General features: G+C 43.6%; 2 protein-coding genes and 1 long non-coding RNA gene across 9 annotated transcripts; 1 reads left to right on the top strand and 2 right to left on the bottom strand.

The window, feature by feature from the left end:
* Positions 1–52664: 52664 nt before the first annotated feature.
* Positions 52665–97430, bottom strand: FAM83F (family with sequence similarity 83 member F). Its single transcript, XM_077277412.1, has 5 exons — positions 96913–97430; positions 65185–65352; positions 62835–62956; positions 57799–58406; positions 52665–53782 (listed from the first exon to the last, which is right to left on the bottom strand). The coding sequence occupies exons 1-5, from the start codon at positions 97381–97383 to the stop codon at positions 53718–53720; spliced, it is 1434 nt and encodes a 477-aa protein (XP_077133527.1). The 5' UTR covers positions 97384–97430; the 3' UTR covers positions 52665–53717.
* Positions 97431–155404: 57974 nt separating this feature from the next.
* Positions 155405–534077, bottom strand: GRAP2 (GRB2 related adaptor protein 2). 6 transcript variants are annotated; one of them, XM_077278043.1, is made up of 7 exons: positions 533953–534077; positions 323926–324014; positions 264632–264723; positions 256389–256508; positions 166998–167169; positions 157295–157435; positions 155405–155819 (listed from the first exon to the last, which is right to left on the bottom strand). In XM_077278043.1, the coding sequence occupies exons 2-7, from the start codon at positions 324001–324003 to the stop codon at positions 155619–155621; spliced, it is 804 nt and encodes a 267-aa protein (XP_077134158.1). In that variant the 5' UTR covers positions 324004–324014; positions 533953–534077; the 3' UTR covers positions 155405–155618. The 6 variants fall into 6 exon arrangements, with proteins under 6 accessions (XP_077134158.1, XP_077134155.1, XP_077134156.1 ...); XM_077278040.1 differs by lacking the exon at positions 533953–534077 and adding an exon at positions 466514–466616; XM_077278041.1 differs by lacking the exon at positions 533953–534077 and adding an exon at positions 466514–466600 and having other exon boundaries at positions 323926–324011.
* On the top strand, positions 532877–544776 carry LOC143788386 (uncharacterized). Of its 2 annotated transcripts, none has more exons than XR_013218618.1 (3): positions 532877–532921; positions 537776–538203; positions 544633–544776. It is a non-coding gene; the product is annotated as an uncharacterized LOC143788386 (long non-coding RNA). The 2 variants fall into 2 exon arrangements; XR_013218617.1 differs by lacking the exon at positions 532877–532921 and adding an exon at positions 533559–533694.
* Positions 544777–576716: the final 31940 nt, after the last annotated feature.

Genomic DNA, 576716 nt, shown 5'->3' with positions numbered 1-576716 from the left:
GTCTTTGTAAATATTTCATTTTTGTCACAAACAAATCGGACATTGATGGCAAAATAGTTCACTCTGTGATGTGTGCAGGCATCCAGTTTAAGAAACAGAAAGCGTCCCTTGAGAGTTTTTTTAAGTTCTTCCTTTTGTTTAAAAGCTTCTTCGATTACTAATTTTCTAATACTCTCTCCAGAGAAACGCCAAGCTTGCGGGCCATTTCCCCATTCAGACACATAAAAGCTATGATCTGTTTTTTAAATGTATCTACTGTCATTGTCACAGTAACTTTGTCACTGACAAAATATCTTGCAATTGATGGCTGCAAAGTTCTCTGCTCCTTTGTTTGGCTGGAAGAGCTGGGCACTGGTTCATTGGTTTGGATGCAGTCTTTCTCATCCACTGCTTTCAGTACTTCTGGATGAAAGCGCTGTAAATGTCTCTTTAGATTAGAAGCTCTGGTAGGAGCATTTTTATCTTTGCCTGAATATGCACTGATCTTGGCTTCACAGCATTTGTTTTCGTCTGGATCATTTGTCATACACTGACAGACATAATGTTTTCTATCTTGAGTGATGGTGAAATGTTCAAATACAGCTGATTTAATGTGACGCTTCTTTGACATTCTCAGGTTTTTCATTCTGCATTCACAATCCAAATGAAAATTGTTTTTCCTAAAAACAATTGTACAAAATTATTGCCAGGTCGTACAACTGATATAGTGTTCAGTAATACTGTTATTCCTCATGTACTCACAGTTAACTGATTCAAAGTTTGTTGAAAGGATAATACTTCTTACAGTCTTCCTCTTCTGAGTAGCAGCTGTGAGATGCTTGGAAGACGCACACCTAGTAAACATCTAGTCTAGATGAGGAGCTTTACTACTAAGAATTTGCAACACATTTTCACTTTCAGTTTCATACATTGTAAGTAGGGGGGTTGGGGCAGCATGAGGTTAACCAAGTATAAGATTAGATAAGGGCAGTGGAGAACAGTGACACACAAGAAGTAAGAAATGTCTCTATATCCAGCAGAACTGATTATCACTGTTGTTCATAGTTTGATAGAACATATATATTTGAGTAACATTTATAAAATTCATATGAAAATTCAATTATGAAATATTAATACATTTTTTTTAAAGCTGGAGTCGGAGTCGGTACATTTCTACCGACTCCGACTCCAACCAAAACTAACTCTGACTCCACGACTCCGACTCCACAGCCCTGCCTGTACCCAATATCCTATTTACCAGCCGCAGTCTTCATCTCTTCCCAGTGCCGCTCCGGTCGTCTTCTGCAGGTTGTGACCCGCCGGTTCGCTTTGATGTTTGCTGGGCGATCCGGAAGTCACAACTCAATGTAAGTCTATGGGAGCCAGAACGATGATCTCCTAGACTTACAGTGAGAGCTTGTGACCGTTACCTCTGACTTACGGTCACTCTGAAGTTGCGGTTTCAAGATGGCGGCACTGAGAAGAGCAGAAGACCATGGCAGAGAAATTGGGTGAGTGGCACCACTCCAGTGCTGAAATTTAAAAAAACTCTGGCGTTGTGCCTTTTTAAAAGGAAAAACCGTGTACTGCAGCTCAATAAATGCAAGGGGAAAAAAACTTAGATTTTAGAAATCTCATATATTTTGCCACTGTAAAGCAATGCGTTTCTTTTACCAACAGGAAAAAATGGCACAAAAACCCCACTTGTGAACAATATCCTAAGCCTATGGAGCCTCAGAACAAGACTCCATAGGCTTAGATTGTAAAAGCGACTTCTGGCTCACACATAAGAGCACAGTGTGATCCAGAGTCGAAATTTCAGTTACATGAGTGATCAGAGGAACGGGAAAGACTGCAATCTAATTATTTTATTGCATGTTACATACACATTTAGATGGATCCAGGGAATAAAATAAATCCTTAAAAGTGTGTCTTTATGTGACACCATTTATTTTCCAATTTTAGAATGTACTGGAAAAAAATGGTAGCCCTGCAATTACATTGTCGTATTCTTTTTCATTTTTTACAGTGTTGTGTGGGAAGAATGGCCTGACCATATTCTTCAGGTCAGTACGATTATGACTATAACAGAGTTATTTTTTGTTTGTAGCTTTAACAAAATTTTAATGTTTTAAACTTTAAAAGCCTTGAAGGAAGTATATCCATCCTCAGTGTCACTCGAAGTCAGTACCACACCTTGGCGGCCCAAGTCTTTGCCGCAGACTCTAATTTGCATCCATGCCACCCTTGCGACCAGGATGGGGAGCTGATTGGCGGCTGTCAACTTTATCACCTGTCCCCACTCAGACCTCATCGCTTCAGGGAAATGGTTTTTGAAATACTTCTCTGGCATCGTGGTTACTTGGAAGCCGGTATCTACCAGACAGCGTACGGCCCTTCCATCTATTTCAGCCCAGACTAACGGACACCTTAAAACTAAATTGGTGGGACTTCTGGTTCTTCTTACTGGCTGTTCTGGCTCCGGGCGGCGTCCCCCAGCCTCGGAGCCTCCTAGTTTAACGGGCGATGCTGGAGAGGCCGCCCACGTTGTGGGCACATCGGGGCCATGTGCCCCAGCTCTCCACAGAGAAAGCAGGTAGGAAGTTCCTCCTGTCTAGACACTCTTCCGCCCCGTCGCGGTTCTGAGAAAGCTCTGCTCTCAGATGAGCTCAGCGAGGTCACCTTCTTTTTAGTTTCTGTCAATTCTTCCCTCATCTCTTGGATTTCTCACCGCAAATCTTCCACCCATCCGGGCGTAGCCACTGTATTCACGGCCACCTCTCCGCTCCGGACCTTCACCACCAGAAGTGTCACCCCCTGTTCTTGCTTGCACATGCGTGCCTCACTTCCAACTTCTGCAAAAGTCATGTGTGGGTTCGCACGCAAGCGCTCCCGCAGGGCCTGTTTCAGCAGTGCATCTCTCAACCCGGTCACTAACTGATCATGCAGCACCACATCAATCGACCCTACCCCCACACCTTCTTTCCGGGATATGGCAGTGTATATTTCCTGCAATACGTTCATGAACTGTATAAATAATAAGTGTAAGGCCTCTTTCACAATTCCTGTTTTTTGCTGTCCGTCGCAATGCGTCGTTCTGTGCAAAAAACGCATCCTGCAAAGTTGCCCGCAGGATGCGTTTTTTGCCCATAGACTTGTATTGCCGATGGATCACGACGTATGGCCATACATCGCGTCCGTCGTGCACTGGATGCGTTGTGTTTTGGCGGACCGTCGTATCGAAAAAAAGTTCAAGGGAACGTTTTTTCTTACGTCGGATCCTGCAATTCCTACCGCGCATGCGCAGCCGGAACTCTGCCCCCTCCTCCCCGGGACTTTAGAATGGGCAGCGGATGTGTTGAAAAACTGCATCTGCTGCCCACGTTGTGCCGAATTTTCACAACGTCCGTCAGTTCGTCGCGCCGATGCTTAGCGACGGCCCCGTACCCACAGACGTGAGAAAGAAGCCTAAGTGGGCACCATCCACTGATTTAGTTTATACTGGGATCAACTAATGCATATGAAACAAGTAATCAAAAAAAAGAGAAAAGTATATGCAGAAAAGGGATCACCACAATAGAATTCAATACAAAAAAATGCTTTTTATTGGAAACCTACCACATACAAAACAATTTAAAAACAATTAAAAAGTCCCAACTTGGACCATAATTCGAGAAATATGGGTCATACAATAACGAGTACAGTACTTCAAAAACCTTACATGCCGTTATTCTTTATATAAGACACACACTCAGTGTCCTCAAAAACTTAGCACATGTTGGCAAAAGCATTTTTTTGTATTGAAATTTAATTTGGGTTGATCCCTTTTCTGGATATGCTTTTCTCTTTTTTTTTACGTTCATGAACTGTGTCACTGTCTCCCCTTCTTTTTGAGTCCGGCTAAACAGTCGCATGTTCAGCTCTCCTATATCTGTGGGGTCCACATGTGTTTCCTCCAGTATACGTAACACCTTGTCAAGCGTATCCCGCTGTCTGGGGGGCTGTAGGATCACTGAATCCCTCGCCTCCCCTTCCAGGGCCATCATGGCGACCTCCGCCTGTAGGGCGGGTATCATCGAGTACATTCTCATCATCCCTTTAATACTTTCAGTCCAGCTCCACAACATGGTGTTACTCACATTAAATTAAGACACCACAAAATGGAGCATGAAACCACAAAAAATGTGTATCATAAAACAGTAAATTTTATTTTAGAAATCCGTTATGACGCATAAAGATAAATATCACAAAGTAAGTAATTAGAACAGAGCAGTTGATTAGGTTAAGGGTGCACCACAAACATGGTGGCACCCCAAAGACAAAGGCATGGAGATAGAGTTATACATATACCCAGAACAAGAGTCATATTCAAATATGCAATGTAAAGTGCCAGTGCATCATATTTCATCCATACCCCAAATAGAGTGGTCACATAAGTCTCAAAATTAGACTCTCATTATAGAGATAATTTATGTAAATCAATGGCCATGTGGCTATTATAGTCTAAACAATAAAATAGGCATGAGACCACCCTTGGATCTTACCCATATCTGTGTCCATGGGGATACCCACGTGCCCCTACGCGCGTTTCACAACAGCTTCCTGAGGGGACAGAGTGATGATAAAGAGTCCCTGCTGTCTTCCTTAAATACACTCCTCAATTATCACATTTAGCAGCGCATGTGTCAGTATTCCGGGTTTTCCAAGTTACCTTGTGAATGATTTTGCCCTTTGTTAAGATGGAGTTTGCTGTTTTTGTCTGCCCTACTTCCTGTTCATTTGTTTAAAACCCGGGTCAGGTGTCAGCCTCTCTGCTGGAGTATTCTGCTTGGTTTCTCCATCAGCTCAGCAGCTTGTCTGCTGTACTTCTACCCATGGCTCTGGACATTCTCTGCCTATGTAAGTTACGCTCTCAGTCTGTTGGCTTGGGAACTTAACCCTTGGTTCTCTCCTCCGGGTAAGAACTCTGTTTTGGAACTGTGTTTGGAGCTTTGCTGCTGGACTTAGACTGTGTTTGCTACTTAATCCTTATTTACTCCCCCCGGTGGGAGCTACTGGAAATTACACCAGTATAATTCTTTATGTGAACTTGTTTCAGGACTTACCCGTGTTCATTCCATACCTGGGATTAACCTGAGGACTTGTTTCTGGACTTCCCTGTGTTTACTTCATACCCGGATTTGACTCTTTCTGCACCAGCTGTGTTTGGACCTGCACGTCACCCGTCTCACTCACCTTGCCAAGGACTTTGGCCTAAGAACTCTTCTGTTTTGCTGTATATGGTTAAGGGACTTGTTTCACTGCGAGTTATCAGTATATTGTTTGTGTGTTTTTGCTGTGTTACAAATATACTATTTGCACTAAAGTAACCCGTCTCTGTCTGTTCATTGCCCCATGCTACCAGAATCTTAGAGTTCCTACAATAGTATTACAGCATGTGGCCGAACAAGTGGGCGCAGGAAAGCTGCATCACCCCGGCGCCATCATGGCGGTGCGGGTCACGGGGAAGTCCCCGATGACGTCACTGACCAGCACACATCACTAACAGGTGCCGGGCATGATGCCGCAGCCCGAGTCCACGTCGGCGACATGCGCACTCGTGACGCTACTGTAATAATTATAGGGGATAATTCAGGAGACTCTTTGCGTGGAACAAGACAACAGGACACAGTTTTATAAGTGGTAAAGTTTATATTATCACACGGTGATTCAAGCAGGTGCAGAGAGAAACTCAAGTCCACAACACTTGGTGCAAATAATAAACGCAGCTTAGCAGTCAATAGGAACCTTCAGAGGAAAATGCAAACAAACCGAAAGTCTATGAAGCACAGTTATTCTTGAGGAAACTTGACACGAATAGATCCTTGACTTAGTCCAGACACAGATAGATATGCTATTAGGCAGTTCAAATCATATCTTAGCTCAACCAGGGAGGCCTGGTTAATAGTCTCAGGTTTTGCAGAGCAGAAACAGCTTACATGTCCAGCAAATGCAGATGGGAGTAACACGAGCAGCAGATGAAGGAGGATTACTGAACACTGGTGTATGCAGCAGGAACTCAGAGCAGAGTGGCAGGATCTCCAACACAGGTTCACAGGAGCAGGTGCAGGTTCAAGGCCAGGGAGTAATCAGGAGCTGGATGCAAAGCAGAATAATCTAGCACAGACTGAAGGCTGGGGTGGAGTTTTAAAGCAGGAAAACAAGTGCACATGAGACCAAAAATGCCATGTTGGAAAAGGGCAGTAATGCACAAAAGGTAAAAAATGTTCAGAGCCCTGACAGCTACTGACTTAACTCTCCCATTAAAACTGAACGGGATTTGCTGCATCCAGCACCAGTTTGACTAAAGGTACCTTCACACTAAACAACTTTACAAGGAGATTGACAACGATCCGTGACGTTGCAGCGTCCTGGATAGCGATCTCGTTGTGTTTGACACGCAGCAGCGATCTGGATCCCGCTGTGATATCGCTGGTCGGAGCTAGAAGTCCAGAACTTTATTTAGTCGTCAGATCGGCGTGTATCGTCTTGTTTGACAGCAAAAGCAACGATGTCAGCAATGTTAAACATGGAGCTAACGACCTGCGAGAACGATAAGTGAGTCACCGTTACGTCACAGGATCGCTCCTGCATCGTTGTGGAGCTGCTGTGTTTGACATCTCTACAGCGACCTAAACAGCGACGCTGCAGCGATCGGGTCGTTGTCTATATCGCTGCAGCATCGCTGAGTGTGACAGTACCTTAACCCCTTACTGACATCGGACGGTATAGTGCGTATAGTACGTCCGATGTCAGCTCCCCTGCTTTGATGCAGGGCTCCGCGGTGAGCCTGCATCAAAGCCGGGACATGTCAGCTGTTTTGAACAGCTGACATGTGCCCGCAATAGCGGCGGGTGAAATCGCGATTCACCCGCCGCTATTAACTAGTTAAATGCCGCTGTCAAACGCAGACAGCGGCATTTAACTACCGCATCTGGCCGGGCGGCCGGAAATGACGTAATCGACGACCCCCCGTCACATGATCGGGGGTCGGCGATGTGTCAGGACAGTAACCATAGAGGTCCTTGAGACCCTGTGGTCGGCGCTCACAGCACACCTGCAATTCTACTACATAGCAGCAAACAGCAGATCGCTGCTATGTAGCAGAGGCGATCGTGCTGTGCCTGCTTCTAGCCTCCCATGGAGGCTATTGAAGCATGGCAAAAGTAAAAAAAAAAAGTAAAAAAAAATGTGAAAAAAATAAAAAAATTATAAAAGTTTAAATCACCCCCCCTTTCGCCCCAATCAAAATAAATCAATAAAAAAATCAAATCTACACATATTTGGTATCGCCGCGTTCAGATTCGCCCGATCTATCAATAAAAAAAAGCATTAACCTGATCGCTAAACGGCGTAACGAGAAAAAAAATCAAAACGCCAGAATTATGTTTTTTTTGGTCGCCGCGACATTGCATTAAAATGCAATAATGGGCGATCAAAAGAACGTATCTGCACCGAATTGGAATCATTAAAAACGCCAGCTCAGCACGCAAAAAAATAAGCCCTCAACCGACCCCAGATCATGAAAAATGGAGACGAGTATCGGAAAATGGCGCAATTTGTTTTTTTAGCAAAGTTTGGAATTTTTTTTCACCACTTAGGTAAAAAATAACCTAGTCATGTTAGGTGTCTATGAACTCGTAATGACCTGGAGAATCATAATGGCAGGTTAGCATTTAGTGAACCTAGCAAAAAAGCCAAGCAAAAAACAAGTGTGGGATTGCACTTTTTTTGCAATTTCACCGCACTTGGAATTTTTTTCCCATTTTCTAGTACATGACATGGTAAAACCAATGATGTCGTTCAAAAGTACAACTTGTCCCGCAAAAAATAAGCCCTCACATGGCCAAATTGACGGAAAAATAAAAAAGTTATGGCTCTGGGAAGGAGGGGAGTGAAAAACAAACACGGAAAAACGAAAAATCCCACGGTCATGAAGGGGTTAAGAGTACAGGTATCATTATCTAAATCTTAACAATTACCCAACAATAAGACCTAACAACATAAAAACGCTTCACTGTGCTACTATGTTGCAAAAAAAGACACACAACAGTGTGTCATCATAGATGTATAAGTAACAAGTGCAAATAATTGAATAATACATATTACAAAATAAATACATGTGTAAAGAAACATGATAAAGCATCCAATATATAATTCTTATCAAATTAAATTTAGGTAGGTTGTTTAACATTGCCCCCAGGGAAATGCTGGACCTAGGGCTCTTCCCATATGCTTGGTCTGCCCCCTCCGTGCCAGTAGACTGCATCCTGCCAACTACGCCAAGTGTGAGCAGGTAGGAAGATGCAGTAACAGGTCGGAGGCAGAGCAAGCGTTAACGTGGGGTTTAATTTAACAGGTTAATACTCCACGCAGGGAGAAAACAGATAAAACAGTATAAAGGATTACAGGGGACGTAACTCAGGGGAAGCGGGTGTGAAGCATAGGGTAGGAAGTTCAAGGAAAGCAAACTTATCAGTGTGGCAACTTCAGAATGCGGTTAGTTGAGGATATGGATGTTGGCACCAAGCAGTGGCGCATAAGGGATCCAGTATGGCCCTGGAAAAGATGGCGTCCTCAATCCTGGTGGCGGCGGTGATTCCTCGTGGTCCAGTGTAGTCCTGGAAAAGATGACGTCTTGGCGACGGTGATTCCTTGTGATCCGGTCGGTGATCGGTGTGTCAGGAAACAATGAGCCGGACAGAGCACAGTCTTTCCCCCTGTCAGCGTACAGGGACAACGAGCAACTTGATTCAGGTACAAAGGGAAACTCCTCACAGTGGGTGTCCCAATTCTCCCGTCGGTGCGTGCGCAGGCTTATGTCCTGACTGGTCCCCGCTGACATCGCTGACCAGCCATTGCAAACCATTGCAACAAAATCTGAACTCCAATATCGCGCTTCTTCCCTTCTGAGCTTTGCACTGTGCCTCAAAAGTAGTATTCCCCTACATATGGGGTATCGGCGTACTCAAGAGAAATTGCACAACAAATTGTATGTGTCATTTCTCCAGTTACCCTTATGAAAATGGAAAATTTGGAGCTAAAATAACATTATTGTGAGGAAAATGTGATTTTATTATTTTCACCGCTCAACGTTATAAACTTCTGTGAAGCACTTGGGGGTTCAATGGGCTCACCACACATCTAGATACAGTAAGTTCCTTGGGGGGGGGTCTAGTTTCCAAAATGGGGTCACTTGTGGGGGGTTTCCACTGTTTAGGCACATCAGGGGCTCTCCAAATGCGATATGGTGTGCAATCTCATTTCCAGCCAATTTAGCGTTGAAAAAGTCAAACTGCGCTCCTCCCCTTCCGAGCTCTGCTATGCGCCCAAACAGTGGTTTACCCTCATCAGTGTACTCAGGACAAATTGAGCCAATCATTGAGGCTCCATTCGAATGCAAAGTGATGGATTTAGGGGGGTCCCTGGTGAAGTCCGCAAGAGGATATCAATACATATTGGTGGTCCTGGATTATGCTATCCGATACCCAGAAGCGGTACCCTTAAGAAATTCCTCTGCAAAGTGTATCTCTCAGGAGCTGCTCCATATCATCTCTGAAACAAGTCTGACTGATATACTGACGGATCAAGGGACCCCCTTCATGTTGAAGGTCATAAGGGAGTTCTGCAAGATGATGCAGATTTCACAACTTAGAACCTCAGAGTACCATCCCCAGATGGATGGACTGGTGGAGAGGTTTAACAAAACCTTGAGTGCTATGTCGAGGTAAGCAGTGGAGAAGGATGGCCAAGACTGGGATTGTCGGCTTGCCTATCTGTTATTCTCCATCAGAGAAGTTCCTCAAGCTTCCACAGGCTTCTACCCATTTGAACCACTCTATGGCCGACATCCTCGAGGACTCCTAAATGTGTCGAAAGAATCCTGGGAAGCTGAGACCACACCCTATAGAAGCGTATTGCCCAGATGCAAGAGAGGATGGCCGTGATGCCCATTGTGAAAGAGCACCTCCTCAAGGCACAGGCACTGTGCCTTGAGGCGTACTTGTACTCATTGTACCTCGAGTACTTGTGCTGGAGCCCACAGTGGAGAGCAAGTTCCTGGCCAAGTAGCTGGGCCCCTATGAGGTGGTAGAGAAAGTTGGGGAAGTCAACTATAAAATCGCCCTACCAGGGAAGGAGAAGCCCTCCCGGGTTTATTATGTTACCTTGATTAAGCCGTGTCAGGACAGAGAACCTGTGGAAGCTCCTTATCTGGTGGCCAAGTCTGATGTGAGCTTGGAAGACGAAAAGGTGGGAGACACCTTATCCCAGCCACAGAAACAGCACTGCCTCACTCAGGTTATAGAGCATGAGGCACTCACAGAGCCTCAAGTTCACGTCAATCTGAAGCCGTATCGGATTCCAGAGGCCTAAAAGGAGGTTATCTCAAAAGAGATGAAACGGATGCTAAATCTAGGCATCATTGAAGAATCCAAGAGTGTCTGGTCCAGTCCCATAGTTCTGGTGCAAAAGCCAGATGGAGAGTGGTGGTTCTGTAATGACTAAAGGAAGCTCAAAGAGGTCTCGAAGTTCGACATCTACCCAATGCCTTGGGTAAATGAGCTTGTTGAGAGGCTAGGACCAGCTCAGTACATCACCACCCTGGACATCACTAAAGGATACTGGCAAATTTCCCTGTCCAAAGAGGCCAAGGAGAAGACTGCCATCTCAATGTTAAATGGATGTTGCCGTTTGGGTTGCAGAGAGCTCCAGCCAATTTCCAAAGACCAATGGATCTTACCACCCCACAAAAAGTATGCAGTGGTCTACCTAGATGACATTGTCATATTCAGCAGGACTGGGGAAGTCATCTTGGCAAAGTTCAGGCCATACGTGATGCCCTAAGGAATTCAGGCTTTACCATCAACCCATGCAAATGTGCTATGGGGATGGAGGAAGCCAAGTATCTGGGCTATGTGGTAGGTAGAGGTGAAATAAAACCTCAAATAAGGTGAAAGCGATCCAGAGCTGGTCATAGCCACTCTCGAAGAAGCAGGTCAGGGCACTTCTAGGTATCGTGGGCTACTATCAAAGATTTGTATTTATCTTTGCCCTGACAGCAGCCCCGCTGATGGATCTTCTGAAAGAGACAAAGTCGGCTATGGCTAAGTGGTCCTCAGAAGTTTAGGCGGCCTTCCAGCAACTGAAACTGGTCCTCTGTAAACAGACAGTATTGGTGGCACCCATTTTCTCCAAAGAATTTGTGGTTCAGATGGACGCATTGTATGTTGGGCTGGGAGCAGTGTTGTCCCAGGAGATTAACACCTTGTAATTTACCTCAGTTGGAAGCTGTCCCCATGTGAGAAGAACTACTCCAGAGTGGAAAAAGAATGGCCAGGTCATCAAGTGGGCTTTGGACACTCTGAGGTATTACCTGTTAGGTAGAAGATTCAGGTTACTGTCGGACCATGCCCCACTAAGGTGGATGCGACAGGAGGGAAACAATGCTCGGGTTATTAGGTGGTTCCTAGCCCTACAAGATTTTAGTTTTCAGGTGAAGCATAGGTCTGGGAAACAACATAGGAATGCAGATGCCCTATTAAGGGTCTATTGTATGTTGGCAGAAGTTGCCAATCCCTCTGGCTTTGGGGCAGAGAGGGGTATGTAAGGCGGCAACTGGACAGGTTGTGTATAGGAGGTATGTGTCCTCAATGTGCCAAGCCCCAGTTATGTAGGACCTGGAGAAGCAGGCTCCAGCACACTTAGGCCATGTTCACACTTCGCGGTTTTTACCGCGGATCCGCAGCGATTTTGATGCTGCGGGTCCGCAGCAGTTTCCATAGCATTTACATTAACATGTAAACCCTATGGAAACCGCAAACCGCAGTGCACATGCTGCGGGAAAAAACGCGCAGAAACGCAGCGGTTTACAACCCGCAGCATGTCACTTCTTTGTGCAGAATCGCTGCGATTCTGCACCCATAGGAATGCATTGATCCGCTTACTTCCCGCAAATTCATGTCTGTTAAATTCATGGAAGCTCCGTCCTAGTTCTGGCTAAAATAACTTTGTTCAATAGGAAGAATAACACTGAGCTGAAAACTCGACAGATCTTGTTATTGTTAACTGGGTCCGCCGTGTGGCGCTGGTGTCTGTCAGTCGCATTCTTCTATAACAGAGTTAAAGAAAACACTGATGGGAGCACAGTCTAAATTATATTTTTAATTATTGAATCATGAAGGTTGCAACTCCCTAATAAAATTGCAATGGAACAGAGACATCTAGTGGTAAAGAGTGAAAACATTTTTTTTCCAAAATCATTTCTACCAGGAAAATTAAGCTAATAATATCCACGCATGGACCATTAAAATATGACATGTAGTGTTCTACATTTTTAATGTATTTTTCATTAGATTATATTTTTTACATATTATGTCCATCAGTGATCTATTTAATATTAAAATTTCTTTAAAGCAAATTTTAAAAAGACTCGACCTCCAAACAGAACAGAAAATCCTATGAAATTTGCTGTCAATGTCCACTAGGGGGCGCTGGCTGCATATGTGTTGACAGTGAGCCTTCCTTATGACTATAGCCCAATTTTGCATGGTAATGTGTTCCTCTCAAAGAATAGGGGAAATTGGACTATTTGCTATAAACTACTGACAGACTTTTATTCAGTTAAAAACTAAAGTTAACCCCTTACCGACATCGGGCGTAATAGTTTGCCGATGTCAGGCACCCACCCTTTGATGTGGGGTTTGGCGATAAGCCTACATCTTTTCCTGCACATGTCAGCTGTTTTGAACAGCTGACATGTGCCACTAACAGTTGTAGGTGGAATCATTATCCACCCGGAGCTGTTAACCCGTTAAATGCCACTGTCAAACTCTGCCAGCGGCATTTAACACATACTTCCGGCAAGTGCGCCGGAAATCCCGCCCATCAGCGCCTGTGTCACATGTCGCCAATGGGTTGGCATGACAACCAGAGGGCTCCAGCAGATCTCTATGTTTGTCACTGCCGGATTGCTATGAGCGCCGCCTGATGGTCGGCGCTCATAGCACGTCAGCAATTCTGCTACATACAGGCGATCTGATCATCACCTATATGTAGCAGAGGCGATCAGGTTATGGCAGCTTCTAGTCTCCCATGGAGACTATTGAAGCATGCCAAAAGTAAAAAAAATAAAAAAATTTAAAAATATAAAAAAATAAAAAGAGTATAAAAGTTCAAATCACCCCCCTTTTGCCTCATTCGAAATAAAACACTAAAAATACACATATTTGGTATCACCGCATTCAGAATCACCCGATCTATCAATATAAGTAAAGAATTAACCCAATCGCTAAACGGCGTAACGAGAAAAAAAGTAAAAACGCCAGAATTACGTTTTTTTGGTCAACGCAACATTGCATTAAAATGCAATAATGGGCGATCAAAAGATCGTATATTGTATCAATAAAAACGGCAGCTCGGCACACAAAAAATAAGACCTCACCCAACCCCAGATCACAAAAAATGGAGACGCTACGGGTATCGGAAAATGGCGCAATGTTTTGTTTTTTTTTGTAAAACAAACTTTGGATAAGAAAGAACCTGTACATGTTAGGTGTCTATGAACTCGTAATGACCTGGAAAATCATAATGGCAGGTCAGTTTTAGCAGTTAGTGAACACAGTAAAAAAGGAAAACAAAAAACAATTGTGGAATTGCACTTTTATTTTGCAATTTCACCGCACTTGGCATTTTTTTTTCTGTTTTCCAGTACACAATATGTTAAAACCAATGGTGTCACTCAAAAGTACAACTTGTCCCGCAAAAAAACAATCCCTCACATGGCCATATTTACAGAAAAATAAAAAAGTTATGGCTCTGGGAAGAAGGGGAGCAAAAAAGCGAAAACGTAAAAACAAAAATACCTCCGGTCATGAAGGTGTTAAAGAACATCCTGTTCTTTAAGGGGTTAATAGTACTGATTTTACACTGAGAGATTTCCTTAACTGCCCATGCACATTACATAAATAAATAAACCTATCGAATTTTGAGTTATTGGACCACCATTTAGTGTGTATGAGAGTCACCAGATTTTCATCTAATCACAGATGCCGAGACAAAAAGTTTACAGTGGGGAAAATAAGTATTTGATACACTGCTGATTTTGCAAGTTTTCCCACCTAAAAAGAATGTTGAGGTCTGTAATTTTTGTCATAGGTACATTTCAACTGTGAGAGACAGAATCTTAAAAATCCAGAAAATATGATTTTTACATAATTAATTTGCATTTTATTGAATGAAATAAGTATTTGACACAATAGGAAAACAGAACTTAATATTTGGTACAGAAACCTTTGTTTTCAACTACAGAGGTCAGACGTTTCCTGTAGTTTTTACAAGGTTTGCGCACACTGCAGCAGGAATTTTTGCCAACTCCTCCATACATATATGCTCCAGATCTTTCAGGTTTCTGGGCAGTCACTGGGCAACATTGAGTATCAGCTCCCTCCAAAGATTTTCTATTGGGTACAGGTCTGGAGACTGGCTAGGCCACTCCATTACCTTTAAATGCTTCATATGGAGCCACTCCGTAGTTGCCCTGCCTGTGTGTTTCGGGTGATTGTCATGTTGGAAGACCCAGCCACGACCCATCTCAAATGCTTTTACTGAGGGAAGGAAGCTATTGGCCAAAATCTTCATGACCCCCATCCATCCTCCCTTCAATATGGTACAGTCATCCTGTTCCCTTTGTAGAAAAACACCCCAAAGTATGATATTTCACCCACCATGCTTCACGTTTGGAACAGTGTTCTGGGGTTGTACTTGTCCTTCTTCTTCCTCCAAACATGGCCAATGAAGTTGATACCTAAAAGTTCTGTTTTGGTCTCATCTGACGACATGACCTTCTGCCATGCCTCCTGTGGATCATCAAGATGGCATTGATGAACTTCAAATGGGCCTGCTCATTTGCTGACGTAAACAGGGGGACCTTGCGTGCCATGCAGGATTTTGATCCATTACGGTGCAGTGTGTTACTAATGGTAATGTTTGAGACTGTGGTCCCAGCTTTGTTCAGGTCATTGACCAGGTCCTCCTGTGTAGTTCTAGATTGATTCCTGACCTTTCTCAGAATCATCCTTACCATATGAGGCGAGGTCTTGCATGGAGCCCCAGACCGAGGAAGATTGACAGTCATCTTGTGTTTCTTCTATTTTATAATAGACAGTGGACAGTGTGTGGACAGGTGCAATTAATACAGGTAATGAGTGCAGAGTAGGAGGGCTTCTTAAAGAAAAACTAACAGGTCTTGGTGGTTGGTAGGTGATCTAATACTTATTTCATGCATATAGGGCCAGCAGCTGCCCAGGGCCCCCAGCCAGTGGGATGTCGCTAAAATCGGCTCACTACGCAGCTCCTATGGGGCCCCTGGTGCTAGCGGAGCAGCAGCAGGTAACAAGAATCCTAAGCTGTTAGAATCTGTTTAGTTTGTTAGCATCCGCCATTTTCTTGTGGAGTTCTGGCTGTTGGTCTTTTTCCTCTGGTGCTGGGTTTGTCTTGGGTCAGGTGTTTGTATCACTCTTTATTAACCAGCACCTGCCTCCCATTCCTTGCTGGACAACAGTGTTAATCTGCTTGAGCTCTAGCTTGGTGCTTTGCTTTGTGTTCTGTGTGTGTTATTTCTACAGTGCTGGTACCTCTGGTTCTGCTAGCCTTAGTTTCTGTTTTCTGTTGGTTTCTGCAGCCTTCTCTTTGTTTTCTATTAGGAGGTGACCCGTTTTTGTACCCAGTCCTTAGTTCTTTTAGGGAACCCCTTCCCCTTATCTATAGGTCTTCGCTTGAGATTAACCTAGGATCGTCGGTGGGTCTATTCGCAAGGAATGGGTCGCTCACTCCATCGTAGGGTTTCAGCCTAGTCATAGTGCAGGGTCAGTTTTCCCTCTTCTACCTTATTCCTGTGTTGCATATCCGTAACATAAGCCTGTTCCCACTGCTAAAGTGAAATGAATATTCACGCTTCCCCACGCCGCCATGGGCGTAGAGAGGAGTGACTTCATTTCACTTTAATAGCGGGCAGTGTTTGCCACAGGCTGCAGCTAACACTGCCCACTATCAGGCCCCCCACTCCCCCAGGGGCCCCCCAGCCCACGTGGCCGCTATGGGGCCGTAAGCCAGGGGGACCCGGCGTCAACGCCGCCTCCCCAATGCGCGCTGCATTCTAATGGAAGAAGGAGCCACGTGGATGGATGACGCTCCCTCTCCCATCATTCCTCTCTGCCTCTGACACACAGCGGGTGCACGATGACGTCACTTCATCACGTACCTGCTGTGTGCCTGGCCGACTGCAGAGCAGCTCCTGACATCCTGACTATTTGAAGGGGGTTGCATTATACCCTGTGAGGGGCTGCATTATATTCTGTGGGGGGGCTGCATTATACCTTATGAGGGGGTTGAACTATACTCTAAGGAGGCTACATTATACCCTATGGGGGGCTGCATAATACTCTATGAGGTTGGTTGCATTATATTCTATGGGGGGCTACCTTATATTCTATGGGGGGGCTGCATTATATGCTTTGAGGGGCTACATTATATTCTTTATGAGGCCTGCATTATATTCTATGAGGGGGCTACTTTATATACTATGAGGGATAAATTGTACCCTATGAGGGGGCTACTTTATATTCTATGAGGGGGCTACCCCAACCCCTGCCACATAATTAAGACGTGTACTACCTTATATTTTACCCTGATATCAGCGTGTTTTGCCGCACAATTGATGGTCTTGTATTTATTTCTATGTAGCTACATAGTGGGCCCCAAGAGTGATTTTCTCTGGTGGGCCCAAGGTGATCCAGTCCGATGCTGGATGCTAGGCAATAATTTCCCCTTTTTTGCTCTTTTATAGTAAGGGCTTGTTCACACAATCGTAATTTCAACCTGAATGCCGGTCGTGAAAAAAATGGTCGGAGTGCTGTCCGATGTCATTCAATGGGGCAGTGCAGACGAGTGATTTTATTCAGTGTCCGAAAAAAACTGTTGCATGTATTACTCTATGAGTGCAGAAAAGTAGTAGTAGTAGTGGACAACCCCTTTAACTTTAAGTCCCCTGCAATATTCTGTTATGAGCACCATTCCGGTCTTTATGTAAGTCTCAGATTTGCATTGTGAAAGCGACTCTCAGTCCACAGTGCAGACCAGATGGTGCAGATGGGATTGCGATGTATACTGAAGTCACAGTGTCTCCTATGTGATGTATACAACATAGTCTCAGTGTATCCTATATGATGTATGCAGCAGTCTCTGTATCCTATGTGAATTTGAACAGCAGAGTCTCTATACTTTGTGATGTAGACAGCAGAGTCCAAGTGTATCCTCTGTGATATGTATACAGCAGAGTCTTAGTATGTTCTATGTGATGTACAGTATATACAGCAGAGTTTCAGTATCTCCTATGTGACATAAAGCTGTCTTGGTGTATCTTATGTGATATATATTCAGCCGTCTTAGTGAATCCTATGTGATATATATGCAGCAGTCTCGGTGTACCCAATGTGATGTGTACACCATATTCTTGGTCCTTTGATGCAATGTATATACAGCAGTCTTAGTGTATCCTAAATGATGTATATACAACATTCTCTGTATCCCATGTGATATATGCAGCAGACCTCACGCCAATCCAATGAACGTTTTCCCTGGGGAAGCGAGAGCTAAACGCGCTTTGGAGTGGTGTAAGGGGGCAGTGGTGTGTCATTTTGGTTGGTATTCTTACTCTTATTATAGATTTTTTGTATTGATTTCCTCTGCTTTTGTTTTGTCTGCTGGATATGTAGCCCAATATTTGCCTTACATTTGTACATAAATTATGCATTCCTCATAAGAACATTACTAATAACAAAATGAATGAAGGCAATAATGGTATTTCCATCATCAACATGATCACATTATGCACTTTTTTTTTTTTTATGAATTGATGCTCTATATCATATATCTGGCAATCATGAGTGTATAGCAGCCCTGCCCCTTGTAAATGTCTTTTATACCAAATCTGTGATTGTACGGACCTCTCAATAGTAATGTACAGAAAGCTCCTCACACCTCCTTCTGCAGGCTGCATAACTTTACTACAATGATAGACTACATTCCAGTGGCTATAGTTACGTCCTCTTCCTGCTGAAAGTTCTGGGCAGTAAATCAGCAACAGAGATTTATGCTCCAGTTGTAAAGTCCATTTACACTGCAAGATTGTAGTGAGCAAGTGTTACCATATAACACTCATGTAATGATCTTTTTACGTACTAAACATTATCTGATGGATTAGAAGAATGCTCATTCATTGGGTCAAATGATCTTTTGTGCTGCACAAAAGATCATCGTTCTCGGCAGTGTGTCATCCTTTGTAAACAGGACTCATGCTGCCGAGAACAATGGCAGCGTATATGCACTGAATAATCTATTAAGGTACCTTCACATTAAGCGACGCTGCAGCGATAGCGACAACGATGCCGATCGCTGCAGCGTCGCTGTTTGATCGCTGGAGAGCTGTCACACAGACCGCTCTCCAGCGACCAACGATGCTGAGGACCCCGGGTAACCAGGGTAAACATCGGGTTACTAAGCGCAGGGCCGCGCTTAGTAACCCGATGTTTACCCTGGTTACCAGCGTAAAATGTAAAAAAAACAAACAGTACATACTTACATTCGTGTCCCCCGGCGTCCGCTTCCTGCACTGACTGAGCGCCGGCCCTAACAGCAGAGTGGTGACGTCACCGCTGTGCTGTACTTTCACTTTCACTTTATGGCGCTCAGTCAGTGTTGGAAGCGGACGCCGGGGGACGCGAAGGTGAGTATGTACTGTTTGTTTTTTTTACATTTTACACTGGTAACCAGGGTAAACATCGGGTTACTAAGCGCGGCCCTGCGCTTAGTAACCCGATGTTTACCCTGGTTACCAGTGTAAAACATTGCTGGCATCGTTGCTTTTGGTGTCAAACACGACGATACACGGCGATCTGACGACCAAATAAAGTTCTGAACTTTGTTCAACGACCAGCGATATCACAGCAGGATCCTGATCGCTGCTGCGTGTCAAACTAAACGATATCGCTAACCAGGACGCTGCAACGTCACGGATCGCTAGCGATATCGTTTAGTGTGAAGGTACCTTTAGGCTATGTGCACATGATCAGGATTAGATCAGTGTTTGCTCAGGCTTTCATGCAGGTGAATTCTGCATTAAATTTGCGCCTGAGGTCACTGTCAGGTCACCTGAGTTTTTCCTAGCATTTTTATATACTTCTTTTCCACAAGCGTTTTTGTATGTTTGATTTTAAATAAAGCCAATTTACAGTTGGTTTCTGATAAGGAAATAGGTTACCGCCGGTCACAAGCAGCCGCATTCTGCTGTCTCCTGGATACCAGGCTGAACGGTCGCATCATGCCACCCCGTTCAGCCATGCATTCAGATGAAGCCCAGCTAGAGTTATTGCTGGACAAATTAGTTTTCTTCCCGTCGGACAGGTGAGGAATATGGTGTTTTATTATTTTTAATTTTACATTAATGGGAAATAGAGGGTGGGGAGTGTTTATTTCAAATAAAGGAGTCAGTGTGTTTATTTTAATTAAAGGAGATTATTTTTGCTGTGTCTTTATTTACAATATGACTATGAAGTTAGTAATTGGGGCCTCTGATAGATGCCTCTCCATTACTAACCCCTGGGCTTCATGTCAGCTGACGTTACAAAGCTGACATCCCCCCAAAATATTACCCCACTTGCCATCGCACCAGGGCTAGCGGGAAGAGCAGGGAAGTCTGATGTGCCAATTTTTTTTCAATACCATCTGCTGTGCTTGTAATGTGGTGCATAGCGTTTTGGACGCGGGGCAAATGCGCTGCATCCAAAACGCTACTATTTCTGATCGGGGGCATGTACCCTTACAGTTCGTTCAGTGTGCATCTGAAGAGCAGTCTGACTGTAAATATTCTAGTAAAGGACTACTGATCAGCAAACAGGCACTTTGGTGATCAATTGTACATGGACCTTTAAGTTTGTCCTTTTAATCACGGCAGGTTACAGGCATACTTTTGCTAATGCTGTGTTCCTCAGCTCCCTGAGCAGCATGCAGGAGGAGCTCATGACGTACACACTGGCATCATCATAACGAGCAGCTAAATAATCTAATATATAAAGCTGAATGTGTGTATGTGTGTGTGTGTGTGTCCGGGATTGGCATCTGCACCGTCGCAGCTACAGCCACAAAATTTTGCACAGTCACACGTCTGGACCCTGAGAGCGTCATAGGCTATGTTGTGAGGTGAAATTTTAACCCCGCGCGTTCCAATTCACCAAACAATTTTGCCCCTATCTACATAATGGGGAAAAAGTGAAAGGAAAAGTGTTGGAGACGAATTGACAGCTGCCAAATGTGAACAAGGGGGACTTAAAGAGTGAGAGCGATGGCGCCAGAGTATATACCGTACAGTTGCTAAGGTGGGGCCCCGACATGGGATACTCACCACACACGGGGATATGAACACAAACACAAAATGCGCCACACACTACCACGTGCTTGAACACATATATCACCCTCAGCACACATTTCACCACACATGCACCAACCTCGCCACATAAAAGTCGAAACACAAAAGTCGCTGCTCAAAACTCACCACGCGCAAAATTCGCCACATGCAAAACTCACCCTATGGGAAACTCACCACACGCAAAACTTGCACACGCGGAAAAATTGCCACATGCACAAAAGTTGCAACACATGCAAAAGTTGCCTCACACAAAACTTGCACATACTCAAAACGCACCACACATAAAACTCGCCACGCGCAAAACTTGCTGCACACAACTTGCTACACTAACCTGTCACATGCAACTCGACACACAAAAAGTTGCTACATGCATGTCGCCACACAAAACTCATCTCACAAATGTCGCTACATGCATGTCGCCACACGCAACTCAACACACACAACTTGACACACGAAACTCGCCCTAAAACACACACAAGTCTGGTATTATCCTTCAAAAATAAAAATCTGATTAATAAGCAGACAAACTACAAGAGCAACAAATGTACCATATAGGAATCTGGCAGCTGTCAGTCACATGACCAGTGTATTATGTGTATGTGTGAGCTAATATATACTGCCAGGGGGTGGGCTTACTGTTGGCTGGGGATTTATCAGGCTGCCAATTTAGCTTACAAATACTGAGGTAAAAATACTGACCAAATAACGTGTGAACGAGGTCTAATACAGGAGGAGATGACATACAGATATATACTATATACAGGAGGAGATGACACACAGGTATATACTATTTACAGGGGAGATGACACACAGGTATATACTATATACAGGAGGAGATGACACACAGATATATACTATATACAGGAGAGATGACACACAGGTATATACTATATAGAGGAGGAGATGACATACAGGTACATACTACATACAGGAGGAGATGACATACAGGTATATACTATATACAGGAGGAGATGACACACAGGTATATACTATATACAGGAGCAGATTACGTACAGATATATACTATATACAGGAGGAGATGACACACAGGTATATACTATTTACAGGGGAGATGGATGACACACAGGTATATACGATATACAGGAGGAGATGACACACAGATATATACTATATACAGGAGAGATTACACACAGGTATATACTATATAGAGGAGGAGATGACATACAGGTACATACTACATACAGGAGGAGATGACATACAGGTATATACTATATACAGGAGGAGATGACACACAGGTATATACTATATACAGGAGCAGATTACGTACAGGTATATAGTATATACAGGAGGAGATGACATACAGGTATATGCTATGTGTTGTGAATTTGGATTCTGGGCTCCCCCGGTGGCTACTGGTGGAATTGAACTGGTGTCTTCATCTTCTCTGTTCACCTGTTCCCATCAAGATGTGGGAGTCGCTATATAACCTTGCTGCTCTGTTAGTTGCTTGCCGGTCAACAATGTTATCAGAAGCCTCTCTGTGCTTGTTCCTGCTCCTAGACAACTACTAGATAAGTTGGACTCTTGTCCATGTTTGTTTTTGCATTTTTGTTCCAGTTCACAGCTGTAGTTTCGTTACTGTGTCTGGAAAGCTCTTGTGAACAGGAATTGCCACTCTGGTGTTATGAGTTAATGCCAGAGTTTTAAAGTAATTTCTGGATGGTGTTTTTGATAGGGTTTTCAGCTGACCATGAAAGTGTCCTTTCTGTCTTCTGCTATGTAGTAAGTGGACCTCAAATTTGCTAAACCTATTTTCATACTACGTTTGTTATTTCATCTCAACTCACCGCCAATACATGTGGGGGGCCTCTGTCTCCTTTCGGGGTATTTCTCTAGAGGTGAGCTAGGACTAATATTTTCCTCTGCTAGCTTTATTTAGTCCTCCGGCTGGTGCGGGGCATCTAGAATCAACGTAGGCATGCTACCCGGCCACTGCTAGTTGTGCGTTAGGTTTAGTTCATGGTCAGCTCAGTTCCCATCTTCCAAGAGCTAGTTCCTATATATGCTTATGCTATGTTCTCTTGCCATTGAGATCATGACAGTTTGACCGGCCCTCAAAGTGTTAATTGTTTGGGCTGAAGCAGGAGAAAGAGAAGTGTTGAAGGGAAATTTTTTTTTTTTTTCCCCTCAGAGTTTTGCTGCCTAGCCCTTAATTGCTGTCTAGCTGCTTCTTACCTCCTCTTAACCCTTGAATGGCTCTGTGTCCACCTGTTTGTAATGGATCTTCAGAGTGTAACTGCAGGTTTGAATAATCTCGCCACGAAGGTACAAAATTTGCAAGATTTTGTTTGTCATGCACCTGTATCTGAGCCGAGAATTCCTTTGCCGGAATTTTTCTCGGGGAATAGATCCGAGTTTCAGAATTTTCGAAATAATTGAAAATTATTTTTGTCCCTGAAATCTCGCTCTGCCGGAGACCCTGCACAGCAGGTCAGGATTGTGATTTCCTTGCTCCGGGGCGACCCTCAAGACTGGGCTTTTTCATTGACACCAGGGGATCCTGCGTTGCTCAATGTGGATGCGTTTTTTCTGGCCTTGGGGTTGCTTTATGACGAACCTCATTTGGAGCTTCAGGCAGAAAAAACTTTGATGTCCCTATCTCAGGGGCAAGATGAAGCGGAAATTTACTGCCAAAGATTCCGTAAATGGTCTGTGCTTACTCAGTGGAATGAGTGCGCCCTGGCGGCGACTTTCAGAGAGGGTCTCTCTGATGCCATTAAGGACGTTATGGTGGGGTTCCCTGTGCCTGCGGGTCTGAATGAGTCCATGACAATGGCTATTCAGATCGATAGGCGTTTACGGGAGCGCAAACCAGTGCACCATCTGGCGGTGTCCACTGAGAAGTCGCCAGAGAGTATGCAGTGTGATAGAATTCTGTCCCGAAGCGAGCGGCAGAATTTTAGACGGAAAAATGGGTTGTGTTTCTATTGTGGTGATTCTACTCATGTTATATCAGCATGCTCTAAGCGCACTAAAAAGCTTGGTAAATCTGTTTCCATTTGCACCTTACCGTCTAAATTTATTCTATCTGTGACCCTGATTTGCTCTTTGTCATCTATTACCACGGACGCCTATGTCGACTCTGGCGCCGCTTTGAGTCTTATGGATTGGTCCTTTGCCAAACGCTGTGGGTATGATTTAGAGCCTTTGGAGACTCCTATTCCTCTGAAGGGGATTGACTCCACCCCATTGGCTAATAATAAACCACAATACTGGACACAAGTAACTATGCGTATTAATCCGGATCACCAGGAGATTATTCGCTTTCTGGTGCTGTATAATCTACATGATGATTTGGTGCTAGGATTGCCTTGGCTGCAATCTCACAACCCAGTCCTCGACTGGAGAGCTATGTCTGTGTTGAGCTGGGGATGTAAGGGGGCTCATGGGGATGTACCTGTGGTTTCCATTTCATCATCCATTCCCTCTGAAATTCCTGAGTTCCTGTCTGACTATCGTGACGTCTTTGAAGAATCCAAGCTTGGTTCGTTACCTCCGCACCGAGAGTGCGATTGTGCCATAGATTTAATCCCGGGTAGTAAATACCCAAAGGGTCGTTTATTTAATCTGTCTGTGCCTGAACATGCTGCTATGCGAGAATATATAAAGGAGTCCTTGGAAAAGGGACATATTCGTCCATCGTCATCTCCCTTAGGAGCCGGTTTTTTCTTTGTGTCAAAAAAAGACGGCTCTTTGAGACCATGTATTGATTATCGGCTTTTGAATAAAATCACTGTTAAATATCAATACCCATTGCCGTTGCTGACTGATTTGTTTGCTCGCATAAAGGGGGCCAAGTGGTTCTCTAAGATTGACCTTCGTGGGGCGTATAATTTGGTGCGAATCAGGCAGGGGGATGAGTGGAAAACCGCATTTAATACGCCCGAGGGCCACTTTGAGTATTTAGTGATGCCTTTTGGTCTTTCTAATGCTCCGTCAGTTTTCCAGTCCTTTATGCATGATATTTTTCGCGATTATTTGGATAAATTTATGATTGTGTATCTGGATGATATTCTGATTTTTTCGGATGACTGGGACTCTCATGTCCAGCAAGTCAGGAGGGTTTTTCAGGTTTTGCGGTCTAATTCTTTGTGTGTGAAGGGTTCTAAGTGTGTTTTTGGGGTACAGAGGATTTCCTTTTTGGGATATATTTTTTCCCCCTCTTCCATTGAAATGGATCCTGTCAAGGTTCAAGCTATTTGTGATTGGACGCAGCCCTCTTCTCTTAAGAGTCTTCAGAAATTTTTGGGCTTTGCTAACTTTTATCGTCGATTTATTGCTGGTTTTTCGGATATTGCTAAGCCATTGACCGATTTGACTAAGAAGGGTGCTGATGTTGCTGATTGGTCCCCTGATGCTGTGGAGGCCTTTCGGGAGCTTAAGCGCCGTTTTTCCTCTGCCCCTGTGTTGCGTCAGCCTGATGTTGCTCTACCTTTTCAGGTTGAGGTCGACGCTTCTGAGATCGGAGCTGGGGCAGTGTTGTCGCAGAAAAGTTCTGACTGCTCCGTGATGAGGCCTTGTGCCTTCTTTTCCCGTAAATTTTCGCCCGCTGAGCGGAATTATGATGTTGGGAATCGGGAGCTTTTGGCCATGAAGTGGGCTTTTGAGGAGTGGCGCCATTGGCTTGAGGGGGCCAGACATCAGGTGGTGGTATTGACTGACCACAAAAATTTGATTTATCTTGAGACCGCCAGGCGCCTGAATCCTAGACAGGCGCGCTGGTCATTATTTTTCTCTCGGTTTAATTTTGTGGTGTCATACCTACCGGGTTCTAAGAATGTTAAGGCGGATGCCCTTTCTAGGAGTTTTGAGCCTGACTCGCCTGGTAACTCTGAGCCCACAGGTATCCTTAGGGATGGAGTGGTATTGTCAGCCGTTTCTCCAGACCTGCGGCGGGCCTTGCAGGAGTTTCAGGCGGATAGACCTGATCGTTGCCCACCTGATAAACTGTTTGTTCCTGATGATTGGACCAGTAGAGTCATCTCTGAGGTTCATTCTTCTGCGTTGGCAGGTCATCCTGGCATTTTTGGTACCAGGGATTTGGTGGCAAGGTCCTTCTGGTGGCCTTCCCTGTCACGAGATGTGCGAGGCTTTGTGCAGTCTTGTGACGTTTGTGCTCGGGCCAAGCCTTGTTGTTCTCGGGCTAGTGGACTATTGTTGCCCTTGCCTATTCCTAAGAGGCCTTGGACGCACATCTCGATGGATTTTATTTCAGATCTGCCTGTTTCTCAGAAGATGTCTGTCATCTGGGTGGTGTGTGACCGTTTTTCTAAGATGGTCCATTTGGTTCCTCTGCCCAAGTTACCTTCTTCTTCCGAGTTGGTTCCTCTGTTTTTTCAAAATGTTGTTCGTTTGCATGGTATTCCTGAGAATATCGTTTCTGACAGAGGGACCCAATTCGTGTCTAGATTTTGGCGGGCATTCTGTGCTAGGATGGGCATAGATTTATCTTTTTCGTCCGCTTTCCATCCTCAGACGAATGGCCAGACCGAGCGGATTAATCAGACCCTGGAGACATATCTGAGGTGTTTTGTGTCTGCTGACCAGGATGATTGGGTTGCTTTTTTGCCATTGGCGGAGTTCGCTCTCAATAATCGGGCCAGCTCTGCCACTTTGGTGTCCCCGTTTTTCTGTAATTCGGGGTTTCATCCTCGATTTTCCTCTGGTCAGGTGGAATCTTCGGATTGTCCTGGAGTGGATGCTGTGGTGGAGAGATTGCATCAGATCTGGGGGCAGGTGGTGGACAATTTGAGGTTGTCCCAGGAGAAGACTCAGCTTTTTGCCAACCGCCACCGTCGTGTTGGTCCTCGGCTTTCTGTTGGGGATTTGGTGTGGTTGTCTTCTCGTTTTGTCCCTATGAGGGTCTCTTCTCCTAAGTTTAAGCCTCGGTTTATCGGCCCGTATAAGATATTGGAGATTCTTAACCCTGTTTCCTTCCGTTTGGACCTCCCTGCATCCTTTTCTATTCATAACGTTTTTCATCGGTCATTATTGCGCAGGTATGAGGTACCGGTTGTGCCTTCCGTTGAGCCTCCTGCTCCGGTGTTGGTTGAGGGTGAGTTGGAGTACGTTGTGGAGAAAATCTTAGACTCTCGTGTTTCCAGACGGAGACTCCAGTATCTGGTCAAGTGGAAGGGATACGGCCAGGAGGATAATTCTTGGGTGAATGCATCTGATGTTCATGCCTCCGATCTGGTTCGTGCCTTTCATAGGGCCCATCCTGATCGCCCTGGTGGTTCTGGTGAGGGTTCGGTGCCCCCTCCTTGAGGGGGGGGTACTGTTGTGAATTTGGATTCTGGGCTCCCCCGGTGGCTACTGGTGGAATTGAACTGGTGTCTTCATCTTCTCTGTTCACCTGTTCCCATCAAGATGTGGGAGTCGCTATATAACCTTGCTGCTCTGTTAGTTGCTTGCCGGTCAACAATGTTATCAGAAGCCTCTCTGTGCTTGTTCCTGCTCCTAGACAACTACTAGATAAGTTGGACTCTTGTCCATGTTTGTTTTTGCATTTTTGTTCCAGTTCACAGCTGTAGTTTCGTTACTGTGTCTGGAAAGCTCTTGTGAACAGGAATTGCCACTCTGGTGTTATGAGTTAATGCCAGAGTTTTAAAGTAATTTCTGGATGGTGTTTTTGATAGGGTTTTCAGCTGACCATGAAAGTGTCCTTTCTGTCTTCTGCTATGTAGTAAGTGGACCTCAAATTTGCTAAACCTATTTTCATACTACGTTTGTTATTTCATCTCAACTCACCGCCAATACATGTGGGGGGCCTCTGTCTCCTTTCGGGGTATTTCTCTAGAGGTGAGCTAGGACTAATATTTTCCTCTGCTAGCTTTATTTAGTCCTCCGGCTGGTGCGGGGCATCTAGAATCAACGTAGGCATGCTACCCGGCCACTGCTAGTTGTGCGTTAGGTTTAGTTCATGGTCAGCTCAGTTCCCATCTTCCAAGAGCTAGTTCCTATATATGCTTATGCTATGTTCTCTTGCCATTGAGATCATGACAGCTATGTATAGGAGGAGATGACATACAGGTATATACTATATACAGGAGGAGATGACACACAGATATATACTATATATAGGTGAGATGACACACAGGTATATACTATATACAGGAGGAGATTACATACAGGTATATACTATATATAGGAGGATATGACATACAGGTATATACTATATACAGGGGAGATGGCACACAGCAGGTATATACTATATACAGGGGAGATGACATACAGGTATATACTATATACAGGAGATGACATACAGGTGTATACTATATATAAGGGAGATGACAAACATGTATATACTGAGGTGAAAATGAGAGGTGTGAGGTGAAAATGAAAAGGTGTGAGTGCAAAATGAGAGGAGTGAGGGAAAATAGTGGAGTGATCGGAAAATGACAGATGTGAGGTCGAAATGACAAGTGTTAGGGGGGAATGAGAGGAGTGAGGGGGAAAATAAGAGGAGTGAGGGGGAAAATGAGAGGTGTGAGGGAGAAAATGAGAGATGTGAGGGGGAAAATGAAAGATGTGATGGGGAAAATGAGAGGCGTGATGGGAAAATAAGAGAAGTGAGGTGCTATAACTAACCACAGATATTTACTATGCCCAGGCAACGCCGGGCTCTTCAGCTAGTCTAATATATAAAGCTGAATGTGTATGTGTGTATGTCCGGGATTGGCATCTGCACCGTCGCAGCTACAGCCACAAAATTTTGCACAGTCACACGTCTGGACCCTGAGAGCGTCATAGGCTATGTTGTGAGGCAAAATTTTATCCCCGTGCGTTCCAATTCACCAAACAATTTTGCCCCTATCTACATAATGGGAAAAAAGTGAAAGGAAAAGTGTTGGAGGCGAATTGACAGCTGCCAAATGTGAACAAGGGGGACTTAAAGATTGAGAACGATGGCGCCAAAGAGTATATACCATACAGTTGCTAAGGTGGGGCCCCGACATGGGATACTCACCACACACGGGGATATGAACACACACACACAAAATGCGCCACACACTACCACGTGCTTGAACACATATCACCCTCAGCATACATTTCACCACACATACACCAACCTCGCCACATAAAAGTCAAAACACAAAAGTCGCCGCTCAGAACTCGCCACGCGCAAAATTCGCCACATGCAAAACTCGCCACACGTGCAAAACTCACCTCATTGGAAAACTCGCCACATGCAAAACTTGCACACGTGGAAAAACTGCCACATGCACAAAAGTTGCAACACATGCAAAAGTCGCCTCACACAAAACTTGCACATACTCAAAAGGCACCACACATAAAACTCGCCACGCGCAAAACTCGCCACGCGCAAAACTTGGTGCACACAACTTGCTACACTAACCTGTCACATGCAACTCGCCACACAAAAAGTTGCTACACGCATGTCGCCACACAAAACTCATCTCACAAAAGTCGCTACATGCATGTCGCCACACGCAACTCAACACACACAACTTGACACATGAAACTCGCCCTAAAACACACACAAGTCTGGTATTATCCTTCAAAAATAAACATCTGATTAATAAGCAGACAAACTACAAGAGCAACAAATGTACCATATAGGAAATACGGCAGCTGTCAGTCACATGACCTGTCTGTTATGTGTATGTGTGAGCTAATATATACTGTCAGGGGGGAGGGCTTACTGTTGGCTGGGGATTTATCAGGCTGCCAATAGCAAGCAATCACAGCTCAGCTTCTATTTTGCTACAGTTAATTAATCTGAGCTCTGATTGGTTAATATAGGCAACAAAGGACTTTCTCAGTATAACAAAGTTTGTGTGAGGTAATAGCATGTCAGTTAGTGTGTGTTGGTGGAAAGGCTGATGTCAGTCACATTACCTCTATGTGAGAGGATATAGAAACTGCCAGTTCCAGACTATTTTTACCACAATAATGCCGCATAAGAAAAGGAATTCCATGGCACGAATGTCAGCTGATGCGAAAAGAAAAGCTGCATTACGGGCCAATGAAAAATGTGAAGACCGAGAAACAAGACTGACACACATGAGAACAGCAGCTGCTTCCTCAAGAGCCAATGAACTTTCTGAGCAGAGGGAAGCGAGGCTTGCAGACAAGAGAACAAGAGCTGCTTCCTCAAGGGCCAATGAACTTTCTGAGGAGAGGGAAGCGAGGCTTGCAGACATGAATACATTTTTGTTAACACATTTTATCTTGCTAACAGCAGCTATTAACCCGGGCGAAGCCGGGTAGTACAGCTAGTAATAAATAACTAAACTAATCCAGCCATAGACTTTTCTAAGGGTACTGTCACACAGTGCAATTTTGATCGCTACGACGACACGATATCGCTCCAGCGTCGTATACTGCGGTCACACGTTGCAATACACGGCGCTGGAGCGATAATTTCATGACGTATTTGCGATGTAGAAGCCGTTGGTTACTGTGCGCACATCGTATACAACCTGTGTCACACGATGCAATCATGCCGCCACGACGTACGATTCTCAGCGGGGATCCGGATCGCAGTAGCGTGTCAGACACAACGATATCGTAACGATATCGCTAGAACGTCACGAATCGTGCCGTCGTAGCGATCGAAATTGCACTGTGTGACAGTACCCTTAGTCACCAGCAGAAGCAGCACCCTTCATCTATATCTCCAGCAAGGACATTGATTGCTTTGCAGTGTGGTGAGCTCCATCCATTTTCCCCTTTTCCCTTTGTTTTTACATCTTAAATGCTATCCCTAAGAGTTGCCAAATGAAAATCAATATTTAATTACAAGGGATAAATTGTGGAGCTAATGGCATTTAGTTTAATCAGCTACGTTTTTCCTTTTAATGAGTCTAGTAATTAATCCTGTACAAAGCCAAGGATAAATAAGCTTGGTAAGATAAAGACCATTGCGTCTCACAATCTTTTCCTTGTCTATAGGACACATTAGGGCCAATTCTTGGGAAAACTAATTATCAATATGTTTTTATGGCTGTGGGAAACCCCCCAAAAAAACAAGAGGAAAACAACACAAACATGAAAATAACGTGAACACATGCCCCATTTGCCACTAGCACCAAACGAGTGTCCAGCGTGTCTGAACAGAATAAAGCAAGTATGAAGAGGTGCAAGTTTCTGTGACTGTATAATATACTAACAAGATAATACAGCAGTCTGTGTAAGCGCTAAGATGTCTGCAAACACTGAATATATAAAATTTATGTTGCTTTACTGCTATATACTAATAAAAATAAAGGTACTTAGCTCATAAATTGGCTATTCATAAGAGCCCACAGTCCTCATCAGTCTACACAAAGAAATCCAGTTGTGAAATGCTTATGTTTATTAACAGATTGAGATAATTGTGGTAAATTTCTGCACTGCTGAATCACTAGAATTCCAGAATTATTAGTACACCCGATGGTAGCCCGATTCTAACGCATCGGGTATTCTAGAATATGTATGTAGTTTATTTATGAAACAGCCCATGGAGTATATAGCACAGCCCAGGGATTATATAGCACAGCCACGTAGTATATAGCACAGCCCACGGAGTATATAGCACAGCCCACGGAGTATATAGCACAGTCACGTAGTATATAACACAGCCCACGGAGTATACAGCACTACCACGTAGTATATAGCACAGCCCACGGAGTGTATAACAGCCCACGTAGCATATAACAGCTCACGTAGTATATAACAGCCCACGCACGCAGTATATAACACAGCCCACGTAGTGTATAACACAACCCACGTAGTGTATAACACAACCCACGTAGTGTATAACACAGCCCACGTAGTGTATAACACAGGCCATGTAGTGTATAACAGCCCACGAAGTGTATAACACAGGCCACATAGTGTATAACACAGCCAACGTAGTGTATAACACAGGCCACGTAGTGTATAACACAGACCACATAGTGTATAACAGCCCACGTAGTATATTGCACAGCCCACGTAGTACACTATGTTCCAAATTATTATGCAAATGACATTTTTCTCGGATTTTCCTAAATGGTCGGTGCAAATGACAGTCAGTCTAATAAAAGTCATCGCCCGTTAGATTATACATCAAATTTTATTGAAGAAACCTCCCAATGATAACAGTATAATCTCCAAAATGAATAAAAACTCAAAATGCACTGTTCCAAATTATTAGGCACAGTAGTATTTCTAAACATTTGATATGTTTTAAAGAACTGAAAATGCTCATTTGTGGAATTTGCAGCATTAGGAGGTCACATTCACTGAACAAAAAAGCTATTTAACTCCAAAACATCCTAACAGGCCAAGTTACATGTTAACATAGGAACCCTTCATTGATATTACCTTCACAATTCTTGCATCCATTGAACTTGTGAGTTTATGGAGAGTTTCTGCTTGTATTTCTTTGCATGAAGTCAGAATAGCCTCCCAGAGCTGCTGTTTTGATGTGAACGGCCTCCCACCCTCATAGATCTTTTGCTTGATGATACTCCAAAGGTTCTCTATAGGGTTGAGGTCAGGGGAAGATGGTGGCCACACCATGAGTTTATCTCCTTTTATGCCCATAGCAGCCAATTACTCAGATGTATTTATTGTCATGCATGAAGATGATTTTGTTCCTGAAGGCACGTTTCTGCTTTTTAGACCATGGAAGAAAGTTGTCAGTCACAAACTCTATTTACTTTTGCTGAGGTCATTTTCACACCTTCAGGAACCTTAAAGGGCCCTACCAGCTGGTTCCCCATGATTCCAGCCCAAAACATGACTCCTCCGCCTCCTTGCTGACGTCGCAGCCTTGTTGGGACATGGTGGCCATCTACCAACCATCCATCTGGACCGTCCAGAGTTGCTCGACACTCATCAGTAAACAAGACTGTTTGAAAATTAGTCTTCATGTATGTCTGGGCCCACTGCAACCGTTTCTGCTTGTGAACACTGTTTAGGAGTGGCCGAATAGTAGGTTTATGCACCACAGCAAGCCTTTGAAGGATCCTACACCTTGAGGTTTGAGGGACTCCAGACGCACCAGCAGCTTCAAATAACTGTTTGCTGCTTTGTAATGGAATTTTTGCAGCTGCTCTCTTAATCCAATGAATTTGTCTGCCAGAAAACTTCCTCATTATGACTTTATTTGCATGAACTCTGTCTGTGCTCTGTTTCAGTCACAAATCTCATCAGAGTATGATGATCACTCTTAAGTTTTCGTGAAATATCTAATTTTTTCATACCTTGTCCAAGGCATTGCACTATTTAACACTTTTCAGCAGCAGAGAGATCCTTTTTATTTCCCATATTGCTTGAAACCTGTGACCTGCATAATAATGTGGAACATCATTTTTGAGTAGTTTTCCTTTAATTAGAATCACCTGGAAAACTAATTATCACGTGTTTAAGATTGATTTCAGTGATTCATTGAGCCCTGAGACACAATACCATCCACAAGTTTATTTGAAAAACAAAACAATTAAATCTTTAAGGCACTTAAATCCAATTTGCATAATAATTTGGAACACAGTGTATATAGCACAGCCCACGCAGCATATTGCACAGCCCACGTACAGTTGTGGCCAAAAGTATTGACACCCCTGCAATTCTGTCAGATAATACTCAGTTTCTCCCTGAAAATGATTGCAATCACAAATTCTTTGGTATTATTATCTTCATTTAATTTGTCTTAAATTAAAAAACACAAAAGAGAATGAAGCAAAAAGCAAAACATTGATCATTTCACACAAAACTCCAAAAATGGGCCAGACAAAAGTATTGGCACCCTCAACCTAATACTTGGTTGCACAACCTTTAGCCAAAATAACTGCCACCAACCGCTTCCGGTAACCATCAATGAGTTTCTTACAATGCTCTGCTGGAATTTTAGACCATTCTTCTTTGGCAAACTGCTCCAGGTCCCTGATATTTGAAGGGTGCCTTCTCCAAACTGCCATTTTTTGATCTCTCCACAGGTGTTCTATGGGATTCAGGTCTGGACTCATTGCTGGCCACCTTAGAAGTCTCCAGTGCTTTCTCTCAAACCATTTTCTAGTGCTTTTTGAAGTGTGTTTTGGGTCATTGTCCTGCTGGAAGACCCATAACCTCTGAGGGAGACCCAGCTTTCTCACACTGGTCCCTACATTATGCTGCAAAATTTGTTGGTAGTCTTCAGACTTCATAATGTCATGCACACGGTCAAGCAGTCCAGTGCCAGAGGCAGCAAAGCAACCCCAAAACATCAGGGAACCTCCACCATGTTTGACTCTAGGGACTGTGTTCTTTTCTTTGAATGCCTCTTTTTTTCTCCTGTAAACTGTATGTTGATGCCTTTGCCCAAAAACCTCTACTTTTGTCTCATCTGACCAGAGAACATTCTTCCAAAATGTGTTAGGCTTTTTCAGGTAAGTTTTGGCAAACTCCAGCCTGGCTTTTTTATGTCTCGGGGTAAGAAGTGGGGTCTTCCTGGGTCTCCTACCATACAGTCCCTTTTCATTCAGACGCCGACAGATAGTACGGGTTGACACTGTTGTACCCTCGGACTGCAGGGCAGCTTGAACTTGTTTGGATGTTAGTCGAGGTTCTTTATCCAACATCCGCACAATCTTGCGTTGAAATCTCTTGTCAATTTTTCTTTTCCGTCCACATCTAGGGAGGTTAGCCACAGTGCCATGGGCTTTAAACGTCTTGATGACACTGCGCACGGTAGACACAGAACATTCAGGTCTTTGGAGAAGGACTTGTAGCCTTGAGATTGCTCATGCTTCCTCACAATTTGGTTTTGTCAAGTCCTCAGACAGTTCTTTGGTCTTCTTTCTTTTCTCCATGCTCAATGTGGTACACACAAGGACACAGGACAGAGGTTGAGTCAACTTTAATCCATGTCAACTGGCTGCAAGTGTGATTTAGTTATTGCCAACACCTGTTAGGTACCACAGGTAAGTTACAGGTGCTGTTAATTACACAAATTAGAGAAGCATCACATGATTTTTCGAACAGTGCCAATACTTTTGTCCACCCTCTTTTTTATGTTTGGTGTGGAATTATATCCAATTTGGCTTTAGGACAGTTCTTTTTGTGTTATTTCATGTAAGACAAATTAAATGAAGATAGTAATAACAAAGAATTTGTGTTTGCAATCATTTTCAGGAAGAAACTAAGTATTATCTGACAGAATTGCAGGGGTGTGAATACTTTTGGCCACAACTGTAGTACATTGCACAGCCCACGTAGTACATTGCACAGCCCACGTAGAACATTGCACAGCGCACATAGTACATTGCACAGCCCACATAGTATATTGCACAGCCCACGCAGTACATTGCACAGCCCACGTAGTATATTGCACAGCCCACGTTGTATATTGCACAGCCCACGTAGTATTTTGCACAGCCCACGTAGTATATTGCACAGCCCACGCAGTATATAGCACAGCCCACGCAGTATATAGCACAGCCCACGCAGTATATTGCTCAGCCCAAGCAGTATATTGCACAGCCCACGTAGTATATTGCACAGCCCACGTTGTATATTGCACAGCCCACGTAGTATATTGCACAGCCCACGTTGTATATTGCACAGCCCACGCAGTACATTGCACAGCCCACATAGTATATTGCACAGCCCACGCAGTATATAGCAATGTGGGCATCATATCCCTGTTAAAAAAATGAATTAAAATAAAAAATAGTTATATACTCACCTTCCGTTGGCCCCGGATCCAGGCGAAGCGTTTACCGACGCTCATCACGCGCTCCGGACCCAAGAGTGCATTGCGGTCTCGCGAGATGATGACGTAGCGGTCTTGCGAGACCGCTACGTCATCATCTCGCGAGACCGCAATGCATGGAGCGGTCACCGGGGCGTCGCGAGGAGCGGGAAAGGCCGGTTCTGGATCAGAGGGGCCGACAGACGGTGAGTATATAACTATTTTTTATTTTTTTAAAATTATTTTTAACATTAGATCTTTTTACTATTGATGCCGCATAGGCAGCATCAATAGTAAAAAGTTGGTCACACAGGGTTAATAGCAGCGGTAACGGCATAACGCGGTCCGTTACCGCTGCCATTAACCCTGTGTGAGCGCTGAGTGGAGGGGAGTATGGAGCGGGCACTGACTGTGGGGAGTAAGGAGCGGCCATTTTGCCGCCGGACTGTGCCCGTCACTGATTGGTCGTGACCGTTTTGCCGCGACCAATCAGCGACTTGGATTTCCATGACAGACAGAGGCTGTGACCAATGAATATCCGTGACAGACAGACAGATGGAAGTGACCCTTAGACAATTATATAGTAGACTAGATGGCGGCCCGATTCTAACGCATCGGGTATTCTAGAATATGTATGTATGTATGTATGTAGCAGCGACATACTATATAGCACAGGCCACGTAGTATATAGGAGCCACATAGTATATAGCAGCCACGCAGTATATAACACAGCCCACATAGTATATAGCAGCCACGCAGTATATTACACAGCCCACATAGTATATAGCAGCCACGCAGTATATAACACAGCCCACATAGTATATAACACAGCCCACGCAGTATATAACACAGCCCACGCAGTATATAACACTGCCCACGTAGTATATAACACTGCCCATGTAATACATAGCACAGCCCACGCAGTATATAACACAGCCCATGCAGTATATAACACAGCCCACGCAGTATATAGCAGTGTGGGCACCATATCCCTGTTAAAAAAATAATTCAAATAAAAAATAGTTATATACTCACCCTCCGTCGTCCAGCGAAGCTGTCCCGATGCGCGAGCGCCCGCCAGCTTCCGTTCCCAGAGATGCATTGCGAAATTACCCAGATGACTTAGCGGTCTCGCGAGACCACTAAGTCTTCTGGGTAATTTCGCAATGCATCTCTGGGAACGAAAGATGGTGGCAGCCGCGCGCTCATTGCCAGACGACGGAAGGTGAGAATAGCAGGTTTTTAGTTTTTTTATTATTTTTAACATTATTTTTTTTACTATTGATGCTGCATAGGCAGCATCAATAGTAAAAAGTTGGTCACACGGGGTTAATAGCTGCATTAACGGAATGCGTTACACCGCGGCATAGCGCAGTCCGTTAACGCTGCCATTAACCCTGTGTGAGCGCTGACTGGAGGGGAGTATGGAGCGGAAGTAGGGAGGGACTAATTCTCGGCCGGGCTGTGCCCATCGCTGATTGGTCGCGGCCGCCAGGCCATGACCGATCAGCGACGCGGGATTTCCAGGACAGAGAGACGGAAGTGGACCTTAGACAATTATATATATAGATGTGGCTTTATTATTCTATGCGTTTCAGCGTTCAAGACTCCTTCATCAGGAAACACCACAGATGTTCCTGTGGTGTTTCCTGATGAAGGAGTCTTGAACTCTGAAACGCGTAGAATAATAAAGCCACATGTACTAATAATTTTGGAATTCTAGTGATTCAGCAGCGCAGAAATTTACCACAATTGTCCCAAACTGTATCTAACGGCTCGTCCTTCCTCGACTCGTGGATCTGCTGCAGCGAATCCTTTCAATGCTTCAACTCAGCTACATCTGGTGAGTGCAATCTTATGGATTAACCTTTTAACCTCAGATAAAACACTTTGTACTCTTTCCTTCAACAGTATTCATAGCATGTTTAACCCTGCTGTTCTGTTGGTCATAAATGACCGTTTTTGAAATTCTATAATGTTATAAAAATTCAGCGTGTGATTCTGAGACTTGAGGGTCCCTGACTTTTCGTCATTAGGGGGGTACTCTCTGTGGGAATTTTTTTTTTTTTTAATTTTTGTTTACTTTATTTGGTACAATTTTTTTATGTGAAATCTAAACAGAACAGCAGGGTTGACACTTCCAACTCCACTTATCTCAAGGTTCAGTAAAGATACAGAATACCCAATGCTTGGTAACTGTTCATACTGGACAGTTAAGGTACCGTCCCACAGTGGCACTTTGGTCGCTACGACGGCACGATCCGTGACGCTCCAGCGTCACTCCATTATCGCTCCAGCGTCGTAGACTGCGGTCACACTTCGCAATGCACGGCGGCTGGAGCGATAATTTCATGACGTATTTGCGATGTAGAAGTCGTACGGGACAGTCGTACGGGCATGTCACACAGGAGGTGCTCTCACAATTCAGAGCACATTTTGTATAATCTATGCGTGACGTTGTTCACGAGGGGCGTGTTGTGCTGCTAGCTAACTACACCTGTAATGTGCTGATTGGCCGTTGGTTACTGTGCGCGCATTGTTTGGAGAGAAAAGAATACAGCGCTCGAGAGCCGCGGTTTTATCGGCCGGGAACAATAGTACCACGTCTGTCGAATGAGCGCACAGTATTGTACCGCCCAATCAGCACACAGGAGGTGGAAAATTTGGCGCTCCTACGTATCAAGCTCCTCCACCCATTACATCGTATACAATATCGTGCACACCTTTGTTACACGATGCGATCATGCCGCCACAGCGGGACACTTGACGATGAAAGAAAGTTTCAAACGATCTGCTACGACGTACGATTCTCAGCGGGGTCCCTGATCGCAGTAGCGTGTCAGACACAGCGAGATCGTAAGTATATCGCTGGAACGTCACGGATCGTGCCGTCGTAGCGACCAAAGTGCCACTGTGAGACGGTACCCTTAGTGTCTGGAACTAAACGCCGAACATGGACTTCTCCCACAAGTCTGTTTCAGTGTTCGGAGTTCTGGGTGAAGTCCATTGCAGAGAGACAGAGATATTTTCCAGGTCAAAAGTTCAGGTCCTCATTGTTTTCAACGTAATTGTATCTGAGATATTAAGTGTATATTGCTGATTGCTTGCTCTGTGACTAAAATGACAAAATGACAAAAATGATTCAGGCTCTGGCTAAGTAATACCGGAGTCTTGAATCGACACATTATTAGTTGCAGAGTCAGATATTCAGCTTGATGAAAACTTCCCATAGTTCTCCACTTCTGGAAGTGGCTGTGACGTCTGTACCCTCTGATGTACAGTTGGTCTCTCCCGAACCTGTAGAGAACCTCCTTGATCATTTTAGGGGAGAGAAAAAACAGATTAGGGTGTTCAGGGAGAGCTGTAGGCTATTTTTTACCCTGCGACATCAGTCTTCATTTAATTAGTTCCAGTGGGTGGGGATAATCATGTCCTTACTGTGAGGCGGCCCTCGGACCTGGGCATTTTCTTTGTCCCCAGAAACCTCAAAATAGTCTTTTGTTGATGCTTTTTTTTACGCCTTAGTTGTACAGTGCCTTGCAAAAGTATTCGTCCCCCTGGAACTTTTCAACCTTTTGCCACATATCATGCTTCAAACATAAAGATACCAAATGTAAATTTTTGGTGAAGAATCAACAGCAAGTGGAACACAATTGTGAAGTTGACCGAAATTTATTGGTTATTTTAAATTTTTGTGGAAATTCAAAAACTGAAAAGTGGGGCGTGCAATATTATTCAGCCTTTTTACTTTCAGTGCAGCAAACTTACTCCAGAAGTTCAGTGTGGATCTCTGAATGATCCAATGTTGTTGTTGAGTCCTTCTTCCGTCCCTGGCTTCCTGGATGTAGGGATCCAAGTAAATGACACGCAGCACAAAGGTTGTGTGGTCATAAACAGGGGTAGCCCTGGAGCACGCCTGCCTCACTGGGCGCTGCCCCTTCTTTATATAGTAAAAAGTTAGACATTTTACAGACATGCGCACAAGCGCTCATATTTCACAATCACTTACAAAGCAAATCTATTCTAGTGAAAAGTTACAATATCTGGTATGTGGATGAAAGGCTACAATTTCAAGGAGAAATGCGCGCGTGATTACTTTCCATAAAAGAAAATGTCAAGTTTGCTCAATTTTCCTGTTGTAAACCAGATTTCTCAGGAGGAAGACAAGATGGATTCTTTGGTTCAGTCTGATCTCCACAATTCCCCCCTTTGACATATTCTTTTATAATCTATCACAAATTCTTGCATAAAGTCTATGCATTTTCTTCTTTATACAGCAGTATACTAAAATATAAAAAAACAAAAATTAGTTCGGCAATAATAATTAGAATCACTAAAAGATAACATAAAAACTTTATACTCTTGCATCTATTACACAAAATTTATCGGTGCATACTGAGATACCCTTGAGCACAATCTTGAATAATACATATATGATTACAATAATCATAACTATATGTATAATGCTCTGCATAATCCCAGCAACCCACCCACCAATCCCTCTGAACCAGTTGGCTGGGTTGAGAAAAGAAAAGGTATCTGACCACCAGCTATCCTTATTCTGGTCATTGTCTTTGTCATACTGATCTCTGAGTCGTTGTACGTCCTTTAATTTAAATGTCATACTCATAGTACTATTCGGGTCTATATAATGACAGCAGGTGGGTCCAATGATTTGACACATACCCCCTTGTGAGGCAGTTAGGTAATCTAATACCAGGGTATGTTGGTTGACGACTATTATAAGCTGATTCTGTACAGCTATACTAGTGTTTAGTATATCCAATATATCCCAGATCTGATCATCTAGATAATCTGTGGCTCTAACTAATTTATCCCACATTTGTGTTAACATAGGATAAATAAAAATGGTACTAACAATTTTGTTGGGAATTCCCATTTGTACTACATGTGGCCTCCCCGAGGGGCGTGGTGAGTTATCTGCAGCTCTTTTATACAGTGTGTGCTTGGGCACGGCTTGCATATTTACTTGTTTATTTGAAATTATGAAAGTAGCCGGGGTTAGGCGTCCTAATGTACAAGTACCCTTTATACCTACGGGAAGCCATTTATATGCTCCTTCTCCGCATATCCAAAATGTACCCTCAGGCAGATCCCATAGAGCTGAGTGCTGCAATACCAATCTGTGAGCCAAATCCACAAAACTAGATACATTCTGAAGCATACACCAAGAGGGTTTTTGTCCCAAGGGGCTACAGTACCCGGCTGCGGGATTCCCACATACAGGCATTCCGTTGACATACTCATCGGATTCATTACAAACCAAGTTCCCTGGCTTACTTGTACAACTGTTTGCATCACCTTGGGGGAACAACTCAGAATGTTCCCATTTTCTATTATGTATGTATCTTTCCAATACTACAGGTTTGAAAGCATCAGAGGGATCGGCGGTTGTACTGAAACTGAGCTGTAGATTTTCTGTGGGGACCTGTCCTAAATTAGTTAATCCAGTCTTATTCCTAGGTACCCAGGCCCCACCCTTATAGGCCAAATATTGTAGATGTGTACCAGTCCCTGAGAGATTACCCTGCCACCAAGGAAATTCTACCCATCCCACAATTGGTATGGCGATTGTAGTATTCCACAGCCTAGTATTACCAGTTTGGTTGTTGGCCAGGTTGTCTGAACAATTAGGCCAAGCGAATATTTCTTCAACTGACACGGGAACTGCTAGAAAAGGTATACTTGTGGCTGATACTGGTGAATGGGTACAGATCCAACAATCTGCCAGGGGTTGCGTATTATTTAACAAGTCATGTACTAATTTTCTATGATGTTGTACAAATCTATTGTTCAAAGGGGCTAGAGAATTCAGTCTATCCCATGCCTCCGTTGAGGTTAACATTATTAACATCAATATCATGAGTTTTGTCCTGCTTTTTTGCAATGGCTTGCATGTATCCATGATGCCTTTCCTTCAAGCTTGACTGATGTAGGTGTTGTCAACAGGACTTGGAAGGGTCCGTCAAATCTTGGTTCAAGAGCCTTTCTGGTGTGTCTTTTTACATAGACTTGATCACCTGGTTCCAACTTGTGACTTCCTTCAGTGTTGTCAGGATCTGGAAGGGAAGCAAAAACTTGGGCATGCACCTTAGTTAATTGTTTCTGAAGATTTTGCACATAAGAAGTCAATGACTCAATATTTAACACAAGTTGCTGTGGAAAATAACATCCTAAATTGGCAGTCCTGCCAAACAAAATTTCATATGGAGACAGTTTAGTCTTACCCCTTGGGGTATTGCGTATTGAGTAAAGGGCCAGTGGAAGGCATTCTGTCCAAGGCTTTCCTGTTTCAGCCATGGCTTTCTGTATTTTTAATTTTAAAGTTCCATTCATGCGTTCCACCTTACCAGAACTTTGTGGATGATACGGAGTGTGTAACTGACTTTCAACACCCAACATTTTCAGTACATTTTGAAATATTTCTCCAGTGAAATGAGTACCCCTATCTGACTCGATCACTTCAGGGAGACCATAACGGGGCACCAGTTCGGCAACTAGCTTTACAGCAGTGTTTTTAGCTGAAGCCTTCCGAACTGGATAGGCCTCTGGCCACCCCGAGAACATGTCCACACACACCAACACATACTCATACCCATTACTTTTTGGCAGCTGGATAAAGTCTATCTGTAATCGCTGAAACGGGTAGAGAGGTCGGACGTGGTGCTTCATAGGGGTCTTTGTTGTCTGTCCGGGATTATGTGCCAGGCATATAACGCATGCAGCACAATAGTCTCTTGCATAGTTGCCAAAACCTGGAGCCAACCAGACTTGCTTTGCCAGTAGTGTCATTGCATTTGCAGACACATGAGTAGGGTGGTGCAATCCACCAACTACAATCGGGTACCAGGCTCTAGGTAGACATATTAGTCCATCTTTCTTCCAAATTCCTGCTTGTTCTTCTGCCCCTTCCTTTTTCCACCTGTCCCTCTCCTCTTCTCCTGCATCTTCCTGTGCTTGTCTCAGTCTATCTTCAGTATTTTCTGTGGGGTTTACAGTATGAACCTGTTGTAAGGGTTTGACTGCTGCTGCTTTGGCTGCTTTATCAGCCCTATCATTTCCCCTAGATTCCCTAGTGTCGAGTCTCACATGTGCAGCTACCTTGATTACTGCTACTTCTTTTGTTTCTTGTGCAGCCTCTAAGATCTGTTTGATCAGAGAAGCATGTTTTACAGGTTGTCCTGACGCTGTCATGTAACCTCTAGCTCTCCAGATTACTCCAAAATCAAACACAATACCATGTGCATACCTAGAATCAGTGTATATATTAGCTGTCTGATTCTCAGCTATTTTTAGCGCTTCAATCAATGCTGTTAGTTCTGCTTCTTGTGCAGACTGTTTCGGTGGAAGTGGTTCTGCTTTGAGAATTTCAGATTCTGACACAACTGCATACCCTGTATGGAAGTTACCTGTGTCATCTGCAAACCTACTACCATCTATAAACAGCTCTAAATCTGGATTTTGAAGTGGTGTTTCGGATACATTGGGTAAGCCTACCGTTTCTTGTAAAATGAGCTCTGTACAATCATGTGTGTCTGTAGGGAAAAAATTTGCGTGTGGATCAGTGTCCTTATTCCCCCCTTCAGACTCGAGAGGTAGCAGTGTAGCTAAATTGAGAGTCTGAAGCCTTGTAAATGTGATAGTAGAGGGGAGCAGCAAAGAACACTGCAGCCGCAAGTGTCTGGCCATGGAAATGTGTTTTGGTTGGACCTGGTTTAATATCCCATAAACATCATGTGTAGTTTGAACTGTGAGTGGATGCTCTAGGACAATTTCTGATGCTTTGTCCAACAATAGTGAGACAGCAACAACTACACGTACACAGGTTGGCGCTGCTCTAGCTACGGGATCTAACCTTGCTGAAAGATATGCAATTGGTCTTTGTTTCCCTGCATGCTTCTGGGTAAGAACTCCTGTAGCATGAGAATCAACTTCTGCAGCCATAAGCTGAAATGGTTTGGTGTAGTCTGGTAGCCCTAACGCTGGAGCTGAAACAAGGGCATCTTTTAATTGTTGGAACGAAATCTGACCTTCTTTTGTCAACAGGTAAGGTTCACTTTTTACACAGTCATACAGTGGTTGCATTAGTTGACTGGCATGTATAATCCATTGTCTACAATGAGACACTATTCCTAAAAATGCTCGTAGCTGTTTATGATTTCTAGGCTCATTCATCTGTCTTATTGCTTCAGTTCTTTGAGGTGTAAGATGCTTTTTACCTTGAGAAATGCAATGACCTAGAAAGACCACTTTGGTCTGACAAACTTGTAACTTTTGTCTATTCACTTTACACCCTTCTTTTTCTAGGAAACATAGTAAACTCACAGTGGACCTTTCTGCAGTTTCTAGGTCTGGGCAGCAAAGTAGTATGTCGTCCACATACTGCAAAATTACTACCTGTGGTTCGGGTTCAAACCTCTGAAGGACTGTTTGTAGGGCATTTGAATAAAGAGTAGGGGAGTGTATCATTCCCTGTGGAAGGCGTGTCCACGCCAACTGTTTGCCCTTAAATGTAAATGCAAACAAATGCCAACTGTCTTGGTGTAAAGGAACCGAGAAAAATGCATTTGAAAGATCTATTACAGTAAACACTTGAGAACTGGCTGGTATCTGTGATAGTAACGTATGAGGATTGGGTACAACTGGGGTGATTGGATCTAGAACTTTGTTTATTTCTCTTAGATCATGTACCATACGATATTTGGGCATAGAACTCTTATCAAGAGTTCTCTTCTTGACTGGATACAGAGGAGTGTTAGCAGGTGATTGTATCTCTACCAAAACTCCTTTCTCTCTATATTCCTCTATCTGTTTTGTGATCGCTAGTTCCTGCTGGGCACTCACAGGGTATTGTCTGAGCTGTGGGAGAACAGTTCCTGGTTGCACAGATAGTTTTACAGGAGAGATATGCAATAATCCCACATCAGTGTCACCCTGTGCCCACAGTGTTTCTGGGACCGTTGAGAGGTCTAGATCTGTGGTGTACTCTTTTTCTTCAGTATGATCCTCAAAAGCCTGAATTCTGACATATTGTTCTAATGTTTCTGCATCATCAGGGATAGTCAGCATAACTGTGCCATCTTCCCTAAAATTGATATTAGCTTCTAATTTCTTTAGGACATCAGTTCCTAACAAACATGTTGGGGCACCTCTGGCATACAAAAATCTGGATGCAAAACATTTAGGTCCTAATGAGACCTCTAGGGGCACAGTATATGGCAGTGTTCGAATTACCCCATCATAACCCTCAGCAAAAGTTGTTTGTTGTGAAATATCTTCCGGATTCGGAAGAAAATCTTGATTCAAAATTGAGGAAGTTGCACCTGTATCTATCAAAAATGGAATCTCTCTCCCCCCTACATTCACCTGTATCATAGGTCTTCTAGCTGGTAGGGAGGTTTGTAACACATTGAGTCAATCTGAATCTGGTATGGGACCATCCACTATGGATGTCTGTTGGATGTCTGAGGGTTTATTCTTTGGTACAAATTTTCCTGATTTTATGTCTGCCTGCTTCTTTCTACATTCTCTCTGGAAATGTCCTGGTTTCTTGCAGTAATGACAAGGAAAATTGTGTCTTGCTCTCCCTCCTGTTGTGTTTGCTTGCGCTATTCTGACAGGCTTATGATTTTCTCTTAAATCCAACTCTATCCCTACGGCTTTTTGCCTAGCCAAGTGTGGGTCTTCCAAGGTTCTCCAATCAGGAGTTGCGGCCTTAAGTTTCTCCTTCACTTTTGGAGACAATCCATCTATGAAGGTTTTTGTAATTAACCTCATCATTCCTGGAGTGGTCAGATCTATTCCTTCATCTCTAAAGCTATTTTCTACCCCTAGATAATACTCATCTACTGATTGACCAGGTTTCTGAGCCACCACTCCCGTTGTTCCTCTCTGCCTCTGTTTCTGCCTCATGAAAATTATTAAGTGGTCTACGAACTGATTGCCTGATTCTACCGTTTGTAGGGCACCTTCTCCTGCTTGTCCTACTTGTCCTGCCTGTCCCACTTGTCCTGCCTGTGGCCTATGTCCCTGTAGATATGCCAGTAATTCCTGGAAGAGACCAGGAGTCATTTTCATTCTACATAATTCCTCTCCATCCGCCCAGACTCCTGCGTGAGTCTGCATAATTTGCTGTATATATTGTGCAAATCTGACTGGAAACTGGGTGGGGTCTGGCGCGTTATGCAAGAGAGACATACCTTCAGCAGGGGACCAAGGGAAATATTGCCGAGTTTGATGATACCTAGTTCCCATTACCCCGTCAGCATTTGTTTCCCTAAAAGGTCTTGGTACTACCCTAACAGGAGCAAGTACAGTGCCATGTCTAGGCGCACCACAGGCTAGGCAATCATTCCTCCAATCTGGATTTTGTTGTCCACAGTGTGAACATACCCATCCTCCTACCCCACCAAGATTGGGATACAAGGCTGGAAATTGTTTTCCTCCTTCTGCTCCTCCAGATGGTACAAATGATTGGGCATTTGGATCTAGGTAAGGGGGTGGGATACCACAACATTTTCCCTTCCCCATGATCCATTTGGAAGTGTCTGGATCGTACTTCCAATTCTCCTCTTTAGCTGTTTTTGAGACCTTTATCATACAGTGTACGATGTCTTCCCATCCATTATCTTTAATTATTCCTCCTCTCTCTCTCTTTGCTCTTTCCCATTCAGTGCTAAACACTAGAGCTTCTGAAATTCCCAATTTTTCTCTTACCCTTCTAATCTGTCTTCTGACTGTCTTTCCACATCTTTCCTGTATGATATCTGCTGCTTCCACTTGTCCTAAGACGGTTTTTGTCTGTTTATTTCCCATTTTGTCCCAATACTAGCTATGACTACCCTAGGTGACGTTTGGACAACCACTTCCTCTGTTGGTGGCGTCTCGTTGCCTTCTCTCCTAAGGAGCTAAAATATTGAAGGGCTTGTCTGCTCCGTTTTTTCTAACGTGTAAAACGTACTTAAGTGCTATTATGCACGCAAACAGACCTAGCAACACCATACAGATCACAAAACTCTCAGTCTCAGATATCATACTTGTCCCAGGCTCATGGGTCCGCGTCCTGGGCTCATTCTATCAAACCTTATCCAGAAATAAATGGTTTCAAGCACTTAGAGAGAGTCAAGCATGGGCGGAGGTCTCCCCGAAAGGACGCAACCACATGACCCAGTTAGGCTGACTTTCGTGTATAAGGCTTGTGTCCCAAATATTTTGGCTTATTGTTCTACGTACTTTTGCTCTTCTTTCACAACATGCCACAACCTTCACACTGTTCACACACTGCCAGGGACAAGACTCATAAATCTATACAATATGGTAACCCGAGTTTTATAGGTATCTACTCACTACTAGACTAACCCAGCGTGACACGGCTCGTAGAGATCTTCCGGATAATACAGGGCAGATAAAAGAGAACTAATAATGTCTCTTACCTGGCCAGGTTTTTCAGTTCATTTGCCGTCCATTATCCCAGATCTCCGTTGTCCGTATCCGCAGGTGAATCTCGAGCAGATACTCTCGCCTCGGGTCCCTGTTCGGGCGGCCAAGAAATGTTGAGTCCTTCTTCCGTCCCTGGCTTCCTGGATGTAGGGATCCAAGTAAATGACACGCAGCACAAAGGTTGTGTGGTCATAAACAGGGGTAGCCCTGGAGCACGCCTGCCTCACTGGGCGCTGCCCCTTCTTTATATAGTAAAAAGTTAGACATTTTACAGACATGCGCACAAGCGCTCATATTTCACAATCACTTACAAAGCAAATCTATTCTAGTGAAAAGTTACAATATCTGGTATGTGGATGAAAGGCTACAATTTCAAGGAGAAATGCGCGCGTGATTACTTTCCATAAAAGAAAATGTCAAGTTTGCTCAATTTTCCTGTTGTAAACCAGATTTCTCAGGAGGAAGACAAGATGGATTCTTTGGTTCAGTCTGATCTCCACATTGTCCTAAATGCCTAATGATGATAAATATAATCCACCTGTGTGTAATCAAGTCTCCGTATAAATGCACCTATACTACGTGGCTGTGCTGTATACTCCGTGGGCTGTGTTATATACTACGTGACTGTGCTATATACTCCGTGGGCTGTGCTATATACTCCGTGGGCTGTGCTATATACTACGTGGCTGTGCTGTATACTACGTGGCTGTGCAATATACTACGTGGCTGTGCAATACACTACGTGGCTGTGCAATACACTACGTGGCTGTGCTACTTACTATGTTTTTACGCTGTGTCCCGGGAGGTAGCGATGTGTGCATGCTGCATCTCCTGTAGTAGCATGTGTGCATGCTGTGTCCTGTGTGGTAGTGATATGTGCATGCTGTGTCCTGTGTGGTAGTGATATGTGCATGCTGTGTCCCATGTGGTCATAGTGTGTGCATGCTGTGTCTCTTGTAGTAGCATGTGTCCATGCTGTGTCCCGGGAGGTAGCGATGTGTGTTTGCAATGTATGCATGCTGAATCTCTTGTGGTAGTGATGTGTGCATTTAAGCAGATAGCCTCTGAAAGACACATTACAAAAAGATGTAAAAAGTCACAGCATCTAAATAGTGGAAGACTCATCAAAAGAGATGAAATTGATGATTTTTTATTATATATATTTTACATATACTGTACAGTGACACCATCTGTGAGATAATCTTTCTGAATGATCTAAGTTGGAAGAAACAACAGCCAAAATTTTCATTTTACAAATTTTTCGATCTCCACTTTTCATGGCAGAGAAGGCAGCACTACAGAAATAACCGATGATATCTGAGCTATTGTTTCTCTAAGGCCGGAGTCACACTACAGCAAGATACGGCCGAGTCTCGCAGGTTAAAAACAAGCTCTGACACCGGCACTCCGGAGCGGAGCGTGCAGCTCCATGTATTGCTATGCGGCTGCACGCTCCGCTCTGGAGTGCCGGTGTCAGAGCTTGTTTTTAACCTGCGAGACTCAGCCGTATCTCACTGTGTGTGATCCCGGCCTAAGGCTGCCGTCACACTAGCAGTATTTGGTCAGTATTTTACTGTACATCAGTATTTGTAAGCCAAAACCAGGAGTGGAACAATTAGAGGAAAAGTATAACAGAAACATATGCACCACTTCTGTATTTAACACCCACTCCTGGTTTTGGCTTACAAATACTGATGTAAAATACTGACCAAATACTGCTAGTGTGACGGCAGCCTAACTCCCAAAGAAAGGAATGGGAGTAATGGAAACCACTTATCTTGCTGCGATACATAGTTTCTGTAACCCCAATTCGCTTCTATGAATATCGTAGATAAATTATTCAATACGGTATTCTTAGGGTACATGCACACCATCAGTAATTGCTGCGGGTTGGATGCTGCGTACTTGTGCAGCGGCCAGAGGTTATAGTATAGTGGATGGGATATCAAGAAATCCCATGTCCACTATGAGTGCACCAACGCCCACGGCTCACCTGCGGATACAGACATGCGGCGCGCCTTTCCAGGCCGCAGCAGTTTTCCTGCTACCACCCTGATTTTTGGTGCTGAAAAAAATGCTGCAAATCTGCCACGTGTGAACACACCCCTAAGCTGTATATCATGTTTCTCCTGCCTTTACTATAAAACGTAAATGTGGATCTGTCATTAAACGGTATAAAAGCAGCATAGTTACGAGTCCGGCATATTCATCAGGTTAGTTCCCTTACCACGGATCGCACGGTCTGGTGACAGATCCACCTTTTACTACACTTTCTCCAATATTTCTTTTCTTGGAAGAGGAATCGTAATATTTCAGCAATCAATGCCTTGTAAACATTGTTCAGATTGTGTAAAGATTTCGCCGCAGTTATCTCACATCCAGCCCTGTTACTGTAGCTATCAAGGTTTACAGCAACAATTTTTTACTCTCAGAAAATTAATCACCAAAGTGCAAAAAAAGGGTAGCACCTGTTCAGATTAGTAGAGAGGCTACTCCAGAAATCTGTACAACGTGAGTCCCCATGTGCAGGCTCGGACAGGCCCATAGGGTAACAGGGGAATCCCCTGGTGGGCCCCTGTTCAGATCTGGACCCCAACCCAATTATATGGGCATTATTTGGCATAATTCAATTGACTCACTCTGTACATAAAAACAGCATATCATCACTCATTAACCCAGTTTATTATATAGAGATATAGGTACATTTGTGAATGAGGATAGTGTAATATTTGTATGCAGGTGAAAAGTGGGCCCCCACAGTCAATGTTATCGGTGGGCCCTTAGCACCCCAGTCCGACACTGTCCATGTCCTCGCGCTTTCATTTACGGAAAGTAGCATTTGCATGTTGCTCTGGTACAGAAGGTTTATCATTCACTGTCCAGATCAGGGGAGCTTTAACTTAATAAATCTGGCTACAGTAATTTGACCACAAAACATGTCCTAATAATACTTCATATCTAGATGCTCAAAAAACAAAAAATATGTTAAAAGCATACAGAAAAGTGCTCAACTGTGCATATTGCCATTTGGGGTTTCCTTGTTCATGGGTCTCGTTGTCATCAAAACCATCATATGTATGGAGCAAATACTGGGCAAGACACTCTCTAAAAAAATCCTCCTTAAAAATGCAAAACTCAAAAACTTTCAATCTTTTTGTTCGGTTTTTGGAGCAGAAACTCAGTGTGCACATACCCTTACATAACTAAATCAAAGTTTCTGGTGTACAGCATAAATTTTGCGCTTTATACCTTTTGCGTCAGGACAAGTTATCTCATGTTTGTTCTCAGTGATGTCAGATTACACAGTTATCAGCAAATCAGCAAACACTTTGTCCTCAATTAATCATTTGCATATTTTTAAGTGACTTTTTCTTTACGTTGTTTGCACCAAATACCTCAACAGGTTGATACATTTTATGCAAAAATCAAAGAGGTTTTTTTAGACTTTTTTAGGCTGCATTTCCAAGATGAGTGTTTGCTGAATTTTTTACACCATTTTGTCACCTATTAGGTTACTTGCATTTTTCTCTATTGCGCTTTTGAGTGCCTTTTTTTCAGACGTGTTTTTATCACATTTTTGACTTTTGCTTTAGTGTATTATGTTTTAAATAAAACTGATTTTTTTTTTTAATACTTCCCGGTATTTTGCCTTGACAGAACTTTACTGAACCAGTCGTGTGCAGATTACATGTTTTCAGTGCATTTCCAAAGCAAAAACAGATTAAAACACGTTTTTTTTAAATCTTTCGGCCTTTCCACATTTAATGCAAGTCCATAGAGAAAATCCGTACATAAAACGTAACGTACTCGCAAAAGAAATTGTCATGTTGTAGATTTTAAAAATGCACCGCAGGACAGTGAAAGCACAGTGGGCATGAGACTTCTATAAATTTTATCCACTTTGTTGGAACTTTTAGACGTTGCATTTTAGATGTTGCATTATTTGCACTGAGCGTCAAAAACTCATCAATGGACCTTAACCTAGGAGTCAAAATCTGCATTAAAATGTAGACAACACCTCTATGATTTGCTCAAAAATTACTCCGCGGAGGTGGGGACTGGAATACTCAAGCAAAAATGTAGCCTTTTTTTTTTTAAGTTTCAAAATGATGAATTGGCTGCAAATATTTGAGTAACAAAAAATATGCCCACCATAGCGAACAAACAAAAATTACAAACAGGTAGAAAATAGACAAAATTGGCACAACATAAAAAAAGAATTTTGCAAAAAAAATAAAACGTCTATAAAAAAGAAAAACAAGATGAAAAATAGCCAAAAATGCAATAGTGAATAATGACCTTAATACCAGTAGGAAGCAATTTTCTCTTGTTAGTGTTGACAGGAGCTGAAGCTATGCAGTGGTAGCAGGAACATCTGAACATTACTGCCTGGAGGGGACCGAAAGTCCCTTGTCATAGATGAAGACAGTTTTCTAAAAAAAAAAGCATGCTAGCTAGGGGCCCCATTACAGTCTTGGGTCTCAAGACTAATGCATGAGTTTTGACTTAAAGACTAACCCTCATTTCCATTTTTAGTTAATAAATGAATCATTTGCACAAAAATAAGCAACGTTGTAGTATATCTCATCAGAGAAATCTGCTTCTTTCTCCGCTAGGATTCAGCGTTCATTTCCAAAATTCTTAATTCACAGGTAAAATCTGTATTTAGCGAAGACAAATTGTTACATTGCTGAGATAGGAGGTGACAGTTGGTGCTCATAAGATTTTATGTAGACAGGAGGGGGAGGAGTAAAGTGGAGCTCCGCCTCTAACTCCTCCCTCCCTCTACCCCAGTAATGTAGAAATAAGTTTTCACTGAACACAGATTTTACTCGTGAATTGAGAATTTTAAAATGAAGAATCATTCATGGTGGAATAAGAAGCAATTCCTCTAATAAGATATATTACAAAGTTTCTTATTTTCATATGTAGTATTGATTAATGGAATAAAAATTAAAACTGTGTGTTTATTCACTAACTACCTAAATGTGATTGCAGTGTATTCTTGTTTCTTATAGCCACTTATAAAGAGAAAAATGGAATACTTTTTTTTTAAACTGATCCACTAAGGTATTTAAAATACAAGGGCTTTTACTTTGTGCCGTGCGCTCCCTTTAAACCTGTTTTACTAGTATTTCTTCTTGTTGATCACACCACGCAGTTAGTGCGCACATGCTCGGAAACTCTCCCCGTGTATATACCATTCCTTGTGCCATATATCTGGTAGGGACAGAGCAGGGTTTAGTTTAGTGCACTTTTTAATAGTAATCGGTCATGTCCCTAAAAAATGCTATTTACCTGCAGATATAGGGGTAATCTGCAGGCAAGCAACATTTAAATCCTACCTGCCTGCCTTCCTGTATCAGCGGCTAAAGGGAGAAGATGAAGTTATATTCTCCCTGCAGCTGCTCGCTTCCTCTCATTGTTCAATGCAGGGGGATGTAATCACTCCTCTGAGTAGGCTGTTAATTAATGTACTGGGGGATGACTACAGCTGAGCTCGCTGTGTAACAGTTCCTTGCACCGAGTCCAAAGAGTGGAAGAGAGCAACTGTAGGGCTCAGGGGATATAACCATTTTTAAACCCAGACAAGACAAAAGAAGAATCAACGCCTTCAAAATGTGGTGCTGGAGAAGGATGATATCAATACCATGGATGGCAAGAACAAATAACAAATCAATTTTGGAACAAATCAAGCCAGACATGTCACTGGAATCAAGGATCACCAAGCTACAACTTGCCTATTTTTGACACATCATACGAAGAGAGCAATCACTGGAGGAGGACATCATGATCAGAAGGATAGAAGGAACAAGACGAAGAGGAAGACTATCAACATGATGGCTTGACACTATCAAGATAATGGTGGAGAAGAGCCTGGTGGACCTGCCTAGGTTTGCCCAAGATCAATCTTCCATCAAGTCGCCATGGCTTGAGTTAAAGCTGAAGAACATTAATATATACAGTATATCATACTCCAGCTGGCCGCTAACTTATTGCATTCACCTACCAGTTTATATTTTTGGCATTTGCAAGTTTATTGGTACCTCTGAATGTAAACATAGAACCAATCAATCTTATAAAAGTAACCGTTGTTTTAATTTTTACTTCATAAATCAATAAAATATGAAAACAGCAAACTTTCTAATATATCTTACCAGAGAAAGCTGATTCTTTTACCTTCTGGATTAAGTATTCAATGCATGGGTAAAATATGTATTCAGTAAAGACTGATGTTCCAATTTTGAGATATGAGATGACAGCGGGAGCTTTTACACTTTCAATGGGCAAGGGGGGGGAAGTTACATTTCTCCATAGAACTTTATGAGAAACTAACTCATCTACATCAGTTATGGCAAAATCTGAACTCGCTGAAGACAGATTTTACCCATGAATTTTGAGAATGAATGATCAGTACTGGTGGAGAAAGAAGCAGATTTCTCTGATAAGATGTATTACAAAGTTTCCTATTTTCATATGTACTATTGATTGATCAATGAAAGAACAATTAAAAAGTTACTATTGTTAAATGTTCTATATATCAAATTATATTCATTGGGTAAGTAAAAGAAAACAAAAATCAAGAGCTAACCTGCAGGCTCCATGCCTGTAACCTATGGTTTTTTTTTTTTAAATTGAACCAATACAGGAATTTGAAAGACTAGCTCACCCTTCTCATTGATTATCATTTTATGCATTTTTTACTCATTATTAAAGTGATCAGATTTTTTTTTTAGGTTTGCATTATTCTTAAGAGTCTAATGACGGAAATCCTGCCAAATCCTTAAACATATTGTACCCCATTTGCCACCAGCTCCACAGTCAGGGCCATTTTCGCTGTCGCCCGTCTGCATATATTATCGAAAATATTGTTAGAACAGATGAAATTAATCTATATTTCTGGTACACCTGGTCATATCACTAAACATACAGAGCTCATGAAAAGGGCTTCTACCACTACTTTTTCACAATCCCTTTAATTGAATTTCATGGGAAAACTCTATTTTGTTATCACTTTCCCATCTGCAATAAATATATATACAAGTTTGCTCCATTCTTTTGGGTTGTTTCCATGCTTCAGGATATCGTGCATTTGTCTTGCTTTGTTTTTTCACTTTTAGTGGAGACTGGACTGATGTTACCTGTTGGGAGGAAGGCAAAAATAATATTACCTATAGATGTAGCAATATGTATATGCAACAAAGTGGACGTAATGTGATAAAACAATATTTCCATTGGTGGCTCACTTTTCCTGTATCATCTGCTTTCAACTCAATTACGTCAGCGCGGGAAAAGTTCTAACGGTGCTCGTGCTGACGTCATTAAGTTGAACGGAGTTCATTGGCTCTGAACTCCGATGACCTTTTTGACGGTATCACAAGCGTGAAAACTTGCTCGCGGTGACGTCAGTGAGATGAAAGGAGTTGATTGGCTATGAACCCCGCTCAACTTTACCACGTCACCCCGAGGCGATGAGCGAGCACGGATCTCTGCTGGATCGTAAGCTGTATAGTCACATCATGCAATAATTCAACCTGATATCAGAACTAGGCGCTTTGTGAGACAATTTTATTACTATCTTCGCATCGGACAGGTGAGGAATATGGTTGTTTATTATTTTAATTCTTTTACAGCAGACATTGGCTTCAGCGGATGAGGCGTTGAGGTGAGTATACGTGTGTTTCTTAAATTTAGAGTCAATTAAGGGGTCTGTGTCATTAGTCCAAATAAAAGACTTTATTCTGTTATTTTGTTTGACAATTTGACTATGGGGATAGTAATGGGGGTGTATTATAGATGCCTCTCCATTACTAAAACCCTGGGCTTGATATCTGCTGTCATTACAAAGCTGACATCAACCCCAATACTATCACCCCACCAGGGCAAATGGGAGAGGGGGGCTAAGTGCCACAATTGGTGAATCTTATGTATGTGCCTTTTCAGGGGTGGTTGAGAGCTGATGTTTTTAGTCTGGGAGGGGGCCAATATCCATGGCCCCTTCCTAGGCTATTAATATCAGCCGGCAGCTGTCTGTTTAGACTTTGTGGGTTATCATTTATAGGGGAGCCCTAAGTAATTTTTTTTTGGGGGGTCCCCCATTTTAACTCCTTCTTGACCTTGGGTTTTTCCGATTTTGAGTTTCCGTTTTTTTGCTTCCCTTCTTCCCAGAGATAACTTTTTTACTTTTCCGTCAATATGGCCATGTGAGGACTTGGTTTTTTGCGAGACAAGTTGTACTTTTGAACAACATCATTGGTTTTCCAAACAGTGTACTGGAAAACGGGAAGTGCAGTGAAATTGCAAAAAAGGTGCAATTCCATAATTGGTTTTTTTTTCATCACGTTCACTGAAAGCTAAAACTGACCTACCAATATGACTCTCCAGGTCATTACAAGTTCATAGATAAAAAAACATGTCTAGGTTCTTTTTTATTTAAGTGGTGAAAAAAATCCAGAGTTTCTAAAAAAAATAAAAGAAAAAGGTAACCATTTTCCGAGACCCATAGCGTCTCCATTTTTATTGATCTGGGGGGGCTTATTTTTTGTGCGCCGAGATGACGTTTTCTTTCCTACCATTTTGGTGTAGATACGATCTTTTGATCACCCGTTACTGTATTTTAACGCAATGTTGAAGTGACCAAAAAAAGTAATTCTGGCGTTTTTACTTTTTCTCTTAACGCCGTTTACCGATCTGATGAATTCTTTTTATATCTTGATAGATCGGGTGATTCTGAACGCGGCGATACTAAATATGTGTTTTTTTATTGTTTTATTTTGAAAGGGGCAAATGGGGGGGTGATTTGCACTTTTATATATATATTTCAAATATTTTTAAAAACTTTTTTTTTACTTTTTACTTGCTAACCAGCAAGGCCTTCTACAGTATCCGAAAAAATATCACAATGGAGTAGCACTAGCAACGGATAGCATTACATTGTTTAAAACATAACTTTTACTGAGTTATTTAAAAAAAACTACCATATAACCGTATATGTACAAAGTGCAGTGTCAAAGTGCTAAGTGCATAAAACGTGAACAAAATATAAAAACAAAATAAGTAGAGAAACCACAGATACCACCGAATGTATTGCTTAGGGTACTATCTCCACATTTGGAATATACCAGTATTCGGGATTCTTGCACAAGTATTCATATATCGTAGAATCCTTTTATGAAATATCCATGTCTCAATATTCTTAGATATAGACACAATGTACCATCATAGCCTGGATACCATAGACCATTTAAACATTAGATCAGCTGTCATGTGCCGGAAAAGTTGCAAGCTCATTGCCGGAACCTGTAGCATTCAGGTGGAGTTCAGGTGGGAAAGGAGTTAGTAACCAGGAAAGGCTAAGTATACAGCTGTGAGATGATATTAATAGCCTCGGAACCTCCATGGGTATTACCCCCTTCCCTGGCTATAAACATCGGCCCAAGCTGTCCGCTTTCCCTCTGCTGGTTAAAGGGAACCTGTCACCTGAATTTGGCGGGACCAGTTTTGGGTCATATGGGCGGGGTTTTCGGGTGTTTGATTCACCCTTTCCTTACCCGCTGGCTGCATGCTGGCCGCAGTATTGGATTGAAGTTCATTCTCTGTCCTCCGGAGTACACGCCTGCGCAATCCCGCCAAATTCAGGTGACAGGTTCCCTTTAATATAATGTCAGAGGATCCCATGCCCTTTTTTTTCACAAAATAATTTTGTAAAAAATACATGTACAGTAAGCTGCACAAGCACAGTACTCAATATAAATGTAACTGACATCTTTATATCTATCTATTCTATATGTGTATATATCTATTCTACTTTATCAGGTCACGTTGTGATTTTACTGTACACGGCTGCTGAAATGTTGGGTTTTCAAGGACATGGGTGTGTAAAGATTGGACGGCACATGTTCTGAGTGCCGTTCGTTTTTTTTTTTTATCACACCCATTAATTTGCATTGGCTAGTCTCGTCTGAGATATGAGGACAATCGCAGCATGCTACAATTTTTTTCTCAGACCAAACTGAGCTGAGAAAAAAAAACTGCAGATGAACCAATATTGAATCATAGATTAACATTGTTTGGAGTGCAATCTTATTTTTTTATCGTATTGCATTTCATTTTCATTTTCATTTCCTCGCAGATCAGTATGAGCGCTTACAGTGTGTATCTTACCAGCCATTAAGATTCAGCATGATACAGTGCCTGTCGAAATTTTTGTCTCGGCCAGGAAAACCACTTTAATTTTTTTTTCATTTACTCATTTGTATGAAAGAGCCTTTTTGTATTGTGACAAATTTCCAAAATTTACATTTTAGGAATTTGCTCCCAATCGCCTCAAAGTACCAAATATTAATTTAATATTTAGAGCAGTACATTTACGTCAACATATTTTGCTGCTTTGGGAAGATTTTTTATAAAAAAATATATATCTGACATCATAGAAAAAAAAATACAACTAACCTCCATGGTGTTGTCTTTTATATGATCACATTCACATTTTATAATAATAGCAATAAACTGACCAAAAACTACCCAGGATGTTAGTCCCATTTACTCTCAGTTATATAAAGATGGCCATACACATATAAAAAAAACCTGCTGGCAGAACATATGCTGTCCAAGGATAGTCAGGAAATCCCCATATACTTCAGGTTGTGTCAGCCATTCTTGGCAAACTGTGAGGCTCAACTGACTTTTGACTAGTGTGTATGGTCACCTAAAGGCTAGATTGTGGCTCAAAGTGGTATTTGTAAATACACCCTTAGAGCATGAGCACACAACTTTTTTTTCAGGTGGGTTTTTCCTTAAACTTGCCTTAAAAAGGGCTTCAAAAAAGCTCAAAGTATGAACATGTGCATTTCTATGTAAAAAGACTTGCTGTTCAGTCTTTTGGGAATCTTTCAACCTCTTCAGGTTCCCAAAGACACCATTCGGTGAAAATACATGACCTGACCATTCTTCAGGCTTTTACTCTGAAGACGCTCAATACATTTCAAATACAATATGGGAAAGCCAGAAGTGTTGAAAAAGTGATTAGGAAGCTAACAAGAAATGCAAAAATGTTTTTTGTTTTAGATTAAAAAATGCACGTAAAAAAGTCAACAGTGTCTAACAGCTTGTTGGAAATGAAATGGTAGAAAATAATTGCAAAGTTTTGGTGTCTTACCTGAAGCTTTCACATCTAGTTGCCTCTTGGAGTTATTCGTTTGACTTAGATCAAGTTTTGGTTTATTTACTATTACGAAACCTCCATCCACTTCTTTTTCCTGAGTGTTTGGTTGAGGCCTTTTGAAAAACTTTGAGCTTGTTTTTTTGGGTGATTTATTTGTCCGATTGTCCTCTGGAGTTTTGCCAGGCTGTCCATTTGCCATGGCAGCCACCTTTGGAAGACTTTTTAAATCCACAATTTCTGGAATGTCCTGCTCTATAGTTATCAGCTCCTCAAGGAATTTTTCCATTCTTTTATCCCCTTCACTTTCCTCCTTGTCTGGTGGATTTGGCGTTCCAAATCTTAGCATTTCACCTGGTGCTGGGCTTCTTCCCACTACTAACGAATACTTAGGATTGATGAGTTTGCGAGCAATAGTAGAAGAACGTTGTCTTGCTCCCAACATGGGACTAGGTCGAGTATCAGGGAGTCCCAGCTCTTTGTAAAGATTAACTTCCTCTGATATTGCGTAAAGTTCACAAAATTCCACGTCAAATGGTTCAGCATATTGGCCGGACAGAAGTGTCATTATGCTGCGATCCACTCTTAAAGATGACCATGTTAACCTGCAATGGAAGAAAGATGAACACATAAGCCAACTGTCATGATCTCTGCAGGCAGAGATCATAGCAAGCCTATAGAGGGACAAGCTCTCGGAAGATGGAACTATACTGACCATGAACTAAGCCTGCCGCGCAACTAGAAATAGCCAGGTAGCATTTCCTATTTATCGCTAGATGCCCAGCTCTGGCCTAAGACCTAAATAGCTAGCAGAGGGAAATATAAGACCTGGCTCACCTCTAGAGAAATATTCCAAAGAAGACAGTAGCCCCCCACATATAATGACGGTGAGTTCAGATGAAACAACAAACGCAGCAGGAAAATAGTCTTAGCAAATTTGAGGTCCGCTTACTAGATAGCAGAAGACAGATAGTATACTTTCATGGTCAGCAGAAAAACACTAACAAAACACCATCCAGAGATTACCTTAAACTCTGGCATTAACTCATAACGCCAGAGTAGCAATCCCTGATCAACGAGAGCTTTCCAGACACAGTAACAAAACTTCAGCTGTGAACTGGAACAAATAGGCAAAACAAAACATGGACAAAAGTCCAACTTATCTAGTAGTTGTCTAGAAGCAGGAACAAGCACTGAGAGGCATCAGATAACATTGTTGACCGGCAAGAAACCACCAGAGAAATGAGCTTAAATAGCGACACCCACTACTGATGGAATCAGGTGAAACAGGAAAGAGGATGACAAGTCCAATTCCACAAGCGGCCACCGGGGGAGCCCAGAATCCAAATTCACAACAGTACCCCCCCCTCAAGGAGGGGGCACCGAACCCTCACCAGATCCACCAGGGCGACCAGGATGAGCCCTATGGAAGGCACGAACAAGATCAGAAGCATGAACATCAGATGCATTGACCCAAGAATTATCCTCCTGGCCGTAACCCTTCCAGTTGACCAGATACTGGAGTTTCCGTCTGGAAACACGAGAGTCCAAAATTTTCTCCACAACGTACTCCAACTCACCCTCAACCAACACCGGAGCAGGAGGCTCAACTGAAGGTACAACAGGTACCTCATACCTGCGCAATAACGACCGATGAAAAACGTTATGAATGGAAAAGGACGCAGGGAGGTCCAAACGGAAAGAAACAGGATTAAGAATCTCCAATATTCTATAAGGGCCGATGAACCGAGGTTTAAACTTAGGAGAAGAGACCCTCATAGGGACAAAACGAGAAGACAACCACACTAAATCTCCAACACAAAGCCGAGAACCAACACGACGATGACGGTTGGCAAAACGCTGAGTCTTCTCCTGGGACAACTTCAAATTGTCCATAACCTGCCCCCAGATGTGATGCAATCTCTCCACCACCGCATCCACTCCAGGACAATCCGAGGATTCCACCTGACCGGAGGAAAATCGAGGGTGAAACCCCGAATTACAGAAAAACGGGGACACCAAGGTGGAAGAACTGGCCCGATTATTGAGGGCGAACTCTGCCAATGGCAAAAAAGCAACCCAATCATCCTGGTCAGCAGAGACAAAACACCTCAGATATGTCTCAAGGGTCTGATTAGTCCGCTCGGTCTGGCCATTAGTCTGAGGGTGAAAAGCAGATGAAAAAGACAAATCTATGCCCATCCTAGCACAGAATGCCCGCCAAAATCTAGACACAAATTGGGTACCTCTGTCAGAAACAATATTCTCAGGAATACCGTGCAATCGGACAACATTCTGAAAAAACAGAGGAACCAACTCAGAAGAAGAAGGCAACTTGGGCAGAGGAACCAAATGGACCATTTTAGAGAAACGGTCACAGACCACCCAGATGACAGACATCTTCTGGGAAACAGGCAGATCTGAAATAAAATCCATCGAGATGTGTGTCCAAGGCCTCTTAGGAATAGGCAAGGGCAACAGCAGTCCGCTAGCCCGAGAACTACAAGACTTGGCCCGAGCACAAACGTCACATGACTGCACAAAGACTCGCACATCTCGTGACAAAGAAGGCCACCAGAAGGATCTTGCCACCAAATCCCTGGTACCAAAAATTCCGGGATGACCTGCCAATGCAGAAGAATGTACCTCAGAGATGACTCTGCTGGTCCAATCATCCGGAACAAACAGTCTATCAGGCGGACAACGATCCGGTCTATCCGCCTGAAACTCTTGCAAGGACCGCCGCAGATCAGGAGAAACGGCCGACAAAATTACTCCCTCCCTAAGGATACCTGTGGGTTCAGAATTACCAGGAGAGTCCGGGTCAAAACTCCTAGAAAGGGCATCTGCCTTAACATTCTTAGAACCCGGTAGGTATGACACCACAAAATTAAAGCGAGAAAAAAATAAAGACCAGCGCGCCTGTCTAGGATTCAGGCGTCTGGCAGTCTCAAGATAAATCAAATTCTTGTGGTCAGTCAATACCACCACCTGATGCCTAGAGCATGCCGATATAACATGAGTAGAATCCCCACAATAGAAACACAATCCATTCTTCCGTCTAAAATTCTGTCGCTCGCTCCTGGACAGAATTCTATCACACTGCATACTTTCTGGCGTCTTTTCCATAGACACCGCCAGATGGTGCACCGGTTTGCGCTCCCGCAGACGCCTATCAATCTGAATAGCCATTGTCATGGACTCATTCAGACCTGCAGGCAAAGGGAACCCCACCATAACATCCTTAACGGCATCAGAGAGACCTTCTCTGAAAGTTGCCGCCAAGGCGCACTCATTCCACTGAGTAAGCACAGACCATTTACGGAATTTTTGGCAGAAAACTTCAGCTTCGTCTTGCCCCTGAGATAGTGCCATCAAAGTTTTTTCTGCCTGAAGTTCCAAATGAGGTTCCTCATAAAGCAAGCCCAAGGCCAGAAAAAACGCATCCACATCGCGTAACGCAGGATCCCCTGCTGGCAATGAGAAGGCCCAATCTTGAGGGTCACCCCTGAGCAAGGAAATCACAATCCTAACCTGCTGAGCAGGGTCTCCAGCTGAACGAGACTTCAGGGACAAATAAAGCTTACAATTATTTCGGAAATTCTGGAAGCTAGCTCTATTCCCTGTAAAGAACTCCGGCAAAGGAATTCTCGGCTCAGATACCGGAGCATGTACCACAAAATCTTGTAAATTTTGTACTTTCGTGATGAGATTATTCAAACCCGCAGTTACACTCTGGAGATCCATTATTGTCAGGTGCACACAGAGCATACAGAGATTAGGAGGAGAGAGAGAAAAAAGACTGCAGCAAGGCAGACTGGAGGAAAAAAAAAAAAAAAAAATTCCAGCAGACTTCTTATAACTCTCCTTTCTCAACCTGGGTCTTTAACACTTTAGTGGCCGGTCAAACTGTCATGATCTCTGCAGGCAGAGATCATAGCAAGCCTATAGAGGGACAAGCTCTCGGAAGATGGAACTATACTGACCATGAACTAAGCCTGCCGCGCAACTAGAAATAGCCAGGTAGCATTTCCTATTTATCGCTAGATGCCCAGCTCTGGCCTAAGACCTAAATAGCTAGCAGAGGGAAATATAAGACCTGGCTCACCTCTAGAGAAATATTCCAAAGAAGACAGTAGCCCCCCACATATAATGACGGTGAGTTCAGATGAAACAACAAACGCAGCAGGAAAATAGTCTTAGCAAATTTGAGGTCCGCTTACTAGATAGCAGAAGACAGATAGTATACTTTCATGGTCAGCAGAAAAACACTAACAAAACACCATCCAGAGATTACCTTAAACTCTGGCATTAACTCATAACGCCAGAGTAGCAATCCCTGATCAACGAGAGCTTTCCAGACACAGTAACAAAACTTCAGCTGTGAACTGGAACAAATAGGCAAAACAAAACATGGACAAAAGTCCAACTTATCTAGTAGTTGTCTAGAAGCAGGAACAAGCACTGAGAGGCATCAGATAACATTGTTGACCGGCAAGAAACCACCAGAGAAATGAGCTTAAATAGCGACACCCACTACTGATGGAATCAGGTGAAACAGGAAAGAGGATGACAAGTCCAATTCCACAAGCGGCCACCGGGGGAGCCCAGAATCCAAATTCACAACAGCCAACAGAATAGTGCCACAAAAGACTTAAACGGCTAGTCTCAACTTAATTTCTTCAGGTGCGTCCCGTTCCCGTCTCTCAGATATCTACTTTGAGAGGTGCACTTCTTATGGCATTGGTTCGAACTGTGCTCTCACCCATGCCGCTAGAAGACGAAGCTTTGCATGGGAGAAGTAGAGATAGACTGAGGTTGGTCAGAGCACCACGAGTGGGTGTTAAAGCATAGAGCCTGCTAGCGGCGTGGTCTTCTTACCTGCGATCTCCGCGAGCTGCACACTATAGAATTAAAAATCCCTTTGTTCATCAGATTATTATTATTAATAATAAAAATAAAGATTAGCATAAAATGGGTCACTGCAGATTGCATCAAATATGCAACATTATAAAATATGTATAAAAAATTACCTGAATGAACCAAAGGCAACTTTATCGCCATCCACCATCATGTATTTATGTGAGATGGAGCCTCGGATCTTCCCAGGGGTCATGTAGAATCCAACCCCTGTAACATACCTGACTCGCAAATTCTACACCGTGAAGAAAAAAATAGTTGTGATTACTTTGTTATATTGTCTTCTCTGTGTGACGTTAGTATATAGATACTACATAATTCTATGGTAGCATTATATGGGCACCAGCGTTATGTTTTTGTGAGTACATTATGCAAGTAAGAATCTTCATTTTCCCGAAAGACACTATTATTAAACCTTCTTCCTATTTTTAAGAACAACTGCTGCAGTATTTTTAATTTCCCCATCCATTTTTCTTAATTATGTGTGTGTGCATTAAAATACTTACCCATTGCTGTCGTCTGCCATTTCTAGCGCTACTTCAATCCTCTCCTGCATCATGTGACCGCACCTTTGACCAGTGGGCTCACACAACTTCTTCTATGTGGACCAGAAGGTACTTTCTCAATGTAAGTCAATAAGACTCAGAACGGTGCTCTCATAAGCATGAAGTGGTTATTTGGGACTTTGCTTATTTTTCCCTACATGTCTAAGAACTGACAGGCAGATCGTTTCGAACTATCTGCTTGTTCTGCCTGGCGCCAATCTGTGATGGCTCAGAGTGGTCATGGACTGCTCAGGACTGTGATCCTGCTCCTTAATTTGGCCTCAAGTTAACACAGCAACTCTTCCCGTCTGCTCTGTCGATGGGGCGTGACTGATGATGTCTTGCTGATTGACAGCTGGCACCCTGCAGCTAGGCAGCGGGGAGCCAGCTGTCAATTAGCATAAAATTGGCAAGCGGGAGAGACAACTGCTTTGACAACGTGACATCACCAGAAGCAACAATGGCCGTCAGTTGCTGTCCGGCAGAACTCAGAATTACTTTTCAGTTAACAATTATCTGCCAGTAAGTTCTTATCTCCATAGTGAAAAATATGCAAAGTCCCAGATAACTCCTTTTAAATGGATCCTATCACCAGAAAAAAAAAACTTTTAACCTGCAGCTATGAGGTTGGGGTGGCTGTAACTGCTCCTCTGGCCCTGACTGACACTCACTCTGCATTAGGGCTTTTGATCAGTCAGTGCTGGGGGCACGGTCACAGCCGCTGCCGCCCCCACAGCATTTGGCTAAGTGCGGGTGCTGGGCAGGTTACTGACGCTATTAACCTTCAGGTTAACCCCATATCTACAGGTTAATATTGTTTTTTTTTCTGGTGACATGTTCCCTTTAAGAAAGGATCTAAGGGTCGGCTGTGTGATGCGGAAGAAGACAGACGCAGAGCTAAAAACGGCAGAAGACAGCGATGGATAAGTAGCTTAACGCACTCACTACAAACACATTAATGATGTTTAAAGGTCGGCAGTAAAAAAAACCCTTTTTATTGTATATTTAGTGTCCATGTCCTTTTATATACTACCTACTGTATGCTAAGTCAGATAGTACTACATATGAAATATAAATTACAAAAATAATAATAATGATAATAATGGTTGTTTTGTCCATTCATTGTTTTTGTTATATTTATCTTTTGAAATGTTTGCAATGTCCCTTTGTTTGTTTTTTGTTTTCTTTTGTTTTTTGCTTTGTCCTGCAGTTTTATGTTCTTCCTGTACAATAAATGCCCCCTTTCCACTCTCTATCCAATGGCACGCTATGAAGGAGACTGGCTACCTGATTCAGGTCAATTGCTAGGCCAGTCCCCTTCTCTGTTTCTCCATCAGTTATCAGTGCTTTAATGAACTAAAGAGTAGAGTTGAGCGAATATGTTCGGAATCGGTCGCCGAATCTGAATTTGCCATATTCGTGCCATATTGTTACCCTATTTGTGCTGAATTTATGTCTGATGATCGGTTCCGAACATAGTCAGTCATTTCTACTCCCATTGACTCCAATGACGTTCGGCTGTGTTCGGTGAATAACAATATCCGCCACCGATCATAATCGGAAACGAATTTTGAAAAATGTACTCAACTCTACTGAAGAGTAAAGAAGCACCCCATACAATGCTGGTCTATTGTGTTATGCCAGCAGTAAAGGCATGCACTAGGTACTAAAACCAGTATGGAATCCTGTAGGAGAGCAGTCGTATTTTTTTTTCTATTCCTATTTATTTCCTAATCCAACTCAGAAGATTTGGACCAAGTGGAGAATAAATTGTGCAAAAATCTGTAATAGATGTCCTCCAGGACTGTGGCCTGGATACTTCTGCTACCTCTGCATCTATAGCTATGACCTGGCAGGAGATGGCCATAGTCTGTTTTTCTGTTTGTTTGTTTTTCATCTCTTCTCATATTTTTATTACCCGGAGCATATATCCAGACAGTTGCATAAATTCACACATCTCCAAGAAATGCTTGAAACCAGACTCTCCCAGAATCATGTAGACCGGGACTCTCCGTTTGTCCGCTGCATCCAACACATCTTGAAATACTTCTCTGTCTGTAAAATAGTCCATTACGATGGCAATTACCTGTGACAGAGAGAACATGGACATTGAACGATTGTTTTCGAAACAAAATACTTCTCCATTAAGAGCCAATATACCTTACATACTCGTCATCATCATTAGTCAGAGGACTCTATTGGCGGATTTAGTACATGGCTTGAATGTTTATTGCAGTTTTAAACAGTTTTATTGTTTTACTGCATTTCATGGATTTTCTGAGCTGCTCTGAAATATAAGATTGTATTATTTTAGTAAATCTAAGGCAATTATTTTTATTTTTTTGTTTCGTTATGATGGTCTTTTTAGTAAGATTTTAATTAGGATGCACAGTCATTTTAATTGTCACCTTTAAATTAGATTGTTATCACATTTATGTTTTCTCTGATTTGAAGAGCAGAAAAAAACTAAATAAAACATTCAGCTGTAACATGTTGTGGGGCGACAGCCGTGGGCGAGGTACTTATCTCTTACGCCCCGGCACGTTACATGAAGGTGGGGGTCCAGGCTGGGTATGTAGACTTGTGCTGTGAGGGTGCTATGCCCTTGCCGGCCACATGTAACCGATAACTTGGGTTGGCCAGGACCAGGTGTTTGACAGTTCAATGAGAAAGACCACCAGTCAAAAATAAACTTTTTACTAAACGATAACTTGGTAAGGATTATATACAGTAGATAAAGCGCACATACCTTCATGAACATTTCCTTCACAGTATGAAGCATTTTTCCTGCACCGTATCAATTCATTCCTCATTACTCGCTTGTCCTCTATCTTCATCACTCTCCAGTACTTCCCCACAGCCCAGCTCAGTACCACAGTCCAGTTAGTAAGAGTCTTATTCTGCGCTGTACTGGTAAGTGTTTTGACCTAGGACCCATCTCCAATTGATCATTCTATCCTTTCGGTCACTTTTCTCCTGCTTCCCGCTAGGATCTCGCTATCCTCCATCCTGGTCTCCTCTCACATTATGGACACCCACTTCATGCGCACTGCTCACATCAGACGTTAGGTCTGCTTTCTATGGACACTAGGCCCTATCTGACATCTTGACAGGAAACTGTCCCTTTAGTTAAGCCCCTCCCACTCTGGGCTAGTGCCAATCGTTAACTCCAACTCTTCATTGTCAGGCAACACACAATACCCAGCATCAACGCTTGTCACAATTCACATTACACACTACAACATTACACTAATTCTTCAAGGGAAAATGTGGGCAATATTTCCATCTCCTTACACAGCTATAGAAATTCCCCCCCTTCAGCACCTCTAAAATGTCTACAGTTTGCATCTGTTCCATCCAGTGTTGGACTGGGCTGCCAAGAGTCCACCAGTAACGTTGACTTTGGGGGGAGCACTTTTCACCTGCATACAAATATTATACTGCCCTCATTCACAAATTTGCATATATATCTATATAATAATAAACTGGGTAGCATGGTTAATGAATGACGAGATGCTGCTTTTTTTCTGTACAGATTGAATCAAGTGAATTATGCCAAGTACTGTCCATACAGTGGGGTTTTGGGGCAAAGATCTGCACAGGGGCCCACCGGTGGATTCCCCTGTTACCCTGTGGGCCAGTCCGAGCCTGGTTCCATCTGCTAGCCATTTTCTGGACAGCCAAAAACTTCACATGCACAATATTTTTGTATTTTCTCTTTAATAAAAAAAAATGGTTTAAAATCGATGAGTAGATGATCATAACAGATGCTCCTCTATTATGTTTTCCATTTAACGGATCCGTTTTTGATGCACTGTACATGCGCCGAACATTAGAAATATTCACAGAGATCTGTGAAAACAGATCAGTTTTAGGGCTCATGCAGACAAGCGTATAAATTGGAAGTTCACGATCTGATTTTTAATCAGACATGTTATTCAATAGGGCTGTTCAGATTAACTACGGTATTTTTTTTTTTAGTGCAACTGTCCATGAGAAAAAAAAAATCGCAGAATGCACAACTTTCATCTGAGTCTCACACATTTAAGTATATGGGTGAATGAAAAAAATCGGATCCCATGCGGATCATCTGATTGGCATCTGATTTTTACAGACAGAATTCTGTTACAAACCAAGGAAACTGTATTTGAACATGTACTTTTTTTATGTAGTTGTATGAAAATGGATCACATAAGGATAGCACACAGACGTAAAAAAACTGACACATGGAGTAAAATCTGATGAAAATTAGAAAAAAGTTGTCCGAGTTTTCTGGATGAATTTTGGACGATTTTTCATATGTTTATCTGCAGCCGGCGCAAAACTGATGGAAAAAAGATACTGACGTTTATTACAAACAGAAAAATGCTGAAGTCCATTACAAACAGATCGCCAAAACGGAAATATGAATGCAGCCACAAAAATAAAAAATCCCCTTTAGGCCACATTCACCATGAAGCAAAACAAGTAAAATTTCAATGGAGGAATCAATAAAGAAGAGTCAATTTTAAATCTACTTACAGATGAGTCAGCTTAATTTTTCCTTTTTGTCTTATATTATGTAAATTAGGCAACGGATCGTTTTTTTTCTTTGCGTTTTTGAGTGCGTGTTTTTATTTGTCTTTTTCTTATGTCATGTTTTAAATTAAGCACAAATTTTCCCAAAGAGGATATCAAGAGATTATGTAATGAAAAAAACTCAAAATATTAATACCGCACAACAAATTCTAATTGGGTATGAAAAACCACAAAAGAAGGGTCAAGAGTATATTTACCAAAATGTTATCAATGTATTGATATTAAAATTATACAAAATTACATTAATCCAGAGTAGCACTCTCCAAGTGGAGAGGGGACATGGATATAAATAACTCCTTAGAATAAAGTGCCACAGTGCATATTAGTGCATGTTAATTGAACAGATTATCCATAGACAAAGTGAAAGTGCCAGCGCCATAAATTACTGACGAAGACGGGCGAAACGCGCGTAGAGGCGGCAGGCCTGGGCTCAATTTTTGTGATATACCAAGTAAGTTATGGCGCTGGCACTCCACTTGGAGTTTGACCCCTTATGGGACTATTAGGGACGTGGTATTGGTGACTCCCATGTATTTAGTGTGCTCTCACATTATTTACAGAGCATAGTAATTGCCAGCTATTGTACTACTATTTTTTCAGTTGTAAACAATGCCATACTTTGATTCACAAAATCCCCATGTTACCTGCTTTGGTAGTGCTACTCTGGATTAATGTCATTTTGTATAATTAAATTGATAACATTTTGGTAAATATACTCTTGACCCTTCTTTTGTGGTTTTTCATACCCAATTAGGGTTTGTTGTGTGATGTTTTAAATTAAGCTGCTTTGTTTTTGGTACTTCTGGTTTTTGGCTTTGTCAGAACTGAATTGATATAGTTATGTGCAGTTTACATGTGATTTTAGTGGGTTTCTGCATATACTTTTTTTATCTGTGGATTTTCTGCTTCTAATGAAATTCTATGGGGCAAATCTGCGCATAAAACTCTGCGCATCCACAAGAAAATTGACTTCTGAACTATCTGGATGAAGTCGTTGGTCCGACTCTGAAACGCGTCGATGTATTACACTAGTTAAAAACTACTGGCTTTATCATCACATTGTACCATCTTGGTAAAAGCAGCTCAGCCGACAACCAGTCTCCATTGACTCCCACAGATATTTTACGTTAGTGCATCATTCAAGTGGAATCCATATTTATACAACATTTTGAAATGTACACGATCAAATGCAGTTTTCTAGGTTAATAGTTGCAGTATACCCATAAAATTGGATGCAATACAGATGATCTGTATGATGCAAGATGTAATGATCGGGATTCCTCAGGCCGGTAAGGGGGTGCACGAATGTTGACTTGTGCCACAACAACGACGCAGGTGGTTCCATAAGGGCAGGTCCCCACCCATGCAGGCACAGGCAGCATTTCTCGGGACACAGTCAAACAGTTCACTGTAAACTTTTCTCCAGACAGGAGGCACTGACGTGATCATTGTAAAACTATTTCCAAGTTACATTAGACAGATATGTCACAGGATCTTATATGTTTTATCCCAAAATCACAAGTTATCCCCTGTGTGCAGAATAAAGGATAATTTGCTTATCGTTGCGACCCTCAGTGATCCTAAGGTCAGGGATCTGAAACGCCGTGAGTGGGTGTGAATGGAGCGGAGATGCACATGTTTGGCCTCCACTTTATTCATTGTCAATGGGACTACTAGAAGTAGCTGAGTATAGAGAAAAGATAATCTCCTGTGGTTCAATGGACAACGATTGGAGCAGAGATTGAGAATGCAAAGCTTTGCTCCATTCAAGATTGAGCTGCAGAACTTGTTCTTAGGGGCCCAGAGCCACGATCTTGGGATTGCTGGGACTCCCAGCGATGAGCAAGTTTTTCCATATTCTATGGATAAATAGTGACTTCAGGAATTACCCTTTAACATGGAATCACTTCTCTCTCCTTAGTAGCACATACTTTGGCTTTCCCACACACTTTTGGCACTGGTCTCTCCTCTGTTCCAGTTCTCTCATACTAGAGCCGTTGTCAGCTTCCATAAGCTGCATTGACCTCGACCATCCTTCTGACAGGGTGTCTGGCTTCACTCACGCCTACGCCTGCAGGTTCATCCGTTTACTAGATAAACCTATTTTTGGCCTAGATACTATCGGCACTTGCACAAGTAACAGTAAGCCTACAAGAAAAGGAAGCTGATGCCACTTCAAACTGAACAAATCTTTATTAACATATGTACGGACAATGCGGTTGATGCGGTTAATAGGTGGTCAAAAGCCTGAACATGTGTAAAGAAAGTCATTTTTACATGGAAATGCCTATGTTCATTGTTTTTAGTGTTTACTTATTGCTTTTTCAGTCATGTTACAGAGCATTACCACCTGTAAAACACATTGTGTGCACATATCCTTAGTGATCATTAGATTTAAAGCCACACAAGGAGTATGGACTTTCCATCAAGGGATCCCCACTGTAATCTCCTAGAGCGATTTCTGACACATAGTTAGGAAGCTGTTCCAAATTTGCACTAACTAGATAGCAGAAAAAGTTGGCGGTGCAAGACCGGAAATAAGGCAGGACAACGTTGGAAACAAATTTATTCCATTTCAGATAAGAAGAACCAAAGGAACCTTATTGCATAAGAACAGAGCAGTGTGGGAAGGATCATTATAGAGCCTGAGGTCCTTCAAGAGGTTGGATGAAGGGGAACATTGGTGACTGCAAGTAGGACACCGGGCACCTCTGTAGGTGAACCAGTTACTGTACAAACCAAGGCCCATGGTAGTGTTCATGTGTCGTCTGTAAGGCAAATATTGAATTTCTCTTTAAATCTCGGTGGAAAAAATCATTTTATGGTGGCAATTCAAATTAATAGGCTCAATGTATAATGCAGGACAGGTAAGATCCTCTGGAGGAAGAGACACTTGGTAATTGCTCTCCACGCATACCATTCGCAGCCTGCATACAATTATGTTCTTCTGAGTACCATACATGCAAAACATGATTTTACATTTTTAATTGTTGACCTAGTAGCCTAATTTATGCCCTTTACGGCAGGTGCTCATATACACACCTCAATTCAAATATCAAATTAGCAATCAAGATCTCATGACTGGACACCTAGGGGAAATTCACAAATGTGATAATTTACCAGTATGCCTAGCTGGAGTTGGCAGATGTTTAATCACAAGTGAAACAATCAATTATAAACCTGATAATCACTGAACTGTATTTTATTATCTATCTTGGCCTTTTAATTTTTTTCTTGCACTGCAAGCACAGGCATGCAGCGTTCACCACTGCAATGAAAGATTACGTCCTCATGCTGGCCAGTGCCAGTGTTAGGACTGTGGGTAGAGGAACCGTTCAATGTGCTCCTGTCCCACAGTAGAAGACAGCAGCGGCACCCCCCGCATCTCCTGTGATATCTATGCTGCAGCCTCACAGTTTCCTGTGATGTTTATACCGCAGCCCTAGCATCTCTTGTGATGATTATTCCGCAGCCCCATATCTCCTGTGATGTTTATGCCACAGTGCCATGTCTCTCTAGTGATGTGTATACTGCAGCCCCAAGTCTCCTGTGATGTATATACCACAGCCCTCGTGTCTCCGGTGATGTATATACCACAACCCCATGTTTCCTCTGATGTCTAAGCCGCAGTCCCATGTCTCTCTAGTGATGTATATACTGCAGCCCTAAGTCTCCTGTGATGTATATACCACAACCCTCATGTCTTCTGTGATTTATATATCTCAGCCCCATGTCTCCTACGATGTCTATACCACTGCCCTGTCCCCTGCGTTGTTTAAACCGCAGCCCCTTTTCTTCTCTGATGCTGAAACTAAATCCCCCATCCTGTGATGTATATGCTGAAGCCCCATGTCTTCTGTAATGCATATGCTGCATCCCACCTGTCTCCTGTGATGTATATACTCCATTGTCTCATATATGATGTATACACACCAGACTCAGTGTCTCCTATGTGATGCATACATCGGAGAGACAGAAATTGCTATGTGTTGTATATACAGCAGTCTCGGTGTCTCCTTTGCGTAGTATATACAGCAGACTCTGTGTATATATAATGTATATATACAGCAGTCTCGGTGTCACCTATGTGATGCATACGGAAGTCTCTGTGTCTCCTATGTGACCTATACAGCTCACTCTCTGTCTCCTATGTGATGTGTATGTGGCAGTCTCGTTGTGTCCTATGTGATGTATACAGAGAAATCTCAGTGTCTCCTATGTGATGTATACTGCAGGTCTCCCACTGCTTATGTTCCATAAATATATAATGAGCAGTGATAAATTTCCCACTGTGAGGAGACCTGTAGTGTAATATATATCTGTGTTTGGTAAAAAACCTGGGAAAACAGTTTTGAGTAGCAACATGATCCATACAACCTAACATCACAGCCACACTAAAGAGAAGCAGCTCCAGCCATCACATTAGGGGTAGCATCAGCAACCATCACATTAGCAGGGTAATTTTCAAGTTGATAATTTTGTACGGCCCTCGAATGATGGTATAAACATCCAAATGGCCCTTGGAAGAAAAATGTTCCCCACCCGTTTTAATGAGTTTTTGCAAACTCAGCTCCATTCTTCTAGCCTTTTGTGGTGCCACAGTCTCCTTTTTAAGTTACCTGCTGCTCTTCTGCCACAGTGTTTGTCATTGATGCAACCCTGCATCTCTTTCTGCTGTATGTTATTTGCATGGCCAAGAGACTTCCTGCCACCCCATTAACCAGAGCATTAATCATTATGCTAGGTACTGAGCAAAAATATTTTCTTCTACTACTTTCTTCTTGGTTTGGCTGTGTTGTGGCTTGTTCCTGGACTCCTTACTTTTTTTTCAGTGATTCTGCCGCAAAAAGACCCAAAAATGCTACTATTTTTTTAATTGCTTTATGGATTCAATAAAATATCAAGAAAACACCAATAAAAAGACGCACAAAACACACTGAAAAAAAGTGTGAAAAAACACTGGCAAAAAAAGTTGATAATGAGCTTCAGAATACAACCAAACAACCGCTAACAAAAAAGCTAAGGATTAAAAAACCTCGAGAAAAAGCCAAAAAAAGTTTCCTGCAACGCATGTACGTACGCATTTTGCTTGAAAGACGAACATACTGGTTCAAAAAACTCTTTGGAATAGTTTGTTTTTTTCAGGCAGATTCCTACTGGAAACCACCTGAAAAAAACACTTACCGTAACCACTACGAAGAGTGAACATAATGCACATCAATGCTGTGCACAAGCAAAGTTTGCCACTGCCGGGAATCAATCAAAGGAAGAAGAAAGTAAATTCTTTGGGGCAGCTTGCGCTTGTGCTTGAAAGCTGTTCACTATTTCAAATTTAAATTACACAAAAAGATCACAAAAACAACAGGCAAACATCAAAGACTCAGTATGCTGGTGTCTAAAAGACGCCGTGTGCAAATAACTTTTGGGAAGATTTTAGAGGAGGTTTTTTTTGTTTGTTTCCTGAAGGGATTTTGACGAGTTTTTCAAGCATTTTTGAAGAGTTTTTTTCTTTTCCTAAAACTTTTCTTTTGCAGCCTTCTGATTGGACAGTGCCTAGTTTTTAGCTGATTCCATCAGGATACCGTTCAAAGAAGTGACATGCACTTTCTTTTCTCTTACCAGGTGTTTTTCAAAACCTGAAGATGAAAAATCCCTCAAAACACTGGACACGCACAGCAAAATGGTTTTACAGTAGAAATGAATAGAAAAAAGTATTTATTAAGTGACTTTTTTTGCACTTTTTTAGCAGACCCGTTACAAAAGAGTTGTCAGAAAACTCTATGCCCTTAGGGTCAGTGACAGACTGGGGTGCCGAGTGCCCACCAGTAACATTGACTCTGCTGACCCACTGTTTAGTTACATGCAAATATCACATAAACCTCTTTCACAAATTTGCTTATGCGTCTATATAATAATAAACAGGTTGTTTGTTAAATGAATGTTGACATAGTGAAACAATTGTATAGTGCCAACTACTTCTCATGTAAGTTGGGTGGAGAGTCCATCCATGCATGGGGCCTACCAGAGTACTTTTGGGTGGGCCAGTCCGAGCCTGCTTAAGGCTCATGCAGGTGTTGTGAATCTTAGGCCAATGATGGACCGGCGCCGCAATGAACGTACTGGTGACGGGTCTCCTGACCGGAGCATGATAACTTCATATATTTTTAGAAGGCTGTGATGGTTGGGTCGGGAGACCTGCGGCCAGTCCGTGATCTCACCGAGATCCATGGACGTCTGCGTAAGCCCTTAGACTCCACTTTCTAGTTTAGCACCCACAACAAATGTGTTGATAGCCCAGAGGGCCCACTACTCTCCAGATGGCTCTGTGTCATTAGCTAAGCATGCGCACTTCTCCACTGTGGTATCAGGAGGTGCTTTAACAGACCTGTTTGTGAATAAAAGGGCTGTAATGGACTCTTGATGAGGGTGCAATAACATATTTCTTGCTCATTTTTGCAGTAAGTCTACCTATGTCGCACAGACACATGGATTATGAATAAAACCTTTTAAATGAAATCAATAATGATAAGTGCTCTAAAATGTAATGACCCTGCTTTGTCTTGTCAACTGGAAAACCCACTTCAGCCACGACAAACCGGTTTTTCAGATCTCTTTATCTGTGTCACAACAAGCCTATGGTTCGGAGTTTCCTTATTTCTTTACAAGATAGTGGATTCCATGGGGATTTCTAATCTCTGCTCAAACTGTAAAGGAAATGATTGACTAATAATCAATCTCTACCAGTGCATTTTTTTAAAAGACATCTATATTGTTAAAGCCGTGATCTAAGCACGTCCCACAGTGTGATTTCCCATCAGTACTTGGCTGCTGGGGTAATTTTCTATTCTCTGACCCACAGTCACTTTATTGCCTGTACTACCAAGGTCTTGTCCCCATTCAGAAAATACAGATCCCTGGCTTTTTTCACTGTTCCCAGATCCATCAATGAGTCTCCTCCGCTGCTCCAGGTGTCTGAAATTGGCTGCAGCGTTGACATCACGTTGACAGTGAGCTCAGCAGCTCCTAGTGGGCTGTTCCGTCTACATAGGCAGAGCTGCCGAGCTCAGTGATTGGCTCCAGTGCTATTCACGGGATGTCAACACTGGAGCTATTATCAGACCCCCAGAACGGAGGCAGGAACTCAGCGCTGGGCCTGGGGAGGGTGAGTAAAGAGAGTTTTTTTTTTATATATATAACAAACTGCGCCAAGGGACAGGGGTTTTCTGAAAGAGGACAACCCCTTTAATAACAAAAATATTTTTTAGGAAAAATTCTTGTGTGCGTTTGTGATTTTCTTTTATCTTGTTCAAAGGATTGTTTGTTGAAAAAACCTATCCCTAAACGTAATCTTTGGGTTGCAGCGATCATCTTGTAATCTGCAGGGGAACCAAGCAATAAGGGTTCAATTCAACTGCAATGCAAGTCCCTCCTTGCATCCTTATATTCTGGCTAGCTGATGATCCTTACTAATGAGAGATTCCCCTCTATTAACGTAGAATGTCCCAAGGCTTTGTTCATATATTGTGGAATCGTTACATTATTATTTTTGGAGCGGTAGAACTGTAATTTTTTTTTTTTGCCGCAATATTCCGAACTCGCAGCAAAATAATGCATTTGTCCCATGATTACGGCAAAAATAGAACCTGTGAATGCAGCCTCAAGGCCTGTGTAATTCATAAGTCTGGTCCTGGTCATCAGTACCACCAAAAATAATTAAAAAAGATAGGCCGTGTTCGCCTTGCATTTTACCATCATGTCACTGGATCCCTTGGGGCTTATGTCTGAAGCCTTAGAAAACACGATTGGGTTGTATGCGCTGACTGCGCCATTGATTGTAATGGTGCAGACGGAGTCACTGTGTGCTGTCGTGCATTATATTTGGCTGTATACGCCTATTTGAGGCGGGGATCAAAACACGGTGAATCATTGAAAAATTAAAATGACAGCAGTGCGGGATATGTGACATGATGGACATGAAGGGACCCAATTGACTAAAACGGGATCCATCAGGTTTCAGTCATGATGTCTGTCATTTCCCTGGAAAAAAAACAGATCTTTGCTATTTTTTGTCTAGCAAATATGACGAATGGTGCCTCCAACCCAGATGTGACCAAAGTCCGATTTTCCCATTATTTATCGCAGAGGCTGATCTGATCTGGGTATTAAGATGCTTTACCAACAACGCATCTATTTTTACTATTGCAATAATTTATACGGGACCATGCTTGCAAACACAAAAAAACAAACAGTGGGGAAAATAAATATTCGATATACTGAAGATTTTGCAAATTTAGATGGGAAAACTTGCCAAATCGGCAGTATTTCAAATAAAGTATTTCCCACTGTACCTTGCAGTAGATTTCGGCAATATGAAGTCTCAGTCCCATAGCAAACTCCTGATTGTTTCGTGAGAGTAAAGTTGCATTGGAGTTTAGCTACCAAAAAAAAGATCTTAACAATGATACATAACAGGGCATGTTCCAGCACTACCAGCAATCAACATTTCCCGACAGGATGCCTAGCCCCCAGGCTGAATAATCTACTTTTTCTTGCTGCGCCCTCCTTCGTAGGCTTCTTAAGAGGTAATTTTTATGTGTCTAGCATCACATAATACAATGTGAAAGCATTATGAGTATGCTCCTTCATGGCTTTTCACATATACTTCTTTTCATTAGTGTAAATTAGAGGAAAAAAAGGATTTTTTCTGATTTTGGGGAATTTTTTCTATAGGGGTTGCCCAGGGATTTTACTTTTTTTTTAAATTAATACTCGCCTCCAAAGACCAGCGCCGTCTCTCCCACTGGGAAGAAGCAAAATATAAACGCTGCAGCTGATCAGTTGTTGTTGACCGTTTGCAGCTCTCACTTTACGGTCTCACCATATGTTGATCTCTGAAAACCTGGGTGAAGATGCCACACTGGGTATGGATAAGCCACATTGGTCCAAAAAGTGAATATTTTTTCTTTATCTTTTTTTCACTTGTGTATGCCCATTAATAAGGGGCTTTGCCATTGTAGACAACCCCTTTGCGTATTTTAGGTAATGTCTGTCCAACCGATAATACCAGAGCTAAACACACGGTCAGATTGACTTTTTACAGTTCTGAACTAGTTCCACCATTTTTCTCCTTCGAAGTAACAGTCATGGAAATAGCTGTCTTCATTTGCTCAACCACCAAGGCTCAACCTCAAAGTTGGCTCAACCACCATTAGAGGCTTCTATAAGATTAGAAAAATATGGTTGCTTTCTTACAGAAGCAGGATCACATTTATCCATGACATGAATGAGACTTAACTTCAGCTCCGCATGAAGTCTATGGGCGTTTGAGGAGCTGTTTCTGAAGTAAAGCAACCATGGCTGGAGTCAGCTACGTGCAACCTATTCTAAAGTACTGACAGAGTACAATGGGGTTACAGGGGTGCGAAATACTCCCTCTTTCTCTGTGTACCACGCCCTGGAGCTACTGATCTATGTAACCTCATTAGCGTAGCTCATTCCCATCTCATCAGCCCTAGTCATGCATCTCCTGTATAGACGCAGAACACTGACATCATCACGCTGCAAGAATGGGCAGAGCCTCCTCTTAGCTTCTGCTGCAAAATCTCAGGAGATGCCTGCAGGCAGCACAGTGGGTTTTTTTTATGTAAAAATGGCAATGGTTAATAATTAGTGATGAGCGAATATACTCGTTACTCGAGATTTCCCGAGCACACTCTGGTGACCTCTGAGTATTTTTTGGTGCTCGGAGATTTAGTTTTCTTGGCGGCAGCTGAATGATTTACATCTGTTAGCCAGCATAAGTACATGTGGGGATTCCCTAGGAACCAGGCAACCCCCACATGTACTCAGGGCATCTTTAATAGCTGTAAATCATTCAGCTGCGGCGAAGAAAACGAAATCTCCGAGCACTAAAAAATACTCAGAGGTCACCAGAGCGTGGTCAGAAAATCTCGAGTAACGAGTATATTCGCTCATCACTATTAATAATTAATGGGGGCATCTGGTCACTGAATGAAGTGGCATCTACTGGGCAGTAAATTGTGCCTCTAGAAGAGCAGCAAAAAACATTTTTTACTAAAATATGCAAAAAACGCATTAAGAACTCATTATGGGAACATAGTCTTAAAGAGCAACTAAACTTTTATCACTTACGGTATATATACACTCACCGGCCACTTTATTAGGTACACCATGCTAGTAACGGGTTGGACCCCCTTTTGCCGTCAGAACTGCCTCAATTCTTCGTGGCATAGATTCAACAAGGTGCTGGAAGCATTCCTCAGAGATTTTGGTCCATATTGACATGATGGCATCACACAGTTGCCGCAGATTTGTCGGCTGCACATCCCAAAGATGCTCCATACAAGGCAGGATGGATCCATGTTTTCATGTTGTTTACGCCAAATTCTGACCCTACCATCTGAATGTCGCAGCAGAAATCGAGACTCATCAGACCAAGCAACGTTTTTCCAATCTTCTACTGTCCAATTTCGATGAGCTTGTACAAATTGTAGCCTCAGTTTCCTGTTCTTAGCTGAAAGGAGTGGTACCCGGTGTGGTCTTCTGCTGCTGTAGCCCATCTGCCTCAAAGTTCGACGCACTGTGCGTTCAGAGATGCTCTTAGGCCTACCTTGGTTGTAACGGGTGGCGATTTGAGTTCCTGTTGCCTTTCTATCAGCTCGAACCAGTCTGCCCATTCTCCTCTGACCTCTGGCATCAACAAGGCATTTCCGCCCACAGAACTGCCGCTCACTGGATTTTTTTTCTTTTTCGGACCATTCTCTGTAAACCCTAGAGATGGTTGTGCGTGAAAATCCCAGTAGATCAGCAGTTTCTGAAATACTCAGACCAGCCCTTCTGGCACCAACAACCATGCCACGTTCAAAGGCACTCAAATCACCTTTCTTCCCCATACTGATGCTCGGTTTGAACTGCAGGAGATTGTCTTGACCATGTCTACATGCCTAAATGCACTGAGTTGCCGCCATGTGATTGGCTGATTAGAAATTAAGTGTTAACAAGAAGTTGGACAGGTGTACCTAATAAAGTGGCCAGTGAGTGTATATTACCCCTTTTAAGTGCAAGCAAATCTGTGAGATTTCAAGTCCTGAAACCTCCACCGATTATTAAAAAAAAATGTCTGAGAGGGGCGCAGCTCAGGCTAATGGAGCACACTGAGCGGAGCACAAATTCAATAGAAAGCATAGACTACGAAGCTTATGTGCACTCCAGTCGCTGAGCACTTCAGAGTTTTATTTATTTTTTGAGTGATCAGTGAAGGTCTCAGATCCCACACATCCATTGATCTGCTTACAATTATAGGGGCACTCAAATATATATGTGAGATACAGATTTATTTTCTCTTTATAACTTTAGTTCCAAGGTACTAAATAGCAGCAAATGGCAATGGGGTATTGGTACTAAATGGGCCCTAAATACTACGAATTTTCAAATCTGCCACATTTTTCTGATTTTTCAATGTAAATTTCCCATTTTACAAAAATAATAATCTGCATTAAAATGCACATAAAACAGCTGCACTGTGTAAAACATGCCGCATGTGAATCCAGCCTGAGGCAAGTTATGCCAGGCCAATATGACAACCAATATTTGCATCTGACCCTGTTTTTGCACTGTGTTTCCGGAAACGTTTGTTATCACCTCCCCCAAAATAAACATTTTATTACAGAAAACCAATCTCACATGTCATGCTTCTTCATTGTTCCCTTCTGACACGTGTATATGGACGTCTGCCAAGGAGCCGTGTAAGCTGTGTCAGCCGTTTCAAGGCAAGCAATGACTGACAACAGAAAACTTTGATGAAAAAATGAATCCAATTACTCACATAAACAGAGACACAAAGGTAACATGTTCAGGCAGTAGTTCTGAGTAGTTCTGTAATTGTATGGATTAATTACTGGGGAGGATTTATCAAGAGGAGAATTGTTGAAGTCAGTTTTGCTGGAAGATTTTTGCACCAGATTTTGCAAAATGTCTGATAAATTTGACTCATCTTTAAATATTACACTTCTGCCTGTAGCCGTTTCTCCAATTTTTACATCTAGTGGAGTGAGAATTGCAATTTGTGACGTTTTAAAAAAAAGTTACAATGAATAATTCTGGCTTAAATCTAACCAGTATGGTTAAAGAGGTTAATCACTACTTTAACATTGATGACCAATCCTTAAGATAGGTCATCAATGTCTGATTGGTGTGGGGTGCGACACATGGTACTCCTGCTGATCATTTCCTCTTGGTGCCGGCGGAATCTTGAAGTGGTCCGTTATGGAGCAGCTCCGTCTACTGATAGTGGCCACAGCAGGGTACTGCACACTATTCAAATCAGTAGAGGGTGGGTGTGCAGTACCCGGCCGTGGCCACTATCAGTAGACGGGGCTGCTCCATAACTGAGCGCTGCCGGCCGTCTCCGACACCAGGAACAGCTGTTCATTGGGGCGCCAGGTGTCTCACCCCCACACTTCAGACATTGATGACCTATCCCAAGGATTGGTCATCATTGTTAAAGCAGTGAACAACCTCTTTAATTTCCCACTATGAGTTTTTGATGCTGCATATTTTGTATCAACAGCCGCCATAAAGAAGCCCAAAATGGCTACTTGGTGTTGTGCGTTTTTTATACTGCAGTTTTCTTGCATAAACAGCATGATGAATTTCCCACTTAGTCATTAATCTAGAGACAGTCAAAACTATTACCTGTTTATTAGTGAGCTTGAGAAACTTGTACAGACATGTGAAATACTAGACAAAAAATATGTTCTTACTATAAATTAAGGCAGATTGTTCTTCCTTTGAGCTCAAATATATATATATATATATAATTGTCTAAGGGTCACTTCCGTCTGTCTGTCTGTCACGGATATTCATTGGTCACGGCCTCTGTCTGTCAAGGAAATCCAAGTCGCTGATTGGTCCCGGCAAAACACCCATGACCACTCAGCGACGGGCACAGACCAGCAGCGAAATGGCCGCTGCTTACTGCCCTGCACTCAGTGTCCCATCCATACTCCTCTCCAGTCAGCGCTCACACAGGGTTAATGGCAGCGTTAACGGACCGCATTATGCTGTGGGTAACACACTCCATTAACGCTGCTTTTAACCCTGTGTGACCAACTTTTTACTATTGATGCTGCCTATGCAGCATCAATAGTAAAAAGATCTAATGTAAAAAATAATAATAATAATAAAAAAAATGGTTATTCTCACCTTCCGACATGGCCCGCTGTCCTCGGCAGTGCAAGTGGCAGGTTCCGGTGCCAAGGATGCTATGCGAAAAGGATCATGTGACCGCGACGTCATCACAGGTCCTAAGCGCAGAGCAACCCTGGGACCGGAAGCTGCCGCGTGCACCGACCGCACACAGGCTCCAGGTTTTCAAGGGGCCTTCGGAAGGTGAGTATATGTTTATTTTTTATTTTAATTCTTTTTTTACCACTCATATAGTGCCCACATTGCTATATTCTATGTGGGCTGTGTTACATACTGCGTGGGCTCTGTTATATACTACATCTCTGTGCTATACACTATGTAGCTGGGCAATATACTAAATCGCTGTGCTTTATACTACGTAACCTGTTATATACTCCATGCACAGTGTTATATACTACGTTTCAGTGTTATATACTAAGTGGCTGTGCAATATACTACGTAGCTGTGCAATATACTACGTGACTGTGCAATATACAACGTGACTGTGCAATATACAACGTGACTGTGCAATATACTACATGGCTGTGCAATATACTACGTGCTCTGTGTTATATACTACGTGGCTATGCAATATACTACGTGCTCTGTGTTATATACTACGTGGCTGTGCAATATACTACGAGGCTGTGCAATATACTACGTGGCTGTGCAATATACTACGTGCTCTGTGTTATATACTACGTGGCTGAGCAATATACTACGTGCTCTGTGCTATATACTACGTGGCTGTGCAATATACAACGTGACTGTGCAATATACTACGTGGCTGTGCAATATACTACGTGGCTGTGCAAAATACTACGTAGCTGTGCAATATACTACGTGCTCTGTGCTATATACTACGGGGCTGTGCAATATACTATGTGCTCTGTGCTATATACTACGTGGCTGTGCAATATACTACGTAGCTGTGCAATATACTACGTGCTCTGTGTTATATACTACGTGGCTGTGCAATATACTACGTGCTCTGTGCTATGTACTACGTGGCTGTGCAATATACTACGTGACTGTGCAATATACAACGTGACTGTGTAATATACTACGTGGCTGTGCCATATACTACGTGCTCTGTGTTATATACTACGTGGCTGTGCAATATACTACGTGGCTGTGCTATATACTACGTGCTCTGTGTTATATACTACGTGGCTGTGCTATATACTACGTGGCTGTGCAATATACTACGTGACTGTGCAATATACTACGTAGCTGTGCAATATACTACATGGCTGTGCAATACACTACGTGGCTGTGTTATATACTACGTGACTGTGTTATATACTACGTGGCTGTACTATATACTACGTAGCTATGTTATATACTACGTCGGTTGTGTTATATACTACGTGACTGTGCAATATAGTATGTGGCCTGTGCTATATACTACCTACATATTCTAGAATACCCGATATGTTAGAATCAGGCCACCATCTAGTATATATATATATATATATATATATATATATATATATATATACAGTATATATACTAGCTGTACTACCCGGCTTCGCCCGGGGTAATAACTGCTGTTAGCAAAATAGAATGTGTTAACAAAAATGTATTCTGCACAAAAAAACACAAAACAAATAGATAGAAATGTAATTATTAAAAGGCAAAAACTAAGCTAATAGAAGCATTTTACAACATATATTTCAACACCAGAGATATTCCACACAGATTTAACTAAATTGGCCAAGTAATGTGAAGTAATCTTCTACTACTTATTCGAGAGCCTTTTGATAAACGACATTCTTAGTTTTTCCTTCAGGTGCAAAGACAAACAGATTTTTGGCTGTTCCAACTCTTGAACAGGCCACTTAAAGTTGACCATGAGAAAAGCATGGAGATTGTAAATCTAAGCTAGCTGAAGAGCCCGGCGTTGCCTGGGCATAGTAAATATCTGTGGTTAGTTATAGCACCTCACTTCTCTTATTTTCCCATCACGCCTCTCATTTTCTCCATCACATCTTTCATTTTCCCCCTCACATCTCTCATTTTCTCCCTCACACCTCTCATTTTCCCCCTCACTCCTCTTATTTTCCCCCTCACTCCTCTCATTCCCCCCTAACACTTGTCATTTCGACCTCACATCTGTCATTTTCCGATCACTCCACTATTTTCCCTCACTCCTCTCATTTTGCACTCACGCCTTTTCATTTTCACCTCACACCTCTCATTTTCACCTCAGTATATACATGTTTGTCATCTCCCTTATATATAGTATACACCTGTATGTCATCTCCTGTATATAGTATATACCTGTATGTCATCTCCCCTGTATATAGTATATACCTGCTGTGTGTCATCTCCCCTGTATATAGTATATACCTGTATGTCATCTCCTCCTATATATAGTATATACCTGTATGTAATCTCCTGTATATAGTATATACCTGTGTGTCATCTCACCTATATATAGTATATATCTGTGTATCATCTCCTCCTGTATATAGTATATACCTGTATGTCATCTCCTCCTATACATAGCATATACCTGTATGTCATCTCCTCCTGTATATACTATATACCTGTAGGTAATCTGCTCCTGTATATAGTATATACCTGTGTGTCATCTCCTTCTGTATATAGTATATACCTGTATGTCATCTCCTGCTGTATGTAGTATGTACCTGTATGTCATCTCCTCTATATAGTATATACCTGTGTGTCATCTCTCCTGTATATAGTATATATCTGTGTGTCATCTCCTCCTGCATATAGTATATACCTGTGTGTCATCTCCCCTGTAAATAGTATATACCTGTGTGTCATCTCCTCCTGTATATAGTATATATCTATATGTCATCTCCTCCTGTATTAGACCTCGTTCACACGTTATTTGGTCAGTATTTTTACCTCAGTATTTGTAAGCTAAATTGGCAGCCTGATAAATCCCCAGCCAACAGGAAGCCCTCCCCCCTGGCAGTATATATTAGCTCACACATACACATAATAGACTGGTCATGTGACTGACAGCTGCCGGATTCCTATATGGTACATTTGTTGCTCTTGTAGTTTTTCAGCTTATTAATCAGATTTTTATTTTTGAAGGATAATACCAGACTTGTGTGTGTTTTAGGGCGAGTTTCGTGTGTCAAGTTGTGTGTGTTGAGTTGCGTGTGGCGACATGCATGTAGCGACTTTTGTGAGATGAGTTTTGTGTGGCAACATGCGTGTAGCAACTTTTTGTGTGTCGAGTTGCATGTGACAGGTTAGTGTAGCAAGTTGTTTGCAGCAAGTTTTGCGCATGGCGAGTTTTGCGCGTGGCGAGTTTTATGTGTGGTGCCTTTTGAGTATGTGCAAGTTTTGTGTGAGGCAACTTTTGCATGTGTTGCAACTTTTGTGCATGTGGCAATTTTTCCGCGTGTGCAAGTTTTGCGTGTGGCGAGTTTTCCATGAGGTGAGTTTTGCACGTGTGGCGAGTTTTGCATGTGGAGAGTTTTGCGTGTGGCGAGTTTTGAGCTGCGACTTTTGTGTTTCAACTTTTATGTGGCGAGGTTGGTGTATGTGTGGTGAAATGTGCGCTGAGGGTGGTATATGTGTTCGAGCACGTGGTAGTGTGTGGCGCATTTTGTGTGTGTTCATATCCCCGTGGTGGTGTGGTGATTATCCCATGTCGGGGCCCCACCTTAGCAACTGTACGGTATATACTCTTTGGCGCCATCGCTGTCATTCTTTAAGTCCTTCTTGTTCACATCTGGCAGCTGTTAATTTGCCTCCAACACTTTTCCTTTCACTTTTTCCCCATTATGTAGATAGGGGCAAAATTGTTTGGTGAATTGGAAAGCGCGGGGTTAAAATTTCACCTCACAACATAGCTTTGACGCTCTCGGGGTCCAGACGTGTGACTGTGCAAAATTTTGTGGCTGTAGCTGCGACGGTTCAGATGCCAATCCCGGACATACATGCACACATACACACACACACATTCAGCTTTATATATATATATATATATATATATATATATATATATATATATATATATATATTTCATTTGTGCAGATTTATTCCAGAATGAAATGAAGCAGCAAAAAAAAGTTTATGTTTATAATTAAAAAATTGGAAAGGAAATAAAGTTAACTTTTATTTTCCCACTATCCCAGAAATCCCCAAAATTGACCAACTAAATAAATTACCAACTCCATAAGACACAGGAACACTCAGCCCCAAGAACTCCTGTGTTTCCATCAGAGAGCCTCACCTCCCGGAGAACAAAAGGATCCACCATTGGAAATCCAACAGTCTAGATACTTTTCTCCCCCGACATTATCTCTCGTGGGAGAGTTGGGAGACTCCTGTAAACATTAACTTGTCGCTGAGCCCACCAATATCTGCAGCTACACCTGACTTTAGTCTAATGTCTCCTTTACTGACAGGTTACACGGTAATAAGACAGCTGTGAGCCCGATTCATCAAAGCTTTCATGAAAGAATTCTGTTGTAAAGCTATGAAAAGTTGCAAAATTTAGGCTCAATTCAGAATTGTGCCTACATTTTGCAATTTTTGGCGTCTTCATGGGACACCGCAGCTCGTCTAAGTCATGACGTACACCTGAAATATCACTCTAGTACCTGACTGCAGAAAGATTTTTGATGTAGGTCACGGAGGTGCACGCCACTCGTCAGACACTCCAGGTTCATGAAGAGACATGCACCTCTACATCAATCGGGAGCATCTGACTGCACACCACCTCATCAACACCAGTGTGAAAAAAAGCTAATCTACATGTTTTGGGCGATTAGTTTTTATCATATGCTTCATTTTTGCCAAGGGAAATTTTAATGTTAGTAAATTCTACCCCTAAATTTGGCTAATTACAACGCTGCATTATGTACTTCCTTTGTTATTCCTCTTGGAAATATATGAAGAAATGGACAACTCAGCTTTACCAATGTATTTTAGAGTCTTTTCAGTGTCAGTGTGTAGTCTGTCTTCACATGGGGAATAGTTGTGTCCAGTTCTCAATCTCTGCGCATGTTTACAGGAGGAACAATAGAACACTGGCCTGTGTTATTCCTCTAAGAGAAGATGTGGAACCATTTTGAATTTCATTGGGAAACATGTATTTAATCAAACAAAGATATAAGAATATGGAAAATCATTTGTTTTTAATTTGTTGCCAAAGGCTTATGAAAAGTGAAGGACAATTGTATTATGGTCTCTAGTGAAAAATGGCTTAAAAGGTTTGTAAGGGCCATTAACATTCATGGCCTATACTTAGGATATGTCATCAATGTCTGATAGGTAGGGGAGCGACACCCGTCAATCAGCTGTACTCAGTGTAGCGATCAGTTACGTAGCTGCACAGAACAGCTCCGTCGACTGTATAGTGGATGCTGCCCGGTAATGCACATCCACCCCATATTGATTTGAATAAGTGATGAATGTGCAGTACCCGGCTGCGGCCACTATACAGTCGACGGAGATGTTCTGTGCAGCTCCTTAACTGAGCAGTTCTGGTCAACACCGGGAACAGCTGATCAGTGGGGGGTGCCGGGTGTTGCACCTCGCTGATCAGACATTGACTATCCTAAGGAAAGGAACCAAAAATAGGTGGAGAGGGTAGATCAATATAGCTAACATTAAAGAACCCCAATATTGAGAAGATATAAAATGTAACTTTTATTATTCATTTTTTAAAAAGGGACAAAGAACAAATACAAACACCACACTAGAAAGTGCACACTGCGTTCAACCTAAAGATAAACCCTGACCTGAATGCCTGCCTAACTGCAGAGGTTGGCACCCTATATCAACCCACACGAGAATGGCGCCCCGCTCAACGATGTCTGACCCTACTGTCCTATTGTGCCCTATAGATAAGTGCCAGCTGATACACTTTCATAACACATGAGGACAGTACCCAATAGTGCTGGTAAGAAAAGCAGTACATGCATGATTAAGGTCAAGGAAAAGATGAATCACCATGCCCGATAGACAATGATGCAATAAAAATTACAAAATACATGAGATAAGTATACCCCTCTATTCTGTACCTACGCTGAGCTCTGCCTATTCAGCGGAGGTTGGCACCCTACTTGTCAGCGGATATGGAGCCCCCACTCAACGGCGGCTGGCCCTGTAAAACCCTATAATCCATAAACCCAAATAGTCAGTAGCACAGATATAAAGGGTGCTTAGAAGTCAATGAGATAACATAATTTCTTCAATCCTCAGATATTAAAATAAACCATAGATCTATATGGTCACACCATGCAACATCCATTTATCTAACCTGCTGGTGAGCCGTTTGGTGAAACGCGTAGAGGTCACATGACATCTAAATTATAAGTACCCCTCATGACTGTCTTATTTTTACTCCATCATATTCATCTATGGTTTATTTTAATATCTGAGGATTGGAGAAATTGTTATCTCATTGACTTCTAAGCACCCTTTATATCTGTTTTTACTGACTATTTGGGTTTATGGATTATAGGGTTTTACAGGGCCAGCCGCCGTTGAGCAGGGGTGCTATATCCGCTGACAAGTAGGGTGCCAACCTCTGCTGAATAGGCAGGGCTCAGCGTAGGTACAGACTAGAGGGGTATACTTATCTCATGTACTTTGTAATTTTTATTGAATCATTGTCGATCAGGCATGGTGATTCACCTTTTCCTTGACCTTAATTATGCATGTACTGCTTTTCTGACCTGCATTATTGGGTACTGTCCTCATGTGTTATGAAAGTGTGTTAGCTGGCACTTATCTATAGGGCACAATAGGACAGTAGGGTCAGTCATCGTTGAGCGGGGCGCCATTCTCGTGTGGGTTGATATAGGGTGCCAACCTCTGCAGTTAGGCAGGCATTCAGGTCAGGGTTTATCTTTAGGTTGAACGCAAGTGTGCACTTTCTAGTGTGGTGTTTGTATTTGTTGTTTGTCCCTTTTTTAAAAAATTAATAATAAAAGTTACATTTTACATCTTGTCAGTACTGTTTTTTTTTTTATGTTAGCCTATCCTAAGGAAAGGCCATCAATGCTAAAGTCCCGGACAACCTCTTTAAAAAGTTTACATTGATGAATGAGGAAATAACTGAAGAATATAAGTTTCAGGAAATGCAAAAGCAAAAAATGCCAATCATAGCCAATACCTTCATCCTTCGGGCTATAACGCTTCCATATTTATCACACGCTCAATGTCTATCTAGTTGTTGCACTTTGTTTTGCTAGTATCTTTGTTTCGCTGATCCTGCAATATGAAAACACTTAAAGAGACACACTCAAAGACTCCGATTAGTCAACTGGATTTTGATAAAATTCTGCCATAAAACTGTTTGAAATATTGCAAAATATTGATGCAAACAGTAGTTATGCACAAAAAGTGACTGTTGGCATTTTCATGCCAGTCCTGTCCAGATCTGCCAAGGTATAAAATGGACAAAACCTAACTAGTATCAATGTGGCCTGGTGTAGATGACAAAGTCATCATAATTTGCACCACAAAAGTGATATAAATTGCAACAGAAATGTACTTAAGCCCCAACTGGAGAAAATGTATTATGGTGATGCACGGCAGCTAAAAGATGCACCAAATTCATTGAGGTTCATGCCTCTCAATGAATGGCTAAATATTTAAGTGCATGCACCTTCCCACTTACTTGTTTTCTATCTATCGTCACCTCTCCTCTTCTTTGATTGATATCCTGGTCTTTATAGAGCAAGAAAAGTGTGGAGATAGATGGAAAAAAGTGGGAAGGTGCACTTAAATGTTTGGCCACGCTAAGGGTGCACCGAGCGCCTTTACTCAATTTGAACAGTAATTTTGATCTGACAAAGTCTCTTTAAGGCAGGGGTCCCCAACTTGTAGCTCGGGAGCCACATGTGGCTCGCGGTCCCATGAGTTGTGGCTCGCGGCTGTCTGTCAGCTTGGTGCATTAGCTCCAGTTCTAGCAAACAGGTATGAAGAGCACATCTGAAAATGGTGAATATTGTGAGCAGCCCTGTACAGAAGAGCAGATCTGGATGCACATATCCTGGTCTTAGGGGTTTTGAGATTATTTAAGTATGGTACGCTGGGGACAAGATGCAGGAAAAGAAATCTCCAGCGTGAAATTCCATTTCAGTAAAAAGACCAATGTTTTATTGATAACAAATTTAAAAATCCAGCATCAAAATTGGAAAGACATGATGACAATGGGGAGAAAAGATGACACTACCTGTCATAGGTGTTTGAAGCTGGGTATGACAGTGACTTGGGAGTGTTTTATAGGAGAATACTGAATAGGGGTATTGTGGGAACCCCTGGATCTTAGTATACTGCTTTTGGGTGATTTTTGTGGAAAAGCTTTGGTTACCATTATGCCTTTAATGGGGGCTTTGGTTGCCACTATTGTGAGGGGGCAGGAGCCGAATGTGGCTCCCAACCCTCTGTCAAGGCTGGATGTGGCTCGCGACCCTCTCTCAGAGCTGAATGTGGCTCTCAAGGTCAGAAACGTTGGGGACCTCTGCTTTAAGGACTCTTTCACACATCAGTTTTTTGCCATTAGTCACAATCCGTCTTTTTTAGAAAAAAACAGATCCAGCAAATGTTGCTGCTGGATCCGTTTTTTTTCTCATAGACTTGTATTAGCGATGGATTGTGACAGATGGCCTTCCGTTTCATGCGTCGTTTGACGGATCCGTTGTAAAGTCTTTGTCCGTGGGCCGTAGACAACAGACAAAGTATCGTTTTTTTGTGCACGTCGAAAAGTCAGACATCGACGGATCCTGCGCCGTCAGACACCGACGGATCCTGCGCCGTCTGTCGTTGGCTATAATGGAAGCCTAAGGGTGCAGGATCTGTCGCTGTCCATCAAAAGACGGAATCCAGCAACGGATTCTGTTTATTGAAACTGAGAATGCCTGGAAGAATTTCTATTCCTTTAATTTAACCCATTTTTCCATTCAGGGAAAATCTCTCTCTCTCTCTCTCTCTCTGGAATCCAGTGCATCGGTTTTTTACAATCTGCACAGGATCCGTCTTTTCAAGACTTTGACGGATTGTGACTGATTCTAAAAAACTGATGTGTGAGAGAGGCCTAAGAGTTATGGAGAAAGAGCTGAGTGACTGAAGACTAATGGAGGCTAGCCCCCAAAATTTCAAAGTCTGGCTTCATTTCTGTGCCTGAAACAGTCATTTGTCACCACAATCCGTTCAAAATCTAGTATATGCACTGTTATTTTTTTGGGCACGTGCCATCGAGACTAGTTATTACAGTTGAGTTGGGCCTAGAAACTGCAAGGTGTGCCCATTATGTGGAGTCTCCTCTACTCCAGCTGCAACGGAGGACCGCACTGGAAGCAGGATTAGGATAGCGTGAATCTTTTTGCTCTATTCTACTAGATATAATATTATTCCCTGACGAAGCTATAAGTGAAACGAGCCTTGGGTATGTTTCTTGTAGGTGAGCACATGCTTTTCAACGTGTTCACACTATATCGTTTACTAGTATATGAATAACTTTTGTCTCTTATATTTAGCAAAAACGTTTTAACACTTATATAAAACTTCTTGAGGACATTCATCCTCTATACAGAGTATCTCTCAATTTAATACTTATTATGTATCTTATACAGTTGTGTGAAAAAGTGTTTGCCCCTTTCTTTATTTCCTATTCTTTTGCATGTTTGTCACACTTAAATGTTTCAGATCATAAAACAAATTTAAATATTAGACAAAGATAACACTAGTAAACACAAAATGCCATTTTTAAATGAAGGTCTTTATTATAAAGGAAAAAGAAATCCAAACCTACAGAGCCTTGTGTGAAAAAGTGATTGCCTCCCTCCATAATACATAAATTAACTGTGGTTTATCAAATCTTTGGGAAGTGGAGTTCAAATTCCCTAGCCACACCAAGTCCTGATTGCTTCCACACCTGTTCTGAATCTAGAAATCACTTAAATAGGATGTGCCTGAAAAAGTGAAGTAGACCAAAAGATTCCCCAAAAGCTAGATATCATAACGCGATCCAAAGAAATTCTGGAACAACTGAGAAACGAAGTAATTGATATCTATTAGTCTGGAAAAAGTTATAAAGCCATTTCTCAACTTTGGGACTCCAGCAAACCACAGTGCGAGCCATCATCCACAAATGGGGAAAACATGAAACAGTGGTGAACCTTCCCAGGAGTGGCTGGCTGGCCAAAATTACCCCAAGAGCATAGCAACGAGTCATCCAAGAGGTCACAAAAGACCCCACAACAACATCCAAAGAACTGCAGGCCTCACTTGCCTCAGCTAAGGTCAGTGTTCATGACTCCACCATAAGAAAGAGGGCAAAAAAAATTTCTGAATGGCAGAGTTCCTAGACAAAAACCTCTGCCGAGCAGTAAGAACATAAAGGCTCAACTCAGTTTTGCCAGAAAACATCTTGATGATCCCCAAGACTTTTTGGAGAATACTCTGGACTGTCAAATCAAAATTTGAACCTCTTGGATGGTGTATGTCCCATTACATCTAGCGTAGAAGTAACACAGCATTTCCAAATAAGAACATCATACCAACAGTAAAATATGGTGGTAGTAGTGTGATGGTCTGGGGCTGATTTGTTGATTCACAACCTTAAAGACTTGCTCTGGTAACCATGAATTCTGCTGTCTACCAATGCCCTGACTTTAATCTGATTGAGATGCTGTGGAATGACCTTAAAAAGGCAGTTCATGCTCGGAAACCCTCCAATGTGGCTGAATTACAGCAATTCTGGAAAGATGAGTGGGTCAAATTCCTCCAGAGCATTGTAAAAACTCATTGCCAGTTATCGCAAATGCTTGAATGCATTTGTTGCTTCTAAGGGTGGTCCAACCAGTTTTTAGGTTTAGGGGGCAATCACTTTTTCTTAGTGTGCTGGAGCATTTTCCCTTGGTTTATATCAATGAATCTAACAACCTCAGTGATGCATATCTCCCATCTAGTACTTTACCAGTGATTTTGTCACAACTTATAGGTACTGAGAAGTGAGAGCGCTTGCCATTTTTAAAAACATTATCAAGCTATTTTTGTTTCTTCTCAGGATATCCCTTATCTTGGCATTTCTTTTATGGAGCATAATGGTACAACACAAAGACACCAAAATGCAGAATATGAAGTAATCAGTAGTGAAACTATCATGGTCACAGAGCTACCTAGAATGGGTCGGGAGGTGAAGGGGGCCAGCTGAGATTCCCAGAGAGACATTACTTTCAATGTTAGTCCGAATCAAGCGGATGGAGTTGAAAACTGCAGAAAAGCAGGAAGCCATTGGCAACAGGCTGCTTTAGGGCTTTGGTCTTCCAGGTGTTGGAAGTGCAGGGAGCACGTCAGGTGGTGAGATTAAATCACTTCATCACACTATCTTCATCAGACTGATTGCAGGGAGAGTCACATTGAGTTACATTTTTATGGGCCCAAAGAAGGTGTGAAAATACTCTTTTTATAGGGCACAATATGGGCATTAATAATATACTGTATGTGTTACGTCCTGGCTCTAGCTCTGGCCTGCATGTCTTCCCTCTTATGCCACCAGATTATGTTGCAGTGGTAACCTCTGATGTTATGTTCATAAGGCTTGCTAAGGCCGCTGCATGCCACCTATGTATTTAAGTATTGTGGCATCCACGCTGAATACCTTTCTTAGACTGCCGCAAAACAACCCAAACTATGAATTGCTGGTCTCTGCTTCAGTTTTCCTACGATAAGTCTCCAGACAAGCTTTTCTTTGCAAACACTCAGCTCTGCTGCAAAAAGACGCCTGTCCGGCAATCTGCTCTGCTGTTCCAGGATGCTGTCTGCACAGTTGGCTCTTCTACAACAAGGTGCCTGCTTACCAGTCTGGCTCTACTATCCTTAAGTGCTGTCCACACACTCGGCTCTGCCAAAACAAGGTGATCTGTCTGCTAATGTAGCAGTGCTGTTCCTAGGTGCTACCTGAACATTCGGTTCTGCTACAACAAAGTATCTGCAATATACTCTGTTCTGTATGCTCTCTGGCTATCCTGTTCCTCTGGATCTTTACACCAAAGCCTTGGTCGGTGCTGTCTATCCATCCCTATGGTTTAGTGAATCCGCATCAACAGGTGAGCCATAAAACCAAACTCATCATCTTTCCCCCATCTCACGTATCCCCCCTACCTGATCTGTCTATTATGGTAAACGCCATCATGCTCTCTCCCGCACCTGAAATCCGCTGCCTCGGGGTAACGCTCGACTCTGCCCTGTCCTTCAAACCGCACATCCAAACTCTTGCCACCTCCTGTTGCCTCCAACTCAGAAATATTGCCAGAATCCGTTCCTTCCTCAGCCCACAATCTACCAAAACTCTTGTGCATGCCCTCATCTCCCGCCTCGACTACTGCAACACCCTCCTCTGTGGCCTTCCCGCTAACTCTCTTGCACCGCTCAAGTCTGTCCTCAACTCTGCTGCCCGGCTAATCCACCTCTCTCCTCGCTGCTCCCCTGCTTTTCCCCTCTGCAAATCCCTCCACTGGCTCCCAATTCCCCAACGAATCCAGTTCAAACTACTAACACTGATCTACAAAGCCATCCACAACCTGTCCCCTACCTATATCTCTGAACTAATCTCCCAATATCTTCCCTCACGTAATCTCCGATCCTCCCAAGACCTCCTACTCTCCTCCACACTTATTCGTTCCTCACACAACCGCCTCCAAGATTTCTCCCGAATATCCCTCATCCTCAGATATTCCATGCCTCAACACATCCGATTATCCACCACCCTCGGATCCTTCAGACGGAACCTAAAAATAACCATTCTGCCGCCTCGCCAGAGCCGCCGCCTCGCCATCACCAGAGCCGCCGCCTCGCCCCCTACCTTCTGCCTCGCCCCCTACCTTCTGCCTCTTCCCCACTATCCCATAGAATGTAAGTCCGCAAGGACAGGGTCCTCTCCCCTCTGTACCAGTCTGTCACTGTAAACTTGTTTACTGTAAACGATATTTATAACCCTGTATGTAACCCCTTTCTCATGTACAGCACCATGGAACTAATGGTGCTATATAAATAAATAATAATAATAATACTGAGGCACAATGGGACATCAATAATACACGGTGACACAATGAAATAATATTACTTAGTAGGAGCATTATTCTAATATGGTGGCACAATGGGACATTAATAATATATAGTGGCACGTAGGGGGCATTTACTAATACACTGAGGCTTATAGGGGAGTCATTGTTATTACATGGTGGCACAATGGGACATTGATCATATATGATGGCACATGGGGCATTAGTGTATGGTAATACAACATGGGGGCATTTTAAAGGCATAGAATGGGGGACTATTACTATCTAGTGTCTTTTTTATTGTGTGACGGCATAAAGGGCACCAATAGTGATGGAGGCACTGGTATTGTGTGGGGATTCACCAAGAGGTAGTCTTACTCTATATTAGACACTGGGGAAATGTATACAGCGACTTATGAATGGCTATATAGAATGCGTGAAAATCATGTCTGTGTGTTAAATTCTGCAGAGATGAGATGTCAAAGTCTTTATGGTGGACTGGGACAGATGGAGAAGGGATAGACTTGAAATTAATAACTCCCTCCAGAGGAGACATCACCTGTGAGGCATGGGAAACCTTTACAGCAGTCACTTATACGATGTACAGAGCTGGTATCTACCACTATATGGTCAGTGTATGGGTGTAATATTGGACACAGTTCAGTGTTATTTGTTCATTATAATCTGAATTCATTTTATGGTCTGCTATTTGTCCCATGTCTAGTGGTACCATTGGTAATATTGGCCTTGGAATACTAGGTGGTGTTCAGCAGTAGTATGGTGTTATTAATTAGTCACTGCTGTATATATTGGTTATATGGTCACATTGTGGCAATATTATTTGTCACTTATATAGCAGTAATATAGATATTAGCTGGTGTGGCTAGATGGGGGCATGGTCCAGACGTTGCTTTTTGGCCCAAACATCTCCAGTTGGAGTAATGCATCTGTAATGTGCGAGCTCCATGCATTTAGCTGTGCTGTGTGCATAAGGCCCTATACTGATAAGACTATGAATACTTTTTCTATGTGTTTGTTTGCCCTGATATGAACCCAGACACAATCTAGATCTACCTTCTAGATAATTGTTAATTTCATTCTCATGTCACCCATGTTGTTTTTTTCTTTATTTCTTTGAGAAAAGTTTATCTAGTGGTGTCCACGCAAGGACTTTCCATATCGACGCAATTTTTATTTTACAGTTCCACACTGTATAAAAGTAGTATGAGATCATCATGTGACAGTACCTCGTGATCTACGCAGCTACGTGACAAAGCAACTGTAAAATCCATCGTTCAGCATAACACATGAAGAATCTGGGTATGCAAAGTGGAGAGTCTGTACATGAATAAGTGGCCACTGGCACAATACTTTTACTGACTCACTTATATAGCGACATTCATTTAGCAGAACTTAACAGACAACATCATCATTGTCCCCATTGGGGCTCACAATCTAAATTCCCTATCAGTAAGTCTATGGAGTGTGGGAGGAAACCGGAGAACCTGAAGGAAACCCACGCAAACCCCGGGAGAACATACAAACTCCTTGCAAATGTGGACCTCAACGTGGCTTAGTAACAGTGCTAACCACCAAGTCACCATGCTGCCCATACTTCCATCGCTCATGAAGCACTATGGACACATGCCCCCCAAATTTTCCTGCTATGTCCCTCTTAACATGGATAGCAGCTCCATACGAGCTATGAAATTATCAGGAATTTCTCCAACCTTACGTTAATGTGTCGAGCCGATGCTTATAAAGTAAAAACCATAGAGCGTTTTTGTATGTAATTTACATATAGATGGAGAAAAATCAATAAAAACCGAGTCCAGTTAGAGGAAGTCATAAAATTATGGGAACAAACTTATGGATAAAGCAAAGAGATAAAGGGTGTTTTATAGTCAACTATATAGATTGTTCAGTTTGGAGACAACGTTTCAGGAAGTGACCATTTTTTTGAAGGGTTGGATACCAACTTCATACTGACTTCACTTAACACTTTCATGGTCACTGATCTGAAAGTTATGAATGGCCCATTGTAATGTTTGGAGAAGTAAACGTGGATATTTTGAAAGCATAAAATTCAGACAATTTACTTTTGAGGCCCATTTCTGAGGTTTATGAAGAAGGTTCCTGGCTCTATATTATAGACATGAAGAACTGGTGAAGAACTGATACAACATAAAACCATAACATTCACATCATATTTTAGTTTTAAGAAGATTAATAGAAATATAGAAAAATGAAAAAGGTTACACAGCAAATACTGAAATCAATAGATATCCAATGTTATCAGTAGACTATGGAGGTCGTCCGGCCAAGGCTTGGATTAGGGGTTCAGATTAGGGGACCCTAATACAACATTTAAAATGAATAGTATAGGAACTAATTATATCTTGCTGCATATTTTCATGTGTAGGTGAAATGATTTTTTGTTACTGCATGTTGGCTGCTCACAAGAATCAGCGTCTCATCTGGACATGTCTGAACACTTCTGCTATTACTGTCTAGATCCAGCTCCGTTTTTCTCACCAGACCTAAGAATTGCCGGGGTACATGGCTTCACATGGAGGTGCGGAATATATATCTAGTGTGACAGAATGACTTTGCATTCTGTGGTCAATGACTGGGCTTCTTACAGAGTAGCTTTCAGTTTTGAGAACTTTATGACTCTGGACAAGAAAGTACTTTGCTTACACAAACAAACTAATAAAAAGTGATACATCTCAATAATTTAACATATTGCAATCGGTTGCATTTAATCCAATCTTTCGAAGATGTCAATATTGGCACATTATGAATCATTACGTCTATGATCAGTGCAGGGCTTTTTGGATCAAACTTACCTTCTTTGCACTCTGGATCAATTCTCTCACAACAGCCTTTATAGTGGGAGCATTTTCCTTCGGAGGGTGGGTATATACCAGCAACTTGCTGACACCTCTGTAATACCCTTTCTCTGGCCAGCCAAGGTCCAGAGGTGGGATCTCTGTATCAGTGAGTGCAGGCCAGTATTGCAGGGAGGACTCTTTCTCTTTCTCTTCCCCTTGCTTGTTTGCTTGTTGTTTTTTTTCTTTCTTTGGATTGTCAATTTCATATTTCGTAAAATCACTTTTTAGATCTATTAGCTCCTTAGTAGATAGAAAATCCTTTATCTGTTTGTCCTTGATGTATTGTCTGTAAGCCTGGATCCCATTATTGATCAGAACTTCCATGCACCTCCTCTGGTCCTCACTGTAGTAGAAGTAGACCATTTTTTCAGTGATTTTCTCATTAACATGGTCATCTCTCAAGCACTGGACCTGTGACTCAGCCATGGTGTTTTTCTTCTGACTGCTCACAGTAATGCTAAAGCATTATAGACTTGAGGGAGTGGTAACCAGAGCTCACCTGAGACCCATCCCTCTCTTATACCCAACCTCCAGTTTTTTCTTACATGCCAAACGGAACAAGCAGTTGAGCCTAAAGCCAGAGAGAAAACCACAATCATTGAAACAACTGAACCAAGGAAGAGTTTGTTGGCAAATGCCAAGACAGTGCCCGGTAGAAGTTACGCTGAAAACATGAAAAGTGAAATTATATCTAATTTACACGTTGATAAAGAATCTGTAAAGTTTGATTAAAGCATTATTATATGAAAATCTTCTTAATATGATTTAAAAATGTTAGGCGACGTTCACATAATGCGTTCGCTATGTGTTATGTAGTTTACGAAGCTAGGTAGATAAGTAGATCATGAATTTAGATGGTTATTGAGCTGTAGATTCCGGCATTCACAGGATTTATAGGTATTAGTTGAACTTCAACACAAAATACAACCCATGGAGTGATAATGTTTCTGGAAAAAGCAGACTCTTCTTTTTAATGTAAAGGTGTATTTACTCAAATAGATAATATGCAAGGGAACATTAGTGGGAACGCATTCCTGATTATCTGGTGGTGAAAAAATACCAACAATCACCCAAGGGATCTCTTTAGCTGCTCTGTACCTTCTCGTGCTCTGTCCTTGCTTCTTGAACCTGTTACTGTGTTATGAATGTAATACACACTCACTTGTTATGATCCCAATGGCAAAGGATCTCAGAGATTACAGCAAAGTCTGCAAACATAAATACCAGCTCATAGGGACGTGGTAACTAGGCTGACCATATACCTGATCCTAGCACAAACACTAACAGTAGCCGGGGAACGTGCCTACGTTGATCCTAGACGTCTCGCGCCAGCCGGAGAACTAACTAACCCTATAAGGGAAAATAAGACCTTTCTTGCCTCCAGAGAAAAGACCCCAAAGTAATACAAGCCCCCAACAAATAATAACGGTGAGGTAAGAAGAAAAGACAAACGTAAGAATGAACTAGATTTTAGCAAAGAGAGGCCCACTGACTAATAGCAGAATATAGTAAGATGACTTATATGGTCAGCAAAAACCCTGCAAAATATCCACGCTGAATATCCAAGAACCCCCAAACCGACTAACGGTGTGGGGGGAGAATATCAGCCCCCTAGAGCTTCCAGCGATAACAGGAATCACTTTTTGTACAAGCTGGACAAAAATATAAACAATGCAAATGATCAAAAAATAAGAAAGCAGGACTTAGCTTATCTTGCAAAGAACCAGGACCTGAAGACAGGAGCAAACAGAAATGAACTGATTACAACGATGCCAGGCACTGGACTGAGAATCCAGGAAGTTTAAATAGCAACACCCCAGGCCTAACGAAGCAGGTGAGTACAAACCTGGTAAAAGACAATCCAAGTGCCAAATCACTAGTGACCACAAGAGGGAGCCAAGAAGTATAGTTCACAACACTCACTCATGGGTTACAGAAAAAAGGAATACCTACTACAGGGTGATGCTACACCCACATCAAGCTGGTCCCTGTACAGACTAGAAAGACCATAGCTGCACAACTCAAAAATAATACCTTGGACCTGACTCCCTTAAAGACCATGGACTGGTTTCTCATTCCTTCTGAGGAACTAGAGGGGAATTTGCAACACACTTCCAACAAGAGGAGAGGAAAGTGTGCAGAAGATGCGAAAACCCTGGGTGAGAAAATGAAAATATATTCATAAAGGATAGAGAGGGAATGCTATGGAGAGCCAAAACTAAACAGAAGAAATATAACTTCTAGAAACCTAAAGAGGTGAAGGGGAACTGGGAGGGGAAACAAACAGACTTACTGAAGGAATTCAACTGGTGTTTACCATGCAAGGTAAACCCCTTAGCCGAAGAGCTGGAACTCCAAAACATAAGTCCACATAAAGGTATTGCCAGCATGGAAGTGCAGTGAAGGGTGAACATATTAAACCTAACCAAGAATGTGATGGCGCAGACCAAAACAGGAAAATGGAAAACTCCTGGAGAGGAGTAAACCAAGAAGGGGGAATAAAGACAATTGCAACCATCAGCATTTGGTCAGGGAAATAAAGGCAATAGCTTAGCAGACAGGGGAACTGACTATGCAACAACAGGTCAGTGGCTCGAATCTCCAAACTGAGCCATGGCAAGTTCTGCTTTGCTGTGAGATTCTAACTAGTGATGAACGTGTGTTCTTGCAACTGCTTGCTACTCGATAGAACATCGGGGTGGTCGTGCACGCTTGTTACTCTATCAAGTATTGCATGTGCTCAAGCGCCATGCATGTTTGGCACCTGTTAGACAGCCGATAAACATGTGGGGATTGCCTAGCTTACACTGTAATGCTGTAGCCATGTTAGATACTGGCATTACTATGATTTTCTGGCTGCATTGCATCATGGGGTCTTATATAAGACCTGGTGACGCAATGCTCAGCATTATGCTGTCAGGAAGCAGTTCAGGGAGCATTTTTATAGAAGGGAGAGTGTATTTTAGAGCAAACCTTTATTCAGGGTTTATTGCCTTACAGTCCTTCTTTAGGTATACTGCTGCTGCAGCCTAAAAACAACAGTCCTTTTCAGAGATAAATATTTTACTTTCTGTAGTGAAACCACTGTTACCTTCATTCAGTAGAGGGATAGTTTTGGATTAAAAGCATCTCGGCAGGGTTTAATATTGCTATAGCCGGAACATTGTCGTTCCAAGGGAACGTGCTATGGCTGCAGTAGCGTAGAACACTTCAGTTGTTGCTGTCCTGACAGGCCTAAAAAAAAATCCAAAATCTAAGGTTAGTAGGTGAAGCCTCCTAAGGTGGGAGTAAAACTTCTTCACCGCTAACTATGAGCGTATCAGTCTCATGTGTAGCTACCCGGTTCGTTGAAACAGCTGATTTTGACTCCGGTTCGGTGGGAAACCACTTGCAGCATGCCGTGGTGGATCTATATCTGATTCTCATCCGATGCTTCAAAAATCCATGGAGCGTTTCATCCGTCGAAGAAAAAGGCTCTGGCCCAAGACGTTCAAGTCATTACTCAACAAGTAGAACTCCTGATAGAATGCGATCTTCTCCTTATTCTCCTATGTACTGTCGGGTCTATTTCATCCACTTCCCTTGGGTCTTCCGTGGCTGAGAACTCACCGGTGCCCATTCTTGAATGAAGATCCGGTGAAGTGCTTAATTGGGAACAGTCATGTCACGAGAGGTGTCTGATCCCTGTATGTCCAGATAAGCCACCTGTGTCGCCATCTTCTTCACCTGGTCTGCTAGTCACCAAATTGTTGTGTGGTGACCTCTGCTAAAAAAGGTAAGAGGACACTATATCTCCACACACAGGGCTGGCTCCAAGTTTTAATGGGCCCCGGGCGAAAGAATCTATATGCCCCTTTAACTTATACCATGATTCATGATGCACAGATGCAGTAGATACATATAGGAATACTACACAGTGCCCAGCCTGCCCCCTCATCCTTCACATATGACGACATGCACACACATACAGTACACAGACATGAACACACAAACAGTACGCAGATATGCACACACATACAATATGCAGATATTGACCCCCAGCTTCCTTAGGGACCTCTCGACCACCTGGTACTTTCTATGAGGCCCACCAGGTCGTCTGCATTCTGGGGGTCTCCCTAGGCAACCCAGGTCTGCACCGGCCTAGTGAGAGAGTGAATACCAACTCGACAACCAACTCGACCATCTTGGCTGGTGGGAGGACTTTGGCTGCAACCATTTCTGTGAGAGCGAGGAGGTTTGTTGCCATAATACGCCCAGTGATGAAGTGATGAACCCTTTGGGCTCTGACAGATAAATGGACCCCTGAGCATGCCAATATCTCGGTTTTGAATTTGGCATATTCCCAGGCATCTTGTAAGGCCAAGTCATAATAAGCCTTCTGAGGTTTGCCAGTCAAATAGGGGGCGAGCACCTCCGCCCACTGCCCGGGAAGCAGTTTCTCCTGCTCTGCTATCCTCTCAAAGAGTCAAAAATGCCTCTACATCATCACCCAGCATCATTTTCTGCATTGCTCGTCTTACCGCCTTCCGGACGTATGCATCGTCACCTGCACCTTGACTTGTGGAATGGGCTTTCATTCTCCAAAGAACTGTCTCAGCAAGCAACTCAATCTGCTACTGCCGTTGTTGGAACTGGTCCTGTTGGTGCTTCTGTTGCTGTTGGAGTTGCTGGCTGTTGCATCTGCTAGATAAGCAGCCTACTCCTCTCCTGATGTGCCAGCTGTTGCTTCTGCATGTTCACCAGATGCTTAATCAGCCAAAAGTTTGGAGGCATTCTGTATAAAAAGCATCCTCCCCAGTAGAAAGTTGCCTGAGCAGCATCTGTAGTTTACCTACGTTGTATGTATGCAACTGTTTTTGCCAGGACCTACGTACTATCTAGTTAAGTCAGTTTGTTATCCTGAATCTATTCCTGTATTTCCAGATTGTGTGTATGTTTCCCTGAAGCTGCTCATGTGGTACCTGAAGTCTTAAAACCTACAAGAGAAAAAGTGAGCAAAAAAACCCTGCTGTAACTAAGTAAAAAAGCAATAGTGCATTTAAATAGCACAGCGTTTTTAGTAATACTGTTTTTTGATCAAAACATAGCATAAAAACCATCCCACCATGTCAAGGTAACTCTGATCAGAACAGTCCTACATTGTCTAATATTAAAACCTTACCATGTGTCAATGTTGACCTCAGGGTGAATAAGGGCAGACAAAAGGACTGGGCCCAACCCGTGAAACACCAGACTGGGGAAGCCTTCTATACAATTTCCAGCTCAGGAGAGGGGAAGGCCACACCCTGGCTTGCACAGAATGCAACAGTACAATGAAAAAAAAACACAAAAATTGAGCTTAACTTGAGTTGGTACACATGCAGAAGTCAAATGCATGTTATCATTGGCCACAAAACACATAAAACCTACAAGAGAAAAAGTGAGCAAAAAACCCCTGCTGTAACTAATTAAAAAAGCAAAAGTACATTTAAATATCACAGAGTTTTAAGTAATACTGTTTCTTGATCAATAAATAGCACAAAAGCCATCCCACCATCTCAAGGTAACTCTGATCGGGACAGTACCTGAACTCTGTAGCAACTTCGGCAGATGCCAAATCAGAAACCGCTCCCACAGAACTTGAATCCTGAAGCCACACCTGTCTGAACAGACTCCGAATCCAGCTTTTTCTGTGACTCTAAATCCAGTCCATGTCTGTCTACCTGTCTCTAAGAGGTCTAGAGCTGCAGTACCAGGGACTGCCTACTAGGAGTGGTAACTGGTGTCTACCTTCAGTTCAAACCTGACACTACCATCAGGATCTCCATTGAAATCCAGGTAGCCGCTTTGCTACACCCCTTCTGGACAAGCCTGGCCCCGTGTTACAGCGGGTCCTCGAACCAGGTGTGCCACCTGCGAGCGTGATAACTTGTATACCGCTGCAGCAATCTAAAAACAGTTGTCTTTGTCAGTGCTAAATATTTTCCTTACTGTAGTAACATTTCCATTTATTGATTCTGGCCTCTCGCACTGCAAGTTTCAAGAAGGACATGAGGAGATCATGTGTAGTGATGCCTAAATATTTGAGCAACCGTGGTCAGAAGAAGATGACAGTAGGAAAGGCATTTATTGTCTCAAGATTTAGATGATGAGACACAGTTGCCAACAAGTGATGCTGTTAAGTCAACAAGTCAGGAATACCAGAGTGAGGAAGTGAAAAAATGAGATGGTGGACGATGAAGTCACTGACCCAGCCTGGGAAGGTGCCATGAAAGCGAGGACAGCAGCATAGATGGGGAGGGATCCGCAGCACTCCAACATGCAGGAAGAGGCAGTGGGGTGGCCATAGGGAGAAGGGAGACAGCTACTCTCCATAGCCCTCACTTAGACCTCATTCCTGGGTCAAGGGTTAGGTGTTCCCCAGTCTGGCACTTTTTTTTTTTTAAAAAGTGCAGATTATAAAAGAATGGTTATTTGCAACCTGTGCCATACCGAGATCAGCAGGGGCCTGACCACGACTAGTATGCTCAGGTACATGCCATCAAAGCACCCGACTAGATGGGCCGAACCCCTAGGTTCACAATCAGTGTCTGCTGATGACACTACTGCCTCTTCCCCTATGCTTGCCAATTTCCCTGCCCATGTCACAAGGATGTCACTTTCCCATGGAAGACCTGGAGTTAGGTGGTCACGTTAGGTAATGAATCACAGGTCTTTTTTTAGAGATGGTGTGATTCATATCCTATTTTAATTGGATTTGGTTACCTTCGGTGCTGAGAGGGTTAAGGACTCTTTCAATGCTGGCTGAGACCATACAGTTTGGTTGTTCTCAGCTGCAACTGCTTATCATTTACTCCCACTATATATACTGGCTTTGGGCAGTTAGTCCCTGCCAGTGAAATATTAGACCTCCTGTGCTGAGTGCTAAACCTAAGTGGTTGGAGTAGAGTTGAAGTAGTGAAGACTCCCACAGCTTGACAGTCCATGACGCAAATGCAGATGTGTTGCACATTGGCAAGCACCATCAGCAACCATGTCCAATTTTCTGTCCCATTGCTGCTTTCAGCTATCCTTACCCCAAGCCTTGGAACGCAAGCGTCAGTACCCAGCCACCAACCCACAGGCCCAAACACTAAACAAGCACATTTCCAGACTGCTTTCTCTGGAAATGTTTGCTGTTTAGGCTTGTGGACACTGAGGCTTTCCACAACGTCATGGCGATGACTTGCTCCCAAGTCACCAGTTTTTTTCCCGGTGTGCCATCTTCGCCTTATAACAGCACGTGTCCCATAGCATCACCTGTGCTCTGACTAAAGCAGTTACTGGGAAGGTCCACTTAACGACCAACAGATGCTTTTGTACAATGATGCTGCACTTTCCTGATGGCACACTGGGTGAACCTTGTGTATGCTGGGACTGAGTCGCACCCTGGGACGGAACTCATGCTACCAACGTCTAGGATTGTGGGCCCTAGTTTATTCAGGATTTCCTTCACCTTCTACACCAGTCCCTGCACCCGCTCCTCCTCCTCATTCTCGATCTCCGAACTGTCATCTCGGATGACGTTGTCCATATCAGTCACAAGCTGGAAGCACTGCATCACTGCCTCAGTGAAGTGACAACAGGCTCTGTTGAAGCTCACCAACTGGTGTACGATGTGACCACACACTGTATCTCCACATTAAATATGTTGGCAAGGCTTTGTGAGCAGAAGGGGACAGTACTTGAATACCAGCTACAACATGCCCCTCAGTATTCCGGTCATCCTCCACACATAACAACCAGGGGTGGATTAAGGGTAGCCAGGGCCCCGGGCTGTTCAGACACTGTGGGCCCCCCCGGTCATGTGACGGGGGTCATGTGACGGGGGTCATGTGACGGGGGTCATGTGATACCCGAACCAGATTATTCCGGAAAAATGGCCCTACTCTACTGTAACCTATTAAATATTTGTTGAAATCTGCAATACAATTTAGGTATATTTTGACCAATAATATCACATACAAGGAACAAATACCACCGCGCCATGACCAGATCACAAATTACAACCACAGTGATCGAATAATATCACATACAAGGAACAAATACCACCGCACCATGTCAAGACCACATACTACCACCACTTGGTAACCAAATAGCACATTCAAGGGACAAATACCACACCATTTCCAGACCACATATTACCACCACATAGTGACTGAATACTACAATACTGATTAGTAATTAAAAAAAAAAAAAAACACAATACTATCACAAGTGCCAGTATTCACAGGAGATCTGTACTTAGTATGCAGTGTCTGTGTACAGGTAATACAGTGATCACTGGTGACACTGTATACAGGACCTCTGTATATAGTATACAGTGTATAGTGTCAGTGTATAGGTAACACTGACTCACCAGTGACGTCTCTGGGTGAAGTCCTCCATCTTTCATCCAGCACAGACCGCCATCATTTCTTCCAGCCAGGACTCATTTCTGCAGGAAATAACACAGTTATCTAGAGCTCTGCTCACAGAACACATTACTTAATTTTTGACAACTTCTACATTACACCACATGGAGAAAAAAAGGCGACATAGTGTCACTCTGCACAGTAACAGGACCGCCCCCCCCTCCCATTTAAAACAGTATACTCAATAAATAAAATAAATACATCACTGCAGTAATAATATCCCTTAATTAGCCCCTATGGTAATAATATTCCCCACCCTGGCCCTGTATGTCTCATTCCTGGCTCCAGCCATATGTTCTCCCATCCTGCCCTCATGAGTATCCATTCTACACCATATGATCTCCCCATCCTGCCCCATCTGTCTCCATCGTATCCATCCTGCCCCATGATCCAATCCTGCCCCATGTCTTTCATTCTGCCCCGTGTCTCCAATCATGCCGCGTGTCTACATTCTGCCCATGCCTCCAGTCCTGCCCCCAGTGTATCCAGCAATCTGCCCCAGTGTGTCCAGCATATTACCCCCAGTGTGTCCAGCAATCTGCCCCAGTGTGTCCAGCATTGCCCCCAGTGTGTCCAGCAATCTGCCCCAGTGTGTCCAGCATTGCCCCCAGTGTGTCCAGCAATCTGCCCCAGTGTGTCCAGCATATTACCACCAGTGTGTCCAATTGTCCAGCATTGCCCACAGTGTGTCCAGCATTGCCCCAGTGTCTCCACACATTGCCCCAGTGTCTCCAGCATTGCCCCAGTGTCTCCAGCATTGCCCCCAGACAGTGTGTTCAACAATATGCCCCAGTATGTCCAGTATATTGCCCCAGAGTATCCAGCATTGCCCCCAGTGTGTCCAGCAATCTGCCCCAGTGTCTCCAGCATTGCCCAAGTGTCTCCAGCAATGTGCCCCAGTGTCTCCAGCATTGCCCCAGTGTCTCCAGCAATCTGCCCCAGTGTCTCCAGCATTGCCCCCAGTGTGTCCAGCAATCTGCCCCAGTGTCTCCAGCATTGCCCCCAGTGTCTCCAGCAATGTGCCCCAGTGTCTCCAGCATTGCCCCCAGTGCGTCCAGCAATCTGCCCCAGTGTCTCCAGCATTGCCCCAGTGTCTCCAGCAATCTGCCCCAGTGTCTCCAGCATTGCCCCCAGTGTCTCCAGCAATGTGCCCCAGTGTCTCCAGCATTGCCCCAGTGTCTCCAGCATTGCCCAAGTGTCTCCAGCAATCTGCCCCCAGTGTCTCCAGCAATCTGCCCCCAGTGTCTCCAGCATTACCCCCAGTGTCCAGCAATCTGCCCCAGTGTCTCCAGCATTACCCCCAGTGTCCAGCAATCTGCCCCAGTGTCTCCAGCATTACCCCCAGTGTCCAGCAATCTGCCCCAGTGTCTCCAGCATTACCCCCAGTGTCCAGCAATCTGCCCCAGTGTCTCCAGCATTACCCCCAGTGTCCAGCAATCTGCCCCAGTGTCTCCAGCATTACCCCCAGTGTCCAGCAATCTGCCCCAGTGTCTCCAGCATTACCCCCAGTGTCCAGCAATCTGCCCCAGTGTCTCCAGCATTACCCCCAGTGTCCAGCAATCTGCCCCAGTGTCTCCAGCATTGCCCCAGTGCCTCCAGCATTGCCCCCAGTGCCTCCAGCATTGCCCCCAGTGCTTCCAGCATTGCCGTTCGCAAAAAAAAAAAAAAAAAAAAGAGTTCTCCTCACCTGAGTCTGACCAGCGCTCCAGCGGCGAGCAGCTCCCTCCAGCAGCGCACACTCGCCGGCGACTGACAATGACGTCAGACGCCGGCGACGTGTGCGCTGCGGCCGACTTCAGCTGCCAGCCTCCAATTGGCTGGCGGCTGTTGTTAACCGCCGCAGCGCCGGAAGGGGCCTGGTGAGCAGATGAGAAGGGGCCTGATGCCGGCCCCCTCTCTCTGCCCACCGGGTCTGGGGGCACATAAATGCCGGCGGCGGCAGGCATTCACAGTACTCGGGCGGTCAATCTGTGCGGTAGCCCAGGGCCCCCCCACACCACTGGGCCCTGGGCTACCGCCCATATTGACCCTCTTATAATCTGCCCCTGATAACAACCGATGAGTGAGCATGGATGTCTGACATCTGTGAGGTTACACAAAACTTTGAGAAATCAACAAAGATGGTGAGCTGTGATGGCGCCATATCCAGCATAACCATCCCACTGCTGTGTCTACTCCAACACTCACTGTTCACAATTAGAGAAGAAGCTTTGCATGTGGACCAGGTGGAGATAGAGGAAGAAAGTACAGAGCATCTGGATCATAGCCTATTAGTAACGCCCTGTGGTGGGCTGCCCAGTGCTAACTGTAATGCTTCCTGTGTGAACAGAGGCTACAACTTACAAAGCATCAGGGCCCAACTGCACCTCAAAAAGTAAAAATAAAAAAGTGCACAAGAACTGGTGGTGTTTTTTCCTCCTTTTTTTCCTCCTGTTGTGGTTTTTGCTGTTAGAGTAGGACTGGCAAGAGTGAGGACCTGTGATGTGGGTTGCCAGCTTACGTATTGTGGCGATAATATTAACTAATACCTTATATATTTTGATATGTTCTGGTGCACTTTTTTATTTTTACTTTTTGAGGTGCAGTTGGGCCCTGATGGCTTTGTAAGTTGTGGCCTCTGTTCAAACGGGATGCATTACAGTTAGCACTGGGCAGCCTGCTCTTTTTTTCCTCCTGTTGTGGTGTATGTAGCATTATATAGGGCCCTTTATACTGTATGGACCAATACTATATGGAGCACTACCTTATATAGTGCCATTATATACTGTATGGAGCAATATATGTGGCCATTGTACCATTTGGAGCAATACATGGGGCCCATTACACTGTATGGAGCAATATATGGGGCCATTGTATACTGTATAGAGCATTATATGGGGCCATCATGCCGTATGTAGCATTATATAGGGCCCATTGTACTGTATGGACCAATATATGGGGCCCATAATACTGTATGGAGGACTATGTGATGCCCATAATACTGTATGGAGGACTATACTGTCCGATCTAAAATGAAATGTCTGCCATCATTCTGTGTGACTTCAGACTTTTAAATCCCCACAGCGCACGCACTGTGTGCTGCAAGGATTCACCAGTTTCTGAGCTACTGTAAAATTTACAATAGATATCACTCATATAATGTAAGAAGTGAAATCTTTTGCATTGTTCTATACTTAGATTTCTTATCTGTGTGTCACGACTAGGTGACTATCACGGTGTGACGCGACCCAACGTATGGTCGGTCAGCTAACGGCACAAGACACAACGGGGATGGAATAAGGGGGAGGAAGGTCCTACCAATAGGGAATGAGGGATGGTCACCACCTGAGTTCAAACCTGAGCCTGTCCCTGCACTCCCCTAACGCCCTATGCGAGTCCTCCCCTGTCGCCATCAGGATACCTCATCTCTTGTTGTCACCTATAACTGCCCTGGCTAGTGCACTGGCCAGCAAGGAGCACTAGCCTCACCTCTGCAAAGCATCGCACAGCAGAATAAGGGCACCAGTTCAGTGAACTCAGCAGAAGCGCCACTCCACCCAGAGAGCTCCTTACTCCAGAGCTTGGTCACTTCAGATTGCTCTAACACTGACAGTCAGCTGATGCATCATGTGACCTTTTAAAGGATGGTAGGTGTGGTCACCACCTGCATCAGCTGACCCAGCAGCACTGCAGTAACAGCAGCTTGCCAGCGGGGAAAAACTGACATTAACCCCCAATGGTCCAAAAGGAAAAAAAGGTTTAACTCCATGGAACCAGAACTGCCACAAATCTAAAAATAGATCGTGACACTGTGCATCATAAATCATGGTATGTGTGAAAGGGGCCCACTGAGACTCTTTTGCCCAGAACCCACAAAAAACCTAGAGCTGGCCCTGATTGCGCCATCCCTTAGTATGTAGTGTCTTCTCTTGTTATCTATAATGCTGTCCTTGTTATATAGCGTCTCCTCTTGCTATGTATAGTGCTGTCCCTTATTACATAGCTTCCTCTCTTTTTATTTATAGTGCCATCCCTTATTACATAGTATAGCTCTGTACTTGAGTGAGAAAATGTTTCCACTTATTTTCCAACTGTTCTAAATACGCATACAGTACATATAATGTTATTTAACATCATATTAATAAAGAAATTATTGTAATACGTAGAATATGAACAAGATACAACTGCCAACACATCCTGAGATCTATGCATGATGTAGGATTGTGTACTTGACTTTTTATTTTTTCGGGACAGCTTAACAAAAAAAATTACGGACAGACAATATTATTTACAGATACATTGGAAAGCCAGAATAAATATTTATGATTATGAGTGATCCATGGCTACAAGCCATAATTCTGATATTGTAGACATCAGCTGCATTCAGTGTAAAATGACGATAATTACAGTCAAAATAATCTGTATAAGTTTCTGCAGCTTCGAAAAATATCTCAGATTTTTTTTTGGAGGGGGCAAAAAGTTACTTATTTTTATAAACTGTGCTGGAATTTCTGGATGGTTGTCACCTCTGCCATGATATATGGATACTTTTAATTTCAAGTGTGAGTTTATCATTCAGGCATTCCGCATACATGGAGCCCTAATGCAGAGCACTAGTGTGTAGGTGTCCAGTTTCCAGTCTTGTTACGCAGGTTTATCAGGTCTGATGGCCTGGGGCTTACACTGTGATATCAGAGGGTTTAGTTTTGTGACTAAAAACTGATTACCGTACATTACTTACTGTCACATGATTTAAATTGGTTCTTATTGGTACTTTATTCCCTAACAACCATTTTTTGTTTTTGATATTTTGTTTTTCCTCCCGTTCTTCCAAGAGCTATAACTTTTTCATTTTTGGCCAACATTGGGACAAGTTGAAGTTTTGCATAATACCATTCACTTTGCCATATAATGTACTGAAAATGGGGGAAAAATACAAATGCTGTGAAAGGGTGAAATTAACCCCGCAATTACGTTATTGTTTTGTTGATTTAGTTTTTATGATAATTTTGCTATAAAAATGAAACGTGACTTTTCAGGTCTGTATCACTACAGAGATAACAAACTTGTATAGTTCTTTTTTTATTTAAAGGGGTTGTCCTCTACTCTGACAACCCTTTCTCGATCCCTATGTTTCCACCCAGTAAAATAATAACGTTTATACTCCTCTCTGGTGCAGTTCCAGTGGTGACGACACTGCCTGTCCCGGGGATCATGTGACATTATTGTGTCATGCGATCCCTGCAGCCAATCAGCACTGTCTTCACTCTCCTCTCCTATGAATGTAATTGACATCTGGAGGTAGTGAAAGCTGAGGCTGCTCTCTCACTTCCTCTGGATGTCTTGATTTGTCCAAAGGCTGGAACAGTGAAGCCAGATCTGATTGGTCCTCAGTGACTGTGTGATATAACAATGTCCGCGATCCCCAGGAGAGCCAGTGCTAACACCGCTGGAATGGCACCGACTCCGGAGGCGAGTATGAGTGTTATTATTTAGCTGGTCGGAAAATATAAAGATTCAAAAGAGGTTGCCCGAGTAGCGGACAACACCTTGTAAGTTTTAGGAAAGAATGTATAAAATAAATTTGGTTTGTGTCATCACTTTCTGTGACCTGAAATGTTTTTATTTTTCCATTTATGGAACTGTGTTAGGGCTTCTTTTTTTGCATGAAGAGCTAACAATGTGCACATAAGCCCCTGATGTCCCTTACACCCATTACTCAAGATGGGGATCTCGATTACAAATATGACACTGCCTGATTTACCACAAGACCAATATTACCAATAATATCACTAGATAATGCTAAATATTGCCATTACTTTGTGAAAGAATAATGCCACCATACTGTTCATTGCCAAACATGACTGTAATAAGACCAGTATTACCATGAAGAAAAAGGTGCACTATAATGACATGTACATCATAGACAGAAGTGATCATCATAGTGATCACTAACCAAAATTACTGTACTAATACTAATATTACCACTATAGAGTGACCACATAATGGTAGATGCACTATACCAGTGCATTGCAGACCATATATACAGTTGTGCTCAAAAGTTTACATACCCCAGCAGAATTCTTGTTTCTTGTCCTATTTTCAGAGAATATGAATGATAACACCAAAACTTTTTCTACACTCATGGTTAGTGGTTGGGTGAATCCATTTATTGTCAAACTACTGTGTTTTCTCTTTTTAAATCATAATGACAACCCAAAACATCCAAATGACCCTGATCAAAAGTTCAGATACCCTGGTGATTTTGGCTTGATAACATGCACAGAAGTTGCCATAAATGGGTTTGAATGGCTACTAAAGGTAACATCCTCACCTGTGACCTGTTTGCTTGTAATCAGTGTGTGCATAAAAGCTGAGTGAGTTTCTGGGATCCAGACAGACTCTTGCATCTTTCATCCAGCCACTGACATTTCTGGATTGTGAGTCATGGGGAAACCAAAAGAAATGTCAAAGGATCTACGGGAAAAGGTAGTTGAACTGTATAAAACAGAAAAGGGATACAAAAAGATATTCAAGGAATTGATAATGCCAATCAGCAGCGTTCAAACTGTGATTAACAAATGGAAAATCAGGGGCTCTGTAAAAACAAAATCACTTGAAGAAAAATGGGCTTCATGGTCGAGTCGCCAGAAGAAAGCCATTACTGCGCAAATGCCACAAAGTATCTCGCATACAATATGCAAAACAGCAGAAAGACAAGCCTCAAAACTTCTGGAACAAGGTAATTTGGAGTGATGAGACCAAAATTTAACATTTTGGCTACAACCATAAACATTACATTTGGAGAGAGGTCAACAAGGCCTATGATGAAAGGAACACCATAACACCATTCCTACTGTAAAAGCATGGAGGTGGATCGCTGATGTTTGTGGATGTGTGAGCTACAAAGGCACAGGAAACTTGGTCAAATTTGAAGGAAAGATGAATGCAGCAAGTTATCAGCAAATACTGGAGGCAAATTTTCTCTCATCAGCCCGTAAGCTGCTCATGGGACGTACTTGGATCTTCCAACGTTACAGCTACAGCAAAACAAAGTGAAGGTTCTGGAGTGGCCATCTCAGGCTCCTGACGTCAATATCATTGAGCCACTCTGGGGAGATCTCATGCGCGCAGTTCATGCAAGACAGCCCAGGAATTTACAGGAACTGTAGGTTTTTTGCCAAGAACAATGGGCAGCTTTACTATCTGAGAAAATAAAGAACCTCATCCACAACTACCACAAAAGACTGATAGCTGTCATTGATGTTAGAGGGGGCAATACACGAGAAATGGGGTATGTGAACTTTTAATCAGGATCATTTGGATGTTTTGGGTTGTCATTATGATTTAAAAAGAGAAAACGCTGTAGTTTAACAATAAATGGCTTCACCCAACCACTAACCATGAGTGGAAAAAAGTTTTGGTGTTATCATTCTTATTCTCTGGAAAAAGGCCAAGAACGCAAAAATACTGCTGGGGTATGTAAACTTTTGAGCACAACTGTATGTATAGCGTACATATAAATTCAGTGACACACCAGTGTTGTGTTCACTAATTGTAGTCAATTACTTTCCCCTTTCTTTTCTATTCGGCCTAGACCGCCACGAACACTTCTTCTAGTCATCTTTGCAGAATGTAACACACAAATATCTATGGTTCATTACTTCTCATCACAATTCACTACCTCTACAGAAACCAATGTAGCAAAGCTGAGAAAGAAAGGAGTGGATCACAGCTCTGCAGTTTTTGATTAACAGCACCTGCAGGGTTTCTCTAAAAAGCCGGAAGTAGATTCATTGACGCTAACCAGTCAAGGTGTGAGCTGTAGCAGAGAGAGACATGTCGGGTCTCTCTCTGTATGGAGTGACTGAGGAGTCAGTCTGCTGGATGTATCAGAGGCAAATGGATTAGCTGATGAATGGACAGACTGTGTGTCTTGGAGCAGAAAAGTGTTGGAAAGCCGGAATCCCTTGCTGAGAAGAGTCTGCACAGGTTGTGTGCAGAGAACCGCAAGTATTGCTGGTATCTATGGACAATAGCTGTTTTGTTGACTGAGGTGGGGCTAGCTCAGGTGTGTATGAGTAGCCAAAGTCTGCTTTGTTTAGTTAGCACTTGGACCAAGCTAGGGATTTATGTTTATGTTTTTGTTTTTGATGCATTGACACCTGTGGAAAGCAATAAAAGCTGCACATGTTTGGACCAAAACTGCATTGCCTGTGTGAACACTACCTAAGGACTAAAGCCTACCAGAGAGAGTGAAACACTGCAATATCTAATAAGGAAAGATAGCAAAATACTCCCTTCTTCACCATCAATGGTGACTAGGCGGTCTAAAATCTCTGAGACTTATTAGTTCATAGTCATTATGATCCCTTCTTTTTAAGGGATAATGAAGTTACGGTACATGTTTTGTTAACCCCTTCATGACCCAGCCTATTTTGACGTTAATGACTTGGCCATTTTTTGCAAATCTGACTAGAGTCCCTTTATGAGGTAATAACTCAGTTCAACGGATCTTAGCGATTCTGAGACAGTTTTTTCATGACATATTGGGCTTCATGTTAGTGGTAAATTTAGGTCGATAATTTTTGCGTTTATTTGTGAAAAAATTGGAAATTTGGCAAAAATTTTCAAAATTTACCAATTTTCAAATTTTGAATTTTTATTCTGTTAAACCAGAGAGTTATGTGACACAAAACAGTTAATAAATAACATTTCCCACATGTCTACTTTACAGCAGCACAATTTTGGGGTAAAAAAAAAAATGTTGTTAGGAAGTTTTAAGGGTTTAAAGTTTATCAGCAATTTCTCATTTTTCCAGCAAAATTTACAAAACCATTTTTTTTTAGTGACCACATCACATTTGAAGTCCCTTTGAGGGGCCTATATGACAGAAAACACCCAAAAGTGACACCATCCCAAAAACTGCACCCCGCAAGCTACTCAAAACTACATTCAAAAAGATTATTAACCCTTCAGGTGCTTCACAGGAACTAAAGCAACGTGGAAGGAAAAAATGGACATTTTAATTTTTCCCTAAAAAATGTTCTTTTAGCCTCATTTTTTCATTTTCACATGGGTAATAGGATAAAATGGATCCTAAAATTTGTTGGACAATTTCTCCTGAGTACACCGATGCCTCATATGTGGTCATAAACCACTGTTTGGGTGCATTGCAGGGCTCCGAAGGGAAGAAGCGCCATTTGACTTTTTGAATGGATAATTAGCTCCAATCGTTAGCGGACACCATGTCGCGTATGGAGAGCCCCTGTGTGCCTAAACATTGGAGCTCCCCCACAAGTGACTCCATTTTGGAAACTAGACCCCCAAGGAACTTATATAGATGCACAGTGAGCACTTTGAACCCCCAGGTGCTTTACAAATTGATCTGTAAAATTGAAAAAGTACTTTTTTTTCACAAAATTGTTTTTAGCCTCAATTTTTTCATTTTCACATGGGCACCAGGATAAAATGGATCCTAAAATTTGTTGGGCAATTTCTACTGAATACACCAATACCTCATATGTGGGGGTAAACCACTGTTTGGATGCACAGCAGGGCTTGGAAGGGATGGAGCGCCATTTGACTTTTTGAATGGAAAATTGGCTCCAATCGTTTCTGGACACCATGTCGAGTATGGAGAGCCCCTGTGTGCCTAAACATTGGAGATCCCCCACAAATGACCCCATTTTGGAAACTAGACCCCCCAAGGAACTTATCTAGATGTGTAGTGAGAACTTTGCACCCCCAGGTGTTTCCCTAAAGTTTATAGAGCCCAGGCATGAAAATAAAAAAAATCATATTTTTTCCACAAACATGATCTTTTAGTCCCCAATTTTTTATTTTCCCAAGGGTAACAGGAGAAATTGGACCCCAAAAGTTGTTGTCCAAGTTTTCCTAAATACACTGATACCCCATATGTGGGAGAAAACTACTGTGTGGGCGCACGTCAAGGGTCAGAAGGGAAGTAGTGACATTTTGGAACTCCGATTTTGATGGAATGGTCCGCAGGCGTCATGTCGCGTTTGGAGAGCACCTGATGTGCATAAACAGTGGAAACCCCCCACAAGTGACCCCACTTTGGAATCTAGACCCCTCAAGGAACTTATCTAGATGTGTGGTGAGAACATTGACCCCCCAGGTGTTTCACTAAAGTTTATAGCGCCCGGGCGTGAAAATAAAAAAAATCATATTTTTTCCACAAACATGATCTTTTCATCCCCAAATTTTTTCCCAAGGGTAACTGGAGAAATTGGACCCCAAAAGTTGTTGTCCAATTTTTCCTGAGTACGCTGATACCCCATATGTGGGATAAAACTACTGTATGGGCACACGTCGGGGCTTGGAAGGGAAGTAGTGATGTTTTGGAATGTGGACTTTGATGGAATGGTCTGCGGGCATCATGTCGCATTTGTATAGCCCCTGATGTGCCTAAACAGTGGAAACCCCCCATTTCTAACTCCAACCCTAACCCCAACACACTCCTAACTCCAAACCTAACCCTAACCACAAACCTAACCATAACACAACCCTAAACCTAATCCCAACCCTAACCCTAACTTTAGCCCCAACCCTAACCCTAATTTTAGCCCCAACCCTAACTTTAGCCGAACTCACTTTAGCCCAACTCTAACCCTAATGGGTAAACTGGGGCAGAGGGGGCGATCACTGGGGCAGGGGGGCATCACCATGGCAGGGGGGCCATCACCAGGACAGAGGGGCAATCACCAGGGCAGGGGGCCATCAGCGAGGCAGGGGGCCATCAGCGGGGCAGTGGGCGATCGCCAGGGCAGGGGGCGATTGCTGGAGCAGGGGGTGATCAGGGGGGCAATAAGTGGTGTAGGGGGTGATCACTGGTGCATGGAGGGGGTGATATCTTGTGCGGGGAGGGGGTGATCACTGGGGTGGGGAGGGGGAGATCACTGGTGCAGGGAGGGGGTGATCACTGGGGCAGGGAGAGTGTGATCACCCCCTTCCGGCACCGGTGATCATTCCCTCCCTGCACCAGTGATCACTGGTGCGGAGAGGGGGTGATTACTGGTGCAGGGTGGGAGTGATCACTGGGGCGGGAGGAGGTGATCACTGGGGTGATCACTGGGGCGGGGAGGGTGTGATCACTGGTGCGGGAGGGGGTGATTACTGTTGCAGGGAGGGGGTGATGGCGAAGGCGGGGTCATCGGTGATGGTGGCTGCAGTGGGGTCATCACAGTGGCGGCAGCGGCAGGCGAGGGGCCGGCAGCCATAGTTGACACCACCGCTCCACATCTGATTGGACACTAGCTCCAATCAGATCTGGGGGTGGTGACACAGATCACCTAGCTCCAGCCAATGGCCAATGATATTGCTGCATCGGCCATGGCTGGATTGTAATATTTCACCAAGTTTCATTGGTGAAATATTACAATCGCTCTCATTGAAAGTGAAACAGTCACTTTCAACAGCCAATCAGAGCGATCTTAGATGGGGGGGCAAAGCCTCCCCCCACGGGCTCAAGTACAAGTCCCCCAGGTGACATTTGAGTTAACCCGTTCACCCGACCTGCAGGAACGCGATCCCGCCATGACGTCACATAGGCATCACAGGTCGGATTGGCACCGAATTTCATGATGCCTACGTGGCGTTAAAGGTTGGGTCGTTAGTTGTGGTAGTTATCAGCGAGCACCCTCTGTCCCTTGCACATAGACAGACGGGACCTACACAGTTCTTTACCCACAGGTTACCTTCTCCTCTGGTCACAGCGGTCCAGACTAGTGATGAGCGAGTATACTCGTTGCTCGGGTTTTCCTGAACACGCTCGGGTGACCTCCGAGTATTTGTTAGTGTTCAGAGATTTAGTTTTCATCGCAGCAGCTGAATGATTTACAGCTACCAGCCTGCTTGATTACATGTGGGGATTCCCTAGCAACCAAGCAACCCCCACATGTACTCAGCCTGGCTAGTAGCTGTAAATCATTCAACTGCTGCGATAAAAACTAAATCTCAGAGCAGTCATAAATACTCGGAAAACCCGAGCAACAAGTATACTCGCTCATCACTAGTCTAGATGAATAAGAGTCTGGAAGGCTGCCGTTGTCCAACAGGGAAAATAACTTTTTATTAAACAGTGGTAAGGAAATAAGGCATGCATACAACACTGGTTTTCCTACTCTCCCCATGTCACACTTTCCAACTTCTCCCACATTAGTTGCAGCAGCCAAGATTTAGTGGAATTCCACACGCCGGGGATAATCCTTTCAGAAGCGGGGGCCCTTCCAGAATCCTGAGGCCCATGTTGCAGTTCTTAGACTTGTAGTATTCGGGACCCCTCCTGAGTCCCTGGAGTCCTGGGGAAACAGACCTCTTCCGTCCGGGGGGGTCTGGCAGTGCCCCGCCTGTGAAACACGTCTGCCCTGTTCCACATATTCGGGCAGTTCTAAAGAAGCAACATCTTCCTCTCCCCTTGTGGCTGCAAGTCCAGCCTCTCTGCTGCTGGGCCAGCCCACAATATTAACTGTTGCTGTCCCTAACTATGTACAGTTATTAAAGGGGAACATCACAATACCATACAATACAGGTGTATCATATGACAGTACAGTCTTCTTGCTCTCTTCCTCCCTGAGGAAGAGAGCAAGAACGCTCTTGAAACGCGTAGGCTCAAATAAACTATCTAAAATATATTCCGTGAGCGCGGTCTTCATTTTGCCTAAGACTACTACCCCCAACATCCTTTCGGATTTCTGTGGAGACCTGCTGCTACGGTTATACCTGCATGGGAGTTGTGACCTATTTTCACAACTGCAATAGGTGAGCACATTCCCTACAAAGTCTGTATTTATTTATATACAGTGTGACACATTGGGGGCGCCTTGTGTTTTTTTTTCCTTTTTTTCTTCCTTTTCATGACAGTACAGAGCATAATATCACAAAAGCACATTACCATAATAAACATATAACATATGAATATAAAGTGCACAGGGGTCATAGGGAAGGAGAGGAGGGCGCAACTGAGGGGACCTGCCACCCCCTTACACAATCACCCCCTCCACAAACCACTCAGCGTCCGGACACGCAGGCGCACAAGAAACTCCGGCACGCCGTCATGTGAAGGCGCCGACCGTAAAGCAACACACGCCACATACCATGAGTCACCGCGTCAGATGTCGCAATCGCGCATGCGCATAGACACCGATGGCCCTTACCGCATCACACTCTACTATCGTATCCCACATCTTGTGCGCCTGCGTGTCCGGACGCTGAGTGGTTTGTGTCGGACGCCCCTTTTCCATGACAGGTTGGATTGTGAGTATCCTGTACCTTTATTGGAGGCTAGACATGTGCGCCCACTGACAGGAGGATTTAGCTGCTCATCTATTGGCTGAGCTGTTTGTTTATAAACACAGCAGGAGATGTTTTAGGTGATTGGCACACTACTATGCATGTGGTTTCCGGGTTAGAATATTTTGATTGGAGAACTTGTATATGATACCGATTGGTGAGAGTTGAACATGTGAGGTTTTGTGATGATATGTGAAACCTCATTTGTTAGGTGTGGGTATGCTATAAAATACGATCACAGAGATTGGTCGGTAATCACCATGGATACAATATAGTGTATATGATCCGTCCCAGTCTGTACATGAAACTGAGTATTTTTAAGTGATTGTGTATATAGGTTATGATATGTGTTATTAGTATAATATGACTTGTGTATAAATGTATTTATGTGGTGTTTTTATACTAGTTTTAATACTGTGGCGTGCCTTGCATGGGATTGGTTGCTGTGACTCCACTTCCTATATAAGTCCGCCATTTGTGATTTTCTGTATGCTTGAAAAAGACCTTTTTGGTCGAAACGAAGCAATTTATATGGCATAATAAAGGAATTGTGTTTTGGATACTTCACCCGGATTTGATGCTGTTCTTCATTGCAACTTTGGTATGTACGCTTTCCATATGGTCCAGTGGAGTTAGGACTTGCATCATTATGTCTGATGTGCTGTCAGCAATCTTCTAAAATTTTGGTCTTTATATTCACCAGTCTGAACAGGTTCCTACCTGTTTCCATATACCCTCCAGTCTGAACAGGTTCTTACCTGTTTCCATACACCCGCCTGTATACCAGTTCCTACCAGAGTATCAGCCCGCCTGTCTGCCAGAGTGCCAGCCATGCCCGTCTGCCTGCCTGTATCTCCGTCAAGCCAGTTTGCCCGTCAGGGCCTCTGCCGTACCTGTCCGTCAGCCAGTGTCACAGCCGTGCCTGCCTGCCTGTGTCTAGTTCCCCGGTGGGATCAGCATCCACAGTCAGCCTCCACCCTGGAGTGGTACCTGGTAGCCAGGGCCGGACTGGCCATCGGGCAGTTCTGGCAAATGCCAGAAGGGCCAATGGCAGTAGTGGGCCGCTCGAGTGTGCCGCTGTCGGCACACTCCCCCCGCTGTCGCGGCACACTCCCGGCCCCGCATTCAACTATACCGGCGTCATAGACACCGGTACAGTTGATTGCAATGATGGAGGAGAGAGCGTCCGCTGACGCTTCCTCTCCCATCATTCCCTGCTCTGCCTGCCGCTGACACTGCGGGTGCGCGATGACGTCATATCATCGCGCACCTGCTGTGTGACCGGGCGGGCAGACTGCATCTGCTGAGACCGGAGCCCGGAGCAGCGCGGGGCACGAGGAGAGAGGTGAGTAGAGTGTTTTTTGTTTTTTTTTGTCAATAAGTGATGACTGGATTGTGGAGCTATTGGGGGGGGGCTGGCTGCATTCCATTCCATGGGCCTGTGCTGCATTATATTCTATGGGGCTGGCTGCATTCCATTCCATGGGCCTGTGCTGCATTATATTCTATGGGGCTGGCTGCATTCCATTCTATGGGAGCTGTGCTGCATTATATTCTATAGGGCTGGCTGCATTCCATTCCATGGGCCTGTGCTGCATTATATTCTATGGGGCTGTGCTGCATTCCATTCTATGGGAGCTGTGCTGCATTATATTCTATGGGGCTGACTGCATTCCATTCTATGGGAACTCTGCTGCATTATATTCTATGGGGCTGGCTGCATTATATTCTATGGGGCTGGCTGCATTCCATTCCATGGGCCTGTGCTGCATTATATTCTATGGGGCTGTGCTGCATTCCATTCTATGGGAGCTGTGCTGCATTATATTCTATGGGGCTGACTGCATTCCATTCTATGGGAGCTGTGCTGCATTATATTCTATGAGGCTGGCTGCATTATATTCTATGGGGCTGGCTGCATTCCATTCCATTGGCCTGTGCTGCATTATATTCTATGGGGCTGGCTGCATTCCATTCCATGGGCCTGTGCTGCATTATATTCTATGGGGGCTGTGCTGCATTATATTCTATGGGGCTGGCTGCATTCCATTCTATGGGCCTGTGCTGCATTATATTCTATGGGGCTGACTGCATTCCATTCTATGGGAGCTGTGCTGCATTATATTCTATGGGGCTGGCTGCATTCCATTCCATGGGCCTGTGCTGCATTATATTCTATGGGGCTGGCTGCATTACATTCTATGGGAGCTGTGCTGCATTATATTCTATGGGGCTGACTGCATTCCATTCTATGGGAGCTGTGCTGCATTATATTCTATGGGGCTGGCTGCATTATATTCTATGGGGCTGGCTGCATTCCATTCCATGGGCCTGTGCTGCATTATATTCTATGGGGCTGTGCTGCATTCCATTCTATGGGAGCTGTGCTGCATTATATTCTATAGGGCTGGCTGCATTCCATTCCATGGGCCTGTGCTGCATTATATTCTATGGGGCTGTGCTGCATTCCATTCTATGGGAGCTGTGCTGCATTATATTCTATGGGGCTGACTGCATTCCATTCTATGGGAGCTGTGCTGCATTATATTCTATGGGGCTGGCTGCATTATATTCTATGGGGCTGGCTGCATTCCATTCTATGGGCCTGTGCTGCATTATATTCTATGGGGCTGTGCTGCATTCCATTCTATGGGAGCTGTGCTGCATTATATTCTATGGGGCTGTGCTGCATTCCATTCTATGGGAGCTGTGCTGCATTATATTCTATGGGGCTGGCTGCATTATATTCTATGGGGCTGGCTGCATTCCATTCCATGGGCCTGTGCTGCATTATATTCTATGGGGCTGGCTGCATTCCATTCCATGGGCCTGTGCTGCATTATATTCTATGGGGACTGTGCTGCATTATATTCTATGGGGCTGGCTGCATTCCATTCTATGGGCCTGTGCTGCATTATATTCTATGGGGCTGACTGCATTCCATTCTATGGGAGCTGTGCTGCATTATATTCTATGGTAAGAGAAACACAGTAGTGACACCAAACTCCAATTATCAATATAGAATTGAATATATACCATAAACCATAATTAATGGGTCACCCACTGTGCTAGTTGTAATGGAAAACCATTAAGAGGTGGAGAGCAAGGTTCCCAACACAAGGACCCGAACCAAATGAGAACAAGACAGGGAATATTGAATTATTTAATTTATTAATAGATAACAATAGTGACAATCATTTATTGGAAAAATAAAAATAAAACTCAATTAAAATACATATATTAATAATTTACAAAAAATTGTGCACTTAAAAAAACCGCAAGATCATAGGGCAAGCCAAATACTATAAAAATATATATGGCAATTGATCTCAATATATATACTAAAAAAGATTTAAAGAGAAGGAAAAGAAGTATATAAAAATAAAAATATGTGTCAGTGATAAAAATCTCATAAAAAACTGCAATTAATTTACTCACAAATCTCACAAATCTCAAAGTGGCCTCGTGAAAAAATATATATAAGGTGCTATGTGCAACAATACCAGTTACCACCAAAAACTCATGAAAATATAAGAAAATGTCCAGAAGGCCAAAAAGGTGCAATGTGCAAATATAGATGAGAAATTGCCAGACGGTCACACAAAGTGCAGTGTGCCAATGAACTTAGAACAAATATCAATTACTTACAATAATCAATAGAGGGAATGACCCCAGGCTGCCAGCGGTTTAATGTTGTGCACCCCGACGCGCGTTTCAGACACGCAGTCCTTCGTCAGGGGTAGTGTGACACTACCCCTGACGAAGGACTGCGTGTCTGAAACGCGCGTCGGGGTGCACAACATTAAACCGCTGGCAGCCTGGGGTCATTCCCTCTATTGATTATTGTAAGTAATTGATATTTGTTCTAAGTTCATTGGCACACTGCACTTTGTGTGACCGTCTGGCAATTTCTCATCTATATTTGCACATTGCACCTTTTTGGCCTTCTGGCCATTTTCTTATATTTTCATGAGTTTTTGGTGGTAACTGGTATTCTTGCACATAGCACCTTATATATATTTTTTCACGAGGCCACTTTGAGATTTGTGAGATTTGTGAGTAAATTAATTGCAGTTTTTTATGAGATTTTTATCACTGACACATATTTTTATTTTTATATACTTCTTTTCCTTCTCTTTAAATCTTTTTTAGTATATATATTGAGATCAATTGCCATATATATTTTTATATTTTTATAGTATTTGGCTTGCCCTATGATCTTGCGGTTTTTTTAAGTGCACAATTTTTTGTAAATTATTAATATATGTATTTTAATTGAGTTTTATTTTTATTTTTCCAATAAATGATTGTCACTATTGTTATCTATTAATAAATTAAATAATTCAATATTCCCTGCCTTGTTCTCATTTGGTTCGGGTCCTTGTGTTGGGAACCTTGCTCTCCATTATATTCTATGGGGCTGGCTGCATTCCATTCCATGGGCCTGTGCTGCATTATATTCTATGGGGCCTGTGCTGCATTATATTCTATGGGGGCTGGCTGCATTACATTCTATGGGGGCTGTGCTGCATTATATTCTATGGGGGCTGTGCTGCATTACATTCTATGGGGGCTGGCTGCATTACAGTCTATGGGGGCTGTGCTGCATTACATTCTATGGGGGCTGTGCTGTATTACATTCTATGGGGGCTGTGCTGTATTACATTCAATGGGGGCTGTTGTCATGATTCCCCAATGGCATGGGAACATCAGAAACACAAAATAACAAACTAGCCCTCGGGTGATGGAAACTCAAGCTGACCGTGACCTAAATCTACCACACAACTAACAGTAGCCAGGAAGCATTCCTACGGCTGCCTAGATGCCATGCGCCAGCCGGAGAACTAACTACGCCTGGAAGAGGAAGGAACAGACCTGGCTTACCTCTAGTGAAATTCCCCAAAGATGATAGTAGCCCCCACATATATTAACGGTGAGTTCAGAGGAAAAGACATACACAGTATGAAGGTAGATTTAGCAAAGCGAGGTCCACTTACTAGATAGAGGAAGGATACAAAAGAGGACTTCACGGTCAGCTGAAAAACCCTTTCAAAAACCCATCCTGAAATTACTTTAAGACTCCTGTGTCAACTCATGACACAGGAGTGGCAATTTCAGTCCACAAGAGCTTCCAGTAACAGGAAATGACAAACTGTAAACTGGACAAAAAATACAAAACAAAAAGGACAAGAGTCCACTTAGCTGATCAGCAGACTGGTAGCAGGAACATGCAACTGAAAGACTCAGGTTACAATGATGACCGGCAAGGAAGTGACTGGAGAGCAAGGCTAAATAGGGAACTCCCAAAACTGATGGAAGCAGGTGAGCTGAGGCAGAAAAGAACACACAAGTCTCCAGTACCACCAGCCACCACTAGGGGAGCCCAAAAAGCGGATCACAACAGGCTGTGCTGTATTACATTCAATGGGGGCTGTGCTGTATTACATTCTGTGGGGGCTGTGCTGTATTATAGTCTATGGGGGCTGTGCAGCATTACATTCTATGGGGCTGTGCTGTATTATAGTCTATGGGGGCTGTGCTGTATTACATTCTATGGGGACTGAGCTGTAATGCTGGATACAGCTGTAATTATATGTTATATAGTCGTGTTAAGGTCTTGTCACATTTAGCGACGCTGCAGCGATCCAGACAACGATCCCGATCGCTGCAGCGTCGCTGTTTGGTCGCTGGAGAGCTGTCACACAGACCGCTCTCAAGCGACCAACGATGCCGAGGTCCCCGGGTAACCAGGGTAAACATCGGGTTACTAAGCGCAGGGCCGCGCTTAGTAACCCGATGTTTACCCTGGTTACCAGCGTAAAAGTAAAAAAACCCAAACACTACATACTTACCTTCCGCTGTCTGTCCCCCGGCGTTCTGCTTCTCTGCACTGTGTAAGCACAGCGGCCGGAAAGCAGAGCGGTGACGTCACCGCTGTGCCCTGCTTTCCGGCTGGCACTTACACAGTGCAGAGAAGCAGAACGCCGGGGGACAGACAGCGGAATGTAAGTATGTAGTGTTTGTTTTTTTTACATTTTACACTGGTAACCAGGGTAAACATCGGGATACTAAGCGCGGCCCTGCGCTTAGTAACCCGATATTTACCCTGGTTACCATTGTAAAACATCGCTGGTATCGTTGCTTTTGCTGTCAAACACAACGATACACGGCGATCTGACGACCAAATAAAGTTCTGAACTTTAATCAACGACCAGCGATATCACAGCAGGATCCTGATCGCTGCTGCGTGTCAAACACAACAATATCGCTAGCCAGGACGCTGCAACGTCACGGATCGCTAGCGATATCGTTTAGTGTGACGGTACCTTTACACTCCCCTCACTTCTTGTAGCCTACAAGTGTACAAAGATATCATACAGTCACCATGCGACAAGTGGGCCTGTGTGACTTCAAATGCCAGGGCTGAATTTTAGTCCCAGTCCGGCCCTGCTGGTAGCTACCTACTGCACAAGTCTGACCTCACCATCGGAGGCACCAGCGAACACCTAGGAAGCTACCTAGTTACGCCCCTTCCAGGGAAGTCTGGTCTGTGGTCCAGTGGGGCCACACCCCCGCATGCCCGCGCCAACCAGTCTGGGCGCGAGCGTTACAATAAGGTCTGTAAGACCAAACAAAATTTCAGGGAGAGCTGTTCTTAGGATTGATAGAGAGGCAAATCAGAACCCCCGCTTGACTGCAAAAGACCTTTAAAAAGATTTAGCAGACTCTGGAGTTGTGGTACATTGTTTTACTGTTCAGAGACACCTGCACAAATATGGCTTTCATGGATGAGTCATCAGAAGAAATTTCTCCTGGGTGCTCACCTTAAAATTCAGCTTCAAAAGTATGCAAAAGAACATCTAAACATGCCTTATGCATGGAAACAAGTCCTGTGGACTGATAAGGTTAAACTAGAACTCTTTGACTGCAATAATCAAAGGTATGTGTGGAGGAAAAAGGGCTCAGAATTTCAGGAAAAGAACATCTTGCCAACCATTAAGCAAGGTGGTGGGTCAATCCTGCTTTGGAGTTGTATTGCAGCCAATGGCACGGGGAACATTTCACAGGTAGAGAGAAGAATGGATTCAATGATGTTGCAACAAATTATTGATTTAAACATAACACCAAAAAAAGCTGAAGTTGAAAAGAGGATGGCTTCTACAAATGGATAATGATCCTAAACACACGTCAACATCCACAATAGACTACCTCAAAAGGCACAAGCTGAAGGCTTTAGAATGGCCCTCACAGTCCCCTGACCCAAACATCATTGAAAATCTGTGGCTAGACCTCAAAATAGCAGTGCATGCAAGACGACCCAGGAATCTCACCGAACTGGAAGAATTTTCTAAGGAAGAATAGAAGAAAATCCCTGAAACGAGAATTGTAAGACTTTTGGCTGGTTGCAAAAAGCTTTTACAAGCTGTGATACTTGCAAAATGGGGTGCTACTACGTACTAACCATGCAGGGCGTCCAATCTTTTGCATTGGCCCATTTTCCATTTTGTAATTTTTAAATTGTAAATTATGAAAATATGTATTTTTTTTTGTCTAAAATACAAAGGAAATGTGTAATCTTTTACTATATGACTTTTAGAGATCGTTTCATTTTCCACTTGCTTAATTGTTCACAATAACAGTCATTTTGACCAGGGGTGCCCAAACTTTTACATGCCACTGTATATTTTATGTTTAAATTGATATTTATATTTAGATATTGGGATTATATCAGATATTATATTTCAGTAACATTTAGCACAGTGCCCAGAAACCCTCTTTCTTTGTGGCTCAGGTTATGTATTTCCTTCGTGAATATTGTACTCACTTGGAGGTTATGAGGGTTTAGTTCCTAGTACACTGGCCCTTTTAAATGCAGTAGGCTTTTATTTGTTTCCATGGACTTAGTTAAAGAGGTTGTCCATTACTAGGACAACCCCTTCTTCATGTAAATGTTTAGTGACAATAAAATAAGAATGTGAGAGCAGTCACAGCCCAATCCTGAATTCCTATTCATGTTTAATTCATACGAAGGCAGGGCCAGTGACGGCAGCGCTGATTAGGTGCCAGGCTCACGTGTCATAAAAACTGCATGAGAGTCCCGGGAATGTGAATGCCGACACTGCTGGAACGGTACCTGGACGGGAGATGAGTATAGGCTTTTTTATTTTATTGGCGCCAAAAATTTAGATTAAGAAGGGATTGTCCTAATAGTGAACAACCCCTTTAATACCATCGCCGCTGCTGGTAGAGCACATGCACTGTTTTCTGATACCACTAATTTCCTGATGTGTGCAATCATGTGATCGCACGCATTAGACACATGCGTTGCAGCTCGCACTTACAGGACGTTTCCTTAGCATGCATGGGATTCAGCAGACATGCGATTCGCCGCTGACACCACCCGTGACTGGTAACACATACATGGCATCTCCCTATTGGTAGACGACTTGTATATCTAGGCAGTTGTCCCTTACCCTGGACATGCACACCGGTAGAAGCAAGGCGAAACAGCACCAGCACACAGTGGCTAGCCTAGCACTCCTCTGGCAGTTATCTAATTTCTTTCAGGTAACCTTTCAGGTAACCTTACCTTCTTACCAAGTTCTGTTGTGTTGCTGCTATTAGGTGTTTAAGAAAGTGGGGATCTAACTAATCTAGTTTCTATGGTGGTGATAGGCTTACATTAAATTATAGCACTTGCACTTTACTACTCTACACCACTAGCTATTTTATGTGGTACCATCTTGTGTATTATGTCATAGGTTACTCCAGACTCATTATGTGTCACTAACATGAGGTGTTCCCTGTTATTTTATTATCTTTTATGTATCTTTTTAAAAAAAAATAAATGTATTTTTAATATTGAGAATTTTTGCATAAATCTCTTCTTAACTTGGGATTAACAATTATATCATGAGTGGTGGTTATTATTTATGGTAATAATGCCTCCCATTCTGCCTCCTTATAGTAATGTCCCTTTGTGCCTCCTTATAGTACTTCCTCTGTTGTGACTATTTAGAGTAGTGTTCCAATGCTCCTACCTATAGTAATGCCCCCATTGTTTCTCCATAAAGTAATACCCCCATTGCATTTCTATAGAGTAATGCCCACTATTGTGCCTCAATGATGTAATGCTCCCATTGTGCCTCCTTATTATATTATTATTGCCCCCCACAGTGCTTTCTTATTGTAGTAATATTAGTCCCACTGGCCATTATTGTAGTTATATTGTTCCCTATAGCTCCTTATTATAATAATATTGCCCTATATTGTGCCAGGTATTATGTCCAATATATGTAGAATCACAACTAAATAATAAAATAAATAGTTCGCAGTGTAATGCATAGATGAGCCAATAGATCCTTTGTATGGGGGAGTCAGGAGAGATAGATGTCAGTTGAACCATCGTTGGGCTGACAGCTGTCCAATACATTGATATCAATCCAAAGATAACAATAATGATGGAAATAAAGTGCTTAATGCAGAAATATCAGTGGTAGTAAGAATAAAGTGCAAGTGCCAATATAAGCCAAGGAATATTCTGCAACCTAGAGTTAGTTATAGTCAGTGATCAGCATTGAGGTAGAGTAAATGACAGGAAGAAGCGTGGCGAAACAGCGGTGTCGGGGTGGTAGCCATGGTACATGCAGACTCCACACTTCTATGGCTGTAGGTAAAAGCACATGTTACTTTAACCCCTTCATGACCCAGCCTATTTTGGCCTTAATGACCTTGCCGTTTTTTGCAATTCTGACCAGTGTCCCTTTATGAGGTAATAACTCGGGAACGCTTCAACGGATCGTAGCGATTCTGAGATTGTTTTTTCGTGACATATTGGGCTTCATGTTAGTGGTAAATTTAGGTCGATAATTTCTGCGTTTATTTGTGAAAAAAATGGAAATTTGGCGAAAATTTTGAAAATTTTGCAATTTTCACATTTTGAATTTTTATTCTGTTAAACCAGAGAGTTATGTGACACAAAATAGTTAATAAATAACATTTCCCACATGTCTACTTTACATCAGCACAATTTTGGAAACAACATTTTTTTTTGCTAGGAAGTTATAAGGGTTAAAATTTGACCAGTGATTTCTCATTTTTACAACAAAATTTACAAAACCATTTTTTTTAGGGACCACCTCACATTTGAAGTCAATTTGAGGGTTCTAAATGGCTGAAAATACCCAAAAGTGACACCATTCTAAAAACTGCACCCCTCAAGGTGTTCAAAACCACATTCAAGAAGTTTATTAACCCTTCAGGTGTTTCACAGCAGCAGAAGCAACATGGAAGTAAAAAATGAACATTTAACTTTTTAGTCACAAAAATGATCTTTTAGCAACAATTTTTTTATTTTCCCAAGGGTAAAAGGAGAAACTGGACCACGAACGTTGTTGTCCAATTTGTTCTGAGTACGCTGATACCTCATATGTGGGGGTAAACCACTGTTTGGGCGCACGGCAGAACTCGGAAGGGAAGGAGCGCCATTTGACTTTTTGAATGAAAAATTGGCTCCAATCTTTAGCGGACACCATGTCGCGTTTGGAGAGCCCCCGTGTGCCTAAACATTGGAGCTCCCCCACAAGTGACCCCATTTTGGAAACTAGACACCCCAAGGAACTTATCTAGATGCATAGTGAGCACTTTAAACCCCCAGGTGCTTCACAAATTGATCCGTAAAAATGAAAAAGTACTTTTTTTTTCACAAAAAAATTATTTTAGCCTCAATTTTTTAATTTTCACATGGGCAACAGGATAAAATGGATCCTAAAATTTGTTGGGCAATTTATCCTGAGTACACTGATACCTCACATGTGGGGGTAAACCACTGTTTGGGCACATGGTAAGTCTCGGAAGGGAAGGAGCGCCATTTGACTTTTTGAATGAAAAATTATCTCCATCGTTAGCGGACACCATGTCGCGTTTGGAGAGCCCCTGTGTGCCTAAACATTGGAGCTCCCCCACAAGTGACCCCATTTTGGAAACTAGACCCCCCAAGGAACTTATCTAGATGCATAGTGAGCACTTTAAACCAACAAGTGCTTCACAGAAGTTTATAACGCAGAGCCGTGAAAATAAAAGATAATTTTTCTTTCCTCAAAAATGATTTTTAGCCCAGAATTTTTTATTTTCCCAAGGGTAACAGGAGAAATTGGACCCCAAATGTTGTTGTCCAGTTTGTCCTGAGTACGATGATACCCCATATGTGGGGGTAAACCACTGTTTGGGTGCACGGCAGGGCTTGGAAGGGAAGGCACGCCATTTGGCTTTTTGAATGGAAAATTAGCTCCAATCATTAGCGGACACCATGTCGCGTTTGGAGAGCTCCTGTGTGCCTAAACATTGGAGCTTCCCCATAAGTGACCCCATTTTGGAAACTAGACCTCCCAACGAACTAATCTAGATGTGTGGTGAGCACTTTGAACCCCCAAGTGCTTCACAGAAGTTTATAACGCAGAGCCGTGAAAATAAAAAATCATTTTTCTTTCCTCAAAAATAATTTTTTAGCCTGCAATTTTTTATTTTCCCAAGGGTTACAGGAGAAATTGGACCCCAAAAGTTGTTGATCAGTTTCTCCTGAGTACGCTGGTACCCCATATGTGGGAGTAAAGCACTGTTTGGGCACACGTCGGGGCTCGGAAGGGAGAGAGCACCATTTTACTTTTTCAACGCAAGATTGGCTGGAATCAATGGTGGCGCCGTGTCGCGTTTGGAGACCCCCTGATGTGCCTAAAAAGTGGAAACCCCTCAATTCTAACTCCAACACTAACCCCAACACACCCCTAACTCTAATCCCAACCCTAACCACAACCCTAACCCCAACACACCCCTAACCCTAGTCTTACCCCTAATTCCAACCCTAAGGCTATGTGCTCACGTTGCGGATTTGTGTGGATTTTTCCGCAGTTTTTGAAAAATCTGCAGGTAAAACGCACTGCGCTTTACCTGCGGATTTACCGCGGATTTCCAGTGTTTTTTGTGTGGATTTCACTTGCGGATTCCTATTATGGAGCAGGTGTAAAACGCTGCGGAATTGCACAAAGAATTGACATGCTGCGGAAAATACAACGCAGCGTTTCCGCGCTGTATTTTCCGCACCATGGGCACAGCGGATTTGGTTTTCCATAGGTTTACGTGGTACTGTAAACGTGATGGAAAACTGATACGAATCCGCAGCGACCAATCCGCTGCGGATCCGCAGCCAAATCCGCACCGTGTGCACATAGCCTAATTCTAACCCTAATTCCAACCCTAACCCTAATTCTAACCCTAATTCTAACCCTAATTCTAACCCTAGCCCTAAGTGCAACCCTAGCCCTAAGTGCAACCCTAGCCCCAAGTGCAACCCTAGCCCCAAGTGCAACCCTAGCCCTAAGTGCAACCCTAAGTGCAACCCTAAGTGCAACCCTAGCCCTAAGTGCAACCCTAAGTGCAACCCTAAGTGCAACCCTAAGTGCAACCCTAAGTGCAACCCTAAGTGCAACCCTAGCCCTAAGTGCAACCCTAAGTGCAACCCTAGCCCTAAGTGCAACCCTAAGTGCAACCCTAAGTGCAACCCTAGCCCTAAGTGCAACCCTAAGTGCAACCCTAAGTGCAACCCTAGCCCTAAGTGCAACCCTACCCCTAACCCTACCCCTAACCCTACCCCTAACCGTACCCCTAACCCTACCCCTAACCCTAACCCTAATGGAAAAACAAAAATAATTATATTTTCTGTATTTTATTATTGTCCCTACCTATGGGGGTGATAAAGGGGGTGATTTATTTACTATTTTTTTTATTTTGATCGCTGTGATAGAACTTATCACAGCGACCAAAATGTGCAGGAACGAATCTGCCGGCTGGCAGATTCGGCGGGCGCACTGCACATGCACCCGCCATTTTCCAAGATGGTGGCGCCCATGAAGCAGACGGCCGGACACCGGGAGGGACATCGGAGCTAGGTAAGTATGGGGGGGTGGGACCGGAACACGGGGGGGGGATCAGAGGACCTGGGGAGCGGACAGGAGGACCGGGGGAGCCGACAGGAGGGTGGAGGGGAGCGGAACGGAGATCGGGGCAAAAAGGACGACTGGGGAGGCGATCGGTGGGGTGGGGTGGGGGCAGATCGGGGTCTCCAGCCATGGCAGATGCTATTGCAGCATCGGCCATGGCTGGATTGTAATATTTCACCATTTTCATAGGTGAAATATTACAAATCGCTCTGATTGGCAGTTTCACTTTCAACAGCCAATCAGAGCGATCGTAGCCACGGGGGGGTGAAGCCACCCCCCCTGGGCTGAAGTACCACTCCCCCTGTCTCTGCAGATCGGGTAAAATGGGAGTTAACCCCTTCACCCGATCTGCAGGGACGCGATTATTCTGTGACACAGCATATGCGTCACAGGTCGGATTGGCACCGACTTTCATGACGCATACGCTGTGTCACAGGTCGGGAAGGGGTTAAATAGATCCTGTAATTTACCTCAATGCTGAATATTCCTTGGATTATATTGGCACTTGCACTTTATTCCTATCACCATTGATTTTTCTGCATTGAGTACTTTATTTCCATCATTGTTGTTATCTTTGCACTGAAATCTATATTTTTGCATCGTAGCAGTAATTCGTATTTAGGGCAGCATGGTGGCTCAGTGGTTTGCACTGCAGCCTTGCAGAGCTGGAGTCCTGGGTTCAACAACATCTGCAAGGAGTTTGTATGTTGTCCCTGTGTTTGCGTGGGTTTCCTCTGTGTTCTCCAGTTTCCTCCCATATTCCAAAGACATACTGATAGGGAATTTAGATTGTGAGCCCCATCAGGGACAGTGCTGAGGAATATGTTGGCGCTATATAAATAAAGAGAGATTATTATAGATTATTATATTTAAATCTCTGCATGATATCTGTATGCTACAGTTGGGTAATCCTTGTTTATTTTCAATCTATTCCAATTTTATATGAATTTTCAATAAAATATGTTTATTTTAAGAATATGTGCAACGTATGTGTCTTCTTAGCCTGAGATAGCATGTCCCAGGTACTGTTTTTTTACTTTAGTTCTGAAGGGTTATGCAGGATAAAGGTTGCAGAAACTTTTCTGTCAAACAGGCTTCTACATTTATCGGAATCCCAGCATAAATATGAGGAAGTTGGTTAATTATATTCCAGATTTTATTGCACCTATTAAATGCACTATAAATTATAATTATACAGCGTTATGTAAATAAAGTAAAATCACTGTATAATGAAATGATTTGCAATGTTCAAACTTAATTTAGTTTCACATTTGCAAGATTGCTGAGAAAATTTTTATGAACTCGAACATCCTTGTTTGGAACCAAAGGATAAAAAAAAATTGTCCAACACAATTCACAGAAAAGACTGTAACAAATCTAATAACCAAATAGCTTCTTCCCATAGGAAGAGAGAGTGAGGTCTCTAGTGCCACCTACTAGAAGAAGCAATCCTTAAAGTGAACCTGTCACCAGTTTTGGCCGATAAGAGATACGGCCATCACCTTTCAGGGCTGATATACAGCACTCTATAAGGCTGCCGTCACACTAGCAGTGTTTGGTCAGTATTTTACATCAATATGTGTAAGCCAAAACCAGGAGTGGAACAATTAGAGGAAAAGTATAATATATACAGAAGTGGTGCATATGTTTCTATCACCCACTCCTGGTTTTGGCTTGCAAATACTGATGTAAAATACTGACCAAATACTGCTAGTGTGACGGCAGCCTAATGCTGTATATCTGCCCCCAGCCTGATCTGTAAGAGAAGAAAAATAACTTTTATTATACTCACCTACGGGGCGGTCCGGTCCGATGGGTGTCCCTGGTCTTGGTCCGGTGCCTCCTATCTTCTTACGATCCCGTCCCCCTGCTTGCTTTGTGTGGATGACGCGTCCCTTCATCATCCGCACAGGTTCCCCAACACCGTGCTCCAGGGCAGGCATACTTCTCTGCCCTGTCGATTGCTATTTGACCTTTCCCGGTGCCTGCGCACTGCAGTACTTTACTCTGCCCTCAACAGAGCAGATAAATACGCCTGCGCAGGAGCGCGGTGCTGAGGAGATGCGTCATCCACACGATGCAAGAGGAGGCGGCATCGCAAGAAGGGAGGCTCCGGACAAACAAGAATGACACTCATCAGACCAGACTGCCCCTCAGGTGAGTATAATAAAAGTTATTTTTCTTCTCTTGCTGGTCGGGTTGGGGCAGATGTACAGTATTATAGAATCCTGTATATCAGCCCTAAATCATATCGGCCAAACCTGGTGGCAGGTTGCCTTTAAAATGAATATTGGCCTTTTACCGAGCCTTGCCATATGACTTAGGATAAGAAGCCAAGCCAGGATCTCCATTTGCTATACAAAGCAGTGCACAAGCACTGCTATGTATAGCTAACATCATGGTTGTTCTGCCAATTTATGAGCAGCAAAGATAAATATTCATAGCGTAGTAACAGTTACAACCCTTAGAGGTCATTAGTTACCCATTTATCCTGTTTCTGTATACATGAGTGTTTCTCCTTTAAGAAGTAGTGTGTTCTGGTTAGAACTGCCCCCTCAGCTCCCCAAGGAGAAGAAGATATGCAGACATTTTTCCCGGGCTTTCTTAGTGATACATACGTGTTCCTGGTTCTCACTCCCTACAATCACTCCTCCAGTCAAATGGATCCCAGTGAGAGTTATAATGCAGTCATGAGTTTGTGTTAGAATCTGTATATGTGAGCCTTATGCAGCCTCCGTATAGCATATTGTGAAGTAAGTTATATTGTGCTCTGTATCCTCCAGTTTAGTGATAATGCTCTTTGCTCTGCATATAGATAGGTGCATTTCTGTATGTAGTAGGACAGTGCTAGTAGCATTCCTGTATGTGCACCCTGTATCATTCTGTTGTTCTGTGACATGCCAGTACTGGTATGCTGTTTTTTTCTTTGTAGTTTTTACCGTTATCAAGTTCACATTATCATCTCAATAAATATAGACTTAAGAATCCATACAGTCTCTTTACTGGGGAAATGGATGACGGTTAAGCTGTATGCTGAAATCCACACAGCATCATACGTGGAGGAAGGCAGAATAGTAAAAACGGGACGCCGGTTGCAGGCGGTGGTTGCAAAGACTGTACAGGACCGCTACCACCCAGACTTCACTGCATACGGGTATTACAGCAGCCACCATACAGCTGCAGGAAACAAGAATCCAGGCCCCAGTAAGAACGGATTAGTTACCTTCAGTGAAACTGATAGCCGGTCGCAGGCTGTAGTTGATCAGACTGTATGGGACCGCTAACACCCACACTGCTCCGCATACGGGTATCACAGCAGCCGCCATACAGCCGCAGAACGAGAGTGCAGCCCGCCAACAAGTGCTATGCCATTCCCGCCATGCAGAAGTCCACCCACGCATAGACTCAGTTTCTCACCAAAATACTCAGCAGTACGCAGCTAAGCTCATAATGTCTCAAAGCAACACATCCTCACTCAAAACGAGGTCACGAGCAGGCTCTAGCAAGTCGTCAATATCAGAGCTTGCTGCTGTCGCTCGCGCCAAAGCAGCCAAAGCGAGGTCCTCCTTCACCGAACAAGAGTTGCATCGAAAGCTGAGACAAGCAGAGCACAAAGCAGCAAAGGTACGTCGGAGGGCAGACCAATATGCAGAAACTGCACGCCTGCAAGCAGAAACCGCATGTTTGCAGGCAGAGCAAGAGGCGGAGAGTGCGCGCCTGCGAGCGTCTCTAGAAAGGTTTGTGACAGACAAAGAGATGGGAGCTGCAATAGCTAAAGCAGAGTACTTGGAAGCTATGAATGATCCTGATTATGGAAGACGCAGCAACGTTCTCGGAATAGATCTAGAGAAGCAAGATCCAGCGCGTCGCAGAGTATGTCTATCAACATTTCGGCATTCCACCCTGATGCACTACATCGACCAGCCTGTGCCGATCACCAGCGATCCAACCCCAAACTTCGCCACTACAAACAAGAAGGCATCCAGCACAGAGCTGTCAACCACAGCTACTGTTCCACCGAGCAGAAGGTACAGCGTCCGTCCCGCCTTAAATAAACACTTTCTTCACCAGAAAGGTACTATACAGACTATCTGAAGCCAGGAGCGTCTCACAGGTATGGTGATACACCATGCACTAGACATGACTGTAACACACCGGCTCGTACAAGCACTGACCAAGACACCATGGACTTTTTCAAAGTTCTTTGCCCACCGAGAACTGGTTACAAAAAGACTTGTAAAGTTCACTGATAAAGCCGATAATTATAGGTCATGGCGAGCCGTATTCCAGAACACCATTCAGGGTCTGGACCTTTCTAGTAGTGAGGAGTTAGATCTGCTGGTAAAGTGGCTCGGAAGTGAGTCGGTCGAGCATGCCAAAAGACTAAGATCCAAGAAGTATCGTTTCTCCTTGCGGAGATTGACATGCTAAGCATGCCGAGATGAGGACACTTAAAGCCCCAATGCTCCTCTGGGAAATATGCTAATTATGCAAATTGTCTCTTCAGAGAGGAAGAGAACTAGAACTCTAGTGCCACCTATTGGAAGGTAGCAATCCTACAAGTCAACGTCGTCCCTTTACCGAGCCTTGTCACATGACTTAGGATAATAGCCAAACCAGAATCTTAATTTGCAGACACTGTGTTTCGGGATACTGCCCCTCGTTAGTGCAAAGTGGAAATCTGGTTTGGCTGTGTGAGAGGCGTCCAACCGATATCCAAGAAGTATCGTTTTTCCTTGCGGAGATTGACATGCTAAGCATGCCGAGATGAGACTTAAAGCCGCAATGCTCCTCTGGGAAATATGCTAATTAAAAGACTAAGAGACATTAATATAAAGCATCCACACATAGGTCTACGTAAAGTGTGGGAAAGACTTGATGAAGTCTATGGCTCCATAGAAGTCATAGAGAATGCTTTATACAAAAGAATTGATGGTTTCCCTAAGATAGGGTCTAAAGGTTATCGAAAGTTTAGAGAATTGATTGATTTATTGATAGAGTTACAGGTTGTCCAGGAGGAAGGACACTTGCCCAGATTGGCATTCTTAGACACTGCTAGGGGTGTCATTCCGAAGTGCAAAAACTTCCTTACAATCTACAAGAAAAGTGGGTTACATATGGTTCACGGTATAATCAGACTTATTACGTACCTTTCCCTCCTTTCACTGTATTTGTAGATTTTGTCACCCAACTAGCTAGGATCAGAAATGACCCTAGTTTTGACTTCACTCTGTCATGTTCCACTGCCCCCGGTGTCAAACCCAGTAGGACACCCGTGGTAGTCCACAAAACTAATATTGTTTCTACAGGGCCCCCTCACAGTACGAGTAAGCCCCATCCAGAAGAGGACAAACCTCTAGCTTTACTCCTGGGAAGAGATATACTATGAGTCCACAAGACTAGAGAATATATCAACAGCTTCCAGAATGCTCCATACGCACAGAGGCTCGACCTTGGATGGGTCATTATAGGAGACGTCTGTCTAGGAGGATCACAAAAGCCGACCTCAGTCAACAGTATGCTTAGTAGCACACTAGAAAATGGATGTCCGTCTCTCTTCCAGCCATGTCATAATAGTCTGCTGGTAAAGGAATTACCGAGCAGCACCTCCCTACCTTGCCCTTTCTCAGTTCATGCCAACGAAGACCATGCCTGTGAAGGTGAACAAGATCACATATGATGTACACACTCTTCCATAGGACAAAGGAAGACAACAAGACAGCGATGTCTATAGGAGACAGGATGTTCTTGGACATCATGGATAGAAAAATAGTCAAGGACAAGTCGAACAGTTGGGTCGCACCTTTACCATTTTGACCTCAGAGAAGACGCCTTCCCAACAACAGGGAACTGGTCTACAACCGATTCATCTCCCTCAGACACAAGCTTCAGAAGTCACGAGAGACGAAGGAACATTTCTTTACCTTCATGGGGAAGATATTCCAGAACCACGCAGAGATTGCACCTGCACTTCGGCACTCAGAGGAGTGTTGGTACTTGCCCATCTTCAGAGTGTACCATCCTAAGAAGCCAGGTCAGATAAGAGTGGTATTCGACTCAAGTGCCAAATGCGAAGATGTCTCATTGAATGATGTCCTATTGTCGGGCCCAGACCTCAACAACAGACTTCTAGAAGTACACAATAAAAATCTATAGGCAGGCGCTAGTGTAATTAATAAAAAAGGGGGGTATTAGCTGCAAACAGGACAATACCACAACATTGTCAAATCCTAAACATAATAAACACTATAAAGTTTGCGCTAGAAATACTCTTTCTAGCAGTAGAAAAGAGAGACATATTTATTAGACGTATAATTAAAAATATAACTGGTCGATCAATTATCATAAAAATTCAAGATAGGAGTATTGTCTTGAATATAAAAGTCAAATTAGTCCAAATACTGTCCTGATTAACCAGTTAAATTAGTCCAAAAAATGTCCTCACTAAACAGTTGGTGCACAAAGTTTCCCAATTTTATGGACTTACAAACCAATCTGCAGAAAGTTCGTAGTGCTGAAGTTACCTCTCTCAAAATGGTGCTGTAGTCCGAAGTACGAAGTTTCTACTCAGGTCTTCTTTTGTGAGGATGATGGTAGCAGCTTAAGAGGAGAAATTTCTTCAGGAGCGTTGTCCCGGCCGGTGACACACGCTCCCTGAGCCTCCTTCCCGGCGGTGCGCGAGTGCAATGAGCTCGTGGTTAAGGTCCGTGGTATGGCGATCAACTGGCAGGACCTTGTGTGATGTCAGCTGTCATGTGACTAGCGGGGGTATGAAGCGTCGTTGATTCCCCTTCTTGAAGAACCATATACGCGAAACGCGAGTCAAGGGTTCTCAGCAGGAGGACCTATACCTTATTTAGTCATTATGGGTGAGTTCTAAACATTCTTAGGGGTACGTGTGATTTCCTTTTTGGGGGGTTTGCCCTGTGGGACTTACCTTATGTTATGCATTAGCAGCTCCCTTCACCTGTACCCATTATTAATGTGATGGTTATATACACTGAAACTATTGAGGCTTCATGTTTACACACCCTTAGCGTTTTGATTATTCTTTACTATTTGGTCCACCTGCTGTACCAGCAGGTTTCTACACTTGTCCCTCTTCCTTTGTTCTATTTTTTGGTTATACTTTACATATATGGAATTTTGTCTAATAAATGATTATTCGATTTCACGCTACCTCTCGGTGTCTATTGTACTCCATGGTGCTCTGTGTTTTCCTTCGTGAATAGTCTATACGACCCCCTGGGGTTCGCAGCTCCAGTAACTATCCAAGGCAAATTGAGGCTGAGAGACTTCACCCAAGACACATCTGATTGGGACGATCCACTTCCGGCAGAAAAGGCAGACCTATGGGCAGAGTGGATGAAGTCTCTCAAAGCCTTGACTGACCTTTGCTTGAAACGACCTCATGCTCCAGTGCTGTCCACAGAAAGTAAAACGCAAAGACTTTGTATCTTCTGCGATGCATCAGTCAAAGTGATTGCAGCAGTAGCGTACCTCAAAGCCAAAGACGTAAACGAACAGAGCCAAATGGGGTTCGTGATGAGCCGGACTAAACTGGTGCCACTCAGCGAACACACGATCCCCAGATTGGAACTCTGTGTTGCTGTCCTTGAAGTGGAGTTGGTCGAGCTTATCTCAGATGCAATGAATCTGGAGACCAAAGATGCAGAGTTTTACACCGATAGCAAGGTGGTACTGGGATACATCTGCAACGAAACGCGACGCTTCTATGTCTACGTCAGCTACCGGCTACTGAGGATAAGAAGATCCACGTGCCCTAATCAGTGGCACTATGCACCACAATCTTGCAGACCATGCAACTAGATCCGTTGCACTAAGTCATCTTAAGGACACTACAAGGTTCACAGGCCCTGCCTCTTTGTACCGTTCGATGCCCCACATCAGCAGGCCTGATATACTCAAACTAGTGGATCTAGATACCGACAATGAGCTCTGTCCTCAAGTAAATGCTCTACATACAGTGACTTCAAGTCATCACCTTGAATCTCATCGGTTCAGCGGGTTCTCAACCTGGAAGTCACTTGTTCGAGCCATTGCTTGTCTACTTCATGTAGCCCAGTCCTGCAAGTCAGCACTACCTGCAAGCCAAAGACCTTGTAAAGGTTGGCATCACTGCAAGCATCCGTTTACCGCTCCTAACCTGGAAAGAGAAAAGTTTACAATACTTCGTGTTGTACAAAAGGAAACCTACACCAGAGAAACAGACAACCTCAACAAGAGACAACGTGTTCCTAGAGACAGCATGCTGAAGTTTCAGAGAAACACCCGGTAATAATTCCTGGATGTCATCACGTCACAACCCTGCTCATTCAGCATCATCATGAGTTAGGCCGGTTTCACATTTGCGGTTGTGTCTGCAGCTTTTGACACATACATCCGCATGCTTCTTGATTTCATATCTTTTACATTGTGTACGCAGGTTCATGCGTTTGCATTCGTTCGCCTGCGTTTGCTTACACATGCGTCATTTTGCGGTGTGCGGCGGAGCATGGCTAGCGCACCATGTTGCAATTTTTTAGGTATCAAATTTCCACCACCACATGCATGCGGATGCTTGCGGAAGGAGTGCGGAAAAAAAAGGCATTACAGTTGATGGTAATGCATTGTTATGCAAGGACATGCGTACAATTGCGTTTGCATATACATACGTTTTTATGAGTAAACATGTTTAGGAACTGGTTTTAAGCCACCCCCCAAACAAACCTTATAAAAGAAGTTGTGGGCAGTGGAAGTCCAGTACTCTCAAAACTCTGGAAGCGATACAAGCATTGCAGCATCTTTTTTCGAAGACTCTGACTATCAAAATGTTAGTATTCAAGCTATATGTCTGCCTGTCTATTTTTCTCCCTGCACCCTGTAATCATTTCTGTCTCTCTTGCAGTATTTCTCATCATGTCCTCCAGTGCAGAGCAGACCTCACAGAGTGGACAGGAGACTGAAGTGAGTACATTTGCTACTGATTGGTAAGTATTCACTGTCACTATTACACATGTGGCAAAATATTTTTCTTTCCAGAACCATTCCAGTGCAGATGAGCAGGAGCAGCAGACTCAGGCCCAAGTTCCGGTGGCAAGACGGCGTGTTTTTGGTTATTCTTTACTGTTTGGGGATATTCTTGACTATTTTTGGTTTAAGTGTTTTATCTTTACAACAATAATATCTTTCTTTTATTTCTAGGTTCCACAACGGGAGTAAGAAGCCATTGATAATGACCTCCTCATCACACTTGTGCGAGTTGCGTTGTGGGACACCCGGGAGCAGCAGCACTCGGATACTGTGGTGATTCGGTGGCTGTGGAATGAGGTGGCCAAAACGCTGATGGATGACTGGAACGCCACGCCACGAGTCAGAAAGAAATTTCGCAAGTATTGCAATGTTGTCTGATGCGCCAGTGAACCTGAAGGCCAGGATCACACAACCGTGTGTGATACGATAAACTCCTGCAAATTTCTCGCATCACACACGGTTGTGTGATCCTGGCATTGTTTAACAATCTTTTTTTCTCCCTTCACAGTGAACAAACTCAAAACCTGTTGGCGTTCGATAAAGGATCGCTGCAACAAGGACCTGAGACAGTAGACCCAAGTTCGCAGTGGTGCTGCAGCAAAGATCGGGAAATATAAGTACTACCGGGTGCTGGCTTTCCTGAGGCCTGTCCTTGCTCAGAGAACGTAAGTATTTTTGTGTTGTATTCCATTGTGTTGTATTCCCTAATCTGAATTTTTCTATTCCACAGGAGTTGGGGCTTTTACAATTGTTATTTTTTTTATTTTTTTTTAAATTCGTTTATAATTGTTATTTTTTGATAGTAATGTTTTACTTTTCTTTTCACAGAAACTGGAGCAGCACCCTCGAACCTGGATCCTCCTCTGGAGCGGTCCTTCATCAAACAATCACGGACCAGTCCCAGCCATCCACTAGCGATGCAGCAAGTGGGCTGACATCACAGGCTGGAGAACCGGCAGCTGGTCCTTCAGGTGTTCCCCTGTCCCAGTCCTCTGCCTCTTTTTTTTGGGGGGGGGGTCTTCCCGCCAGTGGCAGAAGTCCCCGGAGAGGTCACTCATGCCCGAGTTTATTTACTTGAAGTCGGTCTTCAGAATGGCCTGAAGGCGCTTGGAGATAGACTGGAAAGAGGTCTGACCCATATAAACACACTTTTCCAGGATGTCAACCAACGCCTTGACGGTTTGGAAGCTGACCTCCAGAGACCAGCACACCATTTTTTTAAATAGAGCAGGGCATGTCGGAACACCTTACGCCTGAACTCCAGCTCAATGTGATGCAGGCCTGCAATGCTGCTTACGTTCAGGCTATGCAGCAGACTTTGCACTTATAGCAGCCACAGGTGGTATTTCCACCTGTGCCACCAATTACACGCTTTACCTCAAATAATTTGTAAAGAGCTGCGGCAAATGTTAGTGCTATATAAATAAAATTATTATTATTATTATTATTATTATTAATACCGAGTTCTGCTGCATACCACTGACCGGTCACCACCATGCCCAGTCCTGCCGCACACCACTCCACCACCATGCCAAGTCCTGCTCCTCCATGGCCATCCACCGCCACCACCATGGCAAGTCAGCAAACTGCATGGCCGTCCCGATCCACCACCATGGAGGTTCAGCAAACTGCACGGCCGTCCCGACCCACCACCATGCCGGCTCCGGATCCCACCACTCCCACCCTCCCAAGGAGACAAAGAAGCCACCACCATACTCATGGCAAACCGAAAAAGAAAAAACGGGCAACAAGAACTGTTGTACTACCTCCACCCTCACCTCACAATGTGTCTGTGTTGTCCAGTTTGTCTCTCCCTTCCAATGTGTCTCTCCCGTCCCATGCTTCCAATCCTAATGTGTCTACTTCCACCCTTGACCTCCCAGACCCCACAAATTTAATAGGCCCTTCCCCTGGAACCCCTTCATCGTCCACACCAAGCCAATCCTCCCAGCTTCACCCCCCCAGGTCCATAACATTTCCCCCTTATTGTCTCTTAAAAATTTTATTTTTTATTTGTTTTGTTAAATAAATTTGTGTTGTTTTCCGCTATCACTGCTTGTTCTTTGTCTTTCGTCGCCGGCAACACACACTGTGCGCCGTCTACACACATTGTGTTTTTGCCACCTCATAGCTCCATGACACACAATCTGCTGCCCCTCTTCTTTATTTGCTTTACACTGCAGCTTTGCTTCTTGTGTCTGTCATGGAGTTATGAGGTGGCAAACTCACAAAGAGGACTGAAAATCCTCCAAAAATAACGGGCAGGTGAGTAAAGATATGAGTTGGATAAGCTCCATCATCTCTTCAGTCTGCATTTATCTATTGGACTATAGAAATGCTGACTGAAGAGATGATGGAGCTAATCCAAGGTCACCTACCATAGCGCTGACCTCAGAGAGAAGAGGTGTAGTGTAAAGCATGGGTGACATAACCCAATTTGGTTAAAATCCACTCCCTGTCTCATGCCATCTGCATTAAACAGAGAGTGGATTTTTATAAAGACTGTAGTTGTGAACCGGTGATCACCTTATTAAACTGTAAAAAAAAGTATTGTTATATAAAGGGCAGTTGGAACAGGTGTTTCACTAGAGGTGTTTTATTTTCAGCAAACATGAAATGAAATGAAACAAAGTAGGCCGCAAATGTATCCCTCATTTGGGCAACTTCAACTGTTGTCCTCAGAGGGTGATGATGGTAATCTGGCAATGGGTTACTAACAGGTTCATCAAGTTCAATGTTGGGTCGCTCTTTAGCCATTATATAGTTGTGTAGAACCACACATGCTTTGAGCGCCTCATCGACTGTCTCAATTTTCAGATTAATGGCTGTCCCTAAAATGCGCCATATCGAGACAAGCATACCAAAGGCACACTCAACTGTTCTTCGTGCCCTGGTCAGTTGGTAATTAAAAATCCTTTTTGTGTGGTTCCGACCGGAGTATGGTTTCAGGAGGTTTCCACACATCTGAAAGGCCTCATCCCCAACCACAACAAATGGCATTGGTGGGCCTTCAGTGTTGGGAAGAAGTCGTGGCAGGGGGAAATGAAAATGATTCCCATACAACTGTTGGCCCAAGTCTGAATTTTTAAAAGTCTGGGAGTCATTACCACTGCCAAAAGATCCAGTGTCCACAGCGACAACCCTACAGTTCGCAGCTGTAATCGCCATGAGCACTATGAAAAAATATATTTTATAATTAACCCCTTAATCCCATATGACGTACTATCCCATCAAGGTGACCTGGGATTTAATTCCCAGTGATGGGATACTATGTCATATGCGATCAGCCGCGCTCACGGGGGGAGCGCGGCCGATCGTGGCCGGGTGTCAGCTGACTATCACAGCTGACATCCGGCACTATGTGCCAGGAGCGGTCACGGACCACCCCCGGCACATTAACCCCCGGCACACTGCAATCAAACATGATCGCAGTGTTCTGGCGGTACAGGGAAGCATTGCGCAGGGAGAGGGCTCCCTGCGTGCTTCCCTGAGACGATCAGTACAAGGCGATGTGCTCACCTTGTACCGAGCATCTCCTCCCTGCAGGCCCCGGATCCAAAATGGCCGCAGGGCTACTTCCGGGTCCTGCAGGGAGGTGGCTTACTAAGTGCCTGCTCAGAGCAGGCGCTGGTAAGTCTGCAGCAGGGCACGCCAGATCGCTGATCTGACACAGTGCTCTGCAAAGTGTCAGATCAGTGATATGTCACTATACATGATGTCCCCCTCTGGGACAATGTAAAAAAGTAAAGAAAAAAAATTTAGATGTGTAAAAAAAAAAAAAAAAACCCTAAATAAATAAAGAAAAAAAAATATTGTTCCCATAAATACATTTCTTTATGTAAATGAAAAAAAAAATAATAAAAGTACACATATTTAGTATCGCCGCGTCCGTAACGGCCCGACCTATAAAACTGTCCCACTAGTTAACCCCTTCAGTGAACACCGTAAAAAAAAAGAGGCAAAAAACAACGCTTTATTATCATACCGCCGAACAAAAAGTGGAATAACACACAATAAAAAAGACGGATATAAATAACAATGGTACCGCTGAAAACGTCATCTTGTCCGGCAAAAAACGAGCTGCAATACAGCATCATCAGCAAAAAAATAAAAAAGTTATAGTCCTCAGAATAAAGCGATGCAAAAATAATTATTTTTTCTATAAAATAGTTTTCATCGTATAAAAGCGCCAAAACATAAAAAAATGATATAAATGAGGTATCGCTGTAATCGTACTGACCCAAAGAATAAAACTGCTTTATCCATTTTACCAAACAAGGAATGGTATAAACACCCACCCCCAAAAAGAAATTCATGAATAGCTGGTTTTTGGTCATTCTGCCTCACAAAAATCGGAATAAAAAGCGATTAAAAATGTCACATGCCCAAAAATGTTACCAATAAAAATGGCAACTCGTCCCGCAAAAAAAACAAGACCTTACATGACTCTGTGGACCAAAATATGGAAAAATTGTAGCTCTCAAAATGTGGTAACGCAAAAAATATTTTTTGCAATAAAAAGCGTCTTTTAGTGTGTGACTGGTGCCAATCATAAAAATCCGCTAAAAAACCCGCTATAAAAGTAAATCAAACCCCCCTTCATCACCCCCTTAGTTAGGGAAACATAAAAAAATTAAAAAAATGTATTTATTTCCATTTTCCCATTAGGGCTAGGTTTAGGGTTAGGGCTAGGGTTAGGGTTAGGGCTAGGGTTAGGGCTAGGGCTAGGGTTGGGGTTAGGGTTGGGGTTAGGGTTGGGGCTAGGGTTAGGGATACAGTTACGGTTAGGGCTACAGTTAGGGTTGGGGCTAAAGTTAGGGTTAGGGTTGGGGCTAAAGTTAACATTAGGGTTGGGGCTAAAGTTAGGGTTAGGGTTGGGGCTAAAGTTAGGGTTGGAGCTAAAGTTAGGGTTAGGGTTTGGATTACATTTACGGTTGGGATTAGGGTTAGGGGTGTGTCAGGGTTAGGGGTGTGGTTAGGGTTATGGTTGGGATTAGGGTTAGGGGTGTGTTTGGGATAGGGTTTCAGTTAGAATTGGGGGTTTCCACTGTTTAGGCACATCAGGGTTCTCGAAACGCGACATGGTGTCCGATCTCAATTCCAGCCAATTCTGTGTTGAAAAAGTAAAACAGTGCTCCTTCCCTTCCGAGCTCTGCCATGCGTCAAAACAGGGGTTTACCCCAACATATGGGGTATCAGCATACTCAGGACAAATTGGACAACAACAATTGGGGTCCAATTTCTCCTGTTACATTTAGGAAAATAAAAATTTGGGGGGCTAAAAAAACATTGTGGGAAAAAAATTAATTTTTATTTTCACAACTCTGCGTTATAAACTGTAGTGAAACACTTGGGGGTTCAAAGTTCTCACAACACATCTAGATAAGTTCCTTGGGGGGTCTAGTTTCCTAAATGGTGTCACCTGTGGGGTGTTTCTACTGTTTAGGTGCATCAGGGGCTCTGCAAATGCAACGTGATGCCTGCAGACCATCTAAGTCTGCATTCCAAATAGCGCTTCTTCCCTTTCGAGCTCTGCTATGCGCCCAAACGGTGTTCCCCCCCCCACATATGGGGTATCAGCTGTTATGATCCTGGTGGTAGGATCTCAAACTGACCTGACAAATATACCCTGAGTATATAGGACAAGTTCTGGGGATGTGGAAACTATACTGACCGCAATCCTGATCCTATCCAAACACACTAAAGGCAGCTGTGGAACGTTACCTGAAAACCTAGACGTCTCGTCACAGCCTGAGAAACTGACTACCCCTAGAAAGAAAGCAAAGACCTCACTTGCCTCAGAGAAATGTACCCCAAAGTTTTAGATAGCCCCCCAAAAATAATAACGGTGAGTCAAGGGGAAAACACAAACGTAGAGATGAAACAGATTTAGCAAATGAGGCCCGCTAATACTAGATAGGCAGAAAATAGATAGGTGTCTGTGCGGTCAGTACAAAAACTATCAAAAGTAAACCATGCAGAGAATACAAGAACCCCCACACCGACTCACGATGTGAGGGGCGCACTCTGCACCCCAGAACTAACCAGCAAGCAAAAAATCACATAAAAGCAAGCTGGGCTGAACTCATAATATAATGAGAAACGTTTTCAAGGAAATAATGAGAAACTGAACAAGCAAACTTAGCTTCTCATAGCAGGAGACTGGTCACAACGAATATTCAGGAGGACACAGGATCAGGACTGAATACACCGACAGCAGGCAACAAATGAAGGTCCAGGTGAGTTAAATAGGCCCAGCCTAGCAGGAGATGAAACAGCTGAGCCCAGCCAAGACCAGCCATATCGCTAAAGGCCACCAGAGGGAGCCCAAGACCAAACTCACACAGTACCACTCATGACCACAGGAGGGAGCCCGAGAACGGAATTCACAACAATCAGCGTACTCAGGACAAATTGGATAACAACTTTTGAGGTCGAATTTCTCCTTTTAACCTTGGGAAAATACGAAACTGGGGGCTAAAATATAATTTTTGTGAAAAAGAGAAAAAAAACCCCGAATTTTTATTTTCACGGCTCTGCGTTATAAACTGTAGTGAAACACTTGGGGGTTAAAAGCTGTCAAAACACATCTAGATAAGTTCCTTTGGGGGTCTACTTTCCAAAATGGTGTCACTTGTGGGGGTTTTTAATGTTTAGACAAATCAGGGGCTTTCCAAACGTGACATGGTGTCCCATCTCAATTCCAGTCAATTTTGCATTGAAAAGTCAAATGGCGCTCCTTCTCTTCCGAGCTCTGCCATGCGCCCAAACAGTGGTTTACCCCCACACATGGGGTATCGGCGTACTCAGGACAAATGGCACAACAACTTTTGGGGTCCAATTTCTTCTCTTACCCTTGGGAAAATAAAAAATTGGGGGCGAAAAGATCATATTTGTGAAAAAATATGATTTTTTATTTTTACGGCTCTGCATTATAAACTTCTGTGAAGCACTTGGTGGGTTAAAGTGCTCACCAGACATCTAGATAAGTTCCTTAGGGGGTCTACTTTCCAAAATGGTGTCACTTTGGGGGAGTTTCAATGTTTAGGCACATCAGGGGCTCTCCAAACGCAACATGGCATCCCATCTCAATTCCAGTAAATTTTGCATTGAAAAGTGAAATGGCGCTCCTTCCCTTCCGAGCTCTGCCATGCACCCAAACAGTGGTTTACCCCCACATATGGGGTATCGGCGAACTCAGAATAAATGGTACAACAACTTTGGCATCCAATTTCTTCTCTTACCTTTGGGAAAATAAAAAATTGGGGGCAAAAAATCATATTTGTGAAAAATATGATTTTTTATTTTTACGGCTCTGCATTATAAACTTCTGTGAAGCACTTGGTGGGTTAAAGTGCTCACCACACATCTCGATAAGTTCCTTAGGGGATCTACTTTCCAAAATGGTGTCACTTGTTCGGGGTTTCAATGTTTAGGCACATCAGGGGCTCTCCAAACGCAATATGGCGTCCCATCTCAATTCCAGTCAATTTTGCATTGAAAAGTCAAACGGCGCTCCTTCCCTTCCGAGCTCTGCCATGCGCCCAAACAGTGGTTTACCCCCACATATGGGGCATCAGCTTACTCAGAACAAATTGTCCAACAACTTTTGGGGTCCATTTTCTCCTGTTACCCTTGGTAAAATAAAACAAATTGGAGCTGAAGTAAATTTTTTGTGAAAAAAAGTTAAATGTTCATTTTTTTTTAAACATTCCAAAAATTCCTGTAAAACACCTGAAGGGTTAATAAACTTTTTGAATGTGGTTTTGAGCACCTTGAGGGGTGCAGTTTTTAGAATGGTGTCACTTGGTTATTTTCTATCATATAGACCCCTCAAAAAGACTTCAAATGTGATGTGGTCCCTAAAAAATATTGGTGTTGTAAAAATGAGAAATTGCTGGTCAACTTTTAACCCTTATAACTCCCTAACAAAAAAAAATGTTGTTTCCAAAATTGTGCTGATGTAAAGTTGACATGTAGGAAATGTTACTTATTTATTATTTTGTGTGACATATCTCTGTGATTTAAGGGCATAAAAATTAAAATTTGGAAAATTTCAAAATTGTCAAACTTTTCGCCAAATTTCCATTTTTTTCACAAATAAGCGCAAGTTATATCGAAGAAATTTTACCACTATTATGAAGTACAATATGTCACGAGAAATCTGTGTCAGAATCGCCAAGATCCGTTGAAGCCTTCCAGAGTTATAACCTCATAAAGGGACAGTGGTCACAATTGTAAAAATTGACCCGGTCATTAACGTGCAAACCACCCTTGGGGCTTAAGGGGTTAAAGTACCCGGATCCAGCTCCAGACGGTTTGGTAATCCGGATATGTTTTCCATCCACTGCTCCCAAACAGATGGGGATAAATTCTTCACGTAGAATATCCCACAAAGCCCGTCAGGTGTCTGCGACAATCCCAGATAGTGTTGAAATTCCAATCTGGAACTTGAAATGATAGGCTCTCTCCGGTAGCCAGGAATCTGACGTACAGAGAGAGAAAAAAAAATTCAGAACAATAATATTTATGACATGGGTTTTGCAAAACAGAGAAAGAAAAAAAAGCACAAGGACATGGCTTTTAGAACAATAATATTTAGGACAGTTTTTTTGCAAAACAAAAAAAGGGAAAAATATTAAGTACATTGCAGAACAATAATATTTATGACAGGCATTCATTTTTAAATATTACGTACCTTAGTGTCACCAGCAGATGTTCCTCAGCAGGAATCGCTCTTCGGAGCTGGGTGTCCTGCCTGCTGATGGCTCCTTGTACACTAAGCAGCAAATCTATGAAGCTCTCTTGAGACATCCTCGTGTACTCAAAATATTTCTTCGGGTTTTCACGGAGCTCACTGTATAAGGAGTGGTATGCTCTGTCAGAGTTCAACAATCGGGTGCTGCCAAAAGCGCGACGCCGTCTTCTCTGTCTTTTTGTTTTCCGTTCTTGCTCACAAACAAATGCAAAGCAAAGAAACAAGTTGACATCCAAATCCAGATTCCGATAGAAACTCTCCATGCAAAGATTCATCTTGACGCAGGATACAGGAAGCAAAATCTGAGGATTTCATCTGTACAAGGGTCTATATACAGAAATCCCATGAGACACACCCATTTGGTGTGGCTAGTGTCAAGGAAATTCTCCTGGAAAATCTTTTTTCTATCGAACGCATGTGCATAAAAACCACAAACGCATGCAAACGCAGGGTTTTTTCTGTCATGCGTAAGCTGATGTGTTATCATGCGTTTGCAAGCATTTTTGCATGCGTTTGTAGTTGCTGACAAGATGCTGCAGACTCAACCACAATTGTGAAACTAGCCTTAGTGAGACACCAAGGCCATTTGTTTACTGAAGGGAATCTATGGGCGGCTGGACTATAGGTAGTCGGAGCAAAGAGAAACATGAGCAAACTCATCTTCAACTGCGTTACATGTCGCAAACTCAGTGACATATTCCAAATTCCAAAGACGGCCAGTCTTCCACCCGACAGACTTAGTACAGACCCCCTTTCAAAAACATTGGATTAGATGTTTTCGGTCCTTGTGTTGCGCCCCCACTCAAGGGCAATGGGGTACTCGGCACCGGGTCCTTCGGTTCAGGGGATATCACGGTGGCCTGACCCGGTCCGTGGCCCTTTGAGGGACGTCCAGTAAAGAGAAGAGTTTTTATGGTTTTGGGAAAGGTCTTTAAAGGGGAAATGTTTGTGACGCCACCTGTGGTATTTGGTCAGGGTGACCGACGCCGCTTAGGGGTCCACTGGGGTGATGTTATGGCAGCTAGATGGTATACCTTCCCACAGGTGAAGTGTATCCCCAGGGCTTCCCAGAGTGTAGATGGTAGATGGTGGATGATGCAAGGCGCAGTGAATAACGAGGACATAAGGTTGCAGTCTCTTTAGTTTTACTGAAGGCTTCAGCGTCCACAGTCCAGGGTATGGACCACAGGGTAGGCAGAGTCCGGCCTGAAGGCAAATCCCTGCTGAGCTTCTCGGTAAGGTCCTCACAACTGTTGTAGATGCTCTAGATGTTATGTCTTCCTCTCTGTCCCCCAGATGGTATGGATAGGACAAACCCGTATGACTGGTGGCCTGAGGCTTTTTACAGGGACCATAGAGATGCCCCAGCTCCCACAAGTTGCCACCGTGCCTCCTGAGTATATGGTCGGGCAGCCAGCGTGGAATTAACTGTCCTGCCAGTCTGAATTAAAGCATAGAGACTATTACTCCATCGGTGTTCTGGCTACCGGCGTCTGCGCCTCAGAAGGAGGCAGCCTTTTACAGGGCAGAACTCCTTCTGGTTTTATCTCCTTGTGCTAAGACTTCGTTTCTCACCCGCTACAATACACTTCTCTTCGTGTCCTTTCTTAGGATGCTGCCACACGTGGGGCAGGCGCAGCTCCGTGGCTTTCTGTGTAGGCCCTGACAGGATCCCACCCCTGTCAGGGACCTCTCTGTCTGCAGCTCTGTGATGTTCCTCCTTTCCCTCTGTCTGCCTGACAGGGTGCTGCCTGGGAGAAGCCCAGTCAGCTTCTGACCCGATGTTACCTGGGCGAAGCCCAGTCAGCTTCTCTCTAACTTTCTATCCAGCCCACCAGTTTTACCTAATTGTGAGGAGTGCCCTAGTGAATAGGAGCAAGGCTCCCCCTGGTGGACTGGAGTGTGGAGTGTGGTGTATGGTTTGTGATACCTGGTAGGAAGATCTCCTTGATTGCCATCAGACGTAATATCACTTCCCCTGGTGGAAGAATAACATTACTGCAACGACCAGGACTCTGGGGCGCTGCACTTGGTCCATGGCTACACGATGTACTAGGAAGATCCATACTGAAGCAAAGTTCTATTCACCTGTCTGTCCATCAGAGCCGTTCATATCGAAGTAATTGAATCTATGGACACTTGAAGTTTTATAAATGCACTTTAATGCGTCATCACAATCAGAGGCCCTGTGAAGCATATTCGTTCTGACCGAGGTACGAATTTCATCGGAGAGGCAAGAGAACTCCAAATCCCTTCCAATCTAGACATCGCTAATGTTGAAAGGTACCTAGGTGAGCAAGGATGCACCTGGACTTTTAATCTACCACACTCACACATGGGAGGTGCCCGGGAAAGATTGATAGGGATAGCACACAAAATACTAGACTCTATCTTCTTGCAAGCGAACACTAGGCTCACACATGAGAGTTTAACTACATTCTTGGCCGAGGTCTCAGCTATCATGAACGCCAGGCCGCTGACAGCACTTTCCAGCGATTCCGGAGACCCGACAATCTTTACTCCTGCAATGTTACTCACGCAGAAAACCTGTGTCCTGAGAACTTCTCTCAGAGAATTCAACAACAAAGACCTCTGCAGACGACAATGGAGGCAAGTACAAAGCGTATTCAATGTTTTTTCGGACAGATGGAGGAAGCAGTATCTCTCTACTCTGCAAATTAGGACAAAATGGCAGAAAGACCACACAAACATCCAATCTGGCGATGTTGTACTCGTGAAAGACAGTCGCATCGAAATGAGTGGCCACTCAGCCTAGTAACCAAGCCATTTCTGAGCAAGGATGGGAAAGTGCACAAAGTAGAGGTCAAGTGCAATCTTGGGGAGAACAAACTGTTCTTGAGGCCAGTTACTGAACTTGTGTTGTTTTCCCCAAAAGAACCAAAGAGTGGCATCTGTTGATGCCAAGCAGGGAGTGTTCTGCCCATTTATGAGCAGCAAAGATAAATATTTATAGCGTAGTACCAGTTACAACCCTTAGAGGTCATTAGTTACCCATTTATCCTGTTTCTGTATACATGAGTATTTCTTTTTTAAGAAGTAGTGTGTTCTGGTATTTTTTTTTACTAATACCCACATGTTCCTGGCTCTCACTCCCTACAATCACTCCTCCTGTCCAGCAGATCCCAGTGAGAGTTATAATGCAGTCATGTGTTCGTGTTAGAATCTGTATATGTGAGCCTTATGCAGCCTCCGTATAGCATATTGTGAAGTGATGCATATTGTGATCTGTCTCCTCCAGTTTAGTGATAATGCTCTTTGCTCTGCATACAGATATGTGCATTACTGCATATAGTAGGACAGTGCTAGTAGCATTCCTGTATTATGCATTTCTGTATTGTGCACCCTGTGTCATTCTGTTGTTCTGTGACATGCCAGTACTGATATACTGTTTATTCTTTGTAGTTTTTACCGTTATCAAGTTCTGATCATCATGTCAATAAATATAAACTTAAGAATCCATACAGTCTGTTTACTGGGGAAGTGGACGAGGGTTAAGCTGTATGCTGAAATCCACACAGTATCATATGTGGAGGAAGGCAGAACAATGGTCTTTATTGAATGGCAGCCACGGGCTGGCTTTCACAGGAGGATTGTAATGACACATGGGTCATCAACGAACTCCTCTCTATTATGACAACCCATCAGCGCTAGATTTAACAGGTTTACGGCCATGAGTGGAGCTCTGCTTCACTCGCAGCTGTTAGAGGAACATGATGGCTGATTAAATCAGCCATCATGTGCTGGGAAAGATGCGGGCTCAGCATGTGAGCCTGCAACTATAGTAGGGACACTACATAGATTTATGTCATATGTCATGATGGGGTTAACAGAATTGTTCTTCTCACATGGGCCAAAGAGTGCTCTCTTTGACTTCAGAGCCCGATAAGACTGCAACCCCTGCAACCGCTATAGTTAATCACCCTATCACAGCTGAGAGTTTTCTACAATAGGGGAGATGTATTAATACTGTTTTTCCAGGCTCTTCCCTAATGAAGGAGGTCACATCGCTAACCAAGAATATAGTGCAGGCTTAAAGGGTTTGTCACATCAAGATAATCTGTAGTCCTATAACTACTAGGGTATAAGTAATAAGGTCATAGAGGATAGTGTTCTATATAAAGCAAAGCAGAGGGTTGCTATCAAGCAGCAAGTAAATGGGAGATAACTTCAGTATTTGTCAGTGGCCATTAAGCAATGTATGGAGCCATGGGATGTGTGTCTAAATTGCTTCCATCTGGCTGTGGGAGTGCTGGGTGTTGATGGTCACCTGATCTCATATTGATTGACTAGCCCATGGATAGGTCTTCAACAAGTTTAGTCCCAAACAATCCCTTTAAAGGGAATATGTCTTCAGAAAACAACCTTAAGTTTAAATCAGGATTTTGTATTACATGTAATTTAAAAAAAATATTTTTGCCACTTTTTTTTACTATCGCAATCTTTATTAAAAAACAAAGTTGGTAATCTTGTAATTTTCACACTGACCACTGCTGGGGCTATTCTAGACTCACATTGCCTGTCCTTTCAGAAAGACTTTTCAGCAGGCTCATTATCATCAGAGGCAGGATTATAATGACTGATAACAGCTCCATACACAGTTAGTAACACAACATCCACCAATCACAATGTCACAGCTGGCCCTGCTCTCCCTCCCTTCACAATGACCTTTGCACACGCTCATTAGACACTTTAATATAAGAGATAGGGTCAGTGTCTGATCATTGCGGCTAATGTACATGTGAATTTCCTGACACAACAGGAAGTATAATTTTAGAATAGCCCCAGTGGCTCAGTGTGAAAACTGCAAAATTTCTACTTTTTTTTTACTAAATATATATGGTAAAACATAGAGACTTAATTTAACCCCTTAATGATGGAGCCAAATTTTTGAAATCTGACCAGTGTCACTTTATGTGGTAATAACTCTGGAACGCTTCAACAAATCCCAGTGATTTTGAGATTATTTTTTCGTGACACATTATACTTTATGATAATGGTGAATGTAGGTCAATATGCTTGTGTTTATTTATTAAAAAAAACCCAGAAATTTGAGAAAAATGTAAAAAAATTAGCAATGTTCAAACTTTGAATGATTATCCCTTTAATCCAGATAGTTATACCACAGAAAAGCATTAAGAAATAATATTTTCCACATGTTTGCTTTACATCAGCACCATTTGTAAAATGTTCTTTTATTTTGTTAGCATTTTAGGAGGTTTAAAAATGTAGCAGTAATTTTTCATTTTTTCAAGGAAATTTACAAAATGTAGTTATTTAGGGACTTATCCATGTTTCAAGTGCCTTTAGGGGTCCTATATATTGGAAACCCCCAAAAGTGATACCATTTTAAAAACAACAACCCCTGACATATTGAAAATTGTAGTCAGGTAGTTTATTAACCCTTCAGGTGATTTTCAGGATTTAATGCAAAGTGACATGACACAAATGAAAAAGTGTATTTTTACCACCTAAATGCCGCTAACTTCTGAACAGGTTACAACAGCAGTCAGACGCTAAGGCCGCTATTTGGTTGTGAATTGTCATTGCAAACATCAGGACCACACAATCATGATCTGAGGGCACCAATTTGGATAAAAAGGAAGCCCCCACACTCTGTTAACCATTTATATGATGTAGTCACAATTGACAGCAGCATCTAAGGGGTTCAACAGATATGGAAGGTGCAAATACTGATCGTGGCTGATGCAGCAAGTTGTCAGCTATAGTGTACAGCCGACAGCTGCTGGATTGTGACCTGTATGGGGAGGTTATTCTCTTATATCTCAGGTCAGTTAAAAGACAATAGGTCATTTTCTATGACATATTCCCTTTAAATCTTAGAGAGCAAAATATTGAACAAAATTCATGTGTGTAAAACCCAGAACATAGCAGACACAAGGAAAGAAATCTTAAATATCAATCCATTTTATTTTTCCAAATTACAGCAGAAAGTTGGCAACGTTAAAAAAAGATTTTAGTGAACACAGGGGCATTATGTCCCCAATAAATATGACCCATTGAAAGCAGATTGGAAGTGGGTATTACTCTGTTGTTGGCGCAATCAGTATATCAGCACAAAACCGATCGGTTGAGCCCCTGGAATGTTTCGGTTCTTTACACGTTCTGCCGTCATCGGTCGATGCTGGTCACATAGTTGGTGGGGAAGAGGCCTGTCCTCTTTCCCAGCTTTCCCAGCCACCACGAATCGTTAGCGCTTTCTATCACTTCAATGATGTCGTTGGTTTCGAAACTTAGTTCATCAGACTCTAAGGCTGTGAAGTCATAAAGAGCTTTTACCCGCCGAGGTCGTCTTGGTGGTGGTGATGAAGCCTTGTAAGGAGAGATAAAATAGTCACATCTGTACCAACTAACCATCAACAAAAATGGGAGATGCCTAAAATCCCTTCAACAATAAAAGCGCTGACAAACCGCAAATACCAAACATGCAATGTAAGTAAATAAAACGTATAGATGAAATCCAGCTCTCAAAGTGCTGATAATTACTAATATTTCTATATCAATAATAATTCAGAATTAAAGCTCCCCCCAGACATAGATAACATGTACACGCAATATTCCCTATATACTATAAACAGCTTTCTAATATACTAGAAGAACACTGTATGTAAAATAATGCACATTGAAAAATACACTTTACAAACTATATCCAGCCCAGGGGATTAAAACTAATTGTTTCTTGTTGCGGAGCCCTGGAAAACATAAAGAGTAATCATTGTTTAATTTTTGTTTAATAAATCAATAACACACATAAAAATAAGCAACTTTGTAATATGTCTTATCGGAGAAATCTGCCCTTGGACTGATCGTTCACTTTCAATTGATGGGTAAAATTTGTTTTCAGTAAAGATAGACTTTTTCCATTACTGAGATAGAAAAGGTCAATTGGTGCTTTTAAAATTCTATGGAGAGGGAAGGGAGGAGCTAGAGGCAGACATAGATATTTTACTGTTAGTTTTTCTGAAGGGACAGTTACAGTTCTCTATAGAACTTTATAAGGACCAACTGTCACTTCCTATTTCAGTAATGGAAATATCTGTATTCACTGAAGACAGATTTTACCAGTGAATTGAGATTTTTGAGAATGAATGATGAGTCCTGGGGGAGAAACAAGATAATTTCTCTGATAAGGTATGTTACAAAGTTTCTTATCAACATGGACTGATAATATATCTTATCAGAGAAATCTGCTTCTTTCTCCTCCTGAACTGATCATTCATTCTCAACGTTCTCAATTCAGGGGTAAACTCTGTCTTCAGAAACTACAGACTTTTCGCATTACTGTGATAGGAGATGACAGTTGGTGCTCATAAAGTTCAATGAAGAACAGTAACTGTCATTTACAGCAAAATGTGCATCTGCCTCTACCTTCTCCCTCCTCTTCCCTCTCCATGGAAGTTTAAAAGCACCAATTGTCATCTCCTATCTCAGTAACGGACAAAGTCGATCTTCACTGAATACAGATTTTACCCATGAATTCAATGTGTACAACCAGTCCAGGAGGAGAAAAAAAGCAGATTTCTCTGATAAGATACTCATTTTCATGTGTACTATTGATTTTTTAAATAAATAAATATATAAATGAATAAAACAATGGTTACTCTTTAACTGAGACTATGTTTTCCAGCAAATACAGTATGGTTGATGATTGCTCCATACACGAAGCAGACGCTGTTAGCTCAGCATTTGACATTCTCATGCATTGTTATAGTTGAAATATATCTAAACCCTACAGACGTTATTGCAGTACATTAATGCAGCGTATGGAGACACTTCTGGTTACTCACGATTTGTGATTCCAGCCTCATAGCATAATTGTTCTGTTCAAACTGTTCCCTTGCGTTCTGCATACACCTCTTAGCAGATGGATCTGCGTGGTCTCCACCACTTGCGCCAAACAATCTCATAGGATTAAGGGTCCGAGTTGTCTGTGAGAATAATGGTAAATGCAGTCATGTGCACATAAACTTTTTCATGTAGATGGGAATGCTGTGACTTATAGTTCCACAGCATGTATTACTAACATATTGCTGCTATTGCAGTTCTTGTATGGCTGAGCCATAATGTCTGACAATATTAGCTGGGTCTAGATATTGTTTTGAGAACTTCAACTGTGTTCCGTAGCTCGTTTTTTAATTTCTTATATTTTCATTTATTACACTATCTCTTTACTATATACACCGTGTTCCAAAGTAATATGCAAATTGGATTTAAGTGTCATAAAGATTTAATTGTTTTGTTTTTCAAATAAACTCGTGGATGGTATTGTGTCTCAGGGCTCAATGGATCACTGAAATCAATCTTAAACACATGTGATAATTAGTTTTCCAGGTGATTCTAATTAAAGGAAAACTACTTAAGGCCATGTTCACACGGTGCGGTTTTTGCTGCGGATCCGCAGCGGAATTGCATCTGCGGATCCGCATCCTTTTTCCATGCAGGTTAGAGTACAATGTAACCCAATGGAAAACAAAACCCGCTGTGCCGACGATCCTTTTTTCCCCTGGAAAATCTGCGCGGATTTTCTGCGGAAAAAAAGAAGGACCATGTCCATTCTTGCTGCGGATTCCGCACCAATAGGAAACTGCAGTTGGAAACCCACAGAGAAACCCGCAGAGGAATCCGCAGGAAAATCAGCAGTGCAGTTTTGCACTGCGGATTTCCAAAATCAGGACCTGAAAAAAAAAGGATCAAAAAAAGGATCGTGTGAACATGGCCTAAAAATGATGTTCCACATTATTAAGCAGGCCACAGGTTTAAAGCATCAAATAGTGCAATGCCTTGGACAAGGTATGAAAACATTAGATATTTCACGAAAACCTAAGAGTGATCATCATACTGTGAAGAGATTTGTGACTGAAACCGAGCACAGACAGAGTTCATGCAGATAAAGGCATAATGAGGAAGGTTTCAGCCAGACAAATTAATTGGATTAAGGCTACGTTCACATTTGCGTTGTGCGCCGCAGCGTCGGCGACGCAATGCACAACGCAAACAAAAACGCAACAAAACGCACGCTAAAACGCTGCGTTTTGCGACGCATGCGTCCTTTTTTGCCGAAAGTTGGACGCAAAAAAAATGCAACTTGCTGCGTTTTCTGCACCCAACGCATGCGTCGCAAAACGCAGCACAACGCATGTCCATGCGCCCCCATGTTAAATATAGGGGCGCATGACGCATGCGGCGACGCTGCGGCGCCCGACGCTGCAGCGCCGAACGCTAATGTGAACGTAGAATAAGAGAGCAGCTGCCAAAATACCATTGCAAAGCAGCAAACAGTTATTTGAAGCTGCTGGTGCGTCTGGAGTCCCTCGAACCTCAAGGTGTAGGATCCTTCAAAGACTTACTGTGGTGCATAAACCTACTATTCAGCCACCTCTAAACAGTGTTCACAAGCAGAAACGGTTGCAGTGGGCCCAGACATACATGAAGACTAATTTCCAAACAGTCTTGTTTACTGATGAGTGTCGAGCAACAATGGATGGTCCAGATGGATGGAGTAGTGGATGGTTGGTGGATGGCCACCATGTCCCAACAAGGCTGCAACGTCAGCAAGGAGGTGGAGGAGTCATGTTTTAGAGGATCATCAAGCAAAAGATCTATGAGGGTGGGAGGCAGTTCACATCCAAACAGCAGCTCTGGGAGGCTATTCTGACTTCATGCAAAGAAATACAAGCAGAAACTCTCCAAAAACTGACAAGTTCAATGGATGCAAGAATTGTGAGGCTGATATCAAAGACGGGTTCCTATGTTGACATGTAACTTGGCCTGTTAGGATGTTTTGGAGTTAAATAGCTTTTTTGTTCAGTGAATGTGACCTCCTAATGCTGCAAATTCCACAAATGAGCATTTTCAGTTCTTTAAAACATATCAAATGTTTAGAAATTCTACTGTGCCTAATAATTTGGAGCAGTGCATTTTGAGTTTTTATTCATTTTGGAGATTATACTGTTATCATAGGGAGGTTTCCTCAATAAAGTTCGATGTATAATCTAACGGGTGATGACTTTTATTAGACTGACTGTCATTTGCACCGACCATATAAAAAGGATGACCCCGTTCATAAAATTCTGGGCCCTAGGTGCAGTTTTTGTAAAATAAATAAATAAATACAAACTCATAGTGCTTTACTCACACTCCCCAGGACCAGTGCCGAGTCTCTGCCGCTGCCTGTTATTGTCTGCCACACTGGCGTCCTATTGACAACGTTGCAGCCAATCAGTGAGTTCAGCAGCTCTGCCTGTGTAGATGGCATATCCTGATCCAGAGCAGCGGTTGAGACTCATCACAGGACCTGGGAAGGGTGAATAAAGCAGTTTGTTTTTTAAAGGGACAACCCACTTAAAGCTGTATAGCATGGACTGAACTGAAAGTGTGCAGGAAACTGGACTGGAATCTAAGTAGTGATTACTTGCCATAAATCACAGTAGTGTTACTAATATATTTTATACTTTGCTTCCTTTATTACTGCAGATAAACCAGATTCATAACATTATTATTTTAACACTTGGAGATCCAACATCTATCTATACATCTATGTACATTTTTTCTTCTTAAATAAAACAAAAAAGTGATAAACCCCAGAAGCAAGTAATCGCCTGTGCTAAACCTCATGGTTTCCTAAAACATGGCACCATCAGGGGATCCCCTCCTGTAGACTCCTTGCCCTATAGATAATGGGGGATATTTATCAAAACTGGTGTAAGTAAAATGTGTCGCTTAATTGCACGTCTAATTTTTAAAGGTCTTTTTCAAAATGATAAAAGGCAATCTGATTGGTTATTATGGGCACAGGCTCCACTTTTTTGTGTGCCCCAGTTTTGATAAATCTTCTGTCTTTTCTATTATATTTGTAATAAAACAAACAAGACTAATTATCAAATCTGCCTGAAATAAAAATAAACTGTCTCTGATGCCCCAGCAACCAATTAAAGCCCGTATTTTATTTTTAAAGGCATCCTGTAAGGTCTCCCCATTACGATAGCAGGTTTACAAGGCGATTTCTGTATTTTGATCATTTCCTTTATGTTCCTTACTATTTGTTCTATATTTTTAAAAATGTACTTTTAATGTGTAGTTTATCATATGCTAATTTCTTCCCCAGCACTTGTCCTGCCTCTGGGAGTAATGCATACATGTCATCATATGACCCCTTGGTTTTGCTGTCGGTACCAAGGACTCCTGATTCTGCATTATGTGTGCGATGTCAGGATTCAAAAGTCTGCAGTCACATAAAGTGACTGCAGACTGTTGTGCTAAAGGGGGACAACCCCTTTAACCCCTTTCTGACATCGGACGTACTATCCCGTCGAGGTGGGGTGGGCCCGTATGACCACCGACGGGATAGTACGTCCAGCGCGATCGGCGGCGCTCACGGGGGGAGCGCGGGCGATCGCGGCCGGGTGTCAGCTGCCTATCGCAGCTGACATCCGGCACTATGTGCCAGGAGCGGTCACGGACCGCTCCCGGCACATTAACCCCCGGCACACCGCGATCAAACATGATCGCGATGTGCCGGCGGTGCAGGGAAGCATCGCGCAGGGAGGGGGCTCCCTGCGGGCTTCCCTGAGCCCCCCGCAGCAACGCGATGTGATCGCGTTGCTGCGAGGGTCTTACCTCCCTCCCTGCCTGCTCCAGACCCGGATCCAAGATGGACGCGGATCCGGGTCCTGCAGGGAGGGAGGTGGCTTCACAGAAGCCTGCTCAGAGCAGGCACTGTGAAGCAGCCTGCACTTCTCTCAGATCGGTGATCTGTCAGAGTGCTATGCAAACTGGCAGATCACCGATCTGTATTGGCCCCCCCTGGGGCAAAGTAAAAAAGTTTAAAAAAAAATTTCCAAATGTGTAAAAAAAAAATAAAAAAAAATATTCCAAAATAATGAAAAAAAAAAAAAAATTATTCCCATAAATACATTTCTTTATCTAAATAAAAAAACAAACAATAAAAGTACACATATTTAGTATCGCCGCGTCCGTAACGACCCGACCTATAAAACTGGCCCACTAGTTAACCCCTTCAGTAAACACCGTAAGGGAAAAAAAAAAAAAAACGAGGCAAAAAACAACGCTTTATTATCATACCACCGAACAAAAAGTGGAATAACACGCGATCAAAAAGACAGATATAAATAACCATGGTACCACTGAAAGCGTCATCTTGTCCCGCAAATAACGAGCCACCATACAGCATGATCAGCAAAAAAATAAAAAAGTTATAGTCCTGAGAATAAAGTGATGCAAAAATAATTATTTTTTCCATAAAATAGTTTTTATCGTATCAAAGCGCCAAAACATAAAAAAATGATATAAATGAGGTATCGCTGTAATCGTACTGACCCGAAGAATAAAACTGCTTTATCAATTTTACCAAACGCGGAACAGTATAAACGCCTCTCCCAAAAGAAATTCATGAATAGCTGGTTTTTGGTCATTCTGCCTCACAAAAATCGGAATAAAAAGCGATCAAAAAATGTGACGTGCCCAAAAAGTTACCAATAAAAACGTCAACTCGTCCCGCAAAAAACAAGACCTCACATGACTCTGTGGACCAAAATATGGAAAATGTATAGCTCTCAAAATGTGGTAAGGCAAAAAATATTTTTTGCAATAAAAAGCGTCTTTCAGTGTGTAACGGCTGCCAATCATAAAAATCCGCTAAAAAACTCGCTATAAAAGTAAATCAAACCCCCCCTTCATCACCCCCTTAGTTAGGGAAAAATAAAAAAAATGTATTTATTTCCATTTTCCCATTAGGGTTAGGGTTAGGGCTAGGGTTGGGGCTAGGGTTAAGGCTACAGTTAGGGTTGGGGCTAAAGTTAGGGTTAGGGTTGGGGCTAAAGTTACAGTTAGGGTTTAGATTACATTTACGGTTGGGAATAGGGTTGGGATTAGGGTTAGGGGTGTGTCAGGGTTAGAGGTGTGGTTAGGGTTACTGTTGGGATTAGGGTTAGGGGTGTGTTTGGATTAGGGTTTCAGTTATAATTGGGGGGTTTCCACTGTTTCGGCACATCAGGGGCTCTCCAAACGCGACATGGCGTCCGATCTCAATTCCAGCCAATTCTGCGTTGAAAAAGTAAAACAGTGCTCCTTCCCTTCCGAGCTCTCCCGTGTGCCCAAACAGGGGTTTACCCCAACATATGGGGTATCAGCGTACTCAGGACAAATAGGACAACAACCTTTGGGGTCCAATTTCTCCTGTTACCCCTGGGAATATACAAAACTGGGGGCTAAAAAATAATTTTTGTGGGAAAAAAAAGGATTTTTTATTTTCACGGCTCTGCGTTATAAACTGTAGTGAAACACTTGGGGGTTCAAAGTTCTTACAACACATCTAGATAAGTTCCTTGGGGGGTCTAGTTTCCAAAATGGGGTCACTTGTGCGGGGCTTCTACTGCTTAGGTACATTAGGGGCTCTGCAAACGCAATGTGACGCCTGCAGACCATTCCATCTAAGTCTGCATTCCAAATGGCGCTCCTTCCCTTCCGAGCCCTCCCATGCATCCAAACGGTGGTTCCCCCCACATATGGGGTATCAGCGCACTCAGGACAAATTGGACAACAACTTTTGGGGTCCAATTTCTCCTGTTACCCTCGGGAAAATACAAAACTGGGGGCTGAAAAATAATTTTTGTGGGAAAAAATTTTTGTTTTATTTTTACGGCTCTGCATTATAAACTTGTGTGAAGCCCTTGGTGGGTCAAAGCACTCACCACACATCTAGATAAGTTCCTTAGGGGGTCTACTTTCCAACATGGTGTCGCTTGTGGGGGGTTTCTACTGTTTAGGTACATTAGGGGCTCTGCAAACGCAATGTGACGCCTGCAGACCATTCCATCTAAGTCTGCATTCCAAATGGCGCTCCTTCACTTCCGAGCCCTTCCATGCGTCCAAACGGTGGTTTCCCCCCCACATATGGGGTATCAGCGCACTCAGGACAAATTGGACAACAAATTTTGGGGTCCAATTTCTCCTGCTACCCTCGGGAAAATACAAAACTGGGGGCTAAAAAAATAATTTTTGTGGGAAAAAATTTTTGTTTTATTTTTACGGCTCTGCATTATTAACTTCTGTGAAGCCCTTGGTGGGTCAAAGCGCTCAAAACACATCTAGATAAGTTCCTTAGGGGGTCTACTTTCCAAAATGGTATCACTTGTGGGGGGTTTCAATGTTTAGGCACATCAGTGGCTCTCCAAACGCAACATGGCGTCCCATCTCAATTCCTGTAAATTTTGCATTGAAAAGTCAAACGGTGCTACTTCCCTTCCGAGCTCTCCCATGCGCCCAAACAGTGGTTTAACCCCACATATGGGGTATCAGCGTACTCAGGACAAATTGTACAACAACTTTTGGGGTCCAATTTCTTCTCTTACCCTTGGGAAAATATAAAATTGGGGGTGAAAAGATAATTTTTGTGAAAAAATATTTTTTATTTTTACGGTTCTGCATTATAAACTTCTGTGAAGCACTTGGTGGGTCAAAGTGCTCACCACACCTCTAGATAAGTTCCTTAGGGTGTCTACTTTCCAAAATGGTGTCACTTGTGGGGGGTTTCAATGTTTAGGCACATCAGGGGCTCTCCAAACGCAACATGACGTCCCATCTCAATTCCTGTCAATTTTGCATTGAAAAGTCAAACGGCGCTCCTTCCCTTCCGAGGTCTCCCATGCGCCCAAACAGTGGTTTATCCCCACATATGGGGTATCAGCGTACTCAGGACAAATTGTACAACAACTTTTGGGGTCCAATTTCTTCTCTTACCCTTGGGAAAATAAAAAATTGGGGGCGAAAAATAATTTTTGTGAAAAAATATGATTTTTTATTTTTACGGTTCTGCATTATAAACTTCTGTGAAGCACTTGGTGGGTCAAAGTGCTCACCACACCTCTAGATAAGTTCCTTAGGGGGTCTACTTTCCAAAATGGTGTCACTTGTGGGGGGTTTCAATGTTTAGGCACATCAGGGGCTCCCCAAATGCAACATGGCGTCCCATCTCAATTCCAGTCAATTTTGCATTGAAAAGTCAAATGGCGCTCCTTCGCTTCCGAGCTCTGTCATGCGCCCAGTGGTTTACCCCGACATATGGGGTATCGGCGTACTCAGGACAAATTGTACAACAACTTTTGGGGTCCATTTTCTCCTGTTACCCTTGGTAAAATAAAACAAATTGGAGCTGAAGTAAATTTTTTGTGAAAAAAAGTTAAATGTTCATTTTTATTTAAACATTCCAAAAATTCCTGTGAAGCACCAGAAGGGTTAATAAACTTCTTGAATATGGTTTTGAGCACCTTGAGGGGTGCAGTTTTTAGAATGGTGTCACACTTGGGTATTTTCTATCATATAGACCCCTCAAAATGACTTCAAATGAGATGTGGTCCCTAAAAAAAAATGGTGTTGTAAAAATGAGAAATTGCTGGTCAACTTTTAACCCTTATAACTCCCTAACAAAAAAAAATTTTGGTTCCAAAATTGTGCTGATGTAAAGTAGACATGTGGGAAATGTTACTTATTAAGTATTTTGTGTGACATATCTCTGTGATTTAAGGGCATAAAAATTCAAAGTTGGAAAATTGCAAAATTTTCAAAATTTTTGCCAAATTTCCATTTTTTTTGCAAATAAACGCAGGTAATATCAAAGAAATTTTACCACTATCATGAAGTACAATATGTCACGAGAAAACAATGTCAGAATCGCCAAGATCCGTTGAAGCGTTCCAGAGTTATAACCTCATAAAGGGACAGTGGTCAGAATTGTAAAAATTGGCCCGGTCATTAACGTGCAAACCACCCTTGGGGGTGAAGGGGTTAAAGGGAGTTTGTCACACCCAATCCTCAAATTGAAACTAAGCAGATAGTCAGGTATGGGACTTGGCTTCTAAAGACTAGTTTTCTTAGATACTATCTAGGACACAATCTTTATTCATTATGCAAATGAGGGTGCTCGGTGCACTCTTCCTGTGACCACGTGCTGAGTGCACCGTTCCACCCCACCCACTTTGTTGATCAGGGCTTGCTGGTCTTGAACGAGCGTTGCCTGAACTGCAAACCTGGCCTTGAATTCACATAGTGACACTGTAGGAGCCGAGCAGCTGCGCACACATCCTCTTTCCTCCTTCTGAGGTCTCTTGCTCACTACATCTCCATAGATCATTTTACATCAGACAGGGGAGGAGGATCGGTGTATGCACGCTCAGCTCTAGCACTGTGAGCTTTTTGTTCCGGCTTGGCAGTGTCAGTATGTGCATGCACGGCCACGTTTTCAGGATAGGGAAGCAATATCAGGACAGTGGAGGTCCAACACACAGCACCTGCACCGATCAGCTGTTATTAAAGGGGTTGTGCTGCCCTTGGCTAGTAGTCTGCTGTCACTCCTATGTGACTGCAGACTTGAGAATCTTCACATTGCATGCACTGCACACAGTGAGCATCACTGGCGCCAGGAGCGGGTGGTCATGTGACTGCAAGTGTGCGATTTGTATACTTCTGGCCACCTTCCAACCTTGTTCAATACACTTACATTGAGTAAGGCCACTTTCACCTAATGCTTTACAGACATCATCGTCGCCATTGGGGCTCACAATCTAGAATCTCTATCAGTATGTCTTTGGAATGTGGGAAGAAACCAGAGAACCTGGAGGAAACCCACGCAAACACGGAGAGAACATACAAACTCCTTGCAGATGTTTTCTTTGATGGGATTCGAACCCAGGACCCCAGCGCTGCAAGGCTGCAGTACTAACCACTGAGCCACCGTACAGTACTAACCACTGAGACAGTGTGCTGCTCCAAAGGTGAGATACTAGTATCACAAGTCTGGACAAGAGGAGCAAACAAAGGCAAAAGAGAACCCTTGTGCAAGAACAATATATGGGCCCTTTCATATTAATAGCCCTTCATAATGCAAAATTGCACCTGCTTTGGAAGCGGATGAGGGCCCCCTTATCTCTTGGGCACAGGTTGCACCAATTTTATATCCACACCTGCTGGACAACCCCTTTAAAGGCAAGTATAGAGATGAAATTCCCTAGGCTTTACCTGTGATAGGAGCTTTTATGTCACCAAGGGAAGTGTTAGGAACATATGTACATTGATTGCATCTTTACATAGGAGACACTTTTGAAATCAAGTGTAATAGTTCATAAATTGTCTGGTCTTTGCTGCCCTCTGTTGGTAGCATATCATGTTACAGAGAGAATCCTAATTGCAGATGTCCTGCAATGAAGAACTAACAGACAATGGAGTATTACCGCCGGTTCTGTAATGCATGGAACTGCATGGGTCTGTGCTAAAGTAACAGCCGCTATGGGCACAGAGATAGAGTCTGTACTAAGGAGATGTGCTGCTCCCCGCTCGCTGGGCGCTGTATACCGGCATTGGATTTCTGAATCACATTGATCACAATATCTTATCAATGTATTATATAAACTCTATTATGTTACATACGTTCTATTATATTCATCTATGTATGTTGCCAAGTCATCTTGCACTTCTTACCTGTGATTGGGAATAACCTTCTACCTGAAGTAAAACGTGTTTCTGCCGGGAGACGGACACGTTCCTGTAATATTCAACAAGTTTGTTGAGTGACTTGAATTTTTCTGACCACAAGCTGTAATGTCCTGTCTTGTCTCTTATGACTTTAAAGTGTTGCACATCCGCCTCATGCCTATGGAAAAATACAATGATGACAAATAGTATAAAAACAATTAGATAAAATAAAGTCTAAAAAAGTTATTTCATGACTATAATGTTGCAAAGGTTGCAAGCGCAGATAAACCCTGGGGAAATGCATGGAAGACATCGGGTGGCGCAATTACATCACTCTATTGCCTGTCCTGAATCAGACTGCAATAAATAGAAGCAGAATCCTGTTGCTCAGCATGTGAACGGGGTTACGAAAATGTCATTTTTTTTTTCAATTGACACAAACTTGGCATTTTTATATAGGGATAATTAGGGACATACGTAGAAATCATGGAGCCCCATAGCAAAAGTTCTAATTGCTATGGGGCTATGTCCCTCCCCTGTCATTAAATGTATGGCTGCATATACATTGTGACCCTGTATACTCTGACAAATATATGTTTTAGTAAAGCCAGGTAGGACAGCGTCAAATCCCAACTCTGCAGGGTTTGATTAGAGACACCTGCATAGCTCTTTACTAGAAGCAGGAAGTAGGTTCACTTGGTGTGCAGTGTGCTGGGGACTGAGCAGTGTGGAGATTCTGCTGGGAGCTGTACAAGACTAAACAGAGCCTGGTGAAGTGCCAGGATTGCCGCATAGGTGATAGACAGTGATCTGTGTCTGGGAAGAGAGTTGAGAAGACCTCTTTGTGCATGTCGCTCTCACAGAACTTGATAGACAGGTGGGACACTTATCTGAACCGGAGAGACCACATGTGCCTGTATATGGACTGTTTATTTTGTTCTTTTATGCCAGAGAAAGGCTGTTTCCAGTCTGCTTGAAGATTATGCACTTAAATTAACCTCCATGTTTGACCAAGAAACTATGTGCCTGTGTGAATGCTACCAGCTGCCTAAAAGCGAGTAAATCTCTATATTTAATGTTTTGGATGCAGGCACTGAATCCAAGAAGCACAGATGATAGTGGGTGTTGTGAATTCCGCTCTTGGGCTCCCTCCGGTGGTTGTAAGTGGCACTTTTGTGAGTTCTGCTCTTGGGCTCCCTCCGGTGGATTTAAGTGGAACTGCTGCTCCTTGGATTTAGCAGTCAGCAGCTGCTTCCACTGATCGTTTATTCTGGCTCGGCTATTTATCCTGGCTCTATCCTTCAGCCAGTGCCAGTGGTCAATGGTTCCTGGTTGGATTCACATCTCTGCTTGGATTTCCCTGATATTCTGACCAGTTCAGCAAAGATAAGTCCTTGCTTTGTTCTTTGCAGTCCACTTGTTGTGGACTTAATCTTTCTGCACTTTCTATGTTTTTTCTAGTCCAGCTTGTCACTATGGATTTATTCAGTTAAGCTGGAAGCTCTGGGAAGCAGATTTACCCTCCACACCTTTAGTCAGGTGTGGAGATTTTTGTAAACTCTGTGGTGGATTTTTCTAGTTTTTAATACTGACCGCACAGTATTCTGTCCTGTTCTATCTATCTAGCTAGACTGGCCTCCTTTGCTACACCGTTTTCATTCTGCGAATGTCATTTCCCTCTCCACTCACAGTCAATATTTGTGGGGGGCTGTCCTTTCCTTTGGGGATTTTTCTCTGAGGCAAGATAGCTTTCCTGTTTCTATCTTTAGGGGCAGTTAGTCCTCCGGCTGTGACGAGATGTCTAGGGAGTGACAGGAACATCCCACGGCTACTTCTAGCGTTGTGTTAAGCTCAGGAACTGCGGTCAGTACAGGTACCACCTCCTCCAGAGCACGTCCCATGTTGCTCCTAAACCACCAGTTCATAACAAGTGGGATAAAGTCTGTATGTCCTGGGTAAAGGCAGCATCAGCATAGCAAACAGTCAGAAACTATGGAGGACCTTGTGAAGCAATTAGTCCAGGTGCAGCAGCAGCATCAGCAGCAGCAAATAGCTCTCTTGGCAGAAACTGTCTGGGGCACGGAGGCTGCACTTTCCGTCAGCCCAATTGCAGTCCAATGACTCATCATAATGCAAACTTCCACCTGCCTTGGAGAAGGAAATGGACCCCTTATCTCTTGGGCCATTGTGCAACTGTATAGGTTGCAGCAATGATATATCCGCCCTTGTGATAGCCCCACGGCCATCCTATATGCAGAATGATGGTCCACTGTCCCTCTTTATGCAGCATGATGGCCCTACAGCCCCTCTATATGCTGAATGAGGTTCTACAGCACCCTATGCTCAGTATGATAGCTCCTCAGCCATCCTGTACACAGTATAAGGGCCCCACAGCCCCCTATCCTCAGTATGATAGCCCGCAGCCATCCTGTACACAGTATAAGGGCCCCACAGCCCCCTATGCTCAGTATGATAGCCCCCCAGCCATCCTGTACACAGTATAAGGGCCCCACAGCCCCATATGCTCAGTATGATAGCTCCTCAGCCATCCTGTACACAGTATAAGGGCCCCACAGCCCCCTATGCTCAGTATGATAGCCCTGCAGCCATCCTGTACACAGTATAAGGGCCCCACAGCCCCCTATGCTCAGTATGATAGCCCCCCAGCCATCCTGTACACAGTATAAGGGCCCCACAGCCCCATATGCTCAGTATGATAGCTCCTCAGCCATCCTGTACACAGTATAAGGGCCCCACAGCCCCCTATGCTCAGTATGATAGCCCTGCAGCCATCCTGTACACAGTATAAGGGCCCCACAGCCCCCTATGCTCAGTATGATAGCCCCGCAGCCATCCTGTACACAGTATAAGGGCCCCCAGCCCCCTATGCTCAGTATGATAGCTCCTCAGCCATCCTGTACACAGTATAAGGGCCCCACAGCCCCTTATGCTCAGTATCAGGGCCGGACTGGCCATTGGGCACTTCTGGCAAATGCCAGAAGGGCCGGTGCCAGTAGTGGGCCGCAGCACGTCTACTCACCCCCCCACCAGCGCCGCCGCCGCATTCAACTATACCGGCTTCTATGACGCCGGTACACTTGAATGCAATGATTGAGGAGAGAACGTCTGCTGATGCACCCTCTCCCATCATTCCCCGCTCTGCCTCTGACACTGCGGGTGCGCGCGCACTCACTGTATGCCAGGCAGTGCAGTGGCAGCCGCCAAGACAGGAGCAGGGAGCAACGCGGTTACGAGGAGAGGTGAGGAGTGTGTGTTTTTTTTACTGGACTGTGGGGCCATTCTCGGAGGGGAAAGAAAGATGCGGGCTGTGCTGTATACTGCTACGTAGGCTGTGCTGTATACTACTATGTGGGCTGTGCTGTATACTGCTACGTGGGCTGTGCTGTATACTACTATGTGGGCTGTGCTGTATACTGCTAAGTGGGCTGTGCTGTATGCTACTATGTGGGCTGTGCAGTATGCTACTATGTGGGCTGTGCAGTATATGCAGCGCCCCAGGGGCCTGGTCGTTGCAGTAATGTTGTTCTCCTCTAGGGCGGAGTGATGTTACGTTTGGAGGCAATAAAGGAGATCTCTTTACCAGGTAACACCAACACACAACACACTTCACACTCCAGTCCACCAGGGAGAGCTATGCTCCTATTGATTAGGGCACTCTTCACATATAGGTAAAACTGGTGGTCTGGATAAAGTGTTAGTCAGATGCTGGCTGGGCTTCTCCCAGCTAGTTGCTGCCTGAGCTCCGCTCAGGGAGTTGGTCCCTGAAAGGGGTGGGATCCTGTCAGAGGCCTAGACAGAGGCCACGGAGCTGCACCTGCCCCATGGGCGGCAGTTCCTAAGAACGAGACATTGAAAGAGAACTGCATTGTAGAGAGTGAGAAGAAGTCATAGCAAAATGAGAGGAAACCAGAAGGAGTTCTGCCCTACACAGGCTGCCTCCTTCTGAGGCGCAGGATCCCGGTAGCCGGAACATCGAGGGATCAACAGTTCTCTATGCCTTGCTCCAGAGACCAGCAGGACAGCTAATTCCAAGTTACCTGCCCGCCCTATACCCAGGAGGCAAGGTGGCACCCAAGAGAGGCTGGGGCATGATAGAGTCCCTGTAAAAAGCCTCACGCCACCGGTCATACGGGTTTGTCCTATCCATCTGGGGGACAGAGAGAGACACAACATCTAGAACATCTACAACAGTTGTGAGGACCTTATGAGAGGCTCAGCAATAAGGTACTACAACACCCAGGCGCTAGAGAAAGGCTACTGATTTCCACCTGGATAAGGGGACTCTGGATTTGCCTCCAAACTGGCCAGACTCTGCCTGCCCTGTGATCTGGTGCTCTGGACTGTGGATGCTGAAGCCTTCAGTAAAGGTAAAGAGACTGCAACCTTGTGTCCTCGCTCTTCACTGCGCCTCACACCATCCACCATCTACACACTGGGAAGCCCTGGGGACATACTTCACCTGTGGGAAGGTATACCATCTAGCTGCCATAACATCACCCCAGTGGACCCCTAAGCAGCATCGGTCACCCTGACCGAATACCACAGGTGGCGTCATGAACATTTCCCCTTTAAAAACCTTTCCCCCCTTTTTATAATGGACCTCCGAGGGCCACGGACCGGGTCAGCCACCGTGACATCCCCCTTGAGAACTGAAGGACCCGGTACTGAGTACCCCACTGCCCGTGGGGCACTCCATATACTACTATGTGGGCTGTGCTCTATACTGCTATGTGGGCTGTGCTGTATACTACTATGTGGGCTGTGCTGTATACTACTATGTGGGCTGTGCTGTATACTACTATGTGGGCTGTGCTGTATACTAAGTGGGCTGTGCTGTATACTACTATGTGGGCTGTGCTGTATACTACTATGTGGGCTGGGCTATATACTACTATGTGGGCTGTGCTGTATACTGCTAAGTGGGCTGTGCTGTATACTACTATGTGGGCTGTGCTGTATACAACTATGTGGGCTGTGCTATATACTACTATGTGGGTTGTGCTGTATACTGATAAGTGGGCTGTGCTGTATACTACTACGTGGGCTGTGCTGTATACTACTACATGGGCTGTGCTGTATACTGCTATGTGGGCTGTGCTGTATACTGCTTCTTTGGCTGTGCTGTATTCTGCTACATGGGCTCTGCTGTATACTGCTAAGTGGGCTGTGCTGTATGCTACTACGTGGGCTGTGCTGTATATTACTGTGTGGGCTGTGCTATATACTACTGTGTGTGCTGTGCTGTATACTACTACTTGGGCTGTGTTGTATACTAGTACGTGGGCTGTGTTATCTGCTATGCGGGTTGTGCTATATACTATGCGGGTTGAGCTATATACTATGCGGGCTTTGCTACATGCTATGGGGGTATATTGTATTCTATGGGGGAGGCTGTGTTATATACTATTGTGGGGGTATATTCTATTCTATGGGGAGGCTGTGTTATATACTATGGGGGGTATATTATATTCTATGGGGGAGGCTGTGTTATGTACTATGGGGGGCTGCATTATATTCTATGGGGCTACATTATATATTATGGGGAAGTGGGCTGTATTATATTCTATGGGGGCTGCTGTCATGATCTCCATGGCCAGAGAACTAGCATAAGCCTCTATAGGAACAAGCTCTTGGAAGATGTAACTGTACTGACCATGAACTAAACCTACCGCATCATCTAGAAGTAGCCAGGTAGCATGTCCTACTTTTTATCCCTATATGCCCAGCGCCGGCCGGAGAACTAAATAATGCTAGCAGAGGGAAATATAAGACCTGACTCACCTCTAGAGAAATGCCCAAAAGGAGACAGAAGCCCCCCACATATATTGGCGGTGATATGAGATGAAACAACAAACGCAGCAGGAAAATAGTTTTAGCAAATTTGAGGTCCGCTTTCTAGATAGCAGAAGACAGAAAGCATACTTTCATGGTCAGTAGAAAACCCTAACAAAACACATCCAGAAATTACTTTAGGACTCTGGCATTAACTCATAATACCAGAGTGGCAATTACTGATCAACAAGAGCTTTCCAGACACAGTAACGAAACTGCAGCTGTGAACTGGAACCAAAATACAAAAACAAAACATGGACGAATGTCCAACTTATCTAGTAGATGTCTGGGAGCAGGAACAAGCACAGAGAGGCTTCTGATAACATTGTTGACCGGCAAGCATCTAACAGAGAAGCCAGGTTATATAGCGACACCCAGATCTAATCAGAACAGGTGAACAGGGAAGATGATGTCACAAGTTCAATTCCACCAGTAGCCACCGGGGGAGCCCAGAATCCAAATTCACAACAGTACCCCCCCCTCAAGGAGGGGGCACCGAACCCTCACCAGAACCACCAGGGCGATCAGAATGGGCCCTATGAAAGGCACGAACCAGATCAGAGGCATGAACATCAGATGCAGTGACCCAAGAATTATCCTCCTGGCCGTATCCCTTCCACTTGACCAGATACTGGAGTCTCCGTCTGGAAACACGGGAGTCTAGGATTTTTTCCACAACGTACTCCAACTCACCCTCAACCAACACCGGAGCAGGAGGCTCAACGGAAGGCACAACCGGTGCCTCATACCTGCGCAATAACGACCGATGAAAAACGTTATGAATAGAAAAGGATGCAGGGAGGTCCAAACGGAAGGAAACAGGGTTAAGAATCTCCAATATTTTATACGGACCGATGAACCGAGGCTTAAACTTAGGAGATGAGACCCTCATAGGGACAAAACGAGAAGACAACCACACCAAATCTCCAACACAAAGCCGAGGACCAACACGACGGTGACGGTTGGCAAAAAGCTGAGTCTTCTCCTGGGACAACTTTAAATTGTCCATCACCTGCCCCCAGATATGATGCAATCTCTCCACCACCGCATCCACTCCAGGACAATCCGAGGATTCCATCTGACCGGAGGAAAATCGAGGATGGAACCCCGAATTACAGAAAAACGGGGAAACCAAGGTGGCAGAGCTGGCCCGATTATTGAGGGCGAACTCCGCCAATGGCAAAAAAGCAACCCAATCATCCTGGTCAGCAGACACAAAACACCTCAGATATGTCTCCAGGGTCTGATTAGTCCGCTCGGTCTGGCCATTAGTCTGAGGGTGAAAAGCAGACGAAAAAGACAAATCTATGCCCATCCTAGCACAAAATGCCCGCCAAAATCTAGACACAAATTGGGTTCCTCTGTCAGAAACGATATTCTCAGGAATACCATGCAAACGAACAACATTTTGAAAAAACAGGGGCACCAACTCGGAAGAAGAAGGCAATTTGGGCAGGGGAACCAAATGAACCATCTTAGAAAAACGGTCACACACCACCCAGATGACAGACATCTTCTGAGAAACAGGCAGATCTGAAATAAAATCCATCGAGATGTGTGTCCAAGGCCTCTTAGGAATAGGCAAGGGCAACAATAATCCACTAGCCCGAGAACAACAAGGCTTGGCCCGAGCACAAACGTCACAAGACTGCACAAAGCCTCGCACATCTCGTGACAGGGAAGGCCACCAGAAGGATCTTGCCACCAAATCCCTGGTACCAAAAATTCCAGGATGACCTGCCAACGCAGAAGAATGCACCTCAGAGATGACTTTACTGGTCCAATCATCAGGAACAAACAGCCTATCAGGCGGACAACGATCCGGTCTATCCGCCTGAAACTCCTGCAAGGCCCGCCGCAGGTCTGGAGAAACAGCTGACAAGATAACTCCCTCCTTAAGAATACCTGTGGGGTCAGAGTTGCCAGGTGAATCAGGCTCAAAACTCCTAGAAAGGGCATCTGCCTTAACATTCTTAGAACCTGGTAGGTACGATACCACAAAATTAAACCGAGAAAAAAATAATGACCAGCGCGCCTGTCTAGGATTCAGGCGCCTGGCGGTCTCAAGATAAATCAAATTTTTGTGGTCAGTCAATACCACCACCTGATGTCTGGCCCCCTCAAGCCAATGGCGCCACTCCTCAAACGCCCACTTCATGGCCAAAAGCTCCCGATTCCCAACATCATAATTCCGCTCAGCGGGCGAAAATTTACGGGAAAAGAAGGCACAAGGCCTCATCACGGCGCAGTCAGAACTTTTCTGCGACAACACTGCCCCAGCTCCGATCTCAGAAGCGTCGACCTCAACCTGAAAAGGAAGAGTCACATCAGGCTGACGCAACACAGGGGCAGAAGAAAAACGGCGCTTAAGCTCCTGAAAGGCCTCCACAGCATCAGGGGACCAATTAGCAACATCAGCACCCTGTCTAGTCAAATCGGTCAATGGCTTAACGACATCCGAAAAACCAGAAATAAATCGACGATAAAAGTTGGCAAAGCCCAAAAATTTCTGAAGACTTTTAAGAGAAGAGGGCTGCGTCCAATCACAAATAGCTTGAACCTTGACAGGATCCATCTCAATGGAAGAGGGAGAAAAAATATATCCCAAAAAGGAAATTCTCTGAACCCCAAAAACGCACTTAGAACCCTTGACACACAGAGAATTAGACCGCAAAACCTGAAAAACCCTCTTAACTTGCCGGACATGAGAGTCCCAGTCATCCGAAAAAATCAGAATATCATCCAGATACACTATCATAAATTTATCCAAAAAATCGCGGAAAATATCATGCATAAAGGACTGGAAGACTGAAGGGGCATTAGAAAGACCAAAAGGCATCACCAAATACTCAAAGTGGCCCTCGGGCGTATTAAATGCGGTTTTCCACTCATCCCCCTGCCTGATCCGCACCAAATTATACGCCCCACGGAGATCAATCTTAGAGAACCACTTGGCCCCCTTTATGCGAGCAAACAAATCAGTCAGCAACGGCAATGGGTATTGATATTTAACCGTGATTTTATTCAAAAGCCGATAATCAATACATGGTCTCAAAGAGCCGTCTTTTTTTGACACAAAGAAAAAACCGGCTCCTAAGGGAGATGACGATGGACGAATATGTCCCTTTTCCAAGGACTCCTTTATATATTCTCGCATAGCAGTATGTTCAGGCACAGACAGATTAAATAAACGACCCTTTGGGTATTTACTACCCGGAATTAAATCTATAGCACAATCGCACTCACGGTGCGGAGGTAGTGAACCCAGCTTGGGTTCTTCAAAGACGTCACGATAATCAGACAGGAACTCAGGGATTTCAGAGGGAATAGATGATGAAATGGACACCAAAGGTACGTCCCCATGAGTCCCCTTACATCCCCAGCTCAACACAGACATAGCTCTCCAGTCAAGGACTGGGTTGTGAGACTGCAGCCATGGCAATCCCAGCACCAAATCCTCATGTAGATTATACAGCACTAGAAAACGAATAGTCTCCTGGTGATCCGGATTAATACACATAGTCACTTGTGTCCAGTATTGTGGTTTATTATTAGCCAATGGGGTGGAGTCAATCCCCTTCAGAGGAATAAGAGTTTCCAAAGGCTCTAAATCATACCCACAACGATTGGCAAAGGACCAATCCATAAGACTCAAAGCGGCGCCAGAGTCGATATAGGCGTCAGTAGTAATAGATGACAAAGAGCAAATCAGGGTCACAGACAAAATAAATTTAGACTGTAAAGTGCCAATGGAAACGGATTTATCAAGCTTTTTAGTACGCTTAGAGCACGCTGATATAACATGAGTAGAATCCCCACAATAGAAACACAACCCATTTTTCCGTCTAAAATTCTGCCGCTCGCTTCTGGACAGAATTCTATCACACTGCATGCTTTCTGGCGTCTTCTCAGTGGACACCGCCAGATGGTGCACAGGTTTGCGCTCCCGCAGACGCCTATCGATCTGAATGGCCATTGTCATGGACTCATTCAGACCCGCAGGCACAGGGAACCCCACCATAACATCCTTAATGGCATCAGAGAGACCCTCTCTGAAAGTAGCCGCCAAGGCACACTCATTCCACTGAGTAAGCACAGACCATTTACGGAATCTTTGGCAGTAAATTTCAGCTTCATCTTGCCCCTGCGATAGGGACATCAAAGTTTTTTCTGCCTGAAGTTCCAAATGAGGTTCCTCATACAGCAAGCCCAAGGCCAAAAAAAACGCATCCACATTGCGCAACGCAGGATCCCCTGGTGCCAATGCAAAAGCCCAGTCTTGAGGGTCGCCGCGGAGCAAGGAAATCACAATCCCAACCTGCTGTGCAGAGTCTCCAGCAGAACGAGATTTCAGGGACAAAAATAGCTTACAATTATTTCTAAAATTCTGAAAGCTAGATCTATTCCCTGAGAAGAATTCCGGCAAAGGAATTCTCGGCTCAGATACCGGAGCATGAATAATAAAATCTTGCAAATTTTGTACTTTTGTGGTGAGATTATTCAAACCTGCAGTTACACTCTGAAGATCCATTATTAACAGGTGAACACAAAGCCATTCAAAGATTATAAGGAGAGAGAAAAAAAAGAAAGACTGCAGCATAGACAGACTGGCAAGTGATCCAATTAAGAGCACAGAGGAAAAAAAAAAAAAAAAACTCTCAGCAGACTTCTTATTTCTCTCCTTTCTCAGCCAAGGATTTTAACCCTTTAGTGGGCCGGTCAAACTGTCATGATCTCCATGGCCAGAGAACTAGCATAAGCCTCTATAGGAACAAGCTCTTGGAAGATGTAACTGTACTGACCATGAACTAAACCTACCGCATCATCTAGAAGTAGCCAGGTAGCATGTCCTACTTTTTATCCCTATATGCCCAGCGCCGGCCGGAGAACTAAATAATGCTAGCAGAGGGAAATATAAGACCTGACTCACCTCTAGAGAAATGCCCAAAAGGAGACAGAAGCCCCCCACATATATTGGCGGTGATATGAGATGAAACAACAAACGCAGCAGGAAAATAGTTTTAGCAAATTTGAGGTCCGCTTTCTAGATAGCAGAAGACAGAAAGCATACTTTCATGGTCAGTAGAAAACCCTAACAAAACACATCCAGAAATTACTTTAGGACTCTGGCATTAACTCATAATACCAGAGTGGCAATTACTGATCAACAAGAGCTTTCCAGACACAGTAACGAAACTGCAGCTGTGAACTGGAACCAAAATACAAAAACAAAACATGGACGAATGTCCAACTTATCTAGTAGATGTCTGGGAGCAGGAACAAGCACAGAGAGGCTTCTGATAACATTGTTGACCGGCAAGCATCTAACAGAGAAGCCAGGTTATATAGCGACACCCAGATCTAATCAGAACAGGTGAACAGGGAAGATGATGTCACAAGTTCAATTCCACCAGTAGCCACCGGGGGAGCCCAGAATCCAAATTCACAACAGGCTGCATTAGATTTTATGTGGGATGATTGCATCATACTCTTTGATGGGGCTGCATTATATTCTGTGGGGAGGTGGGCTGTATTATATTCTATTCGAGGCTACATTATATTCTATGGGGGGTGTTATGATCTGGTGGCCTAAGAGCAGCATGGGACGTCCTCTGGAGAAGGTGGTACCTGTACTGACCGCAGACCCTGAACCTAACACCGCAACTAGAAGTAGCCGTGGAATGTACCTAGCGCTCCCTAGACATCTCGACACAGCCGGAGGACTAATTACCCCTAGAGATAGAAAAGGGAAAACTATCTTGCCTCAGAGAAAATCCCCAAAGAACAGGCAGCCCCCCACAAATATTGACTGTGAGAGGAGAGGGAAAAAACATACACAGACTGAAATGAGAATTTAGCAAAGGAGGCCACTTCTAGCTAAATAGAAAGGACAGGACAGAGTACTATGCGGTCAGTATTAAAACACTAGAAAATATCCACCACAGAAAATACAAAAACTCCACAGCTAACTAAAGACATGGAGGGTATATCTGCATCTCCAGAGATACCAGCTTGGCTAAACAAATCCTTATACAGACCAAGCTGGACAAGACAAAACATGGAAAATAACTGAACAATAAGACCACAGCATGTGGACAGCAAAATAAAGGCCAGAACTTATCTTTGTTGAAAAGAACTGCAAAGCAGAAGAGACCAGGCAGGGGTGTGAATCCTCCAGGAACAATGGACAGCTGGCACTGACTAAAGGGTGAAGCAAGACTAAATAGCCCTGTCCAAATTGCAAAAAGTGAAAACACCTGATAAATGCTGTGATTCAGAGACAGCAGCGCTACCACTTACAACCACCGGAGGGAGACCAAGAGCAGAATTCACAACAGGGGGGCTGTATTATATTTATATTCTTTGAGGGGTGATTGCATCATACTCTATGAGGGGGCTGCATTAAACTAAGAGGGGGCTGCATTATATTCTATGAGGTGGCTGCATTATACTTTGGGGTGGCTGCATTATATTCTGTAGGGTGGTGGCTGCATTATACTATATGTTGGCTGCATTATACTGTATCGAGGACTATGGGGAATACGTTATACTATATGAAGAACTATGGGGTGCATTATACTATGGGAAGTGAATTGTACTACATGGATGACTATGGCGGTGCATTATACTATATGGAGTACTATGTGGAGTGTATTATGCTCTATGGAGGACTGAGCAGTGTATTTTAATATATGGAGGACTATGAGGAGTGTATTATACTATATGGAGGACTGTGGTGCACATTATAATATATGGACTATGGGGTGTATTTTACTAAACAAGTAAAATGCTACATATTCAGAAAGAGGCCGGGAAACAAGCATTGAACAACTTCAGAATTGTCGATCAAATTCATTTAGCGGCCACAACTCAGCGCTTGTAAATGCAACCGAAATGCTTTTGTGTGATGTGCAATATGTTAGCATTTGGGGCCCCATTTTAAACTTTGCCTAGGGCCCCACTTTGCCTAAAACCGGCCCTGCCTACAAGTGTACAAAGATATTATGCAGCCAGTCACCATGTGACAAGTGGGCCTGTGTAACCTCAAATGCCAGGGCTGAATTTTAGTCCCTGTCCGGCCCTGCTCAGTATGATAGCTCCTCAGCCATCCTGTACACAGTATAAGGGCCCCACAGCCCCCTATGCTCAGTATGATAGCTCCTCAGCCATCCTGTACACAGTATAAGGGCCCCACAGCCCCCTATGCTCAGTATAATAGCCCCCCCAGCCATCCTGTACACAGTATAAGGGCCCCACAGCCCCCTATGCTCAGTATGATAGCCCCGCAGCCATCCTGTACACAGTATAAGGGCCCCACAGCCCCCTATGCTCAGTATGATAGCCCCGCAGCCATCCTGTACAAAGTATAAGGGCCCCCAGCTCCCTATGCTCAGTATGATAGCCCTGCAGCCATCCTGTATGTAGTAAGACTGCCCCACTACCCCTATACACAAGACGGGAATGTGGAAAACCACATAGAAGACGACCAAACTGGGTGCTAATACAACAACATCTTTATTAATAATCAACATTAACAAGTTTTTTAAAAAGCCTAATTAGGCTCAAGACAAAAGACAGAACAAGGTGCAGTAATAGTGGCAATTACCCCATCAAGTCGCCACCATGCCTGGAAAACGTGCGGACCAGTAACCTAAGGCTACCCTCTCCAAAAATGCAGGCCCCCTGACGAAGGAGCTTCCGCTCCGAAACGCGCGTTGGGTGCTCGTGTGGGACCGGTCCGGGCTTCCTTCCAAACATCCCCCCGTTTACAGGTAAACTCAATTGCGGCTACTAGTCCTGGTTTTCCGGGCATTTACATGGCGAGTCGTACGGTCTTTGAGGACCATGGGGGAATGACATATGTGATATAGGTTTCATGCATTTTTGGAGAGGGTAGCCTTAGGTTACTGGTCCGCACGTTTTCCAGGCATGGTGGCGACTTGATGGGGTAATTGCCACTATTACTGCACCTTGTTCTGTCTTTTGTCTTGAGCCTAATTAGGCTTTTTAAAAAACTTGTTAATGTTGATTATTAATAAAGATGTTGTATTAGCACCCAGTTTGGTCGTCTTCTATGTGGTTTTCCACATTCCCGTCTTATGCAATGCTATACGACTGGGTTTATATGCATCCAGTATAGGGCAATGGTAATGTTCATAGAGATTTGGTAATGTTGCCATTTAATACCTTTATCTCTTTACCCCTATACACAGTATATTGTCCCTAAAGCCCCTCTATCTTTAAAATAATGGTCCACAGCCTGCTATACACAGTATGATGGACCCTTATGCCCCCATACAGTATGATGGCCTCCATAGTCTACACTCACTGGCCACTTTATTAGGTACACCTGTCCAACTTCTTGTTAACACTTAATTTCTAATCAGCCAATCACATGGCGGCAACTCAGTGCATTTAGGCATGTAGACATGGTCAAGACAATCTCCTGCAGTTCAAACCGAGCATCAGTATGGGGAAGAAAGGTGATTTGAGTGCCTTTGAACGTGGCATGGTTGTTGGTGCCAGAAGGGCTGGTCTGAGTATTTCAGAAACTGCTGATCTACTGGGATTTTCACGCACAACCATCTCTAGGGTTTACAGAGAATGGTCCGAAAAAGAAAAAAAATCCAGTGAGCGGCAGTTCTGTGGGCGGAAATGCCTTGTTGATGCCAGAGGTCAGAGGAGAATGGGCAGACTGGTTCGAGCTGATAGAAAGGCAACAGTGACTCAAATCGCCACCCGTTACAACCAAGGTAGGCCTAAGAGCATCTCTGAACGCACAGTGCGTCGAACTTTGAGGCAGATGGGCTACAGCAGCAGAAGACCACACCGGGTACCACTCCTTTCAGCTAAGAACAGGAAACTGAGGCTACAATTTGTACAAGCTCATCGAAATTGGACAGTAGAAGATTGGAAAAACGTTGCTTGGTCTGATGAGTCTCGATTTCTGCTGCGACATTCGGATGGTAGGGTCAGAATTTGGCGTAAACAACATGAAAGCATGGATCCATCCTGCCTTGTATGGAGCATCTTTGGGATGTGCAGCCGACAAATCTGCGGCAACTGTGTGATGCCATCATGTCAATATGGACCAAAATCTCTGAGGAATGCTTCCAGCACCTTGTTGAATCTATGCCACGAAGAATTGAGGCAGTTCTGAAGGCAAAAGGGGGTCCAACCCGTTACTAGCATGGTGTACCTAATAAAGTGGCCGGTGAGTGTATATGCAGCATGATGCCCTGACATTCTATATGCAGTATAATGGCCCCACAGCCCCCCCATACACAGTATGATGGCTTCACAGCCCTGTATACACGTTACGATGGCCCGGTACAGCTTTTGATTAGCAAGGGCTGGCGGGACGTCATCTGTGCGTCCTGCTCTTCTCTAGTTCGCACCTGTGGATTTATTTTTGTTCATTCATTCATAGTCTGAGCAGCCAGAACTTTCTCATCCTTATGTAGCATCAATATTGGACATCTGGCTTTTTTATGTTTGTAGGGCAGTGTTCGCACGTTGAAGAAAGACTGGGTTTTTATTTTCTGCAGATATCTGCTCCAAACTACAGAATAACAATTTTCTCCCCCTTATTTGATGCGTTTTTAGTGCAGATGTACAGCCGCGTTTCAATGTTTTTTTATAGTACAGAAAAGTTTTGATTCTGCACTTAAAAAAGTAACTGCAGTTTTTTACATGTATTTTTAGGCTCCACGTAGAAGGAAAGAGAAAAAAAAGCACCCAAACCGCACAGTTCAGCAGCGTCATTGGGCAAAGTTCTCATGAAATCACATCCACTTTGCTTGGACATTAAACACAGCAGAACTTTTCTGCAAAAAAAAAAAAAAAAAGCATAAAATACGGAGCATTTACCCCAACATGTCAGCAAGGTCTAAATTTCCAAGCAAACTGGACGTGATTCCATGAAATCTCCTCCCCCTGTGATCTGAAGATGCTGCTGTACTCTGCAGTTTTTATGTATTTTTTCTCTATAGGCTCTCTGAAAAAAATGCATGAAAAAAAATGCTGTTGCATTTTTAGTTGCAGAATAAAAGGTTTTCTGTACTATTAAAAAAGCGTTAAACTCGGCTTCACATCCACATCAAAATCGCATCAAATAAATGGGGAAACGCATAAAAGAAACGCAGAAAACACGCAATCTTCAGGGAAGATTCTTATTGTGTTGTATGATGCGGACACCTGCAGAAAAAAAAACAGCAGAAAGAACGAAGCAGTTATTCTTCGTGTGAACGCGGCCTCAGCGTTACATTTTTATTCAATTTTTTCATTGGTTTAATATTTTTTCTTTATCTCGCCATTTTTTAATGTCATTTACCGATCCCCGTAAATAATCTGATCGCTGTGCTGTGCTGGTCGTTACAATTACAAGGACACAGATATGTCCATTTTATTTGCCGATTTGTGATTTTTAAAGCATTTTTAAAAGAATCATAAACATGATAATAAAAAAATAGTGTTTTTAATTATTTTTTAGTAATTTTATAGGATGAAAAAATATTTCCTATTCTCCCTATAGAATACAAATACATACTGTAGAAATACATTGTACACAGCAGTGTATGTAATCTGCCTGTGGAGACAGAGCCTGCAATACAGATAAAGTATACAAAATTCTCCTCATTACATCACCACAGCTTGTGGCTCAGTAGCTTAACCTCTTCACCACCTTTGTATTTTCCATTTTCGTTTTTTGCTCTCCTTCTTCCCAGAGCCATAACTTTTTTAGTTTTCCATCAATATGGCCGTGTGAGGGCTTGTTTTTGCGTAACGAGTTGTATGTTTGAACTTTACCATATATTGTACTGGAACAAAATTCGAAGTGCGATGAAATTTCTAAAAAAGTGCAATTTATCAAATTTTTTTTTTTTTACCATGTTCACTAAATGCTAAAACTGACCTGCCATTATGATTCTCCAGGTCATTGCAATTTTGCAGATCCTAAACTAGTATAGGTTCTTTTTTATTTGAGCGGTGAAAAAAAATATCCCATATTTGTTAAAAAACAAAAGGGGGAAATTGATATAGAAGGGTTAATAGTTTGCCTTTAAGTGCCTTTTGCCTTTAATTGCTAGAATTACTAGAATCTGTTGTTACAGTAGTCTGCTAGTCTCCTCTTTAGGCCGGGGACACACTTAACGTATAAAAAAACGGTCTGTTTTTCACGGCCGAGAATCGCACAAATGTTTCAAAAACAGTGATCCGTGTGCAGTGCGAGGATGCAATTTCCTCGCATCAAATGATCCGTGTGACATCCGTGTGACATCCGTATGGCATCCGTATGCCGAGATTTTCTCGCAAGCTTGCAAAACCGACATCTAATGGATTTATGTGCTCAAATGTTCGGGAAAACATATATACAGTATATATATATATATATATATATATATATATATATATGTCATTGAGACACATATATATATATTCTGTATTTATATTTCATTCAGCGCGATATCTGTGAAAAGCCGGTAATTCAATTGCCGGCTTTGCATTTCTCCTTCACAAACCCGACAGGATATGAGACATGGTTTTCATACAGTAAACCATCTCATATTCCCATTTTTTTTGCATATTCCACACTACTAATGTTAGTAGTGTGTATGTGCAAAATTTGGCCGCTGTAGCTGCTCAAATAAAGGGTTAAATGGCGGAAAAAATTGGCGTGGGCTCCCGCGCAATTTTCTCCGCCAGAGTGGTAAAGCCAGTGACTGAGGGCAGATATTAATAGCCAGGAGAGGGTCCATGGTTATTGGCCCCCCCGTGGCTAAAAACATCTGCCCCCAGCCACCCCAGAAAAGGCACATCTGGAAGATGCGCCTATTCTGGCACTTGGCCACTCTCTTCCCACTCCCTGTAGCGGTGGGATATGGGGTAATGAAGGGTTAATGCCACCTTGCTATTGTAAGGTGACATTAAGCCAGATTAATAATGGAGAGGCGTCAATTATGTCACCTATCCATTATTAATCCAATTGTTTGAAAGGGTTAAAAAACACACACACACATGATTAAAAAGTATTTTAATGAAATAAACACAGCGGTTGTTTTAATATTTTATTGCTCTCTCATTCCATTTTCAGACCCTCGCTTGGCAAAACAATAAACACACAATATACATACCCTCTCTGATGAACTGTCACGTCCCACGAAGTAATCCATCTGAAGGGGTTAACTAATATTACAGGCAGAGCTGCGATAATCCACTCGCTCGTGCCTGTAATCCCCGGGTGCTGAAAGGAAAGCAGTGATGTGTACTTACATTCAGTCGCGGTCATGCGCCCCTGCTGGATGTTCTCATGAACTGCAGCCTGGGAACTTTTTCCCACGCTCCAGGTCATATGAGGACATCCACCAGGGGGCGCATCACCGCGACTGAAGGTAACTATAGGTCATTGACCTACATTTCCTTCAGTCGCGGTGATGCGCCCCCTGGTGGATGTCCTCATATGACCTGGAGCCTGGGGAAAAGTTCCCAGGCTGCAGTTCATGAGAACATCCAGCAGGGGCGCATCACCGCGACTGAATGTAAGTACACATCACTGCTTTCCTTTCAGCACCCGGGGATTACAGGCACGAGCGAGTGGATTATCGCAGCTCTGCCTGTAATATTAGTTAACCCCTTCAGATGGATTACTTCGTGGGACGTGACAGTTCATCAGAGAGGGTATGTATATTGTGTGTTTATTGTTTTGCCAAGCGAGGGTCTGAAAATGGAATGAGAGAGCAATAAAATATTAAAACAACCGCTGTGTTTATTTCATTAAAATACTTTTAAATCATGTGTGTGTGTGTTTTTTTAACCCTTTCAAACAATTGGATTAATAATGGATAGGTGTCATAATTGACGCCTCTCCATTATTAATCTGGCTTAATGTCACCTTACAATAGCAAGGTGGCATTAACCCTTCATTACCCCATATCCCACCGCTACAGGGAGTGGGAAGAGAGTGGCCAAGTGCCAGAATAGGCGCATCTTCCAGATGTGCCTTTTCTGGGGTGGCTGGGGGCAGATGTTTTTAGCCACGGGGGGGCCAATAACCATGGACCCTCTCCTGGCTATTAATATCTGCCCTCAGTCACTGGCTTTACCGCTCTGGCGGAGAAAATTGCGCGGGAGCCCACGCCAATTTTTTCCGCCATTTAACCCTTTATTTGAGCAGCTACAGCGGCCAAATTTTGCACATACACACTACTAACATTAGTAGTGTGGAATATGCAAAAAAAAGGGGATATGAGATGGTTTACTGTATGTAAACCATGTCTCATATCCTGTCGGGTTTGTGAAGGAGAAATGCAAAGCCGGCAATTGAATTACCGGCTTTTCTATAGAACACCGCTGCGTATTTCTCGCAATGCACACGCATGGTCCGTGTGTAATCCGATTTTTTCTCGCACCCATAGACTTGCATTGGCGAGTCTCGGCCGAGATACGCTGACAATCGCAGCCTGCTGCGAGTTCCCTCGGATCCGAAATACGGTGGAGAAAATATCGGATGATGGGAGCTGCACCATAGATTAACATTGGGCCGAGTGCTATGCGATTTTTTATCGCATAGCACTCGTCCGTATTACGGTCTAGTGTGACCCCGGCCTTAAGGAGACTATACTTCTTATCATGTATGTTCTCAATAGTCAGCCACAACATGCTCTGGGTACGTGAGAAGTAAAGGTCAGTATGACCCTGGGTGATGGTGGGGGCTACATGAATTACATTGAGAGTTACATTCGTTGTAAATGGTATAAAATATTGCCTCTTGCTGCATTACATCAGATAAAAGTGACTTGCTCACAGAAATATGTGTGCGGTGTCCTTTGTCTCCAAGCGCGCTTGTAAAATGGCGGGCGTGACCTCCTGATTTGGCCTCACTGGTGATCTGGCGTACTGACATTGGGTCAGAATGCAAACAGCTACAACACCGTTTACAGAAATTGATCTTCTGATCATTTGTGCTACACAGAGCACAGCTGCAGCTCTGCTATATGTAGCAGAAATGCTCATTTGCTATGAACGCCGGCCACTGGGCCTCACTGGTGATCTGGCGTACTGACATTGGGTCAGAACGCAAACAGCTACAACAGTTTTGGCGCCTGAATGGGGGCCGTGGTAACCAGCCTATTCGGAATCCATATGTGGGAGCTTCCTGGGAGATTGGACATGCAAAACACCAGCTGCAGCAAGGTGAGAAATTTTATTCTTACAACTCTGTTTTGCACTTGCAATCTCTTCTCTGGATCTCTCCATATCTCTGGGTAGAGGCTGCGAACACGGTTCAAAGAATCCACATCACCAGTGAGTTTTGTGTTTTTCTGTTTATGTCCGTATGAGAGTTGAATAATAGAGTAATGAGATAATAATTGTCATCTGTAATATTTGTCAATATACTAATTGATTGTGTATTTGTGTAAGTGTGAAGTACAGAGCTGGGATAGACTCTGTGCAGTGTTGTTGTTTTGGTCATTTTGGATTGGCAGTACATTATATGAAGCTGTATTTCGTATAAGGCCGTGGTTTTTGTTGTTTGGCCTTAAAGTGCTTTCAGAGTGTAAGTAGACACTGCTGCAGTTTTTTTTATATAGAGTTGTGTTAATTCCAAAGTGCAAAATAGGCAGGCTGTGTGAACCTTGTATGTATGTCTATGAGAACCTCTGAATGAGATGAGAGGTGAGAAAATGAGTATAAGAGGTAAATAAATAAATCCCTGATTGAGGAGGGGTTCCGTTAGGTGTGGTCCTCTGTATGTGACAGAAGAAATTATTCAACTCAATTTGAGCTGAATTAGGTGGAGTGATTGAGATAAGGGATTTTCTTCTTGTAAAAATCAACTGAAAAGTGAAAGGAAAAAGAAAAAACCAATCCCTGAATGAGCACGTATGAATGAATGATCACATAAGTATCATTACTTATCTAACTGTTGTTGAGGGTCCAGGATGAATGAGTTGTGGATATTTTTAATGTACATTTAATTTACATCTGAGATTCAGTGAAACCTGTGTTATATATGGTTTGACATTGGATAGGTTTCTATATGTGTTTTGGCCAGACGCGGTCAGAATCAGCTTATTCAAGTTATGCAGTGATCTGCCTGTTTAGAGAAACTGTTTTTAATTCCGAGAGGATGAATGTTTTGTAGAGATTAAGTCTGAGAACTGCTGCATTCTGTTTCTGTGTGGAAAAACACAAAGCTCTTATCTGTGCTGAATACCTGATGGGAGGGGTGAGTCAAACCCCTGCGCGATTTTCTTGTGATTTCTCCTCTGTCCTTATCTTCGCTGAGTGCCAGAGGAAGGGGGGCATGGAGCTGCGCTGAAAACTTTCTGAATATTCTGTCCTTGGTGTTGTACGCGCTGGGAGATTTGTGTTTAAAGCAATAGTACTGTATGTATTGAAGTAGAAAGGAATATTGTGAGTTGAAGTTGGACGTTGAAAGTAAAAGAACTGTGCATATTTTAGAGGAAATTTGTGTGATTGAAAGATTGGTAAAAGATTCACCTGCTTCAAGTTGAGTGATTGATATAGCAAATTGAGGATCATCGGAGGAGGTAGCCAACTGCACTGCTGATGTAGTAGGTGAGAGGCCTAACACATCTGGGTCTTCTTTCTACAGTCAGCTAGTTTTTGTTACGGGTCAGAGGTGGTTTAGCCTTCCCGTTATGGGTTAGAGGTGGTTTAGCCTTCCCGCTCCATGGAGCTGAGCTGAAAGGTTAGAGGCCTAACATACCTGGGCCTTCCTTTTCTAGCCAGTTGATCTAATGGGTCAGAGGTGGTTTAGCCTTCCCGTTACATCCTTTAGGTCTTCCGGGTCAGAGGTGGTTTAGCCTTCCCGCTAAATCTTGACACTCGCTCTGACTTGCTACGTGTGGCCACCCGTAGATGGTAAGGCACACTAAAAAGGGCATTTGAAGAATAAAGGTGAGTTGTCTGAGCGAATAAGTTGAAGCCATGGGCAACTTGTTCTGTGTGCAGTCAGGGCCCCCGATGGGATCCAGAACTGCTATACAGATTGAAAAAGAAAGCAGTGAAAGATGTGGGACCAATATTGAAAAAGGCAAAAATGCCAGTGTGTGGATGTTTGGATGTACAAAAAGGCACAGACAAGGGAGGAAAATAGCAAGTGAATAAATGGCGTCTGAGAGAGTGCAGCAGGATGGAAGTAAGGTGTATTATGAATGTTTTGATGCTCAAAAGTCCGACTATGACTGACACATTACTGCTACGGTCATACCTTTGTATAACCAACCAGAGACCCAGACAAGACAGATGGACTTGTAAACACTGTGGTCTGACAAACCCAGACTGGAGAAATACTTGTATGATCTATGCTGCAACCCGACCTAAGTGAATTGCACTGAATCCTGTCCAGACAAGATCACATGTAGTGACATAAGAAGCTGACACAGGATAGTGGTTAGTGGGGACATTGACTTTTTGGGAGTAAGCTGACAGTAATCCTTTTGGGAAGGAGCTGTAGACCAGCATGTCATGTCACCCCCAACCGGTCATCTAGTCACCCCCACCACCAGAGAACCAACCACATCAGGTAGGGTAAGACAGATACAGAAGTATTATCCCTGGAGGCCCTCTGACTAGCTAGCTGCGCTAAAACAATTGGCTGACCCTGAGAACCAACCTTTCCCATTTTTCAGATAAAGACAATATGATGGACGTATAAGTACACCTGGGCAGACCTAGAGAGTTAGTGAGCACAAAAGCAGGTGACGTGCTAGGATGCAAAATAAGACTTTTACAGATGTGACAAAAGGAGAGTGTAGAGATGTACTTTGGACGGTTACAGCTGAAATGGGCAGACATGGGGTACAGTCCCATAAACCCATTCGATATTAAAATATTAGTAAATGTATTAATTGACGGTATGACCAAAGGCTTACGAGATGCAGTACAGACAGCCAGACCTGAATGGAGAAATGTAGATCCAAAAGATCTCCTGAAAGTTGCTAAAGGAGTTGAACAAACTAGGACAATAAGACGACGTGTCATGTATGCTGGAGTACAAGGAAAACAGTAGAGACGTAGTAAGGGACCTAAGGACTTAGAAACAGTGAAGTGCTGGAATTGTGGAGAAAATGGACACTTAGACCAATCTTCCACCTCCTTCACCTTCAGACTAGGAAACTGACAACCCAGTGACAAATGTGTGCCCTGTTCTTGTCCCCTCCGGACCTGGTCCTGCCTTAATGACCACCATACCAATGCCGGGAGGGAAAGAGACAGAATTCCTAATTGACACTGGGGCAGCCGGGACTGTTGTACACAAAGACTTGATAACGCCAGACATGATTACTGACGAGACTGTGGAATGCGTGAGGGTAGAGGGACCAGCGACTGAAGCCCCTATGACTAAATAAATAAGACTAGAATCACGAGACAGCCAAGACGTGCTTACAAACTTATTGTTAGTGCCAATACCCCTATGAATTTGCTGGGAGCAGAGTTGAGTGCTGGCTAGGCCACCATACAGTACTCTCCTGAGGGTATTACAGTCACAAGTCCCTTTTCATATAAACACTTGTGGCAGAGGGACGCCGGGGTCTTCCATGTGCACATTATACCACAGGTAAATCATGCCCTATTATAGTTACGCTTAATTCCATTCATTTGCCAGTTTAGTAGTTTCCTTACACAAGATGGTATAGTTACCGTGTATTTCTAGGTTGTCTTCATATGATATATAGTTTTTTTAGCCATTCATTATATTGGCTCAAACCATAGTCACTGTTTATTTGTCTTTTCCATTTCTTATACCTTATCGCAAGCAACTGGCATTGATATTTGGTATTTTTCAAATCCCTTCTTTTTGTATTTGGAACTGTTAGTTATGAATTTATATAGGGCTGCTACTTTCTTAGAATAAGCTTGTGCTTTGCTGTGGCCTATGACATTGTGCTCCCCCATTTTATGACTCAGCACATTTCGTAATTTAATATATATATAATTTTCTTTTGGTAACATATTTTGTGAATCAAATTTAGTTCTTAAGGGGTACTCTACCCAATCAAATACGGGTGTAAATAATATTTGGACATTAATATGTGACTTATATAAATACTTGTGTAATATTGCAGAAATGGTGTATATGGCAAGAGTAGTGAAAGTAACACCTGACACCAGAATATCTGAGGACAGGGAAAAGAGTCAGGAACCAGACACCGTTTGGGCAAGGGGAAAATGATGTGGGTCGGCTGCCCATTCCCCCTGTCATGATTAAATTAAAAGAAGGAACCACTCCTCTTTGGTTAAGGCAATACCCCTTTGAACCTAGTCAAATCAATGGCCCTGAGCAGGGATATTAAAGAGTATGTTAAGGCAGGGGTTCTAGTGCAGAGATCTTCCCCCTGCAACATCCCTTTGTATTCCATTAAGAAGAAAAAGGACCCAAGGGTTCCCCTGACGCAGAATAGTTCATGACTTACAGGCTATTAATGATGTTACAGTGAGTGTGATCTCAACTGTCCCTAATATACACCCCGTACGGTCACAGATCCCAGCCATGTCAAAATGTTTCACAATCACTGGTTTGGCAAATGCATTCCTCATTGACAATTTGTTCCCCACATGACATTAATGCCATATTCGTACAAGTTCAACCAAAACACCTGTCTATGGCTAGACAGATCAGACTTGAATGTGCTCAAATACTAATTCCTGCATACGTCACCCTCAAAAGATATAATGTTCTGAATCCAGACACTCATCTGCCTGTGGATTCAGAAAAGGGGGAATTGGTGACAGCGTTGGCAGGTGGAAAAGAAAGAAGAAAAAAAAAAAAAGAGTACTTTGGTGACATGATGCACGAACATGACTGCATAGGCTCAAATCAACCAATAAAATCTGAAAATTGCCATGTGCACCACGCAACCAGATTTAACCACAATGTTAGACGTATAGAAAATAGTTTATTAATAATAATGAAAAATAATGATCAATATAATTTTAAACAAAGGAAAAAACCTCCAAATGTTAAGGGAGCGGAGAAATCCACATGACATCAATAAACACGCCTGATTGAGGAATTAACTAAGCAATATACATGCCCACATACACAGACCTGTTTTTAGAGAGCTATGGCCTGTCATAAAATAAGATCATGGTATATAAGGCTCAGTCGGTATCCATACAGAGAAAAATGGAGCTACATAAATAAATTGCTCTAAAATTGCATATATTTTAATGCTCACTATCTCTATGCCTTAATGCCGACACACAAGCTATTATAGGTCCTATTATAATGCAGAGCACAAATGGGCCAAGATTCACTCACATGCGGTCTGATGTCCGTGTCTCCGTTCCTATACCCCGACGCGCGTTTCGTAACACTTCCTCAGGGGGCAGGGATATTAAAGAGTATGTTAAGGCAGGGGTTCTAGTGCAGAGATCTTCCCCCTGCAACATCCCTTTGTATTCCATTAAGAAGAAAAAGGACCCAAGGGTTCCCCTGACACTGGCAGAATAGTTCATGACTTACAGGCTATTAATGATGTTACAGTGAGTGTGATCTCAACTGTCCCTAATATACACCCCGTACGGTCACAGATCCCAGCCATGTCAAAATGTTTCACAATCACTGGTTTGGCAAATGCATTCCTCATTGACAATTTGTTCCCCACATGACATTAATGCCATATTCGTACAAGTTCAACCAAAACACCTGTCTATGGCTAGACAGATCAGACTTGAATGTGCTCAAATACTAATTCCTGCATACGTCACCCTCAAAAGATATAATGTTCTGAATCCAGCCACTCATCTGCCTGTGGATTCAGAAAAGGGGGAATTGGTGACAGCGTTGGCAGGTGGAAAAGAAAGAAGAAAAAAAAAAAAAAGAGTACTTTGGTGACATGATGCACGAACATGACTGCATAGGAACTGATGAGTCAGGAGACAGTGGGTTTTACATATGTTCATGGAAAAACACCTGTTCCTAATGCATATTTTGAGGTTTTTATTTTTGTAGATGGCTCCAGATACCACCAGGATGGGCGATTCTACACTGGACATGCAGTAGTATCCTCACATGAGGTAATCCGAGTTGAACCACTCCCTCCTCACATGTCGGTGCAGGAGAAGGAGTTGAAGGTACTCACTGAGGCATGTAGAGCTGCTGCAGGTAAAGTCGCTAATATTTACACAGATTCGAATTATGCATGGGGAATATCCCATGATTATGGCCCTATCTGGAGAAGTAGAACGTTTCTTACATCAGCCGGTAAGCCCATTAAAAATGCAGAGCTGGTGAAACAGTTAGTGGAGGCATTGATGTTACCAGTCCAGGTTGGCATCGTCAAGGAAAAAGCACACACGAATGGTGACTCTGTGGAGGTAGAGGGCAACAGAAGGGCGGACGAGGCTGCTAAAGTAGCAGCAAGGCGGCCTAGGGAGCAGTGGACGGTGGCGGGGAGTCAGCATATTCCAGCCACACTGAGCTTAGATGTCCTGAAATCCCTCCAGCTGCCCAAACAGCGAAGGAACACGGGGGAGAATGGGAGCTGAGCTGAACTCAGAAGTAGTTTTGGGAGAATAAGGATAAATTGTTTATACAAAGGTCCCTGTTCCTAATTATGGCGCAAGCAACACATGGCCCCACTCACACCTCAAAATGTCACATGTGTCCATGGTAGATGCCTTCTGGATCGCTCCTGGTTTCAGTTATGCAGCCGCAAAGCTCGTACAGTCATGCCTCATCTGTGCACAGCATAACCCAGGTAAAACAGGAAAAAAAAATCCCTAAGAAAGCGACACCCAGGCCTCTCTACCCGTTTCAGAGTCTGCAGACTGGCTACATACAGCTACCCAAGGTAGGAATGTGTGAAAAATGTCCTAGTATGTGTAGATCTCTTCTCTGGTTGGCTGGAAGCCTATCTGGTAAAATGTGCAAATGGTAAAGCGACTGCAGACAAACTGATGAAAGAACTGATCTGCAGGTATGGTGTCCCAGAAACCATAGAGAGCGATAGGGGTACACACTCCAGATAGCGGTACACACTCCACGGGAGAAATAATGAGGGAAGTCATGCAGGCCATGGGAGCACAGCAAGCATATCATGCACCATATAGACCACAAAGTAGTGGGAAAGTGGAAAGACTAAACGGGACACTTAAACTGAAAAATCAAAGGCCATGGCAGACACAGGAAAGAACTGGGTAGAGTGCTTGTCTCTTGCACTCTTGTCAGACAGACACACTCCAAATAGAAAGACAGGCTCGTCTCCTTTTGAAATCCTGTTTGGCAGTTGCCAAAGGCTGGTCTGTACTTCCCACAGGTGCTACAAATGCAACACGGTTCTATGACAGCCCATGTCCAGGCCTTGCAGAATAGACTTAATGTGGTGCATAAACATGTGTTTTCATCCATTCCAGATCCTAATGCCAGTGCAGACGTACATCTGCTGAATCCAGGTGATTGGTGGTCATACACAGACACGTGAAAAGGAGCCTAGACCCACGGTTTGACGGCCCGTTTTAAAGTCCAGCTGACCACATTCACCTCAGGGAAACTTGAGGGAAAGCCCACCTGGAACCATGCCAGTCACTGCAAAAAGATCTTTTCACTAGCAGAATGACTGTTGTTCTAATCACCTTGCTGGCAGTGGTAGGATGTTTGCACCTTACAGAGACACTGGATAAACTTTTAAATGTTGACAAGGACAATAAACTTATTCAACATCTTGCCTTTCTTATAAAAGACGCCGAAGGACAAAAACTGTTGGACTGTTGGATCTGTACACACAGCCCAGTATCTGTAAGGACTATGCTGTACTTAGCCTTACCCCTGGAGCCAAGGAAGGTATTAACACCACACTGCATACACAATGAGACTTGGACTCAGATTTTCTTGGTTCCTTAAGGTTCTTAATAAGACTAATACAATATAGAGACTCCTTTTTAAATCCAGCCAGTTTGGCTTAGCGGCCTAGAGGGATGGATTATTTTTGGTATTTTACAGACTTGTATGCAAATTTTGTTGCTTTGCTTATTGTTTTATGTAGCTGTAAAAGCGCTAATATATGTATTACCTAAGGCTGAACCTTCTGTAGTGTATCATAGGCCCCGTATAGCCACTGCTGAAGGGGGAAGTGAGTGTCCACACTGAGGGTGGATGGGAGAAGCAGGTAGAAAGCCCCCTTGTGGGTACTAGACCCATGAGACAGTAGCTCCTTTGTGGACATCAGCTGACCCTGTGGCAAAGGTTATACCATTTACAAAAGGGGGAAATTGATATAGAAGGGTTAATAGTTTGCCTTTAAGTGCCTTTTGCCTTTAATTGCTAGAATTACTAGAATCTGTTGTTACAGTAGTCTGCTAGTCTCCTCTTCAAGGAGACTATACTTCTTATCATGTATGTTCTCAATAGTCAGCCACAACATGATATGGGTACGTAAGAAGTAAAGGTCAGTATGACCCTGGGTGATGGTTGGGGCTACATGAATTACAATGAGAGTTACATTTGTTGTAAATGGTATAAAATATTGCTTCTTGCTGCATTACATCAGATAAAAGTGACTTGCTCACAGAAATATGTGTGCGGTGTCATTTTGTCTCCAAGCGCGCTTGTAAAATGACTTGCGTAACCTCCTGATTTGGCCTCACTGGTGATCTGGCATACTGACATTGGGTCAGAACGCAAACAGCTACAACACGGTTTACAGAAATTGATCTTCTGATCGTTTGTGCTACACAGAGCACAGCTGCAGCTCTGCTATATGTAGCAGAAATGCTCATTAGCTATGAACGCCGGCCACTGGGCAGCACTCATAGTGGATCGGCAATGACAACCACAGACCCCGGCTTGTCATGCCAGCTCATCGGCGCCCCATGATCATGTGATAGGGGCACCGATGGGTGTAGCTAATGACGCACTTCTGGCACAAGCATATTAAATGTCGCTGTCAGAGATTGACTGCAGCATTTATTATGTTAACACCTGCGGGTTGATTCCAATTCACAGCTGATCAGCGCTGGAGCCCCCATCAAAGATGGGGAGACGGCCTATGACATGCCTATACTATGTTAAGGTTGTTGGTTAAAGAAAAACTAAAAAAAAAAATGGATTTTTGTAGTTGCTTATTACTTTTTGTTGCTTTTTACTACTTTTATAGGATAAAAAAAAATATTTTTCTTCACCTCAGTATACAGGGAACATGGAAATAGATTGTGCATCACAATGTATCACTTGTTTCTGGGTTCAATGCCTGCAATAAAGGTCAAGATTACCAAATTCCCCTAGTAGCATCATTGTGGGCTGTGGCTCCTAGATAGAACAACAGCCTGTGAACATAGAGATGCAAGTTTGAGTCCTGGAGAGACCCACTACACAGGAGGTAGAAGCAGTGAATATATAATGTAATTTATGCACTGAACAGAGAGAAACGGCTGGAGGAGCTAAAGAGCAATGAAGACCTCTAAGAGGGGTGAGTACCAGAAGCTGTGACATAAACTTTGACATGCCAGGACATGGTACTGAGTCCTCAAATCAGGACAATCCTGCTGAATCCAGGATGGTTAGGAACTAAGCAGAAGGTGTTATAAATAGCGATGAGCGAGTGTACTCATTGCTCGGCTTTTCCCGAGCACGCTCGGGTGGTGTCCGAGTATTTATGACTGCTCGGAGATAAAGTTTTCATCGGCCTCAGCAGCATGATTTACAGCTACTAGACAGCTTGATTACACGTGGGGATTCCCTAGCAACCAGGCAACCCCCACATGTACTTAGCCTGGCTAATAGCTGTAAATCATTCAGCTGCGGCGATGGAAACTAAATCTCCGAACACTAAAAAATACTTGGAGATCACCCAGAGAAAACCCGAGCAACGAGTACACTCGCTCATCACTAGTTATAAACTGAGATTAGACAGTCCAAAGATGCGCCAAGTATATCATTCAGCATGAGCCACTTTAATAAATTTGACCTAGCTTTTACCCCAATTTAGTAAAATGGCTCAAATATTTCTGTTGATATTTACCTTGACCACTTTCAAAGCAAGAGACTTAATAATGCAGGATAATGTCGATCATCTAGGTTCACAGGTTCTGCACATTTTTCAGAAAGACTCGGGGACATTCACAGCAGAAAATAGTTCCTTGCGATAAACTAAAATTAAAAGTGCCATCTATCCACATTCTTAATCTTCTGCTGTTACTGCGGGTGGTGAAGGTTACCTGGTCCATCACTAAGATTAGATCCCAGCCTCCAGCAATGATGCGCCAAAACATGTGACTGCTGTGCTCATCTATTGTTTTCAATGGGCAAGTGTAGTGACGTCATGCCATTGCTGGAGGTCAGGTAAGTGTTGATATAGGAGCAGCAGAAGACAGGTAATATTTAGAATTTTTTTTAACTTTTTTTTTCACATTGCAGATTTTGTATTCGCCATTGAACAAATGTTCGTTTTCTCTCCATTTCAGAAATTGACATTCTTTTCATTAAACTGTCCCTTACCATAAATGCAATTTTCTTTACTTTGCTTAAATGGCGCTGTTTTCCTGAATTTAAGATTGTTTTTCTTTTTTTCCTGCATCTTTCAGTTCCTGAAATATGGCCCTATATGTGTAAGTGTAGCTTTCTCACCATCTGGGCTTGCTCGCCATGAACATGCCTATAATAGAGAGCTGGGGACACGCCTACTTGGCTAAGAAGACAAGATTTATATACAGGAAAGAGAAAGCCATATCCCAGGAATGGAGAAGCATAGGAAGAAAAGAAAAACAGCAACATTTACGCCAAGTGAAAAAAATACAGATTTATTGGAAGTGAAGGTCTTCTTCAAATTATATCTGTAGGATCAATCCTCCTAAGCCGTCTATATGGGCATGCAGGGTATAGGAAGCTGAATAAAATGATACATTGATATCTGCGATCTGCTCTTTTATTCCAGCAAAATCCATGTTTTACTTAATATGTAAATGAGCTGTTAAGATCTATGGGCCGGACATAATCTCCCCAAGAATCTGCCTCCAAAGATTATTTTAAATGAAAGGGGGCGTTACTAGTGTGAGACATGTAATGAATGACAGCCTGCTCATACAGTATAACTCATATATACCCTCCGGTCCCGGGCCAGAAACTGATAAATATCCACAGCACATAGTGCGTACGCTAGGAGGATTCATAAGTCTGCAGTCACACAGAGTAACTACAGACTTATCGGTTTTGACAGGACAACCCCTTTAAGCGCTTTTCCATACAGCTGTTACTAAAGTCAGCTGTGAATGTTCCATGTGCAAATTTGTTTGGATGATTTTTGTCCTATGTACATGTACCTTAAAATGATTGCTTTGATCATAGCAGGAAACAAAGTTTAGGCACATGCAGTTCCAATAGTTACCACAAGATGTCTCTCTCTTACAGTAAATGAACTTTGTCAGTGAAAATATTTTTTTTTTCTTTTTTACCATTATCATTATTCCTCTTTCATGAGAACAGATCTGTGATGCATCATGACCCTATCTCATGCTATGAACCAGAATCAGAGATTGATCTGGCAAGGTCACTAGCTTAGGAAGTATGAGAGTGTTCATTAACACCTACAGGGCCTTACCAATATGTGATGCTTTCTAATGCTTTACCAAGCACTCAACTGAACTGTATAGTAATTTTTATTTACTTTGTTATAGCAAATTCCTGAATCCTATGAGTCAAACCAAAGACCAACTAATATCCATAAGGGCTGGCCTTGAAAGATACCACAGATTGGGATCTTAAATAATAAAAACGTATATACACTGGCGCTTATTCACCTGGAAGGATGAGGTAGGAAGCCACGGAAGCTGCAGGTGGTTAAAACAGGTTCTGTGCAAAACTCTGTTAAAAATTAAACCAGTTGATTAATAATACTATTAACCACCGCGCTAAACCGAAACTGGAATATCAATGTACTTACTTTTGATATGGCTATTACTATGTTGTCTGGGGTCCCTTGTGAGTGAAGGGTTACACAAGGTCAGCAAACCACTGTAACCAGGTGTAACCCTTCACTCACAAGGGACCCCAGACAACATAGTAATAGCCATATCAAAAGTAAGTACATTGATATTCCAGTTTCGGTTTAGCGCGGTGGTTAATAGTATTATTAATCAACTGGATCTTAAATAATGCCGCTCTGACAAACACAACATGCGCATTTAGTCAAATATTCGGGTTTGCACCTACTGTTGTCTATTATGTAATATATATTTATAAGTAAAAAAATTAAATCCCTGGAAATGTTACAGAAAAGTGTATCTTACATTACTGATTTCCAACCTGTAGCTTGCTGGCCCCATAAGGGTAAGTGCACACGTTGCGGATTCTGCTGCAGATTTTTCCGCAGCGGATTTGGAAAATCCGCAGTGCAAAACCACTGCGGTTTTCACTGCGGATTTCATCGCGGTTTCTTCTGCGGATTCCTCTGCGGGTTTTCAACTGCACTTTCCTATTGGTGCTTGTTGAAAACCGCTGCGGAATCCGCAGAAAGAATTGACATGCTGCGGAAAATAATCCGCTGCGTTTCCGCACGGATTTTTCCGCAGCATGTGCACAGCGTTTTTTTTTTCCCATAGGTTTACATGGTACTGTAAACTTTGGGAAAACTGCTGCGGATCCGCAGCATCAAATCGGCTGCGGATCCGCAGCAAAATCCGCAGCGTGTGCACATACCCAAAATGTGTTGCTTTCACATACAAATGGAGACTTTTAAACAAATTGTGGAAACTGAATTGGTTTGGAATAGACAGATCATTCAATGTTAACTATTGCCGGTCCTGCCCCACCTGTCAGCTAACTGCTCCAGTCTCTCACTTGCATAGTTCTCTAGTACTATTACCCATTATAGACTTCCCATTTAGCCGCATTGCTATGGATCTTGTCAGACCCCTAGTTAAGCCAACCAGAGGTCACCAATATATCCTGGTGGTCATGGACTAGGCAACACAGTACTCTGAGGCGGTACTACTGAGAAATACCTCCACACAGAGTATAGCCCGAGAGGTAGTCTATATTTTTTCCCAGATGGGCCTGCCAAAGGAGATCCTGACAGACCAAGGGAACTCCTTAAATGTCTAAAATGATGAGGGAGTTGTGTAAGGCCCCCAGGATAACAGGACAGGACATCGGTGCACCATCTGCAGATGGACAGCCTGGTGGAGAGGTTCAACAAAACCTTAAGTTAATGCTCAAGAAGGTTGTGGAGAAGAAAGGCAGAGACTGGGATTGCCTACTCCCGTATCTGCTGTTTTCCTTTAGGGAAGTCCCATAGGCCTCTACATGGTTAACTGTTATGACCCCAATGGCAGGGGGTCTCAGAAATAGTTTCTAAGTCTGCAAACACAAAAACCAGCTCATAGGGCAGTGGTAACTGATCTGACCATATATCTAATCCTAGCACCACAAATATCAGCAGCCGGGGAACGTGCCTACGTTGATTCTAGACGTCTCGCGCCAGCCGGAGAACTAACTAACCCTAGAAGGGAAAAGAAAGACCTTTCTTGCCTCCAGAGAAAAGACCCCAAAAGTTGGATACAAGCCCCCAACAAATAATAACGGTGAGGTAAGAGGAAAAGACAAACGTAAGGATAAGCTAGGTATTTAGCAAAGAGAGGCCCACTAGCTAATAGCAGAATATAGTAAGATAACTTATATGGTCAGCAAAAACCCTATCAAAAATATCCACGCTGGATATTCAAGAACCCCCGAACCGTCTATCGGCCCGGGGGGAGAACACCAGCCCCCTAGAGCTTCCAGCAAGGTCAGGAATCACATTTAGTACAAGCTGGACAAAAATGAGAGCAAGCAAATAACCCAAAAAACAAAGAAGCAGGACTTAGCTTAATTTTTGCACGAACCAGGACCAGCAGATAGGAGCAAACAAAAAGGATCTGATTACAACGATGCCAGGCACTGGACTAAGGATCCAGGAGGTTTATATAGCAACACCCCTGGACTAACGACCCAGGTGGGTGCAAACTGAGGAAAGAAAATCCCAGAGTCATATCACTAATAACCACCAGAGGGAGCCAAGAAGTCTAATTCACAACAGTACCCCCCCCTTAAGGAGGGGTCACCGAACCCTCACCAAGACCACCAGGGCGATCAGGATGAGCAGCGTGAAAGGCACGAACTAAATCGGCTGCATGCACATCAGAGGCAACCACCCAGGAATTATCCTCCTGACCATAGCCCTTCCACTTGACCAGATACTGAAGCCTCCGTCTGGAGAGACGAGAATCCAAGATCTTCTCCACCACGTACTCCAACTCGCCCCCAACCAACACCGGAGCAGGAGGCTCAACAGAAGGAACCACAGGTACAACGTACCGCCGCAACAAGGACCTATGGAACACGTTGTGAATGGCAAACGACACCGGAAGATCCAAGCGAAAGGACACAGGATTAAGGATTTCCAATATCTTGTAAGGACCGATGAAGCGAGGCTTAAATTTAGGAGAGGAGACCTTCATAGGAACAAATCGAGAAGACAGCCATACCAAATCCCCAACACGAAGTCGGGGACCCACACCGCGGCGGCGGTTGGCAAAACGCTGAGCCTTCTCCTGTGACAACTTTAAGTTGTCCACCACATGATTCCAGATCTGCTGCAACCTATCCACCACAGAATCTACCCCAGGACAGTCAGAAGGCTCCACATGTCCCGAGGAAAAACGAGGATGGAAACCAGAGTTGCAGAAAAATGGCGAAACCAAAGTAGCGGAACTAGCCCGGTTATTAAGGGCAAACTCAGCCAACGGCAAGAAGGTCACCCAATCATCCTGATCTGCCGAAACAAAACACCTCAAATAAGCCTCCAGAGTCTGATTAGTTCGCTCCGTTTGTCCATTAGTCTGAGGATGAAAGGCAGACGAAAACGACAACTCAATGCCCATCCTAGCACAAAAGGATCGCCAGAACCTGGACACAAACTGGGATCCTCTGTCAGACACAATATTCTCAGGAATGCCGTGTAAACGAACCACATTCTGAAAGAACACAGGAACCAGATCGGAAGAGGAGGGCAGCTTAGGCAAAGGCACCAAATGGACCATTTTGGAAAAGCGATCACATACCACCCAGATGACAGACATGCCCTGAGACACCGGGAGATCAGAAATGAAATCCATGGAAATGTGTGTCCAAGGCCTCTTCAGGACAGGCAAGGGCAAGAGCAACCCGCTGGCACGAGAACAGCAAGGCTTAGCTCGAGCACAAGTCCCACAGGACTGCACAAATGACCGCACATCCCGTGACAAGGAAGGCCACCAAAAGGACCTAGCCACCAGATCTCTGGTGCCAAAAATTCCCGGATGACCTGCCAACACCGAGGAATGAACCTCGGAAATGACTCTGCTGGTCCACCTATCAGGAACAAACAGTCTGTCAGGTGGACAAGAGTCAGGTCTACCAGCCTGAAATCTCTGCAACACGCGTCTCAAATCCGGAGAAATGGCTGACAAGATAACTCCCTCTTTAAGAATACCAACTGGTTCTGCGACTCCAGGAGAGTCAGGCACAAAGCTCCTTGAAAGAGCATCAGCCTTCACATTCTTTGAACCTGGTAAATACGAGACCACAAAGTCAAAACGGGAGAAAAACAATGACCAGCGGGCCTGTCTAGGATTCAGGCGTTTAGCAGACTCGAGATACATCAGATTTTTGTGATCAGTCAAGACCACCACACGATGCTTAGCACCCTCGAGCCAATGACGCCACTCCTCAAATGCCCACTTCATGGCCAGCAACTCCCGATTGCCGACATCATAATTCCGCTCAGCAGGCGAAAACTTCCTGGAGAAGAAAGCACATGGTCTCATTACCGAGCAACCAGGGCCTCTCTGTGACAAAACGGCCCCTGCCCCAATCTCAGAAGCATCCACTTCGACCTGAAAGGGAAGTGAGACATCAGGCTGGCACAAAACAGGCGCCGAAGTAAACCGGCGCTTCAACTCTTGGAACGCCTCCACGGCTGCAGGAGCCCAGTTAGCAACATCAGAACCTTTCTTGGTCATATCTGTCAAAGGTTTAACAACGCTAGAAAAATTAGCGATAAAACGACGGTAGAAGTTAGCAAAACCCAAGAACTTCTGAAGACTCTTAACTGACGTGGGTTGAGTCCAATCATGAATGGGTCGGACCTTGACTGGGTCCATCTCCACAGCAGAAGGGGAAAAAATAAACCCCAAAAAGGGAACCTTCTGTACTCCAAAGAGACACTTTGAGCCCTTAACAAACAAAGCATTCTCACGCAAAACCTGAAACACCATCCTGACCTGCTCCACATGTGAGTCCCAATCTTCAGAGAAAACCAGAATATCATCCAGATAAACAATCATAAATTTATCCAGATACTTCCGGAAAATATCATGCATAAAGGACTGAAACACTGAGGGCGCATTAGAGAGCCCAAAAGGCATCACCAAGTACTCAAAATGACCTTCGGGCGTATTAAATGCAGTCTTCCATTCATCTCCTTGCTTAATGCGCACAAGGTTGTACGCACCACGAAGATCTATCTTGGTGAACCACTTGGCACCTTTAATCCGGGCAAACAAATCCGACAACAGAGGCAAAGGATACTGAAATTTAACAGTGATTTTATTCAGAAGCCGATAGTCAATACAAGGTCTCAAAGATCCGTCCTTCTTGGCCACAAAAAAGAATCCCGCACCAAGAGGGGAAGAGGATGGACGGATATGCCCCTTCTCCAGAGACTCCTTGATATACGAACGCATTGCGGCATGCTCAGGTACAGACAGATTAAATAATCTTCCCTTAGGAAATTTACTACCTGGAATCAAATCTATGGCGCAGTCACAGTCCCTATGAGGAGGCAGAGCACTGGATCTGGACTCGCTGAATACATCCTGATAATCAGACAAATACTCAGGAACTTCCGAAGGAGTAGAGGAAGCAATAGACACCGGCGGGGAATCAGCATGAATTCCCTGACAGCCCCAACTTGACACAGACATTGCCTTCCAATCCAAGACTGGATTGTGGGTCTGTAACCATGGCAGACCCAAAACGACCAAATCATGCATTTTATGCAGAACAAGAAAACGAATCACCTCCCGATGTTCAGGAGTCATGCACATGGTTACCTGCGTCCAAAACTGCGGTTTATTTTCCGCCAATGGCGTAGCATCAATACCTCTAAGAGGAATAGGATTTACCAACGGTTCAAGAACAAAACCACAGCGCTTGGCAAATGACAGATCCATAAGACTCAGGGCAGCACCTGAATCCACAAACGCCATAACAGGGTAAGAAGACAATGAGCAAATTAAAGTCACAGACAAAATAAATTTAGGTTGCAAATTACCAATGGCGACAGGACTGACAACCCTTGACAGGCGTTTAGAGCATGCTGATATAACATGTGTAGAATCACCACAGTAAAAACATAACCCATTCTGACGTCTATGATTTTTCCGCTCATTTCTAGTCTGAATTCTATCACATTGCATTAAATCAGATGTTTGTTCAGACAACACCACCAGAGGATTAGCGGTTTTGCGCTGCGGCAAAACGCCGGTCAATTTGAATAGCCAGCGCCATTGAATCATTCAGACTTGTAGGAATGGGGAAACCCACCATCACATTCTTAATGGCTTCAGAAAGGCCATTTCTGAAATTTGCGGCCAGAGCACACTCATTCCACTGAGTAAGCACGGACCATTTCCGAAATTTTTGGCAATACACTTCAGCTTCATCCTGGCCCTGAGAAATAGCTAGCAAGGCTTTTTCTGCCTGAACTTCAAGATTGGGTTCCTCGTAAAGCAATCCGAGCGCCAGAAAAAATGCATCAATATTTGCCAATGCCGGATCTCCTGGCGCTAGCGAAAAAGCCCAATCCTGAGGGTCGCCCCGTAAAAAAGAGATAACAATTTTCACTTGCTGAGCTGGATCTCCAGATGAACGGGGTCTCAGAGAAAGAAACAATTTACAATTGTTCCTGAAATTCCTAAACCTAAATCGGTCTCCAGAAAACAGTTCAGGAATAGGTATTTTAGGTTCAGACATTGGACTACTGGTAACAAAATCTTGTATGCCCTGCACACGAGCAGCAAGCTGGTCTACACTTGTAATCAAGGTCTGGACATTCATGTCTGTAGCAAGCACAAGCCACTCAAAGGTAAAGGGGAGGAAGAGAGGAAAAAAAAACAAAAAAAAAAAACCTCAGAATTTCCTTTCTTATTATCCCACTTCTGCAATGCAATAAACATTCAATATTGGCCTGGCATACTGTTATGACCCCAATGGCAGGGGGTCTCAGAAATAGTTTCTAAGTCTGCAAACACAAAAACCAGCTCATAGGGCAGTGGTAACTGATCTGACCATATATCTAATCCTAGCACCACAAATATCAGCAGCCGGGGAACGTGCCTACGTTGATTCTAGACGTCTCGCGCCAGCCGGAGAACTAACTAACCCTAGAAGGGAAAAGAAAGACCTTTCTTGCCTCCAGAGAAAAGACCCCAAAAGTTGGATACAAGCCCCCAACAAATAATAACGGTGAGGTAAGAGGAAAAGACAAACGTAAGGATGAGCTAGGTATTTAGCAAAGAGAGGCCCACTAGCTAATAGCAGAATATACACTCACTGGCCACTTTATTAGGTACACCTGTCCAACTTCTTGTTAACACTTAATTTCTAATCAGCCAATCACATGGCGGCAACTCAGTGCATTTAGGCATGTAGACATGGTCAAGACAATCTCCTGCAGTTCAAACCGAGCATCAGTATGGGGAAGAAAGGTGATTTGAGTGCCTTTGAACGTGGCATGGTTGTTGGTGCCAGAAGGGCTGGTCTGAGTATTTCAGAAACTGCTGATCTACTGGGATTTTCACGCACAACCATCTCTAGGGTTTACAGAGAATGGTCCGAAAAAGAAAAAAAATCCAGTGAGCGGCAGTTCTGTGGGCGGAAATGCCTTGTTGATGCCAGAGGTCAGAGGAGAATGGGCAGACTGGTTCGAGCTGATAGAAAGGCAACAGTGACTCAAATCGCCACCCGTTACAACCAAGGTAGGCCTAAGAGCATCTCTGAACGCACAGTGCGTCGAACTTTGAGGCAGATGGGCTACAGCAGCAGAAGACCACACCGGGTACCACTCCTTTCAGCTAAGAACAGGAAACTGAGGCTACAATTTGTACAAGCTCATCGAAATTGGACAGTAGAAGATTGGAAAAACGTTGCTTGGTCTGATGAGTCTCGATTTCTGCTGCAACATTCGGATGGTAGGGTCAGAATTTGGCGTAAACAACATGAAAGCATGGATCCATCCTGCCTTGTATGGAGCATCTTTGGGATGTGCAGCCGACAAATCTGCGGCAACTGTGTGATGCCATCATGTCAATATGGACCAAAATCTCTTAGGAATGCTTCCAGCACCTTGTTGAATCTATGCCACGAAGAATTGAGGCAGTTCTGAAGGCAAAAGGGGGTCCAACCCGTTACTAGCATGGTGTACCTAATAAAGTGGCCGGTGAGTGTAGTAAGATAACTTATATGGTCAGCAAAAACCCTATCAAAAATATCCACGCTGGATATTCAAGAACCCCCGAACCGTCTAACGGCCCGGGGGGAGAACACCAGCCCCCTAGAGCTTCCAGCAAGGTCAGGAATCACATTTAGTACAAGCTGGACAAAAATGAGAGCAAGCAAATAACCCAAAAAACAAAGAAGCAGGACTTAGCTTAATTTTTGCACGAACCAGGACCAGCAGATAGGAGCAAACAAAAAGGATCTGATTACAACGATGCCAGGCACTGGACTAAGGATCCAGGAGGTTTATATAGCAACACCCCTGGACTAACGACCCAGGTGGGTGCAAACTGAGGAAAGAAAATCCCAGAGTCATATCACTAATAACCACCAGAGGGAGCCAAGAAGTCTAATTCACAACAGTTAACTCCATTCTAGCTGTTGTACAGCTGGCACCCTTATGGACTTCTGGATATTGCAGAGGAGACCTGAGAAGCAGAGGTTACATCCCACAAGATCATCATCGAGCATGTGGACCAGATGCAGGAAAGAATTGCAAAGGTGATGCCGATTTTGAGAGAGAGCCTCCTTCAGGTACAAGAGGCCCAGGCAAAATTCTGTAATCGGTCAGTGAGGCTGAGACAGTTTAACCCTGGAGATCAGGTGTTAGTGCTGATTCCCACTGTTAAAAATAAATTTCTGGCCAAGTGGCATGGGCCATACTAAGTGGTTGAAAAGGTGGGCGACGTCAATTGCAAGGTCATCCAGCCAGCCATGGAGAAGAAAACTGTAACAGGTGTACCACGTCAACCTGCTTAAGCCATGGTGAGACAGGGAACTGGTGGAAGTGATGTGCCTAGGGGCCAATCCCAAAGCCAAGGTCAAGGATGTCACAGTGTGAGAGACACTGTCACCATCACAGAAACAGCAGTGCCGAGAACTGCTTCAGTGGAACCGAGACCTGTTTTCAGATTTGCCCAGGATGTACCCAGGTTGTCGAGCACGAACCGAATGTGCGGGTTAACCTATAGCCATAATACATTCATGTAGCCTGCCGCAAGATGATTTAGATAGAGGTAATGAGAATGTTCAGCCTGTGCATCATTGAAGAGTCAAAGAGCGGCTGGTCCAGTTCTATTGTCCTTGTGCCAAAGCCTGATGAAGAATGGTGCTTTTGTAATGATTATAGGAAACTAAATGAGGTGTCCATGTTCATGGCGTATATGATGCCCCGGGTAGATGAACTCCTTGAGAGGCTAGGGTTAGCCAAATAGATCACCGTTTTTGACCTAACAAAAGGGCAGACTCTCCTGTCCTAAAGTGTAAAGAAGAAAACGGCCTTCTGTACACCTGACGTTTGCTTCCAATACACCGGAATGTCTTTAAGGCTGCAGGGAGCCCCAGCTACCTTCCAGAGGGCCATGGACCAGATCCTAGCCCTTCACATTAAGTACTCTGCAGGTTACCTGGGCGATATTGTCATCTTCAGCCCGGATTGAGGAAGTCATCTGCAGAAGGGCTAGGCGGTACTGGATGTGCTGAGGAAGGTGGGGTTTACCATAAACCCAAAGTAGTGCTCCATGGGGAACGAGGAAGCCAAATACTTAGGCTATTTAATTGGGGAGGGTGAAATAAAACCTCAAGCGAACAAACTAGAATTGATCCAAAATTGTCTGCAACCGATCTTGAAGAAACAGGTTTGGGAGTTTCTGTGAATTGTTGGATACTATCGGTGGTTTATCCTGGATTTCGCTATGATTGCCGCACCCCTGACCAACCTTCTTAAGGGCACAAATATGCAAAATACATCGATGGCAAAGTGGTTTTCTGAAGCAAATCTGGCGTTTCAAGAGTTGATGCACGCCCTGTGTAAACAGCCGGTCTTGATAGCATCTGACTTCAATAAGGAGTTTGTGGTCCTGACAGACTCCTCAGTGGTTGGGTTGGGAGCCGTCTTGTCTCAGGAATTGGTGAGGAACATCCAATTCTATACCTAAGTAGGAAACTCTCCTCCTGTGAAAATAACTGAAGTACTACCTGCTAGACAGAAAGTTTAGGCTAGTTTAAGACCATGCGCCCCTGAGATGGATGACAGAAAGGAAGGGGAAAAATACCAGAGTGACTAGGTGATTTCTAGCACTCCAGGACTTTGGCTCCATGTTGAGCATAGACCCAAGAAACTATATGGTAAAGCAGATGCCCTGTCTTGACTTCCCTGTTTAGTGACTGAAGTTGCAAAAACCCTCAGCTTTGGGCAGAGGGGGGGGGGGATCTGTGAGAAGGTCACTGGTAAAATACTGGAGGGGATATATGTGTCACTCAGAATGTTAGCCTCAGTGATATGAACCTAAAAAAATGCTCCAGTGTATCACATAAGTGCATCATAGAAGTGTGGAGCTGTGATTTAATCCAGAATTTAATATGGTGTATACGGAATGTACCCTGCCATCTGCCACCATCGCACTCTAATAAGTATGTCCATTTACTGTATCTGTTCTTCCTACTGGTATGTCACCCAACTTTCCACACTGAATTTTCCCTACCTCCAACCACAGACCACTCCCCTCAGCTCCACACCTGAATGCATTTTCTAGCAAATATATTGCAAACCATACATCTGCCAAGACGTCAGTGTGCCCAGTGCATCACATAAGTGCATCATAAAAGTGTGGAGCTATGAATTAATCCAGAATTGAACCAGAAGGGAACTGAAGGAAACTGGATACATAGTCACAGTAAACAATGTTTGCTTGTTTTCACTCACCCCTATAATCCTTCACTTTCTACTAACCCCCTTATCCCTACCCCTAGTAAGGAACTGGTCATCTCTCCCTCCATTCTCCCCATTCATCTCACCTCCTCCTCACCTCCTCCTCAGAACTGTTCCTCAACATACAATCTTCTGTCTCCAAGCACAGACAGCCACCTCATGCTCTCTCCTGCTCCCACCTGATATCACTTTTTCTGCTCCTCACTGCCAGTGATATTTCTTAAAATCCTGGTCCTCCTCACCATATCCCCACAGTCATTTCTTCCTCCCATCCACACCATATCACAAATTTCCATAACCTCTCTAACCTTATACCATTCACCCAGCCTCCGCTTCCCTAGTACCACTAACAAGAGCTCTATGGTGCGCTCGCTCTGTCTTCAACAAATTTTCTTACATCCATGACCTTTTATTACTAACAAACTTTCCTTCCTAGCCATCACTGAAATTTGGCTCACCCCCTCTGACACAGCCTCTCCTGCTGTACTTTTGTCTGGTGGATTTCACCTTCCCAACGCCCCCCACCCCAGCAGCAAGCATGGTGGAGGAGATGGTTTTCCCCGTCAGATAACTGTTCCTTCACCCAAATCCCACTGCCACCCTCTGTTGCACTCCCTACCTTTGAGGTGCACTCTGTACGCATCTACTCCTCCTCCAAACTCGAACTGGCTGACATTTAACACCCCCCAGGGCCAGCCACCACCTTCTTCGACCACTTCACTACCTGTCTACTTCATTTCCTCTTCGCTGGCATCTCCACTATTATCATGGGCGACTTCAACAATCCCAGTGACACTTCCCTCTCAGCTGCCACTAAACCTCTTTCTCTCACTTCCTCCTTCGGCCTCACTCAATGGTCTTCTGTATCCACTCACAAAGATGACCACACATTGGACCTCATCTTCACACGCCTCTGCTCCCTATCTAACCTCTCTAATTCACCACTCCCTCTTTCTGATCACAACCTACTTATATTCTCTTCCCTCTCCTCTCCTTGTCCACAATTTCCATTCCACAAACTTGCACACCCTCGCAGAAATCTTAAACACCTTGATTTACGCTCACTTTCTGAATCCCTCCTCCCTCTTACAGACATAAGTTTCTTACACAATGCAGATGCTGCCGCCGCTTTATATATCACCATAATAGCTGTAGCTCTTGAATCGGTTGCCCCTCTCACATATACCAAAGCTCGCAAAATCAACAGACAACCCTGACACATCAGCTTGACCAAAGAACTGAGGTGGGCTTCTAGGGTTGCTGAGCGGAGATGGAAAAGATCCCACTCCAACAAGCACTTCATTGCATTCAAGCAGTCCCTGACTACTTTCAAGGCCACACTCGCTGCAGTAAAACAAACCTACTTCTCATCTCTCATATTCTCCCTGTCTCACAACCCTAAACAGCTATTCAACACCTTCAATTCTCTCCTCCGTCCCTCAGCACCCCCTCCCTCTCCACTCATCTCGGACGAAGACTTTGCCTCATTTTTCAAGCAGAAGATTGAAAACAACAGAGAAAGCTTTGGCCTACAACCCCCAGTGCCCCTCCTCCTAACTGCTCAGCCCCCCTCCTCCAAAACCAACTTCTCCACCATTACAGAAGATCGACATTCCACTCTACTCTCAAGATCACATCTCACCACCTATGCACTTGACCTGAACCCATCCCACTTCATCCCAAACCTAACCATCTCTTCAACCTATCACTAACAACTGGTGTTTTCCCCCTCATGCTTCAAACATGTCTCAATAATACCCATCCTCAAAAAGCCCTCTCTTGGCCCATCCTCTGTATCTAGCTATCGCCCCATGTCACTTCTCTCCTATGCCTCAAAACTACTGGCACAACACATCCATTTTGAACTGTCCTCCCACCTCTCTTCCTGCTCCCTCTTCAATCGCTTACAATCGGGCTTCCAACCACATCAATCCACTGAAACTGCCCTAACTAAAGTCACCAATGACCTACTAACCGCCAAAGCCAAGGAACATTACTCTGTCCTCCTCCTCCTGGACCTGTCCTCTGCCTTTGACACAGTGGACCACACACTATTACTTCAGATCATTTCATCTCTTGGCATCAGACTTGGCTCTATCTTGGATCTCATCATACATAACAGATCGGACATTCAGCGTCTCCCACTGGCACACCACCTCCTCATCTCGCATCTTATCTGTCGGAGTCCAGCAAGGTTCAGTCCTCATGGCTTTCAGTATCATCTCTAATGACACACAGATCTACATCTATGGGCCAGATTAGCTCATACTAACCAGAATCACACAATGTCTCTCCGCTATTTCATTATTTTTCTCTGCTAGATTTCTAAAACTTATTATGGACAAAACAGAAGTCATCATCTTTCCCCCTATCTCACTCGACTCTCCGAACTGACCTATCCATTAAAGTAAATGGCTGCTCACTCTCCCCAGTCCCACAAGCTCGCTACCTTGGGGCAATCCTTGACTCTGATCTCTCCTTCAAACCACATATCCAAGCCCTTTCCACTTCCTGCTGACTTCAACTCAAAAATATTTCCCGGATACGTACATTCCTCAACCAAGAATCTGCAAAACCCCTAGTTCATGCACTCATCATCTCCCGTCTTGACTACTGAAACCTCCTGCTCTGTGGCCTCCCCTCTAACACTCTTGCACCCCTCTAATCTATTCTAAACTCTGCTGCCCAACTAATTCACCTGTCCCCCCACTTTTCCCCGGTGTCTCCCCTATGTCAATCCCTTCACTGGCTCCCCATTACACAGAGACTCCAGTTTAAAGCTCTAACCATGACATAGAAAACCATCCACAACCTGTCTCCGCCATACATCTGTGACCTCGTCTCCCGGTATTTACCTGCACGCAACCTCTGATCCTCACAAGAGCTCCTTCTCTACTCCCCTCTTATCTCCTCTTCCCACAATCGCATACAAGATTTCTCACGTGAATCCCCCTACTCTGAAACTTTCTACCACAATATATCAAACTCTCGCCTACCATGGAAACCTTCAAAAGGAGCCTGAAGACCTATCTCTTCCAACAAGCCTACAACCTGCAGTAGCTACCAAACCTCTGCACAACCAGCTCTACTCTCACCTAGTGTATCCTTACCCATCCCTTGTAGATTGTGAGCCCTCGCGGGCAGGGTCTTCTCTCCTCCTCTACCAGTCATGACTTGTATTGTTTAAGATTACTGTACTTGTTTTATATTATATATATATATATATATATATATATATATATATATATATACCCCCCAATAATAATAATAATAATAAATGCTTAGAGGGGTTAATCGGCCATTTTAAGGTCTGGGTTTTTGTGAACAGTTGGATGGGAGGTTGTTCAGTACATCTCCAACCCAGGGTCTGGTTCAAAAGCTAAATTTGGAGCCCTTGGACTCATTCAGTGTTTTGTGTGTCTGGACTGGAGATAAGATCTCCATAGTTGTGTTTGTGTTAAAGAGAACTGAACCGTGTTTTTTTTTTCCCTGAGCAGGCGGATCCCCACAGCCACACAGACTGTACTGTATGCTATTTTGCTTTCTCATTATGTCAGAAGGGTCATGTTTATTTACTGACCTTTGCACTGGTTTATGAAGTACGTTTTAATAAACCATTTGAAAACTTACAGTAAATGGAAATTGTTCCTGTGTTTACCTCTTTGAGCAGTTGAGTGAGCCGATCTACCACACTACATACAGACTTAGGCGCAAGTGCAGTAATGAAGCATACCCTATTTTTTGTTTAGTTTTTGCCAATTTCCCCGTTTTTCATTTGCGCCTTATTCTTCTTTTAATTTGCACCTATTGTAAAATCATTCTCTGTATGTTTGCCTCTATGTTTTTTTTTGTTTTTTTTGCCATTGTGGGATTTGTTTGGGGTTTCAAAACCTTTTCAGCTGATTCATCAGTTGTTCATTTTTTTAAAAAGTGACAAATGTTTTGTGTAAGTATATTCCAGTCTACCCACCATGGAGTGCAGGGACGGACATATCATTGGTGCAACTTGTGTGGCCACACAGGGGCACATTTTACTTCCAAACAGGTGCAAATTTAAATTTTTAGGAGCTCTTCGGCTGCAAAGGGCCCATACATTGTTCTTGCACAGGAGCCATTTTCTATCTGTGCCCGTCAATGCTAGAGTGACTTTGTGTACTCCTGAAATTTTGAACCATGTTAGCAAAGCGTTTGACTTTGGAATTTTTAAGCCACTTTTGTCTTGTGGTATTTGCCGATATTTTTATGCCAAATTCAACAAAAATTCACAAATGATGAATAGCACATTTGCATAAAGTTAATAAATTCTGCAGGACACCCCACACAAACAGGACCTACGACTTGCTGTAGATATGTAATTTTTCTTACATGCTGTTCTCCTGAATCTGGTGTTGTTTTTATTTTGTTCCAGCTCCTCTCTGTTCCTGAGATACAGCCTTTTACGCCCAGCAGTGATGCATGTGGATTTGTGGACCCAGTGTGCCACAGGGCTGGCCCTGCCCAGGAAGGGCTGCAGCTAAGCGACTACCTGGTGTTCAATGGAGCTCCCAATAGTGGAGACAGACTGGGCTGCAGGTAGCCACCAGGTACCACTCCTGGGCAGAGCCCTATACTGCAGCTGCTGACTCCAGGGGTCACTGATTAGGGCTAGGTCTCCATTCAGACTAGTAAGTTCTGGCGCATCTGCAGAATGATTACTGGCACAGATTTGGGTTCGGTTCAGACTCGCCGGTCTAGGATTCTGGATCAGGGTTTGGCTGCACACAGATCGGGGGACAATGTACAAGTACTTCAGGAACAGGACTGACCACATCGGAACCAGAGGACTATGGATACACGACTGGCCACACCGGGACCAGGGGATTATGGATACATGACTGGTCACACCGGGACCAGGGCTACAGGTTCAGGAGAGAAAAAGAGGATCAGAAATCAGCTCACCTCCTCGGTCCTAGGTGTGCAGGAGCAGAGAAATTGTGTGACTACATGTGTGTAAACAGGAAAAAATTAGGAAAATTCCAGCTCCTAAAATTCCAGTATTTATTTTAAAAAAAATTAAAAACATGAATCCACAGTGCTTTGCACTCATATTTTAAATTTTGTTTGAATTCAAATTTTGTTTGAATTCATGAATTGTGCCCCGTTTTTTATGGCTCCCTAGACGACTGCCTTTTCCATTTACCCCTACTTTCCATTGTAATTTCTTAAACTCCTATTGTTACTTTTGCCAATTTTGTATCCAGTCACCAAGATGCTCATATTTTTTTACATAAATATACATTTTATTGCCAACCTGGCTGTTTAATTATACTGTATAGTCAGTTATGCTGGCACTTGTAGTTGAAGTGCATAGGCAGCATAGCATCGCTGTACATATCTATATTTCTTTTCTGGCACTGTTCCCCTGAGTCTGAGACTTGTTATTGGGGCTTATGTCTGACAGTTGCCCACGCGTTCCAGAATATGAGGATCACAAGAAGATCTCTCTATAATGAGAAGAGAAGCTGCCCGGCGAGCAGAATGGAGCAGGCGAGGATTAACCCCTGTGCTGCCAAACAGGGAATGCTAAGCTTTAACTGTCAGAGTAGTTAACATGTATCACTTGAATAGGAGAGATCACTGTAAACGTTTACGGATGGAGCATGATTTTTATATCTTATATATACTACACTGTTCATATAATGTGCATCTGGGTTTTCACTAGGCCTAGTAAAGACACATGTACAAAACCTAGCTTCATATGGATCCTAGATTATAGAAAAATGACAGCTGTGACATGAGGCTGCAACAGTTATGGAATATATAACTAAAGGGATATGTTTGCTGAACGGTTGCAGGACTGGAGCTTGTCACATTTATGACAAATTTTACCCTTTACAAATTACATACACAGTCATAGCCGAAAGTAAGTATTTCTCCCAGAAAATGATTGCAATTACACGTTTTGTTATACACATTTTTATTTCCTTTGTGTGCATTGGAATTAGCTGAGCAAAAAGGAAAATTGGACATAATTTCACACAAAACCCAAAATTGTTAGCAACCTCAACTTAATATTTGGTTGCCCACTCTTTGGAATAAATCACTGCAAGCAATTGCTTCCTATAACCATCAACAAGCTTCTTATACCTCCCTAATAGAATTTTGGACCACTGTTCTTTTGCAAACTGCTTCAAGTCTCTCAGATTTGAAGGGCGCCTTTTCCCAACAATAATTTTAAGATCTCTCCACAGGTGTTCAATGGGATTTTGATCCGGACTTATTGCTGGTCACTTCAGAACTCTCCAGCGCTTTGTTTCCATCCATTTCTGGGTGCTTTGTGAAGTATGTTTGGGGTCATTGACCTGCTGTAAGACCCATGACCTAGGACGCAAACCCTGCTTTCTGACTCTGGGCACTACAGTGTGAACCAAAGTCCTTTGCTAATCTTCAGATTTCATGATGTCTTGTACACAGTCAAGGCACCCAGTGCCAGAGGCAGCAAAACAACCCCAAAATATCTTTGAACCTCCACCATATTTGACTGTAGATACAGTGATCTTTTCTCATTCCATTTTTGGTAACCAGTAGAATTATGTGCTTTACCAAAAAACTCTATCTTGGTCCCATCTGTCCACAAGATGCTTTACCAGAAGGATTTTGACTTGCTCACGAACATTCTGGCAAACTGCAGTCTAGCTTCATGTCGCTGTGCCAGCAGTGGGGTCATTTTGGGTCTCCTGTCATAGCGTTTCATTTCATTCAAATATCAACAGAAAGTTTGCGCTGGCACTGATGCACTCTGAGCCTGGAGAACAGCTTGAATTTCTTTGGAACTTGATTGGAGCTGCGATCCACCATCCAGACTATTCTGCATTGCATCTTTCATAAATTTTTCTCTGCCATGCACGTTCAGGAAGATTAGCTACAGTGCCATGGGTTGTAAACTTCTTGATTATGTTACTCACAGACACACAATGCGAAGAATGAGTCAACTTTTCCCCTTTTTTTTCTGGTTTCATGTGTTATTACCTTTCAGTTTTATTCCATTGCTTCTCGTGTTTCCATGTGCAAATGAGAATATTGATGTCTCCTCTTAGCCTTCATTTTTGCAAACAAAACATTCACAGATCCTTTAAACGTTCTTCACAGGACAAAGTTTTCAGTCCACTCACTATCCTGGTAGCTCTTTTCTGAACTTGGTCCAGTTTTTCAATGTCTTTTTAAAAATGTGGTGTCCATAACTGGACACAGTATTCCAGATGAGGTCTGACCAAGGAGGAATTGTTGGGGTGAATTACTTCACGTGATCTAGACTTAATGCTTCTCTTAATACATCCCAGAACTGTTTGCCTTTGTTTTGCTGCTGTATCACACTGTTGACTCATGTGCAGTCTTTCACCTAGTATTATACCCAAGTCTTTTTCACACGTGCTGTTGCTTAGTTCTATTCTTCCAATTCTGTAGATGTAATTTTCATTCATCTTCCCCAGATGTAGAATCTTGCATTTCTTCTTTTTAAATAGCCATTGTTGAGGCTTAGCTTGATAATTCTGAATCCTTTCTCTGTCTTCTCTAGTGTTTGCTATCACTCCTAGCTTTGCATCGTCTACAAATTTGATTAGTTTACCTTCAGTTCCCTTATCTAGATCATTTATAACAAATGTTGAACAGCACTAGGGCCAGGACAGAGTCTTGCGGTACCCCACTTGAAACACTCTTCTAATTGGATGTGCAACCATTCATTACCACTATTTGAGTACGATCACTGAGCTGAAATATGAATCCACCTAAACGTAGCTTTGACAATCTGATACTTGGTCATTTTTTCAATAAAGATAGTATTAGATACTTTATCAATTTACTGAAGTCAAGATGTACTATATCTACTGCATTTCCCTGATCCACCCAATCAGTGATTCCATCATAGAAAGAAATTAGATTAGTCTGGCATGACTTGTTTGCTATAAACCCATGCTGGCTCTGGTTAATTACTGTATTCTTATCCAAGTACTTACATACATGCTGTTTAATATTTGTTCAAAGATCTTTCCTGGTATAGAAGTAAGACTCACTGGCCTGTAATTTTCTGGCTCTGTTGTCTTTCCTTTTTTTTGAAGACAGGGACAACATTTACCCTTTTCCAATCTTCTGGGACTTCTCTTCTTTAGGAATTTTCAAAGATTCTGGCTAGTGGTTCTGCAGTTTCCTCTGCTATGTCTTTCAGTACCCTAGGATGTAATTCATCTAAACCAGGAGATTTAAATGAATTTAAATTAACTAAGTGTTCCTTCACCTTCTGAGCATGTCACAGGTTTTTTCATAACTTGTCTTAAAGGCTCATATTCATCAAAACTTTTTGCCAGAATTGTGGTGTAAATTTTTTTGAAAAGTTGCAAAATTTTGGCGCAACTCAGAGTTTATGGCTAGTGTTGAGCATTCCGATACCGCAAGTATCGGGTATCGGCCGATACTTGCGGTATCGGAATTCCGATACCGGGATTCCGATACTTGCCGCGTATCGGATACCGGAATCGGAAGTTCCCAGATTCAAAATGCACAAATTCAGCCAATGAGAATGATTTCAAGTGTGGGCACATCCTGTTCAGCATGGAGGGCATGAAACTACTGGCATGGCTGTGATTGGCTGCTGAAATGATGTCATGATGCAGTTTAAAAGTCGCTGGCGCCATTTTGCGATCACTCTGCTGTGAATTCAGTTAGTGACAGGACGCTGTTTGCTGACTGAGGGCCAGTGTAGAGATAGCGATTTGCTTCTTTGTGCTTTCCAAAGGCTAATTTAGCAACCGCTGTGTTCACCTACTATTCACCTTGCTTTTGCCTTGTAGCGCTGTTTTCACAGTGATCTGCAAGGTCTGTGTGTGTGTGTGTGTGAGTGCAGCCCACTCTCTAGTCTGAGTGCAGCCACATAGGCCATCCATTGCTGGTTGTATTCAGTTCAGGGAGGGTGGTTCATTGCCTCATACTGTTCTTTTTTTTTTTTTTTTTTTTCCAAGTAGTGTAGTCTGCTGCTAAGTTTTAACAAAAAATCCTATTAGTGTCTTTCCACCCGTCTCCAGCTAATTTGTGGAAAAACACTACATAGGATAACGTAGAGGAGGGTTTTTGGGCCTTGCAGCGCCGTTTACGGCTGTCTGCACGGTCTCCGTGTGACTGCAGCTCGCCCTGTAGTCTGTGAGCAGCCATAGCCTGGTTGTCTCCAGCTCAGGGTTGTTCACTGCGTCATACCGCAAAATCAATTTTCATTTTGTTTTAAGTAGTGCAGGCTGCTGCACATTTTTTCAAAAAATTCCTATTAGTGTCTTTCCACCCGTCTCCAGCTAATTTGTGGAAAAACACTACATAGGATAACGTAGAGGAGGGTTTTTGGGCCTTGCAGCGCCGTTTACGGCTGTCTGCACGGTCTCCGTGTGACTGCAGCTCGCCCTGTAGTCTGTGAGCAGCCATAGCCTGGTTGTCTCCAGCTCAGGGTTCTTCACTGCGTCATACCGCAAAATCAATTTTCATTTTGTTTTAAGTAGTGCAGGCTGCTGCACATTTTTTCAAAAAATTCCTATTAGTGTCTTTCCACCCGTCTCCAGCTAACTTGTGGAAAAACACTACATAGGATAACGTAGAGGAGGGTTTTTGGGCCTTGCAGCGCCGTTTACGGCTGTCTGCACGGTCTCCGTGTGACTGCAGCTCTCTCTGTTGTCAGTTCAGCCCCCCCCAAAAAAAAAAATAATAAAGTTCACCAAACACACCAGTGACACCACTTTACATTTCTGTAGGCCACATTAGCTCATATTAAAGTCTAGTCCACACTTTAGAAAATTAGTGTTTCTTATACCTGTTAGGAGGAGTTGTTCAGGAATAAGCACACAAAGCCGTTAGTACTTTTCTGCTTATCTTTATCAGTCACCCAAGATGAAGAAGGCAGTGAGTAAGGCACGTGGGCGTGGGCGCGGAGCAGGGAGGGGACGTGGGGATTCTGTGCCCGCTGCGGGCACCGGTGACTCATCAGCACCCACTTTCACAAGGGAACAGTCATTCATGCGCAGCTTTGTCGCAGAGCGCCGTACACCGCTGCTGCGTGAAGACCAAATAGAAGCCGTTGTCGGATGGATGGCAGCTAATGCATCAACTTCAATTAGTGCCACATCCTCTCAGACACAGAGCACTGGAGAGCAGCCATCTGTCTCTTCACCACCTGCCAAATTGCCCAGGCAGACAGAGAGCCCAGGACAGGAGCCGTCTCTACTTCTGTTCTCTGAATCTCTTGGCTCGGAAACAGGGGGCCAGCCAAGCAGCATTGGAGAAATGGAAGAAGAGGCAGGGTGCAGTGATGCCCAACAGCTTTTTCTCTCTTCCTCTGAAGAGGCGGGTGGGCCAGTGGCTCCAGTCACCACATCGCAGGCCGCATCCGCTGATGATGACACTCAGGTGCCACTTACTGGTGCGTGCTCTGCTGCTGAGACTACCCAGGAGGAGCAGTTGGGGGCAGAGGGTAGTGTAGATGATGAGGTCCTTGACCCATCTTGGCGTGAGGGACAGGAAGGTGGTGGGAGCAGCTCTGAGGAAGAGATTCCCCATACGGCCCAAAGAGGGAGAGGGAGGGGGAAGACTGCGGATCCTGCAGCCTCCGCTTTGGCACCCGTTAGGAGCATGTCTCTTCCAAAAGCCAAAAAGGGCGCTCCCAAGACTTGCAGTGCCTGGGCCTTTTTTGACACAGTTGCAGATGACATTTGCTATGTCAAATGCAAGGTGTGTCATCAGAAAGTCAAAAGAGGTCGAAATGTCAGCAGCCTCAATACCTCCAACATGTGGAAACATGTGCGCAACAGGCACGCGGCATTGTTAGAAAAACACACTGAAGAGCTAGGCCAACCAACAGCGGCAGCTACCACCTCTTCAGCTCGTGTTGCCTCTTCCTCCAGCTCACACGCAGCTGGTTCGGCTTCCTCCCAGGATCGCCGTGGAAGAACCTCTGGCCCTGTTGTCCAGAGACCCGCTGTAATTCCACCCGCAGCACCACTTTCCCAGTCATCCACACACTCCCAGCCCAGTCTACAGCCATCGGTAGTACAGGCATGGGAGAAAAGGCGGCCTTTCTTGTCAAACCACCCACGAGCACAGGCTCTGACTGCAGGCATTGCCAAACTTCTGTCACTGGAAATGCTGTCATTCAGGCTGGTGGAGACTGACAGCTTCCGTGACTTGATGTCATTGGCAGTCCCACAGTACAATGTGCCCAGCCGCTTTTACTTCAGCAGGCAAGCCGTCCCTGCCCTGCACAAGCATGTGGAGGGACACATAAAACACGCGCTACTGAACGCCGTCAGTAGCAAGGTCCACCTCACCACCGATGCGTGGACCAGTCACCATGGACAGGGGCGATACCTTTCCCTCACTGCCCATTGGGTTAATGACGTTGAGCCGGGTACAGACCGTGCGAGTGGCGCAGGACGTGTCCTGCCCACTCCAAGGATTGCAGGAATCCATTCTGTACGCATTGACTCCTCCTCCTACACCAGTTCATCAGAATCATCGCTGCAGGAGCCGTCACAGTCCACCTCCACATGGACCCGTGATGAACGTGTACCTGTTACGACCGACATGAGCACAGCCGTGGCCAAACGTCAACAGGCCGTCTTGAAATTAATTTCTTTGGGGAATCGAAGCCACACAGCGCAGGAGCTCTGGAATGCCATCAAGCAGGAGAGCGATGTGTGGTTTGTGCCAGCGAATCTCCAGCCAGGCATGGTAGTGTGTGATAATGGCCGAAATCTGGTGGCAGCTCTGGGCCTCGGCAACCTCACTCACATCCCATGTCTGGCACATGTGCTCAATTTGGTCGTGCAGAGTTTTCTGAGGGACTATCCGGATCTTGATGCACTGCTGCACAAGGTCCGCCTAGAGTGTGCTCACTTGCGGCGTTCCAGCACGGCAAAAGCGCGCATTGCGGCTCTGCAGCGCCGACACCGCCTGCCGGAACATCGCATCATATGTGACCTACCTACCAGGTGGAATTCCACGTTACATATGTTGGAGCGGTTGTGTGAGCAGCAGCAAGCTGTAATGGAGTACCAGCTGCTTCAGGCGCAAAGAAGTCGCACTCAGCGCCGTACAGACTTCACAACCACAGAGTGGGCCACTATGAATGACGTCTGCCAGGTTTTGCGTCCCTTTGATTATTCCACGCGGATGGCGAGTGCAGATGATGCACTAGTCAGCATGACTGTCCCCCTTATCTGCCTGCTTGAAAAATCACTGCAAGCGCTAAGGGATGATGTTGTGGAAGAGGTGGAGGATGAGGATTCAGCATTTCCATCATCTTCTGGACAGTCAGCGCCATGTGGTTCCTCACAAACGCGTAGGCAGGGGACAGTTTGTGAGGAGGATGAGGAGGAGTCAATGGAGGAGGAAGACATCCGTCCAGAGGAGGGAGTTACACAATTGTCCAGTAGTCAGTGTGTACAGCGAGGGTGGGGTGATGATGAGCGGGCAGAGATCACGCCTCCAGCAGGGGACAGCGTTTCTTGGGCAGTTGGCAGTCTGCAGCACATGGTGGATTACATGCTGCAGTGCCTGAGAAACGACCGCCGCATCGCCCACATTCTCAACATGTCTGATTATTGGGTGTTCACCCTCCTCGATCCTCGCTACCGGGACAACGTAGAAAGCCTCATCACACCGTTGAACCGGGAGCAAAAAATGCGGGAGTACCAAGACACACTGGTGAATTCCATCATCTTCTCCATTCCAAGTGAGAGAAGTGCTGCTAGTGCATTCCAAAGCAGCTCAGTGCGTCCAGGCAGTGGTGGAGGCTCTGCACAAAGAGGGAGCAGAAGCAGTGCCTCTGCCCAAGGCAAGACCAGTATGGCCCAACTGTGGCACAGTTTTCTGTGCCCGCCACAAAAGTCTACACCATCACAGACGGCTCCAGTCAGCAGGAGGCAACGGTTCCGTCAGATGGTGACAGACTACATGTCTTGCCCTCTTGCTGTACTCCCAGACGGCTCTTCCCCTTTCAAGTTTTGGGTCTCAAAGCTGGATACATGGCCAGAGCTAAGCCAGTATGCATTGGAGGTGCTGTCTTGCCCTGCGGCCAGTGTATTATCGGAATGTGTCTTTAGTGCTGCAGGTGGTGTACTAACTGACCGTCGCATGCGACTATCCTCCGATAACGTTGACCGGCTTACTTTCCTGAAAATGAACAAGGCCTGGATCTCGCAGGAATTTGCCACTCCTCTTCCTGATTAAATAATTAGGTGACTGTCTACAGTATCCAGGTCTCCTGTTGTGTTCATCTTTCTACCACCCGAACTTAAATTCCTGGGCTCCAACACCGCCAGTTGAGGCTCAGAAGTGCCGTCTGCACAGTCAAAACATACGACCCAGTGTTATTGGGTTTCAGTAACGTCAGCTGATCCCCAGCTGTGTAGCCGGCAATGTGTCCTGCGACCGCCACGCTGACACAACAACTGAAATGTAAGGGAACCTGTCCCCCCCCCCCAAGGCGTTTGTTACTGAAAGAGCCACCTTGTACAGCAGTAATGCTGCACAAGGAAAAGGTAGCTATTTTTGTTTAGCTCCTTGCACACGCAGAACTTAACACTTATAAAATGTGTCCACTGATACCGTAAAACCGTCCCGGAGGTGGGACTTTCCTTCGTAATATGACGCCGCACAGCCGTCATTCCTACCCCCTTGGCGCCGTGCCCCGGCTCCTCAGCGTTGTTTGATTCCGTCCCGGAGCCTGCGCTGTTATGTTATCCCTTGGCCAGGCACACTTAGCGCTGCCCGTCTTCTGACATCATTTGGTGTCAGGATGGCTGCGCCTGTGCGGCCGCGCTGGCCGAGAGCCCGCCTCGCAGTGTCTTCTGATTTCATCCCACTGGGGGCCTGAGATCCATGGACATGCGCAGTGCATATCTGAACCTCCACCTCTCACTCATCTCCCTACGGCTTCTTCAGACTGTGCGGTGTCAGCTGGTCCCTAATAGCATGCCACGGCCGTGACACCGCACAGTCTTAAGAAGCCGTAGGGAGGGGAGTGAGAGGCGAGGATATGCACTGCGCATGGCCACGGATCCCAGGCCCGCGGTGGGATTACATTAGACGACACTGCGAGGCGGGCTCTCGGCCAGCGCGGCCGCACAGGCGCAGCCAGCCTGACACCAAATGATGTCAGAAGATGGGCAGCGCTAAGTGTGCCTGGCCAAGGGATAACATAACAGCGCAGGCTCCGGGACGGAATCAAACAACGCTGAGGAGCCGGGGCACGGCGCCAAGGGGGTAGGAATGACGGCTGTGCTGCGTCATATTACGAAGGAAAGTCCCACCTCCGGGACGGTTTTACGGTATCAGTGGACACATTTTATAAGTGTTTAGTTCTGTGTTTGCAAGGAGCATCATGAAAAGAGCCACCTTTTCCTTTTGCATCTTTTTTGCTGCACAAGCTGGCTCTTTCAGCTACAAACGCCTTGGGGGGGGGGTTAAAGGTTCCCTTTCGACTTTCTCCAATCAGGCTTCGGCCTACATTGTGTTCCTCTGCTTCTCCTCCTGTCCCTGGGCTCCAACACCGCTAGTTGTTGCCTGGTAGTGCTGTACACACAGTCAACAGTCCCTCCTCTGTTATTGGGGTTCAGTAATGTCAGCTGTTCCCCTGCTGTGTGTGTGGCAATCCCTCCTACCTCCTCCTACCTCCTCCTCCTCCACCTGTCCCTGGGCTCCAACACCGCTAGTTGTTGCCTGGTAGTGCTGTACGCACAGTCAACAGTCCCTCCTCTGTTATTGGGGTTCAGTAACGTCAGCTGTTCCCCTGCTGTGTGTGTGGCAATCCCTCCTACCTCCTCCACCTCCACCTGTCCCTGGGCTCCAACACCGCTAGTTGTTGCCTGGTAGTGCTGTACGCACAGTCCCGACAGTCCCTCCTCTGTTATTGGGGTTCAGTAACGTCAGCTGTTCCCCTGCTGTGTGTGTGGCAATCCCTCCTACCTCCTCCTACCTCCTCCACCTCCTCCACCTGTCCCTGGGCTCCAACACCGCTAGTTGTTGCCTGGTAGTGCTGTACGCACAGTCAACAGTCCCTCCTCTGTTATTGGGGTTCAGTAACGTCAGCTGTTCCCCTGCTGTGTGTGTGGCAATCCCTCCTACCTCCTCCACCTCCTCCTCCTCCACCTGTCCCTGGGCTCCAACACCGCTAGTTGTTGCCTGGTAGTGCTGTACGCACAGTCCCGACAGTCCCTCCTCTGTTATTGGGGTTCAGTAACGTCAGCTGTTCCCCTGCTGTGTATACGGCAACGTGTACTGCGACCGCCACGCAGGCACAACAAGTTAAATTTAAGGGAACCTGTCCCCCCCCACAGGCGTTTGTTACTGAAGGAGCCACCTTGTGCAGCAGTAATGATGCAAAGGGAAAAAGTGCCTCTTTTCGTGGTGCTCCTTGCACATGCTGAACCTAACACTTATGAAAAGTGTCCCCTCCTACCGTGATACCGTCCGGTAGGTGGAACTTTCCTTTGTGATGTGACGCAGCACAGCCGTCATTCTTACCCCCTTGGCGCCGTGCGCCGCCTCCTCAGCGTTGTTTGAATCAGTCCCGGAGCCTGCGCTGTTAGGTTAGCCCTTGGCCATGCACACATTTTGCGCTGCCCGTCTTCTGACATCATTTGGTGTCAGGCTGGCTGCGCCTGTGCGGCCGCGCTGGCCGAGATCCCGCCTCGTACTGTCTTCTGATTTAATCCCACTGGGGGCCTGAGATCCATGGACATGCGCAGTGCATATCTGAACCTCCACCTCTCACTCATCTCCCTACGGCTTCTTCAAACTGTGCGGTGTCAGCTGGTCCCTAATAGCATGCCACGGCCGTGACACCGTACAGTCTGAAGAAGCCGTAGGGAGGGGAGTGAGAGGCGAGGATATGCACTGCGCATGGCCACGGATCTCAGGCCCCCAGTGGGATTAAATCAGAAGACAGTATGAGGCGGGATCTCGGCCAGCGCGGCCGCACAGGCGCAGCCAGCCTGACACCAAATGATGTCAGAAGACGGGCAGCGCAAAATGTGTGCATGGCCAAGGGCTAACCTAACAGCGCAGGCTCCGGGACTGATTCAAACAACGCTGAGGAGGCGGCGCACGGCGCCAAGGGGGTAAGAATGACGGCTGTGCTGCGTCACATCACAAAGGAAAGTTCCACCTACCGGACGGTATCACGGTAGGAGGGGACACTTTTCATAAGTGTTAGGTTCAGCATGTGCAAGGACCATAATTAAAAGAGCTAAGTTTACCTTTTCCAGCATTAGTGCTGTACACGATGGCTCTTTCAGCTACAAACGCCTGGGGGGGGGGGTGTTAAAGTTTCCCTTTCAACTTGCTCCAGTGCAGGCTTCGGCCTACACTCTGCTCCCTCTCCTCCTCCTGCTGACCCTGGGCTCTAACACCGCCAGTTGGGGCCCAGATGTGCTAGCTGCACAGAGAAAAACATCAGCCAATGTGTCAGTGGGGTTCAGCACCGCCAGCTGTTCCCCTGCTGTGCAGCCAGCAACGTGTCCTGCAACAGCCACGCAGACACAAGAACTGGAATTGAAGGAAACCTGTCCCCCCTCCCCCAGGTGTTTCTACGTTTTACAGCCACCTTGTACGACAGTAATGCTGCATGTGTGCAAGGTGGCTCAGAAACTTATTCTCCTTGCCCATGGGGAACTGAACACGTCTAAAATGAGTCCTCTGCGACCATTAAAACGTCCCTCAGGTGTGATTTTCCTTTGTATTGACACGCAACAAGCTCCTTGGTAGCGCTGCCCGTCTTCTGGCATCATTGTTTGGCTGCCTGCGCCTCTGCGGCCGCCTTGCCCCACACAACGCCCCTCGGTGTCTTATTTATTTGGACTGCGAGGGTGTGATTGATGGGCATGAACGGTGCATTTCTTCACCTGTCCCTCATCTCCTTCCGCCTTCTTCGGACTGTGCGGCTTCATGGCCGTGGCATGCGATAAGGGATCAGCTGACGCCGCATAGTCTGAAGTCGGTGTAAGAAACCAAGCGAGAGGCGAACATATGTACTGCACCAGGCCATGAATCCCAGCCCCGCAGTGTTTTAACAATGTTAAGACACTGCGGGGCTGGGATTCATGGTCATCGCAAACCGCAACGGCCGACATTACATGATGTCAGAGGATGGGCAGCGCTAACAGCGCAAGGCCAAGGGATAACACGACAGCGCAGACTCCTGTGCAACAAATAACGATGCTCAGGAGGCCGCGCCAAGCACCAAGGTGGCATTTTTGCCAGCTGTACTGCGTCTCTTTACGAAGGGAACTCACGCCTCAAAATCAGTTTGACTGTGTAAGGGCCTAAATGTTATACGTGTTCCTTTCAGCGTGTGCAAGGAGCAAAATTAAAAGAGCAACCTTTGACTTGTGCAGCATTACTGCTGCATAAGCTGTGGCTCTTCTACTTTGTAACACCTGAGTGGGGGTTAAAGGTTACCTTTGAAATTGGTTCAATTAGGCTTCGGCCTACACTCTGCTCCCCCTGCAGAGCCCGGGCTCCAACACCGCCAGTTGGGGCCCGGTACTGCTAGCTGCACAGAGAAAAACACCAGCCAATGTGTCAGTGGGGTTCAGCACCGCCAGCTGTTCCCCTGCTGTGCAGCCGGCAACGTGTCCTGCGACCGCCACGCAGGCACAACAGACCCAAAGCTGCCGCCAGTGCAGGCTTCGGCCTACACTCCCCTCCCCCTTGCTCCTCCTCCTGCTCCTCCTCCTGCTGACCCTGGGCTCTAACACCGCCAGTTGGGGCCCGGTACTGCTAGCTGCACAGAGAAAAACACCAGCCAATGTGTCAGTGGGGTCCAGCACCGCCAGCTGTTCCCCTGCTGTGTAGCCGGCAACGTGTCCTGCAAAAGCCACGCAGACACAAGAACTGAAATTGAAGGGAACCTGTCCCCCCTCCCCCAGGTGTTTGTACGTTTTACAGCCACCTCGTACAGCGGTAATGCTGCATGTGTGCAAGGTGGCTCATAAACGTATTCTCCTCGCACATGTGGAACTGAAAACACGTCTAAAATGTGTCCTCTGTGTGACCATTTAACCGTCCCGGTGGTGTGACTTTCCTTTGTAATGACACGCTGCAACCCCCTTGGTAGCGCTGCCCGTCTTCTGGCATCATTGTTTGGCTGCCTGCGCCTCTGCGGCCGCCCTGACCCACACAACGCCCCTCGGTGTCTTATTTATTGGGACTGCGAGGGTGTGATTGATGGGCATGAGCAGTGCATATCTTCGCCTGTTGTCACTCATCTCCTTCCGCCTTCTTCAGACTGTGCGGCTTCATGGCCGTGGCATGCGATAAGGGATCAGCTGACGCCGCACAGTCTGAAGCGGGTGTAAGGACCCGAGTGTGAGAGGCGAACATATGTGCTGCGCCAGGCCATGAATCCCAGACCCGCAGTGTTTTAACAATGTTAAGACACTGCGGGGCTGGGATTCATGGTCATCGCGAACCGCACCGGCCGACATTACATGATGTCAGAAGATGGGCAGCGCTAACAACGCTAGGCCAGGGGATAACACGACAGCGCAGACTCCTGTACAGCAAATAACAACGCTCAGGAGGCTGCACCCAGCACCAAGGTGGGATTCTTGACATCTGTGCTGCGTCTGATTACGAAGGGAACTCGCGCCTCCAACACAGTTTGACTGTATAAAGGGCTAAATGTTATACGTGTTTCATTCGGCGTGTGCAAGGAGAAAAATTAAAAGAGCAACCTTTGACTTGTGCGGCACTACTGCTGCATAAGGTGTGGCTCTTCTAGTTTGTAACCCCTGAGGGGGGGTTAAAGGTTACCTTTGAAATCGGTTCAATTAGGCTTCGGCCTACACTCTGCTCCACCGGCAGAGCCCGGGCTCCAACAACGCTAGTTGCTGTCCGGAAGTGCTGGCTGCACAGAGCCAAACACCTCGCCAATGTGTCAGTGGGGTTCAGCACCGCCAGCTGTTCCCCTGCTGTGTAGCCGGCAACGTGTCCTGCGACCGCCACGCAGGCACAACAGACCCAAAGCTGCCACCAGTGCAGGCTTCGGCCTACACTCCCCTCCCCCTTGCTCCTCCTCCTGCTCCTCCTCCTGCTGACCCTGGGCTCTAACACCGCCAGTTGGGGCCCGGTACTGCTAGCTGCACAGAGAAAAACACCAGCCAATGTGTCAGTGGGGTCCAGCACCGCCAGCTGTTCCCCTGCTGTGTAGCCGGCAACGTGTCCTGCAAAAGCCACGCAGACACAAGAACTGAAATTGAAGGGAACCTGTCCCCCCTCCCCCAGGCGTTTGTACGTTTTACAGCCACCTCGTACAGCGGTAATGCTGCATGTGTGCAAGGTGGCTCATAAACGTATTCTCCTCGCACATGTGGAACTGAAAACACGTCTAAAATGTGTCCTCTGTGTGACCATTTAACCGTCCCGGTGGTGTGACTTTCCTTTGTAATGACACGCTGCAACCCCCTTGGTAGCGCTGCCCGTCTTCTGGCATCATTGTTTGGCTGCCTGCGCCTCTGCGGCCGCCCTGACCCACACAACGCCCCTCGGTGTCTTATTTATTGGGACTGCGAGGGTGTGATTGATGGGCATGAGCAGTGCATATCTTCGCCTGTTGTCACTCATCTCCTTCCGCCTTCTTCAGACTGTGCGGCTTCATGGCCGTGGCATGCGATAAGGGATCAGTTGACGCCGCACAGTCTGAAGCGGGTGTAAGGACCCGAGTGTGAGAGGCGAACATATGTGCTGCGCCAGGCCATGAATCCCAGACCCGCAGTGTTTTAACAATGTTAAGACACTGCGGGGCTGGGATTCATGGTCATCGCGAACCGCACCGGCCGACATTACATGATGTCAGAAGATGGGCAGCGCTAACAGCGCTAGGCCAGGGGATAACACGACAGCGCAGACTCCTGTACAGCAAATAACAACGCTCAGGAGGCTGCACCCAGCACCAAGGTGGGATTCTTGACATCTGTGCTGCGTCTGATTACGAAGGGAACTCGCGCCTCCAACACAGTTTGACTGTATAAAGGGCTAAATGTTATACGTGTTTCATTCGGCGTGTGCAAGGAGAAAAATTAAAAGAGCAACCTTTGACTTGTGCGGCACTACTGCTGCATAAGGTGTGGCTCTTCTAGTTTGTAACCCCTGAGGGGGGGTTAAAGGTTACCTTTGAAATCGGTTCAATTAGGCTTCGGCCTACACTCTGCTCCACCGGCAGAGCCCGGGCTCCAACAACGCTAGTTGCTGTCCGGAAGTGCTGGCTGCACAGAGCCAAACACCTCGCCAATGTGTCAGTGGGGTTCAGCACCGCCAGCTGTTCCCCTGCTGTGTAGCCGGCAACGTGTCCTGCGACCGCCACGCAGGCACAACAGACCCAAAGCTGCCGCCAGTGCAGGCTTCGGCCTACACTCCCCTCCCCCTGCTCCTCCTTCTGCTGACCCTGGGCTCTAACACCGCCAGTTGGGGCTCTAGGAAGACAAGCTTGAATAGGTCCCCATCCTGGTTCCAGTACCGTCAGCTGGTTCCGGGCAGAGCCTTTGGCTTAGGTGCCTCCCTCTGGGTATCCGAGTTCCACCAACGTCAGGTGGTCCTTGGTAGTGCTTTCAGGCATGGGTACCTCCTGCTTAGTAACCGGGTTCCAGTAACGTCAGCTGGTCCTCGGTAGTTCCATTGGCTCTTGGACCTTCGGCTACCCATCCGGGTTCCAGTACCGTCAGCTGGTTCTCGGCAGTGTCTTTTGCTCTTGTACCTTCTGCTCCCCATCCTGGTTCCAGTACCGTCAGCTGGTTCCGGGCAGAGCCTTTGGCTTAGGTGCCTCCCTCTGGGTATCCGAGTTCCACCAACGTCAGGTGGTCCTTGGTAGTGCTTTCAGGCACGGGTACCTCCTGCTTAGTAACCGGGTTCCAGTAACGTCAGCTGGTCCTCGGTAGTTCCATTGGCTCTTGGACCTTCGGCTACCCATCCGGGTTCCAGTACCGTCAGCTGGTTTTCGGCAGTGTCTTTTGCTCTTGTACCTTCTGCTCCCCATCCTGGTTCCAGTACCGTCAGCTGGTTCCGGGCAGAGCCTTTGGCTTAGGTGCCTCCCTCTGGGTATCCGAGTTCCACCAACGTCAGGTGGTCCTTGGTAGTGCTTTCAGGCACGGGTACCTCCTGCTTAGTAACCGGGTTCCAGTAACGTCAGCTGGTCCACGGTAGTTCCATTGGCTCTTGGACCTTCGGGTAGCCATCCGAGTTCCAGATCCATCAGCTGTTTCTCGGCATTTTCTCAGCCTTCTTGTACCTTCTGCTACATTTCCAAGTTCAAGACCCTAAAGACGATGACCCGGAAGACCACCCCTAAGATGATGACGACACCAGAGACGACAACCACCGAGATGACGACGACCCTGGAGACGATGACCCTGAAGACGACCCCGATGACGACGACCCCGATGACGACGACCCCGGAGACGACGACCCTGGAGACGACGACGACATGGGAGACCGAGAAGCAGAAGAACAAGAGGCTGCAGAACAAAGAGCAGAAGAACATTAAGCATAAGACTAAATATCAGAGCAAAAGATATTATCTAAATTATAAGTAGAAGAAGACTAAGCAGTGTATGGGGGTGAGTCCGTTCCTCCTCGTGGTGCCCCTGGATAAAGCCTGATGCTGCAGGCCAAACTGAACGCGGACAAATGTAACTCTTTTGTGACAGGCAGAACGGAAGGTGTAATCTTCAAACTTTTATAGATAACAACTACGGGAATGCCTGTCACAAATAAGAATATGATGAAGAAGTTGAATATGAAAAAGATAATAGTTAAATAAAAAGAATATGAACAATGTAAAAAAAAAATTAGAGGTAGAAGAAGATGAATAAGGTGAAGATAGTTGATGTCAAAGAAGCTGATGATGAGGATAATGAAGAAGAAAGTGTGGGAGAAGTAAAAAAGAAGGTGAAGGACGTGGAAGTAGTGAAACATCAATATCTGACAAAATAAAAAAAAAAAAAATAGTCAAAATCTTTCTAACGCCGACCGTCATAAAAAAAAACAAAAAAACCTGCTATTCTATTTGTTTGGGCTAAACCTCTGTGCCTTTAATGTCTCCGCCACCTCCCCCAATACATCCTACATTATTCTTAGTTGTTTTCCTTCATGTAGAATGAACCTACAAGGAAAGAAAGGGTTTATTTTAATTCCGATATTTTCGTCCCATTGACTTGCATTGGGATCGGGTATCGGTATTGGATTAGATCCGATACTTTGACGGTATCGGCCGATACTTTCCGATACCGATACTTTCCGATATCGGAAGGTATCGCTCAACACTATTTATGGCATTTTCACTCCAGTTTCTCAAAGCTATGTCAAAATGACTGTAATGTGGGGGCCACAGCTCATCTAATTCATGATGAGCTGTGGTGTTACCTGTGGCAGAAATCTTATAGTAAGGGGTTAGAGTAAGATTTCTATCATGGATAACGTAATGACAACAGCCACTCATAAGACGCTCCTGATTCATGAAGAGGCATGCAACTCCTCATGAATCAGGAACGCCTGACTCCACCACTCCCCCTAATCAAGACTGGCGAGAAAATAGCTGGTCTTCAAGAATTAGGGCCATAGTACCTGTCTATAAAAAGGCAGGAAAGGACCTCATAGACCCCTGAGTCAACTGACGTCTGCCATGTCATGGATCTGGCTATCCACCTCCTTTACTTTTTAGGAATGATGGCATAGAAAACCAACAATGTGAACAGAAATATTAAACAGTATCTAAAAAAAAAGCTGCAGATTTGAAAAAAGCATAACATGTCATGAACGGGGCATGGAGCAGTTTGAGAAAATTGGAATGCTGGACTATAATGTAATCATCACTAACATCTCAGCTCTATGAATTACTGGAGCAGCCAGAACGTGGGAAATGTACAAGAACAATGATCATTCCAATCAATGGAAAAGAATTAGTGTTGTAAAAGCCTCCCAGGTCTAACAGTGAAAATATATAGTACTACTAATAGAAACATTTCAGATTGATGGCAGAAAAAGAACACATCTAGTCTGCCCTTAAATAATGCACTTTTTATTTTTTATCGTAGGCTAAATGTATAAATATTTTGGGAATGTTTATATTCACTTCCTCTTGATTTTTTTTCTAGTACTTACAGATGTTTGACTTAAAAAGGACATAAAATGTTATGCTTTTTATAGTTAAAGGGAGTCTGTCAATATGAAATGACTGTTCAAACCAAGCAGAGGTGGTCAGTGCACCTTTCAAACCTTTCAAACAGTTCAGTGCACCTTCCCACCTACTTGTTTTCTCTCTGTCTCTGCCCTCCTCAGACTCCTGTAAAGACAAAGCTGTCAATCAAAGAAGAGGAAGGCAGAGATCAATTTAGTTGCAAAGATGTATTGTGCCTTTGCTTGGTTTGAACAGTCATTTTGTGCTGATAGACTTCCTTGAAATCTGTTCATTCAAAACTGTGCTTAGTTTTCCAGTTAGACGAATGATAGAGCAATATGTCCACCACCTCCATGCCTAGTTTTTGGGTAATCTGGAGTAGTACATCCTTCTTCCTTTAAAATGATGTAGGCACATAAAGTAATGCTTCCCTGCCTTGACTCCAGGCATTGAAATAATGGAAGCAGGAACTTAATGGAAACCAATGACTAAAGGGGCAGTAGCACTGTATGATTATAGTGACTGAGCATTTCTAGGAACAGGCTGATGATCACCCGATGAATGACGAAACCGCTCATTCGTCAGGTGAAATTATCTAATGGTTTGCCCAAATGATCATGGTTCTCGGCAGCAGATCGTCCTCTGTAACAAGGACCTGTGCTGACGAGAATATTGGCAGCCCATCTGCACTGAACCATCTACGTGAGCCCCTGCGGGCAGGGTCCTCCCTCCTTCTGTATCTGTTAGTGCCTTGTTTTTGCTCATGTTTATTGTATTTGTCTATATTTGCCCCCTTTTCACATGTAAAGCGCCATGGAATAAATGGCGCTATAAAAATGTCTAATAATAATAATATTACAGGTTGTAAAGTGTGCGTCTAAAGCGCGGTCATCCTGTGTAAACAGGATATTAAGCGACCGCCCATGAGCAAACAAGCAGCTGATCGGCTTTAATTTAGTCCTTCTGGACGGATGGTGCAAATGAACCTTTTGAAACATAGCTACTGGGAAAACCAAAGAACAATAATTGAGAGGGAATCTTAGAGGTGGGGATTAAAAAAGGAAGAATAAGAAACTGTTTATAAACATCAGGTTGCAGTGGCATGTAAAGGTTTGGGCACCCCCAATCAAAATTACTGTTACTGTGAACAGTTAAGCAGTTGAAGATTAAATATATATATTTTCACCTTTTACATCTTAAAAATTACAAAAAGTAAAATGGGCTGATGCAAACGTTTGGGCACCCTGCATGGTAAGTATCTAGTAGCACCCGCTTTTGAAAGTATCACAGCTTATAAACACTTTTTGTAGCCAGCTAAGAGATTTAAAATTCTTGTTTGAGGGATTTTCATTTATTTTCCTTGGAAAATTCTTCCAGTTCTGTGAGATCCCTGGGCAGTCTTGCATTCACTGCTATTTTGAGGTCTAGCCACAGATTTTCAATGATGTTCAGATCAGGGGACTGTAAGGGCCATTGTAAATTCTTCAGCTTGCGTGTTTTGAGGTCATCTATTGTGGATTTTGATGTGTGTTTAGGATCAATATCAATTTGTAGAAGCCATCCTCTTTTCAACTTCAGCAGATTTTGTAGATTGTGTTACGTTTGCATCAAGAATTTGTTGAAATTTCATTGAATCCATTGTTCCCTCTACCTGTGAAATGTTCCCCATGCCAAATAGCTGCAATACAAACCCCAAAGCATGATTGATTCACCCCCATGCTTAATGGTTGGCAAGATATTCTTTTCCTGAAATTCTGTGCCCTTTTTCCTCCACACATACCTTTGATCATTGTGAACAAAGAGTTCTATTTTAATCTCATCGGTCCACAGGACTTGTTTCCATAATGCATCAGGCTTGTTTACATATTCTTTTACATACTTCTGATGCTGAATTTTATGGTGAGGATGCAGGAGAGGTTTTCTTCTGATGACTCTTTCATGAAGGCCATATTTGTGCAAGTGTCTTTGAACAGTAGAACAATGTACCACAACTCCAGAGTCTGCTATTTCTCAAGGTCTTTTTCATTCAGGCCGGGGTTCTGATTTACCTCTCTAGCAATCCTATGAGCAGCTCTCACTGAAATTTAGCTTGTTCTTCCAGACCTTAGCTTAACCTCCACTGTTCCTGGTAAGTGCCATTTCTTAATTACATTTCGAACTGAGGAAAGGGCAACTTGAAAACGCTTTGCTTTCATCTTATAGTGTTCTTCTGCTTTGTGGCCCTCAACCATTTTCATTTTCAGAATGCTAGGCAGCTGCTTAGAAGAACCCATGGTTGCTGTTTTTTTGCACAAAGTCAGAGGAGGTTGTTTTTTTATGAATCTGGGAAATTTGCATAACCTGGCCTTTCCCAACGATGATGGTGAAAAAGCCATAATCCTAACGGGCTACTTTATCTGTGTTTTTTTTTATATGCATTATATGTGTGATTTGCATACAGTGCATATTTAATAAAGTTCATTTTATTCACCAAAAACACAGAAAAACCTCATTGTTGCAGGGTTTTTTTTTGCAGCATTTTTTCACTTTGTCATTGCTTTCTATGGGTCAGAAAATGCTGAAAGAATTGACATGCTCCAGATTTCAAAATCACTGCAGTTTTCAAATTCAGTCAGGAATAAAAAAAAGAGAGTATGCAAGAGATTTCTGATAGAGATATAAAAAAGTTGCATTTGCAGTAGCTGATGTCTATTCATAGACGATGGGTGCCAGCTCTGTTATACATCTGACACCCACAAGTAACCAGCTCTGATTATGATAGTTCATTAAAACCATTTGATCTAAGCAGTTAGGCTAAGGACCCAGCCCACTGTTACTGCTTGTTACTCTGAATAATAAAGCCTAAAGAGGCCACAGAGGCCTAAAGCTACATGCACACGTTGAACATTTCAAGAGATAGCAGGCTCAAGTCTTCTAGGGGTAAAACAATAACTTATTTTTTTTTTCAAAATATAAAAAAAGAATCATGAAAGTTTAAGTCACCCCCTTTGAAAAAAATTAAAATCTAATTATCGTATATACTCGAGTATAAGCCAAGATTTTCAGCCCACTTTTTTGGGCTGAAAGTCCCCCTCTCGGCTTATACTCGAGTCATACCCAGGGGTCGGCAGTTGAGGGGGAGCGGGGGGCTGTCTAATAATACTCACCTACTCCTGGCGCGGTCCCTGCAGGTTCCTGCTTCCCAGCGCTGCTGTTTCTTCCTGTAGTGAGCGGTCACATGGTACCGCTCATTACAGTAATGAATATGCGGCTCCACCTCCCATAGGGGTGGAGCCGCATATTTATTACTGTAATGAGCGGTAACGGTGACCGCTCACTACAGGAGGAAGCTGCGGCGCCGGGGAACAGATGGGCAGCGACGGCGCCAGGAGCAGGTAAGTATGACGGGGGGCAGTGTGCTATAGTCACCTGTCCCCCGTTCCACCATAGGCGCCGCTGTGTCTTCCGCAGTGACGCTCAGGTCAGAGGGCACGGTGACGCGATTAGTGCGCGCCGCCTTCTTCCTGAACGTCGGTGCAGAGGATGGAAGACACAGCGGCGGTCAGCGGTGGAACGGGGAGCAGCTGACTATAGCAAGTGCCGGGGGCCGGAGAGGTGAGTATGTAATGTTTTTATTTTTTTAATCGCAGCAACAGCAAAGGGGCAAATATCTGTATGGAGCATCTTATGTGGCCATGTGCAGCATGATATGGGGCAAATATCTGTATGGGGCATCTTATGTGGCCATGTGCAGCATGATATGGGGGCAAATATCTGCATGGGGTGGCCATGTGCAGCATGATATGGGGGCATATATCTGCATGGGTGGCCATGTGCAGCATGATATGGCGGCATATATCTGCATGGGGCATCTTATGTGGCCATGTGCAGCATGATATGGGGCAAATATCTGTATGGGCATCTGTATGGGGCCATGTGCAGCATTATATGGGGCCATGTGCAGCATGATATGTGGGCAAATATCTGTATGGGCATCTGTATGGGGCCATAATCCACATTTGTGCAGCATTATATGGGGCATATTTTAATATGGACATCTACTGATGTCTCAATTAATTTTACTTTTATTGGTATCTATTTTTATTTTTAACATTTACCAGTAGCTGCTGCCTTTCCACCCTAGGCTTATACTCGAGTCATTAAGTTTTCCCAGTTTTTTTGTGGCAAAATTAGGGGGGTCGGCTTATACTCGGGTCGGCTTATACTCGAGTATATACGGTAATATATAAATATTGGATATTTATTCCATAGTGTGAAAATTGTAATAGAAAGCTAAAATTGTTGATCACCTTGTCTGTCTCAAAAATTATCATAAAAAGCATATACTGTATATCGCAAAATGATGCAAACAAAAATTACAGTTTTCCGGGCGAAAAAAGTACATTGATGTAAAAAAAAATAGTTTGTATCATCGTATTCTAAGGCTCAAAGCTTTTTTTTTACATTTTTGATCTTTTAAAAGCAGCAAAGCTTAAACAAATATAAATTGTCAATATATTAGGAAGCCATAACAAGTATTATTATATTATTCAGTTGGGAGTAACTTTTTTTTTTTAGATTTTATTTTTACAGAATTTACTGTAAGTTCTGAAATCTCTGAAGATTACAGCTTGCTCTATGAACATCTGCTATTTAGCTGCTGGAGGCTCATGAGGGAATATGGTCATTGCTACTTAAGCTGAGCGCATGCACAGATTCCCAAAAAATCTGGATCGGTCCCAAAATGTCAAAATTTACCTTAAACTGTAATTATGGCTTTATTCCTTAACCCCTTAGTGACAGAGCCAATTTGGTACTTAATGACCGAGCCAATTTTTACAATTCTGACCACTGTCACTTTATGAGGTTATAACTCTGGAACGCTTTATCGGATCCCGCTGATTCTGAGATTGTTTTTTCGTGACATATTGTACTTCAAGTTAGTGGTAACATTTCTTCGATATTACTTGCGATTATTTATGAAAAAAACGGAAATATGGCGAAAATTTTTAAAATTTTGCAATTTTCAAACTTTTTATTTTTATGCCCTTAAATCAGAGAGATATGTCACGAAAAATAGTTAATAAATAACATTTCCCACATGTCCACTTTACATCAGCACAATTTTGGAAACAAATTTTTTTTTGTTAGGGAGTTATAAGGGTTAAAAGTTGACCAGCAATTTCTCATTTTTACAACAACATGTTTTTTTTAGGGACCACATCACCTTTGAAGTCATTTTGAGGGGTCTATATGATAGAAAATAACCAAGTGTGACACCATTCTAAAAACTGCACCCCTGAAGCTGCTCAAAACCACATTCAATAAGTTTATTAACCCTTTATGTACTTCACAGGAACTGAAACAATGTGGAAGAAAAAAATGAACATTTAACTTTTTTTTGCAAACATTTTACTTCAGAACCATTTTTTTTAATTTTCACAAGTGTAAAAACAGAAATTTAACCACAAATTTTGTTGTGCAATTTCTCCTGAGTACGCCGATACCCCATATGTGGAGGTAAACCACTGTTTGGGCGCACCACAGAGCTTGGAAGTGAAGGAGCGCCGTTTGACTGTTTCAATGCAGAATTGGCTGGAATTGAGATCAGATGCCATGTCGCGTTTGGAGAGCCCCTGATGTGCCTAAACAGTGGAAACCCCCCACAAGTGATACCATTTTGGAAACTAGACCCCCTAAGGAACTTATCTAGATGTGTGGTGAGCACTTTGAACCCCCAAGTGCTTCACAGAAGTTTATAACGTAGAGCCGTGAAAATAAAAAATCGCATTTTTTCTACAAAAATGATCTTTTTGCCCCAAATTTTTATTTTCACAAGGGTAACAGGAGAAATTAGACCACAAAAGTTGTTGTGCAATTTCTCCTGAGTACGTCGATACCCCATATGTGGGGGTAAACCACTGTTTGGGCGCACCGCAGAGCTTGGAAGAGAAGGAGTGTCGTTTTACTTTTTCAATGTAGAATTGGCTGGATATGTGGTGAGAACTTTGCATTATAAACTTCTGTTAAGCACTTGAGCATTCAGAGTAGTGAAAATAAAAAATATATTTTTTTCCCACAAAAAAGATTTTTTAGCCCCCAAATTTTTATTTTCACAAGGGTAACAAGAGAAATTGGACACCAATATTTGTTCTCCAATTTGTCCTGAGTATGCTGGTACCCCATATGTGGGGGTAAACCACTGTTTGGGCACACGGCAGAGCTCGGAAGAGAAGGAGCGCCATTTTGGAATTCAGACTTTCATAGAATTGTCTGTGGGTGTTATGTTGCGTTTGCAGAGCCCCTGATGTACCTAAACAGTAGAAACCCCCCACAAGTGACCAAATTTTGGAAACTAGACCCCCTAAGGAACTTATCTAGATATGTGGTGAGAACTTTGAATGCTCAAGTGCTTCACAGAAGTTTATAATGCAGAGTAGTGAAAATAAAAAAATATTTTTTTTCCCACAAAAAGATTTTTAGCCCCCAAGTTTTTATTTTCACAAGGGTAACAGGAGAAATTGGACCCCAAAAGTTGTTGTCCAATTTATCCCAGGTACGCTGATGCCCCATATGTGGGGGTAAACCACTGTTTGGGCGCACGGCAGAGCTCAGAAGGGAGGGAGCACCATTTGACTTTTTTAGCGCAAAATTGTCTGTCGTGTTTGAAGACCCCCTGATGTACCTAAACAGTGGAAACCCCCCAATTCTAACTCCAACCCTAACTCCAACACACCCCTAACCCTAATCTCAACCCGATCCATAATCCTAATCACAACCCTAACGATAATCACAACCCTAACCCCAAAACAGCCCTAATCTCAACCCTAACCATAACCCTAATCAAAACCCTAAATCCAACACACCCCTAACCCTAATCTCAACCCTAACCTCAAACCTAACCCTAATCCCAATACACCCCTAACCCTAATCCCAACCCTAACCTTAACCCTAATCCCAACCCTAACCCTAATCCCAACCCTAATCCCAAACGTAACCCTAATCCCAACCGTAACCCTAATACCAACCCTAATCCAAACGCTAACCCTAATCCCAACTCTATCCCTAACTTTAGCCCCAACCCTAACCCTAATTTTAGCCCCAACCCTAGCCCTAACCCTAACTTTAGCCCCAATCCTAACCCTAAATTTAACCCTAACCCTAGCCCTAACTTTAGCCCCAACCCTAACACTAAGGCTACTTTCACACTTGCGTCGTGTGGCATCTGTCACAATCCGTCGTTTTGGACAAAAAACGGATCCTGCAAATGTGCCCACAGGATGCCTTTTTTGCCCATAGACTTGTATTACCGACGGATGGCCACACGTCGCGTCCATCGTGCACTGGATCCGTTGTGTTTTGGCGGACCGTCGTCACAAAAAAAGTTCAATGTAACCTTTTTTTTGTACGTCGCGTCCGCCATTTCCGCGCATGCGTGGCCGTAACTCTGCCCCCTCCTCCCCAAGATATAGACTGGGCAGCGGATGCGTTGAAAAACTGCATCCACTGCCCACGTTGTGCACAATTTTCACAACGTGCGTCGGTACGTCGGGCTGACGCATTGCGACCGCCCCGTACCGACGCAAGTGTGAAAGAAGCCTAAGGCTACTTTCACACTAGCGTCGTACTCGGCCCATCGCAGTGTGTGTGTCGGGCCGACGTACCGACGCTAGCGTTGTAAGCGCCGCACAACGGGTGCAGAGGATGCTGTTTTTTCAACGCATCCGCTGCCCCATTGTGAGGTGCGGGGAGGCGGGGGTGGAGTTCCGGCCACGCATGCACGGTCGGAAATGGCGGACACGTCGCACAAAAAAAGTTACATGTAGCGTTTTTTTGTGCCGACGGTCCGCCAAAGCACGACGCATCCGTCGCACGACGGATGCGACGTGTGGCAATCCGTCGCAATGTGTCGCTAATGCAAGTCAATGGAGAAAAAAACGCATCCTGCAAGCACTTTTGCAGGATGCATTTTTTCTCCAACGACGCATTGCGACGGAAGCCAAAAAACGCTAGTGTGAAAGTAGCCTAACCCTAACCCTAGCCCTAACCCTAAATTTAGCCCCAACCCTAGCCCTAACCCTAGCCCTAACCCTAGCCCTAACCCTAACCCTAACCCTAGCTTTAGCCCTAACCCTAGCCCTAACCCTAACCCTAATTTTAGCCCCAACTCGTCTCTCCTGCCGGCCGGCAGATGGCAGCAGATGGCGGGCGCATTGCGCATGCGCCCGCCATTTTCTTTGCAGAGGAAGAAGCCGGCCGGCAAGAGGAGACGCAGGAGGACCCGGGGTCACCGGGTGAGTATGATAGGGTCCCCGAATCCCCCTATTTCTCTGTCCTCTGATGTGCGATCACATCAGAGGACAGAGAATTACAGATCGCTTTTTTTTTTTTTTTTTGCGGTCGCCGGTAAACAGTTAATTACCGGCGATCGCAAAACAGGGGTCGGTAAAAACCGACCCAAATCATGTTCTTTGGGGTCTCGGCTACCCCCGGCAGCCGAGACCCCAAAGATCTTCCGGGTGCCGGGCGGCGGGCGCACTGCGCATGCGCCTGCCATTTTTTCCCGTAAAAAAGATGGCGGCGCCCATCGGGAGCCACGAGGAGCACCGGGGGAGATAGGTGAGTATTGGGGGGCTATTGGGGGCCATCGGGGACACTATTTCTCTGTCCTCCGATGTGCGATCACATCGGAGGACAGAGAAATTAAATGGCAAATCGCGTTTTTTTTGTTTTTGTTGCGACCGCCGGTAAACAGTTAATTACCGGCGATCGCAACTTGGGGGTCGGTAAAAACCCCCCGAATCATGTTCTCTGGGGTCTCGGCTACCCTCGGCAACCGAGACCCCAGAGAAAATCCGACTCTGGGGGGCGCTATTCACTTTTTCCACAGCGCCGTTAATTAACGGCGCTGTGGTTTAAGTACCCTTAGCGGCCACCGTTAAAAGGCGTCTCGGCGGTCGTTAAGGGGTTAAGGACATTATCTAATTTTGGATCTGAAGGACACATTGATTTTTTTTTAATTTATTAATGTTTAGGTAGAGGGCTAAAAAACAGCAATTTGTTATTTTGAAAATCTCTTTTATTGCCATTCATATGGCATAAATGATATGCTAGCTTTATTCAACTTTCCATTATGTCTAATAACAATAAAACTGCACCTGTTCGGACCAAACTGCACTTCCTGTGTGAACTGTACCTAATGTCTACCTGAGAGCGTGAGACCCTACAGTATATATAGGGTTGTGGCTTTCTATTCATTATCATTAAAATATTATATTGTCTGCAAGTCGTTTTAACTAGTCATCATGGGAATTTCATAAAAATAAGGAAGGAAGGGTTTTAATAAAGTTACTTACTAATGGCTGAATGTATAGCACCGTATAGTTTGCTGCTCTAATAACTTTTATACAATTCCTGATTTTCCTCTTATTAACCTCTTTCTGACCTCAGACGGGATAGTACGTCCGAGGTCAGATACCCCGCTTTGATGCAGGGCTCCGCGGTGAGCCCGCATCAAAGCCGGAACATGTCAGCTGTTTTGAACCAGTTAAATGCCGCTGTCAAATGCAGACAGCGGCATTTAACCGGCGCTTCCGGCCATCCGGCCGGAAATGAGCGCATCGCTGACCCCTGTCACATGATCGGGGGTCAGCGATGCATCAGAATGGTAACCATAGAGGTCCTTGAGACCTCTATGGTTACTGATGCCGGTAGCTGTGAGCGCCACCCTGTGGTCAGCGCTCATAGCAAGCCTGTTATTAAGCTACATAGCAGCGTTCTGATGATCACTGCTATGTAGCTGAGCCGATCGAGTTGTGCCAGCTTCTAGCCTCCCATGGAGGCTATTGAAGCATGGCAAAAGTAAAAAAAAAGTAAAAAAAATGTGAAAAAAATAAAAAAAATATAAAAGTTTAAATCACCCCTCTTTCGCCCCATTCAAAATAAATCAATAAAAAAAAAAATCAAACCTACACATATTTGGTATCGCTGTGTTCAGAATCACCCAATCTATCAATAAAAAAAAGCATTAACCTGATCGCTAAATGGCGTAGCGAGAAAAAAATTTGAAACGCCAGAATTACGGTTTTTTGTTTGCCGCGACATTGCATTAAAATGCAATAACGGGCGATCAAAAGAACGTATCTGCACCAAAATGCTATAATCAAAAACGCCAGCTCAGCATGCAAAAAATAAGCCCTAATCCGACCCCAGATCATGAAAAGTGGAGACGCTACGGGTATCAGAAAATGGCGCAATTTTTTTTTTTAAGGGAACCTAGACATGTTAGGTGTCTATGAACTCGTAATGACCTGGAGAATCATGGCAGGTTAGTTTTAGCATTTAGCGAACCTAGAAAAAAAGCCAAACAAAAAACCAGTGTGGGATTGCACTTTTTTTGCAATTACATCGGACTTGGAATTTTTTTCCCGTTTTTTAGTACACGACATGCTAAAACAAATTGCGTCGTTCAAAAGTATAACTTGTTTCGCCAAAAATAAGCCCTCACATGGCCATATTGACAGAAAAATAAAAAGTTATGGCTCTGGGAAGAAGGGTAGCAAAAAACGAAAATGGAAAAACGGAAAATCCCAAGGTCATGAAGGGGTTAAAAATTAACAGGCTGAAATGCGAAGAAGATATTCTGGTATGATAACCATAAAAAGCGGCAACAGCTCTCAGGTACAAGAGCAAATGCCATTAATTGCTGAGAGCATAGGTTTCCATTTGCAACAGCACTGTGAAGCTATTCCTCCATATTATGGTGCTGTGCATACAATAATAGCCTGATAAATTCTGCCTATAAGGCTGGCGTCACACTAGGCGTATGAAAATACGGTCCGTTTTTTACGTCTGTAATACGCAGAAATGTTCCCAAAATAGTGATCCGTATGTCATCCGTAGGCAGGGTGTGGCAGCGTATTTTGCGCACGTAAACCTCCGTATGTAATCTGTATGGCATCTGTACGGCGAGATTTTCTCGCCGGCTTGCAAAGCGGACATACAAGACATACAATAGATCCATGGGCTGAAATATTCATGAAAACATATATACAGTCTCTCTCTCTCTCTCTCTCTATATATATATATATATCAGAGAGACACACATTATATATATATATATATATATATATATATATATATATATATATATATATATATTTATATTTAATACAGCGCTAGATAGCAGAAAAGCCGGTAATTCAATTGCCGGCTTTTGCTATCTCCTTCCCAAACCCGACATTATATGAGACATAGTTTACATACAGTAAACCATTTCACATCCCTTTTTTTTTTTGCATATTCCTCACTACTAATGTTAGTAGTGTGTGTGCAAAATTGTGGGGCTCTAGCTGTTAAAATAAAGGGTTAAATCGCGGAAAAAATGGTGTGGGCTCCCGCGCAATTTTCTCCACCAGAGTGGGAAAGCCAGTGACTGAGGGCAGATATTAATAGCCTAGAGAGGGACCATGGATATTGGCTCCCCCTGGCTAAAAACATCTGCCCCCAGCCACCCCAGAAAAGGCACGTCTGCACGTCCCACTCCCCTGTAGCGGTGGGATATGGGGTAATAAAGGGTTAATGTTACCTTGCTATTGTAAGGTGACATTAAGCCAGGTTAATAATGGAGAGGTGTCAATGAAAAAAGTATTTTAATTAAATAAAGACACATGGTGTTGTAAGTTTATTATACTCTCAATCCAATTGAAGACCCTTGTCACCTGAAACAAAGTTAAAATAAAAAACAACAATATCACATACCTTCCATCATTCAGTCTTGTCCCACGCTGTAAATCCATCTGAAGGGGTTAAATAATTTTACAGCCAGGAGCCTGCTAATGCAGCTGTGCTCCTGACTGTAAAATCTGGGGAATGAATGGAAGCAGGGGAACTAGCTACCTAGACTTGCGGTGCTGCGCCCTCTGCTGGCATAACCTCATATGAACTCGAGTGTGGGAACTTTTCTGAATATTTTCCCACGCTGGAGTTCATATGAGTTTATGCCAGCAGGGGGCGCAGCACCGCATGTCTAGGTAGCTATGTTCCCCTGCTTTCCATTCATCCCCAGATTTCACAGGCAGGAGCACAGCTGCATTAGCAGAGCTCCTGCTTGTAGATTAATTTAACCCCTTCAGATGGATTTACATCGTGGGACTTGACTGTAACAACGGAAAGTATGGGATATTGTTGATTTTTTATTTTAACTTTGTTACAGGTGACAAGGGTCTTCAGTTGGATTGAGAGAATAATAAAATATTACAACACCATGTGTCTTTATTTCATTAAAATACTTTTTCCTAATGTGTGTGTTTTATTAACCATTTACTAGTATTGGATTAATAATGGATAGGTGTCTTAATTGACACCTCTCCATTATTAACCTGACTTAATGTCACCTTACAATAGCAAGGTGACATTAACCCTTTATTACCCCATATCCCACTGCTACACAGGAGTGGGAAGAGAGTGGCTAAGTGCCATAATAGGCACATCTTCCAGATGTGCCTTTTCTGGGGTGGCTGGGGGCAGATGTTTTTAGCCAGGGGGGGCCTATAACCATGGTCCCTCTCTAGGCTATTAATATCTGCCCTCAGTCACTGGCTTTACCACTCTGGCGGAGAAAATTGCACGGGAGCCCACGCCAATTTTTTCCGTGATTTAACCCTTTAAACAGCCAGAGCCCCCAAATTTAACACATATACACTACTAACATTAGTAAAGAGGAATATGTAAAAAAGAAGGGATATGAGATGGTTTACTGTATGTAATCCATGTCTCATATCCTGTCGGGTTTGGGAAGGAGATAGTAAAAGCCGGCAATTGAATTACCGGCTTTTAAGCTATCTTGCGCTGTATTAAACATAAATATATATATATATAACTCTCTAACACTCTCACACCCCTCCAATCTATTCTAAACTCTGCTGCCCGACTAATCCACCTGTCCCCCCGCTATTCCCCGGCCTCTCCCCTCTGTCAATCCCTTCACTGGCTCCCCATTGCCCAGAGACTCCAGTACAAAACCCTAACCATGATGTACAAAGCCATCCACAACCTGTCTCCATACATCTGTGACCTCGTCTCCCGGTACTTGCCTGCACACAACCTGTGATCCTCACAAGATCTCCTTCTCTACTCCCCTCTAATCTCCTCTTCCCACAATCGAATATAAGATTTCTCTCGCGCATCACCCCTACTCTGGAACCCTCTACCACAACTCATCAGACTCTCGCCCACCATCGAAACCTTCAAAAAGAGCCTGAAGACCCACCTCTTCCGACAAGCCTACAACCTGCAGTAACCACCGATCCACCAAACCGCTGCATGACCAGCTCTATCCTCACCTACTGTATTCTCACCCATCCCTTGTAGACTGTGAGCCTTCGCGGGCAGGGTCCTCTCTCCTCCTGTACCAGTCGTGACTTGTATTGTTTAAGATTATTGTACTTGTTTTTATTATGTATACCCCTCCTCACATGTAAAGCACCATGGAATAAATGGCGCTATAACAATAAATAATAATAATAATAATATATGTGTATATAAAAAGAAAGGAAAAATGCAGCACTCACCATCGACTCTTCATTTCTTTATTCAGTAAGACAAACCTTTGTAGGTTGTGGCATTTAGAAAAGGCTCAGGCGTTACGAGGGGAGCGGGGTAGTGCAGGAACGAGACGGACGACGGCCGTTTCACGCTATTGCGCTTCTACGGGTCCATGTGAGTTGTGCTTGTGATGTCATATCCTTTTATAGGATTGAGACATTTCACATTTTACTTCTATATGTGCAAAATAAATAGATACATTAAAAACAACAATAAACTCAAACTACACAACGCGGACAAGCAATCACTAGATAAAAATTGACATGTCGATTTTTTCATTCAGGCCCCAGGGGCCTTGCGCATTGGTTTTTAGAATCCACCTGGCTTCCCTCTGCAGAAGTAATTTATTGCGATCACCTCCCTGTTTTGGGAAAGAAACCGCTTCTAGCCCTGCAAATTTCAATACATTAGGATTACCGCCGTGGCATTCATGTATGTGTTTAACTAAACGAACTCTCCCTTTTCCCGTAAGAATGGAATTATAATGCTCACGGAAACGTACCATAAGAGGTCTTATGGTTTTCCCTATATAAAAACGATTGCAGGGACAGAAGATAACATAAACAATAAATTTACTTTTGCAAGTTATAAAATCTTTCACAATGTGATGGTGTGTGCCTATCTTTAAAGAGCTGTCTGTCAGATGAAAAGCGCACATACTGCAGTTTCCGCATTTGTGATTGCCAGGTGGAGCAGATTTCTCAAGCCAATTTAGATTACGATTCTCTATGCGATTTTTTACAACTAGATCCCCTATGTTTTTAGAACGTTTATACGAAAATAACGGAGACGTCGCAGAAAAATCCGGATCTTTTTGGAGAATGTGCCAATTTTTACGGATCGCTGCGTGTATTAAGCTATCTACTGGAGTATGCTTGAAAATAAAGGGAAACCTACGATTTTCATTATGGTTTTTTGACCTTTCGTTCATATAATTTTTTCTTTTATTACCCTTTTTAAGAAGATCCCCTTGAGATAAATTGAACACTCTTGTTTCAGCTTCTTGAAGCAAAGACTCTGGATAGCCTCTTTTTCTAAAACGCGCCTTTAAATCCTGAATCTGTTCTCTACAGGTCTCATCATTGTTATTAATCTTTCTTAATCTGACCATCTGACTAAATGGAATACTGCGCTTTGTATGATATGGATGAGCACTATTAAAGTGCAAAACGCTGTTAGTCGCCGTACTTTTTCTGTGGACGCTTGTTATTATTGAACCCTCCTGGATCTTTACCTTAACGTCTAAGAACTCTATTTCATTACCTCCAAAGATAGATGTGAACTTCATGTTTTCATCGTTTTCATTTAGATATTCCACAAAGCAGTTGAAGGCTTCTTCGCCCCCGTCCCAGATAATAAAGATATCGTCGGCGTAACGCAAAAAAAGCCGTATATGTTTCAAAAAGGGGTTTTTGGGGCCGGTGACATGCCTCTCCTCAAACACTGCAAGAAACAGGTTTGCGAAGACGCATGCCACCGGGGTACCCATCGCAGTACCGACCTTCTGACAATACCACTGATCCAAAAATTTAAATGCATTGTTGGACAATACAAATCCCAAACTATCCGTTATAAATGAAATAAAATCGTCATCTTTTTCGGTGTTAGATAGAATACGGCGAATTGCATCTATACCCTTTTGCTGAGGAATTCTAGTGTATAAGCTAGTAATATCTATAGATGTTAGGGCAAATGTGGGTTGCCAGATAAAGTCTCTTAAGACAAGGAGAAAATCTCCTGAGTCTTTAATAAACGAAGGAATTTCATACAAGAGTGGTTTTAGGGACCAATCAATAAATTGTGACAGGGGTTCTGTAACTGAATTTAAACCTGATACGATCGGGCGTCCAGGAGGTTTTTGCGCGTCCTTGTGAATTTTCGGGATACTATACCAGTTTGGATAGTTAGGGTATTCCGGTATTAATTTTTCTGCTCTCTTTTTAGAGATGGTACCTTTTTCCACATGCTTACGTAACAACGAACGTAGTTTATCCTTAATAATATTAGTGGGGTTTTTTTCTAATGGCTGGTATGTACTTAAATCATTGAGCTGCGATAAAGCCTCCTCAATGTAATATTTTTTATCCAGGATAACTAAGTTGCCCCCTTTGTCTGCTTTTCTAATTATGACATCCTCCCACCCTTGTATCTCTTTCAGAGCTTTTAGTTCTGAAGTGGGAAGGTTGTTAAGGGGTTGTGGAAAAAGGACCGCCTCTACGTCTTTAATGACTAAATCTTCAAATAGATCTATATTATTGCCCGGAGAGATGGGGGGCATCCACCGTGACTTTACCCCACCCTTGAACGGAGTGAATGTTAGAATTTCCTCAATAGCTTCCATTTCCTCTACTGGACTATCATTAATTGTACCCAGATTAGCCAATACATTTGTAATTTCTCTATCCAATGTGCTCAATTCTGAACATGCTATAAAGCCCAACTGGCCCACTGTAGCTGGTACATCCGTAGTCGCTGTCACAGTGGATGCGTCTTTATTTTTACAAAAAAATTTATGGAGGTGTAATTTGCGCGTGCTTTTAAATAACTCGATTTTAAATTCACCCAAGTCAAATGGTTCAGATAAGCAATAATTTAGTCCTCGAGATAGGGCCTTTAGATGATCATCTGTTAGAGATCTCTTTGATAAATTTACCACTTGTAATGAGTCATCAGTGGTAACGTGAGTGTCCAATATATTCAACGTCTCCAGGATACTTGCTTCCGTTTTTTGAGACCGCTTTTTTCTAAAAACCAATGCGCAAGGCCCCTGGGGCCTGAATGAAAAAATCGACATGTCAATTTTTATCTAGTGATTGCTTGTCCGCGTTGTGTAGTTTGAGTTTATTGTTGTTTTTAATGTATCTATTTATTTTGCACATATAGAAGTAAAATGTGAAATGTCTCAATCCTATAAAAGGATATGACATCACAAGAACAACTCACATGGACCCGTAGAAGCGCAATAGCGTGAAACGGCCGTCGTCCGTCTCGTTCCTGCACTACCCCGCTCCCCTCGTAACGCCTGAGCCTTTTCTAAATGCCACAACCTACAAAGGTTTGTCTTACTGAATAAAGAAATGAAGAGTCGATGGTGAGTGCTGCATTTTTCCTTTCTTTTTATATACCTGTTTGGATCACTGCAAGTGCTTGCAAGGCACCACCTCAGTCTTCTCAGGATTGCTATATCCCCGTAGCCTAAAGGAAAGATCTTCATATTAAGACATTTCATTAGTGGACACTGCTTCGGTGCCAGTACTTTCTCTGTTTGAATAATATATGTGTGTCTCAATGACATATATATATATATATATATATATATATATATATTGTAGGGATTTCACTCACTCAGGTGCGACGGCTGACACTCAGGAGGCACGTTCCTTTAAAGTTCACAGGGTTTATTACGTCATAAACCACATGGAAAAATAACAGCAAACAAATAGCCTTAAGTTCAGGAAAAGCAAAACAAAGTGTCCAGTCCACCAGGCTCAGTTCTGTAGCCTTAACACACTCAGGAGGGTTTCACCTCCACACATATCCCCTGTGTTAAGCATTTGCCTGTCTTTTATAGAGCTAACCACACCCAGTAACCCATCACATGATTAGCCATGTGGTCTGACATCACCACAGGTCCTGGAACACACATATATACATGGTTATATACAACAAAGAAATACTCCGGGCTACATTACAGCAACAAGGCACTTATGTGGCACATACCTCCCGTCGACTACACACCCTTTAGCCATGCTACAATATATATATATATACCTATACTATGTGTAGACATTTATTCCATCTATTCTATTCTAACCTGTCAGTGTGATTTTACTGTACACCGCACTGAATTACCGGCTTTTCTATAGAACACCGCTGCGTATTTCTCGCAAGTCACACGCATGGTCCTTGTGTAATCTGTATTTTTCTCGCCCCCATAGACTTTCATTGGCGGATTTTTTGCGCAATGCGCTGACAAACGCAGCATGCTGCGATTGTCTACGGCCGTACAAGACTGTAAAATACTGATGCGTAAAATACGCCAGATAGGAGCTGGGCCATAGAGAATCATTGTACCGTGTGCAATGCGTAATTTCTGCGCCTCTCATACTTCCGAAAAACTCACTAGTGTGACGCCGGCCTAACTTGCTGATGGCTCGGTGGTGATCTTCTTAGAGAAAGCTGAAGGTGGGGCCTCCAACAGTACAATGATCCCAAAGCATACCTCTGAGGCCACCAATTGTAATGTCACCATAGTTGCGATTATCCGGCTCTCTCTATGCTCTATACATGATCTGGAAGTCTTTTTAAGGCCGGGGTCAACCTTGCGAGAAACTCACACGAGTCTCGCATCTCAATACCCGGCACTGCCGCCGGCTCTCGGGACTGGAGCATGCGGCTGCATATATTTCTATGCAGCTGAGCGCTCAGGTCCGAGTGCTGGCGGCAGTGCCAGGTATTGAGATCCGAGACTCGTGTGAGTTTCTCGCAAGTGTGATCCCGGCCTTACAATGAAAGCCCTTGTTCTGACACTCCATAGGCTTACATTTTAACCCCTTCACCCCCGGAGCTTTTTCCGTTTTTTCGTTTTCGTTTTTCGCTCCCCTCCTTCCCAGAACCATAACTTTTTAATTTTTCCATCAATATGGCCATGTGAGGGCTTATTTTTTGTGGGACGAGATGTACTTTTGAACGATACCATTGGTTTTACCATGCCGTGTAACAGAAAACAGGAAAAAAATTCCAAGTGTGATGAAATTGCAAAAAAAGTGCAATCTCACACTTGTTTTTTGTTTGGCTTTTTTGCTAGGTTCACCAAATGCTAAAACTAACCTGCCATTATGATTCTAAAGGTCATTACGAGTTCATAGACATCTAACATGTCTAGGTTATTTTTTATCTAAGTGGTGGAAAAAAATTCCAAAGTTTGAAAAAAAAAAATAAAATTGCGCGATTTTCCGATACCCGTAGCGTCTCCATATTTCGTGATCTGGGGTCAGGTGAGGGCTTATTTTTTGCGTGCCGAGCTGATGTTTTTAATGATACAATTTTGGTGTAGATACGTTCTTTTGATCGCCCGTTATTGCATTTTAATGCAATGTCGTGGCGACCAAAAAAACGTAATTTTGGCGTTTTGATTTTTTTTCTCGCTACGCCATTTAGCGGTCAGGTTAATCCTTTGTTTTTATTGATAGATCGGGCGATTCTGAACACGGCGATACCAAATATGTGTAGGTTTGATTTTTTTTAAATTCTTTTATTTTGATTGGGGCGAAAGGGGGGTGATTTAAACTTTTATATATTTTTTATTTTTTTTATATTTTTAAACACTTTTTTTTTAGTTTTGGCATGCTTCAATAGCCTCCATAGGAGGCTAGAAGCATGCACAACACGATCCCCTCTGCTACATAGAGGTGAAGTACAGATCACCTCTATGTAGTAGAAATGGTCGTGTACTTTGAACGCCGACCACAGGGTGGCGCTCAAAGCATTCGGCCATCAACAACCATAGAGGTCTCAAGGAGATCTCTGGTTGTTATGGCAATGCACCGCTGACCCCCAATCATGTGACGGGGGTCAGCGGTGCGAGCACTTCCGGCCGTGCGGCCGGGAGCGCCAGTTAAATGCCGCTGTCAGTGCTTGACGGCGGCATTTAACTAGTTAATGGGCGCTGGCGGATCGCGATTCCGCTCGCGCTCATTGCGCGCACATGTCAGCTGTACAAAACAGCTGACATGTCGCGGCTTTAAGGTGGGCTCACCGCCGGAGCCCACCTTAAAGCAGGGGATCTGCCAGCTGACGTACTATTCCGTCAGCTGGCAGAAAGGGGTTAAAAGTCACTTCTGGGTCATGCAGAGCGCAGCGTGACCTGGAGAGTGTGTAGAGGGGTGACATCACTGAAAAGAGGAGAACAGCACCAGATCCTGGAGAAGGCAGTGGAAGGTGAGTAGATGAATATACTCACATTAATAATATGCATTGAAGTGCTTCTTTAAAACCATTTTTGAAGATTCCGGTCTTAACCCCTTAACCCCCAGGCCATTTTCCGTTTTCGCGTTTTCGTATTTTGCTCCCCTTTTTCCCAGAGCCATAACTTTTTTTTATTATTTTTGTGTCAAAATAGCCAAGTGAGGGCTTATTTTTTGCGGGACAAGTTGTACTGTTGAACGACACCATTGGTTTTAACATATCGTGTACTGGAAAATGGGGGAAAAAAAATCAAAGTGCGGTGCAATTCCACAGTTTTTTTTTTTTTTACCAGGTTCAATAAATGCTAAATCTGACCTGCCATTATAATTCTTCAGGTCATTATGACTTCATGGACACCAAACATGTCTAGGTTATTTTTTATTTACCGTATTTTTAGTACTATAAGACACACTTTTTTCCTCCCAAAATGTGGAGGGAAATGGGGGTGCGTCTTATAGTCCAGATGTATGGGCTCTGGCTGTGGTGAGGAAATGGGGGAGTGGTTTCGGTGGAGCATCGGGTCACAGGAGGCTGGAGCCGGCGACTCCGGCTAACTCCTGTGCCCACTGCTAAAGAGAAATGAATATGCACTGCATTCCATGCCCATGGGCGTGGAGGACAATGCATATTCATTTTTCTGGCATCCCTGGTACAAATGGCCCTATTCTGTTGCAGGAATGTTGGTTCCATCCTTTTTCTTTTATAATTGGCCCCATCCTGTTCCTGGTATCCATGGCCCCATCAGGAAAGTTTAAAAAAAGCAAAACATTACACTCACATACACGGCGCTCCCTTGCAGCATCCTGCTCCGGTGCCAGCAGCTGCTTAATGCTTGTAAGCAATGTATGGCAGGGACGTCATGCGCTGCTCACAAGCAGAGCAAGCTCAGCTGCCAGAATACTCACCGGGACAGTTTATCGCAGAGAGTGGTGAGTATCCATTCCTCTTCAGTAGCGTGCTGCTTTGAGGAAGCAGCACGCGTTGGGCAGAGCTAGGGCATGCTGACTTAGTAAGTATGTTTAGATATTTGTGCGGTATTTGTTGAGATACTTGGTGACTGTCAGTTCACCATGGGGGCTTGTTCACAAATGTAATCCTTATTTGGCTTATTTCTGCCTTAGTATTTTGTTACAAACATATTCTGAGTGTTTGCATGTATGTTTGAGCCTCTGATGGACTGCCTCCACTCTGGTGATCTATGACTTCATACATTGATTCATGCATTGTTTATATTTTGTATACAGTTGTGGCCAAAAGTATTGACACCCCTGCAATTCTGTCAGATAATACTCAGTTTCTTCCTGAAAATGATTGCAAACACAAATTCTTTGGTATTATTATCTTCATTTAATTTGTCTTAAATGAAAAAACACAAAAAGAATTGTTCTAAAGCCAAATTGGATATAATTCCACACCAAACATAAAAAAGGGGGTGGACAAAAGTATTGGCACTGTTCGAAAAATCATGTGATGCTTCTCTAATTTGTGTAATGAACAGCTCCTGTAACTTACCTGTGGCACCTAACAGGTGTTGCCAATAACTAAATCACACTTGCAGCCAGTTGACATGGATTAAAGTTGACTCAACCTCTGTCCTGTCCTTGTGTGTACCACATTGAGCATGGAGAAAAGAAAGAAGACCAAAGAACTGTCTGAGGACTTGAGAAACCAAATTGTGAGGAAGCATGAGCAATCTCAAGGCTACAAGTCCATCTCCAAAGACCTGAATGTTCCTGTGTCTACCGTGCGCAGTGTCATCAAGAAGTTTAAAGCCCATGGCACTGTGGCTAACCTCCCTAGATGTGGACGGAAAAGAAAAATTGACAAGAGATTTAAACGCAAGATTGTGCGGATGTTGGATAAAGAACCTTGACTAAGATCCAAACAAGTTCAAGCTGCCCTGCAGTCCGAGGGTACAACAGTGTCAACCCGTACTATCCGTCATCATCTGAATGAAAAGGGACTGTATGGTAGGAGACCCAGAAAGACCCCACTTCTTACCCCGAGACATAAAAAAGCCAGGCTGGAGTTTACCAAAACTTACCTGAAAAAGCCTAAAACGTTTTGGAAGAATGTTCTCTGGTCAGATGAGACAAAAGTAGAGCTTTTTGGGCAAAGGCATCAACATAGAGTTTACAGGAGAAAAAAAGAGGCATTCAAAGAAAAGAACACGGTCCCTACAGTCAAACATGGCGGAGGTTCCCTGATGTTTTGGGGTTGCTTTGCTGCCTCTGGCACTGGACTGCTTGACCGTGTGCATGGCATTATGAAGTCTGAAGACTACCAACAAATTTTGCAGCATAATGTAGTGCCCAGTGTGAGAAAGCTGGGTCTCCCCATGGGTCTTCCAGCAGGACAATGACCCAAACACACACTTCAAAAAGCACTAGAAAATGGTTTGAGAGAAAGCACTGGAGACTTCTAAGGTGGCCAGCAATGAGTCCAGACCTGAATCCCATAGAACACCTGTGGAGAGATCTAAAAATGACAGTTTGGAGAAGGCACCCTTCAAATATCAGGGACCTGGAGCAGTTTGCCAAAGAAGAATGGTCTAAAATTCCAGCAGAGCATTGTAAGAAACTCATTGATGGTTACCGGAAGCGGTTGGTCGCAGTTATTTTGGCTAAAGGTTGTGCAACCAAGTATTAGGCTGAGGGTGCCAATACTTTTGTCTGGCCCATTTTTGGAGTTTTGTGTGAAATGATCAATGTTTTGCTTTTTGCTTCATTCTCTTTTGTGTTTTTTTCATTTAAGACAAATTAAATGAAGATAATAATACCAAAGAATTTGTGATTGCAATCATTTTCAGGAAGAAACTGAGTATTATCTGACAGAATTGCAGGGGTGTGAATACTTTTGGCCACAACTGTATATGACAATTGTAAGGTGGGTATTTATATATGATTTGATTCTCAGGGAGATTGATCAGTTGGCTTACTACAGTTATTTGAACATTTCATTATTATATCACATAGCCTGTTAGACACCTAGTATTTTTTTTTCCAGCCATGGACATTTGACATCATTCTCCCTGGAAATCCTTTCATTGCCTCTTTTAAACCAGATCTATCATGTGCTCACAATATTGACAGCCTTTATAATAATTTTTGAAGATTTTTGTAATTTTGCACATTTCCTATTTTACTTGCCTTTCATTGTCTTGCATGTCGCTTCATCGTGATTTTAATTGTTTTTAATTGTACTTTTTGTCTGTCTTGGCATTGTTGTTGTAATAAAGCCTCTTTCTATTTATCATTGCCTTGTGTGCACTATATTTTGCGTTCTTTTTCTATACTATTTATAACTCTGGTTGCGCATTGAGTAGCATCTGGCTGTATGGTGTAGTTGTATTTTATTAAGTGGTGCCCACCTTCTTTCCATTTCAAGAAATGCTCAATTGCTATGAATGCCAAGCACTGGGTGGCGCTCATAGCAATCTGGCTATGACAACCATAGAGGGCGAGATTTCCGGCGTGCTTCCCGGAAGCACAACTTAAATGCCTCTATCAGAGATTGACAGTGGCATTTAATGGGTTAACAGCAGCGGGTGGATTGCGATTCCACCCATGGCTATTAGAGGCACATGTCAGCTGTTCAAAACAGCTGACATTTTCCGGGAAAAATGTGGGCTCAGCGCCGGAACCCACATCAAAGGGAGGGAGTCCTACGTGGGCATATTATTACGTCCAATGTCGGAAGGGGTTAAAGGGAAACATTAGCATAGGAATTGGGACATTATAAATGCTTTTTTTAAAGCATAAATTTAAGTTAATTACATTATACAGGTCTGGTTAGCCAGGGAGTTTAATCATACATAGGTTAATGCTGCTGGGTTGGAGGGCATGGGGGACCTGACAGGTTTCCTTTAAGCTTTTTTTTACACCAGAGAACATCTTAAAGGGAGTCTGTCAGTAGGTTTTTCCTATGTACTCTGAGAGCAGCAGAATGTAGGGGCTGAGACATTGATTTCAGGGATGTGTCACTTTTTAGGCTGTGTGCTGTTGTTTCAAGGCAATGAGTGTTTTATCAAAAAAAGATTATCAATAGAGGACTAGGTGTCCCGTACCTCCTGGTCCATCTACTCCCCCCCACTGATTAGCAGCTTACTGTCACTATGCAATGTACACAGAAAGCTGCCAATGAGTGGTTTGGGCAGGGTCATCTTCCTGAGCTGTGATAGATCTACAGCACAGAAAACTCTATTTGTATCACAACTGCTGCACCCAGTAAGCCAAGTGATATATCACTGGAATCAGGGTCCCTTTCCCCACATTATGCTGCTCTCAGATGAGTTAGCAAAAACCTGGTGACAGATTCCCTTTAAGAAGTTTTGGCCCAATTTTCCTGTGTGAATGGTGCAGTAGTGAGCACCAATCCTCAGACTATGAAGAAAGCATCGGTCACACAGACTGGGTGGGATCTGAATGTTGTGGCTATGATATGGACCCAATAAGGTATACTGTATTTCTCTTATGGAAAATGTGACGAACTTGTACAAGTTGCAAACTTTAGTTTATATATTCCTGTAAAAAGTGTGATGGAGTCATGGCAGAAACATACCTGACTGAGATGGAAAACTCCCCTTTAGATGTTTGACTGGCACGGATGATGAAATACCCGACTTGCTTGCTCATGAGGATGTTCTCGGCTTCGATACGGCTGATGTTTTCACAATACCAACTGTCATGTCAGAAGGAAAAGATTATTTCTTCATATAAAACATATGCATCAATCAACATGGTGTGTGCCAATGTATAGTCTATATCCTAAAGTAATGATATGCAGTGAAGGTAAATGGGGACAGTATGTTTGCCAGACATTTGCAGTTTGACGAAACACATTTTCTGTTGCATTTTAAAGATATCAGCTAATTTGCACAAACTAATTTATTAAAAAAAAGCTTTATTCATCCATAATTCACTCAGTGTTAATACACGGCACCTAATGATTCATCAAAGTCATACTGGACCAATACATGCCTAATTATGCGCATAAAGAAGCTAATTTTGCTGCCTGGTGACTTTCTATTGGAAAGGCCTAAACATGCCACACATTAGCTGCAATCTGGTTTTTAATGTATAATCTAGACTTACATAATGAAATGCACTATAAATTTGAGGCCTCGGGCCAGAATTAAAGCTTCCATCGGATATATTTTGGAGATGTTCCAATCTACGGTGGCTGGCACACCAGCCCGGGTTATTAATCAGACATTTCCACAGGATGTTCAGCGCTGTAAGGTTACTACCGCAGTCAGTGAATTATTCTCGTACCATTACTTTTATTACTGTTATTTTTTTTCCTGTGTGTGCTCACCGGTGGGTTGATTAAACTATTTTTATCCAATGGTGAACGTAAGATTTATATATTTGCATCGACACAAAGATATGTACAGAATCCACATCACATGGGTTGCATATACTCAATCGGTATGAATATCAATGACCACATGACTGTACCGTAACAATAAGACCTCGTATACACAGCATGGCCATGGGCACTGAACTTCAGGGGTTAGAAATGCCATTGGTTCAATGGTTGGGTCCCCCAACACAGGGGCCTAGGAGGTAAGGAGGCCCATTTACAGCTCCACAGTAGGTAGAATTGTGCAGTATGATGAGTTATTGCACTGCAAAAGTCTCATACATTGTTATTGCGCAGGGGCCTTCTTCTGTCAGGGTCCGCCCTTCAGAATTTATACAATGAGTTATGGAGTCTGTTGTGAATTCTGCTCTTGAGTTCCCTCCGGTGGTTGTTGGTAGTAATGCAGTTGTCCCTGGGTTGCAATCCTGGGCAGGTGTCCCTGCTGATTGCAGCTCTGACTGGGATATTTAGGTGTGCTGGATTCATTAGCCCTTGCCAGTTGTCCATTTTTCTTGGAGGTTTTGCATCTCTGTCTGGTTCCTCCTGCCCTGCTACCAAATCAGCAAAGATAAGTGTCTGGTTTTGTTTCTTCAGCACACATGCTGTGTGCTTTACAATTCAGTACTATTTAAGTTTTTTTCTTGTCCAGCTTAGACTGTGTTTGGATATCTCAGTCAATTTGGATTCTCAGGAGATGCAGATATACATTCCATGTCTTTAGTTAGATAGTGGAATTTTTGTATTATCTGCTGTGGATATTTTTAGGGTTTTAATACTGACCGCTTAGTATTCTGTCCTATCCTTTCCTATTTAGCTAGCGTGGCCTCTTTTGCTAAATCCTGATTTCTGCCTGCGTGTGTCTTTCCTCTATTACTCACAGTCAATATTTGTGGGGGGCTGCCTATCCTTTGGGGTTCTGCTCTGAGGCAAGATAGAATTCCCATTTCCATCTATAGGGGCATTTAGTCCTCCGGCTGTGTCGAGGTGTCTAGGATGTGTTAGGTACACCCCACGGCTACTTCTAGTTGCGGTGACAGTTTAGGGTTTGCGGTCAGTATAGGTTCCACCTACTCCTGAGAAAGTCTCATGCGGCTCCAAGGTCACCGGATCATAACAGGAGTCCCTAGAAGTTATGGACATACTGTAATACTGTACCTCACTAGGCCACCGTATCATAGAAAGATTGTTCCTCGGGATAAATGCCTTTATAAAATGGCCTCCAATGGAGCATTGCGTAATGTGAAATGGGAGATAGACAGAGGTAGATTAGGGCCCATATGCTTTTCTTTTTGGAAGACGTGCTATGGAATCCTAAAACTCAGACTGTAATATAGCCACTACCATAAACTCAAAAGGTAGGGACTCCAAGGTGCCACGATGATATCTACAAGTCTTGGATATTGTGACTGCACCTCGACTCCAATATTTCACTAGGTCACCAGTCACCTTGCATCCATTACTGGAGATCTTGCTATGTCCTGTGGTGGTCCCAAGAATAGTTTTTTCCATAAGGTCAGTTTCACACATCTATCTTCAACAATGTGAGTACCGACCATGGTGTTTAGATCAGCCGCTGGACTCATGGCCAGAATTTCCAGGACTCATATAATTTTACAAGTTTGTTGAGTTCATACTTGGATTGTGAAAGTTGAGTGTATGGAAACGGACTAAGGAATGTCTTAGTATGTGCGTTGCAGCTGTGGAGATAGGACAATTTTGCCATGACATATGGATAATATTGTGTCTCGGTGGGGCCCTAACCTTTGTTCACCTGGACCTGTGAAGATAGGATAGTGATGCCTGTGGTGTGTTGGGTTTCCTAAATTTGATACCATAAATATTATTACAATCCTAGCACTATGGGGTGGGGTGTGGGAAATTAATACTGTTATTTTGTATGCCAGTCTTCATCCAAAGTTTGTTGGAGAAAGATGCACCAAATTCCATTCCTAGACTGGAGTACATTCCTGCTATAATTTACCCTACTTTTATGGCACAAATTTTGGTGAACCAATTGGGTTGCACAAAGACACCGCCCTACAATTAACCTCCACTCGATTTTCCAAATTGTTTTTGAAATGATGTAAAAAAAACACTCAAAATTTTCAATTGTTTCTCCAGCTTTCTAGTGAAAAGTGCATGATAAGTCAGCCCCTACATATGCAAAGGAAATAGATAAGTTACAGGTGCTACTCACAAAATTAGAATATCATCAAAAAGTTAATTTATTTCACTTCTTCAATACAAAAAGTGAAACTCATATATTAGATGCAGTCATCACAAACAGAGTGATCTATTTCAAGTGTTTATTTCTGTTTGTGTTGATGATTATAGCTTACAGCCAATGAAAACCCAAAAGTCATTATGTCAGTAAATTAGAAAATATAGCAAAAAACACCTGCACAGGCTTCCTAAGCATTTAAAAAGGTCCCTTAGTCTGATTCAGTAGGCTCCACAATTATAGGAAAAACTAAAGACAAGTGATGAGTACATTCACCTGACAAGAAGAGATTCCCAACTTTTATATATACTTTTTATATGAGTTTCACTTTTTGTATTGAAGAACTGAAATAAATTAACTTTTTGATGATATTCTAATTTTGTGAGTAGAACCTGTATGTATGGACATATGAGGGTTTTTTTTGCAATGAGTAAAGCCAAAGTAGATGAGTTTATTGCTCGCAGTCATCCTGACTCCTGCTGGAAAAGGCAGTCGAAGCTTGTGGGCCCCAATGCAGAATCTCCAACATGGATCCCAACTATCATGGGTTTTAACAGTATTGGTCTTCTCATATGAGACCTATGGGATCCCCTACATATCAGGGACTAGGTGCAACTGCAACCCCTGCTCCTGCTATAGTGACGCCCCTGTGCACAAGACTTTATTAGCCACACAATGGAGCCACCTTCAGGTGTGTATTTTGTAAAAACCCAGTCCTGGTATCCTATTAAAAGTGGAGTCTTCGGCGATATAGAAAACAAATCCTGATTGTTTTCATCCTCATGGAATAGGATTTAGCCACTTGTATAATATCTTGTTTACTGCTGTACTAATAGGAGCCTATTAGGAGTAACCATTTGAAAAAAAAATGTTTAGAATGAAATTCAGAAAAACATTCAGTGTTTTTAGATTGCCTTTTGTTTGTAGCAGTGTGAAATTACCACTTAAATGAGAACATTACCTGGATAATGAAATCACGCTAATAACAGAGAAGTCAAAACACACTTAGCAGTGGAGCAGGCACGGTGGAGGCATCGCATCAAATACTACGCCACTCGCAAGTATGTTCTTCTATGGTAAATATTAACATACACTAGCCACACGATGACACAGTAACTCCTTCCCACAAAACCTTATTTTGAATGTTTTTTTGCATTCAGGATTTTTTTCAGTTTTTAATTATACAGGTATCAGACAAGTGTATGAGAATTTAGATAAGTTAATTAGTTCACCTCATTTTCGCATTTGACCTATATAATCTATTAGCTATTAGGAGAAATTGATAAAATGCATTTGATGTGCTGGTAATTTGCTTTTGATGAACCAAAGGAAATAATTCACTCATTACATTCACTGCACATTGGAGAATAGAGCAGATTATTACACCTACTACTTGTCACAGGGATACCGTGACAGAGTGGTTTTCTCTATTTCAGGGGTCAGAAGAGTGCAACGTTTGGCTACACGCATGCCTGCACTGGTTGGATCTACTTTTCTTTTCAGTTAGATGTGCAGATCTCCCTTGTTCTTTTGTTGCAAGTGTTAAGCAGTTCTGTTTGTCCCCTAAAGCTTTCTGTCCTGGTTATCTCAGCTGTTCTGATTTCTCCACTCCCCTCTGGTATAAATAGATATATATATGTATATATATATATATACGTATATATATATATATATATATATATATCTGGTATAAATAAATAAATAGATGTCTTCTAGGAGTCGTCTGTAGATTGCTGTTTGGAAGATTGTTTGGTGTCTTGCTTTTCTTTATGTCCCATTTGGTTTTCCTAATCCTCCCTTTCACTTTATACCTTTCTGTAGTCTGGGTGCGCATTGAGTCATTGCTATTTCTTTTACCCTTCTCTGTTTCCCTTTGTGTTTAGATCATAGAGCAGGACTAATGTTCCTGCTGCCCCATGCACTAGCCAGGGCCATGCTTAGGGTAAGACAGGGATAGGAACGTGATCGCTGCACGGGGTGAAAAACCTGTCTAAGAACATCAGGGAGCTCAGGGTTGCACAGGGCAAATTTCAAGGGTTGCTCCCTTATCTTTCCATAGTGGCAGTGGTCCCATTCCCATCCATCTTGCCATGCGCCATCTGGCTCCTTGGTGGAGAATGGCATCCAAGGACTACCCCAGAGTGGTGCTTGATATCTACCAGCAGCCATCTCAAGTCTCACCTCACCATCAGAGGGCTGCTAAATACTCGATAGGCACTAAGCCCCACCCCTCTGGGGAAAGCCTGGTCCATCACACAGAGGGTCTACAGCCGCCAGCATGACATTATCACTGGTCACTACCCAAGCTAAGAGGTGAGCACTTATACCAGAGGGGAGTGGACAAATCAGAACAGCTGAGATAAGACAGGATGAAAAGGTTTATGAGACAAACAGAACTTAACTCTTGCAACAAAAGAACAAGGAAAAGCTGCACAGCTAACTAGAAAGTAGATCCAGTCAGTTCAGTTGTGCATGTAGCCAAATGCTGCGATCTTCTGACCCCTGAAATAGAGGAGACCACTCTCTGTCATGGTATCCCAGTGACACTACCACTCGTTAGTGAAGAAAGCATACAGGCATATGGGTCGTTGCATCATACCATACTTTTACTATCGTTCATGATTAGGGCCATCTACGTTCATCATAGTGTTGCTAAATTTTAAGGGTAAGTGAACCCAATGTTTTTTTCATGTGGATTCTGCTCCCAAACTCACCAGAAAAAATCCCCAGAAAACACTCAAAAGAATGAACACAGGCATTTTTATGTAAAAACCACATGTGCACATGTTCAGTCTTTTAGATGCTCTAATTAGTGATGAGCGAGTGTACTCGTTGCTCGGATTTTCCCGAGCACGCTCGGGTGACCTCCGAGTATTTGTTATTGCTCGGAGATATAGTTTACATCGCCTCAGTTGCATGATTTACGGCTTCCAGATGCGCTGAATACATGTGAGGAATGCCTGTTTGTTAGGGAATTCCCACATGTATTCAGAGTATCTGGAAGCCATAAATCATGCAACTGAGGCGATGAAAACCATATCTTCTAGCAATAACAAATACTCGGAGGTCACCCGAGCAACGAGTATCACTCATCACTAGCTCTAATGTATAGTCTATACCAGGGGTGTCAAACTGCATTCCTCGAGGGCCTCAAACCATGCGTGTTTTCAAGATTTCCTTAGCATTGCACAAGGTGCAGGAATCATTATCTGTGTAGGTGGTTAAATTATCACCTGTGCAATACAAGGAAATCCTGAAAACATGACCTGGTTGCGGCCCTCGAGGAATGCAGTTTGACACCCCTGGTCTATACTGTCCAATGCAAGTCCGTGGGAAGGCTCAATAGATAACCAAAAGATGTTTTGAGCATTTTGACAGCACGTTTGCTTGAAAAACAGCTAGTGGTTTCTTCATTGCGGAATGGAGACAATTTCTATACATTTTTTTATCAGTTGAAAATAAACCACAAAAATGCTGAATAGACAGTAAACATTTTTTTTTTAAAGTCTTAGGACCAAAAAAATGGTGGGAAAAAAAAAACCACTTCAGGAGAAAAAAACACGCCCGTGTTTCCTGAAGGGTCTTCCTCTTAATAAATCTGGTGGATTTGCCTCCCTGAAAAAATCTTAGGCAACCAATTTAACATGCCTCTTAATGAATCAGGACCATATGATGAGTTTTCTGCACCTCTGTGTGCCACTGCATAAATCTTACTCAAGGCTTTAACTGGAGTAAGACTCCTGGTGTAAGGAATGTCACAGCCCATAATGTATTAGCTGTGACGTGCGACCCCAGTTCCACTCATTTTGGTGGAGTTAAGTGAAACTGGTGTGAAAATGCCAGAAGTTGCTAAGTTTTTGTACAATGCAAAAATTTGGTGACTTTACAAGGCAACTTTAGCTGGAATTCTGGTGAAATTGCTTTGACGATTTGGGGTCTTAACCTTGGCACCTGATGATCACAGCCACCTTTCAATATCGTAATCTAATACCATCTTTGGGCTTAAACACTAAAAAGAAAAGCACAAGGTGTATGGGAAACTATTCAAGTGTCAAGTAGCGCAAGTAGCAAGCCTGTGTAAGAAACCACATAAAAGGTATACTCGAATGATGAGGAAAAGATTCCCTGAGGAAGAAATTCATGTTCTTTTGAAAGGCATTGGATTATTACTGTTTGTTGGCCAGTAACGGCTTGAGAGTTAGCGGTGACGCCACATGCTTAGGACTCGCTTTACTTCTTGCATGTTGACCGTGCAATCTGGACATTTTAGCCTAAACCAGCGATGCTGGTGGAAACTAAATAAGGATGTCCCTGTGGATGACAACTCTTGAAGCTATGCAAGTACATGCAAGAACTATGAAGGATTTAGCTCTACAGGCAAATAGAGAAAATGTACCCATAGAATGTATTGCACACGGTGAATGCGCACGGTTCAGTGATCACATGCGGATTCACCTGCGTTCAATAGACGGCAGGGCTGCCTCTTCCGGATTGTCTGCACATACCCTTTGTGATATTAGTGGCTGAATTGCCCCTGGCGGTTACTGCATTATGTATTTGGGGTACTATTTTGCTTCTGCTTGTATTATTATCGGCACAGTTCCGTTTTCTATCCACCTTGAGCTTTTGTTTTTAGTGCTCAGGAGCATGGATATTATTTCAGTAGGATATATTTTGTAGATGGGGTACAGATATCTGTTATTATCTGAAGCTGCTTTCACTGTGTTTTAAGGGTGCACACCTGTGGCCTGCTCACATAAAACAAAAAGTTATTATGGCTTCCTATTCACTTGTTCCAGGTGCACAGAATGCCAAATCTCTGAGGAGCTGCAATTTTAATGACGAGTTACTTTAAAACCTGTGTGCAAGTGTATCTAGAAGAATTGATGCTATTTTAAAGGCAAAAGGCGGTCACACCAAATATTGATGTCATTTAGATTTCTCTTTTTTTTCATTCACTTTACATTTTGTTGATTGATAAAAATAAAATATTAACCCTTCTATTTTTGAAAGCATTTTTATTTTGCAGCATTTGTCCCCACCTGCGTAAAACATTTGCACAGGACTGTATAAATTTGTAATGCAGGAGCTGGTCTCTAACTAATGCTGCCCCTGGTCCAGGAAGTATGATGTATATGACAGGTTCCCTTTAACCTTTAATTAATTATAGTCAACTGTCTGTGTGCGCACGTGGGATTTACTGCTAAACACTACAAACCTTGGCGATTGCATTTCCACGTAGTTTTTTGGAACATATCCCTCATTGCCCCTTAGTTCTGCTTTGAACCAGTTATCATCTGCACCAAGGATCTGTTGAGAGAAATGAATATATTATACACATAGAATTCCCATGTTATTTCAATAAGAAAAACCTACCACAGCAAAAATGCAACTAAAAAACTTCAATTACATAAAAATGCTTTAACCATAGACAAACATACAGGTGCTTCTCACAAAATTAGAATATCATCAAAAAGTTAATTTTTTTCAGTTCTTCAATACAAAAAGTGAAACTCATATATTCTATAGAGTCATTACAAACAGAGCGATCGATTTCAAGTATTTATTTCTATTTATGTTGATGATTATGGCTTACAGCTAATGAAATCCCAAAAGTCATTATCTCAGTAAATTACAATAATTAACAAAAAACACCTGCAAAGGCTTCCTAAGTGTTTAAAATGGTCCTTTAGTCTGTTTCAGTAGCTCCGCAATCATGGGGAAGACTGCTGACTTGACAAGCATATTAATGGAAGGTTGAGTGGAAGGAAAAAGTGTGGTAGAAAAAGGAGCACAAGCAACCGGGATAACCCCAGCCTTGAAAGGATTGTTAAGAAAAGACCATTCAAAAATTTGGGGGAGATTCACAAGGAGTGGACTGCTGTTGGAGTCAATGCTTCACGAGCCACCACACAGAGTCGTATCCAGGACATGGGCTACAAGTGTCGCATTCCTTGTGTCAGCCACTCATGACCAATAGACAATGCCAGAAGCCTCTTACCTGGGCCAAGGAGAAAAAGAACTGGACTGTTGCTCGGTGGTCCAAGGTGTTGTTTTCAGATGAAATTAAATTTTGCAATTCATTTGGAAATCAAGGTCACAGAGTCTGGAGGAAGAGTGGAGAGGCCACAATCCAAGCTGCTTGAGGTCTAGTGTGAAGTTTCCACAATCAGTGATGGTTTGGGGAGCCATGTCATCTGCTGGTGTAGGTCCACTGTGTTTTATCAAGACCAAAGTCAGCACAGCCGTCTACCAGGAAATTTTAGAGCACTTCATGCTTCCCTCTGCCGACAAGCTTTTTGGAGATGGAAATTTCATTCTCCAGCAGGACTTGGAACCTGTCCACACTGCCAAAAGTACCAATACCTGGTTTAAAAACAACAGTATCACTGTGCTTGATTGGCCAGCAAACTCGCCTCACCGTAACCCTATAGAGAATCTATGGAGTATTGTAAAGAGGAAGATGAGAGACACAAGATCCAACAATGCAGACGAGCTGAAGACTGCTATCAAAGCAACCTGGGCTTCCATAACACCTCAGCAGTGCCACAGGCTGATCACCTCCATGCCACACCGCATTGATACAGTAAGTGATGCAAAAGGAGCCCCGACCAAGTATTGAGTGCATTTACTGAACATACATTTCAGTAGGCCAACATTTTGGATTTTAAAATCATTTTTCAAGCTGGTGTTATAAAGTATTCTAAATTACTGAGATAATGACTTTTGGGTTTTCATTGCTGTAAGCCATAATCATCAACATTGACAGAAATAAACACTTGAAATAGATCACTCTGTAATGACTCTATATAATATATGAGTTTCACTTTTTGTATTGAAGACCTGAAATAAATTAAGCTTTTGATGATATCCTAATTTTGTGAGAAGAACCTGTATATTAACGTTCAACACACGACTTCTTCCATACCTGTTTGTTGATTCAAATGAGGCATAAAATAAAAAGGTTTCTCATTATGCTTGGTCATTAGGGGAGATAAACATTTATTTTGAAATTCAAATTTACTGGACTAAACAGCGGCATGACCCCCCTTTCTGAGATAGGCATTTCATTTATATAGCTTTCCATGCACAGGTGGTTGAAGACTTGGACTCCTTTCTTGCTCTGAATTTATTCACATAGAGGTTCGCTGACACAAGCTAAGGAGACAGGTTAGGACCGTCCTGACAGGGTACACCTTGCTGCAGTGGGATGGCTTTTATGCTTTTTGATCAATATAGTGTTCATTTAGTACCTTACGTTATTTACATGTACTATTACTATTTACTTATTTACTTACTATAAGGTATATGCTCATTTTGATTTTTTTTCCCTTGTAATTTGCTGGCAGTATGGTGCAATACTGTAAAAACAGTAGTAGCTCAAAATAAACATTATAAATGCAGTATTCTGGGTACAGAATCTTTTTGGGATGACATACATTCAATCTACTGTCATATTTATAGTCATTCATAGATATATTTACTTTAACTCCTTTCCAACATTGGGCGTAATAGTACACCGATGTCAGACTTCCTCCCTTTGTTGTGGGTTCCAGCGCTGTTTTGAACAGCTGACATGTGCCTCTAACAGCAGTGGGTGGAATCGTGATCCACCTGCGGCTGTTAACTAGTTAAATGCTGCTGTCAAACTCTGACAGCGGCATTTAACACGAGCTTTCGGCAAGCGCGCCAGAAATCCCGCCCATCGGCACCTGTGTCACATGACCACGGGTCACTAATGAGTTGGCATGACAGTCAGAGGTCTCCAGCAGACCTCTATGGTTGTTACTGCCAGATTGCTATGAGCGCCGCCCGGTGGTCAGCGCTCATAGCAAGTGAGCAATTCTGCTACATACAGGCGATCTGATCATTGCCTCTATGTAGCAGAGCCGATCGGGTTATGGCAGCTTCTAGTCTCCCATGGAGACTATTGAAGCATGCAAAAAGTAAAAAAAAGTTTTTAAAACTATAAAAGAATAAAAAAGTTCAAATTACCCTCCTTTCGTCCCATTCAAAATAAAACAATAAAAAAATCAAAACATACACATATTTGGTATTGCCAATTTCAGAATCGCCTGATCTATCAAAATAGAAAAAGAATTAACCTGATTGCTGAACAGCGTAATGAGAAAAAAGTGAAAACGCCAGAATTACGTTTTTTGGTTGCCACAACATTGAATTAAAATGCAATAACGGGTGATTAAAAAATGGTATCTGCACCAAAATGGTATCATTAAAACATCAGCTCGGCATGCATAAAATAAGCCCTCACCCAACCCGAGATCACTAAAACTGGAGACGCTACGGGTATTGGAATATGGAGCAACTTTTTTTTAACAAACTTTGGAACTTTTTTCACCACTTAAATAAACAAGAACCTAGACATGTTTGGTGTCTATGAACGTGTAATGACCTGAAGAATTATAATGGCAGGTCAGTTTTAGCATTTGGTGAACCTGGTAAGTAAAAAAAAAACAACTGTGGAATTGCATTTTTTTTTTGCAATTTCACCGCACTTTGAATTTGTTTCCCGTTTTCCAGTACACGATATGTTAAAACTAATGGTGTCGTTCAAAAGTACAACTTGTTTTGCAAAAAACAAGCCCTCACATGGCCATTTTGACACAAAAAATAAAAAGTTATGGCTCGGGGAAGAAGGGGAGCAAAAAACGAAAACGGAAAATGGCTCGTTGGTTAAGGGGTTAAGACCGGAATCTACAAAAATGGTCTAATCATGGTCTAAATCATAATGGCAGGTCAGTTTTAGCATTAATTGAACATAGTAAAAAAGCAAGACAAAAACAATTGTGGAATTGCGCTTTTTTTTTGCAATTTCACCGCACTTGGAATTTTTTCCCATTCTCCAGTACATGATATGTTAAAACCAATGGTGTCGTTCAAAAGTACAACTAGTTCCACAAAAAACAAGCCCTCACATGACCATATTGATTGTAAAATAAAAAAGTTATGGCTCTGGGAAGAAGGGGAGCAAAAAACGAAAACGCAAAAACTAAACTACCTCCGGGGGTTAAGGGGCTCAAGAGAACCTGTCAGCAGCATTTTGCTAAGTAAAGTACAGACAGGGCCATATTGGCACTGTCATACTGATTAAAATGATGCCTCAGGTGAAGAGATCCATCTTGTAGATTTTCTTTAATCTTTGAAGTTTCCTTGTATTCATATCTTCGTGCATCGGGGTGGTCCTGTGAGTGGGACTATGGGTAGGGTCTTCGCAGCTTTGTTCTGTACCCTTCCCTGTGTTTGAATGTACTCTCTTTTTCTTTATTTAAAATTTCACGCCTCGCCATCCTAGCCTCTAGTGGTGCTTGAGCAGATAGAGCTCTTTGAAGTTTTCAGGAGAATGGCACCGGCGGCTGCAGATTGCAGATTGCTCAATGCCTCTGACGCCATTTTACTCAAGTCCACCATTAGTACTAGTAGCCAGCGGAGTTTCACCAGATTGATCTAATGGCTAGAAAAGATACCCAGACACAGCGGGTGGATGGAACACATCTGAAGACCCCACCCATGGTCCCGCCCACAGTCCCGCCCCATGCACAAAAATATGAATACAGGGAAACTTAAAAAAAGTTAAAGAAAATCTACAAGATGGATTTTTTCACCTGAGGCATCATTTTAATAAGTATGAGAGCGCCAATATGGCCCTGTCTGAACTTTACTTAGTAAAATGCTACAGACAGATTTCCTTCAAGTACACAATGCTGGAAATATATTATTCCCACTATGCCAGTTTTTTGTGTTTTGCCATCTGTGACATCTGCTAAATATATTATGGTTAATAGTTTACTCAGCATTCAGTTGTTTTTCCATCTGTGACACTGCAGGTTACACTTTATTATGCTAAGTAAATTTTAGCAATGTAAATGAAGTAGAGAGGAGTGAATAGATTCTATATGAATCAAATTCATGTCCAATTTTTTACCAAATTTTCTGGACTCTGCTAATTTGAAATATTTGCCATTCAATTTGTGTTAATCACCAAAAATGCCGCCTTTTTTTATGCAATATTACACAAGCCAGAAATGGCTGTCTGGACCACAGGTGCATCCTGGCGGGCCTCGTCATAATGTCTTGCAGCTAGAACATCTCATGGTTTAGCACAACCAATCATGATGGGCTATCATAGCCTGTATAAAAGCAGAGGCAGGAAATGCACAAGCCATTTAGGCTTTAATCTCAATAGTTAGAGGGTGCTCACAGCTTAGCCAAAGAGGTAGGAAGAGACAGCCATAAAACACTAAATAAACATTACACGTAGTGTGTGACAGCACTTTATTGAGGAATGGTTACCTGCTGATTTCATAGTCATACATGTTGTAGTCACTTTGATAGTACTAAGGATTTGTTTGTGGTACAGAGATTGAAATAAGTTGGATAGTGTTCTAGAAGTCATCAGACTGTTATAAATGTGTTTTCAAGGCAATTAAAGTACTTGTGAATGTGATTCCCCACAAATAGATTTGTCATTAATCAAATTGTCAAAGCTGGAGAATTCAAATTCCAAAAGATTGACTAATCATTAATATGAAATAGTATAAATGGTTATAGAAAGTGAGAAGATGGGACCATCAAATGGACCACTTCCCTGCTGCTAAGGACAAGTGATAGTGCCAAAGAGAAGACACCTCGGGACCACTTCCCTGCTGCTAAGGACAAGTGATAGTGCCAAAGAGAAGACACCTCGGGACCACTTCCCTGCTGCTAAGGACAAGTGATAGTGCCAAAGAGAAGACACCTCGGGACCACTTCCCTGCTGCTAAGGACAAGTGATAGTGCCAAAGAGAAGACACCTCGGGACCACTTCCCTGCTGCTAAGGACAAGTGATAGTGCCAAAGAGAAGACACATCGGGAAACACTTGGATCAAAAGACAATTCCCTACCTAGACTTCATTGATTACACCTATGTCCTACAGGTGCCTTAGGTCCAGCATAGTTTTGAAAATGAAATAAAAGCTTTGACTGAGATTGTAACTGAAGTATAAGTAGTTTATACACCATCATTCATTCCCCGATAGAGATTTTCATTTTTGCAGATAAGTAATCTCAAAAGCAGTTGAAAGTTCAAACAAAAAGGGAAGGTCACGTGGAACCAAGCTTCTGTCATCTCCAGCTTCTAAACCGAGGGACATTTCCTACCGAATATATGGATTCTCATCTATTTCTGGTAGAGCGAGATGTGATAACCTTTTCTTTGCCAAACAGATCTCAATTACTGCTATTATTGCAATTGTATACGGCCGCAGACCTGCGCTCATTGTCAAAACATCTTGCAGACCTTCTGGAGGAGAGATATTAACAAATTTTTAGCTTTGAATAAAATACTTTGCGAATAGCGTGTGGGCTTTAGCAGACACAACAGGGTCAGTTGCTGGATAAAACAGGTTGAGAAATAACAACAAGTGCATTTGTGTTTAGTCTATTGGATCAGCATACTGGCCCCTGTTCCCTGGTCTTAGGTAACTGAATGGCAGAATAAAAAAAACCCTATTAAGTTATCTTCCCCAAGCACAGAATAACAGCAAGGCCAGTTTATCTGTATCCTCTGTGGATTACACCAAGGTTTCTGTCTCTATGTTAATTGACTGAAGCTTTCAGAGCGTGGATGGAGAGGTGAGAAGCTGGCAATTTCATTTTATCCCTTCAGTTATACGTTGCTGTGCTCTCCTGGGAAGAAAAAGGCGCAAGGAGGGTATAACCTGAAATTGTATTTGTTTAAAACATTTTAGAAAGAGAGAACAATCTTGAACTCGTCTCTGTCTTGGGAAATTAAAGCAGTTTGGTTACTGAGTGTCTCATTGTCTACAAAAATGGGAGGTAAATGTGAGGACTTGCAGAAGACTGGAATATTCCAGAAGACATGTCTAACACAGAAATGTAAATGACAAGTAAGAGACAAAAACATTATTATAGCTGAATAAAGGCGGAACAGATCAACAGTGATCACTCAGATCATAATTGGAGTTGCCTGAGATTAAAGGGTTATTTCCCCAAAAAGATAAGGGATAACTAGATAAGTGCAGGAGTCTGACTGCTGGGACCCCCAGAGATCCTGAGATCGGGGCTTCAGATCCCCAAAATACCTGCCTCTATTTTACATAACATGGAAGATTACATCAAATCGAAAATGGCTCTTGTGACCACTGGTGCGGCCAAGCGAGTCTCATCATAGTGCCTTGCAGCTAGAACATCACATGGTTTAACACAACGAATCAGAATGGGCTGTATAAAAGCAGTGGCAGGGAATGCATCAGCCATTTAGGGTCAAATCTGTATAATGAGAAGAGGCTCACAGCTTAGCATAGAGAAAGGGAGAGATGGCCATAATACGCAGAATAAAGATTACAGATAGTGTTTTTGACAGGACAGCACTAAAGAATTGTTACCAGCTGTTTCCCATATATGTTGTGGTCACTTTGATATTAGATGTGTTTGTGTTGTAGAGCTTGAAATGAGTTGGATATAGTCCTTGAAGTCCTGTATTTATTGCCTATGGGATTGCCAGAGTGCTATATCCAGCAGTCCTATAGAAAATAAATGGAGCAGGGGCCGAGCATGCGCACCTCCACTTAATTAACAATGGGGATCCAAAGTCCCCATCTTGGGATCGCTGAAGTTCCCTGTTGCCCAGAACCTCAGTGATCAGCAGGTCATCCCTTATTCCATGGATAACGAATACGTTTTTTGTTTTTTTTAGAATAACCGTTTTTTTTCAGGAGACATGCACAACTAAAGACATTTATGCAACTTGCTGTTGCACTAAAACAACAGTCAAACTGCAGACAGGTAGCATGTAACTTAGTCTATTGGAGTAAAGTCATGTGTGACTGGAGACCTGCTCTTCAAAATCCACTAGATTTTTATTTTTTGCTTTGATTGACTTGTAGTTGTGGTGGGTTGCAGTTCACAATGCAAGTCTATGGGCTAAAATTGGATTTGATACCATATGCAATATCACAATCTTCATGGCACGCGTGACACGTTACTGTCTAGCCCCAGTCTTAAAAGATACCTATCATTTTATGATTTAACATCTAGTCACTTCATAATTTCTGCAGGAGATTGGTGAGTGAACGAGTCAAGAAACCAAGCTGGTGCTCAAAAAATGTTCCGCAACGTGCTGCTCAGCAGTCAAAAGTGCCGAGTTCCTGCATCAGTGCAAACATAGGGAGATGTATGGGGTGTGCAGAATTCTAAGAGCCAATGCACAACTTTGCTCTCTAGGTAATAGATTTTCTATTGAACCCTTACATCTCTCTGTGCATAAACTCATGCAGGAGCTCAGCACCTATGCCTGCTGATCAGCACGTTGCGGAACGATTTTTTAGCAATCTTTGAGGGTCTTGGAATCCAGACTTCCACTGATCTGCCACACATGTTAGGAAGGAACTAGATAATAACTAAAAGCTAAAACAATAGGTACTATCTAATTGGCAAAATTACATGCAACTTGTGACCCTGCAAATCAATATCCAACAGTCACAGGTCACAATGCGACCCCACTGATAATCATTAGATCATTATGTTGTACAAAACTTATTTCCCCCTCTGTTTGATAGTTGTAAAAAATCAGGAAATAATTGAGGAAAAAATGGGCAATAATCGGGGCTGACTATTAAAAATTATAATTCTTGGGGAATGCAAGAAGATTTTTAATATTCTCATTACCAATTGCCAGGCTCTGTTAATCTCAATAAGTGTTATAATTTCATGATCAAATTGTCCAAACATTTAGAGAGTTACCTTCGTTTTAGTTTTTATTTAATAAACACATGAAAATAAGGAACCTTGTAATATATCTTATCAGAGAAATCGGCATCTTTCTCTCCATGGACTGATCTTTTACTCTCAATCCATAGGTAAAATATGTCTTCAGTTAAGACAGATTTTCATATTACTGAGATAGGCGATGAAGTCAAACCGAAACGCGCGTCGGGGTGCGTTTGCACACACGGGACTCTAACTCCTCGAGGTATTTTGTATACTATGGTATATATTCTGGTACATTTTCATTGGCACTCTTTGCTTAGCACCTATTCCAGACTTATATATTAGTTTGCTTTCATTGGGTTTTGTATTCAAATTGCATTTTTTGCATATTGGGTACTGATGTACCTCTATATTCATTCACTTTGACACTTTATTGTAATTTTTGCACATTGAGTACATATGTACTTATATATTTATTTATTTGGACACTTTATACACTTACACTTGTTTTTTTATCAGATTTGTATGATTTTATACTACCGTAATTTACCTTGAGGGCTCTTATTTATCCTATAACTTAAATATTATTTTTTCTATGTACCCTATTGTGTGCACATTATGGTTTTAACCTTTTTATTGTGATTTGCCTTATTGCCATATGTAAAAATAAAAATTAATTAAGAAAATATTTTTATTATACTGATCTCTTGTCTGGTATTTCTCCTCTGTAATCTGTGCTTTGGTTTTAGCTTTAGTGTTTTAATATGGTACATTCAGAAGGTTGGTCAAATTTAAGTTAGTCTCTGAAAAGCCCACTAAAGGTGCCCATTAGTGAGGAGCGAACGTGCCTGGTTAACGTCTTATCTGAGCACATTCGCTTGTTACACGAGTATCTTGGGCGTGCACGTGCTGTATATTATGTTCGAGTCCCTGCGGCTGCATGATTTGTGGCTGTTAGACAGCCTGAACACATGGGGGGATTGTCTGTTTGTTAAGGACGCAGAAGATACTCCAATATTCCAATTTCATAAATTTATGACATATCCAAATTCCTCCTGTGAGCTCCTGATTCTCAGTAATACAGGTGTGCCGATGCAGCTACTGTAAACACACTTCGACACTTTGACTGACAGCCGGCTTGGCAGTGCATCAGTGCAGAGCTTGCTGTCAGTCAAAATGCCAGGTATGTTAGTCACCAATCTCAATACTGTGAGTGGTGACTGTAGCCATGCCGGTTTACCTTTATGTCAAAAAGCCGGCAGCTCCAGGGAAGAGTAAAAATCATTTTCTCCTGGGTGCCGCACTCTCAGTACCAGATCCTATCTACATTAACCTGCAGATTAACCTTGTTTCTACAGGTTAATTGCATTACTCAACTTGACAGGTACCCTTTAAATCCTTCACAGTTTTCCCTTTACTGTAAGTAGACCCACCTATACCGTAACAGTAGCTCCAAAACACTTTTATGACATATTAGTTTGACATGTCAAATTTAAAGGGGCTGTCCAATACTCAGACAACCACTTTTCAACATATTAATTGAGAAGGGGGTTGTCTGAGTATTGGACAACTCTTTTAAATCTATAGTAGTGTTATACAGGGAGATTAAAAAAGAATGGTGTAAAATTATAGCCTTGGTAGTCATAACTGAGCGAACGTAGCACAAAGGTACTAACATGAATAGACACATTAACATGCTTTAGCCATACATTACAACTGTTCAAAGTATTTTCCATTGATGACATGACAGATGTCTAGGTGGTTGTCCAGTTTTGTCCAGATGTGTGCCAGCATATCCTCAGATATAGATGTTACTGTTTCAGTGATGCATTGTTCTAGGTCATGTCCCAATGTTTTGTTGGCCTCCTTGAGCTCCAGATCTATCACCGTGTGCTTCTTTCTGTGAGGCTACCGTAAGGCGTCCATTAGAGATGAGTGAGCCTGAACTTCAAAGTTTGACGTTCGTACCGGGCTGTTAGCGTTCAGTGCTAAATGCTGAACATGGAATTCTGTTATAATGTTCGGAGTTCTTGAAGACGTCTTGGAGAAGAGAGCAAAAGAGAGAGAGAGAATTTTCCAGCTGAAAATGTTGGGTTCTCAATGTTTTCAATGAGGTTCCAAGGGTCCGCTCATCCCTAGACTCAGTGTATCTGTGTCCTCCAGCCACAGGATCTGAACGACCGGAGATAACACATTACTGAAACAGTGGAGTCCGTATATGAGGACATGTTGGCTCGCGTCTGGAAAAAATAGGACCATCGCCTAGACATCTACAGTGGTCACCAATGGAAAATACTTTGAACATTTGCAGGGTATAGATCAAACTTGATTTTCATCTTAATAAATTTGGGTTATGCTCTCAGATTATGAATTTCGAGACTATAATTTTGCACCATCCCTTTTGAATCACCCTGTCCTACTGTATATGATGGCGCCATAACGCAAGTTGATTATTTTGCCCCTCTTCCAGGTTTTTATATATTTCCAGTTGCGACTTTAGTTCTTGAACGACGAGGCACTTAGCCAATTTCTATAAGTGCGTCTCTGTTACAAACAGGGGAGGATGTCTTTACCGCCTATTTTTGACTTCCAGGTGCCAACATTTAGTGAATCATTAGCAAAAATTGTAAAACTGCACTAATTGGCTTTTGGTAAATTGGCTGCATCTATTAAAATTATTTAAGCACAAATTGGCTGCCTACTAATTGTAGATAACAGGTGATAAATGACTTTATGTAAAGTGGCATCAAAACATGAATCCCAAACTTTTGTAATACTCCCCCGTCCCTGCTGATTATGGTAAAATGACTCCAATAGACATTGATAGGAGAGAAGCTTCTTTTATTGATTATTGCTATAGTGGAGCTCATATAATGACAGCCCTTTAATTTAGCCGAGTGTAAAAGTAGTCAAAGGAATAAAAGTAAAAGCGATTAGAATATCTATTATGCTTACTCCAAGGTGGCAAAGATTAACAAGGATAATTCAAGCTTTCAGCATTCAGTTTTCACAGCATACTTACCATAATAAATATACCACATAAATCATAGAAATTGTATAGTAAAAGCACGACTAATGTAAAATCCATTTCCAAGAAAAAAAAAGATTAGAGACTATTAAAATTGCATACCTTTAAACCGTCCATTATATAATAGTGCTCTCCATTTATGCATTAATAATATATTGTTACAGTTCACAGCAATTCACATAATGGACCAAGTTGTTTTAATATTTATTTTTTCTTTTTATTACAGCTGTTTAATTGCCATTTTATGTTGTTGCGGTATTTTACTTTATATGTATACATTTTATATTGCTGCATAGACTATATTTAGGTTATATTACTGTTTGAACCTTATAGGGGGATTTTACATTAGGCATTTCAATGAGAACACTGTGTTTTTGCCATTTTTTTTTTTGCAAAAAACTTTGTCTTCCCTGAAGTTTTTGTTAAATAATCAGAAAAATCCCCACATTTTAATGGCATTTTGTGCCACTATTTTGCAGCAATAAATGCTGCAGTCAGATATTAGCTGGTAATCAATAAGGAAATAATATAAAAAATTTCAAACATTTTCATGTTTTTTTTTTTAAATAAGCACAATTTAAAGAGAATTAGTTACCATGTTTTAGCTACCCCATCTGAGAGCAACGTGATGCAGAGGCAAAGACCCTGATTGCAGTGATATATCACTTACTAAGCTGCTTACTTGTTGTGAATTTGGATTCTGGGCTCCCCCGGTGGCCGCTTGTGGAATTGGACTTGTCATCCTCTTTCCTGTTTCACCTGGTTCCATCAGTAGTGGGTGTCGCTATTTAAGCTCATTTCTCTGGTGGTTTCTTGCCGGTCAACAATGTTATCTGATGCCTCTCAGTGCTTGTTCCTGCTTCTAGACAACTACTAGTTAAGTTGGACTTTTGTCCATGTTTTGTTTTGCCTATTTGTTCCAGTTCACAGCTGAAGTTTTGTTACTGTGTCTGGAAAGCTCTCGTTGATCAGGGATTGCTACTCTGGCGTTATGAGTTAATGCCAGAGTTTAAGGTAATCTCTGGATGGTGTTTTGTTAGTGTTTTTCTGCTGACCATGAAAGTATACTATCTGTCTTCTGCTATCTAGTAAGCGGACCTCAAATTTGCTAAGACTATTTTCCTGCTGCGTTTGTAGTTTCATCTGAACTCACCGTCATTATATGTGGGGGGCTACTGTCTTCTTTGGAATATTTCTCTAGAGGTGAGCCAGGTCTTATATTTCCCTCTGCTAGCTATTTAGGTCTTAGGCCAGAGCTGGGCATCTAGCGATAAATAGGAAATGCTACCTGGCTATTTCTAGTTGCGCGGCAGGCTTAGTTCATGGTCAGTATAGTTCCATCTTCCGAGAGCTTGTCCCTCTATAGGCTTGCTATGATCTCTGCCTGCAGAGATCATGACAGTTTGACCGGCCTCTAAAGTGTTAAAGACCCAGGTTGAGAAAGGAGAGTTATAAGAAGTCTGCTGGAATTTTTTTTTTTTTTTTTTCCTCCAGTCTGCCTTGCTGCAGTCTTTTTTCTCTCTCTCCTCCTAATCTCTGTATGCTCTGTGTGCACCTGACTATAATGGATCTCCAGAGTGTAACTGCGGGTTTGAATAATCTCATCACGAAAGTACAAAATTTACAAGATTTTGTGGTACATGCTCCGGTATCTGAGCCGAGAATTCCTTTGCCGGAGTTCTTCACAGGGAATAGAGCTAGCTTCCAGAATTTCCGAAATAAATGTAAGCTTTATTTGTCCCTGAAGTCTCGTTCAGCTGGAGACCCTGCCCAGCAGGTTAGGATTGTGATTTCCTTGCTCAGGGGTGACCCTCAAGATTGGGCCTTCTCATTGCCAGCAGGGGATCCTGCGTTACGCGATGTGGATGCGTTTTTTCTGGCCTTGGGCTTGCTTTATGAGGAACCTCATTTGGAACTTCAGGCAGAAAAAACTTTGATGGCACTATCTCAGGGGCAAGACGAAGCTGAAGTTTTCTGCCAAAAATTCCGTAAATGGTCTGTGCTTACTCAGTGGAATGAGTGCGCTTTGGCGGCAACTTTCAGAGAAGGTCTCTCTGATGCCGTTAAGGATGTTATGGTGGGGTTCCCTTTGCCTGCAGGTCTGAATGAGTCCATGACAATGGCTATTCAGATTGATAGGCGTCTGCGGGAGCGCAAACCGGTGCACCATCTGGCGGTGTCTATGGAAAAGACGCCAGAAAGTATGCAGTGTGATAGAATTCTGTCCAGGAGCGAGCGACAGAATTTTAGACGGAAGAATGGATTGTGTTTCTATTGTGGGGATTCTACTCATGTTATATCAGCATGCTCTAGGCGTACAAAGAAGCTTGATAAGTTTGTTTCCATTGGCACCATTCAGTCTAAGTTTATTTTGTCTGTAACCCTGATTTGCTCTTTGTCATCCATTGCCACGGACGCCTATGTTGACTCTGGCGCCGCTCTGAGTCTTATGGATTGGTCCTTTGCCAATCGTTGTGGTTTTAATTTAGAGCCTTTGGAGACTCTTATTCCTCTGAAGGGGATTGACTCCACCCCATTGGCTAATAATAAACCACAATACTGGACACAAGTAACCATGCTTATCAATCCGGATCACCAGGAGATTATTCGTTTCCTGGTGCTGTATAATTTACATGACGATTTGGTACTGGGATTGCCATGGTTGCAGTCTCACAACCCAGTCTTGGACTGGAGAGCAATGTCTGTGTTGAGCTGGGGATGTAAGGGTATTCATGGGGACGTACCTTTGGTTTCTATTTCGTCGTCCATTCCCTCTGAAGTCCCTGAGTTCCTCTCTGATTATCAAGACGTCTTTGACGAACCCAAGCTTGGGTCGTTACCTCCGCACCGTGAGTGCGATTGTGCCATAGATTTGATACCGGGTTGTAAATATCCAAAGGGTCGTTTGTTTAATTTGTCTGTGCCGGAACATGCTGCTATGCGGGAATATATAAAGGAGTCTTTAGAAAAGGGACATATTCGTCCATCTTCTTCTCCCTTGGGAGCTGGGTTTTTCTTTGTCTCAAAAAAAGACGGCTCTTTGAGACCATGTATTGATTATCGGCTTCTGAATAAGATCACTGTTAAGTATCAATACCCATTGCCATTGCTTACTGATTTGTTTGCTCGTATAGAGGGTGCTAAGTGGTTCTCTAAAATTGATCTTCGTGGGGCGTATAATTTGGTGCGGATCAGGCAGGGGGATGAGTGGAAGACCGCATTTAATACGCCCGAGGGCCACTTTGAGTATTTGGTCATGCCTTTTGGTCTTTCTAATGCCCCTTCAGTTTTCCAGTCTTTTATGCATGATATTTTCCGCGATTTTCTGGATAAATTTATTATAATATATCTGGATGATATTCTGATTTTTTCTGATGACTGGGACTCTCATGTCCAGCAGGTCAGGAGAGTTTTTCAGGTTCTGCGGTCTAATTCTTTATGTGTGAAGGGGTCTAAGTGCGTTTTTGGGGTCCAGAAAATTTCCTTTTTGGGGTATATTTTTTCTCCCTCTTCCATTGAGATGGATCCCGTCAAGGTGCAAGCTATTTGTGACTGGACTCAGCCCTCCTCTCTTAAGGGTCTTCAGAGATTTTTGGGCTTTGCCAACTTTTACCGCCGATTTATTGCTGGTTTTTCGGATGTCGTTAAACCACTGACTGATTTGACCAGACAAGGCGCTGATGTTGCTAATTGGTCCCCTCATGCTGTAGAGGCCTTTCAGGAGCTTAAGCGCCGTTTTGCCTCTGCCCCTGTGTTGCGTCAGCCTGATGTGAATCTGCCTTTTCAGGTTGAGGTTGACGCTTCGGAGATCGGAGCTGGGGCAGTGTTGTCGCAGAAAGGTTCCGACTGCTCCGTCATTAGGCCTTGTGCCTTCTTTTCTCGCAAATTTTCGCCCGCAGAGCGGAATTATGATGTTGGGAATCGGGAGCTTTTGGCCATGAAGTGGGCGTTTGAGGAGTGGCGCCATTGGCTCGAGGGGGCTAGGCATCAGGTGGTGGTATTGACTGACCACAAAAATTTGATTTATCTTGAGACTGCCAGACGCCTGAATCCTAGACAGGCGCGCTGGTCTTTATTTTTTTCTCGCTTTAATTTTGTGGTGTCATACCTACCGGGTTCTAAGAATGTTAAGGCAGATGCCCTTTCTAGGAGTTTTGACCCGGACTCTCCTGGTAATTCTGAACCCACAGGTATCCTTAGGGAGGGAGTAATTTTGTCGGCCGTTTCTCCTGATCTGCGGCGGTCCTTGCAAGAGTTTCAGGCGGATAGACCGGATCGTTGTCCGCCTGATAGACTGTTTGTTCCGGATGATTGGACCAGCAGAGTCATCTCTGAGGTACATTCTTCTGCATTGGCAGGTCATCCCGGAATTTTTGGTACCAGGGATTTGGTGGCAAGATCCTTCTGGTGGCCTTCTCTGTCACGAGATGTGCGAGTCTTTGTGCAGTCATGTGACGTTTGTGCTCGGGCCAAGTCTTGTAGTTCTCGGGCTAGCGGACTGCTGTTGCCCTTGCCTATTCCTAAGAGGCCTTGGACACACATCTCGATGGATTTTATTTCAGATCTGCCTGTTTCCCAGAAGATGTCTGTCATCTGGGTGGTCTGTGACCGTTTCTCTAAAATGGTCCATTTGGTTCCTCTGCCCAAGTTGCCTTCTTCTTCTGAGTTGGTTCCTCTGTTTTTTCAGAATGTTGTCCGATTGCACGGTATTCCTGAGAATATTGTTTCTGACAGAGGTACCCAATTTGTGTCTAGATTTTGGCGGGCATTCTGTGCTAGGATGGGCATAGATTTGTCTTTTTCATCTGCTTTTCACCCTCAGACTAATGGCCAGACCGAGCGGACTAATCAGACCCTTGAGACATATCTGAGGTGTTTTGTCTCTGCTGACCAGGATGATTGGGTTGCTTTTTTGCCATTGGCAGAGTTCGCCCTCAATAATCGGGCCAGTTCTTCCACCTTGGTGTCCCCGTTTTTCTGTAATTCGGGGTTTCACCCTCGATTTTCCTCCGGTCAGGTGGAATCCTCGGATTGTCCTGGAGTGGATGCGGTGGTGGAGAGATTGCATCACATCTGGGGGCAGGTTATGGACAATTTGAAGTTGTCCCAGGAGAAGACTCAGCGTTTTGCCAACCGTCATCGTCGTGTTGGTTCTCGGCTTTGTGTTGGAGATTTAGTGTGGTTGTCTTCTCGTTTTGTCCCTATGAGGGTCTCTTCTCCTAAGTTTAAACCTCGGTTCATCGGCCCTTATAGAATATTGGAGATTCTTAATCCTGTTTCTTTCCGTTTGGACCTCCCTGCGTCCTTTTCCATTCATAACGTTTTTCATCGGTCGTTATTGCGCAGGTATGAGGTACCTGTTGTACCTTCAGTTGAGCCTCCTGCTCCGGTGTTGGTTGAGGGTGAGTTGGAGTACGTTGTGGAGAAAATTTTGGACTCTCGTGTTTCCAGACGGAAACTCCAGTATCTGGTCAACTGGAAGGGTTACGGCCAGGAGGATAATTCTTGGGTCAATGCATCTGATGTTCATGCTTCTGATCTTGTTCGTGCCTTCCATAGGGCTCATCCTGGTCGCCCTGGTGGATCTGGTGAGGGTTCGGTGCCCCCTCCTTGAGGGGGGGGTACTGTTGTGAATTTGGATTCTGGGCTCCCCCGGTGGCCGCTTGTGGAATTGGACTTGTCATCCTCTTTCCTGTTTCACCTGGTTCCATCAGTAGTGGGTGTCGCTATTTAAGCTCATTTCTCTGGTGGTTTCTTGCCGGTCAACAATGTTATCTGATGCCTCTCAGTGCTTGTTCCTGCTTCTAGACAACTACTAGTTAAGTTGGACTTTTGTCCATGTTTTGTTTTGCCTATTTGTTCCAGTTCACAGCTGAAGTTTTGTTACTGTGTCTGGAAAGCTCTCGTTGATCAGGGATTGCTACTCTGGCGTTATGAGTTAATGCCAGAGTTTAAGGTAATCTCTGGATGGTGTTTTGTTAGTGTTTTTCTGCTGACCATGAAAGTATACTATCTGTCTTCTGCTATCTAGTAAGCGGACCTCAAATTTGCTAAGACTATTTTCCTGCTGCGTTTGTAGTTTCATCTGAACTCACCGTCATTATATGTGGGGGGCTACTGTCTTCTTTGGAATATTTCTCTAGAGGTGAGCCAGGTCTTATATTTCCCTCTGCTAGCTATTTAGGTCTTAGGCCAGAGCTGGGCATCTAGCGATAAATAGGAAATGCTACCTGGCTATTTCTAGTTGCGCGGCAGGCTTAGTTCATGGTCAGTATAGTTCCATCTTCCGAGAGCTTGTCCCTCTATAGGCTTGCTATGATCTCTGCCTGCAGAGATCATGACACTTACTGCAGTTTTGATAAAATCACTGTTTTCTCTACTGTAGATCTACCAGTTCTCTGAATGCTAAGCTCTGTATAACCCCGCCCACATCGCTGATTGGCAGCTTTCTGTGTACACTGTGCATAGGCAGAAAGCTGAAAATCAGTGGTGTGGGCGGGGTTATACAGATCACGACTATGGAGGCTCTCTGCCTCTACATTATGCTGCTTGTTATGATCCTAGTGGCAAGGATCGCAAGTAGGACTAGCTAAGTAACTAAACAGACTACAAACTCTGGGGAAGTGGTAACTAAATTGACCGCAACCTGATCCTATCCGCAAACAACTATAGGCAGCCGTGGAACGTTACCTGAAAATCCTAGACGTCTCTTCACAGCCTGAGAAACTGACTATTCCTAGAGGGAACGAAAGTCCTCACTTGCCTCAGTGAAATGACCCCAAAGATATAGAATAGCCCCCCACAAATATTAACGGTGAGTTAAGGGGAAAGCACAAATGCAGAGATGAAATTAGATTTAGCAAATGAGGCCCGCTAACACTAGAAAGCAGAAAATAGATAGGGAACTGTGCGGTCAATTAAAAACCCTATTCAAAATATCCACGCAGAGATTGCTCGAGCCCCCGCACCAACTAACGGTGCGGGGGAAGCAACTCTGTACCCCAGAGCAAACCAGCAGCAAGAAATCACATATTAGCAAGCTGGACTAAACTCATCATACACAGAAATCATATTGCAGACTGATGAGCAAAAAATAATTAAACAGAACTTAGCTTCTCCTGAAGAGACTGAAACCGAAGATAATCAGGAGTAATCAGAATAGCACTGAATACATTGACAGCCGGCAACAAGTGGAAGTGAAACAGAGCTAAATAGGAAACTCCCAAGTGAATAACGAGGCAGCTGATCAGCCACAGACCCGCAGGATAACAAACAAAGCCACCAGGGGGAGCCCAAAACAAAAGTCACACAATACCACCTGTGACCACAAGAGGGAGCCTGAAAACAGAGTTCACAACAGTACCCCCCCCTTGAGGAGGGGTCACCGAACCCTCATCAAAACCCCCAGGGTGATCAGGGTGAGCCACATGGAAGGCACGAACCAAATCGGCCGCATGAACATCAGAGGCGACAACCCAGGAATTATCCTCCTGACCATAGCCCTTCCATTTAACCAAATACTGAAGCCTCCGTCTAGAAATACGAGAATCCAAGATCTTCTCCACCACGTATTCCAATTCTCCCTCAACCAGCACAGGGGCAGGAGGCTCAACCGGAGGACCCACAGGCACCACATACCTCCGCAACAACGACCGATGAAACACATTATGAATAGCAAACGATGCTGGGAGGTCCAAACGAAATGACACAGGGTTAAGGACTTCCAAAATCTTATAAGGACCGATAAACCGAGGCTTGAACTTAGGAGAGGAGACCTTCATAGGAACAAAGCGAGAAGACAACCACACCAAGTCCTCAACGCGAAGTCGGGGACCCACACAGCGACGGCGGTTGGCAAAGCGCTGAGCCTTCTCTTGTGACAGCTTCAAATTGTCCACAACATGATTCCAAATCTGATGCAACCTATCCACCACAACATCCACTCCAGGACAGTCAGAAGGCTCCACCTGACCCGAGGAAAAAACGAGGATGAAACCCCGAATTACAAAAAAAAGGAGAAACCAAAGTAGCAGAACTAGCCCGATTATTAAGGGCAAACTCGGCCAATGGCAAAAAAGTCACCCAGTCGTCCTGATCAGCAGAAACAAAACATCTCAAATAGGTTTCCAAGGTCTGATTAGTTCGCTTGGTTTGGCCATTCATCTGAGGATGGAAGGCCGACAAAAAAGACAAATCAATGCCCATCTTAGCGCAAAAGGTCCGCCAAAATCTAGACACAAACTGGGATCCTCTGTCGGAAACAATATTTTCAGGGATCCCATGCAAACGAACCACATTTTGAAAAAAAAGCGGAACCAACTCGGAGGAGGAAGGCAACTTAGGCAAGGGCACCAAATGGACCATCTTAGAAAAACGATCACACACCACCCAGATGACAGACATTCTCTGAGAGACAGGGAGATCCGAAATAAAATCCATGGAAATGTGCGTCCAAGGCCTCTTCGGGACAGGCAAAGGTAACAGCAAACCACTGGCACGAGAACAGCAAGGCTTAGCCCGAGCACAAATCCCACAAGACTGCACAAAGGAACGCACATCCCGCGACAAGGAAGGCCACCAAAAGGACCTGGCCACCAAATCTCTGGTACCAAATATTCCAGGATGGCCCGCCAACACCGAAGAATGAACCTCGGAAATAACTCTGCTGGTCCATCTGTCCGGGACAAACAGTCTCTCCGGTGGACAACGGTCAGGTCTATCCGCCTGAAACTCCTGCAGCACTCGTCGCAAATCTGGGGAGATGGCAGACAAAATCACCCCTTCTCTGAGAATACCAGCCGGCTCTGAATCTCCAGGAGAGTCAGGCACAAAACTCCTAGAAAGAGCATCAGCCTTTACATTCTTCGAACCAGGCAGGTACGAGACCACGAAATCAAAACGAGAGAAAAACAACGACCAACGAGCCTGTCTAGGATTCAGCCGCTTGGCCGACTCGAGATAAATCAGATTCTTGTGATCAGTCAAGACCACCACACGATGCTTAGCTCCCTCGAGCCAATGTCACCACTCCTCAAATGCCCACTTCCTAGCCAACAACCCCCGATTACCGACATCATAATTCCGCTCGGCAGGCGAAAACTTTCTTGAAAAGAAAGCACATGGCTTCATCACAGAGCCATCGGCGCTTCTCTGCGACAAAACAGCCCCCGCTCCAATCTCGGAAGCATCAACCTCGACCTGGAAAGGAAAAGAGACATCTGGCTGACATAAGACCGGAGCCGAAGAAAACCGGCGCTTCAGCTCCCGAAAGGCCTCCACAGCCGCAGGAGACCAGTTAGTAACATCAGAACCCTTCTTGGTCAAATCCGTCAAAGGCTTAACAACACCAGAAAAATTAGCGATGAAGCGACGGTAAAAATTAGCAAAACCCAAGAACTTCTGAAGACTCTTAACAGATGTAGGCTGCGTCCAGTCATGAATAGCCTGAACCTTGACTGGGTCCATCTCAATAGTAGAAGGAGAAAAAATGAAACCCAAAAATGAAACCTTCTGGACTCCAAAAAGACATTTTGAGCCCTTCACAAATAAAGCATTGGCACGCAGGACCTGAAACACCATCCTGACCTGCTTAACATGGGACTCCCAATCATCAGAAAAAAACAGAATATCATCCAGATACACAATCATGAATTTATCCAGATATTCGCGGAAGATGTCGTGCATAAAAGACTGAAAGACAGAAGGAGCGTTAGAAAGTCCAAAAGGCATCACCAAGTACTCAAAATGGCCTTCGGGCGTATTAAATGCAGTTTTCCATTCATCACCCTGCTTAATACGCACAAGGTTATACACACCACGAAGATCTATCTTGGTGAACCAACTAGACCCCTTAATGCGAGCAAACAGATCAGATAACAATGGCAAAGGATACTGAAATTTGACCGTGATCTTATTTAGGAGGCGATAATCAATACAAGGTCTCAGAGAACCATCCTTCTTAGCCACAAAAAAGAACCCCGCACCAAGAGGGGAGGAGGAGGGGCGAATAAGTCCTTTCTCCAAAGACTCCTTTATATAACTCCGCATGGCAGCATGCTCCGGCACTGACAAATTGAAAAGTCGTCCTTTAGGAAACTTACTACCAGGAATCAAATTTATAGCACAATCACAATCCCTATGAGGAGGTAGAGAACTGAGTTTGGGCTCATCAAATACATCCTGGTAGTCTGACAAAAACGCAGGGATTTCAGAAGGAGTGGATGAAGCAATTGACACCACAGGAGCGTCGCCATGAATTCCTTACAACCCCAACTTGACACAGACATTGCTTTCCAATCCAGGACTGGATTATGAGTCTGCAACCATGGCAGACCCAACACGACAACATCATGCAAATTATGCAGTACAACAAAGCGAATCACCTCCTGATGAACAGGAGTCATGCACATGGTCACTTGTGTCCAGTACTGAGGTTTATTCGTAGCCAATGGCGTAGCATCAATTTCCCTTAGTGGAATAGGGAATTTTAAAGGCTCCAAAACAAAACCACAGCGCCTGGCAAATGACAAGTCCATCAGACTCAGGGCAGCACCTGAATCTACAAAAGCCATAACCGGGTAAGATGACAGGGAACAAATCAGGGTAACAGACAAAATGAACTTAGGCTGTAAAGTACCAATGGTGACAGATTTATCAACTTTTTTTTGCGCTTAGAGCATGCTGAGATAACATGAGTCACCACAGTAAAAGCACAACCCATTTTGCCGTCTAGAATTTTGCCGTTCACTTCTGGTCAGAATTCTATCACATTGCATAGACTCAGGTGTCTGTTCAGAAGACACCGCCAAAATGGTGCGCAGGTTTGCGCTCCCGCAAACGCCGATCAATCTGAATGGCTAGAGTCATTGACTCATTCAGACCTGCAGGCGTAGGGAACCCCACCATGACATTCTTAATGGCCTCAGAAAGACCTTTTCTGAAATTTGCAGCCAGGGCACACTCATTCCACTGAGTAAGCACCGACCATTTCCGAAATTTCTGGCAGTACACCTCTGCTTCATCTTGCCCCTGAGAGAGGGCCAACAACGCTTTTTCAGCCTGGTTCTCAAGATTAGGTTCCTCATAGAGCAATCCAAGGGCCAGAAAAAACGCATCAACACTGAGCAATGCAGGATCCCCTGGCGCCAATGCGAAGGCCCAATCTTGAGGGTCACCACGCAAGAAAGAAATTATAATTTTAACTTGCTGAACGGAATCACCAGAGGAACGAGGTTTCAAAGAAAGAAACAATTTACAATTGTTCTTAAAATTCAGGAACCTAGATCTATCTCCAGAAAACAACTCCGGAATAGGTATTCTAGGCTCTGACATAGGACTGTGAACAACAAAATCCTGAATACTTTGTACCCTTGCAGCAAGATGATCTACACTGGAGGCCAAACTCTGAATATCCATATCAGCAGCTGAGTTCAGAGCCACACCAAGATTAAGAGGAGGAGAGAAGCTAGACACACAGCAGCTAGACACACGGCAAAAAAAAATAAAAATTTCTCAAGGCTTCTTTTCTCCTGCTTCTGCCATGCAATTAACACTTTACGGGCCGGCTGTACTGTTATGATCCTAGTGGCAAGGATCGCAAGTAGGACTAGCTAAGTAACTAAACAGACTACAAACTCTGGGGAAGTGGTAACTAAATTGACCGCAACCTGATCCTATCCGCAAACAACTGTAGGCAGCCGTGGAACGTTACCTGAAAATCCTAGACGTCTCTTCACGGCCTGAGAAACTGACTATTCCTAGAGGGAACGAAAGTCCTCACTTGCCTCAGTGAAATGACCCCAAAGATATAGAATAGCCCCCCACAAATATTAACGGTGAGTTAAGGGGAAAGCACAAACGCAGAGATGAAATTAGATTTAGCAAATGAGGCCCGCTAACACTAGAAAGCAGAAAATAGATAGGGAACTGTGCGGTCAATTAAAAACCCTATTCAAAATATCCACGCAGAGATTGCTCGAGCCCCCGCACCAACTAACGGTGCGGGGGAAGCAACTCTGTACCCCAGAGCAAACCAGCAGCAAGAAATCACATATTAGCAAGCTGGACTAAACTCATCATACACAGAAATCATATTGCAGACTGATGAGCAAAAAATAATTAAACAGAACTTAGCTTCTCCTGAAGAGACTGAAACCGAAGATAATCAGGAGTAATCAGAATAGCACTGAATACATTGACAGCCGGCAACAAGTGGAAGTGAAACAGAGCTAAATAGGAAACTCCCAAGTGAATAACGAGGCAGCTGATCAGCCACAGACCCGCAGGATAACAAACAAAGCCACCAGGGGGAGCCCAAAACAAAAGTCACACAATACCACCTGTGACCACAAGAGGGAGCCTGAAAACAGAGTTCACAACAGCTGCTCTCAGATTAACTGGCAACAACTTGGTGACAGGCTCCCTTTAAATTATTTTTTCCCCACATATATCTCTGTAGAAATAAAATAAATTTTGAAAAATGAATATCAATTGTGTAACCAATAAAAATGCCCCCTCCCCCCATAAAGAAATTGTTACAATAGGCAAAAAAACTACAAAAAACAGCCACAAAAAAACCCAAAGACTGTGTATGAAGCCAGGAGATCAAAAATGGTTTTCTTATTATGACTAGTGTTGAGCGATACCGTCCGATACTTGAAAGTATCGGTATCGGAAAGTATCGGCCGATACCGGCAAAGTATCGGATCCAATCCGATACCGATACCCGATACCAATACAAGTCAATGGGACTCAAGTATCGGACGGTATTCCTGATGGTTCCCAGGGTCTGAAGGAGAGGAAACTCTCCTTCAGGCCCTGGGATCCATATAAATGTGTAAAAGAAAGAATTAAAATAAAAAATATCGCTATACTCACCCTCCGACGCAGCCTGGACCTCAGCGAGGGAACCGGCAGCGTTGTTTGTTTAAAATTCGCGCTTTTACTTGGTTACGTGAAGTCCCGGCTTGTGATTGGTCAGGGCGGCCATGTTGCCGGGACGCGGACCAATCACAGCAAGCCGTGACGAAATTACGTCACGGCTTGCTGTGATTGGTCCGCGTCCCGGCAACATGGCCGCCATTAACCAATCACAAGCCGGGACGTCACGGGAGGCTGGACACGCGCCCATTTTAAAAAGCGCGCGTGTCCAGCCTCCAGTGACGTCCCGGCTTATGATTGGTCACGGCGCCATGTTGCCGGGACGCGGACCAATCACAGCAAGCCGTGACGAAATTACGTCACGGCTTGCTGTGATTGGTCCGCGTCCCGGCAACATGGCCGCCATTAACCAATCACAAGCCGTGACGTCACGGGAGGCTGGACACGCGCGCTTTTTAAAATGGGCGCGTGTCCAGCCTCCCGGCTTGTGATTGGTTGATCGCGGCGCAACCAATCACAAGCCGGGACGTCACGGGAGGCTGGACACGCGCCCATTTTAAAATGCGCGCGTGTCCAGCCTCCCGTGACGTCACGGCTTGTGATTGGTTGCGTCTCCCATGTGACTGCGACGCAACCAATCACAAAGCCGGGACGTAATTTTAAAATCCTTAAGGACCTGAAATTACGTCACGGCTTGCTGTGATTGGTTGCGTGCCGGTCACATGGGCGGCACGCAACCAATCACAAGCCGGGACTCACGTAAAGGAAAGAAAAGCGCGAATTTTAAACAAAGAACGCTGCCGCTTCCCTCGGTAAGGTGCAGGCTGCGTCGGAGAGGTGAGTATAGCAATATTTTTTATTTTAATTCTCTCTTTTACACATTTTTACATTAATGTTGTTTCGATACCGATACCCGATATCACAAAAATATCGGATCTCGGTATCGGAATTCCGATACAGCAAGTATCGGCCGATACCCGATACTTGCAGTATCGGAATGCTCAACACTAATTATGACTATTTTTTACAATGGATCTGGCCCAACAAACAGTTGATGTCTTCAAGTCCATCCTCATATCAGCTTTTATCTCTAGAGAAAGGTATTACCGTCCATACATTTCCACTGAAGTTTTTGTAAAATTCAATCCCACTCAAATGTATTAGCTTTTACCATATCATCAATTCCAGAACAGTATATATAAAGTTTAGAAGGCGCGGCCTCCCCCAGGTACCCAATGTGTTACGTGACATGTCACATGATCCCCTTTGATAGATCATGAGATAGGTCATGTGAGCAACGCACAGGTGGTGGGTGCGTAGCATGCCGCGCACATTTTTCCCTTATGTACAGCACTGTACACATCATAATGCTATACAAAATAGAGCAGCGGTGGGAGATTAATTTTCCCAAGTGGCCACATGACAGACCGTGACTGTTGTGGAGTCTGAAACAAAAGTCTGAAAGTAATTCTGCTAAATATTAATATTAACATATTAATTATTTTTATTATATTAATTGTATCACCTATTATTGAGCATAATTAAGTATGCTGACATCCGCTATATACATTATGAGCCCCCACATAGCCCCATACATACAGTATGAGCCTACACACAGCCCTCTATATATAGTATGAGTCCACATACAACCCCTATATACAGTATAAGCTCTCACATAGCCCCAATATACAGTATGAGCCCTCACATAGCCCCATACATACAGTATGAGCCTACACACAACCCTCTATATATAGTATGAGTCCACACACAACCCCTATATACAGTATAAGCTCTCACATAGCCCCAATATACAGTATGAGCCCCCACATAACTCTATGTATAGTATAAGCCCAACATAGCTCCCTGTATACAGTATGAGCCCTCACATAGCCTCCTATATACAGTATGAGCCCCTACATAGCTCCCTAGATACAATATGAGCCCCAAATAACCCCTATATAAAGTATAACCCCACATAGCACCGTATATACAGTAGGAGCCCTCACATAGCCCTTTTATACAGTATGATCCGTTACATTGCCTTCTATATACAGTATGAGCCCCTACATAGCTACCTACAGTATGAGCCCCTACATAGCTCCCTAGATACAGTATACACAAATACAGGACCATTCTTGATGAAAACCTGTTGGAGTCTGCAAAAGGCCTGAGACTGCGACAGAGATTTGTCTTCCAACAAGACAATGATCCCAAACATAAAGCAAAATCTACAATGGAATGGTTCACAAATAAACGTATCCAGGTGTTAGAATGGCCAAGTCAAAATCCAGACCTCTATCCAATCGAGAATCTGTGGAAAGAGCTGAAAACTGCTGTTCACAAACGATCGCCATGAAACCTCACTGAGCTCGAGCTGTTTGCCAAGGAAGAATGGGCAAGAATTTCAGTCTCTCAATGTACAAAACTGATAGATACATACCCCAAGTGACTTGCAGCTGTAATCACAGCAAAAGGTGGCGCAACAAAGTATTAAGTTAAAGGGGCCGAATAATATTGCAGGCCCCACTTTTCAGTTTTTGAATTTCCACAAAAATTTAAAATTACCAATAAATTTTGTTCAACTTCAGAATTGTGTTCCACTTGTTGATTCTTCACCAAAAATTTACATTTGGTATCTTTATGTTTGAAGCATGATATGTGGGAAAAGGTTGAAAAGTTCCAGGGGGCTGAATACTTTCGCAAGGCACTGTAGCTACCCAGATACAGTATTAGCCCCCACACAGCTTCCTAGATGCAGTATGAGCCCCCACACAGCTCCCTAGATACAATATTAGCCCTCACATAGCTCCCTAGATACAGTAGGAGCTCCCACAAAGCTCTCCAAATACAGTATGAGTCCCTCACACAGCCCCCTGCTTACAGTATGAGGCCCCACAATGCCCCATACATAATGTATAATTCCACGCACAGCCCCCTATATATAGTATAGTTCACACACAGCCACTATATACAGTTGAGCCCTCACATAGCCCCAAATGTACAGCATGAGCCCCCACATAGCTACATAGATAAAGGATGAGCCCCCACATAGCCCCTAGATACAGTATGAGCCCCATATAACTCTCTACATACCATATGAGTCCCTACATAACTCGCTATATACAGTATAAGACCACATAGCTCCCTATATACAGTATAAGCTCTCACATAGTCTCTTATATACAGTACGAGCACTCACCTAGCCCCTATACACATTGTGAGCCCTCACATAGCTCTCTAGATACAGTATGAGCCCGCACATAGCCCCTATATACAGCATGAACCCACTTATAGCCCTCTATATACAGTTTGTATCCCCAAATAACTCCCTATATGCAAGATGAGCCCCCATATAGCAATCTATATACAGTAGAAGCCCTCACAATGCCCATATATATAGGCACATCCCATATGCATATTTTAAAGAAACAACAAATACTCACTTTGCTCCTGTTCTCCCGGTGCTTTGTTCTGGTCCCCGATTCTCCACATGTGGCCAGTGTGTACATGTTGGCGTGTGCTGGTGCCAGCTGATGACATAATCGTGCTGTCACATCACAGCAGAGGCGATGGGAGCTCCCCTGGAGCTGACCTGCCATTCTGTATTGTCAGCAGCAGAGCACCAGGAAAGCCATCCGGCCGGGATATGTGCACCGCCATTGATGAGGGCAATATGGCCATGGGCCCCCCAGAGCCTTGGGCCCCGGGTGGTAGCCCAGATTGCCCATTTTTAAAATCCGCCTATGATAATGCTTATGTTTCCATTACTTTTTATTACTGTACATTATGTTTTTACATTTTACAGTTTACCTAAGCAATAACTATGTGAAGTTTAGAAAACACATTCACAAGCTGAAATTGCCAAGAATTGTTGGTTTTACAGTGTCTGGTCACATATTTTAGCTCTTCATTTTACTCTATATGTTATACACTGTGTGCAGAATTATTAGGCAAGTTGTATTTAGAGGATTATTTTTATTATTGATCAACAACTATGTTCTCAATCAACCCAAAAGACTCATAAATATCAAAGCTTAATATTTTTGGAAGTTGGAGTGGTTTTTTTTTAGATTTGGCTATCTTAGGAGGATATCTGTTTGTGCAGGTAACTATTACTGTGCAGAATTATTAGGCAACTTAATAAAAACCAAATATATTCCCATCTCACTTGTTTATTTTCACCAGGTAAACCAATATAACTGCATAAAATTTAGAAATAAACATTTCTGACATGCAAAAACAAAACCCCAAAAAATTAGTGACCAATATAGCCACCTTTCTTTATGATGACACTCAACAGCCTTCCATCCATAGATTCTGTCAGTGGCTTGATCTGTTTACGATCCACATTGCGTGCAGCAGCCACCACAGCCTCCCAGACACTGTTTTCCCTCCCTGTAGATCTCACATTGTATGAGGGACCACAGGTTCTCTATGGGTTCAGATCAGGTGAACAAGGGGGCCATGTCATTATTTTTCTTCTTTGAGACCTTTACTGGCCAGCCACGCTGTGGAGTAGTTAGAGGCATGTGATGGAGCATTGTCCCACATGAAAATCATGTTTTTCTTGAACGATTCCGACTTCTTCCTGTACCACTGCTTGAAGAAGTTGTCTTCCAGAAACTGGCAGTAGGTCTGGGAGTTGAGCTTCACTCCATCCTCAACCCGAAAAGGTCCCACAAGTTCATCTTTGATGATACCAGCCCATACCAGTCCCCCACCTCCACCTTGCTGGCGTCTGAGTCGGAGTGGAGCTCTCTGCCCTTTACTGATCCAGCCTCTGGCCCATCCATCGGGCCCATCAAGAGTAACTCTCATTTCATCAGTCCATAAAACCTTTGAAAAGTCAGTCTTAAGATATTTCTTGGCCCAGTCTTGACGTTTTATCTTATGTTTCTTGCTCAAAGGTGGTCCTTTTTCAGCCTTCCTTACCTTGGCCATGTCCCTGAGTATTACACACCTTGTGCTTTTTGTTACTCCAGTAACGTTGTAGCTCTGAAATATGGCAAAACTGGTGGCAAATGTCATCTTGGCAGCTTCACGCTTGATTTTCCTCAATTCATGGATAGTTATTTTGCGCCTTTTTTGCCCAACACGCTTCTTGTGACCCTGTTGGCTATTTGCCATGAAACGCTTGATGGTTCGGTGATCACGCTTCAAAAGTTTGGCAATTTCAAGACTGCTGCATCCCTCTGCAAGACATCTCACAATTTTGGACTTTTCAGAGCCCGTCAAATCTCTCTTCTGACCCATTTTGCCAAAGGAAAGGAAGTTGCCTAATAATCAAGCACACCTTATATAGGGGTTTGATGTCATGAGACAACACCCCTCCTCATTACAGAGATGCACATCACCTGATTTACTTAATTGGTAGTTGGTAGTGTTGAGCGATACCGTCCGATACTTGAAAGTATCGGTATCGGATAGTATCGGCCGATACCCGAAAAGTATCGGATATCGCCGATACCGATACCCGATACCAATACAAGTCAATGGGACACCAAGTATCGGAAGGTATCCTGTATGGTTCCCAGGGTCTGAAGGAGAGGAAACTCTCCTTCAGGCCCTGGGATCCATATTAATGTGTAAAATAAAGAATACAAATAAAAAATATTGATATACTCACCTCTCCGACGCAGCCTGGACCTTACCGATGTAACCGGCATCTTCCGTTCCTAAGAATGAGCGCTTGAAAGACCTTAGATGACGTCGCGGCTTGTGATTGGTTGCGTGAGCGGTCACGTGACCGCCACGCGACCAATCTCAAGCTCCTACAGCCTAGACACGGACTGTGTCGGCCTGCTCCCACCAATCCACCCACGTTGGCTCCCTGTGCAGCATACCGAAATTTTCTACCGACGGACCTCTATCCTCTCCTGTTTCTTTGGAGACACATGAAAAACGACACAGGAACCCTCCAGCCACATTTGGCATATTACATTTCTCATATGAGACAGCTATACCATCTAATACTAAACTAATACTACTGTGTACTTGGCTTGAGCTACATCAGCAATACACTGGTTCATACAACTGTGTCCATAACAATAATCATCACGGCCTCACAGTATACCTAGTCTAGTGAAACGTCCCAATAGGCGATATTGTGATCAAGGCCACGAGTTGGCCGAAACGTTTTTGTGCCTATCGCTTCACCACCACTATTGTCTAAGTACAGGATAGAAGTGTGCTGAAATATGATCTAATGAAGATATCAAAATCCTGGATAAACACAGAGCTCATATCCAGCCTATATTACTGGGAGAGACACTCCCACAAGAAATAAAATCTAAAATCAGTCTACAAGCTATCCGTGGGGTCTGAACTAAATGAAGCAATGAACATAGCAGACTGAAAAGTTTAATTAAATAAAGGCAACAACTAACAAATGTAAGCCATAATAATCAACATTAACAGAAATAAACACTTGAAATAGATTATTCGGTTTGTAATGACTCTATATGATACTAGATGGTGGCCCGATTCTAACGCATCGGATATTCTAGAATATGCATGTCCACGTAGTATATTGCCCAGTGATGTAGTATATTGCCCAGTGACGTAGTATATTGCCCAGTGACGTAGTATATTGCCCAGTGACGTAGCATATTGCCCAGTGACGTAGTATATTTCACAGCCACGTAGTATATTGCACAGCCACGTAGTATATTGCCCAGTTATGTAGTATATTGCCCAGTGACGTAGTATATTGTCCAGTTACGTACTATATTGCCCAGTGACGTAGTGTATTGCCCAGTTATGTAGTATACAGCACAGAGCCACGTAGTATATTGCACAGCGATGTGTTTTACATCCACGTAGTATATTGCCCAGTTACGTAGTATATTGCCCAGTTACGTAGTATATTGCCCAGTGACGTAGTATATTGCCCAGCCACGTAGTATATTACCCAGTTACGTAGTATATTGCCCAGTGACGTAGTATATTGCCCAGTGACGTAGTATACAGCACAGAGCCACGTAGTATATTGCACAGCGATGTAGTATACAGCACAGAGCCACGTAGTATATTGCCCAGCCACGTATGTCACAGGTTAAAAAATAAAAAATAAACATATACTCACCTTCCGAGTGGCCCCTTGTAGTTCTGTCGCCTGTGTTCGGTTCAGGCGTCAGCTTCCGGTCCGAGGGTGTGATGACGTCGTGGTCACATGACCGTGACGTCACGGCAGGTCCTTTTCGCGCAGGCGCGCAGGGCCTGTGATGACGTTGTGGTCACATGACCGTGACGTCATGGCAGGTCCTTGTCGCACACCAACCTTAGCACCAGAACGTCGGAAAGGCAGCGGAAGGTGAGTATATAATGATTTGTTATTTTTTTAAATTATTTTTAACATTAGATGTTTTTACTATTGAGGCTGCATAGGCAGCCTCAATAGTAAAAACTTGGTCACACAGGGTTAATAGCGGCGGTAACGGAGTGAGTTACCCGCAGCATAACGCGGTCCGTTACCGCTGGCATTAACCCTGTGTGAGCCGTGACTGCGGGGAGTATGGAGCTGGCGCCGGGCAGTGACTGCAGGGGAGTAGGGAGGGACTAATCGGACTGTGCCCGTCGCTGATTGGTCGTGGCAGCCATGACAGGCAGCTGGCGAGACCAATCAGCGAATGAATATCCGTGACGGAAGTTGCCGACAGAAAGACGGAAGTACCCCTTTGACAATTATATATATAGATATGAGATTCACTTTTTGTATTGAAGAACTGAAATAAATTAACTTTTTGATGATATTCTAATGTTGTGAGAAGCACCTGTTTTTCTGGTCTATACTGAATTTTTTTGGCTCAGAAAAATACATACCCTATGTTCCAAAATGCCAAAACCGGGTAACATCCGTTCCCTTATTTATGATGGCCCACAAGTACTTGCCACTAAACAGTAATTCTCCTTCCTATCCTAAGCAGCAGAAGCTGAGGTCTTGCATTTCCGACAGTCACTTCCAATTTTCCATTTGTCCTGGCTGAGCAGTATATGATTTTTTTTCATAGCTACTTATTTATACAATGGAAGCCTAAAGAGCAATGATGGCCTGATTTCCGTGACAATAGGAATAATTGGCTCCTCAGTTCGATGGCAGAAAGTCTCCACTGATTCTTATAATGTGACATGATGGTGCACATAATGCAATTTTTTTTATAAGGAAGCTTCTTTAAGTAAACACATTTTATTAGGTTTTTTTTTCTTATAGGATTTTTTTTAAAAATGTCATAATAAATCTGAGTCCTGGTAGTTATTTTATATATAAACGATACTCCCGCAATAGAGGGAAATGCAATGCGCATTACATTGTGTGCTACCTGTCTATAAATAACTGGATTATACGGTAAATATTGAGTGGAGAACTTAATGGAGAAATCTATTTTTTATGATTATGGTTGATTAGTTTGATATTTTGCCACACAGCAGACTTGGTAAAGGCAGGTAAGACTGCCCTTTAGGAGCTGGAGATGCCTGGAAAAGGCTTGCTCGGTGCATTCTGGGTAGTGTTGCGGGTGCTGAAGGGTCAGCAGCACAGAGCGAAGTCTTCATTGTTGATGGCTATTTTTGGCAAACAGCAAACTGCGCTTTCTTTTTGTTGAAATAAACAGACGGAGGAGATAATAATACTCATAAAGGCGTGAGTTGGGAATTCAATCAGTACAGTGGGCCAAAAATTATACAGCGGTTCTAATGAGGCCATCTCCTAAATGCTAAGGCCTTAAAAACGTATTAGATAAAGAATTTGTATGAATATTTTTTTTATTAAAGCAGAGAAATGTTATATGAGAATGCAACAACATTCAAATATAATGTAATAATATAATGTATTGCATAAAATGTATATAGATATTGTAGCGTTTCACCCGCTACGGGTCTTGGGGATACTCGCTTGGCAGCAGGATAAACACTTCAGGCACGATATCTCACACATATCAGTCCATATGGTTTATTCAAACTCTGCATAAACCAGACAGGGTACAGTCCATTTCATTACAGCCATGAAACATTAGACAGTTCACGTAGCAGATAGGCTTCTCTGCTGTATATTACAATCCCATTGTCCGGGGTTACCGCTCAGTTTCCACTCCTCACACTGACTTCAGGTCAGTCCCAGGTCCTCAACACAGACCGTCCAGATCTACGGTCTCCAGGTGCTTCCAGGATGACTCCACTCCCAGGAGTCTCCAACACCAACTGTCCATGCTATGTCCAGCACGCAGGCTCTCCAGCCTGGAATGGTCTCTGTGTGCTTCCAGGACGTCCCCACTTGGAACCGTCCAACACACAGGCCATTCTGCAGTGTCCTGCCAGGACACACGGAAGTGTGTCCACCCTGACAGACACTCACACACTCACTCAATCTCTCTCCTCATGTGCTCCACACACCTCCTTTACATAGGTGTAACCACACCCAGGTACCTGTCACATGGCTAGTCAGGTGAGCGTGACATCACCACAGGTCCTCACACACAAAACCATCTTACGTGTTCAGACACGCCTCTTTGGCTGGGTTTGTGTTATGATCTGGTGGCCTAGGAGTAGCATTAGATGTACTCTGGAGAAGGTGGTATCTGTACTGACCGCGGACCCTGAACTTAACACCGCAACTAGAAGTAGCCGTGGGATGTACCTACTGATCCTAGATACCTCGACACAGCCGGAGGACTAATTAACCCTATAGATAGAAAAGGGAAAACTATCTCGCCTCAGAGAAAATTCCCAAAGGTTAGGCAGCCCCCCACAAATATTGACTGTGAGAGGAGAGGAAAAAACATACACAGGCTGAAAACAGGATTTAGCAAAGGAGGCCAATCTAGCTAAATAGGAAAGATAGGACAGAGAACTTTGCGGTCAGTATTAAAATACTAGGAAATATCCACCACAGAAAATACAAAAACTCCACATCTAACTAAAGACATGGAGGGTATATCTGCCTCTCCAGAGATTCCAGCTTGACTGCATAAATCCTTACACAGATTAAGCTGGACAAGAAAAAGCATGAAATGTACTGAACAATGAGGCCCACAAAATGTGGGCTGCAAAACAAGCAGAACTTATCTTGGTGAAAAGACCAGGAAGCAGGAGAAACCATGAAGGGATGTGAATCCTCCAGAAAACAATGGACAACTGGCACTGACTAAAGGGTGAAGCCAGACTAAATAGCCCAGTCCTAAGTGGACGCACCTGATGACTGCTGTGAAAGACAGACAGCAGCGCTACCACTTATAACCACCGGAGGGAGCCCAAGAGCAGAATTCACAACAGTACCCCCCCTTGAGGAGAGGTCACCGAACCCTCACCAGAGCCCCCAGGCCGATCAGGATGAGCCAAATGGAAGGCACGAACCAAATCGTCAGCATGAACATCAGAGGCAACAACCCAAGAATTATCCTCCTGACCATAACCCTTCCACTTGACAAGATACTGAAGCCTCCGCCTTGAAAAATGAGAATCCAAGATCTTCTCAACAACATACTCCAACTCCCCATCAATCAACACCGGGGCAGGAGGATCAACAGAGGGAACGGCGGGTACCACATATTTCCGCAACAAAGATCTATGAAAAACATTGTGGATGGAAAAAGAGGCTGGAAGGGCCAAACGAAAAGACACTGGATTGATAATCTCAGAAATCCTATAAGGACCAATAAACTGAGGCTTGAACTTAGGGGAATAAACCTTCATAGGAACATGACGGGAAGACAACCAGACCAAATCCCCAACCTGAAGCCGGGAACCCACACGCCGCCGACGGTTAGCAAAACGCTGAGCCTCCTCCTGAGACAAGACCAAATTGTCCACAACATGAGCCCAAATTTGCTGCAACCTGTCAACCACAGAGTCCACCCCAAGACAATCAGAAGGCTCAACCTGCCCCGAAGAAAAACGAGGATGAAACCCAGAATAACAAAAAAAAGGTGAAACCAAGGTAGCAGAACTAGCCCGATTATTAAGGGCAAACTCGGCCAATGGCAAGAAAGCCACCCAATCATCCTGATCGGCAGACACAAAGCATCTCAAATAAGTTTCCAAAGTCTGGTTAGTTCGCTCGGTTTGGCCATTTGTCTGAGGATGAAATGCGGAAGAAAAAGACAAATCAATGCCCAGCCTAGCACAAAAGGCCCGCCAAAACCTGGAAACAAACTGGGAACCTCTATCGGACACAATATTCTCCGGAATGCCATGCAAACGAACCACATGCTGAAAAAACAACGGAACCAACTCAGAAGAAGAAGGTAATTTAGGCAAAGGTACCAAATGAACCATCTTAGAAAACCGGTCACAAACCACCCAGATAACCGACATCCTCTGGGAAACCGGAAGATCCGAAATAAAATCCATAGAAATATGCGTCCAAGGCCTCTCAGGGACCGGCAAAGGTAAAAGCAACCCACTGGCGCGTGAGCAGGAAGGTTTGGCCCGCGCACAAGTCCCACAGGACTGCACAAAGGAACACACATCCCGTGACAAAGAAGGCCACCAAAATGACCTACTAACCAAATCTCTGGTACCAAAAATCCCAGGATGGCCAGCCAACACAGAACAGTGAACCTCAGAAATCACTTTGCTAGTCCATCTATCAGGAGCAAACAGTTTCCCCACTGGACATCGGTCAGGTTTATCAGCCTGAAATTCCTGAAGAACCCGTCGTAAATCAGGGGAGATGGCAGAAAGAATCACCCCCTCCTTCAGAATGCCGACCGGCTCAAGGACCCCAGGGGAATCAGGCAAAAAACTCCTAGAGAGGGCATCAGCCTTAACATTCTTAGAACCCGGAAGATACGAGACAACAAAATCAAAACGGGAGAAAAACAAGGACCATCGGGCCTGTCTAGGATTCAGCCGTTTGGCAGACTCGAGGTAAATCAGATTCTTATGATTAGTCAAGACCACAATACGGTGCTTAGCCCCCTCAAGCCAATGTCGCCACTCCTCAAATGCCCACTTCATAGCCAACAACTCACGATTACCGACATCATAATTGCATTCCGCAGGCGAAAACTTTCGAGAGAAGAAGGCACACGGTTTCATCAAGGAACCATCAGAATTCCTCTGAGACAAAACGACCCCTGCCCCAATCTCAGAAGCGTCAACCTCAACCTGAAAAGGAAGAGAAACATCCGGCTGACGCAACACAGGGGCAGAAGTAAATCGGCGTTTAAGCTCCTGAAAGGCAGAAACGGCCGCAGAGGACCAATTCGTCACATCAGCGCCTTTCTTCGTCAAATCGGTCAGGGATTTAACCACACTGGAGAAGTTGGCAATGAAACGGCGATAAAAATTAGCAAAGCCCAAAAATTTCTGAAGACTCTTCACGGATGTGGGCTGGATCCAATCATGAATGGCCTGAACCTTAACCGGATCCATTTCTATAGATGAGGGAGAAAAAATGAAGCCCAAGAAAGAAACCTTCTGTACTCCAAAGAGGCACTTAGACCCCTTCACAAACAAGGCATTATCACGAAGGATCTGAAATACCATCCTGACTTGTTTCACATGAGACTCCCAATCATCCGAAAAAATCAAAATATCATCCAAGTATACAATCATGAATTTATCAAGATAATTCCGAAAAATATCATGCATGAAGGACTGAAACACAGATGGAGCATTAGAGAGTCTGAATGGCATCACAAGATATTCAAAATGGCCCTCGGGCGTATTGAACGCAGTTTTCCATTCGTCGCCCTGCTTAATACGAACAAGATTATATGCCCCTCGAAGGTCAATCTTAGTAAACCAACTAGCACCCTTAATCCTGGCAAACAAATCAGAGAGCAAAGGCAAAGGGTATTGGAATTTGACCGTGATCTTATTCAAGAGGCGATAATCAATACAGGGTCTCAAGGAGCCATCCTTCTTGGCAACAAAAAAGAAACCTGCTCCCGATGGAGAAGAAGATGGCCGAATATGCCCCTTCTCCAAAGACTCCTTAACATAACTCCGCATGGCGGCATGTTCTGGCACAGACAGGTTCAAAAGTCGGCCCTTAGGGAACTTAGAGCCTGGAATCAAGTCAATAGCACAATCACAGTCCCTATGCGGTGGAAGGGAACTGGACTTGGGCTCATCAAAAACATCCTGGAAATCTGACAAAAACTCAGGAAATTCAGAAGAGGGGGAGGAAGAAATTGACATCAAAGAAACGTCATCATGAACCCCCTGACAACCCCAACTAGTCACAGACATAGATTTCCAATCCAACACCGGATTATGCACCTGTAACCATGGAAACCCCAGCACAATAGCATCATGCAGATTATGCAACACCAGAAAACGACAATCTTCCTGATGGGCTGGCGCCATGCACATGGTTAACTGTGTCCAAAACTGAGGTTTATTTTTAGCCAATGGTGTAGCAGCAATGCCCCTCAAAGGGATAGGACTCTGCAAAGGCTGTAAGGGAAACCCACAACGTCTGGCAAATTCTAAGTCCCTTAAATTTAAAGCGGCGCCTGAATCCACAAATGCCATGACAGAAAATGACGATAATGAGCAGTTCAGGGTCACAGATAACAGAAATTTAGGTTGTACAGCACTGATGGTAACAGAGCTAGCGATTCTCTTGACACGCTTAGGGCAATCAGAAATAACATGAGCAGAATCGCCGCAGTAAAAACACAACCCATTCTGACGTCTGAATCCTTGTCGTTCAGCTCTAGACACAATCCTAACACATTGCATAGGCTCAGGACTCCGCTCGGAAGACAATGCCATAGTGTGCACAACTCTGCGCTCACGCAAGCGCCGATCAATTTGAATGGCCAGGGACATAGAATCACTCAAACCAGCAGGCGTGGGGAACCCCACCATAACATCTTTAACGGATTCAGAAAGACCCTTTCTGAAAATTGCCGCCAAAGCATCCTCATTCCATTTAGTCAACACAGACCATTTTCTAAATTTCTGGCAATATGATTCTGCCGCTTCTTGACCCTGACACAGGGCCAACAAGGTTTTCTCAGCATGCTCTACAGAGTTAGGTTCATCATACAATAACCCAAGCGCCTGAAAAAAGGTGTCTACATTAAGCAACGTCGGATTCCCAGGTTCCAGGGCAAATGCCCAATCCTGGGGGTCACCACGCAACAGAGATATGACAATCTTAACCTGCTGGATGGGATCACCAGAGGAACGGGGCTTCAGAGCAAAAAACAGTTTACAGTTTTTTTAAAGCTCAGGAATTTAGACCTGTCCCCAAAAAACAGATCAGGAGTTGGAATTCTAGGCTCTAAAACTGGAGTATGAACGATATAATCAGAAATACCCTGTACTCTAGCAGCAAGTTGATCCACACGAGAAGTAAGTCCCTGAACATCCATGTCAGCGCCAAAATCCTGAACCACCCAGAGGCAAAGAGGGAAAAAAAGACACAACAGAGTACAGAAAAAAAAATGGCTCAGCACTTTCTTTCCCTTCTTCTGAGATGCGGTTAACTCATTGTCGGCCAGTTGTACTGTTATGATCTGGTGGCCTAGGAGTAGCATTAGACGTACTCTGGAGAAGGTGGTATCTGTACTGACCGTGGACCCTGAACTTAACACCGCAACTAGAAGTAGCCGTGGGATGTACCTACTGATCCTAGACACCTCGACACAGCCGGAGGACTAATTAACCCTATAGATAGAAAAGGGAAAACTATCTCGCCTCAGAGAAAATTCCCAAAGGATAGGCAGCCCCCCACAAATATTGACTGTGAGAGGAGAGGAAAAAACATACACAGGCTGAAAACAGGATTTAGCAAAGGAGGTCAATCTAGCTAAATAGGAAAGATAGGACAGAGAACTATGTGGTCAGTATTAACCCCTTCATGACCCAGCCTATTTTGGCCTTAATGACCTTGCCGTTTTTTGCAATTCTGACCAGTGTCCCTTTATAAGGTAATAACTCGGGAACGCTTCAACGGATCGTAGCGATTCTGAGACTGTTTTTTCGTGACATATTGGGCTTCATGTTAGTGGTAAATTTAGGTCGATAATTTCTGCGTTTATTTGTGAAAAAAATGGAAATTTGGCGAAAATTTTGAAAATTTTGCAATTTTCACATTTTGAATTTTTATTCTGTTAAACCAGAGAGTTATGTGACACAAAATAGTTAATAAATAACATTTCCCACATGTCTACTTTACATCAGCACAATTTTGGAAACAACATTTTTTTTTGCTAGGAAGTTATAAGGGTTAAAATTTGACCAGTGATTTCTAATTTTTACAACAAAATTTACAAAACCATTTTTTTTAGGGACCACCTCACATTTGAAGTCAATTTGAGGGTTCTATATGGCTGAAAATACCCAAAAGTGACACCATTCTAAAAACTGCACCCCTCAAGGTGCTCAAAACCACATTCAAGAAGTTTATTAACCCTTCAGGTGTTTCACAGCAGCAGAAGCAACATGGAAGGAAAAAATTAACATTTAACTTTTTAGTCACAAAAATGATCTTTTAGCAACAATTTTTTTATTTTCCCAAGGGTAAAAGGAGAAACTGGACCACGAAAGTTGTTGTCCAATTTGTTCTGAGTACGCTGATACCTCATATGTGGGGGTAAACCACTGTTTGGGCGCACGGCAGAACTCGGAAGGGAAGGAGCGCCATTTGACTTTTTGAATGAAAAATTGGCTCCAATCTTTAGCGGACACCATGTCGCGTTTGGCGAGCCCCCGTGTGCCTAAACATTGGAGCTCCCCCACAAGTGACCCCATTTTGGAAACTAGATGCCCCAAGGAACTTATCTAGATGCATAGTGAGCACTTTAAACCCCCAGGTGCTTCACAAATTGATCCGTAAAAATGAAAAAGTACTTTTTTTTTCACAAAAAAATTATTTTAGCCTCAATTTTTTAATTTTCACATGGGCAAAAGGATAAAATGGATCCTAAAATTTGTTGGGCAATTTCTCCTGAGTACACTGATACCTCACATGTGGGGGTAAACCACTGTTTGGGCACATGGTAAGTCTCGGAAGGGAAGGAGCACCATTTGACTTTTTGAATGAAAAATTATCTCCATCGTTAGCGGACACCATGTCGCGTTTGGAGAGCCCCTGTGTGCCTAAACATTGGAGCTTCCCCACAAGTGACCCCATTTTGGAAACTAGACCCCCCAAGGAACTTATCTAGATGCATAGTGAGCACTTTAAACCAACAAGTGCTTCACAGAAGTTTATAACGCAGAGCCGTGAAAATAAAAAATAATTTTTCTTTCCTCAAAAATGATTTTTAGCCCAGAATTTTTTATTTTCCCAAGGGTAACAGGAGAAATTGGACCCCAAATGTTGTTGTCCAGTTTGTCCTGAGTACGATGATACCCCATATGTGGGGGTAAACCACTGTTTGGGTGCACGGCAGGGCTTGGAAGGGAAGGCACACCATTTGGCTTTTTAAATGGAAAATTAGCTCCAATCATTAGCGGACACCATGTCGCGTTTGGAGAGCCCCTGTGTGCCTAAACATTGGAGCTTCCCCATAAGTGACCCCATTTTGGAAACTAGACCTCCCAAGGAACTAATCTAGATGTGTGGTGAGCACTTTGAACCCCCAAGTGCTTCACAGAAGTTTATAACGCAGAGCCGTGAAAATAATAAATACGTTTTCTTTCCTCCAAAAATTTTTTTTTAGCCCTGATTTTTTTATTTTCCCAAGGGTAACAGGAGAAATTTGACCCCAAGAGTTGTTGTTCAGTTTCTCCTGAGTATGCTGATACCCCATATGTGGGGGTAAACCACTGTTTGGGCACATGCCGGGGCTTGGAAGTGAAGTAGTGATGTTTTGAAATGCAGACTTTGATGGAATGCTCTGTGGGCGTCACGTTGCGTTTGCAGAGCCCCTGATGTGCCTAAACAGTAGAAACCCCCCACAAGTGACCCCATTTTGGAAACTAAACCCCCAAGGGAACTTATCTAGATGTGTGGTGAGCACTTTTAACCCCTAAGTGCTTCACAGAAGTTTATAACGCAGAGCCGTGAAAATAATAAATACGTTTTCTTTCCTCAAAAATTTTTTTTTAGCCCTGATTTTTTTATTTTCCCAAGGGTAACAGGAGAAATTTGACCCCAAGAGTTGTTGTCCAGTTTCTCCTGAGTACAGTGATACCCCATATGTGGGGGTAAACCACTGTTTGGGCACATGCCGGAGCTCGGAAGTGAAGTAGTGACGTTTTGAAATGCAGACTTTGATGGAATGCTCTGCGGGCATCACGTTGCGTTTGCAGAGCCCCTGATGTGCCTAAACAGTAGAAACTCCCCACAAGTGATCCCATTTTGGAATCTAAACCCCCAAGGGAACTTATCTAGATGTGTGGTGAGCACTTTGAACCCCCAAGTGCTTCACAGAAGTTTATAACGCAGAGCCGTGAAAATAAAAAATCATTTTTCTTTCCTCAAAAATAATTTTTTAGCCCGCAATTTTTTATTTTCCCAAGGGTTACAGGAGAAATTGGACCCCAAAAGTTGTTGATCAGTTTCTCCTGAGTACGCTGGTACCCCATATGTGGGGGTAAAGCACTGTTTGGGCACACGTCCGGGCTCGGAAGGGAGAGAGCACCATTTTACTTTTTCAACGCAAGATTGGCTGGAATCAATGGTGGCGCCGTGGCGCATTTGGAGACCCCCTGATGTTTCTAAAAAGTGGAAACCCCTCAATTCTAACTCCAACACCAACCCCAACACACCCCTAACTCTAATCCCAACCCTAACCACAACCCTAACCCCAACACACCCCTAACCCTAGTCTTACCCCTAATTCCAACCCTAAGGCTATGTGCTCACGTTGCGGATTTGTGTGGATTTTTCCGCAGTTTTTGAAAAATCTGCAGGTAAAACGCACTGCGCTTTACCTGCGGATTTACCGCGGATTTCCAGTGTTTTTTGTGTGGATTTCACTTGCGGATTCCTATTATGGAGCAGGTGTAAAACGCTGCGGAATTGCACAAAGAATTGACATGCTGCGGAAAATACAAAGCAGCGTTTCCGCGCTGTATTTTCCGCACCATGGGCACAGCGGATTTGGTTTTCCATAGGTTTACGTGATACTGTAAACGTGATGGAAAACTGATACGAATCCGCAGCGACCAATCCGCTGCGGATCCACAGCCAAATCCGCACCGTGTGCACATAGCCTAATTCTAACCCTAATTCCATCCCTAACCCTAATTCTAACCCTAATTCTAACCCTAGCCCTAAGTGCAACCCTAGCCCTAAGTGCAACCCTAGCCCTAAGTGCAACCCTAGCCCTAAGTGCAACCCTAAGTGCAACCCTAAGTGCAACCCTAGCCCTAAGTGCAACCCTAAGTGCAACCCTAAGTGCAACCCTAGCCCTAAGTGCAACCCTAAGTGCAACCCTAGCCCTAAGTGCAACCCTAAGTGCAACCCTAAGTGCAACCCTAGCCCTAAGTGCAACCCTAAGTGCAACCCTAAGTGCAACCCTAGCCCTAAGTGCAACCCTAGCCCTAAGTGCAACCCTAGCCCTAAGTGCAACCCTAAGTGCAACCCTAAGTGCAACCCTAGCCCTAAGTGCAACCCTAAGTGCAACCCTAAGTGCAACCCTAGCCCTAAGTGCAACCCTAAGTGCAACCCTAAGTGCAACCCTAGCCCTAAGTGCAACCCTAAGTGCAACCCTAAGTGCAACCCTAAGTGCAACCCTAGCCCTAAGTGCAACCCTAAGTGCAACCCTACCCCTAACCCTACCCCTGTTGTGAATTAGACTTTTTGGCTCCCTCTTGTGGTCACTAGTGATATGACACTTTGATATTCCTTCCCTTGCTTGGTACCCACCTGGCCTCGTTAGTCCAGGGGTGTCGCTATTTGAACTTCCTGGATTTTCAGTCTGGTGCCTGGCATCGTTGTAATCAGATCCTTCTGTTTGCTCCTATCTGCTGGTCCTGGTTCTTTGCAAAATTAAGCTAAGTCTTGCTTTCTTGTTTTTGGTTATTTTCTGTGCTCTTATTTTTGTCCAGCTTGTACTAAATGTGATTCCTTATATTGCTGGAAGCTCTAGGGGGCGGATGTTCTCCCCCCGTGCCGTTAGACGGTTCAGGGGTTCTTGAATATTCCGCGTGGAGTTTTTGTGAGGGTTTTTGCTGACCATATAAGTCATCTTCCTATATTCTGCTATTAGTTAGCGGGCCTCTCTTTGCTAAAACCTAGTTCATTTCTTGCGTTTGTCTTTTCTTCTTACCTCACCGTTATTATTTGTTGGGGGCTTGTATCCAACTTTTTGGGGTATTTCCTCTGGAGGCAAGAAAGGTCTTTCTTTTCCCTGCTAGGGTTAGTTAGTTCTCCGGCTGGCGCGAGACGTCTAGAATCAACGTAGGCACGTTCCGCGGCTGCTGTTATTTGTGTGCTAGGTTCAGGTATATGGTCAGCCCAGTTACCACTGCCCTATGAGCTGGGTTTTATGTTTGCAGACTTCGCTATTGTCTCTGAGACCCCCTGTCATTGGGGTCATAACATACCCCTAACCCTACCCCTAACCGTACCCCTAACCCTAACCCTAATGGAAAAACAAAAATAATTATATTTTCTGTATTTTATTATTGCCCCTACCTATGGGGGTGATAAAGGGGGTGATTTATTTACTATTTTTTTTATTTTGATCGCTGTGATAGAACTTATCATAGCGACCAAAATGTGCGGGAACGAATCTGCCGGCTGGCAGATTCGGCGGGCGCACTGCGCATGCGTCCGCCATTTTCCAAGATGGCGGCGCCCATGAAGCAGACGGCCGGACACCGGGAGGGACATCGGAGCTAGGTAAGTATGGGGGGGTGGGACCGGAACACGGGGGGGGGATCGGAGGACCTGGGGAGCGGACAGGAGGACCGGGGGAGCCGACAGGAGGGAGGAGGGGAGCGGAACGGAGATCGGGGCAAAAAGGACGACTGGGGAGGCGATCGGTGGGGTGGGGTGGGGGCAGATCAGGGTCTCCAGCCATGGCAGATGCTATTGCAGCATCGGCCATGGCTGGATTGTAATATTTCACCATTTTCATAGGTGAAATATTACAAATCGCTCTGATTGGCAGTTTCACTTTCATCAGCCAATCAGAGCGATCGTAGCCACGGGGGGGTGAAGCCACCCCCCCTGGGCTGAAGTACCACTCCACCTGTCTCTGCAGATCGGGTAAAATGGGAGTTAACCCCTTCACCCGATCTGCAGGGACGCGATCATTCTGTGACACAGCATATGCGTCACAGGTCGGATTGGCACCGACTTTCATGACGCATACGCTGTGTCACAGGTCGGGAAGGGGTTAAAATACTAGGAAATATCCACCACAGAAAATACAAAAAACTCCACATCTAACTAAAAACATGGAGGGTATATCTGCCTCTCCAGAGATTCCAGCTTGACTGCATAAATCCTTACACAGATTAAGCTGGACAAGAAAAAACATGAAATGTACTGAACAATGAGGCCCACAAAATGTGGGCTGCAAAACAAGCAGAACTTATCTTGGTGAAAAGACCAGGAAGCAGGAGAAACCATGAAGGGATGTGAATCCTCCAGAAAACAATGGACAACTGGCACTGACTAAAGGGTGAAGCCAGACTAAATAGCCCAGTCCTAAGTGGACGCACCTGATGACTGCTGTGAAAGACAGACAGCAGCGCTACCACTTATAACCACCGGAGGGAGCCCAAGAGCAGAATTCACAACAGGTTTGTAGGTGACTGAACCCACCCATCTCTCCAATCACCTGGAAGCCTTCCCAATGTAAACAAACCCCTCAGCAGTAGATCTGCTTGAGCAAAACATACCCAGGCTTCCATCACAGGCATATTTTAATATGGAGCATCTTATGGGACCCATCATAAACTGTATGGAGCTTTATATGGGGCTCCTGATTCAATATGGATATTCAAAAACACTTAACCTACTGATGTCTCAATTAATTTTACTTTTATTGGTATCTATTTTTATTTTTGACATATACCGGTAGCTGCTGCATTTTCCACCCTAGGCTTATACTCGAGTCAATAAGTTTTCCCAGTATTTTGTTGCAAAATTAGGGGGGTCGGCTTATACTCGAGTATATACGGTACAAAATACTCAGGAGATCAGCGGCAAGAAAATAAGAACAAATACCGTAAATGTCACTTTTGATCTGGTGGTTTTTCTTCAAAATCATCTCTAAAGCTATAGTAGCTCTATAAGAGATGTTTTTTGCAGGATAATTTGTATTTTTGCACTCTATTTTAGGGTACATATTTATTGCTTTTTGTTTTATTTTGATTTTAGGATGTTCACCACTCTGAATAAATATTGTGCTAATGTTATAGTATTAGTTGATACACATTTTTACATTTTTAAATATTCTTCATATAATTATAATTTTTTCTGAGTGAGTAAAAATGTTTTTTTTTTTTGTTTAATTTGTGACTTTTAATTTTTTTTTTTTTGGGGTCTCACTGTCTACTATTCTTTGATCAATCACTTCTATATTGCATTAATATACTTATGCATCTCTATTAGTGGTTCATAAATACTGATGTAAAATACTGCCAAAATACTGAACATGTGAATATGTCCTAAGAGCAAGGTGTTAATTGTATATTACAGCAATAGCAAGTAGCTAATAAAAAAAATAGCTAATTATTTATTTTGGTTGGTGAACACTGCAAAATAAAAAAAAAAACACTACAGAATTACCATTTTTGATAATTTTGTCTCATGTAAAATGAAATAAAACAGTAATCAAAAAGTCATTTGTAGCCAAATTGTTCATAGTGAAAACTAGAACTTGGCACACAAAAAAGTAAGTACCGTACAACTCTGGTTATGTAGATATAAAAAGTTATAGGTCTCAGAAATTGATAACCCGAAAAATGTTGTTAAATTGCATTTTTTTTTAGCTAAAGTAACAAAGCATAAAATGCTAAATACATTGGGTAGTATCATTATCGTATTAAACTGTATAAAAAGGTGGCATTTTAATTAAACTGATAGGTGAATGGTATTTATAAAAAGCACAAAAAAGTGCAACTCACAAAAAGTATAATAAAAGTGATGAAAAAGTCATACACAAGTCAAAATGGACCAATAAAAACTACATTTTATCAAGCAAAAAATTAGCCCTTATGTAGCTCTACTGCTGGAAAATTGTTACACTTCTGACTCTCTGAAAAATTGTTTTTGCATCTCCATATTCTGAGTATTTTTTGAATGACAGTAATATAACATAAATAAAACTACACTCCTCAACATTCAAATTGCAACACTAAGGCTGCCGTCACACTATCAGTATTTGGTCAGTATTTTACATCAGTATTTGTAAGCCAAAACCAGGAGTGGAACAATCAGAGGAAAAGTATAATAGAAACATATGCACCACTTCTGTATTTATCACCCACTCCTGGTTTTGGCTTACAAATACTGATGTAAAATACTGACCAAGTACTGCTAGCAAGAAGAAAAAGTTGAGAAATTGTGGAAATCACAGGATAGATACAATGTTAATAATGTGCAAGTGATGAAAAAATGGAAACAACATTTTCAAAACATATAAACTCAATAAATATCAAGTATGAGCACCACACGCAGAAATCCCTGCACTTACACATGTTGGCTGCTATCACAGAGGTTATTATTGGTTGACTGAGGAGTGTTCTGCCTCTCTGAATGCACTTGGGCAAATCATCAAGATCTGCTGCTGGCAGCTCCCTTTGCAATTGCCAACCAATGACGTTCCAGATGTGCTCAATGGGAGACAAATCAGAAGACGCTGCAGCCGTGGTAGCACATTTAGGTCACAGAGACTGCTCACGATTAGAGATAAGCGAGCCCATGGATGTCTGTGTTTAGCTGGTTCAGATGGACTTTTTTTTTCAAAGTCCGGTTTGCGGCGCGAACTTGACCCCGGACCATGAACTCCATATAACTCAATGGGGACCCAAACTTGAGAGCTGTAAAATTGCTATTTAATGGTCATATTAACGGCTAGGGGGCAGCAAAAGGAAGCAAAATGGGGATAAGAGCAGGACAATTGCTCTGCAAACAAATGGGGATAGCAAAATGACTTAAAGTGGTTATGTCACCATAGCAATCATGGTAAAATAGGAAGTGAATGAATAATATAAAAATTTTAGCAGTGCCCTTACAAAGACTGAGGTTTGCTACCACCGGTCCAGTTAAAAATTTCACCCACAGACCATGGAGCACAATACTGCCAGAGAAGCAGCTTACAAACTTCACCCCTAAACCATGGGACACAGTACCCCCACAGAAGCTGATTCAAATTTCACCCACTGGGCATGGAGAGCAATACCCCCACAGAAGATTATTAAAAATTTCAGCCTCAGAGCATGGTGAACAAACCCCCCACAGAAGATTTTTAACAAATTTCAGCCTCAGAGCATGGGGAAAAATACCTCCACAGAAGATTTGTACAAATTTCAGCCTCAGAGCATGGGGTACAATACCCCCACAGAAGATATTTACAAATTTCAGCCTCAGAGCATAGGGAACAACCCCCCACAGAAGATTTTAACAAATTTCAGCCTCAGAACATTGGGAACAATACCCCCACAGAATATTTGTACAAATTTCAGCCTCAGAGCATGGGGTACAATACCCCCACAGAAGATTTTTACAAATTTCAGCCTCAGAGCATAGGGAACAATACCCCCACAGAAGATTTTAACAAATATGAGCCTCAGATCATGGTTAACAATACCCCAACAGAAGACTTAAAAAAATCAGCCTCAGTGCATGGGGAACAATACTCTCACAGAAGATTTTAACAAATTTGATCCTCAGAGCATGGGGAACAATACCCTCACAGAAGATATGAACACATTTCAGCCTCAAAGCAAGGGGAACAATATCGCCACAGAAGATTTTAACAAATTTCAGCCTCAGAGCATGGGAAACAACACCCTCACAGAAGATCTGAACACATTTCACATGTGGATCGGCCACGGAACTCCAGTCAGCGGACTCATCAAACAGTAAAAATGACAGCTGCATAACTTGGGGCTAAGACTGCTTGAATGATTTGCGAGGGGTTGAGGTGGAAGAACGATGACTAAGATCAACAAGTATCGACTGAACACTTTCTGCAGGGGACTAGTTGTAACAAAAAGGGGAAGGAACTGGAGGCACTCTCAGCCATCCAATCTAACACGGCCTCCACTTGTTCTAGCTTCACCATTTGTTCTGTGGTACTGGGGCCTGCTAAATATCACTGAATATCCTGTTGCATGCGTGCACTTGAGGAAAGTGTTGCAGTTGGACACGTAATAGGTGCAGATCGACCACGTCCTCTCCCTGCAGTAACTACACCATCACTGCCAGCAGCACTACGACTACATTGCTGCTCTCCTCATGTTTTTCCCCCATAAAAAATACCTTGGATCGGTAGGCAAGAGGCTGGAATTGGGCACTCTACTCAAAGCTACTATGCCACAGAGCAACAGGTTTTATGCCACAGAGTACAAGTTTTTTTTCCCAAAGAGTACAAGCTTTTTATGCAACAGAGGAATATGTTTTTTTGACACAGAGAACAGGGTTTATATGGCACAGGGCAATAGGATTTTTGCCACAGAGAACAAGATTTTTATACAACAGAGCAGTAGGATTTTTCGCCTTAGTGTATAAGGCTACTTTCACACTTCTGTCGGTACGGGGCCATCGCAAACCGTCGTCCCGACGTACCGACGGACGTTGTGCTAAATTTAGCACAACGTGGGCAGTGGATGCAGTTTTACAACGCATCCGCTGCCCATTGTGATGAGTGGAGAGGAGGGGGAGGATGCGCGGTCGGAAATGGCGAACACGTCGCACAAAAAAACGTTACATTGAACTTTTTTTGTGCGTCGCGTCCGCCCAAGCATGATGGATGCGACATGTGCCCGTCCGTCGCTAATTCAAGTCTATGGGCAAAAACCGCATCCTGCAAGCACATTTGCAGGATACGTTTTTTGCCCATAACGACGGATTGTGACGGAGCCCAGAAGACGGAAGTGTGAAAGTAGCCTAAGGTTTATATGGCACAGAGCAATAGGATTTTTTTTTACCACAGACAACAAGATTTTTATGCAACAGAGCAATAGGATCTTTTTGCCACAGAGAACAAGGTTTTTATGCAACAGAACAATATGATTTTTTGCCTCAGAGTACAAAGTTTATATGGCACAAAGCAATAGGATTTTTTTTGCCTCAGAATACAAGGTCTACAGTATATCGCACAGAGGAATTGGATCTTTTTGCCACAGAGAACAAGCCTTTTATGCAACAGAGCAATAGGATTTTTTTTCTCAGAGTACAAGCTTTATATGGCACAGAGCAATAGGATTTTTTTCCTCAGAGTACAAGCTTTATATGGCACAGAGCAATAGGATTTTTTTCCTCAGAGTACAAGCTTTATATGACACAGAGCAATAGGATTTTTTTCCTCAGAGTACAAGCTTTATATGGCACAGAACAATAGGATTTTTTCCTCAGCCTACAAGCTTTATATGGCACAGAACAATAGGATTTTTTCCTCAGCCTACAAGCTTTATATGGCACAGAACAATAGGATTTTTTCCTCAGCCTACAAGCTTTATATGGCACAGAACAATAGGATTTTTTTTCCTCAGCGTACAAGCTTTATATGGCACAGAACAATAGGATTTTTTTCCTCAGCGTACAAGCTTTTTATGCAACAGAGCAATATATTTTTATGTCGCAGAGTACAAGGCATATATGGCAAAAGGCATGAGGATTTTTTGTCTCAGAGTACAAGGTTTATATGGCATAGAGCAATAGGATTTTTTGCCACTCACCATGAGGCTTTTATGGCACAGGGCAACAGGCTGTTAGGACAGTGTACACAATGCTGTTATGGTGCACAGAAACAGTATTTTCAGGCACAGAGCATAAAAGCTTATATGACACACAACACGAGGCTGATATGGCACAGATAGCCACACTGACAGCGCATGAGGAACAAAATGGTGGCGCAACTCATGACCTGGCCTTTATACAGGCAGGGTTACATGATGTGCCTGACAATCACAGCCATGCCAGTACTTGGCTTTGATAGCTCCAGAAGTGCCCATAGCTTAAAGGGAACCTGTCACCCCGTTTTTTCCGTATGAGATAAAAATACTGTTAAATAGGGCCTGAGCTGTGCATTACAATAGTGTATTTTGTGGACACCGATTCCCCACCTATGCTGCCGAAATACGTTACCAAAGTAGTCATTTTCGCCTGTCAATCAGGCTGGTCTGGTCAGATGGGCGTGGTGTCTTCCCCCAGATCTTGCTTAGTTTTCCATTGGTGGCGTAGTGGTGTGCGCATGCCCAAGTCCAGAATCCACTGCACAGGGGAGGGAAAATAGCGCGATCTGCGCTATTCCCCTGGTGATCGGTGGGGGCGGCCATCTTCCTGTGGCCGCGCGTGCGCAGATCGAGCGCTCTGCTGCCCGGGGCTTCAGGAAAATGGCCGCGGGATGCCGCGCGTGCGCAGATGGAGATCGCGGCGGCCATTTTCCTGAAGCAGAGATGCGAACTCTGGGGGAAGACACCACGCCCATCTGACCAGACCAGCCTGATTGACAGGCGAAAACGACTACTTTGGTAATGTATTTCGGCAGCATAGGTGGGGAATCGGGGTCCACAAAATACACTATTGTAATGCTCAGCTCAGGCCCTATTTAACAGTATTTTTATCTCATATGGAAAAAACGGGGTGACAGGTTCCCTTTAAAAGCTTGTTGATTGGCTGTGCAGCAGCCTTTCAACAAGCGTGATTCTGTTGGTGAACCCGAACAGTGTGATGGACTTCTGGGAAAAAGTCTGTCTTTGAAGTCAATGTATGGACGCTAGGAGTCCAGTACGAACCCTGAACTTTACAGTTCGGGTTTGCTCATCACTACTCACATTAGCACGAAGCATGTTTTTTTAGCACTTTTGATGTAGATTTTGGAACAAAATCTGCTTCAAAAACCCTGGAAAAAACTCAGCGTGAACATACCTTCATAGATGTGTATTCTGCTTTGTTGCAATATCTGCAGATGCTAGTAGCTTGGGTACCATATATTTGTGGTCTGAGAGCGATATCTAACTAACTCCCACATCACCGGTTTGGTTAGAATGGCTTGGAGGAATTGCATTACTATGCGTATAAATTAGCTTTTAGGATTTGGAGTTAGGGCCATGAAAAATCTAATATCCTGAGGAGTCTTATTATTGATGCACTTGTTAAATGGGAAACATATGCAAGCCTTGCAGCATGGAGGAGCAGCAGCAGGAGCTCTGTCGGAGAGGAGTCTGGTAGACTTGTGCTGATTGTGTAACATTAAAAACACTGTAACTATCTTGTTCCTAATTAGAAATCTAGAGACTCTTTGGATTCGTTCACACTTTTGTTTAGCGTGCAGATCAGGTTCCCTTCTGTGCTCCATCCTAATTTTTGGCAGGGATGGACACACTGTTGGAAAATAAATGCTTGTAATAGAGAGATATCACAGCGGCTTTACTACTAATCCACTAAGAGTCAATCCATTGTGGATTTCTGGTGCAGAGGCATTCGATGTTTGACCTCCCTACACAGAGGATGAACAGAGATTGACGACGTTTGCTAAATACTAAAAATGTTTCTCCTACTTCATAAATCAGTATATGAAGAATTCTCCATAAAATAAAGGATGCATGTAATAACTGGGAATGTGTTCTTTAACTCTACACCAAATGAGTACAAATAAAGGAATCCATAAATATAGTAGATCACAATACATCAAGGATAAAGAGAGTACGATTTGCCACTCCAGACAGAGATAATAGTCATCTAGTAAAGGAAAGTGCGCTTCACGCTGTGTGTTAATTCTGAATACTATAGCTGATAACTCGCTGCACTGACAAGGTTCACAGATCATTCAAACAATGACAGACTCCTCTGATGTCATAAATGCTATTTGTATTTCATTAGGTAAAGGATTTATATTAGATAATGACTTTTCTCATTAAGTAATTAGTTCTATATTAGGCTGATAATAACATAATAGATGTGAATCATTACTTTGATCATTGCCAGGGTTGTAGAGCAGGAAAACAATGTCTGTGAGCTACCATACTTTACAAAGAAGCAGCTTTTAACCCTGTCATGCCTCTCCACTTATTATGTGATACATAACTCTTCAGAATGAGTTTTACAACGGGTTTATTGATGCATAGTTTATGACTAGTGATGAGCGAGCGTGCTTAGATAAGGTGTTACCTGAGCATGCCAGAGTACTACAGTAATTGAGTATTTTTGGTGTGCCCTAATGCTATGTTCAAGTCCCTGCGGCTGCATGTCTCATGGCTTTTCGACTTTTCGACAGCCGCGACACATGCAGGGATTGCCTAACAAACAGTCAACCTGTGGATAGGTTGCGACTGTCAAACACTCCCAAGACACTAAATTAGTACTTGAGCATGCTCAGCTAACACCTTATTTGAGCACGCTCGCTCATCATTATTTATGATCAGAATACATCCTTCTCTCTTTTTAAATGCCTCAAAGCCTTTCTCATACTTTTCCACAGACTTCCATTGGAATGCTGCTTCCATTCTACTTTTTTGACATCACAAGTAGTGAAAAGCGAGTATGCTCGTTACTCGGGTTTCTCCAAGCATGCTCGGGTGGTCCCCGAGTATTGAATACATGTGGGGATTGCCTGTTTGTTAAGCAACCCCCACATGTATTCAAGCTGTCCAGCAGCCGTAAATCATGCAGCTGCGTCGACATAAACTAAATCTCCAAGCACGCCAAAATACTCGGAGACCACCAGAGCATGCCCGGAGAAACCCGAGTAACGAGCACGCTCGCTCGTCACTAATCACAAGGCTGTTGGGCTGGTTGTTTGTGGAAGTATTGCAGCCACAACATTAAGACTGTGCTGATATTTTTCCTTGTTTTATTTATATAGCAGGAGATAATTAGAGGACATCATCTCATGTATAGAAAAGTAAGTCTAATCTCCTTTTCCTGCATTAAAATTTGTAAAAAAAATTTCACTGCTATACATTTTTTTGGGGAAAAATTTGCTGAACCCTGGGAATTCGAACTTCGAAAGATCCGTTCATTTCTAGAAAATATTCAAATATCGGAAGACTATCTCAGGATATTGTTTTCCTGGAACCTATCTGAATAAACTCTACACCTAGATTTCTTTTTACAAAAATGAAATAAAAATGGTAAAAAAAAGCATGCCGCGAGGTTGTATCCAGTGCCTCAACTGTGTAGGTAAAAACTGTATTTGCTCTGTACTAAGAGAAGAGGATGCATTTCCTGGTAGCAGACAAGCAGTGTCATCCCCATGTTACCCATGTTAGTATTTCGATATTTCTAAAAATCTCGGATCAAAATCATAATAAAACTGGATCCAGGGAGTAACTGGGAAGTTAAGGACCCAGAGCAAATGCTCTTTTTTTGTCTTGTTCTATAACTGTTCCTGTGAGGACACGATTTTCGGTGTATAACATGACATTATAGCTGGTAGCTATATCCGAAACATGCCGCCATGGCCGTGTGTATAGCTGTAAAATCTCACAATGGGAATAGCGAATTCAGTCAGTTATAAAAGATATGGATTTTAGAAACATTTCCAAGTTCTGTTATAAAAACACAATAAACACTATACAGAAATATATTACATTTCCAATAAAAATGCCGATTTTGTCTTTTGCCAAAATATTAAGAGGAAATAACAGTAAAAGTGGAAAGTTAAAATTAGTTACAAAATTTCTTCAATTTTACTGCCTGGAAGTCTGGTGATTCTGACAATTTGACTTGTGATTTTTCTTTGTAAAAGCTGATAATGTAGAATTCATAGCAAGTCCAGGAATAGATGACTGAGCAGATATGCAATTACAATGGAAGACTTTCATAATCTTATTACTAAACGTGAAAGTAGAATATCTTAACAAGGATTTTTTTTTTCTACGCTGTTGAGAGATTTTTGTATTTTTGGTTGAGTTAATTTACAAGTAATTTTTCTTTTATTTTCCAGATCAAGTTATTTAAACCTTATTTTAAGGACTGAGACAATTTTGAGGATTGAGGGAAAGTTTACATTTTGCTTCCCTGAATTTCATCAGATATAACTTTTTTTTGGGACTAAGTGAATAACTGACGCTTTGTTGATCTTGAAGTTTTTGTAATTATTTTGGCTTTACATACAGTATGTAATGTAGAATTGCTGGATTTTTTTGTATTATAGCAGAATGCATAAAAAGGCTTGAAAACCAGACAACCTTGGACGATTCTATTAGGTCCAAGACTGTAGTGATTGTCATGAGCAGTCTGACAGACACATTGCAAAGGTAGACGTTTAAAGGGAACCTCTCACCAGGTTTTTACCACCTAATATGTGAGCAGCATGATGCAGAGACAGAGACCTTCAATTCTTGTTAGAGGGATTTTCATCCATTCTTCCTTGGAAAATTCTTCCAGTTCTGTGAGATTCCTGGGTCGTCTTGCTTTCACTGCTATTTTGAGATGTAGCCACAGACTTTCAATGATGTTCAGATCAGGGGACTGTGAGGGCCATTGTAAAACCTTCAGCTTACAGCGTTTGAGGCCGTCTATTGTGATTTTGAAGTGTGTTTAAGATCATTATCCATTTGTAGAAGCCATCCTCTTTTCAACATCAGTTTTGTTTTACAAATGGTGTTATGTTTGCATTAAGAATTTGTTGAAATCTCATTGAATTTATTCTTCCCTCTACCCGTGAAATGTTCCCTGTGCCATTGGTTACAATACAACCCCAATGCATGATTGACACCCCCATGCTTAATGGTTGGTGATATATTCTTTTCCTGAAATTCTGTGCCCTTTTTTCTCCACACATATCTTTGATCATTGTGGCCAAAGAGTTCCATTTTAACCTCATTGGTCCATAGAAATTATTTCCTAAATGCATCAGGCTTGTTTAGATGTTCTTTTGCATATTTTTGATGCTGAATTTTATGGTGAGGATGCAAAAGAGGTTTTCTTCTGATGACTCTTGCATGAAGGCCATATTTGTGCAGGTGCCTTTGAATGGTAGAACAATGTACCACCATTCCAGAGTTTGCTAAATCTTCCTGAAGGTCTTTTTGAGTAAAGCAGGGGTTCTGATCTGCCTCTCTAGCAATTCTATGAGCAGTCCTCACTGAAATTTTGCTTGGTCTTCCAGACCTTATATTGACTTCCACTGTTCCTTTTAACTGCCATCTCTTAATTATATTTCGAACTGAGGAAAGGGCTTTGCTATCTTATTATAACCTTCTGCTTTGTGAGCCACCAATATTTTCATTTTCAGAGTGCAAGGCAACTGCTTAGAAGAACCAATGGCTGCTGCTTTTTGGTATAAGGTTAGAGGAGGATAGGTTTTTAAAAAGCTGGGAAATTTGCATGACCTGGACTTTCCTAATGATGATGGTGAACATGCCATAACCCTAACATGCTAATTAAAGGGGTTGTCCATTGCTAAATGTCCAACCCTGATAAAATAATAAAGCCTATACTCCCTTCCCATGCTGGCCATTCCCACAGTGTTGACACTCGATCTCCCGTGGGTTGTGATGCGGTGCTTTGACACATGACGCTGGTGCCTAGTCAGCGCTGGTGCCACTGTTTCCACCTTTTGACAAACTGAACATGGAGAGGAAGCCAGGGCTGCAGCTCATCTCAGACTTCTTCTTCATGTTCAGTTTGTCAGGGATTGACAGCAGCATTTAAAGGAATAACCATAGTGATTGCAGCTGAGCTCTGAATGCGGCTACTAGAGGCAGATGATAGTTGTGTGACACAGCCAGCATCCACTGGGTATAGTGTGGGCTCAACTCCTAAGCCCGCTTTATTGTCCCGTATCTGAGATGCGCTCTACATGTATGGCAGTTTTTGGCAAGAGATTAGACTAACACAGAAGAAAGATATCAAGATGCAGAAAGTTCACTTTTAGCATAACAAAAGCCTTTGAATTTGTATAGTTGGAGGTTGAATTACACTTTCCTGCTCAATGATTTTTATAATTTTAGAACAGCTCTATCTGTACCTATATATTTAAAAGGCTACATTTAAAAAAAAAAAAATCTTTATTATAGTTTGAGGGTCTAAGGGGAGTATTTCTTCTAGTGGAGAGTGCCAATGTGACTTATAGGCCATACAATCCTCCTCTGGGAATTTTAAATATGCAAATATGCAAATAGCCTCTTCAGAAAGGGTGAGGACTTGAACTCTAGTGCCACTTATTGGATATAGCAATCATAAAAAGTCAATATCGACCATTTAACAAGCTTTGCCACATGAATTAGGATAAGAAGCCAAACCAAACACATATGTTTAGGGGTATTTGCCCCTCCTCTGTGCAAAGCAGGAGATCTGTGTGACTCCAAGTCACTTCACATTGACAAGCCATGAGGCAGGGAGGTCAAGGAGTCTGAGGACAAAACCAAGAGAGGGTGTCAGAGACAAAAAGATAAAACAAAAGAATAGTCAAGAGAAAGTATGAGGTCTGGCACCGAGAGTCAGAGAACATCAAGGCGAAGTGGCAATCCGGGTGAATGGTTAAAGAAGCCGTATCCTCCGAAGTCTGGCAACAAAGATCAGAGTCGGAGAATACTGAACACAAAGCACACACACACCACCGTGTCAGAACTACGACTGGCAATAGTCCAAGCATAGCCAGCCAGCTAAATAGCTAGGCCATCACCCTGAAAGGGAGACAAGTGGAGAACTTTCAGCAGGCCTAGCCTAATTGGGCTGCATAGAAATCCCATACACAAAACTGACAGCCCAGCATGCTTCTGCATACTATACGATGGCCGAGTTGACACTCACAATGCAGACAGCGCAGCACGCCCCTGCAGTCTATAGGATGGCTGAGCTGTCACTCACTGCGTCCCTTGGACACAGTGATCAGCAGAATTGTGACAATCTGATTTGTAGGTGAGTGGCCTCTGACTGAGGCCTAAGGTGGAATGTTTCTACTTTTAGAGCGTGCCAAGATCATTTTGTGCAAGAGCTTCAGTATGTATATATATAATGGTTGTTAGGTAAACATAATAATATGATGATTAGTAAGTTTGCACAGTGAATGAGTTCTCAGAAAACCCTAGTACATCTGCAGTGGTTACAAGACAATCTGCCTCTAACATCCTGAGCACTATGCAGGGTGTCTCCGCCATGAGTGGCCCAGGCTTAGTCATCTTACAGCTGCTGTGTTGCTCATAGACCGAACGGAAGCCACACTCTTGTCTGTAGACCACAGCCTCCCCAGACTCCAGCTTTGCTGACAGCATGACTGACCCTGCACTGCATGTTTCACTTGTGCAAAAAAGATTCAATGCCATGTAATGTAGGTAACCTTCTACTCACTCACTTACAATGAAGACTGGATGTGGACAGACACAGTAATAAAATTGTGTTTGCCGCTTTTCATTTTGCATTCTAGCAGCTTTACGTCATTTCTGGTTTAGTAAACACTTGCATTCCCGGTAAAATAATTCTGGAACATCTTTTCTTCAAACTCTGCAGTTCCTCTGTTATTCCTCTTGAAAGTGTATAAATCAGTTGAAAGCTGGACATTATAGTTTGGTACAACACCAATTGAATGTTGCCAGAGAATTTTTCATAGAAATCGGAGTCCTTGCTTTTTGTACACACCTACACAGTTGGGTGCGGGTTCCATTTCTATTGATATATATAATCCTAAATGTATACAATGATAAAGTCCATGCTCGGAGGTGGCCAGTCCAGGGTTGTGAAGATCCCAGCAGTTTTTTTTTCACTGAATACTAATCTCATTCTTCACAGCAGAAAAAAACTATGAAAATGGAGATTTTTGTTTAATTTATTAATTATTTTTTTCATTATTTTTTTTCTTTTTTTCCATTATGGGGGCTGCTATCTTACCTGAGCTACTAATAGCGTTTAGAGCTATACAGTACTTTACGCTACCACATGGATCATACTCAACTATAGTCTGAAGATATTCATTAACTTCGGTTTGAGAATGTTGATGGCGTGCTCTGTGATCTGTGCAGAGGTCATTATGCAGAGAGGCTGGAGAAGTGAGCTGTGTCCACCATCACCTATTATAAGTTGCGTACTCCTATGTTATCTAGATGGGGGTTCCCTTTCCTTTTAATTTACATAATGATAATTACAGAAAATTACTCTGCTGAATAGGAGATATGAAATACCTGCTGCATTGCCCTTATAATAATACCTTACACAGTGCCCATTGAATCGTTGCAGCTTTATTACCTTAACAATACTTGTCATGTTGACTCTCTCAGTGACATATTATGACACTCTCTGTCAGGACCTTTAATTTACTTGAAAGACCTCATCAATCTCTGGAAAACTAAAATGAAGTAAAACTTTGGAGTTATGGCAGATGCCTTCACCATGGGCACTGCTTTACTTTTTCTAAAGTGTATAAAGAAATACGGAAACTAACGGACAAAAGCCGATCATCACATAGGGCATTGTCCTGTAGACAGTAAGATCAGGTGCTGAAAAGTTGAGGTTCACACCTTCCTCTGTTGTCCCAGTCACAACAGCTGTAATAATGTCTGATTGAAAGCAAGTTATAACAGCTAGGGCCACCAGAATTTGCTGCCTTGGTGTTCAAATGCATTTCTGAGGGTATGGTCACGTATGAAAAATAGCAGAATTTTGTGAAACTACTATTACCAGAAGACTCCTGGATCCATCACTCCTTGACCAAAATGCCATATTTATTGTTGAAAACATCTGCTTATTGGGTGTGCACCCCTTCTTCAAATGACCAAGACACGTGTTAGGATCATTATTCTTAGTGGTTTATGACTTGTCAATTGATATTGTGTTTTTATATGTCGTCAAAATATTCAGTGAATCTTATGATAACCAAGTAATCAATGCAAAACATCATTCACATACCTTCAGTATATCTCCTTTTTTAAAACTTAGCTCATCCTCCCCGGATGCATTGAACTCATATAAAGCACGGGCCTCCATCCTCCTCTCTGCTAAGAAGTAAAACAGGAAAATGCAGTTAGTGTGAAATAATAGTCAAATCCAAACCTGCCGTCTTGTAATGAATATTACTAATGGCAACTCAAACACATAAAGCTGATTTCATGTCCACCATCACATTTTTTATAGAACTGGCATCACCTTATCTATACCCATTGGTATTCAGCCGGTATTTAAATTTACCCATAACACGGCTCTTTTTCTAAAATCACTTTATAGCTTAGATTTAGACTGTGCACAGTACTTTATGAGGAAAAAAGAAAAGGGAAATCCACCGGCACGTCCAACAAGAGAATAAAATTTACTATTTATTAGAAAAAACTTTAAAACATGATAAAAAATGAAACCTCAGAAACCTTTTTGAAACATAATTACTAATAGATGAAAAATAAATAATTTTTACAATTCATACCTCGAGGATATTTGGTATCCAAGGTCAATATCCAGTGAGCTTCTCTTATAGCTAATTGTTTCTGCCAATTACTCCCCCGTATGGAATGATCAACTTTTTCAATCCCAAAAAAAGACAAACAAGACAAATCCCCTCTATGCAATGTGCTGAAATGTTTGGCTGCCCCAGAGTAACCAGAATTGCCACTGCTAATATTACCAATATGTTCAGCTATTCTTTTTTTGAGTTTACGTGTAGTATAACCTACATATTGTAGATTGCAGGATTTGCAATATATGCAGTAAATCACGTGAAAAATCATGTTTTAATGGGATATGACATGCCCTCAGAAGAACTGAAAGTGCGTTTCTTATTATCCGCATACTGGCATACATTGCATCTGCTTAAAGCACATTTATAAAAGCCCATGACTGAAAGCCAAGATGAAGGAGATTCCGTGTTACGTATCAAACTAGGTGATAGCATATCGCCAAGTGATCTACCTCTTTTAGCTACCACCTGACAACCACCATCTAAAATCGTACGAAGGCGATCATCTTGATTTACCACTGGTAGATATTTCTGAATAACGCCCTTGATGATATGAAACTAATTGCTAAAGGCAGTGGAAAAAATAATATTAAAGGAAGAAACTGACTTTGGTGTTTTCCCTATGCCATACCAAAAATTATCACGTGGAGTATTGTGCACTTTCTCAAATGCTCGTTTGACCCTGGATCTATTATATCCTTTGTCTTTCAATCTATTTTTGATAACAATTCTTTCCCTGACAAAAAAATCCTCATTAGAACAAATCCTTCTGGCTCTGATAAATTCCCCTTTGTGGATAGCATTCGTCGCCTGTCTAGGGTGTGAACTAGAGGCTAGAAGGATAGTATTATCAGCAGTATCTTTCCTATATAGGGATGACTCCACCCTATTGGTAATAGGGTTACCATGTAACCATTGTGCAATACAAATCCATGTCAAGCACAACAACACATCCTCCTTTGTCAGATTGACATATAGTCAAATGTGGATTGTGTTGTAGGTCTTTGACAGAATCAGACTGAGATTTATCAAAATTTCTATATATGGGGCTATCACGTGTATCAGCATGTAACCTCCTAAGATCTCTCTCAACCAAAGATTGAAAAAGATCCAAGGAGGGAACCTTTGATTGTACAGGATAATATGATGGATTAGAGCAAGTAACACGAATATCTTCATCTGCTGGTTTATCAGAAGATTGCTCAATGTCCTGTAATGAAGACAAGGTTAATAAAGCAACTTGTTCAGCAACTGTAAAAGATGCATCATGAGTTTGTTCATGAACAGTATCAGTCTCACTAGAAGGTGAAAAATAATGTTGGTCATCAAAAAAATGTCTCTTAACAGTAAGTAAATGTGAAACGATTGACATCAGTAGCGTAGCTACCGGGGGGGGGGGGGGGGGCAGAGGGTGCTCTGAGGGGGCCCACCCAGAGGTATGCTACTGTAACAGTTACTTTCTGCGGCAGAGCAGGGAGAATCAATCTCCCTGCTCTGCCACTATGGGCCCCTGAGCAGGCGGGGGGGCCCGGTGCCAGCAGTGGGCCCCCCGCCGTCATCGGAAGATCAGCTGTAGCGGCATTTAGCTGATACAGCTGATCGCAATGATGGCAGAAGGAGCGCTGCGCTCCTTCTCCCATCATCCCCCTGTCAGTGTCGGCGTCTGACGTCGCCAACACTGACAGCGGGCGCTATGACGTCACTGCCCGGCGCCCGCTATCAGGAGATCAATGGGAGCAGCGCAGGAACCAGGAAGAAGAGAGGTGAGTATTTATTTATTTTTTAATGGGTGATGCTGCCTTATTACAGGGTCTGCCTGTGGGGGGGCTACCTTATTACAGTGTCTGACTATAGGAATGCTGCCTCATTACAGGGTCTGACTATGGGGGTGCTGCCTTATTACAGGGTCTGCCTATAGGGGTGCTCCCTTATTACAGGATCTGACTATGGGGGCTGCCTTATTACAGGGTCTGACTATGGGGGCTGCCTTATTACAGGGTCTGCCTATGGGGGGGCTGCCTTATTGCAGGGTCTGCCTATGGGGGGCTGCCTTATTACAGGGTCTGACTATAGGGGTGCTGCCTCATTACAGGGTCTGACTATGGGAGTGCTGCCTTATTACAGGGTCTGCCTATAGGGGTGCTGCCTTATTACAGGGTCTGACTATGGGGGCTGCCTTATTACAGGGTCTGACTATAGGGGTGCCGCCTCATTACAGGGTCTGACTATGGGGTGCTGCCTTATTACAGGGTTAGTCGGTGCTTATAGCAAGTGAGGCCATGCATACTAGTATAGAGATGAGAGGGTCAAGCATACCAGGATAGGGATGAGAGGGCCATGCATGCCAGAATAAGAATGAGGGGGCCATGCATACCAGGATAGGGATGAGGGGGCCATGCATTCCAGGATAGGGATGAGGGGACCATATTTACCAGGATAGGGGATATTAGTACATAATTAACCACATTTTTTGCTTCATTTTCTTTTCCCATTTCCTCCTCTAAAACCTAGGTGCGTCTTATGGTCTGTTGGATCTTATAGTCTGAAAAATACAGTAATCATTTATGGAATTTTTTAGGACTTGGTAACCACCATGGGCCCTTATATATATATATATATATATATATATATATATATATATATATATATATATATATATATATATATATATATATATACAGTGCCTTGCAAAAGTATTCGACTCCCAGGAACTTTTCAGCCTTTTCCCACATATCATGCTTCAAACATAAAGATGCCAAATGTAAATTTTTGGTGAAGAGTTAACAACAAGTGGAACACAATTGTGAAGTTGAACGAAATGTATTGGTTATTTTAAATTTTTGTGGGAATTCAAAAACTGAAAGTGGGACGTGCAATATTATTCCGCCCCTTTACTTTCAGTGCAGGAAACTCACTCCAGAAGTTCATTGTGGATCTCTGAATGATCCAATGTTGTCCTAAATGCCTAATGATGATAAATATAATCCACCTGTGTGTAATCAAGTCTCCGTATAAATGCACCTGCTCTGTGATAGTCCCAGGGTTCTGTTTGAAGCACAGAGAGCATCATGAAGACCAAGGAACACAACAGGCAGGTCCGTGATACTGTTGTGGAGAAGTTTAAATCCGGATTTGGATACAAAATGATTTCCAAAACTATAATCATCCCAAGGAGCACTGTGCAAGTGATCATATTGAAATGGAAGGAGTATCCTTTCATCTCAAACAAGGAAAAGACTGATCAGAGATGCAGCCAAGAGGCCCATGATCACTCTGGATAAACTGCAGAGATCTACAGCTGAGGTGGGACAGTCTGTCCATAGGACAACAATCAGTCGTTCACTGCACAAATCTGGCCTTTATGGAAGAGTGGCAAGAAGAAAGCCATTTCTCAAAGATATCCATAAAAAGTGTTGTTTAAAGTTTGCAACAAGCCACCTGGGAGACACCAAACATGTGGAAGAAGGTGTTCTGGTCAGATGAAACCAACATCAAACAATAAATTTGGCGTTAAGACAACACAGCTCATCACCCTGAACACACCATCCCCACTGTCAAACATGGTGGAGGCAGCATCATTGTTTGGGCCTGCTTTTCTTCAGCAGGGACAGGGAAGATGGTTAAAATTGATGGGAAGATGGATGGAGCCAAATACAGGACCATTCTTGAATAAAACCTGTTGGAGCCTGCAAAAGACCTGAGACTGGGACAGAGATTTGTCTTCCAGCAAGACAATGATCCCAAACATAGAGCAAAATCTACAATGGAATGGTTCACAAATAAACATATCCAGGTGTTAGAATGGCCAAGTCAAAGTCCAGACCTCAATCCATTCAAGAATCTGTGGAAAGAGCTGAAAACTGCTGTTCACAAATGATCTCCATCAAACCTCACTGAGCTCGAGCTGTTTGCCAAGGAAGAATGGGCAAGAATTTCAGTCTCTCAATGTACAAAACTGATAGAGACATACCCCAAGCGACTTGCAGCTGTAATCGCAGCAAAAGGTGGAGCAACAAAGAATTAAGTTAAAGGGGCCGAATAATATTGCACGCCCCACTTTTCAGTTTTTGAATTTCCACAAAAATTTTAAATAACCAATAAATTTTTCTCAACTTCACAGTTGTGTTCCAATTGTTGTTGATTGTTCACAAAAAATTTACATTTGGTATCTTTATGGTGGAAGCATGATATGTGGGAAAAGGTTGAAAAGTTCCAAGGAGCCGAATACTTTCCCAAGGCACTGTATCTTCCCATGATATGATAACTTGGGATTGCAATTACTATCATGTTCACAAATTGTCCTTCTTTATGAATTCACATATGATTTTCCCGACATGCGCATTGGAGTTGGTTAAAATTGAACTAAGTTCAAACGCTTGTGCATTATAGATGTCAGTAGAGCACAGATGCCCGGACATACTGAGAATGGTGACGGTGTAACTGCATATTGACCAATAAAGAGTTCCCATGTAGTGAGCTACAATGGGTCAATTCAATCAACCAATGATCAAGGAGGTAAACCGAAGACGTGTTTGGGCCTGCACAGACCAGAATGTCCGTGACTTGTCATTGGTAATGCAGTAACACATTATATTGGAACACGTAGTGATGATGCTGTCAATGTGTGATGTGGGAGATCTGAATTGGCCCCTGTTTTTGGTCATCAGACATGTAATCTGTCGATAAGGTAAATATACTCTATTATCCATGAATGTGATAGACTGCATGTATATTGCATTTATATTACTAGCTAAGGTTGACTAAAGAAATGATGGGCCCAAATGGATATATAAAAGTTTGGCACTCATTGGCAATGAATGGACATATGGTGGTTAAGCAAAATCCTTAAAAGGGTAGTAACTCAATTTTTTCACCACATTATAGTCCGGGCCCCCTGAGGAAGCTAGTAATAGTGAAACTTGTTGGATTGGCTATATGAACATTTTTGTGAGCACCAGGGAATTTATGTTTATCATAGTGAACAATCTACTTGATAAACTAGCCTATGAACTGCCGCATAGGGAAGATAGTATAGCAAAATAATTAGATTGTGCTATGAAGCATATAAATCCTAGAGACTGATATTTAGTAATTTATTTACATTGTCTAATGGACTATATGGGTCCCAGAGATTGGAAATTTTAGAAATAATATGGACAACCTGGTGTAATTTAAAATTTAATTACCACTTTTTAAAATTTAATAATAAAAGTCATGTTTGAATACATCCCTTAACATGGTTCATTTGCCCTCTGGGTAATTTGTTAATACGTACAAATTTTAATGGTAAAACTCGGTATGGGGTAGACGGACAATTTCATGCAAATAATGTAGCTCAAGTCTGGCAACCTTCTCAGTTCCATGCCCTGTATTTGACCTTACTGACTTTTAGAACCTACACTGACCTACATTTTGAGCACCAAAATGGTCTTTAAATATGTGATTTGGACTGTGACTGCTATATGTCTAGCTTGAGGAAGATCCTGGTTTAGGATTGAAAATGCATTTGTTCACTAAATCTGTATTTCAGCTGTGAATTTTAATTCACCTTTATTCTACTATGAAATGCCATCTAATAATATTAAGTATTAGATAACTTAATTTGAAACCAGACATGGCTGAAAGTACTCTATTTTCTTTTCTGACTATGTGCATTATGGACCTCCATGGTGATCAGTCTGGTTAATCCTTTACTAGATATTTTAAAGATCAAACCATTCTATTCCAGTGTCACCTATCTGCCACTTCTTTACCAGATCCTCTGTAGGCCAAATCCACTCATTCCATAGCTCTGCTACAGGCCAGTCTACTCCTTTCCCGTCGTACCTATATGTTATTATACTACTTTCCCAATTTCCTTATACTTGACATTTTTCTGTAGGAAGTGGTTACGAACTCTTGACAGTTGGGTGGTTTACTATCCAGTGTCTTATATGTTTGCAAATATAGCATTTATTTTCAGACAGTTTAATCAATCAATTTTAAAAGTCCACGAGAAAAAGCAATTTAACATAGACACAGCTGCCATTTAGGTTGAATATTTTTGATGAGAGAACCCGTGGATATTTGGGTTTGACGGGTTCGATGAATATACAGTTAAAAGTTCTGGTCTGAACTTGTCCTCAAAGCCAAACCCAATGCAAGTCAATGGCACCCCAAATTTTGGTGCTATAAAATGGCTGTAAAATGTTCATAGTAAGGGCTAAAGAGCTGCAAAAGGAAGCAAAATGGGGGGTAAGAGCAGGACAGCTGCCCTGCAAACTAATGTGGATAGAAAAATGACTTAAATCCCTTAAGTTAGTCAGTAAAACATTGAGTTAATTAGTTTACCCCACAGGCTGGATAAAATCAAAAGAATGATGTGAGTCTAGACAACACACAGTCCAAAAACAATGTAAGTCAGTGTAGACTATTCTTATCAATGTCATATGTAAATATCCATCCTTTCATTGAAACCCATCCAGAGTTAAATCACGTTAGTAAAGGTACCGTCACACTCAGCGACGCTGCAGTGATATAGACAACGAGCCGATCGCTGCAGCGTCGCTGTTTAGGTCGCTGTAGAGATGTCAAAAACAGCAGCTCCACAACGATGCAGGAGCGATCCTGTGACGTAGCGGTGACTCACTTATCGTTCTCACAGGTCGTTAGCTCCATGTTTAACATTGCTGACATCGTTGCTTTTGCTGTCAAACACGACGATACACGCCGATCTGACGACCAAATAAAGTTCTGGACTTCTAGCTCCGACCAGCGATATCACAGCAGGATCCAGATCGCTGCTGCGTGTCAAACACAACGAGATCGCTATCCAGGACGCGGCAACGTCACGGATCGTTGTCGTTCTCATTGTAAAGTTGTTTAGTGTGAAGTTACCTTTAGAAAAGCAGACAGCTGTGAACTGGTGTTATTATTCTGAGAAGAGGCCAATATCCATAAATGTTCCCAGCCTATTGATAACATTTCACAGCTGAGCGGTAACCTCAGTAAGGTTACCGCAGTTCATCGGGTATGAACTGTGATAACCAGAGTGATATCATTGCTCATCGCAGCAGCGAGATTCCCATGCTACTGTCAGCGTGTTCCTGCTACTCGTGCTGAGCAGTCACATAACTAATGTCATCTAATGGATGAGCCATTTCTGGGGCGGCTGAGGGCGGGTGCCAATATCCATGGCCCCTTCCCAGCCTATTAATATCATCCCGCAGTTGTATGTTCGGCCTTCGCTGGTTATTACATACAGTAAATAGGACCCCATGTCATTTTTTTGGAGGCCCCCATTTTCAGAACCAGTAAAGGCTACACCCCCAGCTGTGGGCTGATATTAATAGGCTGGGAACCTTTATGGATATTGGCTCCCTCCCAGACTAATAACACCAGCCACCAGCTGTCTGCTTTACCTCTGCTGATTGTAAGAACAGGGGGGACCCAGCCACTTTTTTTTCATTTATTTATTAACAAGGACAGTAAAATAGACACAAAGTAACCTTTGTTCACAGCCTCCAGGTGTTCCAGCAGCTGGAAAATCTAGTAACCTTAAAGTATCCTTTAAAGGCTCTCTTAAGGGTCTCACAGCTGCCGGGAGACCAAGGGGCTGTGAACTCTAGTAAGGTTACCTGAGTTCACAGCCACCGGGTCTCACGGCAGCTTGAGTGTCGGACTGATGAATGTCGGAGTGCCGAGAGCCGAATACCCGGTTACTCATTTGTACAGCTGTCTTTGTGATAACCAGCTGCTGTGAACTGAGGTCACGCCAGTAAGGTTACCGCAGTTCATCAGGGGTGCTCCTTTGGCTGCCTCACAGGTTTATGCTTATCTTCACATATTGCCTAAAATGGGAATTTAATCAAGGTCTTCTCAGTTTACATGTAGTTCAGTTCAGGTACGCTCTCTATTTCCATTTTTGGATCTTATCCTTATAGAACGTTCTATGTGATTTACCTGCCATTTTTCTCTATTATGCTACTTTATAGCCTACATGTCATCTAATTTTAGCAGACATCTTTTTATGGGATATTTATCCTTACAAGTTTGGATCCTCTTTGCCTCATTGTAGTATATAATTTGGTGCATTTAGGCATCTTTGCTTGGCGAGACTGCTTTTGTTCCACCCTGCACTTTTGAGGAATACATGTAATTCATTTCTGCATATGAATGTAAAGATTGCTATTATTGCTCAAGTGACTATTGATATTTGTGTTTACAGGATCTGTGTGTGATTTGCCTATGTCTGATACTCTTCTTTTTAATGTTTTTATATGTGTTATGATTACTTAATAAAGATTGGTATTTTTATACATGACTTGTACTTCCTTGTGTTTGTAGGATTTTGTGGTTAATTATGTGGGAGAACTCTTAATAGTTTCGACCCATTGGATAACTATATTGTTCCTATATTTTTACAGAGTGGCTTGTGGCCATCATGGTCATTAAGTCCAGGGATCAGTCCTGGCTGTCCCGAATTAATACAACTTTTAATGGAGAGGTCAGTCTGAATGTTTCAATGGAGAGGTCAGTCTGAATAATTCCACAGGAAGTGGACCTACGTTAGAAATTCAAAACACCATTAAATATCTTCTAAAATAGCGGATGAAAATATGGTGGAACAAGGCATCTTTCGAAAATGACTTAGTGTAGAGCCTCATTTCCAGAGGCAAACGTAAAAAATTATGCCATCTTTCCCTGTTGAGGACACTGTATTCCGAAACAGATGGGCGGAAGCCTGTTAAATGTGCTCTTGATCCATTTTTGAATTGAACTACTTATTGGTTTAAATAAGAAAAGTTTGGAAACCATAGAACTTGTAATGAATCAGGTGATAACTAAAAGAGGCCCTCCCCTCAGTGAACTTTGACCCGTTCAAAGTAGATATTGAAAAACAGTTCATTGTATGGGAAAAAGAGTTACAGGATGGCAAAGCAAAAAAGTTCCAACAAGATTTACAGAACTACCAATCCCATACTGTGTATAACTGGAGGCAAATTCTGATAACCGCTCAATCTCAAGTTCAATTACTTCTACTGATGATGAGACTAAATCTCAACAAGGTGAGATGAGATACACCTAGAGAGAAGGAAAATGTAAGACCAACTACTGCAGGTGACATGACAGGAAGAGAAGCATTACCAACAGGGTGACTGAATCTTCAAAATTGCAAGTTCTTACTTTATCCAATATCTCAGGAACAAAATGAGGTGCTGAGTCTTGGTCTAATTTTTTTCTTCCATATATTACTTTGATGTTTTTACAGCTATAAAGGATTTACACCTGTTCACCCAAAAGCTGGTCCTTAAGAAGTTACATGAGAAACCTACAACAGAGGGAATGTGGACATCACAAGAATTGTAAGTGATAAAAATTCTAGAACAAGTTCAAGAATAGGAAGTCAGTCCTGCTAGTGGTAAGTACAATTTCCTTAAAGTTAAAAAGTTTCCACCTCTTAACTTATTTCCTAACAATGAATTGTTTGGGAAATTGGTACAGAAGAGTTTCGGAGAATCCCAAGCTGCATCTACAATGACAACTTTTCACCATTTCAAAGACGGGCATTATGTGAATTGAAAAATCTAAAAGGAGTAATTATCAAACCCGCCGACAAGGTTGGGAATATTGTTATCTGGCCTATCAACTGTTATGCTGCAAAGGAGCCTTTGAGATAATTGAGGTCACCTGTAACCTTATTTCTTCCTTCCAAGGACAACTTTGCATAATTGTAGGTGAAGCATTTCAAAAGGGAGTAATATCTAAAGATACCAAAGAGGGCCTACTTCCAGCATCTCCGAGAGTGGCATGCCTCTATCTATTACCCAAGGAATACAAAAACACTGATAATCCACCAGGCCGTCCAATTATATCAGGCAATGGTAGTTTGTGTGAGGAGATGTGTAAATACCTCAAACCAATGGTTGAAAATTTGCCATCATGTTTGAAAGACACTAATAACATCCTCAATAAAGTGGGGAACATTATTTTGAAGAAGGACATGTGAATGGTTACCCTAGATGTCGAGTCACTTTACACGTCTATTCGTCATGATGATGGTATGGAGGCAGTTAGAATCTTTTTATCCATGACTGAAATAGATTCCCCTTTGGCCCAATTTCTCCTTATCCTGTTGGAATTTGCCTTAAGATACGACTACTTCATCTTTAAAGGCAATTATTACCTACAATTATAGGAGACTGCGATGGGGGCAGCATTTGCGCCAAATTTATTTCTAGGCCTCTGGGAAAGGGGAAACTTTTTTTTACCAGCCCATTGCCATCCATTGAAAAGGTCCTGCTATGGACTTGTTTCATAGAATAAATTTTCTTCATTTGGCAGGCATCTGTGTTGGAGCTCAAACTGTTCATACAGAATTTGAACTCCAAACAAAAAAAAAATCAAATTATCAAGCCAATACAGCCAGGTGACAATGGAGTTCTTGGATGCAAAAAATTGGATATTGGGACTAGAAAACTTTCAGGCTGAGTTCACACGTAGCAGAATTGCCGCGGAAATTTCCGCGGCAATTCTGCGCCTCCTGCCGCGGGTATATCGCATGCAGAATTTGCATGCATATACCCGCAGAAAACTAGCGTTTTGCAAGCATAATGAGCTTGCAGACTGCTAGCATTTTCCAAGCGATCTGTAGCATCGCTTGGAAAACTGTTTGACAGGTTGGTCACACTTGTCAAACATAGCGTTTGACAAGTGTGACCAACTTTTTACTATAGATGCAGCCTATGCAGCATCTATAGTAAAAGATGGAATGTTAAAAATAATAAAAAAAATAAAAAAAAAGGTTATACTCACCTCAGCGGCTTCCGTTCCTAATGCTGTGTGTTCAGGACCTTCCATTGACGTAGCGGTCATGTGACCGCGACGTCATCGCAGGTCCTTCACACACACCTCGGAAGCCTCTGAGAAGGTCGGGCCGCCAGAATGTGAGTATATCGCTATTTTTTATTTTAATTCTTTTTTTTTTACCACTTATATAGTGCCCAGTCCGTGGAGGAGAGTCTCCTCTCCTCCACCCTGGGTACCAACCGCACTCGATCTGCTTACTTCCCGCATGGTGGGCACAGCCCCGTGCGGGAAGTAAACAGATCAATGCATTCCTATGTGTGCAGAATCGCCGCGATTCCGCAATGTTAATGAACATGCTGCGTTTTTTTCTGGATTGCGATTCCGCTCAGGAAAAAGATGCAGCATGTGCACAAAAAATGCGGATTGCAATCTGTTACATAGGATGCTTAATGTTAGCGTTTTTTCTGCGGTTTTATAGTGTTTTTATAGCGAAAAACCGCGAAAAAAATGCAAAAAATCTGCTACGTTTGCACACAGCCTCACATCACTAACCTAATCCAATTAAGGATACATCCTCTGAGCTCAGTTTGGTTGTTTATTTAAATGCCCATTTATTATGCCATGTTTGTTTTTTTTCCTCTTTTGTTATTGTTTGTTTTATTTCTTTTTTTCTGTGTGCATATATTTGTGTTTCTTCAGAAACTTTGTTACACCATGCCTGAGGAAGGGACCTAAGAAGTCTCGAAAGCTTGCTTTGCAACATCACTTGTTTTATTTTTGTTAGCCATTAAAAGGTATCATAACTACAAGATTGTCTTGTTTTTCTCACTGAGAGCATTTTTTTTTCAACTGGCTAACACGGTACCAAACTCCCTTTTTTCTTTCTCATTGTTACACATAACTTAATTTATGGACATCTATGGGTTGATTTCTTTGCCTGTGTGGGATAGATGAGTTGTTACTCTCATTTGGTGATAATTTAATGTCAACACCTTTAGAAATATATTTACTTAGAAAATTGGTGATATATTCAATGCGTATTTCACCTGCTGTATGTAACCCAATATTGCCAAATTGGAATTAAGCCCTTCATGACCCGGGATATTTTCGTTTTTTGCTCCCCTACTTCTCAGAGCCATAACTTTTTTATTTTTCCATCAATATGGCCATGTGAGGGCTTATTTTTTTGCGGGACGAGCTGTACTTTTGAATGACATCATTGGTTTTAGCATGTCATGTACTAGAAAACGGGGAAAAAATTCCAAGTGCGGAGAAATTGCAAAAAAAATTGCAATCTCACATTTGTTTTTTGTTTGGCTTTTTTGCTAGGTTCACTAAATGCTAAAACTGACCTGCCATTTTGATTCTCCAGGTCATTATGAGTTCATAGACACCAAACATGTGTAGGTTCTTATCTAAGTGTTGAAAAAAATTTCCAAACTTTGCTTAAAAAAAAAAAAAAAATTGCGCCATTTTCCGATACCCTTAGGGTCTGCATTTTTCATGATCTGGGGTCGGGTGAGGGCTTATTTTTGGGCGCTGAGCTGATGTTTTTAATGATACCATTTTGGTGCAGATACATTCTTTTGATCGCCCGTTATTGCATTTTAATGCAATGTCGTGGCAACCAAAAAACGTAATTCTGGTATTTTGAATTTTTTTCTCACTACACTGTTTAGCGATCAGGTTAATCCTTTTTTATTGATCGGGCTATTCTGAATTCGGCGATACCAAATATGTGTATATTTGATTTTTTTTACTGTTTTATTTTGAATGGGGCGAAAGGGGGGTGATTTAAACTTTTATATAGTTTTTATTTTTTTCAGATTTTTAAAAACATTTTTTTTTTACTTTTGCCATGCTTCAATATCCTCCATGGGAAGTTAGAAGCTGGCGCAACTCGATTGGCTCTGCTACATAGGAGCGATGCTCAGATCGCTCCTATGTAGTAGATTTACTGCATTGCTATGAGCGCCTACCACAGGGTGGTGTTCACAGCAATCTGGCATCAACAACCATAGAGGTCTCAAGGAGACCTCTGTAGTTATGCTGACGCATCGCTGACTCCCGATCATGTGAAAAAGGTCAGCGATGAGCTCATTTCCGGCCCGATGGCCAGAAGCGCTAGTTAAATGCCGCTGTCAGCGGCATTTAACTAGTTAATAGCGGCGGGTGAATCACGATTCCACCCACCGCTATTGCGGGTTCACTGCCGGAGCCCACATCAAAGCAGGAGATCTGACCTCGGACGTACTGTCCCATCCAAGGTCAGAAAGGGGTTAATTAAAATTTCAGGTTGCTGCACAACAAATTGAGCTCTCCCACAGCCCTCAAAGAAAATGTAAAAAAATGTTATCAGAAAATGTCAAAACATACTAATATTAATTTTTACAAAGTTCTGACTTTTTTTTAACAACTAAAACATGAAACAAAAAGTAAAAATAAATACAAAAAAAATATAAAAATTTCAAGATTTTGAAACAAGGGGACAGAAAACTGGAATCACAAACATGAAAATGTGCCCAGTCCTTAAAGAGTTAAAGTATTATCATTTCTTTTGTCATAAAAATTCCCAAAGAAGACTCAATACTTGTGAAAGCAGAGAGATCCTATTATTAAAATTAATGAAACACCTCACAAGCATGGCTTTTAAAATGGACATTTTTATATAGGAAAAGAAACTTCCAAGGATCCATAAAATAGATAACACAATACATGTTTATTTAGTGGTGTTTTTTATTTTTTTTATGAAAAGAAACATTAATTTACAAAAGAAAACATTGATGATATCACACTGGCCCCAACACTCTTGCAATAAGCTACTTGTTGTTTTGCATCAATGACTTCATTTTATTTCATCTTTTTTTTGCTTTTCTTAGTTTTGCTTTTCTGTGTTCTTCTTGTGTCTATTTTACATCAATTTTCAGGAACTGCTTTTGCAATAACTCAGTCAAGATGGTTGCACCCATAATCGAACAGAAGGTAAGAATACATTTAAGACGTTTTGATATATATTTAAGAAACATTTGCAAAAGCAGTAGATGATTATTACCCTTTAATCTTTGGAAAATCGTGATAAATAAAATATTTACATCAACATCTCTTTTTTTAAAATTTTGGAATAATAAGCTATATGCCGCTATCGTAGATAATTTATAGATCTCTAGAATTCAAACTTTTCTTACCTCTGACTCTCCAAAAGCTCTTAGGCCGGAGTCACACAAGCGTATGGTATCCAATGAAAGAACATGATAATGACCCTCCATCTCTGCTGCAAGTGTGATACGAGTGTCAGTGTTCTGGTCTCTGATCTTCTGGCATCAAAGAATCAGAGCATAGGTGCGGAGGAGACAGAAATTAATTTCTCCATCTCCTCGGTTGCTGGCATCTGCGGGAATCGCATTGCACTAGAGTGATATCCAAGTGCAGTGTGAGGTTTCACACACGTACATAAACTTGTATGAGTGCGTGCGATCCGATTATCGGATGCAATCTGTTGTGAATTCTGCTCTTGGGCTCCCTCCGGTGGTTGTAAGTGGTAGCGCTGCTGTCTCTGAATCACAGCATTTATCAGGTGTGTTCACTTTTTGCAATTTTGACTGGGGTATTTAGTCTTGCTTCACCCTTTAGTCAGTGCCAGTTGTCCATTGTTCCTGGAGGATTCACATCCCTGCCTGGTCTCTTCTGCTTTGCAGTTCATTTCAACAAAGATAAGTTCTGGCCTTGATTTTGCTGTCCACATGCTGTGGCCTTATTGTTCAGTTCTTTTCTATGTTTTGTCTTCTCCAGCTTGGTCTGTAGAAGGATTTGTTTAGCCAAGCTGGTATCTCTGGAGATGCAGATATACCCTCCATATCTTTAGTTAGCTGTGGAGATTTTTGTATTTTCTGTGGTGGATATTTTCTAGTGTTTTAATACTGACCGCATAGTACTCTGTCCTATCCTTTCTATTTAGCTAGAAGTGGCCTCCTTTGCTAAATTCTCATTTCAGTCTGTGTATGTTTTTTCCCTCTCCTCTCACAGTCAATATTTGTGGGGGGCTGTCTATCCTTTGGGAAATTTTCTCTGAGGCAAGATAGTTTTCCCTTTTCTATCTCTAGGGGTAATTAGTCCTCCGGCTGTGTCGAGATGTCCAGGGAGCGCTAGGTACATTCCACGGCTACTTCTAGTTGCGGTGTTAAGTTCAGGGTCTGCGGTCAGTATAGGTACCACCTTCTCCAGAGTACGTCTCATGCTGCTCTTAGGCCACCAGATCATAACAGCAATCGCAGCATGCTGCAAGTGGTTTTCTTTACATGCCAAATTGGCATGAGAAAATAATGGCAGATGTGAGCTGTCCCATAGTTTAACGTTGGGCTGAGTGCAATCTGATTTTTTATCGGATTGCACTTATCCAATTTCATCGCAAGAGTGAGCGAGCCATTACTATTGCTCTTATTCATTCTTCTCTGGACTATTGCAACTCTCTACTAATCAGTCTCCCTTTAACTAAACTCTCCCCTCTCCAGTTTGTCCTGAATGCAGCAGCCACGATCATATTCCTTTTCAACCGTTACACTGATGCTCTACCCTGTGTCAGTTATTGCACTGGTTGCCCATCCGCTACAAAGTTCAATATAAACTTATCACTCTCACCCCAAAAGCAATCCAGGGTTCAGCACCACCCTACATCTCCTTTCTTGTCTGAGTCTACCACTCTCCCCGTGCCCTCCTTTCTGCTAATGACCTAAGACTAACATCCTCAATAATCCAAGCCTCCCACTCCCGTCTCCAAGACTTCTCTTGTGCTGCGTCAATTCTATGGAATGTACTACTCAGGACAATTTAATTAGTTCCCAATACACACAGTTTTAAGCATCACCTAAAAGTGCATTTCTTTAGACTGGCCTATCATCTCACCTCACTTACATAACTATCCACGTTTTCCCAATACAATATTTTCTTCAAAATCAGGAGTCTCGTATCATCTGTTCACACACCCTCCATGCATTTAAGAGCCCTCCGTGTCTGTACACATACTGGTTGGTTACTGGTTCATGCAGCATTATGTCAATACTTTATTTGTTATATTGATGGCTGGACCATACAATACAAGCACTTTGTTTTTACCTTTTATGTTTCGTCTCTCCCCTATTTCCTCATAGATTGTAAACTTGCTAGCAAGGCTTCCTTTTGGTATCTGGTGAGTTATATGTTACTCTGTAATGTATTTATTGTCTGTACAAATCCCCTCTAAAATTTAAAGTGCTGCCGAATATGATGGCGCTATAAAAATTATTACTATTATCTATACAGTAATGTGCAGTGGCGTAACTACAAAGTTATGGGCCCCGGTGCGAACTTCCAAATGGGCCCCCCCCCACGCCAAAATATTTTCCTCCCAAATTCATATTTTCCCTATTCATTTTGCACACTATAGCTTTATTGCAAAGTTGTATAGTGTGACCTCAGTTGAATAACTATCCGGTGCCCCATCCTGGGATATATTTGTCCCCTGTACTACCATTGTTGTGTAATGTATAAAAGAAAATAAACCATTATACTCATCAGGGGCTAACATAGAAGTCATGGGGATCCATATAAGAAGTATAATACACTCCCCATAGTCCTCCTTATAGTATAATACACTCCCCATAGTCCTCCTTATAGTATAATACACTCCCCATAGTCCTCCATATAGTATTGTACACTCCTCAGTCCTCCATATAGTATAATACACTCCTCATAGTCCTCCATATATTAAAATACACTCCTCATAGTGCTCCATATAGCATTCATTAAAAGGTTAATAATGGCCCCATAAGATGCTCCATAGACACATTTGCCCAATATAATGCTGCAGAAACGTTGATTATGGCCCCATAAGATGCTCCATACGGACACTTGCCCCATATAGTGCTGCACAAATGTTATGGCCCCATAGATGCTCCATACAGACACTTGCCCCATTATAGTGCTGCACAAATGTTATGGCCCCATACAGTGCTGCACAAACGTTATGGCCCCATATAGTGCTGCACAAACGTTATGGCCCCCATATAGTGCTGCACAAATGTTATGGCCCGCACAAATGTTATGGCCCCAATATAGTGCTGCACAAACATTATGGCCCCCATATAGTGCTGCACAAACATTATGGCCCCAATATAGTGCTGCAAAAACGTTATGGCCCCCATATAGTGCTGCACAAACGTTATGGCCCCCATATAGTGCTGCAAAAACATTATGGCCCCCATATAGTGCTGCACAAACATTATGGCCCCCATATAATGCTGCACAAACGTTATGGCCCCATACAGACACTTGCTCCACATGCTGTTGCTGCGATAAAAAAGAAAATCACATACTCACCTCTCTGTCGCTCAGGCCCCCCGCACTTTCAATATTCACCTGCTCCTCGTTCCATTCGCCGCTCCATTTTCCACCTCCTCTGCTCTGACAGTCAGGCAGAAGGCGCGCACTAACTACGTCATTGTGCCCTCTGACCTCAGCATCACTGCAGAAGATGGAGCGATGGCTGGAAAGGGGAGCAGGTGAATATCGTGCAGTGCAGCGCTCCCCTCCCCGTTATACTCACCTGCTCCTGTCGCGGTGCAGTCCCTGCTTCCGCGGCGCTGCTGCTTCTTCCTGTACTGAGCGGTCAACGTTACCGCTCATTACAGTAATGAATATGCGGCTCCACTCCTATGGGAGGTGGAGCCGCATATTCATTACTGTAATGAGCGGTACCATGTGACCGCTCAGTACAGGAAGAAGCCGGGGCGCCGGGCAGCCAGGGACCTGCAGGGACCGCGCCAGGAGTAGGTGAGTATAATTAGACAGCCCCCACTCCCTGGCCCTGCCAACCCCCTCCTTGGACCGCCGCATCATCAGGCGGCCCGCTGGCACCCTCTTGTCAGCTGCGCCCGGGGCACATGCCCGGCTGCCCCCCCTGGATACGCCACTGCTCTGACCTGCCGGGCCCCTGACCCGCCGGGCCCGGTCGTAGCGGCGACCGCTGCGACCGCGGTAGTTACGCCCCTGGTAATGTGTATGTCAGGAGCGGAAACACACAGAATAGGCCCCTGTGTAATAACAATATATAGGCCTTTTGCAGCCCAATAGATCATCATAATACACTTTTCCACCTGCTTTGGAAGTAGTAGTGGCCCCCTTACCGCTTAGGCCTCTGTACGGCTGCATAGGTTGAACCAATGGTATATCCGCCCCTGGTGTATGTGTAACAAAAATAACTTATGATACCCAAACTATAAAGAAATTCTCTTGGAAATTCTCGGTGTAACCGGTGATTAAAACTCAGTCGGTATATAATTGACAAAAATAACCCATGTAATGCCTTCTGTTGGCATCCCCATATGTTGTAGTGTCATACAGTGTTAAAGCAGGCCAAAAAGTGACTCATACGTTCCTTTCAGTATAGCAGCCAAACAACAATCAGGTTAGTAACTAACATAACTATACAGTGGCCAACAAATACTGCAAAAATAATTGGATGTATAGTGTCTAAGTAGCAAAGTTGCACAAGTCTTAAAGTGGTTTACCTGAAATAAAATATAGCATCTATATACAGGCGGCTGAGACCCTCACTGATGCCAAAGTCACCTGATTAAAGGGAATTTTTCAACAGATTTTTGTTACCTCATCTGAGAGCAGCATAATGTAGAGAAAGAGTTCCTGATTTCAACGATGTATCACTTAGTTTACTGGATGCAGCCGTTGTGATACAATCAGAGTTTCTAGATGCAGTAGGTTGAAAAGCTCAGAAAACTGACCCTGCTCACACCCACATTAGGCTCTGTCTGTACATTTTCTATTGATAGAATCATAGAATCATAGAATTTTAGATTTGGATTGGACCTCAAGGGCCTTTGTGTCCAACCCTCTGCTCAATGTCCAACCATCTCAGGCACATTTCTGTCCAGCCTCTATTTGAAGACTTCCATTGAATGAGAACTCACCACCTCTCATTGCAGCCTGTTCCACTCAAATATGTATTTTCTTCCTTTCAGTTTCATTCCATTATTTCTTGTTCTTCCATGTGCAAATGAGAATAAAGACGATCTCTCTACATTGCGACAACCCTTCAGATATTTGGAGACGGCGATTAAGTCTCCTCTTAGCCTTCTTTTTTGCAAGCTAAACATTCCCAGATCCTTTAACCGTTCCTCATAGGACATACTTTGCCGTCCGCTCACCATCCTGGTAGCTCTTTTCTGAACTTGCTCCAGTTTTTCAATGTCTTTTTTAAAATGTGGTGCCCAAAACTGTACACAGTATTCCAGATGAGGTCTGACCAAGGAGGATAATTTCTTCCCGTGATCTAGACTCTGGGGTTCACATAATACATCTCAGAACTGTCTTTGCTTTTTGGCTGCTGCATCACACTGCTAACTCATGTGCATTCTGTGATCTAGTATACCCAAGTCTTTTTTCACACGTGTTGTTGCTTAGTTCTATTCCTCCCATTCTGTAGGTGTAATTTTCATTTTTCTTTCCCAGATGTAGAATCTTGCATTTCTCCCTGTTAAATACCATTCTATTAGTTACTGCCCATTGTTCAAACTTATCTAGATCCTTCTGAATCCTTTCTATGTCTTTTCTAGTGTTTGCTATTAGTGATGAGCGAGTGTACTCGTTGCTCGGGTTTTCCCGAGCACGCTCGGGTGAACTCCGAGTATTTGTTAATGTTCGAAGATTTAGTTTTCTGCAGTTGAATGATTTACAGCTATTATCCAGGCTGAGTACATGTGGGGGTTGCCTGGTTGCTACGGAATCCCCACATGTAATCAAGCTGGCTAATAGCTGTAAATAATGCTGCTGAGGCGATGGAAACTTAGTCTACGAGCAGTCATAAATACTTGGAAACCACCCGAGCGTGCTGGGGAAAACCCGAGCAACGAGTACACTCGCTCATCACTATTTGCTATCCCTCCTAACTTTGCATAGCCTGCAAATTTGATCAGTTTACCTTCAGTTCCCTTATTTATATCATTTTTCAAATGCTGAACAACACTGGGGCCAGGACAGAGCCTTGTGGTACCCCACTTGAAACATTCTTCCAATTGGATGTGCAACCATTTATTACCACTCTTTGAGTATGACCACTGAGCCAGTTATGAATTCAACTAACCGTAGCCTTGTCAATCCCATATTTGGTCATTTTTTAAAATAAAGATAGTATGAGATACTTTATGAAATGCCTTACTGAAGTCAAAATATACCATATCTACCGCATTTCCCTGATCCACCCAGTCAGTGATTCCATCATAGAAGGAAATTAGATTAGTCTGTCATAACTTGTTTGCTACAAACCCATTCTGGCTATGGTTAATTAATGCATTCTTAACCAAGTCCTTACATACATGTTGTTTAATAATTTGTTCAAAGATCTTTCGTTGTATAGAAGTAAGGGTTACTATCCAAAATCCTTTTTACTGCTTTTGGTTTCCCTTGCAAGCCTCACTTCATTACAGGCTTTAGCTCTTCTAAAGCTTGCACTGCATTCCCTGCAAACAGCATTGTATTCTTCTTTAGATATAGCCCCCTCTTTCCACTTAATATACATTTCTTTTTTCCTTTTCAACAAGTGATTAAATTTTGTGCTAATCCATCCTAGTCTATTTAAATGCTTCCAATTCTTCCTTTTTTTCAGGATTGTTACTGATTGGGTAAATAAATGAAATTCTCACTGCACAATTTCTATAGAGCTGTCAGGACTCTGAACATTTTTTACCTTTTGTGCATTGCTGCCCTTTTTCAAGGCGTCTTTGGTCTCAAGTGCACTGTGTCTTCCTGCTATAAAACTCCACCCCAGCCTTCAGTCTGTGCTAGAGTATTCTGCCTTGCATCCAGCTCCTGACCTCTGATTACTCCCTGGCTATATACCTGCTCCTGTGAACCTGTGTGGTGATCCTGCTACTCTGCTCTGAGTTCCTGCTGCATACACCAGTTTCCAGTAATCCTTCTTCATCTGCTGCTCGTGTTTACTTCCATCTGCATTTGCTGGACATGTAAGCTGTTTTTGCTCTGCAAAAACCTGAGACTATTAACCAGGCCTCCCTGGTTGAGCTAAGATATGATTTGAACTGCCTTATAAGCTTATCTATCTGTGTTTGGACTAAGACAAGAATTTATTCGTGTCAAGTATCCTCAAGAATAACTGTGCTTCATAGACTTTCTGCTTGATTGCATTTTCCTCTGAAGTTTCCTATAGACTGCTAAGCTGCGTTTAATATTTACACCAAGTGTTGTGGACTTGAGTTTCTCTCTGCACCTGTTTGAATCACCGTGTGATAATATAGACTTTACCACTTATAAAACTGTGTCCTGTAGTTGTCTTGTTCCACGCAAAGAGTCTCCTGAGTTATCCCCTATAATTAACTTGCTGCAGATGGTGTCACTGTGCATCGGTCAACTATACAACGCACTGTGTTTTTTTGCCACCATGCATAACGCCTTTTTGTATGACCAAACAACTCAATCTTGGTTTCATCAGTCCACAGGACCTTCTTCCAAAAAGAAATTGGCTTCTCCAAATGTGCTTTTGCATACCTCAGCCGACTCTGTTTGTGGCGTGCTTGCAGAAACGGCTTCTTTCGCATCACTCTCCCATACAGCTTCTCCTTGTGCAAAGTGCGTTGTATAGTTGACCGATGCACAGTGACACCATCTGCAGCAAGTTGATGCTGCAGCTCTCTGGAGGTGGTCTGAGGATTGTCCTTGACTGATCTCACCATTCTTCTTCTCTGCCTTTCTGATGTTTTTCTTGGCCTGCCACTTCTGGCCTTAACAAGAACTGTACCTGTGTTCTTCCATTTCCTTACTATGTTCCTCACAGTGGAAATTGACAGGTTAAATCTCTGAGACAGCTTTTTGTATCCTTCCCCTGAACAAAAATGTTGAATAATCTTCGTTTTCAGATCATTTGACAGTTGTTTTGAGGAGCCCATGATGCCACTCTTCAGAGGAGATTCAAACAGGAGAACAACTTGCAAGTGGCCACTTTAAGTAGCTTTTCTCATGATTGCATACACCTGGCTATGAAGTTCAAAGCTCAATGAGGTTACAAAACCAAAAAAAGTGCTTTAGTAAGTCAGTAAAAAGTAGGTAGGAGTATTTTAAACATGAAAATGATAAGGGTGCCCATACTTATGCACCTGTCAAATTTTGTTTGAATGCAGATTGCACATTTTCTGTTAGTACAATAAACCTCATTTCAAGGCAGAAACATTACTGTGTCCAACAGTTATTAGATATATGAAACTGAAATAGCTGTTGCAAAAAAACCAATTTTTATAAAACATTAAGCTTAAGATTAATAGGGGTGCCCAAACTTTTTCATATAACTGTACTACTTGATCTGCCTATTGGGGTGCTGCCTTATACTACAGGGTCTGCCTATGGGGGTGCTGCCTTATACTACAGGGTCTACTTATGGGGTGCTGCCTTATACTACAAGGTCTGCCTATGGGGTGCTGCCTTATACTGCAGGGTCTGCCTTTGGAGAGCTGCCTTTTAATACAGGATCTGCCTATGGGTTGCTGCCTTATACTACAGGGTCTGCCTATGGTGTGCTGTACAGAAAAGGAACAGCATCAAGCTTGACAAAGACCTATTGTGGTTGAATCATTGCATGATGACAGAATAAAGCTCTTTTAATTTTTCATCACCTGGATAGGATGCTGTTCCTTTTTTTGTACTGGACTGTGACTTCTCTCCAATTGGGCCATTGAATTGGAACGTGCATTCCTGCGTTGAAGTGCTCTCGGCTACAATTTATTTCTATTTGCCTATGGTGTGCTGTCTTATACTACAGAATCTGCCTGTGAGGGGGGTGCTGCCTTATACTACAGGGTCTGCCTATGGGGGTGCTGTCTTATACTACAGAGTCTGCCTATGAGGGTGCTGTCTTATACTACAGGGTCTGCCTATGGGGTGCTGTCTTGTGCTATAGAGTCTGCCTATGGGGAGTACATTATACTATATTTAGGACGATCTGGTGCGTTATACTATATTGAGGCTATCTAGGGGGTCATCATACAGTGTGGAGATTACAGTGAGGGGGCCATCGTACAGTGTGGAGATTACAGTGAAGGGGCCATCATACAGTGTTGGAGCCATCAAACAGTTTGGGGGCTACTAAGGTGTCAGTATACTGTGTGGGTAGTACTATACAGTGAGGGGCATTATGCTGTGTATAATAGAGCATCATACTATGCATAGGAGAGCTGTAAAGGGGGGAGACTCAGGACTTTATTAAATGTACTGTAAATTGGGCACTTATTGTTATAGGGGAACTTAGGTTACTGTGACTGTCAAAGAAGCACACAGGGCATTATTACTTTCTAGGGGGGTAAAATGTGGGCACTGTTTTCTAGGGCACTGGCACCCGGCATTACTATTAGTGTTGAGCATTCCGATACCGCAAGTATCGGGTATCGGCCGATACTTGCGGGTATCGGAATTCCGATACCGAGATCCAATACTTTTGTGGTATCGGGAATCGGTATCGGGATTAATATCAATGTGTAAAATAAAGAATCAAAATAAAAAATAGGGATATACTCACCTCTCCGGCGGCTCCTGGACTTTACCGCCGTAACCGGGAGCCGTTGTACCTAAGAATGCGCGCTTGCAGGGCCTTAGATGAGGTCACTGCGCTCTGATTGGTCCGTAGCGGTCGCGTGACCGCTACGCGACCAATCACAAAGCAGTGACGTCACCTAAGGTCTTTCAAGCGCTTGAAATACCTTAGAAGACGTCACTGCTTTGTGATTGGTCGCGTAGCGGTCACGCGACCGCTACGCGACCAATCAGAAGCTGCGGACATCTTCTAAGGTATTTCAAGCGCTTGAAAGACCTTAGGTGACGTCACTGCTTTGTGATTGGTCGCATAGCGGTCACGCGACCGCTACGGACCAATCAGAGCGCAGTGACCTCATCTAAGGCCCTTCAAGTGCGCATTCTTAGGTACAACGACTCCCGGTTACGGCGGTAAAGTCCAGGCTGCGTCAGAGGGTGAGTATATCCCTATTTTTTATTTTAATTCTTTCTTTTACACATTGATATGGATCCCAGGACCTGAATGAGAGTTTCCTCTCCTTCAGACCCTGGGAACCATCAGGGATACCGTCCGATACTTGAGTCCCATTGACTTGTATTGGTATCGGGTATCGGTATCAGATTAGATCCGATACTTTGCCGGTATCGGCCGATACTTTCCGATACCGATACTTTCAAGTATCGGACGGTATCGCTCAACACTAATTACTATATTATAGAGGAGTTCTTTAGAATTTAGAGGGCACAGAGAACCACACAACAGGTGCAGTAATAGGGACACATACGGCAGCAGCGGCTCAGTATTGGGATATCAGCAAGATGAGGAGGTTGTGCAGGTTGGGAATAGATGGTGATGGGGCTGGAATATGAGAAGTGAAATATGTCTTTGTTGTATTCTCTGCAGGCGAGTCCTGGCTGGAAGAAGTTGTTATGTTGGTCTGAGCCAGATGGAAAAGACGGAAAAAGTGAACGATTCCACAAGAAAGAACGTCAGCGGTAAGTGATTATCTGTAACTGTGCTGTGATCTCTTATATGTTCTGTAGGACAGGTATCTACCACTGACCATATGGCGGTAATATCTATGTTGGTCTTAAAATAGAGATTATCTTCAGTAATAGCGCGGTCATCTGCTGAGGTCCTCCTCCACTATTAGGGTGCGTCACCGAGTTTTAATCAAGGTTACCTGGTTAGGGGCCCACTCAGAAGTTTCCCCCCCGAACCAAAACCCTAGCTACGCCTCTGCATGACACCTTTTCCCCTAACAGAGTCACAAGCTTGCATTTCTGGCATGTAAATAATCTTTTTTCTGGCAAGTCTGTAAATATATAGCACACATTGCAGCACACCATATGGGTAATCTCCTTCTCCATGTTGAACAAAACAATTTTCTGTGAAACATCGTAAAGATTTGTGCATAGTTAGGCACGTGGTTTGACGATTTCCCCAAGCAGCTCGATCCAGCTGCATCCAAAGATCCTCAGACTCGCGGTGACTCATCATTCTTCCCAGAATGCAACCGAAATATGCAAATTATCTCCCTCAAGCTTCAATTCCTGGATATTGAGCTGCTATTCAGAGTGGAGTTCGTGGTCGGACCATGGCTCATGTGCACTGTGGTCCATGCAGTAATTATTTTCCAGTTATAAAACCCTCAGTGTATGGAAACAAAGCCTAATAAGTGACACACACATCTGTGTTTCAGTTGCTAAATTATGTAGTCCTCGGATTATATAGCAAAAACCTGTTGACAGACAGATTCCCTTTAAAGAGTGTTAGCAAGCACTGGACTGGTGGTTATAGGTGCTCACTACTGCTTCATTCACATTGGTGATTTTGAGCTTCTGGCTCTTGGGATTGGTACTTAGTGGCCGGACCTCAGCCAACGATCATAAATTTAACATCTATTCTGTGAGTATGAGATGGATGTTATTTAAGGGATAACTCCTTAAAGTGAATACTATATTGCAATGCTGAAATAATGCAAACATACCAGATTCATGGTGGTAGGTGTGGGATGCCAAGATATCTCCTCCTCGGCAGAGGTAGCCGATGCACCTTGTCTGACTGCACATAACTGCGACAGTCCTTAATTGGCACCAAACTTGTTTATAAAAGCAAACCTAAAAATTCACAATGATGCCAACATGCTGCAAGCTCTACTTTCACAGATGTTTCTTTTAGTGGGATATGTGTGCACCTGCATCAAAGCAAGAAAGAGGTTGTGGAAGAGGTTAACATATCCTCCGGTTGCATACGTAGGAACTGGCTTTCGGCTTTTTGCCTTTCTGCCACAGAATCTATGTCATGGAAGAGTTTGCGAAAGCTCTTTATTCTGTATTCAATTTGATCTGAAAATGTTTTAGGAACATTGTCCCCTTTCATTAGGGGATGAGTATCTTTGCCTGAGCCCCGGGGCCCGGCAGCAATCTAGAAGAACGCCTGGTGCCTGATTAAACAACCATTACTGGCATCTATTTTCTTCCTTATTCTTTCCCCCCTCCTTTTTCGCATGACTTCTCCATAAATGTATTTGTGCTCATAAGGACAGCCGGATCCTTTTCCCTGGCTTTGATTAAGAGGCTGAGAAAAGAACGGTTAATGAGCCCGCCCTAACGAGTACTGATCAGTTTGCTCTGAAAACCTGATGTGTGCACGCTTCACTGAGCCCTCAATGTCTGAACGAGCTGAAAATGAAAGATTAAAAGAGGCGGGTTTATATAGCGGCGAACAAAGCCTGTGCTCCTCGGCGTGAAACTCAGCTTACAATACAATAAGGTCCATTTATCAAGCCAATTGTTAGGTGGAAATGATGAAGAGGTAATTGTATCAGGTATTCAATTCTCCATATTGCATCTGTCTTCTTTTATTATAATTCAAAGCACTGATTGGTAAAGGAAATGGAAACAGGGTGCACATACTTATGGTGCACAAAGTTTAGAGAATGTATTTTAAAAATGGGTAAATTCATATTGGAAATATAGAATTTAGGCTTTGTGCTCTTTGTGCTAATGTATTTAGTCTATATTAAAGATTTGCAAATCAGGTCACTTGTTTCCCTATTGCTAATATGGTGGAGATTTCTTTAACCTCTTTCGGATCGGGCTACTTTTAGCATTTTTGAGTTGTAGCGCACATGTGATTTTAACTGCTTTAATTATTTTGTCTCTTTAGGAAATTCAAAATATTATTACCTCTTTTTCTGGCAATGCATAGGGCTTCATTTTTCAATATTTTTTCTTCTCATATAGGGGAAAAATGTAAAGTAAGAAGAAATTTGTGTCTATTTTCCCATTTTTACATTTTTATTATTTTTTTTACAACCACAAAGGGAATGAGGCAGGTCTCACCCAGGGGGGTGTTTGTTCCACTAGCCGGTACTGCCTCAGATCCTTAAATTATGCCTTCCTGTGAGGGATTTGCATCCTACATAATGGTTCTATCATAATGGGGTGTGTATGCAGGGTATGTATGAAGCTAATCTTGTCCTAAACACATGCGGGATTGTCCGTTTGTTAGGGAATCTCCACATGTGCTGTGGTTGTCCAACAGCCACAAATCATGCAGCTGCAGGAGCTCGAACATAATATGCAAGCACGCCCAGATGCTCAAATAGCACCTGAGCGTCCTTGGATAAGACACTATCCGAGCATTTTTGCTCATCACTAATTTTAATGTAACCTGAATTTAATCTTCATTTTAAGTGTTTCTTACCATAGTATAGTCTGTATTTTTGTATGCTGCAACAACAGATGATGTCCCCAATTGGTCTCACAGTCTAATTATCCAGACATACACTTACTAACCTATCAGTATGGTTTTGTAATATGGATGGAGACCCACACAAACAAAGGGAGAATTTACACGTTGTTGTCCTTTGATGGATTCAGTCCCAGGAGTGGCCATCACAAAGCCCTGATCTCAATCCTATTGAAAATTTATGGGCAAATATAAAAAGGCCGGTGCGAGCAAGGCGACCTACAAACCTGGATCAGTTACACCAGTTTTGTCAAGAGGAATGGGCCCAAACTCCGACCAACGGTTGTGAGAAGCTTGTAGAAGGATTTCCCAAATGTTTGACCCAAGTCATTCAGTTTAAGGGCAATGGTACCAAATACTAATGAAATGTATGTAAATTTTTGACTTTGCAGAAAGTAATAAAAATGCCTTAAAACATTCACTCTCTCTCATTATTTTGGCATTTGGCAAATATTAATAATTATGGTAATCCTAATTGACCTAAAACGGGAAAGGTTTATTCTGATTTCATGTCAGATATTCAGAAAAACACGCAGATGTGTCTTTTTATATAGTATAAGGAAACTTCTGGTTTCAACTGTATGTACATATAAAAATTCTCTAAGGTTTTGTGTCCCTTAAATTGTGTTAGGAAGGTACCAGAAGTGAGTAGTTGTATTAGAGGTGTATTTTTCTAAAAGCTGTGGTATGCGGCGGGAAATTGTATCATCACAAAAACTCAGGTGTAAGTCTAACTGATACTGGAAAGACTCCACCTTTTTTATATAACCACCTTGGCCTACATTTATCAGATGAATAAACTTTGCAGCTCGAATAGTTTATGTCTTACAATTTTCAGCAAAATAAAATTGTGAACTTTGCATTGAATTGCAACAGGCTAGAAAAAAATCAATTCTTTCTGGGTGAACCACCCATATAATCTTATCTTATGTGAGAGAAAATTTTCCAAAAATGAAAATCAAATAGAATTTATTTAAAAAAAATCAGCATTACGTAAATGGCTTAGTCAGTGAAAACAAGTTATTATCTATCCTCAAGATAGGTGATAACTTACTGATCGATAGGAGTCTAAGCTCTAGGACCCACATTCTCAGAACAAGGTAATTTTTATCCTCAAAAGGACACATTTATCCCAGTTAAAAAAATTAAGCTGCAGGTCAGATACCCAAGCGTTGCTCCATTGTTTCTTTATGAGTACTGCCAGAAAAAGTCAAGCACAGTCCCCAGCAGTCCACTAAAGAATGAATGGCTCAGTGTTTAAGTATGCGCACTGCAGCTCCATTATAGCTGGTATACAGGTGTCCTGTTCTGGACAACTCCTCTATATTATAAATATACACTTTGGAAATTAAGCCATGGCTTTTCACAATAGTCCTGAATGTGCTTATATACATCTATAGAGGCTTATCTAGAAATTTTTGGTCCCTATGTTAAATGCTTGCCAAGAATTTTCCAGCAACCAGTGCCATAGACAGACCATAATAGTATTGATGAGTCCAAACAAAAGAAAGTCAAAACCGCACCCTTTTATATAATGATTGAAGGTCTCAGCGGACACAAGGGTGCACGTCCAAAATCAGGGAGCCCATCCCGGACAGTGCCAGGACCACAAAAAACAAAGAGACAGCGCCACAATGGATGGTGAAAAAATAGGAGCTTACATTTATTCTGTAGCGACGTTTCGGTCAACAGACCTTTGCTTGATAAAGGTCTGTTGACCGAAAAGTCGCTACAGAAGGCAGAATAAATGTAAGCTCCTATTTTTTCACCATCCATTGTGGCGCTGTCTCTTTGTTTTTTGTGGTCATAATAGTATTGATGTCTATCTTTGTGGCACAGTGGCCTTTAATCCACTTGAAAACTAAGTAAAATATTTAACTAGTGATGACGAGCGAATAGTATTGTTGCTCGGGTCTCCCCGAGCATGCTCAGGTGATCTCCGAGTATTTCTTAGTGTTCAGAGATTACGTTTTTGTTGTCTCAGCTGCATAATTTATGGCTGCTGGACAGCCTAAATACATGTGGGAATTCCCTAACAGGCAATCCTCACATGTATTCAGCCTGTCTAGCAGCCGTACATCGTGCAGCTTAGGCCGACGAAAACTAAATCTCCGAGCAATAACAAATACTTGGATGTCTCTGCAGCATTGGACACTGTGGATCATCAGCTTCTCCTCACTATGCTCCTCTCTATAGGCCTCAAGGATACTGCTCTATCTTGGCTCGCATCCCACCTTTCTCTATCACTGCATCATTTGCTCTTCTTCCTCAAATATTATTCTTATTGTTAGGGTTCCTCAATGCTCAGTCCTAGGCCCCCTCCTCCTCACTATCTATACATTGCCACTATGTTACAAATTATTAGCAGATTTGGTTTCCATTACTATCTCTATGCTAATGACACCCAATTATACACTTCTTCTCCTGACATCCCCCTGCATTAATACAAAACACCATCGATTGTCTGTCTGCTGCCTCTAACATCATGTCCTCTCTCTGTCTGAAATGGAATCTCCAGGATGGAACTTCTCATGTTTCCTCCCTCTAGTACCCTATCTATACCCTATATTGCAATTGCGTTGGGAGATTCAATGATAACTCCCAAGCAGCACGTTCGCTGTATTTGGGTCATTTTCCTTTATTCCTTACATCTGATCACTCCCTCTCTCATGTTACTTGAAACTTAAAAACATCTCCAGAATCCAAACTTTTCTCCCCTTTGAAACTGCAAAAACTCCTGCTATTGCTCTTATTTATTCTCATCTGGATTACTGCAACTCTCTACTGATTGGTAGACCAAATTTTCTCCTCTCCAATCCATCCTGAATGTGGCAGACAGGGTCATATTTCTGTCCAGCTGACGCTTCCACCTTGTGCCAGTCATTGCACTGGTTACCCATCTGCTACAGAATACAATATAAACTTATCAATCTCACTCACAAAACTCTCCACAGTTCTGCACCACCATCCATTTCCTCCCTCATCTCTGTTTATCCCCCTACCATTTTTTTTTCGTTCTGCAACTGATCTAAGACTAACACCCTCCATAATCTGAACCTCCCACTTCCATCTCCAAGACGTCTCTCACGTTGCACCAATTTTCTACAAAGTGCTATCCTGGGCGATTTGTATGATACCTAGCCTCCCATTTTAAGTGTGCTTTAAAACATCTCTCTAGAAAAGGCTATCACCTCACTTCACCTCTCTAATCTAACTCTCACCTGTTCCCTCATTCTAAATTTTCCTCAGAATCTGTTCCCTCACTCCTCCTGTAACTGCTGAACTATATGTTACTTGATAATGTATTTATTGTTGCACATGTTTATCATTTGTACATGTTGGTGCCAAATTGGAAAGTGCAGCGGAATATATTGGCGCAATAGACATAAAATAATTATTTATTAAAGCTAGTCATCAGTCATCATTTCCCACAATAGTGAAGCTTTGCTACCATTAAGTACTTGACAAAAGCCCCTCTGTGAGAAATGATGCTGTGGGACTGTAATCATTTATTATATGTAGAGGCAGCCTACAAAATGGCATTGAATGGGATCAAATTTAACTTGAAAACATCTATATATATAATTGTCTAAGGGTTTTTCCGTCTGTCTGTCTGTCTGTCTGTCTGTCTTTCTGTCTGTCTGTCTGTCTGTCCTGGAAATCCCGCGTCTGATTGGTCGAGGCCGCCAGGCCTCGACCAATCAGCGACGGGCACATCATGGCGACGATGATGTCATAAAGGCCAGGCCTCGACCAATCAGCGACGGGCACAGCATGGCGATGATGATGTCATAAAGGTTGCCTCGACCAATTAGCGACGAGCACAGTCTGCCACGAATTCTGGAATCATCATTGTCCATATACTACGGGGACATGCATATTCTAGAATACCCGATGCGTTAGAATCGGGCCACAATCTAGTATCTAATAAAAACCACAAATTGGAAAGTACTCTTTCGTACTTTTTTTAAGTTTACTGTTCATTTCTCTAAATATTGTTATATGTTTTCCTATTTTGCTTGTTACATATTCTGAGATTTATATGTGCAAACTGTTCTATATCAAATATTGCATTTTCTTTTTAGGTGTGACTTACAATTTAAGTTAAAATATATGATTACAATGGTTCCCTAACACTGAAAACTAGCAAAAATCTTATCTATTTTCTATGATATCTACTATGTAATTGTCTAAGGGTCACTTCCGTCTTTCTGTCTGTCTGTCTGTATGTAACGGAAATCCCAAGTCGCTGATTGGTCGCGGCAAAACGGCCACGACCAATCAGCGACGGGCACAGTCCAGTGGCGAAAGGCCGCTCCCTACTCCCCTGCCGTCAGTGCCGCTCCATACTCCCCTCCAGTCAGCGCTCACACAGGGTTAATGGCAGCATTAACAGACCACGTTATGCCGCGGTGTAACGCACTTCGCTAGCGCTGCTATTAACCCTGTGTGACCAACTTTTTTGCTATTGATGCTGCTTACGCGGCATCAATAGTAAAAAGATCTAATGTTAAAAATAATTAAAAAAATAAAATATATATAAATCATTATATACTGACCTTCTGGCACCTTTCCAGCTCCTCGCGATGGTCCAGTCTCGCGAGCCGCTACGTCATCATCTCGCGAGACCGCAATGCACTCTTGGGACCAGAGCATCACGAGGAGCATAGGTAAACGCCTCACCTGGATCCAGGGGCCGACGGAAGGTGACTATATAACTATTTTTTATTTTAATTCTTTTTTTAACAGGGATATGGTGCCCACATTGCTATATACTACGTGGGCTGTGTTAGATACTGCGTGGGCTGTGTTATATACTACATCTCTGTGCTATATACTATTTGGGTTGTGCTATATACTACGTGGCTGTGGTATATATTATGTGGCTGGGCAATATACTACAACGCTTGCTCTATACTACGGGGTCTGTGTTATATAATGCTTGGGTAGTGTTATATACTACGTCTCTGTGCTATATACTACGTGGCTGTGCTATATACTACGTGGCTGTGCAATATATTATGTGGCTGTGCAATATACTACGTGGCTGTGCAATATATTACGTGGCTGGGCAATATACCACGTGTCTGTGCTATATACTACGTGTCTGTGCTATATACTACGTGGCTGGGCAAAATACTACATGGCTGGGCAATATACTATGTGGCTTTGCAATATACTACGATGCGTTAGAATCAGGCCACCATCTAGTACAGGGGTGTCAAACTGCATTCCCCAAGGGCTGCAAACAGGTCATGTTTTCAGGATTTCCTTGTATTGAACAGGTGATCATTTAATCACCTGCACAGAATGATTCCAGCACCTTGTGCAATGAGAAGGAAATCTTGAAAACATGCATGGTTTGAGGCCCTCGAGGAATGCAGTTTGACACCCCTGATCTAGTATATATATATATATATATATATATATATATATATATATATATATAATATGAAAACAGCACTCCTTTTCTAGAAAAAATATGGTGATTTAATAGCCCATATCAGCTTCTGCGACGTTTCGGCTCAAGGTGTTGAGAAAGACTCACGCCTTGAACTGAAACTTTGCAGAAGCTGATATGGGCTATTACATCACCATATTTTTTTCTAAAAAAGGAGTGCTGTCTTCATAATTTTTATACTATATTGAGGAGTGGTCTATGCCTTTGTGTGGTGAGTTTGTCTTTAGTCCTCATTTAGACACCTTTGATTTTTCACATATATAAAAAATGTTCTGAATGTCATTAGTGTTTTTCACCCGATTTTCATCAGTGTGTCAGATTTTACCATCAGTGATTTGCACGCACGCACGCACACACACATATATATATAACAAAGTAAATTACAAAGCTTTTCCTACCCACTGCAATGTTAATCACAGACAGCTTACTGATGGAATCTGTTTGATGTCCATGATTTTCACAGACCCATCGACCTGTATGGGTAATTTTGATCACTGACTCTGGTAAAAGTCGGACATGTCTCCATTATTTTTTTATGGACATATGGTCCGTAAAAAACTCAGACATGTGAATATCACCATAGCAGATCGGATCTATGAATGAGGTCTAACTTTATATTTTCTTAAGCCATTTTTCAAAAGATTGCTCCAAATAACTCCTTTAAATTTGCGGAACTTGATAAGTACATTGTCTAACAATCTGCATTTCCACAGGCCGACAGAATGTAGAAGATGGAGACATTTTTTTCTCCATCTTCTCCTCATCCAAGAGAATTGGATCACACTATGCTCACATTTGGATCAGACTTTCATCAGAGTATGATTTACATAATCTGCCCGATTCTCTCGGAAGAGAAAATACACGGTCCTCTGCACCTAGCCTAAAGATGACAATTGCTGATTGGAAATCCTTACAGTTGGAAGTTGCAAAAAATGCTTTGAGATTTTAGCTTTGAAGAATACAGAATTCTGAATACAGCTCTGGATTACAATATTGGCTGTAACTAGTGATAACAACATGACCAGTGTTTCCCCAGCTGCTAGGTTAATTTCTAAATGTAGAAGTCACAATTAATTAATGATAGATTCATTCCTGATGAATAAACTGTTCACAAACAAAATGGCAAAATAATTACAATGGATGCACCAATAAAACCATTGGAGAACTGGCACAATAACAGATGAATCATGTATTTTTGTCATGTCCCACGACTTGGGAAATCATTCAATGTTTGCATTGCTTGTGTTCTATCCTTCTTTCTAGGCAGAAGTTTGCTTTTCCCTGTATTTTGTCCCAACTCTCTCACTGTAGTCCTGTGATGTATGTTTGTTCACGCCCTTATTCTCCATTTTGTCATCATTCCTCCATCTGTATGCATCCTACTACATGTCCTCTGTTGAATATTCCTTTTTACCTGCTACTTTCATCATAATACAAGAATTTCGGTTAAAGCAATCCTCTTTTCCTGGAGTCTTCTTACATGAGAAGGTGGCTGAGTTAAGCTATCTGATAAATCGGTATGAACGTGAGTACAGGTCAATACGGAAGTGCCCAAAAGAATAGGTCTATCCAGGCACCACTGCGTTCTACATACCCATGAGTCAGAATAGTAAAAAGGAATAGCCTGCCTTCAGAGACAGTAACTCAAGGTCTGTGCTGAACCTCAGTGGAAAAGGACATTTCCCAGATACACAGTAACCCAGTTCCCAGCCAGACCCCAGTGTGCATAGAAGCACACACTGCAGATAAACAGTGAGAAGTATAACCCTCATCATCCACTCTTCCTGCCTGCAAGCAAATCATGTCTGAAGCAAGGAATACAATGTCCCTACCAGACTTACAAACACAGGACAGAGACCCAGATCCCCATCCACCAGCTAGTGAAAGAGGAAAACGTACAGTTAAACCTACATGGAAAGTCATGGAGAATTTAGAGACTGAAAAAGGTGTTGTATATCGTGATGTGTCTTCACTATGGGAGAAAGTGCTGAGTCACATAGACACTGTATCAAGGCCTGCTTCTCATGAGTTACCACTTGAGGGAGCCCTAGAACAATTATGCACAGCATACCAAAGGTATATGGAGAAGACTGACCAATACATTATTCTCCTGAAGAAACTGAATTTGCCAGAGACTTTAAAAGAATTGCAAAGTTTCCAGCAGCTTAATTCTGAAAGGGACTGCACCGTACGCGACATTAAGACAAAGATAGAGGCTAAAATTGCACGGACACCAGATGCATCATCTCGCTCATCCAAATCGTCTAAGCACTCAAAACGCTCATCTAGGTCAAGTTCATCAAAATATTCCACTCTCAGCCAGCAGCTTATAAGGGCACGTGCTAAGGCAGAAACGTCTAAGATACAAGCAGCCTTTGCGCAAAAGAGAGCAGAAATGGATGCAGCCACAGCACAAAAGAGAGCAGAAATGGATGCGGATGCAGCACGCAAGGAAGCTCTGGAGAAGGAATGTGAGCACGCAACAGCCATGGCGGAGTTAAGGATCCTGGAGCGAGCTATCAGTGGGAGTCAAAGAGACAGCATCAGTTTGTGTGAAGTGGAGGCGGAGGACCCTATTGAACGCACAAGAGACTACGTGCTAAGCCAAAATGGCGAACCGCAGATCATCACTAACACTTCTGATGGCGTTCATGCTTCTCCAGGACACCAGGATGCCGATCAACTTACAGAACCCTACACTCAAGGTCAGTACAATGCTCCCAAACTTGAACTTCCTTCGTATTCCAGTATGCGCCAAGACCCTGCATCTCATCAAACTCCACAGGCTATTATCTACATGCAACCCAATATACCGGCAGGTCATTATACTCTCGACAACCGCACAGTGCCAGCTCCGCATGTAGCAGAGACTATACCCACCAAACCGGTTGCTGGACTAAATGCATATGCCACTCCATACTTACCCAGGTTTCAAGTCCAAGACGTCTCCACTCCTATGTACAACACCGCTCAGCCCACATTCGTGCATCCTAAGTCAGAAAGAACAGACATGTCCGACTTCGCAAGGTACATGATTCGCCGCGAACTTACTAAAACCGGTCTCACAAGGTTTGACGACCAACCTGAAAATTACAGAGGTTGGAAAAATGCCTTTAGAACCGTAACTAGTGACCTCGGCATCACTGCTGCCGAAGAGCTGGACCTGCTAATCAGATGGCTAGGACCACAATCCACCGAGCGTGTCAAGAGACTCAGGTCTGTACATATCAGTAATCCAACGGCTGGTCTCATGGCTGCATGGGAAAGACTAGAGAAAAACTTTGGCAGTCCAGAAGCCATAGAGGACGCACTGTTCAAGCGATTACAGAGTTTTCCAAAGATATCAAGCAAGGACAGTTCAAAGTTCCTAGAGCTCAGTGACTTGCTGTTAGAGCTCCAGCTGGCCAAGGCAGACACCCACCTACCTGGCCTCAGCTACCTGGACACTGCTCGTGGAGTAAATCCCATTATCTCCAAGCTACCGTACAACGTGCAAGAAAGGTGGACTACACTAGGGTCAAAATACAAGAAAGACCATCAAGTGTCATTTCCTCCATTCTCCTACTTCTGTGAGTTTATAAAAGACGTGGCAGAGCGCAAGAACGACCCAAGCTTTTCTTACCAAGAATCCAGTGGCCCAGCTTCACCTCCTTCTAAATACGTCAGCGCACGCTCGAACGACAGAAACCGCAGAGGTCCAGTGTCAGTGAAGAAGACGGATATTCTTCCCTTACCAACACCAGCCCCAGACAAGAGTAACAAAGGTGAAAAGATAGAGAACCCAAATCGTGAATGTCCCATCCACAAGAAGCCACATCCCTTAAAAAAGTGCATCGGCTTCAGGAAGAAACCGCTCCAGGAACGCAAGGAGCTTCTAAAGAGGTTCGGGGTATGCTACAGATGTTGTGCTTCTACTGAACACCTTGCTAAAGACTGTAAAACTACAATTAAGTGCATGGAGTGTGACAGTGAGGACCACGTACAAGCACTCCACCCATTCCGTCCTGACTCTACACTTACTCCTTCCCCCACCACGAGCCATGGCGGGGAGGACGCAGCTCAAACTGCAAGCCATACCACAATATCTTCTTCATGCACAGAAGTCTGCGGAGAAGACCTCTGGGACAAGTCCTGTGCGAAGATTTGCCTGGTGAACGTATATCCCAACGGTCACCCAGAGAAAGCCGTGAAGGTGTACGTCCTTCTGGATGATCAGAGCAACCGATCACTTGCAAGGTCAGAACTCTTTGATATGTTTAACTTAAAGGGAAATGCCTACCCTTACACCTTAGGTACCTGCAGTGGTGTTACAGAGGTTTATGGGAGAAGGGCCAGTGGTCTTACAGCGACATCTCTCGAGAACACCGTCGAGATACCGTTACCTACACTGGTCGAGTGCAACCAGATTCCATCCAATCGAGAAGAGATCCCAACGCCAGAGGCTGCTCTTCATCACCAACATCTCAAGGGGATAGCAAACAAGATACCAGCCCTCAACAACAGTGCAGATATCCTGATTCTGCTAGGCAGAGACATCCTCCGGCTGCACAAGGTGCGTCAGCAAATTAATGGACCACACGATGCACCATTTGCCCAACGCTTAGATCTAGGCTGGGTAATCATAGGCAATGTTTGCATACACAAGATGAAGAGACCTAACAACATCTCCTCTTACAAGACACACATTTTGTCAAATGGTCGCAGCACCCATTTCCAACCATGCCCACATCACTACTGGGTGAAAGAGAAAGTGAGCAACACCAAGTGGCAACAGGAATCCTTCAACAACATGAACACACTCCAGTCCTGGGAAGAAAACCTCGGGTCATCAGTGTTCGATTCCACAAGTAATGACAACAAGTTGGCACCCACAAGGGAAGATAAAGAATTTATAAAGGTTATGGATAAAGAATTTGTTCAAGACGACTCCAACAGTTGGGTAGCTCCTTTACCCTTTCGTTTCCCAAGAGTGAGGTTGCCGAACAACCTGCAGCAAGCAACTGCAAGGTTCTCATCCTTAAAGCGTACCCTAAAGAGGAAACCAGAGATGGAGAAGCATTTCATTGACTTTATGCAGAACATCTTTGACAGAAATCATGCTGAACCTGCGCCACCACTGAGGGAGGGAGAAGAATGTTGGTATCTTCCATCCTTTGGTGTCTATCACCCTCGCAAGCGTAACCAGATCAGAGTGGTGTTTGACTCCAGTGCTCAGTTTGAAGGCCTCTCTCTCAATAACCTGCTCCTAACTGGGCCCAACCTGAACAACAGCCTCCTTGGAGTATTGATCCGCTTCAGACAAGGACCTGTTGCCATAATGGCCGACATTCAGCAGATGTTTCATTGCTTCATTGTGAAAGAAGACAACAGAAACTATCTTAGGTTCCTATGGCACAAAGACAACAATGTCAACAATCAGGTCATAGACTACCGGATGAAGGTCCATGTCTTCGGCAACAGTCCCTCACCTGCTGTGGCGATCTATGGACTGAGACGGACAGCCCAGGAAGGTGAGAGAGAGTACGGTTCCGATGCTCGGCAATTTGTAGAGAAGAACTTCTACGTGGACGATGGGCTCAAGTCCTTGCCCACAAGCGAAGATGCAATTGACCTACTCTCCAGAACACAGGAAATGCTATCCACATCAAACCTCAGACTCCACAAGATTATCTCTAACAGTCAAGAGGTAATGAACGCATTTCCATCTGAGGACCATGCCACAAACCTAAAGGACCTCAACTTGGGTTCCGATGTTCCTCCAACACAGCGCAGCCTTGGTCTACTGTGGGATATCAAACGGGACACCTTCACTTTCCAAGTGTCACCCTATGACAAACCCTTTACCAAACGAGGAGTCCTATCTGTCATAAATAGCATCTATGATCCTCTCGGGTTTGTAGCACCCATCACTATTCAAGGCAAGATACTGTTAAGACAGCTTACGGCCGAGAACACGGATTGGGACACCCCGCTCCCAACTCAGAAACAGCAAAGGTGGGAGGCGTGGAAGAAGTCTCTGAAGTTCTTAGAGCAACTCCAAGTCCCACGTTGTTATTCTCCAAGATCACCTTTGACTGCAATCAGAAGAGAAGTTCATATTTTCTCTGACGCATCTACAGAAGCCATAGCCGCAGTAGCTTATCTGATGACCTTAGGAGCTAACAAGGTACACTGTGGTTTCATCCTGGGTAAAGCCAAGTTAACTCCAAAGCCTGCACACTCTGTACCCAGACTCGAGCTTTGCGCTGCGGTATTGGCAGTAGAAATTGCTGAAGTTGTACAAGACGTAATGAACGCGTTTCCATCTGAGGACCACGCCACAAACCTAAAGGACCTCAACTTGGGTTCTGATGTTTCTCCAGCCACACTTCTCACACAGAAGATTGGAGCTGCTACAGTTCCGCCTGCGAACTTCGATAATAAGGACATTTACAGACGTCAGTGGAGGCAAGTACAACACCTGGCTAACGTGTTTTGGCATCGATGGAAGACCAAATATTTACACTTGCTTCAAAACCGTCACAAATGGCAGACGCCCAGTCCCAATCTCCAAGAAGGAGACCTTGTTCTCTTAAAGGACAAAGAGGCTCATCGTAATGACTGGCCAATGGGACTTATCACCAAAGTCCTACCCGGTGAGGACGGAAAGACTCGTAAGGTAGAAGTTAAGGTGACAAAAGGGGGCTCTACCCGAACCTTCTTCCGCCCGGTCACTGAACTCGTGCTGCTTCTACGAAAGGAGGACATCACATGAACTGAACATGCTCCTGGACGTTGTTCACGGCGGGGAGCATTCCTCCTCATTCCCCAGTTTATTGAATGTTGACATTTTCCATTGGATTGAACCCTTAACATTCCCATTGGATTCTGGGTTGGTGGAAGAGTTTGCATGTTTGCGGCTTCCCCAATCTGAAGATGGGTTTTATATACTTGAACTTATCTTTCGGTGTGATCTACGGGTCAACAACAACGAGTTGGACTTAAAAATCTTTTATGTTTATTATTGCATGCATGTTTTCTTCCTCTTGTTTTTTCAGGTTCGAACGACTTCGAAGAATTACGGACATCGTGAAATCCAAGGATTTCAGACGGGGAGTGTCATGTCCCACGACTTGGGAAATCATTCAATGTTTGCATTGCTTGTGTTCTATCCTTCTTTCTAGGCAGAAGTTTGCTTTTCCCTGTATTTTGTCCCAACTCTCTCACTGTAGTCCTGTGATGTATGTTTGTTCACGCCCTTATTCTCCATTTTGTCATCATTCCTCCATCTGTATGCATCCTACTACATGTCCTCTGTTGAATATTCCTTTTTACCTGCTACTTTCATCATAATACAAGAATTTCGGTTAAAGCAATCCTCTTTTCCTGGAGTCTTCTTACATGAGAAGGTGGCTGAGTTAAGCTATCTGATAAATCGGTATGAACGTGAGTACAGGTCAATACGGAAGTGCCCAAAAGAATAGGTCTATCCAGGCACCACTGCGTTCTACATACCCATGAGTCAGAATAATTTTGGAAGGCGTATTCTTTTAAGAATAAGTGGAAATGATTTGTAATTTGTCCTGACTATCTTCACTCTTTATATTCTGCATTATTTTTTTTATTTTACTCCAATAATAAAACATAAGAAAAAAAAAACAGCTCAAAATTGGAATATGTACGCAGCTTTCACAATCTGTTTTTCAATTATCACTTTCTGGAGATTTAACCTGGCAGGGAGATTTGGCTACTATTATCCAACAGTAATTATTTACCCGACTGAGAATCAATCACTTGATTATTTTGGCATTAAATTTCCTATGTGTCTCAAAAATCTCTTGAAATTTAAAGCCCAATAAATGTCACTCAAGAAAACAACATAGATATTGCAAACTTATCTCAGACAATCATAAACTAGACCGTTAAAGGACAAGAACTCCTTTTTTTGTTTTAGAGTCGAGCTACTTGAAGATTTATTTTCTGCACCATTCCATGTGACAACTGCAGTTCACAAGAATGCATTCCAACTCAACATATGGACGAGTCGGGAGAGATGGCTGTTGGTTAAACAAGCTGACAGCCATCTAAGGGGTATATAGTAATCTTAAGGCCATGTTCATATGATGTGTTCACATTGAGAATGCATCATGTGAACCAGGCTCGGACTGGCCCATAGGAGAGCAGGAAAATTCCCCGGTGGGCCACCCACATCTTATATGATCAATAACAGGCGCAATACCTATGCAAAAAGGCACCAGCTCATCATTTATTTATCAAACTATCCAGCTACTATTATATAGAAGCACGGGTTAATTTGTGAATTAGGGTAATGTAATATTTTCATATAGTAGCACATTGGGTTTCCTGAGTCAATGCTACTGGTGGTCTCTTGGCACCCCAGTCCAACACTAGAGTAAACGCTCTATTAGGGTTAGTTTTACATATCCAGTTTGCAATGAAACCAGGGTCCAGATTAGAGCCTATTTAATTTTAAAAACTAATATGATTGGTTCGACAAGTTGACATAGTCACTATCATAAGATGAGTCTCCACCTTCATATTTCAACCTTCTCACCACTGATTAATGGCTGCCATATACACAAGAACATACGCAGCAGTTCAGAATCTCTGCTGATAGGGATGGGGGGGAATGCGATCTACCAGCCTTCTTCCATGATTGATCACAGTTATTGATGACTGATATGTATACATTCAGATTCATAGCAGCCGTCAATCACTGCCAATTAAACAGGGCAGGATAGTATGATGACAGATGAGCTTTAGCATGGTAACATGCACTCATTTTGTAAGCAATGAACAGCACCAACTGGATCCTGTATGGGTATAGGCTATGTGAACTCTCGGTCCATTAATTAGATAATTATAGTCATTAAATGTATTGAGTAGTGTAGTATATCCACTTTTTATCTGGGCACTTAATAGCATTGTTTATATGGTGCTTTCTATATTGAATTATTAATTCTGTAGTGGCACAGTGATATTAGATGCTGTTATGATATGGCAATATAATCATACATAAATTGATAAGAACACCATTTTAAAATGTTTGAAGAAGGGAAAATAGGCAAGCATAAGTATTTTACAAAGTACAAATATTGACGTCTAGATGCCATCGTCAGAGCATCTTCAGCACAGCAAGTTTTTTGGGTGTACCTGGTATGAAGTGGTTAGTATCTACCAAAAATAGTCCAAAGATGAACAATCAATAAACTGATAAACTGGCAATAAAATTCCTTTAAGCTTATGGAAGTGAAGCTTAGCCCATCTGTTCTTGTCAAACAGCTAAGAACATTACAGTAAAATAATTTATGATGGTTATACTGGAAAACTGTCAGAACACACACATCTGTGCGTTAGATATTAAAGAGAATAACCCACCTTAGCTGTCTATTTTAGCATACAGATATTTAAAAGTAAAATTCACTGTCATCTTTATATCCTATATCTGTTGCTGCATTCTCTTGATATCTGTATTTTATACCATATGGAAAAGAAATGTTAAGTGCTTTGGGTGTGACAAAGCACTTCCCAAGTTTCTACCTCCCTAGATTGTTTCTCCTGACCAGCAGCAGCCTCTTTAGTCCGATTGATCTTCAGGATGCAGCAACAGATAAAAGATATAAAAAGTGTTGGTGGATAAAGCTTTAAAAGACCTGCATGCCTATAGATTAAGTTTTCGGGAGAGGGTGAAGGGTTTCCTCTTACTTATAGATTCCCTTTAAATCTCCTATTTAGTTTCTTCCACTCAGTATCCTTGTCTTTTGTTCTTTTGAGATTCCAAAATCTTTACCAGCACTGTGTGAGATAGAAATGCTAGACTATAAGCATTTTGGATTGTAGAACTTTCTGTGTAAGATTTTTTTTTACGGTATATATATAAGACAAATGATAAATTTCACAGATGTCCAAATTCTCATTGTTATTTTCTAAGCGGGTCCAATAGAATGCAGAATTTTTACTGACTTCAGTAATATGTTGCGGCTCATCATCATCACTGGTAAGCTGCATATCATTGACATGGATCATCAATCATCCAATCAAAAATTAGTTTCTTGTCACGCAGTGCCCGAGAACAAAGGAGGAACAGAAGCATATCAGCAGCATGCTCACTGGAGCTCAATAAGGCACCTGTTCAGCATGGCACGTACAGCCAGCTGTGTAATGCATAATAATTACATGGCTCAGGTGGCCTGTCCTTTCGTTGCGTGAGTCACCAGGAGCAAGTGGTAATTCTCTCACAGTCTGTGATAACCTGGACAAGCACATTTGTGTGAGCCAAAAATAACCATGCAATCAAATTCTGATTTTAGGAAGAAATAAATGTATCACATAGAAGATGGTGCCATTGTGATAAAATCTAAGATACATTAACACATCTCAGCGATATAATATGGTGAGCAGTTTAATTGAGATTGTACTGAAGGACATGTTCTATTATTGAGTCATTAAACCATTCTTTCCATTTTAGGTTTACAATATATTTATTTTACAGGTAGTTCAGCCAGAGATGTATACTTACCAACATTAGAGTTGGTAGCATGGAGTCCTATTTCCTAATCCTAACCCTGAATGCCTTGATCTAACCGGGAATGCAGCAGACCCTACCATGGCCGCTTAAGTTAGGTGGAGTTAAAACATAACCCATGCATTTTTTGACAGGGGATGGCTTAAATTTGCCTGAATTGTATCTGGAAAATCAGGACGAATTGTATCTGGAAAATCAGGACAATTTGTGCAAATTTTAGATTGTTGGCATCTACTTAGATATAGCCATTAAAAAATACCCATTATGCCTAATTGAGATACATATTAGGTTTTGTATGTCCACAGCTGAAGGCTATGTGCACAAGGCAACTTTTAGATGTCTTTGCAGACATCGAGTTTTTCCAGGCAAAATCACTTCTTGCTTGTAAGCTTGTAATTATTTGGAAAATACACATAGGGAAGAAAGAGAAAACCCTGCTGAATATGAGAGGGAACCCTGCTGACCATGAAAGAGAGAAAGCAAACCCTGTTGACCATGAGAGAGAGTGAACCATGCTGAATATGTGAGAGAGGGAACCCTGTTGACCATGAGAGACAACCCTGATGGTCATGTGAGAGAGAAAAAGAGCCAGATCCCTGCTGACCATGAGAGAGAGACAGAGAGATTATCTTGCTGGTCGTGAAAGAGAGAACCTTGCTGACCATGAGAAAGAGAGATGAGAGACCGAGAACCCTGCTGACCATGAGAGAGTAAGAAGGAGAGAGAGAGTGAGAACCCTGCTGACCATGAAAGAAAGAGAACCCTGCTGACTATGACACAGAGAGAGACCCCTGCAGACAATGAGAGAGACAGAGAGAAACCTGATGACCACGAGAAAGAGAGGTGGAGAACCTTGCTGACCATGAGAGTGAGAAAGAACCCTGCTGACCATGAGAGAGGGAACCCAGCTGACCATGAGAGATGGAGAGAGAGAAAAAGAGAGAACACTGCTGACCATGAAGGAGACAGACAGAACCCTGCTGACCATAAGAGAAAGAGAAACCTGCTGATCATGAGAGAGAGCGAGAACTCTGCTGACCAGGTACGGACTGGGGCTGAAATTCAGTCCTGGCATTTGAAATCACACAGGCCCATGTTATTCCCGTCCCCATGAACCAGATGGGATATATTACTAATATTACCCTGGATGGAGGAAAGGAAGATTTACTATACAAGACCAATATTTCTAATGATACCGGTGGCCTGCTGGGGTAAGTGACAGACTCAGCAACTTTGTGCTCCATCACAATTCTTAACAGTATGGGTGTCTTGAGAAAACGGTTTCTGTTAACAACATAGCAGACAAGGCGGCCCATGACCAGACAGGCCATTCTGGCAATTGCCAGATGGCCAGTCCGGCCCTGCCAGTGCTGACCATAAGAAAGAAAGAACCCTGATAGGGGAGAGAGAGAACCCTACTAACCATGAGAGAAACAGAGAGAGGGAGAGGGAACACTGCTGACCAAGAGAAAGAGACAACTCTAATGACTATGAGCGAGAGAACCCTACTTACCATGTGAGAGAAAGAGAGAGAACCCTGCTGATTATGAGAAAGAGATGAGACAGATAACCCTGCTGACCATAAAAGAATGAGAAGGAGAGAGAGTGAGAACCCTGCTGACCATGAGAGAGAACCCTGCTGACTATGTCAGAGAGAAAGAACCCTGCAGACCGGAAGAAAGAAAGAACCCTGATGACCATGAGAAAGAGAGATGGAGAACCTTGCTGACCATGAGAGTGAGAGAGAACACCACTGACCATGGGAGAAGGAGAGAGAAAAAAAGAGAGAGCCCCGCTGACCATGTGAGAGAAATAGAGAGAAACCTGCTGACCATGAAAGAGAGATGTAACCCTGCTGACCATGAGAGACAGAGAACCCTGCTGAGCATGAGAGAGACAGAGAGGTAGAGGGAACCCTGCTGACCATGAGAGAGAGAGAGATCCCTGCTGATCATAAGAGAGAACCCTGCTGATCATGAGAGAGTGCCCTGCTGACCATGAGGGAGAGAGAACTCTCATAATGGAGAGATAACCCTGCTGACTATGAGAGAGAGAATGAGAGAGAAAGAACCCTGTTGACAATGAGAGAGACAGACAGTGAAGCCTGCTGACCATGAGCAAAAGAGAGTGAGAGAAGCCTGCTGGCCGTAAGAGAGAGAGCAATGCTGACCATGAGAGAGAGAAAAAAAGAGAGAACTCTGCTTACCATGACATAGAGAGAACTCTGCTGATCATGAGAGAGGGAGAGAGAGAGAAAAAATGAGAGAACCATGCTGACCATGAGAGAGACAGAGACAGAACCCTATTGGCCATGAGAGAGACACAGACAGAACCTTGTTGACCATGAGAGAGAGAGGAAACCCTGCTGACTATGAGAGAGATAGAGGAAGGACCCTGCTGACCATGTAAGAGAGAGTGAACCGGGCTGATAATGAGAGAGAGGGAACCCTGCTGACTATGTTAGAGAGCGAGAGATGAGAGAGGGAGAACCCTGCTGACCATGAGAGAGAGGGAGTGAGAAAAAGAGAACCCAGCAGATCATGTGCAAGAAAAAGAGAGAGAATCCTGCTGACCATGAGAGAGAGAGTGAGAGAGGGAGAACCATGCGAACCATGATAGTGAGAGAACCCTGCTGACCGTGAGAGACAGAGAGAGCGATAGAGGGAAGCCTGCTGACCATGAGAGTGAGAGAGGATACATTGCTGACAATGAGCACGAGAAACAGATAGAACCCTGCTTATCGCAAGAGAGAGAACTGTGGTGAACATGAGAGAGAGAAGTCTGCTGACCATGAGAGAGATGAGAACCCTGCTGACCATGAGAGAGAGAGAACCCTGCTGTCCAAGAGAGAGAGAAAGGGAGAATCCTGCTGACCATGATAAAAAGACCACCCTGCTGACCATGAAAGGGAGAATCCTGTTGACCATAAGAGAGAGGGGGAGAACTGTTGTGAATTCTGCTCTTGGGCAACTTCCGGTGGTTATAAGTGGTAGTGCTGCTGTCTTTGGATCGCAGCATTCATCAGGTGTGTCCACTTATTGCAAGTCTGACTGGGCTATTTAGTCTTGTTTGACCCTTTAATCAGTGCCAGTTGTCCATTGTTCCTGGAGGATTCACATCCCTGCCTGGTCTCTCCTTCTTTGCTGTTCATTTCATCAAAGTTAAGTTCTGGCCTTGTTTTTTGCAGTCCACATACTGTGGGCCTTATTGTTCAGTTCTTTTTCATGTTTTGTCTTGTCCAGCTTGGTCTTTATAAGGATTTGTTCAGCCAAACTGGTATCTCTGGAGATGCAGATATACCCTCCATATCTTTAGTTAGATGTGGAAATTTTGTATTTTCTGTGGTGGATATTTTTTAGTGTTTTAATACTGACCGCATAGTACTCTGTCCTATCCTTTCTATTTAGCTAGAAGCGGCCTCCTTTGCTAAATCCTGATTTCAGTCTGCGTATGTTATTTCCCTCTCCTCTCACAGTCAATATTTGTGGGGGGCTGTCTATCCTTTGGGGATTTTCTCTGAGGCAAGATAGTTTTCCCTTTTCTATCTCTAGGGGTATTTAGTCCTCCGGCTGAGTCGAGATGTCTAGGGAGTGTTAGGTACATTCCACGGCTACTTCTAGTTGCGGTGTTAAGTTCAGGGTCTGCGGTCAGTACAGGTACCACCTTCTCCAGAGTGCGTCTCATGCTGCTCCTAGGCCACCAGATCATAACAGTACAACTCGCCAACAATGAGTTAACCGCATCTCAGAAGAAGGGAAGGAAAGCGCTGAGCCATTTTTTTTTTTGTAGTCGGTTGTGTTTTTTTTTTTCTTCCCTCTTTACCTCTGGGTGGCTCAGGAGTTTGGCGCTGGCACGGATGTTCAGGGATTGGCTTCTCGTGTGGATCAACTTGCTGCTAGAGTACAGGGTATTTCCGATTATATCGTTCAGACTCCGGTTTTAGAGCCTAGAATTCCAACTCCTGATTTGTTTTTTGGGGACAGGTCCAAATTTTTGAGCTTTAAAAATAACTGTAAATTGTTTTTTTCTCTGAAACCCCGTTCCTCTGGTGATCCCATCCAGCAGGTTAAAATTGTCATATCTCTGCTGCGTGGTGACCCCCAGGATTGGGCATTTGCCCTGGAACCTGGGAATCCGGCTTTGCTTAACGTAGGCACCTTTTTCCAGGCGCTTGGGTTATTGTATGATGAACCTAATTCAGTGGATCATGCTGAGAAGACCTTGTTGGCCCTGTGTCAGGGTCAAGAAGCGGCAGAATCGTATTGCCAGAAATTTAGAAAATGGTCTGTGCTGACTAAATGGAATGAGGATGCCTTGGCGGCAAATTTCAGAAAGGGTCTTTCTGAATCCGTTAAAGATGTTATGGTGGGGTTCCCTGGTCTGAGTGATTCTATGTCTCTGGCCATTCAGATTGATCGGCGCATGCGCGAGCGCAGAGTTGTGCACACTATGGCGTTATCTTCCGAGTCCTGAGCCTATGCAGTGTGATAGGATTGTGTCTAGAGCTGAACGACAAGGATTCAGACGTCAGAATAGGTTGTGTTTTTACTGCGGCGATTCTGCTCATGTTATTTCGGATTGCCCTAAGTGTACCAAGAGAATCGCTAGTTCCGTTACCATCAGTACTGTACAACCTAAATTTCTGTTATCTGTGACCCTGATCTGCTCATTATCGTCATTTTCTGTCATGGCATTTGTGGATTCAGGCGCCGCTTTAAACTTAATGGACTTAGAATTTGCCAGACGTTGTGGTTTCCCCTTGCAGCCGTTACAGAGTCCTATTCCTTTGAGGGGCATTGATGCTACACCGTTGGCTAAAAATAAACCTCAGTTTTGGACACAGCTGACCATGTGCATGGCGCCAGCTCACCAGGAAGATTGTCGTTTTCTGGTTTTGCATAATTTGCATGATGCTATTGTGCTGGGTTTCCCATGGTTACAGGTTCATAATCCGGTGTTGGATTGGAAATCTATGTCTGTGACTAGTTGAGGTTGTCAGGGGGTTCATGGTGACGTTCCTTTGATGTCAATTTCCTCCTCCCCCTCTTCTGAAATTCCTGAGTTTTTGTCAGATTTCCAGGATGTGTTCGATGAGCCCAAATCCAGTTCCCTTCCACTGCATAGGGACTGTGATTGTGCTATTGACTTGATTCCAGGCTGTAAGTTCCCTAAGGGCCGACTTTTCAACTTGTCTGTGCCAGAACATGCCGCCATGCGGAGTTATGTTAAGGAGTCTTTGGAGAAGGGGCATATTCGGCCATCTTCTTCACCATTGGGAGCAGGTTTTTTTTTGTTGCCAAGAAGGATGGCTCCTTGAGACCCTGTATTGATTATCGCCTCTTGAATAAGATCACGGTCAAATTCCAATACCCTTTGCCTTTGCTTTCTGATTTGTTTGCTAGGATTAAGGGGGCTAGTTGGTTTACTAAGATTGACCTTCGAGGGGCATATAATCTTGTTCGTATTAAGCAGGGTGACGAATGGAAAACTGCGTTTAATACGCCCGAAGGCCATTTTGAATACCTTGTGATGCAATTCGGACTCTCTAATGCTCCATCTGTGTTTCAGTCCTTCATGCATGATATATTTCGGAATTATCTTGATAAATTCATGATTGTGTATTTGGATGATATTTTGATTTTTTCAGATGATTGGGAGTCTCATGTGAAACAAGTCAGGATGGTATTTCAGATCCTTCGTGATAATGCCTTGTTTGTGAAGGGGTCTAAGTGCCTCTTTGGAGTACAGAAGGTTTCTTTTTTGGGCTTCATTTTTTCTCCCTCATCTATAGAAATGGATCCGGTTAAGGTTCAGGCCATTCATGATTGGATCCAGCCCACATCCGTGAAGAGCCTTCAGAAATTTTTGGGCTTTGCTAATTTTTATCCGGTTAAGGTTCAGGCCATTCATGATTGGATCCAGCCCACATCCGTGAAGAGCCTTCAGAAATTTTTGGGCTTTGCTAATTTTTATCGCCGTTTCATTGCCAACTTCTCCAGTGTGGTTAAACCCCTGACCGATTTGACTGAGAAAGGCGCTGATGTGACGAATTGGTCCTCTGCGGCTGTTTCTGCCTTTCAGGAGCTTAAACGCCGATTTACTTCTGCCCATGTGTTGCGTCAGTCGGATGTTTCTCTTCCTTTTCAGGTTGAGGTTGACGCTTCTGAGATTGGGGCAGGGGCCATTTTGTCTCAGAGGAATTCTGATGGTTCCTTGATGAAACCGTGTGCCTTATTTTCTCGAAAGTTTTCGCCTGCAGAACGCAATTATGATGTCGGCAATCGTGAGTTGTTGGCTATGAAGTGGGCATTTGAGGAGTGGCGACATTGGCTTGAGGGGGCCAAGCACCGTATTGTGGTCTTGACCGATCATAAGAATCTGATTTACCTCGAGTCTGCCAAACGGCTGAATCCTAGACAGGCCCGATGGTCCCTGTTTTTCTCCCGTTTTAATTTTGTGGTCTCGTATCTTCCGGGTTCTAAGAATGTTAAGGCTGATGCCCTCTCTAGGAGCTTTTTGCCTGATTCCCCTGGGGTCCTTGAGCCGGTCGGCATTCTGAAGGAAGGGGTGATTCTTTCTGCCATCTCCCCTGATTTGCGACGGGTTCTTCAGGAGTTTCAGGCTGATAAACCTGACCGCTGTCCAGTGGGGAAACTGTTTGTTCCTGACAGATTGACTAGTAAAGTGATTTCTGAGGTTCATTGTTCTGTGTTGGCTGGCCATCCTGGGATTTTTGGTACCAGAGATTTGGTTGGTAGGTCCTTTTGGTGGCCTTCTTTGTCACGGGATTTGCGTTCTTTTGTGCAATCCTGTGGGACTTGTGCGCGGGCCAAGCCTTGCTGCTCCCGCGCTAGTGGGTTGCTTTTGCCTTTGCCGGTTCCTGAGAGGCCTTGGACGCATATTTCTATGGATTTTATTTCAGATCTTCCGGTTTCCCAGAGGATGTCGGTTATCTGGGTGGTTTGTGACCGGTTTTCTAAGATGGTTCATTTGGTACCTTTGCCTAAATTACCTTCCTCTTCTGATTTGGTTCCGTTGTTTTTTCAGCATGTGGTTCGTTTGCATGGCATTCCGGAGAATATTGTATCCGATAGAGGTTCCCAGTTTGTTTCTAGGTTTTGGCAGGCCTTTTGTGCTAGGCTGGGCATTGATTTGTCTTTTTCTTCCGCATTTCATCCTCAGACAAATGGCCAAACCGAGCGAACTAACCAGACTTTGGAAACTTATTTGAGATGCTTTGTGTCTGCTGATCAGGATGATTGGGTGGCTTTCTTGCCATTGGCCGAGATTGCCCCAAATAACCGGGCTAGTTCTGCTACCTTGGTTTCACCCTTCTTTTGTAATTCTGGTTTTCATCCTCGTTTTTCTTCAGGGCAGGTTGAGCCTTCTGATTGTCCTGGGGTGGATTCTGTGGTTGACTGGTTGCAGCAAATTTTTGCTCATGTTGTGGACAATTTGGTGTTGTCTCAGGAGGAGGCTCAGCGTTTTGCTAACCGTCGTCGGTGTGTGGGTTCCCGGCTTTGGGTTGGGGATTTGGTCTGGTTGTCTTCCCGTCATGTTCCTATGAAGGTTTCTTCCCCTAAGTTCAAGCCTCGGTTTATTGGTCCTTATAGGATTTCTGAGATTATCAATCCAGTGTCTTTTTGTTTGGCCCTTCCAGCCTCTTTTTCCATCCATAATGTTTTTCATAGATCTTTGTTGTGGAAATATGTGGTGCCCGTTGTTCTCTCTGTTGATCCTCCTGCCCCGGTGTTGATTGATGGGGAGTTGGAGTATGTGGTGGAGAAGATTTTGGATTCTCGTTTTTCGAGGCGGAAGCTTCAGTATCTTGTCAAATGGAAGGGTTATGGCCAGGAGGATAATTCTTGGGTTGTTGCCTCCAATGTTCATGCTGACGATTTGGTTCGTGCCTTTCATTTGGCTCGTCCTGATCGGCCTGGGGGCTCTGGTGAGGGTTCGGTGACCCCTCCTCAAGGGGGGGTAGTGTTGTGAATTCTGCTCTTGGGCTCCCTCCGGTGGTTATAAGTGGTAGTGCTGCTGTCTTTGGATCGCAGCATTCATCAGGTGTGTCCACTTATTGCAAGTCTGACTGGGCTATTTAGTCTTGTTTGACCCTTTAGTCAGTGCCAGTTGTCCATTGTTCCTGGAGGATTCACATCCCTGCGTGGTCTCTCCTTCTTTGCTGTTCATTTCATCAAAGTTAAGTTCTGGCCTTGTTTTTTGCAGTCCACATGCTGTGGGCCTTATTGTTCAGTTCTTTTTCATGTTTTGTCTTGTCCAGCTTGGTCTGTATAAGGATTTGTTCAGCCAAACTGGTATCTCTGGAGATGCAGATATACCCTCCATATCTTTAGTTAGATGTGGAGATTTTGTATTTTCTGTGGTGGGTATTTTTTAGTGTTTTAATACTGACCGCATAGTACTCTGTCCTATCCTTTCTATTTAGCTAGAAGTGTCCTCCTTTGCTAAATTCTGATTTCAGTCTGTGTATGTTTTTTCCCTCTCCTCTCACAGTCAATATTTGTGGGGGGCTGTCTATCCTTTGGGGATTTTCTCTGAGGCAAGATAGTTTTCCCTTTTCTATCTCTAGGGGTATTTAGTACTCCGGCTGTGTCGAGATGTCTAGGGAGTGTTAGGTACATTCCACGGCTACTTCTAGTTGTGGTGTTAAGTTCAGGGTCTGCGGTCAGTACAGGTACCACCTTCTCCAGAGTGCGTCTCATGCTGCTCCTAGGCCACCAGATCATAACAGAGAACCCTGCTGACCATGGGAGAAAGAGAGAGAGAGAACCTTGATGACTGTGAGAATGAGAGAGAATGAGAAAGTGAGAATCCTGATGATCATGAGAGTTAGGGCAATGTGAATCTGGAATTCCTTGCCTGTGGAGGTGGTGATGGTGCACTCAGTCGAGGGGTTCAAGAGAGGCCTGGATGTCTTCCTGGAGCGTAACAATATTGTATCTTACAGTTATTAGGTTCTTTAGAAGGATGTAGATCTGGGGATTTATTCTGACGGAATATAGGCTGAACTGGATGGGCAAATGTCTTTTTTTGGCCTTGCTAACTATGTTACTATGTTAGAAAGAGATGAATAGGGGCAAACAGTTCTAGGATGTATTAAGAGAAGCATAGAGTCTAGATCACGTGAAGCAATTACCCCCCTCTACTCCTCCTTGGTCAGGCCAAATCTGGAATACTGTGTCCAGTTCTGGGCATCACATTTTAAAAAATACATTGAAACATTGGAGCAATTTCAGAAAAGAGCTACCAGGATTTTGAGTGGAGTGCAAAGTATGTCCTAAGAGGAATGGTTAACGGATCTGGGAATGTTTAGCTTGCAAAAAAGAAGACTAAGAGGAGACTTAATAGTTGTCTACAAATTTCTGAAGGGATGTCACAATGTAGAGGGATCATCCGTATTCTTATTTGCACATGGAAACACAAGACGCAAATTGAAAGGGAGAAGATACAGATAAGATATTAGAAAAAACTTTTTGACAGTGAAGGTGATCAATGAGTGGAACAGGCTGCCGCGAGAGGTGGTGAGTTCTCATTTAATGGAAGTCTTCAAACAGAGACTGGACAGACATCTGTCTGAGATGGTTTAGTGAATCCTGCATTGAGCAAGAAGTTGGACAGGATGACCCTGGAGGTCCCTCCCAACTCTAACATTCTATGATTCTTTGAGAGAGAGATAGAATCCCACTGACCATAAGAGCTTACACTCTTCAGAAGAAAGAGAGGGAGGACTCCGCTTACCATAAGAGTGTACACTCTACGGGAGATAGAGGACCCCATTTAACATAAGAGCTTACACTATGCAGGAAACAGAGAGGATACACCGCTGACCATAAGAACTTACACTCTACAGTAGAAAGACAGAGAGAGGGAGGATCCTGCTGGCCAAAAGAGCTTTCACTGTGAGGGAGAGAGACTTAACCAGAGACTCTTGAGATGAAAAATGACTCTGCTGCATTAACTTTGCTCCACTTAGAACCCTTGATCTGTAATGACCAAGGCACTGACCACTACTGTACAAAGGTATGAAAATCCGCTAGATGTCTTAGCTGCAGGGTATTGTGTGGAGGCCCGTTTAACCCCTTTCTGACATTGGACATACTATCCCGTCGAGGTGGGGTGGGCCCGTATGACCACCAACGGGATAGTACGTCCAGCGCGATCGGCCGCGCTCACGGGGGGAGCACGGCCGATCGCGGCCGATCGCGGCCGGATGTCAGCTGACTATCGCTGCTGACATCCGGCACTATGTGCCAGGAGCGGTCACTGACCGCCCCCAGCACATTAACCCCCGGCACACCGAGATCAAACATGATCGCGGTGTACCGGCGGTACAGGGAAGCATCACGCAAGGAGGGGGCTCCCTGCGTGCTTCCCTGAGACCCCCGGAGCAACGCGATGTGATCGCGTTGCTCCGAAGGTCTCTTACCTCCTCTCCCTGCAGTCCTCGGATCCAAAATGGCCACGGCATCCGGGTCCTGCAGGGAGGGAGGTGGCTTACCGAGTGCCTGCTCAGAGCAAGCGCTTGGTAAGCCTGCAGCACTGTAAGTCAGATCGCCGATCTGATAGACTGCTGTGCAAACTGTCAGATCAGCGATCTGTGATGTCTCCCCCTGGGACAAAGTAAAAATGTAAAAAAAAAAATTTCCACATGTGTAAAAAAAAATAAATAAAAAAAATTCCTAAATAAAGAAAAAAAAAATATTATTGCCATAAATACATTTCTTTATCTAAAGTAAAAAAAAATAATAAAAGTTCACATATTTAGTATCGCCGCGTCCGTAACGACCCAACCTATAAAACTGTCCCACTAGTTAACCACTTCAGTGAACACCGTAGAAAAAAAAAAACGAGGCAAAAAACAATTTTACCAAACGTGGAACGGTATAAACGCCTCCCCCAAAAGAAATTAATGAATAGCTGTTTTTTTGTCATTCTGCCTCACAAAAATCGGAATAAAAAGCGATCAAAAACTGTCACGTGTCCGAAAATGTTACCAATAAAAATGTCAACTCGTCCCACAAAAAACAAGACCTCACATGACTCTGTGGACCAAAATATGGAAAAATTATAGGTCTCAAAATGTGGAGACGCAAAAACTTTTTTCTATAAAAAGCGTCTTTTAGTGTGACGGCTGCCAATCATAAAAATCCGCTATAAAAAATGCTATAAAAGTAAATCAAACCCCCCTTCATCACCCCCTTAGTTAGGGAAAAATAATAAAACTAAAAAAATGTATTTATTTCCATTTTCCCATTAGGGTTAGGGCTAGGGTTAGGGTTAGGGCTAGGGTTAGGGTTAGGGCTAGGGTTAGGGCTAGGGCTAGGGTTAGGGCTAGGGTTAGGGTTAGGGCTAGGGTTAGGGCTAGGGCTAGGGTTAGGGCTAGGATTAGGGTTAGGGCTAGGGTTAGGGTTTGGGCTAGGGTTAGGGCTAGGGTTAGGGCTAGGGTTAGGGCTAGGGTTAGGGCTAGGGTTAGGGTTGGGGCTAGGGTTGGAGCTAAAGTTAGGGTTAGAGTTGGGGCTAAAGTTAGGGTTAGGGTTGGGGCTAAAGTTAGGGTTAGAGTTTGGATTACATTTACGGATGTGAAAAATGTATTTATTTCCATTTTCCCATTAGGGTTAGGGCTAGGGTTAGGGTTAGAGCTAGGGATAGGGCTAGGGTTAGGGCTAGGGTTAGGGCTAGGGTTAGGGTTAGGGTTAGGGCTAGGGTTAGGGCTAGGGTTAGGGCTAGGGTTAGGGTTGGGGCTAAAGTTTGGGTTAGGGTTTGGATTACATTTACGGTTGGGATTAGGGTTGGGATTAGAGTTATGGGTGTGTCAGGGTTAGGGGGTGTGGTTAGGGTTACCATTGGGATTAGGGTTAGGGGTGTGTTTGGATTAGGGTTCCAGTTAGAATTGGGGAGTTTCCACTGTTTAGGCACATCAGGGGCTCTCCAAACGCGACATGGCCTCCGATCTCAATTCCAGCCAATTCTGCATTGAAAAAGTAAAACAGTGCTCCTTCTCTTCCGAGCTTTCCCGTGCGCCCAAACAGGGGTTTACACCAACATATGGGGCATCAGCGTACTCAGGACAAATTGGACAACAACTTTTGGAGTCCAAGCTCTCTTGTTACCCTTGGGAAAATATAAATTTGGGGGGCTAAAATTCATTTTTGTGGGAAAAAAAAGTTTATTTATTTTCACGGCTCTGCGTTGTAAACTGTAGTGAAACACTTGGGGGTTCAAAGTTCTCACAACACATCTAGATAAGTTCCTTGGGAGGTCTAGTTTCCAATATGGGGTCACTTTTGGGGCTTTCTACTGTTTGGGTACATCAGGGGCTCTGCAAATGCAACGTGATGCCTGCAGACCAATCCATCTAAGTCTGCATTCCAAATGGCGCTCCTTCCCTTCCGAGCTCTGCCATGCGCCCAAACAGTGATTCCCTCCCACATATGGAGTATCAGCATACTCAGAACAAATTGGACAACAACGTTTGGGGTCCAATTTCTCCTGTTAACCTTGGGAAAAAGCAAAACTGGGGGCTAAAAAATAATTTTTGTGGAAAAAAAAATATTTTTTATTTTCACGGCTCTGCGTTGTAAACTAGTGAAACACTTGGGGGTTCAAAGTTCTCACAACACATCTAGATAAGTTCCTTGGGAGGTCTAGTTTCCAATATGGGGTCACTTGTGGGGGGTTTCTACTGTTTGGGTACATCAGGGGCTCTGCAAATGCAACGTGACACCTGAAAACCAATCCATCTAAGTCTGCATTCCAAATGGCGCTCCTTCCCTCCCGAGCTCTGCCATGCACCCAAACAGTGGTTCCCCCCCACATATGGGCTATAACTTAGCGTACTCAGGAAAAATTGGACAACAACTTTTGGGGTCCAATTTATCCTGTTACCCTTGTGAAAATACAAAACTGGGGGCTAAAAAATCATTTTTGTGAAAAAAAAAGAATTTTTATTTTCACGGCTCTGCGTTATAAACTGTAGTGAAACACTTGGGGGATCAAAGCTCTCAAAACACATCTAGATAAGTTCCTTAGGGGGTCTACTTTACAAAATGGTGTCACTTGTGGGGGGGTTTAATGTTTAGGCACATCAGGGGCTGTCCAAACGCGACATGGTGTCCCATCTCAATTCCAGTCACATTTGCATTGAAAAGTCAAACGGGGCTCCTTCCCTTCCGAGCTCTACCATGCGCCCAAACAGTTGTTTACCCCCACATATCGGGTATCAGCGTACTCAGGACAAATTGCACAACAACTTTTGAGGTCCAATTTCTTCTCTTACACTTGGGAAAATTAAAAATTGGGGGCGGAAAGATCATTTTTGTGAAAAAATATGATTTTTTATTTTTACGGCTCTGCATTTGTCATGGGAAACCTAGGTAGGCAAGAGCTAATAACCCAGGCCCCTGCGATTTCCCTCAACTCTGGGAAACCCTGACTGACCCTTCTCCCAGAGTTTACACTGATGGTGTGCATGTCTGGGCCTCCATCCTCACCCTATCTCCTGTTACAACCTCTGGCTGAAACCACAACCCACCTCCCAGTGAAGAGACCACTAACCAATACCCACAGTTAGCACAGACAAGGATAACGGAAAATATACACCACGCCGCAGTCACTCAGGAATACACAATAAGTGCACAGGGCAAAATAAATACAAATATAGGAAGGAGGAAAATATGACAAAGGGAAATATACACCACCAGATAAGATACTCCTTTTCCTAGACCACCACTCCAGACCGAGATAACCAAGCACAAGACAGAAGCTATAATCGGCGACGCCCAATGTTCAGAAGAACAATTTAAAGGCAGTGGGCGTGACCCAGCTTCCAATCCGAGCACCAGCTAAATTAACCCCGGACCAGCTAGATAAAATCTAGCCAACGCCACTGAGCGCATAGTGGACAAAAGTGGAATTACCTTTGTCTGTCAAACGCCCTAGTATGAACAGCGTCCGACATGACAGTACCCCGCCTTCTACGAAGGACCCCAGGGCCCTCACGACTTATAGGACCCGGCTTGCCTGGATGACGGCAGTGAAACATACTGACCAGCCGTTCCGCATGAATGTCTGAGGCTGGTACCCAAGTGTCATGATTCCCAATGGCAGGGACATGGGCAAAAACGGACTAGCTCTAGGAAGATGGTAACTCAGGTAACCGCGATGCTGAACCTAACACGCAAATAGAAATAGCCAGGGGGTGTGCCTACGTTGATCTCTAGACACCTCGCGCCAGCCGGAGAGCTAACTACCCCTAGAAGAGGAATACACAGACCTGGCTTGCCTCCAGGGAAACCCCAAAAGTTATAGTAGCCCCCCACATGTAATAACGGTTAGGTAAGAGGAAAACACAAACGCAGTATGAATATAGTTTCAGCAAAGTGAGGCCCTCTGACTAGATAGATGAAAATACAAAAGAGGACTTCGCGGTTACCTCAAAACCCTAAGCAGCCATCCTGAAACTACCTTAACTCTGTTATCAACTCATGACACCGGAGTAGTAATTTCAGATCACTAGAGCTTCCAGCAGCACAAGAAATATAAATGCATGCTGGACAAAACAAACACAAAAAAAGCCAAAGATTCAACTTAGCTGAATTGCAGACTTGGAGCAGGTAGCAAGCAACAGAGATGCTCTGGTAACATTGATTGCCGGCACTAGAGTGACTGAGAAGCCAGACTAAATAGGAAACTCCCAATTTCCTGATGAAAACAGGTGCACTGGAAACACAAGACCAAAGTCAACCAGTACCACCAGTAGCCACCAGAGGGAGCCCAAAAACAGAATTCACAACAGTACCCCCCCCTTAAGGAGGGGGCACCGAACCCTCATGAGAACCACCAGGGCGATCTGGATGCGCCCTATGAAAGGCGCGAACCAAATCAGAGGCATGAACATCAGAGGCAGTCACCCAAGAATTATCCTCCTGACCGTATCCCTTCCATTTAACCAGATATTGAAGTCTCCGTCTGGAAATACGAGAGTCCAAAATCTTCTCCACAACATACTCCAATTCACCCTCCACCAGCACAGGAGCAGGAGGCTCAACAGAAGGAACAACCGGTACCTCGTACCTCCGCAACAACGACCTATGGAAGACATTATGAATGGTGAAAGATGCTGGAAGGTCCAAACGAAAAGATACAGGATTAAGAATCTCCAAAATCTTATAAGGACCTATGAACCGAGGTTTGAACTTAGGAGAAGAGACCTTCATAGGGACAAAGCGAGAAGACAACCACACCAAGTCTCCAACACGGAGATGATGACCCACACGACGATGACGATTAGCAAACTGCTGAGTCTTCTCCTGAGACAACTTCAAATTGTCCACCACATGACTCCAAATCCGGTGCAGTCTATCCACCACAGAATCCACTCCAGGACAATCCGAAGACTCCACCTGACCAGACGAAAAACGAGGGTGAAACCCTGAATTGCAAAAGAAAGGAGAAACCAGAGTAGCAGAACTGGCCCGATTATTGAGGGCAAACTCTGCCAACGGCAAAAAGGCGACCCAATCATCCTGATCAGCAGACACAAAACACCTCAAATACGTCTCCAAGGTCTGATTAGTTCGCTCCGTCTGGCCATTAGTCTGAGGATGGAACGCAGATGAAAAAGACAAATCAATGCCCATCCTGGCACAGAACGCTCGCCAGAACCTAGACACAAATTGAGATCCTCTGTCAGACACGATGTTTTCCGGGATACCATGCAAGCGAACCACATTCTGAAAAAATAAAGGGACCAACTCCAATGAAGAAGGCAATTTGGGCAAGGGTACCAAATGAACCATCTTAGAAAAACGGTCACACACCACCCAAATGACAGACATTTTCTGAGAAACCGGGAGATCCGAGATAAAGTCCATAGAGATGTGCGTCCACGGCCTCTTTGGAATAGGCAAGGACAACAACAATCCACTAGCCCAAGAACAGCAAGGCTTGGCCCGAGCACAAACATCACAAGACTGTACAAAGGTACGCACATCCCGAGACAGGGAAGGCCACCAGAAGGACCTGGCCACCAAATCTCTGGTACCAAAAATTCCAGGGTGGCCCGCCAACACAGAAGAATGAACCTCTGAGATGACTCTACTGGTCCACTCATCTGGAACAAACAATCTCCCAGACGGACAACGATCAGGCTTATCAGTCTGAAACTCCTGCAAAGCACGTCGCAAGTCTGGGGAGACAGCAGACAAAATCACTCCATCCTTAAGGATACCCGTAGGCTCAGAATCACCAGAGGAGTCAGGCTCAAAACTCCTAGAAAGAGCGTCTGCCTTCACATTTTTCGAGCCCGGCAAGTATGAAACCACAAAATTAAACCGAGAGAAAAACAATGACCAGCGCGCCTGTCTAGGATTCAGACGCCTGGCGGACTCAAGGTAAATCAGATTCTTGTGATCAGTCAAGACCACCACCTGATGTCTAGCACCCTCAAGCCAATGACGCCACTCCTCAAATGCCCACTTCATAGCCAAGAGCTCCCGATTGCCGACATCATAATTTCGCTCGGCGGGCGAAAACTTTCGAGAGAAGAATGCACATGGTCTCATCACTGAGCAATCGGGACTTTTCTGCGACAAAACCGCCCCCGCTCCAATCTCGGAAGCATCAACCTCAACCTGAAAAGGGAGCAAAACATCAGGCTGGCGCAACACAGGGGCAGAGGAAAAGCGGCGCTTAAGCTCCCGAAAGGCCTCCACAGCCGCAGAGGACCAATTGGCAACATCAGCACCCTTCTTAGTCAAATCAGTAAGAGGTTTAGCAACACTTGAAAACCCAGTTATAAATCGACGATAGAAATTAGCAAAGCCCAAGAACTTCTGAAGACTCTTCAGGGAAGTAGGCTGCGTCCAATCACAAATAGCCCGAACCTTGACAGGATCCATCTCAACAGAAGAAGGGGAAAAAATATACCCCAAAAAGGAAATCTTCTGAACCCCAAAGATACACTTTGAGCCCTTTACAAACAGAGAATTGGACCGCAAAACCTGAAAAACCTTCCTAACCTGTTGAACATGCGACTCCCAGTCATCCGAAAAAATCAAAATATCATCCAAATACACAATCATAAATTTATCCAGGTATTTACGGAAAATATCGTGCATAAAGGACTGAAAGACTGAAGGAGCATTAGAAAGACCAAAAGGCATTACCAAATACTCAAAATGGCCCTCGGGCGTATTAAATGCAGTTTTCCACTCATCTCCCTGCTTAATCCGCACCAAATTATACGCACCCCGAAGATCAACCTTAGAGAACCACTTTGCCCCTTTAATACGAGCAAATAAATCAGTCAATAGTGGCAAAGGATACTGGTATTTGACTGTAATCTTATTCAACAGGCGATAATCAATACAGGGCCTCAGGGAGCCATCTTTTTTACCCACGAAAAAAAAACCTGCTCCTAAAGGGGATGAGGATGGACGGATATGTCCCTTTTCCAAGGACTCCTTAATATACTCTCGCATAGCAGCATGCTCAGGCACAGATAGATTGAACAAATGACCCTTAGGAAACTTGCTGCCCGGAATCAAGTCTATAGCACAATCGCAATCCCGGTGAGGGGGGAGAGAACTAAGTTTAGGCTCCTCAAAAACATCACAATAATCAGACAAAAATGCTGGAATTTCAGAGGGAGTAGATGAAGCAATGGAAACCAAAGGTACTTCCCCATGAGCCCCCTGACATCCCCAACTTAACACAGACATTGTTTTCCAGTCAAGGACTGGATTATGAGTTTGCAACCATGGCAATCCAAGCACTAAGACATCATGCAAGTTATGCAACACAAGGAAGCGAATCACCTCCCGATAGTCAGGAGTCTTACACATAGTCACTTGTGTCCAGAACTGTGGTTTATTCCTAGCCAAAGGTGTGGAGTCGATACCCTTCAGAGGGATAGGAACTTCCAAAGGCTCTAGGCCAAACCCACAACGTCTGGCAAAGGACCAATCCATAAGACTCAAGGAAGCGCCAGAATCCACATAGGCATCCACAGAAATAGTTGATAATGAACAGATCAAAGTTACAGACAAAATAAACTTAGACTGTAAGGTGCCAATTGCAAAAGACTTATCAACCTTTTTTGTGCGTTTAGAGCATGCTGATATAACATGAGCAGAATCACCACAGTAGAAGCACAACCCATTTTTACGCCTATAATTCTGCCGTTCACTTCTGGACAGAATTCTATCACATTGCATAATCTCTGGTGCCTGCTCAGAAGACACCGCCAAATGGTGCACAGGTTTGCGCTCCCGTAAACGCCGATCAATCTGAATAGCCATAGTCATGGATTCATTCAGACCTGTGGGCGTAGGAAACCCCACCATGACATCTTTAACGGCGTCAGAGAGACCTTCTCTGAAATTCGCCGCCAGGGCGCACTCATTCCACTGAGTAAGCACAGACCATTTTCGAAATTTTTGACAATATATTTCAGCTTCATCATGCCCTTGAGAGAGGGCTATCAAGGCCTTTTCAGCCTGAATCTCCAAATTAGGTTCCTCATAGAGCAACCCCAGTGCCAGAAAAAACGCGTCCACATTAAGCAGCGCAGGATCCCCTGGTGCCAATGCAAATGCCCAATTCTGGGGGTCACCCCGCAATAAGGAAATAACAATTTTAACCTGCTGAGCGGGGTCTCCAGCGGAGCGAGATCTCAGAGAAAGATACAATTTACAATTGTGCTTAAAATTCAAAAAGCGAGATCTATCTCCAGAAAAGAACTCAGGTATAGGGATCTTGGGTTCAGACATAGGAGCATGTATAACATAGTCTTGGATATTTTGAACCTTAGAGGCAAGAGTATTAAGATTTGAAGCTAAACCCTGGATATCCATTTCTCAACAGCAGAGGTCTGAGCCATTCAGGGGTTAAGAGGAAAGGAAAAAAAAAAACAAAAAAAAACACAAAAAAAACAAACAGCAGATTGCAATTATGGCTAGACAGAACCTCTGAGTAAAAAAAAAAAAAAATGTCAGAAACGTCTTCTTTTCTCTCCTTCTTTAGCCAATACCTTTAATACATTATGGCCGGCAATACTGTCATGATTCCCAATGGCAGGGACATGGGCAAAAACGGACTAGCTCTAGGAAGATGGTAACTCAGGTAACCGCGATGCTGAACCTAACACGCAAATAGAAATAGCCAGGGGGTGTGCCTACGTTGATCTCTAGACACCTCGCGCCAGCCGGAGAGCTAACTACCCCTAGAAGAGGAATACACAGACCTGGCTTGCCTCCAGGGAAACCCCAAAAGTTATAGTAGCCCCCCACATGTAATAACGGTTAGGTAAGAGGAAAACACAAACGCAGTATGAATATAGTTTCAGCAAAGTGAGGCCCTCTGACTAGATAGATGAAAATACAAAAGAGGACTTCGCGGTTACCTCAAAACCCTAAGCAGCCATCCTGAAACTACCTTAACTCCGTTATCAACTCATGACACCGGAGTAGTAATTTCAGATCACTAGAGCTTCCAGCAGCACAAGAAATATAAATGCATGCTGGACAAAACAAACACAAAAAAAAGCCAAAGATTCAACTTAGCTGAATTGCAGACTTGGAGCAGGTAGCAAGCAACAGAGATGCTCTGGTAACATTGATTGCCGGCACTAGAGTGACTGAGAAGCCAGACTAAATAGGAAACTCCCAATTTCCTGATGAAAACAGGTGCACTGGAAACACAAGACCAAAGTCAACCAGTACCACCAGTAGCCACCAGAGGGAGCCCAAAAACAGAATTCACAACACCCAAGACCTCTCCTCCAGCCCATAACCACGCCAGTGTACCAAGTACTGTAAGGTGCGGCGCACTACATGAGAGTCAACCACCTTGGAGACTTCAAACTCCAAATTGCCATCCACCAAGACTGGAGAAGGCATCGGTATCGCATCCACAAGACCCACCATCTTTTTTAACAATGATCTGTGGAACACGTTCTGTATTTTATACACCGTAGGAAGCTCCAATTGGTAAGCTACTGGGTTAATGACAGCGGTGACCTTAAATGGACCAATAAACCTAGGACCCAATTTAAGGGATGGTATTTTGAGTCTTATGTTTTTTGTGGATAACCACACCCAGTCATCCACACTCAGGTCCGGACCTGGCACACGCCTTCTGTCAGCCACACGTTTGTACCTAGCACCCACACTCAACAAGCGCTGTTTAACTCTCCTCCAGACTGATGACAGTTGTGCTCCTAACTGGTCTTCCTCCGGGATGCCGGAAGAGCCCCCCTGACTCAAAGTACAAAACTGAGGATGTAGACCGTAAACACAAAAAAACGGAGACTCCCCAGAAGACTCCTGGCGGTGATTATTGATGGCAAACTCAGCCAAAGGAAGGAACGTCGACCACTCCTCCTGGTTATCAGAAACAAAGCAGCGTAAGTACTGCTCCAAATTTTGGTTCACACGCTCGGTCTGACCATTCGACTGAGGATGAAATGCTGAAGAATGAGACAACTTGATCCCTAGCCGTGAGCAGAACGCTTTCCAAAATATTGCCACAAACTGAGTACCTCTTTTGGAAAGATGTCAGATGGAACCCCATGAAGTCTGACCACCTCCTGCACAAATACCTGAGCCAGAGTCTTAGCGTTAGGCAATGAAGGCAAAGACACAAAGTGCGACATTTTTGAGAACCGATCAACAATCACCAAAATGACCGTGTTCCCAGCTGAGGAGGGCAAGTCAGTGATAAAATCCATGGAGACCTCTGTCCATGGCTTACTAGGTACCTCGAGAGGAAGAACCAGAAACACATGGGCTACTTGCACACTGAACAAGTCTGTAGGAACCTGTTCACACCACCAGAAAACTTGAAGACACAAAAAAGCACAGTGAGGTCAAAAATACTCTGTTGTAAAAAAATCACAGTAATAAGCAAGTGCTAGTCAAAAGATGTAAAGAAAACAGGGTATTTAGTTGATACGTTTTTTTGCAAAAAAATGTATACTAAGCTGCTCCACCAAATCGCCAAGGTATACCCATTATAGAGCAGTCCTAACTAATGTATGCAATCCCTATCTGATGTATTTAAAACCTGATTATCTGTATAGTACCTGTATAAGCAGGGTTCAGAGAGAAAAAAATATACATGTGGACATGCAGGATGGAACAGCTTAAATGCAAATGACCCACAGAGGAGTGGTGGACTCCCCAGTCTTGTAGAAACAAGAGAACAATTATAGAACCAGAAACACATGGGCTACTTGCACACTGAACAAGTCTGTAGGAACCTGTTCACACCACCAGAAAACTTGAAGACACAAAAAAGCACAGTGAGGTCAAAAATACTCTGTTGTAAAAAAATCACAGTAATAAGCAAGTGCTAGTCAAAAGATGTAAAGAAAACAGGGTATTTAGTTGATACGTTTTTTTGCAAAAAAATGTATACTAAGCTGCTCCACCAAATCGCCAAGGTATACCCATTATAGAGCAGTCCTAACTAATGTATGCAATCCCTATCTGATGTATTTAAAACCTGATTATCTGTATAGTACCTGTATAAGCAGGGTTCAGAGAGAAAAAAATATACATGTGGACATGCAGGATGGAACAGCTTAAATGCAAATGACCCACAGAGGAGTGGTGGACTCCCCAGTCTTGTAGAAACAAGAGAACAATTATAGAACCAGAAACACATGGGCTACCTCGAGAGGAAGTAGTGTGCCAGCAGGACGGGAGCGAGGCGTCTTAGCCCTAGCGCACGTGGTGCAAGCTGACACGTATGAGACCACGTCCTGTCGGATTTTGGGCCACCAAAACCGACGTGACGCCAACTCCAAAGTACCCCTGACCCCTGGGTGGCCAGCCAGGACAGCATCATGATGCTCCGCCAAAACCTTTAAGCGGAGATGAAGCGGTACAAACGATTTGTTGATGGGAAGCTCTGGTGGTCCCTCCTCCTCAGCCTCGGCAATCTCAGCCTCAACCTCGGTTGTGAGAGCCGAAACCACAACACCCTTTTGAAGGATGGGTACTGGATCTTCCCGAGGTTCCCCCCCAGAAAACACCTGGACAGAGCATCTGCCTTAGTGTTTTTAGACCCAGGTCTGTAAGTAACAACAAAGTTGAACCGCGTGAAAAACAATGCCCAGCGAGCCTGCCTGGGAGATAGACGCTTGGCAGACTCCAAATAAAGCAAATTCTTATGGTCGGTAATTACAGTAACCTGATGAACCGACCCCTCCAAGAAGTGTCGCCATTCCTCAAAGGCCAACTTGATTGCCAACAACTCCCTGTTGCCGATATCGTAGTTACGTTTGGCAGACGACAGTTTCTTGGAGAAATAGGCACAAGGACGCAAATCGCTCAAGGATGAGCCTTGTGACAACACCGCCCCCACACCAACCTCAGACGCATCGACTTCCACAACAAAAGGTTTCGATACGTCTGGCTGCACAAGAATGGGGGCCGAAACAAAACTGTTCTTAGGAAACTCAAATGCGCGCACAGCGGTCTCAGGCCAAACGGAGAAATTGGTACCCTTTTTAGTCATGTCTGTTAGCGGTTTAGCAATGATAGAAAAATCCTTGATAAACTTCCAATAGTAGTTTGAAAACCCAAGGAACCGCTGAAGTGCTTTTAGGTTATCAGGCCATTCCCAATGCAACACCGCTTGCACCTTAGCGGCGTCCATTTTAAACCCAGAAGCAGACACAATATAACCCAAGAAAGGCAACCGAAAATACACATTTCTCAAGTTTTGCATAGAGCTTATTCTCTCTGAGAAGCTGTAACACCTGCCTGACATGATCTAAATGAGTATCATGGTCGCTAGAATATATGAGAATGTCATCCAGCTATACAATAACGAATTTCCCCAAAACATGTGAGAACACATCATTTATGAAATGTTGGAACACTGCTGGTGCGTTTGTCAACCCAAATGGCATCACCAAATTTTCAAAATGACCCTCAGGGGTATTAAAAGCCGTCTTCCACTCATCACCTTGACGGACTCTTATGAGGTTATACGCCCCCCTGAGGTCAAGCTTGGTAAACCACTTAGCACCTGCCACCTGGTTGAACAAATCTGGTATCAGTGGCATAGGGTATGGATCACGAACGGTAATCTGGTTCAACTCCCTGAAATCCAGACACGGACGTAGTCCGCTATCTTTCTTCTTAACGAAAAAAAACCCCGCTGCCACAGGCGAAGATGAAGGCCTGATGTGCCCTTTGCTCAAACTGTCAGCAATGTAATCCTTTAACGCTTCTCTTTCCGGACCGGAGATGTTAACCATCCTTGCTTTAGGCAATTTGGCCCCTGGTTTAAACCTGACAGTACAGTCATAGGAGCGATGTGGTGGCAACTCTGAACAACCCTTCTCAGAGAACACATCTACAAAATCCAGAAGTGACTCAGGAACGCTTGAAGTCACAGCAGACACACATGTGGCCAGGCAATTCTCCTGGCAGAATTCGCTCCACTGAATTATGTCCTGAGTTTTCCAATCAATAACCGGGTTGTGCGTAGACAACCATGGGAAACCCAAAAGCACCTGTGCAGGAAGATTCCTGAGCACCTTACATGTAACCTGCTCGGAATGTAGAACCCCAATGTGGAGTTTCACCTCAGCCACAAACTCAGTAATCTCCCCCTGTGAGAGAGGAGCTGCATTGATGGTGACCACGCGGATAGGATGAGGCAGTTTTTCGATCCTAAAACCTGTTGTGCGCGCAAACTCCTCATCAATGAGATTTGTGGCAGAAACGCTATCCACAAAAACAGTGATTGGCAGCTCTCTGCTAGCGATGATAACTTTGGCAGGGAGCATGCATTGAGAAACCACCATAGAGGATATGCATAAGCTCAGATTAGTCTCCTCCACACCCTCTGAGCTTAAAAGTTTTCCGCCGATGCGTTTTTCTTAGACAGCATAGGACAAATGTTAACAAAATGACCAGTTTTACCACAGTAAAAACAGGCTCCCTGCTTCTTGAGCACAGGGGCTCGACGCTTAACATGTGACACCCCTGCGATTTGCATAGGCTCCGTGGGCTCACCTGCATCAACCTCACGTGAACCTACACCTTCTCCCATAGGCGGCATCTCATGCTCCCCCTGATGCAAACGGCGATCAATGCGGACAACAAGACTCATAGAGGAATCTAGAGAAGCAGGAGTCTCGTACATCAGGAGGGCTTTTTTAACCCTTCCAGAAACTCCATGAATAAACTGACTCCGCAGCGCGGGATCATTCCACTGTGTGTCAACCACCCAGCGGCGAAATTCAGAACAGTAATCCTTTGCAACACGCTCCCCCTGTCGAATAGTGCGTATCTTAGATTCTGCTAGAGCCATTCTGTCAGGATCATCGTAAATGTGTCCAAGAGCAGAAGAAAAACTCTCCACTGAGTTAAATGGAGCAGAATCAGAAGGCAAAGAAAACGCCCATGCTTGAGGATCCCCGTTAAGTAAAGACAACACTAGGCCCACACGCTGAGCCTCATTACCTGAGGAGATCAGGCGCATACGAAAATAAAGTTTGCAAGCTTCATGAAAAGTAACAAAGTTACTGCGTTCCCCAGCAAACCTTTCAGGCAAAGGAAACTTAGGCTCAGCAACTCTACCTGCTGCTCCAGCTTGCACATTAGATACAGCATTATAAACTTCTGTGAAGCACTTGTTGGGTCAAAGTGCTCACCGTCACCACACATCTAGATAAGTTCCTTAAGGGGTCTACTTTCCAAAATGGTGTCACTTGTGGGGGGTTTCAATGTTAAGGCACATCAGGGTCTCTCCAAACGCAACATGGCGTTCCATCTAAATTCCAGTCAATTTTGCATTGAAAAGTCAAATTGTGCTCCTTCCCTTCCGAGCTCTGTTATGCGCCCAAACAGTGGTTTACCCCCACATATGGGGTATCGGCGTACTCAGCACAAATTGCACAACAACTTTTAGGGTCCAATTTCTTATCTTACCCTTGGGAAAATAAAAAATTGGGGGCGAAAAGATAATTTTTGTGAAAAAATATGATTTTTTATTTTTACTGCTCTGCATTATAAACTTCTGTGAAGCACTTGGTGGATCAAAGTGCTCACCACACATCTAGATAAGTTCCTTAGGGGGTCTACTTTCCAAAATGGTGTCACTTGTGGGGGGTTTCAATGTTTAGGCACATCAGGGGCTCTCCAAACGCAACATGGCATTCCATCTCAATTCCAGTCAATTTTGCATTGAAAAGTCAAATGGCGCTCCTTCCCTTCCGAGCTCTGCCATGCGCCCAAACAGTGGTTTACCCCCACATATGGGGTATCAGCATACTCAGGACAAATTGCACAACTTTTGGGGTCCAATTTCTTCTCTTACCCTTGGAAAAATAAAAAATTGGGGGCGAAAACATAATTTTTGTGAAAAAATATGATTTTTTATTTTTACGGCTCTGCATTATAAACTTCTGTGAAGCACTTGGTGGGTTAAAGTGCTCACCACATATCTAGATAAGTTCCTTAGGGGGTCTACTTTCCAAAATGGTGTCACTTGTTGGGGGTTTCAATGTTTAGGCACATCAGGGCCTCTCCAAACGCAACATGGCATTCCATGTCAATTCCAGTCAATTTTGCATTAAAAAGTCAAATGGCGCTCCTTCCCTTCCGAGCTCTGCCATGCGCCCAAACAGTGGTTTACCTGTTGTGAATTCTGCTCTTGGGCTTCCTCCGGTGGTTATAAGTGGTAGTGCTGCTGTCTCTGGATCGCAGCATTCATCAGGTGTGTCAAGTTTTTGCAATCCTGACTGGGCTATTTAGCCTTGCTTGACCCTTTAGTCAGTGCCAGTTTTCCATTGTTCCTGGAGGATTCACATCCTTGCCTGCTCTCTCCTGCTTTGCTGTTCCTTTCAACAAAGATAAGTTCTGGCCTTGATTTTTGCTTTCCACATGCTGTGGCCTTATTGTTCAGTTCTTTTCCATGTTTTTGTCTTGTCCAGCTTGGTCTGAATAAGGATTTGTTTAGCCAAGCTGGTATCTCTGGAGATGCAGATATACCCTCCGTATCTTTAGTTAGCTGTGGAGATTTTTGTATTTTCTGTGGTGGATATTTTCTAGTGTTTTAATACTGACCGCATAGTACTCTGTCCTATCCTTTCTATTTAGCTAGAAGTGGCCTCTTTTGCTAAATTCTGATTTCAGTCTGTGTATGTTTTTTCCCTCTCCTCTCACAGTCAATATTTGTGGGGGGCTGGCTATCCTTTGGGAATTTTCTCTGAGGCAAGATAGTTTTCCCTTTTCTATCTCTAGGGGTAATTAGTCCTCCGGCTGTGTCGAGATGTCTAGGGAGTGATAGGTACATTCCATGGCTACTTCTAGTTGCTGTGTTAAGTTCAGGGTCTGCGGTCAGTACAGGTACCACCTTCTCCAGAGTACGTCTCATGCTGCTCTTAGGCCACCAGATCATAACATTTACCCCCACATATGGGGTATCAGCGTACTCAGCACAAATTGTACAACAACTTTTGGGGTCCATTTTCTCCTGTTACCCTTGGTAAAATAAAACAAATTGGAGCTGAAATACATTTTGTGTAAAAAAAAGTTAAATGTTAATTTTTATTTAAACATTTTAAAAATTCCTGTGAAACACCTGAAGGGTTAATAAACTTCTTGAATGTGGTTTTGAGCACCTTGAGGGGTGCAGTTTTTAGAATGGTGTCACACTTGGGTATTTTCTATCATATAGACCCCTCAAAATGACTTCAAATGAGATGTGGTCCCTAAAAAAAATGGTGTTGTAAAAATGAGAAATTGCTTTTCAACTTTTAACCCTTATAACTCCCTAACAAAAAAAAATTTTGGTTCCTAAATTGTGCTGATGTAAAGTAGACATGTGGGAAATGTTACCTATTAAGTATTTTGTGTGACATATCTCTGTGATTTAAGGGCATAAAAATTCAAATTTGGAAAATTGTGACATTTTCACAATTTTCGCCAAATTTCCGTTTTTTTCACAAATAAACGCAAGATATATTGAATAAATTTTACCACTATCATGAAGTACAATATGTCACGAGAAAACAGTGTCAGAATCGCCAAGATCCGTTGAAGCGTTCCAGAGTTATAACCTCCTAAAGGGACAGTTGTTGTGAAATTGGATTCTGGGCTCCCCCGGTGGCCACTTGTGGAATTGTACTTGTGTGCATCATCCCCTCTGTTCACCTGCTCCTATCAGGATGTGGGAGTCGCTATATAACCTTGCTCCTCTGTCAGTTTCATGCCGGTCAACAATGTAATCAGAAGCCTTCTGTGCATGTTCCTGCTACTAGACAACTCCTAGCTAAGTTGGACTTTTGTCCTTGTGTGTTTTTGCATTTTGTTCCTGTTCACAGCTGCTGTTTCGTTACTGTGTCTGGAAAGCTCTTGTGAGCGGAAATTGCCACTCTGGTGTTATGAGTTAATGCTAGAGTCTTAAAGTAATTTCTGGATGGTGTTTTGATAGGGTTTTCTGCTGACCATGAAAGTGCCCTTTCTGTCTTCATGCTATCTAGTAAGCGGACCTCGATTTTGCTAAACCTATTTTCATACTACGTTTGTCATTTCATCTAAAATCACCGCCAATATATGTGGGGGCCTCTGTCTGCCTTTTGGGAAAATTTCTCTAGAGGTGAGCCAGGACTGTCTTTTCCTCTGCTAGGATTAGGTAGTTCTCCGGCTGGCGCTGGGCATCTAGGGATAAAAAACGTAGGCATGCTACCCGGCCACTTCTAGTTGTGCGGCAGGTTTAGTTCATGGTCAGTATAGTTTCCATCTTCCAAGAGCTAGTTCTCATATATGCTGGGCTATGTTCTCTCGCCATTGAGAATCATGACAGTTTGACCGGCCCAAAAAAGGGTTAAATTACTGGCTGAGAAAGGAGAGAAAAAAGAAGTCTGCTACAATTTTTTTTTTTTTTTTTTTCCCTCTAGTTCTGAGTGTGCTCTTAATTGAATCACTTGCTAGTTTGCCTATGCTGCAGCCTTCCTCTCTTTCTCTCCTTCTAATCCTTGAATGGCTCTGTGTTCACCTGTTTCAAATGGATCTTCAGAGTGTAGCTACAGGTTTGAATAATCTCGCCACAAAGGTACAAAATTTGCAAGATTTTGTTGTTCATGCACCTATGTCTGAGCCTAGAATTCCTTTGCCTGAATTCTTCTCGGGGAATAGATCTCACTTTCAAAATTTTAAAAATAATTGCAAATTGTTTTTGTCCCTGAAGTCTCGCTCTGCCGGAGACCCTGCACAGCAGGTCAGGATTGTAATTTCCTTGCTCCGGGGTGACCCTCAGGACTGGGCTTTTGCATTGGCACCAGGGGATCCTGCGTTGCTCAATGTGGATGCGTTTTTTCTGGCCTTGGGGTTGCTTTATGAGGAACCTCATTTAGAGCTTCAGGCGGAAAAGGCCTTGATGTCCTTGTCTCAGGGGCAAGATGAAGCTGAAATATACTGCCAAAAATTCCGCAAATGGTCTGTGCTTACTCAGTGGAATGAGTGCGCCCTGGCGGCGATTTTCAGAGAAGGTCTCTCTGATGCCATTAAGGATGTTATGGTGGGGTTCCCTGTGCCTGCGAGTCTGAATGAGTCCATGACGATGGCTATTCAGATCGATAGGCGTCTGCGGGAGCGCAAACCTGTGCACCATTTGGCGGTGTCTACTGAGAAAACGCCAGAAAATATGCAATGTGATAGAATTCTGTCCAGAAGCGAGCGGCAGAATTTTAGACGAAAAAATGGGTTGTGCTTCTATTGTGGTGATTCAACTCATGTTATATCAGCATGCTTTAAGCGTACTAAGAAGCCTGACAAGTCTGTTTCAATTAGCACTTTACAGTCTAAGTTTATTCTATCTGTGACCCTGATTTGTTCTTTGTCATCTATTACCGCGGACGCCTATGTCGACTCTGGCGCTGCTTTGAGTCTTATGGATTGGTCCTTTGCCAAACGCTGTGGGTATGATTTGGAGCCATTGGAGGCTCCGATACCTCTGAAAGGGATTGACTCCACCCCATTGGCTAGTAATAAACCACAATACTGGACACAAGTGACTATGCGTGTTAATCCGGATCACCAAGAGGTTATTCGCTTTCTGGTGCTGTATAATCTACATGATGTTTTGGTGCTGGGATTGCCATGGCTGCAATCTCATAACCCAGTCCTCGACTGGAGAGCTATGTCTGTGTTAAGCTGGGGATGTAAAGGAACTCATGGGGACGTACCTTTGGTTTCCATTTCATCATCTATTCCCTCTGAGATTCCTGAATTTTTGTCTGACTTTCGTGACGTTTTTGAAGAACCCAAGGTTGGTTCACTACCTCCGCACCGGGAGTGCGATTGTGCCATAGACTTGATCCCGGGTAGTAAATACCCTAAGGGTCGTTTATTTAATCTGTCTGTGCCTGAACACGCGGCTATGCGAGAATATATAAAGGAGTCCTTGGAAAAGGGACATATTCGTCCTTCGTCATCTCCCTTAGGAGCCGGTTTTTTCTTTGTGTCTAAGAAAGACGGCTCTTTGAGGCCGTGTATTGATTATCGACTTTTGAATAAAATCACGGTTAAATATCAATATCCGTTACCACTGCTTACTGATTTGTTTGCTCGTATAAAGGGGGCCAAGTGGTTCTCTAAGATTGATCTCCGTGGGGCGTATAATTTGGTGCGAATCAAGCAGGGGGATGAGTGGAAAACCGCATTTAATACGCCCGAGGGCCATTTTGAGTATTTGGTGATGCCTTTTGGTCTTTCAAATGCCCCTTCAGTCTTCCAGTCCTTTATGCATGACATTTTCCGCGATTATTTGGATAAATTTATGATTGTGTATCTGGATGATATTCTGATTTTTTCGGATGACTGGGACTCTCATGTCCAGCAGGTCAGGAGGGTTTTTCAGGTTTTGCGGTCTAATTCCTTGTGTGTGAAGGGTTCTAAGTGTGTTTTTGGGGTTCAAAAGATTTCCTTCTTGGGATACATTTTTTCCCCCTCTTCCATCGAGATGGATCCTGTCAAGGTTCAGGCTATTGGTGATTGGACGCAACCCTCTTCTCTTAAGAGTCTTCAGAAATTTTTGGGCTTTGCTAACTTTTATCGTCGATTTATTGCTGGTTTTTCTGATGTTGTAAAACCATTGACTGATTTGACTAAGAAGGGTGCTGATGTTGCTGATTGGTCCCCTGATGCTGTGGAGGCCTTTCGGGAGCTCAAGCGCCGCTTTTCTTCCGCCCCAGTGTTGCGTCAGCCTGATGTTGCTCTTCCTTTTCAGGTTGAGGTCGACGCTTCTGAAATCGGAGCTGGGGCGGTGTTGTCGCAGAGAAGTTCCGACTGCTCCGTGATGAGACCTTGTGCTTTTTTTTCCCGTAAATTTTCGCCCGCCGAGCGGAATTATGATATTGGGAATCGGGAGCTTTTGGCCATGAAGTGGGCTTTTGAGGAGTGGCGTCACTGGCTTGAGGGGGCCAGACATCAGGTGGTGGTATTGACTGACCACAAAAATTTAATTTACCTTGAGTCTGCCAGGCGCCTGAATCCTAGACAGGCGCGCTGGTCGTTGTTTTTCTCTCGGTTTAATTTTGTGGTGTCTTACCTACCGGGTTCTAAGAATGTTAAGGCGGATGCCCTTTCTAGGAGTTTTGAGCCTGACTCCCCTGGTAATTCTGAGCCCACAGGTATCCTTAAAGATGGAGTGATATTGTCTGCCGTTTCTCCAGACCTGCGGCGGGCCTTGCAGGAGTTTCAGGCGGATAGACCTGATCGTTGCCCACCTGGTAGACTGTTTGTTCCTGATGATTGGACCAGTAGAGTCATCTCTGAGGTTCATTCTTCTGCATTGGCAGGTCATCCTGGAATCTTTGGTACCAGGGATTTGGTGGCAAGGTCCTTCTGGTGGCCTTCCCTGTCACGAGATGTGCGAGGCTTTGTGCAGTCTTGTGACGTTTGTGCTCGGGCCAAGCCTTGTTGTTCTCGGGCTAGTGGATTGTTGTTACCCTTGCCTATCCCGAAGAGGCCTTGGACGCACATCTCGATGGATTTTATTTCGGATCTGCCTGTTTCTCAGAAGATGTCTGTCATCTGGGTGGTGTGTGACCGTTTCTCTAAGATGGTCCATCTGGTTCCCTTGCCTAAGTTGCCTTCTTCTTCCGAGTTGGTTCCTCTGTTTTTTCAAAATGTTGTTCGTTTGCATGGTATTCCGGAGAATATCGTTTCTGACAGAGGGACCCAATTCGTGTCTAGATTTTGGCGGGCATTCTGTGCTAGGATGGGCATAGATTTGTCTTTTTCGTCTGCTTTCCATCCTCAGACTAATGGCCAGACCGAGCGGACTAATCAGACCTTGGAGACATATTTGAGGTGTTTTGTGTCTGCGGATCAGGATGATTGGGTTGCTTTTTTGCCTTTGGCGGAGTTCGCCCTCAATAATCGGGCCAGCTCTGCCACCTTGGTGTCCCCGTTTTTCTGTAATTCGGGGTTTCATCCTCGATTTTCCTCCGGTCAAGTGGAATCTTCGGATTGTCCTGGAGTGGATGCTGTGGTGGAGAGGTTGCATCAGATTTGGGGGCAGGTGGTGGACAATTTGAAGTTGTCCCAGGAGAAGACTCAGCTTTTTGCCAACCGCCGTCGTCGTGTTGGTCCTCGGCTTTGTGTTGGGGACTTGGTGTGGTTGTCTTCTCGTTTTGTCCCTATGAGGGTTTCTTCTCCTAAGTTTAAGCCTCGGTTCATCGGCCCGTACAAGATATTGGAGATTCTTAACCCTGTGTCCTTCTGTTTGGACCTCCCTGCATCCTTTTCGATTCATAATGTTTTTCATCGGTCATTGTTGCGCAGGTATGAGGTACCGGCTGTGCCTTCCGTTGAGCCTCCTGCTCCGGTGTTGGTTGAGGGTGAGTTGGAGTACGTTGTGGAAAAGATCTTAGACTCTCGTGTTTCCAGACGGAAACTCCAGTATCTGGTCAAATGGAAGGGATACGGTCAGGAGGATAATTCTTGGGTCACTGCCTCTGATGTTCATGCCTCCGATCTTGTCCGTGCCTTTCATAGGGCTCATCCTGATCGCCCTGGTGGTTCTGGTGAGGGTTCGGTGCCCCCTCCTTGAGGGGGGGGTACTGTTGTGAAATTGGATTCTGGGCTCCCCCGGTGGCCACTTGTGGAATTGTACTTGTGTGCATCATCCCCTCTGTTCACCTGCTCCTATCAGGATGTGGGAGTCGCTATATAACCTTGCTCCTCTGTCAGTTTCATGCCGGTCAACAATGTAATCAGAAGCCTTCTGTGCATGTTCCTGCTACTAGACAACTCCTAGCTAAGTTGGACTTTTGTCCTTGTGTGTTTTTGCATTTTGTTCCTGTTCACAGCTGCTGTTTCGTTACTGTGTCTGGAAAGCTCTTGTGAGCGGAAATTGCCACTCTGGTGTTATGAGTTAATGCTAGAGTCTTAAAGTAATTTCTGGATGGTGTTTTGATAGGGTTTTCTGCTGACCATGAAAGTGCCCTTTCTGTCTTCATGCTATCTAGTAAGCGGACCTCGATTTTGCTAAACCTATTTTCATACTACGTTTGTCATTTCATCTAAAATCACCGCCAATATATGTGGGGGCCTCTGTCTGCCTTTTGGGAAAATTTCTCTAGAGGTGAGCCAGGACTGTCTTTTCCTCTGCTAGGATTAGGTAGTTCTCCGGCTGGCGCTGGGCATCTAGGGATAAAAAACGTAGGCATGCTACCCGGCCACTTCTAGTTGTGCGGCAGGTTTAGTTCATGGTCAGTATAGTTTCCATCTTCCAAGAGCTAGTTCTCATATATGCTGGGCTATGTTCTCTCGCCATTGAGAATCATGACAGACAGTGGTCAGAATTGTAAAAATTGGCCTGGTCATTAACGTGCAAACCACCCTTGGGGGTAAAGGGGTTAACAATGCAAAATGACGTTAGCACGCTCTTTGATGCTGCAAATTTCAAGAAATGTGACTCCTCTATGGATCAATCCACTCGTATATATAATAATTTACTTATGTCTGACCATTGTACAGATCCTTATAAAACAATTGACTTTTTTCATCCTAAAATAAATATTTTCCACAGATCTTCTATGTTTATTTGTTGCAATGCACACAAGTATAAACTCGGTACAAATGAATTCGTGTCTGTTGACTTTATCCTTTTATTTGCCCTCATGGCTTGGACGTGAGTTCATCATGTGGCAGATCTCTGGATTAATAGAGGAGTGTACGCGCTGCACAAATAAATGTACAGACTGAGTTTGAAGTAAGTAAAATAATGTTATTTTACAGCAATGATGGAGGCTAACACTTTAACTGGGTTAAAGGACATGACTTCTTTAAAGGTCTTCCACCAAGTGAATTTGTCATTTGAAAATTAAATTCACATATAGAGGAAAGAAGCCTAGAAGGAAAAATGAATTTATGCTACACTCAGCCAAAATCAGGAGTGGAACAATCAGAGGAAAAGCATAATAGGAACACGTCACCTCTTCTGCATTTGTCACCCACTTCTGGTTTTGGCTTACAAATACTGATGTAAAATACTGACCAAATACTGAACATTTGAGGTGGCAATAATGTCAGTCCGTGAAAATTGGACTGCCCTCCGATGTCATCTGAGTATGGTCCAATTTTTTCCAGGAACCCATAGAGTTGAATAGGCAAGTGCCGTCCAATACCCGGTGTCAAATCGCCCATGCTGCACAGCCGATGGATAGCACTTGTCCGAGTTGTACAGTCATCTGCACAAACCATAATATGGAGGGGATAAGGAGGGGTCATTTACCAAGGCGAAAAAATAGCGTTGAGGTGGGAGACCGAGGCAGCATGGTGGTGCAGTGGTTAGCACAGCAGCCTTGCAGCGCTGGAGTCCTGGGTTCAAACCCCACCAAGGACATCTGTAAACAGTTTGTATGTTCTCTCCGTGTTTGCATGGGTTTCCTCTGGGCTCTCTGGATTCCTCCCACTTTCCAAAGACATACTGATAGGGAATTTAGATTGTGAGCCCCAACAGGGACAGTGATGATAATGTGTGCAAACTGTAAAGCGCTGCGGAATATGTTAGCGCTATATAAAGATTATTATTTAATTAAATATATATTTTTTCAAATATATATGAGTCAATCGCTGTTAGCGGCATTTAAATTGCAAAAACTGCCAGAGTGTACGTACATAGTTGTATCCAACAGCCCCCAAAGATGCAATTGTATGCCGGAGGGTTACGATGGCAGCCTGGGGTGGTCTGCTGAAAAATGGCAGTTAACTATATACTGTAGTATTATGATGTTACCGCATACAGTATCAGTGTGCAAGTGATCACAGTTTCAACTTGGTGAAAATGGACTAAAAAATAAAGTAACATTTTTAAAAAAGTTTTAAAAATGAAAAAGTATACAGTATATAAAAAACAAAAGTTGAAATCACTTTCCTTTTACCATTAAAAAAAAGTTGGTAATGCTTTGTCTGTAAATGTCCAATCTATGTAGCTATAAAATTATTTTAACCATACAATAAACGACACAAAAGAAAAAGTTGAACGGCTTTTTTTTCTCTTACTCTGCAATCTGCACAATGCAAAATATAAAATGATCAAAATGTCACATGCATGCCAAAATGGTATCAATAAAAATGGAAGCGTAGCATGCAAAAAACAAGCCCTCACGCAGTTCCATTGATGGAAAAATAAAAAGAAAGATATATGTCTGAGATAAAAGTGACACAAACCAATTTTTTTTTACAAGGCTTTGATTTTATTTGTAGATTCCAGAATGTTAAAAAAAGAACCTTATACATTTGGTATTGTCATACTCCTACTGACCTGGATAGTCGTACTGACCATTTTTACAGCAAACAAAGCATAAAACAACAATGTTGGAATTACATTTTTTTCCGCCATTTTACCACACTTGGATTTATTTTCACGTTTGTCAGTAAATTACATATTAAAGTGAATTGTGTCATTCAAAACTACAATTCAGGTCACAAAAATGAGGTCCTCATATGGGTATGTGGACCAAAAAGAAAATTATGGCTCTCGGAAGAAGGTAAGTAAAAAATGGAAAGCTCCAAAAACAGAAAATGTTACTTTCGAAAAGGGGTTCATTTCAGTATTGTTTCTCTCTTTTGAGTGCTGGGATAATTAATGATTTTGGTCTCCATTTTGTATACCATCACATATTGGAAGATTGTTTTTGTCTTCATTTTTTATATTTACTTCTCAAATAGGTTACTGATATTTTATGCATTAAGGCAAATGCAGATTTTTTAATATTTGAGTAGATTTTAATTGCACTGGAATACTCTCTATTTTACAGGCAAGGACATGGCTGCAAGGAAGATTGCGCATAAATCAAGCTTGTATTAGATACAGAGAGAGATTCAATTACTGCAATAGCATAGCCACTGGGGGGCAGAGGGGGCGGTCGCCCTGGTCGCCACACTCTGAGGGGCCTGCCTGGAGCTATGCCACGGTAACTGTATCAGCCTGCGCAGCACGCAGATACAGTTACATTCTGTGGCAGAGCAGGAAAAATCGATCTCCTTGTTATACCACCCAGCTTCTATGGTGCCCTGGAGCAGGCTGAAGGGCCCAGTGCCAACAGTACCCCCTCCATCATCGCAAGTTCAACTGTATCAGCTAGATATCGATATTCTACTATACAGAGTTTGCCTATGGGGAGTGCATTATACTATATAGAGTTTGCCTATGGGGAGTGAATTAGACCTTGGACATGAGTAGAACTGGTGGGCCGGAGCACATGTGGAACAAAGTAAGTGCAGGGGATGGAAGAATTTGTCAGGAAAAATCAGGTCTGTCCGAAGGACAGGGAGAGTGAGGAGATGCCACTCTGTGTGAACTGTGCTGCTGATTTGTTGGATGCTTTACTGTTAATTAAAGTTCAACTGTTGGATAAAGACCTCTTCTCTGAAGTGATTTGCAGAGCCTATGTGATAGCAGCCGTAAGGAATTTGACAGAACTTGAGAGTGTTCTGTGATGCATGTTACACATGCTGTACAAGGAACTGTATTTAACTTTTCATGACCAAGGTGCCGGGGTGCTCACTGACTGTTGCTTAGTGGACTTACCCATGGCTGCCACCCCATGCCACCTTGTTACAAGCTGAAGATTGCAGCCCACAGCTGTCAATTTTGCCAACGCTGGTTATCAAAAATATAGGAGACCCAACATCATTTTTGTTTATTATTTATTTATTTAAAGCACAGATGCTGAATACTCCCATCAGCGGCGCCTGCTCTCACTGTTTTCAGCAACATCAGGCGTAGGCTGATGGGAGTAGTACTCCCTCATCAGCCGACATGTGTGACTAGAGGTAAATTTTTTACCACTGGTCACAGCTGCTCTCTCACGTTGTGATATGACAGTATGGGAACTACAGCTCTCTGACCAATGGTAATGATCTTACAGTCAATCAGAGCCCATGTTTTTAATGCTGTTATGCAGATGACCGAAAGGCAAACAATGAATGTTCGGGCTCCCCATTCTTCTGAATGGGGTCAGGGTTCAGGTTCAGGTACCACTCTTGTACCCGAGCCAAACTTTTTTTTAGATGTTCGTCCGAACCTGCAAAATCTGAACATCCAGGGGTTCACCCATCACTAGTTACGACCAAGAAAAATTTGCATATTAGTGTCATTAAATAAAAGAGCTGTATCTATGGAACCATATACGGGATTTAAGGAAAAAAAAATCTGAATATTCAGGGGAGCAGTAGGAATAAAAATAAGTGAAGATAGAAAACGTTTGATGTGGTGACTTGTCCTCTTAAAGCAACATTTTAGAAAAGATCTGTCCAAAGTTCCTCCGGAACTAGATGAGAAACTCATAAAGTCATAAAGAAAGTGAGTACTGAAAGTTACTGCTGCAAAATTTAGTCTTATAAGCTATAGATTTGTGGGGTGTTGTTATGATCTGGTGGCCTAAGAGCAGCATGAGACGTACTCTGGAGAAGGTGGTACCTGTACTGACCGCAGACCCTGAACTTAACACCGCAACTAGAAGTAGCCGTGGAATGTACCTAGCGCTCCCTAGACATCTCGACACAGCCGGAGGACTAATTACCCCTAGAGATAGAAAAGGGAAATCTATCTTGCCTCAGAGAAAATCCCCAAAGGATAGACAGCCCCCCACAAATATTGACTGTGAGAGGAGAGGGAAAAAACATACACAGACTGAAATCAGAATTTAGCAAAGGAGGCCACTTCTAGCTAAATAGAAAGGATAGGACAGAGTACTATGCGGTCAGTATTAAAACACTAGAAAATATCCACCACAGAAAATACAAAATCTCCACAGCTAACTAAAGATATGGAGGGTATATCTGCATCTCCAGAGATACCAGCTTGGCTAAACAAATCCTTATACAGACCAAGCTGGACAAGACAAAAACATGGAAAAGAACTGAACAATAAGGCCACAGCATGTGGACAGCAAAAAATCAAGGCCAGAACTTATCTTTGTTGAAATGAACTGCAAAGCAGGAGAGACCAGGCAGAGATGTGAATCCTCCAGGAACAATGGACAACTGGCACTGACTAAAGGGTGAAGCAAGACTAAATAGCCCAGTCACAATTGCAAAAAGTGAACACACCTGATAAATGCTGCGGTTCAGAGACAGCAGCGCTACCACTTACAACCACCGGAGGGAGCCCAAGAGCAGAATTCACAACAGTACCCCCCCCCTTAAGGAGGGGTCACCGAACCCTCACCAGAGCCCCCAGGCCGATCCGGACGAGCCAAATGAAAGGCACGAACCAAATCATCAGCATGAACATCGGAGGCAACAACCCAAGAATGATCCTCCTGGCCATAACCCTTCCATTTGACAAGATACTGAAGCTTCTGCCTCAAAAAACGAGAATCCAAAATCTTCTCAACCACATACTCCAACTGCCCATCAATAAACACCGGGGCAGGAGGATCAACAGAGGGAACAACGGGCACCCCATATTTCCGCAACAAAGATCTATGAAAAACATTATGGATGGAAAAAGAGGCTGGAAGGGCCAAACAAAAAGACACTGGATTGATAATCTCAGAAATCCTATAAGGGGGGCCAATAAACCGAGGCTTAAACTTAGGGGAAGAAACCTTCATAGGGACATGACGGGAAGACAACCAGACCAAATCCCCAACCTGAAGCCGGGAACCAACACACCGATGACGGTTAGCAAAACGCTGAGCCCCCTCCTGAGACAACACCAAATTGTCAACAACATGAGCCCAAATTTGCTGCAACCTGTCAACCACAGGGTCCACCCCAGGACAATCAGAAGGCTCAACCTGCCCCGAAGAAAAACGAGGATGAAAACCAGTTACAAAAGAAGGGTGAAACCAAGGTAGCAGAACTAGCCCGGTTATTAAGGGCAAACTCGGCCAATGGCAAGAAAGCCACCCAATCATCCTGATCAGCAGACACAAAGCATCTCAAATAAGTTTCCAAAGTCTGATTAGTTCGCTCGGTTTGGCCATTTGTCTGAGGATGAAATACGGAAGAAAAAGACAAATCAATGCCCAGCCTAGCACAAAAGGCCCGCCAAAACCTAGAAACAAACTGGGAACCTCTATCGGACACAATATAGTCCGGAATGACATGCAAACGAACCACATGCTGAAAAAACAACAGAACCAAATCAGAAGAGGAAGGCAACTTAGGCAAAGGTACCAAATGAACCATCTTAGAAAACCGGTCACAAACCACCCAGATAACTGACATCCTCTGGGAAACCAGAAGATCCGAAATAAAATCCATAGAAATATGCGTCCAAGGCCTCTCAGGGACCGGCAAAGGCAAAAGCAACCCACTAGCGCGGGAACAGCAAGGCTTGGCCCGCGCACAAGTCCCACAGGACTGCACAAAAGAACGCACATCCCGTGACAAAGAAGGCCACCAAAAGGACCTACCAACCACATCTCTGGTACCAAAAATCCCAGGATGACCAGCTAACACAGAACAATGAACCTCCGAAATCACTTTACTAGTCCATCTGTCAGGAACAAACAATTTCCCCACTGGACAGCGGTCAGGTTTATCAGCCTGAAATTCCTGAAGAACCCGTCGTAAATCAGGGGAGATGGCAGAAAGAATCACCCCTTCCTTCAGAATACCGACCGGCTCAAGGACCCCAGGAGAATCAGGCAAAAAGCTCCTAGAGAGGGCATCAGCCTTAACATTCTTAGAACCCGGAAGATACGAGACCACAAAATAAAAACGGGAGAAAAACAGGGACCATCGGGCCTGTCTAGGATTCAAAATACAAAATCTCCACAGCTAACTAAAGATATGGAGGGTATATCTGCATCTCCAGAGATACCAGCTTGGCTAAACAAATCCTTATACAGACCAAGCTGGACAAGACAAAAACATGGAAAAGAACTGAACAATAAGGCCACAGCATGTGGACAAGAAAAAATCAAGGCCAGAACTTATCTTTGCTGAAATGAACTGCAAAGCAGGAGAGACCAGGCAGAGATGTGAATCCTCCAGGAACAATGGACAACTGGCACTGACTAAAGGGTGAAGCAAGACTAAATAGCCCAGTCACAATTGCAAAAAGTGAACACACCTGATAAATGCTGCGATTCAGAGACAGCAGCGCTACCACTTACAACCACCGGAGGGAGCCCAAGAGCAGAATTCACAACAGGGTGTTCTTCATTTTTCACGAACTTCTGCTTTTAGGTCTAGTAATTGTTAATTAATTAAAGACCCGGTCTAATTTGTCATGTGTTGTGCATCTCAGGTTGTAGTTACCCAATTTTAAGACTTTTTAAGGACACAATCTTTTTGCATTATGTATCGATACGTAAACCCATAGAATTTTAAGAGGGTGCGCTTAGTTTTTTTCATCGATGTAAAAGTTACTATTAACATGGGGGACATTTTACTTCAAAGTCCAGGTAATTGCTTTAACGGTGAGCAGAGCTGTGAGCACAGAGGCTGGACAGACTCATGTGGTATCGCTATGGCAGTAGTATACTATATCTTTTACACTCCATGTGCTGCCCCAATGTACTGCCATCTAGCTCTGTAATACATCATCCTATATATAGATGGTATTTTTATGTCTCCCAGTAAAATACTCTGTATGCCTCCATATAAAACCAGAGGCGTGGGGAGGTTCAGTACTGACATACAGAAGTGACACCATATTTGATATACTCGTTGGGAAAGTTTCAGAACAGATTTTTCCCACATATAATCCAGATGTACTACAGGGCTTTTCAAAAAAGATACGTCAATGAATACCTACGAGAGGTGCCTGAAGGATATGTCTTTTTTGCATATAGTATTTCATACTCATTAAACCACATTAACACATTTAGAAATTTTCCCAGCATTTATGCTGAATGTGTTGTTGTGAATTGTTGGTATGAATTAGATAGCTGTGGGTGGCAAAAGATAAAAAATGACAAATCAAGTTTCGGTTTTGTACAGTTTAGTTCAAAAATATGTTAGGATCTGGTAAGAATGAAAACTACTGTATTCTTGCAGACACCCTATCTTGCAGACACCCTAGCTTGCTTCAAATAGATTTTCAAAGAATTTTAAAGGTGGTTCACAATTTATTTCAAGAATTGCATTATTTTTTTCAAAGCGCCATAAATGCATACTTCTTAATATACAGACTAAGCCCACCATCAAGATTCTTTCTTGTACTTGAGTCTTTTTTTTATCTCCAACTGCTCCTCTGTGAATCCAGCTTCACAGCTGGACAGGCAGTCTAATTCTTACACTGTTAAAATGACTCTTACCTACTGCACACTGCTTCTCCTCAGTGCTGCAGACACCTTCTTCTTTCTCCTGTGTGTTCCTGATTAGCACCACCTCTGTGCGCTAGTGACTCGGAGTTGTGCTGGAAGCTGGGTGACTAATGAATGTTTAATATAGCACAGGCTTCCACCACAGTTATTTGGCAGATCATTATCATCATCATCATCGCTTGGAATACACAGGTTTAAAATTCTTCTGTGCGCTGTTTCGTCCTGTATACAACTCTACCTGACCAATTTTATCTTCTGCCATCTACATTATTGCTGCATGTGTGTTTTTACATCATTGCGCGTTTCTAGTAGATCGCAACAGTTTTTCTCTTGCACTCCACTCTGTTCTACTTCTTACCACTCCACTTGAAATAACATTCCACAGACGAGTTGAGACAAGCAGGGCTGACCTATGTTTTATACCTGCTGCAGATAGATCAATGATGCAAAACTGCAAATGCCATTCTGTTGATGCATATGGCGACAGATCTTCTGCCATATGCTTCGTCAAAGCGACATTTGCAGTTTTGCATCATTGATCTGTTTGCAGTAGATATAAAACATAGCTCAGCCCTGCTTGTCTCAACTCTTGTGTGCCTTGTTAGTTTAATTTTCATAGTGAAGGCAAAACAAAGCAGAGTGCAGGACTGTTGAGCTCTGCAAAAAACAGCTAACAAAGCAATTATGTAAAAACACATATGCAACTGTATTGATGTAGATGGCAGGACAAAATCTTTCAAGCAGACGAGTACAGGTCCATACAGTGCAGAGAGGAATAGTGTGTATTCTCAATGTAGAATACTCCCAGTGGTCAGTGGTGGAAGTTCAGCAGACCCAATGTACAGCTGAGGGAGACTCCAATGCTCAGCTAGAAGCAGTTGAGCTTCAAAAGCACCGATCCACTGAAACTGGACATTAATGAGAGCCTGGAGTGGCATCCTCAGGTGGTGATAAGCGCAAAACTAGGCAGATTTAACAATGAGCCATATTGGCAAACATTATTAACTATTTGTATAGATTATTATAAGACTACATTGTGATTTAGAATCTTGTAATTCGGATACATGGAAACCAGAGACAGCTTCAGGTTTATGCGGGCTGCTGGATGACAGTCACAGTGGGTCACTTTTTTCTGGATACCATTTGTTGAAATAGTGCAGTGGACCATACAATCGTAAGTTGAAAAAATTGTTTTTGTTATAAAGTTGACAGATGCCACAGTATGATTTTTCATTTCCTCTTGCAACTGGCCCAAGCCAATGTCATGAGTGCTCATCCAGTGGCGAGAGAACTGAATAGCAATTGACTAAACAAATTTTTGGTTTTTATGCTTTAGTTTTTCTTTCAGTCCTTTAAGAGACATATTTTTCTTTCAATCGACATACCTGCGTGACAGCTGTTTTATGCCTGCCAAGTTGTAGTTTTGAAAGAAACAATTTGCTCTAGCATATAATGTCCTTAAACATGCGAACAGAAATCCAAATGGTGTTAACCCTTTATCTACCAATGCCCTTTTTTTTCGGACGCCTAATCTTTTGCTTCTAGCAACTAAGATTTTATAATTTTTATAATTAGGTCCAATTAATGAATGTTTTCAAAACAGGAAATCATGTTATTGTCATTTTTAATTGAATATTGGGACGCCCTTTTCTGAAAAATCCGTACTTGTAAAAATGTAGCAAATTATGTTTCTGATTCTTTAGGACCCAAAATCATTAAAAATCTGTCATTTGAAAAAAATAAATAAATGAAAATTGTTAATTTGGCAAGTAATGGGTTAAATAGTGATGAGCGAATATACTCGTTACACGAGATTTCTCTAGCACGCTCGGGGGTCCTCCGAGTATTTTTTAGTGCTCGGAGATTTAGTTTTTCTTGCCGCAGCTGAATGATTTACATCTGATAGCCAGCATAAGTACATGTGGGGATTCCCTAGCAACCAGGCAACCCCCACATGTACTTATGCTGGCTAACAGATGTAAATCATTCAGCTGCGGCAAGAAAAACTAAATCCCTAGTGTTAAATAGTAAAAAAAAAAAATGATTCCTCTAATCTTATACCTCCTTGAATCTGTGATCCTTTTCAAACAGGACAATATGCTGAAATATTTTAGTATGGGAAAGATCTATTCACTTAAAGAGTTGCCTGGGATGTTACTTTGATGACCTATACTTAGGATAGGTCATCAGTATCTGATCAGTGGTGATGGTGCAACACCCAGCACTCCCAGAGATCAGCGGTTCCCAGTGCCGGAAAGGTGCTCAGTTGTGAAGTTGTACAGGCACAATGGGCCACACACTTGCCCGGGTTTGCCATGCTCAGGCTGGTAGAATAAAATATTAAAATAAAAAAGTACTCACACACTCTATGGTCCTTCAGGAAAAGCTCTAAAGAAATGCTGCAAATAATGAACATGTGCACTGCACTGTAAAAACGACTTGCTGTGCATATGTTCTGTCTTTTGAGCTTCTTTCATCGCTCCAGATTTCCAAGGCTGCTAAACAATTCAAAGAAGTGACCTAAGCAGTTCTATTGCTTCTGCAAAAAACGGCCAAGAATACGCTTTAGAAAAATACAGCAAGCATTTTCCTGAAGAATCTTCTGCTTGAAAAACTTGTCGGATTTGCCAAAATTTAAAAAACGCTGTGTGCATCCATCAGGTGTATCCTTACAAATATATTTTCCCTTACAAGAACTGCTGTCAAAATACAATAAGATTCAGTATGTGACAATTTTTTTCCTGTATGAATTTGATACATTCATGGAAGCCCCTCTAAATATGTTTCATTTCAATGGGCTATTCTTTCACAATTAGAACTAAAGTAATTTTGTCTTTAATAATTAGGTCAAGATTTATTTTTATTTTTAGCCCAGACACATCATTTTTGCATTAAAGTTATTTGAGTAAGAACCATGGTCATGTAGTAGTTGCAAATCAGTAGCGAGTAGTTACACTTTCTCGGCCAACACTATGGATAACAGACCCGTGACGGAGCTTTGTCTTGGCTTGTCACTTCTCACTTATTTGAAATAAACCCAAAGTCTTGTCAACCTGTACAATTTTTTCTGTAATTGGCACCATGGTGTTCACTGGGTGCCACTAAGAGATGATGGAGGTGAAAACATCAAGTCTTTTGGGTTCTAAAGCCTGACAGCTATATTGTGCTCATGGCCATTGTTAGATCTAACTTTGAACATGGTGACAAACTACTATATAAATGAGAAATTGTGAAAAGTCAAACAGATACTTATGTCTCGGCAAATACATCTTCTGCAGATCTTATGTCATAATGGTGCTCTACAAATAAAAGGTTAAAAAAACCTACAAGAAACACAATAAACAAAAAATCCTGCTGTAACTAAATAAGTAAAAAGCAAAAGTGCATCTAAATAACTCAGGGTTCTTAGTAATACTGTTTTTGATCAAAAATAGCATAAAAGTCATCCCACCATCGTCAAGGTGGTCCCAGATCAGGACGGTCCTACACTGTCTAATATTAAAAACCTTACCATGTGTCTGAGTTGACCTCAATGTGTGAATAAGGGCAGACAAAAGAAGGACCGGTGCTGATCTATGGACACCAGTCTGGGGAAGCCTTCAAGTGAAATTTTCAGCTCAGGATAGGGAGGCCACACCCCGGCTTGCACCGAATGCAAAAATACAAAGAAAAAACAAAAAAATTGAGCTTGGATTAAGTTGGTATACATGCTGCACATAAATAAAAAGTTAAGCAGATAAAAGTGCGATAAGTGCAAAGCTTTCCTCTTGAACGTCTACTATAATGTGGTGGAATTTTCTCCCGTTTCTTGGTCTTCTCTTTCATCTGACCATTCCTTTGTTGCTTTTTGATTATGGATGGTGGCTGAGGTACCTTTATTTGCTGACATCTGTTCAAATGAATTGCTTTGTTTTCAGTTTTGGCCATGTAATGCCACGGGGAATAATTGAGGGCAAGTAAATCGTCCAAGCTGTATGTGCCAGCCGAGCAGTGCCAGTCTCTCGCAAGGGTAGAAACAGCTTGTAAAATGCGGTTTAATTGATTTTACAAAACATTTCACCAGATGGCACATATCCAAAGCCATTAGCAGCAGTCTGGGCACCTGTCTAATGCAGAGACTGGATTAGTTAACCTGTCTTGAGCTCTAAGATTATTTTAAAAGGATACTAATAGTTGGAAACTAATTCATTGCATACTGGAAGCAAAAAACAGTAGTAATGGACCTTTTTTCAACAGTAGGACTAACGCTGCACCAATCATACAAGCATATACACAGGACACATGCCACAAATGTGGCACACACACGCACACCTTACACTGCACATAAGACACATGCTATAAGTGCTGGATATAGGCTATTTCTACATAGGAAGTATACTGTAAATACACACCTCGCTCCATCTGCAGTCCTGCTTTCTAACCTCAGACCTCTACCACCAAAATATAATATAAGCCAATCACTCTCCTTCACCCACCTGCTTCTTTCTCTGCTTATTCTCACTGCTGGCGACACATCCTCCCAATTCTGCCCCCCCCGCCTCATTCATCACTAATCCTCACCCCTATCTTCCTCACACTATGAGAAACTATCGCAACCCCTCACACTTAAAATCTGTGCCACTGACACCCACCCCCCTGCTTCCTCTCTCTGGGGCACTTTGGAATGCCTGCTCTGTCTGCAACAAGCTCCACATGGTCTATGATCTCTTCACTTCCCGCAACCTTTCCTTTCTGGCCCTCACTGAGACCTGGCTGATGCCCCCTGACACGGCCTCCCCTGCTGCACTGAGTTATGGTGGCCTCCAATTTACCCACACTCCTCGCTCTGGCAACAGACATGGTGGAGGAGTGGGTATCCTTCTTTCTAAAAACTGTTCCTTCAACCCTATCCAACCCCCACCCTCCCTTATCCTCCCTTCTTTGGAGGTTCACTCCGTCCGTATCTACGCTCCCTCCAATCTCCAAATGGCTGTCATATACCGACCACCGGGCTCAGCCACTGCCTTCATCGACCAATTCTCCACCTGGCTCCTTCACTTTCTCTCTGCTGACATCCCCACCATCATCATGGGTGACTTTAATATCCCTACTGACACCCGCCAGCCAGCAGCCTCCAAGCTCCTGGCCCTTACTTCATCCTTTGGACTCACTCAGTGGTCCTCCACAGCCACCCACACAGACGGACATACACTAGACCTCATCTTCACCCGCCTCTGTTCATTATCTAACCTCACAACCTCTCCCTTCCCCCTATCTGACCACCATCTACTCACCTTCTCATCCTTGTCCTCCTCACCCGCCCCCCATGTCCAGCCATTACCACATCCTCGCAGAAAGCTCGCACATCTAGACATTCACAGACTCTCAGACTCTCTTCTACCTCTGTCCTCCATATCTTCACTCCACGGCACGGACAGCGCCACCGCTTTTTATAACTCCACCCTCACATCAGCCATAGACTCAGTCACCCCTCTCATGCATGGCACAGTGCGATGTACCAATAGGCAACCTTGGCATAACAATCTCACAAAAAAACTTTGACAAGCATCCAGGGTTGCGGAGCGGCGTTGGAAGAAAACACGCCTGCCAGACGACTTCACTGCTTTCAAACAAGCTACATTTGACTTCAAATTAACCCTCACCTCTGCTAAACAGACCTATTTCACTAACCTTGTATCTTCACTATCCTACAACCCAAAACAACTGTTCAGCACATTTACCTCCCTCTTCCGCCCACCACTGCCACTTCCAACTCCCCTCATCTCTTCCAAGGACTTTGCCACCTACTTCAAAAACAAGATCGACCAAACAAGGCAAACCCTAACTGTTCCACCACCCCAACCACTCCATATACCAGACCTCTGCCCTTCCCTAATAACCTCCCTCTCCAACATCACTGAAGGAGAGCTTACTCGCCTCTTTTCCAAATCGCACATCACCACCTGTGCACTTGATCCCATGTCCTTGCCCTGTCCTTCAAACCGCACGTCCAAACGCTTGCCACCTCCTGTCGCCTCCAACTCAAAAATATTGCCAGAATCCATCCCTTCCTCAGCCTACAATCTACCAAAACTCTTGTGCATGCCCTCATCATTTCCCACCTCGACTACTGCAACACCCTCCTCTGTCGCCTCCTCGCTAACTCTCTTACACCACTCTAGTCTGTCCTTAACTCTGCTGCCCGGCTAATCCACCTCTCTCCTCGCTACTCCCCTGCTTCACCCCTCTGCAAATTTCTCCACTGGCTCCCAATTCCCCAACTAATCCAGTTCAAACTACTAACACTGATCTACAAAGCCATCCACAACCTGTCCCCTCCCTATATCTCTGAACTAATCTCCCAATACCTTCCCTCACGTAATCTCCGATCCTCCCAAGACCTCCTACTCTCCTCCACACTTATTCATTCCTCACACAACTGCATCCAAGATTTCTCCCAAATATCCCCCATCCTCTGGAATTCCATGCCTCAACACGTCCGACTATCCACCACCCTCGGATCCTTCAGACGGAACCTGAAAACCCATCTCTTCAAGAAAGCCTACAGCCTGCAATAACCATTCTGCCGCCTCGCCATCGCCAGAGCAGCTGCCTCACCACCGCCAGAGCTGCAGCACCTCTGACCTTCTGTCTCTTCCCCACTATCCCACAGAATGTAAGTCCGCAAGGACAGGGTCCTCTCTCCCCTCTGTACCAGTCTGTCACTGTAAACGTGTTTACTGTAAATTATATCTGTAACTCTGTTTGTAACCCCTTTTTCATGTACAGCACCATGGAATTAATGGTGCTATATAAATAAACAATAATAATAATAATAATAATACTACTACTACACACTATTTCAAATACATGCATGCAATAAATGTTGCACATATACCATCTAAACACAGGTCAAATACTGCACACATCAATCATACAAAAAAAACTTGGTGCACACACCACTCACACATGCATATATGAAAACATGTCTGTACAATACACAAGATTTCTGGCACTGAACTTTCTCAGATGCACCTGCGGCGCCCCAGGGTCCTGGTCGTCGCAGTGGTATTGCTTTCCTCTCGTGGAGAGTGATATTACATTTGGAGGCAAAGAAGGATAACCGCATCCAGGTATCACAAACATGCAACACATTTCACACTCCAGGCCACCAGGGGGAGCTCTTGCTTCTATTTATTAGGTCACTCCCCACATAGGTAAAACTGGTCGCCTGTAGGGAAAGTTAGTTGCTTGCTGAGCTCAGCTCAGTTAGTTGGTCCCTGACAGGGGTAGGATCCTGTCAGTGAATGAAGGAGAAAGGAGACAGAGCTGTGCATGCCCTCAGAGCTGCAGCTCCTAGGAAGAGACACACAGAAGGCAGAACTGTATTGCAGCGTGCGTGAAGGAAGTCGTAGCAAAGGAGAGGATACCAGAAGGGAACCAGCCCTACACAGGTTACCTCCTTCTGAGGTGCAGAAGCCCGGTAGCCGGAACACCGAGGGAGTAAGGACCTTTATGCTTTGCTCCAGAGACTGGCAGGACAGCTAATTGCAAGTTACCTGTCTGCCCTTCACCCAGGAGGCACAGTGGCAACCTTTGGAGGCCGGGGCGTGCTAGAGTCCCTATAAACAGCCTCAAGCCACCAGTCATACGGGTTTGTCCTATCCTATATGGGGGACAGAGAGAAAGACATTACATCTGTGAGGACCTTATGTGAAGCCTTAGGCAGTAAGGGACTACACCACTACAGCATAAGGGAAGGCTACTGATTTCCACCTGGACAAGGGGACTTTGGACTTGTCTCCAAACCGGCCAGACTCTGCCTGCCCTGTGATCTGGTGCCCTGGACTATGGATGCTGAAGTCTTCAGTAAAGGTAAAGAGACTGCAACCTTGTGTCCTCGTTCTTCACTGCGCCTCTCACCATCCACCATCTACACACCGGGAAGCCCTGGGGACATACTTCACCTGTGGGAAGGTATACCATCTAGCTGCCATAACATCACCCCAGCGGACCCCTTAAAGCAGCGTCGGTCATCCTGACCGAATACCACAGGTGGCGTCACAAACATAAACTCTATCCCTTTAAAGACCTTTCCCTTTTACAGTGACGTCCCAGGGCCACGGACTGGGTCAGCCTCCGTGACATCCCCCTGTGAACCGCAGGACCCGGTACCGAGTACCCCACGGCCCCATGGAGGTGATCCACACCACTTACCATTCCATGTTATTACTCCTCTAAGGCAATGCATCACCAGGTTTTTGCTACCCCAACTCAGAGCAGCATGATGTGGGGACAAAGACCCTGATTCCAGCAATGTATCACTTGCTTTACTGGGTGCTGCAGGGCTCATTCCCACTTGCGATGCAATTGGATGATTGCAATCCGATAAAAAAATCGCATTGCACTCATCCCAATCTTTATGGTGCAGCTCTAATCTGCGATTATTTTCTCATGCTGATTGCACCCAAGAAATGGATAGCACGTCTATGGATGCATGTGAAACATTGCACCAAGTGCAGTGCAATTCCTGACGACGTCGGCAGCAGAGGAGACAAAAAAATGACTTTCTCCATCTCCTCCACATCTGTGCTCTGATTCTCACATGCTAGAAGATCGGAACACAGGGCACGGACACTCGGATCACGCCCACAGCAGAGCAGGAGTCGAGGGTCATTTGCATATCACAGCCGATGCCTTAGAGTGATAATAGCAGATACCATGTATTTGTGATGTTTTACATGTGTTAATAAATCTCAAAGAACAGTAAATATATGGATTGTATAGTATCTGTTTTTAGGAGTGTGATAATATTATACTGGAATTTCAATGATTAATTCATTACATTGGGAGGACAGTAAGCAATTAACCTGATGTGCCCAGTCCTATAAATTGTTTGTCGCCTAGTGAGATTTTATTTACATTATACATTTTTCCATAATACTCTAAAAACTTACAGAGGACCCATCAGGACCTTAAAAGGGTTCTCTGACAATGAGATAAAATGGCGTCCCTGATATAATTCAAATTCAGCCCATCAAGTTCATATGTCAGCATGGGCTGCTGGCTGAAGACATACAGTTCCTGAGATGTGTGCCTCAAATGAAAAGAGCTACAGAAGCACGGCTGTGATATGTGAAGAAATATTTCTTCCTTGCTGTGCACAATCTTCAGCTTCATCCTCCTCAATGTTTATTTGCTTTCCATTTTCACTCAGTCACTCTCTGTGCTATAAAGCTGTTAGGCTGACAAAAGAGGAAGATGAAGCTGAAGATCTTCTCACTGAGCACAATGTGAGCTAAAACATATTGCTTCACATATTGCAGCCATGCTCCTGCCTGCCGGTGAGGAATGTGCGATACATCTCTTGTCCATTAAGACACATGTCTCAAGAGCTTTACATCTTCAGTCTGCAGACCACATTTGCAATGACTAGGATGGGCTGAAGTTTGAATTATGTCAGGGGTTCCATTTTATATCATTCTTGGAGAACCCCTTTAATATACTAACCAGAGCACACAGCAGCAACAAAGAGCATACTTTGGGGAATCATTTGGAACAAATATACATTACTTTGATGGTTATTATTTTTTATGTAAAATAACTAATATTTCAATTTTCCTGCCATAATGCTGTAGGGAAATTGAGAACAGTTTGAACAAAGTATCTCTTTCCAAGAGACAGGCTTGGCATTCTTATATCAGGAACATTATGAGTTTTTTGAGCTTTTCCTTGTTAAGCAGCATTAATTCACTTTCCTCGTGAACCAACTCACCTTATGACGCAGTAACTAAGATACCACAATATGCTTTCCTTATAAAATAGCCATATAATGGTTATAAATGTGGTAGGTTCAGATTAATTTATCAAAATAGATTATATTTACTGATAGAGTTTAATATTTCGTGAAACCAAGTGATAACCCTTCATCAATTTTATGCCCCTCTGGAGTCTTGTGGGATCTCAAGAGCTTTAAGAAAACAATGCTCTAATTTTGTCATGTCAGTAAAGAAATATGACGGCTTCTTAGGCTGCCGTCACACTAGCAGTATTTGGTCAGTATTTTACACCAGTATTTGTAAGCCAAAACCAGGAGTGGAACAAATAGAGGAAAAGTATAACAGAAACATATGCACCACTTCTGTATTTATCACCCACCCGCTTCTTTTAACCTCTACAGATTCCAAAGATCCAAAGTGATTAAAAGAAGTGAGCTGACTAATCTTCTGTCCGCTTGGAAGCTGTTCACTTGTTTATCTAAAACAATTTAAATATAAAGTAAAAAGGCATTTCAGAACAAAAGATGCTGGCATGTTCTGAAGTATATTCCACCTGAGAAACTTACCAGGTTTGCAGAGGTCGTGTCCACAAACCCTAAAAAGGACACATACCTTTTCGATAGTATAATGAGTATGAGGGCCTTAACTATTAAGGCCAAAATTGCCAATATCAACAATTTCAGCTCTGACTGATAATCATCAGGGGAGATAAGGATTTGGCATGTCTGATTTCATACTGCAAAGCCTTTTGTTACCTAGGATATAAGTTGCCATCAGAGATGTGCGACAGTGGCTTTCTGAAAGACAACACAGGAGTGCTGTGCCTTTATGAATGGCAGAGTTGGGCAAGATAGCTGCCAGCTGAATGATTGGACAGTTATCAAAAGTGTATGGGGGCTTTAGTCAAATACTTGTTTAACTGACATACATAGCCTAGTTCAGATGGCTGTTTGTCCATGTGTACAATGTACAGCACACTGACCATATAGAGATCTGGTATAAAATCTAATAAATTAAAGATTAGTACATCTGCATTAATTAAGCATTAGAACCACCATCAATCCAAGAATGCATTACCGGAAACCACCATCAGTACATAGACACCAAAAACATAATCAGTACATGAATACAGCACCAGAACCATCATTAGTACAGGAGTTAACATAGGAGAAACAAGAGTCAAACAATAGCTGAACAAAAGAAATACCATAAAAATAGTTTATTGGAAATATAGAATCCACTAAAAGATCATCATAAATAATGGTACAATAGTTGTAATTAGTGACTAAATACAAGGTGCGACTAATATTCTAGGTTCACTGGGCGGAACATTCAATGACATATAGTTGCGGTACTTTGTAACCTATAACCTCTATGCACATGCATATCAGTACTTGGTTCCGATGTGCATTAGGTATATGTATTCCAGTGATGCACCATCACCTACTAAACAGCACATCGTGCCCCAATATCCCGCAATACTAAACATGTATATAATATTATAAGGGAATTATTTACCCATAGAAGTTTGTAATGGTCCGTCCAGGTCCTGGATATGTGCCCCGACGAGCGTTTCACGTTGGTATGTGACCGCTTCCTCAGGGGGTGTGGCTAATAGGGATCACCGTCCATCCTATATAGTGACTAGATCCGGTCATGTGACATTTAAATTAGTGACCGGTGCGCTAACGTGAACCGCAGAGAGACGCCGTCACTAGCTTCCAAGCCTCCCTCCCAGCAAGAGGTCCCCATCACGTGAGCGGGTCGGCGCCACGCCACGCCACTCTCTGGATGTTGTATGGTAGTGGGATTGGGCTGTGATGCATTAAGATTATGCATGCTACGATACATTTCTGCGCAGTAACCATTTAACACTTACTTCACTTTATATAATATTCTTCTGTATGGATACTTTCTTCATTTGCACAAAGCACTTGCCACTTTATGCGCTGATATACGTCGTTCGCTGTTCCTGGCCTGTCTCTTAGTGACGGTTCCCTGTTGCGTGGTGTGGGCGTGGCGCCGACCCGCTCACGTGATGGGGACCTCTTGCTGGGAGGGAGGCTTGGAAGCTAGTGACGGCGTCTCTCTGCGGTTCACGTTAGCGCACCGGTCACTAATTTAAACGTCACATGACCGGATCTAGTCACTATATAGGATGGATGGTGATCCCTATTAGCCACACCCCCTGAGGAAGCGGTCACATACCAACGCGAAACGCGCGTCGGGGCACATATCCAGGACCTGGATGGACTATTACAAACTTCTATGGGTAAATAATTCCCTTATAATATTATATACATGTTTAGTATTGCGGGATATTGGGGCACGATGTGCTGTTTAGTAGGTGATGGTGCATCACTGGAATACATATACCTAATGCACATCGGAACCAAGTACTGATATGCATGTGCATAGAGGTTATAGGTTACAAAGTACCGCAACTATATGTCATTGAATGTTCCGCCCAGTGAACCTGGAATATTAGTCGCACCTTGTATTTAGTCACTAATTACAACTATTGTACCATTATTTATGATGATCTTTTAGTGGATTCTATATTTCCAATGTACTATTTTTATGGTATTTCTTTTGTTCAGCTATTGTTTATCTCTTGTTTCTCCTATGTTAAGTCTATGCTATTGAGTCGCTGCACATGATAATTTACTGACGTCCCTTGTTTATATATTTGTACAGGAGTATATCACCAGAGCCATAAACAGTACAGAAATACAGCATCACATCCACCATCAGTACATGAATGCAGCACTACAACCTCCAACAGTACAGAAATAGATCAGCAGATTCACCATCAGTACATGAATACAGTGCCAGAAACATGTTCAGTACATGAATAGAACATCAAGCTTAGTACAATGATCGAATGCAATGTTAGGCCAGCCCCTGGCATACACAATTGTACCATATGAAACTGCAACTTCCAGTATGTCTATGTCCTTAACAGCGGTAAGGAGGGTATGGGGGTTGTTGGTATAGAAAATAACTAATTTGTGAGAAGAGAAGGTGCAGTTGTAATGAAAATTATTATATCCCACCATTACAGATTAGGTTTATTAGCAATATTGCAAGTATTGCAATATTACAAACTATTTAGTGATTACAATAAACTAATAAAACAAGAACAATCTAAACAGCTCAACGCACAGAATATAATAAGTGGTTTCTCCAAAAAACAAAATGCTACTTATGTGACAATATTCCAATAGAGCTAATAATGTCTTCTGAAGCAGCATTTGATGTCATCACATGCCTGTATCAACAGATAACGACAACTGGTAAATGGCCCAAGGATTGGAAATGATCAGTGCTTATTACTGTTCCAAAGAAGGGATATACTACCAACTGTAGAAACTATCGGACTATTACGATCATACAGTGGGGAAAAAAGTATTTAGTCAGCCTCCAATTGTGCAAGTTATCTCACTTAACAAGATGCGAGAAGCCTGTAATTGACATCATAGGTAGACCACAACTACGAGAGTCAAAATGAGAAAACAAATCCAGAAAATCACCTTCTCTGATTTGGCAAGATTTGTTTTGCCAAAATATGGTGGAAAATAAGAATTTGGCCATTAACAAAAGTTCATCTCAATATTTTGTTATATATCCTTTGTTGGCAATGACAGAGGTCAAACGTTTTCTGTAAGTCTTCACAAGGTTGGCACACACTGTTGGTGGTATGGTTGGCCCACTCCTCCATGCAGATCTCCTCTAGAGCAGTGATGTTTTGGGCCTGTCGCTCAATCTCTCCCTTAATGAAACACGCATTCCAGCAGTGCTGAGTGAATTCCCCACCTCTGTACTGCGCAGCCAAGGCTCACCACAATCAGGCAGTGTTAAAATGAATATGCCTTGGAGATCACAGTCACACAGCTCTAGAATTGTGGCCAGCAATCCAAGCAGAGTTAGAGCACTGGCTGTCTCCACTGAACCTGGAGCTAGGGAAGGCTATATGCCATAACGGTGCAAACCTGGTGGTGGCCCTATGTCGGTGGCAACCTCACACACGTGCCTTGCATGGCTCATCTCTTCAACCTGGTGGTACAGCAATTTGTCTGCCACTATCCCAGGCTGGATGTACTGCTGCAGAAAGCACGATCGCTGTGTGCTCATTTCCGATGATTGTACCCTGAAGGTCATTGACTTGCATTGCTACAGAGATCTTTTGGCCTACCAATGCTCTGACACAGTGTAATTCCACTCTGCACATGTTGCAGCGACTGCGGCAGCAAGCGATGAGCACTGATGCAGTATGTCCTTTTGCATAGCCTGGGCCAACACAGTACAGACGTGATGCAAATCACGCTTGCAGAGTGGCTCTGCACCCGTCTACACAGTTTCAAAATGGCTACTAAGATGGTTAGCGCTGATGATACCACCTTCAGCATTGCTATTCTGGTCATCTACATGGTCATCTACATGCTGGAGCACACTTAGAATAGTCTGCGTGAGGAGGTGGTGGTGGAGCGCCCCCAGACGCAGGGCCGCGGGGTACTCGGTACCGGGCCTCTCTGTCTCGGCTCTGGGGTTGTCATGGTGGCTAGACCCAGTCCGTGACCCTGCTAAGGGGCGTCCAATGAAAGATGTGATGATGGTGCGTGGTGCAGGTCGCAATGAATAACGAGGACACAGGGTTGCAGTCTCTTTACCTCTTTACTGAAGGCTTCAGGATCCTCAATCCAGAGTACTGCTAACAGGGCTGGCTGAGACCGGCTGGTCCGAAGGCACATCCAGAGTTCCCTTTGCAGGTGGAAATCAGTGCCTACCTTCTAGCGCCTGTGTGTTGTAGTACCTCCCTGCTGAGCACCACAGGATAGTCCTCACAACTGTTGTGTCTGTTTCTGATGTTCTTCTTTCTCACAACTCGTATCTATTCTGATGTTCTTCTCCGTCCCCCAGATGATATGGATAGGACGCACCCGTATGACGGGTAGGCCTGGAGTTCTTCCGGGACCCTAGCGTCGCCCCTCTCCCACAATTGCCCCCTATGTCTGCTTAGGTGATTTAGGTGAGACAGCCAACCTAAAATTAACTGTCCTGCCGCTGTTTGAAGTATTGCTTGGAGCCTAATACTTCCTCGGCGTTCCGGCCACCGGCTACGCGCCTCAGTAGGATGTTGCCTTGATCTTACGGCACGACTCCTACTGACATTATCTCCTTTTGCTGCAATCTCGTTTCTCACTTCTCCACAGTAAACCTCGCTTCTTTTCCTTTCTTAGGATGCCACCGCATTCGAGTGCAGGCGCGGCTCCGTAACGTTCTGTTCTGTTCGCTAGGCCACTGTCAGGATCCCACCCCTGACAGAGACCCCCCTGAATCTTCCCCTGCAACACCCCCTGCCACAGGATGTTGCCTGGATCCAACCCAGTCAGCTTCTGACTAACTTCCTATCCAGCCCCCAGTTTTACCAGATTGTGAGGAGTGGCCTAATAAATAGAACCCTTTGCTCCCCCTGGTGGCCAGAATGTGAAGTGTAAAGTGTGACTGTGATACCTGGTCAGGTGAACTCCTTAAGTGCCATCAGACGTACCATCACTCCCCTTAGCGGCGGAGCGTCGGTACTGCAACGACCAGGACTCTGGGGCACTGCAGTGGTCCCAGAAGAAAAGGTGGAAGCAGAGTAGGATGTGGAAGGGATAACAATATCTGTAAGATCTTGTCTGTCGTTGCAGAGGTGGGTGCCATGAGAATGTGGATTACAGCGATCGAGGGGGCTCATGATACTAAATAAACTATTGATGCCACTTTAGTGGTGTGTGACAATATTTTTTTTTTAAATGTGGAGACTCCAAGCTTGTTCTTCATCTGGTGGGTTGCCTGTAGTTCTGTCAGTGGCATCAGCGGTTTGGTATTTCTTTGGGTCCAGTGGCCCCTTGTAAAAGGAGGGTGCTGTTATGCCTCAGGATGCAGTCCACCAGTCTTGCATTTGACTGCCAGCATCTCTATCTGCTGAGCCACTGGAGATCCAGTTGCTGTCCTTGTGCTGATTACCCTTTGTCTTTTGTCAACTCCTTTCTTACAGCAGGTGCTTTCCATTTGCTATTTGGCCTATCTTATCACTATGCAGGTGCTTCTATTTAAACCTCACTGCTTCCTGTGTTCTCTGCTGGTGATACCTTACAACTACCCAGTTTGGTCATGAAGGAGTAGGCCTTATTTGTGCCAGTTAGTTGATGTTAACTCTAGGCGTTATCTGGGTGGTTTTGGTTACATGTGTATTTCCATATGCTCTCCAATTTTGTTCCTGTTCCCTGGTTTTCCACTTTGTTGTTTCATATCATGTGTGTTTTTGTATGATTGCAGTTTCCTTTCTTCCCCTGTGTGTCTGGGTTGCGCTATCCATTTCACATCAGTCTCATTTCTCCCTAGGTGGGGAAGGGAATAGTTTCAGTGTGAATTCAGGAGCATAATAAGGTTGGAGATCCAGGCCTTTCTACCTTCAAGAGTATCACTAAGACTCACTGAGCATATTCGCACATCACTATTAACCATTGTCAGCCCTTGTACCTCTGGCATTTGTAATGTTGTCAAAATATGGTGTAAGCTTAATGGAATATATGTGCTGTTAGTATAGTTTGTCCATGATTATCCATTTTATTGTATGAAAACACTTGTGTATCTGGTACTGTAATTGCCGGAGAACTCCAACCAAGTTTTTTTTGATGATGTAGACGACTTAAACACATTTGGTGCTCATTTCTAAAATATAGTGTTGCTATGAAAGTGCCAGTTTAACTGGCTATTCTTTTAAAAGCAAAAATCAATACTATATAAAAGGTAGGTGTTACACAGTTCTGTTGAAATAACAGAGATTGGCACCAAGGGTACAAGGAGTTCCTTAGACTATGGAGCAATACTTCGATAAAATGAGAAATAACAGTAAATAGCATTTATTGATTTAAGTCTTTGCCAGTGAAAACAATCGCGTATGTCGCCGACTCGTGTTTTACGTTGACTGGTTATAAAGTGGTGAGTATGATGTTGTATTGATTTTGGAGGCATGTATAGTTTAGATAAATACTAATCTCTGATCCCTATTTCTTTTTATAGCTTTTCTGAAAATAATGCACAATTCTTGTCTCAGTCAAATCATATTTTCTTACTTTGCAGAAAATACTTTCTACGAGCCTTTACTTCAACCATTTACAGCCCTTTTACAGAAACCAAAGTTCAGGTCCCTAGTGACTTCTATGGGGTTAGGGTCCAAGTTTGTGTAATATTTTGGTACCCAAATCGAACTTTTGACTAAAGTTTGTTCGAACCCGACAAACCCAAACATCCACAGCTCAGCTCATCACTACTATTTCAGCTGATAAATCAGATCTTAACTTTTTCACTTACTGAAGTTTAGGTACCTTATCCTCCACCTATGATTGTTAGCCTGTTAAATGCCAATGTCGATCTCTGACAGCAGCATTTAACTTGCGGCGACAAGCACACATGAGCTTACTTTGGCCCTTCGGCGTGCCCATGACAAGACCGCAGGTCATCGATGGGTTGTCATGACTGCTGGGGGTCAGCTGATGCCCCCGTGACTGTCATTACGGAACTCTTTTTAAACTGTGCCTGTGACAGAGCTTCAAAAAGAGACTGTGAATTCTGCTATATTCAGCGATGCTGATGAAAACTCATATCTATCCCAAAATGAAACTAATAAAAACAGTGTCTCGCTCCGCAATAAAATAAACTATCATTCAAAAATATAGGGGCTGTGATGCACATTATACCTGGACTGTGGGAACATCATATTATATAGGGGCTGTGGTGGCCAATATACCTGGGCTGTAGGAATATCATATTATATGGGATGATGTGGAGGACATTATAGCTGGGCTGTGATGACCACATATTATATATGGGGCTGTGAGGGATATTATACCTGGGCTGTGAGGACATCAGACTGTAAAGGGGCGCTGTGGAGGACATTTTACTAGGGGCTGTGCAGGAAAAGAATCAAATATTTTCTGTTCAGTAAAAAAGCATTAAAAAAGCTTTTTCAAGGCTGCACCAAAAACTCATGAAATAAAGCTATAAAAGAATAAAAGAAATGCGGGAAAAATGCAATAATCAAAGAAGATAGTTATTGAGTAGTGTGGTGTGGACACCTGCAAAAATAGGCAGAAAAAAATGGAGCATTTACACCATGTTAAATTTTTATTACATATTTTATGGGTTAATGAAGAAAAAAAAACAATCATGCCATTTTTTTTAGGCTATTTACCGCTCTTCAAAAATAACCTGTTCATTGCATTGTGCAGGTTGTAACAATTAAACAACGGGCAGCACGGTGGCGCAGTGGATAGCCCAGCAGCCTTGTAGCGCTGGAGTCCTGGGTTCAAATCCCTCCAAGGACAACATCTGCAAAGAGTTTGTATGTTCTCCCCGTGTTTGTGTGGGTTTCCTCTGGGTTCTCTGGTTTCCTCCCACATTCCAAAGACATACTGGGAATTTAGATTGTGAGCCCCAATGGGGACAGCGATGATAATATGTGCAAAACTGTAAAGTGCTGCGGAATATGTTAGCGCTATATAAAAATTATTATTTATTAAAAGGATACCAAATATGCATTATAATATATTTTTCTTTTTAAATTTCATTAAAAATGCAATTATTATGGGAAAAAAATATCTGATTTCTATTTGACCTCAAATCAGAAAGAAGTGGATTCCGGCCCAGAAGTAGGAGGGGGGAGGAACTATGAAGCGGTGAAGACCGCAGGAGAGACATCGCATTAAGTAGTAGAAGAGTAGAGGTTGGGACATTGCCCTGACCTCTCAGAACAGCGGGTCAGTTCCACCAAAATTGGGACTCTCTGCTGGATCCGGGATGGTTGGGAGCTATGACATGCCTCCCAAACACCACTCACACAATAAATAAATGGTGGTCACACACCCTACACACAAGGGATAAATGCCATACATATACTTATACTCTTTACGTAGGACACGTCACTCACCCCGCGCATACTAATCACATGCGGCATACGCACCACTCACAAGCTGGACTAATCCCACATATATGCGACGCGCATAAGTTGTATATACTCCCTGCCTGTGCCACCGACACGTTGTACACCTGCGGCAACAATCAAATTAATGCAGGTAGGAAAGTGCATCTGCTAAGATAAAGCCCACTTTGAATATGGATAAGGCTATGGTCACACTATCAGTATTCCTAAACGAGCTTGAAAAAAATGCTCGAGTAGTGGCAGTTGCAGGTCTCGCGGCCATCTGACAGCCGCAACACATGTAGGGATTGCCTGACAAACAGGCAATCCCTACATGTGTTGCGGCTTTCGAACAGCCGCGAGACGTGGAGAGACTGCGACTCAAGTATTTTTTTGAGCATGCAGAAAATACTAATTTAGGACATGAACGTGCTGGGATAACACCTTATCCGAGCACGCTTGCTCATCACTACTCAGGAGGTATGTCCGCCCCTAATTTACTGTAGCATATTAGTGTGCACAGACAACCACAACATTTGACACCTCTCCATGTGGGTGCTATGGGTGTAAACGAAGAAAATCTGAAACCATAAAAAAAAGTTTACATCTCTTGGTATTACTCATTCTTGGCTTCTTAAGTGCAGAACAGGTATTTGGATAATTTAATTGTCAATTTAGTGATTGCACTGCTTATGGGATGATACACCGCTTAGTTTTCCATAAATCTCCGCACAGAATAAAATCCATTTATATAAGGGACGAGAGGGGTCTTCGTACAGTAATTAGATCCGATGCTAATCTTTGTAGCTATCAATGACTCCGATGGAAAATATTTGCTTATTTAGCGTTGTGCTTGCCAATGTGTACTAAGTGGTGCAATAATATTCTGAAGCTGTCAAGAAATGTCGTAGAGAGTGTAGTAACTATAATTGGCACTTGCTGCAAAACTGTCAATATATATCTGCTTCATTGTGATACGTTCTCATTATAATGCAAGCTGGATATAACCCCTTAGTCACAGCAATACACTGAACAAACCATAGTATAATGGGATATATGTAAATGATGCTACAGTTTAATTGAAATGTAGATTACTATGTTAAAGGGAACCTGTCATCACTTTTCTGTCCTACCAACTAAAAATATCATGTTATTCAGTGTCAGCTATGCATTCCCTAAATACTTAAGTAACCCCCTGACTCCCCATGTATCACCCATAAAAACCTTTTATAGTTCTCCCGCGATGTATGCTAATAGGACCTGTCCGGTCTGATGGGCGTGGCTTCGGCTCACTCCACCCCTTTCCTTGGCTTCCGCTCGCAGTCCTTGACGTGGATGCCGCAGATTGCTGTAAGATATCGCGCCTGCACAGTCAAATTGTTTCTCGCGCGTGCACACTTCTGCTTTTAGGCTTTTTCCCACAGTTGGGCAAAGCATACTGCGCACGCGTGAGAAACCATTTGACTGCGCAGGCGCGATATCTCACAGTGATCACACTGTGATTTTTTTTTTTTTTACTCGAGATGATTCAGCATGAGAAAAAAATTGCAGATCTGCTCTGCCCCTTTGTATAATGCTGCCGTCACACTAGCAGTATTTGGTCAGTATTTTACATTCAGTATTTGTAAGCCAAAACCAGGAGTGGAACAAATAGAGGAAAAGTATAATAGAAACATATGCATCACTTCTGTATTTATCACCCACTCCTGGTTTTGGCTTACAAATACTGATGTAAGATACTGACCAAATACTGCTAGTGTGACGGCAGCCTTACATTGGATCGAGAGAAATGGTCTGAAATCATATTGCACTCATTCGATTTATATGCTCATGTGCGCGAGCCCTTCAGCACTTTTGCTGCAGATTTCACCCATTCTTATGAGTGAGGAAAAATCTGTAACAAAAATGCTGCAAAAAAAGCAACAAAAAAGCATCAAAAGTGCGCATTTTTTTTCTTGTGTTTTTTCCTGCCAAGAAATTTCTGCAGCAAGATCTTAAAGCACCACTCCAGTGGTTTTTTTTTCAGTGCTGAAGTGTTGCTTCTACTTTTTGTTTCCTGAAGCAAAACCTGTTCTCTTGGCAGTAAGGAAGCTGCAGAAAACAGCAGGTTTTTCTTGGCTTTTCTTGTGGTTTTTTTGCGTGGTTTTGCTTCGTTTTTGTCATGCTACATTTCTCTCTTGTGCATGCTGATAAAGATTAGTGACATTTAAAAATCATATTCTACTTCTTAATGTTTTGGCGCAAACACAGCAAATCTTGATACCTGCATTTTTTTCAGCGTTTTTTCACCGTCCATTACTTTCTATGGGTGAAAAACGCTGAAAAAAATGCTGAAAGAAGTGACATGCTCTATTCTGCAAAAAACAAGCAAAGCATAAAATCCTGAGGACAAAAAAACAAGGTGTGTGTGAGATTTCTGAAATCTCAAAGACTTTGCTGGTACTGTAAAACGCATCTGAAAATTTGCTTTAAAGAAAAGCAGAAAAAATGCCACATGTGAACATACCCTTATATTCACCCTACGGTGTCCTCACCTTTTTTCATTGCAGCTCCGGTCCCGCGCCGCCATCTTGTGATCGCAACTTCTGATTGACCAAACGTCAAAAGTTACGTCAAAGCCTTTCAATGTAGAACGAGGCTCCCATAGACTTGTATTGAGTTGTGACCTTCAGCTTTCCCCATGAAACACTGGAGCAAGCTGGCAAGTCACAAACTGCTGGAGAATAATGGGAGTGGCGACGATAGAAGGTGAAAGTGGCGGTGGGTAGGTATGAAAGTAGAGTCAGGGACCTTACATTAGAAGCACCACTCCAGTGGTAAAATTAAAACAACCTCTGGACTGCTACTTTAATGTCTCATTCAGATGACAGTTTTGTTTTCTTAAAAGGAAAATGGACCAAGTTTCATCAGAGTTTCATCAGTGTCATCAGATTTTCATTGGAGTTTGGTCAGAGTTTAATCAGCTTTTTTTTCACTGATGAGAAAAAAAATAAAGTTTCTCGACTTTCTATCTACCTGTTAGTGAAAAGTGGACAGCTCATAGAAGGCATCTGATTGCTGTCCAATTTTTTTCACCAGCTCATAAACTTTCATTGTTGAATTTGATCCAATGCTCAAATCAATATCTGACATGCCTCCTCGAATTTGCACGGACCACTTGGCCAGTGAAAAATATTCCCATAAACTTTCATAGATGAAAAAAATGGATAGCGCTCATGTGTGAATAAATGAGCCCTAACTCCCAGCACGATTCGACAACTAAGGGTATGTGCACACGTTGTGGATTCGCAGCAGTTTTCCCTGAGATAACAGTACCATGTAAACCTATGGAAAACAAAATCCGCAGTGCACATGCTGCTGAAAAAAAATGCGCAGAAACGTAGCATTGTTTATTCCGCAGCATGTCAATTCTTTGTGCGGATTCCGCAGCGGTTTACACCTGCTCCATAATAGGAATCCGCAGGTGTAAAAGCGCAGGTGGAATCCACACAAAATCCACTAAAAAATTGCGGTAAATCCGCGATAATTCCGCAGGAAATCCGCAGTGCGGTTTATCTGCGGATTTACCACAATCAGTTCGGAGAACAATAAAATATTACAACAACCTGTGTGTTTATTTCATTAAAATACTTTTTAATAATGTGTGTGTGTTTTTTTTAACCCTTTCATACAATTGGCTTAATAATGGATAGGTGTCATAATTGACGCCTCTCCATTATTAATCTGGCTTAATGTCACCTTACAATAGCAAGGTGACATTAACCCTTCATTACCCCATATCCCACCGCTACACGGGAGTGGGAAGAGAGTAGCCAAGTGCCAGAATAGGCGCATCTTCCAGATGTGCCTTTTCTGGGGTGGCTGGAGGCAGATGTTTGTAGCCAGGGGGGGCCAATAACCATGGACCCTCTCTAGGCTATTATTATCTGCCCTCAGTCACTGGCTTTACCACTCTGGCGGAGAAAATTGTGCGGGAGCCCACGCCAATTTGTTCCGCGATTTAACCCTTTATTTTAGCAGCTACAGAAGCCAAATTTTGCACATACACACTACTAACATTAGTAGTGTGGAATATGCAAAAAAAAAGGGGATATGAGATGGTTTACTGTATGTAAACCATGTCTCATATCATGTCGGGTTTGTGAAGGAGAGAGCAAAAGCCGGCAATTGAATTAGCGGCTTTTATGCTATCTAGCGCTGCATTAAATATACATATACATATATAGGTGTCTCACTGACATATATATATGCATATATACACATTCTATGTGTATATATCTACTCTATTCTAAGCTGTCAGTGTGATTTTACTGTACACAGCACTGATTTGCCGACTTTTCAAAGGACACCGGTGCGTACAAATCGGACAGTAATACGGATGTCATATGGATGATGCGATTAAAAATCGCATTGCACTCGCATGACACTCGCATGACAATCGCATGCGTTACATCCGTTTTTTCGGTCCAGATTACGGACCGTTTTTTCTCTCGCAAGTGGAAAGGGACCCTAGCAAGCGATCTTCCTGTGTAAAACTGACAGGTCTCTTGCAATGCAATACATGTGTATTGCATTGTAAGAGACCTGTGATCAGACAAATAAAAATTGATGTCCCATACAGGAACTAAGTAAAAAAGTAAAAAAAGTTTTAAAACTATTTAAAAAAATCACAAAATAAATTAAAAAAAAGAAAAATATTAAACTAATAAATACACACATATATACATATATAGAAACAAAAAAAATACACATTTGGTATCGCTGCATCCAAAACAAGCCAACTTATAAAATGGTCACACTTGTTCACGCCTTCAGTGCATACCGTAAAAAAAAAAAAAACAAAGGGAGCAAAAACCTTTGCTTTTTCATCATGCTGCCAAACAAAAAGTAGAATAAAACGCAATCAAAAAGTCATATCAAAATAAAAATGGTACCGCTGAAAACGTCATCTTGTCCCGCAAAACAAGCTGCCACACAGCTCCAACAGCGGAAAAATAAAAAAGTTATAGCTTTCAGAATAAAGCAATGCAAAAACAATAAATTTTTCTATAAAATAGTTTTCATTGTGAAAAAGCGTCAAAACGTAGAAAAAAATATAAATGTGATATCGCTGTAATCGTACTAACCCGAAGAATAAAGCTTCCTTATTAATTTTACTACATACGGAATGTCATAAAAAAAAAAACAAAAAAAAAAACAATTCCTGAATTCCTGGTGTTTGATCATTCTGTCTCTCAAAAATCAGAATAGAAAGCGATCAAAAAATGTCATGTGCCAGAAAATGGTACCGATAAAAACGTCAGCTCGTCCCGCAAAAAACAAGCTGTCACATGACTCTGTCGGCCGAAAAATAAAAAAATTATAGCTTTCAAAATTTGGGATTGCAAAAACTTGTTTGTGCAATTAAAAGTGTCTTTTAGTGTGTGACAGCAGCCAAACATAAAAACCCAATATAAATCTGGTATCCCTGTAATCGCACCGACTCAAAGAATAGAGTCGCCTAATAACGCATGAGGAACGGTGTAAAAAATAAATAAAACCAATTCTTCACATGCTGTTGATTTTTTCATTCTGCCTCCCAAAGATTGCAGTAAGGCTCGGCGCACATTTATCCCGCGCACTGCACTCAGCGCTTACACCGGGGTTTCTGTGTAAATCTCTGAAATACATGATTCCAGGTGGAAGATTCCCCATAATGAGGCATATGGAGACACTGTCGATGCCATAAGTCCTGTGATCCGGCGGTGTCTGTCTTTTTAGTCATACATAAATGTGCAGTCAGCCAGATTTGTGCACCTCTGAAAAGTAGGACACCGCTGAACAGAGGCCAGACAGAGTCCAGAGTAACTCTGCTGCCTCATCATAGTGAATTGATCGGGGGTTTCATCTGTCACGTCACTCAGAGATTTCGATAGAAACCCCAAATTAAGAGGTCAGCGTAGAGCGCCAGATAAATGTGATCCCAAGAGTTATGTAAAATATTCCCATTAAAAGCTTCCACTCAATCCACAAAAAAAGCAAGTCCCCACTCAGGTCCGTCATCTGTTAACAGAAATATAGGGGGCTTCCATCTTAGTACCTTAACCTAACGGAATCCTGCGCTACTCCCACCAGCAGTAAGTTTATTGTGTACTGGGAAAACTAGACCGCATTTATTTAAAACCATACCTGTAAAGGTTGTACATTTATTTAAGCAGGGGCATCTACTATAAACCTCTGAAGATTAAACAACCGTGGTCATCACAATACCCGCATCAATTGCAGATACACAGGGATCACGTCTCTTCATTGCACATTTCCATTTAATATCTGAGTGAGTATATATTATAAATCTATTTAGTCTCACGATATTCACCAATACAAACATTTACCCTTTTTTTTCTCATTCCTCTAAGATTCTGGTAGTACTTTAAGGACCTATTACAACATCCACTGCATAACCAATGATTACTCATTAAGTAAGTGCTCTCTTATTCATTTATTCATCTATTTTTGATTTTATTGTTCGTTTTTGTAGACAGCGCATTTGAATACCACTTTTTTTTTTTTCATTTGATATACTTTACAGGTCTACACAGAGCCTGTCACAATCACCGGCAGCACTCTACATTCAGCAGTTTTGTTCCCCCACTAGGAACTATCAGGAGCGCCAGTGCTTTTTACTTTCTTTTTTAGAAATATAGGGGGCTTCCACGTTACTGCTAGTACAAAGGCTCTGGAAAAGCATTATGGCTACTCACCCCCCTAAAAGAAATTCTGCGCTCCCAAATTCGAATGCCCGGCTTGCTTCAAAGCCCCACATATATCATTCACATGTTTGGCATTTCTGTAGTGATGAGAGACCGCCTAATTTATGGGTGCATATATCCAGAAGCACGGGCTGGGCATAACGTACTGGTGACTGCAACGTACTGGTCACTACAGCGTACTGGTCACTACAGCGTACTGGTCACTACAGCGTACTGGTCACTACAACGGCAGTTTGCATTTTTCACTCGGCAATATCCATTGCTGCCTGTTTCTGGAAAACACTTATGGAGCCAAAATCATCACTACACTTGTAGATAAATTCCTAAAGGGGTATAATTTCCAAAGTGTGGTTGAGGGGGGATTCTACTTCTATGGCATTTAGGGGCTCTTTCTATAGAGTCTGGAAACTATTCTATAAAATTTTGTTCTCCTAGAGTCAAATAGTGCTTCGTCCCTCCAGAGTCTTGCTGTGTGGCTAAAAAGTACTGTATGGCCACATATGGGGTATTGCCAAGTTCAGCAGAAATTGTGTAACACATTTTGGCACCACTTTTACCCATTTCCCAGTGTGAAAATGTAAAATCTGGGGCTAAAACAATTTTTTGTGGTAAAAATGTAATTTTTTTTTCTTCACTGCCCAATGGTATCAAATTCTGTGACACACTTGTGGTGTCAATATAATAACTGCACCCCTACATACAGCCATTGAGAGGTGCAGTTTGTAAATTGGGGTCACTTATGGTGGTTTCTGCTGTTCTGGCACCTCAGGGGCTCTGCCAATGTGACATAGCCCCCTCAAACCAATGCAGCAAAACCTTCACTGTAATATGGCGCTCCTTCTCTTTCATGCCCTGCTGTGCTCCCAGACAGTAGTTTTCCACCATATACTGGGTATTGGCATACTCAGGAGAAATTGCACAACAAACTTTGGGGTTCATTTTTTCTTGCTACCCTTGTAAAAATAAAAAAAGTTGGGGCTAAAATAGCATTCCTGTGTGGTCAGCGGGCGCGCGTCAAAACAACGCATCCACATACATCCACACACATCTGCATGTCCTGCATACCCAATGTTAAAGATAGGTGCACAGGACGCATGCAGAAGTAGGCGGACCTAAACTGAAGAAGTGCGGAAGTGGGCGGGGCTTAACGGAGGAAGTACGCAGCCCTCTGCAAAGCCCCGGTACGCAAGTGTGAATGTAGCCTTACAGAATTGCAATGTATCCATATTAATCAAATGCTACTTATTGGTTCCGTATGCCTTCCGATATTTTTCACGCACCCATAGACTTGAATGGCTGAGTCTAATCCGATTTATGGAAGAAACAAGAGCATGCTGACATTTTTTTTTTTACCCGCAGATTCGGTCAGTGAGAAATACCGCTCATCTGCACTGTCCCATTGGATAACATTGGTCCAAGGGCTGCTCGTCTTTTTCACGGGTAGCACTCGGATCAAAAATACAATCGTTTGATGAGTCCTTTGTTTTAGACTTTCAAAAGAACCAAAGGCTTAGGGTGAATGCAATATTGTAGAAATGGTTAACTTTTAATATTTATAATATCTACTAGCTTATTAAAAAAACGTATTATTATTATAAGTAAAAAATCTGCTGCCTTTATATACGGTACATTTTGCTATCTCTTCCCATAGTTCTGAAATTTTACATGCGGATTTTATTTTGAATATCCTGTAGACTCTCTGAAAAGGCTTTTATGTTTAAAACAAGAAATTAAAAGTGTGCTTTGATTTTGCTCGAACTCCTGTGAATTTGCATATAAATTATACCGGATACATTTGCATAAAACCCTGGCATACTCACAATAAAAGTAACATTAAGGATCTAATTATTTTTGTGACGGTCACAGATTACCACTGAACACAGCTCGGCATTTACATCTAAGGTCTCAGGTTAGATTCCTGAGCTGTCTCCTACATTGTCTCCTGATGTCTACATAGCGTGAACTTTGCCAGTGAGCGATAAACATTTAGAAATTATTAATTTTTTTTACACAATTGATTTTTGACAGTTATTTTTCATAAGGCTGGGTTCAGCTGCGAGCACAAAATTGTCCAGTTTTCATCCAGAAAACTCAGACAATTTTTATCCGATTTTAGTCCATATTCCCATCTTAGTGCCCTTTTCTGATGTCCGTGTATCGTCTGTGGGCAAACCATTTTCATACATCGACATTAAAAGATGTACATGATCATAGTTTACTAGGTTACAGCAAAGAAACAGATGACTAGACCAGATGCATTGAGGTACACAGATATGGACGGATTGACATTTTTAATTTTCAAAACCTAGCAAAGTGTTGCAAGATAACATATAACAAATCTCATAAAAAAAATGTAATAGAGCAAACACAATGCGTTTTGACTGTCTAGGCTTCATCAGGTGTATATCAGATATCATATACCGTACTTTTTTACCCTGTGAGGATTCTCACAGGTTCTTGGACCGGCCAACATGTGACAGCAAGTATGCAGTTTGCCTACTATCAGCCACATTCCGACTAGACATATCCGGTCTTACTTAATACACTTGAATTGAGCGAGGCAAGGCACATCTAGTCGGCATGTTACCAACTACTACATACTAGCAGTGACAACCCTGCCGCTGCCAGCACCGGAAAATCCTAACAGTGTAGAGTTTGCGTGATGTGAGGATTCACAAGTCTGCAGTCACATGGAGTGACTGAAGACTTGTAGCCTTAGGCTTTAACGGTTAACTCATTAGATGCTAACTACTTTAATCGCTAAAATCTCTGCAACAGAGCATTAAAAAACAAAGCAAACATTTTTTCCACTCTGCAGCCACTATTACATCATGTGTCTAGTTCAACATGAAAAATTTGTTGAAATGTCCTCTTTAGTGAACGTTCCAGAGGAGTATGATTCAGTAGTTGTAGTGTTGGGGGAGGGTCTGAAGTGACCCTTTGCGGTTGACCTAGTGATTTCCAAATTGATTCACAAGGCGTTGCCTGCAACTGAGAATGACCAGACAGAGACGTGTCTGTTTGGGAGGATCGAGCAGATCTCTAAGCCTCGTTTATTGTGTCGCACTTTCCATAATCTTAGCAAGTTATACTTCAACCAATAGTATAAAATCACGCTTGCAGCACTTAACCTATAAGAATACAGAAAAAACGGAAACTACATATATGGCCGTGTCTACGTGGCATAGAAAAAAACATTACAGCTTGTACGTCGAGGTCTCGTGGAACAATACACCCTCAGTCTCATATCTTATTCAGGCTAGAACAATCTGGCTTTCATAACAACTATGAACTTTTACCTAATTAAGTAACATAATTTATCTTATAAACAACAAGATGGAGTCGAAAAGTACAAAATGAAGCCCTTTAGTTTTGATCTTAGTTTAACCCTTCACAGTAGCATGGCAGCTGTCTCCCCAAATTTATTACTATCATATTCGGATCTTTGGCTATAGACCAGACTGGTTCTGCACAGAAAACCCAAAAGAAAGAACGAATTTAAGGGGGGAGCGGTAATTCACTCATAATTCACCCCAAACACACTGATGTTTTGCCTTGACGTGCAGTAACACTTTTTTTTTCTACAAATGATATCAATACAGATGGAACAAACGCCTTATTGAAATTTTGAAGAAAAAAATGCTGATACCTAACAAAAATAAAAAGTATAGTATTTTTATACCTTGTACTTAAATCTAATAAATTAAATTACCAAATGCATTTAGGATTTTTCCTTTAAGGATTGTATTTTTAATTACGTGGTATGACCTAACCTAACCCATCCAGTGAGTATTGTAATACATCTCAATATGTTATTAATGATGACAACCACAAATAAAATGTGTCCAAGGAAAGCAAAGGTAAAGTGGGTGCATAGGGATTAGGCTCTGGTGCCTGAGAAGGACTCTAAAGCCTCAGAAAAGAAGACTTCAATGTTGTAACAAGTGGAAACCTGTTGAAAACTTTTTATTCTGGATCCTAAATTTAAAGAGTAATAATCATTATATTTCTATTTCATAAATCAATAGTACACATGGCAATAGGAAGTCTTCATCATTCTCCCGATATTTCATTTTTTAAGTTCTGTATTCATTGAAAACAGATCGTCACATTACTGAGATAGTGTAGCTCTCATTTCATTAGAACGTTTTTGTCTTCTAGCTCCTCCCAATTCCTCGCTCCATAGAACTTCATGAGCACCAAGTGCCATCTAATCAATCAGTAATTGGAAAGTCTGTATTCACCACAGTAAATAGAGAATTTAAAGATTTTACCCATGAATCCTGGAGGAGAAAGCGTATTTCTCTGATAATATTTATGTAACAAAATTGCTTATTTTCATGTGTACTATTGATATGTGGAATAAAAATTTAAATGATGGTTATTCTTTAAAGCCTAGATGAACGAAAAAAAATTGAAGAGCTGGAGACTACAAATATGAGTTGTACACACAGTCAGAAATAACAAAAAAACCTCTTTTATCTGAAGCCACCACTCAATTTTCACGTGATTTAGAAGGACCTAAATGTTAAATCAGGAAGCTGAATGGATTTCTCATTACTGCTGTTTTACATAGGAACTGACAAGCACTTATGTGAGTGCAATGGAATGTGATAATCAGCAATCTGCATTCCATAGCTTATCCTCATGTAAATGTCTGTGGCTCGTAGCTCATCCATCCCCTTTCTGTTCCTTTAGACGTCTCTCATATCATATTCTTCATGACTTTTCTTTTCAGTCATTCAACTACAGTATGTATACAGAGAATAGGATGCATCAACATACGTATTTTTTTTATTACGCTTTGCTTATATAGCGCCGTCATATTCCATATCGCTTTACAGACATTATCATCACTGTCCCCAATGGAGCTCACAATCTAGATTTCCTATCAGTATGTCTTTTGAGTGTGGGAGGAAACTGGAGAACAAGGAGGAAATGCACACAAACACAGAGAGAACATACAATATACTGTATCTCTGTGTGTATATATATATATATATATATATATATATATATATATATATATATATATATATACACTAGCTATTGAACACGTTCTACGCCCGATGGCGAGCATTTATATTGGTATATGGTCTCCATCCTGGTATGTGGTGCTTCCATCCTGCGCCCTAATCTTGTTATGTGCTGCTACCATCCTGCGCCCCCATTCTGTCATGTGCTGCTCCCATTCTGTCATGTGCTGCTCCCATCCTGCGTCCCCATTCTGTCATGTGCTGCTCCCATTCTGAGCCCCCATTTTGTCATGTGCTGCTCCCATCCTGAGCCCCCATTCTGTCATGTGCTGCTCCCATCCTGCGCCCCCATTCTGTCATGTGCTGCTCCCATCCCGAGCCCCCATTCTGTCATGTGCTGCTCCCATCCTGCGCCCCCATTTTTTCATGTGCTGCACCCATCCTGCAATGTGCTGCTCCCATCCTGTCATGTGCTGCTTCCATCCTGCGCCCCGTTCTGTCATGTGCTGCACCCATCCTTTGCCCCCGATCTGTCATGTGCTGTTCCCATCCTGCGCCCCCTGTTATGATGACCTGGTGGTTAGGAGCACCCGGAATGACCTGATGGTTAAACTGACACAGGACCAGCTCTGGGAAGTGGGAGCTCTGCTGACCGCAATTCCTAATCCTATCACACACACACTAGAAATAGCTGTGGAGCGTACCTAACTCTGCCTAGACGCCTCTTCACAGCCTAAGAGCTAACTACCCCTAGAGATAGGAAATAAAGCCTACCTTGCCTCAGAGAAATTCCCCAAAGGAAAAGGCAGCCCCCCACGAATATTGACTGTGAGTTAAGATGAAGTCACAAACACAGAAATGAAACAGGTTTCAGCAAAGGAGGCCAGACTTACTAAACAGACTGAGGATAGAAAAGGTATCTTTGCGGTCAGCACAAAAAACTACAAAAAGACCACGCAGAGTGTGCAAAAAGACCCCCGCACCGACTCATGGTGCGGAGGTGCCACTCTGCATCCCAGAGCTTCCAACTAGCAAGGCAAAATCATGAAAGCAAGCTGGATTAGAAAACCATGAACAACAAATTAACTAGCAGGGACTTAGCTTCTGCTGGAGTAGACAGGTCACCAGAGAGATCCAAGAGAGAACTGAACCAGTACTAGAACATTGACAGCTGGCATCAAGTAACAATCTGAGTGGAGTTAAATAGAGCAGCCAGCCTAGGACTAAACGATGTCAGCTGAGGAAGGAACCTCAGAACCAGCAGCTCCACTCACAGCCACCAGAGGGAGTCCATGGACAGAACTCGCCGAAGTACCATTCATGACCACTGGAGGGAGTTCGAGAACAGAATTCACAACAGTACCACCCCTTGAGGAGGGGTCACCGAACCCTCACCAGAGCCCCCAGGCCAATCAGGACGAGCCAAATGAAAGGCACGAACTAGATCGGCAGCATGAACATCAGAGGCAACAATCCAGGAATTATCCTCCTGACCATAACCTTTCCACTTGACCAGGTACTGAAGTTTCCGTCTCGAAATACGAGAGTCAAAATCTTCTCCACCACATACTCCAACTCCCCCTCAACCAACACCGGGGCAGGAGGGTCAACGGAGGGAACCATAGGCGCCACATATCTCCGCAATAACGACCTATGGAACACATTATGGATGGCAAAAGAAGCTGGAAGGGCCAAATGAAATGACACAGGATTGAGAACTTCAGAAATCTTATAAGGACCAATGAAACAAGGCTTAAACTTAGGAGAGGAAACCTTCATAGGAACATAACGAGACGACAACCAAACTAAATCCCCAACACGAAGTCGGGGACCAACACAGCGACGGCGGTTAGCGAAACGTTGAGCCTTCTCCTGGGACAATGTCAAATTGTCCACTACGTGAGTCCAAATTTGCTGCAACCTGTCCACCACCGAATCCACACAAGGACAGTCCGAAGGCTCAACCTGCCCTGAAGAAAAATGAGGATGGAAACCAGAATTACAGAAAAAAGGCGAAACCAAAGTAGCCGAGCTGGCGCGATTATTAAGGGCGAACTCAGCCAAAGGTAAGAAGGACACCCAATCATCCTGATCAGCAGAAACAAAGCATCTCAGATATGTTTCCAAAGTCTGATTGGTTCGTTCGGTTTGGCCATTTGTCTGAGGATGGAAAGCCGAAGAAAAAGACAAATCAATGCCCATCTTAGCACAAAAGGACCGCCAAAACCTCGAAACAAACTGGGAACCTCTGTCCGAGACGATGTTCTCCGGAATGCCATGCAAACGAACCACATGCTGGAAAAATAATGGAACCAAATCAGAGGAGGAAGGCAATTTAGACAAGGGTACCAAATGGACCATCTTAGAAAAGCGATCACAAACCACCCAGATGACCGACATCCTCTGAGAGACAGGGAGATCTGAAATAAAATCCATGGAAATATGCGTCCAGGGCCTTTTCGGGACCGGCAAGGGCAAAAGCAACCCACTGGCACGAGAACAGCAGGGCTTAGCCCGAGCACAAGTCCCACAGGACTGCACAAAAGAACGCACATCCCGTGACAAAGAAGGCCACCAAAAGGATCTAGCCACCAGATCTCTGGTACCAAAGATTCCAGGATGACCAGCCAACACCGAACAATGAACCTCAGAGATAACTCTACTAGTCCATCTATCAGGGACAAACAATTTCTCCGCTGGACAACGGTCAGGTCTATCAGCCTGAAACTTCTGCAGCACCCGCCGCAAATCAGGGGAGATGGCAGACAAGATTACCCCCTCTTTGAGAATACCAGCCGGGTCAGGAACACCCAGAGAATCAGGCACAAAACTCCTAGAAAGGGCATCAGCCTTCACATTCTTAGAGCCTGGGAGGTATGAAACCACAAAATCGAAACGGGAGAAAAACAGCGACCATCGAGCCTGTCTAGGATTCAACCATTTGGCAGACTCGAGATAAGTCAGATTCTTGTGATCAGTTAAGACCACCACGCGATGCTTGGCTCCTTCAAGCCAATGTCGCCACTCCTCAAATGCCCACTTCATAGCCAACAACTCTCGATTGCCAACATCATAATTATGCTCAGCAGGCGAGAACTTTCTAGAAAAGAAAGCACATGGTTTCATCACCGAGCCATCAGAACTTCTTTGAGATAAAACAGCCCCTGCTCCAATCTCAGAAGCATCCACCTCAACCTGAAATGGGAGCGAAACATCTGGCTGACACAACACAGGGGCAGAAGAAAAACGACACTTCAACTCCTGAAAAGCCTCAACGGCCACAGAGGACCAATTGACCACATCAGCACCTTTCTTGGTCAAATCGGTCAACGGTTTAACAACACTAGAAAAATTAGCGATGAAGCGACGGTAAAAATTAGCAAAGCCCAGGAACTTCTGCAGGCTCTTCACAGATGTAGGCTGAGTCCAATCATAAATGGCCTGAACTTTAACAGGGTCCATCTCGATAGTAGAAGGGAAAAAAATGAAGCCCAAAAATGAAACCCTCTGAACTCCAAAGAGACATTTAGACCCCTTCACAAACAAGGAATTCGCACGAAGGACCTGAAACACCATTCTGACCTGCTTCACATGAGACTCCCAATCATCCGAAAAGACCAAAATATCATCCAAATATACAATCATGAATCTATCCAGGTACTTTCGGAAAATGTCATGCATAAAGGACTGAAACACAGATGGAGCATTAGAAAGCCCGAATGGCATCACCAAGTACTCAAAATGGCCCTCGGGCGTATTAAATGCTGTTTTCCATTCATCGCCCTGTTTAATACGCACAAGATTATACGCCCCTCGAAGATCTATCTTGGTGAACCAACTAGCCCCCTTAATCCGAGCAAACAAATCAGACAGTAGCGGCAAAGGGTACTGAAATTTGACCGTGATCTTATTGAGAAGGCGGTAATCAATACAAGGTCTCAGAGAACCATCCTTCTTGGCCACAAAAAAGAACCCTGCTCCCAACGGTGACGACGACGGGCGAATATGCCCTTTCTCCAAGGACTCCTTTATATAACTCCGCATAGCGGCGTGTTCTGGCACAGATAAATTGAACAGTCGGCCCTTAGGAAACTTACTACCAGGAATCAAATTAATAGCACAATCGCAATCCCTATGAGGAGGTAGGGCACTGGATTTAGGCTCATCAAATACATCCCGGTAATCCGACAAAAACTCAGGGACTTCAGAAGGAGTGGAAGACGAAATTGACAGCAATGGAACATCACCATGTACCCCTTGACAACCCCAGCTGGACACAGACATTGATTTCCAATCCAATACTGGATTATGGACCTGTAGCCATGGCAACCCCAAAACGACCACATCATGCAGATTATGCAACACCAAAAAGCGAATATCCTCCTGATGTGCAGGAGCCATGCACATGGTCAATTGAGTCCAGTAATGAGGCTTATTCTTGGCCAAAGGCGTAGCATCAATTCCTTTCAATGGAATAGGATACTGCAACGGCTCCAAGAAAAAACCACAGCGCCTGGCAAACTCTAAGTCCATCAAATTCAGGGCAGCGCCTGAATCCACAAATGCCGTAACAGAATAGGACGACAAAGAGCAAATCAGAGTAACGGACAAAAGAAATTTAGGCTGTACCGTACCAATGGTGGCAGACCTAGCGAACCGCTTAGTGCGCTTAGGACAATCAGAGATAGCATGAGTGGAGTCACCACAGTAAAAACACAGCCCTTTCTGACATCTGTGTTCCTGCCGTTCAGCTCTGGTCAAAGTCCTATCACATTGCATAGGCTCAGGCCTCTGCTCAGAGAGTACCGCCAAATGGTGCACAGCTTTGCGCTCACGCAAGCACCGATCGATCTGAATGGCCGAGGACATAGACTCATTCAGACCAGCAGGCGTGGGAAATCCCACCATAACATCCTTAAGGGCTTCAGAAAGACCCTTTCTGAACAATGCCGCCAGGGCACACTCATTCCACTGAGCAAGCACAGACCACTTTCTGAACTTCTGGCAATATACCTCCGCTTCATCCTGACCCTGACACAAAGCCAGCAAGATTTTCTCTGCCTGATCCACTGAATTTGGTTCATCATAAAGCAATCCAAGCACCAGAAAAAACGCATCTACATTACGCAATGCAGGATCTCCTGGCGCAAGGGAAAATGCCCAGTCTTGAGGGTCGCCACGCAACAAAGAAATAATGATTTTTACTTGCTGAATGGGGTCACCAGAGGAGCGGGGTTTCAAAGCAAGAAACAGTCTACAATTATTTTTGAAATTCAGGAATTTAGATCTATCCCCAGAAAACAAATCAGGAATTGGAATTCTAGGCTCTAACATCGGATTCTGAACTACAAAATCTTGAATGCTTTGTACCCTTGCAGTGAGATGATCCACACAAGAGGACAGACCTTGAATGTCCATATCTACACCTGTGTCCTGAACCACCCAGAGGTTAAGGGGAAAAGAAAGACAAATCACACTGCAGAGAAAAAAAAATGGTCTCAGAACTTCTCTTATCCCTCTATTGAGATGCATTAACACTTTGTGGGCCAGCTGTACTGTTATGATGACCTGGTGGTTAGGAGCACCCGGAATGACCTGATGGTTAAACTGACACAGGACCAGCTCTGGGAAGTGGGAGCTCTGCTGACCGCAATTCCTAATCCTATCACACACACACTAGAAATAGCTGTGGAGCGTACCTAACTCTGCCTAGATGCCTCTTCACAGCCTAAGAGCTAACTACCCCTAGAGATAGGAAATAAAGCCTACCTTGCCTCAGAGAAATTCCCCAAAGGAAAAGGCAGCCCCCCACGAATATTGACTGTGAGTTAAGATGAAGTCACAAATACAGAAATGAAACAGGTTTCAGCAAAGGAGGCCAGACTTACTAAACAGACTGAGGATAGAAAAGGTATCTTTGCGGTCAGCACAAAAAACTACAAAAAGACCACGCAGAGTGTGCAAAAAGACCCCCGCACCGACTCACGGTGCGGAGGTGCCACTCTGCATCCCAGAGCTTCCAACTAGCAAGGCAAAATCATGAAAGCAAGCTGGATTAGAAAACCATGAACAACAAATTAACTAGCAGGGACTTAGCTTCTGCTGGAGTAGACAGGTCACCAGGTCACTAGAACATTGACAGCTGGCATCAAGTAACAATCTGAGTGGAGTTAAATAGAGCAGCCAGCCTAGGACTAACGATGTCAGCTGAGGAAGGAACCTCAGAACCAGCAGCTCCACTCACAGCCACCAGAGGGAGTCCATGGACAGAACTCGCCTAAGTACCATTCATGACCACAGGAGGGAGTTCGAGAACAGAATTCACAACAGCCCCCATTCTGTCATGTGCTGCTCTCATCCTGCACCCCAATCCAGTCATATGCTCCCATCCTGCGTCCCCATTCTGTCATGTGCTGCTCCCATCCTGAGCCCCCATACTGTCATGTGCTGCTCCCATCCTGCGCCTCACGTTCTGTCATGTGCTGCTCCCATCCTGCGCCCCCATGCTGTCATGTGCTGTTCCCATCCTGCGCCCCATTCTGTCATGTGTTGCTCCCTTCCTGCGCCCCATTCTGTCATGTGTTGCTCCCTTCCTGCGCCCTCATTCTGTCATGTGCTGCACCCATCCTGCACCTCTATTCTGTAATGTGCTGCTCCCATCCTGCACCCCTATCCTGTCATGTGCTGCTCCCATCCTGCACCCCTATCCTGTCATGTGGTGCTCCCATCCTGCGCCCCCGTTCTGTAATGTGCTGTTCCTATCCATATGCCCTGTATGCTGCTCCATAAAAGTTGATGGCCCCCATAAGATGCTCCATCATATATTCCCCGTATGCTGCTCCATAAAAGTTGATGACCCCCATAAGATGCTCCATAGTATTATATGCCCCGTATGCTGCTGCGATATAAAAAAAAAGACATACACACCTATCGTCGCTGGGCGCCGAGTGTCGGGGGCCTGAGCAGGCGGGGACGCTGGCGTGCTATGGGAGTCAGGTGCTGGTATCGTCACTGGTTCAGGCCCCTGGCACTTGCTATATTCACCTGTCCCCCTATCCACCGCTGCGCGCCATTCCTTCTTCCGGGTCCTCTGGCTGTGACTGTTCAGTCAGAGGGTGGCGCCGAAGCACACTTATCGCATCATCGCACCCTCTGACCTGAACGTCACAGGCAGAGAACACGAAAGACGGCGGCGGGCAGCGGTGGAATGGGGACAGGTGAATATAGCATACTAACCCTCCTGGCACGTCCCTGCTTCTCCGTCGGAGATCGCGGTATGTGTTCAGTGCTTACGCATACCGCGATCTCCTCTGGGCTGCGTCACTCTGTGGGGTCCAGACTGTGCAGTCTATAAAGTGGTGGGACAGAGTGACGCTCCCAGCGTTATATTATAGATACAGGGTGGTCCAAAAGTAGGTGGACAGAAAATAATAGCATTTATTTTGATTTATTATTATTATTTATTTTGAATTTTTATTCTGTTAAACCAGAGAGTTATGTGACACAAAATAGTAAATAAATAATATTTCCCACATGTCTACTTTACATCAGCAAAATATTGGAAACAAAAATTTTTTTGTTAGGAAGTTATAAGGGTTAAAAGTTGACCAGCGATTTCTCATTTTTACAACAAAATTTACAAAACCATTTTTTTTAGGGACCATCTCACATTTGAAGTGACTTTGAGGGGTCTATATGGCTGAAAATACCCAAAAGTGACACCATTCTAAAAACTACACTCTTTAAAGTGCTCAAAACCACATTCAAGAAGTTTATTAACCTTTCAGGTGTTTCAGAGCATCAGAAGCAACATGGAAGAAAAAAAATGAACATTTAAATTTTTAGTCACAAAAATGATCTTTTAGCAACAATTTTTTTATTTTCACAAGTGTAAAAGGAGAAGTGGACCACAAAAGTTGTAGTTCAATTTGTCCTTAGTACGCTTAAACCTCTTTTGTGGGGGTAAACCACTGTTTGGGCACATGTCGGCGCTCGGAAGAGAAGTAGTGACGTTTTGGAATGCAGACTTTGATGGAATGATCTGCAGGCGTTATGTTACGTTTGCAAATCCCCTGATGTACCCAAACAGTAGAAACACCCCACAAATCACCCCATTTTGGAAACTAAATCCCCCAAGAAACTTATCTAGATGTGTGGTGAGAGCTTTGAACCCCCCAAACCATGTTTGATAAATCTCCCCCTTGATAACCCTATTACACATACTGTCCACCTACTTTTGGACCACCCTGTATATATATATATATATATATATATATATATATATATATATATATATATACACACTATTTACAAACATTAAAGTAGATCAATAGTTTGGAAAGCTACCACCTGACTAAGCTGTCATCTATACCATATGGTGCCAAATAATCATGGTTTTAGAGGAAGCGCCTAGCAATAATTATAGATAGAACTGCCATTGAATCCAGTATTACTGTACACAAACTAGTATTACAGAGCTAGAAAAATAAAAAGGTATTAATGGAGAGCTGCAGGTTGTACACATTATCTGAATAAACCTGTAAATTTCTATAATAAAACCAAATCAGAAGAACTGTGCTTGGTAAATGGTTTAATTAGATAAATTATAACCCATGCAATAGCAGTACGGGGAGGTTAGTGATAAAACACAATAATCTTAATTATACCATGGAGTTATTCCGATGTTTAGAATACAGAGTTATAGTGCAAATGATTTAATTTAAATAGGATTAGTCACTGTGCTATCTTACTATCTGAAGCTGGAATTCTACATGCAGTCAAGATGTTTCCGATGGTCACCTCCTGCTAATGTGGCATCAAATGGCCTCAACTCATTGTTATATCCATCACTATGAACTATGTGACCTCACATATCAGGTCATTTATCTGCACTGTTCTCTAATTCTCACCTTCTCTCTGTGTGCGGGATCATGTTTCTCATGCTGGGCAGCAAGGTCTAGAGCATAGGGGAACAGTATAGCAATGTGTCTTTAGCAGATCTGTCTTCTGTGTGATTAATTATACCTCTACCTTATAACTTGTAATTTTGAGGCTTACTGGCAGCTGCAAGTAGAGTCAATGTATGTGAGAAGGTAGATTAATCATAGGAACTGTAGTTCCTCACATTGACAATCCCAAACACTATATGCCTTTTTTCTTTATCTTTTTTTCTTAACCGTCTTAAGTTACAATTTGTTAAGCCTTAGGATTTGTTCAAACTCTGCATTTTTGTATCCTTTTTCCAGCAGCCAAAGCCTGCTTTCTTGGTAATAAAAATGCTGCTCTCAAAATGCCCATTTTTCAGCGTTTTTGCATTTTTGGTGTGTCGATTACTTATGTGAGTTTTAAAAAGATAAAGAGGTCTGGCACTCATGTGAATGTCAGAACTTTGTCTTTCTACTTGTATCTCCTTCACGAGCACCACGCCGAAACACAGAGTGCCGAACATTTTGCCCTTTTCTTAATTGCGTGACTTGTCTACAGTACATGCTTAAAACAGTTAATTTTATTCACAAAAACTGCTACAAATATGCCAAGTTACATTCCTGCAGGGTGTTTGCACTTTCTCATTACTTTCTATGGGTGAAAAAACCCTGTAAAAATGCTGAAAGAACTTTGGTCAGTAACATAAAAACAAGTGTATGCAAGTGATTTCTGAAATCTCAGTTTTGCTGGCAGTGTAAAACGCAACTTTTCATTTGCATAAGAAACACGGCAACAAAATTGTATAAAAAATGCAACTTGCGAACATAGCCTTACTTTTCGAATTTTCTGCTGACATGGTCCTGCAATGGCTCTTTTGGGTGGGAAAAGTTGCATTTTTTTCACATCTTCATTTTGGGGTATATATATTATGTTGAAAAAATGTTCTAAAACTTTTTTTTAGGGTAAAATAAAAGAAAACCTGCAATTTTTTTTATACTGTCAAATTCATTTTACTCTGCAGATTCATTCGATTATCATCATAACAATATTAGATGTCTTTTTATTTTACTATTTGAAAAAAAAGATTTGTTTTTGTGTCTCCATATACTGGGAGCCACAGCTCTTTTTTATTTTTATTTTTATTGACAATTCTGTTTGACGACTTCTCATTTGCAAGAGGAGTTGTTGATTTTTCCTGTATCCCATATTACATCGTTGTACATATGATATATTAATAACTTATTTCATTTTTTAAGGCAAAATAAACAATAAACATCTATTCCATTATTGTGTTTTTTAACAGCATTCACTATGTAATACTAATGATGTCTCACCACCACCCGAGCTGCCGCCTCACCACCACCCGAGCTGCCGCCTCACCACTACCCGAGCTGCCACCTCACCACCACCCGAGCTGCCGCCTCACCACCACCAGAGCTTCCGCACCCCCGATCTTCTGTCTCTTCCCCATTATCCCATAGAATGTAAGTCCGTCAGGACAGGGTCCTCTCCCCTCTGTACCAGTCTGTCATTGTAAATTTGTTTAATGTTAACAATGTCTCTAACTCTGTATGTAACCCCTTTCTCATGTACAGCACCATGGAATTAATGGTGCTATATAAATAAATAATAATAATAATGTAACTTTGTTCTGTTGGTTAATAAAATTACAGTGATTCCAAATTTATATAGTTTCTGTGACACTAGTCACTACTCACAGACAAGCTGTGAGGGTGGGTAGTTAAGAGGTATGGGGTCAAACCAAGAGGGATTGTTATAAACAAAGGGAAAAGGCAAAGGCATAGTCAGTCCAAGGTCAGAATTCCGGGAAGGAAGCATATCAAGACAAAAGGACAAGGCAAACGGATGGTCAAAAGCGAGGTCAAAGGTCTGGCAGCAAAGATCACATACAGGAACACAAATAACAGAGCAAGGACAACTGGCACTACTTGGAGGAACAGAGACAGATAAATAGCAGGTAATCACTCGAATAGCAGACACATGGAGGAAGCCCTGGAACATCCCAGCCCTCATTGGATGTCTGAACTGTCACTCAACATACTGACAGCTCAGCACACCCTTGTCCTATATTGGACGGCTGAACTGTCACTCACTGTTTCCAACAGGAACAGAATAGCCGGTCTCAGGAGCGCAAAAGTAGAACACAGACACCTGTTAGGGTAAAACCACTTATTCTGTTCCTGTTGTAAGTTTTTCTCCCCCCGTTGTGGGGTATCCGGCTGGAGCTGCGGGGACCTGCGCACTTATTTCCTCCTCATTGGGACAGCCGCTAGCGCTCCTTCTACAAACCGCCATTTGTTGTTCTACACTCACTGTTTCCAGACACACCTATAGGCGAAATCGTCACACTCTCCTATATTTTACTATATATGCATAATTACATATCTTTTATATATATACAGTATATATGAATTTTTAAATAATATTTTATTACATTATTGGGAAGCTCAATGACTAAAAACATCAATTTTGAACCAATTCTGTATAATATTTTAACTTTTTTAATTTATTTTTTTTCCAATAATAAGGAACTGAAAAAGAAAATGGGTTGATTCTTTTTTTGACCCTTCTTGATTTTTGCAAATCCTTTTTTGAAATGTTATCTTTTAGGCCTCAGTAGGGGACCTGAATGTCTGATCCTCTGATCGCTGACATTATTCGTTGCCAAGCTTCTGTATTGCAGTATTATTTGCCTTTCAATAGAAAACTGCCAGAGACCTCTTGGGTGACCAAAGAAGCCTCTTCATCAAACCACCTGCCATGGTCATTATTAACTCTGGCATTCAAGGGATTCCCCATTAAGGACATAGGCACATTTTTCCATCAATATAGAGCTTGTTTTTATGCAAGAAGTTGTAGCTTTGAATGAAATGTTTCATTTTACCATAAAATGAATTGAAAATTGTTGAAATAAAATCAAAGTGTGGTGAAATGATTAAAACAAAACACAATTCTGCCATAGTTTTCATGTTGTTGTTTTTCCAGCATTCATTTTGTATTAAAAAAAATACCTGGTAACACAATTCTTCAAGCCAGTATGATTATGGCTATATCAATCTTATATTTTTTTTTATTATTTCATTGGCTTAAGAAATTCTGTAGTTTGTAAAAAAAAATTAAGAGAGCTGGGCATATTGTTGATTTGAAATATGCCCCCACAGGTCAGTTTATGCTGTGTAAGAAAATAGAAACGATGTGGGCATGAGATTTCTATAAGGCTACGTTCCCAGAATGAGTTTTTAGTGAGTGTTTTACATTGCATATCTTCAATAAAAAAGCAAATAACCTATTTTGCTTAATGAATGCACAAATGGTGCAGAAAATCGGTAACATCAAAAACTCACCAAAAGCTCATCGTGGGAAACCTAGTCTAAAGCAGTAAAAATGTGTAGCTTCAAAAAAATGTTCATTGTGAGAATTTAGTCTAACTTTGTTTTTTGATGTAGAAAATGAGGGAGCATGGGGTGATTAAAACATTTTTTGTTGACAAATCTGCATGAGAAAACACTTCTGAAACAGGTGAAATGTGCTTCACTTGTAAAAAAAAAAAATTAAAAATGCAAATTCATTAAAAGACCATGGCAAGACAGTACGGTTTTTTTCAGATGCGGGAATTAATTCAGTTTGCACCTCACCTCATCCTTAGTGTCTATATGTATATATCTCTCTGGCCATGTTCACACACAGAAAAAATAATGTAGTTTTTATAGCTATAAAATTTGTGCAGAAAATCTGCAGTTAACAATATTAAAGTGGAGGTGATTTCATGGAAACTCATGCCCACTGTTTTGAACTGTGCATTTTTGGTGTGTTTGTTTGTCCCTAATGGGCTTCTATGGGGATCCTGGAAAAATGCAACTGCTTGAACATGACCTAAGCTAACCGGCCAAATAAAACATAAGGGTTTGGTGAAGTTAGGGGAAGTGTACTGACTGCTTGAACATGACCTAAGCTAACCGGCCAAATAAAACATAAGGGTTTGGTGAAGTTAGAGGAAGTGTACTGAAATTGCAACAAATGACCACAGCTTCCACAATCGGACTTTTAAGCAAATTCCCTTTTGATAAACTTACTTAAAATAGTAGGTACAGGAAGGATGGGAGGGGGATACTCACATTGGGCTGGCCATTCCTACCCTGGTAAGTGTCAACACCGATACTGTCACTCTCTTTTTTCCGTCTATCTATTTATCTATCTATCATCTATCTATATCTACCTATATCTCACATCTATTAATTTATTTCAGTTCTTCAATACAAAAAGTGAAACTCACATATTATATAGAGTCAGAATACTGTAAACAGAGTGATCTATTTCAAGTGTTTATTTCTGTTGATGTTGATGATTATGCCTTACAGCAAATGAAAACTCAAAAGTTATTATCTCAGTAAATTAGAATAATTAACAAAAAACACCTGCAAAGGCTTCCTAAGTGTTTAAAAATATCCCTTAGTCTGTTTCAGTAGGCTCAACAATCATGGGGAAGACTGCTGACTTGACAGATGTCCAGAAGGCAGTCATTGGCATACTCCACAAAGAGGGTAAGCCACAAAACGTCATTGCTAAAGAAGCTGGCTGTTCACAATGTGCTGTATCCAAGCATATTAATGGAAAGTTGAGTGTAAGGAAAAAGTGTGGTAAAAAAAAGGAGCACAAGCAACTGGGATGCTAGAAAGGATTGTTAAGAAAAGGACATTAAAAAATTCACAATGAGAGGACTGCTGTTGGAATCATCGCTTCAAGGGCCACCAAACATAGACGTATCCAGGACATGGGCTGTTGTGAATTCTGCTCTTGGGCTCCCTCCGGTGGTTGCTAGTGGTAGTGCAGTGGTCTCTGGATTGTAAGCTGGGCAGGTGTTTCTGCTTATTGCAGTTCTATTAGGTATTTAGGTTTGTAGGATCCATCAATCCCTGCCAGTTGTCCATTGTATCTTGGAGGGATTGCATCTCTGTCTGGCTCCACTTGCCCTGCAGTCATTTCAGCTAAGATAAGTGTCTGGTTTTGTTCTCTGTAGCACGCATGCAGTGTGCTTTTATGTGCAGTGCTATCTAATGTGTTTTTGTCCAGCTTAGACTTGTTTGGATTTTTCTGTCTTGCTGGATTCTTTGGAGATGCAGATATACATCCTATGTCTTTAGTAAGATGTAGTAGATAGTATATTCTGCTGTGGATTTTTCTAGAGTTTTAGTACTAACCGCTTAGTACTCTGTCCTATCCTTTTCTATTTTAGCTAGTAGTGCCTCTTTTGCTAAACTCTGTCCTTTCTGCCTGTGTACGTATTTCCTCTTAAACTCACAGTCAATATTTGTGGGGGGCTGCCTATCCTTTGGGGCTCTGCTCTGAGGCAAGATAGGATTTCCCATTTCCTTCTTTAGGGGTATTTAGTCCTCCGGCTGTGTCGAGGTGTCTAGGCCATGTTAGGTACATCCCACGGCTACTTCTAGTTGCGTTGTCAGTATTAGGATTGCGGTCAGTACAGGTACCACCAACTCCAGAGATAGTCACATGTGGCTCCAGGGTCACCGGATCATAACAGTACAACTGGCCAACAATGAGTTAAATGCATCTCAGAAGAACGGAAGAAAAGTGCTGAGCCATTTTTTTTTCTGTAGTCTGTTTTGTCTTTCCTTCCCTCTTTACCTCTGGGTGACTGAAGAGCTGTGTGTTGGCATGGATGTTTGGGAATTGGCTTCTCGTGTGGACCAGCTGGCTGCTAGGGTACAGGGTATTTCCGATTATATTGTTCAGACTCCGGTTTTAGAGCCTAGGATTCCTACTCCTGATTTATTTTTTGGGGACAGGTCTAAATTTTTGAGTTTCAAAAATAACTGTAAACTGTTTTTTGCTCTGAAACCTCGTTCTTCTGGTGATCCCATACAGCAGGTAAAAATTGTCATCTCCCTGCTGCGTGGCGATCCTCAGGATTGGGCATTTTCCCTGGAATCTGGGAATCCTGCCTTGTTAAATGTAGAAGCTTTCTTTCAGGCTCTAGGGTTATTGTATGATGAACCAAATTCTGTGGATCATGCTGAGAAGACCTTGTTGGCCCTGTTTCAGGGTCAAGAAGCGGCAGAATCGTACTGTCAGAAATTTAGAAAATGGTCTGTGCTGACTAAGTGGAATGAGGATGCTTTGGCGGCAATTTTCAGAAAGGGTCTTTCTGAATCTGTTAAAAATGTTATGGTGGGGTTCCCCACGCCTATTGGTCTGAGCGATTCTATGTCTCTGGCCATTCAGATTGATCGGCGCCTGCGTGAGCGCAGGGTTGTGCACGCTGTGGCGTTGTCCTCAGAGCAGACACCTGAGCCTATGCAGTGAGATAGGATTCTGTCTGGAGCGGAACAGCGGGGATTCAGACGTCAGAATGGGTTGTGTTTTTACTGTGGTGATGCTTCTCATGTCATTTCGGTCTGCCCTAAGCATACTAAGAGGATCGCTAACTCAGTTACCATTGGTACCGTACAACCTAAATTTCTGATATCTGTGACATTGTCGTCATTTTCTGTCATGGCGTTTGTAGATTCTGGCGCCGCTTTGAACTTAATGGACTTTGAATTTGCTAGACGTTGTGGTTTCCCTTTGCAGTCTTTGGAGAACCCTATTCCTTTAAGGGGCATTGATGCTACACCTTTGGCTAACAATAAACCCCAGTTTTGGACACAGGTGACCATGTGCATGGCGCCAGCCCATCGGGAGGATTGTCGCTTTCTGGTGTTGCATAATTTGCATGATGCTATTGTGCTGGGTTTTCCATGGTTGCAGGTACATAATCCGGTATTGGATTGGAAATCTATGTCTGTGACTAGTTGGGGTTGTCAGGGAGTTCATGGTGACGTTCCTTTGATGTCAATCTCCTCATCCTCCTCTTCTGAAATTCCAGAGTTTTTATCTGATTTTCAGGATGTGTTCGATGAGCCCAAGTCCAGTTCCCTTCCACCACATAGGGACTGTGATTGTGTTATTGACTTGATTCCAGGTTGTAAGTTTCCTAAGGGCTGACTTTTCAATCTGTCTGTACCTGAACATACCGCCATGCGGAGTTATATTAAGGAGTCTTTGGAGAAAGGGCATATTCGGCCATCTTCTTCACCATTGGGAGCGGGATTTTTTTTTGTTGCCATGAAGGATGACTCATTGAGACCCTGTATTGATTATCGCCTCTTGAATAAGATTACGGTCAAATTTCAATACCCTTTGCCTTTGCTTTCTGATTTGTTTGCTAGGATTAAGGGGGCTAGTTGGTTTACTAAGATTGACCTTCGAGGGGCATATAATCTTATTCGTATTAAGCCGGGTGACGAATGGAAAACTGCGTTTAATACGCCCGAGGGCCATTTTGAATACCTTGTGATGCCTTTCGGGCTCTCTAATGCTCCATCTGTTTTTCAGTCCTTCATGCATGATATCTTCCGGAATTATCTTGATAAATTCATGATTCTATATTTGGATGACATTTTGATTTTTTCCGATGATTGGGAGTCTCATGTAAAACAGGTCAGGATGGTGTTTCAGATCCTTCGTGATAATGCTTTATTTGTGAAGGGGTCTAAGTGTCTCTTTGGGGTGCAGAAGGTTTCTTTTTTGGGCTTTATTTTTTCTCCCTCATCTATAGAGATGGATCCAGTTAAGGTTCAGGCCATTCATGATTGGATTCAGCCCACGTCCGTGAAGAGTCTTCAGAAATTTTTGGGCTTTGCTAATTTTTATCGCCATTTCATTGCTAACTTCTCCAGTGTGGTTAAACCCCTGACTGATTTGACGAAAAAGGGCGCTGATGTGATGAATTGGTCCTCTGCGGCTGTCTCTGCCTTTCAGGAGCTTAAACGCCGATTTACTTCTGCCCCGGTGTTGCGTCAGCCAGATGTTTCTCTTCCATTTCAGGTTGAGGTTGACGCTTCTGAAATTGGGGCAGGGGCCGTTTTGTCTCAGAGGAATTCTGATGGTTCCTTGACGAGGCCATGTGCCTTCTTTTCCCAAAAATTTTCGCCTGCGGAACGTAATTATGATGTCGGCAATCGGGAATTGTTGGCTATGAAGTGGGCGTTCAAGGAATGGCGACATTGGCTTGAGGGAGCTAAGCACCGTGTTGTGGTCTTGACCGATCATAAAAATCTGATTTACCTCGAGTCTGCCAAGCGGCTGAATCCTAGACAGGCTCGATGGTCTTTGTTTTTCTCCCGTTTTGATTTCGTGGTCTCGTATCTTCCGGGTTCTAAGAATATTAAGGCTGATGCCCTCTCTAGGAGCTTTTTGCCTGATTCTCCGGAGGTCCTTGAACCGGTCGGCATTCTAAAGGAAGGGGTGGTTCTTGCGACGGGTTCTTCAGGAATTTCAGGCTGACAAACCTGACCGCTGTCCTGTGGGGAAACTGTTCGTTCCTGATAAATGGACTAGTAGAGTGATTTCGGAGGTTCACTGTTCTGTGTTGGCTGGTCATCCTGGTATTTTTGGTACCAGAGATTTGGTTGGTAGGTCTTTTTGGTGGCCTTCTTTGTCACGGGATGTGCGTTCTTTTGTGCAGTCCTCTGGGACTTGTGTGCGGGCTAAGCCTTGTTGTTCCCGCGCTAGTGGGTTGCTTTTGCCTTTGCCGGTCCCTGAGAGGCCTTGGACGCATATTTCTATGGATTTTATTTCAGACCTTCCGGTTTCCCAGAAGATGTCGGTTATCTGGGTGGTTTGTGACCGGTTTTCTAAGATGGTTCATTTGGTTCCTTTGCCTAAGTTGCCTTCCTCTTCTGATTTGGTTCCTTTGTTTTTTCAGCATGTGGTTCTTTTGCATGGTATTCCGGAGAATATTGTGTCCGACAGAGGTTCCCAGTTTGTTTCTAGGTTTTGGCGAGCCTTTTGTACTAGGCTGGGCATTTATTTGTCTTTTTCTTCCGCATTTCATCCTCAGACAAATGGCCAAACCGAGCGAACGAATCAGACTTTGGAAACTTATTTGAGATGCTTCGTGTCTGCTGATCAGGATGATTGGGTGGCTTTCTTGCCATTGGTCGAGTTTGCCCTTAATAATCGGGCTAGTTCGGCTACCTTGGTTTTGCCCTTCTTTTGTAATTTTGGTTTTCATCCTCGTTTTTCTTCAGGGCAGGTTGAGCCTTCTGATTGTCCTGGTGTGGATTCTGTGGTGGACAGGTTGCAGCAAATTTGGGCTCATGTGGTGGACAATTTGGTGTTGTCTCAGGAGGAGGCACAACATTTTGCTAATCGTCGTCGGCGTGTTGGTTCCCGGCTTCGGGTTGGGGACTTGGTTTGGTTGTCTTCCTGTCATGTTCCTATGAAGGTTTCTTCCCCTAAGTTTAAGCCTCGGTTTATTGGTCCTTATAGGATTTCTGAGATTATCAATCCGGTTTCTTTTCGTTTGGCCCTTCCAGCATCTTTTGCCATCCATAATGTTTTCCATAGATCTTTATTGCGGAAATATGTGACGCCCGTTCTTCCCTCTGTTGATCCTCCGGCTCCTGTGTTGGTTGATGGGGAGTTGGAGTATGTGGTTGAGAAGATTTTGGATTCTCGTTTTTCGAGACGGAAACTTCAGTACCTTGTCAAATGGAAGGGTTACGGCCAGGAGGATAATTCTTAGGTTTTTGCCTCTGATGTCCATGCTACTGATTTGGTTCGGGTCTTTCACCTGGCTCGTCATGATCGGCCTGGGGGCTCTGGTGAGGGTTCGGTGACCCCTCTTCAAGGGGGGGTACTGTTGTGAATTCTGCTCTTGGGCTCCCTCCGGTGGTTGCTAGTGGTAGTGCAGTGGTCTCTGGATTGTAAGCTGGGCAGGTGTTTCTGCTTATTGCAGTTCTATTAGGTATTTAGGTTTGTAGGATCCATCAATCCCTGCCAGTTGTCCATTGTATCTTGGAGGGATTGCCTCTCTGTCTGGCTCCACTTGCCCTGCAGTCATTTCAGCTAAGATAAGTGTCTGGTTTTGTTCTCTGTAGCACGCATGCAGTGTTAGACTTGTTTGGATTTTTCTGTCTTGCTGGATTCTTTGGAGATGCAGATATACATCCTATGTCTTTAGTAAGATGTAGTAGATAGTATATTCTGCTGTGGATTTTTCTAGAGTTTTAATACTGACCGCTTAGTACTCTGTCCTATCCTTTTCTATTTTAGCTAGTAGTGCCTCTTTTGCTAAACTCTGTCCTTTCTGCCTGTGTACGTATTTCCTCTTAAACTCACAGTCAATATTTGTGGGGGACTGCCTATCCTTTGGGGCTCTGCTCTGAGGCAAGATAGGATTTCCCATTTCCTTCTTTAGGGGTATTTAGTCCTCCGGCTGTGTCGAGGTGTCTAGGCCATGTTAGGTACATCCCACGGCTACTTCTAGTTGCGGTGTCAGTATTAGGATTGCGGTCAGTACAGGTACCACCAACTCCAGAGATAGTCACATGCGGCTCCAGGGTCACTGGATTATAACAATGGGCTACAAGTGTCGCATACCTTGTGTCAAGCCACTCATCACCAGTAGACAACACCACTGTTGCTCAGTGGTCCAAGGTGTTGTTTTCAGATGAAAGTAAATTTTGCATTTAAAGTGGAATTCAAGGTCTCAGAGTCTGTAGGAAGAGTGGAGAGGCCACAATCCAAGCTGCTTGAGGTCTAGTGTGAAGTTTCCACAATCAGTGATGGTTTGGGGAGCCATGTCATCTTTTGGTGTAGTTCCACTGTGCTTTATCAAGACCAAAGTCAGCGCAGCCATCTACCAGGAAATTTTAGAGCCCTTCTTGCCTCCCTCTACCGACAAGCTATTTGGAGACAGAAATTTCATTCTCCAGCAGGACTTGGCCCCTGTTCACAATGCTAAAAGTACCAATACCTCATCTAAAAACAACAGTATCACTGTGCTTGATTGGCCAGCAAATTCGCCTGACCTTAACCCCATAGAGAATCTATGGGGTATTGTCAACAGGAAGATGAGAGACCAGACCCAACAGTGCAGACGAGCTGAAGGCTGCTATCAAAGCAACCTGGGCTTCCATAACACCTCAGCAGTGCCACAGGCTGATCGCCTCCATGCCATGCCACATTGATGCAGTAATTGATGCAAAAGGTGACCCGTCCAAGTATTGAGCGCATTTGCTGAACATACATTTCAGTAGGCCAACATTTTGGATTTTAAAATCATTTTTCAAGCTGGTGTTATAAAGTATTCTAATTTACTGAGATAATGACTTTTGGGTTTTTATTGGCTGTAAGCCATAATCATCAACATTAACTGAAATAAACACTTGAAATAGATCACTCTGTCTGTAATAACTCTATATAATATATGAGTTTCACTTTATGTATCGAAGAACTGAAATAAATTCACTTTTTGATGATAATCTAATTTTGTGAGAAGTACCTGTCTATATCTATCTATCTATCTATCTATCTATCTATCTATCTATCTATCTATCTATCTATCTATCTATCTATCTATCCCATAGCTATCTATCTACCTCTCACCTAACAAAAATATTCATCCTTTCTCTCTTCTGGTATCTTTCCCTCCTCACTTAAGCATGCCATCATACATCCATTACTTAAAAAACATCCCTCGACCATAATTGTGATGCTAATGATAGTCCTGTCTCTAATCTTCCCTTCATCTCTAAACTTCTCGAACGCCTGGTCCACTCACGTCTTATCCGCTATCTCTCAGAGAACTCTCTTCTTGACTCTCTTCAATCTGGTTTCCACTCTTTATACTCTACTGAAACCGCCCTCATTAAAGTCTCTAATGATTTACTAACAGCTAAATCTAATGATTACTACTCCATGCTAATTCTCTTGGATCTCTCTGCAGCATTCGATACTGTGGATCATCAGCTCCTACTCACTATGCTACACTCCATCAGCCTCAAGGACACCGTTCTCTCCTGGTTCTCCTCCTATCTCTCTGATTTCTCTTTCACTGTATCTTTTGCTGGTTCCTCCTCCTCTCATCTTCCCCTTACTGCTGGGGTTACTCAAGGATCAGTCCTAGGCTCCCTCCTTTTCTCTTTGTATACTGCCCCATTGGACAAACAATCAGTAGATTCGGTTTCCAATACAATCTCTATGCTGACGACACCCAATTATATACTTCTGCTCCTGATATCACGCCTGCCTTTCTAGAAAACACCAGTGATTGTCTTACCGCTGTCTCTAACATCATGTCCTCCCTCTAACTGAAACTGAACCTGTCAAAACTGAACTCTTCGTGTTCTCTCCCTCTACTAACCTACCTTTGCCCGACATTGCCATTTCCGTGTGTGGTTCCACCATTACTCCCAAGCACTCCATGGCTCAGCACCACCCTACATCTCCTCTCTGGTCTCAGTCTACCACCCTACCTGTGCTCTCTGTTCTGCTAATGACCTCAGGTTAGCATCCTCAATAATCAGAACTTCCCACTCCAGTCTCCAAGACTTTTCATGTGCCGCGCCAATTCCCAGGTTAATACGATTAATTCCCAATCCCCACAGCTTTAAGCGTGAACTAAAAATGCATTTGTTCAGACTTGCCTACCCCCTCAACGCATTAACCTAACTGTCCCTGTGTGGCCCATTCAAAAAACTTAAACCATAATCAGGTTCCTCGCAACTTGTTCTCATACACTTTATACAGTTAATAGCCCTCTGTGTCTGTACTGTTACATACTTAGGCTGATAACCGGTTCATGCAGCTTTACATGAACACCCGAGCCTTACACTATGGCTGGTCCGAACAACAAAAGCAATTGTTACCATCCACCTCTCGTGTCTCCCCTTTCTCCTCATAGTTTGTAAGCTTGCGAGCAGGGCCCTCATTCCTACTGGTATCTGTTTTGATCTGTGTTTATTGTTATTCTCTAATGTCTATTGTCTGTACAAATCCCCTCTATAATGTAAAGCGCTGCGGAATATGTTGGCACTATATAAATAAAATTATTATTATGTCAAAAATATCTATCATCTCTCTATCTATATCTCATATCTATCTATATCATATCGGTCTCATAGCTATCTATCTATCTCATATCTATCTATTATCTATCTATATCTCATATACATCCATCCGTCTTTGATCACCAATGTGACATCTCCTGCAGTGCGTCCAGACTTGTATCAGATAATGGAGATAATTTGTACTGTACATGTTTGAAAGGAAACTCTGGTTAATGCCAGAGATGCAGGTGTCTGATTACTTTACTTAGTGTAAAATTCCATCAATCTGAAAATGACAAGATCTTACATTTAGTTCTTCAAAAAAAGGTAATAAACAGTTCAAGTAAATGAAGGACAACCGTCACATCCTTCTATTTTCCAGTGAATGTTCCAATTCGAGTCTTACCAGACCATTACTTCTACACATATTGGGCTGCAGTTTATTGTGGTCCCTCAGGTGTGTGCAACATTAACCAGAAATATAATGGATGTGTTTCAAGACCCAAGAGCAATGGTGTTCTGGCCAGCAACAGTCATATGTACACTGAAACTAATAGACATGTTAGAGGAATGTAACCTGAATGTAATGAATGTCCTCCCGTACAACTGCTACACTTTTCTGCTGATTTCCTTATCCCTTCACACTTTTACAAACCTCATGTAATAGTATGCCATAGGGTTCGGGATATTACACATGCCACCACATATGATTATTGCACTGTGACAGTATGAATATAAGCTGTTGGGCACAGCTTATATTCATGCTGACACAGTGCAATAATCATATGTGGTGGCATGTGTAATATCCCGAACCCTATTAGTACAACAGAACAGAACAATTACAGAACAGAACAGTACAATTAGAACAGTGTTAGAGGTGGATGCTCCATACAGTATAATGGGCCCCTCATATTGTTCAATACAGTATAATGGGCACATAAATCATATCTAAAACTTTGCTAAAAATTTCAGTGGGATATGCAGTGGAAATGTAATTAGGCTATGTGAACACGGTGTGTTTTTGATGCATTTTTGCAGCATTGTTTCACCCAGAAATGGGCCAAAAATGCTACGGAATTCTTATGCAAGCAAATTCAATTATAATCCTGAAGTATTGTGCACATGATCAGTAAATTTCCTCTGAGTATTTGCAGTGCGTTTTTTTCTGCAGCATGTCAATTCTTTGTGCGGATTTTTAGCATTTTCCACACATTGACTTCAATTGAGTCAGTCAAATCCGCAGCAAAAAATGCAGGTATAAAAATGTTTGCGGATTTGCAGAGTTTTTGTTTGCATTTTCACATAGTTTCTATTGTGTCTCCCATGCTGTCATCTGTGTGACAGCATGGGCAGCACCGGCGCGGCGGTAACGCTACCGTCGGTAAGACCGTCGGTCAGAGCGCTGTGGGGTCATGCTGTCAGATGTCAGCATGACCCCACTGCTATAACTGTGACCTGTGGTAACACTACCGCCAGTAAGACCGTCGGTCAGAGCACTGCAGGGTCATGCTGTCAGATGTCTGTGTTTTTTTATACAATATCACTATGGGGCTACTAATGGATAGGCATCTTATAGACACCTCTCCATTACTAACCTGTGGGATTGATGTCACTTGACAATACAAAGGTGACATCAACCCCACTTGCCACCGCTACAGGACAAGTGGGAAGAGCAAGGATAAGCGCCAGATTTGGCACATCTTGTAGATGCACCTTTTTCTGGGGCTGCTGAGAGATGATGTTTTAGTCTGGGAGGGGACCAATATCCATGGCCCCTTCCTAGGCTATTAATATCAGCCCACAGCTGTCTGCCTAACCTTTGCAGGTTAGATTTTATATGGGGACCTTATGTCAATTTTTTTCTGGGGTCCCCCTGTAAGCTAGTCAGTATAGGCTAAATAAACAGCTGTGAGCTGATATTAATAGCCTGGGAGCTTTTATGGCTATTGGCTCCTTCCCAGAATATTAACATCAGTCCTCAGCCACCAGCTTTCCCTCTGCTGGTTATTAAAATTACGCGGGAGCCCAAGCATTTTTTTTCATTTGTTTTCTTTAAAATTAACAATTGCTGTTTGGTTACAGCCTATGTACATTTGTTCTGTTAACACTCCTACATAAGCTGGTGACAATGTGTGTGTAGGTTTGTGTGTGTTTTTGCTGAATTCATAGCAGATTTCATCCTTTGCAAAATGAGGGTAAAATCTGTTACAGATCTGCAATAACCCTTTTGAGAAATATAAAAGGGAGTTTCAGTCTTAGAAAATCCAACAAATGTGGCACACCTAAATTTACCCTAAAAATTACATTTGTAGGAAACAATAAAATAGGTTGGTTTTTCCTTTAGCGAATACATTAGAGGTTCCGCTGCAGAAATGTCAGTGTTAGGCTACGGTCACACTATCAGTATTTGGTCAGTATTTCACATCAGTATTTGTTAGCGAAAATCAGGAGTGGGTCAAAAATACAGACTTTGTGACGTGTTTCTATTATAGCTTTCCCCTCTGTTTGTTCTACTCCTGGTTTTGGCTCACAAATACTGTTCTACTCCTGGTTTTGGCTCACAAATACTGATGTAAAATACTGACCACATACTGATTGTGTGACCGTAGACTTAGGCCTTGCTCACACGAGTGTATAAATTGGACGAGTGCAATCAGAGAAAAATTCGGATCACACTCAGACCAATGTTATTCTATGAGGCAGTGCGGATCTGAGTATTTTTTCTCAGCTGAATTCGGCATGAGAGAATCGCAGCACAGATGCTGGGTAGTTGGAAAACAAAAATGTCTCCATCTTCTCTATTGACTCTGTGCGAATGACATCCGAGTGCAGTCCGATGTTTCATAGGCAGCCATAGACTTGAATGCTGCAATTGGATTGCTTTCTCATTCCGAATCGACATGGGAAAAAAAATTCGGCTCTGCCTCATTGAATAACATTGATCTGAGTGCAATCCAAATTTTTATAAGATTTCAATCATTCGGTTTAATCGCTCGTGAGATCCACAGTACGGACATATAATGGAAAAGGATGCATCAGCATGTGATCAGCATGTGATCAGTATACCATCACCATGTGATCAGTATGTGATCAGTATACCATCAGTATATCATCAGTTTTTGCATTTGTCTTTTCATTCATCGCTTTTTTTTCCTATTAGGTAAAAATGGAAATGTTTTTGCCCAATAGAAAATAATAGTAATAAATGCAAATATGGCTTGAATCCATCCAATACTGGTGTAATACTGATCAGATACTGATGGCATCTGTATTATAAGCACTCTCCTTAGACTTTAATTAGCATATTTTATAAATATAACAGTTGCTGCATTTTTTGAAAAATATCTGCAGAAAAAAAAAAACCCAAACAACATTTGATTATATATCTGTCCATGAAAAACTGATGAAAGCTATGTTCACACATGCAGAAAGAAGCTTTATTTTACTATACCAGTAAAAGCTACGAGATTTCAGAAATCTCATGCACGTGCAGATATTTTTTTTTCTGACTGAATTTGAGTACTGTAGCATTTTTGAAAATCTCAATTTTTTCACTGTTTTTTGCAGCAATTTTTCACCCATAGAAAGCGATGAAAAAGTGAAAAAACTCAGCATAAAATTTGTGCTGTTTTGTAGCATTTTTGGTAAGTAAAACTAATTTTATTGACATGTACTGTAGTCAAATAACACATGTAATCCACCTGAAAACATGACAAAATCGCTTTGTGCGCCGTTTTATAGAAGCGTTTTTACTGCCAAGAGGGAAGGCTTTGGCTGTAGCTTAGGTATGTTGCAAATGTTGACTATTTGCAGCAGATATATCTGCAGGAAAAACGTTAAAATATGCTATTTATTTTTTTTACACGTTTTTGATGTTTATTATGTGAATGTTTTTTCTTATTCATTTGAATGGGTGAAAAACACTGTGAAAACACTGAAAGAATTGACACGTTGCAGATTAGAAAAAAACTCTCCGATGGTTCAAATCTGCAAGAAAAAAGTAATTTTTTTTTGTTTTTTTTGCAGCAAAAAAGCGCGAAAAAAGTGGCAAAACGCAGCTTGTGAGCAAACCCTTAAAACAGATGACAAATCTGCCTTTGTGAAGGAGGCCTAATTTAATATGCAGTTAATGTGCAATGGATCTGCATGAGAATTAGACCCATACAATAGAGCATATGTGAATAGAAAAATTCATGAGAGTACGTAATATGCTGCTTATTTTTTTTATTTTAAGATCTGATCAGAAATTTTCCAGTACATGTGATCAGGACTACAGAAACAATTGTGGATTTGATGAGAAGAAATGTAAATAACTCATACAAGTCACTTAATAGTTCCTCTCTGGCAATCTGTATCATCCGTCTGCATCTTCCCCTATTTTACAGTAGTTATTCCCATAATGGATGGATCAGCAGAGCACATTGATTGATTTCTATTGCTGTCTGCTTGTTTATCACTTTATATCATTCCTATAGGATTGCGGTTATAGATTGTGCGCTTTTATAAACCAAATCTCTAGTGTTTCTCGAGCGTCCCAATAGTCTCAGCTATTTTTTTATGCAAAGTGCATGTTCTGTTCATTGTGATTAGCAATCTATGAAATATTCACCGTTCACAATGCAAATTACTCTATTCCTTTACCATATAATCACTCAACAGCCTGGTGAATCACAAATTGTTAAAAAAAAGTAATTTTTTACATAACCTCGAAACTTCAAAGGGGTTGTCCGACAGTAAAATATAGGGGCGGATATATCACTGGTGCAACCTGTGCAGCAGCATAGGGTCTCAAGATGTAAGAACGCCACTACCCCTCCAAAGAAGATGAAATTAAACTGAAAAGAGCCCATAAATTGTTCTTGTACAGAGGCCCTTTTCGGTCTATGCCCACCAGTGGTAATATATATATATATATATATATATATATATATATATATATATATGTGTCATGGATTGATTAAAAATAGTGAATGCTCACCTTCCAGGACCCCTATGGATCTAGCATAAGGGGAGATCTGCAACAACTCTGGAAGCAGTGCCTGCTTTACTTTAAAGGGAACCTGACACCTGAATTTGGCGGGTCCTTTTTTGGGTCATATGGGCCGTGTTTTCGGGTCTTTTATTAACCCCTTTCTTTCCCACTGGCCACACGCTGGTCGCGAAATTGACTTGACGTTGATTCGCTTTCCTCCCTAGTTAACGCGTGCGCAAAGCAATCTTGCCTTGCGCATGCGCAGTATGCTTTGCCCAACTGTGGTCAAAGCCAAAAACCATTAGTGCACATGCGCCGGCGCACTATGTCCCAGAAGTATTTCGCTGTGTTCTGGGACATAGTGCGCCGGCGCATGCGCACTAATGGTTTTCGGCTTTGCCCGCAGTTGGACAAAGCATACTGCGCATGCGCAAGGCAAGATTGCTTTGCGCACGCGTTAACTAGGGAGGAAAGCAAATTAACGTCAAGTCAATTTCGCGACCAGCGTGTGGCCAGCGGGAAAGAAAGAGCTTAATAAAACACCCGAAAACTCCGCCCATATGACCCAAAAAAGGACCCGCCAAATTCAGGTGACAGGTTCCCTTTAAATTCACAAGACTGCTGCAGCCTGTAATTGGCTGACGCAGTCAGGTGACTAAAAGGGCGCGTCATTAGTTTTTCTCCAATGACGCGCTCTTCTAGTCACCTGACCGCTACAGCCAAGTATAGACACCTCCAGACACCACTTTCATAGACAGATCTGTGCTGGATCCGCAAGGGGCGCTGGAAGGTGAGTATGCCTCTATTTATTATTTTTGATCAATCCATGGCTAAAAAAAAAGATTTTTATACAAGTAGGGAAACCCTTTGACCCTCCCCCATTATAAATCAATGCACAGTATTTGCATCTTACCTTTACTGCTGCTACCTTATATCTTCTGCGTTAAATTCAAGACCTCACGTGCTAAGATATTGACATAGTTCCTCAGAGTCAGTTCTATCTTACTGAATGTAACTGTACTCTAAAGCTCTCCTGTGTACCATTCCCCACTATGCGCCAATCACAAGTCGTTTAAACCACACAGGAAATCTCACAGAGATCACAGCACTGAGTGGTTAAGAAATAAATACAAAAGTTAGCACTTTTCTGTTCTTCCGTAATCCCCAGACACACACACTGCACAACAGCAAAATATTCAGAGCACGAATTTTCAGATCAAGATACGGCTGCAATCAAAATGTTTCAACCCCCCTTTGCAAATAAGGTTAATTAACAAAATTTATAAACTTTCCCTTCTTTTCAACAAACCAGTGAAGCAAAAACAATTTAAATAGCTCAAGGAAACTCATATACAAGTGGATTTGCCAAATTCTTCACAAATGCAATACTAAAGATGAGAGAACCTTTTAAAGTTTGGTTCGGCTGGGATCGGCAAAAATCACGATGTTTGCCGAACAGTTCACAGAACTTTTCCAAACCCCATTTAGTTCAATGGAAGTCAAAGCTGAATGCAATGGCAGCACCTCCAGGGGGGATCAAAAGCTGCCAAAACAGCTCAAGTTAGAGGTAGACAGGAGGAAAAGTGGCATCAATTGACCGAGAGTTCAAATAGTATAATTGTGCACAGCATGGATGCCTGGGACAGGGCTTGGACCATCATTTCTAGCTGAAACATTGATCAGTAAGAGGTGGATGAGTGACAGCTGTAGGTCTGGTGCTCTAAAAGCACTGCCAATTTCAGGAACAAACATGAAGAAGACCCAACTTGAAGTCCAAACATTTTCAAAAATTAGGGGCAGACACCAGAAAAATGGCATCAATTGACCCACAGTAGGAATGTTATAATGTCACAGCAGTCAGGCATGGGTCATACAAGAGACAGGGTCTGGGCCAACATTTACAACTTTGAATTTAAGTTCAAATTAAGAGGTGGGTGAGGGACCAATGTAGGCCTACTGCGCTGGGAAACCTCGTGCAGCAGCTAGCTCAAACTGTTTTTCTCTCAGCCACACTCAGTTGGCACAAATATAAGCTTGGTAAACAACTAATGTTAGAAACATTTAAGGATAGTAACACAGGTAGTTGACTGAAAGTACTTGCAGGTGTGTTGATCTGGGAGCCCTACTGCTACAGGCAACACACATGAAGGAGACCCAACTTGGAGTCCTAACATTTCCAAAAACTAGGGTTAGACACCCGGAAAAGCGGCATCAATTGACCCACAGTATAAATTTTATAATGGCAGGCAGGCATGGGCCATGCATGAGACAGATTCTGAGACAGCATTTGCAGCTTCAAAATTAAGTTGAAATTAAGAGGTGGTGAAGGGCTGGAGTAGGCCTACTGTGCTAGGAGCCTTGCCAAATTCAGTCAACACAAATGAAAGAGACCCAACTTAGAGTCAAAACACTTCCAAAAGTTAGAGTCAGACACCATGAAAAGTGGCATCAATTGACACACAGTAGAAGTTTTATAATAGCGCAGCATGGATGAATGGGACAGGCTCTGACACAGCATTTCTAGCTTACAGATTAGTCATTAAGAGGTGGATAACTGACAGGGATAGGCCTGAAGCTCTGAGACCCCTTCCACTACAGGCAGCCCACCAGATGGAGAGACCCAACTTGCAGTCTCCACATTTAAAAAAATTATTGGCACACACCACTAAATTGGCATCAATTTAACCCAGGCTAGATATGATATAATGGGGCTCTGATACCCCTTCCACTACAGGTAACCCACGAGATGGAGACCCAACTTGGAGTCTCCACATTTCAAAAAATTATCTACAAGGCATACCGCAGTGAGGCTGGCAAACAAAGGGAATTGAGTAGCCCGTTCAGTAAAATAAGTTGTCAGTTGTCTTAGGATAGGACGAACCGGTGTTTGTTCAGTAGACCTTTAGTAACATTACCACCTACCCCACGTACACCTCGGACACCACAACTCTTTCCACCTCCACTACGACCTCGCTTTTTCCAATTCATGTTGGATGTACCCTTCTCCTCTTTTAACCAGCTGTTTCACAACCCTAGGCCCAGACCTGTCAGTCACCTGTCACTTAATTAACAATCAGTATTTATTTGCTGAGGTAGTGTGGCTGGACCACAGAATTAGCACAAAGGATTTTGATGCTGAAATGTGGACAAGTGGCTGAACCACAGAATTAGTACAAAGGATTTATATGCTTAAGTTGTGACTGCTCGCTGTACCACAGAATCAGCAACACTGCGGATTTATATGCTGAAGCGACTTGTGGCTAGAGATGGGTGGACCCCTGGATGTTCGGGTCGCCATTCACTTGAATACTGCTTCTGATCGTTGGTAAAATCATTACCGACGGTCAGACTGCTGGGGTTCCTAGGCTGTCAAATGACAACGTGAGCCTGCAGCTATGATAGGAGGTTAAAATCATTACCTCTGGTAACTAGCATCGGCTGATGGGAGTGGGACTACTGCTCCCATCAATCTACTCTGGCTGCTGCTAATAACAGCGAGAACAGGCGGCGGCTGATGGGAGTATACCCCTTTATAAATTACATGTCAGGCCACATCTAGAATATGGGATCCAGTTTTGTGCTCCACATTTTAAAAAGGATATTCAGAAATTATAATCAGTTCAAGAGCAGGAAATAGATTACTACAAGGGATGGAAGGCCTCTTATGTGATGAGAGGTTGGAAAAGTTGGGCTTGTTTAGCTTAGAAAAAAGACATACTGTACTTCCTTTCTGACTAGACCACAGCCTCTGCCTCCTGATGCACTGGGATTCTCAAACAAAGCCTCATCAAAAAGGAAGTGAAAAAAAATAGAATAGCAGTTAGATAGTGTAGTTAGGGAATAATAGGACATTTTTAATGCAAGTATATTAGAAGCTAGTTTAGGTTATGGCACTAAATAGATGAGGATTTAGAATAAAAATCACTTTGCCTTCAGACCACCCCTTTAAAGGGACAGTGATTACACTATCTTGACCTGGCAAAAAGAGGAAAATATTACCGGCTGCCACCTGAGTAGGCAGATAGTCGAAATCACTATATAAGGCTAAGTTCACACTGCGTTAGCAGCAGCCCGTTCAGCACATACGCTAACAGGCTGCTGTAATGCAAGTGCCGCCGTTTACATCCCGCTAGCGCAGATAGAGCATCTGCTAGATCTATCTGCGCTAGCAGTGATGGACCTGGAAACGCTGCAGCCCGCGTCTCAGGGTCCGTCACTCAATGACGGCACATCCCTAGCGCACACCCATTGTGGGCGTGCGCTAGCGATGCGTCCGACATTGCAGTCAATGGCGGCCGTAACGGACTACGTTACACCGCGTTTATGCCACGGTGTAACATAGTCCGTTAGACGGACTGCCAGGACGCAATGGGAACCCAGCCTAAGACTGCAGGAAGATCTGGGGACAGCAGACACTAAGGATTCAAATTGTATAGTTAAGCACATACTAAATGCTAAGGTCTCCATGCAATCTATGAATATTAAAAACGTACACCACTATTGACAAAAATCACAAGAAGTTTGTGGATTCTGTTCTATCATGTGATGAAACAAAACTTTTCTGACATATAGATTAACGGTCTGTCTGGAGGAGGAACAGGGAAGTTATAGGCTGAAAAGAGCACCTTGACTGTGAATTATTGATGCTGTGAGCTGCATTCCTTCCTGTTAAACTAGAAACCTGCAAAATGGGAAGGTCAAGATAGATTCAATCAAGTATCAATGAAGCCTATGAAAAAACATCATGCCTCCTGTGAGGAAGCTGAAGCTGGGATGTCACTGAACCTTCCAACACGACAATGATGACAGGCATACCTCAGAGTCCATCAAGGCTTGGTTTCAGAAGAAATCCTGGAAGATTTTGTAGTTGATGTGTCAATCGCCTGGCTTGAACCTTCTAGAAAATCTTAAATAATAATCAATCTTTTACCGAAATGTCTAACTTCAAAAATAATCTTTACAAATCTCAAATCCTCAGCATGGGTCTTCCTGTCAAGATATTTAACTGACTAGCCAACCGGTATACACTGATGAGCAATACAATAATAATGTTTTGAACTTTTGACTTTCAGACTCCCAATCTCACCATCCACTACTGCTTCGAACGTAAGACTGCCATCATTTTATAAACAATCATCTTGGCTATTAATTTATAAATTTAACTTACAACTATTTAGCATATGATTAGTTATGCAGATTCTTGTCATGTCACTGCATTGTTACTGTTTTGCTCCTTGTGATTTAAAAATCTTTTCCTTCCTGAATACTACAAATTACAACCTCTTCTCACATTCGCTAGTAGGTCAGTGTGTTATTAGGCTGATTTCCAAGCAAAAGGTCTCTGGTTCAAAGCAAGGAGCAGCCATGAAGGAGAGTTCCCAAGAAAACAGAAATAGTAGTCAATCAGCCAAGAATATTGCCACACTTCAAAATGAAAATGCCATGACAGTTGGAAGAATACGAAACGAAGTCCGTCCATCCATTCAAAAGCCAAGAGCTGGATGTCTATGGAAAATTTTGAAGTCAAGTCGGCTCATCACAAGGTCTATCAGTTATGGTGCAACAAAATATGACACCCCAGGTGTCACAGTGGCATTGCTTTCCTCCCGGGGAGAGTGATGTCACGCTTGGAAGCAAAGGAGGATCTTCTTTGTTAGGTACACACAAGCATACAACATGCTCACACTCCAAGCCAGAAGGGGGAGCTCTGATCCAGCTTGTGGGTGGCTCCCCTATATATATTCTGGTCTGGAGGGAAAGTCAGACAGTCTGTCAGAGAGATAGAGAAGAGAGCAGTCAGGCAGTGAGAGTTGGAAGAACTGAAGGGGCCGTGCAGTCACGAGGCTGTTGCAGCTCCTGGAAAAGGGAAAGAGAAAGCCGAACGGATTGTAGAGAGCATGTAGGAGAAGTGAAGCAAAGGAGAGTAAAGAACTGGGGAGAATAGCTGCAACTGAGCTACCTCCTTGCAGAGCGCAGACACCGGTAGCCGGGAGACCGAGGTTGTGAGGGACTCCAGGGCTCACAGCAGAAACCAGCAGGACAGCTGGACTACATGTCACCTGTCCACCCTAACACCTAGAGGCATAGTAGTGCATAGAGCCCGGGTCGTGATAGAGACCTTGTATAAAGGCTCGAGCCACCTGTCATACGGATTAGTGTCCAACCTTCAAGGAGAAAAGAGAGAACACGTGAGGACCTTGTGTGAGGCCACAGGCAGCAAGGAACTACACCACAGCGCTAGTAGGAAGGCTTCTAACTCCGTCTGGTAAAGGGAACTCTGAACTCGCTTCCAAGCTGGCCGGATCCTGTCTGTATCTGTGATCTGGTGCCCTGGACTGTGGCTGCCTAAAAGTCTTCAGTAAACCAGGTAAAGAGACTGCAAACCTGTGTCCTCCGTTTCTTTATACACTACCCATCATCTCCATCTACACACCGGGAGCCCTGGAGATCCAGCTTCACCTGTGGGAAGCCATACCATCCCTGCTGCCACAACATCACCCCAGAGGACCCCTTTAAGCCGAGTCGGTCATCCCTTACCGAATACCACACGTGACGTAACAAACAAACTTTATTTACAAAACCCCTTTAAAGACTTTTCCCTTAACATGGGTGCCCAGGGCCACGGACCGGGTCACCGCCACCGTGACACATCCCTTTAAGTATTGGACCCGGTACCGAGTACCCACGGCCCAGGCAGGCGTTCCAAATACACCTATGGAGGTGGCTTGTATGCTTCGTAATAGTGAGATCACAGATATCCATGCCAGCACCATGCAATGCACAGTATACAAGTCTGGAATGGTGGCCCAAAAAAAGGTGAAGAAGTTTTGACTTGAATATCATCACAAAAAGTGTCAGCTCGAGTTTACAAAAAAGTATGAAAAGTGGCAGTAGAAGATTGGAAACGGGTGATTTTGAGCGATGAGACGAAAGTCGATAGAAAAGGCTCTGATGAGTGCAAGAGGATCTGGAAGAGAAATGGGAAAAAGTGTCTAATGGATTGAGAAATTGAAGGAACTGTCAAGCTTGGTGATGGAAGATATGGGGTTGTTTCACAGCCAAAAGTGTTTGATACTTGACCAGGATCGATGGTGGTCTCAGTGCTGAGCTATATGTGAGTATCCTACAAGATGAGTCACTTCATACACTCGTGTACCAAGGGCATGAAAAGGACGACATAGTGTTCCAGCAAGAGAATGATCCAAATCATACGTCGAGATTGGGGAAGAAATGGTTCAATGACAATGAAATAGAGTTGCTGAATTGGCCTCCACAGTCTACAGACCTCAACTTAAATGAACACTTGTGGTTAGAGTTGAAGAAAAAACTGTATACATACCCAAGTGAGTCGACCAGTATCCACCAACTTTGAGAAAGTGTAGAAGAGACTTGGTATCAGATTTTAGTCAAGACATGTTTGAATCTGATTGAGAGCAGCCCAGAAGGATTCAGGCAGCTTTGAAAGCCAAAGGTGGATTTACAAAATTCTGACAAAATAATAAAAATAAAAATTTAGATTTTTAAGAGCAAGACAATAATAATGCAATGACATGACAACAATCTGCATAACTAATCATATGCTAAATAGTTGCAAGTCAAATTTCTGTATGAGATAGCCAAGATGATTATCTAAAATGATGGTAGTCTCACGTTCGAAGCAGAAGTGGCGGGGAGGTGCAGCCGGCCATGGTGGATACACGTTTCCCAGGCAACATCGAGGCAGGAAACTAGACGTAGCGCACACCGCTGTGGAGGTGGAAAAAATGAAGGCTGATGATAGGAAGTCTATAAGTGATATTGGGATGTGGAGTGAAATTAGTGCTGGGAATGAATATTGGGAAAAAAATGAAGGGAACTAAGTGAAGGAAAGTAAACTTATATGTGGTGTGTTAAAGTGAAATGGAGGAAAAAGGTGGAGGTAGAAAAAATGAAGAGAAGCTGCTACCTTACTAGTAGTGTTGAGCATTCCGATACCGCAAGTATCGGGTATCGGCCGATACTAGCGGTATCGGAATTCCGATACCGGGATTCCGATACTTGGCGCGTATCGGATACCGGAATCGGAAGTTCAATGATTCAAAATTCAGAAATTCAGCCAATGAGAAAGATTCCAAGTGTGGGCACATCCTGTTTAGCATGGAGGGCATGAAACTACTGGCAAGGCTGTGATTGGCTGCTGAAATGATGTCATGATGCAGTTTAAAAGTCGCTGGCGCCATTTTGCGATCACTCTGCTGTGAATTCAGTTAGTGACAGGACGCTGTTTGCTGACTGAGGGACAGTTTAGAGATAGCGATTTGCTTCTTTGTGCTTTCCAAAGGCTAATTTAGCAACCGCTGTGTTCACCTACTATTCACCTTCCTTTTGCCTTGTAGCGCTGTTTTCACAGCGATCTGCAAGGTCTCTGTGTGTGTGTGTGTGAGTGCAGCCCACTCTCTAGTCTGAGTGCAGCCACATAGGCCATCCATAGCTGGTTGTATTCAGTTCAGGGAGGGTGGTTCATTGCCTCATACTGTCCTTTTTTTTTTTTTTTTTGAAGTAGTGCAGGCTGCTGCACATTTTTTCCAAAAATTCCTATTAGTGTCTTTCCACCCGTCTCCAGCTAATTTGTGGAAAAACACTACATAGGATAAAGTAGAGGAGGGTTTTTGGGCCTTGCAGCGCCGTTTACGGCTGTCTGCACGGTCTCCGTGTGACTGCAGCTCGCCCTGTAATCTGTGAGCAGCTATAGCCTGGTTGTCTCCAGCTCAGGGTTTTTCACTGCGTCATACCGCCAAATCAATTTTCTTTTTTTTCAAAGTAGTGTAGTCTGCTGCTAATTTATTTTAAAAAATCCTATTAGTGTCTTTCCACCCGTCTCCAGCTAATTTGTGGAAAAACACTACATAGGATAAAGTAGAGGAGGGTTTTTGGGCCTTGCAGCGCCGTTTACGGCTGTCTGCACGGTCTCCGTGTGACTGCAGCTCGCCCTGTAGTCTGTGAGCAGCCGTAGCCTGGTTGTCTGCAGCTCAGGGTTTTTCACTGCGTCATACCGCCAAATCAATTTTCTTTTTTTTCAAAGTAGTGTAGTCTGCTGCTAATTTATTTTAAAAAATCCTATTAGTGTCTTTCCACCCGTCTCCAGCTAATTTGTGGAAAAACACTACATAGGATAAAGTAGAGGAGGGTTTTTGGGCCTTGCAGCGCCGTTTACGGCTGTCTGCACGGTCTCCGTGTGACTGCAGCTCGCCCTGTAGTCTGTGAGCAGCCGTAGCCTGGTTGTCTGCAGCTCAGGGTTTTTCACTGCGTCATACCGCCAAATCAATTTTCTTTTTTTTCAAAGTAGTGTAGTCTGCTGCTAATTTATTTTAAAAAATCCTATTAGTGTCTTTCCACCCGTCTCCAGCTAATTTGTGGAAAAACACTACATAGGATAAAGTAGAGGAGGGTTTTTGGGCCTTGCAGCGCCGTTTACGGCTGTCTGCACGGTCTCCGTGTGATTGCAGCTCTATCCGTTGTCAGTTCAGCCCCCAAAAAATAAATAAATAATAAAGTTCACCAAACACACCAGTTACACACCACTTTACATTTGTGTAGGCCACATTAGCTCATATTCAAGTCTAGTCCACACTTTAGAAAATTAGTGTGTCTTATACCTGTTAGGAGGAGTTGCTCAGGAATAAGCACACAAAGCCGTTAGTACTTTTCTGCTTATCTTTATCAGTCAACCAAGATGAAGAAGGCAGTGAGTAAGGCACGTGGGCGTGGGCGTGGGCGCGGAGCAGGGAGGGGACGTGGGGATTCTGTGCCTGCTGCGGGCACCGGTGAGTCATCAGCACCCACTTTCACAAGGGAACAGTCGTTCATGCGCAGCTTTGTCGCCGAGCGCCGTACACCGCTGCTGCGTGAAGACCAAATTGAAGCCGTTGTGGGATGGATGGCAGCTAATGCATCAACTTCCATTAGTGCCACATCCTCTCAGACACAGAGCACTGGAGAGCAGCCATCTGTCTCTTCACCACCTGCAAAATTGCCCAGGCAGACAGAGATCCCAGGACAGGAGCAGTCTCTACTTCTGTTCTCTGAATCATCTCTTGGCTTGGAAACAGGGGGCCAGCCAAGCAGCATTGGAGAAATGGAAGAAGAGGCAGGGTGCAGTGATGCCCAACAGCTTTTTCTGTCTTCCTCTGAAGAGGCGGGTGGGCCAGTGGCTCCGGTCACCACCTCGCAGGCCGCATCAGCTGATGATGACACTCAGGTGCCACTTACTGGTGCGTGCTCTGCTGCTGAGACTACCCAGGAGGAGCAGTTGGGGGCAGAGGGTAGTGTAGATGATGAGGTCCTTGACCCATCTTGGCGTCAGGGACAGGAAGGTGGTGGGAGCAGCTCTGAGGAAGAGATTCCCCGTACGGCCCAAAGAGGGAGAGGGAGGGGGAAGACTGCGGATCCTGCAGCCTCCGCTTTGGCACCCGTAAGGAGCATGTCTCTTCCAAAAGTCAAAAGGGGGGCTCCCAAGACTTGCAGTGCCTGGTCCTTTTTTGACACAGTTGCAGATGACATTTGCTATGTCAGATGCAAGGTGTGTCATCAAAAAATCAAAAGAGGTCAAAAAGTCGCCAACCTCAATACCTCCAACATGTGGAAACATGTGCGCAACAGGCACCCGGCGGAGTTAGACAAACACACTGAAGAGCTAGGCCAACCAACAGCGGCAGCTACCACCTCTTCAGCTCGTGTTGCCTCTTCCTCTAGCTCACACGCAGCTGGTTCGGCTTCCTCCCAGGATCGCCGTGGAAGAACCTCTGGCCCTGTTGTCCAGAGACCCGCTGTCATTCCACCCGCAGCACCACTTTCCCAGTCAACCACACACTCCCAGCCCAGTCTACAGCCATCGGTAGTACAGGCATGGGAGAAAAGGCGGCCTTTCTCGTCAAACCACCCACGAGCACAGGCTCTGACTGCAGGCATTGCCAAACTTCTGTCACTGGAAATGCTGTCATTCAGGCTGGTGGAGACTGACAGCTTCCGTGACTTGATGTCATTGGCAGTCCCACAGTACAGTGTGCCCAGCCGCTTTTACTTCAGCAGGCAAGCCGTCCCTGCCCTGCACAAGCATGTGGAGGGACACATAAAACACGCGCTACTGAACGCCGTCAGTAGCAAGGTCCACCTCACCACCGATGCGTGGACCAGTCAACATGGACAGGGGCGATACCTTTCCCTCACTGCCCATTGGGTTAATGTCGTTGAGCCGGGTACAGACCGTGCGAGTGGCGCAGGACGTGTCCTGCCCACTCCAAGGATTGCAGGAATCCATTCTGTACGCATTGACTCCTCCTCTTACACCAGTTCCTCAGAATCATCGCTGCAGGAGCCGTCACAGTCCACCTCCACATGGACCCGTGATGAACGTGTACCTGTTACGACTGACATGAGCACAGCCGTGGCCAAACGTCAACAGGCCGTCTTGAAATTAATTTTTTTGGGGAATCGTAGCCACACAGCGCAGGAGCTCTGGAATGCCATCAAGCAGGAGAGCGATGTGTGGTTTGAGCCAGCGAATCTCCAGCCAGGCATGGTAGTGTGTGATAATGGCCGAAATCTGGTGGCAGCCCTGGGCCTCGGCAACCTCACTCACATCCCATGTCTGGCACATGTGCTCAATTTGGTCGTGCAGAGTTTTTTGAGGGACTATCCGGATCTTGATGCACTGCTGCACAAGGTCCGCCTAGAGTGTGCTCACTTGCGGCGTTCCAGCACGGCAAAAGCGCGCATTGCGGCTCTGCAGCGCCGACACCGCCTGCCGGAACATCGCATCATATGTGACCTACCTACCAGGTGGAATTCCACGTTACATATGTTGGAGCGGTTGTGTGAGCAGCAGCAAGCTGTAATGGAGTACCAGCTGTATCAGGCGCAAAAAAGTCGCAGTCAGCGCCGTACAGACTTCACAACCACAGAGTGGGCCACTATGAAGGATGTCTGCCAGGTTTTGCGTCCCTTTGATTATTCCACGCGGATGGCGAGTGCAGATGATGCACTAGTCAGCATGACTGTCCCCCTTATCTGCCTGCTTGAAAAATCACTGCAAGCGCTAAGGGATGATGTTGTGGAAGAGGTGGAGGATGAGGATTCACCACTTCCATCATCTTCTGGACAGTCAGCGCCACGTGGTTCCTCACAAACGCGTAGGCAGGGGACAGTTTGTGAGGAGGATGAGGAGGAGTCAATGGAGGAGGAAGACATCCGTCCAGAGGAGGGAGTTCCCGAATTGTCCAGTACTCAGTGTGTACAGCGAGGGTGGGGTGATGACGAGCGGGCAGAGATCACGCCTCCAGCTGGGGACAGCGTTTCTTGGGCAGTTGGCAGTCTGCAGCACATGGTGGATTACATGCTGCAGTGCCTGAGAAACGACCGCCGCATCGACCACATTCTCAACATGTCTGATTATTGGGTGTTCACCCTCCTCGATCCTCGCTACCGGGACAACGTAGAAAGCCTCATCACACCGTTGAACCGGGAGCGAAAAATGCGGGAGTACCAAGACACACTGGTCAGTTCCATCATCTTCTCCATTCCAACTGAGAGAAGTGCTGCTAGTGCATTCCAAAGCAGCTCAGTGCGTCCAGGCAGTGGTGGAGGCTCTGCACAAAGAGGGAGCAGAAGCAGTGCCTCTGCCCAAGGCAAGACCAGTATGGCCGAACTGTGGCACAGTTTTCTGTGCCCGCCACAAAAGTCTACACCATCACAGACGGCTCCAGTCAGCAGGAGGCAACGGTTCCGTCAGATGGTGACAGACTACATGTCTTGCCCTCTTGCTGTACTCCCAGACGGCTCTTCCCCTTTCAAGTTTTGGGTCTCAAAGCTGGATACATGGCCAGAGCTAAGCCAGTATGCATTGGAGGTGCTGTCTTGCCCTGCGGCCAGTGTATTATCGGAACGTGTCTTTAGTGCTGCAGGTGGTGTACTAACTGACCGTCGCATGCGACTATCCTCCGATAACGTTGACCGGCTTACTTTCCTGAAAATGAACAAGGCCTGGATCTCGCAGGAATTTGCCACTCCTCCTCCTGATTAAATAATTAGGTCACTGTATACGTTATCCAGGTCTCCTGTTGTGTTCATCTTTCTACCACCTGAACTTAAATTCCTGGGCTCCAACACCGCCAGTTGAGGCTCAGATGTGCCGTCTGCACAGTCAAAACATACGACCCAGTGTTATTGGGTTTCAGTAACGTCAGCTGATCCCCAGCTGTGTAGCCGGCAATGTGTCATGCGACCGCCACGCTGACACAACAACTGAAATGTAAGGGAATCTGTCCCCCCCCCCCAAGGCGTTTGTTACTGAAAGAGCCACCTTGTGCAGCAGTAATGCTGCACAAGGAAAAAGGTAGCTATTTTGGTTTTGCTCCTTGCACACGCAAAACTTAACACTTATAAAATGTGTCCACTGATACCGTAAAACCGTCCCGGAGGTGGGACTTTCCTTCGTAATATGACGCAGCACAGCCGTCATTCCTACCCCCCCGGCGCCGCGCCCCGGCTCCTCAGCGTTGTTTGATTCCGTCCCGGAGCCTGCGCTGTTATGTTATCCCGTGGCCAGGCACACTTAGCGCTGCCCGTCTTCTGGCATCATTTGGTGTCAGGCTGGCTGCGCCTGTGCGGCCACGCTGGCCGAGAGCCCGCCTCGCAGTGTCTTCTGATTTAATCCCACTGGGGGCCTGGGATCTATGGACATGCGCAGTGCATATCTGAACCTCCACCTCTCACTCATCTCCCTATGGCTTCTTCAGACTGTTCGGTGTCAGCTGGTCCCTAATAGCATGCCACGGCCGTGACACCGCACAGTCTGAAAAAGAAGCCGTAGGGAGGGGAGTGAGAGGCGAGGATATGCACTGCGCATGGCCATGGATCCCAGGCCCCCAGTGGGATTACATCAGAAGACACTGCGAGTCGGGCTCTCGGCCAGCGCGGCCGCACAGGCGCAGCCAGCCTGACACCAAATGATGTCAGAAGATGGGCAGCGCTAAGTGTGCCTGGCCACGGGATAACATAACAGCGCAGGCTCCGGGACGGAATCAAACAACGCTGAGGAGCCGGGGCACGGCGGCGGGGGGGTAGTAATGATGGCTGTGCTGCGTCATATTACGAAGGAAAGTCCCACCTCCGGGACGGTTTCACGGCTTCAGGGGACACATTTTAAAAGTGTTTAGTTCTGTGTTTGCAAGGAGCATGATGAAAAGAGCCACCTTTTCCTTTTGCATCTTTTGTGCTGCACAAGCTGGCTCTTTCAGCTACAAACGCCTTGGGGGGGGGGTTAAAGGTTCCCTTTCGACTTTCTCAGGCTTCGGCCTACATTGTGTTCCTCTGCTTTTCCACCTGCCCCTGGGCTCCAACACCGCTAGTTGCCGTCCAGAAGTGCTGTACGCACAGTCAACAGTCGCTCCTCTGTTATTGGGGTTCAGTAACGTCAGCTGTTCCCCTGCTGTGTGTGTGGCAATCCCTCCTACCTCCTCCAACCTCCTCCAACCTCCTCCTCCTCCACCTGTCCCTGGGCTCCAACACCGCCAGTTGCCGTCCAGAAGTGCTGTACGCACAGTCAACAGTCCCTCCTCTGTTATTGGGGTTCAGTAACGTCAGCTGTTCCCCTGCTGTGTGTGTGGCAATCCCTCCTACCTCCTCCAACCTCCTCCTCCTCCACCTGTCCCTGGGCTCCAACACCGCCAGTTGCCGTCCAGAAGTGCTGTACGCACAGTCAACAGTCCCTCCTCTGTTATTGGGGTTCAGTAACGTCAGCTGTTCCCCTGCTGTGTGTGTGGCAATCCCTCCTACCTCCTCCTACCTCCTCCAACCTCCTCCTCCTCCACCTGTCCCTGGGCTCCAACACCGCCAGTTGCCATCCAGAAGTGCTGTACGCACAGTCAACAGTCCCTCCTCTGTTATTGGGGTTCAGTAACGTCAGCTGTTCCCCTGCTGTGTGTGTGGCAATCCCTCCTACCTCCTCCTACCTCCTCCAACCTCCTCCTCCTCCACCTGTCCCTGGGCTCCAACACCGCCAGTTGCCGTCCAGAAGTGCTGTACGCACAGTCAACAGTCCCTCCTCTGTTATTGGGGTTCAGTAACGTCAGCTGTTCCCCTGCTGTGTGTGTGGCAATCCCTCCTACCTCCTCCAACCTCCTCCAACCTCCTCCTCCTCCACCTGTCCCTGGGCTCCAACACCGCCAGTTGCCGTCCAGAAGTGCTGTACGCACAGTCAACAGTCCCTCCTCTGTTATTGGGGTTCAGTAACGTCAGCTGTTCCCCTGCTGTGTGTGTGGCAATCCCTCCTACCTCCTCCAACCTCCTCCAACCTCCTCCTCCTCCACCTGTCCCTGGGCTCCAACACCGCCAGTTGCCGTCCAGAAGTGCTGTACGCACAGTCAACAGTCCCTCCTCTGTTATTGGGGTTCAGTAACGTCAGCTGTTCCCCTGCTGTGTGTGTGGCAATCCCTCCTACCTCCTCCAACCTCCTCCAACCTCCTCCTCCTCCACCTGTCCCTGGGCTCCAACACCGCCAGTTGCCGTCCAGAAGTGCTGTACGCACAGTCAACAGTCCCTCCTCTGTTATTGGGGTTCAGTAACGTCAGCTGTTCCCCTGCTGTGTGTGTGGCAATCCCTCCTACCTCCTCCAACCTCCTCCAACCTCCTCCTCCTCCACCTGTCCCTGGGCTCCAACACCGCCAGTTGCCGTCCAGAAGTGCTGTACGCACAGTCAACAGTCCCTCCTCTGTTATTGGGGTTCAGTAACGTCAGCTGTTCCCCTGCTGTGTGTGTGGCAATCCCTCCTACCTCCTCCAACCTCCTCCAACCTCCTCCTCCTCCACCTGTCCCTGGGCTCCAACACCGCCAGTTGCCGTCCAGAAGTGCTGTACGCACAGTCAACAGTCCCTCCTCTGTTATTGGGGTTCAGTAACGTCAGCTGTTCCCCTGCTGTGTGTGTGGCAATCCCTCCTACCTCCTCCAACCTCCTCCTCCTCCACCTGTCCCTGGGCTCCAACACCGCCAGTTGCCGTCCAGAAGTGCTGTACGCACAGTCAACAGTCCCTCCTCTGTTATTGGGGTTCAGTAACGTCAGCTGTTCCCCTGCTGTGTGTGTGGCAATCCCTCCTACCTCCTCCTACCTCCTCCAACCTCCTCCTCCTCCACCTGTCCCTGGGCTCCAACACCGCCAGTTGCCGTCCAGAAGTGCTGTACGCACAGTCAACAGTCCCTCCTCTGTTATTGGGGTTCAGTAACGTCAGCTGTTCCCCTGCTGTGTGTGTGGCAATCCCTCCTACCTCCTCCAACCTCCTCCAACCTCCTCCTCCTCCACCTGTCCCTGGGCTCCAACACCGCCAGTTGCCGTCCAGAAGTGCTGTACGCACAGTCAACAGTCCCTCCTCTGTTATTGGGGTTCAGTAACGTCAGCTGTTCCCCTGCTGTGTGTGTGGCAATCCCTCCTACCTCCTCCAACCTCCTCCTCCTCCACCTGTCCCTGGGCTCCAACACCGCCAGTTGCCGTCCAGAAGTGCTGTACGCACAGTCAACAGTCCCTCCTCTGTTATTGGGGTTCAGTAACGTCAGCTGTTCCCCTGCTGTGTGTGTGGCAATCCCTCCTACCTCCTCCAACCTCCTCCAACCTCCTCCTCCTCCACCTGTCCCTGGGCTCCAACACCGCCAGTTGCCGTCCAGAAGTGCTGTACGCACAGTCAACAGTCCCTCCTCTGTTATTGGGGTTCAGTAACGTCAGCTGTTCCCCTGCTGTGTGTGTGGCAATCCCTCCTACCTCCTCCAACCTCCTCCAACCTCCTCCTCCTCCACCTGTCCCTGGGCTCCAACACCGCCAGTTGCCGTCCAGAAGTGCTGTACGCACAGTCAACAGTCCCTCCTCTGTTATTGGGGTTCAGTAACGTCAGCTGTTCCCCTGCTGTGTGTGTGGCAATCCCTCCTACCTCCTCCAACCTCCTCCAACCTCCTCCTCCTCCACCTGTCCCTGGGCTCCAACACCGCTAGTTGCCGTCCAGAAGTGCTGTACGCACAGAGCCAAACACCTCGCCAATGTGTTAGTGGGGTTCAGCACCGCCAGCTGTTCCCCTGCTGTGTATACGGCAACGTGTACTGCGACCGCCACGCAGACACAACAAGTTAAATGTAAGGGAACCTGCCCCCCCCCCCCCCAGGCGTTTGTTACTGAAGGAGCCACCTTGTGCAGCAGTAATGATGCAAAGGGAAAAAGTGCCTCTTTTCGTGATGCTCCTTGCACATGCTGAACCAAACACTTATGAAATGTGTCCCCACACAGCGTTAAACCGTCCGGTAGGTGGAACTTTCCTTTGTCGTGTGACGCAGCACAGCCATCATTTTTACCCCCTTGGCGCCGTGCGCCCCCTCCTCAGCGTTGTTTGAATCTGTCCCGGAGCCTGCGCTGTTAGGTTAGCCCTTGGCCATGCACACATGTTGCGCTGCCCGTCTTCTGACCTCATTTGGTGTCAGGCTGGCTGCGCCTGTGCGGGTGCGCTGGCCGAGATCCCGCCTCGCAGTGTCGTCTAATGTAATCCCACCGCGGGCCTGTGATCCGTGCCCGTGCGCAGTGCATATCCTCTCCTCTCACTCCCCTCCCTACGGCTTCTTCAGACTGTGCGATGTCAGCTGGTCCCTAATAGCATGCCACGGCCGTGACACCGCACAGTCTGAAAAAGCCGTAGGGAGGGGAGTGAGAGGAGAGGATATGCACTGCGCACGGGCACGGATCACAGGCCCACGGTGGGATTACATTAGACGACACTGCGAGGCGGGATCTCGGCCAGCGCACCCGCACAGGCGCAGCCAGCCTGACACCAAATGAGGTCAGAAGACGGGCAGCGCAACATGTGTGCATGGCCAAGGGCTAACCTAACAGCGCAGGCTCCGGGACAGATTCAAACAACGCTGAGGAGGCGGCGCACGGCGCCAAGGGGGTAAAAATGATGGCTGTGCTGCGTCACACGACAAAGGAAAGTTCCACCTACCGGACGGTTTAACGCTGTGAGGAGACACATTTCATAAATGTTAGGTTCCGCATGTACAAGGACCATAATTAAAAGAGCTAAGTTTACCTTTTCCAGCATTAGTGCTGTACACAATGGCTCTTTCAGCTACAAACGCCTGGGGGGGGGGGGGGTTAAAGGTTTCCTTTCAACTTGCTCGAGTGCAGGCTTCGGCCTACACTCCGCTCCCCCTGCTCCTCCTGCTGACCCTGGGCTCTAACACCGCCAGTTTTTGCCCAGATGTGCTAGCTGCACAGAGAAAAACACCAGCCAATGTGTCAGTGGGGTTCAGCACCGCCAGCTGTTCCCCTGCTGTGTAGCCGGCAACGTGTCCTGCGACCGCCACGCAGACACAAGAACTGAAATTGAAGGGAACCTGTCCCCCCTCCCCCAGGTGTTTCTATGTTTTACAGCTACCTTGAACAGCAGTAATGCTGCATGTGTTCAAGGTGGCTCAGAAACGTATTCTCCTCGCACATGTGGAACTGAAAACACGTCTGAAATGTGTCCTCTGTGTGACCATTTAACCGTCCCGGTGGTGTGACTTTCCTTTGTAATGACACGCTGCAACCCCCTTGGTAGCGCTGCCCGTCTTCTGGCATCATTGTTTGGCTGGCTGCGCCTCTGCAGCCGCCCTGACCCACACAACGCCCCTCGGTGTCTTATTTATTGGGACTGCGAGGGTGCGATTCATGGGCAGGATCAGTGCATCAGTTCGCCTGTCCCTCCTCTCCTTCCGCCTTCTTCGGACTGTGCGGCTTCATGGCCGTGGCATGCGATAAGGGATCAGATGACGCCGCACAGTCTGTACCGGGTGTAAGGACCCGAGTGTGAGAGGCGAACATATGTGCTGCGCCAGGCCCTGAATCCCAGCCCCGCAGTGTTTTAACAATGTTAAGACACTGCGGGGCTGGGATTCAGGGGCATCGCGAACCGCACCGGCCGACATTACATGATGCCAGAAGATGGGCAGCGCTAACGGCGCTAGGCCAGGGGATAACACGACAGCGCAGACTCCTGTACAGCAAATAACAACGCTCGGGAGGCTGCACCCAGCACCAAGGTGGGATTCTTGACACCTGTGCTGCGTCTCATTACAAAGGGAACTCTCGCCTCCATTACACAGTTTGACTGTATAAAGGGCTAAATGTTATACGTGTTCCATTCAGCGTGTGCAAGGAGAAAAATTACAAGAGCAACCTTTGACTTGCGCAGCACTGCTGCTGCATAAGCTGTGGCTCTTCTACTTTGTAACCCCTGAGGGGGGGTTAAAGGTGACTTTTGAAATCGGTTCAATTAGGCTTCGGCCTACACTCTGCTCCACCTGCAGAGCCCGGGCTCCAACAACGCTAGTTGCTGTCCGGAAGTGCTGGCTGCACAGAGCCAAACACCTCGCCAATGTGTCAGTGGGGTCCAGCACCGCCAGCTGTTCCCCTGCTGTGTAGCCGGCAACGTGTCCTGCAAAAGCCACGCAGACACAACACACCCAAAGCTGCCGCCTGTGCAGGCTTCGGCCTACACTCCCCTCCCCCTGCTCCTCCTCCTCCTGCTCCTCCTCCTGCTGTCCCTGGGCTCTAACACACCGCCAGTTGGGGCCCAGATGTGCTAGCTGCACAGAGAAAAACACCAGCCAATGTGTCAGTGGGGTCCAGCACCGCCAGCTGTTCCCCTGCTGTGCAGCCGGCAACGTGTCCTGCAAAAGCCACGCAGACACAAGAACTGAAATTGAAGGGAACCTGTCCCCCCTCCCCCAGGCGTTTTTACGTTATCCAGCCACCTTGTACAGCGGTAATGCTGCATGTGTGCAAGGTGGCTCAGAAACGTATTCTCCTCGCACATGTGGAACTGAAAACACGTCTGAAATGTGTCCTCTGTGTGACCATTTAACCGTCCCGGTGGTGTGACTTTCCTTTGTAATGACACGCTGCAACCCCCTTGGTAGCGCTGCCCGTCTTCTGGCATCATTGTTTGGCTGGCTGCGCCTCTGCAGCCGCCCTGACCCACACAACGCCCCTCGGTGTCTTATTTATTGGGACTGCGAGGGTGCGATTCATGGGCAGGATCAGTGCATCAGTTCGCCTGTCCCTCCTCTCCTTCCGCCTTCTTCGGACTGTGCGGCTTCATGGCCGTGGCATGCGATAAGGGATCAGATGACGCCGCACAGTCTGAAGCGGGTGTAAGGACCCGAGTGTGAGAGGCGAACATATGTGCTGCGCCAGGCCCTGAATCCCAGCCCCGCAGTGTTTTAACAATGTTAAGACACTGCGGGGCTGGGATTCAGGGGCATCGCGAACCGCACCGGCCGACATTACATGATGCCAGAAGATGGGCAGCGCTAACGGCGCTAGGCCAGGGGATAACACGACAGCGCAGACTCCTGTACAGCAAATAACAACGCTCGGGAGGCTGCACCCAGCACCAAGGTGGGATTCTTGACACCTGTGCTGCGTCTCATTACAAAGGGAACTCTCGCCTCCATTACACAGTTTGACTGTATAAAGGGCTAAATGTTATACGTGTTCCATTCAGCGTGTGCAAGGAGAAAAATTACAAGAGCAACCTTTGACTTGCGCAGCACTGCTGCTGCATAAGCTGTGGCTCTCTCTACTTTGTAACCCCTGAGGGGGGGTTAAAGGTGACTTTTGAAATCGGTTCAATTAGGCTTCGGCCTACACTCTGCTCCACCTGCAGAGCCCGGGCTCCAACAACGCTAGTTGCTGTCCGGAAGTGCTGGCTGCACAGAGCCAAACACCTCGCCAATGTGTCAGTGGGGTCCAGCACCGCCAGCTGTTCCCCTGCTGTGTAGCCGGCAACGTGTCCTGCAAAAGCCACGCAGACACAACACACCCAAAGCTGCCGCCTGTGCAGGCTTCGGCCTACACTCCCCTCCCCCTGCTCCTCCTCCTCCTGCTCCTCCTCCTGCTGTCCCTGGGCTCTAACACACCGCCAGTTGGGGCCCAGATGTGCTAGCTGCACAGAGAAAAACACCAGCCAATGTGTCAGTGGGGTCCAGCACCGCCAGCTGTTCCCCTGCTGTGCAGCCGGCAACGTGTCCTGCAAAAGCCACGCAGACACAAGAACTGAAATTGAAGGGAACCTGTCCCCCCTCCCCCAGGCGTTTTTACGTTATCCAGCCACCTTGTACAGCGGTAATGCTGCATGTGTGCAAGGTGGCTCAGAAACGTATTCTCCTCGCACATGTGGAACTGAAAACACGTCTGAAATGTGTCCTCTGTGTGACCATTTAACCGTCCCGGTGGTGTGACTTTCCTTTGTAATGACACGCTGCAACCCCCTTGGTAGCGCTGCCCGTCTTCTGGCATCATTGTTTGGCTGGCTGCGCCTCTGCGGCCGCCCTGACCCACACAACGCCCCTCGGTGTCTTATTTATTGGGACTGCGAGGGTGTGATTGATGGGCAGGATCAGTGCATCAGTTCGCCTGTCCCTCCTCTCCTTCCGCCTTCTTCGGACTGTGCGGCTTCATGGCCGTGGCATGCGATAAGGGATCAGATGACGCCGCACAGTCTGAAGCGGGTGTAAGGACCCGAGTGTGAGAGGCGAACATATGTGCTGCGCCAGGCCCTGAATCCCAGCCCCGCAGTGTTTTAACAATGTTAAGACACTGCGGGGCTGGGATTCAGGGGCATCGCGAACCGCACCGGCCGACATTACATGATGCCAGAAGATGGGCAGCGCTAACGGCGCTAGGCCAGGGGATAACACGACAGCGCAGACTCCTGTACAGCAAATAACAACGCTCGGGAGGCTGCACCCAGCACCAAGGTGGGATTCTTGACACCTGTGCTGCGTCTCATTACAAAGGGAACTCTCGCCTCCATTACACAGTTTGACTGTATAAAGGGCTAAATGTTATACGTGTTCCATTCAGCGTGTGCAAGGAGAAAAATTACAAGAGCAACCTTTGACTTGCGCAGCACTGCTGCTGCATAAGCTGTGGCTCTTCTACTTTGTAACCCCTGAGGGGGGGTTAAAGGTGACTTTTGAAATCGGTTCAATTAGGCTTCGGCCTACACTCTGCTCCACCTGCAGAGCCCGGGCTCCAACAACGCTAGTTGCTGTCCGGAAGTGCTGGCTGCACAGAGCCAAACACCTCGCCAATGTGTCAGTGGGGTCCAGCACCGCCAGCTGTTCCCCTGCTGTGTAGCCGGCAACGTGTCCTGCAAAAGCCACGCAGACACAACACACCCAAAGCTGCCGCCTGTGCAGGCTTCGGCCTACACTCCCCTCCCCCTGCTCCTCCTCCTCCTGCTCCTCCTCCTGCTGTCCCTGGGCTCTAACACACCGCCAGTTGGGGCCCAGATGTGCTAGCTGCACAGAGAAAAACACCAGCCAATGTGTCAGTGGGGTCCAGCACCGCCAGCTGTTCCCCTGCTGTGCAGCCGGCAACGTGTCCTGCAAAAGCCACGCAGACACAAGAACTGAAATTGAAGGGAACCTGTCCCCCCTCCCCCAGGCGTTTTTACGTTATCCAGCCACCTTGTACAGCGGTAATGCTGCATGTGTGCAAGGTGGCTCAGAAACGTATTCTCCTCGCACATGTGGAACTGAAAACACGTCTGAAATGTGTCCTCTGTGTGACCATTTAACCGTCCCGGTGGTGTGACTTTCCTTTGTAATGACACGCTGCAACCCCCTTGGTAGCGCTGCCCGTCTTCTGGCATCATTGTTTGGCTGGCTGCGCCTCTGCAGCCGCCCTGACCCACACAACGCCCCTCGGTGTCTTATTTATTGGGACTGCGAGGGTGCGATTCATGGGCAGGATCAGTGCATCAGTTCGCCTGTCCCTCCTCTCCTTCCGCCTTCTTCGGACTGTGCGGCTTCATGGCCGTGGCATGCGATAAGGGATCAGATGACGCCGCACAGTCTGAAGCGGGTGTAAGGACCCGAGTGTGAGAGGCGAACATATGTGCTGCGCCAGGCCCTGAATCCCAGCCCCGCAGTGTTTTAACAATGTTAAGACACTGCGGGGCTGGGATTCAGGGGCATCGCGAACCGCACCGGCCGACATTACATGATGCCAGAAGATGGGCAGCGCTAACGGCGCTAGGCCAGGGGATAACACGACAGCGCAGACTCCTGTACAGCAAATAACAACGCTCGGGAGGCTGCACCCAGCACCAAGGTGGGATTCTTGACACCTGTGCTGCGTCTCATTACAAAGGGAACTCTCGCCTCCATTACACAGTTTGACTGTATAAAGGGCTAAATGTTATACGTGTTCCATTCAGCGTGTGCAAGGAGAAAAATTACAAGAGCAACCTTTGACTTGCGCAGCACTGCTGCTGCATAAGCTGTGGCTCTCTCTACTTTGTAACCCCTGAGGGGGGGTTAAAGGTGACTTTTGAAATCGGTTCAATTAGGCTTCGGCCTACACTCTGCTCCACCTGCAGAGCCCGGGCTCCAACAACGCTAGTTGCTGTCCGGAAGTGCTGGCTGCACAGAGCCAAACACCTCGCCAATGTGTCAGTGGGGTCCAGCACCGCCAGCTGTTCCCCTGCTGTGTAGCCGGCAACGTGTCCTGCAAAAGCCACGCAGACACAACACACCCAAAGCTGCCGCCTGTGCAGGCTTCGGCCTACACTCCCCTCCCCCTGCTCCTCCTCCTCCTGCTCCTCCTCCTGCTGTCCCTGGGCTCTAACACACCGCCAGTTGGGGCCCAGATGTGCTAGCTGCACAGAGAAAAACACCAGCCAATGTGTCAGTGGGGTCCAGCACCGCCAGCTGTTCCCCTGCTGTGCAGCCGGCAACGTGTCCTGCAAAAGCCACGCAGACACAAGAACTGAAATTGAAGGGAACCTGTCCCCCCTCCCCCAGGCGTTTTTACGTTATCCAGCCACCTTGTACAGCGGTAATGCTGCATGTGTGCAAGGTGGCTCAGAAACGTATTCTCCTCGCACATGTGGAACTGAAAACACGTCTGAAATGTGTCCTCTGTGTGACCATTTAACCGTCCCGGTGGTGTGACTTTCCTTTGTAATGACACGCTGCAACCCCCTTGGTAGCGCTGCCCGTCTTCTGGCATCATTGTTTGGCTGGCTGCGCCTCTGCGGCCGCCCTGACCCACACAACGCCCCTCGGTGTCTTATTTATTGGGACTGCGAGGGTGTGATTGATGGGCAGGATCAGTGCATCAGTTCGCCTGTCCCTCCTCTCCTTCCGCCTTCTTCGGACTGTGCGGCTTCATGGCCGTGGCATGCGATAAGGGATCAGATGACGCCGCACAGTCTGAAGCGGGTGTAAGGACCCGAGTGTGAGAGGCGAACATATGTGCTGCGCCAGGCCCTGAATCCCAGCCCCGCAGTGTTTTAACAATGTTAAGACACTGCGGGGCTGGGATTCAGGGGCATCGCGAACCGCACCGGCCGACATTACATGATGCCAGAAGATGGGCAGCGCTAACGGCGCTAGGCCAGGGGATAACACGACAGCGCAGACTCCTGTACAGCAAATAACAACGCTCGGGAGGCTGCACCCAGCACCAAGGTGGGATTCTTGACACCTGTGCTGCGTCTCATTACAAAGGGAACTCTCGCCTCCATTACACAGTTTGACTGTATAAAGGGCTAAATGTTATACGTGTTCCATTCAGCGTGTGCAAGGAGAAAAATTACAAGAGCAACCTTTGACTTGCGCAGCACTGCTGCTGCATAAGCTGTGGCTCTTCTACTTTGTAACCCCTGAGGGGGGGTTAAAGGTGACTTTTGAAATCGGTTCAATTAGGCTTCGGCCTACACTCTGCTCCACCTGCAGAGCCCGGGCTCCAACAACGCTAGTTGCTGTCCGGAAGTGCTGGCTGCACAGAGCCAAACACCTCGCCAATGTGTCAGTGGGGTCCAGCACCGCCAGCTGTTCCCCTGCTGTGTAGCCGGCAACGTGTCCTGCAAAAGCCACGCAGACACAACACACCCAAAGCTGCCGCCTGTGCAGGCTTCGGCCTACACTCCCCTCCCCCTGCTCCTCCTCCTGCTGTCCCTGGGCTCTAACACACCGCCAGTTGGGGCCCTAGGAAGACAAGCTTGAATAGGTCCCCATCCGGGTTCCAGTACCGTCAGCTGGTTCTCGGCAGTGTCTTTTGCTCTTGTACCTTCTGCTCCCCATCCTGGTTCCAGTACCGTCAGCTGGTTCCGGGCAGAGCCTTTGGCTTAGGTGCCTCCCTCTGGGTATCCGAGTTCCACCAACGTCAGGTGGTCCTTGGTAGTGCTTTCAGGCACGGGTACCTCCTGCTTAGTAACCGGGTTCCAGTAACGTCAGCTGGTCCTCGGTAGTTCCATTGGCTCTTGGACCTTCGGCTACCCATCCGGGTTCCAGTACCGTCAGCTGGTTCTCGGCAGTGTCTTTTGCTCTTGTACCTTCTGCTCCCCATCCTGGTTCCAGTACCGTCAGCTGGTTCCGGGCAGAGCCTTTGGCTTAGGTGCCTCCCTCTGGGTATCCGAGTTCCACCAACGTCAGGTGGTCCTTGGTAGTGCTTTCAGGCACGGGTACCTCCTGCTTAGTAACCGGGTTCCAGTAACGTCAGCTGGTCCTCGGTAGTTCCATTGGCTCTTGGACCTTCGGGTAGCCATCCGAGTTCCAGTTCCATCAGCTGTTTCTCGGCATTTTCTCAGCCTTCTTGTACCTTCTGCTACATTTCCAAGTTCAAGACCCGAAAGACGATGACCCGGAAGACCACCCCTAAGATGATGACGACACCAGAGACGACAACCACCGAGATGACGACGACCCTGGAGACGATGACCCTGAAGACGACCCCGATGACGACGACCCCGATGACGACGACCCCGATGACGACGACCCTGGAGATGACGACCCTGGAGATGACGACGACAACCTGGAAGACCGAGAAGCAGAAGAACAAGAGGCTGCAGAACAAAGAGCAGAAGAACATTAAGCATAAGACTAAATATCAGAGCAAAAGATATTATCTAAATTATAAGCAGAAGAAGACTAAGCAGTGTATGGGGGTGAGTCCGTTCCTCCTCGTGGTGCCCCTGGATAAAGCCTGATGCTGCAGGCCAAACTGAACGCGGACAAATGTAACTGTTTTGTGACAGGCAGAACGGAAGGTGTAATCTTCAAACTTTTATAGATAACAACTACGGGAATGCCTGTCACAAATAAGAATATGATGAAGAAGTTGAATATAAAAAAGATAATAGTAAAATAAAAAGAATATGAACAATGTAAAAAAAAAAATATATATATACGTAGAAAAGAAGAAGATGAATAAGGTGAAGAAGTTGATGTCACAGAAGCTGATGATGAGGATAATGAAGAAGAAAGTGTGGGAGAAGTAAAAAATAGGGTGAAGGGCGTGGAAGTAGTGAAACATCAATATCTGACAAAATAAATAAAAAATTAACATAGTCAAATTCTTTCTAACGCCGAACGTCATAAAAAAATTAAAAATACTGCTATTCTATTTGATTGGGATAAACCCCTGTGCCTTTAATGTCTCCGCCACCTCCCCCAATACATCCTACATTATTCTTAGTTGTTTTCCTTCATGTAGAATTAACCTACAAGGAAAGAAAGGGTTTATTTTAATTCCGATATTTTCGTCCCATTGACTTGCATTGGGATCGGGTATCGGTATCGGATTGGATTCCGATACTGTGACGGTATCGGCCGATACTTTCCGATACCGATACTTTCCGATATCGGAAAGTATCGCTCAACACTACTTACTAGGCAATTATATATTTTTTCATGTGTACTATTTATTACTGTTTAATAGTACGCTACATGAGAAAATGCACAATGCATCTATAAAAAATTCATGTAACTATAATCCGTGCAGAAAATACTGATATAAATTGCTGAAGGTATACATATAATCAAATATACTGTAGGGACAAATCACATTGATGCAATGATAAGGTGCAAGTGCCAGTGTAACCCGGGGAAAGTTTTCAGCCTAAAACTGTATATAATCATGAATCCTTTTCAATGAAAACTTTCTATTTGAATTACATTCAAGGCATGTGTCTCTTCCTAACCTGAGACTTATTATCTCAGGTAGTGTGTTGTAAATTCTATGCTGAAGTGTTTTGCACATTATGATACTGTGACAAGTGTGTTTAGCACTGTTTAAGACCCCCTTCACACGTCCTGATGTTTTCGGTACTGGAAAAACCTTTACTGGTGAAATCCGTGGTCCGTGTCCATGAGATATCCTTGTGTCAGTGTGCTGTCAGTGTGACATGTATGGAATCAAATGCTACATAAAAATTAAAGAGTATTATGTATTAACCTCTTCCCTACATTCACCGTATATATACTGCGCTGCCATCATTAAACCTCCCCTAACATGAATAGTAAAAGTATATCCCCTGCTAAAAACTGTTAAACCACTCTTCAGATGCTCACCTTCAAAGTACCAGTGGGAGAAAGAACTCTTTATATATACAAACAGAAATGGAAGGAGTACCAAACTTCCCATAAATTAGTATCGAATGTTTATTAAATATCAATAAAATAGCAAATACCATAGACAAAATTGTAAAAGAATTATATGGACAACCAATTAAATAGTGAAGGACACAAACACAGAAGTCCGACACAAATGCTTATATGTAAACAGGACTGGGATTTCAATCACTATATATATTACAACACTGTCACAGCAAACTAGGCATATTTAGGGTTACTTAAAAACACATTAATACCACAACCACGGCCCCATATAAACACCCAGATTTTAGAACAATATGCATCAAAACCAAGATTATATAGTGTCTCACCCTATCATATCCTTGCAGAAGGTCGGACTACGCAGCCCCAACGCGCGTTTCGCGTGGGCTTCCTCAGGGGGCTGCGTTGGGGCTGCGTAGTCCGACCTTCTGCAAGGATATATTAGGGTGAGAGACTATATAATCTTGGTTTTGATGCATATTGTTCTAAAATCTGGGTGTTTATATGGGGATGTGGTTGTGGTATTAATGTGTTTTTAAGTAACCCTAAATATGCCTAGTTTGCTGTGACAGTGTTGTAATATATATAGTGATACTATACTCCATCTAAAATATCACAGATTTTTCCTGATGCTCCTTCAAAATTGTTGGAGATGCTATTCATTGGATGGCTCACTAATTTATATGTGACATAAATGTTGAAAACTGTATAACTTTTTGAAAGATTTCTTCCACTTTATTTCTTCACTTGCAGTGTTTACTGTTACCCTAACACAGATTTAACGCTAATAGCTATAGATTTAAACACCTTTCCTCCCCCTCTCCAAACTGTAATGATTCACACATTTATTGTGGCGAGATGGTAATTGCTAGGATGTGGAGAAAGAGATCTACGAGAATGAGAGCTCCGATATACTGTAAATGAAAAGTGTTGGTTTGAGCACATGGCAGTCTTTTCTAACATCACTAAAACATTGTTTTTCAAGAGATGGGAGGTTGTGACTATTAGGCAAATGTAATCCTATTGTTTCACTGGATGATTAGTTCGTGGTTTTACTTTTATACTGTATGGATTTTGTTTAGATTCTGTCACCCTTTATGCTGTAGAAACGTGTTTTTTATTGTTGTTTTATTTGTTTATTAAAAATGTAATGTTTTTTTTTTTTTTTTTAAGTGTTTGGTGGGATCTGAAGAAAGAGGTCGCACCTTTCAAAACCAAGAATACTAGTGAACTGGAAACCATTGCCCATGAGGAATTTGCTAAAACTGCTGAGGAACCCTGCCAGAAGCTGGAGTCTGGCTATGAACTGCATCACTTTTGCAGCAGGTGACAACAGCTAGAGGTGCTCTACTATGAACTAAAGATGCTTGTCAAGAAGAGGTTGAATAATTCGACGACTATAGTAGCCATTAAAAGTGGCATTTTGTGTTGAATTTCGAGAAACCAATTGTCACAGACAGGCCTTCCTAAGACTTTGTGACATGGGTGTGAATCTAAGAAGCTAATGCCACTTTACAGCCCAATCTCACACTCACCCCTCACTCAGGCTACAGATTGAGCATGTACCCCAAACCAGTCCATGCACCCAAGACAATTAATGTTACCACCACTTATAGAAAGGTTTTCAGGAATTTTTCACGGACCATCTTGTATTGTTGAGTATGATCAGTGACTAAGATTAAAATTGTGTATGGCTCCATGACTTGGTGCAGATCACTTGTCCAAAAAATTACACAGACATGAGAACTATGACACTGGCTATAATATTATAATATTTACTAGATGGAGGCCCGATGCGATAGCGAGGGCGATAATGTCACGATGGGGGCAGGTTTTGCAGGGTTGAGAATCTCTCCCCCATGTGCTCACCCACTTATCCACTCTCTCTTTCCCCATGTGCTGACTTCTCCCGTCTGTGCTCCCTTCTTTGACCTGTCTTCCCTATGTGCTATCCCCCTTGTCTGCTGTCTCTCTCCTTCCTGTGCTGTGTTCTCCCCTCAAAGACAATACTGACATTAAAGCAGGAGATCGCAGAGGATACATTTTGTGAGGTAAAATATTGTTTAAAAACAGTCAGTGAAATATTTTACCTGACAAAAGAAATCCTCTGTGATCCCCTGCTGTAATGTCAGTATTGTCTTTTGCTTCCACCCCTGCCCAGCAGATGTGGTATGCTTCGTACTCGGTCAGACACAGACAATTTTTAAAATTAACTTTCGTTCGTGGGAAAACCCCTATAATGTGACCGGCGTCCTCTGCCTGTAGACACGTTGCGCATCTGCCACCGGGATCAGCTGAATAATTCACTGCGCCTGCACGGAATTCACCCAGGCGCAGTAAATCAGACCACCGCCATCTTTGTGCAGACAGTTAGTGGCAGTCACATTAAAACTGCGCATGCGCTGCTCCTGTACAAAGATGACGGCGATCAATGAATCATTCGATTGGTCCCGGCGGTAGCGTGTTTGCGATGGTATTCCACTGGTGGTACAGCGCAAGAGGCTGCATAAGGCATATACAGTGTGTGGTGTGTGTGTGGTGCATACGGCATATACTGTATACAGTGTTATGGTTCTCAATGGCAAGAGAACATAGCCCAGCAAACATATGAACTAGCTCTTGGAAGGATGGAAACTAAACTGACCATGAACTAAACCTGCCACACAACTAACAGTAGCCGGGTAGCGTAGCCTGCGTTTTATCCCTAGACGCCCAGCGCCGGCCGGAGGACTAACTAATCCTGGCAGAGGAAAATATAGTCCTGGCTCACCTCTAGAGAAAATTCCCCGAAAGGCAGACAGAGGCCCCCACAAATATTGGCGGTGATTTTAGATGAAATGACAAACGTAGTATGAAAATAGGTTTAGCAAAATTGAGGTCCGCTTACTAAATAGCAGGAAGACAGAAAGGACACTTTCATGGTCAGCTAAAAACACTATCAAAACACCATCCTGAAATTACTTTAAGACTCTAGTATTAACTCATAACATCAGAGTGGCAATTTCAGATCACAAGAGCTTTCCAGACACAGAAACGAAACTACAGCTGTGAACTGGAACAAAATGCAAAAACAAACAAGGACTAAAGTCCAACTTAGCTGGGAGTTGTCTAGCAGCAGGAACATGCACAGAAAGGCTTCTGATTACAATGTTGACCGGCATGGAAGTGACAGAGGAGCAAGGCTAAATAGCGACTCCCACATCCTGATGGAAACAGGTGAACAGAGAGGATGATGCACACCAGTTCAATTCCACCAGTGGCCACCGGGGGAGCCCGAAATCCAATTTCACAACAGTACCCCCCCCTCAAGGAGGGGGCACCGAACCCTCACCAGAACCACCAGGGCGATCAGGATGAGCCCTATGAAAGGCACGGACCAAATCGGAGGCATGAACATCAGAGGCAGTCACCCAGGAATTATCCTCCTGACCGTATCCCTTCCATTTGACCAGATACTGGAGTTTCCGTCTGGAAACACGGGAGTCCAAGATTTTTTCCACAACGTACTCCAACTCGCCCTCAACCAACACCGGAGCAGGAGGCTCAACGGAAGGCACAACCGGTACCTCATACCTGCGCAATAATGACCGATGAAAAACATTATGAATAGAAAAAGATGCAGGGAGGTCCAAACGGAAGGACACAGGGTTAAGAATCTCCAATATCTTGTACGGGCCGATGAACCGAGGCTTAAACTTGGGAGAAGAAACCCTCATAGGGACAAAACGAGAAGACAACCACACCAAGTCCCCAACACAAAGCCGAGGACCAACCCGACGCCGGCGGTTGGCAAAAAGCTGAGTCTTCTCCTGGGACAACTTCAAATTGTCCACTACCTGCCCCCAAATCTGATGCAACCTCTCCACCACAGCATCCACTCCAGGACAATCCGAAGATTCCACCTGACCAGAAGAAAATCGAGGATGAAACCCCGAATTACAGAAAAAGGGAGACACCAAGGTGGCAGAGCTGGCCCGATTATTGAGGGCAAACTCCGCTAAAGGCAAAAAAGCAACCCAATCATCCTGATCTGCAGACACAAAACACCTCAAATATGTCTCCAAGGTCTGATTCGTCCGCTCGGTCTGGCCATTAGTCTGAGGATGGAAAGCAGACGAGAAAGACAAATCTATGCCCATCCTAGCACAGAATGCTCGCCAAAATCTAGACACGAATTGGGTACCTCTGTCAGAAACGATATTCTCCGGAATACCATGCAAACGGACCACATTTTGAAAAAACAGAGGAACCAACTCGGAAGAAGAAGGCAACTTAGGCAGGGGAACCAAATGGACCATCTTAGAGAAACGATCACACACCACCCAGATGACAGACATCTTCTGAGAAACAGGAAGATCCGAAATAAAATCCATCGAGATGTGCGTCCAGGGCCTCTTCGGGATAGGCAAGGGCAACAACAATCCACTAGCCCGAGAACAACAAGGCTTGGCCCGAGCACAAACGTCACAAGACTGCACGAAGCCTCGCACATCTCGAGACAGGGAAGGCCACCAGAAGGACCTTGCCACCAAATCCCTGGTACCAAAGATTCCAGGATGACCTGCCAACGCAGAAGAATGAACCTCAGAAATGACTTTACTGGTCCAATCATCAGGAACAAACAGTCTACCAGGTGGGCAACGATCAGGTCTATCCGCCTGAAACTCCTGCAAGGCCCGCCGCAGGTCTGGAGAAACGGCAGACAATATCACTCCATCCTTAAGGATACCTGTAGGTTCAGAATTACCAGGGGAGTCAGGCTCAAAACTCCTAGAAAGGGCATCCGCCTTAACATTCTTAGAACCCGGCAGGTAGGACACCACAAAATTAAACCGAGAGAAAAACAACGACCAGCGCGCCTGTCTAGGATTCAGGCGTCTGGCGGACTCAAGATAAATTAGATTTTTGTGGTCAGTCAATACCACCACCTGATGTCTAGCCCCCTCAAGCCAATGACGCCACTCCTCAAAAGCCCACTTCATGGCCAAAAGCTCCCGATTCCCAACATCATAATTCCGCTCGGCGGGCGAAAATTTACGTGAGAAAAAAGCACAAGGTCTCATCACGGAGCAATCGGAACTTCTCTGCGACAAAACCGCCCCAGCTCCGATTTCAGAAGCGTCGACCTCAACCTGAAAAGGAAGAGCAACATCAGGCTGACGCAGCACAGGGGCGGAAGAAAAGCGGCGCTTAAGCTCCCGAAAGGCCTCCACAGCAGCAGGGGACCAATCAGCAACATCAGCACCCTTCTTAGTCAAATCAGTCAATGGTCTAACAACATCAGAAAAACCAGCAATAAATCGACGATAAAAGTTAGCAAAGCCCAAAAATTTCTGAAGACTCTTAAGAGAAGAGGGTTGCGTCCAATCACAAATAGCCTGAACCTTGACAGGATCCATCTCGATGGAAGAGGGGGAAAAAATATATCCCAAAAAGGAAATCTTTTGAACCCCAAAAACGCACTTAGAACCCTTCACACACAAGGAATTAGACCGCAAAACCTGAAAAACCCTCCTGACCTGCTGGACATGAGAGTCCCAGTCATCCGAAAAAATCAAAATATCATCCAGATACACAATCATAAATTTATCCAAATAATCACGGAAAATGTCATGCATAAAGGACTGAAAGACTGAAGGGGCATTTGAAAGACCAAAAGGCATCACCAAATACTCAAAGTGGCCCTCGGGCGTATTAAATGCGGTTTTCCACTCATCCCCCTGCTTAATTCGCACCAAATTATACGCCCCACGGAGATCTATCTTAGAGAACCACTTGGCCCCCTTTATGCGAGCAAACAAATCAGTCAGCAGTGGCAACGGATATTGATATTTAACCGTGATCTTATTCAAAAGCCGATAATCAATGCACGGCCTCAAAGAGCCATCTTTCTTAGCCACAAAGAAAAAACCGGCTCCTAAGGGAGATGACGAAGGACGAATATGTCCCTTTTCCAAGGACTCCTTTATATATTCTCGCATAGCAGCATGTTCAGGCACAGACAGATTAAATAAACGACCCTTAGGGTATTTACTACCCGGAATCAAATCTATGGCACAATCGCACTCCCGGTGCGGAGGTAATGAACCAAGCTTAGGTTCTTCAAAAACGTCACGATATTCAGTCAAGAATTCAGGAATCTCAGAGGGAATAGATGATGAAATGGAAACCACAGGTACGTCCCCATGCGTCCCCTTACATCCCCAGCTTAACACAGACATAGCTTTCCAGTCAAGGACTGGGTTATGAGATTGCAGCCATGGCAATCCAAGCACCAACACATCATGTAGGTTATACAGCACAAGAAAGCGAATAATCTCCTGGTGATCCGGATTAATCCGCATAGTTACTTGTGTCCAGTATTGTGGTTTATTGCTAGCCAATGGGGTGGAGTCAATCCCCTTCAGGGGTATAGGAGTTTCAAGAGGCTCCAAATCATACCCACAGCGTTTGGCAAAGGACCAATCCATAAGACTCAAAGCGGCGCCAGAGTCGACATAGGCATCCGCGGTAATAGATGATAAAGAACAAATCAGGGTCACAGATAGAATAAACTTAGACTGTAAAGTGCCAATTGAAACAGACTTATCAAGCTTCTTAGTGCGCTTAGAGCATGCTGATATAACATGAGTTGAATCACCGCAATAGAAGCACAACCCATTTTTTCGTCTAAAATTCTGCCGTTCACTTTTGGACAGAATTCTATCACATTGCATATTCTCTGGCGTCTTCTCAGTAGACACCGCCAAATGGTGCACAGGTTTGCGCTCCCGCAGACGCCTATTGATCTGGATAGCCATTGTCATGGACTCATTCAGACCCGCAGGCACAGGGAACCCCACCATAACATCCTTAATGGCATCAGAGAGACCCTCTCTGAAATTCGCCGCCAGGGCGCACTCATTCCACTGAGTAAGCACAGCCCATTTACGGAATTTCTGGCAGTATATTTCAGCTTCGTCTTGCCCCTGAGATAGGGACATCAAGGCCTTTTCCGCCTGAAGTTCTAACTGAGGTTCCTCATAAAGCAACCCCAAGGCCAGAAAAAACGCATCCACATTGAGCAACGCAGGATCCCCTGGAGCCAATGCAAAAGCCCAATCCTGAGGGTCGCCCCGGAGCAAGGAAATCACAATCCTGACCTGCTGAGCAGGATCTCCAGCAGAGCGAGATTTCAGGGACAAAAACAACTTGCAATTATTTTTGAAATTTTGAAAGCAAGATCTATTCCCCGAGAAAAATTCAGGCAAAGGAATTCTAGGTTCAGATATAGGAACATGAACAACAAAATCTTGTAAATTTTGAACTTTCGTGGTAAGATTATTCAAACCTGCAGCTAAACTCTGAATATCCATTTTAAACAGGTGAACACAGAGCCATTCCAGGATTAGAAGGAGAGAGAGAGAGAAAGGCTGCAACATAGGCAGACTTGCAAGAGATTCAATTACAAGCACACTCAGAACTGAAGGGAAAAAAAAAAAAAAAAAAAAAATCTTCAGCAGACTTCTCTTATCTCTCCTTTCTCTGTCAATTAATTTAACCCTTTTTGGCCGGTCAAACTGTTATGGTTCTCAATGGCAAGAGAACATAGCCCAGCAAACATATGAACTAGCTCTTGGAAGGATGGAAACTAAACTGACCATGAACTAAACCTGCCGCACAACTAACAGTAGCCGGGTAGCGTAGCCTGCGTTTTATCCCTAGACGCCCAGCGCCGGCCGGAGGACTAACTAATCCTGGCAGAGGAAAATATAGTCCTGGCTCACCTCTAGAGAAAATTCCCCGAAAGGCAGACAGAGGCCCCCACAAATATTGGCGGTGATTTTAGATGAAATGACAAACGTAGTATGAAAATAGGTTTAGCAAAATTGAGGTCCGCTTACTAAATAGCAGGAAGACAGAAAGGACACTTTCATGGTCAGCTAAAAACACTATCAAAACACCATCCTGAAATTACTTTAAGACTCTAGTATTAACTCATAACATCAGAGTGGCAATTTCAGATCACAAGAGCTTTCCAGACACAGAAACGAAACTACAGCTGTGAACTGGAACAAAATGCAAAAACAAACAAGGACTAAAGTCCAACTTAGCTGGGAGTTGTCTAGCAGCAGGAACATGCACAGAAAGGCTTCTGATTACAATGTTGACCGGCATGGAAGTGACAGAGGAGCAAGGCTAAATAGCGACTCCCACATCCTGATGGAAACAGGTGAACAGAGAGGATGATGCACACCAGTTCAATTCCACCAGTGGCCACCGGGGGAGCCCAAAATCCAATTTCACAACAATACAGTGTTTGTGAGTGAGGTGTGTACAGCGTATACAGTGTGTGTGGTGCCTACGGCATATACTGTACAGTGTGTATTTGTGTGTGTGTGTGGTGCGTACGGCATATACTGTATACAGTGTGTTTGTGAGTGAGGTGTGTACAGCGTATACAGTGTGTGTGGTGCCTAAGGCATATACTGTACAGTGTGTATTTGTGTGTGTGTGTGGTGCGTACGGCATATACAGTGTGTGTTTGTGTGTGTGTTGCGTACGGCGTATACAGGGTAGTTATGTGCGTGTGGTGCAATGGTGTTCCGCTGGTGGTACCGCACAAGAGGCTGGTACGACCAGCAGTTTCCATACTGAGACACTCATGACTTGGGTGTCCCAATATGGAGGTTGGTGAACTTCCGCCGCTTGGAATTCTGGGTGTTATGGTTCTGGTAGTTAGGAACACATGAACTGACCAGATAAGTAAACCAAAAATAAGGACAAGCTCTGGGAATGTGGGAACTTTACTGACCGCAATCCTGATCCTATCAAACACACACTATAGGCAGCCGTGGAGCGTACTTGACTCGGCCTAGACACCTCTTCACAGCCTGAGAAACTAGCTACCCCTAGAGAGAAACAAAGCCTCACTTGCCTCAGAGAAATTTTCCCCAAAGTGAGAGCAGCCCCCCACAAATTATAACGGTGAGATAAGAGGAAAACACAAACATAGAAATGAAAACAGGTTTAGCAAATGAGGCCCGCTAATAACTAAATAGTCAGAAGATAGCAAGGAATCTGTGCGGTCAGTATAAAATACTACAAAAATAATCCACGCAGAGAATACAAAAAGACCCCCACACCAACTCACGATGTGAGGGGCGCAACTCCGCACCCCAGAGCTTCCAGCTCGCAATCAAATAGCAATGAGCAAAAATAGACTAGCATGAACTTAGCTTCTCCACGAGGAGACAGGTCACAAGGGAAGTCCCAGAGAGATCTGAACCAGTACAGAATACAACGACAGCAGGCAACAAGTAAAGGTCCAGGTGGAGTTAAATAGGCAGCAAGCCTAGCAGGAAACGAGGCAGCTGGAGTCCAGCTACAGACCAGCCGTAACACTCAAAGCCACCAGAGGGAGCCCATGAACAGAACTCACAAAGTACCACTCATGACCACAGGAGGGAGCCTGAGAACGGAATTCACAACATCTGGGATCCAGACACATCTGGACAGAACAGGATGTGAAGACATTACAAGGTAAGTATATACATATAGATTTACATATATATTAATGATATAGCTATAACATTGACTGTAATAAACTGTAATAATATGAATTATATATATGAATAAATACTACTAACAATATATACCTATAACATTGACTAATATAATATTATAGTACACAGATATAAACTTAATTATAATTATCATATAGTTTTGGGAAGCACTGTCGAGGCATTATACTGGGGGCACTGCTAGACCTAATATTAACCAACAGGCCAGACCGCATATCAAATATAAGGGTTGGGGGTCACTTGGGGAATAGTGATCACAAAATAATAAGTTTTTATGTCTCCTTTAATAAGATGTGTAGTAGAGGGGTGACAAGGACACTAAACTTCAGGAGGGCAAATTTCCAATGGATGAGAGAGGATCTTGGTGCAATTAACTGGGACGATATCCTGAGGCATAAAAATACACAAAGAAAATGGGAGACATTTATTAGCATCCTGGATAGGACCTGTGCACAGTATATACCGTATGGGAATAAACATAAAACATAAACTAGAAATAGGAGGAAACCAATATGGCTAAATAGAGCTGTAAGGGGAGCAATAAGGGACAAAAAGAAAGCATTTAGAGAATTAAAGGAAGTAGGTAGTGAGGAGGCATTAAATAAATACAGAAAATTAAATAAATTCTGTAAAAAGCAAATCAAGGCAGCAAAGATTGAGACAGAGAGACTCATTGCCAGAGAGAGCAAAAATAATCCCAAAATATTCTTTAACTACATAAATAGTAAGAAACTAAAAAATGATAGTGTTGGCCCCCTTAAAAATAGTCTGGGTGAAATGGTGGATGAGGATGAGGAAAAAGCCAATATGCTAAATGACTTTTTTTCATCAGTATTTACAAAAGAAAATCCCATGGCAGCCAATATGACTAGTGATAAAAATTCCCAATTAAAGGTTACCTGCTTAACCTAGCAGGAAGTACGGCGGCGTCTAAAAATCACAAAAATTGACAAATCTCCGGGCCCGGATGGGATACACCCCCGAGTACTGTAGGAATTAAGTACAGTCATTGATAGACCATTATTTTTAATCTTTAAAGAGTCCATAATAACAGGGTCTGTACCACAGGACTGGCGTATAGCAAATGTGGTGCCAATATTCAAAAAGGGGACAAAAACTGAACTCGGTAATTATAGGCCAGTAAGCTTAACCTCTACTGTGGGTAAAATCCTGGAGGGCATTCTAAGGGATGCTATACTGGAGTATCTGAAGAGGAATAACCTCATGACCCAGTATCAGCACGGGTTTACTAGGGACCATTCATGTCAGACTAATTTGATCAGCTTCTATGAAGAGGTAAGTTCCGGACTGGACCAAGGGAGCCCAGTGGATATAGTGTATATGGACTTTTCAAAAGCTTTTGATACGGTGCCACACAAAAGGTTGTTACATAAAATGAGAATAATGGGGATAGGGGAAAATATGTGTAAGTGGATTGAGAGCTGGCTCAGGGATAGGAAACAAAGGGTGGTTATTAATGGAGCACATTCGGACTGGGTCGCGGTTAGCAGTGGGGTACCACAGGGGTCAGTATTAGGCCCTCTTCTTTTTAAAATATTTATTAATGACCTTGTAAGGGGCATTCAGAGTAGAATTTCAATATTTGCAGATGACACTAAACTCTGCAGGGTAATCAATACAGAGGAGGACAATTTTATATTACAGGATGATTTATGTAAACTAGAAGCTTGGGCTGATAAATGGCAAATGAGCTTTAATGGGGATAAATGTAAGGTCATGCACTTGGGTAGAAGGAATAAGATGTATAACTATGTGCTTAATTCTAAAACTCTGGGCAAAACCGTCTATGAAAAAGACCTGGGTGTATGGGTGGATGACAAACTCATATTCAGTGGCCAGTGTCAGGCAGCTGCTACAAAGGCAAATAAAATAATGGGATGCATTAAAAGAGGCATAGATGCTCATGAGGAGAACATAATTTTACCTCTATACAAGTCACTAGTGCGACCACACTTAGAATACTGTGCACAGTTCTGGTCTCCGGTGTATAAGAAAGACATAGCTGAACTGGAGTGGGTGCAGAGAAGAGCGACCAAGGTTATTAGAGGACTGGGGGGTCTGCAATACCAAGATAGGTTATTACACTTGGGGCTATTTAGTTTGGAAAAACGAAGGCTAAGGGGTGATCTTATGTTAATGTATAAATATATGAGGGGACAGTACAAAGACCTTTCTGATGATCTTTTTAATCATAGACCGGTGACAGGGACAAGGGGGCATCCTCTACGTCTGGAGGAAAAAAGGTTTAAGCATAATAACAGACGCGGATTCTTTACTGTAAGAGCAGTGAGATATGGAACTCTCTGCCGTATGATGTTGTAATGAGTGAGTCATTACTTAAATTTAAGAGGGGACTGGATACCTTTCTGGAAAAGTATAATGTTACAGGGTATATATATTAGATTCTTTGATAGGGCGTTGATCCAGGGAACTAGTCTGATTGCCGTATGTGGGGTCGGGAAGGAATTTTTTTCCCCATGGTGGAGCTTACTCTTACCACATGGGTTTTTTTTGCCTTCCCCTGGATCAACATGTTAGGGCATGTTAGGCTATGGGTTGAACTAGATGGACTTAAAGTCTTCCTTCAACCTTAATAACTATGTTACTATGTTACTCTATTGGGGGCATACTGGTGGCATCATTCTGTATTGGGGGCACTGTGGAGACTTCTTACTGTGTAGGGGAAACGGATGACATGAGTGTAATATTGAGTGGGAACACTAAGGGGCATCACAAGGGGCAATTATTTGGCAGCTATGTGCCTCGGATACTTTTTTGAGAGGGGTAAACCAATCCACACTTATTTTGGGACCATGTGGTTTCTATGTACACCCCTGTATCTGGGCATATGTTCTGTGAAGTGTTTTGAATGCTTACGCAGAATGTAATAATGGAAAGTAGTGTACATTTAGTCTTGGCTCCTATATTTTAAGTTAATTTACCCTTTCTGTCCTAATGTATATATACTGTAGATAATTTGCCATGGGTCTTTTTTATGTTTGGAGGAAAATTTTTCCTAATTATCTGTTGGAGCAATAATCAATAAGTATAATTCACTGTGATGGAAAATTAATTCTATCTCATACTTTCATTTTATTCTCCACATGCAGTGTTCTAAAACAATCCTGACCAAGACACTCTTATCTTATACCACAGTTCTGACCGCTCTGCCAAAAATCCTCCCTCTCATCTGCGTGTCTCTGCATGGCTCCAGGGCTCTGAATCAGCTGTCATATGCCCGTGTACAGCTAACGCACACATTTCAGGTTTCACAGCCTAAATCAACCATGTTTATGGATAGTAGGAGGTACACAATTTCTCAGTGATTAATTTAACTTTTTTTTATATTGTGACCCAGCTTTGAAGTATATTGCTGAACTGAATAATTGGTTTTAGAATTAGATATAATCCCAGGGAATAAGCTATAAAAATGTTTTAATAGGCTCCATAGAGTGATGAATTTAGGATTCACAGTTGATAGAACACAGCCAATGACTATACGGTCTGTAGACCTTGAAGTTTGCAAAATTGTTATAATCTAGCAATTAATTATGGTCTAAAACGTTGCGGAAACTATGGAACCTAATTCACATTAAATGCCTGCAATGCAGTGGTTAAGTTGTGAGTGTAAAGGGTCACCGTTCAAATTAGGGAAATGAAAATACTGCCAGTCATTGTAAAATTAATCTTCAATTCTATATACATTTAAATTTTAGAGGATTGATAAAAATGTCCAAGCTTTGTGGGATGTCCCTAGTTTAGGATTCATGATCACAGAATATGGATGTACAGGAATCTTCGGCATGGCGAGGGTGCTGGCCACTTCATCTCTGCTAGAGCATCTCACCTAGAGGGCTCTCCTGAGTTGCCCCCTAGCCTCAGAGTATGAGCTCCCTAGGGATTCTACAAGGTCGCCAAGTAGTACTAAAGATAAAAGGTTCTGATTTGGAAGGAATCCAAGGGTGCGAAGGCAGTCCATCATGGCGATGACCAAGTCATTAGGCCAACTTGTACATCTTCTTCAGAGCTGCTAGCCATGTTTCCTGTGTAAGGGATGAGAGGAGGAGCTGAGGTAGATGTGTCCTGTGGCAGACAGCAGTCCGCTAGTCCTTAAGTCCCTACTGCAGTCTTCAGGATTTGCAGGACTCTTGGCTCTTGACAGTGTGAATGGTTACACCATTGTTGCAGTGGGTGTAGGCAAAGACAGCAGTTGGCAAGATGGCGGCACTGGGCAAATGGATTCCGGACATCCGGCTGGTGAGATCGCAACTTCTATGCAGCCTGGTGTGATGAATGATGCAGCCAGGGTGATGAATCTTTGAGGGTCCCCTGGGACCAAACATGACCAAAATATGTTACTTTTAACGTCTCCAATTGGAAACGTTTAATTTGGATAAAGGTAAAAAGGACTAGAGCATGAAAAAGGAGGAAGAAAAGCTCAGGTATCACTTGATTTGTCAGATTTTCAATAATAAGCTACATGTGCAGCGCCCCAGAGTCTTGGTCGTTGCAGTACTGACGCTCTGCCGCTAAGGGTAGTGATGGTACGTCTGATGGCACTTAAGGAGTTCACCTGACCAGGTATCACAGACACCAATACACTTCACAGTCTGGCCTCCAGGGGGAGCAAAGGGTACTATGTATTAGGCCACTCCTCACAACCTGGTAAAACTGGGGGTTGGATAGGAAGTTAGTTAGAAGCTGACTGGGTTGGAACCAGGCAACATACTGTGGCAGGGGGTGTTGCAGGGGAAAGATTCAGGGGGGTCCCTGTCAGGGGTGGGATCCTGACAGAGGCCTAGCGAACAAGACAGAGCGTTAAGGAGCCGCGCCTGCACTACATTGCGGCAGTATCTCAAGAAAGGACAAGAGGCGGGGTTTGTTGTGGAGAGTGAGAAACGAGATCACAGCAAAAAGGAGATAACACCAGTAGGAGTCGTGCCGTAAGATCGAGGCAGCATCCTACTGAGGCGCATAGCCGGTGGCCGGAGCGCCGAGGAAGTATTGGGCTCCAAGCATTACTTCAAACCAACGGCAGGACAGTTAATTATAGGTTGGCTGTCTCACCTAAATCACCTAAGCAGACATAGGGGGCAACTGTGGGAGAGGGGCGTCACTAGGGTCCCGGAAGAACTCCAGGCCTACCCGTCATACGGGTGCATCCTATCCATATCATCTGGGGGACGGAGAAGAACATCAGAACAGATATAAGTTGTGAGAAAGAACATCAGAAGCAGACACAACAGTTGTGAGGACTATCCCGTGGTGCTCAGCAGGGAAGTACTACAACACACAGGTGGTAGAAGGTAGGCACAGATTTCCACCTGCAAAGGGAACTCTGGATGTGCCTTCGGACCGGCCGGTCTCAGCCAGCCCTGTTAACAGTACTCTGGATTGAGGATCCTGAAGCCTTCAGTAAAGAGGTAAAGAGACTGCAACCCTGTGTCCTCGTTATTCATTGCGACCTGCACCACGCACCATTATCTCATCTTTCATTGGACGCCCCTTAGCAGGGTCACGGACCGGGTCTAGCCACCGTGACAACCCCAAGACTGAGACAGAGAGGCCCGGTACCGAGTACCCCGCGGCCCTGCGTCTGGGGGCGCTCCACATGTCTTTACAATTTTAGCTAGTGTCATTGAAGAAAAAGCACCGGAGAACTGTTCGGGCATTGTTTGCTACATGTGCACCATAGGGGAGGCCCATAGAGTTTATGGGAGTAGCATGTGTAATGTAACTGCAAAGCAGTTGCACGCAACCATCACCAGGGGGCGCGGGTAAGGGGAAAAAGGTAGCACTCACCGTGTAGCACAACAGTGCAAAGCGAGGAGCGCCACCAGGAGGCGGTAGAGTAGTCAGACAGGCCGGTCAGCAACAAACAGGAAGATGAAGTACCAGAAGTCACAGCAATGCACGTGGTCAGAGACAAGCCAGAAATCAGAACCAGACGGGAGCGCGGGATCCAAAACTTGAAACAAAAGACGTAGTCGGCGTACGAGCCAAAGAGTCAAAGTCAGACGGGAAGCATAGTAACAGAGACAGAAAGCAAGAGGCAGGGTTCAGAATTCAAGCCGAGCCATATACTGTAGGAAACCACCAAACACACACTAAGTCAGGGATAGGGAATGGTTCAGGCACAAATACGGGTAATCAGAGGCAGAAGGATCACTAGGGTATACAGGTCAGCTGCTCCAACCAGGGACTGGAACTATCACTGACAAATGCTACAGGGAGTGGCACCAATAAATAGCCACCCATGAACCAAAGAGAGGCAGGAAAGGTTAACGCCACCATAACCAGGCCGGGGAAGGAAAACCAAGAAGCAAACCCCATGACAGCATGGTTAAGATATAATGAACAGTTCTGGCAGCAGGAGGCTATTCTTCTTTCAATAAGATGGGACCAGAAAGATATAGTTGTTATGGGTGATGGCTCAAGTTATATATGTGCAACTCTTTTAGGTTTGGGTCAGGTCTGTCGCCCATTCAAGGTTCCAAGGATCAGTAACTCAGTCAGTATGGTCTGTGACACAGGAGATGGGTGTGTGCTGGCAATTTAACAAGGGCCATTATAAATTAAGAGTTAATTGCAAATTCAAGCATTTCTTCTCCAACTTTAATGGGTCGTTGCATGGGGCCACCCAAAAAGGTAAGGTGTCAAGAGCTAATCCCCAAGGGAGTGAAACTAATGAATATGCTCCTTTTTCTAAATAAGATTCCTTATAGATAATGTGGTGATTTGCTAACTTTAGGTTTTGATGTGGATTATCGTTTCCCTTCCTTCCCTTATCAAGTGCCATTTTCTGTTAAAAATATGTAACTCCACACATGTGTTAGACAAGTTAAAGTGAGAGGTGGCACTGGGTCACTTTTTGTGGTTCTGCCTTTCTCTGATTTAATAGACCCCCATCCTTGGTGTGGTGCCCAAAAAGGAGCTGAACCGGTTCTGGTTGATGCACCATCTCTCCAATCCCCTCCAATCCTCAGAAGCTCTTAATGCTTTGATTGGTTTGGTTCATAAGTATGATAATGGAGTGAAGGCCAACACTGAACCGACTTTCCAGCTACTGCCAAGTAATAAGGGCAGTTGTCAGTTGCTGGGTTGTTTTAGGGATTCAATGCTCAATCTCTTATGCATTCTTTGAGATTTTCAGCTTGTTCTTGTGGCAGGGGATGGGTCACTCAACCAGGCTGGCATGATGAAAAAACTGGTGTTGCTGGAAATCTTCCCCAAAGTTGTGGCAGTTTTGCTCTGGAGAGAACGGTTTGAGAACAGGAAAATTAGGTTTAACTGTAATAAAATGGCCAGGGTGATGACAAGAAACAATCAGCATCCTCTTCTTTGTTGGTTTGGCTCCTCAGGCATCTCGTGTTGCAGTATTAATGCTTGCATTACTATCTATCATGTGCCTGCTGTACAGAACTTAATTGCAGATTATTTTCCTTGTTTCCACTGGGAGCGTTTGTGGCAGGTGGTACAAGATATGAAGGTCCAAAGTTCTGAATGCCCTCCACAGAGAAATTGGTCTTCAATCTGCAGAACCCTTGATCCATTCTTCTTTATCAGGTGGTCCAAGTAAGCATATTATTCAATGTGGTAGGAGTAGGTGAGCTGGGTGAGATTTTTGGTGGTGGTGGATATTCTAATTTTTTGGTTGGGTAAAAGCACACATGAAGTGGTTAGTGGCCAAATTCATTATTTTACAGTAGCTATTGCCTCTTGCCTTTAAGTTTAAGGTGTTTTCTCCACTTATGGTTAGTGGTTGGGTGAAGCCATTTGTTGTCAAACTATTGTGTTTTCTCTTTTTGAGAAATAGTGAGGAAAGAATGGTTGTAGATGACGAGGAAAAAGCTAACATATTAAACACCTTCTTCTCCACGGTATTCACGGTGGAAAATGAAATGCTAGGTGAAATCCCAAGAAACAATGAAAACCCTATATTAAGGGTCCCCAATCTAACCCAAGAAGAGGTGCAAACCGGCTAAATAAGATTAAAATAGATAAATCTCCGGGTCCGGATGGCATACACCCACGAGTACTAAGAGAACTAAGTAATGTAATAGATAAACCATTATTTCTTATTTTTAGGGACTCTATAGTGACGGGGTCTGTTCCGCAGGACTGGCGCATAGCAAATGTGGTGCCAATATTCAAAAAGGGCTCTAAAAGTGAACCTGGAAATTATAGGCCAGTAAGTCTAACCTCTACTGTTGGTAAAATATTTGAAGGGTTTCTGAAGGATGTTATTCTGGATTATCTCAATGAGAATAACTGTTTAACTCCATATCAGCATGGGTTTATGAGAAATCGCTCCTGTCAAACCAATCTAATCAGTTTTTATGAAGAGGTAAGCTATAGGCTGGACCACGGTGAGTCATTGGACGTGGTATATCTCGATTTTTCCAAAGCATTTGATACCGTGCCGCACAAGAGGTTGGTACACAAAATGAGAATGCTTGGTCTGGGGGAAAATGTGTGTAAATGGGTTAGTAACTGGCTTAGTGATAGAAAGCAGAGGGTGGTTATAAATGGTATAGTCTCTAACTGGGTCGCTGTGACCAGTGGGGTACCGCAGGGGTCCGTATTGGGACCTGTTCTCTTCAACATATTCATTAATGATCTGGTAGAAGGTTTACACAGTAAAATATTGATATTTGCAGATGATACAAAACTATGTAAAGCAGTTAATACAAGAGAAGATAGCATTCTGCTACAGATGGATCTGGATAAGTTGGAAACTTGGGCTGAAAGGTGGCAGATGAGGTTTAACAATGATAAATGTAAGGTTATACACATGGGAAGAAGGAATCAATGTCACCATTACACACTGAATGGGAAACCACTGGGTAAATCTGACATGGAGAAGGACTTGGGGATCCTAGTTAATGATAAACTTACCTGGAGCAGCCAATCCCAGGCAGCAGCTGCCAAGGCAAACAGGATCATGGGGTGCATTAAAAGAGGTCTGGATACACATGATGAGAGCATTATACTGCCTCTGTACAAATCCCTAGTTAGACCGCACATGGAGTACTGTGTCCAGTTTTGGGCACCGGTGCTCAAGAAGGATATAATGGAACTAGAGAGAGTACAAAGGAGGGCAACAAAATTAATAAAGGGGATGGGAGAACTACAATACCCAGATAGATTAGCGAAATTAAGATTATTTAGTCTAGAAAAAAGACGACTGAGGGGCGATCTAATAACCATGTATAAGTATATAAGGGGACAATACAAATATCTCGCTGAGGATCTGTTTATACCAAGGAAGGTGACGGGCACAAGGGGGCATTCTTTGCGTCTGGAGGAGAGAAGGTTTTTCCACCAAAATAGAAGAGGATTCTTTACTGTTAGGGCAGTGAGAATCTGGAATTGCTTGCCTGAGGAGGTGGTGATGGCGAACTCAGTTGAGGGGTTCAAGAGAGGCCTGGATGTCTTCCTGGAGCAGAACAATATTGTATCATACAATTATTAGGTTCTGTAGAAGGACGTAGATCTGGGGATTTATTATGATGGAATATAGGCTGAACTGGATGGACAAATGTCTTTTTTCGGCCTTACTACCTATGTAACTATGAATCATAATTACAACCCAAAACATCCAAATAACCCTGATCAAAAGTTCACATACCTTGGTGATTTTGGCCTAATAACATGCAGAAGTTGACACAAATAGGTTTGAATGGCTACTAAAGGTAACATCCTCACCTGTGACCTGTTTGCTTGTAATCAGTGTGCGTGCATGAAAGCTGAGTGAGTTTCTGGAATCCAGACAGACTCCTGCATCTTTCATCCAGCCACTGACATTTCTGAGTTGTGAGTCATGGGGAAAGCAAAAGAATTGTCAACGGATCTATGGGGAAAGGTAGTTGAACTGTATAAAACAGGAAAGGGATACAAAAAAAATCCAAGGAATTGACAATACCAGTCAGCAGTGTTTAAACTGTGATTACCAAATGGAAAATCACGTGCTCTGTAAAAACAAAACCACGGTCAGGTATACCAACAAAAATGTTGTCCACAACTGCCAGGAAAATTGTTTGGGATGCAAAGAAAAACCCACAAATAACATCAGCTGAACTACAGGACTCTCTGAAAATTAGCGGTGTGGCTGTTTCAAGATGTGCAATAAGGAGAAACTTGAAGAACAATGGGCTGCATGGTCGAGGCGCCAGAAGAAAGCCATTACTGCACAAATGGCACAAAGTGTTTGGCCTACAATACGCAAAACAGCACAAATACGCAAAACTTCTGGAACAATGTAATTTGGAGTGATGAGACCAAAATCGAACTTTTTGGGCACAACCATAAACGTTATATTTGGAGAGAGGTCAACAAGGCCTATGATGAAAGGAACACCATTCCTACTGTAAATGACGGAGGTGGATCACTGATGTTTTGGGGATGTGTGAGCTACAGAGGCACAGGAAACTTGGTCAAAGTTGAAGGAAAGTTAAATACAGCACGTTATCAGCAAATACTGGAAGCAAATTTGCACTCAACAGCCCAGAAGCTACGCATGGGACGTACTTGGTGGTTCCAACAAGATAGCGATTCAAAACACAAGGCCAAGTCGACTTGTCATTGGCTATAGCAGAACAAAGTGAAGGTTCTGGAGTGGACATCTCAGTCTCCTGACCTCAATATCATTAAGCTACTATGGGGAGATCTCAAGCACACAGTTCATGCTACCTCAGCCCAGGAATTTACAGGTACTGGAGGCTTTTGCCAAGAAGAGTGGGCAGATTTACCATCTGAGAAAATAAAGAACCTCATCCACAAAAGACTTCAAGCTGTCATTGATGTTAGAGGGGGCAATACACGGTAATTAAGAAATGAGGTATGAGGGTCATTCGGATGTTTTGGATTGTCATTTTGATTTAAAAAGAGAAAACACAGTAGTTTGACAATAAATGGCTTCACTCAACCACTAACCATGAACGGAGAAAAAGTTTTGGTGTTGTCATTCATATTCTCTGGAAAAAGGCCAAGAAATCAACAATTCTGCCAGGGTACGTAAACTTTGAGCACAACTGTAATTCTTTCACACTGTCTTTCATATCCACAGTTCCCTTCCAATAATGTATTGCGTACCACTCATGAATTATACTCCCCTTTATATACTATAACCATCCCAATTATCTATCCTTATGAGCTATACAGTCAAGGCCAAAAGTATTGGCACTCATTAAATTGTTCCAGAAAATGAAGTATTTATCCCAGAAAATTATTGCAATTACATTTGTGTTAGGGTTGGCGGATCGCACTAAATATACATTAAGATGAAGTGCAATCGCAACCCGGGGTCCACCGTGCAGAAATGGAAAACTGCAGCTAGTATGAACAATGGCGGAACAAGACAGCGAGCACTAGTTAGCTCGCATTGAATTAAATGTCACTCAGTGTATAGCACATGAGACTGTGTCAATCACACACAGCAACAGAAAAGATGCTCTGCAGTAGAGCTGTGCCACTCGCGCACAGCAACAGAGCAGGTATATCGCAAAACATGAACCCTGTTAACTTCGCAGGAGAACGCTACCCTCACTGGGGCAACAGAACAGGTAATGGACACAAATACAGTGAGTGCACGCACAAGAACTCCTCTCCGGAGGTGCCAGAATTCTAAAGGCTATACGCCTGCCCTGAGCACACGCAGACAAGTCCACACTATGGTTAAGTTCCACACACTCACAAAGCATAAATGATCTTAGGGTGCCGACACGCGCTCCAGGAAACCTTTTATACATTCATGTTTAAGTCCAGTTAGACAGGACCTTGCTCGTGGACCAATCCGGAGCTGCCCCGTCACCTGGGCAGCTGACGACTGACCACCATTGGGAGGTTGCCACCTCACGAGCAACACGAGCATGTTCAGTAGGGTGATTTCTGGACTTAGCCTCTGGAACGCCTGCTCGCCACTGGCTATTGCTAGTTACAATAGCTTTGGCTGGAGAGCTAGCAGTAACCAAGCGAACAGCATGAGTCTTGGCAAGACGCTGAGACCGACGTCTTTGCTGAGTAGCTCCCACCACGGCCGAGGCAGAATGGAAGACCGCAGAGGCAGACAAGGCTTGGGATCTGCCCCGTGCAGTGGGAGAATCCCAGCGCCGAACAATATATTTTATTATACACGTATTACTTACTTTGTATGTATTGGAATAACACAAAAAAACTGATGAAAAAAGGCAAATTGAACATTAGTTCACACCAAACCCCCAAATTGGGAGGGACAAAATTGTTGGCACCTTTCAAAAATTGTGGATAAATAACTTTGTTTCAAGCATGTTATGCTTGTTCAAACTCACCTGTCGCAAGTAAGAGGTGTTGACAATATGAGAATCACACTTAAAACCAGATAGGAAGGTGAGAAATTGACTCAATCTTTGCATTGTTTGTCTGTGTGTGTCACCCACACTAAGCATGGAGATCTGAAAGAGAAGATTGTTGAACAATCACAACATTATCAAGGTTACAAATCTATCTGCAGAGATCTTGATGTTCCTTTGTACAGGGTGTGCAACATATTCAAGAAGTTTACAACCCATGGCACTGTAGCTAATCTCTCTGAACGTGGATGGCAGAGAAAAATTGATGAAAGATTGCAATGGAGGATAGTCTGGATGGTACGTAAGCAGCCCCAATTAAGTTCCAAAGACATTCATTCAAGTGGTCCTGCAGGCTCAGGGTACATCAGTGTCAGCGAGAACTATCAGTCGACATTTGAATTAAATGAATTTTATGATAGGAGACCCAGGAGTACCCCACTGCTGACACAGAAACATAAACAAGCTAGACTGCGGTTTGTGCATGAGTAAACCAAAATCCATTTTGGAAAGTGTGTTGTGGACAGCGGAGACCAAGATAAAGCTTTTGATAAAGAACACCATTCTTCTACTGCTTACCAAAAACGGAATGAGTGCCTTGACTGTGTGCAAGGCATCATGAAATCTCAAGAATAACAAAGGATTTTGGATCTCAATGTAGTGTCTAGTGGTAGAAAGCTGGGTTTGTGTCCGACGCTTAGGTCATTGGTCTTCCATAGGACAATGACTCCAAACATACTTCAATAAGCACCCAGAAATGGATGGAAACACAGCAATGAAGAGTTCTGAAGCCGCCAGCAATAAGTCTGAATCTAAATCCCATTGGACACATGTGGAGAGATCTTAAAATTGCTGTAGGGGGAAGGTCCAAAATTCCAGCTGAAAGGTGTTGTCACGGGTTAATTGTGACAGAGAGGGGCCAGAACACCACAGCGTCTGATTTCATGTACTCTTGCACTGATTAGAAGCATTTCTCCTTCAAATTAAATGGTGTAGGTTTCTGTTAGAAGTGCTAGGGTTGCACTATTCAGCTTGGAGTCTCTGAAGCCTTCCTGCTTGGATGATCTCAGCTGTTCAGTATCGGCCACTCCTCTCTCTTATACATACACTCACCTCTGGAAATCTGAATTGCCAATGTTAATCTTGTACTGTCTGGTGTGGAGGGGAGGAGTTGGTTGTTGGTAAAGGCATTTGGAGTTTTGATCTGTGACTGTTGCTTGGTGCTTCAGCTGTGTGCAAATCTTAATCCGCTCCTTTTTGGTTTTCTTTTTTTCCCCAGTGTATCTCTTTGTTGTCTCTAAGTGCATATTTGAATGTTTGTATGTTTGGTATTTCATGTATCCATTGTTAGCCTGGTTTCCGTACATACATACACTATTACTCCCACTTCCCTGGATGGGGGATTGGGACAGATATAGGGCTGATTCAGGTATGTGGCCCCGGTGTCTTCACCACCAGAAGTAGTGATAGCTAGGGCGCTCCTAGAGATAGGGACAGGGAATGAGCCCCTGGCCTCAGGTATTATGACAACAGGGTTCTGACAGGTGTAAGAAGCTTGTTGCTGGTTATAGGAAATGATTCATTGCGGTTACTTATTTCAAAAGGTGTGCAACCAAATATTAATATGAGGGTGCCAACAATTTTGTCCTGTCCATTTTTGTGGTGTTGTGTGAAATGATGTCCAATTTGCCTTTTTCTCTTTTTTATTTTTTTTCCAGTATATGCATAGAAAATAAACATGTACTGTATATAACAAAATGTGTAATTGCAATAATTTTCTAGGAGAAATACATCATTTTATGGAACAATTTCAAGGATGCCCACACTTTCGGCCATGACTGTAACTGCCTCATTGCCTGCTCTTATGAACTATCACCATCACACTGTCCACACTGTCCACCCTTATTAGTTATAATCGCCACGCCATCTGTCCCTCGAAGATATAAGTACCATGCAACCACCTTTCCAAATAGGACACCTTCTTTACTGTCCGATTTCTATACTGTACCCCATTCTCACACTCTGCTTATTTTCTCACATACTGTGCCATCACACTCTCTCCCATGATGACCCCTCTCTATACTATGCCCCATACCGTCTCTTTACACAATGTCCCATCACACTGCCAAGTCCTATACCGTGCCCCATCCTCACATCCATCCTTGCATTCTGTCCCTTCCATACAGTCCCCTCACACTGTTCCATATTGCTGCCCCATCTCTGTAGTATCCTCCTCATTGCCCAGTCTTTATGCTGTGTCCCCACCTTACTTTTTCCTATCATACTGTTCTCTTACAATGTTTTCTCCCAGATTGCCCAGTCTCATACTGTGGCCCCTCCTCACACTATTCCATCTCTATACTGCCCCCCTCCATATTGTTCCCCCAATAATAATAAAACTAAAATAATAATAAGACTTCTTGTATGTTCATCAAAATTGGAGTGCTTTTCCTCCTCTGCATCCAGCAGTGACGTTAGCCGCTGAAAGTTCAATTGACGGCAGGTGATCGGTCTTTTATGTGTTCTTTGAGCCAACTGTCATTTTCACAACTGACCTGAGGAACAGGGGGTGGCAAAATGCTGGGGCGCAGCTGAATGTCATATTGACTTGGAAACAATTTTTGATTAAATGATGGTGTTTACCTCAATGCCACGAGTAGTGATATGTTGGCAACAGCCATTCAGGAATATATTGCATGTGCTTTGGAGAACTTAAGGTTCTCAAGGCACCTTCAATGTGGAGGTTGAGGACATCTTGAAGTTGGAGGTAACTCATTGGGGGACACATAGTCCTCTCAATGTGGGAATAACCAATCATATTATTTTGGCAAGTAATTTTGAGTCTCATAGCAGTGTGATGTCCTGAAGACTCAGTTAAGGCTAGGTTCAGATTGCGTTAGTGCAATCCGTTTAGCGCGAGCGCTAGCGGATTGCGCTAATGCAATGTCTTTTTCGGGGCCGCGTTCAGGGGTCACGTTAACGTCCCCGCTCTCGCAGATCCCCGATCTGCGAGAGCGGGGAACGGACCTCTGGCGCGCCGCGGACACTGCAAGCAGCGTCCGTGGCGCGCTACAAAAGACCGGCACATCGCTAGTGCGTGCCGAAAATGACACGCGCTAGCAATGCGCTCTAACATTGCCGGCAATGGGAGCGCTAACGGACGCGGTGCACGGCGTTAATTTCGCCGTGCAACGCTGTCCGTTAGCGCTATCCCATTAACGCAATGGGAACCTAGCCTAATAGGCAATCAAACTGTTGTGCTGACTTTGCTCCTGAGTCAGTGGATGCTTTACTGTGAGTAGTTATAGTACAAGGGGCTATGGGCTTCACCAAACATTTTGTAGCTCAAGAACTCTCCTCCATTTTTTAGTTAATTATAGGAATTTGCATTTTGGATATGAAAATTGTTATATTTGTTATTAAAATGGCTGCTATGACCAAATGTATTCAATATGTCAGTGTTTGTTTTGGAGCAGGTTCATTGGTAATGGGTAGGGTGTGTGGTTACAGGTAAAAGGGATTGAAGAGATATTTATAGGACTCCCGGACTTTACAATGCCAAAATCAAGGGTATAATGCAATAATACATGACACATGCGGATTTTGCAGCTATTCAGATAAGGTATAAACCTTAAATTTAAACTGTAAACATTTGCCGCATGTCAGCTTTCATTAATACTTCTCAATATTGTTTTTATTACAGCATTTTATCCTTTTGGATCTACTGGATGCTCAGTGATTTCAGAACAGAGATTGTGAATGCTGCAAAAATGAATTAAAGGGGTTGTCCAGTGATTGGGGTGGGGGTTTGGCCACTGAGACATGCAGATCGTGTAATTTTTAGCCCTTTTTATCCCCATTAGAACAAAGTGGAAGTGTGCATGTTTGAAAACCACTCCATTAATTCCCTATAGGGCTGCACTTGACGTTTTTTGGTAGTCCAATAAGGAATAAAGGCAGCAGTGGTCAGGCGTCAAACCTGCCACATCATTCTGTAATGGGGATAAAAGTTCCTCTTCGGGGATAACAATTTCTTGGTCTGACGATCAGTGAGAGTCAAACCCGCGAGACACCCAGTAATGAGCAAGTTATCCTTCATATAGGTGATAATACCTTCCTATAAGTCAATAGGAGAACAGCTATGGACAAATCAACAATGAAGTCACTGCACAAGATCTTCACATCAAGGAACATTTCACTGGCGATGAAGATACGGCTCATACATAATTTGGTCTTTTTGTGGTAACATAAAATTGCGAATCCTGGAACAATAAATAAACAAGATAGAAGAAGAATCAATGCCTTTGAAATGTGATGCTGGAGAAGGGTGTTAGCAATACCATGGATGGAAAGGAGAACAAGCAAATCAATTTTGGAACAAATCAAGCCAGACCTGTCACTCGAAACAAGGATCACCAATCGGCGACTTGCCTACTTTTTACATATACGAAGAGAACAATCACTGGAGAAGGACATCATGATCGGAAGAATAGAAGGAACAAGGCAAAGAGGAAACCCAGCAACTTGATGTCTGGATAGTATCAAGTCAACACTGGAGAAGACACTGGTGGCCCTATCTAGGCTTGCACAAGATCGATCTTCCTATAGAGCATTCATCCATTAAGTCACCAAGGTTTGAGACAGAGCAAAGGCCGTTAAATAATAATAATAACTGGACAACCCCTCTATCTTTGACCACTATCTGATACCACTTGTCATGATGTTAATGTGATATCTGTGATGTTTATAACAGTGCAGCTAAGCTACTGAATTATTTTAGCTTCAAAGTTTATCATGTACATGGGCGTTGAAACCAGTATGTTGCCTCATGATTCCCCCAAACTGAACTTTTTGTCATTCTGAAATGTGTATGTCCAATCAAGATCTGTATAAAATATATTACACATAACAAAATACATATTAATAATATAATATGAATTGCATTTGAGATTTGCCCAAATGTATTTGCTCAGAGTGCCAACTCTAATCAGTTCAGACCAATAATCTGGTATGCGAACTGCTGCTATGTTGTAATTGCACCATACGTCTTTTCTTTTATGTGTTACATGCTTATATAAAAGATCTCTGTGACATCCTCACTGCGGGTTACATAAAAATGCCTCATTTGTTAAGTGGATGCTTATGCATGTAAAATCTAGTTGCTGATTTCCCCCCTCCCCATCACTTTGCATTTGTAAGGCCTTGAAATCAATTAGCTTGGACATGATCTGGCCCTAACAATTTAAGTTAAAAAAAAAACAGCGAATGACCTTGCTATATGTAACGCATAACAGCTAACAATGATACAGTTTTCTATCAAGCTGTTATCTGGCATTAGGCAAGTCGAGCCACTCTAAGTGGCCTTCTGAAAGGCTGTCCTCCTTGCGGTGCCATCATCACTTCATGTAAATGTTCACTCCTGCAGAGTTCTTCCCGAGTCCAGCTGATCTCAGCTAATCAGTGAGCAGCCAGTAATTAAAGCAAAATATATTTCTACAATCTAGTAAATGAGTCAGACTTTGTATCCTAATTTTCACCTTCAGAACTTTCCCTTGGTTTTCTGTCTAGATAGACTTTGGCGTGCATTCAAGAAGTGCTAGTTCTCTTCGCCGGAGATGCGAATCTCATCTTCAAATATCCATTTAATCCTTGTGCTTTAATATGAATCATTTATGTTTGTCTGTTTGCACATTTCTACTTGAAAACTGAAGGGCCAGTCCCCAATTACAATGCATGCTTATAATGATCCGGAATGTCATGTTCGGCGTTCGTCAAGGGTTTGTTTCCTCTCATCCCTGCTCAATCTGTGTACTGTAGGATTTGGGATTGTGTCTGTTATACTTTCTGGCCGACTCATATCATTATGTCCCTGGCAGCGTTACAGTCTATAGTCTGAAGAGGTAAAGTGCCAAAAAAAGTTACATCGTTTTTAGAAATTAATTTGGATTCAAAATCCTCATCCTGACCTCCATGCTAGGAAATTAAACCTAGGTTGTCCTGCTGTCAAACATAAGTTTAGTAAACTGAAGCATAGAGCCTAATGCACACAGCAAAAAGCCTGTATAGTATACACTAGTACATTGCTCTTAAAATTAATCCTCACCTGTTAATTGGGGCTTATTTCCATGTTATTCTGTGCATTATATGCAACTGAATGTACTTGCTGCAATAAACCATTCAATATTTAAAAGCAAAATGTAACATTCTCCCTAGTAAACCATACGTGACATGGGACCAAAGGAGCATTATATGGTGGCACAGGGTGTCCGATACACTGTACAGGCTTTGTCCTGTGTGCATTAGGCCCTATGCTTGCGTTTCACCGTGCATGGCGCTTGTAACTTTTTCACTTTAAGAAAAACCAAAGAAATGAGCCTGATAATGAGTTGGTGCAAATGCAATGTATAAAAGCCTGTTGACACTGTGGCCATTTAACAGACAAAACCTAAGATAGAAGCAAAATGAGCACATGCACAGCTGAACGTGAGTAAGTAAATAATAACAGCAATATAAAGAAGAAAAATGTTCTAGCTCCCATTTAAAATTTAAAAAAAGTTTTCTCTTTATTCCAAAATTACTATAATAGCAAGGAAATAGGGCTAGTACATATAGATAAAAAGGAGAGAAAAAGTGACATGTTTCAACCACAGCCATGCTATTTCTCCCAGTTAGGACAAAACTGGGACAAAGACCACAGTTGCGGTTGAGAGAAGGCAACAACTGTTGGCACAACTGTTAGAAAATGGAAGAAACACAAGATGACTGTCAGTCTTCCTTGGTCTGGAGCTCTATGCAGGATCTCTCCTCGATGGGGTATGGGTGATTCTGAGAAAGGTCAGGAATCAGCTCAGAACTAAATGGGAGGACCTGGTCAGTGACCTGAAGAGAGCTGGAATCATAGTTTCAAATATTTCCATTAGTAACACACTACAAAGTCAAGGATTAATATTCTGCTTGGCACGCACGGTCTCATTGCTCATGCCAGCACATGTCCTGTCCCATTTAAAGTTCACCAATGACCATCTGGATGATCCAGAGGAGGAATGGGAGAAGGTCATGTGGTCAGATGAGATGAAAATAGACCTTTTTGGTATCAACTTCACTTGCCATGTTTGGAGGAAAAGAAGGATGAGTACAACCCCAAGAACACCATACCAACTCTGAAGCGTGATGGGGAAACAGCATACTTTGGGGTTGCTTTTCTGCAAAGGAGACAGGACTGCTGCACCACATTGAAGGAAGGATGGATGGGGTCATGTATCTCGAGATTTTGGCCAACAACCTCCTTCCCTCAGTAAGAGCATTGAAGATTTGTTGTGGCTAGGTCTTACAGCATGACAATGACCTGAAACACACAGCCAGGGCAACTAAAGTGTGGCTTCATAAGAAGCATTTCAAGGTCGTGGAGTGGCCTAGCCAGTCTCCAGACCTGAACCCAATTGAAAATCTTTGGAGGGAGCTGAAACTCAGTGTTGCCCAGCGACAGCCCCGAAACCTGAAAGATCTCTAGAAGATCTGTATGGAGGAATGGGCCAAAATCCCTGCTGCAGTGTGTGCAAATTGGTCAAGAACTACAGGAAACATCTGACCTCTGTCGTTGCAAACAAAGGTGTCTGTACCAAATATTAAGTTCTGTTTTTTTATTATATCAAATACTTATTTCATACAGAAAATGCAAATTAATTATGCAAAACTCATATATTGTGATTTTCTGGATTTTTTTAAAGATTCTGTCTCTCACAGTTGAAGTAAACCTACGATAAAAATTACAGACCTCTCCAATCTTTGTAGGTGGGAAATCTTGCAAAATCGACAGTGTATGATAAACTTATTTTCCCCACTCTATATAAACAAAATGGACAGCCCAAAAGGGGAGCCAGGCCTTGTATATACAAATTGCAAAAACTAAAGCAATACAAAAAAAATGAGCCTGAGCATATGTTGGTATAAGTGCAATGCATAGGTGCACATTCACACTGTGGCCATTTAAACCCTTAGTGACAAGAGCCAATTTTGTCCTTAATGACCAAGCCAATTTTTACAATTATGACCACTGTCACTTTATGAAGTTATAGCTCTGGAATGCTTCAAAGTATCCCACTGATTCTGAGATTTTTTTTCTATGACATATTGTACTTCATGGTAGTGGTAAAATTTCAATATGACTTGCGTTTATTTATGAAAAACACAAAATTTGGCAAAAATGTTAAAAATTTTGCAATTTTCAAACTTTCTAAATTTCCCACATGTCAACTTTACATAATCATAATTTTTTAAACATAATTAATTTTTGTTAGAACGTTATAAGGGTTAAAAGTTTACCATCAATTTCTCATTTTTCCAACAAAATTTACAAAGCCGTATTTTTATGGACCACCTCACAGTTGAAGTAAGTTTGAGAGGTCAATATAACAGAAAATACTCAAAAGTGACACCATTCTAAAAACTTCACCCCTCAAGGTGCGCAAAACCACATTCAAGAAGTTTATTAACCCTTCAGGTGCTTCACGAGAACTAAAGCAATGTGGAAGGATAAAATGAACATTTTAATTTATTTTACAAAAAATGTACTTTGGAACCAAACCTTTATTTTCATCAGGAGAAAATAGACCACAAAATTTGTTGCGCAATTCTGAGTACGCTGATACCCCATATGTGGGGGAAAGCCACTGCTTGGACGCTGAAGGGAGGGAGCATCGTTTAACTTTTTGAACCCAAAATTGGCTGGAATCAATGGTGGGTGCCACGTTGCATTTGCAGACTCCCTGATGTACATAAGTAGCGGAAACCCCCCAATTCTAACTTCAACCATAACACAGCCCTAACCCAACCCTAAACCCAACACAAACCTAACCCTAAGCCCAACCCTAACCACAACCATAACCCCAACACAACCCTAACCCCAACATCACCATAACCCCAACACCACCATAACCCAACACCACCCTAACCCCAACAGTAACCCCAACACAACCATAACCTCAACACAACCCTAGCCCCAACACAACCCTAACCCTAGCCCAACCCTAACCCTAGCCCAATTCTAAACCTAGCTCTAACCCTAACCCAACCCTAACACTAGCTCTAACTGCAACCCTACCCCTAACCCTAGTTCTAACCCCAGCCCTAACCCCAACTGGCTGGTGACAAAGGGGGGTTTGATTTACTATTTTTTTATTTTGATCACTGTGATAGGGTCTATCACAGTGATCAAAATGAACCAATAGGAAAAATCTCCTATTGTCGCTGGGTGCCGGGAGCAAGATCTTGGTGGGTGCACTAAGCACTACGCATGCGCCCCCATTTTCTTTCGGGAAAATTACACGTAAGGCCGGGGAACAGAGCCAGAGTGCCCAGGGATGCCAAAGGTAATGGGGGTGCTTGGGGGACCCTATTTCTATCTCCTCTGGTATACTAAATCATATCAGAGGAGAGAGAAATAAATGGAAGACTGGGGACTGTAAAAACCTACCCGAATCATGTTCTCTGGGGTCTCAGCTACCCCCCAGTAGCTGAGACCCTGGAGATTTTGCAATGCTGGGGGGCCCTCTATGCTTATTTTTCAGTGCCTTAAAAAGCTGCGCTGAGGAATAAGTACCCTTAACTGCCACCGAGAAAAGGCATATAGGTGGTCATTAAGGGGTAACAGACAAAACCTAATATAAAAACAAAATGAGCAAATACTCCAAAGTAAATAAATAAATAGTAATAGTACATGTAATTAACATAGGGTTTTAATAAAAAAAGCAAGGTGTACCCTAATTGCGATGGTACCTAACTCTTGTAGTTCACCTCCCTATGTTTCACAAAACAAATAACCAATAACTAGAGATGGGCGAACCCGAACAGTAAAGTTTGAAATCCATACCGAACACCTACTGTTCAGCTTCACCAGGAAGTCCGTGTTACTGTTCGGGTTCGGCCCCTGAACACCGGGTGTTTGTCTCGCTGTCATGTGCATGACAGCACAGCAAACACCGCTTCTGATTGACAGTAAAATCATCACCGCTGGTCAGACAGCCGCGGTTCCCTGTTATGATCCTAGTGGCAAGGATCGCAGGTTGGACTAGCTAAGTAACTGAACAGACTACTAGCTCTGGGGAAGTGGTAACTAGATTGACCGCAACCTGATCCTATCCGCAAACAACTATAGGCAGCAGTGGAACGTTACCTAAAAAATCCTAGACGTCTCGTCACGGCCTGAGAAACTGACTATTCCTGGAGGGAAAGTAAGTCCTCACTTGCCTCAGTGGAAGACCCCAAAGATATAGAATAGCCCCCCACAAATATTAACGGTGAGTTAAGGGGAAAGCACAAACGCAGAGATGAAATCAGATTTAGCAAATGAGGCCCACTAATACTAGATAGCAGAAAATAGGAAGGAAACTGTGCGGTCAATAAAAAACCCTATTCAAAATATCCACGCAGAGATTGCTCGAGCCCCCGCACCAACTAACGGTGCGGGGGAAGCAACTCCGTACCCCAGAGCTTACCAGCAAAAAGAAATCACATGTTAGCAAGCTGGACTAGACTCATCATACACAGAAATCATATTGCAGGCAGATGAGCAAAAAATATTCAAACAGAACTTAGCTTATCCTGAAGAGGCAGAAAACGAGATAATCAGGAGTAATCTGAATAGCACTGAATACATTGACAGCCGGCAACAAGTGGAAGTGAAGCAGAGCTAAATAGGAGCCTCCCTGGTGAATAACAAGGCAGCTGATCCAGCAGACCCGCAGGATAATAAACCAAACCACCAGGGGGAGCCAAAAAACCAAAGTCACACAATACCATCTGTGACCACAAGAGGGAGCCTGAAAACGGAGTTCACAACAGTTCCCCCACTGTCTGGTGTCAGCTGATGGGACTACTGCACCCATCAGCCGACGCCTGCTGCCGCTAATAACATTGAGAGCAGGAGCAGCTGATGAGATTATTCATCAGCCAGAGCCTGCTCTGTAAATAAATAATATTAAAAAAATGGCATGGATTCCCCTGAATTTTTGTTAACCAGCCAGGAAAAACTCACAGCTGTGGGCTGCAATCCTCAACTATCAGCTTCAGCAAGGCTGGTTATCAAGAATATAGGGGTCCCCACACCATATTTTTTCAATTATTTAAGTAAATCATTGAAAAAATGGGTTGGGGTCCCCTTATTTTTGACAACCTGCCTTGCTAAAGCAGACAGCTTGGGGCTGGTATTCTCAATCTGGTATGGAGATTTGGATATTGGTATTGACCCCACCCAGCTTAAATATAGCAGGCCTCAGAAAAGGTGCATCTATTAGATATGCCAATTCTGGCGTTTTGCCCGGCTCTTCACACTTTCCCTGTAGCGGTGGCAAGTGGGGTTCATATTTATGGGGTTGATGTCATGCTTGTATTGTCTGGTGACATTAAGCCCACGGATTAGTAATAAAGAGACGTCTATAAGACACCTATCCATTACTAATCCTATAGTTATCTGATAAATAAACATACAGCCAGAATAAAGCCCTTTATTTGAAATAAAACAAACCACACTTTTACACATAGTTATACTCACCTAATGCCTAATTCCACTGAATCCCTCGTCCCCTATAATAAAACAAAAATAAAAAGCAACAATATCCCTCACCTGTTTGTCATTCTGTACTGCTATGGGCTGCTATTTTTAGGCTGGGGAGGCCAATTTCCTTTGCCCCTTACCTGCCTGAGAATACCAGCCCCCAAGCTGTCTACTTTAGCAAGGCAGGTTGACAAAAATGGGGGGACCCCATGCCGTTTTTTTTAAATTATTTATTTAAATAATTAAAAAATATGGCATGGGGACCCCTCTATTCTTGATAACCAGCCTTGCTAACGCTGACAGCTGAGGGTTGCTTCCCCCAGCTGCCAGTTTTGCATGACTGGTTATTAAAAATACAGGGTGTAGAGAAACGGGGTCAGTGGGTGCTCTCGTCCGCTGGCCCGGCTGTCTTTAGCAAGACTGCATGGACCACGGCTCTTACCACTGAAAGCCCGCTCTATCTCCCATTGGGCAATACACTACACATACAACACAGGGTTAATGTAAAACAGTGTGGCAATACTTTATTGAACCACAGCACACAATAGCAAACAGAACACTCCCACCAATTACCCCAAGATGGTGCACATTACAGGGCCTCACCCTTCCTCTGACTCGCCGAGACAATGGTAGATGTTATGTCAGAGCTCCCAGGGTCGCTACACCATCTGTGGATGCACGCACAGAGAAGGGGTAACTGCAAGCATAGGGAGATGACCAAGAACTGTCCATAGAGTCCATACAAGGTCCAAAGCCAGTTGACATGATGTCAGAGCTGCCAGGGTCGTTACTCCATCTGTGGATGCACGCACAGAGAAGTGGTAACGACAAGCATAGGGAGATGACCAAGAACTGTCCATAGAGTCCATACAGGGTCCAAAGCCAGTTGACACAAGAGTCACCACCTGGCTTTCTCCAAACATATCCATGGTTCAGAGATGGTCACTGGATCAGATCTGTGTCCTTCCAACCGGAGCCGAAAACCCCTGGGTTGTTTCCTATAGAATCATAGATCAGTGTCCCTTGTGATGGTGCCATGATGAATTGGCTGCAGTCCTTTCTCTTGTCCGTTGGGTGGTTTGCAGAATGTCTGGCTGGTAGCTGTGTGTTACTTCAGTCTCCCAGGATGTGATCTCTGAGTCTTTTTATACCCAAGGCATGTAAGCTATTTTTAGAATTACCCAGGGTCTTTCAGTCCAACATCAAGAAAAGGTAAACAATGGTTATGGGATTAAGTAGCACTATTAGCATATAAGCACACATCAATAAACTAAGCTTAACACACTCAATGTACAGTCACTATTACAGACTTACACAGTATGTTAGATAGTATATCAGTTGGCAAGTCTGTCTTCTTGACTCACCAGACATAAACACTTAAATTCACAAGCCAATATACAGATAAAAAGCCAGTTCTTTTGGTTTTGCAGAAACATGGTTGTCTGGGAAATTAAGATACAATCTGGTTTCTTCACACAGGGTAACCCACGCTATTTAAAAAAAAATATTTATGTACAGCGCAGGATTAGGCTGATGAATACTCCTATCAGCCGCTCCTTCTCTCACTTTTATTAGTGGTAGCAGGCGTCGGCTGATGGAAGCAGTAGTCCCATCAGCCGACACCAATGACCGGAGGTAAACGTTATACCTCCGATCACACCTGCGCCCTCACACTGTCTTTTGACAGTGTGGGATCTGCGGTGATGATTTTACCGCCGATCAGAAGCGGTATTTGCCTTGCAGTAATGCACATGACAGCATGGCAAACACTGTATGTTCGGACCCCCATACAAGCAAATGGGGTTTGGGTCCAGGTTCGTTCGTGCAGTGCTCTGGTACCCGAACCCAAACTTTTTGTAACTGTTCGGCCGAACCTGCCGGACTCGAACATCCTGGTGTCTGCCCATCTCTACCAATAAGCCATTTTTTCGGTCAGCTTACTTCTTCCCACAGACTAAGTAAACCTTTTTATGTCTTACATTTAGGTTTTTCCTGATTATTTTTGTCTTCTATTGCTTTTTTCAATGTCTGGGACTCTTTTAAGTTGTCAGTTTGTAAATGGCATCTTTGCTGTCATTGAATTTCGGACACCATAATACAGTTTATTGGACTTTGTTAATCATGAAATTGCATGGAAAGAAAGCACTTTTTGTCATAATAAATGTTTTTTTCTGAAGATTGTCTGACAAGCATAGTTTTATTTGCTAAACATTATTATTTCTTCTTCACAAAACTGAAATAAAATACCACAAAGCACTCACGCAGGCATAAGATGGATTCAGCAAATGAAATCACTATACATTTTCTAATCGCTGGTTTGATGCTAGCAAGGAGAGACGTTATTTAGCATGTCACAATACATATCACATGAATGTCAATTCCAAAGTCACAAGCTTCAGTATACACTATATGCTATACTATGCTGTGCACTATCAATACTGCCGATTGCAAGAAATGTACAAGTTAAAGGGAATCTGTCACCAAAAATAATGTTATTACCCTGTAGATATGTGGTTAATCTGCAGTTAACAGCATTGTGTTGCTGTTCGGTGCCTGCACGCAAATGCAGCTGGGAGAAAATGATCTTTATTCTCCCTGCTGCATTCGGCGCTGGTCAGCATGATAACACCATTATCCTGCAGATTAACCGCATATCTGCAGCTTTATAGCGTTATTTTTGGTGACAGGTTCCCTTTAAGCTACAATCAAATACTGTATCTCCACTAGGACAATGCCACTTTGATCACGGTTTACTGTGTAATATAAATGAATAATATATCTCATTAATATGCAGGAACTGCACTTGGATTTTTCATTAGCTAGGACATTTCTCAATGAGTTTCTCTTTAAAATTTCCTAAATATAAATTCACCATTCATCACACACTGTCACTGGCAAAATCTAAACTATGTGAACCCTTAAAGGGGTTTTCTCAGTATCTTAAAGCTGTTGTTACCTTTCAGATAATATTCAGCCCCGGTTACATTTTGTTAACAATCAACCATGCTTTATTCACCTTGCCCAGGTCCACCTGCAAGTCTCTGCTGCTGCTGCCAATGTCTGACATTGGCTGTGACGTAACATTGACAGCCAATCAGTGACTTCAGTGCCTCTGAAAGGGGCGTTCTATGCACACTGGCAGAGACGCTGGGCTCACTGATTGGCTGCTATGCTGTGGACCTGGGGAAAGTGTGTGCATTATGGTTTGTTATTTTTTAACAATCCGAACATTGTTTGAAAGGGAAGAACCACTTTAATCAAGAGCACTTTGCTCCCCTGTTTCCAATGCATACAAGCTCAATTAGAGAATATGTGGAAGGCCGGAGTCACACTAAACGTATGAAAAATCGGTCCGAGTCTCCCTGCCGAGAGTCACACGAGTGTAATGCAGGTGTCATGCGAGTACAATCTGATTTTTCACACTTAGCATCTGATTTACATCCGAATGCAGTGCAATTGCTATCCGATGGCGAAGCGATTTTAACATAAGCTTTTACATAGAGCAATTCTCTGTCATTTACACCTCGTCTTCTAAGGAAATATTCTTCAAAACATATAGATGTCAGTGACACACATACACTCACCGGCCACTTTATTAGGTACACCATGCTAGTAACGGGTTGGACCCCCTTTTGCCTTCAGAACTGCCTCAATTCTTCGTGGCATAGATTCAACAAGGTGCTGGAAGCATTCCTCAGAGATTTTGGTCCATATTGACATGATGGCATCACACAGTTGCCGCAGATTTGTCGGCTGCACATCCCAAAGGTGCTCCATACAAGGCAGGATGGATCCATGCTTTCATGTTGTTTACGCCAAATTCTGACCCTACCATCTGAATGTCGCAGCAGAAATCGAGACTCATCAGACCAAGCAACGTTTTTCCAATCTTCTACTGTCCAATTTCGATGAGCTTGTACAAATTGTAGCCTCAGTTTCCTGTTCTTAGCTGAAAGGAGTGGTACCCGGTGTGGTCTTCTGCTGCTGTAGCCCATCTGCCTCAAAGTTCGACGCACTGTGCGTTCAGAGATGCTCTTAGGCCTACCTTGGTTGTAACGGGTGGCGATTTGAGTCACTGTTGCCTTTCTATCAGCTCGAACCAGTCTGCCCATTCTCCTCTGACCTCTGGCATCAACAAGGCATTTCCGCCCACAGAACTGCCGCTCACTGGATTTTTTTTCTTTTTCGGACCATTCTCTGTAAACCCTAGAGATGGTTGTGCATGAAAATCCCAGTAGATCAGCAGTTTCTGAAATACTCAGACCAGCCCTTCTGGCACCAACAACCATGCCACGTTCAAAGGCACTCAAATCACCTTTCTTCCCCATACTGATGCTCGGTTTGAACTGCAGGAGATTGTCTTGACCATGTCTACATGCCTAAATGCACTGAGTTGCCGCCATGTGATTGGCTGATTAGAAATTAAGTGTTAACAAGAAGTTGGACAGGTGTACCTAATAAAGTGGCCGGTGAGTGTATATGTATATATATTACATAGATAGAAGAAAAGCCAGCAATTCAGCTGCCGCGTAAAGTAAAATCACAGCAGGAGCCGACAGGATAGATGATATGGATTGCATACATTATATAAATACAGAATACATAGATATATAGATGTCAGTAACACATACAATTAGTACAGTGTGTGTGCAGCTTACTGTACATGTATTTAATTATTAAAAGATTATTTTGGGGCGTTTTCGTAACCAGCAAAAGGAGAGCCAACAGCTGGAGGCCGATGTTTACAGCCTGGGAAGGTGGTAATACCCATGGAGCTTCCCAGTCTATTAATATCAGCTCACAACTGTATGCTTAGCCTTTAATGACTATTAAAATGGGGGACCCTAAAAAAATGATGATGTAGGGTCCCCTATAATTAATAACCAGCAAAGGCTATGCAGACAGCTGCTGGCCGATATTAATAGCCTAGGATGGGGCCATGGATACTGGCCCCCCAGGCTTAAAACATCAGCTCTCAGCCTCCCCAGAAAAGGAGCATCTCTAAGATGCACCAATTCTGGCCTTGCTCTTCCCACTTGCCTTGTAGCGGTGGCAAGTGGGGTGATAGTTGCGGGCTTGATGTCACCTGGGTATTGTCAGGTGACATCAAGCTCCAAAGTTAGTAATGGAGAGGTGTAAATATTACACCATTTCTTTTTTTAAAGAATCTTTTATTGATTAAATACATGTACAGTAAGCTGCACACACACTGTACTAATTGTATTTGTCACAGACATCTATATATCTATTATATGTGTATTTACTGTATGTAACCCATCTCTTCTATCCTGTCAGCTCCTGCAGTGATTTTACAGTACAGATGATTTACCGACTTTTCTTCTATCTACCTATGTAATATACCGTATATACATTTATATATATATGTGTGTGTGTCACTGACATCTATATATCTAAGTATTCTATGTGTATATATCTATTCTAACCTGTCAGTGTGACTTTAGTGATTTTACTGTATGCGGCACATAAATTGTTGGCTTTTCAAAGGACACTGGTGCGTAAAAATCAGACAGCAGTCGCATGGTCTGAGTGCTGTGCGATTTTTTTCTCGCACCCATAGCCTTGCATTGGCGAGTCTCGACCGAGTGTCGGTGACAATCGCAGCATGCTGAATACTCCAGAGAAAATAAGCAATGATGTGACCTGCCCCATAGATTAACACTGGTCCGAGTGCTATGCGATGTTTTCTCGCTTAGCACTCGTCCGTATCCTACAGTAGTGTAACCCCAGCCTATTAGACAATATCAATGTTAAGCATAATGGAAGCATGATTTGTTTTCCCTTTTAGTAAAAAAGGAACAGTTTGTACCAACGGCTGGCTATTCACCCATAATATGGATCTATATAACTGAGGTTTCACAAGCAGCGCATTTTGCAGTAGAATACCCGCTACTAAATATGTATGTGTTACATGTGGAATTGGATGCAGATTTGTTGTGAATTTCTCCCTTTGTTTCTTAAAACCACATCAAAATGAGTATGTAGTACATGATTTACAGATATACAGTATGCTGTAGCCAAATCCTTGAGAGAAGAAGGTGAATTTAAAAAAAAAATAAAAATCTAAATAAATACGTGAATCATCTTTTTGTTTTTTATTCCTTGCCCTTAAGGTAAGACATTAAACTATATGGAAATCTAATTTCTTCCCAAATATCTCTTTATATCGTTCATCATTAAAATAATCTGTGCACACAATACAGTACATTAATCTACCACTCCCACGAGGAGCTAAACTGTCTCACTAGGTCATTTAGACCAATAGAAAAGCAGCTTTGTTTAGCCAATCTAATTGCGGTATACAGCTAGAAGGCATTCTATTGGTTTAAATTTAGCAGTAAGAAAATATGAAAATGGGATAAAGGTACAAGATGGGATAAACAGAGGTCAGGGCTTATGCTGTTCTTAGCTGATAATGTCTGTGTTACTGTTTGTCAATTTTGGCCGTATGCCTAAAATCCAGCAGCTTTGTTGTATGCCTAAAATCCAGTAGGGATCACTAGTATAGTTATTTTTTTTATAGGATATTTGATGTTATAAGCTTGTTTTTTTTCTCTTTTTTTCTCTTTATATGTACTTGTGTCGGTCATGTAGACTTTTATTTACTTTTTTCCTGTAAAGATATTGCACTTATGTTATAACCCTTCAGTTATAGACACAACCAAAGTCTGACGGCTACTGCAGTGCGGACGTGATGGGTCATACAGTTTTTTAAAGAAATGTAATAAAGCTAGTGCAAATCAAAATTAGAAGAGTGGTTGCCCCTAGCAACCAGTTACCGCTGCCATTTTGATAAAGGGTCAAAGAAAAACGAGAGGTGGAATTAGGTTGGTTGCTATGGCAACACATCTACCCTTCCTTTGCGCCAGATCTGATAAATATTTTCCATGTGTGTCACGAAGTAATTAAGCCATCGCAGTTTACAGTGGAAGGGGCCATTGTGAACCCGTAGTCATCGCCTCCCTGTCATTTTGAGCTGCATTTTCCATCTGACAGTTGATCGTGCAGTTAGAATTGGTGGGTTAGTAACTGTCACCTCTCTGCAGTGACGCTTGTTTTTTTGAGAGCTGATCAATATCGACAGGATTATATGATTACGTATTCACAGAGTAAAAATGGCGTTTCCTCTAATTAGCATGGATCACACTTCCCAACTTCTGTAAGTTTCTGGACAGTCCATACCAATTTCATTTATTTTACTCACATAGGGCTATTAATTTCCACAATGCTTTATAGACGATAATCACTGTCCCCATTGGGACTCTCACAGTAATGTCGCTCCCAGTATGCCTTTGCAAGAAAAAAAATGCTGAAAAAACGCTGCATGTGAACATTGGCCTATAACTCTAGCAAAGTGGATGGGATTTATTGAAATCTCATACCCACTATGGTATCATTTTATACAGTGTACACTGACCTGCGGTGCATGTTTGAAATCTTCAACATGTCAATTCCTCTTGTGGGTATGCTGAGTTTTATGTGCAAATTTTCACCATAGACTTGCACTAGATGCGGAAAATCTGCAGGTAAAAACGCATGTAAAATCCACAGGTAAAAATGCATGTAATCCGGTATCAATACAGTTTTTTCAAAGCCAAATACCAGGAAGTATCAAAAGCAAAGCAGCTTTATTTAAACTTTATATATCAAAAAGAGACAAAAGCTGCAACATCAAAAAAGCGATAAAAACTCGTGTTAAAAAAAAGTATTAAATATCACAAAGAAAGAAGCGCAAGTAACCTAAGGGTATGTGCAGACAGTCAGTAAAGGCTGCAGGTTGGACACTGCATACTTGGGCAGCGTCCAACACTCAGATGTTACAGGATAGTGGATGTAATATCAAGAAATCTCAAGTCTACTATGCGTGCACAATTGCCGGGGCTCACCCGCAGAGATGGACATGGGACCTGTCTCTCCAGACTGCAGCATGTCTATTTACCTTGTGGAGACACGAGCATCCGCAAGATAAATTTCACCTGTACGATGTATTGGACGTAAAGATTCCGCATGGTTCAGTGAACACATGGGGAATCACCTGCATTCAAAAGCTGGCAGCACTTTGGATGCAGCGGACGTGTGCTGCGTTCAAAGCGCTGCCAATTCCTGAACGTGTGCACATACCCTAATAGTTGCAGAAATTATGTAGTAAATCTGCAACATCAAAAACTCACCAAATACTTATCGCAGAAATGCAGCGTAGGCTAGTTTCACACCAGCGTTCGGTAGGGCTGTGGACAGCTGCATACCTATTCCGTGAAGCCCCGCCCACTGCCGCACCTATTCCTTTATCTCTAACATTGGGTATGCAGGCGTCGTTTTTGTTTCAAAACGATGCATGTGGAGGCATCCGCATGGCCTGTGTACCCAATGTTAAATATAGGGTATGCAAGACGTGTGCAGACGTAGGCGGAGCAGAAGGAAGAGGCGCGGCAGTGGGCAGGGCTTCACAGAATAGGTACGCAGCCATCCGCAGCCCTGCCGAATGCTAGTGTGAAACTAGCATTAGAGATTGTCCAGCTCCCGTGATTTTATAGTTATTTTTCTTTTTGTGCTGTATTGCTCTATTGTGGAAATATTCACATTTGTTCCTTTTGGAGAGCAATATGTGAAATTCCTGCTTGTAGTCCAACTGGGCGCTTCTTCAGAGTCTTCTCTATGGGAGTCTGGTTTCAACTCATCCAGATGCTGCCAATCACAACCTGTCAGCGTCTGATACTGCTAGGCTGCCAGTAAATCATAATTAGTAGCGTCTATAGGAAAGGGTTTAAAACACACACCCCTAGAGAAGACTCTAGAGAAAGGCTAGTAAGCAGAATTTATTTTCGCCAAAACCTGTAAGTGTGAATATCTCCGCCATGGAGCAACGCAGTGCAAAAATGAAAATACCGTCAGAATCAGGGGAGCACAGAGATTTTTACAAGATATCTAACTTTTTTTCAGCACGTGATAGGTCCTCTTTAAGTGATAATATACTAATTATCTTTAATTTACCCTGTAATCTGTTCTTTGGAAAATTCTGTATATAAATCATCAGTTTTTATGTGTTAAGAATGCTATATACTGTAGTTACTAGATGGTTTGCCTAAATATCAAATTACGGTATATGTTTGGGGGTCACTACCCACCTCCGTATGTGTAGATGAGTATGCGATTTGGCCAGATGAGGAACGTGACAGCAGTGATTTTAGGAGATTATCTATAATGGCTTGTGCACATGGCGGTATTTTCGGTCCGAGTGCGATTAATGAGTCTGTGGAAAACATTGGACTGCACTAGGATGACATCTGAGTGCGATCCGCTTTTCATGGAGTGATAGGATGGAGAATTTTTTTTTCCATTTTCTCTTCATGTGGGAAAATCGGATCACACTATGCTGACACCCTGATCAGAGTGTGATTTGCGTAATTGTCCCAATTCTGACAGATGAATGAAAATACGCTGGTGTGACTCTAGCCTTAGAGTGTGAAATTCAATAAATTAGAGTTACGTAATATCACTTACATGTATATTATGTAGTAAATACCTGTATATATTAAATATTATAGACTGAGTGCCAACCACTTAACCTACTTAGACCACCAGTTATTTTAGATATTATCCCATAACCACCATATACTGTAGCCACATGGATAGTGGATATCAATCATATCTGGTTTACAACCACAGACCTCCTAGATATTAATCACTTAGCAACTGTAAACCTCCAGGGATATGTCAGGAATACTATTACTAACCCCTAAACCAATGTATGTAAAATAAATGATGTTTTACGTTTGGAAAGTTGACAATTATAGGAAATCTAACAAAGGAAGGACAAGCAGTCATAAGGTCCCATAAAATTGTATAAACTTTATTAAATGCAAAATGTAATAATTCTAAAATTGATAGGTGCAATGGCAAAATGGGAAAATGCACATACTCAGTGGTCACACATAAAAACAACAGTCTTCTAGGACCAATCATCCCTGCATAAACAAGATATCCCATAGCTATGATGGCAAGAATCGTAAGGACTGCAAGTACATCAGGGCAAGTGCCTACGTAATACAATGATTAATACCATACAAGCAGTCACAAGACAGTGGTCACGGTAAAGTACCTGATTGATGCAGAAGCCGTGTCAGCGCTTTCCTTCCGACGCCTGGCACTTGATCACGTGGGGCCTCACGTGTTTCCAGTGTCGGCGGATGGGGGAGGTGCTGGACATGGCAATGGATGCAGATAGTGCGGTATGCTAGGCAAATTGTATACTTCTGGTTGGCGCTACATAAATATGTACCATATGTGCTCTCCCTTCACTCCCCCTGAGGAAGAAGCTTGGTGCTCTGAAACGCGCGTCGGGGTGGGCTGACGGTCCTTCACTTCTGCATCAATCAGGTACTTTACTGTGACCACTGTCTTGTGACTGCTTGTATGGTATTAATCATTGTCCTTCTTTTGTTTGATATATGTATCTGCAGTTGGTCCTGATATGGTCCTATAGATGCATGTATTTGAGTGGTATGTGACACTTGTAATTTGGTAATTCTTTCTCTTTTACATGTGATATGCTTGTTACAATTGTGTTATTCCAATTATAGAAAATCTGTCACCAGGTTTTTGCTACCTCATCTGATAACAGCATAATGTAGAGAAAGAGACCATGATTCCATTGATGTATCAATTAGTTTACTGGGTGCTGCAATTGTGACAAAATAAAAGGTTTTAGATGTAGCATGTAGCATTGCAGAAAACTGAACCTGCCTACATCCCTTGATTATCAGCTTTCTATGTACATTATCTATTAACAGTAACCTGTTAATCAGTAGTGAGGGTGTGGTTGGACCAGGATGCACGTGGCAGCTAGTCCTGTAGTGATAATCTCCTGTTTTTAAAACACTCATTGTATTGCAATAACAGCACACAGCCTAATAAGTGACAAATCGCTGAAATCAGCGTCTCAACCCTATTCTCATGCTGCCCACTAATTACATTGCAAAAACCTGTTGACAGGTTCCCTTTAAGTATAATCAGGGGTGGAGGGTGAAAAGCAGAATTTTGAAATTTGAAAGCCCTTGATTGAATTAAATCTGACTGATGCCACCAAATTACAAATTATATACCCCTTTTCAGAAAATATTGTAGTATAGCATAGAGAGGTTGTAACTGAATGGATTTGTAAAACATCTATAAACTTTACAAGCCCATAATTCAGCCATTGCTTTATAGAAACCCACTAATCAGTTTCATTATTTTTTTAGGGCTTTCCAAATTTGTGTTCAATATTAGTAAACCAGATAGAAAACGCCCCCAGAACAACTGCATTCAGCTTTGATCACAATGCCCTTACGAAGAAGGCTGAAGAATTTTTTCAAGCAATACTCGGACGTGATAGTCAAGGTTAGGGAAGCTACTTCAAATGATCCCTGGGGCCCGTCTGGGAGCATGATGATGGAGATAGCAGAAATGACATACCACACTGACTCATTGTCGGAAATCACACAAGTAATAGGGCAGAGGTTGAACGACAGCGGCAAAAACTGGCGTCACGTCTACAAATCTTTAGTCTTGTTAGACTACTTAATGAAAAATGGGTCGAAACAAGTTGTTCTGTTTTGTTACCAAAGAGCCTTCGATATTCAGCTGCTAAAAGAATTTAAATACTTAGATGAAGCTGGAAAGGACCAAGGTAAGAACTTTAATTTGTTTTAGTTTGCTACAAAATCAGTCCAACGCATATTCGAGTCATTACAGTGAACCTGTCACCCGGTTTGGCCGATTTGAGATACGGCCACCACCTTTCAGAGCTGATATACAGCATTCTATAATGCAGTATATCTGCCCCCAACCCAACCTGTAAGAGAAGAAAAAGACCTTTTATTATATTGACTTACTCAGCGGTCCTGTCCAAGGGGTGTCGATGTTCTTGGTCTGGCGCCTCCCATCTTCTTACGATCGCTGTCCTCCTTCTTTCTTCATGTGGATGACGCATCCCTACGTCATCCAACACAGTCTTCCCAGCATGATGATCCTATTCAGGTGTACTTCTGTGCCCTGTTGAGGGCAGAGCAAGGTACTGCAGCTCGCAGGCACTGGAAAAGGTCAAAGAGCCCCAGATTATGCACACTGCAGGACTTTACTGTGCCCTAGTCAGGGCAGAGAAGTACGCCTGTGCCAGAGTTCGAAATGTGGAGACTACGTATATGACGTAGGGAGGCATCATCCACACAAAGCAAGAAGGAGGGTGGCGATCGTAAGAAATGAATTCACCGGAAAAAGATTAGCTACACTCCTCGGACTGGGCCACCCTGGAGGTGAGTATAATAAAAGCTCTTTTTCTTCTCTTTCAAGTGAGGTTTGGTACAATATTTGTGGTATGTCCTGATGAAGGGGTCACCTGAACCCTGAAACGCGTAAAATAAACCACGTTGAAACCTCTACAATTTTTGGAATTCTTCTTGCGGCAGCGTGGGGATGATCCTTTTTTCCTACCTAAGTAAGTGAGGTTGGGGGCAGATATACAGCATTATAGAATGCTGTATACGAGGGCTGAAAGGTGGTGGCCTTACCTCAAATCGGACAAACCCGGATTTTTCCTATATAATTTGTATTGCTCACATTTGTGCTGTATTTAATTTTTTTAAGACCAGATAATTTTCTTGTGCCTTCATTTTTTTTAGTCATTTTACCATCTAATGTACTGTAAAATTGGAAAATAAATCCAAGTATAATGAAATGGTAAAAAAAAATGCAATCTTGGCACTGTTTTGGGGGATTTCTTTTTTACAGCGTTCATTGTGCGTTAAAAATGATCTGAAAACATGATTGTCCAGGTGAGTCCAATTACGACAATATCAAACATACATCATTATTTTTATTTATTTAAGTGATAAAAAAATCAGAATATTGTAAAAAATGTTTTTGATTTGTGTCACCATTCTTTCAGACCCTTGACATTTTTATTTTTTCATGATGGTGCTGAGTAAGGGCCTGTTTTTTGTACTGTGAACTGATACCAATTTTGTGTATATACAATGCTTTTATTTTTCTTATTACTTTTTTTTAGGAAAGTTAAGTGACAAAAAAAAGCACAAATCTGACGTTTTGATTTTTTTCATTTTAACGTGTTAATTAGTTATTGGGTTAATTAATTTCATATTTTAACAAATCTCGACTTTTACGAATGCGGTGATACCAAATGTGTTTATTTTTTTCCCTTTATTTTTAGTGATAGGAAAAATGGGGGTGATTTGAATTTTTTTATATGTTTAGTATGTCTTTTAATATTTTTTAAACTTTTTTTTTTACATTATTTTTTAGTTCCCTTAGAGGGCTTGAGCCTGCGATCGTTTGTTGTTAATGCAATATACTGAAATACCATAGCATTGCGGAATATAATGAAAATCTTAGTCTTTTATGGAGATCAGTCAACAGCTGAGCATCACAGGAGGACCAATATGAAAGCAACAAGGGCCTTCAGTAGGCAACCAGCTATCACAGTAACCCATTGATCCTCAGTGATCAAAGTCGTTGGGTACCAATGAGAGCCAATGTGCGCAGGCGCCTGCACGAACCTTTTAAATACTGCTCTGAAAAATGAACAGCATTGTTTAAATGGTTTAACAGTCATGGCAGGAAATTGTCTATGTATTGTAGCCAGTTTCTGCCCTATGTGGAGTTCAGCTCCTGAGCCCCTTCCACACATGTGAACCCCATCCCAGGATGTTATTTCACGTTCTTATGTGAGTAGGGGTTTTTACCATTCCTGAAACCTCTTCATAAGATCACAGCTGTGCTGCATACCTAAGTAAATGCATTTTATAATTGTTCCTCTCAAACATATTATTAGACACATATAAATGTTTCTCACTATCATCAAAAAGTTCATTTATTTCACTTCTTCAATGCAAAAAGTGAACCTCAAATATTATACATTATATAGAGTAATTACAAACAGAGTGATCTATTTCCAGTGTTTATTTCTGTTTGTGTTGATGATTATGGCTTACAGCCAATGAAAACCCAAAAGTCATTATCTCAGTAAATTAGAATAATTAACAAATAACACCTGCAAAGGCTTCCTAAGCATTTAAAAAGGTCCCCTAGTCTGATTCAGTAGGCTCCACAATCATGGGGAAGACTGCTGACTTGACAAATGTCCAGAGGGCAGTCATTGACACACTCCACAAGGAGGGTAAGCCACAAAAGGTCATTGCTAAAGAAGCTGGCTGTTCACAGTGCTGTATCCAAGCATATTAATGGAAAGTTGAGTGGAAGGAAAAGGTGTGGTAGAAAAAGGTGCACAAACAACCGGGATAACCGCAGCCTTCAAAATATTGTTATAGGGCCATTCAAAAATTTGGGAGAGATTCACAAGGAGTGGACTGCTGCTGGAGTCATTGCTTCAAGAGCCACCACACACAGACGTATCCAAGACATGGGCTACAAGTGTCGCATTCCTTGTATCAAGCCACTAATGACCAATAGACAACGCCAGAAGCGTCTTACCTGGTCCAAGGAGAAAAAGAACTGGACTGTCGCTCAGTGGTCCAAGGTGTTGTTTTCAGATGAAAGTACATTTTGCATTTCATTTGGAAGTCAAGGTCCCAGAGTCTGGAGGAAGAGTGGAGAGGCACACAATCCACTTGCTTGAGGTTTAGTGTGAAGTTTCCACAATCAGTGATGGTTTGGGGAGCCATGTCATCTTCTGGTGTAGGTTCACTGTGTTTTAGCAAGATCAAAGCCAGCACAGCCATCTACCAGGAGATTTTAGAGCACTTTATGCTTTCCTCTGCCTACAAGCTTTTAGGAGATGGAAATTTCAGTACCAATACTTGGTTTAAAAACAACAGTATCACTGTGCTTGATTGACCAGCAAACTCGTCTGACCTTAACCCCATAGAAAATCTATGGGGTATTGTCAAGAGGAAGATGAGAGACACCAGACCATACAATGCAGACGAGCTGAAGGATGCTATCAAAGCAACCTAGACTTCCATAACACCTCAGCGGAGCCACAGGCTGATCGCCTCCATGCCACAACAACGCATTGATGCAGTAATTGATACAAAACAAGCCCCGACCAAGTATTGAGTGCATTTACTGAACATAAATTTCAGTAGGCGGACATTTCAGATTTTAAAATAATTTTTTCACGCTGGTGTTACAAAGTATTCTAATTTACTGAGATAATGACTTTCGGATTTTCAATGGCTGTAATCCATAATAATAAACATTAACAGAAATAAACACTTGAAATAGATCACTCTGTAATGACTCTATATAATATATGAGTTTCACTTTTAGTATTGAAGAACTGAAATAAAATAACTTTTTGATGATATTCTAATTTATTATTATTGTTATTATTTATTATTATTATAGCGCCATTTATTCCATGGCGCTTTACATGTGAGGAGGGGTATACATAATAAAAACAAGTACAATAATCTTAAACAATACAGGTCAAAACTGGTACAGGAGGAGAGAGGACCCTGCCAGCGAGGGCTCACAATCTACAAGGGATGGGTGAGGATACAGTAGGCGAGGGTAGAGCTGGTCGTGCAGCAGTTTGGTCAATCGGTGGTTACTGCAAGCTGTAGGCTTGTCGGTAGAGGTGGGTCTTCAGGTTCTTTTTGAATGTTTTGATGGTAGGCGAGAGTCTGATATGTTGTGGTAGAGAGTTCCAGAGTAGGGGTGATGGGCGAGAGAAATCTTGTATGCGATTGTGGGAAGAGGAGATAAGAGGGGAGTAGAGAAGGAGATCTTGTGAGGATCGGAGGTTGCGTGCAGGAAAGTACCGGGAGACGAGGTCACAGATGTATGGAGGAGACAGGTTGTGGATGGCTTTGTATGTCATGGTTAGGGTTTTGTACTGGAGTCTCTGGGTAATGGGGAGCCAGTGAAGAGATTGACAGAGGGGAGAGGTCGGGGAATAGCGGGGGGACAGGTGGATTAGTCAGGCAGCAGAGTTTAGAATAGATTGGAGGGGTGCGAGAGTGTTAGAGGGGAGGCCACAGAGCAGGAGGTTACAGTAGTCGAGACGGAGGAAGATGAGGGCATGGACTAGGGTTTTTGCAGATTCTTGCTTTAGGAATGTATGGATCCGTGAAATATTTTTGAGTTGAAGGCGGCAGGAAGTGGAAAGGGCTTGGATCTGCGGTTTGAAGGAGAAGCACTTATATATCTGCCGGACTAAATGAGGAGATGACCATTCGGAAAAATACAGAAACCAATAATGAACACCGATCAATGAAGTCATAACTCATACCAAAATTACTAAATTAAAAAACCTTTATTGAATACATGTTTTGGAAAAGATGTCGGCACTGTGGAGACAGAAGCGCACACATAAAAATAAGTCTCATAAATGTAAAATAAGTGAATATGCAGTGTAATGATCACTGGACACAACAACAGGTAGGCCAATGTCTGTAAGAACGAAATGTCCACAGAGGCTAAAGATATTGCATAGCTATAGAGAATTATATATGTAAGTGTAGCACAATACAAAAGTAGGAGGCCTAGACAATTCTGAAAAAAAACAAAAAACAAAATATATGCGGTACTTACAAATCCCCACAGATAGAAATTGCATCATGTCAATGTGAAGTATGTCATAATTCTTGTAAGGTTATGCTCAGCGCCTTGCATGTTGTCCCATTCTGTCACCATGCGGGGATGCCATCTTACTTACCTCTCTCGCCCATGGCGCAATCCCTGGCGTGCTCCAGTTCGTGTCTCCTTCCTCCTCTCTGCATGTCGCACTGTGTCTCGGTGGCGAGCCTAGGGCGCGGGTGCATGCGCTCTCCTGTTCTTTACTAAAATGCGCAGCTGTCCTAAGTGGCTGTCCTGTCTGAGGTTGTCCCAAGAGGCCGTCCTGATTTTTCTTAGAATCTGAAGTAATGGATTTTTGTAGCGTCCCCCTTTTTAGGCATTTTCTGTTTGTTCTATTGTGGTTACCTTTCTTGTCAAAACCAAATGGGATTTGCTAATTAAAAATATTTAAGGAATTTATTTATAAAGACATTCCTTTAGTTATTTATTTTTTTCTGTTCCCACCAAACCCCTATAACCTTTCACTTCCATAGGAGTTTAACGAGCTGTCAAAGATTAGAAAAACGTGGCTGCTGTCTCCTAGGACACTGTCCATCGCCTAGGTCAGGTATTGTAGCTCAGCTTAACAGAAATTAATAGGATTGAGCTGCAGTAACTCACACACTCTTCTGATAGCTGTGCTACTATTTTTGAATAAGCTATGTTTTTAGAATCCTGTAAAACCTGTTTAGATTCAATTAAACCATGATTAGAGATGAGCGAACCCAAACTGTAAAGTTCAGGGGTTCATATAGGATTACTTAATATCCGGTGCTGAACTGCGAACATGGACTTCTCCTGGAAGTATATTTTACAGAGAGAAAGAGACAGAGAGGAAAAGGGAGAGAGATAGATTGATTTCCCAGCTCCAAACCTCCATTCATTTCAATGGGTTTCTGGTTCAGAACTTTGGACTAAAGTACGTTCGGGTACCAGAACCATAAATTCCACGGGTTCCCTTATCCCTAACCAAGACTTAAAGTGATATTGCCGTCTCATACATCTATGGCATATTCAGTGAAAAAATAGAGTAATGGATTAGAGATGAGCAAGTTGATTAATAGAGTCCTGAGCCAGCAGTCACGCCAGTAGACCACGGCTGCCAGACTGGAACCTTGCGAACCTTCTACCTACCAGTATCTCCATTGCCTCTTCTGATTAGAAGGCCCAGTGTAACAATGATTTATTGCCAAACCTACAAATCAGAAGAGTTGCCAGGGATTCTGCCAGGTACAGTAAGTGGCACTTTACAGTGGTCCCATCTGGTGGCCATGGACTACTGACATGGGTCCTGGAAATTGATTCTCTTAATTCTGTATGGGATAGAACAGATAATACAATTTTTGAAGAAAATATAATCCTGATTATGTCTTTGGAAGTTATTTTGACTACCATTTCCGCAAAACTTTTGGTGTCCAAGGGCAATACAAATAGATTAATAAAGCTTAAGAGACAATAGTGATAAAAGATTCCCTTACTTGTAGTGCAATGAAATAAACATAGTAATATATTTTTTCTACAGGAGCTCATGTGCGTCGAAAGTCCCAAAAAATTATTGATCTGCTTACAGATGAAAAAAGCCTGAAATTAGAGCGTGATAAAGCACAACACATAAAATTACAAATGCTCCTTTCAATGCCATGGAGGAAGTACAAGCTTCAACCTAAAGGTGACATTATTTTTTTACTCTAACATAATTAGAAATTAGAGTATTTGACTTTTATGATATTAAAAGTATCCCATTGAAAAGTACTTATGTGTCAGGATAATATAAAAGAATGCATGTGATATACAGTATTTAACATACAATAAAAAGTAAAAGTAATAACTTCTATAAAATGTTCCAAATTATGAAATACTATCTAAAATGTTGATATTCAATAAATGAGTAAATTACCTTCAATGAGATATTGTTTGTTATACACAATATATGCCAAAAGTTTCCAACTTGCTCATACTTAGCCCATATTCTCTTATGTAAGATACAATACCAGGGTCATTTCACTCTGTTCTAAGCACAGCCCCCACCATTACATGTAATACTTATCTCTCCCATTCCTTCCTTGCGGCATCTTCTGCGTCTCCTGACACTTTGACGCTTCAGATCAGAGGGTGCGATGATGCCACTACAGCGCGCTCCCTGCTGTTAAACAGTCACAGTGCAGAGAGCCAGAAATTGGTGATGCTGAGGAGTCCGGAGCAGAACAGCAGCCAGCGAGGAGAGGGGAATGTTTAATTTATTTTTCTTGTTTTGATTGGAGCAATATATGGGGCTGTTGAGGGCAGAGAGGCATGCCGGCGCAGGAGCAAGGTGCCAAGGGGACTGTGTGGATGATACAACGATGCATCATCCACATGAAGCAAGCAGGAGGACGGCGATCATAAGAAGATGGGAGAAACTGGACCAAGAAGAGCGACTCCCCTCGGACCGGACCACCCCCCAGGTGAGTATAAGAAAAGTTATTTTTCTTCTCTTACATTACAGGATGCTGTATATCAGCCCTGAAAGGTGATGGCCATATCTTATATCTGTTAAAACTGGTGACAGGTTCCCTTTAACCTCTTGACTCCCAAGGGTGGCTTGCACGTTAATGACCGGGCCAATTTTTAAAATTCTGACCACTGTCCCTTTATGAGGTTATAACTCTGGAACGCTTCATGTCATGGTTCCCAATGGCAGGGGAACGTCAGAAAACATAAATAACGGACTAGCTCTTGGGTGATGGAATCTCAAGCTGACCGTGAGCTAAACCTACCACACAACTAATAGTGGCCGGGGGGCATACCTACGTTTTATCCCTAGACGCCTCGCGCCAGCCGGAGGACTAACTAACCCTAATAGAGGAAAAACAGACCTGGCTTACCTCTAGGGAAATTCCCCCAAAAAGGAGACAGAAGCCCCCCACATATATTGACGGTGAATTCAGAGGAAAAGACATACGCAGTATGAAGGTAGGTTCAGCAAAGCGAGGTCCGATTACTAGATAGTAGGAAGATACAAAAGGGAACTTCACGGTCAGCTGAAAACCCTTTTAAAATACCATCCTGAAATTACTTTAAGACTCATGTGTCAACTCATGACACCGGAGTGGTAATTTCAGCCCACAAGAGCTTCCAGCTACAGAAAATAACATAACTGTGAACTGGAACAAAAAATGCAAAACAAACTTAGGACTAAGAGTCCAACTTAGCTGATCAGTAGACTAGGAGCAGGAACATGCAACAGAAAGGCTCTGGTTACATTGATGGCCGGCACTAGAATGACTGAGCAGCAAGGCTAAATAGGATACTCCCATATCCTGATGGAAACAGGTGAACAGAGAAAGTGAAGCACACAAGTCCAGTACCACCAGTGACCACCGGGGGAGCCCAAAAACCAAATTCACAACAGCTTCAATGGATCCTGATGATTCTGACATATTGTACTTCACGATAGAGGTAAAATTTATTTGATATTACCTGCGTTTATTTGTTAAAAAAAACGGAAATTTGGCAAACATTTTGAAAATTTTGCAATTTTCCAACTTTGAATTTTTATGCCCTTAAATCACAGAAATATGTCAAACAAAATACTTAATAAGTAACATTTCCCACATATCTACTTTACATCAGCACAATTTTGGAACCAAAAATTTTTTTTGTTAGGGAGTAATAAGGGTTAAAAGTTGACCAGCAATTTCTCATTTTTACAACACCAATTTTTTTTAGGGACCACATCACATTTGAAGTCACTTTGAGGGGTCTATATGATAGAAAATACCCAAGTGTGACACCATTCTAAAAACTGCACCCCTCAAAGTGCTCAAAACCACATTCAACAATTTCATTAACCCTTCAGGTGTTTCACAGGAATTTTTGGAATGTTTAAAAAAAATTAACATTTAACTTTTTTTCACAAAAAATTTATTTCAGCTCCAATTTGTTTTATTTAACCAAGGGTAACAGGAGAAATTGGCCCCCTGAAGTTGTGGGGGTAAACCACTGTTTGAGCGCCTGGCAGAGCTCGGAAGGGAAGGAGCGCCATTTGACTTTTTTCAATGCAAAATTGACTGGAATTGAGATAGGATGCCATGTCACGTTTGGAGAGCCCCTGATGTGCCTAAACATTGAAACCCCCCACAAGTGACACCATTTTGGAAAGTAGACCCCCTAAGGAACTTATCTAGATGTGTGGTGAGCACGTTAACCCACCAAGTGCTTCACAGAAGTTTATAATGTAGAGCCATAAAAATAAAAAATCATATTTTTTCAAAAAAATGAACTTTTCGCCACAATTTTTTATTTTCCCAAGGGTAACAGAAGAAATTGGACCCCAAAAGTTGTTGGTCAATTTGTCTTGAGTACACTGATACCCCATATGTGGGGGTAAACCACTGATTGGGCGCATGGCAGAGCTCGGAAGGGAAGGAGTGCTGTTTGGAATGCAGACTTAAATGGAATGGTCTGCAGGCTTCACATTGTGTTTGCAGAGCTCCTGATGTACCTAAACAGTAGAAACCCTCCAAAAGTGACCCCATATTGGCAACTAGACCCCCCAAGGAACTAATCTAGATGTGTTGTGAGAACTTTGATCCCCCAAATGCTTCACTACAGTTTATAACGCAGAGCAGTGAAAATAAATAAATCTTCTTTTTTCCCACAAAAATGATTTTTAGCCCCCAAATTTTTATTTTCCCAAGGGTAACAAGACAAATTGGACCCCAAAAGTTGTTGTCCAATTTGTCCTGTGTACGCTGATACCCCATATGTTGGGGTAAACCCCTGTTTGGGCACACGGGAGAGCTCAGAGAGAAGGAGCACTGTTTTACTTTTTCAACGCAGAATTGGCTGGAATTGAGATCGGACGCCATGTCGCGATTGGAAAGCCCCTGATGTGCCTAAACAGTGGAAACCCCCAATTCTAACTGAAACCCTAACCCAAACACACTCCTAACCTTAACCCTAGCCATAACCCTAACCACACCACTAACCCGAACACGCCCCTAACCCTAATCCCAAACACACCCCTAACCCCAACACATCTCTAACCCCAACACACCCCTAACCCTGATTCCCACCCTAACCACACCCCTAACTCCAACACACCCCTAATCATAATCCCAACCATAACCCTAACCATACCCCTAACCCTGACACACCCCTAACCCTAATCCCAACCGTAAATGTAATCCAAACCCTAACCTTAACTTTAGCCCCAACCCTAACCCTAACTTTAGCCCCAACCCTAATTTTAGCCCCAACCCTAACTGTAGCCCTAACCCTAACTTTAGTCCCAACCTTAACCCTAACCCTAATGGGAAAATGGAAATACATTTTTTTATTTTAGTATTTTTCCCTATCTAAGGCGGTGATGAAGGGGGTTTGATTTACTATTTATAGTTGGGCTTTTTAGTGGATTTTTATGATTGGCAGCTGTCACACAAAAGACACGTTTTATTGCAAAAAATATTTTTTGCGTCTCCACTAGTGTTGAGCATTCCGATGCTGCAAGTATCGGGTATCGGCCGATACTTGCTGTATCGGAATTTCCGATACCGAGATCCGATATTTTTGTGATATCGGGTATCGGTATCGAAACAACATTAATGTAAAAATGTGTAAAAGAAAGAATTAAAATAAAAAATATCGCTATACTCACCTGTCCGACGCAGCCTGGACCTCAGCGAAGGAACCGGCAGCGTTGTTTGTTTAAAATTCGCGCTTTTACTTGGTTACGTGAATTCCCGGCTTGTGATTGGTCAGGGCGGCCATGTTGCCGGGACGCGGACCAATCACAGCAAGCCGTGACGAAATTACGTCACGGCTTGCTGTGATTGGTCCGCGTCCCGGCAACATGGCCGCCATTAACCAATCACAAGCCGTGACGTCACGGGAGGCTGGACTTGCGCGTTTTTTTAAAAAGCGCGCGTGTCCAGCCTCCAGTGACGTCCCGGCTTATGATTGGTCACGGCGCCATGTTGCCGGGACGCGGACCAATCACAGCAAGCCGTGACGAAATTACGTCACGGCTTGCTGTGATTGGTCCGCGTCCCGGCAACATGGACGCCATTAACCAATCACAAGCCGTGACGTCACGGGAGGCTGGACTTGCGCACTTTTTAAAAAACGCGCGTGTCCAGCCTCCAGTGACGTCCCGGCTTGTGATTGGTCAGGGCGGCCATGTTGCCGGGACGCGGACCAATCACAGCAAGCCGTGACGAAATTACGTCACGGCTTGCTGTGATTGGTCCGCGTCCCGGCAACATGGACGCCATTAACCAATCACAAGCCGTGACGTCACGGGAGGCTGGACACGCGCGTTTTTTAAAAAGTGCGCAAGTCCAGCCTCCCGTGACGTCACGGCTTGTGATTAGTTAATGGCGGCCATGTTGCCGGGACGCGGACCAATCACAGCAAGCCGTGACGTAATTTCGTCACGGCTTGCTGTGATTGGTCCGCGTCCCAGCAACATGGCCGCCCTGACCAATCACAAGCCGGGAATTCACGTAACCAAGTAAAAGCGCGAATTTTAAACAAACAACGCTGCCGGTTCCCTCGCTGAGGTCCCGGCTGCGTCGGACAGGTGAGTATAGCGATATTTTTTATTTTAATTCTTTCTTTTACACATTTATATGGTTCCCAGGGCCTGAAGGAGAGTTTCCTCTCCTTCAGACCCTGGGAACCATCAGGAATACCGTCCGATACTTGAGTCCCATTGACTTGTATTGGTATCGGGTATCGGTATCGGATTGGATCCGATACTTTGCCGGTATCGGCCGATACTTTCCGATACCGATACTTTCAAGTATCGGACGGTATCGCTCAACACTAGTCTCCACATTTTGAGAGCTATAATTTTTCCATATTTTGGTCCACAGAGTCATATAAGGTCTTGTTTTTTGTGGGACAAGTTGACGTTTTTATTGGTACCATTTTCAAGCACGTGACTTTTTTGATTGCTTTTTATTTCGATTTTTGTGAGGCAGAATGACCAAAAACCAGCTAATCATGATTTTCTTTGGGGGGGCGTTTATACTGTTCCACAATGGTAAAATTAATAAAGCAGTTTTATTCTTCGGGTCAGTACGATTAAAGCAATACCTCATTTATATCATTTTTTTATGTTTTGGCGCTTTTATACGATAAAAACTATTTTGTATAAAACAATAATAATTTTTGCATCGCTTTATTCTTAGGACTATAGCTTTTGTTTTTTTCCGCTGATGACACTGTATAGCAGCTCGTTTTTTGCAGGCCAAGACGACGTTTTCAGCGGTACCATGTTTATTTATATCTGTCTATTTGATCGCGTGTTATTCCACTTTTTGTTCGGCGGTATGATAATAAAGCGTTTTTTTGCCTCGCTTTTTTTTTACGGTGTTCACTGAAGGGGTTATCTAGTTGGACAGTTTTATAGGTCAGGTCGTTACGACGCAGCGATACGAAATATGTGTACTTTTATTGGTTTTTTATTTAGATAAAGAAATGTATTTATTGGAACAATATTTTTTTTTTCTTTATTTAGCATTTTTTTTACACATGTAAATATATATACACTCACTGGCCACTTTATTAGGTACACCTGTCCAACTTCTTGTTAACACTTAATTTCTAATCAGCCAATCACATGGCGGCAACTCAGTGCATTTAGGCATGTAGACATGGTCAAGACAATCTCCTGCAGTTCAAACCGAGCATCAGTATGGGGAAGAAAGGTGATTTGAGTGCCTTTGAACGTGGCATGGTTGTTGGTGCCAGAAGGGCTGGTCTGAGTATTTCAGAAACTGCTGATCTACTGGGATTTTCACGCACAACCATCTCTAGGGTTTACAGAGAATGGTCCGAAAAAGAAAAAAAATCCAGTGAGCGGCAGTTCTGTGGGCGGAAATGCCTTGCTGATGCCAGAGGTCAGAGGAGAATGGGCAGACTGGTTCGAGCTGATAGAAAGGCAACAGTGACTCAAATCGCCACCCGTTACAACCAAGGTAGGCCTAAGAGCATCTCTGAACGCACAGTGCGTCGAACTTTGAGGCAGATGGGCTACAGCAGCAGAAGACCACACCGGGTACCACTCCTTTCAGCTAAGAACAGGAAACTGAGGCTACAATTTGTACAAGCTCATCGAAATTGGACAGTAGAAGATTGGAAAAACGTTGCTTGGTCTGATGAGTCTCGATTTCTGCTGCGACATTCGGATGGTAGGGTCAGAATTTGGCGTAAACAACATGAAAGCATGGATCCATCCTGCCTTGTATGGAGCATCTTTGGGATGTGCAGCCGACAAATCTGCGGCAACTGTGTGATGCCATCATGTCAATATGGACCAAAATCTCTGAGGAATGCTTCCAGCACCTTGTTGAATCTATGCCATGAAGAATTGAGGCAGTTCTGAAGGCAAAAGGGGGTCCAACCCGTTACTAGCATGGTGTACCTAATAAAGTGGCCGGTGAGTGTATATATATATATATATATATATATATATATATATATATATATATATATATATATACATATATTTTTACTTTTTTACTTTGTTCCTGGGTGGGACATGGTTGTATAGTGTCAGATCGCTGATCTGACACTTTGCAAAGCGCTGTGTCAGATCAGCGATCTGACAGGTAGTGCTGCAGGCTTGCCGGCGGCTGCTCTCAGCAGACGCTTGCAAGCCACCTCCCTGCAGGATCCGAAAGGAGCCCCGCGGCCAGCTTGGATCCGGGGCCAGCAGGGAGGAGATGCTCGGAACAACATGATCACATTGCGTTGTTCCGAGGGTCTCAGGGAAGCACGCAGGGAGCCCCCTCCCTGCGCGATACATCCTTATGCCACCGGAACGCTGCGATCATGTTTGATCGCAGTGTTCCAGGGCTTAATGTGCCGGGAGTGGTCCGTACCGCTACTGTCACATAGTGCCGGATGTCAGCTGTAATAATCAGCCGACACCCGGTGGCGATCTGCCACAATCCCCCCGTGAGCTCAGCTGATCGCCCATGGCGTACTATCCCGTCCCTGGGAATTAAATCCCAGGTCACCTCAAAGGGATAGTGCATCATATGGCAGAAAGGGGTTAAATAAATGTTTTGCTTTTTTTTAAATTACGTGGGGTCCCCTTTCATTTTCTTAACCAGCTGAAGGAAAGGCACCAGCTGGGGGCTGATGTTAATATTCTGATAAGGGGCCAATAGCCATAAAGGTTCCCAGGCTATTAATATCAGCCCCCAGCTGTTAGCTTTCCCTCAGCTTGATAGGAAAATTAAGGGTTTTTTATTTATTTATTTTGCTGTTCACAGGGAGACCGGGTGACAATCATGAGAGCTGCATATAGCACATGGCGCCTGGGAACAGGGATAACTGTACTTCTTTTTCCTAGGCGCCGGTACATGTCACATTGATGACACATGGTTGTCATCGATGTGTTATCAGTGTGCATGTGGACCACATAAGGACATAAAAAATAAAACCTACCGTTTAAATTGCTCTTTTTTTGCTTTGTTTTGTGGCTTAGCTGATGTGTTCATTTATGGCTGCAATGTAAGAAATAATACAATGAATGCTCACATTGATATATTACAGGCAAAAATAAGTCATTCATTATGGAATATTCCTCTTTAGAATACCATCTGCTAGGTTAACTCTGCCACTTTGGTTTTGTTTTACATGTGGTACTATTATTATGCAGCTTGACATATAGGCAGCTTAAATACGAATTTGGATTAAAAAACTAATTTCTTACTCTCTCTGCCGCTGTTCTTTCATCTATTGTATATACATATCTGTGTGATGATAGGCCAACCAAATTATAGGCCACCGCAGTGATGTGAAACCAAAAGGACTTTATTATATGTTAGCATATACAGCTCGGACATTGGGTTCATTTTTTTCAGAAGAAGCTCACTGACAGATTCACAGTTAATTTATTCTACAGTAGACATGAACAGATTAGGCAAAATTCAAATTTACCTGTTCCCTGTTCACATGGATTTTCCCCAGTAAATTCAATCCATAAAGAAGTTATTCTCTGTGTATTTAATGTCCCTTACTATGCTCTGGGAATCTCTCCAGATCCAACAGAATAATAAACATTAGATCTTAAAATAGAAAAAATACTTAGACAGTACTTACCTTACAGGTCATCTCTCCAGCCCCTCAAATCTTCACCATCAACAGTTCGTCTGCATCTTCTGATCACCGCAGCTTGTACTGAAATCTCCAGACCTCTCATGCTAGTTTGTTTTGGGACTTCTATCTCTGATGAGGCCTAGGAGGGTGGTTAGCACTGCAGCTTTGCCGTGCTGGAGTCCTGGGTTCAAATCCCACCAAGAACGACATCTGCAAGGAGCTTATATGTTCTCCCTGTATTTGTGTGGGTTTCCTCCCACATTCCAAGGACATACTGATAGGGAATGTAGATTGTGAGCCCCATCGGGGACAGCGATGATAATGTATGCAAAAACTGTAAAGTGCTGCAGAATATTTTGGCACTATATAAATAAAGAGATTATTATTATAATTGCGCTGAAGGTTATTGCATCATGATGTCACAACGTGTGGTGGAACCTTGTGCGCGCATGGGCAGAATCCTTCTGTCCTCATTAGACCTGAAAGTCCTGGCCTAGCATGATATTCCTGGTGATTTCAGTGTGAACAGCCGTGATCAGAAGACTGCTCTGAGGTCCAAAAGGGTGATGGTAAGGAGCAGATGGGCCGGAGGGGTGAGAAATGAAGTGAATATCAGGTTTGTTTTCAAAATATTTAACCTTTTGATGATCCATTACAGTTTGGAATAATTTTGTCCAGTGGCTGCCATTTTGCTGAATCTGACAGGTCACTGATCCCTCACTGACCTGCCCCTAATGGAAGGGCAATCCTACAGGCATGGTTCTCATCTGTGTTCACCAGGCGGAAAGGCACCATTTCCGTGTTCAACAGATTGGAGATGGTAGAGTTCGAGCTCTGAGCTTTGGCATGTATAGGAGGAAACATTCTTTTACTTGACCACAACTGCAGGACCGAGGGCTGGCTGCTGTGCTGTGAGAGTCTGGAGTGGGGTGAACAGGACAAACTGCTGAACTGTGAGTGAGGTGCAGGCGGAGATGTTATGGTGGATTGAGAAAGATGTATTGTGCTCCATGAAACAAAAACAGCAGGAATATCCATTTCCATAACAGCTGACAGGCTCTCAATCACCCAGACTGTAGGGGGGTAAACAAGTGGAGTTTCTGTGGCTTGAGACCTGTGTGAGAACACTTGGCATGGTAACTGAGGAGGGAGAAGCAGCAAATGTGGTTGATAGGATGGCCAGTGGTTGGCAAGGCCTGCTCGTCCACGTTTTAGCGCAGTGAGATTCCCAGACTAAGGCATGTTGATCGCATTTGTGCCGGCTCATGCATGTAGTAGTCAAATTGCCGAAATATTTGCCTCTAGCTGCAACTGGTGCTGACCACAGCCACAGTTGTAGCTGAGGATACAGTGCTTGTCATGGTTGCATCACTCTGTGTCTGTGCTTAGCTACTTAGCTGCGTGTCTCTGGGTTCACACCAAGTGGGATCTACAACCTCATCGTCACCCTCTCTGTTCTCCCACTCCTCGCCATAAGAGTTACCCTTCTCATCTTCCTGCCCTGACAACACAGTACGTGCACGTGCGTGCCTCAGGTATCCGAGTCTCATTAGGATCACCTCCGCCTCAGGGAGTTAACGTCTGGTGACAAGGGCCTCAATTCTGCTTGGACCCCACTTTGTTCAGCCCCGAATCCACCATGAAAAAATTGGGGGCATCGGAGCAGATGCTTTCGTCCTCTGGATTTGTGAATCTTTCAAGCAGACCTCTGATGCCCATGGAATGGAATGTGTGTACAGCTCTGCAGTCAGTTGGGTGGTTGGAAATTTGTGACACGGGGAGAAACAAGGATGATTGTGTGCCACCTCTCAGGATTGTACTGTGTGTGATGTTAAGGTGGAGGAAGAGGAGGAGAGGCCATTTGATGCAGCACTTGCTATCCACTGGAGCACATGTTCTTTCTGACCCTCATCTACAAGGCGTACCACTGCATGGCTGCAAAAGGGAGTCGAGTAGCCCGTCCAATAACAGATATTGTCAGTTTTCCTTGGATAGGATGACACGGTGTTTATTCAGTAGAGCTTTCATTAACATTAACATCTAACCCATGTAAATGGCGAACACCAAGCCTATTCCTGCTTCCACCATGACCTCGCTTTTTCCCCACTTATGTTGCATGTACCCTTCCCCTCTTGTAATCTGCTGTTTCACAACCTTAGGCCCAGACCTGTCACTAAATGAACAATTGTGTAAATAAAACACATCACCCCTGCTCATCATACAGCACCAATCTCCTAGACTAAAGGTACATTCACACTAAGCGAATTTGCAGCGAGAACGACGACGATCCGTGACGTTGCAGCGTCCTGGATAGCAATCTCATCGTGTTTGACATGCAGCAGCGATCCGGATCCCGCTGTGATATCGCTGGTCGGAGCTAGAGGTCCAGAACTTTATTTAGACGCTGATCACCCGCTGTCCATCGCTGGATCGGCGTGTGTGACACCGATCCAGTGATGTGTTCACTTGTAAACAGGGTAAACATCGGGTTACTAAGTGCAGGGCCACGCTTAGTAACCCGATATTTACCCTGGTTACCATTGTAAAAGTAAAAAAAAAACAGTACATACTCACCTTCTGATGTCTGTCACGTCCCCCGGCGTCCACGCGCTGCTGCAGAGAGCTTTCCCTGCACTGACTGTGTCAGTGCCGGCCGTAAAGCAGAGCACAGCTGTGACATCACCGCTGTTACTGCCGGCGCCGCTGACACATTCAGTGCAGGGAAAGCTCTGCAGCAGCGCGTGGACGCCGGGGGACGTGACAGACATCAGAAGGTGAGTATGTACTGTTTTTTTTTACGTTTACAATGGTAACCAGGGTAAATATCGGCCCTGCACTTAGTAACCCTGGTTACCCGGGTGCTGCAGGGGGACTTCGGCATCGTTGAAGACAGTTTCAACGATGCCGAAGTCTTTCCCCTGATCGTTTGTCGCTGGAGAGAGCTGTCTGTGTGACAGCTCCCCAGCGACCACACAACGACTTACCAACGATCACGATCGCTGGTCGTGATCATTGGTAAGTCGTTCAGTGTGACGGTACCTAAAGTTAAAACAAAAGCATTAGTGAAATAGCGATCATTTACTGATCTTTGAGTGAATTTTGTGGGCTTTGAGGAAAAATGCTTGGGAAACTGAACACCTATACTAATATGCAACATTTGTGCCAAATTTGAGATTGGCGAACGTTTTCTAAACAAGCTAGCTTATCTCTAGTCCTAAGTACTATACTTGTTTTACTTCAAATTAACATTTCTCTAGTTTAGCAAATAAATCGAATCCTAAAACTGAGCCATGACAGCACTTGACTAATCAGATATTAAAAACCTTTGCGGAAGTAAACACATTGAACCAAGCACAACAGCACAGCTCTATTCAATGTGTAGGGTCCAATACCATGTGCTGTAGATCAATTACTGTGGAACAGAATAGGAGATGATCTGCAGTTCTCAGTAGCTGCTGCTACATTGAACAGAGCTGTGCTATTCTGTTGTATTTAATCTCTTCACCCCCCCAAGTCTGTTTTCACCTTCATGCCTGGGCCAAATCTTACAATTCTGACCAGTGTCACTTTATGAGGTAATAACTCTGGAACGCTTCAATGCATCCCACTTATTCTGAGATTTTTTTTCGGGATAATGTACACCATGATAGTGGTAAAATTTGTTCGATATGACTTGAATTTGTTCATGAAAAAATTGTACATTTGGCTAAAATTTAGTAATTTCCAAGATGTAATTTTTACGCCCATAAGCCAGAGAATTATGTCACACAAAATAGTTAATAACTAACATTTACCACATATCTATTTTACATGACCACAATTTTTGAAATATAATTTGTTTGTTAGGAAGTTAGAAGGGTTTAAACTTGACCAGCAATTTCTCATTTTTCCAATAAAATTTACAAAACCATTTTTTTAGGGACCACATCACATTTGAAGTGACTTTGAGGAGACTATACAGTATGACAGAAAACAACCAAAATTGACACCATTCTAAGAACTGCACCCCTCAAGGTGCTCAAAACCACATTTTAGAAGTTGATTAAGCATTCAGGTGCTTCACGGGAATTTTTGCAACGTGGAAAGAAAAAATGAACATTTAATTTTTTTTCACAAAAATGTTACTTTAGACTCTAATTTGTTTATTTTCACAAGGGTAACAGGAGAAACTGGATGCCAAAATTTGTTGTGCAATTTCTTCTGATTACCCTGATACCCCATATATGGGGGAAAAGTACTGTTTGGGCGCATTGTAGGGCTCGGAATGGAAGGAGCACTGTTTGACTTTTTTAATACAAAATTGATTGCAATCATTAGCAGACATGTCACCTTTGGATAGCCCCTGATGTGCCAAAACAGGGGAAACCCCTCCAGGTGACCCCATTTTGTAAATAGAATCTCAAGGAACTTACTTAGATGTGTGGTGAGCACCTTGAATCCCCAAGTGCTTCAAAGAAATTTCTAACGTTGAGCTATGAAAATCAAAAAATAAATTTTTCTCCATAAAAATGTTCTTTCAGACCCAATTTTTTTAAATTTTTGCATGGGTAACAGGAGAAAATGTACCCCAAACATTGTTCAATTTCTACTGAGAACGAAGATACCCCATATGAGGGGGAAAATTACTGTTTGGGCACAATGCAGGGCTCTGAAGGGAAAGAGTGCCATTTGACTTTTTGAACGTAATATTTGCTGTAATCATTAGTGAATGCCATGTCTTATTTGGAGAGCCCTGATGTGCCTAAAATAGTGGAAACCCCCATAAATGAACCCATTTTGGAAACTAGACCCCTCAAGGAATGTATCTAGATTTGTGGTGAGCACCTTGAAACCCCAGGTGCTTCATTCAAGGACGTTAATAACGTTGAGCTGTGAAAATAAAAAAAATCACATTTTTTCCCACAAAAATGCTATTTTAGCCCCAACCTTTTTATTTTCACAAAGGGTAGCAGGAGAAATTGCACCATACTATTTATTGTGCAAATTATCCTGAGTATGCTGACACCACATATGTGGGGGCAAACTACTGTTTTGGTCACACAGCAGGGCTCAGAATGGAAGGAGTACACTTTGATTTTTTTGAAAGCAAAATTATCTGGAATCATTAGAGGACACCATGTCGTGTTTGAAGAGCTCCTGCTGTGCCTAAACAGTGGAAACCCCCCACAAGTGACCCCATTTTGGAAACTATACCCCTGAAGGAATGTGTCTCGATGTGTGATGAGCACCTTGATCTCCCAGGTGCGTCTCAGAAATGTATAATGTTAAGCTGTGAAAATAAATTAAAAAAATCACATTTTTTCCCACAAAAATGTTTTTTTAGCTCCAAATTTTGCATTTTCAAAAGGGTAACAGGAGAAAATGGACCCCAAAATTGGTTGTGCAAGTTCTCCTGAGTACACCGATACCCCAAAGATACTCACAAACCAATACCCTACATGTAATTGGTAGGGATTAGTGAACATGCTCAGTGATACTCGGTTACCACTCGAGTTTCACGGTGCTTGGATGTGATTGTTACTTGGTAATGGGCGATAAAAAAGCAATAAGCAGTGCTCGATGTAAAACTTGATTTCCCACTCCCATCTTTGGCGGCTGTTACGCAGCCAGTAAGCATACGGGGATTGCTTGTGAGCCACTGTAATGATGTAGCTATCTTCGTTGTGGCATTACTGTGATTTGCTGGCTGGCTGATGTTAGCAGGGATTACAAATGTACAGGCACCGCCCACACTGACTCCATTGCACAGCTCTGTGACACTTCATATTTGAGGGAGAAAGTGCTTGTCTAGACTTGTGTGCACATTGTAATGAATCAGAGGCGTGTAGTGTTCATACTGGTGCTGAAGCTGAGCCATCATACTGACTCTTCTAAGGGCTAATCATTTGCAGCATGTACAATCTGCATTTAGCCTAGGGGGGAGAGAGAATTGCAGGAGGAGGAAGTGCTGAGGGGGGGAGATCGGCAGCACCGACACAGACAGGAAGAGGCAGCGGGGTGACCAGAGAGAGAAGGCTGGCAATTATTCCACAGCGCACTGACACTCCTGAATTTCTCCATCAAAGTGTTAGGTGTTCCCCAGTCTAGAACGTTTTTAAAGAGAGTTCTAAGACAAACAAAATTGCCACTTGCAACCTGTGTTATGCCAAGATCAGCAAGGGCCTGACCACTAAGAACTTAACCACTACCAGCATGATCAGGCACATGTCATCTAATCACCTCCAACATGTTTCGACCTGAACTTATGGATTACTCCATGATTAAGACCTGTTCAGGTTAAAACATGTTGGTTTCTATGCCTTTTTTTAAAATCATGAGTGTATCCAAACTGCCTGACCTTTTTGTTACCTGTTTTTAATTTGAAAAAATAAATAGATGTTTTAAGAAACCTCGGATTTCCAGGGATCATTCGTCCAAAGAGGCGCTGGATGTTAACTATTTGATGCACATCAACTTTCCCCGAGTGCAGCCTGGAGGACACATTAACCAGAGGAGGAAGTGAGCTGACAATCTCATTTTATACATATATCCCAGGCTTTGGAGCGAAAAAGAAAGTTCCCAGCCATCCATCCACAGGCCCAAATGCTAAACTGGCACATTTCCAGGCTGATTGCTGTGGAAATGTTGTCATTTAGGCTGGTGGACACAGAGGATTTCTGCCGACTCATGGCGGCAGCCATCACTTGTTACTCAGTCCCCAGCCATCACTTTTTCTCCTGCCCTGTACCAGCATATGTCGAAGAACATCACCCATGCCATTTCCAACCCACTTACTGGCATTGTCCACTTAACGACTGACATGTGGCCAAGGATGCTACATTTCCCTGATATACCTAGGGTTCTAATCACTGATTTGTATGTGCACCCAAAATACTTTAATACTGTCATATGTTCATTTTGATTTAAATTTTGCTAATAATAAAATTTTGTATATATTTAGCATATTTGACCCTGGTTCTTCTTGTCAATCATATCATGATGAGTCACTAACATATGGGTACGTTAAATATGTGGAACTGGTACTTTTATAAAGAACTGTGGATTTTGCTGCGGAACCTCCAACCAGGCATGGTCGTGTGTGATAATGGGCATAACCTGGTGGCAGCTGTGAAGCTTGACAAGCTCACACACGTACCATGCTTAGCACATGTGCTCAAATTGGTAGTTCAATAGTTTTATTAAGCGTACCCAGATTTTCTAGAACTCCAAGGTATGCCGCAGCTCTGTCAGTATTGCCGCAGCACACGCAAGTGCCAGCTCACCAACTGGAATATTTGGTGATATTGGTAGTCATTATGTGCTCCTCCCACAGCACCGTTTGATAGCTGATTTTTTCACTTAGAGATTAGTTTCCCATAGCAACAGGTAGAAGTTGGTTGCTACTCAAACAGGAGCTGTGACGGCAACCAAGCGTCAGGCACCAGTGCAATATACTCCTTTTTTATTCTACATTAAGTAAATTAGGTTACTTGGAAATTTTCGAAAATAAGCAGCATAAAAAACTCTCCAAAAACTAATCTGGGAGCGTAGCTTTATAGCTCTGACCAGCTTAATGCCGATGCTTTCAATTTTAATAGAATCTGTAGCCAATAACGATATTTCTGAGCGACCTAGTGGCAGTTTGACAATTTGATCTGCCAGAGTTATATCAGGACTCAGTATGGAACCGTAGCTCCGCAAGAGATTACGTATTTGATATAGCGCAAGACTGTGGTTAGTTCAATATTATGCCCTATGCAAAAACTCCCAGGACATAGTACAAAAAGGATCTATTTTAAATGTTTGCAAAAACACTACTGTTTTTACTGTTGTGAATTCCGTTCTTGGGCTCCATCCTGTGGTTACCAATGGTATTTTTGGGAGTTCTGCTCTTGGGCTCCCTCTGGTGGTTTCGAGTGGAACTTAGCAGCTGCTTTCACTAATCGGTTCCCTGGCCTTGTTATTTAACTGGGTTCTAGTCTGTAGTCGATGCCAGCTGTCAATGTTTTCCTGTTGGATTCAGTCCTCTCCTGGAAGTTCTCTGTTGGCCAGTTCATTTCAGCTTAAGATAAGTTCTGCTAGTTCTTGGGTGTTTCCCTGCTTTTGACCTTCTGTTCAAGTTTAAGTTATGTCTCTTTTGTCCAGCTTGTCACTATGAAATATTCCGGCTAGTTGGAAGCTCTGGGGTAGCAGATTTGCCCCTCCACACCATGAGTCGGTGTGGATGTTATTTTTTGTAAACTCTGCGTGGATATTTAGTTTTTATACTGACCGCACAGTAGCCTTTTCTATCTCTGTCTATTTAGATAGTATTGGCCTCCTTTGCTAAAATCTAGTTTCATTTCTGAGTTTGTCATTTCCCTCTCCACTCACCGTCAATATTTGTGGGGGGGCTATCTTTCCTTTCGGGGGTTTTCCAAGATAGTTTTCCGTTTCCATCTTCAGGGGTAGTTAGTTCTTAGGCTGTGACGAGGCGTCTAGGCAGAGATAGGAATGTCCCACGGCTAATTCTAGTGTTGGTGTTAGGAGTAGGGCTTGCGGTCAGTAAAGTTACCACCTCCTCAGAGCTTGTACATTAATTGTTTTACCCACCAGGTCATTTCAGTGCTGCTCCTTAATCACCAGGTAATAACAGTGATTGCTGTCGGTGGAGCTGCCACCTCCTCTGAGCATGTCCATGATTGGTTTTACCCACCAGGTCATTTCAGTGCTACTCCGTAATCACCAGGTCATAACATTTTACATTCAGTGTTAACAAAAGATCATTTTTGTTCACATTCTATTTCTCCTCGTTTTCTGTTTTTCTCATGAATCTAGATCATTGCGGCTTTAAGTCTCCTCATCTCGACATGCTTAACATGTCACTCTCCGCAAGGAGATACGATACTTCTTGGATCCCGGTCGGACGCCTCTCACTCTGCCAAACCAGATCTCACACTTTGCACTGACAAGGGGCAGTACTCCGAAACACAGTGTCTGTAAATTGAGATTCTGGTTTGGCTTTTATCCTAAGTCATGTGACAAGGCTAGTTAAAGAGTCGATATTGACTGTTAGGATTGCTACCTTCCAATAGGTGGCACTAGAGTTCTAGTCCTCTTCCGCTCTGAAGAGACAATTCTCATGAATCTACTATGACTTCCAGTGCTGTTCACCAATGTAAAAAAGTGGGATTTAAACATTACAGGCAGTCCCCAGGTTACAAACTTGACACGATCTGTAGCTTTATTCATAACCTGGATATATATGTAAGTTGAAAGAGGGCATGAAAAAAAATTAATCATCACTGACCGCTCTGGCCGCCCTGCTACATGCCGCCCACCTCTCTGGCCTCTTAACTATAGGGCAGGACTTCCAGCTGCTTCCAAGATTACTGCATATCATAAGGTTGCAATAACGATGTGACCTTATTATGTGCTGTGAGCTTCATTCTGGATGCAGTCTGTAGTGAAGAGACTGGAGAAGCAGCACGCAACTGCAGAAAAAAGAGGACCGGACAGCAAACGGAGAAGTCAGTGGTTACTTTAACTTTTGAATATTCAAAGTTTATAATTAGGGGTCATATGTAAGTCAGATGTTCATAAGTCGGGACTGCCTGTATAAATGAATAGGATAAGATATTATCAGTACATCCATTAATACTGTACATTTTTAGTGACCTCTGCATAGTCCAATGATAAAATCTCCACTTTATAGCAGATAGATTAAGTGCTTGGTCCACTGTCTAAAATGTCCTTTCTAAATATCTATCCTTACACCCTACACCACTTTTGTAACCTTTTACACCCTTTGTCACCATGACTATGGAGCCAGGACATCTTAAAAGGGCGGCGACGCGTGAATCTGAAATAAGTCACTGCAGTGCTGGCCCCTGATGATGTCCTGTTGCAATAAATGGCTGAACATGTCCAGCTTTTTTTTACCAGACTGTGGGGAACAAATCCACTCCCTTATGTGGCCTCTGTCCTCCTGTTATGACCCCAATGGCAGAGGGTCTCAGGAATAACTGCTAAGTCTGCAAACACAGAAAACCAGCTCATAGGGCAGTGGTAACTGGGCTGACCATATATCTAATCCTAGCACCACAAATACCAGCAGCCGGGGAACGTTCCTACGTTGATCCTAGACGTCTCGCGCCAGCCGGAGAACTACCTAACCCTAGAAGGGAAAAGAAAGACCTTTCTTGCCTCCAGAGAAAATACCCCAAAAGTTGGATAGAAGCCCCCAACAAATAATAACGGTGAGGTAAGAGGAAAAGACAAACATAAGAATGAGCTAGGTATTTAGCAAAGAGAGGCCCACTAGCTAATAGCAGAATATAGAAAGATAACTTATATGGTCAGCAAAAAATCCTATCAAAAATATCCACACTGGAAATTCAAGAACCCCCGAACCGTCTAACGGCCCAGGGGGAGAACACCAGTCCCCTAGAGCTTCCAGCAAGGTCAGGAATCACATTTAGTACAAGCTGGACAAAAATGAGAGCAAGCAAATAACCCAAAAAACAAAGAAGCAGGACTTAGCTTAATTTTGCACGAACCAGGACCAGCAGATAGGAGCAAACAGAATGTGTCTGATAACACCGATGCCAGGCACTGGACTAAGGTTCCAGGAGGTTTATATAGCAACGCCCCTGAAGTAACGACCCAGCTGGGTGCAAACTGAGGGAAAGAAATCCCAGAGTCATATCACTAGTAACCACAAGAGGGAGCCAAAAAGTCTAATTTACAACAGTACCCCCCCCTTAAGGAGGGGTCACCGAACCCTCATCAAGACCACCAGGGCGATCAGGATAAGCAGCGTGAAAGGCACGAACTAAATCGGCCGCATGCACATCAGAGGCAACCACCCAGGAATTATCCTCCTGACCATAGCCCTTCCACTTGACCAAATACTGAAGCCTCCGCCTGGAGAGACGAGAATCCAAGATCTTCTCCACCACGTACTCCAACTCGCCCTCAACCAACACCGGAGCAGGAGGCTCAGCAGAAAGAACCACAGGCACAACGTAGCGTCGTAACAAAGACCTATGGAACACGTTGTGAATGGCAAACGAAACCGGAAGATCCAAGCGAAAGGACACTGGATTAAGGATTTCCAATATCTTGTAAGGACCGATGAAGCGAGGCTTAAATTTAGGAGAGGAGACCTTCATAGGGACAAATCGAGAAGACAGCCACACCAAATCCCCAACACGAAGTCGGGGACCCACACCGCGGCGGCGGTTGGCAAAACGCTGAGCCTTCTCCTGTGACAATTTCAAGTTATCCACCACATGATTCCAGATAAGCTGCAACCTATCCACCACAGAATCCACCCCAGGGCAGTCAGAAGGCTCCACATGTCCCGAGGAAAAACGAGGATGGAAACCAGAGTTGCAGAAAAATGGCGAAACCAAAGTAGCGGAACTAGCCCGATTATTGAGGGCAAACTCAGCCAACGGCAAGAAGGTCACCCAATCATCCTGATCTGCCGAAACAAAACACCTCAAGTAAGCCTCCAGAGTCTGATTAGTTCGCTCAGTTTGTCCATTAGTCTGAGGATGAAAGGCAGACGAGAACGACAAATCAATGCCCATCCTAGCACAAAAGGATCGCCAGAACCTGGAAACAAACTGGGATCCTCTGTCAGACACAATATTCTCAGGAATGCCGTGTAAACGAACCACATTCTGAAGGAACACAGGAACCAGATCGGAAGAGGAAGGCAGCTTAGGCAACGGCACCAAATGGACCATTTTTGAAAAGCGATCACATACCACCCAGATGACAGACATACTACGAGATACCGGGAGATCAGAAATGAAATCCATGGAAATATGTGTCCAAGGCCTCTTCGGGACAGGCAAGGGCAAGAGCAACCCGCTGGCACGAGAACAGCAAGGTTTAGCTCGAGCACAAGTCCCACAGGACTGCACAAATGACCGTACATCCCGTGAAAAGGAAGGCCACCAAAATGACCTAGCCACCAGATCTCTGGTGCCAAAAATTCCCGGATGACCTGCCAACACCGAGGAATGAACCTCGGAAATGACTCTGCTGGTCCACTTATCAGGAACAAACAGTCTGTCAGGTGGACAAGAGTCAGGTCTACCAGCCTGAAATCTCTGCAACACACGTCGCAAATCAGGAGAAATGGCTGACAAGATAACTCCCTCTTTAAGAATACCAACAGGTTCTGTGACTCCAGGAGAGTCAGGCACAAAGCTCCTTGAAAGAGCATCAGCCTTCACATTCTTTGAACCTGGTAAATACGAGACCACAAAGTCAAAACGGGAGAAAAACAATGACCAGCGGGCCTGTCTAGGATTCAGGCGCTTAGCAGACTCGAGATACATCAAATTTTTGTGATCAGTCAAGACCACCACACGATGCTTAGCACCCTCGAGCCAATGACGCCACTCCTCAAATGCCCACTTCATGGCCAGTAACTCCCGATTGCCAACATCATAATTCCGCTCAGCAGGCGAAAACTTCCTAGAGAAGAAAGCACATGGTCTCATTACCGAGCAACCAGGGCCTCTCTGTGACAAAACGGCCCCTGCCCCAATCTCAGAAGCATCCACCTCGACCTGAAAGGGAAGTGAGACATCAGGCTGGTACAAAACAGGCGCCAAAGTAAACCGGCGCTTCAACTCCTGGAACGCCTCCACGGCTGCAGGAGCCCAGTTAGCAACATCAGAACCTTTCTTGGTCATATCCGTCAAAGGTTTAACAACGCTAGAAAAATTAGCGATAAAACGACGGTAGAAGTTAGCAAAACCCAAGAACTTCTGAAGACTCTTAACTGACGTGGGTTGAGTCCACTCATGAATAGCTCGGACCTTGACTGGGTCCATCTCCACAGCAGAAGGGGAAAAAATAAACCCCAAAAAGGGAACCTTCTGTACTCCAAAGAGACACTTTGAGCCTTTAACAAACAAGGCATTCTCACGCAAAACCTGAAACACCATCCTGACCTGCTCCACATGTGAGTCCCAATCTTCAGAGAAAACCAGAATATCATCCAGATAAACAATCATAAATTTATCCAGATACTTCCGGAAAATATCATGCATAAAGGACTGAAACACTGAGGGAGCATTAGAAAGCCCAAAAGGCATCACCAAGTACTCAAAATGACCTTCGGGCGTATTAAATGCAGTCTTCCATTCATCACCTTGCTTAATGCGCACAAGGTTGTACGCACCACGAAGATCTATCTTGGTGAACCACTTGGCACCTTTAATCCGGGCAAACAAATCCGACAACAGAGGCAAAGGATACTGAAATTTTACAGTGATTTTATTCAGAAGCCGATAGTCAATACAAGGTCTCAAAGATCCGTCCTTCTTGGCCACAAAAAAGAATCCCGCACCAAGAGGGGAAGAGGAAGGACGGATATGCCCCTTCTCCAGAGACTCCTTGATATACGAACGCATTGCGGCATGCTCAGGTACAGACAGATTAAATAATCTTCCCTTAGGAAATTTACTACCTGGAATCAAATCTATGGCGCAGTCACAGTCCCTATGAGGAGGCAGAGCACTGGATCTGGACTCGCTGAATACATCCTGAAAATCAGAAAAATACTCAGGAACTTCCGAAGGAGTAGAGGAAGCAATAGACACCGGCGGGGAATCACCATGAATTCCCTGACAGCCCCAACTTGACACAGACATTGCCTTCCAATCCAAAACTGGATTGTGGGTCTGTAACCATGGCAGACCCAAAACGACCAAATCATGCATTTTATGCAGAACAAGAAAACGAATCACCTCCCGATGTTCAGGAGTCATGCACATGGTCACCTGCGTCCAAAACTGCGGTTTATTTTCCGCCAATGGCGTAGCATCAATACCTCTAAGAGGAATAGGATTTACTAACGGTTCAAGAACAAAACCACAGCGCTTGGCAAATGACAGATCCATAAGACTCAGGGCAGCACCTGAATCCACAAACGCCATAACAGGGTAAGAAGACAAAGAGCAAATTAAAGTCACAGACAAAATAAATTTAGGTTGCAAATTACCAATGGCGACAGGACTAACAACCCTTGTTAGGCGTTTAGAGCATGCTGATATAACATGTGTAGAATCACCACAGTAAAAACACAACCCATTCTGACGTCTATGATTTTTCCGTTCATTTCTAGTCTGAATTCTATCACATTGCATTAAATCAGGTGTTTGTTCAGACAACACCACCAGAGGATTAGCAGTTTTGCGCTCCCGCAAACGCCGGTCAATTTGAATAGCAAGCGCCATAGAATCATTCAGACTTGTAGGAATGGGGAAACCCACCATCACATTCTTAATGGCTTCAGAAAGGCCATTTCTGAAATTTGCGGCCAGAGCACACTCATTCCACTGAGTAAGCACGGACCATTTCCGAAATTTTTGGCAATACACTTCAGCTTCATCCTGACCCTGAGAAATAGCCAGCAAGGCTTTTTCTGCCTGAATTTCAAGATTGGGTTCCTCGTAAAGCAATCCGAGCGCCAGAAAAAACGCATCAATATTTGCCAATGCCGGATCTCCTGGCGCTAGCGAGAAAGCCCAATCCTGAGGGTCGCCCCGCAAAAAAGAAATAACAATTTTAACTTGCTGAGCTGAATCTCCAGATGAACGGGGTCTCAGAGAAAGAAACAATTTACAATTATTCTGGAAATTCCTAAACCTAAATCGATCTTCAGAAAACAATTCCGGAATAGGTATTTTAGGTTCAGACATAGGACTACTGGTAACAAAATCTTGGATGCCCTGCACACGAGCTGCCAGCTGGTTTACACTTGTAATCAAGGTCTGGACATTCATGTCTGCAGCAAGCACAAGCCACTCAAAGGTAAAGGGGAGGAAGAGAGGAAAGAAAAAAAAAAAAAAAAACTCAGAATTTCCTTTCTTATTATCCCACTTCAGCAATGCATTAAACATTCAATGTAGGCCTGTCCTCCTGTTATGACCCCAATGGCAGAGGGTCTCAGGAATAACTGCTAAGTCTGCAAACACAGAAAACCAGCTCATAGGGCAGTGGTAACTGGGCTGACCATATATCTAATCCTAGCACCACAAATACCAGCAGCCGGGGAACGTTCCTACGTTGATCCTAGACGTCTCGCGCCAGCCGGAGAACTACCTAACCCTAGAAGGGAAAAGAAAGACCTTTCTTGCCTCCAGAGAAAATACCCCAAAAGTTGGATAGAAGCCCCCAACAAATAATAACGGTGAGGTAAGAGGAAAAGACAAACATAAGAATGAGCTAGGTATTTAGCAAAGAGAGGCCCACTAGTTAATAGCAGAATATAGAAAGATAACTTATATGGTCAGCAAAAAATCCTATCAAAAATATCCACACTGGAAATTCAAGAACCCCCGAACCGTCTAACGGCCCGGGGGGAGAACACCAGTCCCCTAGAGCTTCCAGCAAGGTCAGGAATCACATTTAGTACAAGCTGGACAAAAATGAGAGCAAGCAAATAACCCAAAAAACAAAGAAGCAGGACTTAGCTTAATTTTGCACGAACCAGGACCAGCAGATAGGAGCAAACAGAATGTGTCTGATAACACCGATGCCAGGCACTGGACTAAGGTTCCAGGAGGTTTATATAGCAACGCCCCTGAAGTAACGACCCAGCTGGGTGCAAACTGAGGGAAAGAAATCCCAGAGTCATATCACTAGTAACCACAAGAGGGAGCCAAAAAGTCTAATTCACAACACCTCCTTAGTGAGAAACGGCAGCTGATGCACAAACACTCCTCCAGAAAGGGGCTGCAGGAACGGAGTTAACGAAAGCCCCCCATGACTGCGTTGCCAAGGGAACGCAGGGGAGCGATTTTTAAATAATAATGCAGGGAAAGGTGATTGGTTTAGGGGATTGGGGAGGAGTAGGGGGGGTGGCCCAGAGTTATGGGGCGGGATATGGGAAAGTGCGGGAAAGGGGGCCATTACTGTTAGATATCTGACCTGTGAAGACGTGCAGGATGGCCTCCGTCGATGAGATCCTCGGGCAGCTGCGGGAGATGGCGAGGTCGCGGCGTGGAGGCTGGCTGGAGGACCAGCTGGGGTCATTACTGGGCAGTCTGGGTGCCCAGGGGACCAGATCCAGGAGGACCCGTCCCCCGGAGCGCCTGTCACCGGAGCTGAGAGGGCGCGGCAACCGCCGGCCACGGAGCCCCTCCCGGGACCCTGCGGAGGGTGCGGGTCGGCGGTCACCTACCCTCCCCAGCCCGCCCTCCGGTAGGAATCCACAGACCGGCGCTGCTGGCGCTGGACGTCAGAGGGGAGCAGCGGCGGCGCAGGCCCAGAGGGACATACACGCCGCACCGGAAGTGACTGCAGGAGTTCCGGGTCGCGGCTCCAACATGGCGGCGCCCAGCAGGAGCGGTTCCCGGCGCGCAGCAGCGGTGTCTGCGGCGCCGGCGACGTCACCGGCAACAAGAAGCAGAGCGCATGGAGTGGCGGCGGGGCAAGTGAGGACCAGCGGAGCGGCGGCGGGTACCTCCGGGTTGGAACCACCCCGGGGGCCCGGCAGGGGCGGCACGATAAGAGGCAGAGCAACGGGCAGGCGCACCTCATCACCACAGCCTGGCCCAGCACGGCGGGGGAGAACATTGGCAGCGGCTGGGGCTCGTGGCAGAGCCCAGCAAGAAGACAGGTCAGGAGTCGGGCTGGCGGCCGCTAGGTCCAGGTCACCCAGAAGGTCCAGGGAGAGTTCCAGTTCATCTGCTCCAGTCCCCCCTGGTGACGAGGAGGCCAGGGGCGCGGGCCTGGAGCAACACAGCGGCGCGGAGGATTCCGGTTCCAGGAGCGACCCGCGGGAGTTCGGTGATCGCACGGCTGGCGGGGACACAGCACCCGCGCAGCTTAGTGAGTATGAGAATAATTCTGTTGCGGGGTGGGATAGTGGTGCTCGGGCTGGGGATAGTTGCTATGGGGGGGTTGCTTTGGCAGGGAGTGGAGGGCCTAGCACCGGGGGGGTCCCGGGGGTCAGGGAACTCTTGGCGGGTATGTCCCAGATTTTAAGGAGATTGGATGGGGAGGGCCGGGATAGTGTGCGGTTGCCCCCGTTAGGTGCTTGGTTGCCGGCTTCAGGTACGGGTTCGGGGGTGGTAGTTGGATCTGGTAGGGATAGTGAGCAGGCGTCGACGGCAGGGGTGTCGGTGTCGGTACAGACCGACAAGGATAAAGGAGACAGGATTAAGTTGGATGATAGAGCTAAGGGGGAGGTTTACGTGTGTTTTGAGGGGCCATTGGGGGCCCATTTAAAGAAAGAGGTAAAAGAGAAAATATGGAAAGACGAATACGTAGAGATTTTCTCCCTGTTGCCCCTGGAGAAGTTCAATCTGGATAAGGGTAAGAAGGAGGACAGTAAGAAGGAGGAGGAGGAGAAGAGGCGTTGGCGATTGATACCGCAGACGTTTGTGAATTGGCAGCAGGCCTTTTTCATTTTGGCAGGTGTCATAGGCGAAAAGTTTCCGGAGAATTGTGCAGGTTTGTTCTGCTATGTTGATGCGATAGGGGAAGCATACAGGGCGTACGGAGGCCAGGCGTGGTTACGCTATGACGAGCAGTTCCGACAAAGGAAGGCGATTAGACCCGAGATAAAATGGGAGCAGAAAGACATAGGTTTGTGGTTAAAGGTGATGGCTCCGACGAGTTTTGGGCAGTCCTTTCACGGGGGTGGAGGGAGTAGCGGTCAGCAGTCAGGGCAAGGAAGGGGGGGACAGGGGTCACAAGGGGTTAAGGACAAAACAGGGACGTGTTGGCAGTTTAATGACGGCCAATGCAAATACGGCAGTACATGCAAGTTCAAGCATGTCTGTTCTCACTGTGGAGGGGCCTCACATGGAGTGGCCAAGTGTTTTAAAAAAGCAAGGGGCAAACCAGCGGTGGGAGGCGGTCATGGGGGTGACACCGGTGAAGGTTCTAAAGATGGCCCCTTATCTAAGTAGGTATCCGGATAGAGAAAAGGCTACGTTGTTGTGGGATGGTTTTTCGGAGGGTTTTAGGATTCCTCATCCTGCTCATGCTATCCCCTTTTCAAAAAAGAATTTGAGGTCGGCTAACCTTCAGGCTGATGTGGTTATGGCTAAGTTGGCGAAGGAAGTTGAGTTGGGGCGCATGGCGGGTCCGTTTAGCGAGTTACCTGTGGAGGGGGTGGTTGTTTCGCCTCTGGGGGTTGTTCCGAAAAAAGAGCCTAATAAGTTTCGCCTTATTCAGCATCTGTCTTATCCAAAGGGCCAGTCAGTTAATGACGGGATAGCTGAGGAGCTTTGCTCTGTGGTTTATACCTCCTTTGACGCCGCGGTTCAGTGGGTTCGGAGGTATGGCAAGGGTGCATTAATGGCTAAAACTGATGTTGAGTCGGCTTTCCGTCTACTTCTGGTTCACCCCGATAGTATCCCGCTGTTAGGGTGTTTTTGGAATGGGGGGTTTTATTTGGATAGGTGTTTGCCTATGGGTTGTTCAATTTCTTGCTCGCTGTTTGAAGCTTTTAGTACTTTTTTGGAGTGGGTCGTTCGGGATGTTTCTCAGGTTCAGTCTGTTATTCATTATTTAGATGATTTTTTGTTTGTGGGCCCCGCGGATTCTTTGTTGTGCGGTAATCTGTTGGCCGCGATGGAGTGGGTGGCAGGACACTTTGGTGTCCCCTTAGCGCGTGATAAAACAGAGGGACCTGTTACGGTGTTGAGTTTTTTAGGCATTCTCATTGACTCGGAAAAGATGGAGTGTCGCTTGCCTGAGGAGAAGCTGTTGGCTTTAAAGCAAGAGGTGTTGAGATGCGAGAAGTTGCGCAAGGTTATGTTGAAAGAGCTTCAGTCACTGTTGGGGCGGTTGAACTTTGCGTGCCGTATTATGCCGATGGGCAGGATATTTTGCAGAAGATTATCAAGGGCTACGGCTGGAGTGCGTTCAGCACATCATTTTGTACGCTTGAACAAAGAGCACAGAGAGGACTTGGCAGTATGGAGGCGTTTCCTGGAAAACTATAACGGTAGGTCCCTGATTCAACAGGAGGATTTGAACGCTTTTGATTGTGAAATTTTTACGGATGCGGCTGGTAGTGTCGGATACGGGGCTTATTGTGCCGGAAAGTGGAGTGTTGAGGAATGGCCTGATTGGTGGCGCGAGGCGGGTTTTACAAAAAATTTGGCGTTGTTGGAGCTGTTTCCAATTGTTGTTTCGGTGTTCATTTGGGGCAGTATTTTTAAGGACAGGCGGATACGTTTTCATTGCGACAATTCGAGTGTGGTGTCAGTGATAAATAGTCTGTCGTCATCATCTCCTCCGGTAATCAAATTGGTTCGGGAGTTAGTTTTGCGGTGCTTGGAGTTGAATGCATGGATTTCGGCTGTACAGGTTCCCGGCGTTCAAAATTCTATAGCCGATGCTCTGTCTCGTTTACAGTGGGAGCGTTTCCGGGAGTTGACTCCAGAAGCGGAAGATGCAGGAACGACATGCCCTTCTCATTTGTGGCAGATTGTTGTGGACGAGGAGGTCGGCTGATACAGTCTTCAGTGTCTGGAAGGACGTGGTCAGGTTATGAGGCGTCTTGGCATTTGTGGGAAGGGTGGTTGGAACAGTTGGGTTCAGTTGAATCGGACGGTGACAGGGTGATGGCTATTTTGCTTTTGATTGGATCGGCGGAGGAATGGGGTTGGTCAGTGTCAAAATTGAACAAATTTATAGCTGGTGTTGCTTTTGGTTTTAGGCTCCAGGGTTCCGTCGATGTCACTAAGGATTTCTTGATTCGGCAGGCATTAAAAGATTTTAGGAGGGGTTTTTCAACTTGCGATACTCGACGGCCCATATCTTTCGGGATGTTGGAGCGTCTGGGAGGAGCATTGGGGGAAGTTTGCAGTTCTGACTACGAGGCCGTTTTGTTTCGATTGGCGTTTTCCTTGGCCTTTTTTGGGGCGTTGAGAATAGGGGAGTTGGTTTCCCCTAGCAGGTTTGCGGCCGGGGGTTTGTTGGCGGAGGATATTGAATTTTGGTCAGGTGGGGTTGCCTTTTGGATTCGGCGGTCAAAGACCGATCAGTTTGGGAAAGGAAGACGGGTGGTGTTAGGAAAAGTGATTGGGGGGGCAATGTGCCCCTTTCAGTGTTTGGAAGATTATTGGGGTTTGGGTCCAGATAGGTCTGGCCCACTTTTGCGGCACCGTCAGGGTGAATTTTTATCGCGGTTCCAGTTTACGGCAGTTTTGAGACAAGCGTTGACAATTTTAGGCCTGGATCCCTTGTCATTCGGGACGCATTCGTTTCGAATTGGGGCAGCATCTGAGGCGGCTGGTTTGGGGCTGGGTCCGGAGGTTATTCGTCGTATTGGTAGGTGGTCGTCGAATCGTTATTTATCTTATGTGCGGAATTGATTCTGTGGGGTATTAATTATTGTTGTGTTTTGCAGGTCGGACCCCACTTCTGGCGTGGATTTTCGGACATTCTTTTGTGCATTGGGGGGCGATTCGTGTCGATGTTAGACAAGATGGTAGGCAATTGGGATTTCAGAGGGAGGTGGTGGTGGTCCGATGGTTGGGTTTTCGGGGCATGTCGTGGCGGGGGTTTTTGACCGAGTTTTCCAGATCGGTTAGTTTGGATCGTTCCCCGGATATAGTGGTGGTACATTTGGGTGGTAATGATTTGGGTTCTAAGCCGGTGAGAGAATTAATTTGGGATATACGGTATGATTTTTTACGTTTGTGGCTATCCTTCCCAGGGATGGTTACGGTGTGGTCTGACATAGTGCCCAGGAAAACGTGGAGGGCGGTACGCTCTATGAAGGGTATCAATAGGGCCCGGGTTAAGTTAAACAGGGCTGTGGCGAGTTTTGTTTCTCGCAATGGGGGGGTGGCGGTTCGCCACTTTGAGTTGGAAGCTGGTGTTGGAAATTATTGGAGGAGTGATGGCGTTCATTTGAACGATATTGGTCTGGATTTCTGGTTGTTGTCAATTCAAGAAGGGGTAGAGAGGGCCATGGCGGTGGTGGGGCACTCGCGAGCCTGAGGTGTTCAGTGCTGCTCGTGGTTGGCGGGGGGCGGGGTTCTTGGAGTTGGTTTCATGGGGTTGATCTGGCTTTGGTTTACTGGCTCTGGACGGGGATTTTACCTCGGGAGCTTTGGGGTTGGTTTGCCCGGTAAACGGGTTACATGGTGCCCTCGAGTTGGTGGTTATGGCTGAGGGTAAAGAAGGGTTTTTTCATGTTGGTTTTGGGCTTTTGCCTATTAGGTGCCAGATTTATTAGCTCCAAGAACCGTCCCCTCAAGTTTTTTATGCAAATGTATAAATGGTTGTTTATGTTTGTTATTAATAAAATGGCCGCTGTGGCCAAATTATCCAAAAAAGAAATAATTGTCGTGTTTTAATTTTTTTTGGGGGGGGATTAATAGTTTCGGGGTATAGGGATCAAGGGGTAGGTGAGAGGCCTGGTATCTCGGAGGTCCCATCTTGGAATGCGCAGTCAAGTCAAGCTGCAAATTTAGGTCCTGGCTTCTGGGAGCAGAATAGACCGCAATATTAAAAGTGATTTGATTTGTCCAATTTGGAGCTCAAAATGATTGTGGTGTTCCGCTGAGTCCGAATCTGGTGGTGGTTTATGTATGGATTGTACAGGGAGAGAATATGATTGTAGATTTAAAAGTGGCCTAAGTTGAACTCCTTACAAAATTGCCATTCAGCTTTCAAAGCTGAAAAGACCGGTGTGAACAAGGCGACCTACAAACCTGGATCACTTACACCAGTTTTGTCAGGAGGAATGGGCCCAAATTCTGACCAACTATTGTGAGAAGCTTGTGGAAAGAGATCCCAAATGTTTGACCCAAGTCATTCAGTTTAAGGGCAATGGTATCAAATACTAATGAAATATTTGTAAACTTTTGGCTTTGCAGTAGGTAATAAAAATGCTTTAAAACATTCTCTCTCATTATTCTGGCATTTGTCAACTATTAATAATTATGGTAATTCTAATTGACCTAAACCGGCACAGGTTTATTCTGATTTCATGTCAGATACTGAGAAGAACATGCAGATGTGTCTTTTTATATAACTTCTAGTTTCAACTATACTTTGACTCACTAGTCTATTATAAAAACCACTAATTTTTTAGTTGATATTCATAAGACTGTAACCACTCGCGTTTTAAATGCTTTTATATGTTAATAATAAAGCTATATATTTCTGAATTATTTATGGTAGGTATAATCTTTCTTTATAGGTTTAATAAGAGTATACATTTGTCTAAACCCTGAGCTTTGTATTCAGCAGGCAGTAAGGGTATGTGCACACGTTGCGGATTCTCTGCAGATCTGCAGCGTTTTTTGCAGTGCAGAAACGCTGCAGATACGCAATTAATTTACAGTACAATGTAAATCAATGAGAAAAAAAACGCTGTGCTAATGGTGCGGAAAATTCTGTACGGAAACGCTGCGGATTAAAAGAAGTAGCATGTCACTTCTTTTTTGCGAATCCGCAGTGTTTTTGTACCCATTCCATTATAGAAATCCGCAGGGGTAAAAAACACTGAAAATCCCCAGCAAAACCGCTTGAAAAACGCTGCGGATCCACACAAAAAAAGCGACAAATCCACAGCTGCGTTTTCTGCCAAGACATGCAGAATCCGCACCAGATATTCCTAAGGCTAATCCGCAACGTGTGCACATAGCCTGAATGGTGAATACCTGGAGCAAACTGTGCAATCACACAGCAGTTTTCCAGAAGATATTAAATGAGAATAGTGGTAACCAAACTAATTCAATGAGTGCTTGATAAAAGACAGAGATATTCCACATAGCATGTTTTCCTTTATTCTATCAGTAGAACATTATTTTCGATGTCACAATATTGTGAATAATACAGTCATCTATTATGTGACCACACAGCATTCCACAACTTGTACTATAAAATCTCACAAACGTAGGTATTTTTGGAGTAAGCCATTACCGTGTCACCAGTAAATTAAGGAGATAAAAAAAGCGCAAATAGGGTCTTATCCTTCGGATTAATTGTAGTTTTTAACAAGGAGCTGCTCCCCTGATGGCATAAAGCAAAAATGTATATTTCAAAAACAGGCGCGAAAAGGAAAGGCGTGAAAAATGTTTTCAGGAACTCTGACATCAGATGTCACATGTCACGAGTTCCTTTTCGCGCCTGTTTTTGAAATTTGAATGTATTTAAGCAGTGTAACAATATCATGTCTGTATGTTAATTTTCCTGATGAAGGGGTCAGATAGACTTTGAAACGCGTTGAATAAACCACCAGAATTCTTCAATATATCTGAATTTGTATCATTGTGGCAGCGCAGATTTAATCCACAAATTATCCTTTACCATGTCCCCGAAAGACAAAAGAAAAAGCTTAAACATTTTTGTTTATTAAAGCATCGCCAGAATATCCTATACACTTAAGACTGTACTTGTCCAACCCCTGGCACCTCTTCGATCCCAATAACAAATTGTCAAATTTTTCTTTTTTTTCCTGAACACGTTCACAACACCTTTTTATAAAAAAAATGATTTTGCCCCATCAATATTTTTAACAAGGCTTGAAATTTATGATTTTATGAA

The sequence above is a fragment of the Ranitomeya variabilis genome, chromosome 8 (assembly GCF_051348905.1).
Source record: "Ranitomeya variabilis isolate aRanVar5 chromosome 8, aRanVar5.hap1, whole genome shotgun sequence".
NCBI classification, from domain to species: domain Eukaryota; kingdom Metazoa; phylum Chordata; class Amphibia; order Anura; family Dendrobatidae; genus Ranitomeya; species Ranitomeya variabilis.
Note: the sequence above shows the minus strand (reverse complement) of the source record. Positions and strands in the feature narration are given on the sequence as shown.

Coding starts and splice junctions, on each gene's coding strand:
- GRAP2 (XM_077278043.1), bottom strand. CDS start 324,003: ATGGAGGCCCGTGCTTTATATGAGTTCAATGCATCCGGGGAGGATGAG. Junction 157,436..166,997: donor AAGGTTATTCCCAATCACAG/GTAAGAAGTGCA, acceptor TTATTCTCACAG/ACAACTCGGACCCTTAATCC. Junction 155,820..157,294: donor TGAGGCTGGAATCACAAATC/GTGAGTAACCAG, acceptor TCTCCTTACAAG/GCTTCATCACCACCACCAAG.
- FAM83F (XM_077277412.1), bottom strand. CDS start 97,383: ATGGCTGAGTCACAGGTCCAGTGCTTGAGAGATGACCATGTTAATGAG. Junction 62,957..65,184: donor TGTCTGGATATATGCTCCGG/GTAATAAAAATA, acceptor TTCACGGTGTAG/AATTTGCGAGTCAGGTATGT. Junction 58,407..62,834: donor GTTGCCTTTGGTTCATTCAG/GTAATTTTTTAT, acceptor CTTCCATTGCAG/GTTAACATGGTCATCTTTAA.